Source organism: Somniosus microcephalus, chromosome 5, assembly GCF_052327205.1.
Source record: "Somniosus microcephalus isolate GS21.2 chromosome 5, FLI_Smic_1.0, whole genome shotgun sequence".
NCBI classification, from domain to species: Eukaryota; Metazoa; Chordata; class Chondrichthyes; order Squaliformes; family Somniosidae; genus Somniosus; species Somniosus microcephalus.
The window spans coordinates 227,304,723-227,881,438 of NC_140991.1; positions in this window are offsets into that span (position 1 = coordinate 227,304,723).

The window sequence follows — 576,716 nt, forward strand, 5'->3', positions numbered from 1 at the left end:
AAAATCACATGACCGTCTCTATGATATCCTCAGATCATTTTTTTCCAAGCTATGCTTTACTGGTTTATACGATTTGCATTAGCTATTATTTGATCTTTAATAATTTATTTTCTTTCTTCAATTAATAATTCCAGCTAAAACAGGCATATGCAGGATTTCAGGAATTTAAGCATTCTGTATTGTAGGCCGAAATATTCAATGCCTGCTCCTCAAATAAACACACCCCTGGATTCACAATTTTAAATCTTAACTGGAATGTTAATTCCTACTGATCAAAAATCTGTAGAAGTTTCTAGTTGCCTGCTGAACTACGAAGAGTATAATCCAAGTAAAATGTATTTGTGTAAAGAAACATGTTAAGTAATGTATTTGAATCCATGTAGAAGTCATAGGAAAATAGTTTTAAAAATAAACATAGGCCTAGAAGTTCCAGTACACCGAAAACCTGCCAGTGTCACTGCAGGCCGCAGTAAATGGCCAGCCGAATTCATAGCGCAGGCAACACGGGCATTTTGATGCTGACTGCTAATTTAAATTAGTGCAGCGCTAAATTTACCTCTTTTTCTGGCGCTACTCTCAGCAGGAGGCCCAATGTAGCATGGCAGTGGTGTCCCTGGAATAGAACAGCACTATCTTAAAGCTAGTCGGTCCGTTAAAGGGGTTCTAAACTGAAAAAAATAAAAAATCATTTAAAAATAGACATTTTTTAGCCCTTAGAGGTAATTTGCTTTCTGAGAAAAAAATAAGCATTAAAACTAATTCCCAAATAGCAGTCTTCAGTTCTTAAAGCTGAATTGCCTTCCGCACCTAAAAAAATAGAAAAAGTGCTTCCACACTAACACAAATGACTCAGCAAGCCAGGGAAGGGGTACCCAGGGTCTCGCACGCAGCACTCCAGCCTTGCGCAGGGGGTCAACACTGCAAGAGAGGCCCTCTACCCACAGGGACCAAGAGGCCCTCCAGAAAGAAGGACGTGTGACCAGATTGCCGAGGCCGTCACTGCCAGCAGTGTCGCCCCCATGATCTGGCTCCAGTGCCCAAAGAAGCTTCATGACCTCAGACCACTGGTCAAGGTCAGTGAATGCATCGCCAAAAGCCATCTCCTACCAACTGCAGCACTAGCCTCACACACTGCTCATTGCACGAAACCACCCCCCCGCCAACCAAATCACTCACTTACCAACAATCGCTACCAAACACGAGGCAGACCTCCCATTCCTAGCTTTACATCACTCCCTTGAAGGAGATAGTGCAGGCCATTCTTGGCAGGGGCATGGTTGAACCCTTGGCCAACAATGGGGCTGAAAGGATACAAGATGCTAGCATCCTCATACATTATCCTCCATCTTGCATGCACCTCTTGCTTTACCGCCCACCTGTCAGCACAAATCCACCCTTGTGCCTTCCTCATTTCACACACCCAAGAAGTGCAGTCTACCCAGCCATGGTTGAACATGAAGAGGGAGAGGAGAGTGAAGAAGAAGAAGAAACACTGTCACGCGATTTGACACTCCCAGCCACCAGCTTCTCAAGGTCGACCAGCAAAGCCATTTGCAGTGTCCCCCACTGAAAGGCAGCAGCCTTCCATCAGCCATGTTGCAGCCATTGGGGTAGCACTGTGTGACATCAGTAAGATAGGCAAAACACACATAAGACAGTCACTAAGGGAATGCACAAGGGTGATTAGTTGATTTCTTGATGTCATATTGGAGGGATAGATGTATAAAGTTTGATTTGCGATGGCTTTTGTTTCAGCATTGTGGCCAAGAGGACGCTGTGATGGTCAGTAAGAGAGGGAAGGTAAGGTGTGGGACAAATGTTGAAAGTGGAATTGAAGTTCTGCTCACTGGTACCACAGGCGGATGATTCCATCCTGACTATCCTGGCCAGAAAGAGGCTGTCTGGGTTGCATCCTTTCTTGCGTTTCCTCCTCTTCTGCGTCTCCCTCTTCCCTCTGCTAGTGGATGCTGGAAATCTGAAATAAAAGCAGAAAATGATGGAAATACTCAGCAGGTCAGGCAGTATCTCAACCAGAGACGTGAACTCTGTTTCTCTCTCAATGGATGCTGCCTGACCTGCTGAGGATTTCCAACATTTTCTGTCTTCTCAGAGACCTTAGTTTATCATCCAAGGCCTTGCAAGTGTCCAGCAGCACTCCCAGCACTCCGTGCTTACTTTAAAAACTTTTAACATCTATTGCACCAAGCCACTACTTCAATAAAATATAAAGGGGGAAAAATTTGTTAGCAACCGTTTTGTGTCGCTAAATTTAGCGCCCGGCAAAAAATAGCACCGGCGATCGCTAACTTCAGTTTTAGTGCCCCAAGAGGGAGGTGGAGCGCTAATTCAAGTGCTCCATTTCCTTCTTAGAGCACAGACCCCGAATATCGGGGCGGTGCATTCTGCAGCTCTAAACATTGAGCCACGTAGGGCTGCTGCATGGAAGGGCTCTTCCCCTCATTAAAGGAGAGGGCCCAAGCCCACAACTATGAGGGGCCTACCCAGACCACCAGGGAGTGGGGTGCCGTGCCAACAGCCCGGCACTCAAGAGGAATGCCGGGCTACCAGATCACAGCATGGACCCCGCGTTCAAAGATGCAATGGGCCGTGACAAGTAAGTCAGCCGATTTTTTTTTTCCCGCGCATCACCTCCCCTTTAGTTAGCTCCCCGCTCCTGAATTAGTCACTGTCACCGCCCAGGGAAGATTCAGAAGGCACAGGCCAAATTTGCAGGCGGGGCAAAAACGGGGCGCTGTGCACGGTGATGACGTCGTTAACACTTGTGCAGCGGTGCGCTACCAGTTACCACCACTGCTAAACTCCCACTGAATTTAACGCACCCCAGGGGGGTTAACGGGAGGTGCAATTGCACCGAATTTCTAGCCCAATAAATCCAGTCTAAAAACTTAAATCCAAACGTACCTGAAAGTTGTGTGTATCCCTTTAAGTAGCGCTGATGCTCGCTTTTCTGAGCGTGCTTAGGGCCCAGCTTTAAAGTCAGTGCAAAGGGCGAAGTTTGCAGAGTGTGGCGTCGAGTCGATGTTGCACGCCAACTGATGTTAAGCTCTCCGGCCAGCATTTTTTTTTCAAGCAATGGGCCTTAACGGAGAGTGGTAAATCCACAAATTTCTAGGCCTTAATGTTTAATTTGCCTATTTCTTCAAATTCTCCTTCTGCAAATTAGACCATTAAATGATCATGTTTATTATAGAAGGACACTGTAAGCCACAGGTTGAAGTGATACAATCTACCTCTTTAGAGGTGATATTCCTCAGACATGCACCAACAGGTCTAAACTGCTTTTAACAATTACATTTGAAACCTTTCTTTTGAAGTAAGCTCAGATATTGCAAGAAGGGAGCATTTCAGAGTACCGATTGGTCTGCCTAGCAACTTGCTTCCAGATTTGTCTGAACCCCTGCTTGTTTGAGCCCACAGTGAGTGAACTTTTTCCCGCCATGTTTAATTGATTAAGTTAATATAAACCCTCAGCTCTTTCAGTGTTTGTGTGGCCCCAATAAATAAGGACAGTCTGCACTTCCCACTAATTTGTGCTCTCCATTCATAGATCTGTGACAGCGAGCATTTAAAGTGTGAGCTCAGGAAAACTGACAATGAGTTCATTAATGAGTTGTAAACAGAATCCTGAATGCAGAAGCCACCTGGTTTGATAAAAAAGATACCAGTGCTAGCAAATGTTTGAAAAACATAACTTTATCTGAATCAATTAACTCGACATAAATATTAATGAAACAAGTTTACCTAAAAGACAGTAGTACCTATTCTAACAGTCAGATGGGTAATTTAAGTTATGTGCAAAATAAAATGTGCATGGCTTCAGGCAGCCCTTGTACCATGCATATGGTCTCCAAGGTACTTGTGGTATTATAAACTCTGCAGAGACGGGCAGCACTGTCAAAAGTGGAAAACTTTTGTGTTTTTACATAGCTTTTTAGGAGGATTGTACAAATATTTCTAACACTAAACCTCTAGAAATGATCTACTTAAGCTAAGCTTAACTGCAAAGAAAGTACAGTAGTGTTTATCATTATAGTCTTGTTTTTCATCTTCCTTTTTGTTACCTTGCAAAGCCACTCATTGCTATTTAGCTTGTCTCCACCTTACATAGGATTACATAAAATATACAACACAGAAACAGGCCATTCGGCACCACCAGTCCATGCCGGCATTTATGCTCTACTCGAGCCTCCTCCCATCCTTTCTCATCAACTCTATCAGCATAACCCTCTATTCCCTTCTTCCTCATATGCTATTTAGCTGCCCCTTAAATGCATCTATACTATTTGCCTCAACCACTCCCTGTGCTAACAAGTTCCACATTCTCACTGCTTTCTGGGTAAAGAAGTTCCTTCTGAATTCCCTATTTGATTTCTTGGTGACTATCTTATATTGATGGCCTCTAGTTATGCTCTTCTCCACAAGTGGAAACAGTCTCTCCATTCTATCAAAACCTTTCATAATTTTAAAGAACTCTATTAGATCACCCTGAGCAAGAGAAAAGAGACCCAGCCTGTTCATCCTTTCCTGATAGATATAACCTTGTATTTCTGGTATCGTCCTTGTATATCTTTTTTTCACCTTCTCCAGTGCCTCTATATTATTTTTATAATACAGCAACCAGAACTGTACACAGTACTCATGTGAAAAGAAACCAATTGAAACCGATGCTACACCTGCAGTGTAATTGCATCTTTGGACATGTATATTACCCAGCAGAATACAACTGATAGTAGGTGCCAAAACTTTTAGGGTGGAGTTAAACTAATAAAAAGAAACTGGGAGCCATTTGGCCTCTAGTTTGCTGCAAGGTCGCTGATTTCATGGTTGGCACTTCAAATTCACATTCAATCTACGATTTCGGAGTTGCCGTATGCCTCAGCACATTCCCACATTTTCGACGTCAGGATGATCTTTCAGCGGGAATCCCGAGTTATATTGCACAAAGGAATTTGTACTTCTGATGGGAATCACCCTCCCCTGCTTTTGGATTCCCGAATATAATGTGGAGTCAGATTACTGATCTGGCTCCGTATTTACACTCATCACCTGCCTGCTTCACTACGACATGCAAGCTGTGATCCTGACCAATGGTTCCACCACAGATCCAATTCACGTACGAACCGGGGCCAAGCAAGGCTGTGTCATCGCACCAACGCTCTTCTCGATCTTCCTTGCTGCAATGCTCCATCTCACCCTCAGTAAGCTCCCCACTGGAGTGGAGCTAATTTACAGAACAAACGGGAAACTGTTCAACCTCCGTCGCCTCCAGTCCAGATCCAAGGTCGTCCCATCCTCCGTCGTCGAATTACAGTATGCAGACGAAGCTTGCGTCTGCGCTCACTCGGAGGTCGAACTCCAAACCATCTTCAACACCTTCACCGAAGTGTACGAGAGCATGGGCCTTACACTAAACATCCATTGTTTCAAAGGTCCTCTACCAACCTGCCCCCGCCACACAGTACTGCCCCCCAATTATCAAAATCCACGACAAGGCCTTGGACAACGTGGAACACTTTCCATACCTCAGGAGCCTACTGTCAACAAGGGCAGACATCGACGATGAAGTCCAACACCGCCTTCAGTGTGCCAGTGCAGCCTTCGGTTGGCTGAGGAAGAGAGTGTTTGAAGACCAGGACCTCAAACCCGGCACTAAGCTCATAGTCTACAGAGCAGCAGTGTGCTGCCTCTCCCTCTAACTTAACCTCACTGTATGTAACAATCCATTAAGAGACAATAAGCAGATGTGCAGCAGCATCTACTTCCGCCTTATGGATCAAGGACTAATTAATAGAAAGAACTGTAACCAAATTGTATTAACTTTTATAGACAACTGATGTGATCTTTTTTTTCCCCACACTTAGACACGACAAACACGTACCACTCTTTAACCTATCATAGAAAAAGATAAAACTTAACATGAAATCCTTATATATTTCGACCTGGAATATCCAAGGTCTACGCTCTTCACTGCGAGAAGTGAAGAGTAGGACCCCAGAGTTCATAGAGGAAACTAAAGATCTAGATATTATCATTTTACAGGAAACTTGGTATAAAGGAAAAGGACACACCGGCTGTCCCCAAGGGTACACTGAGCTAGTGGTCCCCTCCAATAAATTACCAAGTGTAACCCAAGGCAGAGACTCCGGAGGCATACTGATCTGGTTTAAAACAGAACTTAAGAATTACATCAAATTTATAAAAAAGGGCGAAAACCATATGTGGCTCAAACTTGAGAGGGAGATTATCTCAAACACCCAAGATGTTTACATTTGCGCACTTTATATCCCTCCAATCGATTCCCCGTACTACAAAGAGGACACCTTCTCCAACATGGAGGGGGAAATTATCCAATACCAGGCCCAGGGGAACGTGTTGATCTGTGGGGACCTCAATTCAAGAACGGGCGAAGAACCAGACTTCACCAATAATCAGGGAAACAATTACGTATTCGGGAATAACCACTTTGACATCCCTTCCCTTCCATACAGGCATAACTGCGACAAGCAGTCAAATACCAACGGTAAACAGCTACTACAGCTCTGTCGAAACCTGGGTCTGTACATTGTCAATGGTAGGTTCATAGGAGACCTCCTAGGAAGATCGACCTACTGCTCACCTCTTGGCTGCAGCACAGTAGACTATATGATTACAGACTTGGACCCATCCTCTTTCAGAGCATTCACAGTCAAACCACAAACAACACTGTCAGATCACAGTCAAATTACTATGTTTCTCAAAAAGACAGAAACAAACAACATAGAAACACAACCCAGTAAACTGTACAACACCAAAAAATCGTACAGATGGGCCAAAAACGACACGGAAAAATACCAGAAAACAATTAGCAATGCATCAACTCAAGCTCTCTTAGACACCTTTCTGGATAACATATACACTCACAATAAAGAAGGCGTAAACCGGGCAGTTAGTAAACTAAACAATATTTTTGATAATTTGGCAACAAATGCAAACTTGAAAGCTCGCAAGAACAAACCCAAAACAAAAAACTATGAAAAATGGTTTGACCATGATTGCCATAACATGAGGAAAAAACTTAGAAAACTATCAAACCAAAAACACAGACATCCAGAAAACGAGGAATTACGCCTTACTTATTGTCAGACGCTAACACAATACAGAAACACACTCAGGACCAAAAAAGAGCAATTTATTAAGAATACACTCAGCTCCATGGAGGAATCCATTGAGTCGAATTGTTTCTGGGACAACTTGAAAACACTACACAAAAAACAACACGACGATTTGTCCATTCAAAATGGGGACACATGGGTAAACCACTTTGAAAAATTATACCAGAAAAACACACTAGGACCAGAGCAACACCAAATACGCAAAAAACTTGAAAAGCTTGAAATGGCCATAAAAGATAACCAAAACCCGCTAGACGCCATAATAACAGAAAAAGAACTTCTTGAAAAACTCAAGGACCTGCGACCAGGAAAAGCTTGCGGGACAGACGGCATACTAAACGAGATGATTAAACACGCAGACGACAAACTGAAACTGGCTATCCTAAAACTCTTCAACTTGGTTCTGAGTGTCGGTTATTTCCCTGACATCAGGAACAAAGGACTCATAACACCCATATACAAAAGTGGGGACAAAATCGACCCAAACAACTATCGAGGCATCTGTGTAAACAGTAACCTGGGGAAGGTATTCTGTAGCATCATAAACAAAAGACTTATAAACTTCCTTGAAGAGCACAATGTCTTGAGTAAAAGCCAAATTGGATTCCTGCCAAACTATAGAACATCCGATCATATCTTCACCCTACAGACCCTAATTGACAAACACGTTCACCATAACAAAAGCAAAATCTACGCATGCTTTGTAGATTTCCAGAAGGCTTTCGACTCCATCTGGCATGACGGTTTATTCCTGAAACTTATCGAAAGCGGGGTAGGAGGGAAAACATATGATGTAATTAAATCAATGTATACAAACAATAAATGTGCAGTTAAAATTGGAGACAAACAAACAAAATACTTCCCACAGGGGCGGGGGGTGACGCAGGGCTCGCCAATCTCACCGACACTCTTTAATATTTACATTAATGGATTGGCAAAACTACTTGAACAATCTACAGCACCCGGCCTCACCCTATATGAATCCAAGGTTAAATTCCTCCTCTATGCCGACGACCTGGTTCTGCTGTCACCAACGAAGGAGGGTCTACAGCAGAACCTGGACCTGCTGGAGTCGTACTGCCAGACTTGGGCCCTGACAATAAATCCCCAAAAAACCAAAGTCCTTGTGTTCCAGCAAAGATCCAAACAACATGGACCCACAATAAATTTCACAGTAGGAACAACCAAAATTGAACAAACCACTCACTACACATACTTGGGCTTAAAAATCAGTTCTACGGGAAACTTCAAACTGGCTGTGAATGAACTGAAAGAGAAAGCAAGAAGGGCTTTCTATGCCATCAAAAAATCAATCCAAATAGAAATCCCAATTAGCATTTGGCTCAAAATTTTCAAATCAGTAATTGAACCAATTGCACTCTATGGCAGTGAGGTCTGGGGACCACTAACACAACAAGATTTTGCAAAATGGGACAAACACCCAATTGAGATCCTACATGCGGAATTCTGTAAAAGTATCCTCCGGACTCAAAGGAAAACAGTAAACAACGCATGCAGGGCGGAACTAGGCCAATACCCATTAATAATCACTATCCAAAAAAGAGCCACCAAATTTTGGAATCACCTACAAACCCCCAATGCTATCACTACGACGCCCTGAAATGCCAAGAGCTGACCATAAAGAAGAATACCCTCAGTCAACTAGTCCTGGGACTCAATAAAGTAACTAATAACAATACTAACAATAACCAGCCCCAGGACAGTGACAGGGTAACACAAAGAATTCGACCCAACACAATCGTCGCTAAGCAAAAGGAAAAATATCTGTCATATTGGGCAGAAACAACAAAAACCCAAAGCAAACTCAATTGCTACTTGGCCCTAAACAGACAATACAACATAGCTGATTACCTGACCATGGTAAAGGATAACAAACTGAGAAGAACCTTGACAAGGTACAGACTTAGCGAACATAGCCTAGCGATCGAAAAAGGCAGACACAGGCAGACCAGGCTGCCAAGAGAAGACAGGATATGCTCTCACTGCAGTCAGGGAGTAGTCGAGACAGAGATGCACTTCCTCACAGCCTGTGGAAAATATCAGGGCATCAGAGAGAATTTCTATCAAAAATTCTCACAAATATGCCCTGAATTCAGAAATCTGACTGACAACCAAAAACTCCCATTCCTACTGGGGGAGGAGAGAAGCTGTGTAACACTGGCGGCACACTATGTTACAGCTTGCCATGAACAGAGGGACAACCAGTAAACTAAGACAAGAGTATATATAAACAAGGCGAAAATATATTTATAAACTCAGGGATATACCTGTTTATACACTGTATGAATGGAACCGCGTTTATGTGTTCAACCATAAATGTATTTTGATGCTTTGGCAACATAAGATGTACCTTATCATGCCAATAAAGCGATTTGTATTGTATTGTATGTATTTAACTTACTTATATATGTATAACCTACCTGTTGGGGCCGTTGCCCCTTTAACTTACCTTTTAGGGCCATTGCCCCTTTAAGACGCGCCTTAGCGTGCTGACGCCACCTCACGTACGACGTAGCGTGCTGACGTCACGGCACGTATGACGTGACGTGCGTGAGGCGGCTGCCGGCCCGACTCGGCCCTCCAGAAGGCCGCCGGCACAGCCCGGCCTAGCGTCTTAGGCCGCATCGATCAGCCGCCAGGAGCGCCGCTATCGCCGCTCCCGCGGCAAGCACCGGCTCAGCCTGGCCTCCAGCTCCCGCTCCCGACTTTGGCCCCAACGGCCAGCGACACAACGGCCAGAAACGCGACCACACGCATCACGTGACGCCCCAAGCGCAGACAACGCGACCGAGCGTGATGAGGTCATCACGCTCCCCACAGGACTGCTACGTAGTCCTCGTGGAGTCCTCGCTGGGACACAGACCTACACCACGGTGCTCCTACAGCAGCACAGGCTCCGAGCAGTTGTATTGTCCCCACGCTTGAGTCTTGGAAATTGTTTGTCTGTAAGTATTCTAGAATGCTATAGATTATTAATGTGCACTGTATGTTGTAGAAAATGTTTAGTTGTAACTTTTCTCTGTCTAGCTGATTAACTAGTAGCTGTATTTTGATACACTATGTACAGGGCTAATTTAAAGAGAATGCCTCCCAGTTTACTAAATGTACTGTGTTGCTCAGGCGTACCTAAATTTGTGTATACATATCAGTTATGCGCTTGTATACTAATGTGTGCTTCCATTTCTGTGTTGTATTTCAGTTTTACAAAATAAGAAATCTTTCAGTAAAGCGTTACAAGAAAAGTCTAGCCTTGTGATTTTATTGGAAGATCTCAAGCTGTTCGCTATCTGTCTAGCTTTGCATAGCCACGCATTGCGAGGGCAGAACAAGCAGTGATACCCACCCTGCTGTATGCCTCAGATACATGGGCCATGTACAGCAGGCACCTCAAAGCACTGGAGAGGTACCACCAACGCTGCCTCCGCAAGATCCTGCAAATCCATTGGCAGCATAGGCGCACCAACGTCAGTGTTCTTGCTCAGGCCAACATCCCCAGCATCGAAGCTTTGACCATGCTCAATCAGCTCCGATGGACGGGTCACATTGTCTGCATGCCTGATACGAGACTCCTAAAACGAGCGCTCTACTTGGAGCTCCGGCACGGCAAGAGAACTCCAGGTGGGCAGAGGAAATGCTTCAAGGACGCCCTCAAAACCTCCTTGAAAAAGTGTAACATCCCCACCGACACCTGGGAATCCCTTGCCCAAGACCGCACAAAGTGGAAGAGAAGCATCCGGGAAGGCGCTAAACACCTCGAGTCTCTTCGCCGGGAGCAAGCGGAAGCCAAGTGCAGGCAGCGCAAGGAGTGCACATCAACCCAAGCACCCTGCCCACCCGCCCCTTCAACCACCGTCTGCCCCATCTGTGACAGAGACTGTGGGTCCCGCATTGGACTCATCAGTCACCTGCGAACTCATTTTTAATGTGGAAGCAAGTCATCCTCGGCTCCGAGGGACTGCCTAAGAAGAAGAAGACTCACCACAGCATCGCAGAGAGGTTTAGGAACAGCCGCCAATGGTGGAGTGAAGGAAATCGGGGATCTGCAAGAGGCCAGAATTGGAGAAGCACAGAGATCTCAGAGGGTTGTAGGAGGTTATAGAAATAGGGAGCAGCGACACCATTGAGTGATTTGAACACAAGGATGAGAATGCAGCCTTAATGTAATATCTCCTATTGAAAGCAGGTTTTTCCCCCAAGTACATTCACCTTAACAGGATCATAATGTAACAAAAAAGATATAAAAGACCCTTTTGTTGGGTCCTGTGTCCTCTATCCAGAGAACTGTGAAGATGACATGGTAGAATTGTTTTTATTATTTGTTCTCTTGCCTCTTTCCCTCTCCTAAACTCTGTGGTAAAGTTCTGAAGTGTGTTCTGGATTCTCACCCAAATAGTCCTTTGTGTTAAAAAAAATAAATAAGATAGTCACTAATAAATCCAATGACGAATTCAGGAGAAACTTCTTTACCCAGAGATTGGTTAGAACATGGAACTTGCTACCTCATGGATTAGTTGAGGCGGATATTACAGATGCATTTAAGGGGAAGCTAGATAAACACATGAGGGAGAAAGGAATGGGAGGATATGTTGATAGGAATAGATGAAGTAGGATGGGAGGAGGCTCATGTGGAGCATAAACGACAGCACAGACAAGTTGGGCCAAATGGCCTGTTTCTTTGCTGTAAATTCTATCTAAGTACGTCAAGAGTGGTCTAACCAAGGTTCGATACAAGTTTAGCATAGCTTCTCTAAGTTTCAATTCTATCCTTCTACAAATAAATCCTAGTGCTTGGTTTGCTTTTTTTATGGCCTATTAACCTGCATCGTTACTTTTAGTGATTTGTGTATTTGTACTCCGCGATCCCTTTGCTCCTCTACCCCATTTAGATTCATATTTTCAAGTAACATGTGACCTCTTTATTTTCCTTACCAAAATGTAATACCTCACACGTATCAGTGTTAAAATTCGTTTGCCAATCATGTACCCATTCTGCAAGTTTATTGATGTCTTCTTGTACAGGAAACTCTTTTTTATCCAGCACCGACGGGACCGGCGTGGTGCCGGTTGATCAAAAAGTCCGGATTACAGTGAGGTATAATGACTAAGGTATGAGAGCCCCGTACACGGCCACAGATCCAGGCGTCCCTGTTGCATGGCAACAGGTGCAGGAACCCCGGTTACACGGCCACAGATCCAGGAACCCCGGTTTCGCGGCCACTAATATGAAGTAAAACTTACCTGAACCTACTCCTGAATTTTGCCCGTTAAGAGAGATTTCCTGTTATTTAGGTGCTGGTAAAAAGAGAGTTTCCTGTAACTTGTTGCAGACCTCCTCAATATTGACTACCCCCCCTAATTTGGTATCGTTTGCAAATTTTGAAATTGTATTTTTTATTCCAAAGACTAAATCGCTAATATAAATTGTGAACAACAGTGGTCCCAGCACTGATCCTGTGGGACCCCACTTTCCACCTTCTGCCACTCTGAATAGCTACCCTTTACCCCTGCTAACTGTTTTCTGTCTTGCAGCCAGCTAGCTATCCATTCTACTGCTTGTCTCCAGACTCCGCATGCTCTGACCTTATTCATTGAGATTCTATTATGTGGCACCTTATCAAAGGCCTTTTGGAAATCTAGATACATTAAATCTATTACATTACCATTGTCTACTCTCTGTTACCTCTTCAAAGAATTCAATGAGGTTGGTCAAGCAAGACTTTCCCTTTCAAAATCCATGTTGACTATTCATTATTAGATTTTTGGTTTCTAGATGTTTTTCTATTTTCTCCTTTAGTAGGGATTTCATTATTTTCCTATCACCGATGTTAAGCTATAGTTCCATACTTCCCTGGACAAGTTCTATCTCCCTTCATAAATATAGGTATAATGTTAGCTATCCATCAGTTCTCTGGCACTCACCTTTTTCTAACGAATTTTTAAATATGTGTAATAGTGCCTCTGCTATCTCTTTTCTATATTCTTTTAAAATGTGCGGATGCAATTCGTCTGGGCCAGGGGTTTTATCATCTTTGAGGTTGATCAGTTTATTTAAAATTTCTCTTTTTTTATTTTAAATGCAGTTATATTTCTAATCTCATCTTCTGAAGTCATGTCTACCTGATCTGTTTCCCTTGGAGTGGACTCCTCTCTAGAACAGCTCTGTAGCTCAGTTGACATGAAGTGTGATATGTGTGTGCGTGTATATATGTATATATTGCAGCATTGAATTTGTTGAGGTTGCACTTCTGGTGCAAAGCCTAAACCAGTGGGAGCATGAATCAAGGAATTGGGTGCAGGGGTCAACTTTGCCTTTGGATCAGAAGGTTCTGGTTTGAGCCCCACATCAGAGTTTCAGTTCATAAATTAGGCTGATGCTCCAGTGCAGCACTGTGAGAGTGCTGCATTGTCAGAGATGCTGTTGTTTGGATGAACTGTTAGATCTGAATCGTGTCTGCACATTCCAGTGTTAACGATCCCATGTCCTTATAACAGGAGAAGTAGGAACTTTCGTTCTGGCAAGGTTCTTGCCTCAATCAATACCATCAAAAAAGCAGATTAACTGGTCCAAAAGTAAAATACTGTGGATGTTCTGACCAAAGGTCATCGATCTGAAACTTTCTCCACAGATGCTGTCTGATCTGCTGAGTATTTCAACAACAACAACAATAACTTGTATTTATATAGCACCTTTAACATAGTATACCTCCCAAGGCGCTTCGCAGGAGTGTTATAAGGCAAAAAATTTGACACCGAGCCACATAGAGCAGGTGACCAAAAGCTTTGTCAAAGAGGTAGGTTTTAAGTAGCGTCTTAAGAGAGGTAGAGAGGTGGAGAGATTTAGGCAGGGAATTCCAGAGCTCAGGGCCTAGGCAACTGAAGGCACGGCCACCAATGGTTGAGCGATTATAATCAGGGATGCTCAAGAGGGTAGAATTAGAGGAACACAGATATCTCGGGGGTGTTGTAGGGCTGGAGGAGATTACAGAGATAGGGAGGGGAGAGGCCAAGGAGGGATTTGAAAACAAGCATGAGACTTTTGAAATCGAAGCATTGCTTAACCGGGAGCCAATGTAGGCCAGCGAGCACAGGGGTGATTTCCAGCATTGTCTGTTTTTATTTCGGATTAATTGGCCATTCCTCTCAAGGATGTTGCTAGTGCAGTACTGCTGCTTTTGTTTACATAACAGTTTCTGCACTTCAAAAGTAATTGATTGCCAAAGTAATGTATAATAAATAGTAATTCTCTTTTCAAGTTGAACAGTGCAAATTATAATTTTGAAATGCTATTTGTAATTCATTATGTGAAACACTTTGAGACATTTCAGTGAGTGTTAACAACAACAGCAACTTATATATTTATATAGCACCTTTAACGTAATTAAATGTCCCAAGGCACTTCACAGGAGTTTTATCAAAAAATAATTTGAGACCAAGGAGATGTTAGGGCAGATGACCAAAAGCTTGGTCGAAGAGGTAGGTTTTAAGGAGAGTCTTAAAGGAGAAAAGAGAAGTAGCGAGGCGGAGAGATTTAGAGAGGGAATTCCAGAGCTCAGGACCTAGGCAACTGAAGTGGAGCGCAGAGGTCTCGGGGGCTTATGGGGCTGGAGGAGATTACAGAGATAAGGAGGGGCGAGGCTATGGAGGGAGCTGAAAACAATGAGAATTTTTAAATCATGGCGTTGCTTAACTGGGAGCCGATGTAGGTCAGCAAGCACAGGGGAGATGGATGAGCAGGACTTGGTGCGAGTTAGCACACAGGCGGCAGAGTTTTGGATGATGTCAAGTTTATGGAGGGTAGAATTAGGGAGGCTGGCCAGGAGTGCATTGGAATAGTCAAGTCTACAGGTGATAAAGGCATGGATGAGGGTTTCAGCAACAGATAAATTGAGGTAAGGGAGGAGACGGGCAATATTGCGAAGGCGGAAATGGGCAGTCTTAGTGATAGAACAACAGCTGAGTAATTTAAATTAAGTTAATTATCATAACATAATCGTCTTTCGGATGAGACATTAAACCGAGGCCCCGTCTGCTCTCTCAGGTGGACATAAAAGATCCCGTGGCACTATTTCGAAGAAGAGCAGGGGAGTTATCCCCAGTGTCCTGGCCAATATTTATCCCTCAACCAACATAACAACAACAGATTATCTGGCCATTATCACATTGCTGTTTGTGGGACCTTGCTGTGTGCAAATTGGCTGCCGTGTTTCCCACATTACAACAGGGATTCTACTTCAAAAGTACTTCATTGACTGTAAAGCGCTTTGAGACTTCCGGTCATCGTGAAAGGCGCTATATAATTGCAACTCTTTCTTTTCTTTTTTTATAACAAACATACAAGTTTATCCTGGATGTTAAACATACGGGGGTAGCGTTTCCTCTTCTTTCTGACAGTTTTGCACCAGATTCCAGCACAATCGGCCGAACCAGCACAAAAGATCAGGGAATTTTAAACACGAGTTACGCTCAAAACCACTTACTTTAGGGTTTTCCGTGCTCTTTTATGCTGGTTGAAGATTCAACTCGCCCAGATCAGGCCCTCCTACAAACTGGCCATGATCCCAGGTCGACATTGCGAGTTTCCGCTGATTATGCTAGTTAAGGAAAGCTTTTCTTAGGTGCACAGGCACTAGTAGGCACGTTTTAAAAGGGTATGGTAGCATAGTGGTTATGTTACTGAACTAATAATCCAGAGACCTGAACTATTGAATTCAACTCCCACCATGGCAGCTGGTGAATTTAAATTCAGTTAATTAAATAAATTTGAAATAAAAAGCTAGTATCAGTAATGGTGACCATGAAACTATCAGATTGGTTCACTAATGTCCTTTAGGGGAGGAAATCTGCTGTCCTTACCTGGTCTGGCCTATTTGTGAGTCCAGACCCACAGCAATGTGGTTGACACTTAACTGTCCCCTGAAATGGCCTAGCAAGCCACTCAGTTGTACAAAACAGCTAAAAAGAAGACGGGCTACAAAGAAGCTGTAGTGCAGTGGTTCAAGAAGGCGGATCACCACCAACTTTTCAAGGGCAATTCAGGATGGGCAATAAATGCTGGCCTTGCCAGTGTGATGCCCACATCCCAGGAATGAATTTAAAAAATTTTTACGCGTCAAAATATATTAGCATAAAAATCCAACTCTGTGGAGCCCGATGTTTCGATGCTTTCAGGTGCCATTTTGTTTCAAAAATGACGTCTGACCCGCACACTTCTGTTGCAGGCCGCGTCGGATGCCATTTTGGTGAGGCTGTTTGCATCGGCGCCGAGAGCATGCGCTGGAAGTATGCAGAGTACGCAGATCATGATGTCAATCAGCGTGCAATGCTGATTTGATGCCAGCGCTGCCATTTTTGACCTCAACGCTGGAGCTAACACCCTCGCTTAACCTCCAACAGCTGAACATGCATTTAGTGGCAGGAAGGACCCCCCACCAGTGCTATTTAAAGGGATCATCACCCACTTTCAGGTTAGTTGCTGATTGATGTCTACTGGCTCTTGGTAAGTTTGTAGAGGTGTTTCTTGGTTTGGTGTCTTATTTGAAGTTGGTGAAGTCTCAAGGGAGTGGTGTGCAGGTTACTTCAAGGCTTCTGCTCAGACCAGTTGGCCTGCAGCATGATGGGGAGGAATGAGCAGAGGCGACATAAAGGAGAGAAAGCTGCTAGAAGAGGCAGGAAGGGACGGGGAAGAAGGACTCTCAGCAGGATGCCATATCCACCCAGAATATTCAGGGACCAATTCTCTTACCTCAACCTCAGCGAGGAGCAGCGCATGCGATGTCTCTGCTTCACTAAGGAGGTGCTCACTGAAATCTGCCATCTGTTGCAGATGGACCTGCAGCCTCAGAGCAGAGCAAGGACGGCATTGCCAACGGCTGTGAAGGTGAATGTTTCCATGAATTTTTATGCACCGGGCTTCTTCTAGGCTGGAGCAGGCTACATTTGCAACATCACACAGTTTGCCATTCAACGTTGCATAAGGGAGGTCACTGAAGCTCTGTATGCATTCACTTGTACCACAGTCGGATCAGTTGATCATGGGCAGGCCGGTCAAAAAGGGGCTTTCTTGGATGCCTCCTCCCTTCCTCTTCCTCTTCATCCCCCTCCTCCTCCTCCTCAGCTCTTCACTATATACCTGGTGGCAAAGGCTGAGGCTCATTCTCTCTTGCCTGAGAGAACCAGGCAGAGCAAGCACGTGCCTTCGCCAGGATAGCAGGCTTCCCCGTGCTGCAGGGTGCCATTGACTGCACACATGTTGCTTTGTGGGCACAGCATGTGAACTCGGAGATGTACCGCAACTGGAAGGGATTCCACTTTCTCAATGGCCAGCTGGTGTGCGACCATACTCAGTGCATCATGCAAGTCAATGCTCAGTAACCTGGCAGCAGCCATGATGTCTTCATTCTGTGGCAGTCCGCTGTGCCATCTGCATTTTATCCACCATGACAAACCAGAGGGTGGCTACTGGATGACAAGGGCTATCCGCTGCTCACCTGGCTCATGATTCCGGTGCGCAACCAATCCACATGTGGGCAGCCTGCTCATGACGAAAGCCATGCTGCCACACGGAATGTGATCGAGCAGACCATTAATAAATAAATAATGCTTCTGCTGCCTGGCCCTACAGTACTCACCAGTGTGTCTCAAGATTGGTCGTGGTCTGCTGCATGCTGAACAACCTCGCTATCATGAGGGCACAGCCTTTGCCACCAGGTATATGGTGAAGAGCTGAGGAGGAGCAGGAGGAGGGGGAAGAAGAGGAGGGGGAAGAAGAGGAGGAGGAGGAGGCGGAAGGGAGGAGGCATCCAAGACAGCCCCTTTTTGGCCGGGCTGCCCATGATCAACTGATCCAACTGCGGTACAAGTGAATGCAACTCCAATTCCCCATTCACCCACAGTCCCACACCTTACCTTTCCTCTGTTACTGATCATCACAGCGTCTTCTTGACCACAATGCTACAATAAAAGCCACCACAAAACAATCATTCCAAATCAACTGAATACATCAATCCATCCAATATTACATAACAAAGTCAACTAATCACCCTTGTGTATTCCCTTAGTGCCTGTCTTGCATGTGTCTTTGCCTGTCCTAGTGCTCCTATGCAGTGCTACCCCAGTAACTGCAGCATGGCAGGTGGAAGGTTGCAGGCCACTTGTGCCCAGTGACCCACCACATGCAGATAACGCCTCTAAGCTACCCTCTAAAGTAGGCGCATTGCCAATATCTGAGTTGGTGGCTTTGAGTGTGAGATTGAGTGACGGCGTTTCTTCTTCATCAGTGTCTTCTTCCTCTTTCACCACTGCCTGCTCAGGTTGGAGTTCTTGGGTGTCTGAAAGGAGAAAGGCACAAGGGTAAGATTGTGGTGAGGGGAGGGTCAGGGGAAAGCAAGAGGTGCATGCTTACACCATCTGCAGCTTAAAAATCGGAAGAGATTGTGGGATGCAGGGGAAGTGGGATGTGAGAAGGAGGATTAGGTATGTGCATACCATCATCTTCAGTAGTTTCAACCCCACCACTGGCCACGTGCTCAGTCACGGCCGCTCCAATATGGCCAAGCACTGTCTCCTCCATCGGACTTAAGATATGCAGGTGCGCCTGTTCTCTTCCGGTTAGCTGCCTGCAGTTGTACGCCACCTTCTCCTGCAAGAGAGGGGGAAGCATATCAGTGAGTGTGGTGCAATGTGTATGGTTGATGTGGCTGCCATGGTTGAATAGCTGGAGGTATGTGCAAGCTGTGAGATAAGGGTGTGAAGCTTGCTGCAGTGGTAAGTGTGTGAGGGTGAGGTGGAGCATGTGTCGTGGTATGTGTCGTGATTGCTAGAGATTGTTGGTAGGTGAGTGATGGGGGTGTGGTGCATTGAGCAGTGTGTGAGGCTAGTGGTGCAGATGGTGGGATATGGCTTTTGAAGATGCATTCACTGACCTTGACCACTCGTGTGAGGTCATTGAACTTCTTTCGGCAATGCATCCAGGTCCTCGGGGCAACACTGCTGGCATTTACCTCCACGGCTATCTGGTCCCACTGCCTTTGCTGTATCTGTCTGGCGCGCCTCCTGGTTCCCTGCGGATACAGGACCTCTCTCCTCCTGTCCACCTCCTGCAGTAAGACCTCCAGTGCTGTGTCGGAGAACCTTGGAGCCCTCTCTCTGGCATGTTGTGCCATTCCTGTTTCTTTGCCAGGTCAAACTCATCTGAAATGACTTCCAGCACCTGCTCTCATCAAACTGCATCTCCCTTTTCAGAAGTGCAGGCTAGCTTTAATTGGTGCTAGCCGCACACAAACTTGGGCTCCCTGCTGAGCATCCAGCCACTCAGCATGTTCAGCGCTGGGTTGCATGCTGCAATCATATAAATTACCAAGCAGGATAATGTATGCGGACTGCTTGCATTGGAATGAATGGGCACGGATTGATTATGCATCGTGGTCTCTGCGCCCATTTTCGGGGACAATCGAATTTTTAGCCCATATAATTTACTAAGAAATTGACTGATGTATTAAACTATTAAATGGTTCAGTATAGTTTTTTTTAAGTCACTTTCAGTGATTTAAAAGCAGGTTACTCACATGTGGAAGACTAGACATTGCTTTATTAACTTGATTAAAACTACTTTTTTGTGATAAACCCATTTTCAGCTGTATTAATAAAACTGCATCAGATTACCACTCTTAAATATATCAATGCATATTTTATATTGCAAAGAAAAAAAATGATGTTCTATTATGTTGCCCGACTGCGCTGGTTCATGGAAGATTCTACGTTTGTGGTTAAGCAAATGCATTTTAGCGGAAACCTGACTGTAACAAAACCAGTGCAATTTTTGGGTGCTTTTTGAATGCAATTTCCCAATTGCGGCCAAAGCAGAAACTCTACCCCACAATATATGATGCCGATGGTCTTGGTGCAACCAGGCGATATAGCATGGTACTGGAACTGTTGGGACCAGATTTCAGTAGAGGCAGGTTAAATGAAATTGTTATTTTGGAACCTTCATCTGGTGAGTGACAATGATTAGTGCAGAAATAAGAAACATGAAATTTAAGGAACAGAAAAGGGCCATTTGGTCCAACAATCCTCCTCCTTTTCATTGAACTTTTTAGCATACTTCTCAATCCACTCGGGCTCTAGAAACATATCTTACTGCCTTTCAGTCACTTATATTAGTTGCTTTAAAAAAACGATCCAAGGTGATTAATTTACTCTATACCAATCAGCCCTCCAGTATTCTGCTGTTTCTATAACATCTCAGTCCAGTACTTTAGTTCCCCAACACCGAAGACAATCCCTCCAGGAATTTTTAAATATGACCAACTGTCAAAAGGTAAACATAGAAAGAAAAGATCTACTTAAAGTTGACTGGCTTTTCTCCAGCCAGTATTTGTCCCCATGGTGGTATAAATTGTAAACCTGTAGACAGTGAGCAATGAGAAAGGTCCTCCAAACACAATGTGAAAGTCAACGAATCAACAACAGGATTTAAGAGACTCATCAGCCTTTGTTTTCATTCCTTTTATAGAAAAGGTTGAGCTTTAAAAACACAGACATTTACACAACTTGGTTTATGGTACCAGCCAGTCAGTGCTGACTGAATAAACAGGAATGAAAACAAAAAGCAAATAAACAAATAAGATTTTTTGTATGGAGCGGAGAGGGAGAGATGAAGGATGTTCAAATTTAAAGGCATTGGGGGAGAAATTTGGTATAGCCCCATTTGGGGCGCTAAAATTTCAAGAGGGAGAAATTCGGTATCGCCCTGTTCGGGCCGCAATTATCGGCCGGGGGCAAAGTTTAGCGCCTGCCGTTAATTATCGCCTCCGACTGCAAACTTGGCTCCTATCGCCCCTGGAGGTGCTTGGAGCACTAAATCAGGCGCTACACACCTCTCTTAAGGCGCTAACGCTGAGGAACGAGGCGCTACCTCAGAGTGCTGGCGAAGCTCATGTGATGTCAGTCAGCAATGGAACACAGACACACAGGCGCCGGCCAGTTCTTAAGGGGGAGGGTCGGTCTTGCTCTCCATCCACACCCTGCTCATTGCAGACTTGAATCTCGGCCTGGAGAGACCTATATATTAAATCTGCTGGAAAGAACAATGGAGAGGCCCAGGGAAAGAGCTCAGAGTGCAGCCCCCACAATCTCTTCTAAATCAGTACAAGGAAGGTCAAATCAAAATGAACCTGCAAAGTGCTGCTCAGTACCCAAAACACCTTCACACAGCATTGAATCGCTCCAGAAGTGTCTCGCTCTCTCTCAGAATGCCTGGTGCAAAAATGTCATCGACAAAAAAAGGCAAGAAGCGGCCACCTTTAAATAGCACTCCCCCAGTCCCTTCCTGACTGCAAAATGTTCCCCTTAAACCTGTCATTGCTAGTGGCAGGCGGAAAGGCAGGGGGCGCCACTCAATATCTGGTCTGGAGAGATCATGGCGATAGTGTTTAGCACCACCACAAAATGTCTGGTCAATTTTGCGAGCAGGGCAAAAATCACCGCGCCCGGGCGCTAGTTGCTTTGTACCCCATTATGGGAGGCGCAAAGCAACCAAATTTTTCCCCCCAAAAGTTGAAGAGTTAGCGCCAGGCGCTAATCATTGTCGACTCCGGCGAGATTCATTGTTAGCACTCCAAGAGGGAAGAGGAGCGCTAAATCAAGCGCTACAGTCCTAACTTAGGACGCTAACCTCTGCGAGTGGGGTGCTATTGGCAGAGCGATAAAGAAGGTCATGCGCAGTCCAAACGGCACTCTTTAATCACACAGTCTGCTTCCATCTCTTAAAGGGAAGGGCCGATCACGCTGTATAACCTCATAGTCATCAGTGGTGTTTTTCAACACGACCTGGGCGACTGTCATTGCAGCCCCCATCACTTTCAAAAAGTGCAGCATTTGGAGATGTTTGACGAAAAGGTGTAAAATATTTTGTGCAGGCAGCAGACTGGTGCAAGTAATAAATGGTGCGATCAATAAAAGCATCTTTTTTTGAGATGTTCAAGCGACACGGAAGGATTCCCTTTAATTACCGCTCCTGCAGCACACTTCCGAGTACACAACGCCTCCTCTTACTGGTGTTGTCGGCGCGAGGCCCTAAAGCAGGGGGCGAAAGGCAATTTTGCATCGAGTCCGTTAACGGGGCGTTGCACATGCATTGACGTCACCGTGTGAGAGGCGCTAGAGGCCCAAGCGCCAACAGTTAGCTCCAGTGCTAATTTGCCACTGAAGGTCACATGCGGCGTTGGATTCGCCACGGCCGGGCGCTAACCTCTTAGCACCCCGTTAGCGCCCCCATCAGGCACTAACGGGAGGCGCTAACCTACCGCATTTTGTGGCCATGAGATTTTGCTACTATCAGTGCCATTAAATGTAAGTACAGAGCTAGCCACATATTATTAAATTCTGACAGTGAAGAGGTCTCTTATTAGTTCTTGAAAAGGTCAGATACTGGATTGCCCAGATTGCATTGATCTCTTGTTTTATATTCAACTTTTCCACATAATGTAATGTGTTGAAAGCATAACCTGTTATGTAAGGTTGATATTCAACCCATGATGTTATAAAGAAAGAAAGATTTGCATTTATATAGCGCCTTTCATGATCTCAGGATGTCCCATAGCACTTTACAGACAACAAAGTGCGTTTGAAATGTTGTCACTGTTGTGGCAGCCAATTTGTGCACAGCAAGGTCCCACACACATTCATGTGATAATGACCAGATAATCTATCTTTAGTGATGTTGTTTGAGGAACAAATATTGGCCAGAACACCGGGGAGAACTCCCCTGCTCTACTTCAAAATAGTGTCATGAGCTCTTTTGCATCTACCTGAGAGGGCCTTAGATTAACGTCTCATGAGAAGGACAGCAACTCCGACAGTGCAGGACTCCCTCAGTACTGCACTGGAGTGGCAGCTTGGATTTTATGCTCAAGTCCCTGGAGTGGGACATGAAGCCACACCCTTTTGAATCAGAGGCGAGAGTGCTACCACTGAGCCACCACTGACACCTCTCAATTACTAATTGATTAATCCACTGAGGGTGGAGAGAAGCAAAATTAATTATTTGATGTAGGCATCCCTGATGGCTCAGAGTTTATCCAATGACTAGCTGAACCATAAGATCAGGAATGTTTCTGGTCTGTACCGAGTTAGTTGATCTGAGCAGCAAAAACAATAGAGGTACTAAAATTGACCTCAGTGCCCCTGGTTGTTTATTTTTGGTGGGAGAAGGAAATCAGCAAGCATAATTACCAATGATCACTATCCAGCAACATCTGCTGGAAAGTGCACATTTATGGATGTTAAATGACAGTAAGGTCAAACTTGGCTGTAGTGTCCCCTACAGTCAAATACCTAATATGTTAAGAGATATAGATATGTCAATGGAATTTATTTTACACACATAACATTGAATTCCGCCTTACAGATTACGATCATTGGTTCAGCTTACACATGAATAGTAAATGTTGATATGTGTGCATATTTTGTCCACCACTTTTCCTGTGTCATACTTGAAGCGTCACAGTTCAGACATTTCTGTATAGAAACATAGAAGATAGGAGCAGGAGTAGGCCATTCGGCCCCTCGAGCCTGCTCCGCCATTCAATGAGATCATGGCTGACCATCCAAATTCAGTACCCTGTCCCTGCCTTCTCCCCATATCCCTTGATCCCTTTAGCCTTAAGAAATATATCCAACTCCTTCTTGAATATATTTAATGAATTGGCCTCCACTGCCTTCTGTGGTAGAGAATGCCACAGGTTCACCACTCTCTGGGTGAAGAAATTCCTCCTCATCTCTGTCCTAAATGGCTTACCCCTTATCCTTAGACTATGACCCCTGGTTCTGGACTCCCCGGCCATCAGGAACATCCTTCCTGCATCCAGTCTGTCTAGTCACAGAATCACAGAATCACAGAAACCTCACAGTGCAGATAGAGGCCATTTCGGCCCAACGAGCCTGCACCGACACATATCCCACCCGATCCCCGTAACCCCTACACCAACACATATCCCACCCTATCCCCGTAACCCCACATATTTTAATCCCCCTAACACTAAGGGTCAATTTATCATAGCCAATCAACCTAACCCGCACATCTTTGGACTGTGGGAGGAAACCGGAGCACCCGGAGAAAACCCACGCAAACATGGGGAGAATGTGCAAACTCCACACAGACAGTCACCCGAGGCCGGATTCGAACCCGGGTCCCTGGCGCTGTGAGGCAACAGTGCTAACCACTATGCCACCGAATGTTATAAGTTTCAATGAGATCCACTCTCATTCTTCTAAACTCCAGCAAGTATAAACCCAATCGACCCACTCTCTCCTCATATGTCATTCCTGCCATCTCAGGTATCAGTCTGGTGAATCTTCGCTGCACTCCCTCCATGGCAAGAACATCCTTCCTCAGATAAGGCAACCAAAACTGCACACAATACTCAAGGTGTGGATCTCACCAAGGCCCTGTACAACTGCAGCAAGACATCCTTGTTCTTGTACTCGAACCCTCTCGCTATGAAGGCTAACATACCATTTGCCTTCTTAACCGCCTGCTGCACCTGATGCTGACTTTCAGCGACTGGTGCACAAGGACACCCAGGTCTTGTTGCACTTCCCCTTCTACCAATCTATTGCCGTTCAGATAATAATCTGGCTTCCTGTTTTTGCCACCAAAGTGGATAACCTCGCATTTATCCACATTATACTGCATCTGCCATGCTTCTGCCCAATCACCCAACCTGTCCACATCATACTGGAGTTTCTCGGCATCCTCCTCACAGCACACATGCCCACCCAACTTTGTGTCGTCTGCAAACTTGGAGATATTAAATCTAGTTCCCTTGTCTAGATCATTTATATATAATGGCCCAGTAATTCGGGTCCCAACGCGTGAGTACGGATGGGGTACTCACGCGTGGGCCCGATGGAATTGCCGGTTTTCAGCATGCGCAGCGCATGCGCGGAAAACCGGCATTTCCTTTCCTTTGAACCAAGGGGTTCAGAGGTAGAACGCGTGCGCGCAGGAGTCTGAGCGTGCGCACTGAAATTCCTTTTTTTTTAAAGGTTTGCCCATGCGTGAAGGCCTCAACTTTTTACGAATGAAAAAAGCAGACGTAAGGACTTAGTTTTCAAAGGTAAGTGGTCTAATAATTAAAGTTAGAATTTTTTTTCCACAGGTTTATTATTTTTAAAGACTTTACAGTAAGGTAAGTGTATTTTTAGACCCGATTTCTTAAAAAAAAATGTTTTTCAGAAATTTGAATAATTGTTTAAAATAGTTTTTTACAGTTATTAATAGTTCGTTTAATTAGTGGGATTTTTAAAAACTTTTATTTGAAGTTTAAGTGCTGTTTTGGGCGCCCGGAGTTTTCATGAGTTTGACAGTTCTTACTATCAAGCTCATGAATGAACTTTTGCAACCTCCGATTGGTTGCCCAGTGCTCACGTGATCCCAGCCGGCTCATTGAACTAACTACGCCGCTGGATCACGCAAGCACAGCACGCCGAGAGCTGAACCGGGCCACTGACAGGAATTCCACGCAGGGCCAGGCTTCAACTGTTGGCGTGCTATGTAAGTGTAGGTCAGGGGCTTGCACCCGCGGGAAGCCCCCGACACCAATTTCTGGGCCATTGTGAATAGCTGGGGTCCTAGGACCGATCCCTGCGGTACCCCACTAGTCACTGCCTGCCACTTGGAAAAAGAGCCATTTATTCCAACACATTGCTTCCTGTCTGCCAACCAGTTCTTTATCCATGTCAGTACCTTGCCCCCAATCCCATGTGCCTTAAATTTACACGCTAATCTCTTATGCGGGATCTTATCGAAAGCCTTCTGCAAGTCCAAATACACCACATCCAATGGTTCACCGTTATCTATTCTACCAGTTACATCCTCAAAAAATTCCAGTAGATTAGTCAAGCACAATTTACCTTTTGTGAATCCATGTTGACTTTGTCTGATCCGGTCACTGTTTTCCAAGTGCTCTGCTATTACATCTTTTATAATGGACTCTAGCATTTTCCCCACTACCGATGTCAGGCTTACTGGTCTATAATTCTCTTTACCACCTTTTTTGAATAGTGGGGTAAAATTAGCTACCCTCCAATCCATGGGAACTGTTCCAGAGTCTATTGAATTTTGGAAGATGACCAGCAATGCATTTACTATTTCTAGGGCCACTTCCTTAAGTACCCTAGGATGTAGATTATCAGGCCCTAGGGATTTATCGGCCTTCAATCCCATCAATTTCCCTAACACCATTTCCCTACAAATACTGATATCTTTCCGTTCCTCCCTCTCATTAGACCCTATGTTCCCCGACATCTCTGGGAGGTTATTTGTGTCCTCCTTTGTGAAGACAGAACCAAAGTATGTATTTAATTGGTCTGCCATTTCTTTGTTCCCCATTATAAATTCCCCTGATTCTGACTGCAAGGGACCTATGCTTGACTTCACCAATCTTTTTCTCTTCACATATCTATAAAAGCTTTTACGGTCAGTTTTTATGTTCACTGCAAGCTTACTCTCATACTCTATTTTCCCCCTCTTAATTAATCCCTTTGTCCTCCTTTGTTGAATCCTAAACTGCTCCCAATCCTCAGGTTTACTGCTTTTTCTGGCCAATTTATATGTCTTCTCCTTGGATCTTATGCTATCCCTAATTTCCAGTTAGCCACAGTTGAGTCACCTTTTTTGTTTTATTTTTATGCCAAACAGGGATAAACAAATTCTGTAGTTGATCCATGTGATCTTTGAATGTTTGCCTATCCACCGTCAACGCTTTGAGTAACATTCCTCAATCAACCCTACCCAACTCGCGCCTCATACCATCGTAGTTTCCTTTATTTAAATTCAGGACCCTAGTCTCTGAGTCAACTACTTCACTCTCCATCTTAATGAAGAATTCTATCATATTATGATCCCTCCGACCCAAGGGGCCTCGCACAACAAGATTGCTAATTAATCCTTTCTCATGACATAATACCCAGTCTAAGATGGCCTGATCTCTAGTTGGTTCCTCGACATATTGGTCCAGGAAACAATCCCCTATACACTCCAGGAATTCCTCCTCCACAGTATTGTTACTAATTTGGTTAGCCCAATCTATATGTAGATTAAAGTCACCCATGATAACTGCTGTGCCCTTATTGCACGCATCTCTAATTTCCTGTTTAATGCCATCCCCAACCTCCGCATTACTGTTTGGAGGTCTGTACACCACTCCCACTAATGTTTTCTGCCCCTTGGAATTTCTCAGTTCTAACCATATATATTCCACATCATCAGAGCTAATATCCTTCCTTTCAATTGTGTTAATCCCCTCTTTAACCAGCAATGCTACCCCACCTCCTTTTCCTTTTTGCCTATCTTTCCTGAATATTGAATACCCCTGGATGTTGAGTTCCCAGCCTTGATCACCTTGGACCCATGTTTCCGTAATCCCAATCATATCATATCCGTTTACCTCTATTTGAGCAGCTAATTCATCCACCTTATTATGAATGCTCCTCGCATTAAGACACAAGGCTTGTTTTTTTTAACACTTTTACACCTTTTCGAATTATTATTTACTCTGGCCATGTTTGATTTAAACCCTTGATTTCTCTAACTGCCACCTTTGTTTTTCTCCTTCCTGTCTTTTGCTTCTATCCTTGTTTCCCTTTCCTCTGTCTCCCTGCTCAGGTTCCCATCCCCCTGCCATTTTAGTTTAAACCCTCCCCCAGAGCACTAGCAAACACTCCCCCTAGGACATCGGTCCCGGTCTGTATTGTATTGCTGCTCTTTGACTCAAATTTCATACTCAAAAAACAGCAACAATCACAACTGACTAGATGAAAAATGTAGGAAAACAATGTATGAGCATTGAGGAATATTTGGCAATAAGAGAAAAGAGAAGATGAACCAATAAAATTACTCAAAAGCGTTATTTGATATTGGTTTGAATTGGCATTCTTACATTTTCTCTCAACTGAAATGTATTAAATATAATTGTTATAACATAAGAAACCCACAAAAAACACATAGTGAATAAATTATTCTTATTCACACAGTTGCCTGTATACAGGGGGCCCATTCCTTTGTTGGGACCCGAAGGCTGAATTTGGAGAACTTTGCTTGAAGTATTGGTTTTGGTTTCACTGACCATTTTATCTGCAAATACTTTGGTTCCTCCTGATTGGAGTACATGTCAGTCATAAGAAGTCCCTTTCCTCTTCATTTTGGCTCCAGAATGCAATTCAGGATCCCTGTCTTTTGAGTCTAAAGGACGCCATTGACATGAAGAATAAACATTTATAGACTGAACCAGAACTTACTGTTTTTAAATCCATTCCACACATAGCCAGTGATGGAAAATCCAGAAGCGTATGAGGTAACTGAATATTTTTGTATAAAAAGTACAAAGCAATGTAAACCATGAACTTTTGGACTTCATCTGAGGTAAATGATGTAAATAGCTATAGACAAGGAGCTGTTCTTTATGCAATATATGTTTATTAAAGCAGCCAAGTGTTTATTTACTGTTCCAAGGACAGACCCCACTCCACCCATAATACTCCTTTACTCTGAACATACAGGCTAGGTTTAGGTATTGGAAATCTTTGGGCTTCCCTGCATTCTTACGAATGTTATTCAACAATTTCACACTTTGGCATTTTGTCCCTATCCCCAGACCACGCGACAAAAGAATTATGCAGCCACATAGTCTGATACATTTGAATAGAAAAATCAATGTTGTAAGGATGGGGGGGGGGGGAGCAATTCAGAAAGAGTCAGTTAAGAGCAGGCAGGACTGCGAAACCATCACAACCATCCCCCACAAGTGTTTCTTGGTTAGCTGCTCGTTCACCCATCGGAGCTCAAAATATAAAATCAAAAAGGAGGATTTTCCACTGGAGCAAGAAATTCTTTGAACCTTTCACCAGCTCTCCCTCCACCACTACTCACACCCCGCCCCACCACCTCATACCAGCTCATGGATTTTACACATGGATAGTGTATATATATCCAAATATGAGCAGGCATACTCAAAGGTCAAGCAAGTTGTGGGATTATATCATCCTACATATTTGCCTTCAATTGTGCCCTAGCAACAGTGTGCACTAGGAACACCTGTATGATTCTTGCATTTGACATTGCTAAAATATGTGAGGAGGGAATTATATTTTAAAGGGCCAGCAGGGTGATCAAATAAACTCCCTAGACCTGCAAAATTTATATTGTTAACAACATTTTGAATGTTCTCTTTAGCTGCCCTGGAGATAGCTAGCACTGATGCACTGCCACAGCCATTTTCCATCCCCCCAGGCGAGCTCACTGATGGAAGCAGGAATTCCACTGGGAGCTTGGCTAAAATATGATAATTGCCCTTACCCTAAAAAATTGTCCAGGCGACATTTTATCTTCATTGACTTTAAGTCGGCCAAGGCTCTTGCTACAAGCAGGCAGGGGCCTAATTTAAAGCTAAAAGTCGTGGCCCGATGGCATCATAGGTGCCGTGATGTGATTTTACTGGAGACTGGGAGGGAGGCCTGTGCAGTGTCAAACCCACCAGAGAAACTGCCGGGATGTAGGAAAGTGGCCAAGAGGCCAAGTATTGTAACATTTTTATTCTTAGGGAGAATTTCTTGGAGGTTTACTTACCTATGTGTGCAGCGCAGAGGGCTGATCTAGACCTACTTTCTGATGAGTTCCCATCATTTTCTGATGGGAGTCCACGCCGCCTTATTTGAATACACTTCTGACACATGAAAAGCTTGCCCAGAGAGCTTGATCCACAGGTAACTTAGCTGAGGGTCATAAAACTTGGCCAGGAAGCAGTTCCTAAATGGCTGCAGTTACCCATTAAAGTGTTATCTGTGGTAGGTATAGGAAAGTGAAGTACATGCTCACAATGGCATAGTGGAGATATGTGGACACTATTCCCTTGCCTGCTGAAGAGCTGGAGGTGTTGCTGCAGGAGGTGCACCAAAGGGCCTACCTGAGGCTGAAGACCACCTCCAGTAAAAACATGGTGCCATCTGCATGGAGGGAGGTCACTGACTAAGTCCATGCAGTTATCCAGATCCCTTACACCTGCTGCAAATGAAGAGAAAGTTTGCTGGTATCAGAGGGAGGTGATTCTAAGTGTGCTCCTCACTGTTGCACACATTTCTTGTGGAGCCCATCAAGGATGACACAAACCTAAGATTGGAATTTCCACATCCTCTGGGATGTATTATTTCATAATTCCACACAATTGATTCCCTGTTACACACACTCTTTTATTGTGCCAAAGCTATACAACATACTTCCCTTATAGATGAAGGTGACAGATGTGGCACATCAAACAGAGGTAGAGGGTTTCTCAGTGGGGCCAGAAGCCATAAATGCAGAAGTTAGCCCATATCTCCTAAAAGGTGTTCCACTGCTCCCACAGTATTTCTTATCCTACCAGAGAGGCAGCTATTGTAATCTGCTGCTTACTGATTGCATCGTGGCTATGTCTTGGATGATAGACAATGATGGGTGTAATGACATTTCTGTGGCCAGCTGCCAAGTAAACATTAATTGAGTGTAAACTCTTTCTCTTTGTGAAGGTCATGGGGCTGATATGAAGAGCCCTGATCCCACATGGGTTCCCTGTGCTTTTGAGGGGACCCCAGCTGTCCGGTGAAAGCTGTTTGTTCTGTCCAGTCCATGCTCCTTTCTACATGAAAAATGGTGTAAGTGTTGCCCTTGCAAACATTGTGGTTGTCACTTTGCTGCTCCATGTGCACACTGCAGACTGCCTGATCTAGCATATGTCTCCTGGAGTGGTTTGGATGGATGTGGTAGCATGAAAGTGAAAGCTGTGGTGACCTTCATCTACATTGAAAGAGCTGTCCCTAATCCAGATACGGTGCGTGTATCATTTTACAGCAGATGGTACAACACTCTGTGGCAGCCTGAATTGTGAAACAGAGGCAGCAAAGATGGGACTGCTCTGACATGTCCAGATACAAATCCTTGGGATAGCTGTGGTTGTGGCCAAAGTACCACAGGGATAATTTTATTCTGCATTTGTTGGTTCCTCGTGAACTCCTCTTTCTCATCTCAATTATGCATCGCTGTTCATTGGCTGCACACACCAATAGATGGCCTGATATCATGAGTGGCTAGCGCTACTTAAAGGAAGCCTGGACCTCTTAAAGGGGAGGTGCATTGTGGCTGCAAGAAGTGGTAGGAGTCATTTGAAAACTAATTCTGTGCTCTTATACTTTGAGCAATGGCTGAACGTACAAGAGAGCGAGCACCAAGGTTTTCAGACACTGCATTGGAAGTTTTTGTGTAAGAAGTGGAAAGAAGGAGAGATGTCCTGTATCCGCAGTGGGCAGGAGACCCTGCAGACGTATACTCAGGAGGCAGTGGGAACAAGTAGTCAATGCCAAGAGTGTTGTGCCAAGAACTTGGATGCAGTGCAGGGAGAAGTTTAATGGTCTCACATGAGTTGTCAAGGTGAGCGAGTTAATTCCCAAATGGCAAATCCTACCAACTGCACCACTATCCTCATCCACTGCTCAATTCACTACATCCCTGTCACCCATCTAACAACAATCTCTATCAATCAGTACTCAACCCTTCAATTCATATGCTTTAACTCACCCTCACACACTTAGCACTATTGCAATCCTCACGCACACTGGCAGCTATTCAATCATGATAGCCACATCACCCAAACATATTGCAGGATACTCACTGACACTCATCCCTCTTTCTTGCAGGAGAAAGTGGCGCATAACAGGAGGCAGCAGGAAAGAACCGGAGGAGAACCTACAAGTTTTAACCCCCATGGAGAAGACAGTGCTGGCCAACATGGGAAGGGGCATCACTGAGGCCATGGCCAATGGCAGCGCTGGAGGGATCGATGATGAGGGTATCTGCATACCTAATCCTCCTTCTCTCTTCCCACTTCTCCATCAATCTCTTCTGATTTAGAAGCTGCAAATGGTGCAAGCACGTACTTCTTACTTTCTCCTTTCCCCTCACAACTCAAGCCTTGCCCCTTTTTCATATTAGATACCCAAGAACTGGAGTCTTCCCAGTCAATGGAGGATGAGGCAGAAGAGTGAAGATGAAGAGACACCATCATTTGAACTTACAGTCACAACCACCAGCTCAGAGACTGACACTGCGCATATTTTAGAGGAGGGATCTTCACGTGATGAGACACCGGGCACAAGTGCGCAGGAGCCAGGGTGGGATGAAAGGATAGCGCAGGTGCCAGCTCGACAGAGTGCGAGGTCGCACATTAGTCCTGCTTCAGTGGAGTCAGTTGAGGACTGTGATAGGCCAGGCTACAGAAGAAGGCTGATGGGTGTACATAACCAAATGCTTGGTGCACTGGAAAGCCTGCAGGAAAGCCAGTGCTCAATGTCAAGGAGCATGGAGGAGTCCATCACCAACTTGGTACAAGGTTTTGAGCAGACCTTGGAGCCCATCCTTTCCGACACGGAATGGTTTGTTATCTCCATCAGCACACCCGTGGAACCCACCCTGCTACAGCGTCTGATAGCCGATGTCAGAGCTTCAAAGGTCTGGGTGCTGCAGTGGAAGCCAGTCTTTTCTCACCTGAGTTTGGCCCTGAGCAACTGACAGATAGATTTATTTATGTAACTGTAGTATGTAAAACACATTTATTTATTATTTACCTATAGTGCATAAAGAAAATGCTAATAATTGATTTGTGCATGGAGGTATGTTTTAGCAGTCAATCAAAAATACACTTCCTCCACTGTCTCTGAACACATCTCTCACAAACTTCATTTCAAATCCTTTCAGCAGAAATATGCACCACTCCTTCACTCCCCGACCCCAGCACCCTTGTAACATTTTAATCTCCAATTCACCGTGAAAATACCATGGGAGCTCTGCCAGTATATATTGATGCCTTTAACTTTAGGTCCTTTAAATATAATCATTTTCATTATTTCTTCCCAAATTAATATGTGATCTTAATCATTTTGGTTGTGAATTCAATTTTAGCCAATCGGGTGAATTTTTTTTTTGGCCAATCGGGTGAATTAACCAATTACTATTAACTCAGTGGGTTGACGAACAGAAATGATTGTTGCTGAAATTTTCTACCTGATGTACACATGCTGGATTAATGAATGCATGACTGCATTAGCCCATCATATCGTGAGTAGAATCCATGAGAAGCATCAATCCTTGGCTAATTCCGTTATACAGCAATATTTGTAATATGAGGCAAAGAGCAGCTTCAAATAAAACATTTTTATTAACCTGCAAATTTGAAAGAACACGTTTCAGAGTCTAACAAAATAGGGAGAGAAAAGGGGGTTGGTCTGAGTTACTTTTATTCTATATAAATTGCTGTTTACTCTCCACCTTGCAGTCGAGCAATGCAAACTATAATTTTCAAATACCATCTGGACAGGTGTAAGCTGCTACGGCTCTGATTTCAGGAATGCCCCAAACACGACTTTCAAAGCAAGCCAGTCTATTTCTCTATTCGCTGTGGGGGAGAAAAGTGCATTCTCATATTGAAACGAAAGAATGAAACATTGGTAATTCTGCAGATGTCAATGTGCTCCTGCCAACAATCCTCTTCAGTCAGCCAATTTATATATATATACATATATAAAACATTGTTACACTGAGTTAAGAGTATTCATTACCTTTTACCCAAAAGAAACGAGAATCTTGTCTTTATCTCCTCTCATTCCAGTGGATCATTGGGAGCTTTTGAGATGCACATATCCCTCTAATGACTTAATCGCCTCATTAAGTAAGCTACAAAGGAAACTGGCAAAAGAGAAGAGGGTTAATTTTCCATCTGATTCCCATGTCACTGCGGCAAAGCAAAGATTCTGGTCGCTGAAGCCTTTATCTAAAGATGATTCTGCAGATAAAGTGTTAAGATTAAAGAAAAAATGCTCCCAGAGCAGGAAATACCAGGTGACCAAGAAGGTAATTTTTTAAATCAGTACCTTATTTTATCAACAAAGTTGGCTCAAGCTGAAGGTATAGATATAAACTACTTAGAAAAATCCCCCGATTTACCTTTGTGTCTGCATGAAACATGACGAGGCAACATTGGTTTAAATTCTGTAAAGTTCCCATGACTGGGGCACAGAAATAGTGTTTATTGTTTTGTTCAACTGGGTTGACTCTTTCATGTTCACCTGTTTTGTTAGTGAGGGAAAATGAAAGTTTTCCAAATAAATCTCAATTACAGCCGAGCAGGTTTGTAATCACGGACGCAAACACTAAAGCAGAGCCGAGGAAAGATTAAGTGTATGTGAACCAGTACAGACTCGATGGTTTCAAAATGAGACTAAGACAAACTTTACTTTATTCAACTACAATGGAAGTTACCATTTATTAGGCCGATGTTGAATTTGCACAGCATAACTTGGTGCAGGCGGATATTTAATTTAACAAGAAAACTGAGAAATTCAGCAATAAACTGTCACCAATTATTTAAAAGTTCGATAATTGTCATATCAAATATTGATGTGTGCATCTTTCCAGTACTCCAATATACTTGCAGCAGCCACTGACTCGTGTGTTTTGAAACAATCGCCCAGAAATTTGGGTCTCCACTGGTGAGTACGCACTGGGTACTCACCCGTAGGCCCAATGGAAGTGCCGGTTTCATGCATGCACTGCGCATGCGCGGGAAACCGGTACGTCCGTTCCCTTGAAAGAAGGGGTTCAGAGGTGGAACGCGTGCGCTGGTTTCCAGGTTTCTCCGGGAGGGTAAGTCTCCAGGAGTTACACATATAAAAAGCAGGCGCAAGGCCTGCTTTTAACAAGGTAAGTGGTGAATTAATTAAAATTAAAACAATTTTTCCACAGGTTTATTATTTTTAAATACTTCAAAGAAAGGTAAGTTTATTTTTAGCCCTGTTAGAAAATGTAATTAATTTTTTCAAAAATGTAAATTATTGTTTAAAATAGTTATTTTATATAATTTATAGTTATTTTAAAAATGTGATTTTTAAAATTTTTTTGAAGTTTTAGTGATGTTTTTGGGGCTTATAGTATTTATGGTTTTGACAGCTCTTCCTGTCAATTTTATGAATGGGCATTCCCTGCTACCATTGGCACTCCATGGCCCACGTGATCCCAGGGGATGCATCAAACTAACTGCGCCCCTGGGATACGCAAGCACTGTGCGCTGGCAGTTGGAGGAGGCCCAGGATCGGAATCCCACGCGGGCCCACAGCTCAACGGCCGGCGCGCTAGGTAAGTGCAGGTCGGAGGCTTACACCCGCGGGAAGCCTCCGACCTGAATTTCTGGGCCAATTAGAATGTTTGACTGATGAATCAAAACCTTTATTGTTCAGAAACCAGATCTGGCAAGACTAGCAGCAAATTTGGGCAAGTTTTATGATGCTTATTTATTAATAGTGTAAAGTTTGTCGCCTATAAGGCTTAAAAATCTACTACAACATTGTTAGTGTAATTTTACGAATTTGTGCTGCTGACACCAAGCTTCACCTGCCTGGAGTACGTATCAGGAACTGACAAGTGGACATCAGTGCACTCCATAGGGTTTTCTGTTCATTTATCATAATGGATAAAAAATCCTGTGGAATTTATAGTATGTTCTCCCAGCAGTTGATGCCCCTTACTAGGAGCAAAATTCATAAAATGTTTCCTTTTTTGTATTAAATCTGAGGTCACTTCAGCATCTGACATAAATTCAAAATAGCAAAGTAAGAATGAGAAAAGTCCATTTGGCCCTTCCAGTTCACTCTGTCACCCAGGTCTCTTTTCAAAATCTAATCCATCCCAACAAATATTTTTCATAATTTTCCTACATTATATCTACGTAAAGCATTATCCGGTCCTGCTCTCGTCTGCCAAAACTGCTCACTATTCCAGGATCATTCTGGAATGCAAAGATAACCCCCAGTTTCTTTTCTCTATTGCTAACCATCATCTTAAACCCCTCTCCCCTCTCTCCTCCACCCTTACCTCCAACAAGTGCAAGGAGCTCATGGACTTCTTTGCCTCTAATATTGAGACCATCTGATCAGCTGCCTCTGCTACAATAGCAAAATACTGCGGATGCTGGAAATCTGAAATAACAACAGAAAACACTGGAAAAACTCAGCAGGCCAGGCAGCATCCGTGGAGAAAGAAACAGAGTTAAAGTTTCAGGTCAAAGATCTTTCGTCAGAACTGGAAAAAAGCAGAAAAAGGAACAGATTTTAAAGCAAGTTTAGGGGCTAGGAAATGGGAGGAGGGGATGAAAGAACAAAAGGGAAGGTCTGTGATAGGATGGAAGGCAGGAGAAGTAAAGAGGCATTAAGAGATATTCAAGGCAAGAGGAGATGGTAATGGGACAGGTTAAGAGACAAAGGATGGCTCTAGATGAAGTGTGACTTGCGCTGGCAGAGTGAAAGACAGCTGCCATGTGGGAGAGAAGAAAAGAAAAAAAAAGAGAACAAAAAAAAGCAGAAGCAAAAAGTGTGGATAAAAAATATAAATGTAATGGGGGCCGAGGTTATGATCTGAAATTGTTGAACTCGATATTGAGTCCAGAAGGCTGTAAAGTGCCTAATCAGAAGATGAGGTGCTGTTCCTCGAGCTTACGCTGAGCTGCCGTGGAACAATGCAAGAGACCAAGGACGGTGAGGTCTGAGTGGGAATGGAGCAGTGAATTAAAGTGACAGGCGACCGGAAGCTCGGGGTCACCCTTACGGACTGAACGGAGGTGTTCCGCAAAGCGGTCACCCAATCTGCGTTTGGTCTCCTCAATGTAGAGGAGACAGCATCGTGAGCAGCGAATACAGTATACTAAATTGCAAGAAGTACAATTAAATCGGTGTTTCACCTGGAAGGGGTGTTTGGGGGAAGGGGGGAGGTATAAGGGCATGTGTTGCATCTCCTGCGCTTGCACGGGAAGGGGCCGGGCGAAGGGGAAGGGGTGCTGGGGGTGATAGAGGAGTGGACTAGGGTGTCGTGTGTAGTGTATGTGCTTTAAGTCAGAACTACTTTTTACAGCTCCTGTATACTGTAGTACCGGCAGTAACCACACCGGTATATAAGCTGTGCGCATGCCTCTGTACCCCAGTCTAGAAATTACCCTCCTCCAGTAAAGACCTGTTATTTGTTTATGTACAGCATCCATGTAATTATTTATCCACTGAACCACGGATCTAACAGTGGCGACGAGTGTTGATGCGAATCTACCTGCAACATAAAAAAAAAAAATAGTCGAGTCCAGGAACACGGGCGTCAACCGCGAGCAACCGCCCAGCAGTCAAGCAGAGATCCAACTTTGCTGGGGAGGCTGTGGAGAGCCGGGCTTGGTTCCCCAGCCACAATGAACAGTAAGAGACCGACGACAGGTCCAGAGCAGACACTTCCCGAGCAGCGGCGGCTGGAGCCGACCGACGGCAGAGAGAGAGGGCTGGGCAGCGTCGACGGGGTAAGAAAGAGGGTGAAGAGAGCAGGGCGCAGCCGGGGGTTGATCACTGAGCGGCGTCGAGGCAAAATACTGCAAACCGGAGAGAGAGAGGGTAAGAAGCAGCCGGGTTCTAGACTGAGCGGCGTCGACAAATATCAAGAGAAGAATGCGCAGAGCACAGCCAGGGATCACGGGCTGATCAGGGTCCGCGGGACGAAGCAAGGGGAGATGCCATTGAGCCGTGGAGAAGCAGGGAGAGCGCGGGAGGCACCATTGAGCCGTGGAGAAGCAGGGAGAGCGCAGGAGGCACCATTGAGCCGCGGAGAAGAAGGAAGAGCGTGGGAGATGCAATTTTGCGAAGCCGCAGTGGAGAAGACGGGCGAGCGCGGGAAGGAAGGAAAGCGCCATTTTGTGCCAGCGGAGAAGAAGGGGAAGCACGGGAGGCGCCATTGGGGATAGTTAACGCACAACCAAGGATGCAGAAGAGTGGCAGTATCTCTACGTTCGACAATGAAGTCGAAGATTGGGCGACATATGTGGAACGTATTGAGGTGTACTGCAGGGCGAATGAAGTGCCAGATGCTAATAAAGCACTGGTTCTGTTAAATTCCATGGGTGCAAAAACTTATGGGTTACTGTGAAATCTAATAACCCCAGAGAAGCCAGTAAACAAGAATTTTGAAAGCATAGTAGAAATCCTACAGGACCACTTAATCCCCACACCGCTGCTGATAGCAGAACGATTTAAGTTCCATAAAAGGAACCAACACAAAGACGAAAGCAATGCTGAGTACCTAACGGAACTGCGCAAGCTATCGAAATACTGCCAGTTTGGAGCGGGACTAGCAGACACGTTAAGGGACAAGTTTGTGTGTGGGCTACAAAGTGAAGGAACCCAGAAACGGCTTCTATCAGAAAAAGACCTTATGCTGGACAAAGCTTTCAATGTGGCAGTATCAGACGAAGCAGCCGCAAGGGGCGCTGCAGAGATACAACGGAGACCGCAAGAATACGGCACCAACGAAATGACCTATGGAATAGGGAAGTGCTATCGCTGCGGCAGAATAACACATGACCAGAAAGATTGTTGGTTCAAGGACCAAGTGTGCAGACAGTGTGGGAAAGCAGGACACATAGCAAGAGTCTGCAGGTCTGGGAAGAAAACCAACAGTAAGAAATCTCCACAGGAGAAGTACAAAAAGGTACACCAGGTGATGGACAGTGGTTCAGACGAACAGAAAAGTGACACAGACTCCGGAAGCAAGGAGCTGGGTTGTCTGAAACTATATAATGTAACCGAAATGGAGGATCACCAGACTATCTGGGTTACACTCAAGATAGACGGAGTCCAAGTGGAAATGGAATTGGACACAGCTCTAACAGTCATAAATCAAAGAGACTACAAGCGGCTATTTTCACACATACCCTTGAAAGCTACAGAGATTGTCTTGAAGCCGTATACGGGGCAAAAAGTCTACCCCAAAGGAAAAATAAGGGTGAAAGTGACATATAAAGGTCAGGAAATACCTAAAATGGATATATATATATATTGCCAAATGGAGGACCACCACTGCTAGGACGTGAATGGATCTGGAAGATACATTTAGATTGGCATTCCATACAGGCACTGATGGTGGAGGCCATAAAGGATGACGACGTCACACCTGGACGACTGTCAAAAATGCTAACTGACGCAAAAGAAGTGTTCCAGGAGGGACTAGGAACACTAAAAGGAATAACAGCAACAATTAAAATAGAGGATAATGCAAGCCCAAAGTTTCTGAAGGCCAGACCAGTGCCTTATGCGATCAGACCAGCGGTTGAAGCAGAGCTGGAAGGGTTGGAACGTTCAGGAGTACTGTCCAAAGTGGACTGGAGCGAGTGGGCTACACCCATCATTCCTGTAATGAAGAGGTCATTGAGTAATACACCTGGGGAACCAAAGAAGGTCCGCATCTGTGGGGATTTTAAGGTGACAGTGAACCCAGTCCTTCACACGGTGCAATATCCGCTTCCACGAATTGAGGATATTTTCGCCTCGCTATCTGGTGGTAAACGCTTCACCAAAATTGATCTAGCCCAGGCGTACTTGCAAATGGAGGTAGAAGAAGCTTCGAAACATTACCATACGATCAACACCCATAAAGGTCTCTATCAATACAACCGGCTGGTGTTTGGAGTAGCCTCGGCTCCGGCTATCTGGCAAAGGGCGATGGATCAGGTCCTGCAAGGGATTCCAGGGACCCAGTGTTATTTGGACGACATCTTGGTCATGGGCGAAAATGACGGTGATCACCTCGCTAACTTGGAGAAGGTGCTCGCCAGATTAAAGGAATATGGGCTACGAGCTAATCGCCACAAGTGCGAGTTTTTCCAGAAACAGATCTCGTATTGCGGCCACGTCATCGATGAAGAGGGGTTACATAAGTCCCCTGCCAAGATTGAGGCAGTAGTCAAGGCTCCAGCACCGGAAAATGTGTCACAACTGAGGTCGTTCCTCGGGCTGGTAAACTATTACCACATGTTCTTACAAAACTTGTCTATGGTATTACACCCACTGAACACCCTACTGCAAACAGGGGTACCATGGAAGTGGGATGACGAACGTAGATGAGCTTTCCAGAAGTGTAAAGAATTGATCACATCAAAAGAGGTGTTGGCCCATTTCAACCCAGCACTACCAATTCGGTTGGCATGTGATGCATCACCCTACGGCATTGGAGCGGTGCTGTCGCACAAATTCCCAGATGGGTTGGAGAGGCCAGTAGCCTTTGCGTCTCGGTCACTAACCTCAGCCGAGCGCAACTACGCCCAGATTGACAGGGAGGCCCTCAGCCTAGTATGGGGAGTAAAAAAATTCAACCATTACCTGCATGGGCAGAAGTTCACCTTGCTGACTGACCACCAACCACTTGTCTCCATCTGTAATCCTAAGAAGGGCGTGCCAGTAATGACTGCACAGCGGTTACAAAGATGGTCCCTGTTTCTCGGGGCGAATCAATATGAAATAGAATATAAAGGCACGAAACAGCATGGGAACGCTGATGGGCTATCGCGCCTGCCACTGCCTACTGTGGAGGAAGCACCAGCAGTAGATCCTGTTGAGATATTTTATTCGTCGATAATTGAACGATTGCCAATAACAAACGCGGATATAGAGAAGGAGACCCGCAATGATCCGACGCTGTCACGGGTATATGAATTGACGGTGAGGGGATGGCCAACACATGGCGACTCACTGTTGCCAGCATTCTCATCCAGAAGAGAGCAGCTGTCAGTATGCCAGGGGACAGTAATGTGTGGATCCAGATTGGTGATTCCACCCAAGTTAAGGGAGAGAGTGCTAAAGGAGCTACATGAAGGTCATCTGGGGGGCGTGAAAATGAAAAGCCTTGCTAGGGCTTATGTGTGGTGGCCGGGAATCGATCAACAAATCGAAGACCTAACTAAGAGCTGCTTAGGATGCCAGAAGGTCCAAAATGCACCACCACATGCCCCTCTACACCCATCGGAGTGGCCCTCCTCTCCATGGCAATGGGTGCACATTGATTTCGCTGGTCCATTCATGGACTCAATGTTCTTAATAGCAGTGGATGCTCATTCAAAGTGGCCTGAGGTAATAAAGATGTCTTCAACCACTACAGAGAAAACGATTGCAGTCCTACGGACCATATTTGCCAGAAATGGTTTGCCAGAGCAGATCTGCTCTGATAATGGACCACAGTTTGTGTCCGACGAGTTCCAAAAATTCATGAAAAGGAATGGGGTAAGGCATTACACATCCGCCCCGTATCATCCAGCCACCAATGGATTGGCTGAGAGGTTCGTACAAACCTTTAAGAAGGCGATAAAGGCCATGTGCGACGAGGAAATTCCACTACAGCATAAGATGGACAATTTCTTATTAGCCTACCGAAACGCGACACATGCAGTTACCAACCAGACCCCGGCCATGATGTTCTTTAACCGAAGGTTGAGATCTCGCCTGGACTTGCTCAGACCAAATGTGCGAAGAAATGTTGAGGACAAACAATTCCAGCACATCAATGAGAAGCCGACAAGGAGCTTCAATGTAGGGCAACCAGTCTTGGCCCGTGACTATCGAACAGAGAAGTGGCAACCCGGAACGATATGTACAAGGCAGGGGCCATTAATGTACACAGTAGATGTCGGGGAGAACATTGTGAGACGCCACGTCGATCAGATCTTAGCGTCACAGGAAGGCGTCAACCCCATGTCTCGAATACCTGGAGATGAACCCGACATACCGGTAGCATCTACTTCAGACCCAGTAGCAGTGGAACCCGATGAACTACCCGATGAAAAGGGGTCAGAATCGCCTCTGCACCAAGAACAAGAACCTCCAGAAAGGCGCTATCCCGAAAGGGTCAGTGTTAAGTCTGTGTGTTATATTGAGAATTACTACACAGACCACAAGAGTAAAATTTAACAGGTCTTTACTAGTCGAAGGTCAGGGCGGAACTGCCCAATAAATCATTACACAGCACTTATATACCGGTGTGGTCACCACCGGTATTACAGTATACAGCAGCCAAGATAAAGTAGTGCAACTCTTAAAATAGTTCTCTTAAAGGTGGAACGGTTACATACACTACAATCCTCCCTTTTTAGCTTAACAGTATATATTTCCCATTAACATAACATCATAACATATATACACAACTTCATGTAAAAACAGTTCACAGATTCAGTCTCTGAGGCGGCGCCTCCTGCGCCTCCTGACTCGGTCCGGATAGCGCCTCGGTGGTGTCGTAGTTTTTGGTGTTGTAGTAGGTTTTCGTTGCTGGGGTGACTTATCTAATAGTCCTTCACTGGACTTAACAGCTTGAATTTTCGTAACTTCAGAACCAGCATTGTTGACTTCTAAAGGCTCGAGTACCTTGGGAAGTTTTTCTGCTTCCAGACTGATTTGGCTCAGTTCGGAGGGACCACGTGCGTGACCTGGTAGGGGTGATAATGGTTCAGATGAGTCATCATCTTCATCATCATGGGACAACTCACATGAATATACTAGATTGCTGTCCTCCTCAGTATCTACGTCCTCCAAATGTTTTATTATTTCTATTTTTGGAGCTTCAACTGTGAGTGTGGCTGTGGTCTGTGCATTACTTGATTTGCAGCTATATTCACCAAAGTCTTTGGGTGTGAGATTTGTTTAAATTTGTATCGGTCAGAAGATTCGATTAAGCTCTGGTCTTTGTACCATCTGACCATCTTGGAAGTAGGTGTAAACTCACAGCTCAAAGTAGCAGAATGCTTCTCTTCCACTGTAATGTTCTGTAGTTCTTTGACTACCTTTGACGGAGGCTCTTTAATAGTCAGCCTCGCCTCAGATTTTGATTTCCCTGCGATAAACTGCAGCAAGCCGGTCATCTTACAAGTTGTTTTTTTCAGAGTGAGACGATGAATAGTGCCACGATGCTCAATGTCCACATCTTCAGAAGCATGAAGAATTTCACCATTTAGTATCCATTTTGGAGGCTTCACGTCAGCAACTGAAAGCTCACACTCAAGAATGGCGTCACTTGGCTCTGTCACTTCCACATCACATATGGGTTTAATGATGGCAATTGATTGCTCTTCTACATATAACTTTGCTGTGCTTTGGTCATCTATGGCATCGCACATGTAGTTGCCTTCATCTTCAAAAGCGACATTATTAATAACGAGCTTCCTGTACACCTCTTCACTCACAATCTCATATTTATTACTGGGATGAATCTCTTTGTCTTTGTAATACCACTTGACAGCAGCATTTGGCCTGGAAACCTTGCATTCGAAAATGACACGATGTTTCTCCATGCCAATCTTCTCTCTTAAGGGTTTCACAATTTTAACTGGCAATTCTTTAATTCGAAGCAAAGCTCTAGAAGTAGCGCTTTCAGCAACAAACTTGATCTCTGCAGCATCTTCAGTTTTTGCCTCTGCCACCAATTCCCTGAGTGGCTTATTACTGCTGACACTGCTCACAAAAGGGTGCTCTTTCTTCTTAGCTTTCAACTGATCGATGAATTTGACATATTCCCTTTCTTGCTCAGCTTTGATTCGTTTGGCCTCATCGCGCAGACGGTTTGTGTGTTCCTGTTCCATTTTCTCAATCAGCTGCTTCTGCTGTCTTTCCAGATTCTCCCACTCTGTGTCAAAGAACTTTTTCTTTGCATTCATCTCTTGCTCAAAACGGCGAATCATTTGTTCTAATTGCTGTTGTAGTTTGAAATTGAGTTGAGATCGAGCCCGGTGTTCCTCAGAAATGTGCATGTCTGTAGACTGGACAGACTCAGAATTCTCTGTCAAACTATGTTGTTGTTGTTCAGTGGAATTCTGTTCTGATACTTTGTTCTCTTCTGAAGCATTTATGCACTCCTTCGTTTTTCCATCATTAGTCTGCAAGTCCATTTTAGACTTGTCTTTTGCACATGGGCTGGTCTTACCATCATCAGATCCAGAGTCTGAGCTGATTATCTTCACCGAGTTCTCACTCTCTGCTTTGTCACTGTCACTGCTGCATATGCCCTCATCCAATATTCTGGACAATCGTGCAGGTTTGACATCTTTGTTTTTTCCGGAAACTACCGTTATTGCTTTTAGGGAGTGCCAGTCCATATTTATTTTCCTGATCCACTCCCGTCCCAGGAGTGGTGGACCTCCCTCAGGTAGTACATATATGTCCATTCCTTGGTGTTCTTTACCCTGGTGTACCACCTTGACTTTTATCTTTCCGATGGGGTATACTCTTTGCCCCGTGTATGTCTGCAATACTATCTTCGTATCCCGTAGGGGAATATGTTTGAATAACCTTTTGTAATCTTGCTTATTCATGACCGTCAACGCTGATCCGGTGTCCAATTCCATCTTCACGTGGACTCCTGCTATCTGCAGTGTGGCCCAGATAGTTTGTCGGTCAGCTTCCTTACTCACATTGTGAATTCTCAGACTACCCAGTTCCTTGCTGTTGGAGTCTGAGTCCGAATTCTGTTCATCCGAACTCTTCTCAGCCACCTTATGTACCTTTCTGCACTTTTCCTGCGGTGACTTTTTGTTGCTGGTCTTCTTTCCTGACCGGCATACTTTAGCTATGTGACCAAGCTTGCCACATTTTCTACATTCCTGGTTTTTAAACCAGCATTGGTTCTGATCGTGTGTTGTCTTTCCACAACGATAACATTTCATTGTACCCAAAGCCATTTGATCTACGCTGAGTACCGCTGCCTTCAGCTGCATTTCCGCAGTGCCTCTCGCTGCGGCTTCGTGCGATGCTGCAATAGTGACAGCCTTATCAAGTGTAAGATCATTCTCTTCAAGCAGCCGCTTTTGTGTTCCTTCTTTTGACAATCCACACACGAATTTGTCTCTCAGTGCCTCTGTCAGGCTTTCCCCAAACTGACAGTATTTCGCTAGCTTACGCAGTTCAATTAAATACTCCGCGTTGCTTTCCTCTTTCAGTTGCGTTCTCGCATAAAATTTAAATCGTTCCGCTAACATCAGCGGTGTGGGGTTCAAATGATTCTTCAGGACAGCAACAATATTAGCGAAAGTCTGATCCGCCGGTTTAGCTGGTGATAGAAGATGCTTCAATAGCCCGTATGTCTTCGCACCCATTGAGTTTAGTAAGGTTAGTGCTTTATCTTCATTTGATATTTTATTTGCCTTACAATATATCTCTATGCGTTCTACATACGTGGCCCAATCTTCAACATCGGGATCGAAATCATTGATGTTACCACGCTTAGGCATCCTCGCAATTTTCTTGAGAAACAAAAAGAATTATTATTTTTTTTTCTTTTACAAAATGGCGGTTTCCCGCGCTTGTCTTCTTCCCCCGCCTACGAAAATGGCAGCTTCCCGCGTTTGCCTTTCTCCCCCGCTGGCTGTAATGGCGATTGCCGTATTGCTGCGTTCGCCCTCCCCAACGGTTTTCAATCGTGCCTCCCAGCCCCTCTTGCAGTCCGGTCCTTTCCCCCGGCTGCGGCTGAGTTCTCCGCGTTTTTTTTTAAATTTTCTCCCGCGCCTTACGCTGTCCCAGTCGCTGCGCCTCGCGGCCTCGGTAGCTGCCCGGCCTTTTTCACCGGTCGCGGTCGAGCTCTCTCTCGACGCTGTTGCATCTCCCAGCCCGCTTGTAGCCCGGTCTCTCACACCGGCTGCGTTTGCATTCACCGCGGCTTCCGTGCCCTACACTGCCCCAGTCTCAGCGCCTCTGGCCCCGACTTCTGTCCGGCTCTTTTCCCCGGCCGTGGTCGAGTTTTCCGCCCTTATATCCTCCGTTTTTTTCCTCCCCTACTTCACAGCCACCGTGGCCGACTTGCTGTTCGTCGCTGATCGGCTTACCCACCACCGTGATAGAAGGGATGATCACTGCCTGTTGCTGATGGAAGGCTTCGTGTCAGAATTCTTCCTTTGCTCTGCAGACCCGAGTCTTCTCTCAGCAGAATGATGAGGGCGGATGCCTCCTCTCGACGCCCGTTAAACTGCCTTGGATGTATCTCTGCCACAGGGTAAGATCGTACTCGTCGCCACTGTTAAGTCTGTGTGTTATATTGAGAATTACTACACAGACCACAAGAGTAAAATTTTAACAGGTCTTTACTAGTCGAAGGTCAATAAATCATTACACAGCACTTATATACCGGTGTGGTCACCACCGGTATTACAGTATACAGCAGCCAAGATAAAGTAGTGCAACTCTTAAAATAATTCTCTTAAAGGTGGAACGGTTACATACACTACAGTCAGGAAGCCGCCCCAAAGACTGAATCTATAAATGGACTTTTGTTATTGAATGTACATGTAAAAATGTAATTGTTATTTGAATATTAAGGGGGTATTATTAATCTAAAAAGGGAGGAATTGTAGTGCATGTGCTTTAAGTCAGAACTACTTTTTATAGCTCCTGTATACTGTAGTACCGGCAGTAACCACACCGGTATATAAGCTGTGCGCATGCCTCTGTACCCCAGTCTAGAAATTACCCTCCTCCAGTAAAGACCTGTTATTTGTTTATGTACAGCATCCGTGTAATTATTTATCCACTGAACCACGGATCTAACATCGTGGAGGGAGCGGTCCCTACAGAATGCTGAAAGGGGTGGTGAGGGGAAGATGCGATTGCTGCCTCTGCTACTTCCCCTAACCAATGGGCCAAATTTCCTCTAAGGATCCCCCCTGCCCTAGCCTCGCATCTTTCTCCAGTTTCTCTCCGATCTCCCCTCATGACCTCTCCATGCTCATCTTGTCCGTGAGACCCACTTCCTGCTCCCTCAACCCTATTCCCACTAAACTGCTGACCACCCACCTTCCTTTTCTGGCTCCCATGTTAGCTGTTATTGTTAACGGTTCTCTCTCCTCGGGTACTGTCCCCCTTCTCCTTCAAATCTACAGTTATCACCCTTCTCCTCAAAAAACAACCCTTGACATCTCCATGCTGGCAAACTAACGCCCCATCTCCAATCTCCCTTTCCTCTCCAACCTCCCTTTCCTCTCCAAAGTCCTTGAACTTGTTGTCGCCTCCCAAATCTATGCCCATCTTTCCCAGACCTCCATGTTTGAAGCCTTCCAATCAGGTTTCCGACTCGCCACAGTATCGAAACGGCTCTCATCAAAGTCACAAATGACACCCATTGTGACTGTGATCAAAGGTAAACTATCCCTCCTTGTCCATCTCGACCTGTCTGCAGCCTTTGACATGGTTGACCATTCCATCCTCCTCCAACACCTCTCCACGATCGTCCAGCTGGGTGGCACTGCACTCGCCTGGTTCCCTTCTTATCTATCTAATCGTAGCCAGAGAATCACCTGCAATAGCTTTTCTTCCCACTCCCGCATCATTAGCTCTGGTGTGCCCCAAGAAGCTGTCCTTGGCTCCCTCCTATTTCTAATCTACATGCTGTCCCTCGATGACATCATCTGAAAACACAGCATCAGATTCCACATGTACACTGACGACACCCAGCTCTACCTCGACCCCTCCACCATCTCTAAATTGTCAGACTGCTTGTCCAACATCCAGTACTGGATGAGCCGAAATTTTCTCCAATTAAATACTGGGATGACCAAAGCTATTTTCCTCGGTCCCCGCGGAAAACTCCATTCCCTAGCCACCGACTCCATCCCTCTCCCTAGCATCTGTCTGAGGCTGAACCACACTGTTCGCAACCTTGGTGTCCTACTTGACCCTGAAATGAACTTCCAACCACATATCCACGCCATAACTAAGACCACCTATTTCCACCTCTGTAACATTACCCATCTCCACCCCTGCCTCAGCTCATCCGCTGCTGAAATCCTAATACAAAAGCAAAATACTGCGATGCTGGAAATCTGAAATAAAAACAGAAAATGCTGAAAATAGTCAGCAGGTCAGACAACACCTGTGGAGAGAGAAACAGAGTTAACGTTTCAGGTCGACGAAAGGTCATCTACCTGAAACGTTAAATTCCCAGCATTTTCTGTTTTTATTGCTGCTGCATCCCTCATCCATGCCTTTGTTACCTCTAAACTTGATTATTCCAATGCACTCCTGGTTGGCCTCCGATGTTCTACCCTACATAAACTTGAGGTCATCCAAAACCCGGCTGCCCATGTCCTAACTCACACCCAGTCCTGTTCACCCATCACCCCTGCGCTTGCTAACCTACATCGGCTCCTGGTTAAGCAGCGCCTCGATTATAAAATTCTCATCCTTGTTTTCAAATCCCCCCATGGCCTCACCCCTCCCTATCTCTGTAATCTCCTCCAGCCCCACAACCCCCAGAGATATCTGCGCTCCTATAATTCTGGCTTCTTGAGCATCCCTGATTTTAATCATTTAACCTTTGGTGGCCGTGCCTTCTGTTGCCTAGGCCCTAAGCTCTGGAATTCCCTTCCTAAACCTCTCAGCCACTTTACCTCTCATTCCTCCTTTAAAATGCTCCTTAAAATCTACCTCTTTGACCAAGCTTTTGGTCATCTGCCCTAATTTCTCCTTATGTGGCTCGGCATCAAATTTTCTTTTATAGGACTCTTGTGAAGCACCTTGGGATGTTTTACTACACTAAAGGTGCTATATAAATACAAGTTGTTGTTGTTATCTCCATTTTCTGCAGAATGGAGATTCAATCCAATTCCTTTTTCAATGCATTAGCAATTGTTTTACTTATGCTGCACATTTGGGATCAGCTCTGTGCTGCATTGAGCCCTGAATCAATAATAAGATGACATCATAATACAATTGAACGGATAGTGAGATCATTTGGAAGAGGTGATATTGCGCCACTATTGCTATATATAAGCTGCTGTATAAGAGCAACTGATGTGACACTGGTGCCAAGAAACCCTGGGGGTGGAATTGGATAAAGCTCAAAGGGGGAGAAATTCCTTACCTTAATGTGACCTGTTAAGTGAGGAAAGTGGCGGGTGCCGCACTTCCACCAGCTGGTGGCGAGTCCCGTGGCGGCCACCATTTTGGAAGTCCCGGTAGCGCTGGCATTCCGAAGTAGTGCCCTGAAGCAAAAAATGTCGGAGTGGTGACATCACGCCGACTTAATGCCACTACTGTGAACTTCAGCCCTAGTGCTGAGTTCAGCACTGGGTCCTAAGCACGCCAGGTAAACCTAGCATGCAAGCAGACTGACAGCGATGCTGTCAGCACCTCTTCAAGGGACACACATCTTTCAGGTAAGTTTCGGTTTAAATTTTGGACTTTTTTTTTGATTTTGTTGAAGTTGTGGCTTGCTGCAATGCATGTTAAAAGTTTTTAAAGTGTGCAGGGAGTGCGGCTGGATGCTTGCAAGGCCTCAGATGGTAAAGGAAGGCCTCTGAGAAGAGAGGAAATGCTGCAAATACTCAGCAGGTCAGGCAACATCCGTGGAGAGAGGGAAACAGAGTTCATGGCCGCGATCTTACCTGAAGAGGCGCGTTGGGGGCGGAACTGCTGCCTTCAGGGTTCCAGTCCCGCCCCCAGCAACGTCTGACGAACTGACGCTATTTTCCCCTGATTGGCCTTGTTAAGCCCACCCTGCAGGCTTGCCGACCAATAAGGGAAAGCCGGTTTCAGATGACGTCAGTTGATGACGCTTCATCTGCCGATTTTCTTAAAGGCATATACACCACACTTGTTTGACAGATGATTTGACAATGTTTGACAGCATTGAGGTGTTGTCAAACACTGACAATCATGGTCCAGAGGTGAGCCCTTTCACCCAGGCTCTCCAATGACTCTCCTTAGGATAAAACAGATGGCAGCTGCAGCTGAGATTGCAGAAGCCATCTGTCACTTCTCCCGATGAGATGAGTCTACACAAACACTTCACAGCTTGTCACCTACAGAAACATTTAAACACATTAAACCTTACTTTCATAACTTTTCCTTACCTCTGATACTCATCAGTGTCCCACTGAATCCTTTAAACCACTTCTGAAGCTGTCATATATCTGGTGGCATAGTGGTTAGCACTGTTGCCTCACAGCGCCAGGGACCCGGGTTCGAATCCGGCCTCGGTTGACTGTCTGTGTGGAGTTTGCACATTCTCCCCGTGTATGCGTGGGTTTCCTCCAGGTGCTCTGGTTTCCTCCCACAGTCCAAAGATGTGCGGGTTAGGTTGATTGGCTATGATAAATTGACCCTTAGTGTTAGGGGGATTAAATACGTGGGGTTACGGGGATAGGGTGGGATATGTGTTGGTGTAGGGGTTACAGGGATCGGGTGGGATATGTGTCGGTGATGGGCCGAAATGGCCTCTATCTGCATTGTGGGGTTTCTGTGATTCTGTGATATATACAAAAATTACAGCAGACCCACATCATGCCTCACTTAACCTGGCGGGGTTCCCCGACATCGGGAAGCCCACAGCAGCAGTGTAAAAATGCGAAAAAGCCTCTTAACTGCCAGTTAACTACCTATTAACAGGCAGTTAATTGGCTGTAATCCTCTTCCAGCCTCTAAGAGTCGGGGCCCTGCGCAAATCGGTGACCCGACTCCCGGGAATATTGGTTGGAGGTGGGTTGGGAGCGGGTTTGGGACCTCCTCCCACTTTTGGGGATTTTCCCAGCAGTCCCACTTCCAGACCGCCTCCTCAGAGCTGGTAAAATCCAGCCCCATATCTCAGTTCGAGATGCTGCGTGATCGGCTGAGTATTTTCAGCATTTTATGCTGTCATTTCAAATTTAAAGCATCCACTTGCAGAGGGAAGAGGAAGACACAGAAGAGGAAGACACAGAAGAGGCAGAAGCCAAGGAGGAGGAAGCAGAAGAGGAGGAATCAGAAGGAAGGATGCAACCCAGACATCCCCTTTCTGGCCAGGATATCCAGGGTGGAATCATCTACCTACTGTCCAAGTGACCACAACCCCAATTCCCCTTTCAACATTAGTTCCACACTTTACCTTCCCTCTGTTACTGACCATCACAGTGTCCTCTTGGCCACAATGCTGAAATAAAAGCTACCACAAGGCAAACTTTCCAATCCAACTTTATACATCTATCCATCCAATATGACATCAAGAAATCAACTCTCGCCCTTATGCATTCCATTAGTGACTTACTTGTGTGTGCCTTTGCCTATCCTACTGATGTCACGCTATGCTACCCCAATGACTGCAGCATGGCTGGTGAAAGGCTGCTGACTTTCAGTGGGGGACAAAGCAAATGGCCTTGCTGGTCGAGCATGAGGAGCTGGTGGCTGGGTGTGTCAAATCAATCTTCCTCTTCTTCTTCTTCTTCTTCTTCTTCATTCTCCTCTCCCTCTTCTTGGTCAACCACTGGCTGGGCAGGCTGCATTTCTTGGGTATGTGACATGAGGAAGGCACAAGGGTGGCATTGTGGTGAGGGGAGGGTGGGATGGAAAGAGGTGCATGCAAGAAGGAGGATAATGTATGAGGATACTAGCATCTTGTATCCTTTCCATTCCACCGCTGACCAAGGGTTCAGCCATGCCGTGCCAAGAATGGCCTGCACCATCTCCTTCCAGAGGGTGAGGTAAAGCTAGGAATGGGAGATGTGCTTCATGATTGGTATAGATTGTGTGGTAAACCACTGTTGTTAGTATTGTTGTTCACTGTTAGTACTGTTGTTCACTCTTGCATATTGTTGTACTTGTCTGTGCATGCCTCAGCTGACTCCACCCTCATGGCTGGGTATAAAGGTCGCTGCTCAGAAGCCTCCGGCCCTTTTGGATACCAGGCAACCACAAGAGGCATGCTCTGTTCTTTGGTAATAAAAGCCTGTTTATTACTTTCTCAATCTCCAGTCTTTTGTAGCAATTGATAGTGCATCAATTTTATTACCAAAGTTAAATGTTGGCTGCGGATGCTGATCAACCGATGGCGCAAAACGCTGAGCAGCAGGCGCTGCTGCGAGCCCTCAGACCAACATGCCTGGACCTAGACCCCCAAGAAGCGGGTTCGTCGACTAAATTCGCACAATGGCTGCGTTGCTTTGAGGCGTATCTGGAAGCCTCGACCGTGACTCTTGATGAAAATAAACTGAAAATCCTGGCCTCGAAGGTGAGCCACCAAGTCTATACTTTAATCCAAGATGCGACGACCTACGCGGCGGCTATCGACCTACTGAAAGGGCAGTATGCACGCCCGGTTAACACGGTCTATGCCAGGCACCTTTTAAGATCTCGCAGACAGCAGCCCGGGGAATCGGTGGAAGCCTTCCTACGGGCACTGCGGGTACTCGGACGTGGCTGCGACTGCAAGGAAGTATCGGCCGCGGCACATGCGGAGGGACTGATACGAGATGCTTTCGTTGCGGGTCTAAGGTCCGACTACTCCCGGCAGAGGCTGCTGGAGAAGGGTGAAATAGACCTGACAAAGGCAGTGTCCCTCGTGCTCTCGCTCGACGCGGCCCACAGAAATATGGACGCTTTCTCCCCTCATCGCCCCGCGCCGTGGACGCCGCAATCTTGGGCCATGGGACCGCCACCTCCGACTGCTGCAGCGATGTCCAAGGCACAAAAATGCTATTTTTGTGGCCAAGCTAAACACCCTAGAGCACGCTGCCCTGCGAAGAATGCTACCTGCTCCGGCTGCGGGAAGAAAGGTCACTACGTTAGCGCCTGCAAAGGGAAGACCGCTAACGCCAGCAGCGCTGCGTGCGAACCGTGGGCGCAGCCATCTTGTCCGCCATCTTGGGCTCCCCCAGCCGCGTGGGGATCGGGACCGTGGGCGCCGCCATTTTGTCCGCCATCTTGGACGCCTCCGACTTCAACCACGGGGGACCCGGACTCAACCACCGCCTCATCTGACGACCACATCGACTCGCTCGACCATACGCTGGCCTCCGTGACGCTGGACCAATCTCTCCCTCATCAACTGTCCAGGTCCATGATGGATATTACGGTAAACGGCCGCGCCACTACCTGCCTTTTTGACAGCGGGAGCACGGAGAGCTTTATCCACCCCGACACGGTGCGCAGTTACTCTCTCCCGGTCCTGCCGACGCGCCATCGGATCTCTTTGGCTTCCAAAGCCCAGTCAGCGGACGTCGGTGGCTACTGTGTAGTGACCCTTTCAGTAAGGGGCACAGAATACAAAAATTTTAAACTTCTGGTCCTGCCCCATCTCTGCGCTGCCGTTCTACTGGGGTTGGATTTTCAGTGCCACCTTAAGAGTGTCACATTAGCGTATGACGGACCCCTCCCCCCACTCACAGTCTGCAGCCAGCAGCTTTTAAATCGCCCGCCGTGCACCATTTGCAGCCTCTCCACCCTTAAAGTTCCCCCCCCTCCTTGTTCGCTAACCTCACCCGCGACTGTAAGCCCATCGCTACCAAAAGCAGGCGTTACAGTGTTGGGGATAGGAGCTTCATTAAATCCGAGGTAGCGAGACTCCTGAAGGAAGGGATTATTGAAAGTAGCACCAGCCCATGGCGAGCACAAGTGGTGGTAGTGAAGACTGGCGATAAACAGCGCCTAGTTATTGACTACAGCCAGATGATCAATCGCTACACCCAACTAGATGCATACCCACTCCCCCGCATATCTGACATGGTCAATCAGATAGCACAATACCGGGTGTTCTCGACGATTGAGCTGAAGTCGGCATACCACCAGCTCCCCATCAGGGCTGAGGACCGCCAGTACACAGCTTTTGAAGCTGACGGTCGGCTCTATCACTTTCTCAGAGTTCCCTTCGGCGTCACCAACGGAGTTTCTGTCTTCCAACGGGAGATGGACCGGATGGTTGACCAGAACGCGCTCCAGGCCACTTTCCCATATCTAGACAACGTCACCATCTGCGGCCACGACCAGCAGGACCACGACGTTAATCTAGAGAAATTCCTCCGGACGGCCCAGCGGCTGAATCTCACATACAACAAAGACAAATGTATGTTTCGTACTACGCGCCTTGCTATTCTTGGCTGCGTAGTGGAGAACGGAGTCATCGGCCCCGACCCCGATAGAATGCGCCCCCTTATGGAGCTCCCCCTCCCCCACTGCCAGAAAGCACTGAAGAGATGCCTGGGGTTTTTCTCTTACTATGCTCAGTGGGTGCCCAACTATGCGGATAAAGCCCGACCCCTCATCAAGTCCGCCTCCTTCCCCCTGACAGCAGAGGCCTGTGCAGCCTTCACTCTCATAAAAGGAGACATTGCGAAGGCCACAATGCACGCTGTGGATGAGTCCCTTCCTTTTCAAGTGGAGAGCGACGCATCCGACTTTGCCCTAGCTGCAACCCTTAACCAGGCGGGGAGACCCGTGGCCTTTTTCTCAAGGACCCTCCAGGGCCCCGAGATTCGACACTCCTCTGTCGAAAAGGAGGCCCAGGCCATTGTGGAAGCCGTGCGACATTGGCGGCATTACCTGGCCGGAAAACGATTTACCCTGCTCACTGACCAGCGTTCAGTGGCTTTTATGTTTCATAATAAGCAGCGGGGCAAAATCAAGAATGACAAGATCTTAAGGTGGAGAATCGAACTCTCCACCTACAATTACGATATCTTGTACCGGCCCGGGAAACTCAATGAGCCCCCAGATGCCCTATCACGTGGTACGTGCGCCAACGCGCAGGTTGATAGGCTACAGACCCTCCACAATGACCTCTGCCACCCGGGGGTCACCAGGTTCTTCCATTTTTATCAAATCCCGTAACCTGCCCTACTCCATCGAGGAGGTCAGGACCATGACCAGGAACTGCCAGATCTGTGCCGAGTGCAAGCCGCATTTTTATAGGCCAGACAGAGCGAGCCTGATCAAAGCCACGCGCCCCTTCGAGCGGCTGAGCATCGATTTTAAAGGGCCCCTCCCCTCCTCTGACCGCAATGTGTACTTCCTCAATATAATTGATGAGTACTCCCGTTTCCCGTTTGCCATCCCTTGCTCGGACATGACCAGTACCACGGTCATTAAATGTCTGAATGACCTCTTCGCCTTGTTCGGTTTCCCTAGCTATATCCATAGCGACAGGGGCTCATCTTTTATGAGCGACGAACTTCGGCAGTACCTGCTCGCGAGAGGCATTGCTACAAGCAGGACCACCAGCTACAACCCCCGGGGTAACGGCCAGGTGGAAAGGGAGAATGCGACAGTCTGGAAGGCAGTCCTTTTAAACTTAAAATCTAAGGGCCTTCCGACCTCCCGCTGGCAGGAGGTCCTCCCTGCGGCGCTCCATTCCATTCGGTCGCTGCTCTGTACACCCACCAATGCCACTCCTCACGAGAGAATGTTCTCCTTCCCCAGGAAGTCCACGTCGGGGATTTCGCTACCAACATGGCTGACTTCTCCAGGTCCCGTCCTACTGCGGAAGCACGTGAGGACCCATAAGGCGGACCCCCTGGTCGAGAGGGTGAGCCTCCTCCACGCCAACCCGCAGTATGCTTACGTGGTGTACCCGGACGGGCGGGAGGACACAGTCTCCATTCGAGACCTCGCACCTGCAGGTGCTCCTGAAACACCCTCTTCGCCACCCACCGCTACTCCTGCCTACCCCCAGGACACAGTCCCCGCACGAGACCTCGCACCTTCGGGTGCCTCTGAGAGACCACCATCGCTACCTCCCATTACCCATGCTCTGACCCCTGTAGACGGCATGCAGCAGCCCCAGGGTCCGCCACCTGCTACACCTCCTCTGAACGAGACACCGGGTTCACCGTTGGATGCTGCACTATCACCGCCGCTGCTGCGACGCTCAGGACGGCTTACAAGGCCTCCTGATAGACTTCAGTACACAAATTTTTAGTGCACTTCACCCCGCCGGACTCAATTCTAAACAAGGGGTGAATGTGGTAAACCACTGTTGTTAGTATTGTTGTTCACTGTTAGTACTGTTGTTCACTCTTGCATATTGTTGTACTTGTCTGTGCATGCCTCAGCTGACTCCACCCTCATGGCTGGGTATAAAGGTCGCTGCTCAGAAGCCTCCGGCCCTTTTGGATACCAGGCAACCACAAGAGGCATGCTCTGTTCTTTGGTAATAAAAGCCTGTTTATTACTTTCTCAATCTCCAGTCTTTTGTAGCAATTGATAGTGCATCAGATTGTTTGTAGGGGAGAGATTGGTGGTGTGGGTCATGCATTGAACAGGGTGTGAGGCTAGTGGTGCAGTTTGTAGGAGATGGCTTTGAAGATGCATTCACTGACCTTGATCACTGGTTTAAGGTCATGAAGCTTTTTTGGGCACTGGAGCCAGGTGGTGAGGGCGACACTGCTGGCAGTGACGGCCTCGGTGATCTGGTCCCACATCGTTCTTTTTGGAGGGCCTCCTTGCCCCTGTGGGTAGAGGACCTCTCTTGCGGTGTTGACGCCCTGCACAAAGCTGGAGTGCTGCGTGGGAGACCCTGGCTGCCCCTTCCCTGGCTTGCTGAGCCATTTGTGTTAGTGCTGAAGCAACTTTCCCATTTTTTTAGGTGCAGAAGGCAATTCACCTTTAAAGAGCTGAAGACTGCTATTTGGGAATTATTTTTAATGTTTATGTTGTTTTTGAAAGGCAGTACGGGCTGAAAAATGCATTTTTTCACTTGATTTTAATTTTTATTAGTTTTGAACGCATTGCCCCTTTAATTCATAGCCCCTTTACTGTCCCACAATTCATTGCGAACTCCACAGCCTTGCTCCCAGAGGCTGCAAGAAGTTGCAATGCCGCTCTTGGACAGGAACTTTGGGTCGGAGGCCTCCACTAACTGCGCCAGGAAATCGTTACACGGTAATTTAGCGCTACGCTACAATCCTCCAACGTGATTTTTTACCGTGTAGCACTGCAGCCATTTGCAGTGCCCATAAACTCGAGGCCGCCATGACGTTGACAGATTTCTGTCGATGTCCAATTTCCAGGCCAAAAGCAAAAAGAGTTCAGGCAGCATGTAAAATTCATGCTGCCTGCTACTTTACATGATTGCAGTGCACATCCCAGTGCTACTGACAGGCTGTGTGCTCAACAGAGGGCCAAAGTTCGCGATGTTCATCTGAGGCTAGCTTTACTTAAAGCTTTACTTAAAGCTAGTCTGCAACTGTTAAAGGCAGAGTCTGCACCTCTTAAAGGTGAGCTGACTTCTGCTGATGAAAAATGTTTAAGTGCTTCAGCACTAACACAAACGGCTTAACAGGCCAGGGAAAGGGCACCCAGGGTCTCGCAGGCAGCACTCGCGGCCTTTGTGCAGGGGGTGAACACTCGAAGAGAGGTCGTCTACCCACAGGGGGCCAGGAGGCCCTTCGGAAAAAAGAATGTGGGACCAGTTTGCTAAGGCAGTCACTACCAGCAGTGTCACCCCCAGGATGTGGCTCCAGTGCCCATAGAAGTTTTATGACCTCAAACAAGTGGTCAAGGTCAGTGAAAGCATCTTCAAATGCCATCTCCTACCAACAGCACCACTAGCCTCACACACTTCTCAATGCATTAAAGGCCGATAAATCCCCTGGGCCTGATAATCTACATCCTAGGGTATTTAAGGAAGTGGCCCTATAAATAGTGGATGCATTGCTGGTCATCTTCCAAACCTGTGGGAGACTCGGCGGCGGCGGCAATAAAAGCGGCAGCGAGGCCAGGAGAGGCCTCAGAGCAGCGGCGGCAGGCAGCGAGAGGCGGGACCTGTGGGAGACTCGGCGGCGGCGGCAATAAAAGCGGCAGCGAGGCCAGGAGAGGCCTCAGAGCAGCGGCGGCAGGCAGCGAGAGGCGGGACCTGTGGGAGACTCGGCGGCGGCGGCAATAAAAGCGGCAGCGAGGCCAGGAGAGGCCTCAGAGCAGCGACGGCAGGCAGCGAGAGGCGGGACCTGTGGGAGACTCGGCGGCGGCGGCAATAAAAGCGGCAGCGAGGCCAGGAGAGGCCTCAGAGCAGCGGCGGCAGGCAGCGAGAGGCGGGACCTGTGGGAGACACGGCGGCGGCAATAAAAGTGGCAGCGAGGTCAGGAGAGGCCTCAGAGCAGCGGCGGCAGGCAGCGAGAGGCGGGACCTGTGGGAGACTCGGCGGCGGCGGCAATAAAAGCGGCAGCGAGGCCAGGAGAGGCCTCAGAGCAGCGGCGGCAGGCAGCGAGAGGCGGGACCTGTGGGAGACTCGGCGGCGGCAGCAATAAAAGCGGCAGCGAGGCCAGGAGAGGCCTCAGAGCAGCGGCGGCAGGCAGCGAGAGGCGGGACCTGTGGGAGACTCGGCGGCGGCGGCAATAAAAGCGGCAGCGAGGCCAGGAGAGGCATACCAAACTCCAGTCTGCGAGCTCGGTAGTTGCAGGGAGGTAAAAAGTAATCGGGGTGTGACGTCACCAGGGAGCAGGTAAGTGATTGGTTGGTGAGTATTTCTCTCTTTTCATTACAAGCTTGAATTCTGTGGTGTTAAATTTCTAGGGGCTCTGTTGTGGTGAGGACAGTTGGTAAATAAAGCGCCCTAGAGTATACCTGTAACTGGGGTATTGAATAAATTTTTAGATTAATTAAAGGAGTAAGTCATGGCAGGAGAGCTCAGACCCGTGTTCTGCTCCTCCTGCTCTATGTGGGAAATCAGGGACGCTGCCAGTGTCCCTGGCGACCATGTGTGCGGGAAATGCATCCAGCTGCAGCTACTTGTAGACCGCATTGTGGCGCTCGAGCTGCGGGTGGATGAATTTTGGAGCATACGCGATGCTGAGAGGCTCGTGGATAGCACGTTTAGCGAGTTGTTCATGCCTCAGGGTAGGGCAGCACAGGGGGTGACCATCAGGCGGAGCAACAAAGGCAGGCAGGTAGTGCAGGGAACCCCTGCGGACATCCCCCTTTCAAACAAGTATACCGCTTTGGATACTGTTGAGGGGGATGACTCACCAGGGGAAGGCAGCAGCAGCCAACTTCCTGGCACTGGCGGTGCTCCTGCTGCCCAGGAAGGGGGGAAAAAGAGTGGGAGAGCAATAGTGGTAGGGGATTCTATAGTAAGGGGAACAGATAGGCGTTTCTGTGGCCGTAGACGTGAATCCAGGATGGTTTGTTGCCTCCCTGGTGCCAGGGTCAAGGATGTCACTGAGCGGCTGCAGGGCATTCTGGAGGGGGAGGGTGAACAGCCAGTGGTCGTGGTCCACATTGGTACCAACGACATAGGTAAAAAGAGGGATGAGGTCCTGCAGCAAGAATTTAGGGAGCTAGGTGAAGGATTAAAGAGCAGGACCTCAAGGGTTGTAATCTCTGGATTACTCCCGGTGCCACGTGCTAGTAAGTATAGAAATAGGAAGATAGAACAGATGAATGCGTGGCTAAAGGGATGGTGCAGGGGGGAGGGCTTTAGTTTCCTGGATCACTGGGTCTGCTTCTGGGAAAGGTGGGACTTGTACAAGTCGGACGGTTTACACCTGAACCAGAGGGGAACCAATATCCTTGCGGGGAGGTTTGCTAGCACTGCTGGGGGGGGTTTAAACTAACTTGGCAGGGGGATGGGGTACAGAGTGGAGCTATAGTAGGGGGTGATTTACAGCCAAATACAGAGGGAAAAACAAGTCAGCTGGGAAGGCAAAGCAAATATGTGAAGGCAAAAGAGAATATGGCAGGGCTGGAAGGCATTTATTTTAATGCAAGGAGTCTTGCAAATAAGGTGGATGAACTGAAGTTGTTGTTGAACACATGGGAGTACGATATTGTTGCTATCACGGAGACATGGTTGAGGGAGGGTCAGGACTGGCAGCTCAATATTCCGGGGTATAGAATCTTCAGGTGAGACAGAGGGGGGTGTAAAAGGGGAGGGGGTGTTGCAATATTAATTAAGGAGTCAATTACTGCTGTAAGGAGGGATGATATATTAGCGGGTTCCTCTAATGAGGCCATATGGGTAGAACTTAAAAACAAAAAGGGGGCAAGCACTTTGCTGGGAGTGTACTATAGGCCCCCAAACAGTCAGGGGGAGATAGAGGAACAGATATGTAGGCAAATCTCAGAAAAGTGCGAAAATAATAGGGTAATAATAGTGGGGGATTTCAACTTCCCCAATATAAATTGGGATAGTCAGAGTGTGAAAGGCTTAGAGGGTGCAGAATTCTTAAAGTGCATCCAGGAGAGCTTTTTGAGCCAACATGTAGAAAGTCCTACAGGAGAGGGGGCGGTACTGGACCTAATTCTGGGGAATGTAGCCGGGCAAGTGGTGGAAGTGTCAGTAGGAGAGCATTTTGGCGACAGTGACCACAATTCGGTGAGATTTAAGGTGGTCATGGAAAAAGACAAAGACGGCCCGGAAATAAGGGTTCTAAATTGGGGGAAGGCCGATTTTAATATGATAAGGCAGGATCTGGCCAAATTGGACTGGGAGCAGCTACTTATAGGAAAATCCGCATCAAAACAGTGGGAGACTTTCAGAAGGGAAATAGAGAGAGTACAACGCCAACATGTTCCTGTAAAGGTCAAGGGTGGGACCAACAAGCAAAGGGAACCTTGGATGACAAGGGATATACAAAAATGCATTAGAAATAAAAGGGGGGCTTTTGGCAGTTACAAAAGACTAAAGACGGAAGAAGCCCTAGAGGAGTATAAAAAATGCAGGGGCATACTTAAAAAAGAAATTAGGAGGGCGAGGAGGGGCCATGAAATAACACTGGCGAGCAAAATAAAGGAAAATCCTAAGATGTTTTATAAGTATATTAAGGGCAAGAGGATAACCAGGGAAAGGGTAGGGCCCATTAGGGACCAAAGTGGCAATCTGTGTGTAGAGCCAGATGATGTAGGCGGGGTTTTAAATGAATTTTTTGCATCTGTGTTCACTATGGAGAAAGACGATGCAGACATAGAAATCGGGCAAGGGGGCTGTGACATACTTGAACATATTAGCATCGAGAGGGAGGAGGTGCTAGCGGTTTTAGCAGGCCAAAAAGTGGATAAATCCCCAGGCCCAGACGAGATGTATCCCAGGCTGCTGTGGGAGGCAAAGGAGGAGATTGCAGGGGCTCTGACACAAATTTTCAGAACCTCTCTGGCCACAGGGGATGTACCAGAGGACTGGAGAACAGCTAACGTAGTACCATTATTCAAGAAGGGTAGCAGGGATAAACCAGGGAATTACAGGCCAGTGAGCCTAACATCTGTGGTAGGGAAATTATTGGAAAAAATTCTGAGGGACAAAATTAGTCTCCACTTGGAGAGGCAAGGATTAATCGGGGATAGTCAGTATGGCTTTGTCAAGGGTAAATCATGTCTGACAAATCTGATTGAATTTTTCGAGGGGTGACTAGGGGGGTGGATGAGGGAAATGCTGTGGATGTGGTTTACATGGACTTCAGTAAAGCTTTTGACAAAGTCCCGCATAGGAGACTGGTCAAGAAGGTAAGAGCCCATGGGATCCAGGGTGCCTTGGCGCGTTGGATCATAAACTGGCTGAGTGGCAGGAGGCAGAGGGTGATGGTCGAAGGTTGCTTTTGTGACTGGAAGCCTGTGTCCAGTGGGGTACCTCAGGGATCGGTGCTGGGTCCCTTGTTGTTTGTGATCTACATAAATGATTTGGATGAGAATGTAAAAGGTATGATCAGTAAGTTCGCAGATGACACGAAAATTGGTGGGGTGGTAAATTGTGAGGAGGAAAGCCTCAGGCTACAGGACGATATAAACGGGTTGGTCAGATGGGCGGAAAAGTGGCAAATGGAATTTAACCCTGAAAAGTGCGAGGTGATGCATTTTGGACGGACAAATAAGGCAAGGGAATACACAATGAGTGGTAGGACCCTAGGAAGTACAGAGGGTCAGAGGGACCTTGGTGTACATGTACATAGATCCCTGAAGGCAGCGGAACAGGTAGATAAGGTGGTTAAAAAGGCATATGGGATACTTGCCTTCATTAGCCGAGGCATAGAATATAAGAGCAGGGAGGTTATGATGGAACTGTACAAAACGCTGGTGAGGCCACAGCTGGAGTACTGTGTGCAGTTCTGGTCGCCTCACTATAGGAAGGATGTGATTGCTTTGGAGAGGGTGCAGAGAAGATTCACCAGGATGTTACCTGGGATGGAGCGCCTCAGCTATGAAGAGAGGCTGGACAGGCTGGGGTTGTTTTCCTTGGAGCAAAGAAGGCTGAGGGGGGACCTGATTGAGGTGTACAAAATGATGAGGGGCATAGATAGGGTAGACAAAGAGGAACTTTTCCCCTTAGTAGGGGGGTCAATAACAAGGGGGCATAAATTCAGGGTAAGGGGCAGGAGATTTAGAGGGGATTTGAGGAGGAACTTTTTCACCCAGAGGGTGGTTGGAATGTGGAACTCAATGCCTGAAAGGGTGGTAGAGGCAGGAACCCTCACAACATTCAAGAAGCATTTGGATGAGCACTTGAAATGCCATTGCATACAAGGCTATGGACCAAATGCTGGAAAATGGGATTAGACTGGACAGGGATGGATGGGCGGCGCAGACACGATGGGCCGAAGGGCCTCTTTCTGTGCTGTAAAACTCTATGACTCTATGACTCTATGAAAATTCGAAAGAATCTGGAACAGTACCCATGGATTGGCGGGTAGCTAATGTTACCCCACTATTCAAAAAAGGTGGTAGAGAGAAAACGGGTAATTACAGACCGGTAAGCCTGACATCGGTAGTGGGGAAAATGCTAGAATCCATTATAAAAGATGTAATAGCAGAGCACTTGGAAAACAGTAACCAGATTGGACAAAGTCAACATGGATTTACAAAAGGTAAATCGTGCTTGACTAATTTACTGGAATTTTTTGAGGATGTAACTGGTAAAATAGATAAGGTAGAACCAGTGGATGTGGTTTATTTGGACTTTCAAAAGGCTTTTGATAAGGTCCCGCATAAGAGATTAGCGTGGGATTGGGGGCAAGGTATTGACTTGAATAGAGAACTGGTTGGCAGACAGAAAGCAAAGAGTTGGAATAAACAACTCTTTTTCCGAGTGGCAGGCAGTGACTAGTGGGTACCGCAGGAATCGGTCCTTGGACCCCAGCTATTCGCAATATATATTAATGATCTGGACGAGGGAACTAGATGTAATATCTCCAAGTTTGCAGATGACACAAAGCTGGGTGGGCGTGTGTGCTGTGAGGAGGATACCGAGAAACTCCAGTATGATTCGGACAGGTTGGGTGATTGGGCAGAAGCATGGCAGATGCAATATAACGTGGATAAATGCGAGGTTATCCACTTTGGTGTCAAAAACAAGAAGGCAGATTATTATCTGAATGGCAATAGATTGGGAGAAGGGGAAGTGCAACGAGACCTGGGTGTCCTTGTGCACCAGTCGCTGAAGGTAAGCATGCAGGGGCAGCAGGTGGTTAAGAAGGCAGATGGTATGTTGGCCTTCGTAGCGAGAGGGTTTGAGTACAGGAACAAGGATGTCTTGCTGTAGTTGTACAGTGCCTTGTTGAGACCACATCTTGAGTATTGTGTGCAGTTTTGGTCGCCTTATCTGAGGAAGGATGTTTTTGCCATGGAAGGAGTGCAGCGAAGATTCACCAGGAATGACATATGAGGAGAGATTGGGTCGATTGGGCTTGTACTTGCTGGAGTTTAGAAGAATGAGAGGGGATCTCATTGAAACTTATAAAATTCTAACAGGACTAGACAGACTAGATGCAGGAAGGATGTTCCCGATGGTTGGTGAGTCCAGAACCAGGGGTCACAGTCTAAGGATAAAGGATAGGCCATTTAGGAAAGAGATGAGGAGGAATTTCTTCACCCAGAGAGTGGTGAACCTGTGGAATTCTCTACCACAGAAGGCAGTAGAGGCCAATTCATTAAATATATTCAAGAAGGAGTTGGATATATTTCTTAAGGCTAAAGGGATCAAGGTATATGGGGAGAAAGCAGGGACAGGGTACTGAATTTGGATGATCAGCCATGATCGCATTGTTTGGTGGAGCAGGCTGGAGGGGCCGAATGGCCTACTCCTGCTCCTATCTTCTATGTTTCTATGTTTCTATGACACAACCCCACCCACCCCACCATCACTTACCTATTAACAATCTATACTAAACACACAGCACTGCTCACATTCCTAGTTTCACCTCTTCCCCTTGGAGGAGACAGTGCTGGCTAATCTTGGCAGCGGCATAGCTGAGCCTGCACTCGGGGACTCAGAGACAGACCAATCAAAAGGGCCCACTGGTGATTGACAGGTTCTCTGCCCATTGGCAGTGATGAATCAATGAAAGGGCGGATCAACGTTTGTTGTCTGCTGAATTGCTTTAACTGAATTGGCTCCGGTTTGGACCAATGAAAGGGCAGATAACGGTTTCTGATGACAGTTTGGCTTTGACCAAATTGGCTTCAGTTTGGACCAATGAAAGGACAGAGCGGGGGGGTGAGTGCTGGCCAATTGGGGGGCTGTGTTTGTGCAAGAGGTGTGATGGCGGTATTGTCTGAGAGAGCCAGAGCCCAGGGAGAGGTGACACATCTCATTGGCTAGTGATGTGAAAACGCAAATCTGATTGGTCGATGCAGGTCACCCCAAGGCCACCCCTCACTGGCTGGGCTTCCCCATTTCCTGTGGGGGGTGGCAGGGGTTAATTACAAAGCGTAACAAAAATAATGGGGAAATTAGCGAAGCTCCCCGCAAACCTGCTACCGCCTCGATGGACTGAAGCACAAACACTGGCCATTGCATAAATGTCTTGGCCTAGATCCTGGGAACGGGTAGACCACCCGACTCTCTGTGGCTGGAACTGAGTGGACGAGTCCACGGACCACAAGCCTGAGGACAGTCACTGCCTCACGAGGCTGTAATTCGTCTCCTTCCTGGATTGGGCCACGCTGCTGAATCTCAGGCGGCTTCTAGTGAAGAGCCTGTCAGAGTGAGTGAGCCTGAAGGGCCGAGAGGCACTGACGTGCCGCGGGGCTCCAGGCCGATTACACGCGCCATTGGGACCAGCTTTAGAGGTCGGGCTGCGGGGCGGATCATGGGGCCAAGGGAGAAACAAATAAATGGCGGGTCGGCCATTCAGCGCTGGGAATATACGGCAGGTCGGCCATTCAGCGCTGGGAATAGACGGTGGGTCGACTAGTCAGCGCTGGGAATAAACGGTGGGTCGGCCATTCAGCGCTGGGAATAGATGGCGTGTCGACTAGTCAGCGCTGGGAATAGATGGTGTGTCGGCCATTCAGCGCTGGGAATAGACGCCGGGTTGGCCATTCAGTTCTGGGAATAGACGGCGGGTCGGCCAGCGCCCAGGAAAGGAAAGCACAATTCCACAATTGTCATGGGACATTTCTTAGAACTTAATAATGTTCCTGGGGAGTTCCCGTGCGGGGAGTGGGGAATCCACTCTTTAAATTGAAATACGTAGAAGTTTCAACATGGAAATAGGTCATTCAGCCCAACCAGCCTCTGCCAGCATTTACCCTTCACTGAGAAAACACTGAGCTACTCCTCGCTCACCCCTGCCCTCCCCCTCCCCCTCCCCCTGTTCCCAAACCTCAAGGTATAATCAATAAAATGGACACTAAGCCAAAGAAGGTGATATTGGAAGGAGTGATGAAAAATTTGTTCAAAGAGGAATTTTGTGGCAGGTCATAAAGGAGAGGGAGGGAAATAAAATACATGGGCAATGATGTGAAGAAAACAATTTTCTGATTAGGCCATATAGACAGTGGGTACGTAAAACTGACGTTCCTGAAGAGCGTTATTGTAATATTTATAACCGGTGTCTGAATGCACTTCAATAATGTGATGTCACACCCATGGTAATTATGTGCACATTTGTCTTGCATTTGGAGTGTGTATGTGCAACTGTTAAAATACAGGCTGCTAAAAAATGTTGCCTTGCTACGCTGCGCAACCTACATTTTCCATCCTGGCTATTTTGCTGTGCTCCTACCCTGTGTGTCCCCGGACTCAGTTTAGAAAATATGGTCACCCTAATCTATGTATTAGTACAGATTTGTGCTGAAGTACATGTAAATACTTCATTCGCCCACTCCCCACAAAGTAGTGTAAACAGAGAGCATTAAAGAAGTACTGTTTGCTTCCACCATTCTGTACACTCTCAAGGGCAAGGGTGGGCATTTATTTGGGCTGGAGGGCCACTTAACAAGTTTTGGTGAGCTGTTGACGGCCGCACACATAAAATGAATTGTATTAACAACAGCGATCATTAAAACTTCATTGATTATTTGCACGGTCTTCTGCCTCCAGAATTACAAACTCAGAGGAAACGTTAGGAACAGCACTTATGAGCAAAACACCCGCACCCCACACACGCGGACCCCACACCTGGTCCCTTCATTCAGAATTCAGATGGTAAAAAAACATAAAATTCCAAAGAATTAACCAACCCAATAATTAGAGTCTAAAATTTTTTATTTTACCAGCCAAGAACAACTATATTTACAATTGCAGAATACTAGTAACAGAGTATCATGGGGCTGAATGGCCTACTCCTGTTCCTATGCTCCTAACCCATTTATATTAAATGCTATAAGCGCTTGCACTAAAGATCAGTCATGAAATGTCCCCTTTTATCGGGTCGACTACCTGAACACAATGCTCCATGGCTGACAAGCACCCAGGCAGAAGGAGGGAGGAAAAATCGGCCCCAAGATGTTCAGTTAACAGGCCTAGAATTCTCAGTACCATAATCCTTTTCAAACAGAAATTGGAACAACATTAGCTATTTTTCAATCATCTGGTATTACTTTTATATTTAAGGAGTGCAAAAAACATTAGTTGCAATTCTCCCTAATTCTACTGTTATTTCCTTAAGTGTTCTTTGATGCATATCATCTGGTCTTGTTGTCTTATAAACATCCAAGTAATCCAGTTTTTTAATAACTATTTCATTGCTAATTTTTTTCTTTTCTCCTCTTAAACTTTCTTTGTCAATTTATTTGCTCTTCCTTCCTCTTCTGAAGGTGTTTTCCTTCTTGCTGGTACCCTTCCCAAGGGTCAGTCATTTAAGTAAGAGCCCAGACAGTGATTGTTGGCAGGCTCCATGGCTATGGGGCCATCAACTGCCTAGCTTGATCCTGTCCTCACCTGATGTTTGCATATGGCACTCCCATATACAGCTTCGATTGGTATATTATTGTTTCTCACTGTAATATTTTTTGGTATATCATGACCAGTGACAGATAGTGGTCATGACTCCTTATTAACGTCATGTAAAACAAGCTGTTTAGAACAGGATCCCTTTAACAGAAATTTCACATCACTGCTATAAACAGTGTCAGTACCTGAGCTGCTGGCTGCGAGTGCAAGATCGAGTGATGGTGTCTCTTCATCTTCACTGTCTTCTTCCTCATCCTCCATTGAATGGAAAGGTTCCAGTTCTTGGGTACCTGAAAGGAAAAAAAGGGTCAAGGGTTGGGTTGTGGTGAGGGGAGAGGAGAAAGTAAGAAATGCATCTTTACACCATCTGCAGCTTGTGAGTCAGAAGAGATTCTGGGATGAGGGAGAAGTGGAAAGAGAAGGAGGATTAGATAAGCAGATACCCTCATCATTGATTCCTCCAGTGGCCTCAGCCTAAGTGATGCCCCTTCCCATGATGGCCAGCATCCTTCATGGGGGTTAAAATATGCAAGTGTGGTGGAGCCACCAAAGGACTCAGATCGTTTGTATATAATTCCTTTAACAACATGTTAGCTACAGTCTGAGTCTGTATCTTTATTTATGCTGTTTAACTGTACAGAGTGTGGTTACTTTAACAGCGCGGCTAAAATGTGATGACGTCACGCCGTTCATCACGTGATCCCCCACTGGCGGGAAAACGTGATGACATCATGACGTCAGCCACGGGACTGCAGGGGCAGTCCTCGTGGAGCATCCAGAGAGAGCAGACCTACATTCGATGTTATCCTGCAGTTCCTTGTTAAAACCTGTTTGTTTCATTAAAGTTTGTTTTGTTTGATCGCCTGAGTAGAACTCAGTCTTTTAGTTAGGAACCCACGTTCCTACATTGGTGACCCCGACTTTCGTGAACGGTTTTCGCGGAAGATCTTCAGCATGGACACGAACGCCGTGACTCTGAAACTGCCACAGTTCTGGGAGCAACAACCAGCTGCGTGGTTTATCCAGGCTGAAGCCCAGTTCGCCACCCGGAACATCGTCACGGATCAGACCTGTTATTACTATGTGGTCTCCGCCCTCGATAGCGCCACTGCCTCGCGGATCGTCCGCCTCCTTGGTCGTCCTCCTACTGACAGCAATATTATACGTTAAAGGCGCGGTTGCTACAGGTCTTCGGGCTCTTGAAGTCAGAACGCGCTCGCCGACTCCTCGCTATGCCCGGCCTCGGGGACTCCAAACCATCTGAGCTCATGAGCCAAATGCTCACGCTCTTAGGTGCCGAACCGGAATGCTTCCTCTTCCGGGAGCTATTCCTCTGCCAACTGCCGGAGCAGGTGCAGGCTGCCCGAGCCAGATCCGAGATTACAGACTGCGCCGAGCTTGCTGCCGAAGCAGATAAGATTTTCACAGTAACCCAGCAGTGCTGCACGGCCACGAGGCGCCCATCCCCCACAGACGCGGCTCCAGCTCCTCTTGCTGCGGGCTGGTGCTCCTACCATGCCCGTTTTGGCGTGAAAGCACGACGCTGCTGCTCTCCCTGCAGTTTTTCGCCCCCAAAAAAAACAAAGCTCCTGCAGCGTTCATGGCGAAGGAGGACCGGGTCTAACAGGCGCTCCGCGGTTGCGATGGCCATCGGATCTACGGGGAACCTTTGTGACACCGGGGCGCAGTGTAGCATCCTACCTGCGTCGAATCTCGATATGCAAGCTGGGAACCACGGCTTTTCCCTCGTGGCAGCTAATGGCACAGCCATTCGAACTTTCCAAAAGCGGCGAGTCCAAGTCTGTTTCGGCGGTCAGTGCTTCCATTGGGAATTCGTCACGGCCACAGTCTTGCAGGCCATCCTAGGGGCGGATTTTCTGTGTGCCAACGGCCTTCTCGTCGATGTCCGGCACCGCCGGTTGATCAACGCGGCCACCTTCCACTCGATTCCGTGCCACCACGGTACCACCGTGGCATGCTCTATCACCTGCGCATTCCGTTCTCCGGATGACTTCAGTCGGCTCCTCGGAGAGTTCCCAGAGCTGACAAGGCCCACTTTCCCCTCCTCGGCCACGAAGCATAGTGTTGAACATCATATCACCACTACTGGCTCCCCGGTTTATGCACGGGCTAGAAGGCTCGAACCCGGCAAGCTCGCGGTTGCGAAAGCGGAGTTCGACACGATGGAGCGGCTGGGGATTATTCGCCGGTTGAATAGTCCCTGGTCTTCGCCTCTCCATATTGTTCTGAAACCGGGCGGTGGCTGGTGGCCATGCGATGACTACCGACGCCTGAACGACGCCACTACTGCTGATCGGTACCCGATCCCGCATATTCAGGATTTCTCGGCCCATTTGTCGGGAAATTCTATCTTTTCTAAAGTCAACCTCATCCGGGGGTATCACCAGGTTCCCGTGCACCCGCAAGATGTCCCGAAAACCACAGTCATCACCCCTTTCGGCCTTTTTGAGTTCCTGCTGATGCCGTTTGGCTTGAAGAACGTGGCACAGGCTTTCCAGCGCTTAATGGACCCCGTGCTCCGAGACTTAAACTTCATCTTCGTCTACCTCGATGACATTCTCATCACCAGCGCTAGCAAGGAAGAGCATATCTGTCATTTGCGTACCCTCTTTATACGCCTCAGCCAGCACGGTTTGATCATCAACCCGGCCAAGTGCCAGTTCGGCCTGCAACGGATCGATTTCTTGGGACACCGCATAACATCAGACGGCGACGTCCCCTTACTGATGAAGGTGGAAGCTGTTACCTCTTTCCCGCACCCGCCAACCATCAAGGCCCTGCAAGAGTTCCTGGGGATTGTCAATTTCTATCACCGATTCGTCCCTAAGGCGGCTCAGCTAATGCAGCCTTTGTACGAGGCCCTCAAGGGCAAGTCCGGTAAGGATCTAATCAGCTGGATGGCCGAGATGGACCAGGCGTTCATCAACACCAAGAGCGCTTTGGCCAACGCAACCATGCTGGCGCACCCACTTCCAGGTGCCACCATCGCCCTTACCACAGACGCATCAGACTACGCCATCGGCGCAGTGCAGGAGCAGTGGGTGAACGGCACGTGGCAACTGCTGGCGTTTTTCAGCCGTCAACTACGGAAAAATGAAAGAAAATACAGCATCTTCGATCGAGAGTTACTGGCCCTTTTTCTAGCCATTCGCCATTTCCGGTTCTTATTAGAAGGATGTCCCTTCATGGCTTTTGTCGACCACAAGCCTCTAACATTCGCCATGGCCAAGACCGCCGAACCGTGGTCCATTCGTCAACAACGTCACCTGATGTTTATTTCTGAATTTACCACGGACATTCAACATGTGTCTGGTAAAGACAACCTGGTGGCGGATTGCCTCTCCCGTGCGACGGTCTATGCGGTTCACCTGGGGATTGACTACGCCCTCATGGCTGCAGATCAGGCCTTGGACCCAGAGGTCCAATCATACAGAACTGTCCCCTCTAGTTTACAAGCGACCGACGTCAGTTTCCAGGCCGCAGGCACCACGCTTCTTTGCGACGTCTCCATGGGCATTCCCCGACCTATCGTGCCAGTCGCATGGCGCCGGAAGGTGTTTGATGTCATACAAGCATTGTCGCACCCTGGTATGAAGGCTTCACAATGGCTAATGTCGGGGAAGTTCGTCTGGAAGGGTATGCACCTTGATGTCCGTGACTGGGCCAACACCTGCGTGGTCTGCCAGAAGGCCAAGGTCCAGCATCATGTAAAAGCTCCAGTGGCTACTTTCGCTGTTCCGGAGCGTCGTTTCGACCACGTGCATGTGGACCTTGTGGGGTCACTTCCGCCTTCTCATGGTTATACGCATCTCCTCACCATGGTGGACCGTACCGCTAGGTGGCCAGAGGCAATTCCTTTGGTTTCCACCACTTCGGCAGACGTCGCTAGAGCTTTCATCTCCTGTTGGGTTGCTCGTTTCGGGGTACCAGGGGACATCTCTTCCGATCATGGGCCACAATGTTCCTCGGAGCTCTGGAATGCCGTAGCTCAGGGGCTCGGCACCAAACTTCATCGCACCACCGCCTATCATCCACAGGTGAACAGCCTTTGCGAGTGATTCCACAGGTCGCTTAAAGCCGCCCTACGGGCCAGTCTTCAAGGTGCGGGATGGGTGGACAGACTCCCATGGGTCCTTTTGGGTCTTCGTATGGCACCCAAAGAAGACCTGCAATCGTCCTCGGCCGAACTCATTTTTGGCCAGCCGCTCCGAGTCCCAGGGGATTTCCTCCCTTCTCCCACAGAGCCATGGTCCACCTCCCAGCAACTCGTCAGCCACCAGGAAGCGGCCAGATGCTTCGCTCCGGTGCCTACATCAAATCACGGCCTACAGAGCTCTCACGTGCCAGCGGAGCTGAAGAATGCCGAGTACGTATTTATCCGCCACGGCGCTCACCGGGATCCGCTCAAGCCCCCTTACACTGGTCCTTTCCGCGTCATCGAATCAGGAGACAAATCCTTTTCGGTCGACGTCAAAGGAAAGCCGGATCACATTTCCGTGGACCGGTTGAAGCCGGCTCATCTGGGCCTGGACCGCCCAGCCGTCATCGCTCAACTGCCGAAACGTGGCCGACCGCCTGCAGCCGCCGTGCCAGATCAACCACAGCCACCCGCCAGCTGGACCACACTCGCCGTGCCAGCTCAACCACAACCGCCCGCCAGCTCAACCACCATCCATCAGCTTCCTCTGCAGGGTTACCGAAGTCGCTCGGACAGACTTGTCAGGCCTCCTCAACGTCTCACTTTTGCTGTTAAAGACAATTCTGGGGGGTGCATGTGGCGGAGCCACCAAAGGACTCAGATCATTTGTATATAATTCCTTTAACAACATGCTAGCTACAGTCTGAGTCTGTATCTTTATTTATGCTGTTTAACTGTACAGAGTGTGGTTACTTTAACAGCGCGGCTAAAACGTGATGACATCACGCCATTCATCACGTGATCCCCACTGGCGGGAAAACGTGATGACATCATGACGTCAGCCACGGGACTGCAGGGGCAGTCCTCATGGAGCCTCCAGAGAGAGCAGACCTACATTCGATGTTATGCTGCAGTTTCTTGTTAAAACCTGTTTGTTTCATTAAAGTTCATTTTGTTTGATCGCCTGAGTAGAATTCAGTCTTTTAGTTAGGAACCCACGTTCCTACACAAGCGTGCTTGTCCTCCTCCAGTTCTTTGCTGTTATGTGCCACCTTCTCCTGCAAGAAAGTGGGAAGTGAGTCCATGAGTGTCCTGAATATGTTTGGGTGATGTGACTGGGATGGTTGAATATCTACTGTGTGTGCAAGCTGAGAGTTGTGGGTGTGAGGCTTGCAACAGTGCTAAGTGTGTGAGGGTGAGGTAAAACATATGAATCGAAGGGTTGAATACTGATTGATAGAGATTGTTGGTAGGTTGGTGTAGTGAATTATGCAGCCGATGAGGCTAGTGGTGCAGTTAATAGGATATGCCATTTGAAGATCTAATTCACTCACCTTGACAACTCATGTTAAATCATTAAACTATTTCCTGCATGGCATCCATGTTGTTGGGGCAATATTCCTGGCATTGACCTCAGCCGTTGCTTCCTCCCACTGCCTCCTGAGCATACATCTGGAGGGCCTCCTGTCCCCCTGCGGATACAGGATGTACCTCCAACTCCATTGCACTGAGGCCTCCAGTGCATTGTTAGAAAAACTTGGTGCACTTTCTCTTGCAGGTTGAGCCACCTTGACAAAAATCTTCAAAATCAATTAACTCCTGACAGCACTTCCAGCATCCAGAATGCACCTCCCCTTTAAGAGGTGCAGGCTGCCTTTATGTAGCACTAGCCACTCATGATATCAAGCCCCCTGCTGATGCGTGGAACCAATGAACAGCGTGTTACATTTCTGTCCAATTTTCCCTGTCAACTGCACATAATGGCCTTAGTTATAAAGACAGACAAATGAGTCATAAAGTAATCAGTTCTAACTATTCATTAAAACTATTACCTGTTTACTAAATACATGTAAAAAAAAAGATTGCAATAGGATCTGGAGATTCAGAAATGTGTAGGTTATTTTAAGATGGAATAAAGAATCCTGACTAGAATCTGACTGAATCTAAATCAAGTTTTTTTCCCCCTTAAGTGAAATGCTGGAATGACAAAGCTGGAATCTGGAACCTATTGAGTTCTATTGAAGACACACAGACCAAGAACACTCTCACTTGTTTGGTGCATTTTATATCTGACGAGAAACAAGAATCACTTCCATTGTGTTGGCTGCCAGTGGCTCCATTAGGGGCAATTGCTTACTTTTCAAAGACACATGGTGCATGGTGTAATTCTATTTTCTGACCACAGGAAAGGGAAATTAAATAATGAAATGTAAGAAAAAACAAAAAAGGAGGCCTGTCTGCTCCGCTACGTTTCTGAGCACACTTGCTCATCCGTGCAAGCAAGAGGCTGCCCTCAGAAAAAAGGAGCACAACCACGAACAAAAGACTGGTACAGCCCCTGAATGCACGAAGTAGCAAATATAGTCAGTTGTCAGGATCCAACAAGCCAGCCATTTCCTTTTCAAGTGGAACTACTTCCCTCACCTTGAAAAGCCCTGACTACGACCATTTTTACAGTTGGAAAGCTATGCTCTACGCTTTGAGAATCCATTGACTCGGGGCAGAATTGAAGTCTGTTATGTGGGTGGTGAGAGTTGTGCAAACGCCAGTCTTATTATCAAAAAGACCACTTTTAATGCAAGTCAAGGATATTATTGTTTCTTGTTCAATAACACTGTCATGGATATGAAAACAGAAAGTTGAAAATCTACTTGAATGCTCTCCAACTTTCACCCACTGAATAAAGCAGTCACCTACTTCTTATTGTCTCAGTTCAGAGGTTTGTTCCACTGCAGTGTATAGACTAAAACAGAGTATAACATTTATTTTCACTTCAAAATACCATTTAAGAATTTTATTTAAGGCCACCAACAGCCCTCCAAATACAGAATTAATCTGTTGGTTTGTTTTGAGTCATTACATTTTACAAACTTCTGCACGTTTAACAATGTGGATTAGAATTCAAGAAATGTACCGAAGCAGACAATAGTTCACAAAAGGCTGCCTGTTACAGCACTCTCTGTTGGAAGACTATTGGGAATGGTTATTGAGGTTGTCATGTTAGTTTTTATGCGAGCGAACAATTGGCATTCACACCACATTATGCCTGGCAAAATACTTGGCTCCCAAGCAGTTGTTTTTGTCAGCTAAACTAAGGAGAAAAACAGTCAGTGACTAAACTTATTGTCATTTTTGCCAAATAAATGTCTTACGAAAACGTAACAAAAGTAAAATTTGTGTTAAAGAAATGAGACTAAAACTAAAATTGCAACGAGTGCAACTTTTAACTTCAGCTGGAGGTGTAAACGGGTGGTCGTGGATTGGCTGGCCGATATACACCTCGCCCAGTTTACTTTTCCAATGAATTCGATGAAAGGGAAAATCAGGCAGGGTGTATAACGGGTGACCAATCAGCTACCACCTGCTTTACGCCCCCAGCTGAAGTTGAAAGCTTTGCCCAATACGTCAGCAGTCTCTAACCTATGGAACAGATGTTGGAAATTAAAAATTAGTAAAGCCTTAGGCCGCGATTTCGCCTACCGAGGCGGGTCTGGTGTGGCCGATGGCGGGCTGCGACCCCACTGCTGGCTCCAGCCCACTCTGTGAAAAGAATTTTATGCTGATTGGGCTTGTTAAGCCCGCCCAGCGCGTTTCCCAGCCAATTGAAGGAAGCTGGTCTGATGATATCACTTGATGACGCATCATCAGCCGGTTTCCTTAAAGGGACCGTGCGCAAATTAATTTTGACAGTTCTGCTGTCAGTGTTCTACAGCATTGAGGTGCTGTAAACACTGACAAGCACTGCACAGAGATGCACACCTGCACCCAGGCTCTTCCATGACTCCATATGCTTATGGAGGGAGTCACAGCAAGCAGGGAGGTCCTCTTCGCTTCCCATGGGGGGAAAGATTTTTTCAAGGGCACCGATGCTGATGTAATAGATAGCAGGTGAGGTTCAGATGACAGAAATGATCTGTCAATGGTGAGAGAGGTTGTTCCAATGAGGTGACACTGGTTAGAGAGTTTGCGCCAAACACTTGCAGCTGCATAATGCTCAATCTGTCTTCTAAATGCAGTAAGCAACAGCCTCTAACCTTGGAAAGTGAACAGTTATGAAATGGGAGCTTTTATAAACCATTTGCAGCTGTCAAGTAAAGAAATCATCCCATGCTGACGCAACACCCGACCTCCTTACCTGACGTGATCCCCGAGCAGCGGGGAAGCCCTTGGCGAACTCTAAAAATCTAAAGGTAAGCTTAAAATACTATTTAATTGCCTTTTAACAATCTATCTAATAATCTAAATTGCCTCCCCCGCCACTTGGTGTCAGGTCTGTTCAGCGATGACAGACCTGACATCTGGGAGAATAGCGTGGAGGCGGGTTGACAGCGGGTTCCCTACCTGCTGTCAAAAAAAAAAATTCCCAGCTAACCCACCATCAAACGCACCCGCTGACCCCCCAAAAATTACCCCCTTAGTTGTTATTCAGACACCAGCTTCTGGTTCTCAACGTTTCTTGTGACTTTGTGAATGGCGAGTGAAATGAAGCAATAATTATGGATGGATTTTGAAAGAATTCCTGAAAAAATCCTGAAAATAAAAAGAATAATTTTTGCTCCACATTTTTCCCAAGACTATGGGATTTTAGACCTATCCAGAAGGCGGAAACGTGGAGGCAAGGCAATTAAAATGACTCGAGTTACTTACCCGCTGGAAAGCCACCTGAATCCGATGACGTCAATTGGACACAAACTGCATTTTAACTAAGTCCTGAGCAGGCTTTCCCGCCAGGCTGAATCAATTCAGAAGAGTATTTGGAGGTGAAGAGGCCCTGAAGGGTAAGTTTTATATTTCCATTTGTGGGGCCAGGAGAAGCAGGAGCGTTCCTTTGGGCGCGAACTTGACCGGTGGCCTGATAATGAGACCGGTGGTTAAAATCAATGCAGTCTCAGACAGTGTAAATTAACTGACTCCTGTGGTTTCCCATTAGGGTCGATGAGACTAAAACTAAAATTAAAATTGTTTCTGGAGCTGAAGTAAGCCTGCTCCCAAGGAAGTTCAATACTACTACTGCACAGCAAGCTTCAAGATGTGAGGAGTAATGTCAGTTACAGTCATTATTCAGATTCTGAACATCCATTGTCAACTTTCCAAAGCAGAATATAGGTTCAGGATTTCTTAACAGTACAACCAGTAATAAACGCAGTCCATGTCGGAATAGACAGGTCATTTTCAGGATAGCAGGGTGTAACTAGTGGGGTGCCGCAAGGATCAGTACTTGGGCCTTAGCTATTCAAAATCTATATTAATGCCTTAGATGAGGGGACCGAATGCAATGTATTCAAGTTTGCTGATAATACAAAGCTAGGTGGGAAAGTAAGCTGTGAGGAGGACACAAAGAGGCTGCAAAGGTATTTAGACAGTTAAGTGATTGGGCAAGAAGATGGCAGGAAAGTGTGAAATTATCCACTTTGGTGGGAAGAATAGTGAAGCAGAATACTTTATAGAAGTTGAGAGACTAGTAAATGTTGGTATTCAGAGGGATTTGGGGGTCCTTGTACACAAATCAAAGAAAAGTAACATGCAGGTACAGCAAGCAATTAAGAAGGCAAATGGTATGTTAGCCTTTATTGCAAGAGGGTTGGACTATAAGAGTAAGGAAGTCTTGCTGCAATTATATAGGGCATTGGTGAGATCACACCTGGAGCAATGTTCTCCGTAATTTTTTTGGGTGCGCAGCCCCTTTAAGGGGCTGCACGGCCCATTGACATTGAACTTTAATGTTGAAAAAGCAGGTCCCGGGACATGTGTGGGCTGTCCTATGAGGAAAACCTGAGTAGAATGGGCCTATATTCTCTGGAGTTTAGAAGAATGAGAGGTGATCTCATTGAAACGTATAACATTCTTAGAGGATTTGACAGGGTAGAGGCTGAGAGGATGTTTCCCCTGGCTGGAGAGTCTAGAACTCGGGGTTATAGTCTCAGGATAAGGGGTAGGCCATTTAGAACTGAGCTGAGGAGAAACTTCTTCACTCAGAGGGTTGTGAATCTTTGGAATTCTCTACCCCAGATGGCTGTGGATGCTCAGTCGATGAGTATATTCAAGATTGAGATCGATAGATTTCTGGGCACTAAGGGAATGAAGGAATATGGAGATCAGGCGGGAAAGTGGAGTTGATGTTGAAATTCAGCCATGATCTTATTGAATGGCGGAGCAGGTTCAAAGGGCCAAATGACCTACTCCTACTCCTATTTCTTATATTCTTACTATCAACCTACAATGGTGGCTAGAATTTCAAATCGTGGCAATTTGACTGTCTAAAACAGGTTATAACAACCTACATTTGTGAAACAAGATTGACCACCATACCTTTGTGTAGGGGTGGTGTGGTTGGTGCGTGCGCCCAGTCAGTTATGCCCCTGACTGTGAGCGGTTCGAATCGCTCCCACGCCCCTGGGTTCTAGACACCGGACTTAGGTACAGGCGGTGATACAGAAAAGACTCGAGTAGACAGGTGGTTTGGATGTAAGAAAACCAAGATTTTATTAAAATAGAAATTAACACAATCTTACGAGAAGTTACTAGTATAAAAATACAGGCAAATACAAAATAACTATACTTATACAGGGAATGGGGAACACACGGCACGTCGAGGGAAAACAAACTATCTTAACAATCCCCTTATCCTTTTCCCACCCCTTTTCCCTAACTAGATTAAGCTATGAGGGGCCAGAATTCATGCTCACCAATCCAAAATAAAGCCAACTGTTAACGAGTGCGAGTTTTGAAGTCTGGTTTCTGGTCCTTCTAGGTGCCCCATCGCCATGTGGTTTTCAGGGGTGCGGTGCTGGGTCTGCTACTGCGACACACCTTCTCCCCTCCGCTGCTGTTGTCGTCTCGTCGCGATGGCTTCTCCTCTTCTTCTCCCTTGGGTGGTCGGCGGCGGCACCGTCGTGCCTGCAGGGCAGTTGGCAGTTTTAACTGCCTAGATTTTCCTACCCAAGCTTAAGAACGCCACTCTATTCATCGTGGCGTGGCCACCTGTGTTTTCGCAGTGTTCAACAAGATGCTTGTCTTCCCAACCGCCAGTTTATGACTAGGCGCTGGTTTTTTTTCACCAATACCTTTTTCACTGCCCTGCTCTGCCCTTATCGAGTTATTATCATCTTCTTCGTCTCTACTCGTCTCGTCTCGCCGGATACTATACATGTCCTGGGTTACCTGCTCGACTTCATCTCGCCCCTTTCTGCGGCCTGGGCGTCCTGGATGGTTATGGACTTGGATCTAGTTCCCCTCCCCTGCTGTTGGTATGGTGTAACTGGTTACTGAAAATCTGCTACGGGGAGAGAACCCGCCACGAGGCCAGGGCACGAGTATGAGCAGCAGCCCAAGAGGCCGGAGCCACGAGAGCAGGAGCAAGAGTGGGAAGAGAGCAGAGAGAGATTGCTACCCGGGGCCTGCAGTTATACTCCTCACGAAAACCCTTATCTGCGCGCCAAATCAGGTTAGTTCATTGTCCCAATCTTGGCGGGCTAGTTTAAATAATTGTAGCAATCTAAACTAACTGTTTTTAGATGGCCGTTGATCGCACCTAATGGCCTGATGTCTGAGCTGCATTGTTAGTAATGCATCTTAATCGGCCTGTCCAGCCTCAATGGCTTCCTTAAGCTGTTTCCGATTATAGATGTAAACAACTTGATGGCCTCAAGTATAGGCCTAACTGGTTTTGGTCTGTCTACGATTTGGCTTAATGCATATTCAGAGTTCTGTCTGCTTTCCAAGATACAAAGTCCTTCTTCACAGAAACTGCATTTCAGGTTTCGATTTCCCCAGAAGCTGCTTGTGCCAGAGTCCAAGCTTTTAAAATATTGCAGGCTTTCGGTCACGAGGTGCGGACGTCATCTTTGGGTGCCCTTTTTAAAATGTCCATGCAGGGCCCCTTTTATTAATAATAACCTTGGGGGAGATGTGGAAATTTTGCAAATCTTACACTCCCCCCTGTGATACTAAAACTTGCTTGAAGTATCATTCTTACAACGTAAGCAAAATGTTCTGACCCTCCATAGTCAACCTTCCCCTGTAGTTACCTATCTAATATACCCATGACACATGCACTTCCCATTTTGCAAAAATGTAGTGTCCATAAGCATACATAGAATAACTACAGACTTTTACACACATCCAAGCATGGAGGGGGTCCAACACCCCTGCACCACTTGGTACAAATACTTCTTTATTAAACGCGTCGCAAAAAACAACAGAAAAACCTTTATTAAAAGCAACAAACACACGAAAAAAAACAACAATCTTTTAATCAAAATACAAGGAAAAGACTTAAACAGGCGTATCTCCCTCCACCTTCACATAATGTTCCTTCCAGATCTTCTGGTTTCGGAATTCTAACAACTGACCTTTTCCCTTACATTGAATGCAAACTAGGTACAACACTATCCCTAACTGGCAAACCATGAGAATGTGGGAAGCCAGTCTGACCCACGAAGGGACCTCTATGTTATTGAAAATGTCCCACCAGGGTGGAATCACAATATCCAATATCTTAGCCCCTATCTCTACTATTTTCTGCTCTAGCATGTAAAAATGTTTCTGTGAAACTATAACGGCTTTGAGTATTTTGGTAAGGTGTTCAGGGAGAGAGGGAATTTCGTAGCCAAAGTGTGCTACATACTTTTGCAAATTCGTAAAATTCTCCTTCACAGTCAGGTGAACAGTGGAGGGTTCAGGAATGGGGCAATTCGCTCGTGGGCCACTTGAACTTCTGCCTCGGGTTTAAAACAGAAACTGCTGTCACTAACTGGACACCAGCTATGCTGTCCATGCTGGTAGTGGGACGCGCCGGTGGTGACACAATATGTCCCACCTCCTATATATGCTACCTGCGGGGGAACATGGCTTTGTGCCATTGCCTCCATGGTACAATTTATAGGTTTCGCACCAGCAGCTCTGAACCCACACTGCGGTTTTGAATAGGCATTCAAGTGCTGGGGACACAGGATTATGTGTGGTCCCCGGCTCCGGCACCCTGAGAAGTCAGTACCTGTCATAGCGTGCTCCCACTTTATGATGTAAGGTGGGACCGCTGTGAAACGAATGTGCGCACCCCCTTCAATGACTCCAATGTTCTCCACCCTGTATACTGGTGTGGGTCAGGCTGTCCTACCCATGACTGGCATCCTAACTACTACTCCCATGATTGTGTGGTTGGAACACCCACAATCCACAGGGACTGGGTAGGCTTCGGAAGCTAGTCGGAGTTGGCACGGGCTTAATGCATTCTCAAACGGGTGGAGGGCTGCGAGGTGCTTGTTGCTGATCCAGGAGGGGACTAAACCCTGTTTTAAGTCCTCCAGATTACTGCGGCCCTCGCCCAGCAACCACGCCCCGAATAGCACGCACACCTCATTCTGCGCAGCCTGGTCAGAAGCATTTCTGTCCTCCCTTATGAGGGCATTTACCGTCTTTGCGTGCTTTTCCAACTCTTTTAAATGGACCGGCATGGCCTGCTCCTCATGCAACTCCGAGCCCACTACCTTGTTCTCATCCAGTAATATCTTTCTTAACTGTGTTTTTAAACCGTTTATCTGGGTCTGCAGCTCTATGTCATCTAAACTGTTGATGACAGAGTAAACGCAGTAAAAACATAATTCCATACTCCCCTTCTTTGCCTCCCTGCATTACCCAAAAACTCTCGGTGTGTGGTGTACAGTTCGGTTTTGTCCACATGGGCGAAATCGAACTCATAGAACTTTCTGAACATGTCCTTCAATAGGGCCTGGTATAGCTGCTCTGATTCTTTGGGACACCATTCCGGTAAATGTACCTCGGTGAGATTTAAAATCACGAGGCCACCGCGTAGTGTACCCCCTGGTACAGCATCTGATTGGTAGGTACTAGTACAAACCCATTCCCTAGTCCCTTGGTGGTGGTGGGGCACCCTTCCCTGTGTATCCTCACCGCCTGCACTGTGGGCGGGGGCTTATGGGGGTGGGTTACAAGCTCAGTGGCATTGACTGGGATCGGGGAGAATGGGACTGCGCACACCTTCCGGCTGGCATCCCAACCCGTCCCCTTCCCGGTGTCATGCCACTGCCAGTGGAGAACGATGGATATGCCTGCGGGGAAGACCTCCTATGACCCCCACATTACAGATATAAATCCCTTGGTCCGGTTCCCACCACTTGTCCCAACACACACTTAATCCACCATGAGTCCCTGTAATCATCCGGTGGGTATTGTTCCCCAACCGTTCCCACTCGACTTCGGGGTTCCTCATATCTTTGCTCAGCTTTCTGAGCCACCACCACCTATCCAGAGTAATGTGTCCTTTACACGTTAAACATATATGCTTTCCAACAGTGACGCTGACCCTCATGGTAATGACCCGTACCCTGGGGCACAGGAGGGAGGTCTCCCCGTACGTGAACCCGGTCTGACTAGAGCACTGAGACGAATTGGACCCCAGCCATCCTGGCCACCTTCCCTCGTGGACGTAGACGGCGGTCTCCTCCGCATCCCGTTCACCGCTTCCGTCGGTTGCTATAGGCGCCCTGTCTCCCGAGCACCCGTCGATGTGGGAATCTTGCACATCGCCTCGCCTTCCGACACTGATCCCAATCAGGGCGAATAGGATTACGATCCCCTTCATCCTGAAAGTCTTTCTGTAAAAGATACAAAAACATGCAGCCAGGTCCCCAAGAGATTCTCTGGCTTGGTGAAGCATGGTCGGGTCCCGCGACCTCGACCAAAATATATATACTCTTAGCAGGTTACTTACTTAAAACTACCCATCACCTTACTTAAATTAAACTAAAACACCCAAACTTAAGCTAAATATTTAAACTGCTAAATACCTAACTTAACAATAACCAAAACTTAAACTAAAACAAGATACATCCCCCGCCTGTCTCCGGGCGGCCAGGCTAATTCCTGGTTGGACTGCGGCTCACTGCTACCTCCGGCGTGGCCGCACCGTCCTGCACTGTTGGTCCCTCGCAGCCCGTGGCTGCTGGCTGAGGACCTCTGTCCTTGGACCTCCCCCTGACTCGAGGGGCGGCCCTTGGTGACTGGAGAGCGGGTGACCATGGCTTTCTCGGCTGGGGCGTCCGCGGGGACCTTCTCGGGGCCTTGGCGGGTGGGACTTTCTTGGCCGATGGGCTTTTAACCCGAACCGCTGCTCCCTCAGGCTTGACCTCTCCCGAACCTGGGCTAGGGGCAGGTAACACTTCGCAGCCTGCTGCTGCGAGCTGAGAGTCTCCGCCCCCAGGTCCCATGGCTGGGTCCAGGGCACGGTTTTTGACCTCAGGTTCCTCCCTCTCTACACCTGGGTTAGGGGCGGGGTTTTCGCCCTCAAGTCCCTCCCCCTCGTCTGGATGGCCCCTCCCTTCAAGCAAGCCACAGCGCCTGCCTGTGCAGTCTGTGAACTCGCTCCTGCTGCAGGCTGAGGATCTTTATCCTCAGACCTTTCCCCAACTGGCTGTTTTCCCCTTTCAGGTCTGAACAGCTTGCACTGGTTGATATAACCAGCAGCCTGTTTTAAAACCTCGTCCGCTGCCCTGAACGGGCCTTCTAGGGACTCCCCGTTCTCTTCCCTTATCGGGACGGCCTCACAGATGGGATCTTGGGCTTGGACCTGCTTTAGGTCCGGGGCCAAAGCTACCCCCTGTGTGCCTCCCTTGCCCCAGATTGCGGCTACCGGGCCTGCTCTACAGGGATCCCAGAACTCTCCTTCCCTGGCCCCCTGCTAGGCTACCTCGTTAGGTCCTTTGGTTACTCTCCCACGTGGTAGGGAGGGATCCCAAATCTATGGCCAAAGGTTTGGCCATTTCCCCAGTCTGCTCGTTCCCTGTAGATCCCATTAAGCTAAATGGGACCTTGTTAGACCTGGGTGGATTGGCCGGGTCTCCCGAATGGACCACTGTGCTGGAAGCTCCAGTGTCCACCGAATATCTCCCCAGCACCGTCTCCACCTGCATCTTAACACAGGGCCTGCTCCCCTTGTCGTTTTCAAGGGGACACAGGTCGACAGGCTGCGCTGGTTCTAGTCAGGGCTGTGGGTTGGGTGGGGCTGACAGGGTCAGCGCACCTGTAGTGGCTGCTACCCTCCCTTTGCCAGTCAATATGGACCTCATGGCATCCAAAAATGACTCTACCGCTGCGGGAGTGATTCCTGCCTCCGTCTTTTGGGCTGGGGCTGTGGAATTCTTTCCCCTGTTATCTTTCCAAGGGTTTGTGCACTCCTTCCGCCAGTGGCATCCTTCCCGCACCCATAACAATTCGTCTTTGTGTTGGGGGGGTTATTCCCTTCCTGGTGCCACTCTATCCTACACGGTCCGGGTTTCACCTCATGCACCTTCCCCTTAGGTGGGTGTGCATCGGCTCCCTGTTTTTGTAGGCCAGAGTGAGCTGCCTAATCACCGTGAGCTCAGTGGTCTGGAGATTTCTGGGGTCGAACCAGACTTCTGCCTTGGCTTGGACCTGTGGCAAGCTGTTCGCCACCAGGCAACGGAGCCAATGGGCCAGGAGATCCCCGTTCAGCAGCCCCCGGTCCAGCGTCCCCGGACAGGCCCTCCGGTACACCGGCCACAGCCGGTCCACAAAAGCCTGCGGGGTTTCCCCTGGGAGCTGGACCGACTTCTCCACATGGGAGAAAGGACTTCCCTCATTCATCCCCATGGCCTCCAGAACCGCATCTCTAAGCTCCGCGTGCCCGCTCTGCCCCCTCTTACACTCGTCAGAGAGGGATTGGAGGAGACTACTCTCCAGGGAGAATAGCAGCATCTTGGCCTGCTCAGCGCCATCACAGTCGTTGACGCTGGCTGCCTGCTCTACTTCCCTGAAGTGGATCGAGGGGTCTCCCTTCTCGGAGAGCTTCGGGATATGGTTGACCATAGCCCTAAGCTGTTGGGTGTTAAAGGGTAACACGAACTGGTTTTGGAGGGGTCCCTCATCGTCGCCATTGGCGGGTGGGCCGAACCTCCGATGCCGTGCTGGGCACATCGGTCCCGGCTCCGACTTCACAGGCGGGGGTTGCTCTACCTCCGCCTCCCCCTCTGGCTCCACCCCTAGCCCCAACCCCCTTGCTGCCAAACCTCGCTGAAACTTGGCGCTACGGGTGGTGGTCGTGAGGTCTCCTCTCTCTCAACCGGGTCGTCCCTAGGCACTACCGGTGATGTTGGAACTGTCCTCCCCTCGTTCCCCATAAAATGTGCCTGACCTGCCTTTGGGCTTATGAGGCATACCATGCCTTTTGCCTTCCGGAGGGCCCGGCTCAGATTTTCTATCCTCCCTTTACAGGGGCCGTGCTCTGCCTCCTCAAACCCCTGCTCGCTAGCTTGTACGCTGCCTTTACCTCCTGTACTTTCTCTTCTTGTTCCTTAATCTGCCTTGCCAACCGGGCGTTCTTCTCCCGCAACCTTAACTCATTTCCCTTGGCCTCGGTGACTTGGCACTGTAGGTATTCCAACTGGGTCTTGTGTTCTCCCATTAAATGCACTCTCTCCTGATTCAGGGCTTGCAAAGCTACTAACAGCTTGTCCCCTGCAAGAGCCTTATCCTGGATCTCCAGGGCTGACTCCCTTAACTTGACTGCCTGTGCTGCAACGAGCCTGTCCAAAAGCTGGACCTGCTTTTTGAAACACATCAGCCAAACTGCCTTCTCTAAAGACTTCTTGTGTTCCTTTCCCTCTGTCCACTTAGCTGCTGCATCTACCGGATGCCCAGCCTTTAACAGAGTGGTGATCTAGTTCTTAGTGATATTCACCTTGCTAAACACATAATCAGAAATCCTTTCCTCCATCATAGTTTGCTCATCCGAACCATTGTCTACTGTATCGCGACCCTGTTGCCAGTGTCCTGCCGCGGTCGCCATTCTGTAGGGGGTGGTGTGGTTGGCGCGTGCACCCAGTCAGTTATGCCCCTGACTGTTTGTGAGCGGTTCTAATCACTCCCACGCCCCTGGGTTCCAGACACCAGACTTAGGTACAGGCGGCGATACAGAAAAGACTCGAGTAGACAGGTGGATTGGATGTAAGAAAACCAAGATTTTATTAAAACAGAAATTAACACAATCTTATGAGAAGTTACTAGTATAAAAATACAGGCAAATACTAAATAACTATACTTATACAGGGAATGGGTAACACACGGCACATTGAGGGAAAACAAACTATCTTAACAATCCCCTTATCCTTTTCCCACCCCTTATACCTAACTAGATTAAGCTATGTGGGGCCAGAATTCATGCTCACCAATCCAAAATAAAGCCAACTGTTAACGAGTGCGAGTTTTGAAGTCTGGTCTCTGGTCCTTCTAGGTACCCCGTCACCACGTGGTCTTCAAGGGTGCGGTGCTGGGTCTGCAACTGCAACACACCTTCTCCCCTCCACTGCCGTCGTCGTCTCGTCGCGATGGGTTCGCCTCTTCTTCTCCCTCGGGCGGTCGTCGGCGGCACTGTCGTGCCTGCAGGGCAGTTGGCAGTTTTAACTGCCTAGATTTTCCTACCCAAGATTAAGAACGCCAGTCTATTCGTCGTGGCGTGGCCACCTGCATTTTCGCAGCGTTCAACAAGATGCTTGTCTTCCTAAGCGCCAGTTTATAAGTAGGTGCTGGTTTTTTTTCATCGATACCTTTTTCACTGCCCTGCTCTGCCCTTATCGAGTTATTATCGTCTTCTTCGTCTCTACTCGTCTCGTCTCGCCGGACTACTGTACAAGTCCTGGGTTACCTGCTCGACTTCGTCTCGCCCCTTTCTGCGGCCTGGGCGTCCTGGATGGCTATGGACTTGGACCTCATTCCCCTCCCATGCTGTTGTTATGGTGTAACTGGTTACTGAAAATCTGCTACGGAGAGAGAACCCGCCACAAGGCCAGGGCACGAGTATGAGCGGCAGCCCAAGAGGCCGAAGCCACGAGAGCAGGAGCAAGAGCGGGAAGAGAGCAGAGAGAGATTGCTACCCGGGGCCTGCAGTTATACTCCTTGCGAAAACCCTTATCTGCACGCAAAATCAGGTTAGTTCATTGTCCCAATCTTGGCGGGCTAGTTTAAATAATTGTAGCAATCTAAACTAACTGTTTTTAGATGGCCGTTGATCGCACCTAATGGCCTGATATCTGAGCTGCATTGTTATTAATGCATCTTAATCAGCCTGTCCAGCCTCGATGGCTTCCTTAAGCTGTTTCCGAATATAGATGCAAACAACTTGATGGCCTCAAGTATAGGCCTCACTGGTTTTGGTCTGTCTATGATTTGGCTTAATGCATATTCAGAGTTCTGTCTGCTTTCCAAAATACAAAGTCCTTCTTCACAGAAACTGCATTTTAGGTTTCGATTTCCCCAGAAGCTGCTTGTGCCACAGAGTCCAAGCTTTTAAAATCTTGCAGGCTTTTGGTCACGAGGTGCAGACGCCATCTTTGGGTACCCTTTTTAAAATGTCCATGCAGGGTCCCTTTTATTAATAATAACCTTGGGGGAGATGTGGAAATTTTACGAATCTTACATTTGTACTTGTGTCAAAATATATATATTATTACTGGTGAGAATGACTGGGGTATATTTTGGTGAAACAAAATCCTTAAGCCCTTAAGTACTTGGCAATGCCTCAAGTTTTAATCAGCTTTCCTTCCTCTATTCCATTACAAAATCCATGGGATGTTTTATATACTTAGAATAGAGTGGTGAGAATGTATATTTGGGTATTGAAATTCTCAAGTTTAGTTGAATCCCGACAAATAATAACTTATTTGCCAAGGAATATTTCACTTGAATCAGGAATAAACTTAAGATCATGATTTTTGTAAACTGTTTACAAAAACTTCTGATTTGATCCTCTTTGTGCCACATTTAACATAAGAAGGTAAGAAATAGTAGCATAAGACCCCTTGAGCCTGCTGCGCCATTCAATACAATCATGGCTGATCTTTTACATCAACTCCACTTTCCCGCCTGATCCCCATATTCCTTGATTCCCTTATGAATTTATCATTCATCTAACCATACAAAACAAAAATATAAAATACTTAACAAAAGTAGAATTACACATAAAATAAATTAAAATTTTAAAATGTCTTGCTCTCTCCGGAACCCTCAATAGCTGAAGAGCGATGATTGATACTCTAAACTGGATAATTGGAAAATGTTTTACTCTACCAAGACATTCTTGCATTTAAGTATTACGTTAATATTTAGATTGAACTTTTCATACAATTGGAGTAAATGGAAAGTGATTTGGTAAATTCTATACTGGGATCAGAATCAGGGATGTGTTCCACAGAGTCTGGTTTTACTTCTCTATTGCATTTTAAAATAATTTTTAAAATAGCCACAGTTAGAAAGTACTTATCAAACATAAGAGAGAAAAATGCATTCAGATCAATTCACAGACAGAAAATGGCTGCCATGGAATATAATGCCCAACTCTATTCATTTAATTATCTTGAAGTTTAAATTAGGTTGCATGGCACTAGAATTCTAAAGTTGACAGTAGGCATCCTGCAAGAGGAAAATCAAGTCCATTGGTGTTCTGTTCTAACTTTATTTGACATTAAAAAGGGCTGAACGTTTCTGATCATTGTCTGCTGGTGTCAGTAACTGAGGAGTGCAGCTGCTGACATCAATTATCAGGCAGTACCTTCTAACGTATGTCAGCACTTCATACAATCATGTTTAGTGATATGCTCAAAAAACATAAATAATCTATATCATGTTTGATGCTATAGTTACATTTCTAGACTATTTGATATAAATAAAAGGATGTTGTTTTATTTATAAGTTGAACAAATTTTTCAGCATTAAAAATAGCAATATTTGAAATGCAAGTACCTTCCTTATATCATTTCTCACTAAATAGAAATGTCAAAAGGGTCTAGTCTGTTCGTTGATACAGAGCTATATAGATCGAACTGGGTCACATCTTAGCCATTAATCTAAGTTAGAGGAAAATTACTCAAAAGCCCTTTCCCATTGATGATCTTTTAGGAATTTCCATTATTTTCAAAGAGAATTCATGGCTGTTTTTAGGGCCATGAGTTAACATCACCCCAAACTTTTAAAAACAATTTGCTGGTATAACTTACAACTCTATAAATTTAAACAGATTGTGTTCTATTCAGTTGAATTGATAATGGGCTGATGACTTTTATTCAGTTAGTTGAAAGCCTTGTTATATTTTATGAACTGAAGTCAATGGAAAGTAAAATTGGGCTGGGCGTAAAATGGGCAGCCCATCCAATCCTGTCAGTTTCCCATCAGGTAGGCTAGGGTAAAAATACCCCCACCACCACATCTGTTATAATTACCAAATAAAATTACATTTCCTTAACACAAAGAAGTTCCACTTTTCTTGCTTTCTTTAATTGCTTTTTATACCTTTTCCTCATATTGTTGGTCCATGTACTGCATCACAAAACACTACCAGCCGTAAGGAGAAAAAATTGCATGTGTTTCATTTATGTCAGTGAAAACTGTAAAGATCAGGCTGTAGTATAAACCTAAACCATCAAAAACACAACTGCTAGCTATTACCATTTAAAATAGTTCATCATTGCCTCCTCTATCCTCAGTATCAACTCAATATAAGCGCTGTAAGGTGAATGGCCTTATATTTAGTAAAAGCATTTTTATTCTAAACCAATCTGTATGCCACTTCTAAATCTATTAGTTTCTTTGTTTCATTTTTTTTGGGGCCACAGCATTGCTAAGCACGTGGCTGCACAAAGCATCTGTTTACATTAGTACTGTAATTGCAGTGATAATAAGGTCATTGATTTAGTATCTGAGGAAATAATCAGTCAGAGCACAGCATTTGTCTTACTTTATTTGACAGTTGGCCTTCTCCTCTCAATAGGAATGTCAGTTCCTTCCCATTGTTCTTTTGGAGTGGGCTAGTAGGCCTTGGCTATAGAATGTTTGCCCTGCCAGGAAAAGTATGACAGATAGCCTGGGGACAAACGCAGGTACAGCAGTGGCCCATGGCTGACACACTTAGAAGAAAATAAACCAAAGCATTGATTTGTTTACCTGGCTATGATAGAACTTGCTCTGTTTTACTGTGTTAAACACTAGGCATTTCTGTACAGCAGATGATTATTTACCAAGCTGTTTATTTCACAATCGGGAGTGAAAAGTGAAGGGCATTGGTATATAATGGGGGCAAGTGGTAGATTAAATTGACACTAAATGGAGATGTGAAACCAGTATTAGCACATGCCTCCTCCTTCACCTCCCACTCACACTGCAGTAGCTACAATCAGGACGGATGAGTTTGAAATATCAGTCGAGGATACAAATAATGGTCAGGGCAGCCGCTCATTTTGCACCACTGTACAGCAGTGATACTATATGGTACGTGGCTCCCTGTAGCACAATTCTCCTTCACAACGAACCTCAGCTCTGGGTCTGAGCCTCTATCTGTGGCTCACCCCTCTGAGACATGTTCACCAGAATTGAGGTATGTCGCTATTCTTTTTTGCTGCACAGTAACAGGATTTCTTCTCCCTTCTGGTGGGAAAATAGATGGTCACCACTCGGCAGCTACCCACAAGGGCAGGATTGAAATGAGGAGCTCACAGTTTGATGAACAATGTGCGCAGCGTAATATCCGATCGCTCAATGGGACAATACATTAGGGCATTCCAGAGAGTAATCTTTCCCCTGATACAAAGTTGGTGACTAACACCAATCTGCAACTGCCATGGCAGAAAGGGAACACAATTATCAAGCATTTCTTTACAAAACAAAGACTTCCCTGCATACTCCAGCATCATGCAAAGACTGTCACCTGGAATTTGTGGTGTATGTAACCGTTCCACCTTTAAGAGAACTATTTTAAGAGTTGCACTACTTTATCTTGGCTGCTGTATACTGTAATACCGGTGGTGACCACACCGGTATATAAGTGCTGTGTAATGATTTATTGGGCAGTTCCGCCCTGACCTTCGACTAGTAAAGACCTGTTAAAATTTTACTCTTGTGGTCTGTGTAGTAATTCTCAATATAACACACAGACTTAACAGAATTTCTCTGTGTTTTTCCCAATCTCCCATTGTAAGATCAGTGGAAACCCAGAAGAAAAAGTACAAATGGCAAACAAGGGTTTTTGCCTATCTTCCACCGAAGTTACAGCAGGAGATCAGGAGAATCCCATGGATGCGGTCTCCTCTACATTGGAGAGAACAAACATTGGACAGATTGGATGAACGCTTTGCGGAACACCTCCGCTCAGTCCGCAAGCATGACCCCGAGGTTCCGGGTTGCCTGTCCCTTTAATTCTCCACTCCCCTCACACTCTAACTTCTCTGTTCTCGGCCTCTTACACTGTTCCAACAAAGCTCAACGTAAGCATGAGGAACAGCACCTCATCTTTCTATTAGGCATTTTAAAGCCTTCTGGACTCAACATTGAGTTCAACAACTTCTGACCATAACCTCTGCCCCTATTTTTTCAGATGGCAGCTGTTGATGATTCTACTATACCCATTTACACCTTTTCTCAACCCATCTTTTGTTTCTTTACTTGTCCCATTACCATCTCCTTGTGCCTTGCACCATCATCCCTTTTGTTATTTAATCACTCCTGTCTTTCATCCTATCACAGACCGTCCCTTTTGTTCTTTCCTCCCCTCCTCCCTTTCCCTGCCTCTGCACTTGTTTAAAATCTGTTACATCTCTAACTTTTTCCAGTTCTGGCGAAAGGTCATCGACCTGAAACGTTAACTCCGTTTCTCTCTCCACAGATGCTGCCTGACCTGCTGAGTATTTCCAGCATTTTCTGTTTTTATTTCAGAATCCCATGGAGGTTCTCCCCTGTTTATTTAAAAATCTGTCTAAGGTTACAATACATGATACTGGTTAAATAATAATGGGCAAAGATTTCCTCTGTGCGCTTTGTATAAGAAAATCACTGGGGGAGACTTTCAACTGCCAGCAGCTCGTTTCTCAGCTGAAAAACAAACGACTGGCAGTGAAAAATCTGTTGGGGACCTTGTGCACCCATTTACTCACTTGAATCAACAGTCAGGCAGGCCTTTAAATGGGCACCCAGCACGCCCACCCGAAACAGGGTGTTCAATAAATATATCCGGATCCTATGCCTGTTGTAGGGGAAATGGGAAAAGCATGCACAGTGCATGCCAGTCACACTTTCTTCAGGTATTGAGAGGCCTCTCCTAGCTGGAGGCCTTGCCCAAAAGTTTTTTGTCGGTTTTTAAAAATTTTTTTTGTGGGGCCAGGAGGAGCACCTCCGCTTTTCCGGGCCCCACGGAAATTTTCTGGACCATTCTTGCTCCCTCCCCCAGAATCCTCTCCCTCCCTCTAATAGGCCTTACTTGCTGGCTGGCTGCATGCGGTGGCCAGCCGATTATCTTCCTCAACAGACTGGGGAGACTAGTGCCTGCAGCTCGCTGAAAGATATTAATGAGGTCCGAACCTCAAAGTGATTTGGCCTCCCGACTGGCGGCATTGGGCAGGTGTTGCGGGCACACTACAATTTTCATGCCCATTCAGTGCCCAATATGAAAGTCTCCCCCATAATCTTGTTATTTATAAATATGTTTACGGGTTTACTTCACCTACTGCATTGAGGAAAACTGATCCCAATATTTTGATTTGTTTTGTAGTAAGATTTTTTTATAACCTATTTGAACTTTCGTCCAATTGTGTAAAAAGTTATATATATATGTTACTCTTTGCTTTCAGCTATATATTTATTTTTTAACTACCCAAGATATACGTTGCTAGGTTAGGTATTTCATGATTATTATTTTAAAATAATTTAACCTCCAAATTTTCATTTTTTACTGATTTTTGTATTTAATACTACAGTAGGGCGGAATGTTTTAAACAGACATTATCATTATTCTGCATGAATATAAAAATTTGTTGCCAACACAAGTTCTGCAAAGGAAAACAAACCTAAAGTAACTTAACTTGGAACAGACTGTCGGATTTCAGGAAAATAAAATCCCAGAAAATTTCTTCGATGTCAGGAAAGCAGCTCTGTAAGACAGTCTGTTAGAGTCCCATCTGCGAGCTCCTGTTCAGTGATCAAACCTTTTCCACCATGTCCTATCATTCTTTTAAGATATAATGACAGCAAATGTTCCACTATTAAGATCAATACCCTGGCCATTATGTTAGCAAAAGAAGCAGCAAATCACATTTACTTGGATTGTCAGACTCATTATTATAAGCAGATGGCAGGCTCTTGCACTACAATGCAGAGAAGAAAAGACTGACATCACTTCAAATTAAAATCTATAATACTAATATACACTTCAGTCTTTTAGTAACAGATGAGCATCCATCTCGCAAATGCTCCTTCTTTATAGACTGTGTGCACAATTTGCAAGAGACAGCACTGCACAGGTGCAGTTGTGCTCGAGCTGCACCTTCCGTGCAGATTTTCTCAATCGCATTTTCAACATCTTTACACTGATTCATGAAGGTGCACAGCTAAGTGCCTCGTTGATATGCAAATAAGAGTATCATAATGCATATTGCTTATGAATTAGTGTTTCGTGACATCCACTATCAACAGGGGTTGGTGGTAATTGTAAAAACCGATGAGCTGGTTTGTGTTTATCTTTTTGGAAACCCAAGAGATGGCCAGTTGATGCCTGGCATGAGAAATTTGTTAAGTTTCTGGGGCATTCGTAGAAATCTTGACAATGAAAATGGTGAATTGAAAGAGCTGACCACCATTTTTAAATCAGTATTAGCCTGTAAAGAAAATAGCAACATACATCGCATTGCAGTTCCCGAAAGGTTTGAAATCACTTGCTTTTTCAAACTTGTGCAAAACATTGCAAAAATATAGCTACAAAGATCAAAGGACTCTTGCATCCCACAAATAGGTTGGAAGCTTTCCTCTGTGCGCTAGGTGTAATGTGAATTCATAAATTCTCATTTTATAAAATGGGTTGACGATTTTAATATGCTTACATAATAGCTGTTGATAAGCCCGATTGTTATTGGTAAACCCATTTATTTAAAGGGGGAAAATTGGGTCGCGCCCCCTTTGGGGTGCTAACTTCACTGGGGCGCTACTTTTCGTGCCCCCACACCCAAACGAATGGTAGTGCCCCAAGCAGTAGGCGGGGTGCTACTGGAAGTGCCCTCCCTCCCTCTTGGGGCGCTGCCATTGAATATCACGGTGCTACGTGCAACAACACCACACTCGTCGGCATGTAGCACTGTGGTACTGCAGGCCTCCCTCCCTTGGACCACCGGGGAGCGGGGTGCCGGCAAAAGAGCCTGGCACTCAAGAGGAGTGTCGAGCTGACCAATCGCAGCCGGCACCCCGTAGGAGGAGATGAGAGTGGACAGATGCTGGCAGGCGGCCTAAGAAAAAAATGGTCCCAAGGCACCTGCCCTTTAACGACGTCATCGCCGGAGGCGCAGCGCCGCCGGGCTCTACCGGCTACCGCCACCGCTAATCTCCTGCTGAATTTCACGGGAGACATTAGCAGCACTGTGCCCGGGCACTAGGTGCTTTGCACCCCATTAGCGCCCCCTAACGCCTTTACCAAGATGGCGTCTGACATGAATCGTCATTCATGTGGAAATGACTTATGAAGTAATACTGGGCAGCCTGCTGGTGGTGCTGTCCAGGGAGAGTATAAATACTCAGGCATGGGCCCAGCTTGCTCAGGGCATTCTTTAACAGGAACTAGTGAAGGACACAACTAGATCTCCATGTTGAAAAACAGTTGATTAAAGCCTTGTTTAATACTCAGACCAAGTGCCTAGTAGTTTTCTTGCCTCAGCGTCCAGCGTGCTTCATGTCAGAAGTATGCGCATGTGCTGCGGATGCCATTTTGGAAGTCTACGGGCATTCATAATGCCCAAAAAACGGGCGCTACAAAGCCCAATTTCGCTCCATCATGTTAAAATGATTTCCTACATTTCTTTGGAATAAAATTAACATTATTAAACTATCCATCATATGCTTGAAAATTATCCCAGCAACCTTCCTCAGTCACACTGTCTATGTTCAGTTTTCATACCACATAGTGTAAAAATTTGTTTTACAAATTAGTGTGTTAGGAAATGTAAGGATAGGGAGTGAATGGTGCAGCAGGTTAACAAGCTATTCCTTCACCTTTCATTGCATGTGGGTGCAGGACCACACAACAAACCTGTCAATAATTTGTCACAAATTAAAACACAGTTGGCTAGCTCACTAAATGAGAGCATAAAAAATGCTGTTGTAAGGAATGAAAACATTTCAATGGTACTTTCCTGCATCTGGGCATAAAACCCATTGTTGAAGTAGCTTAGAAGGAGCTTAGAAGGAACTGTATTCTATATCTGACCCATACCTGGGAGTACTTAATACTGATGCTGAGTGACCAAGATGGAAACGGATTCCATTCCCCAGTATTAATAACCCTCACCTTGAGTGATATTGTTTCCTACAACATCTGCTGCCTTGGGCCTAACCATTCCAGCATGACTACTTTTTTAATTCATTTTTTTATACGATGTGGGTGTCGCTGGCAAGGCCAGCATTTATTGCCCATCCCTAATTGCCCTTGAGAAGATGGTGGTGAGCCTCCTTCATAAACCGCTGCAGTCCGTGTGGTGAAGATACTCCCACAGGGCTGTTAGATAGGGAGTTCCAGGATTTTCACCCAGCGACGATGAAGGATTGGTGATATACTTCTAAGTCAGGATGATGTGTGACTTGGAGGGGAATTTGGAGGTGGTGGTGTTCCCCTGTGTCTGCTGCCCTTGTCCTTCTAGGTGGAAGAGGTCACGGGTTTGGGAAGTGCTGCCGAAGAAGCCTTGGCGAGTTGCTGCAGTGCATCTTGTAGATGGTACACACTGCAGCCATGGTACGCCAGTGGTGGAGGGAGTGAATGTTTAAGGTGCTGGATGGGATGCCAATCAAGTGGGCTGCTTTGTCCTGGATGGTATCAAGCTTCTTGAGTGTTGTTGGAGCTGCACTCATCCAGGCAAGTGGAGAGTATTCCATCACACTCTTTACTTGTGCCTTGTAGATGGTAGAAAGGCTTTGGGGAGTCAGGAGGTGAGACACTCGCTGCAGAATACCTAGCCTCTGACCTGCTCTTGTTGCCACAGTATTTATGTGGCTGGTCTTACTATCTATCCTATACTTACTTACTATCCTATACCTAAAAAGTAAACAAGTTGTAAGCCATGATCTGTGTCACGGAACTCCACCCAACTTTCCTATTAGTTTGACTAAGTTTGCACCTGGCGGACCTGATCAGAGAATCTTGTCTTATTGTCGGTATTACTTATCATTTACAGGGAAAAGTTTTGCATTGTTAGAAAGGAATAAGTATACAAGCTACAACTGGACTTTTTCTCCTCCCTTTGGATTCACTCTTAAACATCACTAACTATTTCCTTCATGAGCTGACAGTTAGGAAAGGAAAAATGTATAAAGCATCTTTGTGTTCTCACACCATCCCAAAGTGCTCCAGGGCCAATAAATTACTTTTGAAGTGTAGTCACTGTTGTAACATCGACAAACACAGCAGCCAATTTGCACACAGTAAGGTCCCAGAAACAGCAGTGCGATTTTGGCGAGGACACTGGTAGAACTCACTTGCTCTTCTTCAAATGGTGCCATGGAATTCTATACATCCACCTGAGAGGGCAGACAGGGCCTTAGTTTAATGTCTCATCTGAAAGGGTGGCATCTCCAACACTACAGTACTCCCTCAGTACTCCAAACAAGTGCCAGCTGAGATTATGTACTCAAGCCTTTGAAGTGGGGCTTGAACCAATGACCTTCTGATTCAGAGGTGAGAGTGCAACAAGTGAGCCAAAGCTGATACCTTAGGAGACCTGCGCCTGAGCCTCTGTCAATAACTCTTCAGCCAGTCAACAGGTAATGAAGCTAGCTATTATGACCTCTATCAGAAAGCTCTTAAATTAAGTTACGAAATTAGTTTCTGGGAAATCATGGGAATGGAAACAATCTTTTCTTTTAGTAAATTTCAACTGCAATTAAAAAGGTAATATATAACAGAAATGATCACTAATTTAATTCCAGATAATGATCTTGATCCTTTCATCCTGGTGCAGATTTGAAAATGGCATCATTGGTAGATGTTAAAGGCAAATTCGGCATGGTTACATCATTTACATCTACCTTTAATTACTTTGAACCACAATCAAAACCATTTATGGTAAAGCGATGGGGGAAAACTTCTGCAGGGATTCTCCATATCTCCCAGTGATGTCCTGGGTTTCTCCATATCTCCGAGCGGTGTCCCGGGGTTCTCCATATCTCCCGGTGATGTCCCAGGGTTCTCCATATCTCCCAGTGAGGTCCCGGGGTTCTCCATATCTCCGAGTGATGTCCCGGAGTTCTCCATATCTCCCAGTGATGTCCCGGGGTTCTCCCTAGCTCCCAGTGATGTCCCGGGGTACACCATATCTCCGAGCGGTGTCCCGGGGTTCTCCATATCTCCCAGTGATGTCCCTGGATTCTCCAAATCTCCCGGTGATGTCCCAGGGTTCTCCATATCTCCCAGTGATGTCCCGGGGTTCTCCATATCTCCGAGTGATGTCCCGGAGTTCTCCATATCTCCCAGTGATGTCCCGGGGTTCTCCATAACTCCCAGTGATGTCCCGGGGTACTCCATATCTCTGAGCGGTGTCCCGGGGTTCTCCATATGTCCCAGTGATGTCCCGGGATTCTCCATATCTCCCAGTGATGTCCCGGGGTTCTCCATATCTCCGAGTGATGTCCCGGGTTTCTCCATATGTCCCAGTGATGTCCCGGGGTGCTCCATATATCCCAGTGATGTCCCGGGGTTCTCCATATCTCCGAGTGATGGCCCGGGATACTCCATATCTCCCAGTGATGTCCCGGGGTTCTCCATATCTCCCAGTGATGTCCCAGGGTTCTCCATATCTCCCAGTGATGGCCCGGGATACTCCATATCTCCCAGTGATGTCCCGGGGTTCTCCTTATCTCCGAGTGATGTCCCGGGGTTCTCCATATCTCCCAGTGATGTCCCGGGATTCTCCATATCTCCCAGTGATGTCCCGGGGATCTCCATATTTCCCACTGATGTCCCGGGGTTCTCCATATCTCCCAGTGATGTCCCGGGGTTCTCCATAATTCCCAGTGCTGTCCCAGGTTCTGCATATCTCCGAGCGATGTCCCGGGGTTCTCCATATCTCCCAGTGATGTCCCTGGATTCTCCATATCGCCCAGTGATGTCCCGGGGTTCTCCGTATCTCCGAGTGATGTCCCGGGTTTCTCCATATCTCCCAGTGATGTCCCGGGGTGCTCCATGTCTCCCAGTGATGTCCCGGGGTTCTCCATATCTCTGAGTGATGTCCCGGGGTTCTCCGTATCTCCCAGTGATGTCCCGGGGTTCTCCATATCTCCCAGTGATGGCCCGGGATTCTCCATATCTCCCAGTGATGTCCCAGGGTTCTCCATATCTCTGAGTGATGTCCCGGGGTTCTCCATATCTCCCAGTGATGTCCCGGGATTCTCCATATCTCCCAGTGATGTCCCGGGGATCTCCATATCTCCCAGTGATGTCCCGGGGTTCTCCATATTTCCCAGTGATGTCCCGGGGTTCTCCATATCTCCCAGTGATGTCCCGGGGTTCTCCATAATTCCCAGTGCTGTCCCAGGTTCTCCATATCTCCGAGCGATGTCCCGGGGTTCTCCATATCTCCCAGTGATGACCCGGGGATCTCCATATCTCGAAGTGATGTCCCGGGGTTCTCCATATCTCCCAGTGATGTCCCGGGGTTCTCCATATCTCCCAGTGATGTCCCGGGGTTCTCCATATCTCCGAGTGATGTCCCGGAGTTCTCCATATCTCCCAGTGATGTCCCGGTGTCCTCCCTAGCTCCCAGTGATGTCCCGGGGTACTCCATATCTCCGAGCGGTGTCCCAGGGTTCTCCATATCTCCCAGTGATGTCCCTGGATTCTCCATATCTCCCAGTGATGTCCCGGGGTTCTCCGTATCTCCGAGTGATGTCCCGGGTTTCTCCATATCTCCCAGTGATGTCCCGGGGTGCTCCATATCTCCCAGTGATGTCCCGGGGTTCTCCCTATCTCTGAGTGATGTCCCGGGGTTCTCCATATCTCCCAGTGATGTCCCGGGGTTCTCCATATCTCCCAGTGATGGCCCGGGATTCTCCATATCTCCCAGTGATGTCCTGGGGTTCTCCATATCTCTGAGTGATGTCTCGGGGTTCTCCATATCTCCCAGTGATGTCCCGGGATTCTCCATATCTCCCAGTGATGTCCCGGGGATCTCCATGTCTCCCAGTGATGTCCTGGGGTTCTCCATATTTCCCAGTGATGTCCCGAGGTTCTCCATATCTCCCAGTGATGTCCCGGGGTTCTCCATATTTCCCAGTGATGTCCCAGGTTCTCCATATCTCCGAGCGATGTCCCGGGGTTCTCCATATCTCCCAGTGATGTCCCGGGGATCTCCATATCTCAAAGTGATGTCCCGGGGTTCTCCATATCTCCCAATGATGTCCCAGGATTCTCCATATCTCCCAGTGATGTCCCAGGGTGCTCCATATCTCCCAGTGATGTCCCGGGGTTCTCCATACCTCCCAGTGATATCCCGGGGTTCTCCATATCACCCAGTGATGTCCCGGGGTTTTCCATATCTCCCAGTGATGCCCAGGGTTCTCCGTATCTCCCAGTGATATCCCGGGATTCTCCATATCTCCCAGTGATGTCCCGGGGTTCTCCATATCTCCCAGTGATGTCCCGGGGTTCTCCATATCTCTAAGTGATGTCCCGGGGTTCTCCATATCTCCGAGTGATGTCCCGGGGTTCTCCATATCTCCCAGTGATGTCCCGGGGTTCTCCATATCTCCCAGTGATGTCCTGAGGTTCTCCATATCTACCAGTGATGTCCCGGGGTTCTCCATATCTCCCAGTGTTGTCCCAGGGTTCTCCATATCTACCCGTGATGTCCCGGTGTTTTCCATATCTCCCAGTGATGTCCCGGGTTTCTCCATATCTCCCAGTGATCTTCTGAGTCTCTCCATATCTCATAGTGATATCCCGTGGTTGTCCACATCTCCCAGTGATGTCCCGGGTTTCTCCATATCTCCGAGCGATATTCCGGGGTTCTCCATATCTCCCAGTGATGTCCCGTGATTCTCCTTATCTCCCAGTGATGTCCCAGTGTTCTCCATATCTCCCAGTGATGTCCCGTATTCTCCATATCTCCGAGTGATATCCTGGGATTCTCCATATCTCCCAGTGATGTCCTGGGTTTCTCCATACATCCCAGTGATGTCCCTTGATTCTCCATATCTCCCAGTGATGTCCCGGTTATCTCCATATCTTCCAGTGAGGTCCCAGGGTTCTCCATATTCCCAGTGATGTCCCGGGGTTCTCCACATCTCCCAGTGATGTCCCGGCCTTCTCCATATCTCTGAGTGATATCCCAGCGTTCTCCATATGTCCCAGTGATGTCCCAGGATTCTCCATATCTCCCAATGATTTCCTGGGGTTCTCCATATCTCCCAGTGATATCCCAGGATTCTCCATATCTCCGAGTGATGTCCCAGGGTTCTCCATATCTCCCAGCAAAATCCCGGGGTTCTCCATATCTCCCAGTAATATCCCGGGGTTCTCCATATCTCCCAGTGATGTCCTGGGATTCTCCATATCTCCCAGTGATGTCCCGGGGTTCTCCATATCTCCGAGTGATGTCCCGGGATTCTCCATATCTCTGAGAGATATCCCGGGATTCTCCATATCTCCCAGTGATGTCCCGGTGTTCACCATATTTCCCAGTGATGTCCCGGTGTTCTCCATATCTCCCAGTGATGTCCCGGGTATCTCCATATCTTCCAGTGATGTCCCAGGGTTCTCCATATCTCCCAGTGATGTCCCGGGGTTCTCCACATCTCCCAGTGATGTCCCGGGCTTCTCCATATCTCCGAGCGATATCCCGAGGTTCTCCATATCTCCCAGTGATATCCCGGGATTCTCCATATCTCCCAGTGATGTCCCGGGGTTCTCCATATCTCCGAGTGATGTCCTGGGATTCTCCATATCTCCCAGTGATGTCCCGGTGTTCGCCATATCTCCGACTGATGTCCCGGGATTCTCCATATCTCCCAGTGATGTCCCGGGGTTCTCCATGTCTTCGAGTGATTTCCTGGGGTTCTCTATATCTCCGAGTGATATCCCGGTGTTCTCCATATCTCCGAGTGATGTCCCGGTGTTCTCCATATCTCCGAGTGATGTCCTGGGATTCTCCATATCTCCCAGTGATATCCCAGGGATCCCCATATCTCCGAGTGATGTTGTGGGATTCTCCATATCTCCCAGTGATGTCCCGGGGTTCTCCATATCTCCGAGTGATGTCCCGGGTTTCTCCATATCTCCCAGTGATGTCCCGGGGTGCTCCATATCTCCCAGTGATGTCCCGGGGTTCTCCATATCTCCGAGTGATGTCCCGGGGTTCTCCATATCTCCCAGTGATGTCCCGGGGTTCTCCATATCTCCCAGTGATGGCCCGGGATTCTCCATATCTCCCAGTGATGTCCCGGAGTTCTCCATATCTCCGAGTGATGTCCCGGGGTTCTCCATATCTCCCAGTGATGTCCCGGGGTTCTCCATATCTCCCAGTGATGGCCCGGGATTCTCCATATCTCCCAGTGATGTCCTGGAGTTCTCCATATCTCCGAGTGATGTCCCGGGGTTCTCCACATCTCCCAGTGATGTCCCGGGCTTCTCCATATCTCCGAGCGATATCCCGAGGTTCTCCATATCTCCCAGTGATATCCTGGGATTCTCCATATCTCCCAGTGATGTCCCGGAGTTCTCCATATCTCCGAGTGATGTCCTGGGATGCTCCATATCTCCCAGTGATGTCCCGGTGTTCTCCATATCTCCGAGTGATGTCCCGGGATTCTCCATATCTCCCAGTGATGCCCCGGGGTACTCCATATCTTCGAGTGATGTCCTGGGGTTCTCTATATCTCCGAGTGATGTCCCGGTGTTCTCCATATCTCCGAGTGATGTACCGGAATTCTCCATATCTCCCAGTGATGTCCCCGGGTTCTCCATATCTCCGAGTAATGTCCTGGGGTTTTCTATATCTTCTAGTGATGTCCCGGGATTCTCCGTATCTCCCAGTGATGCCCCGGGTTTCTCCATATCTCCCAGTGATGTCCCAGGATTCTCCATATCTCCGAGAGATGTCCCAGGGTTCTCCATAACTCCGAGTGATGAAACGGGATTCTCCGCATCTCCCAGAGATGTCCCGGGGTTCTCCATATCTCCCAGTGATGTCCCGGGGTCGTCCAATATCTCCCAGTGATGTCCCGGGGTTCTCCATATCTCCCAGTGATGTCCCGAAGTTCTGCATATCTCCCAGTGATGTCCCGGGATTCTCTAGATCTCCCAGTGATGTCCCGGGATTCTCAATATCTCCCACTGATGGCTCGGGGTTCTTCATACCTCCCAGTGATGTCCCAGGGTTCTGCATATCTCCGAGTGATGTTCCGAGGTTCTCCATATCTCCCAGTGATGTCCCAGGGTTCTCCATATCTCCCAGTGATGTCCCGGGGTTCTCCATATCTCCCAGTGATATCCCGGGGTTCTCCATATCTCCCAGTGATGTTCCGGGGTTCTTCATATCTCCCAGTGATGTCTCAGTTTTCGCCATATCTCACAGTGATGTTCCGAGGTCCTCCATAACTCCCAGTGATGTCCCGGGGTTCTCCATATCTCCCAGTGATGTCCCGGACTTCTCCATATCTCCGAGTGATATCCTGGGATTCTCCATAGCTCCCAGTGATGTCCCGGGGTTCTCCATACTTCCCAGTGATGTCCCGGGATTCTGCATATCTCCCAGTGATGTCCCGGGTATCTCCATATCTTCCAATGATGTCCCGGGGTTCTCCATATTCCCAGTGATGTCCCGGGGTTCTCCACATCTCCCAGTGATGTCCTGGCTTTCTCCATATCTCCGAGCGATATCCCAGAGTTCTCCATAAAGCCCAGTGATGTCCCGGGATGCTCCATATCTCCCAGTGATTTCCCGGTGTTCTCCGTATCTCCCAGTGATATCCCAGGATTCTCCACATCTCCGAGTGATGTTCCGGGGTACTCCATATCTTCCAGTGAAATCCCAGGGTCCTCCATATCTCCCAGTGATATCCCAGGGATCCCCATATCTCCGAGTGATGTCGTGGGATACTCCATATCTCCCAGTGATGTCCCGGGGTTCTCCATATCTCCGAGTGATGTCCCGGGTTTCTCCATATCTCCGAGTGATGTCCCCGGGTTCTCCATATCTCCCAGTGATGTCCCGGGGTTCTCCATATATCCCAGTGATGGCCCAGGATTCTCCATATCTCCCATTGATGTCCCGGAGTTCTCCATATCTCTGAGTGATGTCCTGGGGTTCTCCATATCTCCCAGTGATGTCCCGGGATTCTCCATATCTCCCAGTGATGTCCCGGGGTTCTCCATATCTCCCAGTGATGTCCCGGAATTCTACATATCTCCGAGTGATATCCGAGGATTCTCCATATCTCCCAGTGATGTCCCGGGGTTCTCCATACTTCCCAGTGATGTCCCGGGGTTCTCCATATCTCCCAGTGATGTCCTGGGTATCTCCACATCTCCCAGTGATGCCCCAGCCTTCTCCATATCACCGAGCGATATCCCAGGGTTCTCCATATCTCCCAGTGATGTCCCGGGATTCTTCATATCTCCCAGTGATTTCCTGTGGTTCTCCATATCTCCCAGTGATATCCCAGGATTCTCCATATCTCCGAGTGATATCCCGGGGATCTCCTTATATCCCAGTGAAATCCCGGGGTTCTCCATATCTCCCAGTGTTATCCCAGGTTTCTCCATATCTCCGAGTGATGTCGTGACATTCTCCATATCTCCCCGTCATGTCCCAGGGTTCTCCAGATCTCCCAGTGATGTCCCGGGTATCTCCATATCTCCCAGTGATGTCCCGGGATTCTCCATATCTCCCAGTGATATCCCGGGGTTCTCCACAGCTCCCAGTGATGTCCCGGGCTTCTCCATATCTCCGAGCAATAACCCGGGGTTCTCCATATCTCCCAATGATGTCCTGGGATTCTCCATATATCCCAGTGATGTGCCGGGGTTCTCCATATCTCTGAGTGATGTCCCGGGATTGTCCAAATTTCCGAGAGATATCCCGGGATTCTCCATATCTCCCAGTGAAGTCCTGGGGTTCTCCATATTTCCCAGTGATGTCGCGGGGTTCTCCATATCTCCCAGTGATGTTCCGGGTATCTCCATATCTTCCAGTGATGTCCCGGGGTTCTCCATATCTCCCAGTGACGTCCCGGGGTTCTCCACATCTCCCAGTGATGTCCCGCGCTTCTACTTATCGCCGAGCGATATCCCGAGGTTCTCCATATCTCACAGTGATATCCCGGGATACTCCATATCTCCCAGTGATGTCCCGGGGTTCTCCATATCTCCAAGTGATGTCCCGGGTTTCTCCATATCTGCCAGTGATATCCCGGTGTTCTCCATATCTCCCAGTGATATCCCGGGATTCTCCATATCTCCCAGTGATATCCCGGGGTTCTCCATATCTCCCAGTGATGTCCCGGGGTTCTCGATATCTCCCAGTGATGTCCCGGGGTTCTCCATATCTCCCAGTGATGTCCCGGGGTTCTCCATATCTCCCTGTGATGTCCCGGGATTCTACATATCTCCAAGTGATGTCCCGAAGTTCTCCATATCTCCCAGTGATGTCCCGGGTTTCTCCATAACTCCCAGCGATGTCCCGAGGTTGTCCATATCTCCCAGTGATGTCCCAGAGTTTTCCATATCTCTGATTGATGTCCCGGAGTTCTCCATATCTCCCAGTGATGTCCCGGGGTTCTCCGTATCTCCCAGTGATATCCCGGGATTCTCCATATCTCCCAGTGATGTCCTGGGGTTCTCCATATCTCCCAGTGATGTCCCGGGGTTCTCCATATCTCCCAGTGATGTCCCGGGGTTCTCCATATCTCCGAGTGATGTCCCAGGGTTCTCCATATCTCCCAGTGATGTCCCGGGGTTCTCAATATCTCCCAGTGATGTCCTGGGGTTCTCCATATCTACCAGTGATGTCCTGGGGTTCTCCATATCTCCCAGTGCTGTACCGGGGTTCTCCATATCTCCCAGTGATGTTCCGGGGCTCTCCATATCTCATAGTGATATCCGGGTGTTGTCCACATCTCCCATTGATGTCCCAGGCTTCTCCATATCTCCGACCGATATTCCGGGGTTCTGCATATCTCCCAGTGATGTTCCGGGATTCTCCATATCTCCCAGTGATGTCCCGGGGTTCTCCATATCTTCGAGTGCTGTCCTGGGGTTCTCTATATCTCCGAGTGATATCCCGGTGTTCTCCATATCTCCGAGTGATGTCCTGGGATTCTCCATATCTCCCAGTGATGTCCTGGGCTTCTCCATATCTCAGAGTAATGTCCTGGGGTTCTGTATATCTATGAGTGATGTCCCGGGATTCTCCGTATCTCCCAGTGATGCCCCGGGTTTTTCCATATCTCCCAGTGATGTCGCAGGATTCTCCATATCTTCCAGTGATGTCCCGGGGTTCTCCATATCTCCCAGTGATGTCCCGGCATTCTCCACATCTCCCAGTGATGCCCCGGCCTTCTCCATATCACCGACCGATATCCCAGGGTACTCCATATTTCCCAGTGATGTCCCGGGGTTCTCCATATCACCCAGTGATGTCCCGGGTATCTCCATATCTTCCAGTGATGTCCCAGGGTTCTTCATATCTCCCAGTGATGTCCCGGGGTTCTCCACATCTCCCAGTGATATCCCAGGGATCCCCATATCTCCGAGTGATGTTGTGGGATTCTCCATATCTCCCAGTGATTTCCCGGGGTTCTCCATATCTCTGAGTGATGTCCCGGGGTTCTCCATATCTCCCAGTGATGTCCCGGGGTTCTCCATATCTCCCAGTGATGGCCCGGGATTCTCCATATCTCCCAGTGATGTCCTGGGGATCTCCATATCTCTGAGTGATGTCTCGGGGTTCTCCATATCTCCCACTGATGTCCCGGGATTCTCCATATCTCCCAGTGATGTCCCGGGGATCTCCATGTCTCCCAGTGATGTCCTGGGGTTCTCCATATTTCCCAGTGATGTCCCGAGGTTCTCCATATCTCCCAGTGATGTCCCGGGGTTCTCCATATTTCCCAGTGATGTCCCAGGTTCTCCATATCTCCGAGCGATGTCCCGGGGTTCTCCATATCTCCCAGTGATGTCCCGGGGATCTCCATATCTCCCAGTGATGTCCCAGGGTTCTCCATATCTCCCAGTGATGTCCCGGGGTTCTCCATATCTCCCAGTGATATCCCGGGGTTCTCCATATCTCCCAGTGATGTTCCGGGGTTCTTCATATCTCCCAGTGATGTCTCGGTTTTCGCCATATCTCGCAGTGATGTTCCGAGGTCCTCCATAACTCCCAGTGATGTCCCGGGGTTCTCCATATCTCCCAGTGATGTCCCGGATTTCTCCATATCTCCGAGTGATATCCCGGGATTCTCCATAGCTCCCAGTGATGTCCCGGGGTTCTCCATACTTCCCAGTGATGTCCCGGGATTCTCCATATCTCCCAGTGATGTCCCGGGTATCTCCATATCTTCCAGTGATGTCCCGGGGTTCTCCATATTCCCAGTGATGTCCCGGGGTTCTCCACATCTCCCAGTGATGTCCCGGCCTTCTCCATATCTCTGAGCGATATCCAAGATTTCTCCATAAAGCCCAGTGATGTCCCGGGATTCTCCATATCTCCCAGTGATTTCCCGGTGTTCTCCGTATCTCCCAGTGATATCCCAGGATTCTCCACATCTCCGAGTGATGTTCCGGGGTACTCCATATCTCCCAGTGAAATCCCAGGGTCCTCCATATCTCCCAGTGGTATCCCAGGGATCCCCATATCTCCGAGTGATGTCGTGGAATACTCCATATCTCCCAGTGATGTCCCGGGGTTCTCCATATCTCCGAGTGATGTCCCGGGTTACTCCATATCTCCCAGTGATGTCCCGGAGTGCTCCATATCTCCCAGTGATATCCCGGGGTTCTCCATATCTCCGAGTGATGTCCCGGGGTTCTCCATATCTCCCAGTGATGGCCCAGGATTCTCCATATCTCCCATTGATGTCCCGGAGTTCTCCATATCTCCGAGTGATGTCCCGGGGTTCTCCATATCTCCCCGTGATGTCCCGGGATTCTCCATATCTCCCAGTGATGTCCCGGGGTTCTCCATATCTCCAAGTGATGTCCCGGAATTCTACATATCTCCAAGTGATATCCGAGGATTCTCCATATCTCCCAGTGATGTCCCGGGGTTCTCCATACTTCCCAGTGATGTCCCGGGGTTCTCCATATCTCCCAGTGATGTCCTGGGTATCTCCATATATTCCAGTGATGTCCCGGGGTTCTCCATATCTCCCAGTGATGTCCCGGGGTTCTCCACATCTCCCAGTGATGCCCCGGCCTTCTCCATATCACCGAGCGATATCCCAGGGTTCTCCATATCTCCCAGTGATGTCCTGGGATTCTTCATATCTCCCAGTGATTTCCTGGAGTTCTCCATATCTCCCAGTGATATCCCAGGATTCTCCATATCTCCGAGTGATATCCCGGGGTTCTCCTTATATCCCAGTGAAATCCCGGGGTTCTCCATATCTCCCAGTGTTATCCCAGGTTTCTCCATATCTCCGAGTGATGTCGTGAGATTCTCCATATCTCCCCGTCATGTCCCAGGGTTCTCCATATCTCCCAGTGATGTCCCGGGTATCTCCATATCTCCCAGTGATGTCCCGGGATTCTCCATATCTCCCAGTGATATCCCGGGGTTCTCCACAGCTCCCAGTGATGTCCCGGGCTTCTCCATATCTCCGAGCAATAACCCGGGGTTCTCCATATCTCCCAATGATGTCCTGGGATTCTCCATATAACCCAGTGATGTCCCGGGGTTCTCCATATCTCTGAGTGATGTCCCGGGATTGTCCAAATTTCCGAGAGATATCCCGGGATTCTCCATATCTCCCAGTGAAGTCCTGGGGTTCTCCATATTTCCCAGTGATGTCGCGGGGTTCTCCATATCTCCCAGTGATGTTCCGGGTATCTCCATATCTTCCAGTGATGTCCCGGGGTTCTCCATATCTCCCAGTGATGTCCCGGGGTTCTCCACATCTCCCAGTGATGTCCCGCGCTTCTACTTATCACCGAGCGATATCCCGAGGTTCTCCATATCTCACAGTGATATCCCGGGATATTCCATATCTCCCAGTGATGTCCCGGGGTTCTCCATATCTCCAAGTGATGTCCTGGGATTCTCCATATCTGCCAGTGATATCCCGGTGTTCTCCATATCTCCCAGTGATGTCCCGGGATTCTCCATATCTCCCAGTGATATCCCGGGGTTCTCCATATCTCCCAGTGATGTCCCGGGGTTCTCGATATCTCCCAGTGATGTCCCGGGGTTCTCCATATCTCCCAGTGATGTCCCGGGGTTCTCCATATCTCCCTGTGATGTCCCGGGATTCTACATATCTCCAAGTGATGTTCCGAAGTTCTCCATATCTCCCAGTGATGTCCCGGGTTTCTCCATAACTCCCAGCGATGTCCTGAGGTTGTCCTTATCTCCCAGTGATGTCCCAGAGTTTTACATATCTCCCAGTGATGTCCCGGGGTTCTCCATATCTCCCAGTGATGTCCCGGGGTTCTCCATGTCTCCCAGTGATGTCCCGTGGTTCTCCATATCTCTGATTGATGTCCCGGAGTTCTCCATATCTCCCAGTGATGTCCCGGGGTTCTCCGTATCTCCCAGTGATATCCCGGGATTCTCCATATCTCCCAGTGATGTCCCGGGGTTCTCCATATCTCCCAGTGATGTCCCAGGGTTCTCCATATCTCCCAGTGATATCCCGGGGTTCTCCATATCTCCGAGTGATGTCCCGGGTTTCTCCATATCTCCCAGTGATGTCCCGGGGTTCTCCATATCTCCCAGTGATGTCCTGGGGTTCTCCATATCTACCCGTGATGTCCTGGGGTTCTCCATATTTCCCAGTGCTGTCCCGGGGTTCTCCATATCTACCTGTGATGTCCCGGTGTTCTCCATATCTCCCAGTGATGTCCCGGGTTTCTCCATATCTCCCAGTGATGTTCCGGGGCTCTCCATATCTCATAGTGATATCCCGGTGTTGTCCACATCTCCCATTGATGTCCCAGGCTTCTCCATATCTCCGAGCGATATTCTGGGGTTCTGCATATCTCCCAGTGATGTTCCGGGATTCTCCATATCTCCCAGTGATGTCCCGGGGTTCTCCATATCTCCGAGTGATGTCCCGGGGTTCTCCATATCTCCCAGTGATGTCCCGGGGTTCTCCATATCTCCCAGTGATGTCCCGGGGTTCTCCATATCTCCCAGTGATGGCCCGGGATTCTCCATATCTCCCAGTGATGTCCCGGAGTTCTCCATATCTCCGAGTGATGTCCCGGGGTTCTCCATATCTCCCAGTGATGTCCCGGGGTTCTCCATATCTCCCAGTGATGGCCCGGGATTCTCCATATCCCAGTGATGTCCTGGAGTTCTCCATATCTCCGAGTGATGTCCCGGGGTTCTCCACATCTCCCAGTGATGTCCCGGGCTTCTCCATATCTCAGAGTAATGTCCTGGGGTTCTCTATATCTCTGAGTGATGTCCCGGGATTCTCCGTATCTCCCAGTGATGCCCCGGGTTTCTCCATATCTCCCAGTGATGTCGCAGGATTCTCCATATCTTCCAGTGATGTCCCGGGGTTCTCCATATCTCCCAGTGATGTCCCGGGGTTCTCCACATCTCCCAGTGATGTCCCGGCCTTCTCCATATCACCGAGCGATATCCCAGGGTACTCCATATTTCCCAGTGATGTCCCGGGGTTCTCCATATCACCCAGTGATGTCCCGGGTATCTCCATATCTTCAAGTGATGTCCCAGGGTTCTTCATATCTCCCAGTGATGTCCCGGGGTTCTCCACATCTCCCAGTGATATCCCAGGGATCCCCATATCTCCAAGTGATGTTGTGGGATTCTCCATATCTCCCAGTGATTTCCCAGCGTTCTCCATATCTCTGAGTGATGTCCCGGGGTTCTCCATATCTCCCAGTGATGTCCTGGAGTTCTCCATATCTCCCAGTGATGGCCCGGGATTCTCCATATATCCCAGTGATGTCCTGGGGTTCTCCATATCTCTGAGTGATGTCTCGGGGTTCTCCATATCTCCCAGTGATGTCCCGGGATTCTCCATATCTCCCAGTGATGTCCCGGGGATCTCCATGTCTCCCAGTGATGTCCTGGGGTTCTCCATATTTCCCAGTGATGTCCCGAGGTTCTCCATATCTCCCAGTGATGTCCCGGGGTTCTCCATATTTCCCAGTGATGTCCCAGGTTCTCCATATCTCCGAGCGATGTCCCGGGGTTCTCCATAACTCCCAGTGATGTCCCGGGGATCTCCATATCTCCCAGTGATGTCCCAGGGTTCTCCATATCTCCCAGTGATGTCCCGGGGTTCTCCATATCTCCCAGTGATATCCCGGGGTTCTCCATATCTCCCAGTGATGTTCCGGGGTTCTTCATATCTCCCAGTGATGTCTCGGTTTTTGCCATATCTCGCAGTGATGTTCCGAGGTCCTCCATAACTCCCAGTGATGTCCCGGGGTTCTCCATATCTCCCAGTGATGTCCCGGATTTCTCCATATCTCCGAGTGATATCCCGGGATTCTCCATAGCTCCCAGTGATGTCCCGGGGTTCTCCATACTTCCCAGTGATGTCCCGGGATTCTCCATATCTCCCAGTGATGTCCCGGGTATCTCCATATCTTCCAGTGATGTCCCGGGGTTCTCCATATTCCCAGTGATGTCCCGGGGTTCTCCACATCTCCCACTGATGTCCCGGCCTTCTCCATATCTCTGAGCGATATCACAGAGTTCTCCATAAAGCCCAGTGATGTCCCGGGATTCTCCATATCTCCCAGTGATTTCCCAGTGTTCTCCGTATCTCCCAGTGATATCCCAGGATTCTCCACATCTCCGAGTGATGTTCCGGGGTACTCCATATCTCCCAGTGAAATCCCAGGGTCCTCCATATCTCCCAGTGATATCCCAGGGATCCCCATATCTCCGAGTGATGTCGTGGGATACTCCATATCTCCCAGTGATGTCCCGGGGTTCTCCATATCTCCGAGTGATGTCCCGGGTTTCTCCATATCTCCCAGTGATGTCCCGGAGTGCTCCATATCTCCCAGTGATATCCCGGGGTTCTCCATATCTCCGAGTGATGTCCCGGGGTTCTCCATATCTCCCAGTGATGTCCCGGGGTTCTCCATATCTCCCAGTGATGGCCCAGGATTCTCCATATCTCCCATTGATGTCCCGGAGTTCTCCATATCTCCGAGTGATGTCCCAGGGTTCTCCATATCTCCCAGTGATGTCCCGGGATTCTCCATATCTCCCAGTGATGTCCCGGGGTTCTCCATATCTCCCAGTGATGTCCCGGAATTCTACATATCTCCGAGTGATATCCGAGGATTCTCCATATCTCCCAGTGATGTCCCGGGGTTCTCCATACATCCCAGTGATGTCCCGGGGTTCTCCATATCTCCCAGTGATGTCCTGGGTATCTCCATATATTCCAGTGATGTCCCGGGGTTCTCCATATCTCCCAGTGATGTCCCGGGGTTCTCCACATCTCCCAGTGATGCCCCGGCCTTCTCCATATCACCGAGCGATATCCCAGGGTTCTCCATATCTCCCAGTGATGTCCCGGGATTCTTCATATCTCCCAGTGATTTCCTGGGCTTCTCCATATCTCCCAGTGATATCCCAGGATTCTCCATATCTCCGAATGATATCCCGGGGTTCTCCTTATATCCCAGTGAAATCCCGGGGTTCTCCATATCTCCCAGTGTTATCCCAGGTTTCTCCATATCTCCGAGTGATGTCGTGAGATTCTCCATATCTCCCCGTCATGTCCCAGGGTTCTCCAAATCTCCCAGTGATGTCCCGGGTATCTCCATATCTCCCAGTGATGTCCCGGGATTCTCCATGTCTCCCAGTGATATCCCGGGGTTCTCCACAGCTCCCAGTGATGTCCTGGGCTTCTCCATATCTCCGAGCAATAACCCGGGGTTCTCCATATCATCCAATGATGTCCTGGGATTCTCCATATATCCCAGTGATGACTCGGGGTTCTCCATATCTCTGAGTGATGTCCCGGGATTGTCCAAATTTCCGAGAGATATCCCGGGATTCTCCATATCTCCCAGTGAAGTCCTGGGGTTCTCCATATTTCCCAGTGATGTCGCGGGGTTCTCCATATCTCGCAGTGATGTTCCGGGTATCTCCATATCTTCCAGTGATGTCCCGGGGTTCTCCATATCTCCCAGTGATGACCCGGGGTTCTCCACATCTCCCAGTGATGTCCCGCGCTTCTACTTATCGCCGAGCGATATCCCGAGGTTCTCCATATCTCACAGTGATATCCCGGGATACTCCATATCTCCCAGTGATGTCCCGGGGTTCTCTATATCTCCAAGTGATGTCCCGGGATTCTCCATATCTGCCAGTGATATCCCGGTGTTCTCCATATCTCCCAGTGATGTCCCGGGATTCTCCATATCTCCCAGTGATATCCCGGGGTTCTCCATATCTCCCAGTGATGTCCCGGGGTTCTCGATATCTCCCAGTGATGTCCCGGGGTTCTCCATATCTCCCAGTGATGTCCCGGGGTTCTCCATATCTCCCTGTGATGTCCCGGGATTCTACATATCTCCAAGTGATGTCCCGAAGTTCTCCATATCTCCCAGTGATGTCCCGGGTTTCTCCCTAACTCCCAGCGATGTCCCGAGGTTGTCCATATCTCCCAGTGATGTCCCAGAGTTTTACATATCTCCCAGTGATGTCCCGGGGTTCTCCATATCTCCCAGTGATGTCCCGGGGTTCTCCATGTCTCCCAGTGATGTCCCGGAGTTCTCCATATCTCCGCGTGATGTCCCGGGGTTCTCCATATCTCCCAGTGATGTCCCGGGGTTCTCCATATCTCCCAGTGATGGCCCGGGATTCTCCATATCTCCCAGTGATGTCCTGGAGTTCTCCATATCTCCGAGTGATGTCCCGGGGTTCTCCACATCTCCCAGTGATGTCCCGGGCTTCTCCATATCTCAGAGTAATGTCCTGGGGTTCTCTATATCTCTGAGTGATGTCCCGGGATTCTCCGTATCTCCCAGTGATGCCCCGGGTTTCTCCATATCTCCCAGTGAAGTCGCAGGATTCTCCATATCTTCCAGTGATGTCCCGGGGTTCTCCATATCTCCCAGTGATGTCCCGGGGTTCTCCACATCTCCCAGTGATGTCCCGGCCTTCTCCATATCACCGAGCGATATCCCAGGGTACTCCATATTTCCCAGTGATGTCCCGGGGTTCTCCATATCACCCAGTGATGTCCCGGGTATCTCCATATCTTCAAGTGATGTCCCCCGGTTCTTCATATCTCCCAGTGATGTCCCGGGGTTCTCCACATCTCCCAGTGATATCCCAGGGATCCCCATATCTCCAAGTGATGTTGTGGGATTCTCCATATCTCCCAGTGATTTCCCGGCGTTCTCCATATCTCTGAGTGATGTCCCGGGGTTCTCCATATCTCCCAGTGATGTCCTGGAGTTCTCCATATCTCCCAGTGATGCCCCGGGATTCTCCATATATCCCAGTGATGTCCTGGGGTTCTCCATATCTCTGAGTGATGTCTCGGGGTTCTCCATATCTCCCAGTGATGTCCCGGGATTCTCCATATCTCCCAGTGATGCCCCGGGGATCTCCATGTCTCCCAGTGATGTCCTGGGGTTCTCCATATTTCCCAGTGATGTCCCGAGGTTCTCCATATCTCCCAGTGATGTCCCGGGGTTCTCCATATTTCCCAGTGATGTCCCAGGTTCTCCATATCTCCGAGCGATGTCCCGGGGTTCTCCATATCTCCCAGTGATGTCCCGGGGATCTCCATATCTCCCAGTGATGTCCCAGGGTTCTCCATATCTCCCAGTGATGTCCCAGGGTTCTCCATATCTCCCAGTGATATCCCGGGGTTCTCCATATCTCCCAGTGATGTTCCGGGGTTCTTCATATCTCCCAGTGATGTCTCGGTTTTTGCCATATCTCGCAGTGATGTTCCGAGGTCCTCCATAACTCCCAGTGATGTCCCGGGGTTCTCCATATCTCCCAGTGATGTCCCGGATTTCTCCATATCTCCGAGTGATATCCCGGGATTCTCCATAGCTCCCAGTGATGTCCCGGGGTTCTCCATACTTCCCAGTGATGTCCCGGGATTCTCCATATCTCCCAGTGATGTCCCGGGTATCTCCATATCTTCCAGTGATGTCCCGGGGTTCTCCATATTCCCAGTGATGTCCCGGGGTTCTCCACATCTCCCACTGATGTCCCGGCCTTCTCCATATCTCTGAGCGATATCACAGAGTTCTCCATAAAGCCCAGTGATGTCCCGGGATTCTCCATATCTCCCAGTGATTTCCCAGTGTTCTCCGTATCTCCCAATGATATCCCAGGATTCTCCACATCTCCGAGTGATGTTCCGGGGTACTCCATATCTCCCAGTGAAATCCCAGGGTCCTCCATATCTCCCAGTGATATCCCAGGGATCCCCATATCTCCGAGTGATGTCGTGGGATACTCCATATCTCCCAGTGATGTCCCGGGGTTCTCCATATCTCCGAGTGATGTCCCGGGTTTCTCCATATCTCCCAGTGATGTCCCGGAGTGCTCCATATCTCCCAGTGATATCCCGGGGTTCTCCATATCTCCGAGTGATGTCCCGGGGTTCTCCATATCTCCCAGTGATGTCCCGGGGTTCTCCATATCTCCCAGTGATGGCCCAGGATTCTTCATATCTCCCATTGATGTCCCGGAGTTCTCCATATCTCCGAGTGATGTCCCAGGGTTCTCCATATCTCCCAGTGATGTCCCGGGATTCTCCATATCTCCCAGTGATGTCCCGGGGTTCTCCATATCTCCCAGTGATGTCCCGGAATTCTACATATCTCCGAGTGATATCCGAGGATTCTCCATATCTCCCAGTGATGTCCCGGGGTTCTCCATACATCCCAGTGATGTCCCGGGGTTCTCCATATCTCCCAGTGATGTCCTGGGTATCTCCATATATTCCAGTGATGTCCCGGGGTTCTCCATATCTCCCAGTGATGTCCCGGGGTTCTCCACATCTCCCAGTGATGCCCCGGCCTTCTCCATATCACCGAGCGATATCCCAGGGTTCTCCATAACTCCCAGTGATGTCCCGGGATTCTTCATATCTCCCAGTGATTTCCTGGGCTTCTCCATATCTCCCAGTGATATCCCAGGATTCTCCATATCTCCGAGTGATATCCCGGGGTTCTCCTTATATCCCAGTGAAATCCCGGGGTTCTCCATATCTCCCAGTGTTATCCCAGGTTTCTCCATATCTCCGAGTGATGTCGTGAGATTCTCCATATCTCCCCGTCATGTCCCAGGGTTCTCCAAATCTCCCAGTGATGTCCCGGGTATCTCCATATCTCCCAGTGATGTCCCGGGATTCTCCATGTCTCCCAGTGATATCCCGGGGTTCTCCACAGCTCCCAGTGATGTCCTGGGCTTCTCCATATCTCCGAGCAATAACCCGGGGTTCTCCATATCATCCAATGATGTCCTGGGATTCTCCATATATCCCAGTGATGACTCGGGGTTCTCCATATCTCTGAGTGATGTCCCGGGATTGTCCAAATTTCCGAGAGATATCCCGGGATTCTCCATATCTCCCAGTGAAGTCCTGGGGTTCTCCATATTTCCCAGTGATGTCGCGGGGTTCTCCATATCTCCCAGTGATGTTCCGGGTATCTCCATATCTTCCAGTGATGTCCCAGGGTTCTCCATATCTCCCAGTGATGACCCGGGGTTCTCCACATCTCCCAGTGATGTCCCGCGCTTCTACTTATCGCCGAGCGATATCCCGAGGTTCTCCATATCTCACAGTGATATCCCGGGATACTCCATATCTCCCAGTGATGTCCCGGGGTTCTCTATATCTCCAAGTGATGTCCCGGGATTCTCCATATCTGCCAGTGATATCCCGGTGTTCTCCATTACTCCCAGTGATGTCCCGGGATTCTCCATATCTCCCAGTGATATCCCGGGGTTCTCCATATCTCCCAGTGATGTCCCGGGGTTCTCGATATCTCCCAGTGATGTCCCGGGGTTCTCCATATCTCCCAGTGATGTCCCGGGGTTCTCCATATCTCCCTGTGATGTCCCGGGATTCTACATATCTCCAAGTGATGTCCCGAAGTTCTCCATATCTCCCAGTGATGTCCCGGGTTTCTCCCTAACTCCCAGCGATGTCCCGAGGTTGTCCATATCTCCCAGTGATGTCCCAGAGTTTTACATATCTCCCAGTGATGTCCCGGGGTTCTCCATATCTCCCAGTGATGTCCCGGGGTTCTCCATGTCTCCCAGTGATGTCCCGCGGTTCTCCATATCTCTGATTGATGTCCCGGAGTTCTCCATATCTCCCAGTGATGTCCCGGGGTTCTCCGTATCTCCCAGTGATATCCCGGGATTCTCCATAACTCCCAGTGATGTCCCGGGGTTCTCCATATCTCCCAGTGATGTCCCGGGTTTCTCCATATCTCCCAGTGATGTCCCGGAGTGCTCCATATCTCCCAGTGATATCCCGGGGTTCTCCATATCTCCGAGTGATGTCCCGGGGTTCTCCATATCTCCCAGTGATGTCCCGGGGTTCTCCATATCTCCCAGTGATGGCCCAGGATTCTCCATATCTCCCATTGATGTCCCGGAGTTCTCCATATCTCCGAGTGATGTCCCAGGGTTCTCCATATCTCCCAGTGATGTCCCGGGATTCTCCATATCTCCCAGTGATGTCCCGGGGTTCTCCATATCTCCCAGTGATGTCCCAGAATTCTACATATCTCCGAGTGATATCCGAGGATTCTCCATATCTCCCAGTGATGTCCCGGGGTTCTCCATACATCCCAGTGATGTCCCGGGGTTCTCCATATCTCCCAGTGATGTCCTGGGTATCTCCATATATTCCAGTGATGTCCCAGGGTTCTCCATATCTCCCAGTGATGTCCCGGGGTTCTCCACATCTCCTAGTGATGCCCCGGCCTTCTCCATATCACCGAGCGATATCCCAGGGTTCTCCATATCTCCCAGTGATGTCCCGGGATTCTTCATATCTCCCAGTGATTTCCTGGGCTTCTCCATATCTCCCAGTGATATCCCAGGATTCTCCATATCTCCGAGTGATATCCCGGGGTTCTCCTTATATCCCAGTGAAATCCCGGGGTTCTCCATATCTCCCAGTGTTATCCCAGGTTTCTCCATATCTCCGAGTGATGTCGTGAGATTCTCCATATCTCCCCGTCATGTCCCAGGGTTCTCCAAATCTCCCAGTGATGTCCCGGGTATCTCCATATCTCCCAGTGATGTCCCGGGATTCTCCATGTCTCCCAGTGATATCCCGGGGTTCTCCACAGCTCCCAGTGATGTCCTGGGCTTCTCCATATCTCCGAGCAATAACCCGGGGTTCTCCATATCTCCCAACGATGTCCTGGGATTCTCCATATATCCCAGTGATGACCCGGGGTTCTCCATATCTCTGAGTGATGTCCCGGGATTGTCCAAATTTCCGAGAGATATCCCGGGATTCTCCATATCTCCCAGTGAAGTCCTGGGGTTCTCCATATTTCCCAGTGATGTCGCGGGGTTCTCCATATCTCCCAGTGATGTTCCGGGTATCTCCATATCTTCCAGTGATGTCCCGGGGTTCTCCATATCTCCCAGTGATGACCCGGGGTTCTCCACATCTCCCAGTGATGTCCCGCGCTTCTACTTATCGCCGAGCGATATCCCGAGGTTCTCCATATCTCACAGTGATATCCCGGGATACTCCATATCTCCCAGTGATGTCCCGGGGTTCTCCATATCTCCAAGTGATGTCCCGGGATTCTCCATATCTGCCAGTGATATCCCGGTGTTCTCCATATCTCCCAGTGATGTCCCGGGATTCTCCATATCTCCCAGTGATATCCCGGGGTTCTCCATATCTCCCAGTGATGTCCCGGGGTTCTCGATATCTCCCAGTGATGTCCCGGGGTTCTCCATATCTCCCAGTGATGTCCCGGGGTTCTCCATATCTCCCTGTGATGTCCCGGGATTCTACATATCTCCAAGTGATGTCCCGAAGTTCTCCATATCTCCCAGTGATGTCCCGGGTTTCTCCCTAACTCCCAGCGATGTCCCGAGGTTGTCCATATCTCCCAGTGATGTCCCAGAGTTTTACATATCTCCCAGTGATGTCCCGGGGTTCTCCATATCTCCCAGTGATGTCCCGGGGTTCTCCATGTCTCCCAGTGATGTCCCGCGGTTCTCCATATCTCTGATTGATGTCCCGGAGTTCTCCATATCTCCCAGTGATGTCCCGGGGTTCTCCGTATCTCCCAGTGATATCCCGGGATTCTCCATAACTCCCAGTGATGTCCCGGGGTTCTCCATATCTCCCAGTGATGTCCCGGGGTTCTCCATATCTCCCAGTGATGTCCCGGGGTTCTCCATATCTCCGAGTGATGTCCCGGGGTTCTCCATATCTCCCAGTGATGTCCCGGGGTTCTCCATATCTCCCAGTGATGTCCTGGGGTTCTCCATATCTACCAGTGATGTCCTGGGGTTCTCCATATCTCCCAGTGCTGTCCCGGGGTTCTCCATATCTACCTGTGATGTCCCGGTGTTCTCCATATCTCCCAGTGATGTCCCGGGTTTCTCCATATCTCCCAGTGATGTTCCGGGGCTCTCCATATCTCATAGTGATATCCCGGTGTTGTCCACATCTCCCATTGATGTCCCAGGCTTCTCCATATCTCCGAGCGATATTCCGGGGTTCTGCATATCTCCCAGTGATGTTCCGGGATTCTCCATATCTCCCAGTGATGTCCCGGGGTTCTCCATATCTTCGAGTGCTGTCCTGGGGTTCTCTATATCTCCGAGTGATATCCCGGTGTTCTCCATATCTCCGAGTGATATCCCGGTGCTCTCCATATCTCCGAGTGATGTCCTGGGATTCTCCATTTCTCCCAGTGATGTCCCGGGCTTCTCCATATCTCAGAGTAATGTCCTGGGGTTCTCTATATCTCTGAGTGATGTCCCGGGATTCTCCGTATCTCCCAGTGATGCCCCGGGTTTCTCCATATCTCCCAGTGATGTCGCAGGATTCTCCATATCTTCCAGTGATGTCCCGGGGTTCTCCATATCTCCCAGTGATGTCCCGGGGTCCTCCACATCTCCCAGTGATACCCCGGCCTTCTCCATATCACCGAGTGATATCCCAGGGTTCTCCATATTTCCCAGTGATGTCCCGGGGTTCTCCATATCACCCAGTGATGTCCCGGGTATCTCCATATCTTCCAGTGATGTCCCAGGGTTCTTCATATCTCCCAGTGATGTCCCGGGGTTCTCCACATCTCCCAGTGATATCCCAGGGATCCCCATATCTCCGAGTGATGTTGTGGGATTCTCCATATCTCCCAGTGATTTCCCGGGGTTCTCCATATCTCTGAGTGATGTCCCGGGGTTCTCCATATCTCCCAGTGATGTCCCGGGGTTCTCCATATCTCCCAGTGATGGCCCGGGATTCTCCATATCTCCCAGTGATGTCCTGGGGTTCTCCATATCTCTGAGTGATGTTTCGGGGTTCTCCATATCTCCCAGTGATGTCCCGGGATTCTCCAAATCTCCCAGTGATGTCCCGGGGATCTCCATGTCTCCCAGTGATGTCCTGGGGTTCTCCATATTTCCCAGTGATGTCCCGAGGATCTCCATATCTCCCAGTGATGTCCCGGGGTTCTCCATATTTCCCAGTGATGTCCCAGGTTCTCCATATCTCCGAGCGATGTCCCGGGGTTCTCCATATCTCCCAGTGATGTCCCAGGGATCTCCATATCTCAAAGTGATGTCCCGGGATTCTCCATATCTCCCAGTGATGTCCCAGGGTGCTCCATATCTCCCAGTGATGTCCCGGGGTTCTCCATACCTCCCAGTGATATCCCGGGGTTCTCCATATCACCCAGTGATGTCCCGGGGTTTTCCATATCTCCCAGTGATGTCCCAGGTTTCTCCGTATCTCCCAGTGATATCCCGGGTTTCTCCATATCTCCCAGTGAAGTCCCGGGGTTCTCCATATCTCCCAGTGATGTCCCGGGGTTCTCCATATCTCCAAGTGATGTACCGGGGTTCTCGATATCTCTGAGTGATGTCCCGGGGTTCTCCATATCTCCCAGTGATGTCCCGGGGTTCTCCATATCTCCCAGTGATGTCCTGAGGTTCTCCATATCTACCAGTGATGTCCCGGGGTTCTCCATATCTCCCAGTGCTGTCCCAGTGTTCTCCATATCTACCCGTGATATCCCGGTGTTCTCCATATCTCCCAGTGATGTCCCGGGTTTCTCCATATCTCCCAGTGATGTTCCGAGTCTCTCCATATCTCATAGTGATATCCCGGGGTTGTCCACATCTCCCAGTGATGTTCCGGGTTTCTCCATATCTCCGAGCGATATTCCGGGGTTCTCCATATCTCCCAGTGATGTCCCGTGATTCTCCATATCTCCCAGTGATGTCCCAGTGTTCTCCATATCTCCCAGTGATGTCCCGTATTCTCCATATCTCCGAGTGATATCCCGGGATTCTCCATATCTCCCAGTGATGTCCTGGGTTTCTCCATACTTCCCAGTGATGTCCCGGGATTCTCCATATCTCCCAGTGATGTCCCGGTTATCTCCATATCTTCCAGTGAGGTCCCAGGGTTCTCCATATTCCCAGTGCTGTCCCGGGGTTCTCCACATCCCCCAGTGATGTCCCGGCCTTCTCCATATCTCCGAGCGATATCCCAGGGTTCTCCATATGTCCCAGTGATGTCCCGGGATTCTCCATATCTCCCAATGATTTCCTGGGGTTCTCCATATCTCCCAGCAAAATCCCGGGGTTCTCCATATCTCCCAGTAATATCCCGGGGTTCTCCACATCTCCCAGTGATGTCCCGGGATTCTCCATATCTCCGAGCGATATCCCGGGGTTCTCCTTATCTCCCAGTGATGTCCTGGGATTCTCCATATCTCCCAGTGATGTCCCGGGGTTCTCCATATCTCCGAGTGATGTCCCGGGATTCTCCATATCTTTGAGAGATATCCCGGGATTCTCCATATCTCCCAGTGATGTCCCGGGGTTCACCATATTTCCCAGTGATGTCCTGGTGTTCTCCATATCTCCCAGTGATGTCCCGGGTATCTCCATATCTTCCAGTGATGTCCCAGTGTTCTCCATATCTCCCAGTGATGTCCCGGGGTTCTCCACATCTCCCAGTGATGTCCCGGGCTTCTCCATATCTCCGAGCGATATCCCGAGGTTCTCCATATCTCCCAGTGAGATCCCGGGATTCTCCATATCTCCCAGTGATGTCCCGGGGTTCTCCATATCTCCGAGTGATGTCCCGGGATTCTCCATATCTCCCAGTGATGTCCCAGTGTTCTCCATATCTCCGACTGATGTCCCGGGATTCTCCATATCTCCCAGTGATGTCCAGGGGTTCTCCATATCTTCGAGTGATGTCCTGGGGTTCTCTATATCTCCGAGTGATATCCCGGTGTTCTCCATATCTCCGAGTGATGTCCCAGTGTTCTCCATATCTCCGAGTGATGTCCCGGGATTCTCCATATCTCCCAGTGATGTCCCGGGGTTCTCCATATCTCCGAGTAACATCCTGGGATTCTCTATATCTCTGAGTGATGTCCCGGGATTCTCCGTATCTCCCAGTGATGCCCCGGGTTTCTCCATATCTCCCAGTGATGTCCCAGGATTCTCCATATCTTCCAGTGATGTCCCGGGGTTCTCCATATCTCCCAGTGATGTCCCGGGGTTCTCCAAATCTCCCAGTGATGTCCCGGGATTCTCCATATCTCCCAGTGATATCCCGGGGTTCTCCACAGCTCCCAGTGATGTCCTGGGCTTCTCCATATCTCCGAGCAATAACCCGGGGTTCTCCATATCTCCCAATGATGTCCTGGGATTCTCCATATATCCCAGTGATGTCCCGGGGTTCTCCATATCTCTGAGTGATGTCCCGGGATTGTCCAAATTTCCGAGAGATATCCCGGGATTCTCCATATCTCCCAGTGAAGTCCTGGGGTTCTCCATATTTCCCAGTGATGTCCCGGGGTTCTCCATATCTCCCAGTGATGTTCCGGGTATCTCCATATCTTCCAGTGATGTCCCGGGGTTCTCCATATCTCCCAGTGATGTCCCGGGGTTCTCCACATCTCCCAGTGATGTCCCACGCTTCTACTTATCGCCGAGCGATATCCCGAGGTTCTCCATATCTCACAGTGATATCCCGGGATACTCCATATCTCCCAGTGATGTCCCGGGGTTCTCCATATCTCCAAGTGATGTCCCGGGATTCTCCATATCTGCCAGTGATATCCCGGTGCTCTCCATATCTCCCAGTGATGTCCCGGGATTCTCCATATCTCCCAGTGATATCCCGGGGTTCTCCATATCTCCCAGTGATGTCCCGGGGTTCTCGATATCTCCCAGTGATGTCCCGGGGTTCTCCATATCTCCCTGTGATGTCCCGGGATTCTACATATCTCCAAGTGATGTCCCGAAGTTCTCCATATCTCCCAGTGATGTCCCGGGTTTCTCCCTAACTCCCAGCGATGTCCCGAGGTTGTCCATATCTCCCAGTGATGTCCCAGAGTTTTACATATCTCCCAGTGATGTCCCGGGGTTCTCCATATCTCCCAGTGATGTCCCGGGGTTCTCCATGTCTCCCAGTGATGTCCCGCGGTTCTCCATATCTCTGATTGATGTCCCGGAGTCCTCCATATCTCCCAGTGATGTCCCGGGGTTCTCCGTATCTCCCAGTGATATCCCGGGATTCTCCATAACTCCCAGTGATGTCCCGGGGTTCTCCATATCTCCCAGTGATGTCCCGGGGTTCTCCATATCTCCCAGTGATGTCCCGGGGTTCTCCATATCTCCGAGTGATGTCCCGGGGTTCTCCATATCTCCCAGTGATGTCCCGGGGTTCTCCATATCTCCCAGTGATGTCCTGGGGTTCTCCATATCTACCAGTGATGCCCTGGGGTTCTCCATATCTCCCAGTGCTGTCCCGGGGTTCTCCATATCTACCTGTGATGTCCCGGTGTTCTCCATATCTCCCAGTGATGTCCCGGGTTTCTCCATATCTCCCAGTGATGTTCCGGGGCTCTACATATCTCATAGTGATATCCCGGTGTTGTCCACATCTCCCATTGATGTCCCAGGCTTCTCCATATCTCCGAGCGATATTCCGGGGTTCTGCATATCTCCCAGTGATGTTCCGGGATTCTCCATATCTCCCAGTGATGTCCCGGGGTTCTCCATATCTTCGAGTGCTGTCCTGGGGTTCTCTATATCTCCGAGTGATATCCCGGTGTTCTCCATATCTCCGAGTGATATCCCGGTGTTCTCCATATCTCCGAGTGATGTCCTGGGATTCTCCATTTCTCCCAGTGATGTCCCGGGCTTCTCCATATCTCAGAGTAATGTCCTGGGGTTCTCTATATCTCTGAGTGATGTCCCGGGATTCTCCGTATCTCCCAGTGATGCCCCGGGTTTCTCCATATCTCCCAGTGATGTCGCAGGATTCTCCATATCTTCCAGTGATGTCCCGGGCTTCTCCATATCTCCCAGTGATGTCCCGGGGTTCTCCACATCTCCCAGTGATACCCTGGCCTTCTCCATATCACCGAGTGATATCCCAGGGTTCTCCATATTTCCCAGTGATGTCCCGGGGTTCTCCATATCACCCAGTGATGTCCCGGGTATCTCCATATCTTCCAGTGATGTCCCAGGGTTCTTCATATCTCCCAGTGATGTCCCGGGGTTCTCCACATCTCCCAGTGATATCCCAGGGATCCCCATATCTCCGAGTGATGTTGTGGGATTCTCCATATCTCCCAGTGATTTCCCGGGGTTCTCCATATCTCTGAGTGATGTCCCGGGGTTCTCCATATCTCCCAGAGATGTCCCGGGGTTCTCCATATCTCCCAGTGATGGCCCGGGATTCTCCATATCTCCCAGTGATGTCCTGGGGTTCTCCATATCTCTGAGTGATGTTTCGGGGTTCTCCATATCTCCCAGTGATGTCCCGGGATTCTCCATATCTCCCAGTGATGTCCCGGGGATCTCCATGTCTCCCAGTGATGTCCTGGGGTTCTCCATATTTCCCAGTGATGTCCCGAGGATCTCCATATCTCCCAGTGATGTCCCGGGGTTCTCCATATTTCCCAGTGATGTCCCAGGTTCTCCATATCTCCGAGCGATGTCCCGGGGTTCTCCATATCTCCCAGTGATGTCCCGGGGATCTCCATATCTCAAAGTGATGTCCCGGGGTTCTCCATATCTCCCAATGATGTCCCGGGATTCTCCATATCTCCCAGTGATGTCCCAGGGTGCTCCATATCTCCCAGTGATGTCCCGGGGTTCTCCATACCTCCCAGTGATATCCCGGTGTTCTCCATATCACCCAGTGATGTCCCGGGGTTTTCCATATCTCCCAGTGATGTCCCAGGTTTCTCCGTATCTCCCAGTGATATCCCGGGATTCTCCATATCTCCCAGTGAAGTCCCGGGGTTCTCCATATCTCCCAGTGATGTCCCGGGGTTCTCCATATCTCCAAGTGATGTACCGGGGTTCTCGATATCTCTGAGTGATGTCCCGGGGTTCTCCATATCTCCCAGTGATGTCCCGGGGTTCTCCATATCTCCCAGTGATGTCCTGAGGTTCTCCATATCTACCAGTGATGTCCCGGGGTTCTCCATATCTCCCAGTGCTGTCCCAGGGTTCTCCATATCTACCCGTGATATCCCGGTGTTCTCCATATCTCCCAGTGATGTCCCGGGTTTCTCCATATCTCCCAGTGATGTTCCGAGTCTCTCCATATCTCATAGTGATATCCCGGGGTTGTCCACATCTTCAGTGATGTCCCGGGTTTCTCCATATCTCCGAGCGATATTCCGGGGTTCTCCATATCTCCCAGTGATGTCCCGTGATTCTCCATATCTCCCAGTGATGTCCCAGTGTTCTCCATATCTCCCAGTGATGTCCCGTATTCTCCATATCTCCGAGTGATATCCCGGGATTCTCCATATCTCCCAGTGATGTCCTGGGTTTCTCCATACTTCCCAGTGATGTCCCGGGATTCTCCATATCTCCCAGTGATGTCCCGGTTATCTCCATATCTTCCAGTGAGGTCCCAGGGTTCTCCATATTCCCAGTGCTGTCCCGGGGTTCTCCACATCCCCCAGTGATGTCCCGGCCTTCTCCATATCTCCGAGCGATATCCCAGGGTTCTCCATATGTCCCAGTGATGTCCCGGGATTCTCCATATCTCCCAATGATTTCCTGGGGATCTCCATATCTCCCAGCAAAATCCCGGGGTTCTCCATATCTCCCAGTAATATCCCGGGGTTCTCCACATCTCCCAGTGATGTCCCGGGATTCTCCATATCTCCGAGCGATATCCCGGGGTTCTCCATATCTCCCAGTGATGTCCTGGGATTCTCCATATCTCCCAGTGATGTACCGGGGTTCTCCATATCTCCGAGTGATGTCCCGGGATTCTCCATATCTTTGAGAGATATCCCGGGATTCTCCATATCTCCCAGTGATGTCCCGGGGTTCACCATATTTCCCAGTGATGTCCCGGTGTTCTCCATATCTCCCAGTGATGTCCCGGGTATCTCCATATCTTCCAGTGATGTCCCAGTGTTCTCCATATCTCCCAGTGATGTCCCGGGGTTCTCCACATCTCCCAGTGATGTCCCGGGCTTCTCCATATCTCCGAGCGATATCCCGAGGTTCTCCATATCTCCCAGTGATATCCCGGGATTCTCCATATCTCCCAGTGATGTCCCGGGGTTCTCCATATCTCCGAGTGATGTCCCGGGATTCTCCATATCTCCCAGTGATGTCCCAGTGTTCTCCATATCTCCGACTGATGTCCCGGGATTCTCCATATCTCCCAGTGATGTCCAGGGGTTCTCCATATCTTCGAGTGATGTCCTGGGGTTCTCTATATCTCCGAGTGATATCCCGGTGTTCTCCATATCTCCGAGTGATGTCCCAGTGTTCTCCATATCTCCGAGTGATGTCCCGGGATTCTCCATATCTCCCAGTGATGTCCCGGGGTTCTCCATATCTCCGAGTAACATCCTGGGATTCTCTATATCTCTGAGTGATGTCCCGGGATTCTCCGTATCTCCCAGTGATGCCCCGGGTTTCTCCATATCTCCCAGTGATGTCCCAGGATTCTCCATATCTTCCAGTGATGTCCCGGGGTTCTCCATATCTCCCAGTGATGTCCCGGGGTTCTCCAAATCTCCCAGTGATGTCCCGGGTATCTCCATATCTCCCAGTGATGTCCCGGGATTCTCCATATCTCCCAGTGATATCCCGGGGTTCTCCACAGCTCCCAGTGATGTCCTGGGCTTCTCCATATCTCCGAGCAATAACCCGGGGTTCTCCATATCTCCCAATGATGTCCTGGGATTCTCCATATATCCCAGTGATGTCCCGGGGTTCTCCATATCTCTGAGTGATGTCCCGGGATTGTCCAAATTTCTGAGAGATATCCCGGGATTCTCCATATCTCCCAGTGAAGTCCTGGGGTTCTCCATATTTCCCAGTGATGTCCCGGGGTTCTCCATATCTCCCAGTGATTTTCCGGGTATCTCCATATCTTCCAGTGATGTCCCGGGGTTCTCCATATCTCCCAGTGATGTCCCGGGGTTCTCCACATCTCCCAGTGATGTCCCGCGCTTCTACTTATCGCCGAGCGATATCCCGAGGTTCTCCATATCTCACAGTGATATCCCGGGATACTCCATATCTCCCAGTGATGTCCCGGGGTTCTCCATATCTCCAAGTGATGTCCCGGGATTCTCCATATCTGCCAGTGATATCCCGGTGCTCTCCATATCTCCCAGTGATGTCCCGGGATTCTCCATATCTCCCAGTGATATCCCGGGGTTCTCCATATCTCCCAGTGATGTCCCAGGGTTCTCGATATCTCCCAGTGATGTCCCGGGGTTCTCCATATCTCCCAGTGATGTCCCGGGGTTCTCCATATCTCCCTGTGATGTCCCGGGATTCTACATATCTCCAAGTGATGTCCCGAAGTTCTCCATATCTCCCAGTGATGTCCCGGGTTTCTCCCTAACTCCCAGCGATGTCCCGAGGTTGTCCATATCTCCCAGTGATGTCCCAGAGTTTTACATATCTCCCAGTGATGTCCCGGGGTTCTACATATCTCCCAGTGATGTCCCGGGGTTCTCCATGTCTCCCAGTGATGTCCCGCGGTTCTCCATATCTCTGATTGATGTCCCGGAGTTCTCCATATCTCCCAGTGATGTCCCAGGGTTCTCCGTATCTCCCAGTGATATCCCGGGATTCTCCACAACTCCCAGTGATGTCCCGGGGTTCTCCATATCTCCCAGTGATATCCCGGGGTTCTCCATATCTCCCAGTGATGTCCCGGGGTTCTCCATATCTCCGAGTGATGTCCCGGGGTTCTCCATATCTCCAGTGATGTCCCGGGGTTCTCCATATCTCCCAGTGATGTCCTGGGGTTCTCCATATCTACCAGTGATGTCCTGGGGTTCTCCATATCTCCCAGTGCTGTCCCGGGGTTCTCCATATCTACCTGTGATGTCCCGGTGTTCTCCATATCTCCCAGTGATGTCCCGGGTTTCTCCATATCTCCCAGTGATGTTCCGGGGCTCTCCATATCTCATAGTGATATCCCGGTGTTGTCCACATCTCCCATTGATGTCCCAGGCTTCTCCATATCTCCGAGCGATATTCCGGGGTTCTGCATATCTCCCAGTGATGTTCCGGGATTCTCCATATCTCCCAGTGATGTCCCGGGGTTCTCCATATCTTCGAGTGCTGTCCTGGGGTTCTCTATATCTCCGAGTGATATGCCGGTGTTCTCCATATCTCCGAGTGATATCCCGGTGTTCTCCATATCTCCGAGTGATGTCCTGGGATTCTCCATATCTCCCAGTGATGTCCCGGGCTTCTCCATATCTCAGAGTAATGTCCTGGGGTTCTCTATATCTCTGAGTGATGTCCCGGGATTCTCCGTATCTCCCAGTGATGCCCCGGGTTTCTCCATATCTCCCAGTGATGTCGCAGGATTCTCCATATCTTCCAGTGATGTCCCGGGGTTCTCCATATCTCCCAGTGATGTCCCGGGGTTCTCCACATCTCCCAGTGATACCCCGGCCTTCTCCATATCACCGAGTGATATCCCAGGGTTCTCCATATTTCCCAGTGATGTCCCGGGGTTCTCCATATCACCCAGTGATGTCCCGGGTATCTCCATATCTTCCAGTGATGTCCCAGGGTTCTTCATATCTCCCAGTGATGTCCCGGGGTTCTCCACATCTCCCAGTGATATCCCAGGGATCCCCATATCTCCGAGTGATGTTGTGGGATTCTCCATATCTCCCAGTGATTTCCTGGGGTTCTCCATATCTCTGAGTGATGTCCCGGGGTTCTCCATATCTCCCAGTGATGTCCCGGGGTTCTCCATATCTCCCAGTGATGGCCCGGGATTCTCCATATATCCCAGTGATGTCCTGGGGTTCTCCATATCTCTGAGTGATGTCTCGGGGTTCTCCATGTCTCCCAGTGATGTCCCGGGATTCTCCATATCTCCCAGTGATGTCCCGGGGATCTCCATGTCTCCCAGTGATGTCCTGGGGTTCTCCATATTTCCCAGTGATGTCCCGAGGATCTCCATATCTCCCAGTGATGTCCCGGGGTTCTCCATATTTCCCAGTGATGTCCCAGGTTCTCCATATCTCCGAGCGATGTCCCGGGGTTCTCCATATCTCCCAGTGATGTCCCGGGGATCTCCATATCTCAAAGTGATGTCCCGGGGTTCTCCATATCTCCCAATGATGTCCCGGGATTCTCCATATCTCCCAGTGATGTCCCAGGGTGCTCCATATCTCCCAGTGATGTCCCGGGGTTCTCCATACATCCCAGTGATATCCCGGGGTTCTCCATATCACCCAGTGATGTCCCGGGGTTTTCCATATCTCCCAGTGATGTCCCAGGTTTCTCCGTATCTCCCAGTGATATCCCGGGATTCTCCATATCTCCCTGTGAAGTCCCGGGGTTCTCCATATCTCCCAGTGATGTCCCGGGGTTCTCCATATCTCCAAGTGATGTACCGGGGTTCTCGATATCTCCGAGTGATGTCCCGGGGTTCTCCATATCTCCCAGTGATGTCCCGGGGTTCTCCATATCTCCCAGTGATGTCCTGAGCTTCTCCATATCTACCAGTGATGTCCCGGGGTTCTCCATATCTCCCAGTGCTGTCCCAGGGTTCTCCATATCTACCCGTGATGTCCCGGTGTTCTCCATATCTCCCAGTGATGTCCCGGGTTTCTCCATATCTCCCAGTGCTGTCCCAGGGTTCTCCATATCTACCCGTGATGGCCCGGGATTCTCCATATTTCCCAGTGATGTCCTGGAGTTCTCCATATCTCCGAGTGATGTCCCGGGGTTCTCCACATCTCCCCGTGATTTCCCGGGCTTCTCCATATCTCCGAGCGATATCCCGAGGTTCTCCATATCTCCCAGTGATATCCTGGGATTCTCCATATCTCCCAGTGATGTCCCGGAGTTCTCCATATCTCCGAGTGATGTCCTGGGATGCTCCATATCTCCCAGTGATGTCCCGGTGTTCTCCATATCTCCGAGTGATGTCCCGGGATTCTCCATATCTCCCAGTGATGCCCCGGGGTTCTCCATATCTTCGAGTGATGTCCTGGGGTTCTCTATATCTCCGAGTGATGTCCCGGTGTTCTCCATATCTCCGAGTGATGTCCCGGAATTCTCCATATCTCCCAGTGATGTCCCCGGGTTCTCCATATCTCCGAGTAATGTCCTGGGGTTTTCTATATCTTCTAGTGATGTCCCGGGATTCTCCGTATCTCCCAGTGATGCCCCGGGTTTCTCCATATCTCCCAGTGATGTCCCAGGATTCTCCATATCTCCGAGTGATGTCCCGGGGTTCTCCATAACTCCGAGTGATGATACGGGATTCTCCGCATCTCCCAGAGATGTCCCGGGGTTCTCCATATCTCCCAGTGATGTCCCGGGGTCCTCCAATATCTCCCAGTGATGTCCCGGGGTTCTCCATATCTCCCAGTGATGTCCCGGGGTTCTGCATATCTCCCAGTGATGTCCCGGGATTCTCTAGATCTCCCAGTGATGTCCCGGGTTTCTCAATATCTCCCACTGATGGCTCGGGGTTCTTCATACCTCCCAGTGATGTCCCAGGGTTCTCCATATCTCCCAGTGATATCCCGGGGTTCTCCATATCACCCAGTGATGTTCCGGGGTTCTTCATATCTCCTAGTGAAATCCCAGGGTCCTCCATATCTCCCAGTGATATCCCAGGGATCCCCATATCTCCGAGTGATGTCGTGGGATACTCCATATCTCCCAGTGATGTCCCGGGGTTCTCCATATCTCCGAGTGATGTCCCGGGTTTCTCCATATCTCCCAGTGATGTCCCGGAGTGCTCCATATCTCCCAGTGTTGTCCCGGGGTTCTCCATATCTCCGAGTGATGTCCCGGGGTTCTCCATATCTCCCAGTGATGTCCCGGGGTTCTCCATATCTCCCAGTGATGGCCCAGGATTCTCCATATCTCCCATTGATGTCCCGGAGTTCTCCATATCTCCGAGTGATGTCCCGGGGTTCTCCATATCTCCCAGTGATGTCCCGGGTATCTCCATATCTTCCAGTGATATCCCAGGGTTCTCCATATTTCCCAGTGATGTCCCGGGGTTCTCCATATCACCCAGTGATGTCCCGGGTATCTCCATATCTTCCAGTGATGTCCCAGGGTTCTTCATATCTCCCAGTGATGTCCCGGGGTTCTCCACATCTCCCAGTGATATCCCAGGGATCCCCATATCTCCGAGTGATGTTGTGGGATTCTCCATATCTCCCAGTGATTTCCCGGGGTTCTCCATATCTCTGAGTGATGTACCGGGGTTCTCCATATCACCCAGTGATGTCCCGGGGTTCTCCATATCTCCCAGTGATGGCCCGGGATTCTCCATATCTCCCAGTGATGTCCTGGGGTTCTCCATATCTCTGAGTGATGTCTCGGGGTTCTCCATATCTCCCAGTGATGTCCCGGGATTCTCCATATCTCCCAGTGATGTCCCGGGGATCTCCATGTCTCCCAGTGATGTCCTGGGGTTCTCCATATTTCCCAGTGATGTCCCGAGGTTCTCCATATCTCCCAGTGATGTCCCGGGGTTCTCCATATTTCCCAGTGATGTCCCAGGTTCTCCATATCTCCGAGCGATGTCCCGGGGTTCTCCATATCTCCCAGTGATGTCCCAGGGTGCTCCATATCTCCCAGTGATGTCCCGGGGTTCTCCATACCTCCCAGTGATATCCCGGGGTTCTCCATATCACCCAGTGATGTCCCGGGGTTTTCCATATCTCCCAGTGATGTCCCAGGGTTCTCCGTATCTCCCAGTGATATCCCGGGATTCTCCATATCTCCCAGTGAAGTCCCGGGGTTCTCCATATCTCCCAGTGATGTCCCGGGGTTCTCGATATCTCCCAGTGATGTCCTGGGGTTCTCCATATCTCCCAGTGATGTCCCGGGGTTCTCCATATCTCCCTGTGATTCCCGGGATTCTACATATCTCCAAGTGATGTCCCGAAGTTCTCCATATCTCCCAGTGATGTCCCGGGTTTGTCCCTAACTCCCAGCGATGTCCCGAGGTTGTCCATATCTCCCAGTGATGTCCCAGAGTTTTACATATCTCCCAGTGATGTCCCGGGGTTTTACATATCTCCCAGTGATGTCCCGCGGTTCTCCATGTCTCCCAGTGATATCCCGGGATTCTCCATAACTCCCAGTGATGTCCCGGGGTTCTCCATATCTCCCAGTGATGTCCCGGGGTTCTCCATATCTCCCAGTGATGTCCCGGGGTTCTCCATATCTCCGAGTGATGTCCCGGGGTTCTCCATATCTCCCAGTGATGTCCCGGGGTTCTCCATATCTCCCAGTGATGTCCTGGGGTTCTCCATATCTACCAGTGATGTCCTGGGGTTCTCCATATCTCCCAGTGCTGTCCCGGGGTTCTCCATATCTACCTGTGATGTCCCGGTGTTCTCCATATCTCCCAGTGATGTCCCGGGTTTCTCCATATCTCCCAGTGATGTTCCGGGGCTCTCCATATCTCATAGTGATATCCCGGTGTTGTCCACATCTCCCATTGATGTCCCAGGCTTCTCCATATCTCCGAGCGATATTCCGGGGTTCTGCATATCTCCCAGTGATGTTCCGGGATTCTCCATATCTCCCAGTGATGTCCCGGGGTTCTCCATATCTTCGAGTGCTGTCCTGGGGTTCTCTATATCTCCGAGTGATATCCCGGTGTTCTCCATATCTCCGAGTGATATCCCGGTGTTCTCCATATCTCCGAGTGATGTCCTGGGATTCTCCATATCTCCCAGTGATGTCCCGGGCTTCTCCATATCTCAGAGTAATGTCCTGGGGTTCTCTATATCTCTGAGTGATGTCCCGGGATTCTCCGTATCTCCCAGTGATGCCCCGGGTTTCTCCATATCTCCCAGTGATGTCGCAGGATTCTCCATATCTTCCAGTGATGTCCCGGGGTTCTCCATATCTCCCAGTGATGTCCCGGGGTTCTCCACATCTCCCAGTGATACCCCGGCCTTCTCCATATCACCGAGTGATATCCCAGGGTTCTCCATATTTCCCAGTGATGTCCCGGGGTTCTCCATATCACCCAGTGATGTCCCGGGTATCTCCATATCTTCCAGTGATGTCCCAGGGTTCTTCATATCTCCCAGTGATGTCCCGGGGTTCTCCACATCTCCCAGTGATATCCCAGGGATCCCCATATCTCCGAGTGATGTTGTGGGATTCTCCATATCTCCCAGTGATTTCCTGGGGTTCTCCATATCTCTGAGTGATGTCCCGGGGTTCTCCATATCTCCCAGTGATGTCCCGGGGTTCTCCATATCTCCCAGTGATGGCCCGGGATTCTCCATATCTCCCAGTGATGTCCTGGGGTTCTCCATATCTCTGAGTGATGTCTCGGGGTTCTCCATATCTCCCAGTGATGTCCCGGGATTCTCCATATCTCCCAGTGATGTCCCGGGGATCTCCATGTCTCCCAGTGATGTCCTGGGGTTCTCCATATTTCCCAGTGATGTCCCGAGGATCTCCATATCTCCCAGTGATGTCCCGGGGTTCTCCATATTTCCCAGTGATGTCCCAGGTTCTCCATATCTCCGAGCGATGTCCCGGGGTTCTCCATATCTCCCAGTGATGTCCCGGGGATCTCCATATCTCAAAGTGATGTCCCGGGGTTCTCCATATCTCCCAATGATGTCCCGGGATTCTCCATATCTCCCAGTGATGTCCCAGGGTGCTCCATATCTCCCAGTGATGTCCCGGGGTTCTCCATACATCCCAGTGATATCCCGGGGTTCTCCATATCACCCAGTGATGTCCCGGGGTTTTCCATATCTCCCAGTGATGTCCCAGGTTTCTCCGTATCTCCCAGTGATATCCCGGGATTCTCCATATCTCCCTGTGAAGTCCCGGGGTTCTCCATATCTCCCAGTGATGTCCCGGGGTTCTCCATATCTCCAAGTGATGTACCGGGGTTCTCGATATCTCCGAGTGATGTCCCGGGGTTCTCCATATCTCCCAGTGATGTCCCGGGGTTCTCCATATCTCCCAGTGATGTCCTGAGGTTCTCCATATCTACCAGTGATGTCCCGGGGTTCTCCATACCTCCCAGTGCTGTCCCAGGGTTCTCCATATCTACCCGTGATGTCCCGGTGTTCTCCATATCTCCCAGTGATGTCCCGGGTTTCTCCATATCTCCCAGTGCTGTCCCAGGGTTCTCCATATCTACCCATGATGGCCCGGGATTCTCCATATTTCCCAGTGATGTCCTGGAGTTCTCCATATCTCCGAGTGATGTCCCGGGGTTCTCCACATCTCCCCGTGATTTCCCGGGCTTCTCCATATCTCCGAGCGATATCCCGAGGTTCTCCATATCTCCCAGTGATATCCTGGGATTCTCCATATCTCCCAGTGATGTCCCGGAGTTCTCCATATCTCCGAGTGATGTCCTGGGATGCTCCATATCTCCCAGTGATGTCCCGGTGTTCTCCATATCTCCGAGTGATGTCCCGGGATTCTCCATATCTCCCAGTGATGCCCCGGGGTTCTCCATATCTTCGAGTGATGTCCTGGGGTTCTCTATATCTCCGAGTGATGTCCCGGTGTTCTCCATATCTCCGAGTGATGTCCCGGAATTCTCCATATCTCCCAGTGATGTCCCCGGGTTCTCCATATCTCCGAGTAATGTCCTGGGGTTTTCTATATCTTCTAGTGATGTCCCGGGATTCTCCGTATCTCCCAGTGATGCCCCGGGTTTCTCCATATCTCCCAGTGATGTCCCAGGATTCTCCATATCTCCGAGTGATGTCCCGGGGTTCTCCATAACTCCGAGTGATGATACGGGATTCTCCGCATCTCCCAGAGATGTCCCGGGGTTCTCCATATCTCCCAGTGATGTCCCGGGGTCCTCCAATATCTCCCAGTGATGTCCCGGGGTTCTCCATATCTCCCAGTGATGTCCCGGGGTTCTGCATATCTCCCAGTGATGTCCCGGGATTCTCTAGATCTCCCAGTGATGTCCCGGGTTTCTCAATATCTCCCACTGATGGCTCGGGGTTCTTCATACCTCCCAGTGATGTCCCAGGGTTCTCCATATCTCCCAGTGATATCCCGGGGTTCTCCATATCACCCAGTGATGTTCCGGGGTTCTTCATATCTCCCAGTGAAATCCCAGGGTCCTCCATATCTCCCAGTGATATCCCAGGGATCCCCATATCTCCGAGTGATGTCGTGGGATACTCCATATCTCCCAGTGATGTCCCGGGGTTCTCCATATCTCCGAGTGATGTCCCGGGTTTCTCCATATCTCCCAGTGATGTCCCGGAGTGCTCCATATCTCCCAGTGTTGTCCCGGGGTTCTCCATATCTCCGAGTGATGTCCCAGGGTTCTCCATATCTCCCAGTGATGTCCCGGGGTTCTCCATATCTCCCAGTGATGGCCCAGGATTCTCCATATCTCCCATTGATGTCCCAGAGTTCTCCATATCTCCGAGTGATGTCCCGGGGTTCTCCATATCTCCCAGTGATGTCCCGGGTATCTCCATATCTTCCAGTGATATCCCAGGGTTCTCCATATTTCCCAATGATGTCCCGGGGTTCTCCATATCACCCAGTGATGTCCCGGGTATCTCCATATCTTCCAGTGATGTCCCAGGGTTCTTCATATCTCCCAGTGATGTCCCGGGGTTCTCCACATCTCCCAGTGATATCCCAGGGATCCCCATATCTCTGAGTGATGTTGTGGGATTCTCCATATCTCCCAGTGATTTCCCGGGGTTCTCCATATCTCTGAGTGATGTCCCGGGGTTCTCCATATCTCCCAGTGATGTCCCGGGGTTCTCCATATCTCCCAGTGATGGCCCGGGATTCTCCATATCTCCCAGTGATGTCCTGGGGTTCTCCATATCTCTGAGTGATGTCTCGGGGTTCTCCATATCTCCCAGTGATGTCCCGGGATTCTCCATATCTCCCAGTGATGTCCCGGGGATCTCCATGTCTCCCAGTGATGTCCTGGGGTTCTCCATATTTCCCAGTGATGTCCCGAGGTTCTCCATATCTCCCAGTGATGTCCCGGGGTTCTCCATATTTCCCAGTGATGTCCCAGGTTCTCCATATCTCCGAGCGATGTCCCGGGGTTCTCCATATCTCCCAGTGATGTCCCAGGGTGCTCCATATCTCCCAGTGATGTCCCGGGGTTCTCCATACCTCCCAGTGATATCCCGGGGTTCTCCATATCACCCAGTGATGTCCCGGGGTTTTCCATATCTCCCAGTGATGTCCCAGGTTTCTCCGTATCTCCCAGTGATATCCCGGGATTCTCCATATCTCCCAGTGAAGTCCCGGGGTTCTCCATATCTCCCAGTGATGTCCCGGGGTTCTCCATATCTCCAAGTGATGTCCCGGGGTTCTCGATATCTCCGAGTGATGTCCCGGGGTTCTCCATATCTCCCAGTGATGTCCCGGGGTTCTCCATATCTCCCAGTGATGTCCTGAGGTTCTCCATATCTACCAGTGATGTTCCGAGTCTCTCCATATCTCATAGTGATATCCCGGGGTTGTCCACATCTCCCAGTGATGTCCCGGGTTTCTCCATATCTCCGAGCGATATTCCGGGGTTCTCCATATCTCCCAGTGATGTCCCGTGATTCTCCATATCTCCCAGTGATGTCCCAGTGTTCTCCATATCTCCCAGTGATGTCCCGTATTCTCCAAATCTCCGAGTGATATCCCGGGATTCTCCATAACTCCCAGTGATGTCCTGGGTTTCTCCATACTTCCCATTGATGTCCCGGGATTCTCCATATCTCCCAGTGATGTCCCGGTTATCTCCATATCTTCCAGTGAGGTCCCAGGGTTCTCCATATCTCCCAGTGAGGTCCCAGGGTTCTCCATATCTCCCAGTGATATCCCGTGTTCTCCATATCTCCGAGTGATATCCCGGGATTCTCCATATCTCCCAGTGATGTCCCGGTTATCTCCATATCTTCCAGTGAGGTCCCAGGGTTCTCCATATTCCCAGTGCTGTCCCGGGGTTCTCCACATCCCCCAGTGATGTCCCGGCCTTCTCCATATCTCCGAGCGATATCCCAGTGTTCTCCATATGTCCCAGTGATGTCCCGGGATTCTCCATATCTCCCAATGATTTCCTGGGGTTCTCCATATCTCCCAGTGATATCCCAGGATTCTCCATATCTCCGAGTGATGTCCTGGGGTTCTCCATATCTCCCAGCAAAATCCCGGGGTTCTCCATATCTCCCAGTAATATCCCGGGGTTCTCCACATCTCCCAGTGATGTCCCGGGATTCTCCATATCTCCGAGCGATATCCCGGGGTTCTCCATATCTCCCAGTGATGTCCTGGGATTCTCCATATCTCCCAGTGATGTCCCGGGGTTCTCCATATCTCTGAGAGATATCCCGGGATTCTCCATATCTCCCAGTGATGTCCCGGGGTTCACCATATTTCCCAGTGATGTCCCGGTGTTCTCCATATCTCCCAGTGATGTCCCGGGTATCTCCATATCTTCCAGTGATGTCCCAGTGTTCTCCATATCTCCCAGTGATGTCCCGGGGTTCTCCACATCTCCCAGTGATGTCCCGGGATTCTCCATATCTCCCAGTGATGTCCCGGGGTTCTCCATATCTCCGAGTGATGTCCCGGGATTCTCCATATCTCCCAGTGATGTCCCGGTGTTCTCCATATCTCCGACTGATGTCCCGGGATTCTCCATATCTCCCAGTGATGTCCCGGGGTTCTCCATATCTTCGAGTGATGTCCTGGGGTTCTCTATATCTCCGAGTGATATCCCGGTGTTCTCCATATCTCCGAGTGATGTCCCGGTGTTCTGCATATCTCCGAGTGATGTCCCGGGATTCTCCATATCTCCCAGTGATGTCCCGGGGTTCTCCATATCTCCGAGTAACGTCCTGGGATTCTCTATATCTCTGAGTGATGTCCCGGGATTCTCCGTATCTCCCAGTGATGCCCCGGGTTTCTCCATATCTCCCAGTGATGTCCCAGGATTCTCCATATCTTCCACTGATATCCCGGGGTTCTCCATATCTCCCAGTGATGTCCCGGGGTTCTCCACATCTCCCAGTGATGCCCCGGCATTCTCCGTATCACCGAGCGATATCCCAGGGTTCTCCATATTTCCCAGTGATGTCCCGGGGTTCTCCATATCACCCAGTGATGTCCCGGGTATCTCCATATCTTCCAGTGATGTCCCAGTTTTCTCCATATCTCCCAGTGATGTCCCGGGGTTCTCCACATCTCCCAGTGATATCCCAGGGATCCCCATATCTCCGAGTGATGTTGTGGGATTCTCCATATCTCCCAGTGATGTCCCGGGGTTCTCCATATCTCCGAGTGATGTCCCGGGTTTCTCCATATCTCCCAGTGATGTCCCGGGGTGCTCCATATCTCCCAGTGATGTCCCGGGGTTCTCCATATCTCCGAGTGATGTCCTGGGGTTCTCCATATCTCCCAGTGATGTCCCGGGGATCTCCATATCTCCCAGTGATGGCCCGGGATTCTCCATATCTCCCAGTGATGTCCCGGAGTTCTCCATATCTCCGAGTGATGTCCCGGGGTTCTCCATATCTCCCAGTGATGTCCCGGGGTTCTCCATATCTCCCAGTGATGGCCCGGGATTCTCCATATTTCCCAGTGATGTCCTGGAGTTCTCCATATCTCCGAGTGATGTCCCGGGGTTCTCCACATCTCCCCGTGATTTCCCAGGCTTCTCCATATCTCCGAGCGATATCCCGAGGTTCTCCATATCTCCCAGTGATATCCTGGGATTCTCCATATCTCCCAGTGATGTCCCGGAGTTCTCCATATCTCCGAGTGATGTCCTGGGATGCTCCATATCTCCCAGTGATGTCCCGGTGTTCTCCATATCTCCGAGTGATGTCCCGGGATTCTCCATATCTCCCAGTGATGCCCCGGGGTTCTCCATATCTTCGAGTGATGTCCTGGGGTTCTCTATATCTCCAAGTGATGTCCCGGTGTTCTCCATATCTCCGAGTGATGTCCCGGAATTCTCCATATCTCCCAGTGATGTCCCCGGGTTCTCCATATCTCCGAGTAATGTCCTGTGGTTTTCTATATCTTCTAGTGATGTCCCGGGATTCTCCGTATCTCCCAGTGATGCCCCGGGTTTCTCCATATCTCCCAGTGATGTCCCAGGATTCTCCATATCTCCGAGTGATGTCCCGGGGTTCTCCATAACTCCGAGTGATGAAACGGGATTCTCCGCATCTCCCAGAGATGTCCCGGGGTTCTCCAAATCTCCCAGTGATGTCCCGGGGTCCTCCAATATCTCCCAGTGATGTCCCGGGGTTCTCCATATCTCCCAGTGAAGTCCCGGGGTTCTGCATATCTCCCAGTGATGTCCCGGGATTCTCTAGATCTCCCAGTGATGTCCCGGGATTCTCAATATCTCCCACTGATGGCTCGGGGTTCTTCATACCTCCCAGTGATGTCCCAGGGTTCTCCATATCTCCCAGTGATATCCCGGGGTTCTCCATATCTCCCAGTGATGTTCCGGGATTCTTCATATCTCCCAGTGAAATCCCAGGGTCCTCCATATCTCCCAGTGATATCCCAGGGATCCCCATATCTCCGAGTGATGTCGTGGGATACTCCATATCTCCCAGTGATGTCCCGGGGTTCTCCATATCTCCGAGTGATGTCCCGGGTTTCTCCATATCTCCCAGTGATGTCCCGGAGTGCTCCATATCTCCCAGTGATGTCCCGGGGTTCTCCATATCTCCGAGTGATGTCCCGGGGTTCTCCATATCTCCCAGTGATGTCCCGGGGTTCTCCATATCTCCCAGTGATGGCCCAGGATTCTCCATATCTCCCATTGATGTCCCGGAGTTCTCCATATCTCCGAGTGATGTCCCGGGGTTCTCCATATCTCCCAGTGATGTCCCGGGATTCTCCATATCTCCCAGTGATGTCCTGGGGTTCTCCATATCTCCCAGTGATGTCCCGGAATTCTACATATCTCCGAGTGATATCCGAGGATTCTCCATATCTCCCATTGATGTCCCGGGGTTCTCCATACTTCCCAGTGATGTCCCGGGGTTCTCCATATCTCCCAGTGATGTCCTTGGTATCTCCATATATTCCAGTGATGTCCCGGGGTTCTCCATATCTCCCAGTGATGTCCCGGGGTTCTCCACATCTCCCAGTGATGCCCCGGCCTTCTCCATATCACCGAGCGATATCCCAGGGTTCTCCATATCTCCCAGTGATGTCCCGGGATTCTTCATATCTCCCAGTGATTTCCTGGGGTTCTCCATATCTCCCAGTGATATCCCAGGATTCTCCATATCTCCGAGTGATATCCCGGGGTTCTCCTTATATCCCAGTGAAATCCCGGGGTTCTCCATATCTCCCAGTGTTATCCCAGGTTTCTCCATATCTCCGAGTGATGTCGTGAGATTCTCCATATCTCCCCGTCATGTCCCAGGGTTCTCCATATCTCCCAGTGATGTCGCGGGTATCTCCATATCTCCCAGTGATGTCCCGGGATTCTCCATATCTCCCAGTGATATCCCGGGGTTCTCCACAGCTCCCAGTGATGTCCCGGGCTTCTCCATATCTCCGAGCAATAACCCGGGGTTCTCCATATCTCCCAATGATGTCCTGGGATTCTCCATATATCCCAGTGATGTCCCAGGGTTCTCCATATCTCTGAGTGATGTCCCGGGATTGTCCAAATTTCCGAGAGATATCCCGGGATTCTCCATATCTCCCAGTGAAGTCCTGGGGTTCTCCATATTTCCCAGTGATGTCCCGGGGTTCTCCATATCTCCCAGTGATGTTCCGGGTATCTCCATATCTTCCAGTGATGTCCCGGGGTTCTCCATATCTCCCAGTGATGTCGCGGGGTTCTCCACATCTCCCAGTGATGTCCCGCGCTTCTACTTATCGCCGAGCGATATCCCGAGGTTCTCCATATCTCCCAGTGATATCCCGGGATACTCCATATCTCCCAGTGATGTCCCGGGGTTCTCCATATCTCCAAGTGATGTCCCGGGATTCTCCATATCTGCCAGTGATATCCCGGTGTTCTCCATATCTCCCAGTGATGTCCCGAGATTCTCCATATCTCCCAGTGATATCCCAGGGTTCTCCATATCTCCCAGTGATGTCCCGGGGTTCTCGATATCTCCCAGTGATGTCCCGGGGTTCTCCATATCTCCCAGTGATATCCCAGGGTTCTCCATATCTCCCTGTGATGTCCCGGGATTCTACATATCTCCAAGTGATGTCCCAAAGTTCTCCATATCTCCCAGTGATGTCCCGGGTTTCTCCATAACTCCCAGCGATGTCCCGAGGTTGTCCATATCTCCCAGTGATGTCCCAGAGTTTTACATATCTCCCAGTGATGTCCCGGGGTTCTCCATATCTCCCAGTGATGTCCCGGGGTTCTCCATGTCTCCCAGTGATATCCCGCGGTTCTCCATATCTCTGATTGATGTCCCGGAGTTCTCCATATCTCCCAGTGATGTCCCGGGGTTCTCCGTATCTCCCAGTGATATCCCGGGATTCTCCATATCTCCCAGTGATGTCCCAGGGTTCTCCATATCTCCCAGTGATGTCCCGGGGTTCTCCATATCTCCCAGTGATGTCCCGGGGTTCTCCATATCTCCGAGTGATGTCCCGGGGTTCTCCATATCTCCCAGTGATGTCCCGGGGTTCTCCATATCTCCCAGTGATGTCCTGGGGTTCTCCATATCTACCAGTGATGTCCTGGGGTTCTCCATATCTCCCAGTGCTGTCCCGGGGTTCTCCATATCTACCTGTGATGTCCCGGTGTTCTCCATATCTCCCAGTGATGTCCCGGGTTTCTCCATATCTCCCAGTGATGTTCCGGAGCTCTCCATATCTCATAGTGATATCCCGGTGTTGTCCACATCTCCCATTGATGTCCCAGGCTTCTCCATATCTCCGAGCGATATTCCGGGGTTCTGCATATCTCCCAGTGATGTTCCGGGATTCTCCATATCTCCCAGTGATGTCCCGGGGTTCTCCATATCTTCGAGTGCTGTCCTGGGGTTCTCTATATCTCCGAGTGATATCCCTGTGTTCTCCATATCTCCGAGTGATGTCCCGGTGTTCTCCATATCTCCGAGTGATGTCCTGGGATTTTCCATATCTCCCAGTGATGTCCCGGGCTTCTCCAAATCTCAGAGTAATGTCCTGGGGATCTCTATATCTCTGAGTGATGTCCCGGGATTCTCCGTATCTCCCAGTGATGCCCCGGGTTTCTCCATATCTCCCAGTGATGTCGCAGGATTCTCCATATCTTCCAGTGATGTCCCGGGGTTCTCCATATCTCCCAGTGATGTCCCGGGGTTCTCCACATCTCCCAGTGATGCCCCGGCCTTCTCCATATCACCGAGCGATATCCCAGGGTTCTCCATATTTCCCAGTGATGTCCCAGGGTTCTCCATATCACCCAGTGATGTCCCGGGTATCTCCATATCTTCCAGTGATGTCCCAGGGTTCTTCATATCTCCCAGTGATGTCCCGGGGTACTCCAAATCTCCCAGTGATATCCCAGGGATCCCCATATCTCCGAGTGATGTTGTGGGATTCTCCATATCTCCCAGTGATTTCCCGGGGTTCTCCATATCTCTGAGTGATGTCCCAGGGTTCTCCATATCTCCCAGTGATGTCCCGGAGTTCTCCATATCTCCCAGTGATGGCCCGGGATTCTCCATATCTCCCAGTGATGTCCTGGGGTTCTCCATATCTCTGAGTGATGTCTCGGGGTTCTCCATATCTCCCAGTGATGTCCCGGGATTCTCCATATCTCCCAGTGATGTCCCGGGGATCTCCATGTCTCCCAGTGATGTCCTGGGGTTCTCCATATTTCCCAGTGATGTCCCGAGGTTCTCCATATCTCCCAGTGATGTCCCGGGGTTCTCCATATTTCCCAGTGATGTCCCAGGTTCTCCATATCTCCGAGCGATGTCCCGGGGTTCTCCATATCTCCCAGTGATGTCCCGGGGATCTCCATATCTCAAAGTGATGTCCCGGGGTTCTCCATATCTCCCAATGATGTCCCGGGATTCTCCATATCTCCCAGTGATGTTCCAAGGTGCTCCATATCTCCCAGTGATGTCCCGGGGTTCTCCATACCACCCAGTGATATCCCGGGGTTCTCCATATCACCCAGTGATGTCCCGGGGTTTTCCATATCTCCCAGTGATGTCCCAGGGTTCTCCGTATCTCCCAGTGATATCCCGGGATTCTCCATATCTCCCAGTGAAGTCCCGGGGTTCTCCATATCTCCCAGTGATGTCCCGGGGTTCTCCATATCTCCAAGTGATGTCCCGGGGTTCTCCATATCTCCGAGTGATGTCCCGGGGTTCTCCATATCTCCCAGTGATGTCCCGGGGCTCTCCATATCTCCCAGTGATGTCCTGAGGTTCTCCATATCTACCAGTGATGTCCCGGGGTTCTCCATATCTCCCAGTGCTGTCCCAGGGTTCTCCATATCTACCCGTGATGTCCCGGTGTTCTCCATATCTCCCAGTGATGTCCCGGGTTTCTCCATATCTCCCAGTGATGTTCCGAGTCTCTCCATGTCTCATAGTGATATCCCGGGGTTGTCCACATCTCCCAGTGATGTCCCGGGTTTCTCCATATCTCCGAGCGATATTCCGGGGTTCTCCATATCTCCCAGTGATGTCCCGTGATTCTCCATATCTCCCAGTGATGTCCCAGTGTTCTCCATATCTCCCAGTGATGTCCCGTATTCTCCATATCTCCGAGTGATATCCCGGGATTCTCCATATATCCCAGTGATGTCCCGGTTATCTCCATATCTTCCAGTGAGGTCCCAGGGTTCTCCATATTCCCAGTGATGTCCCGGGGTTCTCCACATCTCCAAGTGATGTCCCGGCCTTCTCCATATCTCTGAGCGATATCCCAGGATTCTCCATATGTCCCAGTGATGTCCCGGGATTCTCCATATCTCCCAATGATTTCCTGGGGTTCTCCATATCTCCCAGTGATATCCCAGGATTCTCCATATCTCCGAGTGATGTCCCGGGGTTCTCCGTATCTCCCAGCAAAATCCCGGGGTTCTCCATATCTCCCAGTAATATCCCGGGGTTCTCCACATCTCCCAGTGATGTCCCGGGATTCTCCATATCTCCGAGCGATATCCCGGGGTTCTCCATATCTCCCAGTGATGTCCTGGGATTCTCCATATCTCCGAGTGATGTCCCGGGGTTCTCCATATCTCCGAGTGATGTCCCGGAATTCTCCATATCTCTGAGAGATATCCCGGGATTCTCCATATCTGCCAGTGATGTCCCGGGGTTCACCATATTTCCCAGTGATGTCCCGGTGTTCTCCATATCTCCCAGTGATGTCCCGGGTATCTCCATATCTTCCAGTGATGTCCCAGGGTTCTCCATATCTCCCAGTGATGTCCCGGGGTTCTCCACATCTCCCAGTGATGTCCCGGGCTTCTCCATATCTCCGAGCGATATCCCGAGGTTCTCCATATCTCCCAGTGATATCCCGGGATTCTCCATATCTCCCAGTGATGTCCCGGGGTTCTCCATATCTCCGAGTGATGTCCCGGGATTCTCCATATCTCCCAGTGATGTCCCGGTGTTCTCCATATCTCTGACTGATGTCCCGGGATTCTCCATATCTCCCAGTGATGTCCCGGGGTTCTCCATATCTTCGTGTGATGTCCTGGGGTTCTCTATATCTCCGAGTGATATCCCAGTGTTCTCCATATCTCCGAGTGATGTCCCGGTGTTCTCCATATCTCCGAGTGATGTCCCGGGATTCTCCATATCTCCCAGTGATGTCCCGGGGTTCTCCATATCTCCGAGTAACGTCCTGGGATTCTCTATATCTCTGAGTGATGTCCCGGGATTCTCCGTATCTCCCAGTGATGCCCCGGGTTTCTCCATATCTCCCAGTGATGTCCCAGGATTCTCCATATCTTCCAGTGATGTCCCGGGGTTCACCATATCTCCCAGTGATGTCCCGGGGTTCTCCACATCTCCCAGTGATGCCCCGGCCTTCTCCGTATCACCGAGCGATATCCCAGGGTTCTCCATATTTCCCAGTGATGTCCCGGGGTTCTCCATATCACCCAGTGATGTCCCGGGTATCTCCATATCTTCCAGTGATGTCCCAGGTTTCTCCATATCTCCCAGTGATGTCCCGGGGTTCTCCACATCTCCCAGTGATATCCCAGGGATCCCCATATCTCCGAGTGATGTTGTGGGATTCTCCATATCTCCCAGTGATGTCCCGGGGTTCTCCATATCTCCGAGTGATGTCCCGGGTTTCTCCATATCTCCCAGTGATGTCCCGGGGTGCTCCATATCTCCCAGTGATGTCCCGGGGTTCTCCATATCTCCGAGTGATGTCCCGGGGTTCTCCATATCTCCCAGTGATGTCCCGGGGTTCTCCATATCTCCCAGTGATGGCCTGGGATTCTCCATATCTCCCAGTGATGTCCCGGAGTTCTCCATATCTCCGAGTGATGTCCCGGGGTTCTCCATATCTCCCAGTGATGTCCCGGGGTTCTCCATATCTCGCAGTGATGGGCCGGGATTCTCCATATCTCCCAGTGATGTCCTGGAGTTCTCCATATCTCCGAGCGATGTCCCGGGGTTCTCCATATCTCCCAGTGATGTCCCGGGCTTCTCCATATCTCCGAGCGATATCCTAAGGTTCTCCATATCTCCCAGTGATATCCTGGGATTCTCCATATCTCCCAGTGATGTCCCGGAGTTCTCCATATCGCCAAGTGATGTCCTGGGATGCTCCATATCTCCCAGTGATGTCCCGGTGTTCTCCATATCTCCGAGTGATGTCCCGGGATTCTCCATATCTCCCAGTGATGCCCCGGGGTTCTCCATATCTTCGAGTGATGTCCTGGGGTTCTCTATATCTCCGAGTGATGTCCCGGTGTTCTCCATATCTCCGAGTGATGTCCCGGAATTCTCCATATCTCCCAGTGATGTCCCCGGGTTCTCCATATCTCTGAGTAATGTCCTGGGGTTTTCTATATCTTCTAGTGATGTCCCGGGATTCTCCGTATCTCCCAGTGATGCCCCGGGTTTCTCCATATCTCCCAGTGATGTCCCAGGATTCTCCATATCTCCGAGTGATGTCCCGGGGTTCTCCATAACTCCGAGTGATGAAACGGGATTCTCCGCATCTCCCAGAGATGTCCCGGGGTTCTCCATATCTCCCAGTGATGTCCCGGGGTCCTCCAATATCTCCCAGTGATGTCCCGGGGTTCTCCATATCTCCCAGTGATGTCCCGGGGTTCTGCATATCTCCCAGTGATGTCCCGGGATTCTCTAGATCTCCCAGTGATGTCCCAGGATTCTCAATATCTCCCACAGATGGCTCGAGGTTCTTCATACCTCCCAGTGATGTCCCAGGGTGCTCCATATCTCCGAGTGATGTTCCGAGGTTCTCCATATCTCCCAGTGATGTCCCAGGTTTCTCCATATCTCCCAGTGATGTCCCGGGGTTCTCCATATCTCCCAGTGATATCCCGGGGTTCTCCATATCTCCCAGTGATGTTCCGGGGTTCTTCATATCTCCCAGTGATGTCTCGGTTTTCGCCATATCTCGCAGTGATGTTCCGAGGTCCTCCATAACTCCCAGTGATGTCCCGGGGTTCTCCATATCTCCCAGTGATGTCCCGGATTTCTCCATATCTCCGAGTGATATCCCGGGATTCTCCATAGCTCCCAGTGATGTCCCGGGGTTCTCCATACTTCCCAGTGATGTCCCGGGATTCTCCATATCTCCCAGTGATGTCCCGGGTATCTCCATATCATCCAGTGATGTCCCAGGGTTCTCCATATTCCCAGTGATGTCCCGGGGTTCTCCACATCTCCCAGTGATGTCTCGGCCTTCTCCATATCTCCGAGCGATATCCCAGAGTTCTCCATAAAGCCCAGTGATGTCCCGGGATTCTCCATATCTCCCAGTGATTTCCCGGTGTTCTCCGTATCTCCCAGTGATATCCCAGGATTCTCCACATCTCCGAGTGATGTTCCGGGGTACTCCATATCTCCCAGTGAAATCCCAGGGTCCTCCATATCTCCCAGTGATATCCCAGGGATCCCCATATCTCCGAGTGATGTCGTGGGATACTCCATATCTCCCAGTGATGTCCCGGGTTTCTCCATATCTCCCAGTGATGTCCCAGGATTCTCTATATCTCTGAGTGATGTCCCGGGATTCTCCGTATCTCCCAGTGATGCCCCGGGTTTCTCCATATCTCCCAGTGATGTCCCAGGATTCTCCATATCTCCGAGTGATGTCCCGGGGTTCTCCATAACTCCGAGTGATGAAACGGGATTATCCGCATCTCCCAGAGACGTCCCGGGGTTCTCCATATCTCCCAGTGATGTCCCGGGGTCCTCCAATATCTCCCAGTGATGTCCCGGGGTTCTCCATATCTCCCAGTGATGTCCCGGGGTTCTGCATATCTCCCAGTGATGTCCCGGGATTCTCTAGATCTCCCAGTGATGTCCCGGGATTCTCAATATCTCCCACTGATGGCTCGGGGTTCTTCATACCTCCCAGTGATGTCCCAGGGTTCTCCATATCTCCCAGTGATATCCCGGGGTTCTCCATATCTCCCAGTGATGTTCCGGGATTCTTCATATCTCCCAGTGAAATCCCAGGGTCCTCCATATCTCCCAGTGATATCCCAGGGATCCCCATATCTCCGAGTGATGTCGTGGGATACTCCATATCTCCCAGTGATGTCCCGGGGTTCTCCATATCTCCGAGTGATGTCCCGGGTTTCTCCATATCTCCCAGTGATGTCCCGGAGTGCTCCATATCTCCCAGTGATGTCCCGGGGTTCTCCATATCTCCGAGTGATGTCCTGGGGTTCTCCATATCTCCCAGTGATGTCCCGGGGTTCTCCATATCTCCCAGTGATGGCCCAGGATTCTCCATATCTCCCATTGATGTCCCGGAGTTCTCCATATCTCCGAGTGATGTCCCGGGGTTCTCCATATCTCCCAGTGATGTCTCGGGATTCTCCATATCTCCCAGTGATGTCCCGGGGTTCTCCATATCTCCCAGTGATGTCCCGGAATTCTACATATCTCCGAGTGATATCTGAGGATTCTCCATATCTCCCAGTGATGTCCCGGGGTTCTCCATACTTCCCAGTGATGTCCCGGGGTTCTCCATATCTCCCAGTGATGTCCTGGGTATCTCCATATATTCCAGTGATGTCCCGGGGTTCTCCATATCTCCCAGTGATGTCCCGGGTTTCTCCACATCTCCCAGTGATGCCCCGGCCTTCTCCATATCACCGAGCGATATCCCAGGGTTCTCCATATCTCCCAGTGATATCCCGGGGTTCTCCTTATATCCCAGTGAAATCCCGGGGTTCTCCATATCTCCCAGTGTTATCCCAGGTTTCTCCATATCTCCGAGTGATGTCGTGAGATTCTCCATATCTCCCCGTCATGTCCCAGGGTTCTCCATATCTCCCAGTGATGTCGCGGGTATCTCCATATCTCCCAGTGATGTCCCGGGATTCTCCATATCTCCCAGTGATATCCCGGGGTTCTCCACAGCTCCCAGTGATGTCCCGGGCTTCTCCATATCTCCGAGCAATAACCCGGGGTTCTCCATATCTCCCAATGATGTCCTGGGATTCTCCATATATCCCAGTGATGTCCCAGGGTTCTCCATATCTCTGAGTGATGTCCCGGGATTGTCCAAATTTCCGAGAGATATCCTGGGATTCTCCATATCTCCCAGTGAAGTCCTGGGGTTCTCCATATTTCCCAGTGATGTCCCGGGGTTCTCCATATCTCCCAGTGATGTTCCGGGTATCTCCATATCTTCCAGTGATGTCCCGGGGTTCTCCATATCTCCCAGTGATGTCCCGGGGTTCTCCACATCTCCCAGTGATGTCCCGCGCTTCTACTTATCGCCGAGCGATATCCCGAGGTTCTCCATATCTCCCAGTGATATCCCGGGATACTCCATATCTCCCAGTGATGTCCCGGGGTTCTCCATATCTCCAAGTGATGTCCCGGGATTCTCCATATCTGCCAGTGATATCCCGGTGTTCTCCATATCTCCCAGTGATGTCCCGAGATTCTCCATATCTCCCAGTGATATCCCGGGGTTCTCCATATCTCCCAGTGATGTCCCGGGGTTCTCGATATCTCCCAGTGATGTCCCGGGGTTCTCCATATCTCCCAGTGATATCCCGGGGTTCTCCATATCTCCCAGTGATGTCCCGGGGTTCTCCATATCTCCCAGTGATGTCCCGGGGTTCTCCATATCTCCGAGTGATGTCCCGGGGTTCTCCATATCTCCCAGTGATGTCCCGGGGTTCTCCATATCTCCCAGTGATGTCCTGGGGTTCTCCATATCTACCAGTGATGTCCTGGGGTTCTCCATATCTCCCAGTGCTGTCCCGGGGTTCTCCATATCTACCTGCGATGTCCCGGTGTTCTCCATATCTCCCAGTGATATCCCGGGGTTCTCCATATCTCCCAGTGATGTTCCGGGATTCTTCATATCTCCCAGTGAAATCCCAGGGTCCTCCATATCTCCCAGTGATATCCCAGGGATCCCCATATCTCCGAGTGATGTCGTGGGATACTCCATATCTGCCAGTGATGTCCCGGGGTTCTCCATATCTCCGAGTGATGTCCCGGGTTTCTCCATATCTCCCAGTGATGTCCCGGAGTGCTCCATATCTCCCAGTGATGTCCCGGGGTTCTCCATATCTCCGAGTGATGTCCTGGGGTTCTCCATATCTCCCAGTGATGTCCCGGGGTTCTCCATATCTCCCAGTGATGGCCCAGGATTCTCCATATCTCCCATTGATGTCCCGGAGTTCTCCATATCTCCGAGTGATGTCCCGGGGTTCTCCATATCTCCCAGTGATGTCCCGGGATTCTCCATATCTCCCAGTGATGTCCCGGGGTTCTCCATATCTCCCAGTGATGTCCCGGAATTCTACATATCTCCGAGTGATATCCGAGGATTCTCCATATCTCCCAGTGATGACCCGGGGTTCTCCATACTTCCCAGTGATGTCCCGGGGTTCTCCATATCTCCCAGTGATGTCCTGGGTATCTCCATATATTCCAGTGATGTCCCGGGGTTCTCCATATCTCCCAGTGATGTCCCGGGGTTCTCCACATCTCCCAGTGATGCCCCGGACTTCTCCATATCACCGAGCGATATCCCAGGGTTCTCCATATCTCCCAGTGATATCCCGGGGTTCTCCTTATATCCCAGTGAAATCCCGGGGTTCTCCATATCTCCCAGTGTTATCCCAGGTTTCTCCATATCTCCGAGTGATGTCGTGAGATTCTCCAGATCTCCCCGTCATGTCCCAGGGTTCTCCATATCTCCCAGTGATGTCGCGGGTATCTCCATATCTCCCAGTGATGTCCCGGGATTCTCCATATCTCCCAGTGATATCCCGGGGTTCTCCACAGCTCCCAGTGATGTCCCGGGCTTCTCCATACCTCCGAGCAATAACCCGGGGTTCTCCATATCTCCCAATGATGTCCTGGGATTCTCCATATATCCCAGTGATGTCCCAGGGTTCTCCATATCTCTGAGTGATGTCCCGGGATTGTCCAAATTTCAGAGAGATATCCCGGGATTCTCCATATCTCCCAGTGAAGTCCTGGGGTTCTCCATATTACCCAGTGATGTCCCGGGGTTCTCCATATCTCCCAGTGATGTTCCGGGTATCTCCATATCTTCCAGTGATGTCCCGGGGTTCTCCATATCTCCCAGTGATGTCCCGGGGTTCTCCACATCTCCCAGTGATGTCCCGCGCTTCTACTTATCGCCGAGCGATATCCCGAGGTTCTCCATATCTCCCAGTGATATCCCGGGATACTCCATATCTCCCAGTGATGTCCCGGGGTTCTCCATATCTCCAAGTGATGTCCCGGGATTCTCCATATCTGCCAGTGATATCCCGGTGTTCTCCATATCTCCCAGTGATGTCCCGAGATTCTCCATATCTCCCAGTGATATCCCGGGGTTCTCCATATCTCCCAGTGATGTCCCGGGGTTCTCGATATCTCCCAGTGATGTCCCGGGGTTCTCCATATCTCCCAGTGATATCCCGGGGTTCTCCATATCTCCCAGTGATGTCCCGGGGTTCTCCATATCTCCCAGTGATGTCCCGGGGTTCTCCATATCTCCGAGTGATGTCCCGGGGTTCTCCATATCTCCCAGTGATGTCCCGGGGTTCTCCATATCTCCCAGTGATGTCCTGGGGTTCTCCATATCTACCAGTGATGTCCTGGGGTTCTCCATATCTCCCAGTGCTGTCCCGGGGTTCTCCATATCTACCTGTGATGTCCCGGTGTTCTCCATATCTCCCAGTGATGTCCCGGGTTTCTCCATATCTCCCAGTGATGTTCCGGAGCTCTCCATATCTCATAGTGATATCCCGGTGTTGTCCACATCTCCCATTGATGTCCCAGGCTTCTCCATATCTCCGAGCGATATTCCGGGGTTCTGCATATCTCCCAGTGATGTTCCGGGATTCTCCATATCTCCCAGTGATGTCCCGGGGTTCTCCATATCTTCGAGTGCTGTCCTGGGGTTCTCTATATCTCCGAGTGATATCCCTGTGTTCTCCATATCTCCGAGTGATGTCCCGGTGTTCTCCATATCTCCGAGTGATGTCCTGGGATTCTCCATATCTCCCAGTGATGTCCCGGGCTTCTCCAAATCTCAGAGTAATGTCCTGGGGATCTCTATATCTCTGAATGATGTCCCGGGATTCTCCGTATCTCCAAGTGATGCCCCGGGTTTCTCCATATCTCCCAGTGATGTCGCAGGATTCTCCATATCTTCCAGTGATGTCCCGGGGTTCTCCATATCTCCCAATGATGTCCCGGGGTTCTCCACATCTCCCAGTGATGCCCCGGCCTTCTCCATATCACCGAGCGATATCGCAGGGTTCTCCATATTTCCCAGTGATGTCCCGGGGTTCTCCATATCACCCAGTGATGTCCCGGGTATCTCCATATCTTCCATTGATGTCCCAGGGTTCTTCATATCTCCCAGTGATGTCCCGGGGTTCTCCAAATCTCCCAGTGATATCCCAGGGATCCCCATATCTCCGAGTGATGTTGTGGGATTCTCCATATCTCCCAGTGATTTCCCAGGGTTCTCCATATCTCTGAGTGATGTCCCAGGGTTCTCCATATCTCCCAGTGATGTCCCGGGGTTCTCCATATCTCCCAGTGATGGCCCGGGATTCTCCATATCTCCCAGTGATGTCCTGGGGTTCTCCATATCTCTGAGTGATGTCTCGGGGTTCTCCATATCTCCCAGTGATGTCCCGGGATTCTCCATATCTCCCAGTGATGTCCCGGGGATCTCCATGTCTCCCAGTGATGTCCTGGGGTTCTCCATATTTCCCAGTGATGTCCCGAGGTTCTCCATATCTCCCAGTGATGTCCCGGGGTTCTCCATATTTCCCAGTGATGTCCCAGGTTCTCCATATCTCCGAGCGATGTCCCGGGGTTCTCCATATCTCCCAGTGATGTCCCGGAGATCTCCATATCTCAAAGTGATGTCCCGGGGTTCTCCATATCTCCCAATGATGTCCCGGGATTCTCCATATCTCCCAGTGATGTTCCAAGGTGCTCCATATCTCCCAGTGATGTCCCGGGGTTCTCCATACCTCCCAGTGATATCCCGGGGTTCTCCATATCACCCAGTGATGTCCCGGGGTTTTCCATATCTCCCAGTGATGTCCAAGGGTTCTCCGTATCTCCCAGTGATATCCCGGGATTCTCCATATCTCCCAGTGAAGTCCCGGGGTTCTCCATATCTCCCAGTGATGTCCCGGGGTTCTCCATATCTCCAAGTGATGTCCCGGGGTTCTCCATATCTCCGAGTGATGTCCCGGGGTTCTCCATATCTCCCAGTGATGTCCCGGGGCTCTCCATATCTCCCAGTGATGTCCTGAGGTTCTCCATATCTACCAGTGATGTCCCGGGGTTCTCCATATCTCCCAGTGCTGTCCCAGGGTTCTCCATATCTACCCGTGATGTCCCGGTGTTCTCCATATCTCCCAGTGATGTCCCGGGTTTCTCCATATCTCCCAGTGATGTTCCGAGTCTCTCCATGTCTCATAGTGATATCCCGGGGTTGTCCACATCTCCCAGTGATGTCCCGGGTTTCTCCATATCTCCGAGCGATATTCCGGGGTTCTCCATATCTCCCAGTGATGTCCCGTGATTCTCCATATCTCCCAGTGATGTCCCAGTGTTCTCCATATCTCCCAGTGATGTCCCGTATTCTCCATATCTCCGAGTGATATCCCGGGATTCTCCATATATCCCAGTGATGTCCCGGTTATCTCCATATCTTCCAGTGAGGTCCCAGGGTTCTCCATATTCCCAGTGATGTCCCGGGGTTCTCCACATCTCCAAGTGATGTCCCGGCCTTCTCCATATCTCTGAGCGATATCCCAGGATTCTCCATATGTCCCAGTGATGTCCCGGGATTCTCCATATCTCCCAATGATTTCCTGGGGTTCTCCATATCTCCCAGTGATATCCCAGGATTCTCCATATCTCCGAGTGATGTCCCGGGGTTCTCCGTATCTCCCAGCAAAATCCCGGGGTTCTCCATATCTCCCAGTAATATCCCGGGGTTCTCCACATCTCCCAGTGATGTCCCGGGATTCTCCATATCTCCGAGCGATATCCCGGGGTTCTCCATATCTCCCAGTGATGTCCTGGGATTCTCCATATCTCCGAGTGATGTCCCGGGGTTCTCCATATCTCCGAGTGATGTCCCGGAATTCTCCATATCTCTGAGAGATATCCCGGGATTCTCCATATCTGCCAGTGATGTCCCGGGGTTCACCATATTTCCCAGTGATGTCCCGGTGTTCTCCATATCTCCCAGTGATGTCCCGGGTATCTCCATATCTTCCAGTGATGTCCCAGGGTTCTCCATATCTCCCAGTGATGTCCCGGGGTTCTCCACATCTCCCAGTGATGTCCCGGGCTTCTCCATATCTCCGAGCGATATCCCGAGGTTCTCCATATCTCCCAGTGATATCCCGGGATTCTCCATATCTCCCAGTGATGTCCCGGGGTTCTCCATATCTCCGAGTGATGTCCCGGGATTCTCCATATCTCCCAGTGATGTCCCGGTGTTCTCCATATCTCTGACTGATGTCCCGGGATTCTCCATATCTCCCAGTGATGTCCCGGGGTTCTCCATATCTTCGTGTGATGTCCTGGGGTTCTCTATATCTCCGAGTGATATCCCAGTGTTCTCCATATCTCCGAGTGATGTCCCGGTGTTCTCCATATCTCCGAGTGATGTCCCGGGATTCTCCATATCTCCCAGTGATGTCCCGGGGTTCTCCATATCTCCGAGTAACGTCCTGGGATTCTCTATATCTCTGAGTGATGTCCCGGGATTCTCCGTATCTCCCAGTGATGCCCCGGGTTTCTCCATATCTCCCAGTGATGTCCCAGGATTCTCCATATCTTCCAGTGATGTCCCGGGGTTCACCATATCTCCCAGTGATGTCCCGGGGTTCTCCACATCTCCCAGTGATGCCCCGGCCTTCTCCGTATCACCGAGCGATATCCCAGGGTTCTCCATATTTCCCAGTGATGTCCCGGGGTTCTCCATATCACCCAGTGATGTCCCGGGTATCTCCATATCTTCCAGTGATGTCCCAGGTTTCTCCATATCTCCCAGTGATGTCCCGGGGTTCTCCACATCTCCCAGTGATATCCCAGGGATCCCCATATCTCCGAGTGATGTTGTGGGATTCTCCATATCTCCCAGTGATGTCCCGGGGTTCTCCATATCTCCGAGTGATGTCCCGGGTTTCTCCATATCTCCCAGTGATGTCCCGGGGTGCTCCATATCTCCCAGTGATGTCCCGGGGTTCTCCATATCTCCGAGTGATGTCCCGGGGTTCTCCATATCTCCCAGTGATGTCCCGGGGTTCTCCATATCTCCCAGTGATGGCCTGGGATTCTCCATATCTCCCAGTGATGTCCCGGAGTTCTCCATATCTCCGAGTGATGTCCCGGGGTTCTCCATATCTCCCAGTGATGTCCCGGGGTTCTCCATATCTCGCAGTGATGGGCCGGGATTCTCCATATCTCCCAGTGATGTCCTGGAGTTCTCCATATCTCCGAGCGATGTCCCGGGGTTCTCCACATCTCCCAGTGATGTCCCGGGCTTCTCCATATCTCCGAGCGATATCCTAAGGTTCTCCATATCTCCCAGTGATATCCTGGGATTCTCCATATCTCCCAGTGATGTCCCGGAGTTCTCCATATCGCCGAGTGATGTCCTGGGATGCTCCATATCTCCCAGTGATGTCCCGGTGTTCTCCATATCTCCGAGTGATGTCCCGGGATTCTCCATATCTCCCAGTGATGCCCCGGGGTTCTCCATATCTTCGAGTGATGTCCTGGGGTTCTCTATATCTCCGAGTGATGTCCCGGTGTTCTCCATATCTCCGAGTGATGTCCCGGAATTCTCCATATCTCCCAGTGATGTCCCCGGGTTCTCCATATCTCTGAGTAATGTCCTGGGGTTTTCTATATCTTCTAGTGATGTCCCGGGATTCTCCGTATCTCCCAGTGATGCCCCGGGTTTCTCCATATCTCCCAGTGATGTCCCAGGATTCTCCATATCTCCGAGTGATGTCCCGGGGTTCTCCATAACTCCGAGTGATGAAACGGGATTCTCCGCATCTCCCAGAGATGTCCCGGGGTTCTCCATATCTCCCAGTGATGTCCCGGGGTCCTCCAATATCTCCCAGTGATGTCCCGGGGTTCTCCATATCTCCCAGTGATGTCCCGGGGTTCTGCATATCTCCCAGTGATGTCCCGGGATTCTCTAGATCTCCCAGTGATGTCCCAGGATTCTCAATATCTCCCACAGATGGCTCGAGGTTCTTCATACCTCCCAGTGATGTCCCAGGGTGCTCCATATCTCCGAGTGATGTTCCGAGGTTCTCCATATCTCCCAGTGATGTCCCAGGTTTCTCCATATCTCCCAGTGATGTCCCGGGGTTCTCCATATCTCCCAGTGATATCCCGGGGTTCTCCATATCTCCCAGTGATGTTCCGGGGTTCTTCATATCTCCCAGTGATGTCTCGGTTTTCGCCATATCTCGCAGTGATGTTCCGAGGTCCTCCATAACTCCCAGTGATGTCCCGGGGTTCTCCATATCTCCCAGTGATGTCCCGGATTTCTCCATATCTCCGAGTGATATCCCGGGATTCTCCATAGCTCCCAGTGATGTCCCGGGGTTCTCCATACTTCCCAGTGATGTCCCGGGATTCTCCATATCTCCCAGTGATGTCCCGGGTATCTCCATATCATCCAGTGATGTCCCAGGGTTCTCCATATTCCCAGTGATGTCCCGGGGTTCTCCACATCTCCCAGTGATGTCTCGGCCTTCTCCATATCTCCGAGCGATATCCCAGAGTTCTCCATAAAGCCCAGTGATGTCCCGGGATTCTCCATATCTCCCAGTGATTTCCCGGTGTTCTCCGTATCTCCCAGTGATATCCCAGGATTCTCCACATCTCCGAGTGATGTTCCGGGGTACTCCATATCTCCCAGTGAAATCCCAGGGTCCTCCATATCTCCCAGTGATATCCCAGGGATCCCCATATCTCCGAGTGATGTCGTGGGATACTCCATATCTCCCAGTGATGTCCCGGGTTTCTCCATATCTCCCAGTGATGTCCCAGGATTCTCTATATCTCTGAGTGATGTCCCGGGATTCTCCGTATCTCCCAGTGATGCCCCGGGTTTCTCCATATCTCCCAGTGATGTCCCAGGATTCTCCATATCTCCGAGTGATGTCCCGGGGTTCTCCATAACTCCGAGTGATGAAACGGGATTATCCGCATCTCCCAGAGACGTCCCGGGGTTCTCCATATCTCCCAGTGATGTCCCGGGGTCCTCCAATATCTCCCAGTGATGTCCCGGGGTTCTCCATATCTCCCAGTGATGTCCCGGGGTTCTGCATATCTCCCAGTGATGTCCCGGGATTCTCTAGATCTCCCAGTGATGTCCCGGGATTCTCAATATCTCCCACTGATGGCTCGGGGTTCTTCATACCTCCCAGTGATGTCCCAGGGTTCTCCATATCCCCCAGTGATATCCCGGGGTTCTCCATATCTCCCAGTGATGTTCCGGGATTCTTCATATCTCCCAGTGAAATCCCAGGGTCCTCCATATCTCCCAGTGATATCCCAGGGATCCCCATATCTCCGAGTGATGTCGTGGGATACTCCATATCTCCCAGTGATGTCCCGGGGTTCTCCATATCTCCGAGTGATGTCCCGGGTTTCTCCATATCTCCCAGTGATGTCCCGGAGTGCTCCATATCTCCCAGTGATGTCCCGGGGTTCTCCATATCTCCGAGTGATGTCCTGGGGTTCTCCATATCTCCCAGTGATGTCCCGGGGTTCTCCATATCTCCCAGTGATGGCCCAGGATTCTCCATATCTCCCATTGATGTCCCGGAGTTCTCCATATCTCCGAGTGATGTCCCGGGGTTCTCCATATCTCCCAGTGATGTCTCGGGATTCTCCATATCTCCCAGTGATGTCCCGGGGTTCTCCATATCTCCCAGTGATGTCCCGGAATTCTACATATCTCCGAGTGATATCTGAGGATTCTCCATATCTCCCAGTGATGTCCCGGGGTTCTCCATACTTCCCAGTGATGTCCCGGGGTTCTCCATATCTCCCAGTGATGTCCTGGGTATCTCCATATATTCCAGTGATGTCCCGGGGTTCTCCATATCTCCCAGTGATGTCCCGGGTTTCTCCACATCTCCCAGTGATGCCCCGGCCTTCTCCATATCACCGAGCGATATCCCAGGGTTCTCCATATCTCCCAGTGATATCCCGGGGTTCTCCTTATATCCCAGTGAAATCCCGGGGTTCTCCATATCTCCCAGTGTTATCCCAGGTTTCTCCATATCTCCGAGTGATGTCGTGAGATTCTCCATATCTCCCCGTCATGTCCCAGGGTTCTCCATATCTCCCAGTGATGTCGCGGGTATCTCCATATCTCCCAGTGATGTCCCGGGATTCTCCATATCTCCCAGTGATATCCCGGGGTTCTCCACAGCTCCCAGTGATGTCCCGGGCTTCTCCATATCTCCGAGCAATAACCCGGGGTTCTCCATATCTCCCAATGATGTCCTGGGATTCTCCATATATCCCAGTGATGTCCCAGGGTTCTCCATATCTCTGAGTGATGTCCCGGGATTGTCCAAATTTCCGAGAGATATCCCGGGATTCTCCATATCTCCCAGTGAAGTCCTGGGGTTCTCCATATTTCCCAGTGATGTCCCGGGGTTCTCCATATCTCCCAGTGATGTTCCGGGTATCTCCATATCTTCCAGTGATGTCCCGGGGTTCTCCATATCTCCCAGTGATGTCCCGGGGTTCTCCACATCTCCCAGTGATGTCCCGCGCTTCTACTTATCGCCGAGCGATATCCCGAGGTTCTCCATATCTCCCAGTGATATCCCGGGATACTCCATATCTCCCAGTGATGTCCCGGGGTTCTCCATATCTCCAAGTGATGTCCCGGGATTCTCCATATCTGCCAGTGATATCCCGGTGTTCTCCATATCTCCCAGTGATGTCCCGAGATTCTCCATATCTCCCAGTGATATCCCGGGGTTCTCCATATCTCCCAGTGATGTCCCGGGGTTCTCGATATCTCCCAGTGATGTCCCGGGGTTCTCCATATCTCCCAGTGATATCCCGGGGTTCTCCATATCTCCCAGTGATGTCCCGGGGTTCTCCATATCTCCCAGTGATGTCCCGGGGTTCTCCATATCTCCGAGTGATGTCCCGGGGTTCTCCATATCTCCCAGTGATGTCCCGGGGTTCTCCATATCTCCCAGTGATGTCCTGGGGTTCTCCATATCTACCAGTGATGTCCTGGGGTTCTCCATATCTCCCAGTGCTGTCCCGGGGTTCTCCATATCTACCTGCGATGTCCCGGTGTTCTCCATATCTCCCAGTGATATCCCGGGGTTCTCCATATCTCCCAGTGATGTTCCGGGATTCTTCATATCTCCCAGTGAAATCCCAGGGTCCTCCATATCTCCCAGTGATATCCCAGGGATCCCCATATCTCCGAGTGATGTCGTGGGATACTCCATATCTGCCAGTGATGTCCCGGGGTTCTCCATATCTCCGAGTGATGTCCCGGGTTTCTCCATATCTCCCAGTGATGTCCCGGAGTGCTCCATATCTCCCAGTGATGTCCCGGGGTTCTCCATATCTCCGAGTGATGTCCTGGGGTTCTCCATATCTCCCAGTGATGTCCCGGGGTTCTCCATATCTCCCAGTGATGGCCCAGGATTCTCCATATCTCCCATTGATGTCCCGGAGTTCTCCATATCTCCGAGTGATGTCCCGGGGTTCTCCATATCTCCCAGTGATGTCCCGGGATTCTCCATATCTCCCAGTGATGTCCCGGGGTTCTCCATATCTCCCAGTGATGTCCCGGAATTCTACATATCTCCGAGTGATATCCGAGGATTCTCCATATCTCCCAGTGATGACCCGGGGTTCTCCATACTTCCCAGTGATGTCCCGGGGTTCTCCATATCTCCCAGTGATGTCCTGGGTATCTCCATATATTCCAGTGATGTCCCGGGGTTCTCCATATCTCCCAGTGATGTCCCGGGGTTCTCCACATCTCCCAGTGATGCCCCGGCCTTCTCCATATCACCGAGCGATATCCCAGGGTTCTCCATATCTCCCAGTGATATCCCGGGGTTCTCCTTATATCCCAGTGAAATCCCGGGGTTCTCCATATCTCCCAGTGATGGCCCAGGGTTCTCCATATCTCCCAGTGATGTCGCGGGTATCTCCATATCTCCCAGTGATGTCCCGGGATTCTCCATATCTCCCAGTGATATCCCGGGGTTCTCCACAGCTCCCAGTGATGTCCCGGGCTTCTCCATACCTCCGAGCAATAACCCGGGGTTCTCCATATCTCCCAATGATGTCCTGGGATTCTCCATATATCCCAGTGATGTCCCAGGGTTCTCCATATCTCTGAGTGATGTCCCGGGATTGTCCAAATTTCAGAGAGATATCCCGGGATTCTCCATATCTCCCAGTGAAGTCCTGGGGTTCTCCATATTACCCAGTGATGTCCCGGGGTTCTCCATATCTCCCAGTGATGTTCCGGGTATCTCCATATCTTCCAGTGATGTCCCGGGGTTCTCCATATCTCCCAGTGATGTCCCGGGGTTCTCCACATCTCCCAGTGATGTCCCGCGCTTCTACTTATCGCCGAGCGATATCCCGAGGTTCTCCATATCTCCCAGTGATATCCCGGGATACTCCATATCTCCCAGTGATGTCCCGGGGTTCTCCATATCTCCAAGTGATGTCCCGGGATTCTCCATATCTGCCAGTGATATCCCGGTGTTCTCCATATCTCCCAGTGATGTCCCGAGATTCTCCATATCTCCCAGTGATATCCCGGGGTTCTCCATATCTCCCAGTGATGTCCCGGGGTTCTCGATATCTCCCAGTGATGTCCCGGGGTTCTCCATATCTCCCAGTGATATCCCGGGGTTCTCCATATCTCCCAGTGATGTCCCGGGGTTCTCCATATCTCCCAGTGATGTCCCGGGGTTCTCCATATCTCCGAGTGATGTCCCGGGGTTCTCCATATCTCCCAGTGATGTCCCGGGGTTCTCCATATCTCCCAGTGATGTCCTGGGGTTCTCCATATCTACCAGTGATGTCCTGGGGTTCTCCATATCTCCCAGTGCTGTCCCGGGGTTCTCCATATCTACCTGTGATGTCCCGGTGTTCTCCATATCTCCCAGTGATGTCCCGGGTTTCTCCATATCTCCCAGTGATGTTCCGGAGCTCTCCATATCTCATAGTGATATCCCGGTGTTGTCCACATCTCCCATTGATGTCCCAGGCTTCTCCATATCTCCGAGCGATATTCCGGGGTTCTGCATATCTCCCAGTGATGTTCCGGGATTCTCCATATCTCCCAGTGATGTCCCGGGGTTCTCCATATCTTCGAGTGCTGTCCTGGGGTTCTCTATATCTCCGAGTGATATCCCTGTGTTCTCCATATCTCCGAGTGATGTCCCGGTGTTCTCCATATCTCCGAGTGATGTCCTGGGATTCTCCATATCTCCCAGTGATGTCCCGGGCTTCTCCAAATCTCAGAGTAATGTCCTGGGGATCTCTATATCTCTGAGTGATGTCCCGGGATTCTCCGTATCTCCAAGTGATGCCCCGGGTTTCTCCATATCTCCCAGTGATGTCGCAGGATTCTCCATATCTTCCAGTGATGTCCCGGGGTTCTCCATATCTCCCAATGATGTCCCGGGGTTCTCCACATCTCCCAGTGATGCCCCGGCCTTCTCCATATCACCGAGCGATATCGCAGGGTTCTCCATATTTCCCAGTGATGTCCCGGGGTTCTCCATATCACCCAGTGATGTCCCGGGTATCTCCATATCTTCCATTGATGTCCCAGGGTTCTTCATATCTCCCAGTGATGTCCCGGGGTTCTCCAAATCTCCCAGTGATATCCCAGGGATCCCCATATCTCCGAGTGATGTTGTGGGATTCTCCATATCTCCCAGTGATTTCCCAGGGTTCTCCATATCTCTGAGTGATGTCCCAGGGTTCTCCATATCTCCCAGTGATGTCCCGGGGTTCTCCATATCTCCCAGTGATGGCCCGGGATTCTCCATATCTCCCAGTGATGTCCTGGGGTTCTCCATATCTCTGAGTGATGTCTCGGGGTTCTCCATATCTCCCAGTGATGTCCCGGGATTCTCCATATCTCCCAGTGATGTCCCGGGGATCTCCATGTCTCCCAGTGATGTCCTGGGGTTCTCCATATTTCCCAGTGATGTCCCGAGGTTCTCCATATCTCCCAGTGATGTCCCGGGGTTCTCCATATTTCCCAGTGATGTCCCAGGTTCTCCATATCTCCGAGCGATGTCCCGGGGTTCTCCATATCTCCCAGTGATGTCCCGGAGATCTCCATATCTCAAAGTGATGTCCCGGGGTTCTCCATATCTCCCAATGATGTCCCGGGATTCTCCATATCTCCCAGTGATGTTCCAAGGTGCTCCATATCTCCCAGTGATGTCCCGGGGTTCTCCATACCTCCCAGTGATATCCCGGGGTTCTCCATATCACCCAGTGATGTCCCGGGGTTTTCCATATCTCCCAGTGATGTCCAAGGGTTCTCCGTATCTCCCAGTGATATCCCGGGATTCTCCATATCTCCCAGTGAAGTCCCGGGGTTCTCCATATCTCCCAGTGATGTCCCGGGTTTCTCCATATCTCCAAGTGATGTCCCGGGGTTCTCCATATCTCCGAGTGATGTCCCGGGGCTCTCCATATCTCCCAGTGATGTCCTGAGGTTCTCCATATCTACCAGTGATGTCCCGGGGTTCTCCATACCTCCCAGTGCTGTCCCAGGGTTCTCCATATCTACCCGTGATGTCCCGGTGTTCTCCATATCTCCCAGTGATGTCCCGGGTTTCTCCATATCTCCCAGTGATGTTCCGAGTCTCTCCATGTCTCATAGTGATATCCCGGGGTTGTCCACATCTCCCAGTGATGTCCCGGGTTTCTCCATATCTCCGAGCGATATTCCGGGGTTCTCCATATCTCCCAGTGATGTCCCGTGATTCTCCATATCTCCCAGTGATGTCCCAGTGTTCTCCATATCTCCCAGTGATGTCCCGTATTCTCCATATCTCCGAGTGATATCCCAGGATTCTCCATATCTCCCAGTGATGTCCCGGTTATCTCCATATCTTCCAGTGAGGTCCCAGGGTTCTCCATATTCCCAGTGATGTCCCGGGGTTCTCCACATCTCCAAGTGACGTCCCGGCCTTCTCCATATCTCTGAGCGATATCCCAGGATTCTCCATATGTCCCAGTGATGTCCCGGGATTCTCCATATCTCCCAATGATTTCCTGGGGTTCTCCATATCTCCCAGTGATATCCCAGGATTCTCCATATCTCCGAGTGATGTCCCGGGGTTCTCCATATCTCCCAGCAAAATCCCGGGGTTCTCCATATCTCCCAGTAATATCCCGGGGTTCTCCACATCTCCCAGTGATGTCCCGGGATTCTCCATATCTCCGAGCGATATCCCGGGGTTCTCCATATCTGCCAGTGATGTCCTGGGATTCTCCATATCTCCGAGTGATGTCCCGGGGTTCTCCATATCTCCGAGTGATGTCCCGGAATTCTCCATATCTCTGAGAGATATCCCGGGATTCTCCATATCTCCCAGTGATGTCCCGGGGTTCACCATATTTCCCAGTGATGTCCCGGTGTTCTCCATATCTCCCAGTGATGTCCCGGGTATCTCCATATCTTCCAGTGATGTCCCAGGGTTCTCCATATCTCCCAGTGATGTCCCGGGGTTCTCCACATCTCCCAGTGATGTCCCGGGCTTCTCCATATCTCCGAGCGATATCCCGAGGTTCTCCATATCTCCCAGTGATATCCCAGGATTCTCCATATCTCCCAGTGATGTCCCGGGGTTCTCCATATCTCCGAGTGATGTCCCGGGATTCTCCATATCTCCCAGTGATGTCCCGGTGTTCTCCATATCTCTGACTGATGTCCCGGGATTCTCCATATCTCCCAGTGATGTCCCGGGGTTCTCCATATCTTCGAGTGATGTCCTGGGGTTCTCTATATCTCCGAGTGATATCCCAGTGTTCTCCATATCTCCGAGTGATGTCCCGGTGTTCTCCATATCTCCGAGTGATGTCCCGGGATTCTCCATATCTCCCAGTGATGTCCCGGGGTTCTCCATATCTCCGAGTAACGTCCTGGGATTCTCTATATCTCTGAGTGATGTCCCGGGATTCTCCGTATCTCCCAGTGATGCCCCGGGTTTCTCCATATCTCCCAGTGATGTCCCAGGATTCTCCATATCTTCCAGTGATGTCCCGGGGTTCTCCATATCTCCCAGTGATGTCCCGGGGTTCTCCACATCTCCCAGTGATGCCCCGGCCTTCTCCGTATCACCGAGCGATGTCCCAGGGTTCTCCATATTTCCCAGTGATGTCCCGGGGTTCTCCATATCACCCAGTGATGTCCCGGGTATCTCCATGTCTTCCAGTGATGTCCCAGGTTTCTCCATAGCTCCCAGTGATGTCCCGGGGTTCTCCACATCTCCCAGTGATATCCCAGGGATCCCCATATCTCCGAGTGATGTTGTGGGATTCTCCATATCTCCCAGTGATGTCCCGGGGTTCTCCATATCTCTGAGTGATGTCCCGGGTTTCTCCATATCTCCCAGTGATGTCCCGGGGTGCTCCATATCTCCCAGTGATGTCCCGGGGTTCTCCATATCTCCGAGTGATGTCCCGGGGTTCTCCATATCTCCCAGTGATGTCCCGGGGTTCTCCATATCTCCCAGTGATGGTCCAGGATTCTCCATATCTCCCAGTGATGTCCTGGAGTTCTCCATATCTCCGAGCGATGTCCCGGGGTTCTCCACATCTCCCAGTGATGTCCCGGGCTTCTCCATATCTCCGAGCGATATCCTAAGGTTCTCCATATCTCCCAGTGATATCCTGGGATTCTCCATATCTCCCAGTGATGTCCCGGAGTTCTCCATATCGCCGAGTGATGTCCTGGGATGCTCCATATCTCCCAGTGATGTCCCGGTGTTCTCCATATCTCCGAGTGATGTCCCGGGATTCTCCATATCTCCCAGTGATGCCCCGGGGTTCTCCATATCTTCGAGTGATGTCCTGGGGTTCTCTATATCTCCGAGTGATGTCCCGGTGTTCTCCATATCTCCGAGTGATGTCCCGGAATACTCCATATCTCCCAGTGATGTCCCCGGGTTCTCCATATCTCCGAGTAATGTCCTGGGGTTTTCTATATCTTCTAGTGATGTCCCGGGATTCTCCGTATCTCCCAGTGATGCCCCGGGTTTCTCCATATCTCCCAGTGATGTCCCAGGATTCTCCATATCTCCGAGTGATGTCCCGGGGTTCTCCATAACTCCGAGTGATGAAACGGGATTCTCCGCATCTCCCAGAGATGTCCCGGGGTTCTCCATATCTCCCAGTGATGTCCCGGGGTCCTCCAATATCTCCCAGTGATGTCCCGGGGTTCTCCATATCTCCCAGTGATGTCCCGGGGTTCTGCATATCTCCCAGTGATGTCCCGGGATTCTCTAGATCTCCCAGTGATGTCCCAGGATTCTCAATATCTCCCACTGATGGCTCGAGGTTCTTCATACCTCCCAGTGATGTCCCAGGGTTCTCCATATCTCCGAGTGATGTTCCGAGGTACTCCATATCTCCCAGTGATGTCCCAGGTTTCTCCATATCTCCCAGTGATGTCCCGGGGTTCTCCATATCTCCCAGTGATATCCCGGGGTTCTCCATATCTCCCAGTGATGTTCCGAGGTTCTTCATATCTCCCAGTGATGTCTCGGTTTTCGCCATATCTCGCAGTGATGTTCCGAGGTCCTCCATAACTCCCAGTGATGTCCCGGGGTTCTCCATATCTCCCAGTGATGTCCCGGATTTCTCCATATCTCCGAGTGATATCCCGGGATTCTCCATAGCTCCCAGTGATGTCCCGGGGTTCTCCATACTTCCCAGTGATGTCCCGGGATTCTCCATATCTCCCAGTGATGTCCCGGGTATCTCCATATCTTCCAGTGATGTCCCGGGGTTCTCCATATTCCCAGTGATGTCCCGGGGTTCTCCACATCTCCCAGTGATGTCTCGGCCTTCTCCATATCTCCGAGCGATATCCCAGAGTTCTCCATAAAGCCCAATGATGTCCCGGGATTCTCCATATCTCCCAGTGATTTCCCGGTGCTCTCCGTATCTCCCAGTGATATCCCAGGATTCTCCACATCTCCGAGTGATGTTCCGGGGTACTCCATATCTCCCAGTGAAATCCCAGGGTCCTCCATATCTCCCAGTGATATCCCAGGGATCCCCATATCTCCGAGTGATGTCGTGGGACACTCCATATCTCCCAGTGATGTCCCGGGGTTCTCCATATCTCCGAGTGATGTCCCGGGTTTCTCCATATCTCCCAGTGATGTCCCGGAGTGCTCCATATCTCCCAGTGATGTCCCGGGGTTCTCCATATCTCCGAGTGATGTGCCGGGGTTCTCCATATCTCCCAGTGATGTCCCGGGGTTCTCCATATCTCCCAGTGATGGCCCAGGATTCTCCATATCTCCCATTGATGTCCCGGAGTTCTCCATATCTCCGAGTGATGTCCCGGGGTTCTCCATATCTCCCAGTGATGTCCCGGGATTCTCCATATCTCCCAGTGATGTCCCGGGGTTCTCCATATCTCCCAGTGATGTCCCGGAATTCTACATATCTCCGAGTGATATCCGAGGATTCTCCATATCTCCCAGTGATGTCCCGGGGTTCTCCATACTTCCCAGTGATGTCCCGGGGTTCTCCATATCTCCCAGTGATGTCCTGGGTATCTCCATATCTCCCAGTGATGTCCCGGGATTCTTCATATCTCCCAGTGATTTCTTGGGGTTCTCCATATCTCCCAGTGATATCCCAGGATTCTCCATATCTCCTAGTGATATCCCGCGGTTCTCCTTATATCCCAGTGAAATCCCGGGGTTCTCCATTTCTCCCAGTGTTATCCCAGGTTTCTCCATATCTCCGAGTGATGTCGTGAGATTCTCCATATCTCCCCGTGATGTCCCAGGGTTCTCCATATCTCCCAGAGATGTCCCGGGTATCTCCATATCTCCCAGTGATGTCCCGGGATTCTCCATATCTCCCAGTGATATCCCGGGGTTCTCCACAGCTCGCAGTGATGTCCCGGGCTTCTCCATATCTCCGAGCAATAACCCGGGGTTCTCCATATCTCCCAATGATGTCCTGGGATTCTCCATATATCCCAGTGATGTCCCGGGGTTCTCCATATCTCTGAGTGATGTCCCGGGATTGTCCAAATTTCCGAGAGATATCCCGGGATTCTCCATATCTCCCAGTGAAGTCCTGGGGTTCTCCATATTTCCCAGTGATGTCCCGGGGTTCTCCATATCTCCCAGTGATGTTCCGGGTATCTCCATATCTTCCAGTGATGTGCCGGGGTTCTCCATATCTCCCAGTGATGTCCCGGGGTTCTCCACATCTCCCAGTGATGTCCCGCGCTTCTACTTATCGCCGAGCGATATCCTGAGGTTCTCCATATCTCCCAGTGATATCCCGGGATACTCCATATCTCCCAGTGATGTCCCAGGGTTCTCCATATCTCCAAGTGATGTCCCGGGATTCTCCATATCTGCCAGTGATATCCCGGTGTTCTCCATATCTCCCAGTGATGTCCCGGGATTCTCCATATCTCCCAATGATATCCCGGGGTTCTCCATATCTCCCAGTGATGTCCCGGGGTTCTCGATATCTCCCAGTGATGTCCCGGGGTTCTCCATATCTCCCAGTGATGTCCCGGGGTTCTCCATATCTCCCTGTGATGTCCCGGGATTCTACATATCTCCAAGTGATGTCCCGAAGTTCTCCATATCTCCCAGTGATGTCCCGGGTTTCTCCATAACTCCCAGCGATGTCCCGAGGTTGTCCATATCTCCCAGTGATGTCCCAGAGTTTTCCATACCTCCCAGTGATTTCCCAGGGTTCTCCATATCTCCCAGTGATGTCCCAGGGTTCTCCATGTCTCCCAGTGATGTCCCGCGGTTCTCCATATCTCTGATTGATGTCCCGGAGTTCTTCATATCTCCCAGTGATGTCCCGGGGTTCGCCGTATCTCCCAGTGATATCCCGGGATTCTCCATATCTCCCAGTGATGTCCCGGGGTTCTCCATATCTCCCAGTGATGTCCCGGGGTTCTCCATATCTCCCAGTGATGTCCCGGGGTTCTCCATATCTCCCAGTGATGTCCCGGGGTTCTCCATATCTCCCAGTGATGTCCTGGGGTTCTCCTTATCTACCAGTGATGTCCTGGGGTTCTCCATATCTCCCAGTGCTGTCCCGGGGTTCTCCATATCTACCTGTGATGTCCCGGTGTTCTCCATATCTCCCAGTGATGTCCCGGGTTTCTCCATATCTCCCAGTGATCTTCCGGGGCTCTCCATATCTCATAGTGATATCCCGGTGTTGTCCACATCTCCCAGTGATGTCCCGGGCTTCTCCATATCTCCGAGCGATATCCCGAGGTTCTCCATATCTCCCAGTGATGTCCCGGGGTTCTCCATATCTCCGAGTGATGTCCCGGGATTCTCCATATCTCCCAGTGATGTCCCGGTGTTCTCCATATCTCCGACTGATGTCCCGGGATTCTCCATATCTCCCAGTGATGTCCCGGGGTTCTCCATATCTTCGAGTGATGTCCTGGGGTTCTCTATATCTCCGAGTGATATCCCGGTGTTCTCCATATCTCCGAGTGATGTCCCGGTGTTCTCCATATCTCCGAGTGATGTCCCGGGATTCTCCATATCTCCCAGTGATGTCCCGGGGTACTCCATATCTCCAAGTAACGTCCTGGGATTCTCTATATCTCTGAGTGATGTCCCGGGATTCTCCGTATCTCCCAGTGATGCCCCGGGTTTCTCCATATCTCCCAGTGATGTCCCAGGATTCTGCATATCTTCCAGTGATGTCCCGGGGTTCTCCATATCTCCCAGTGATGTCCCGGGATTCTCCACATCTCCCAGTGATGCCCCGGCCTTCTCCGTATCACCGAGCGATATCCCAGGGTTCTCCATATTTCCCAGTGATGTCCCGGGGTTCTCCATAGCACCCAGTGATGTCCCGGGTATCTCCATATCTTCCAGTGATGTCCCAGGTTTCTCCATATCTCCCAGTGATGTCCCGGGGTTCTCCACATCTCCCAGTGATATCCCAGGGATCCCCATATCTCCGAGTGATGTTGTGGGATTCTCCATATCTCCCAGTGATGTCCCGGGGTGCTCCATATCTCCCAGTGATGTCCCGGGGTTCTCCATATCTCCGAGTGATGTCCCGGGGTTCTCCATATCTCCCAGTGATGTCCCGGGGTTCTCCATATCTCCCAGTGATGGCCCTGGATTCTCCATATCTCCCAGTGATGTCCCGGAGTTCTCCACATCTCCGAGTGATGTCCCGGGGTTCTCCATATCTCCCAGTGATGTCCCGGGGTTCTCCATATCTCCCAGTGATGTCCCGGGATTCTCCATATCTCCCAGTGATGTCCTGGAGTTCTCCATATCTCCGAGTGATGTCCCGGGGTTCTCCACATCTCCCAGTGATGTCCCAGGCTTCTCCATATCTCCGAGCGATATCCCGAGGTTCTCCATATCTCCCAGTGATATCCTGGGATTCTCCATATCTCCCAGTGATGTCCCGGAGTTCTCCATATCTCCGAGTGATGTCCTGGGATGCTCCATATCTCCCAGTGATGTCCCGGTGTTCTCCATATCTCCTAGTGATGTCCCGGGATTCTCCATATCTCCCAGTGATGCCCCGGGGTTCTCCATATCTTCGAGTGATGTCCTGGGGTTCTCTATATCTCCGAGTGATGTCCCGGTGTTCTCTATATCTTCTAGTGATGTCCCGGGATTCTCCGTATCTCCCAGTGATGCCCCGGGTTTCTCCATATCTCCCAGTGATGTCCCAGGATTCTCCATATCTCCGAGTGATGTCCCGGGGTTCTCCATAACTCCAAGTGATGAAACGGGATTCTCCGCATCTCCCAGAGATGTCCCGGGGTTCTCCATATCTCCCAGTGATGTCCCGGGGTCCTCCAATATCTCCCAGTGATGTCCCGGGGTTCTCCATATCTCCCAGTGATGTCCCGGTGTTCTGCATATCTCCCAGTGATGTCCCGGGATTCTCTAGATCTCCCAGTGATGTCCCGGGATTCTCAATATCTCCCACTGATGGCTCGGGGTTCTTCATACCTCCCAGTGATGTCCCAGGGTTCTCCATATCTCCGAGTGATGTTCCGAGGTTCTCCATATCTCCCAGTGATGTCCCAGTTTTCTCCATATCTCCCAGTGATGTCCCGGGGTTCTCCATATCTCCCAGTGATATCCCGGGGTTCTCCATATCTCCCAGTGATGTTCCGGGGTTCTTCATATCTCCCAGTGATGTCTCGGTTTTCGCCATATCTCGCAGTGATGTTCCGAGGTCCTCCATAACTCCCAGTGATGTCCCGGGGTTCTCCATATCTCCCAGTGATGTCCTGGATTTCTCCATATCTCTGAGTGATATCCCGGGATTCTCCATAGCTCCCAGTGATGTCCCGGGGTTCTCCATACTTCCCAGTGATGTCCCGGGATTCTCCATATCTCCCAGTGATGTCCCGGGTATCTCCATATCTTCCAGTGATGTCCCGGGGTTCTCCATATTCCCAGTGATGTCCCGGGGTTCTCCACATCTCCCAGTGATGTCTCGGCCTTCTCCATATCTCCGAGCGATATCCCAGAGTTCTCCATAAAGCCCAGTGATGTCCCGGGATTCTCCATATCTCCCAGTGATTTCCCGGTGTTCTCCGTATCTCCCAGTGATATCCCAGGATTCTCCACATCTCCGAGTGATGTTCCGGGGTACTCCATATCTCCCAGTGAAATCCCAGGGTCCTCCATATCTCCCCGTGATATCCCAGGGATCCACATATCTCCGAGTGATGTCGTGGGATACTCCATATCTCGCATTGATGTCCCGGGGTTCTCCATATCTCCGAGTGATGTCCCGGGTTTCTCCATATCTCCCAGTGATGTCCCGGAGTGCTCCATATCTCCCAGTGATGTCCCGCGGTTCTCCATATCTCCGAGTGATGTCCCGGGGTTCTCCATATCTCCCAGTGATGTCCCGGGGTTCTCCATATCTCCCAGTGATGGCCCAGGATACTCCATATCTCCCATTGATGTCCCGGAGTTCTCCATATCTCCGAGTGATGTCCCGGGGTTCTCCATATCTCCCAGTGATGTCCCGGGATTCTCCATATCTCCCAGTGATGTCCCGGGGTTCTCCATATCTCCCAGTGATGTCCCGGAATTCTACATATCTCCGAGTGATATCCGAGGATTCTCCATATCTCCCAGTGATGTCCCGGGGTTCTCCATACTTCCCAGTGATGTCCCGGGGTTCTCCATATCTCCCAGTGAAGTCCTGGGTATCTCCATATATTCCAGTGATGTCCCGGGGTTCTCCATATCTCCCAGTGATGTCCCGGGGTTCTCCACATCTCCCAGTGATGCCCCGGCCTTCTCCATATCACCGAGCGATATCCCAGGGTTCTCCATATCTCCCAGTGATGTCCCGGGATTCTTCATATCTCCCAGTGATTTCCTGGGGTTCTCCATATCTCCCAGTGATATCCCAGGATTCTCCATATCTCCGAGTGATATCCTGCGGTTCTCCTTATATCCCAGTGAAATCCTGGGGTTCTCCATTTCTCCCAGTGTTATCCCAGGTTTCTCCATATCTCCGAGTGATGTCGTGAGATTCTCCATATCTCCCCGTGATGTCCCAGGGTTCTCCATATCTCCCAGAGATGTCCCGGGTATCTCTATATCTCCCAGTGATGTCCTGGGATTCTCCATATCTCCCAGTGATATCCCGGGGTTCTCCACAGCTCCCAGTGATGTCCCGGGCTTCTCCATATCTCCGAGCAATAACCCGGGGTTCTCCATATCTCCCAATGATGTCCTGGGATTCTCCATATATCCCAGTGATGTCCCGGGGTTCTCCATATCTCTGAGTGATGTCCCGGGATTGTCCAAATTTCCGAGAGATATCCCGGGATTCTCCATATCTCCCAGTGAAGTCCTGGGGTTCTCCATATTTCCCAGTGATGTCCCGGGGTTCTCCATATCTCCCAGTGATGTTCCGGGTATCTCCATATCTTACAGTGATGTCCCGGGGTTCTCCATATCTCCCAGTGATGTCCCGGGGTTCTCCACATCTCCCAGTGATGTCCCGCGCTTCTACTTATCGCCGAGCGATATCCCGAGGTTCTCCATATCTCCCAGTGATATCCCGGGATACTCCATATCTCCCAGTGATGTCCCGGGGTTCTCCATATCTCCAAGTGATGTCCCGGGATTCTCCATATCTGCCAGTGATATCCCGGTGTTCTCCATATCTCCCAGTGATGTCCCGGGATTCTCCATATCTCCCAGTGATATCCCGGGGTTCTCCATATCTCCCAGTGATGTCCCGGGGTTCTCGATATCTCCCAGTGATGTCCCGGGATTCTCCATACCTCCCAGTGATGTCCCGGGGTTCTCCATATCTCCCTGTGATGTCCCGGGATTCTACATATCTCCAAGTGATGTCCCGAAGTTCTGCATATCTCCCAGTGATGTCCCGGGTTTCTCCATATCTCCCAGCGATGTCCCGAGGTTGTCCATATCTCCCAGTGATGTCCCAGAGTTTTCCATATCTCCCAGTGATGTCCCGGGGTTCTCCATATCTCCCAGTGATGTCCCGGGGTTCTCCATGTCTCCCAGTGATGTCCCGCGGTTCTCCATATCGCTGATTGATGTCCCGGAGTTCTCCATATCTCCCAGTGATGTTCCGGGGTTCGCCGTATCTCCCAGTGATATCCTGGGATTCTCCATATCTCCCAGTGATGTCCCGGGGTTCTCCATATCTCCCAGTGATGTCCCGGGGTTCTCCATATCTCCCAGTGATGTCCCGGGGTTCTCCATATCTCCGAGTGATGTCCCGGGGTTCTCCATATCTCCCAGTGATGTCCCGGGGTTCCCCATATCTCCCAGTGATGTCCTGGGGTTCTCCTTATCTACCAGTGATGTCCTGGGGTTCTCCATATCTCCCAGTGCTGTCCCGGGGTTCTCCATATCTACCTGTGATGTCCCGGTGTTCTCCATATCTCCCAGTGATGTCCCGGGTTTCTCCATATCTCCCAGTGATGTTCCGGGGCTCTCCATATCTCATAGTGATATCCCGGTGTTGTCCTCATCTCCCATTGATGTCCCAGGCTTCTCCATATCTCCGAGCGATATTCCGGGGTTCTGCATATCTCCCAGTGATGTTCCGGGATTCTCCATATCTCCCAGTGATGTCCCAGGGTTCTCCATATCTTCGAGTGCTGTCCTGGGGTTCTCTATATCTCTGAGTGATATCCCGGTGTTCTCCATATCTCCGAGTGATGTCCCGGTGTTCTCCATATCTCCGAGTGATGTCCTGGGATTCTCCATATCTCCCAGCGATGTCCCGGGGTTCTCTATATCTCTGAGTGATGTCCCGGGATTCTCCGTATCTCCCAGTGATGCCCCGGGTTTCTCCATATCTCCCAGTGATGTCGCAGGGTTCTCCATATCTTCCAGTGATGTCCCGGGGTTCTCCATATCTCCCAGTGATGTCCCGGGGTTCTCCACATCTCCCAGTGATGCCCCGGCCTTCTCCATATCACCGAGCGATATCCCAGGGTTCTCCATATTTCCCAGTGATGTCCCGGGGTTCTCCATATCACCCAGTGATGTCCCGGGTATCTCCATATCTTCCAGTGATGTCCCAGGGTTCTTCATATCTCCCAGTGATGTCCCGGGGTTCTCCACATCTCCCAGTGATATCCCAGGGATCCCCATATCTCCGAGTGATGTTGTGGGATTCTCGATATCTCCCAGTGATTTCCCGGGGTTCTCCATATCTCCGAGTGATGTCCCGGGTTTCTCCATATCTCCCAGTGATTTCCCGGGGTGCTCCATATCTCCCAGTGATGTCCCGGGGTTCTCCATATCTCCGAGTGATGTCCCGGGGTTCTCCATATCTCCCAGTGATGTCCCGGGGTTCTCCATATCTCCCAGTGATGGCCCGGGATTCTCCATATCTCCCAGTGATGTCCCAGAGTTCTCCATATCTCCGAGTGATGTCCCGGTGTTCTCCATATCTCCCAGTGATATCCCGGGGCTCTCCATATCTCCCAGTGATGTCCCGGGGTTCTCCATATCTCCCAGTGATGTCCCGGGGTTCTCCACATCTCCCAGTGATGTCCCGGGGTTCTCCATATCTCCCTGTGATGTCCCGGGATTCTCCATATCTCCGACCGATGTCCCGAGATTCTCCATATCTCCCAGTGATGTCCCGGGTTTCTCCATAACTCCCAGCGATGTCCCAGGGTTGTCCATATCTCCCAGTGATGTCCCAGAGTTTTCCATATCTCCCAGTGATGTCCCGGGGTTCTCCATATCTCCCAGTGATGTCCCGGGGTTCTCCATGTCTCCCAGTGATGTCCCGCGGTTCTCCATATGTCTGATTGATGTCCCGGAGTTCTCCATATCTCCCAGTGATGTCCTGCGGTTCTCCATATCTCTGATTGATGTCCCGGAGTTCTCCATATCTCCCAGTGATGTCCCGGGGTTCTCCGTATCTCCCAGTGATATCCCGGGATTCTCCATATCTCCCAGTGATGTCCCGGGTTTCTCCATTTCTCCCAGTGATGTCCCGGAGTTCTCCATATCTCCCAGTGATGTCCCGGGGTTCTACGTATCTACCAGTGATATCCCGGGATTCTCCATATCTCCCAGTGATGTCCCGGGGTTCTCCATATCTCCCAGTGATGTCCCGGTTTTCTCCATATCTCCCAGTGATGTCCCGGGGTTCTCCATATCTCCGAATGATGTCCCGGGGTTCTCCATATCTCCCAGTGATGTCCCGGGGTTCTCCATATCTCCCAGTGATGTCCTGGGGTTCTCCATATCTACCAGTGATGTCCTGGGGTTCTCCATATCTCCCAGTGCTGTCCCGGGGTTTTCCATATCTACCCGTGATGTCCCGGTGTTCTCCATATCTCCCAGTGATGTCCTGGGTTTCTCCATATCTCCCTGTGATGTTCCGGGGTTCTCCATATCTCATAGTGATATCCCGGGGTTGTCCACATCTCCCAGTGATGTCCCGGGCTTCTCCATATCTCCGAGCCATATTCCAGGGTTCTGCATATCTCCCAGTGATGTCCCGTCTTTCTCCATATCTCCGAGTGATGTCCCAGTGTTCTCCATAACTCCCAGTGATGTCCCGTATTTTCCATATCTCCGAGTGATACCCTGGGGTTCTCCATATCTCCCAGTGATGTCCTGGGTTTCTCCATACTTCCCAGTGATGTCCCGGGGTTCTCCATATCTCCCAGTGTTCCCCCGGTTATCTCCATATCTTCCAGTGATGTCCCAGGGTTCTCCATATCCCCCAGTGATATCCCGGCATTCTCCGCATCTCCCAGTGATGTCCCGGCCTTCTCCATATCTCCGAGCGATATACCAGGGTTCTCCATATCTCCCAGTGATGTCCCGGGATTCTCCATATCTCCCAGTGATTTCCTGGGGTTCTCCATATCTCCCAGTGATATCCCAGAATTCTCCATATCTCCGAGTGATGTCCCGGGGTTCTCCATATCTCCCAGTGAAATCCCGGGGTCCTCCATATCTCCCAGTAATATCCCGGGGTTCTCAACATCTCCCAGTGATGTCCCGGGATTCACCATATCTGCGAGCGATATCCCGGTGTTCTCCATATCTCCCAGTGATGTCCTGGGATTCTCCATATATCCCAGTGATGTCCCGGGGTTCTCCATATCTCCGAGTGATGTCCCGGGATTCTCCATATCCCCGAGAAATCTCCCGGGATTCTCCATATCTCCCAGTGATGTCCCGGGGTTCTCCATATTTCCCAGTGATGTCCCGGGGTTCTCCATATCTTCCAGTGATGTCCCAGGGTTCTCCATATCTCCCAGTGATGTCCCGGGGTTCTCCACATCTCCCAGTGATGTCCCGGACTTCTCCATATCTCCGAGCGTTATCCCGAGGTTCTCCATATCTCCCACTGATATCCCGGGATTCTCCATATCTCCCAGTGATGTCCCGGGGTTCTCCATATCTCCGAGTGATGTCCCGGGATTCTCCATATCTCCCAGTGATGTCCCGGTGTTCTCCATATCGCCGAGTGATGTCCCGGGATTCTGCATATCTCCCAGTGATGTCCCGGGGTTCTCCATATATTCGAGTGATGTACTGGGGTTCTCTATATCTCCGAGTGATGTCCCAAGATTCTCCATATCTCCGAGCGATATCCCTGTGTTCTCCATATCTCCCAGTGATGTCCTGGGATTCTCCATATCTCCCAGTGATGTCCCGGGGTTCTCCATATCTCCGAGTGATGTTCCGGGATTCTCCATATCTCCGAGAGATCTCCCGGGATTCTCCAAATCTCCCAGTGATGCCCCGGGGTTCTCCATATTTCCCAATGATGTCCTGGGGTACTCCATATCTCCCAGTGATGTCCCAGGTATCTCCATATCTTCCAGTGATGTCCCAGGGTTCTCCATATCTCCCAGTGATGTCCCGGGGTTCTCCACATCTCCCAGTGATGTCCCGGGCTTCTCCATATCTCCGAGCGATATCCCGAGGTTCTCCATATCTCCCAGTGATATCCCGGGATTCTCCATATCTCCCAGTGATGTCCCGGGGTTCTCCATATATCTGAGTGATGTCCCGGGATTCTCCATATCTCCCAGTGATGTCCCGGTGTTCTCCATATCTCTGAGCGATGTCCCGGGATTCTCCATATCTCCCAGTGATGTCCCGGGGTTCTCCATATCTTCGAGTGATGTCCTGCGGTTCTCTATATCTCCGAGTGAGGTCCCGGTGTTCTCCATATCTCCGAGTGATGTCCCGGTGTTCTCCATATCTCCGAGTGATGACCCGGGATTCTCCATATCTCCCAGTGATGTCCCGGGGTTCTCCATATCTCCGAGTAATGTCCTGGGGTTCTTTATATCTCTGAGTGAAGTCCCGGGATTCTCCGTATCTCCCAGTGATGCCCCGGGTTTCTCCATATCTCCCAGTGATGTCCCAGGATTCTCCATATCTTCCAGTGATGTCCCGGGGTTCTCCATATCTCCCAGTGATGTCCCGGGGTTCTCCACATCTCCCAGTGATGCCCCGGCATTCTCCATATCACCGAGCGATATCCCAGGGTCCTCCATATTTCCCAGTGATGTCCCGGGGTTCTCCATATCACCCAGTGATGTCCCGGGTATCTCCATATCTTCCAGTGGTGTCTCAGGGCTCTCCATATCTCCCAGTGATGTCCCGGGTTACTCCATATCTCCCAGTGATATCCCAGTGATTCCCATATCTCCGAGTGATGTTGTGGGATTCTCCATATCTCCCAGTGATGTCCCGGGGTTCTCCATATCTCCGAGAGATGTCCCGAGTTTCTCCATATCTCCCAGTGATGTCCCGGGTTCTCCATATCTCCGAATGATGTCCCAGGGTTCTCCATATCTCCCAGTGATGTCCCGGGGTTCTCCATATCTCCCAGTGATGTCCCGGGCTTCTCCATATCTCTGAGCGATATCCCGAGGTTCTCCATATCTCCCAGTGATATCCCGGGATTCTCCATATCTCCCAGTGATGTCCCGGGGTTCCCATATCTCCGAGTGATGTCCCGGGATTCTCCATATCTCCCAGTGATGTCCCGGTGTTCTCCATATCTCCGAGTGATGTCCCAGGATTCTCCATATCTCCCAGTGATGTCCCGGGGTTCTCCATATCTTCGAGTGATGTCCTGGTGTTCTCTATATCTCTGAGTGATGTCCCGGTGTTCTCCATATCTCCGAGTGATGTCCCGGGATTCTCCATATCTCCCAGTGATGTCCCGGGGTTCTCCATATCTCCGAGTAATGTCCTGGGGTTCTCTATATCTCCGAGTGATGTCCCCGGATTCTCCATATCTCCCTGTGATGCCCCGGGTTTCTCCATATCTCCCAGTGATGTCCCAGAATTCTCCATATCTCCGAGTGATGTCACGGGGTTCTCCATACTCTGAGTGATGTCCCGGGATTCTCCATATCTCCCAGTGATGTCCCGGGGTTCTCCATATCTCCCAGTGATGTCCCGGTGTTCTCCATATCTCCGAGTGATGTCCCAGGATTCTCCATATCTCCCAGTGATGTCCCGGGGTTCTCCATATCTTCGAGTGATGTCCTGGTGTTCTCTATATCTCTGAGTGATGTCCCGGTGTTCTCCATATCTCCGAGTGATGTCCCGGGATTCTCCATATCTCCCAGTGATGTTCCGGGGTTCTCCATATCTCCGAGTAATGTCCTGGGGTTCTCTATATCTCCGAGTGATGTCCCCGGATTCTCCATATCTCCCTGTGATGCCCCGGGTTTCTCCATATCTCCCAGTGATGTCCCAGAATTCTCCATATCTCCGAGTGATGTCACGGGGTTCTCCATACTCTGAGTGATGTCCCGGGATTCTCCATATCTCCCAGTGATGTCCCGGGGTTCTCCATATCTCCCAGTGATGTCCTGGGGTTCTCCAATATCTCCCAGTGATGTCCCGGGGTTCTCCATATCTCCCAGTGATGTCCCGGGGTTCTGCATATCTCCCAGTGATGTCCCGGGATTCTGTATATCTCCCAGTGATGTCCCGGTGTTCTCCATATCTCCCACTGATGGCTCGGGGTTCTCCATACCTCCCAGTGATGTCCCAGGCTTCTCCATATCTCCGAGTGATGTTCCGGGGTTCTCCATATCTCCCAGTGATGTCCCAGGGTTCTCCATATTTCCCAGTGATGTCCCGGGGTTCTCCATATCTCCCAGTGATATCCCAGGGTTCTCCATATCTCCCAGTGATGTTCCGGGGTTCTACATATCTCCCAGTGATGCCTCGGTGTTCGCCATATCTCGCAGTGATGTTCCCGGGTTCTCCATAACTCCCAGTGATGTCCCGGGGTTCTCCATATCTCCCAGTGATGTCCCGGATTTCACCATATCTCCGAGTGATATCCCGGGACTCTCCATATCTCCCAGTGATGTCCCGGGGTTCTCCATATCTCCCAGTGATGTCCCGGGGTTCTCCACATCTCCCAATGATGTCCCAGGCTTCTCCATATCTCCGAGCGATATCCCGAGGTTCTCCATATCTTCCAGTGATATCCCGGGATTCTCCATATCTCCCAGTGATGTCCCGGGGTTCTCCATATCTCCGAGTGATGTCCCGGGATTCTCCATATCTCCCAGTGATGTCCCGGTGTTCTCCATATCTCCGAGTGATGTCCCGGGATTCTCCATATTTCCAGTGATGTCCCGGGGTTCTCCATATCTTCGAGTGATGTCCAGGGGTTCTCTATATCTCCGAGTGATGTCCCGGTGTTCTCCATATCTCCGAGTGATGTCCCGGTGTTCTCCATATCTCCGAGTGATGTCCCGGGATTCTCCATATCTCCCAGTGATGTCCCGGAGTTCTCCATATCTCCGAGTAATGTCCTGGGGTTCTCTATATCTCCGAGTGATGTCCCGGGTTTCTCCATATCTCCCAGTGATGTCCCAGGATTCTCCATATTTTCCAGTGATGTCCCGGGGTTCTCCATATCTCCCAGTGATGTCCCGGGGTTCTCCACATCTCCCAGTGGTGCCCCGGCCTTCTCCATATCACCGAGCGATATCCCAGCGTTCTCCATATTTCCCAGTGATGTCCCGGGGTTCTCCATATGACCCAGTGATGTCCCAGGTATCTCCATATCTTCCAGTGATGTCCCAGGGTTCTCCATATCTCCCAGTGATGTCCCGGGGTTCTCCATATCACCCAGTGATATCCCAAGGATTCCCATATCTCCGAGTGATGTCGTGGGATTCTCCATATCTCCCAGTGATGTCCCGGGGTTCTCCATATCTCCGAGTGATGTCCCGGGTTTCTCCATATCTCCCAGTGATATGCCGGAGTGCTCCATATCTCCCAGTGATGTCCCGGGGTTCTCCATATCTCCGAGTGATGTCCCAGGGTTCTCCATATCTCCCAGTGATGTCCCGGGGTTCTCCATATCTCCCAGTGATGTCCTGATGTTCTCCATATCTACCAGTGATGTCCCGTGGTTCTCCATATCTCCCAGTGCAGTACCGGGGTTCTCCATATCTACCCTTGATGTCACGGTGTTCTCCATATCTCCCAGTGATGTCCCGGGTTTCTCCATATCTCCCAGTGATGTTCCAGGGCTCTCCATATCTCATAGTGATATCCCGGGGTTGTCCACATCTCCCAGTGATGTCCCGGGCTTCTCCATATCTCCGAGCGATATTCCGGGGATCTCCATATCTCCCAGTGATGTCCCGTGATTCTCCATATCTCCCAGTGATGTCCCAGTGTTCTCCATATCTCCCAGTGATGTCCCGTATTCTCCATATCTCCGAGTGATATCCCGGGATTCTCCATATCTCCCAGTGATGTCCTGGGTTTCTCCATACTTCCCAGTGATGTCCCGGGATTCTCCATATCTCCCAGTGATGTCCCGGTTATCTCCATATCTTCCAGTGAGGTCCCAGGGTTCTCCATATTCCCAGTGATGTCCCGGGGTTCTCCACATCTCCCAGTGATGTCCCGGCCTTCTCCATATCTCCGAGCGATATCCCAGGGTTCTCCATATCTCCCAGTGATGTCCCGGGATTCTCCATATCTCCCAGTGATTTCCTGGGGTTCTCCATATCTCCCAGTGATATCCCAGGATTCTCCATATCTCCGAGTGATGTCCCGGGGTTCTCCATATCTCCCAGCAAAATCCCGGGGTGCTCCATATCTCCCAGTAATACCCCAGGGTTCTCCACATCTCCCAGTGATGTCCCGGGCTTCTCCATATCTCCGAGCGATATCCCGGGGTTCTCCATATCTCCCAGTGATGTCCTGGGATTTTCCATATCTCCCAGTGATGTCCCGGGGTTCTCCATATCTCCGAGTGATGTCCCGGGATTCTCCATATCTCCGAGAGATATCCCGGGATTCTCCATATCTCCCAGTGATGTCCCGGGGTTCTCCATATTTCCCAGTGATGTCCCGGTGTTCTCCATATCTCCCAGTGATGTCCCGGGCATCTCCATATCTTCCAGTGATGTCCCAGGGTTCTCCATATCTCCCAGTGATGTCCCGGGGTTCTCCACATCTCCCAGTGATGTCCCGGGTTTCTCCATATCTCCGAGCGATATCCCGAGGTTCTCCATATCTCCCAGTGATATTCCGGGATTCTCCATATCTCCCAGTGATGTCCCGGGGTTCTCCATATCTCCGAGTGATGTCCTGGGATTCTCCATATCTCCCAGTGATGTCCCGGTTTTCTCCATATCTCCAACTGTTGTCCCGGGATTCTCCATATCTCCCAGTGATGTCCCGGGGTTCCCCATATCTTCGAGTGATGCCCTGGGGTTCTCTATATCTCCGAGTGATATCCCGGTGTTCTCCATATCTCCGAATGATGTCCCGGTGTTCTCCATATCTCCGAGTGATGTCCCGGGATTCTCCATATCTCCCAGTGATGTCCCGGTGTTCTCCATATCTCCGAGTGATGTCCCGGGATTCTCCATATTTCCCAGTGATGTCCCGGGGTTCTCCATATTTCGAGTGATGTCCAGGGGTTCTCTATATCTCCGAGTGATGTCCCGGTGTTCTCCATATCTCCAAGTGATGTCCCGGTGTTCTCCATATCTCCGAGTGATGTCCCGGGATTCTCCATATCTCCCAGTGATGTCCCGGAGTTCTCCATATCTCCGAGTAATGTCCTGGGGTTCTGTATATCACCGAGTGATGTCCCGGGTTTCTCCATATCTCCCAGTGATGTCCCAGGATTCTCCATATTTTCCAGTGATGTCCCGGGGTTCTCCATATCTCCCAGTGATGTCCCGGGGTTCTCCACATCTCCCAGTGGTGCCCCGGCCTTCTCCATATCACCGAGCGATATCCCAGGGTTCTCCATATTTCCCAGTGATGTCCCGGGGTTCTCCATATGACCCAGTGATGTCCCAGGTATCTCCATATCTTCCAGTGATGTCCCAGGGTTCTCCATATCTCCCAGTGATGTCCCGGGGTTCTCCATATCTCCCAGTGATATCCCAAGGATTCCCATATCTCCGAGTGATGTCGTGGGATTCTCCATATCTCCCAGTGATGTCCCGGGGTTCTCCATATCTCCGAGTGATGTCCCGGGTTTCTCCATATCTCCCAGTGATATGCCGGAGTGCTCCATATCTCCCAGTGATGTCCCGGGGTTCTCTATATCTCCGAGTGAGGTCCCGGTGTTCTCCGTATCTCCGAGTGATGTCCCGGTGTTCTCCATATCTCCGAGTGATGTCCCGGGATTCTCCATATCTCCCAGTGATGTCCCGGGGTTCTCCATATCTCCGAGTAATGTCCTGGGGTTCTCTATATCTCTGAGTGAAGTCCCGGGATTCTCCGTATCTCCCAGTGATGCCCCGGGTTTCTCCATATCTCCCAGTGATGTCCCAGGATTCTCCATATCTTCCAGTGATGTCCCGGGGTTCTCCATATCTCCCAGTGATGTCCCGGGGTTCTCCACATCTCCCAGTGATGCCACGGCATTCTCCATATCACCGAGCGATATCCCAGGGTCCTCCATATTTCCCAGTGATGTCCCGGGGTTCTCCATATCACCCAGTGATGTCCCGGGTATCTCCATATCTTCCAGTGGTGTCTCAGGTTTCTCCATATCTCCCAGTGATGTCCCGGGGTACTCCATATCTCCCAGTGATATCCCAGTGATTCCCATATCTCCGAGTGATGTTGTGGGATTCTCCATATCTCCCAGTGATATCCCGGGGTTCTCCATATCTCCGAGAGATGTCCCGGGTTTCTCCATATCTCCCAGTGATGTGCCGGGGTGCTCCATATCTCCCAGTGATGTCCCGGGTTCTCCATATCTCCGAATGATGTCCCAGGGTTCTCCATATCTCCCAGTGATGTCCCGGGGTTCTCCATATCTCCCAGTGATGTCCCGGGCTTCTCCATATCTCTGAGCGATATCCCGAGGTTCTCCATATCTCCCAGTGATATCCCGGGATTCTCCATATCTCCCAGTGATGTCCCGGGGTTCCCATATCTCCGAGTGATGTCCCGGGATTCTCCATATCTCCCAGTGATGTCCCGGTGTTCTCCATATCTCCGAGTGATGTCCCAGGATTCTCCATATCTCCCAGTGATGTCCCGGGGTTCTCCATATCTTCGAGTGATGTCCTGGTGTTCTCTATATCTCTGAGTGATGTCCCGGTGTTCTCCATATCTCCGAGTGATGTCCCGGGATTCTCCATATCTCCCAGTGATGTCCCAGGGTTCTCCATATCTCCGAGTAATGTCCCGGGGTTCTCCATATCTTCGAGTGATGTCCTGCGGTTCTCTATATCTCCGAGTGAGGTCCCGGTGTTCTCCATATCTCCGAGTGATGTCCCGGTGTTCTCCATATCTCCGAGTGATGTCCCGGGATTCTCCATATCTCCCAGTGATGTCCCGGGGTTCTCCATATCTCCGAGTAATGTCCTGGGGTTCTCTATATCTCTGAGTGAAGTCCCGGGATTCTCCGTATCTCCCAGTGATGCCCCGGGTTTCTCCATATCTCCCAGTGATGTCCCAGGATTCTCCATATCTTCCAGTGATGTCCCGGGGTTCTCCATATCTCCCAGTGATGTCCCGGGGTTCTCCACATCTCCCAGTGATGCCCCGGCATTCTCCATATCACCGAGCGATATCCCAGGGTCCTCCATATTTCCCAGTGATGTCCCGGGGTTCTCCATATCACCCAGTGATGTCCCGGGTATCTCCATATCTTCCAGTGGTGTCTCAGGGTTCTCCATATCTCCCAGTGATGTCCCGGGGTACTCCATATCTCCCAGTGATATTCCAGTGATTCCCATATCTCCGAGTGATGTTGTGGGATTCTCCATATCTCCCAGTGATATCCCGGGGTTCTCCATATCTCCGAGAGATGTCCCGGGTTTCTCCATATCTCCCAGTGATGTGCCGGGGTGCTCCATATCTCCCAGTGATGTCCCGGGGTTCTCCATATCTCCCAGTGATGTCCCGGGCTTCTCCATATCTCTGAGCGATATCCCGAGGTTCTCCATATCTCCCAGTGATATCCCGGGATTCTCCATATCTCCCAGTGATGTCCCGGGGTTCCCATATCTCCGAGTGATGTCCCGGGATTCTCCATATCTCCCAGTGATGTCCCGGTGTTCTCCATATCTCCGAGTGATGTCCCAGGATTCTCCATATCTCCCAGTGATGTCCCGGGGTTCTCCATATCTTCGAGTGATGTCCTGGTGTTCTCTATATCTCTGAGTGATGTCCCGGTGTTCTCCATATCTCCGAGTGATGTCCCGGGATTCTCCATATCTCCCAGTGATGTCCCGGGGTTCTCCATATCTCCGAGTAATGTCCTGGGGTTCTCTATATCTCCGAGTGATGTCCCCGGATTCTCCATATCTCCCTGTGATGCCCCGGGTTTCTCCATATCTCCCAGTGATGTCCCAGAATTCTCCATATCTCCGAGTGATGTCACGGGGTTCTCCATACTCCGAGTGATGTCCCGGGATTCTCCATATCTCCCAGTGATGTCCCGGGGTTCTCCATATCTCCCAGTGATGTCCCAGGGTTCTCCAATATCTCCCAGTGATGTCCCGGGGTTCTCCATATCTCCCAGTGATGTCCCGGGGTTCTGCATATCTCCCAGTGATGTCCCGGGATTCTGTATATCTCCCAGCGACGTCCCGGTGTTCTCCATATCTCCCACTGATGGCTCGGGGTTCTCCATACCTCCCAGAGATGTCCCAGGCTTCTCCATATCTCCGAGTGATGTTCCGGGGTTCTCCATATCTCCCAGTGATGTCCCAGGGTTCTCCATATTTCCCAGTGATGTCCCGGGGTTCTCCATATCTCCCAGTGATATCCCAGGGTTCTCCATATCTCCCAGTGATGTTCCGGGGTTCTACATATCTCCCAGTGATGCCTCGGTGTTCGCCATATCTCGCAGTGATGTTCCCGGGTTCTCCATAACTCCCAGTGATGTCCCGGGGTTCTCCATATCTCCCAGTGATGTCCCGGATTTCACCATATCTCCGAGTGATATCCCGGGTCTCTCCATATCTCCCAGTGATGTTCCGGGGTTCTTCATATCTCCCAGTGATGCCTCGGTGTTCGCCATATCTCGCAGTGATGTTCCCGGGTTCTCCATAACTCCCAGTGATGTCCCGGGGTTCTCCATATCTCCCAGTGATGTCCCGGATTTCACCATATCTCCGAGTGATGTCCCGGGGTTCTCCATATCTCCCAGTGATGTCCCGGGATTCTCCATATTTCCCAGTGATATCCTGGGGTTCTCCATATTTCCCAGTGATGTCCCGGGGTTCTCCATATCTCCCAGTGATGTCCCGGGTATCTCCATATTTTCCAGTGATGTCCCAGGATTCTCCATATCTCCCAGTGATGTCCCGGGGTTCTCCACATCTCCCAGTGATGTCCCGGGCTTCTCCATATCTCTGAGCGATATCCCGAGGTTCTCCATATCTCCCAGTGATGTCCCAGGATTCTCCATATCTTCCAGTGATGTCCCAGGGTTCTCCATATCTCCCAGTGATGTCCCGGGGTTCTCCACATCTCCCAGTGATGCCCCGGCCTTCTCCATAACTCCCAGTGATGTCCCGGTGTTCTCCATGTCTTCGACTGATGTCCTGGTGCTCTCTATATCTCTGAGTGATGTCCCGGTGTTCTCCATACCTCCCAGTGATGTCCCGGGGTTCTCCATATCTCCGAGTAATGTCCTGGGGTTCTCTATATCTCCGAGTGATGTCCCGGGATTCTCCGTATCTCCCTGTGATGCCCCGGGTTTCTCCATATCTCCCAGTGATGTCCCACAATTCTCCATGTCTCCGAGTGATGTCACGGGGTTCTCCATAACTCCGAGTGATGTCCCGGGATTCTCCGTATCTCCCAGTGATGTCCCGGGGTTCTCCATATCTCCCATTGATGTCCCGGGGTTCTCCATATCTCCCAGTGATGTCCCGGGGTTCTCCATATTTCCCAGTGATGTCCCGGGGTTCTCCATATCTGCCAGTGATGTCCCGGGTATCTCCATATCTTCCAGTGATGTCCCAGGATTCTCCATATCTCCCAGTGATGTCCCGGGGTTCTCCACATCTCCCAGTGATGTCCCAGGCTTCTCCATATCCCTGAGCAATATCCCGAGGTGCTCCATATCTCCCAGTGATATCCCGGGATTCTCCATATCTCCCAGTGATGCCCCGGGCTTCTCCATATCTCCCAGTGATGTCCCAGGATTCTCCATATCTTCCAGTGATGTCCCAGGGTTCTCCATATCTCCCAGTGATGTCCTGGGGTTCTCCACATCTCCCAGTGATGCCCCGGCCTTCTCCATATCACCGAGCGATATCCCAGGAACCTCCATATTTCCCAGTGATGTCCCGGGGTTCTCCATATCACCCAGTGATGTCCCGGGTATCTCCATATCTTCCAGTGATGTCCCAGGGTTCTCCATATCTCCCAGTGATGTCCCGGGGTGCTCCATATCTCCCAGTGATATCCCAGGGATTCCCATATCTCCGAGTGATGTCGTGGGATTCTCCATATCTCCCAGTGATGTCCCGGGGTTCTCCATATCTCCGAGAGATGTCCCGGGTTTCTCCATATCTCCCAGTGATGTGCCGGGGTGCTCCATATCTCCCAGTGATGTCCCAGGTTCTCCATATCTCCGAGTGATGTCCCGGGGTTCTCCGTATCTCCCAGTGATGTCCCGGGGTTCTCCATATCTCCCAGTGATGGCCCAGGATTCTCCATATCTCCCAGTGATGTCACGGATTTCTCCATATCTCCGAGTGATGTCCCGGGGTTCTCCATATCTCCCAGTGATGTCCCGGGGTTCTCCATATCTCCCAGTGATGTCCTGGGATTCTCCATATCTCCCAGTGATGTCCCGGAGTTCTCCATATCTCCGAGTGATGTCCCGGGGTTCTCCACATCTCCCAGTGATGTCCCGGGCTTCTCCATATCTCCGAGCGATATCCCGAGGTTCTCCATATCTCCCAGTGATATCCCGGGATTCTCCATATCTCCCAGTGATGTCCCGGGGTTCTCCATATCTCCGAGTGATGTCCCGGGCTTCTCCATATCTCCGAGCGATATCCCGAGGTTCTCCATATCTCCCAGTGATGTCCCAGGATTCTCCATATCTTCCACTGATGTCCCGGTGTTCTCCATATCTTCGACTGATGTCCTGGTGCTCTCTATATCTCTGAGTGATGTCCCGGTGTTCTCCATATCTCCCAGTGATGTCCCGGGGTTCTCCATATCTCCGAGTAATGTCCTGGGGTTCTCTATATCTCCGAGTGATGTCCCGGGATTCTCCGTATCTCCCTGTGGTGCCCCGGGTTTCTCCATATCTCCCAGTGATGTCCCACAATTCTCCATATCTCCGAGTGATGTCCCGGGGTTCTCCATAACTCCGAGTGATGTCCCGGGATTCTCCGTATCTCCCAGTGATGTCCCGGGGTTCTCCATATCTCCCAGTGATGTCCCGGGGTCCTCCAACATCTCCCAATGATGTCCCGGGGTTCTCCATATCTCCCAGTGATGTCCCAGGGTTCTGCATATCTCCCAGTGATGTCCCGGGATTCTGTATATCTCCCAGTGATGTCCCGTGGTTCTCCATATCTCCCACTGATGGCTCGGGGTTCTCCATCCCTCCCAGTGATGTCCCAGGGTTCTCCATATCTCCGAGTGATGTTCCGGGGTTCTCCATATCTCCCAGTGATGTCCCAGGGTTCTCCATATCTCCCAGTGATATCCTGGGGTTCTCCATATCTCCCAGTGAAATCCCAGGGTTCTCCATATCTCCCAGTGATGTCCCGGGGTTCTCCACATCTCCCAGTGATGCCCCGGCATTCTCCATATCACCGAGCGATATCCCAGGGTCCTCCATATTTCCCAGTGATGTCCCGGGGTTCTCCATATCACCCAGTGATGTCCCGGGTATCTCCATATCTTCCAGTGGTGTCTCAGGGTTCTCCATATCTCCCACTGATGTCCCGGGGTACTCCATATCTCCCAGTGATATCCCAGTGATTCCCATATCTCCGAGTGATGTTGTGGGATTCTCCATATCTCCCAGTGATATCCCGGGGTTCTCCATATCTCCGAGAGATGTCCCGGGTTTCTCCATATCTCCCAGTGATGTGCCGGGGTGCTCCATATCTCCCAGTGATGTCCCGGGGTTCTCCATATCTCCCAGTGATGTCCCGGGCTTCTCCATATCTCTGAGCGATATCCCGAGGTTCTCCATATCTCCCAGTGATATCCCGGGATTCTCCATATCTCCCAGTGATGTCCCGGGGTTCCCATATCTCCGAGTGATGTCCCGGGATTCTCCATATCTCCCAGTGATGTCCCGGTGTTCTCCATATCTCCGAGTGATGTCCCAGGATTCTCCATATCTCCCAGTGATGTCCCGGGGTTCTCCATATCTTCGAGTGATGTCCTGGTGTTCTCTATATCTCTGAGTGATGTCCCGGTGTTCTCCATATCTCCGAGTGATGTCCCGGGATTCTCCATATCTCCCAGTGATGTCCCGGGGTTCTCCATATCTCCGAGTAATGTCCTGGGGTTCTCTATATCTCCGAGTGATGTCCCCGGATTCTCCATATCTCCCTGTGATGCCCCGGGTTTCTCCATATCTCCCAGTGATGTCCCAGAATTCTCCATATCTCCGAGTGATGTCACGGGGTTCTCCATACTCCGAGTGATGTCCCGGGATTCTCCATATCTCCCAGTGATATCCCGGGGTTCTCCATATCTCCCAGTGATGTCCCGGGGTTCTCCAATATCTCCCAGTGATGTCCCGGGGTTCTCCATATCTCCCAGTGATGTCCCGGGGTTCTGCATATCTCCCAGTGATGTCCCGGGATTCTGTATATCTCCCAGCGACGTCCCGGTGTTCTCCATATCTCCCACTGATGGCTCGGGGTTCTCCATACCTCCCAGAGATGTCCCAGGCTTCTCCATATCTCCGAGTGATGTTCCGGGGTTCTCCATATCTCCCAGTGATGTCCCAGGGTTCTCCATATTTTCCAGTGATGTCCCAGGGTTCTCCATATCTCCCAGTGATATCCCAGGGTTCTCCATATCTCCCAGTGATGTTCCGGGGTTCTACATATCTCCCAGTGATGCCTCGGTGTTCGCCATATCTCGCAGTGATGTTCCCGGGTTCTCCATAACTCCCAGTGATGTCCCGGGGTTCTCCATATCTCCCAGTGATGTCCCGGATTTCACCATATCTCCGAGTGATATCCCGGGACTCTCCATATCTCCCAGTGATGTTCCGGGGTTCTACATATCTCCCAGTGATGCCTCGGTGTTCGCCATATCTCGCAGTGATGTTCCCGGGTTCTCCATAACTCCCAGTGATGTCCCGGGGTTCTCCATATCTCCCAGTGATGTCCCGGATTTCACCATATCTCCGAGTGATGTCCCGGGGTTCTCCATATCTCCCAGTGATGTCCCGGGATTCTCCATATCTCCGAGAGATCTCCCGGGATTCTCCATATCTCCCAGTGATATCCCGGGGTTCTCCATATTTCCCAGTGATGTCCCGGGGTTCTCCATATCTCCCAGTGATGTCCCGGGTATCTCCATATTTTCCAGTGATGTCCCAGGATTCTCCATATCTCCCAGTGATGTCCCGGGGTTCTCCACATCTCCCAGTGATGTCCCGGGCTTCTCCATATCTCTGAGCGATATCCCGAGGTTCTCCATATCTCCCAGTGATGTCCCAGGATTCTCCATATCTTCCAGTGATGTCCCAGGGTTCTCCATATCTCCCAGTGATGTCCCGGGGTTCTCCACATCTCCCAGTGATGCCCCGGCCTTCTCCATAACTCCCAGTGATGTCCCGGTGTTCTCCATGTCTTCGACTGATGTCCTGGTGCTCTCTATATCTCTGAGTGATGTCCCGGTGTTCTCCATATCTCCCAGTGATGTCCCGGGCTTCTCCATATCTCCGAGTAATGTCCTGGGGTTCTCTATATCTCCGAGTGATGTCCCGGGATTCTCCGTATCTCCCTGTGATGCCCCGGGTTTCTCCATATCTCCCAGTGATGTCCCACAATTCTCCATGTCTCCGAGTGATGTCACGGGGTTCTCCATAACTCCGAGTGATGTCCCGGGATTCTCCGTATCTCCCAGTGATGTCCCGGGGTTCTCCATATCTCCCATTGATGTCCCAGGGTTCTCCATATCTCCCAGTGATGTCCCGGGGTTCTCCATATTTCCCAGTGATGTCCCGGGGTTCTCCATATCTGCCAGTGATGTCCCGGGTATCTCCATATCTTCCAGTGATGTCCCAGGATTCTCCATATCTCCCAGTGATGTCCCGGGGTTCTCCACATCGCCCAGTGATGTCCCAGGCTTCTCCATATCCCTGAGCGATATCCCGAGGTGCTCCATATCTCCCAGTGATATCCCGGGATTCTCCATATCTCCCAGTGATGCCCCGGGCTTCTCCATATCTCCCAGTGCTGTCCCAGGATTCTCCATATCTTCCAGTGATGTCCCAGGGTTCTCCATATCTCCCAGTGATGTCCTGGGGTTCTCCACATCTCCCAGTGATGCCCCGGCCTTCTCCATATCACCGAGCGATATCCCAGGATCCTCCATATTTCCCAGTGATGTCCCGGGGTTCTCCATATCACCCAGTGATGTCCCGGGTATCTCCATATCTTCCAGTGATGTCCCAGGGTTCTCCATATCTCCCAGTGATGTCCCGGGGTGCTCCATATCTCCGAGTGATGTCCCGGGGTTCTCCGTATCTCCCAGTGATGTCCCGGGGTTCTCCATATCTCCGAGAGATGTCCCGGGTTTCTCCATATCTCCCAGTGATGTGCCGGGGTGCTCCATATCTCCCAGTGATGTCCCAGGTTCTCCATATCTCCGAGTGATGTCCCGGGGTTCTCCGTATCTCCCAGTGATGTCCCGGGGTTCTCCATATCTCCCAGTGATGGCCCAGGATTCTCCATATCTCCCAGTGATGTCACGGATTTCTCCATATCTCCGAGTGATGTCCCGGGGTTCTCCATATCTCCCAGTGATGTCCCGGGGTTCTCCATATCTCCCAGTGATGTCCCGGGATTCTCCATATCTCCCAGTGATGTCCCGGAGTTCTCCATATCTCCGAGTGATGTCCCGGGGTTCTCCACATCTCCCAGTGATGTCCCGGGCTTCTCCATATCTCCGAGCGATATCCCGAGGTTCTCCATATCTCCCAGTGATATCCCGGGATTCTCCATATCTCCCAGTGATGTCCCGGGGTTCTCCATATCTCCGAGTGATGTCCCGGGCTTCTCCATATCTCCGAGCGATATCCCGAGGTTCTCCATATCTCCCAGTGATGTCCCAGGATTCTCCATATCTTCCACTGATGTCCCGGTGTTCTCCATATCTTCGACTGATGTCCTGGTGCTCTCTATATCTCTGAGTGATGTCCCGGTGTTCTCCATATCTCCCAGTGATGTCCCGGGGTTCTCCATATCTCCGAGTAATGTCCTGGGGTTCTCTATATCTCCGAGTGATGTCCCGGGATTCTCCGTATCTCCCTGTGGTGCCCCGGGTTTCTCCATATCTCCCAGTGATGTCCCACAATTCTCCATATCTCCGAGTGATGTCCCGGGGTTCTCCATAACTCCGAGTGATGTCCCGGGATTCTCCGTATCTCCCAGTGATGGCCCGGGGTTCTCCATATCTCCCAGTGATGTCCCGGGGTCCTCCAACATCTCCCAATGATGTCCCGGGGTTCTCCATATCTCCCAGTGATGTCCCAGGGTTCTGCATATCTCCCAGTGATGTCCCGGGATTCTGTATATCTCCCAGTGATGTCCCGGGGTTCTCCATATCTCCCACTGATGGCTCGGTGTTCTCCATCCCTCCCAGTGATGTCCCAGGGTTCTCCATATCTCCGAGTGATGTTCCGGGGTTCTCCATATCTCCCAGTGATGTCCCAGGGTTCTCCATATCTCCCAGTGATATCCTGGGGTTCTCCATATCTCCCAGTGAAATCCCAGGGTTCTCCATATCTCCCAGTGATGTTCCGGGATTCTACATATCTCCCAGTGATGCCTCGGTTTTTGCCATATCTCGCAGTGATGTTCCCGGGTTCTCCATATCTCCCAGTGATGTCCCGGATTTCACCATATCTCCGAGTGATATCCCGGGATTCTCCATATCTCTCAGTGATGTCCTGGGGTTCTCCATACTTCCCAGTGATGTCCCGGGGTTCTCCACATCTCCCAGTGATGTCCCGGGATTCTCCATGTCTCCGAGAGATCTCCCGGGATTCTCCATATCTCCCAGTGATGTCCCAGGGTTCTCCATATTTCCCAGTGATGTCCCGGGGTTCTCCATATCTCCCAGTGATGTCCCGTGTATCTCCATATCTTCCAATGATGTCCCAGGATTCTCCATATCTCCCAGTGATGTCCCGGGGTTCTCCAAATCTCCCAGTGATGTCCCGGGCTTCTCCATATCTCTGAGCGATATCCCGAGGTTCTCCATATCTCCCAGTGCTATCCCGGGATACTCCATATCTCCCAGTGATGTCCCGGGGTTCTCCATATCTCTGAGTGATGTCCTGGGATTCCCCATATCTCCCAGTGATGTCCCGGTGTTCTCCATATCTCCGAGTGATGTCCCGGGATTCTCCATATCTCCCAGTGATATCCCGGGGTTCTCCATATCTTCGAGTGATGTCCTGGGATTCTCTATATCTCCGAGTGATGTCCCGAGATTCTCCATATCTCCGAGCGATATACCGGTGTTCTCCATATCTCTCAGTGATGTCCTGGGATTCTCCATATCTCCCAGTGATGTCCCGGGATTCTCCATATTTCCGAGTGATGTCCCGGGATTCTCCATATCTCCGAGAGATCTCCCGGGATTCTCCAAATCTCCCAGTGATGTCCCAGGGTTCTCCATATCTCCCAGTGATGTCCCGGGGTTCCCCACATCTCCCAGTGATGTCCCAGGCTTCTCCATATCTCCGAGCGATATCCCGAGGTTCTCCATATCTCCCAGTGATATCCCGGGATTCTCCATATCTCCCAGTGATGTCCCGGAGTTCTCCATATCTCCGAGTGATGTCCCGGGATTCTCCATATCTCCCAGTGATGTCCCGGTGTTCTCCATAACTCTGAGTGATGTCCTGGGATTCTCCATATCTCCCAGTGATGTCCCGGGGTTCTCCATATCTTCAAGTGATGTCCTTGGGATCTCTATATCTCCGAGTGATGTCCCGGTGTTCTCCATATGTCCGAGTGATGTCCCGGTGTTCTCCATATCTCCGAGTGATGTCCCGGGATTCTCCATATCTGCCAGTGATGTCCCGGAGTTCTCCATATCTCCGAGTAATGTCCTGGGGTTCTATATATCTCTGAGTGATGTTCCGGGTTTCTCCGTATCTCCCAGTGATGCCCCGGGTTTCTCCATATCTCCCAGTGATGTCCCAGGATTCTCCATATTTTCCAGTGATGTCCCGGGGTTCTCCATATCTCCCAGTGATGTCCCGGGGTTCTCCACACCTCCCAGTGATGCCCCGGCCTTCTCCATATCACCGAGCGATATCCCAGGGGTCTCCATATTTCCCAGTATTGTCTCAGGGTTCTCCATATCTCCCAGTGATGTCCCGGGGTTCTCCATATCTCCCAGTGATATCCCAGGGATTCCCATATCTCCGAGTGATGTCGTGGGATTCTCCATATCTCCCAGTGAAATCCCAGGGTTCTCCATATCTCCCAGTGATGTTCCGGGATTCTACATATCTCCCAGTGATGCCTCGGTTTTCGCCATATCTCGCAGTGATGTTCCCGGGTTCTCCATAACTCCCAGTGATGTCCCGGGGTTCTCCATATCTCCCAGTGATGCCCCGGGCTTCTCCATATCTCCCAGTGCTGTCCCAGGATTCTCCATATCTTCCAGTGATGTCCCAGGGTTCTCCATATCTCCCAGTGATGTCCTGGGGTTCTCCACATCTCCCAGTGATGCCCCGGCCTTCTCCATATCACCGAGCGATATCCCAGGATCCTCCATATTTCCCAGTGATGTCCCGGGGTTCTCCATATCACCCAGTGATGTCCCGGGTATCTCCATATCTTCCAGTGATGTCCCAGGGTTCTCCATATCTCCCAGTGATGTCCCGGGGTGCTCCATATCTCCGAGTGATGTCCCGGGGTTCTCCGTATCTCCCAGTGATGTCCCGGGGTTCTCCATATCTCCGAGAGATGTCCCGGGTTTCTCCATATCTCCCAGTGATGTGCCGGGGTGCTCCATATCTCCCAGTGATGTCCCAGGTTCTCCATATCTCCGAGTGATGTCCCGGGGTTCTCCGTATCTCCCAGTGATGTCCCGGGGTTCTCCATATCTCCCAGTGATGGCCCAGGATTCTCCATATCTCCCAGTGATGTCACGGATTTCTCCATATCTCCGAGTGATGTCCCGGGGTTCTCCATATCTCCCAGTGATGTCCCGGGGTTCTCCATATCTCCCAGTGATGTCCCGGGATTCTCCATATCTCCCAGTGATGTCCCGGAGTTCTCCATATCTCCGAGTGATGTCCCGGGGTTCTCCACATCTCCCAGTGATGTCCCGGGCTTCTCCATATCTCCGAGCGATATCCCGAGGTTCTCCATATCTCCCAGTGATATCCCGGGATTCTCCATATCTCCCAGTGATGTCCCGGGGTTCTCCATATCTCCGAGTGATGTCCCGGGCTTCTCCATATCTCCGAGCGATATCCCGAGGTTCTCCATATCCCCCAGTGATGTCCCAGGATTCTCCATATCTTCCACTGATGTCCCGGTGTTCTCCATATCTTCGACTGATGTCCTGGTGCTCTCTATATCTCTGAGTGATGTCCCGGTGTTCTCCATATCTCCCAGTGATGTCCCGGGGTTCTCCATATCTCCGAGTAATGTCCTGGGGTTCTCTATATCTCCGAGTGATGTCCCGGGATTCTCCGTATCTCCCTGTGGTGCCCCGGGTTTCTCCATATCTCCCAGTGATGTCCCACAATTCTCCATATCTCCGAGTGATGTCCCGGGGTTCTCCATAACTCCGAGTGATGTCCCGGGATTCTCCGTATCTCCCAGTGATGGCCCGGGGTTCTCCATATCTCCCAGTGATGTCCCGGGGTCCTCCAACATCTCCCAATGATGTCCCGGGGTTCTCCATATCTCCCAGTGATGTCCCAGGGTTCTGCATATCTCCCAGTGATGTCCCGGGATTCTGTATATCTCCCAGTGATGTCCCGGGGTTCTCCATATCTCCCACTGATGGCTCGGTGTTCTCCATCCCTCCCAGTGATGTCCCAGGGTTCTCCATATCTCCGAGTGATGTTCCGGGGTTCTCCATATCTCCCAGTGATGTCCCAGGGTTCTCCATATCTCCCAGTGATATCCTGGGGTTCTCCATATCTCCCAGTGAAATCCCAGGGTTCTCCATATCTCCCAGTGATGTTCCGGGATTCTACATATCTCCCAGTGATGCCTCGGTTTTTGCCATATCTCGCAGTGATGTTCCCGGGTTCTCCATATCTCCCAGTGATGTCCCGGATTTCACCATATCTCCGAGTGATATCCCGGGATTCTCCATATCTCTCAGTGATGTCCTGGGGTTCTCCATACTTCCCAGTGATGTCCCGGGGTTCTCCACATCTCCCAGTGATGTCCCGGGATTCTCCATGTCTCCGAGAGATCTCCCGGGATTCTCCATATCTCCCAGTGATGTCCCAGGGTTCTCCATATTTCCCAGTGATGTCCCGGGGTTCTCCATATCTCCCAGTGATGTCCCGTGTATCTCCATATCTTCCAATGATGTCCCAGGATTCTCCATATCTCCCAGTGATGTCCCGGGGTTCTCCAAATCTCCCAGTGATGTCCCGGGCTTCTCCATATCTCTGAGCGATATCCCGAGGTTCTCCATATCTCCCAGTGCTATCCCGGGATACTCCATATCTCCCAGTGATGTCCCGGGGTTCTCCATATCTCTGAGTGATGTCCTGGGATTCCCCATATCTCCCAGTGATGTCCCGGTGTTCTCCATATCTCCGAGTGATGTCCCGGGATTCTCCATATCTCCCAGTGATATCCCGGGGTTCTCCATATCTTCGAGTGATGTCCTGGGATTCTCTATATCTCCGAGTGATGTCCCGAGATTCTCCATATCTCCGAGCGATATACCGGTGTTCTCCATATCTCTCAGTGATGTCCTGGGATTCTCCATATCTCCCAGTGATGTCCCGGGATTCTCCATATTTCCGAGTGATGTCCCGGGATTCTCCATATCTCCGAGAGATCTCCCGGGATTCTCCAAATCTCCCAGTGATGTCCCAGGGTTCTCCATATCTCCCAGTGATGTCCCGGGGTTCCCCACATCTCCCAGTGATGTCCCAGGCTTCTCCATATCTCCGAGCGATATCCCGAGGTTCTCCATATCTCCCAGTGATATCCCGGGATTCTCCATATCTCCCAGTGATGTCCCGGAGTTCTCCATATCTCCGAGTGATGTCCCGGGATTCTCCATATCTCCCAGTGATGTCCCGGTGTTCTCCATAACTCTGAGTGATGTCCTGGGATTCTCCATATCTCCCAGTGATGTCCCGGGGTTCTCCATATCTTCAAGTGATGTCCTTGGGATCTCTATATCTCCGAGTGATGTCCCGGTGTTCTCCATATGTCCGAGTGATGTCCCGGTGTTCTCCATATCTCCGAGTGATGTCCCGGGATTCTCCATATCTGCCAGTGATGTCCCGGAGTTCTCCATATCTCCGAGTAATGTCCTGGGGTTCTATATATCTCTGAGTGATGTTCCGGGTTTCTCCGTATCTCCCAGTGATGCCCCGGGTTTCTCCATATCTCCCAGTGATGTCCCAGGATTCTCCATATTTTCCAGTGATGTCCCGGGGTTCTCCATATCTCCCAGTGATGTCCCGGGGTTCTCCACACCTCCCAGTGATGCCCCGGCCTTCTCCATATCACCGAGCGATATCCCAGGGGTCTCCATATTTCCCAGTATTGTCTCAGGGTTCTCCATATCTCCCAGTGATGTCCCGGGGTTCTCCATATCTCCCAGTGATATCCCAGGGATTCCCATATCTCCGAGTGATGTCGTGGGATTCTCCATATCTCCCAGTGAAATCCCAGGGTTCTCCATATCTCCCAGTGATGTTCCGGGATTCTACATATCTCCCAGTGATGCCTCGGTTTTCGCCATATCTCGCAGTGATGTTCCCGGGTTCTCCATAACTCCCAGTGATGTCCCGGGGTTCTCCATATCTCCCAGTGATGTCCCGGATTTCACCATATCTCCGAGTGATATCCCGGGATTCTACATATCTCTCAGTGATGTCCCGGGGTTCTCCATACTTCCCAGTGATGTCCCGGGGTTCTCCACATCTCCCAGTGATGTCCCGGGATTCTCCATATCTCCGAGAGATCTCCCGGGATTCTCCATATCTCCCAGTGATGTCCCGGGGTTCTCCATATTTCCCAGTGATGTCCCGGGGTTCTCCATATCTCCCAGTGATATCCCGGGTATCTCCATATCTTCCAGTGATGTCCCAGGATTCTCCATATCTCCCAGTGATGTCCCGGGGTTCTCCACATCTCCCAGTGATGTCCCGGGCTTCTCCATATCTCTGAACGATATCCCGAGGTTCTCCATATCTCCCAGTGCTATCCCGGGATTCTCCATATCTCCCAGTGATGTCCCGGGGTTCTCCATATCTCCGAGTGATGTCCTGGGATTCTCCATATCTCCCAGTGATGTCCCGGTGTTCTCCATATCTCCGAGTGATGTCCCGGGATTCTCCATATCTCCCAGTGATGTCCCGGGGTTCTCCATATCTTCAAGTGATGTGCTGGGGTTCTCTATATCTCCGAGTGATGTCCCGAGATTCTCCATATCTCCGAGCGATATCCTGGTGTTCTCCATATCTCCCAGTGATGTCCTGGGATTCTCCATATCTCCCAGTGATGTCCCGGGGTTCACCATATCTCCGAATGATGTCCCGGGATTCTCCATATCTCCGAGAGATCTCCCGGGATTCTCCAAATCTCCCAGTGATGTCCCGGGGTTCTCCATATTTCCCAGTGATGTCCCGGGGTTCTCCATATCTCCCAGTGATGTCCCGGGGTTCTCCACATCTCCCAGTGATGTCCCAGGCTTCTCCATATCTCCGAGCGATATCCCGAGGTTCTCCATATCTTCCAGTGATATCCCGGGATTCTCCATATCTCCCAGTGATGTCCCGGGGTTCTCCATATCTCCGAGTGATGTCCCGGGATTCTCCATATTTCCCAGTGATGTCCTGGGGTTCTCCATATCTTCGAGTAATGTCCTGGGGTTCTCTATATCTCCGAGTGATGTCCCGGGATTCTCCGTATCTCCCTGTGGTGCCCCGGGTTTCTCCATATCTCCCAGTGATGTCCCACAATTCTCCATATCTCCGAGTGATGTCCCGGGGTTCTCCATAACTCCGAGTGATGTCCCGGGATTCTCCGTATCTCCCAGTGATGTCCCGGGGTTCTCCATATCTCCCAGTGATGTCCCGGGGTCCTCCAACATCTCCCAATGATGTCCCGGGGTTCTCCATATCTCCCAGTGATGTCCCAGGGTTCTGCATATCTCCCAGTGATGTCCCGGGATTCTGTATATCTCCCAGTGATGTCCTGGGGTTCTCCATATCTCCCACTGATGGCTCGGTGTTCTCCATCCCTCCCAGTGATGTCCCAGGGTTCTCCATATCTCCGAGTGATGTTCCGGGGTTCTCCATATCTCCCAGTGATGTCCCAGGGTTCTCCATATCTCCCAGTGATATCCTGGGGTTCTCCATATCTCCCAGTGAAATCCCAGGGTTCTCCATATCTCCCAGTGATGTTCCGGGATTCTACATATCTCCCAGTGATGCCTCGGTTTTTGCCATATCTCGCAGTGATGTTCCCGGGTTCTCCATATCTCCCAGTGATGTCCCGGATTTCACCATATCTCCGAGTGATATCCCGGGATTCTCCATATCTCTCAGTGATGTCCTGGGGTTCTCCATACTTCCCAGTGATGTCCCGGGGTTCTCCACATCTCCCAGTGATGTCCCGGGATTCTCCATGTCTCCGAGAGATCTCCCGGGATTCTCCATATCTCCCAGTGATGTCCCAGGGTTCTCCATATTTCCCAGTGATGTCCCGGGGTTCTCCATATCTCCCAGTGATGTCCCGTGTATCTCCATATCTTCCAATGATGTCCCAGGATTCTCCATATCTCCCAGTGATGTCCCGGGGTTCTCCAAATCTCCCAGTGATGTCCCGGGCTTCTCCATATCTCTGAGCGATATCCCGAGGTTCTCCATATCTCCCAGTGCTATCCCGGGATACTCCATATCTCCCAGTGATGTCCCGGGGTTCTCCATATCTCTGAGTGATGTCCTGGGATTCCCCATATCTCCCAGTGATGTCCCGGTGTTCTCCATATCTCCGAGTGATGTCCCGGGATTCTCCATATCTCCCAGTGATATCCCGGGGTTCTCCATATCTTCGAGTGATGTCCTGGGATTCTCTATATCTCCGAGTGATGTCCCGAGATTCTCCATATCTCCGAGCGATATACCGGTGTTCTCCATATCTCTCAGTGATGTCCTGGGATTCTCCATATCTCCCAGTGATGTCCCGGGATTCTCCATATTTCCGAGTGATGTCCCGGGATTCTCCATATCTCCGAGAGATCTCCCGGGATTCTCCAAATCTCCCAGTGATGTCCCAGGGTTCTCCATATCTCCCAGTGATGTCCCGGGGTTCCCCACATCTCCCAGTGATGTCCCAGGCTTCTCCATATCTCCGAGCGATATCCCGAGGTTCTCCATATCTCCCAGTGATATCCCGGGATTCTCCATATCTCCCAGTGATGTCCCGGAGTTCTCCATATCTCCGAGTGATGTCCCGGGATTCTCCATATCTCCCAGTGATGTCCCGGTGTTCTCCATAACTCTGAGTGATGTCCTGGGATTCTCCATATCTCCCAGTGATGTCCCGGGGTTCTCCATATCTTCAAGTGATGTCCTTGGGATCTCTATATCTCCGAGTGATGTCCCGGTGTTCTCCATATCTCCGAGTGATGTCCCGGTGTTCTCCATATCTCCGAGTGATGTCCCGGGATTCTCCATATCTGCCAGTGATGTCCCGGAGTTCTCCATATCTCCGAGTAATGTCCTGGGGTTCTATATATCTCTGAGTGATGTTCCGGGTTTCTCCGTATCTCCCAGTGATGCCCCGGGTTTCTCCATATCTCCCAGTGATGTCCCAGGATTCTCCATATTTTCCAGTGATGTCCCGGGGTTCTCCATATCTCCCAGTGATGTCCCGGGGTTCTCCACACCTCCCAGTGATGCCCCGGCCTTCTCCATATCACCGAGCGATATCCCAGGGGTCTCCATATTTCCCAGTATTGTCTCAGGGTTCTCCATATCTCCCAGTGATGTCCCGGGGTTCTCCATATCTCCCAGTGATATCCCAGGGATTCCCATATCTCCGAGTGATGTCGTGGGATTCTCCATATCTCCCAGTGAAATCCCAGGGTTCTCCATATCTCCCAGTGATGTTCCGGGATTCTACATATCTCCCAGTGATGCCTCGGTTTTCGCCATATCTCGCAGTGATGTTCCCGGGTTCTCCATAACTCCCAGTGATGTCCCGGGGTTCTCCATATCTCCCAGTGATGTCCCGGATTTCACCATATCTCCGAGTGATATCCCGGGATTCTACATATCTCTCAGTGATGTCCCGGGGTTCTCCATACTTCCCAGTGATGTCCCGGGGTTCTCCACATCTCCCAGTGATGTCCCGGGATTCTCCATATCTCCGAGAGATCTCCCGGGATTCTCCATATCTCCCAGTGATGTCCCGGGGTTCTCCATATTTCCCAGTGATGTCCCGGGGTTCTCCATATCTCCCAGTGATGTCCCGGGTATCTCCATATCTTCCAGTGATGTCCCAGGATTCTCCATATCTCCCAGTGATGTCCCGGGGTTCTCCACATCTCCCAGTGATGTCCCGGGCTTCTCCATATCTCTGAACGATATCCCGAGGTTCTCCATATCTCCCAGTGCTATCCCGGGATTCTCCATATCTCCCAGTGATGTCCCGGGGTTCTCCATATCTCCGAGTGATGTCCTGGGATTCTCCATATCTCCCAGTGATGTCCCGGTGTTCTCCATATCTCCGAGTGATGTCCCGGGATTCTCCATATCTCCCAGTGATGTCCCGGGGTTCTCCATATCTTCAAGTGATGTGCTGGGGTTCTCTATATCTCCGAGTGATGTCCCGAGATTCTCCATATCTCCGAGCGATATCCTGGTGTTCTCCATATCTCCCAGTGATGTCCTGGGATTCTCCATATCTCACAGTGATGTCCCGGGGTTCACCATATCTCCGAATGATGTCCCGGGATTCTCCATATCTCCGAGAGATCTCCCGGGATTCTCCAAATCTCCCAGTGATGTCCCGGGGTTCTCCATATTTCCCAGTGATGTCCCGGGGTTCTCCATATCTCCCAGTGATGTCCCGGGGTTCTCCACATCTCCCAGTGATGTCCCAGGCTTCTCCATATCTCCGAGCGATATCCCGAGGTTCTCCATATCTTCCAGTGATATCCCGGGATTCTCCATATCTCCCAGTGATGTCCCGGGGTTCTCCATATCTCCGAGTGATGTCCCGGGATTCTCCATATTTCCCAGTGATGTCCTGGGGTTCTCCATATCTTCGAGTGATGTCCAGGGGTTCTCTATATCTCCGAGTGATGTCCCGGTGTTCTCCATATCTCCGAGTGATGTCCCGGTGTTCTCCATATCTCCGAGTGATGTCCCGGGATTCTCCATATCTCCCAGTGATGTCCCGGAGTTCTCCATATCTCCGAGTAATGTCCTGGGGTTCTCTATATCTCCAAGTGATGTCCCGGGTTTCTCCATATCTCCCAGTGATGTCCCAGGATTCTCCATATTTTCCAGTGATGTCCCGGGGTTCTCCATATCTCCCAGTGATGTCCCGGGGTTCTCCACATCTCCCAGTGGTGCCCCGGCCTTCTCCATATCACCGAGCGATATCCCAGGGTTCTCCATATTTCCCAGTGATGTCCCGGGGTTCTCCATATGACCCAGTGATGTCCCAGGTATCTCCATATCTTCCAGTGATGTCCCAGGGTTCTCCATATCTCCCAGTGATGTCCCGGGGTTCTCCATATCACCCAGTGATATCCCAAGGATTCCCATATCTCCGAGTGATGTCGTGGGATTCTCCATATCTCCCAGTGATGTCCCGGGGTTCTCCATATCTCCGAGTGATGTCCCGGGTTTCTCCATATCTCCCAGTGATATGCCGGAGTGCTCCATATCTCCCAGTGATGTCCCGGGGTTCTCCATATCTCCGAGTGATGTCCCAGGGTACTCCATATCTCCCAGTGATGTCCCGGGGTTCTCCATATCTCCCAGTGATGTCCTGAGGTTCTCCATATCTACCAGTGATGTCCCGGGGTTCTCCATATCTCCCAGTGCGGTACCGGGGTTCTCCATATCTACCCTTGATGTCACGGTGTTCTCCATATCTCCCAGTGATGTCCCGGGATTCTCCATATCTCCCAGTGATGTTCCAGGGCTCTCCATATCTCAGAGTGATATCCCGGGGTTGTCCACATCTCCCAGTGATGTCCCGGGCTTCTCCATATCTCCGAGCGATATTCCGGGGATCTCCATATCTCCCAGTGATGTCCCGTGATTCTCCATATCTCCCAGTGATGTCCCAGTGTTCTCCATATCTCCCAGTGATGTCCCGTATTCTCCATATCTCCGAGTGATATCCCGGGATTCTCCATATCTCCCAGTGATGTCCTGGGTTTCTCCATACTTCCCAGTGATGTCCCGGGATTCTCCATATCTCCCAGTGATGTCCCGGTTATCTCCATATCTTCCAGTGAGGTCCCAGGGTTCTCCATATTCCCAGTGATGTCCCGGGGTTCTCCACATCTCCCAGTGATGTCCCGGCCTTCTCCATATCTCTGAGCGATATCCCAGGGTTCTCCATATCTCCCAGTGATGTCCCGGGATTCTCCATATCTCCCAGTGATTTCCTGGGGTTCTCCATATCTCCCAGTGATATCCCAGGATTCTCCATATCTCCGAGTGATGTCCCGGGGTTCTCCATATCTCCCAGCAAAATCCCGGGGTGCTCCATATCTCCCAGTAATATCCCAGGGTTCTCCACATCTCCCAGTGATGTCCCGGGCTTCTCCATATCTCCGAGCGATATCCCGGGGTTCTCCATATCTCCCAGTGATGTCCTGGGATTTTCCATATCTCCCAGTGATGTCCCGGGGTTCTCCATATCTCCGAGTGATGTCCCGGGATTCTCCATATCTCTGAGAGATATCCCGGGATTCTCCATATCTCCCAGTGATGTCCCGGGGTTCTCCATATTTCCCAGTGATGTCCCGGTGTTCTCCATATCTCCCAGTGATGTCCCGGGCATCTCCATATCTTCCAGTGATGTCCCAGGGTTCTCCATATCTCCCAGTGATGTCCCGGGGTTCTCCACATCTCCCAGTGATGTCCCGGGCTTCTCCATATCTCCGAGCGATATCCCGAGGTTCTCCATATCTCCCAGTGATATCCCGGGATTCTCCATATCTCCCAGTGATGTCCCGGGGATCTCCATATCTCCGAGTGATGTCCTGGGATTCTCCATATCTCCCAGTGATGTCCCGGTTTTCTCCATATCTCCAACTGATGTCCCGGAATTCTCCATATCTCCCAGTGATGTCCCGGGGTTCCCCATATCTTCGAGTGATGCCCTGGGGTTCTCTATATCTCCGAGTGATATCCCGGTGTTCTCCATATCTCCGAGTGATGTCCCGGTGTTCTCCATATCTCCGAGTGATGTCCCGGGATTCTCCATATCTCCCAGTGATGTCCCAGTGTTCTCCATATCTCCGAGTGATGTCCCGGGATTCTCCATATTTCCCAGTGATGTCCCGGGGTTCTCCATATTTCGAGTGATGTCCAGGGGTTCTCTATATCTCCGAGTGATGTCCCGGTTTTCTCCATATCTCCAAGTGATGTCCCGGTGTTCTCCATATCTCCGAGTGATGTCCCGGGATTCTCCATATCTCCCAGTGATGTCCCGGAGTTCTCCATATCTCCGAGTAATGTCCTGGGGTTCTCTATATCTCCGAGTGATGTCCCGGGTTTCTCCATATCTCCCAGTGATGTCCCAGGATTCTCCATATTTTCCAGTGATGTCCCGGGGTTCTCCATATCTCCCAGTGATGTCCCAGGGATTCCCATATCTCCGAGTGATGTCGTGGGATTCTCCATATCTCCCAGTGAAATCCCAGGGTTCTCCATATCTCCCAGTGATGTTCCGGGATTCTACATATCTCCCAGTGATGCCTCGGTTTTCGCCATATCTCGCAGTGATGTTCCCGGGTTCTCCATAACTCCCAGTGATGTCCCGGGGTTCTCCATATCTCCCAGTGATGTCCCGGATTTCACCATATCTCCGAGTGATATCCCGGGATTCTACATATCTCTCAGTGATGTCCCGGGGTTCTCCATACTTCCCAGTGATGTCCCGGGGTTCTCCACATCTCCCAGTGATGTCCCGGGATTCTCCATATCTCCGAGAGATCTCCCGGGATTCTCCATATCTCCCAGTGATGTCCCGGGGTTCTCCATATTTCCCAGTGATGTCCCGGGGTTCTCCATATCTCCCAGTGATGTCCCGGGTATCTCCATATCTTCCAGTGATGTCCCAGGATTCTCCATATCTCCCAGTGATGTCCCGGGGTTCTCCACATCTCCCAGTGATGTCCCGGGCTTCTCCATATCTCTGAGCGATATCCCGAGGTTCTCCATATCTCCCAGTGCTATCCCGGGATTCTCCATATCTCCCAGTGATGTCCCGGGGTTCTCCATATCTCCGAGTGATGTCCTGGGATTCTCCATATCTCCCAGTGATGTCCCGGTGTTCTCCATATCTCCGAGTGATGTCCCGGGATTCTCCATATCTCCCAGTGATGTCCCGGGGTTCTCCATATCTTCGAGTGATGTGCTGGGGTTCTCTATATCTCCGAGTGATGTCCCGAGATTCTCCATATCTCCGAGCGATATCCTGGTGTTCTCCATATCTCCCAGTGATGTCCTGGGATTCTCCATATCTCCCAGTGATGTCCCGGGGTTCTCCATATCTCCGAATGATGTCCCGGGATTCTCCATATCTCCGAGAGATCTCCCGGGATTCTCCAAATCTCCCAGTGATGTCCCGGGGTTCTCCATATTTCCCAGTGATGTCCCGGGGTTCTCCATATCTCCCAGTGATGTCCCGGGGTTCTCCACATCTCCCAGTGATGTCCCAGGCTTCTCCATATCTCCGAGCGATATCCCGAGGTTCTCCATATCTTCCAGTGATATCCCGGGATTCTCCATATCTCCCAGTGATGTGCCGGGGTTCTCCATATCTCCGAGTGATGTCCCGGGATTCTCCATATCTCCCAGTGATGTCCCGGTGTTCTCCATATCTCCGAGTGATGTCCCGGGATTCTCCATATTTCCCAGTGATGTCCCGGGGTTCTCCATATCTTCGAGTGATGTCCAGGGGTTCTCTATATCTCCGAGTGATGTCCCGGTGTTCTCCATATCTCCGAGTGATGTCCCGGTGTTCTCCATATCTCCGAGTGATGTCCCGGGATTCTCCATATCTCCCAGTGATGTCCCGGAGTTCTCCATATCTCCGAGTAATGTCCTGGGGTTCTCTATATCTCCGAGTGATGTCCCGGGTTTCTCCATATCTCCCAGTGATGTCCCAGGATTCTCCATATTTTCCAGTGATGTCCCGGGGTTCTCCATATCTCCCAGTGATGTCCCGGGGTTCTCCACATCTCCCAGTGGTGCCCCGGCCTTCTCCATATCACTGAGCGATATCCCAGGGTTCTCCATATTTCCCAGTGATGTCCCGGGGTTCTCCATATGACCCAGTGAAGTCCCAGGTATCTCCATATCTTCCAGTGATGTCCCAGGGTCCTCCATATCACCCAGTGATATCCCAAGGATTCCCATATCTCCGAGTGATGTCGTGGGATTCTCCATATCTCCCAGTGATGTCCCGGGGTTCTCCATATCTCCGAGTGATGTCCCGGGTTTCTCCATATCTCCCAGTGATATGCCGGAGTGCTCCATATCTCCCAGTGATGTCCCGGGGTTCTCCATATCTCCGAGTGATGTCCCAGGGTTCTCCATATCTCCCAGTGATGTCCCGGGGTTCTCCATATCTCCCAGTGATGTCCTGAGGTTCTCCATATCTACCAGTGATGTCCCGGGGTTCTCCATATCTCCCAGTGCGGTACCGGGGTTCTCCATATCTACCCTTGATGTCACGGTGTTCTCCATATCTCCCAGTGATGTCCCGGGATTCTCCATATCTCCCAGTGATGTTCCAGGGCTCTCCATATCTCATAGTGATATCCCGGGGTTGTCCACATCTCCCAGTGATGTCCCGGGCTTCTCCATATCTCCGAGCGATATTCCGGGGATCTCCATATCTCCCAGTGATGTCCCGTGATTCTCCATATCTCCCAGTGATGTCCCAGTGTTCTCCATATCTCCCAGTGATGTCCCGTATTCTCCATATCTCCGAGTGTTATCCCGGGATTCTCCATATCTCCCAGTGATGTCCTGGGTTTCTCCATACTTCCCAGTGATGTCCCGGGATTCTCCATATCTCCCAGTGATGTCCCGGTTATCTCCATATCTTCCAGTGAGGTCCCAGGGTTCTCCATATTCCCAGTGATGTCCCGGGGTTCTCCACATCTCCCAGTGATGTCCCGGCCTTCTCCATATCTCCGAGCGATATCCCAGGGTTCTCCATATCTCCCAGTGATGTCCCGGGATTCTCCATATCTCCCAGTGATTTCCTGGGGTTCTCCATATCTCCCAGTGATATCCCAGGATTCTCCATATCTCCGAGTGATGTCCCGGGGTTCTCCATATCTCCCAGCAAAATCCCGGGGTGCTCCATATCTCCCAGTAATATCCCAGGGTTCTCCATATCTCCGAGTGATGTCCCGGGATTCTCCATATCTCCGAGAGATATCCCGGGATTCTCCATATCTCCCAGTGATGTCCCGGGGTTCTCCATATTTCCCAGTGATGTCCCGGTGTTCTCCATATCTCCCAGTGATGTCCCGGGCATCTCCATATCTTCCAGTGATGTCCCAGGGTTCTCCATATCTCCCAGTGATGTCCCGGGGTTCTCCACATCTCCCAGTGATGTCCCGGGCTTCTCCATATCTCCGAGCGATATCCCGAGGTTCTCCATATCTCCCAGTGATATCCCGGGATTCTCCATATCTCCCAGTGATGTCCCGGGGTTCTCCATATCTCCGAGTGATGTCCTGGGATTCTCCATATCTCCCAGTGATGTCCCGGTTTTCTCCATATCTCCAACTGATGTCCCGGGATTCTCCATATCTCCCAGTGATGTCCCGGGGTTCCCCATATCTTCGAGTGATGCCCTGGGGTTCTCTATATCTCCGAGTGATATCCCGGTGTTCTCCATATCTCCGAGTGATGTCCCGGTGTTCTCCATATCTCCGAGTGATGTCCCGGGATTCTCCATATCTCCCAGTGATGTCCCGGTGTTCTCCATATCTCCGAGTGATGTCCCGGTGTTCTCCATATCTCCGAGTGATGTCCCGGGATTCTCCATATCTCCCAGTGATGTCCCGGGGTTCTCCATATCTTCGAGTGATGTGCTGGGGTTCTCTATATCTCCGAGTGATGTCCCGAGATTCTCCATATCTCCGAGCGATATCCTGGTGTTCTCCATATCTCCCAGTGATGTCCTGGGATTCTCCATATCTCCCAGTGATGTCCCGGGGTTCTCCATATCTCCGAATGATGTCCCGGGATTCTCCATATCTCCGAGAGATCTCCCGGAATTCTCCAAATCTCCCAGTGATGTCCCGGGGTTCTCCATATTTCCCAGTGATGTCCCGGGGTTCTCCATATCTCCCAGTGATGTCCCGGGGTTCTCCACATCTCCCAGTGATGTCCCAGGCTTCTCCATATCTCCGAGCGATATCCCGAGGTTCTCCATATCTTCCAGTGATATCCCGGGATTCTCCATATCTCCCAGTGATGTCCCGGGGTTCTCCATATCTCCGAGTGATGTCCCGGGATTCTCCATATCTCCCAGTGATGTCCCGGTGTTCTCCATATCTCCGAGTGATGTCGCGGGATTCTCCATATTTCCCAGTGATGTCCCGGGGTTCTCCATATCTTCGAGTGATGTCCAGGGGTTCTCTATATCTCCGAGTGATGTCCCGGTGTTCTCCATATCTCCGAGTGATGTCCCGGTGTTCTCCATATCTCCGAGTGATGTCCCGGGATTCTCCATATCTCCCAGTGATGTCCCGGAGTTCTCCATATCTCCGAGTAATGTCCTGGGGTTCTCTATATCTCCGAGTGATGTCCCGGGTTTCTCCATATCTCCCAGTGATGTCCCAGGATTCTCCATATTTTCCAGTGATGTCCCGGGGTTCTCCATATCTCCCAGTGATGTCCCGGGGTTCTCCACATCTCCCAGTGGTGCCCCGGCCTTCTCCATATCACTGAGCGATATCCCAGGGTTCTCCATATTTCCCAGTGATGTCCCGGGGTTCTCCATATGACCCAGTGATGTCCCAGGTATCTCCATATCTTCCAGTGATGTCCCAGGGTTCTCCATATCTCCCAGTGATGTCCCGGGGTTCTCCATATCACCCAGTGATATCCCAAGGATTCCCATATCTCCGAGTGATGTCGTGGGATTCTCCATATCTCCCAGTGATGTCCCGGGGTTCTCCATATCTCCGAGTGATGTCCCGGGTTTCTCCATATCTCCCAGTGATATGCCGGAGTGCTCCATATCTCCCAGTGATGTCCCGGGGTTCTCCATATCTCCGAGTGATGTCCCAGGGTTCTCCATATCTCCCAGTGATGTCCCGGGGTTCTCCATATCTCCCAGTGATGTCCTGAGGTTCTCCATATCTACCAGTGATGTCCCGGGGTTCTCCATATCTCCCAGTGCGGTACCGGGGTTCTCCATATCTACCCTTGATGTCACGGTGTTCTCCATATCTCCCAGTGATGTCCCGGGATTCTCCATATCTCCCAGTGATGTTCCAGGGCTCTCCATATCTCATAGTGATATCCCGGGGTTGTCCACATCTCCCAGTGATGTCCCGGGCTTCTCCATATCTCCGAGCGATATTCCGGGGATCTCCATATCTCCCAGTGATGTCCCGTGATTCTCCATATCTCCCAGTGATGTCCCAGTGTTCTCCATATCTCCCAGTGATGTCCCGTATTCTCCATATCTCCGAGTGATATCCCGGGATACTCCATATCTCCCAGTGATGTCCTGGGTTTCTCCATACTTCCCAGTGATGTCCCGGGATTCTCCATATCTCCCAGTGATGTCCCGGTTATCTCCATATCTTCCAGTGAGGTCCCAGGGTTCTCCATATTCCCAGTGATGTCCCGGGGTTCTCCACATCTCCCAGTGATGTCCCGGCCTTCTCCATATCTCCGAGCGATATCCCAGGGTTCTCCATATCTCCCAGTGATGTCCCGGGATTCTCCATATCTCCCAGTGATTTCCTGGGGTTCTCCATATCTCCCAGTGGTATCCCAGGATTCTCCATATCTCCGAGTGATGTCCCGGGGTTCTCCATATCTCCCAGCAAAATCCCGGGGTGCTCCATATCTCCCAGTAATATCCCAGGGTTCTCCACATCTCCCAGTGATGTCCCGGGCTTCTCCATATCTCCGAGCGATATCCCGGGGTTCTCCATATCTCCCAGTGATGTCCTGGGATTTTCCATATCTCCCAGTGATGTCCCGGGGTTCTCCATATCTCCGAGCGATGTCCCGGGATTCTCCATATCTCCGAGAGATATCCCGGGATTCTCCATATCTCCCAGTGATGTCCCGGGGTTCTCCATATTTCCCAGTGATGTCCCGGTGTTCTCCATATCTCCCAGTGATGTCCCGGGCATCTCCATATCTTCCAGTGATGTCCCAGGGTTCTCCATATCTCCCAGTGATGTCCCGGGGTTCTCCACATCTCCCAGTGATGTCCCGGGCTTCTCCATATCTCCGAGCGATATCCCGAGGTTCTCCATATCTCCCAGTGATATCCCGGGATTCTCCATATCTCCCAGTGATGTCCCGGGGTTCTCCATATCTCCGAGTGATGTCCTGGGATTCTCCATATCTCCCAGTGATGTCCCGGTTTTCTCCATATCTCCAACTGATGTCCCGGGATTCTCCATATCTCCCAGTGATGTCCCGGGGTTCCCCATATCTTCGAGTGATGCCCTGGGGTTCTCTATATCTCCGAGTGATATCCCGGTGTTCTCCATATCTCCGAGTGATGTCCTGGTGTTCTCCATATCTCCGAGTGATGTCCCGGGATACTCCATATCTCCCAGTGATGTCCCGGTGTTCTCCATATCTCCGAGTGATGTCCCGGGATTCTCCATATTTCCCAGTGATGTCCCGGGGTTCTCCATATTTCGAGTGATGTCCAGGGGTTCTCTATATCTCCGAGTGATGTCCCGGTGTTCTCCATATCTCTAAGTGATGTCCCGGTGTTCTCCATATCTCCGAGTGATGTCCCGGGATTCTCCATATCTCCCAGTGATGTCCCGGAGTTCTCCATATCTCCGAGTAATGTCCTGGGGTTCTCTATATCTCCGAGTGATGTCCCGGGTTTCTCCATATCTCCCAGTGATGTCCCAGGATTCTCCATATTTTCCAGTGATGTCCCGGGGTTCTCCATATCTCCCAGTGATGTCCCGGGGTTCTCCACATCTCCCAGTGGTGCCCTGGCCTTCTCCATATCACCGAGCGATATCCCAGGGTTCTCCATATTTCCCAGTGATGTCCCGGGGTTCTCCATATGACCCAGTGATGTCCCAGGTATCTCCATATCTTCCAGTGATGTCCCAGGGTTCTCCATATCTCCCAGTGATGTCCCGGGGTTCTCCATATCTCCCAGTGATATCCCAAGGATTCCCATATCTCCGAGTGATGTCGTGGGATTCTCCATATCTCCCAGTGATGTCCCGGGGTTCTCCATATCTCCGAGTGATGTCCCGGGTTTCTCCATATCTCCCAGTGATATGCCGGAGTGCTCCATATCTCCCAGTGATGTCCCGGGGTTCTCCATATCTCCGAGTGATGTCCCAGGGTTCTCCATATCTCCCAGTGATGTCCCGGGGTTCTCCATATCTCCCAGTGATGTCCTGAGGTTCTCCATATCTACCAGTGATGTCCCGGAGTTCTCCATATCTCCCAATGCGGTACCGGGGTTCTCCATATCTACCCTTGATGTCACGGTGTTCTCCATATCTCCCAGTGATGTCCCGGTTATCTCCATATCTTCCAGTGAGGTCCCAGGGTTCTCCATATTCCCAGTGATGTCCCGGGGTTCTCCACATCTCCCAGTGATGTCCCGGCCTTCTCCATATCTCCGAGCGATATCCCAGGGTTCTCCATATCTCCCAGTGATGTCCCGGGATTCTCCATATCTCCCAGTGATTTCCTGGGGTTCTCCATATCTCCCAGTGATATCCCAGGATTCTCCATATCTCCGAGTGATGTCCTGGGGTTCTCCATATCTCCCAGCAAAATCCCGGGGTTCTCCATATCTCCCAGTAATATCACAGGGTTCTCCACATCTCCCAGTGATGTCCCGGGCTTCTCCATATCTCCCAGTAATATCACAGGGTTCTCCACATCTCCCAGTGATGTCCCGGGATTCTCAATATCTCCGAGAGATATCCCGGGATTCTCCATATCTCCCAGTGATGTCCCGGGGTTCTCCATATTTCCCAGTGATGTCCCGGTGTTCTCCATATCTCCCAGTGATGTCCCGGGCATCTCCATATCTTCCAGTGATGTCCCAGGGTTCTCCATATCTCCCAGTGATGTCCCGGGGTTCTCCACATCTCCCAGTGATGTCCCGGGCTTCTCCATATCTCCGAGCGATATCCCGAGGTTCTCCATATCTCCCAGTGATATCCCGGGATTCTCCATATCTCCCAGTGATGTCCCGGGGTTCTCCATATCTCCGAGTGATGTCCCGGGATTCTCCATATCTCCCAGTGATGTCCCGGTGTTCTCCATATCTCCAACTGATGTCCCGGGATTCTCCATATCTCCCATTGATGTCCCGGGGTTCCCCATATCTTCGAGTGATGCCCTGGGGTTCTCTATATCTCCGAGTGATATCCCGGTGTTCTCCATATCTCCGAGTGATGTCCCGGTGTTCTCCATATCTCCGAGTGATTTCCCGGGATTCTCCATATCTCCCAGTGATGTCCCGGGTTTCTCCATATCTCCGAGTAACGTCCAGGGGTTCTCTATATCTCTGAATGATGTCCCGGGATTCTCCGTATCTCCCAGTGATGCCCCGGGTTTCTCCATATCTCTCAGTGATGTCCCAGGATTCTCCATATCTTCCAGTGATGCCCCGGGTTTCTCCATATCACCCAGTGATGTCCTGGGTATCTCCATATCTTCCAGTGATGTCCGAGGTTTCTCCATATCTCCCAGTGATGTCCCGGGGTTCTCCAAATCTCCCAGTGATATCCCAGGGATCCCCATATCTCCGAGTGATGTTGTGGGATTCTTCATATCTCCCAGTGATGTCCCGGGGTTCTCCATATCTCCGAGTGATGTCCCGGGTTTCTACATATCTCCCAGTGATGTCCCAGGGTGCTCCATATCTCCCAGTGATGTCCCGGGGTTCTCCATATCTCCGAGTGATGTCCCAGGGTTCTCCATATCTCCCAATGATGTCCCGGGGTTCTCCATATCTCCCAGTGATGGCCCGGGATTCTCCATATCTCCCAGTGATGTCCCGGAGTTCTCCATATCTCCGAGTGATGTCCCGGGGTCTCCATATCTCCCAGTGATGTCCCGGGCTTCTCCATACCTCCGAGCGATATCCCGAGGTTCTCCATATCTCCCAGTGATATCCTGGGATTCTCCATATCCCCCAGTTATGTCCCGGGGTTCTCCATATCTCCGAGTGATGTCCTGGGATGCTCCATATCTCCCAGTGATGTCCTGGGGTTCTCCATATCTCCCAGCAAAATCCCGGGGTTCTCCATATCTCCCAGTAATATCACAGGGTTCTCCACATCTCCCAGTGATGTCCCGGGCTTCTCCATATCTCCCAGTAATATCACAGGGTTCTCCACATCTCCCAGTGATGTCCCGGGATTCTCAATATCTCCGAGAGATATCCCGGGATTCTCCATATCTCCCAGTGATGTCCCGGGGTTCTCCATATTTCCCAGTGATGTCCCGGTGTTCTCCATATCTCCCAGTGATGTCCCGGGCATCTCCATATCTTCCAGTGATGTCCCAGGGTTCTCCATATCTCCCAGTGATGTCCCGGGGTTCTCCACATCTCCCAGTGATGTCCCGGGCTTCTCCATATCTCCGAGCGATATCCCGAGGTTCTCCATATCTCCCAGTGATATCCCGGGATTCTCCATATCTCCCAGTGATGTCCCGGGGTTCTCCATATCTCCGAGTGATGTCCCGGGATTCTCCATATCTCCCAGTGATGTCCCGGTGTTCTCCATATCTCCAACTGATGTCCCGGGATTCTCCATATCTCCCATTGATGTCCCGGGGTTCCCCATATCTTCGAGTGATGCCCTGGGGTTCTCTATATCTCCGAGTGATATCCCGGTGTTCTCCATATCTCCGAGTGATGTCCCGGTGTTCTCCATATCTCCGAGTGATTTCCCGGGATTCTCCATATCTCCCAGTGATGTCCCGGGTTTCTCCATATCTCCGAGTAACGTCCAGGGGTTCTCTATATCTCTGAATGATGTCCCGGGATTCTCCGTATCTCCCAGTGATGCCCCGGGTTTCTCCATATCTCTCAGTGATGTCCCAGGATTCTCCATATCTTCCAGTGATGCCCCGGGTTTCTCCATATCACCCAGTGATGTCCTGGGTATCTCCATATCTTCCAGTGATGTCCGAGGTTTCTCCATATCTCCCAGTGATGTCCCGGGGTTCTCCAAATCTCCCAGTGATATCCCAGGGATCCCCATATCTCCGAGTGATGTTGTGGGATTCTTCATATCTCCCAGTGATGTCCCGGGGTTCTCCATATCTCCGAGTGATGTCCCGGGTTTCTACATATCTCCCAGTGATGTCCCAGGGTGCTCCATATCTCCCAGTGATGTCCCGGGGTTCTCCATATCTCCGAGTGATGTCCCAGGGTTCTCCATATCTCCCAATGATGTCCCGGGGTTCTCCATATCTCCCAGTGATGGCCCGGGATTCTCCATATCTCCCAGTGATGTCCCGGAGTTCTCCATATCTCCGAGTGATGTCCCGGGGTCTCCATATCTCCCAGTGATGTCCCGGGGTTCTCCATATCTCCCTGTGATGGCCCGGGATTCTCCATATCTCCCAGTGATGTCCTGGAGTTCTCCATATCTCCGAGTGATGTCCCGGGGTTCTCCACATCTCCCAGTGATGTCCCAGGCTTCTCCATACCTCCGAGCGATATCCCGAGGTTCTCCATATCTCCCAGTGATATCCTGGGATTCTCCATATCCCCCAGTTATGTCCCGGGGTTCTCCATATCTCCGAGTGATGTCCTGGGATGCTCCATATCTCCCAGTGATGTCCCGGTGTTCTCCATATCTCCGAGTGATGTCCCGGGATTCTCCATATCTCCCAGTGATGTCCCGGGATTCTCCATATCTTCGAGTGATGTCCTGGGGTTCTCGATGTCTCCGAGTGATGTCCTGGTGTTCTCCATATCTCCGAGTGATGTCCCGGGGTTCTCCATATCTCCGAGTAATGTCCTGGGGTTCTCTATATCTCCGAGTGATGTCCCGGGATTCTCCGTATCTCCCAGTGATGCCCCGGGTTTCTCCATATCTCCCAGTGATGTCCCAGGATTCTCCATATCTCCGAGTGATGTCCCAGGGTTCTCCATAACTCCGAGTGATGAAACGGGATTCTCCGCATCTCCCAGAGATGTCCCGGGGTTCTCCATATCTCCCAGTGATGTCCCGGTGTCCTCCAATATCTCCCAGTGATGTCCCGGTGTTCTCCATATCTCCCAGTGATGTCCCGGGGTTCTCCATATCTCCCACTGATGGCTCGGGGTTCTCCATATCTCCCAGTGATGTCCCAGGGTTCTCCATATCTCCGAGTGATGTTCCGGAGTTCTCCATATCTCCCAGTGATGTCCCAGGGTTCTCCATATCTCCCAGTGATGTCCCGGGGTTCTCCATATCTCCCAGTGATATCCCGGGGTTCTCCATATCTCCCAGTGATGTTCCGGGGTTCTACATATCTCCCAGTGATGTCTCGGTTTTCGCCATATCTCACAGTGATGTTCCGGGGTTCTCCATAACTCCCAGTGATGTCCCGGGGTTCTCCATATCTCCCAGTGATGTCCCGGATTTCTCCATATCTCTGAGTGATATCCCAGGATTCTCCATAGCTCCGAGTGATGCCCCGGTGTTCTCCATACTTCCCAGTGATGTCCCGGGGTTCTCCATATCTCCCAGTGATGTCCCGGGTATCTCCATATCTTCCAGTGATGTCCCGGGGTTCTCCATATTCCCAGTGATGTCCCGGGGTTCTCCACATCTCCCAGTGATGTCCCGGCCTTCTCCATATCTCCGAGCGATATCCCAGGGTTCTCCATATCGCCCAGTGATATCCCGGGATTCTCCATATCTCCCAGTGATTTCCCGGTGTTCTCCATATCTCCCACTGATATCCCAGGATTCTCCATATCTCCAAGTGATGTTCCGGGGTACTCCATATCTCCCAGTGAAATCCCAGGGTCCTCCATATCTCCCAGTGATATCCCAGGGATCCCCATATCTCCGAGTGATGTCGTGGGATACTCCATATCTTCCAGTGATGTCCCGGGGTTCTCCATATCGCCGAGTGATGTCCCGGGTTTCTCCATATTTCCCAGTGATGTCCCGGAGTGCTCCATATCTCCCAGTGATGTCTCGGGGTTCTCCATATCATCAAGTGATGTCCCGGGGTTCTCCATATCTCCCAGTGATGTCCCGGGGTTCTCCATATCTCCCAGTGATGGCCCAGGATTCTCCATATCTCCCATTGATGTCCCGGAGTTCTCCATATCTCCGAGTGATGTCCCGGGGTTCTCCATATCTCCCAGTGAAGTCCCGGGATTCTCCATATCTCCCAGTGATGTCCCGGGGTTCTCCATATCTCCCAGTGATGTCCCGCAATTCTACATATCTCCGAGTGATATCCGAGGATTCTCCATATCTCCCAGTGATGTCGTGGGGTTCTCCATACTTCCCAATGATGTCCCGGGGTTCTCCATATCTCCCAGTGATGTCCTGGGTATCTCCATATATTCCAGTGATGTCCCGGGGTTCTCCATATCTCCCAGTGATGTCCCGGGGTTCTCCACATCTCCCAGTGATGCCCCGGCCTTCTCCATATCACCGAGCGATATCCCAGGGTTCTCCCTATCTCCCAGTGATGTCCCGGGATTCTTCATATCTTCCAGTGATTTCCTGGGGTTCTCCATATCTCCGAGTGATGTCCCAGGGTTCTCCATATCTCCCAATGATGTCCCGGGGTTCTCCATATCTCCCAGTGATGGCCCGGGATTCTCCATATCTCCCAGTGATGTCCCGGAGTTCTCCATATCTCCGAGTGATGTCCCGGGGTCTCCATATCTCCCAGTGATGTCCCGGGGTTCTCCATATCTCCCTGTGATGGCCCGGGATTCTCCATATCACCCAGTGATGTCCTGGAGTTCTCCATATCTCCGAGTGATGTCCCGGGGTTCTCCACATCTCCCAGTGATGTCCCAGGCTTCTCCATACCTCCGAGCGATATCCCGAGGTTCTCCATATCTCCCAGTGATATCCTGGGATTCTCCATATCCCCCAGTTATGTCCCGGGGTTCTCCATATCTCCGAGTGATGTCCTGGGATGCTCCATATCTCCCAGTGATGTCCCGGTGTTCTCCATATCTCCGAGTGATGTCCCGGGATTCTCCATATCTCCCAGTGATGTCCCGGGATTCTCCATATCTTCGAGTGATGTCCTGGGGTTCTCGATGTCTCCGAGTGATGTCCTGGTGTTCTCCATATCTCCGAGTGATGTCCCGGGGTTCTCCATATCTCCGAGTAATGTCCTGGGGTTCTCTATATCTCCGAGTGATGTCCCGGGATTCTCCGTATCTCCCAGTGATGCCCCGGGTTTCTCCATATCTCCCAGTGATGTCCCAGGATTCTCCATATCTCCGAGTGATGTCCCAGGGTTCTCCATAACTCCGAGTGATGAAACGGGATTCTCCGCATCTCCCAGAGATGTCCCGGGGTTCTCCATATCTCCCAATGATGTCCCGGTGTCCTCCAATATCTCCCAGTGATGTCCCGGTGTTCTCCATATCTCCCAGTGATGTCCCGGGGTTCTCCATATCTCCCACTGATGGCTCGGGGTTCTCCATATCTCCCAGTGATGTCCCAGGGTTCTCCATATCTCCGAGTGATGTTCCGGAGTTCTCCATATCTCCCAGTGATGTCCCAGGGTTCTCCATATCTCCCAGTGATGTCCCGGGGTTCTCCATATCTCCCAGTGATATCCCGGGGTTCTCCATATCTCCCAGTGATGTTCCGGGGTTCTACATATCTCCCAGTGATGTCTCGGTTTTCGCCATATCTCACAGTGATGTTCCGGGGTTCTCCATAACTCCCAGTGATGTCCCGGGGTTCTCCATATCTCCCAGTGATGTCCCGGATTTCTCCATATCTCTGAGTGATATCCCAGGATTCTCCATAGCTCCGAGTGATGCCCCGGTGTTCTCCATACTTCCCAGTGATGTCCCGGGGTTCTCCATATCTCCCAGTGATGTCCCGGGTATCTCCATATCTTCCAGTGATGTCCCGGGGTTCTCCATATTCCCAGTGATGTCCCGGGGTTCTCCACATCTCCCAGTGATGTCCCGGCCTTCTCCATATCTCCGAGCGATATCCCAGGGTTCTCCATATCGCCCAGTGATATCCCGGGATTCTCCATATCTCCCAGTGATTTCCCGGTGTTCTCCATATCTCCCACTGATATCCCAGGATTCTCCATATCTCCAAGTGATGTTCCGGGGTACTCCATATCTCCCAGTGAAATCCCAGGGTCCTCCATATCTCCCAGTGATATCCCAGGGATCCCCATATCTCCGAGTGATGTCGTGGGATACTCCATATCTTCCAGTGATGTCCCGGGGTTCTCCATATCGCCGAGTGATGTCCCGGGTTTCTCCATATTTCCCAGTGATGTCCCGGAGTGCTCCATATCTCCCAGTGATGTCTCGGGGTTCTCCATATCATCAAGTGATGTCCCGGGGTTCTCCATATCTCCCAGTGATGTCCCGGGGTTCTCCATATCTCCCAGTGATGGCCCAGGATTCTCCATATCTCCCATTGATGTCCCGGAGTTCTCCATATCTCCGAGTGATGTCCCGGGGTTCTCCATATCTCCCAGTGAAGTCCCGGGATTCTCCATATCTCCCAGTGATGTCCCGGGGTTCTCCATATCTCCCAGTGATGTCCCGCAATTCTACATATCTCCGAGTGATATCCGAGGATTCTCCATATCTCCCAGTGATGTCGTGGGGTTCTCCATACTTCCCAATGATGTCCCGGGGTTCTCCATATCTCCCAGTGATGTCCTGGGTATCTCCATATATTCCAGTGATGTCCCGGGGTTCTCCATATCTCCCAGTGATGTCCCGGGGTTCTCCACATCTCCCAGTGATGCCCCGGCCTTCTCCATATCACCGAGCGATATCCCAGGGTTCTCCCTATCTCCCAGTGATGTCCCGGGATTCTTCATATCTTCCAGTGATTTCCTGGGGTTCTCCATATCTCCCAGTAATATCCCAGGATTCTCCATATCTTCGAGTGATATCCCGGGGTTCTCCTTATCTCCCAGTGAAATCCCGGGGTTCTCCATATCTCCCAGTGATATCCCAGGTTTCTCCTTATCTCCGAGTGATGTCGTCAGATTCTCCATATCTCCCAGTGATGTCCCAGGGTTCTCCATATCTCCCAGTGATGTCCTGGGTATCTCCATATCTCCCAGTGATGTCCCGGGATTCTCCATATCTCCCAGTGATATCCCGGGGTTCTCCACAGCTCCCAGTGATGTCCCGGGCTTCTCCATATCTCTGAGCAATTACCCGGGGTTCTCCATATCTCCCAGTGATGTCCCGGGATTCTCCATATATCCCAGTGATGTCCCGGGGTTCTCCATATCTCTGAGTGATGTCCCGGGACTGTCCAAATTTCCGAGAGATATCCCGGGATTCTCCATATCTCCCAGTGAAGTCCTGGTGTTCTACATATTTCCCAGTGATGTCCCGGGGTTCTCCATATCTCCCAGTGATTTCCCGGGTATCTCCATATCTTCCAATGATGTCCCGGGGTTCTCCATATCTCCCAGTGATGTCCCGGGGTTCTCCATATCTCCCAGTGATGTCCCGGGGTTCTCCACATCTCCCAGTGATGCCCCAGGCTTCTCCAGATCGCCGAGCGATATCCCGAGTTTCTCCATATCTCCCAGTGATATCCCGGGATACTCCATATCTCCCAGTGATGTCCCGGGGTTCTCCATATCTCCAAGTGATGTCCCGGGATTCTCCATATCTGCCAGTGATATCCCGGTGTTCTCCATATCTCCCAGTGATGTCCCGGGATTCTCCATATCTCCCAGTGATATCCCAGGGTTCTCCATATCTCCCAGTGATGTCCCGGGGTTCTCCATATCTCCCAGTGATGTCCCGGGGTTCTCCATATCTCCCAGTGATGTCCCGGGGTTCTCCATATCTCCCTGTGATGTCCCGGGATTCTACATATCTCCAAGCAATGTCCCGAGGTACTCCATATCTCCCAGTGATGTCCCGGGTTTCTCCATAACTCCCAGCGATGTCCCGAGGTTGTCCATATCTCCCAGTGATGTCCCGGGGTTCTCCATGTCTCCCAGTGATGTCCCGCGGTTCTCCATATCTCTGATTGATGTCCCGGAGTTCTCCATATCTCCCAGTGATGTCCCGGCGTTCTCCGTATCTCCCAGTGATATCCCGGGATTCTCCATATCTCCCAGTGATGTCCCGGGGTTCTCCATATCTCCCAGTGATGTCCCGGGGTCCTCGATATCTCCCAGTGATGTCCCGGGGTTCTCCATATCTCCGAGTGATGTCCCGGGGTTCTGCATATCTCCCAGTGATGTCCCGGGGTTCTCCATATCTCCCAGTGATGTCCTGGGGTTCTCCATATCTACCAGTGATGTCCTGGGGTTCTCCATATCTCCCAGTGCTGTCCCGGGGTTCTCCATATCTACCTGTGATGTCCCGGTGTTCTCCATATCTCCCAGTGATGTCCCGGGTTTCTCCATATCTCCCAGTGATGTTCCGGGGCTCTCCATATCTCATAGTGATATCCTGGGGTTGTCCACATCTCCCATTGATGTCCCGGGATTCTCCATATCTCCGAGCGACATTCCGGGGTTCTGCATATCTCCCAGTGATGTCCCGGGATTCTCCATATCTCCCAGAGATGTCCCGGGGTTCTCCATATCTTCGAGTGCTGTCCTGGGGTTCTCTATATCTCCGAGTGATATCCCGGTGTTCTCCATATCTCCGAGTGATGTCCCAGTGTTCTCCATATCTCCAAGTGATGTCCCGGGATTCTCCATATTTCCCAGTGATGTCCCGGGCTTCTCCATATCTCCGAGTAATGTCCTGGGGTTTCCTATATCTCTGAGTGATGTCCCGGGATTCTCCGTATCTCCCAGTGATGCCCCGGGTTTCTCCATATCTCCCAGTGATGTCGCAGGATTCTCCATATCTTCCAGTGATGTCCCGGTGTTCTCCATATCTCCCAGTGATGTCCCGGGGTTCTCCATATCTCCCTGTGATGTCCCGGGATTCTACATATCTCAGACCGATGTCCCGAGGTTCTCCATATCTCCCAGTGATGTCCCGGGTTTCTCCATAACTCCCAGCGATGTCCCAGGGTTGTCCATATCTCCCAGTGATGTCCCGGAGTTTTCCATATCTCCCAGTGATGTCCCGGGGTTCTCCATATCTCCCAGTGATGTCCCGGGGTTCTCCATGTCTCCCAGTGATGTCCCGCAGTTCTCCTTATCTCCGATTGATGTCCCGGAGTTCTCCATATCTCCCAGTGATGTCCCGGGGTTCTCCGTAACTCCCAGTGATATCCCAGGATTCTCCATATCTCCCAGTGATGTACCGGGGTTCTCCATATCTCCCAGTGATGTCCCGGTTTTCTCCATATCTCCCAGTGATGTCCCGGGGTTCTCCATATCTCCGAGTGATATCCCGGGGTTCTCCATATCTCCCAGTGATGTCCCGGGGTTCTCCACATCTCCCAGTGATGCCCCAGGCTTCTCCAGATCGCCGAGCGATATCCCGAGTTTCTCCATATCTCCCAGTGATATCCCGGGATACTCCATATCTCCCAGTGATGTCCCGGGGTTCTCCATATCTCCAAGTGATGTCCCGGGATTCTCCATATCTGCCAGTGATATCCCGGTGTTCTCCATATCTCCCAGTGATATCCCAGGGTTCTCCATATCTCCCAGTGATGTCCCGGGGTTCTCCATATCTCCCAGTGATGTCCCGGGGTTCTCCATATCTCCCAGTGATGTCCCGGGGTTCTCCATATCTCCCTGTGATGTCCCGGGTTTCTACATATCTCCAAGCAATGTCCCGAGGTACTCCATATCTCCCAGTGATGTCCCGGGTTTCTCCATAACTCCCAGCGATGTCCCGAGGTTGTCCATATCTCCCAGTGATGTCCCGGGGTTCTCCATGTCTCCCAGTGATGTCCCGCGGTTCTCCATATCTCTGATTGATGTCCCGGAGTTCTCCATATCTCCCAGTGATGTCCCGGCATTCTCCGTATCTCCCAGTGATATCCCGGGATTCTCCATATCTCCCAGTGATGTCCCGGGGTTCTCCATATCTCCCAGTGATGTCCCGGGGTCCTCGATATCTCCCAGTGATGTCCCGGGGTTCTCCATATCTCCGAGTGATGTCCCGGGGTTCTGCATATCTCCCAGTGATGTCCCGGGGTTCTCCATATCTCCCAGTGATGTCCTGGGGTTCTCCATATCTACCAGTGATGTCCTGGGGTTCTCCATATCTCCCAGTGCTGTCCCGGGGTTCTCCATATCTACCTGTGATGTCCCGGTGTTCTCCATATCTCCCAGTGATGTCCCGGGTTTCTCCATATCTCCCAGTGATGTTCCGGGGCTCTCCATATCTCATAGTGATATCCTGGGGTTGTCCACATCTCCCATTGATGTCCCGGGATTCTCCATATCTCCGAGCGATGTTCCGGGGCTCTCCATATCTCCCAGTGATGTCCTGGAGTTCTCCATATCTCCGAGTGATGTCCCGGGGTTCTCCACATCTCCCAGTGATGTCCCGGGCTTCTCCATATCTCCGAGTAATGTCCTGGGGTTCTCTATATCTCTGAGTGATGTCCCGGGATTCTCCGTATCTCCCAGTGATGCCCCGGGTTTCTCCATATCTCCCAGTGATGTCGCAGGATTCTCCATATCTTCCAGTGATGTCCCGGTGTTCTCCATATCTCCCAGTGATGTCCCGGGGTTCTCCACATCTCCCAGTGATGCCCCGGCCTTCTCCATATCACCGAGCGATATCCCAGGGTTCTCCATATTTCCCAGTGATGTCCCGGGGTTCTCCATATCACCCAGTGATGTCCCGGGTATCTCCATATCTTCCAGTGATGTCCCAGGGTTCTCCATATCTCCCAGTGATGTCCCGGGGTTCTCCACATCTCCCAGTGATATCCCAGGGATCCCCATATCTCCGAGTGATGTTGTGGGATTCTCCACATCTCCCAGTGATGTCCCGGGGTTCTCCATATCTCCGAGTGATGTCCCGGGTTTCTCCATATCTCCCAGTGATGTCCCGGGGTGCTCCATATCTCCCAGTGATGTCCCGGGGATCTCCATATCTCCGAGTGATGTCCCGGGGTTCTCCATATCTCCCAGTGATGTCCCGGGGTCCTCCATATCTCCCAGTGATGGCCCGGGATTCTCCATATCTCCCAGTGATGTCCCGGAGTTCTCCATATCTCCGAGTGATGTCCCGGTGTTCTCCATATCTCCCAGTGATGTCCCGGGATTCTCCATATCTCCCAGTGACATCCCGGGGTTCTCCATATCTCCCAGTGATGTCCCAGGGTTCTCCATATCTCCCAGTGATGTCCCGGGGTTCTCCACATCTCCCAGTGATGTCCCGGGGTTCTCCATATCTCCCTGTGATGTCCCGGGATTCTACATATCTCAGACCGATGTCCCGAGGTTCTCCATATCTCCCAGTGATGTCCCGGGTTTCTCCATAACTCCCAGCGATGTCCCGGGGTTGTCCATATCTCCCAGTGATGTCCCGGAGTTTTCCATATCTCCCAGTGATGTCCCGGGGTTCTCCATATCTCCCAGTGATGTCCCGGGGTTCTCCATGTCTCCCAGTGATGTCCCGCAGTTCTCCTTATCTCCGATTGATGTCCCGGAGTTCTCCATATCTCCCAGTGATGTCCCGGGGTTCTCCGTAACTCCCAGTGATATCCCAGGATTCTCCATATCTCCCAGTGATGTACCGGGGTTCTCCATATCTCCCAGTGATGTCCCGGTTTTCTCCATATCTCCCAGTGATGTCCCGGGGTTCTCCATATCTCCGAGTGATATCCCGGGGTTCTCCATATCTCCCAGTGATGTCCCGGGGTTCTCCATATCTCCCAGTGATGTCCTGGGGTTCTCCATATCTACCAGTGATGTCCTGGGGTTCTCCATATCTCCCAGTGCTGTCCCGGGGTTCTCCATATCTACCCGTGATGTCCCGGTGTTCTCCATATCTCCCAGTGATGTCCTGGGTTTCTCCATACCTCCCAATGATGTTCCGGGGCTCTCCATATCTCATAGTGATATCCTGGGGTTGTCCACATCTCCCAGTGATGTCCCGGGCTTCTCCATATCTCCGAGCCATATTCCGGGGTTCTGCATATCTCCCAGTGATGTCCCGTGTTTCTCCATATCTCCCAGTGATGTCCCAGTGTTCTCCATAACTCCCAGTGATGTCCCGTATTCTCCATATCTCCGAGTGATATCCCAGGATTCTCCATATCTCCCAGTGATGTCCTGGGTTTCTCCATACTTCCCAGTGATGTCCCGGGGTTCTCCATATCTCCCAGTGATGTCCCGGGTATCTCCATACCTTCCAGTGATGTCCCGGGGTTCTCCATATTCCCAGTGATGTCCCGGGGTTCTCCACATCTCCCAGTGATGTCCCGGCATTCTCCGCATCTCCCAGTGATGTCCCGGCTTTCTCCATATCTCCGAGCGATATCCCAGGGTTCTCCATATCTCCCAGTGATGTCCCAGGATTCTCCATATCTCCCAGTGATTTCCTGGGGTGCTCCAAATCTCCCAGTGATATCCCAGGATTCTCCATATCTCCGAGTGATGTCCCGGGGTTCTCCATATCTCCCAGTGAATCCCGGGGTTCTGCATATCTCCCAGTAATATCCCAGTTTTCTCCGCATCTCCCAGTGATGTCCCGGGATTCTCCATATCTCCCAGTGATGTCCCGGGGTTCTCCATATCTCCGAGTGATGTCCCGGGATTCTCCATATCTCCGAGATATCTCCCGGAATTCTCCATATCTCCCAGTGATGTCCCGGGTTTCTCCTTATTTCCCAGTGATGTCCCGGGGCTCTCCATATCTCCCAGTGATGTCCTGGGTATCTCCTTATCTTCCAGTGATGTCCCAGGGTTCTCCACATCTCCCAGTGATGTCCCGGGGTTCTCCACATCTCCCAGTGATGTCCCGGGCTTCTCCATATCTCCGAGCGATATCCCGAGGTTCTCCATATCTCCCAGTGATATCCCGGGATTCTCCATACCTCCCAGTGATGTCTCGGGGTTCTCCATATCTCCGAGTGATGTCCTGGGATTCTCCATATCTCCCAGTGATGTCCCGGTGTTCTCCATATCTCCGAGTGATGGCCCGGGATTCTCCATATCTCCCAGTGATGTCCCGGGGTTCTCCATATCATCGAGTGATGTCCTGGGGTTCTCTATATCTCCGAGTGATGTCCCGAGATTCTCCATATCTCCGAGCGATATCCCGGTGTTCTCCATATCTCCCAGTGATGTCCTGGGATACTCCATATCTCCCAGTGATGTCCCGGGGTTCTCCATATCTCCGAGTGATGTCCCGGGATTCTCCATATCTCCGAGAGATCTCCCGGGATTCTCCAAATCTCCCAGTGACGTCCCGGGGTTCTCCATATTTCCCAGTGATGTCCCGGGGTTCTCCATATCTCCCAGTGATGTCCCGGGTATCTCCATATCTTCCAGTGATGTCCCAGGGTTCTCCATATCTCCCAGTGATATCCCGGGGTTCTCCACATCTCCGAGTGATGTCCCGGGTTTCTCCATATCTCCGAGCGATATCCCGAGGTTCTCCATATCTCCCAGTGATATCCCGGGATTCTCCATACCTCCCAGTGATGTCCCGCGGTTCTCCATATCTCCGAGTGATGTCCCGGGATTCTCCATATCTCCCAGTGATGTCCCGGTGTTCTCCATATCTCCGAGTGATGTCCCGGGATTCTCCATATCTCCCAGTGATGTCCCGGGGTTCTCCATATCTTCGAGAGATGTCCTGGGGTTCTCTATATCTCCGAGTGATGTCCCAGTGTTCTCCATATCTCCGAGTGATGTCCCGGTGTTCTACATACCTCCGAGTGATATCCCGGGATTCTCCATATCTCCCAGTTATGTCCCGGGGTTCTCCATATCTCTGAGTAATGTCCTGGGGTTCTCTGTATCTCTGAGTGATGTCCCGGGATTCTCCGTATCTCCCAGTGATGCCCCTGGTTTCTCCATATCTCCCAGTGATGTCCCAGGATTCTCCATATCTTCCATTGATGTCCCGGGGTTCTCCATATCTCCCAGTGATGTCCTGGGGTTCTCCACATCTCCCAGTGATGCCCCGGCCTTCTCCATATCACCGAGCGATATCCCAGGGTCCTCCATATTTCCCAGTGATGTCCCGGGGTTCTCCATATCACCCAGTGAAGTCCCGGGCATCTCCATATCTTCCAGTGATGTCCCAGGGTTCTCCATATCTCGCAGTGATGTCCCGGGGTTCTCCATATCTCCGAGTGATGTCCTGGGATTCTCCATATCTCCCAGTGATGTCCCGGTGTTCTCCATATCTCCGAGTGATGTCCCGGGGTTCTCCATATCTCCCAGTGATGTCCCGGGGTTCTCCATATCTTCGAGTGATGTCCTGGTGTTCTCTATATCTCTGAGTGATGTCCCGGTGTTCTTCATATCTCTGAGTGATGTCCCGGCATTCTCCATATCTCCCAGTGATGTCCCGGGGTTCTCCATATCTCCCACTGATGGCTCGGGTTTCTCCATACCTCCCAGAGATGTCCCAGGGTTCTCCATATCTCCCAGTGATGTTCCGGGGTTCTCCATATCTCCCAGTGATGTCCCAGGGTCCTCCATATCTCCCAGTGATGTCCCGGGGTTCTCCATATCTCCCAGTGATATCCCAGGGTTCTCCATATCTCCCAGTGATGTTCCGGGGTTCTACATATCTCCCAGTGATGCCTCGGTGTTCGCCATATCTTGCAGTGATGTTCCCGGGTTCTCCATACTTCCCAGTGATGTCCCGAGGTTCTCCATATCTCCCAGTGATGTCCCGGGATTCTCCATATCTCCGAGAGATCTCCCGGGATTCTCCATATCTCCCAGTGATGTCCCGGGGTTCTCCATATTTCCCAGTGATGTCCAGGTGTTCTCCATATCTCCGAGTGATGTCCCGGGATTCTCCATATCTCCCAGTGATGTCCCGGCGTTCTCCATATCTTCGAGTGATGTCCTGGGGTTCTCTATATCTCCGAGTGATGTCCCGAGATTCTCCATATCTCCGAGCGATATCCCGGTGTTCTCCATGTCTCCCAGTGATGTCCCGGGGTTCTCCATATCTCCCTGTGATGTCCCGGGATTCTACATATCTCAGACCGATGTCCCGAGGTTCTCCATATCTCCCAGTGATGTCCCGGGTTTCTCCATAACTCCCAGCGATGTCCCAGGGTTGTCCATATCTCCCAGTGATGTCCCGGAGTTTTCCATATCTCCCAGTGATGTCCAGGGGTTCTCCATATCTCCCAGTGATGTCCCGGGGTTCTCCATGTCTCCCAGTGATGTCCCGCAGTTCTCCTTATCTCCGATTGATGTCCCGGAGTTCTCCATATCTCCCAGTGATGTCCCGGGGTTCTCCGTAACTCCCAGTGATATCCCAGGATTCTCCATATCTCCCAGTGATGTACCGGGGTTCTCCATATCTCCCAGTGATGTCCCGGTTTTCTCCATATCTCCCAGTGATGTCCCGGGGTTCTCCATATCTCCGAGTGATATCCCGGGGTTCTCCATATCTCCCAGTGATGTCCCGGGGTTCTCCACATCTCCCAGTGATGCCCCAGGCTTCTCCAGATCGCCGAGCGATATCCCGAGTTTCTCCATATCTCCCAGTGATATCCCGGGATACTCCATATCTCCCAGTGATGTCCCGGGGTTCTCCATATCTCCAAGTGATGTCCCGGGATTCTCCATATCTGCCAGTGATATCCCGGTGTTCTCCATATCTCCCAGTGATATCCCAGGGTTCTCCATATCTCCCAGTGATGTCCCGGGGTTCTCCATATCTCCCAGTGATGTCCCGGGGTTCTCCATATCTCCCAGTGATGTCCCGGGGTTCTCCATATCTCCCTGTGATGTCCCGGGTTTCTACATATCTCCAAGCAATGTCCCGAGGTACTCCATATCTCCCAGTGATGTTCCGGGTTTCTCCATAACTCCCAGCGATGTCCCGAGGTTGTCCATATCTCCCAGTGATGTCCCGGGGTTCTCCATGTCTCCCAGTGATGTCCCGCGGTTCTCCATATCTCTGATTGATGTCCCGGAGTTCTCCATATCTCCCAGTGATGTCCCGGCATTCTCCGTATCTCCCAGTGATATCCCGGGATTCTCCATATCTCCCAGTGATGTCCCGGGGTTCTCCATATCTCCCAGTGATGTCCCGGGGTCCTCGATATCTCCCAGTGATGTCCCGGGGTTCTCCATATCTCCGAGTGATGTCCCGGGGTTCTGCATATCTCCCAGTGATGTCCCGGGGTTCTCCATATCTCCCAGTGATGTCCTGGGGTTCTCCATATCTACCAGTGATGTCCTGGGGTTCTCCATATCTCCCAGTGCTGTCCCGGGGTTCTCCATATCTACCTGTGATGTCCCGGTGTTCTCCATATCTCCCAGTGATGTCCCGGGTTTCTCCATATCTCCCAGTGATGTTCCGGGGCTCTCCATATCTCATAGTGATATCCTGGGGTTGTCCACATCTCCCATTGATGTCCCGGGATTCTCCATATCTCCGAGCGATATTCCGGGGTTCTGCATATCTCCCAGTGATGTCCCGGGATTCTCCATATCTCCCAGTGATGTCCCGGGGTTCTCCATATCTTCGAGTGCTGTCCTGGGGTTCTCTATATCTCCGAGTGATATCCCGGTGTTCTCCATATCTCCGAGTGATGTCCCAGTGTTCTCCATATCTCCAAGTGATGTCCCGGGATTCTCCATATTTCCCAGTGATGTCCCGGGCTTCTCCATATCTCCGAGTAATGTCCTGGGGTTCTCTATATCTCTGAGTGATGTCCCGGGATTCTCCGTATCTCCCAGTGATGCCCCGGGTTTCTCCATATCTCCCAGTGATGTCGCAGGATTCTCCATATCTTCCAGTGATGTCCCGGTGTTCTCCATATCTCCCAGTGATGTCCCGGGGTTCTCCACATCTCCCAGTGATGCCCCGGCCTTCTCCATATCACCGAGCGATATCCCAGGGTTCTCCATATTTCCCAGTGATGTCCCGGGGTTCTCCATATCACCCAGTGATGTCCCGGGTATCTCCATATCTTCCAGTGATGTCCCAGGGTTCTCCATATCTCCCAGTGATGTCCCGGGGTTCTCCACATCTCCCAGTGATATCCCAGGGATCCCCATATCTCCGAGTGATGTTGTGGGATTCTCCACATCTCCCAGTGATGTCCCGGGGTTCTCCATATCTCCGAGTGATGTCCCGGGTTTCTCCATATCTCCCAGTGATGTCCCGGGGTGCTCCATATCTCCCAGTGATGTCCCGGGGATCTCCATATCTCCGAGTGATGTCCCGGGGTTCTCCATATCTCCCAGTGATGTCCCGGGGTCCTCCATATCTCCCAGTGATGGCCCGGGATTCTCCATATCTCCCAGTGATGTCCCGGAGTTCTCCATATCTCCGAGTGATGTCCCGGTGTTCTCCATATCTCCCAGTGATGTCCCGGGATTCTCCATATCTCCCAGTGACATCCCGGGGTTCTCCATATCTCCCAGTGATGTCCCAGGGTTCTCCATATCTCCCAGTGATGTCCCGGGGTTCTCCACATCTCCCAGTGATGTCCCGGGGTTCTCCATATCTCCCTGTGATGTCCCGGGATTCTACATATCTCAGACCGATGTCCCGAGGTTCTCCATATCTCCCAGTGATGTCCCGGGTTTCTCCATAACTCCCAGCGATGTCCCGGGGTTGTCCATATCTCCCAGTGATGTCCCGGAGTTTTCCATATCTCCCAGTGATGTCCCGGGGTTCTCCATATCTCCCGGTGATGTCCCGGGGTTCTCCATGTCTCCCAGTGATGTCCCGCAGTTCTCCTTATCTCCGATTGATGTCCCGGAGTTCTCCATATCTCCCAGTGATGTCCCGGGGTTCTCCGTAACTCCCAGTGATATCCCAGGATTCTCCATATCTCCCAGTGATGTACCGGGGTTCTCCATATCTCCCAGTGATGTCCCGGTTTTCTCCATATCTCCCAGTGATGTCCCGGGGTTCTCCATATCTCCGAGTGATATCCCGGGGTTCTCCATATCTCCCAGTGATGTCCCGGGGTTCTCCATATCTCCCAGTGATGTCCTGGGGTTCTCCATATCTACCAGTGATGTCCTGGGGTTCTCCATATCTCCCAGTGCTGTCCCGGGGTTCTCCATATCTACCCGTGATGTCCCGGTGTTCTCCATATCTCCCAGTGATGTCCTGGGTTTCTCCATACCTCCCAATGATGTTCCGGGGCTCTCCATATCTCATAGTGATATCCTGGGGTTGTCCACATCTCCCAGTGATGTCCCGGGCTTCTCCATATCTCCGAGCCATATTCCGGGGTTCTGCATATCTCCCAGTGATGTCCCGTGTTTCTCCATATCTCCCAGTGATGTCCCAGTGTTCTCCATAACTCCCAGTGATGTCCCGTATTCTCCATATCTCCGAGTGATATCCCGGGATTCTCCATATCTCCCAGTGATGTCCTGGGTTTCTCCATACTTCCCAGTGATGTCCCGGGGTTCTCCATATCTCCCAGTGATGTCCCGGGTATCTCCATACCTTCCAGTGATGTCCCGGGGTTCTCCATATTCCCAGTGATGTCCCGGGGTTCTCCACATCTCCCAGTGATGTCCCGGCATTCTCCGCATCTCCCAGTGATGTCCCGGCTTTCTCCATATCTCCGAGCGATATCCCAGGGTTCTCCATATCTCCCAGTGATGTCCCAGGATTCTCCATATCTCCCAGTGATTTCCTGGGGTGCTCCAAATCTCCCAGTGATATCCCAGGATTCTCCATATCTCCGAGTGATGTCCCGGGGTTCTCCATATCTCCCAGTGAATCCCGGGGTTCTGCATATCTCCCAGTAATATCCCAGGGTTCTCCACATCTCCCAGTGATGTCCCGGGATTCTCCATATCTCCCAGTGATGTCCCGGGGTTCTCCATATCTCCGAGTGATGTCCCGGGATTCTCCATATCTCCGAGATATCTCCCGGAATTCTCCATATCTCCCAGTGATGTCCCGGGTTTCTCCTTATTTCCCAGTGATGTCCCGGGGCTCTCCATATCTCCCAGTGATGTCCTGGGTATCTCCTTATCTTCCAGTGATGTCCCAGGGTTCTCCACATCTCCCAGTGATGTCCCGGGGTTCTCCACATCTCCCAGTGATGTCCCGGGCTTCTCCATATCTCCGAGCGATATCCCGAGGTTCTCCATATCTCCCAGTGATATCCCGGGATTCTCCATACCTCCCAGTGATGTCTCGGGGTTCTCCATATCTCCGAGTGATGTCCTGGGATTCTCCATATCTCCCAGTGATGTCCCGGTGTTCTCCATATCTCCGAGTGATGGCCCGGGATTCTCCATATCTCCCAGTGATGTCCCGGGGTTCTCCATATCATCGAGTGATGTCCTGGGGTTCTCTATATCTCCGAGTGATGTCCCGAGATTCTCCATATCTCCGAGCGATATCCCGGTGTTCTCCATATCTCCCAGTGATGTCCTGGGATACTCCATATCTCCCAGTGATGTCCCGGGGTTCTCCATATCTCCGAGTGATGTCCCGGGATTCTCCATATCTCCGAGAGATCTCCCGGGATTCTCCAAATCTCCCAGTGACGTCCCGGGGTTCTCCATATTTCCCAGTGATGTCCCGGGGTTCTCCATATCTCCCAGTGATGTCCCGGGTATCTCCATATCTTCCAGTGATGTCCCAGGGTTCTCCATATCTCCCAGTGATATCCCGGGGTTCTCCACATCTCCGAGTGATGTCCCGGGTTTCTCCATATCTCCGAGCGATATCCCGAGGTTCTCCATATCTCCCAGTGATATCCCGGGATTCTCCATACCTCCCAGTGATGTCCCGCGGTTCTCCATATCTCCGAGTGATGTCCCGGGATTCTCCATATCTCCCAGTGATGTCCCGGTGTTCTCCATATCTCCGAGTGATGTCCCGGGATTCTCCATATCTCCCAGTGATGTCCCGGGGTTCTCCATATCTTCGAGAGATGTCCTGGGGTTCTCTATATCTCCGAGTGATGTCCCAGTGTTCTCCATATCTCCGAGTGATGTCCCGGTGTTCTACATACCTCCGAGTGATATCCCGGGATTCTCCATATCTCCCAGTTATGTCCCGGGGTTCTCCATATCTCTGAGTAATGTCCTGGGGTTCTCTGTATCTCTGAGTGATGTCCCGGGATTCTCCGTATCTCCCAGTGATGCCCCTGGTTTCTCCATATCTCCCAGTGATGTCCCAGGATTCTCCATATCTTCCATTGATGTCCCGGGGTTCTCCATATCTCCCAGTGATGTCCTGGGGTTCTCCACATCTCCCAGTGATGCCCCGGCCTTCTCCATATCACCGAGCGATATCCCAGGGTCCTCCATATTTCCCAGTGATGTCCCGGGGTTCTCCATATCACCCAGTGAAGTCCCGGGCATCTCCATATCTTCCAGTGATGTCCCAGGGTTCTCCATATCTCGCAGTGATGTCCCGGGGTTCTCCATATCTCCGAGTGATGTCCCGGGATTCTCCATATCTCCCAGTGATGTCCCGGTGTTCTCCATATCTCCGAGTGATGTCCCGGGGTTCTCCATATCTCCCAGTGATGTCCCGGGGTTCTCCATATCTTCGAGTGATGTCCTGGTGTTCTCTATATCTCTGAGTGATGTCCCGGTGTTCTTCATATCTCTGAGTGATGTCCCGGGATTCTCCATATCTCCCAGTGATGTCCCGGGGTTCTCCATATCTCCCACTGATGGCTCGGGTTTCTCCATACCTCCCAGAGATGTCCCAGGGTTCTCCATATCTCCCAGTGATGTTCCGGGGTTCTCCATATCTCCCAGTGATGTCCCAGGGTCCTCCATATCTCCCAGTGATGTCCCGGGGTTCTCCATATCTCCCAGAGATATCCCAGGGTTCTCCATATCTCCCAGTGATGTTCCGGGGTTCTACATATCTCCCAGTGATGCCTCGGTGTTCGCCATATCTTGCAGTGATGTTCCCGGGTTCTCCATACTTCCCAGTGATGTCCCGAGGTTCTCCATATCTCCCAGTGATGTCCCGGGATTCTCCATATCTCCGAGAGATCTCCCGGGATTCTCCATATCTCCCAGTGATGTCCCGGGGTTCTCCATATTTCCCAGTGATGTCCAGGTGTTCTCCATATCTCCGAGTGATGTCCCGGGATTCTCCATATCTCCCAGTGATGTCCCGGCGTTCTCCATATCTTCGAGTGATGTCCTGGGGTTCTCTATATCTCCGAGTGATGTCCCGAGATTCTCCATATCTCCGAGCGATATCCCGGTGTTCTCCATGTCTCCCAGTGATGTCCTGGGATACTCCATATCTCCCAGTGATGTCCCGGGGTTCTCCATATCTCCGAGTGATGTCCCGGGATTCTCCATATCTCTGAGAGATCTCCCGGGATTCTCCAAATCTCCCAGTGACGTCCCGGGGTTCTCCATATTTCCCAGTGATGTCCCGGGGTTCTCCATATCTCCCAGTGATGTCCCGGGTATCTCCATATCTTCCAGTGATGTCCCAGGGTTCTCCATATCTCCCAGTGATATCCCGGGGTTCTCCACATCTCCGAGTGATGTCCCGGGCTTCTCCATATCTCCGAGCGATATCCTGAGGTTCTCCATATCTCCCAGTGATATCCCGGGATTCTCCATATCTCCCAGTGATGTCCCGGGGTTCTCCATATCTCCGAGTGATGTCCCGGGATTCTCCATATCTCCCAGTGATGTCCCGGTGTTCTCCATATCTCCGAGTGATGTCCCGGGATTCTCCATATCTCCCAGTGATGTCCCGGAGTTCTCCATATCTTCGAGAGATGTCCTGGGGTTCTCTATATCTCCGAGTGATGTCCCGGTGTTCTCCATATCTCCGAGTGATGTCCCGGTGTTCTACATATCTCCGAGTGATGTCCCGGGATTCTCCATATCTCCCAGTTATGTCCCGGGGTTCTCCATATCTCCGAGTAATGTCCTGGGGTTCTCTATATCTCTGAGTGATGTCCCGGGATTCTCCGTATCTCCCAGTGATGCCCCTGGTTTCTCCATATCTCCCAGTGATGTCCCAGGATTCTCCATATCTTCCAGTGATGTCCCGGGTTCTCCATATCTCCCAGTGATGTCCCGGGGTTCTCCACATCTCCCAGTGATGCCCCGGCCTTCTCCACATCACCGAGCGATATCCCAGGGTCCTCCATATTTCCCAGTGATGTCCCGGGGTTCTCCATATCACCCAGTGATGTCCCGGGCATCTCCATATCTTCCAGTGATGTCCCAGGGTTCTCCATATCTCGCAGTGATGTCCCGGGATTCTCCATATCTCCCAGTGATGTCCCGGGGTTCTCCATATCTCCGAGGGATGTCCCGGGATTCTCCATATCTCCCAGTGATGTCCCGGTGTTCTCCATATCTCCGAGTGATGTCCCGGGATTCTCCATATCTCCCAGTGATGTCCCGGGGTTCTCCATATCTTCGAGTGATGTCCTGGTGTTCTCTATATCTCTGAGTGATGTCCCGGTGTTCTTCATATCTCCGAGTGATGTCCTGGGATTCTCCATATCTCCCAGTGATGTCCCGGGGTTCTCCATATCTCCCACTGATGGCTCGGGGTTCTCCATACCTCCCAGTGATGTCCCAGGGTTCTCCATATCTCCCACTGATGTTCCGGGGTTCTCCATATCTCCCAGTGATGTCCCAGGGTTCTCCATATCTCCCAGTGATGTCCCGGCGTTCTCCATATCTCCCAGTGATATCCCAGGGTTCTCCATATCTCCCAGTGATGTTCCGGGGTTCTACATATCTCCCAGTGATGCCTCGGTGTTCGCAATATCTTGCAGTGATGTTCCCGGGTTCTCCATAACTCCCAGTGATGTCCCGGGGTTCTCCATATCTCCCAGTGATGTCCCGGATTTCACCATATCTCCGAGTGATATCCCGGGATTCTCCATATCTCTCAGTGATGTCCCGGGGTTCTCCATATTTCCCAGTGATGTCCCGGGGTTCTCCATATCTCCCAGTGATGTCCCGGGTATCTCCATATCTTCCAGTGATGTCCCAGGATTCTCCATATCTCCCAGTGATGTCCCGGGGTTCTCCACATCTCCCCGTGATGTCCCGGGCTTCTCCATATCTCTGAGCGATATCCCGAGGTTCTCCATATCTCCCAGTGATATCCCGGGATTCTCCATATCTCCCAGTGATGCCCCGGGTTTCTCCATATCTCCCAGTGATGTCCCAGGATTCTCCACATCTTCCAGTGATGTCTTGGGATTGTCCATATCACTCAGTGATGTCCCGGGTATCTCCATATCTTCCAGTGATGTCCCAGGTTTCTCCATATCTCCCAGTGATGACCCGGGGTACTCCATATCTCCCAGTGATATCCCAGGGATTCCCATATCTCCGAGTGATGTTGTGGGATTCTCCATATCTCCCAGTGATGTCCCGGGTTTCTCCATATCTCTGAGAGATATCCCGGGTTTCTCCATATCTCCCAGTGATGTGCCCGGGTGCTCCATATCTCCCAGTGATGTCCCGGGTTCTCCATATCTCCGAGTGATGTCCCGGGGTTCTCCATATCTCCCAGTGATGTCCCGGGGTTCTCCATATCTCCCAGTGATGGCCCAGGATTCTCCATATCTCCCAGTGATGTCCCGGAGTTCTCCATATCTCTGAGTCATGTCCCGGGGTTCTCCATATCTCCCAGTGATGTCCCGGGGTTCTCCATATCTCCCAGTGATGGCCCGGGATTCTCCATATCTCCCAGTGATGTCCCGGAGTTCTCCATATCTCCGAGTGATGTCCCGGGGTTCTCCACATCTCCCAGTGATGTCCCGGGCTTCTCCATATCTCCGAGCGATATCCCGAGGTTCTCCATATCTCCCAGTGATATCCTGGGATTCTCCATATCTCCCAGTGATGTCCCAGGGTTCTCCATATCTCCGAGTGATGTCCCGGGATTCTCCATATCTCCCAGTGATGCCCTGGTGTTCTCCATATCTCTGAGTGATGTCCCCGGATTCTCCATATCTCCCAGTGATGTCCCGGGGTTCTCCTTATCTTCGAGTGATGTCCTGGTGTTCTCTATATCTCTGAGTGATGTCCCGGTGTTCTCCATATCTCCGAGTGATGTCCCGTGATTCTCCATATCTCCCAGTGATGTCCCGGGGTTCTCCATATCTCTGAGTAATGTCCTGGGGTTCGCTATATCTCTGAGTGATGTCCCGGGATTCTCCGTGTCTCCCTGTGATGCCCCGGGTTTCTCCATATCTCCCAGTGATATCCCACAATTCTCCATATCTCCGAGTGATGTCCCGGGGTTCTCCATAACTCTGAGTGATGTCCCGGGATTCTCCGTATCTCCCAATGATGTCCCGGGGTTCTCCATATCTCCCAGTGATGTCCCGGGGTCCTCCAATATCTCCCAGTGATGTCCCGGGGTTCTCCATATTTCGCTGCGATGTCCCGGGGTTCTGCATATCTCCCAGTGATGTCCTGGGATTCTGTATATCTCCCAGTGATGTCCCGGGGTTCTCCATATCTCCCACTGATAGCTCGGGGTTCTCCATCCCTCCCAGTGATGCCCCAGGGTTCTCCATATCTCCGAGTGATGTTCCGTGGTTCTCCATATCTCCCAGTGATGTCCCAGAATTCTCCATATCTCTCAGTGATGTCCCGGGGTTCTCCATATCTCCCAGTGATATCCCAGGGTTCTCCATATCTCCCAGTGATGTTCCGGGGTTCTACATATCTCCCAGTGATGCCTCGGTGTTCACCATATCTCGCAGTGATGTTCCCGGGTTCTCCATAACTCCCAGTGATGTCCCGGGGTTCTCCATATCTCCCAGTGATGTCCTGGGTATCTCCTTATCTTCCAGTGATGTCCCAGGGTTCTCCACATCTCCCAGTGATGTCCCGGGGTTCTCCACATCTCCCAGTGATGTCCCGGGCTTCTCCATATCTCCGAGCGATATCCCGAGGTTCTCCATATCTCCCAGTGATATCCCAGGATTCTCCATAACTCCCAGTGATGTCTCGGGGTTCTCCATATCTCCGAGTGATGTCCCGGGATTCTCCATATCTCCCAGTGATGTCCCGGTGTTCTCCATATCTCCGAGTGATGGCCCGGGATTCTCCATATCTCCCAGTGATGTCCCGGGGTTCTCCATATCATCGAGTGATGTCCTGGGGTTCTCTATATCTCCGAGTGATGTCCCGAGATTCTCCATATCTCCGAGCGATATCCCGGTGTTCTCCATATCACCCAGTGATGTCCTGGGATACTCCATATCTCCCAGTGATGTCCCGGGGTTCTCCATATCTCCGAGTGATGTCCCGGGATTCTCCATATCTCCGAGAGATCTCCCGGGATTCTCCAAATCTCCCAGTGACGTCCCGGGGTTCTGCATATTTCCCAGTGATGTCCCGGGGTTCTCCATATCTCCCAGTGATGTCCCGGGTATCTCCATATCTTCCAGTGATGTCTCAGGGTTCTCCATATCTCCCAGTGATATCCCGGGGTTCTCCACATCTCCGAGTGATGTCCCGGGCTTCTCCATATCTCCGAGCGATATCCCGAGGTTCTCCATATCTCCCAGTGATATCCCAGGATTCTCCATATCTCCCAGTGATGTCCCGGGGTTCTCCATATCTCCGAGTGATGTCCCAGGATTCTCCATATCTCCCAGTGATATCCCAGGATTCTCCATATCTTCGAGAGATGTCCTGGGGTTCTCTATATCTCCGAGTGATGTCCCGGTGTTCTCCATATCTCCGAGTGATGTCCCGGTGTTCTACATACCTCCGAGTGATATCCCGGGATTCTCCATATCTCCCAGTTATGTCCCGGGGTTCTCCATATCTCCGAGTAATGTCCTGGGGTTCTCTGTATCTCTGAGTGATGTCCCGGGATTCTCCGTATCTCCCAGTGATGCCCCTGGTTTCTCCATATCTCCCAGTGATGTCCCAGGATTCTCCATATCTTCCATTGATGTCCCGGGGTTCTCCATATCTCCCAGTGATGTCCCGGGGTTCTCCACATCTCCCAGTGATGCCCCGGCCTTCTCCATATCACCGAGCGATATCCCAGGGTCCTCCATATTTCCCAGTGATGTCCCGGGGTTCTCCATATCACCCAGTGAAGTCCCGGGCATCTCCATATCTTCCAGTGATGTCCCAGGGTTCTCCATATCTCGCAGTGATGTCCCGGGGTTCTCCATATCTCCGAGTGATGTCCCGGGATTCTCCATATCTCCCAGTGATGTCCCGGTGTTCTCCATATCTCCGAGTGATGTCCCGGGGTTCTCCATATCTCCCAGTGATGTCCCGGGGTTCTCCATATCTTCGAGTGATGTCCTGGTGTTCTCTATATCTCTGAGTGATGTCCCGGTGTTCTTCATATCTCCGAGTGATGTCCCGGGATTCTCCATATCTCCCAGTGATGTCCCGGGGTTCTCCATATCTCCCACTGATGGCTCGGGGTTCTCCATACCTCCCAGAGATGTCCCAGGGTTCTCCATATCTCCCAGTGATGTTCCGGGGTTCTCCATATCTCCCAGTGATGTCCCAGGGTTCTCCATATCTCCCAGTGATGTCCCGGGGTTCTCCATATCTCCCCGTGATATCCCAGGGTTCTCCATATCTCCCAGTGATGTTCCGGGGTTCTACATATCTCCCAGTGATGCCTCGGTGTTCGCCATATCTTGCAGTGATGTTCCCGGGTTCTCCATAACTCCCAGTGATGTCCCAGGGTTCTCCATATCTCCCAGTGATGTCCCGGATTTCACCATATCTCCGAGTGATATCCCAGGATTCTCCATATCTCTCAATGATGTCCCGGGGTTCTCCATACCTCCCAGAGATGTCCCAGGGTTCTCCATATCTCCCAGTGATGTTCCGGGGTTCTCCATATCTCCCAGTGATGTCCCAGGGTTCTCCATATCTCCCAGTGATGTCCCGGGGTTCTCCATATCTCCCCGTGATATCCCAGGGTTCTCCATATGTCCCAGTGATGTTCCGGGGTTCTACATATCTCCCAGTGATGCCTCGGTGTTCGCCATATCTTGCAGTGATGTTCCCGGGTTCTCCATAACTCCCAGTGATGTCCCAGGGTTCTCCATATCTCCCAGTGATGTCCCGGATTTCACCATATCTCCGAGTGATATCCCAGGATTCTCCATATCTCTCAATGATGTCCCGGGGTTCTCCATACTTCCCAGTGATGTCCCGGGGTTCTCCATATCTCCCAGTGATGTCCCGGGATTCTCCATATCTCCGAGAGATCTCCCGGGATTCTCCATATCTCCCAGTGATGTCCCGGGGTTCTCCATATTTCCCAGTGATGTCCAGGTGTTCTCCATATCTCCGAGTGATGTCCCGGGATTCTCCATATCTCCCAGTGATGTCCCGGGGTTCTCCATATCTTCGAGTGATGTCCTGGGGTTCTCTATATCTCCGAGTGATGTCCCGAGATTCTCCATATCTCCGAGCGATATCCCGGTGTTCTCCATGTCTCCCAGTGATGTCCTGGGATACTCCATATCTCCCAGTGATGTCCCGGGGTTCTCCATATCTCCGAGTGATGTCCCGGGATTCTCCATATCTCTGAGAGATCTCCCGGGATTCTCCAAATCTCCCAGTGACGTCCCGGGGTTCTCCATATTTCCCAGTGATGTCCCGGGGTTCTCCATATCTCCCAGTGATGTCCCGGGTATCTCCATATCTTCCAGTGATGTCCCAGGGTTCTCCATATCTCCCAGTGATATCCCGGGGTTCTCCACATCTCCGAGTGATGTCCCGGGCTTCTCCATATCTCCGAGCGATATCCTGAGGTTCTCCATATCTCCCAGTGATATCCCGGGATTCTCCATATCTCCCAGTGATGTCCCGGGGTTCTCCATATCTCCGAGTGATGTCCCGGGATTCTCCATATCTCCCAGTGATGTCCCGGTGTTCTCCATATCTCCGAGTGATGTCCCGGGATTCTCCATATCTCCCAGTGATGTCCCGGAGTTCTCCATATCTTCGAGAGATGTCCTGGGGTTCTCTATATCTCCGAGTGATGTCCCGGTGTTCTCCATATCTCCGAGTGATGGCCCGGTGTTCTACATATCTCCGAGTGATGTCCCGGGATTCTCCATATCTCCCAGTTATGTCCCGGGGTTCTCCATATCTCCGAGTAATGTCCTGGGGTTCTCTATATCTCTGAGTGATGTCCCGGGATTCTCCGTATCTCCCAGTGATGCCCCTGGTTTCTCCATATCTCCCAGTGATGTCCCAGGATTCTCCATATCTTCCAGTGATGTCCCGGGGTTCTCCATATTTCCCAGTGATGTCCCGGGGTTCTCCACATCTCCCAGTGATGCCCCGGCCTTCTCCATATCTCCGAGCGATATCCCAGGGTCCTCCATATTTCCCAGTGATGTCCCGGGGTTCTCCATATCACCCAGTGATGTCCCGGGCATCTCCATATCTTCCAGTGATGTCCCAGGGTTCTCCATATCTCGCAGTGATGTCCCGGGATTCTCCAAATCTCCCAGTGATGTCCCGGGGTTCTCCATATCTCCGAGGGATGTCCCGGGATTCTCCATATCTCCCAGTGATGTCCCGGTGTTCTCCATATCTCCGAGTGATGTCCCGGGATTCTCCATATCTCCCAGTGATGTCCCGGGGTTCTCCATATCTTCGAGTGATGTCCTGGTGTTCTCTATATCTCTGAGTGATGTCCCAGTGTTCTTCATATCTCCGAGTGATGTCCTGGGATTCTCCATATCTCCCAGTGATGTCCCGGGGTTCTCCATATCTCCCACTGATGGCTCGGGGTTCTCCATACCTCCCAGTGATGTCCCAGTGTTCTCCATATCTCCCAGTGATGCTCCGGGGTTCTCCATATCTCCCAGTGATGTCCCAGGGTTCTCCATATCTCCCAGTGATGTCCCGGCGTTCTCCATATCTCCCAGTGATATCCCAGGGTTCTCCATATCTCCCAGTGATGTTCCGGGGTTCTACATATCTCCCAGTGATGCCTCGGTGTTCGCCATATCTTGCAGTGATGTTCCCGGGTTCTCCATAACTCCCAGTGATGTCCCGGGGTTCTCCATATCTCCCAGTGATGTCCCGGATTTCACCATATCTCCGAGTGATATCCCGGGATTCTCCATATCCCTCAGTGATGTCCCGGGGTTCTCCATACTTCCCAGTGATGTCCCGGGGTTCTCCATATCTCCCAGTGATGTCCCGGGATTCTCCATATCTCCGAGAGATCTCCCGGGATTCTCCATATCTCCCAGTGATGTCCCGGGGTTCTCCATATTTCCCAGTGATGTCCCGGGGTTCTCCATATCTCCCAGTGATGTCCCGGGTATCTCCATATCTTCCAGTGATGTCCCAGGATTCTCCATATCTCCCAGTGATGTCCCGGGGTTCTCCACATCTCCCCGTGATGTCCCGGGCTTCTCCATATCTCTGAGCGATATCGCGAGGTTCTCCATATCTCCCAGTGATATCCCGGGATTCTCCATATCTCCCAGTGATGCCCCGGGTTTCTCCATATCTCCCAGTGATGTCCCAGGATTCTCCACATCTTCCAGTGATGTCCCGGGGTTGTCCATATCACCCAGTGATGTCCCGGGTATCTCCATATCTTCCAGTGATGTCCCGGGGTTCTCCATATCTCCCAGTGATGGCCCAGGATTCTCCATATCTCCCAGTGATGTCCCGGAGTTCTCCATATCTCTGAGTCATGTCCCGGGGTTCTCCATATCTCCCAGTGATGTCCCGGGGTACTCCATATCTCCCAGTGATGGCCCGGGATTCTCCATATCTCCCAGTGATGTCCCGGAGTTCTCCATATCTCCGAGTGATGTCCCGGGGTTCTCCACATCTCCCAGTGATGTCCCGGGCTTCTCCATATCTCCGAGCGATATCCCGAGGTTCTCCATATCTCCCAGTGATATCCTGGGATTCTCCATATCTCCCAGTGATGTCCCGGGGTTCTCCATATCTCCGAGTGATGTCCCGGGATTCTCCATATCTCCCAGTGATGCCCCGGTGTTCTCCATATCTCTGAGTGATGTCCCCGGATTCTCCATATCTCCCAGTGATGTCCCGGGGTTCTCCTTATCTTCGAGTGATGTCCTGGTGTTCTCTATATCTCTGAGTGATGTCCCGGTGTTCTCCATATCTCCGAGTGATGTCCCGGGATTCTCCATATCTCCCAGTGATGTCCCGGGGTTCTCCATATCTCCGAGTAATGTCCTGGGGTTCTCTATATCTCTGAGTGATGTCCCGGGATTCTCCGTGTCTCCCTGTGATGCCCCGGGTTTCTCCATATCTCCCAGTGATATCCCACAATTCTCCATATCTCCGAGTGATGTCCCGGGGTTCTCCATAACTCTGAGTGATGTCCCGGGATTCTCCGTATCTCCCAGTGATGTCCCGGGGTTCTCCATATCTCCCAGTGATGTCCCGGGGTCCTCCAATATCTCCCAGTGATGTCCCGGGGTTCTCCATATTTCGCAGCGATGTCCCGGGGTTCTGCATATCTCCCAGTGATGTCCCGGGATTCTGTATATCTCCCAGTGATGTCCCGGGGTTCTCCATATCTCCCACTGATAGCTCGGGGTTCTCCATCCCTCCCAGTGATGTCCCAGGGTTCTCCATATCTCCGAGTGATGTTCCGTGGTTCTCCATATCTCCCAGTGATGTCCCAGGATTCTCCATATCACCCAGTGATGTCCCGGGGTTCTCCATATCTCCCAGTGATATCCCAGGGTTCTCCATATCTCCCAGTGATGTTCCGGGGTTCTACATATCTCCCAGTGATGCCTCGGTGTTCGCCATATCTCGCAGTGATGTTCCCGGGTTCTCCATAACTCCCAGTGATGTCCTGGGGTTCTCCATATCTCCCAGTGATGTCCCGGATTTCACCATACCTCCGAGTGATATCCCGGGGTTCTCCATATCTCTCAGTGATGTCCCGGGGTTCTCCATACTTCCCAGTGATGTCCCGGGGTTCTCCATACCTCCCAGTGATGTCCCGGGATTCTCCATATCTCTGAGAGATCTCCCGGGATTCTCCATATCTCCCATTGATGTCCCGGGGTTCTCCATATTTCCCAGTGATGTCCCGGGTTTCGCCATATCTCCCAGTGATGTCCCGGGTATCTCCATATCTCTGAGCGATACCCCGGTGTTCTCCATATCTCCCAGTGATGTCCTGGGATACTCCATATGTCCCAGTGATGTCCCGGGGTTCTCCATATCTCCGAGTGATGTCCCGGGATTCTCCATATCTCCGAGAGATCTCCCAGGATTCTCCAAATCTCCCAGTGATATCCCGGGGTTCTCCATATTTCCCAGTGATGTCCCGTGGTTCTCCATATCTCCCATTGATGTCCCGGGTATCTCCATATTTTCCAGTGATGTCCCAGGGTTCTCCATATCTCCCAGTGATGTCCCGGGGTTCTCCACATCTCCCAGTGATGTCCCAGGCTTCTCCATATCTCCGAGCGATGTCCCGAGGTTCTCCATATCTCCCAGTGATATCCCGGGATTCTCCATATCTCCCAGTGATGTCCCGGGGTTCTCCATATCTCCGAGTGATGTCCCGGGATTCTTCATATCTCCCAGTGATGTCCCGGTGTTCTCCATATCTCCGAGTGATGTCCTGGGGTTCTCCATATCTCCCAGTGATGTCCCGGGGTTCTCCATATCTTCGAGTGATGTCCTGGGGTTCTCTATATCTCTGAGTGATGTCCCGGTATTCTCCATATCTCCGAGTGATGTCCCGGGTTTCTCCATATCTCCCAGTGTTGTCCCGGGGTTCTCCATATCTCCGAGTAATGTCCTGGGGTTCTCCATATCTCTGAGTGATGTCCCGGGATACTCCGTATCTCCCAGTGATGCCCCGGGTTTCTCCATATCTCCCAGTGATGTCCCAGGATTCTCCATATCTTCCAGTGATGTCCCGGGGATCTCCATATCTCCCAGTGATGTCCCGGTGTTCTCCACATCTCCCAGTGATGCCCCGGTCTTCTCCATATCACCGAGCGATATCCCAGGGTTCTCCATATTTCCCAGTGATGTCCCGGGGTTCTCCATATCACCCAGTGATGTCCCGGGTATCTCCATATCTTCCAGTGATGTCCCAGGGTTCTCCATATCTCCCAGTGATGTCCCGGGGTTCTCCATATCTCCCAGTGATATCCCAGGGATTCCCATATCTCCGAGTGATGTCGTGGGATTCTCCATATCTCCCAGTGATGTCCTGGGGTTCTCCATATCTCCGAGTGATGTCCCGGGTTTCTCCACATCTCCCAGTGATATGCCGGGGTGCTCCATACCTCCCAGTGATGTCCCGGGGTTCTCCATATCTCCGAGTGATGTCCCGGGGTTCTCCATATCTCCCAGTGATGTCCCGGGTTTCTCCATATCTCCCAGTGATGGCCCGGGATTCTCCATATCCCCCAGTGATGTCCCGGGGTTCTCCATATCTGCCAGTGATGTCCCGGGGTTCTCCATATCTCCCAGTGATGGCCCGGGATTCCCCATATCTCCCAGTGATGTCCCGGAGTTCTCCATATTTCCGAGTGATGTCCCGGGGTACTCCACATCTCCCAGTGATGTCCCGGGCTTCTCCATATCTCCGAGCGATATCCCGAGGTTCTCCATATCTCCCAGTGATATCCCAGGATTCTCCATATCTCCCAGTGATGTCCCGGGGTTCTCCATATCTCTGAGTAATGTCCCGGGATTCTCCACATCTCCCAGTGATGTCCCGGGGTTCTCCATATCTTCGAGTGATGTCCTGGTGTTCTCTATATCTCTGAGTGATGTCCCGGTGTTCTCCATATCTCCGAGTGATGTCCCGGGATTCTCCATATCTCCCAGTGATGTCCCGGGGTTCTCCATATCTCCGATTAATGTCCTGGGGTTCTCTATATCTCTGAGTGATGTCCCGGGATTCTCCGTATCGCCCTGTGATGCCCCGGGTTTCTCCATATCTCCCAGTGATGTCCCAGAATTCTCCATATCTCCGAGTGATGTCCCGGGGTTCTCCATAACTCCGAGTGATGTCCCGGGATTCTCCGTATCTCCCAGTGATGTCCCGGTGTCCTCCAATATCTCCCAGTGATGTCCCGGGGATCTCTGTATCTCCCAGTGATGTCCCGGGGTTCTGCGTATCTCCCAGTGATGTCCCGGGATTCTGTATATCTCCCAGTGATGTCCCGGGGTCCTCCATATCTCCCACTGAAGGCTCGTGGTTCTCCATACCTCCCAGTGATGTCCCAGGGTTCTCCATATCTCTGAGTGATGTTCCGGGGTTCTCCATATCTCCCAGTGATGTCCCAGGGTTCTCCATATCTCCCAGTGATGTCCCGGGGTTCTCCATATCTCCCAGTGATATCCCAGGGTTCTTCATATCTCCCAGTGATGTTCCGGGGTTCGACATATCTCCCAGTGATGCCTCGGTGTTCGCCATATCTCGCAGTGATGTTCCCAGGTTCTCCATAACTCCCAGTGATGTCCCGGGGTTCTCCATATCTCCCAGTGATGTCCCGGATTTCACCATATCTCCGAGTGATATCCCGGGATTCTCCATATCTCTCAGTGATGTCCCGGGGTTCTCCATACTTCCCAGTGATGTCCCGGGGTTCTCCATAACTCCCAGTGATGTCCCGGGTATCTCCATATCTTCCAGTGATGTCCCGGGGTTCTCCATATCTCCCAGTGATGTCCCGGGGTTCTCCACATCTCCCAGTGATGTCCCGGCCTTCTCCATATCTCCGAGCGATATCCCAGGGTTCTCCATATCGCCCAGTGATGTCCCGGGATTCTCCATATGTCCCAGTGATTTCCCGGTGTTCTCCATATCTCCCAGTGATATCCCAGGATTCTCCATATCTCCGAGTGATGTTCCGGGGTTCTCCATATCTCCGAGAGATCTCCCGGGATTCTCCATATCTCCCATTGATGTCCCGGGGTTCTCCATATTTCCCAGTGATGTCCCGGGTTTCGCCATATCTCCCAGTGATGTCCCGGGTATCTCCATATCTCTGAGCGATACCCCGGTGTTCTCCATATCTCCCAGTGATGTCCTGGGATACTCCATATCTCCCAGTGATGTCCCGGGGTTCTCCATATCTCCGAGTGATGTCCCGGGATTCTCCATATCTCCGAGAGATCTCCCAGGATTCTCCAAATCTCCCAGTGATATCCCGGGGTTCTCCATATTTCCCAGTGATATCCCGTGGTTCTCCATATCTCCCATTGATGTCCCGGGTATCTCCATATCTTCCAGTGATGTCCCAGGGTTCTCCATATCTCCCAGTGATGTCCCGGGGTTCTCCACATCTCCCAGTGATGTCCCAGGCTTCTCCATATCTCCGAGCGATGTCCCGAGGTTCTCCATATCTCCCAGTGATATCCCGGGATTCTCCATATCTCCCAGTGATGTCCCGGGGTTCTCCATATCTCCGAGTGATGTCCCGGGATTCTTCATATCTCCCAGTGATGTCCCGGTGTTCTCCATATCTCCGAGTGATGTCCTGGGGTTCTCCATATCTCCCAGTGATGTCCCGGGGTTCTCCATATCTTCGAGTGATGTCCTGGGGTTCTCTATATCTCCGAGTGATGTCCCGGTATTCTCCATATCTCCGAGTGATGTCCCGGGATTCTCCATATCTCCCAGTGTTGTCCCGGGGTTCTCCATATCTCCGAGTAATGTCCTGGGGTTCTCCATATCTCTGAGTGATGTCCCGGGATACTCCGTATCTCCCAGTGATGCCCCGGGTTTCTCCATATCTCCCAGTGATGTCCCAGGATTCTCCATATCTTCCAGTGATGTCCCGGGGATCTCCATATCTCCCAGTGATGTCCCGGTGTTCTCCACATCTCCCAGTGATGCCCCGGTCTTCTCCATATCACCGAGCGATATCCCAGGGTTCTCCATATTTCCCAGTGATGTCCCAGGGTTCTCCATATCACCCAGTGATGTCCCGGGTATCTCCATATCTTCCAGTGATGTCCCAGGGTTCTCCATATCTCCCAGTGATGTCCCGGGGTTCTCCATATCTCCCAGTGATATCCCAGGGATTCCCATATCTCCGAGTGATGTCGTGGGATTCTCCATATCTCCCAGTGATGTCCTGGGGTTCTCCATATCTCCGAGTGATGTCCCGGGTTTCTCCACATCTCCCAGTGATATGCCGGGGTGCTCCATACCTCCCAGTGATGTCCCGGGGTTCTCCATATCTCCGAGTGATGTCCCGGGGTTCTCCATATCTCCCAGTGATGTCCCGGGTTTCTCCATATCTCCCAGTGATGGCCCGGGATTCTCCATATCCCCCAGTGATGTCCCGGGGTTCTCCATATCTGCCAGTGATGTCCCGGGGTTCTCCATATCTCCCAGTGATGGCCCGGGATTCCCCATATCTCCCAGTGATGTCCCGGAGTTCTCCATATTTCCGAGTGATGTCCCGGGGTACTCCACATCACCCAGTGATGTCCCGGGCTTCTCCATATCTCCGAGCGATATCCCGAGGTTCTCCATATCTCCCAGTGATATCCCAGGATTCTCCATATCTCCCAGTGATGTCCCGGGGTTCTCCATATCTCTGAGTAATGTCCCGGGATTCTCCACATCTCCCAGTGATGTCCCGGGGTTCTCCATATCTTCGAGTGATGTCCTGGTGTACTCTATATCTCTGAGTGATGTCCCGGTGTTCTCCATATCTCTGAGTGATGTCCCGGGATTCTCCATATCTCCCAGTGATGTCCCGGGGTTCTCCATATCTCCGATTAATGTCCTGGGGTTCTCTATATCTCTGAGTGATGTCCCGGGATTCTCCGTATCGCCCTGTGATGCCCCGGGTTTCTCCATATCTCCCAGTGATGTCCCAGAATTCTCCATATCTCCGAGTGATGTCCCGGGGTTCTCCATAACTCCGAGTGATGTCCCGGGATTCTCCGTATCTCCCAGTGATGTCCCGGGGTCCTCCAATATCTCCCAGTGATGTCCCGGGGATCTCTGTATCTCCCAGTGATGTCCCGGGGTTCTGCGTATCTCCCAGTGATGTCCCGGGATTCTGTATATCTCCCAGTGATGTCCCGGGGTCCTCCATATCTCCCACTGAAGGCTCGTGGTTCTCCATACCTCCCAGTGATGTCCCAGGGTTCTCCATATCTCTGAGTGATGTTCCGGGGTTCTCCATATCTCCCAGTGATGTCCCAGGGTTCTCCATATCTCCCAGTGATGTCCCGGGGTTCTCCATATCTCCCAGTGATATCCCAGGGTTCTTCATATCTCCCAGTGATGTTCCGGGGTTCGACATATCTCCCAGTGATGCCTCGGTGTTCGCCATATCTCGCAGTGATGTTCCCAGGTTCTCCATAACTCCCAGTGATGTCCCGGGGTTCTCCATATCTCCCAGAGATGTCCCGGATTTCACCATATCTCCAAGTGATATCCCGGGATTCTCCATAACTCCCAGTGATGTCCCGGGGTTCTCCATACTTCCCAGTGATGTCCCGGGGTTCTCCATAACTCCCAGTGATGTCCCGGGTATCTCCATATCTTCCAGTGATGTCCCGGGGTTCTCCATATCTCCCAGTGATGTCCCGGGGTTCTCCACATCTCCCAGTGATGTCCCGGCCTTCTCCATATCTCCGAGCGATATCCCAGGGTTCTCCATATCGCCCAGTGATGTCCCGGGATTCTCCATATGTCCCAGTGATTTCCCGGTGTTCTCCATATCTCCCAGTGATATCCCAGGATTCTCCATATCTCCGAGTGATGTTCCGGGGTTCTCCATATCTCCCAGTGAAATCCCGGGGTCCTCCATATCTCCCAGTGATATCCCATGGATCCCCATATCTCCGAGTGATGTCGTGGGATTCTCCATATCTCCCAGTAATGTCCCAGGGATCTCCATATCTCCGAGTGATGTCCCGGGTTTCTCCATATCTCCCAGTGATGTCCCGGGGTGCCCCATATCTCCCAGTGATGTCCCGGGGTTCTCCATATCTCCGAGTGATGTCCCGGGGTTCTCCATATCTCCCAGTGATGTCCTGGGGTTCTCCATATCTCCCAGAGATGGCCCGGGATTCTCCATATCTCCCAGTGATGTCCTGGGATTCTCCATATCTCCCAGTGATGTCCCGGGGTTCTCCACATCTCCCAGTGATGCCCCGGCCTTGTCCATATCACCGAGCGATATCCCAGGATTCTCCATATCTCCCAGTGATGTCCCGGGATTCTTCATATCTCCCAGTGATTTCCTGGGGTTCTCCATATCTCCCAGTGATATCACAGGATTCTCCATATCTCCGAGTGATATCCCGGGGTTCTCCTTATCTCCCAGTGAAATCCCGGGGTTCTCCATATCTCCCAGTGATATCCCAGGGTTCTCCATATCTCTGAGTGATGTCATGGGATTCTCCATATCTCCCAGTGATGTCCCAGGGTTCTCCATATCTCCCAGTGATGTCCCGGGTATCTCCATATCTTCCAGTGCTGTCCCGGGATTCTCCATATCTCCCAGTGATATCCCGGGGTTCTCCACAGCTCCCAGTGATGTCCCGGGCTTCTCCATATCCACGAGCGATATCCCGGGGTTCTCCATATCTCTCAGTGATGTCCCGGGATTCTCCATATCTCCCAGTGATGTCCCGGGGTTCTCCATATCTCTGAGTGATGTCCCGGGATAGTCCAAATCTCCGAGAGATATCGCGGGATTCTCCATATCTCCCAGTGAAGTCCCGGGGTTCTCCATATTTCCCAGTGATGTCCCGGGGTTCTCCATATCTCCCAGTGATGTCCCGGGTATCTCCATATCTTCCAGTGATGTCCCGGGGTTCTCCATATCTCCCAGTGATGTCCCGGGGTTCTCCACATCTCCCAGTGATGTCCCAGGCTTCTCCATATCGCCGAGCGATATCCCGAGGTTCTCCATATCTCCCAGTGATATCCCGGGATACTCCATATCTCCCAATGATGTCCCGGGATTCTCCATATCTCCAAGTGAAGTCCCGGGATTCTCCATATCTGCCAGTGATATCCCGGTGTTCTCCACATCTCCCAGTGATGTCCCGGGATTCTCCATATCTCCCAATGATATCCCGGGGTTTTCCATATCTCCCAGTGATGTCCCAGGGTTCTCCATATCTCCCAGTGATGTCCCGGGGTTCTCCATATCTCGCAGTGATGTCCCGGGGCTCTCCATATCTCCCTGTGATGTCCTGGGGTTCTCCATAACTCCCAGTGATGTCCCGGGATTCTCCATATCTCTGAGAGATCTCCCGGGATTCTCCATATCTCCCAGTGATGTCCCGGGGATTTCCATATCTCCGAGTGATGTCCCGGGGTTCTCCATATCTCCCAGTGATGTCTCGGGTATCTCCATATCTTCCAGTGATGTCCCAGCATTCTCCATATCTCCCAGTGATGTCCCGGGGTTCTCCACATCTCCCAGTGATGTCCCGGGCTTCTCCATATCTCTGAGCGAAATCCCGAGGTTCTCCATATCTCCCAGTGATATCCCGGGATTCTCCATATCTCCCAGTGATGTCCCGGGGTTCTCCATATCTCCGAGTAATGTCCTGGGGTTCTCTATATCTCCGAGTGATGTCCCGGGATTCTCCGTATCTCCCTGTGATGCCCCGGTTTTCTCCATAACTCCGAGTTATGTCCCGGGATTCTCCGTATCTCCCAGTGATGTCCCGGGGTTCTCCATATCTCCCAGTGATGTCCCGGGTTCCTCCAATATCTCCCAGTGATGTCCCGGGGTTCTCCATATCTGCCAGTGATGTCCCGGGGTTCTGCATATCTCCCAGTGATGTCCCGGGATTCTGTATATCTCCCAGTGATTTCCCGGGGTTCTGCATATCTCCCACTGATGGCTCGGGGTTCTCCATACCTCCCAGTGATGTCCCAGGGTTCTCCATATCTCCGAGTGATGTTCCGGAGTTCTCCATATCTCCCAGTGATATCCCAGGGTTCTCCATATCTCCCAGTGATGTCCCGGGGTTCTCCATATCTCCCAGTGATATCCCAGGGTTCTCCATATCTCCCAGTGATGTTCCAGGGTTCTACATATCTCCCAGTGATGCCTCGGTGTTCGCCATATCTCGCAGTGATGTTCCCGGGTTCTCCATATCTCCCAGTGATATCCCGGATTTCACCATATCTCCGAGTGATATCCCAGGATTCTCCATATATCTCAGTGATGTCCCGGGGTTCTCCATACTTCCCAGTGATGTCCCGGGGTTCTCCATAACTCCCAGTGATGTCCCGGGATTCTCCATATCTCTGAGAGATCTCCCGGGATTCTCCATATCTCCCAGTGATGTCCCGGGGTTCTCCATATTTCCCAGTGATGTCCCGGGGTTCTCCATATCTCCCAGTGATTTCCCGGGTATCTCCATATCTTCCAGTGATGTCCCGGGGTTCTCCATATCTCCCAGTGATGTCCCGGGGTTCTCCATATCTCTGAGCGATATCCCGAGGTTCTCCATATCTCCCAGTGATATCCCGGGATTCTCCATATCTCCCAGTGATGTCCCGGGGTTCTGTATATCTCTCAGTGATGTCCCGGGGTTCTCCATACTTCCCAGTGATGTCCCGGGGTTCTCCATATCTCCCAGTGATGTCCCGGGTATCTCCATATCTTCCAGTGATGTCCCGGGGGTCTCCATATCTCCCAGTGATGTTCCGGGGTACTCCACATCTCCCAGTGATGTCCCGGCCTTCTCCATATCTCCGAGCGATATCCCAGGGTTCTCCATATCGCCCAGTGATGTCCCGGGATTCTCCATATCTCCCAGTGATTTCCCGGTGTTCTCCATATCTCCCAGTGATATCCCAGGATTCTCCATATCTCCGAGTGATGATCCGGGGTTCTCCATATCTCCCAGTGAAATCCCGGGGTCCTCCATATCTCCCAGTGATATCCCAGGGATCCCCATATCTCCGAGTGATGTCGTAGGATTCTCCATATCTCCCAGTAATGTCCCGGGGTTCTCCATATCTCCAAGTGATGTCCCGGGCTTCTCCATATCTCCCAGTGATGTCCCGGGGTGCCCCATATCTCCCAGTGATGTCCCGGGGTTCTCCATATCTCCCAGTGATATCACAGGATTCTCCATATCTCCGAGTGATATCCCGGGGTTCTCCTTATCTCCCAGTGAAATCCCGGGGCTCTCCATATCTCCCAGTGATATCCCAGGGTTCTCCATATCTCCGAGTGATGTCGTGGGATTCTCCATATCTCCCAGTGATGTCCCAGAGTTCTCCATATCTCCCAGTGATGTCCCGGGTATCTCCATATCTCCCAGTGATGTCCCGGGATTCTCCATATCTCCCAGTGATATCCCGGGGTTCTTCACAGCTCCCAGTGATGTCCCGGGCTTCTCCATATCTCCGAGCGATATCCCGGGGTTCTCCATATCTCCCAGTGATATCCCGGGATTCTCCATATCTCCCAGTGATGTCCCAGGGTTCTCCATATCTCTGAGTGATGTCCCGGGATTGTCCAAATCTCCGAGAGATATCCCGGGATTCTCCATATCACCCAGTGAAGTCCCGGGGTTCTCCATATTTCCCAGTGACGTCCCGGGGTTCTCCATATCTCCCAGTGATGTCCCGGGGTTCTCCACATCTCCCAGTGATGTCCCAGGCTTCTCCATATCGCCGAGCGATATCCCGAGGTTCTCCATATCTCCCAGTGATATTCCGGGATACTCCATATCTCCCAGTGATGTCCCGGGGTTCTCCATATCTCCAAGTGATGTCCCGGGATTCTCCATATCTGCTAGTGATATTGCGGTGTTCTCCATATCGCCCAGTGAAATCCCGGGATTCTCCATATCTCCCAGTGATATCCTGGGGTTCTCCATATCTCCCAGTGATGTCCCGGGGTTCTCCATATCTCCCAGTGATGTCCCGGGGTTCTCCATATCTTCCAGTGATGTCCCGGGGTTCTCCATATCTCCCTGTGATGTCCCGGGATTCTACATATCTCTGAACGATGTCCCGAGGTTCTACATATCTCCCAGTGATGTCCCGGGTTTCTCCATAACTCCCAGCGATGTCCCGGGGTTGTCCATATCTCCCAGTGATGTCCCGGAGTTTTCCATATCTCCCAGTGATGTCCCGGGGTTCTCCATATCTGCCAGTGATGTCCCGGGGTTCTGCATATCTCCCAGTGATGTCCCGGGATTCTGTATATCTCCCAGTGATTTCCCGGGGTTCTGCATATCTCCCACTGATGGCTCGGGGTTCTCCATACCTCCCAGTGATGTCCCAGGGTTCTCCATATCTCCGAGTGATGTTCCGGAGTTCTCCATATCTCCCAGTGATATCCCAGGGTTCTCCATATCTCCCAGTGATGTCCCGGGGTTCTCCATATCTCCCAGTGATATCCCAGGGTTCTCCATATCTCGCAGTGATGTTCCAGGGTTCTACATATCTCGCAGTGATGCCTCAGTGTTCGCCATATCTCGCAGTGATGTTCCCGGGTTCTCCATATCTCCCAGTGATATCCCGGATTTCACCATATCTCCGAGTGATATCCCAGGATTCTCCATATATCTCAGTGATGTCCCGGGGTTCTCCATACTTCCCAGTGATGTCCCGGGGTTCTCCATAACTCCCAGTGATGTCCCGGGATTCTCCATATCTCTGAGAGATCTCCCGGGATTCTCCATATCTCCCAGTGATGTCCCGGGGTTCTCCATATTTCCCAGTGATGTCCCGGGGTTCTCCATATCTCCCAGTGATGTCCCGGGTATCTCCATATCTTCCAGTGATGTCCCGGGGTTCTCCATATCTCCCAGTGATGTCCCGGGGTTCTCCACATCTCCCAGTGATGTCCCGGGCTTCTCCATATCTCTGAGCGATATCCCGAGGTTCTCCATATCTCCCAGTGATATCCCGGGATTCTCCATATCTCCCACTGATGTCCCGGGGTTCTCCATATCTCCGAGTGATGTCCCGGGATTCTCCATATCTCCCAGTGATGTCCCGGTGTTCTCCATATCTCCGAGTGATGTCCCGGGATTCTCCATATTTCCCAGTGATGTCCTGAGGTTCTCCATATCATCGAGTGATGTCCTGGGGTTCTCCATATCTCCGAGTGATGTCCCGAGATTATCCATATCTCCGAGCGATATCCCGGTGCTCTCCATATCTCCCAGTGATGTCCTGGGATTCTCCATATCTCCCAGTGATGTCCCGGGGTTCTCCATATTTCCCAGTGATGTCCCGGGTTTCTCCATATCTCCCAGTGATGTCCCGGGTATCTCCATATCTTCCAGTGATGTCCCATGGTTCTCCATATCTCCCAGTGATGTTCCGGGGTTCTCCACATCTCCCAGTGATGTCCCGGGCTTCTCCATATCTCTGAGCGATATCCTGAGGTTCTCCATATCTCCCAGTGATATCCCGGGATTCTCCGTATCTCCCAGTGATGTCCCGGGGTTCTCCATATCTCCGAGTGATGTCCCGGGATTCTCCATATCTCCCAGTGATGTCCCGGGGTTCTCCATATCTTCGAGTGATGTCCTGAGGTTCTCTATATCTCTGAGTGATGTCCTGGTGTTCTCCATATCTCCGAGTGATGACCCGGTGTTCTCCATATCTCCCAGTGATTTCCCGGTGTTCTCCATATCTCCCAGTGATATCCCAGGATTCTCCATATCTCCGAGTGATGTTCCGGGGTTCTCCATATCTCCCAGTGAAATCCCGGGGTCCTCCATATCTCCCAGTGATATCCCAGGGATCCCCATATCTCCGAGTGATGTCGTAGGATTCTCCATATCTCCCAGTAATGTCCCGGGGTTCTGCATATCTCCAAGTGATGTCCCGGGCTTCTCCATATCTCCCAGTGATGTCCCGGGGTGCCCCATATCTCCCAGTGATGTCCCGGGGTTCTCCATATCTCCCAGTGATATCACAGGATTCTCCATATCTCCGAGTGATATCCCGGGGTTCTCCTTATCTCCCAGTGAAATCCCGGGGTTCTCCATATCTCCCAGTGATATCCCAGGGTTCTCCATATCTCCGAGTGATGTCGTGGGATTCTCCATATCTCCCAGTGATGTCCCAGAGTTCTCCATATCTCCCAGTGATGTCCCGGGTATCTCCATATCTCCCAGTGATGTCCCGGGATTCTCCATATCTCCCAGTGATATCCCGGGGTTCTTCACAGCTCCCAGTGATGTCCCGGGCTTCTCCATATCTCCGAGCAATATCCCGGGGTTCTCCATATCTCCCAGTGATGTCCCGGGATTCTCCATATCTCCCAGTGATGTCCCAGGGTTCTCCATATCTCTGAGTGATGTCCCGGGATTGTCCAAATCTCCGAGAGATATCCCGGGATTCTCCATATCACCCAGTGAAGTCCCGGGGTTCTCCATATTTCCCAGTGACGTCCCGGGGTTCTCCATATCTCCCAGTGATGTCCCGGGGTTCTCCACATCTCCCAGTGATGTCCCAGGCTTCTCCATATCGCCGAGCGATATCCCGAGGTTCTCCATATCTCCCAGTGATATTCCGGGATACTCCATATCTCCCAGTGATGTCCCGGGGTTCTCCATATCTCCAAGTGATGTCCCGGGATTCTCCATATCTGCTAGTGATATCCCGGTGTTCTCCATATCGCCCAGTGAAATCCCGGGATTCTCCATATCTCCCAGTGATATCCTGGGGTTCTCCATATCTCCCAGTGATGTCCCGGGGTTCTCCATATCTCCCAGTGATGTCCCGGGGTTCTCCATATCTTCCAGTGATGTCCCGGGGTTCTCCATATCTCCCTGTGATGTCCCGGGATTCTACATATCTCTGAACGATGTCCCGAGGTTCTACATATCTCCCAGTGATGTCCCGGGTTTCTCCATAACTCCCAGCGATGTCCCGGGGTTGTCCATATCTCCCAGTGATGTCCCGGAGTTTTCCATATCTCCCAGTGATGTCCCGGGGTTCTCCATATCTCCCAGTGATGTCCCGGGGTTCTCCATATCTCCCAGTGATATCCTGGGGTTCTCCATATCTCCCAGTGATGTTCTGGGGTTCTACATATCTCCCAGTGATGTCTCGTTGTTCGCCATATCTCGCAGTGATGTTCCGGGGTTCTCCATAACTCCCAGTGATGTCCCGGGGTTCCCCATATCTCCCAGTGAGATCCCGGGTTTCTCCACATCTCCCAGTGATGTCCCGGGCTTCTCCATACCTCCGAGAGATAACCCGGGGTTCTCAATATCTCCCAGTGATGTCCCGGGATTCTCCATATCTCCCAGTGATGTCCCGGGGTTCTCCGTATCTCCCAGTGATATCCCGGGATTCTCCATATCTCCCAGTGATGTCCCGGGGTTCTCCAAAGCTCCCAGTGATGTCCCGGGGTTCTCCATATCTCCCAGTGATGTCCCGGGGTTCTCCATATCTCCGAGTGATGTTCCGGGGATCTCCATATCTCCCAGTGATGTCCCAGGGTTCTCCATATCTCCCAGTGATGTCCCGGGGTTCTCCATATCTCCCAGTGATATCCTGGGGTTCTCCATATCTCCCAGTGATGTTCTGGGGTTCTACATACCTCCCAGTGATGTCTCGTTGTTTGCCATATCTCGCAGTGATGTTCCGGGGTTCTCCATAACTCCCAGTGATGTCCCGGGGTTCCCCATATCTCCCAGTGAGATCCCGGGTTTCTCCACATCTCCCAGTGATGTCCCGGGCTTCTCCATACCTCCGAGAGATAACCCGGGGTTCTCAATATCTCCCAGTGATGTCCCGGGATTCTCCATATCACCCAGTGATGTCCTGGGCTTCTCCATATCTCCCAGTGATGTCACGGATTTCTCCATATCTCCGAGTGGTATCCTGGGTTCTCCTTATCTCCCAGTGATGTCCCGGGATTCTCCATACTTCCCAGTGATGTCCCGGGGTTCTCCACATCTCCCAGTGATGTCCCGGGTATCTTCATATCTTCCAGTGATGTCCCGGGGTTCTCCATATCTCCCAGTGATGTCCCGGGGTTCTCCACATCTCCCAGTGATGTCCCGGCCTTCTCCATATCTCCAAGCGATATCCCAGGGTTCTCCATATCGCCCAGTGATGTCCCGGGATTCTCCATATCTCCAAGTGATATCCCGAGGTTCTCCTTATCTCCCAGTGAAATCCCGGGGTTCTCCATATCTCCCAGTGATATCCCAGGGTTCTCCATATCTCTGAGTGATGTCGTGGGATTCTCCATATCTCCCAGTGATGTCCCAGGGTTCTCCATTTCTACCAGTGATGTCCCGGTTCTCTCCATATCTCCCAGTGGTGTCCCGGGATTCTCCATATCTCCCAGTGATATCCCACGGTTCTCCACAGCTCCCAGTGATGTCCCGGGCTTCTCCATATCTCCGAGAAATATCCCAGGGTTCTCCATATCTCCCAGTGATGTCCCGGGATTCTCCATATCTCCCAGTGATGTCCCGTGGTTCTCCATATCTCTGAGTGATGTCCCAGGATTGTCCAAATCTCCGAGAGATATCCCGGGATACTCCATATCTCCCAGTGAAGTCCCGGGTTTCTCCTTATTTCCCAGTGATGTCCTGGGTTTCTCGATATCTCCCAGTGATGTCCCGGGCTTCTCCATATCACCGAGCGATATCCCGAGGTTCTCCATATCTCCCAGTGATATCCCGGGATACTCCATATCTCCCAGTGATGTCCCGGGGTTCTCCATATCTCCAAGTGATGTCCCGGGATTCTCCATATCTGCCAGTGATATCCCGGTGTTCTCCATATCTCCCAGTGATGTCCCGGGATTCTCCATATCTCCCAGTGAAATCCCGGGGTTCTCCATATCTCCCAGTGATGTCCCGCTTTTCTCCATATCTCTGATTGATGTCCCGGAGTTCTCCATATCTCCCAGTGATGTCCTGGGGGCCTCTGTATCTCCCAGTGATATCCCGGGATTCTCCATATCTCCCAGTGATGTCCCGGGGTTCTCCATATCTCCCAGTGATGTCCTGGGGTTCTCCATATCTCCCAGTGATGGCCCAGGATTCTCCATATCTCCCATTGATGTCCCGGAGTTCTCCATATCTCCGAGTGATGTCCTGGGGTTCTCCATATCTCCCAGTGATGTCCCGGGATTCTCCATATCTCCCAGTGATGTCCCGGGGCTCTCCATATCTCCCAGTGATGTCCCGGAATTCTACATATCTCCGAGTGATATCCGAGGATTCTCCATATCTCCCATTGATGTCCCGGGGTTCTCCATACTTCCCAGTGATGTCCCGGGGTTCTCCATATCTCCCAGTGATGTCCCGGGTATCTGCATATCTTCCAGTGATGTCCCGGGGTTCTCCATATCTCCCAGTGTTGTCCCGGGGTTCTCCACATCTCCCAGTGATGCCCCGGCCTTCTCCATATCACCGAGCGATATCCCAGGGTTCTCCATATCTCCCAGTGATGTCCCGGGATTCTTCATATCTCCCAGTGATTTCCTGGGGTTCTCCATATCTCCCAGTGATATCACAGGATTCTCCATATCTCCGAGTGATATCCCGGGGTTCTCCTTATCTCCCAGTGAAATATCGGGGTTCTCCATATCTCCCAGTGATATCCCAGGGTTCTCCATATCTCCGAGTGATGTCGTGGGATTCTCCATATCTCCCAGTGATGTCCCAGGGTTCTCCATATCTCCCAGTGATGTCCCGGGTATCTCCATATCTCCCAGTGATGTCCCGGGATTCTCCATATCTCCCAGTGATATCCCGGGGTTCTTCACAGCTCCCAGTGATGTCCCGGGCTTCTCCATATCTCCGAGCGATATCCCGGGGTTCTCCATATCTCCCAGTGATGTCCCGGGATTCTCCATATCTCCCAGTGATGTCCCAGGGTTCTCCATATCTCTGAGTGATGTCCCGGGATTGTCCAAATCTCCGAGAGATATCCCGGGATTCTCCATATCTCCCAGTGAAGTCCCGGGGTTCTCCATATTTCCCAGTGACGTCCTGGGGTTCTCCATATCTCCCAGTGATGTCCCAGGGTTCTCCATATCTCCCTGTGATGTCCCGGGATTCTACATATCTCTGAGCGATGTCCCGAGGTTCTACATATCTCCCAGTGATGTCCCGGGTTTCTCCATAACTCCCAGCGATGTCCCGGGGTTGTCCATATCTCCCAGTGATGTCCCGGAGTTCTCCATATCTCCCAGTGATGTCCCGGGGTTCTCCGTATCTCCCAGTGATATCCCGGGATTCTCCATATCTCCCAGTGATGTCCCGGGGTTCTCCAAAGCTCCCAGTGATGTCCCGGGGTTCTCCATATCTCCCAGTGATGTCCCGGGGTTCTCCATATCTCCGAGTGATGTTCCGGGGATCTCCATATCTCCCAGTGATGTCCCAGGGTTCTCCATATCTCCCAGTGATGTCCCGGGGTTCTCCATATCTCCCAGTGATATCCTGGGGTTCTCCATATCTCCCAGTGATGTTCCGGGGTTCTACATATCTCCCACTGATGTCTCGTTGTTCGCCATATCTCGCAGTGATGTTCCGGGGTTCTCCATAACTCCCAGTGATGTCCCGGGGTTCCCCATATCTCCCAGTGATATCCCGGGTTTCTCCACATCTCCCAGTGATGTCCCGGGCTTCTCCATACCTCCGAGAGATAACCCGGGGTTCTCCATATCTCCCAGTGATGTCCCGGGATTCTCCATATCACCCAGTGATGTCCTGGGCTTCTCCATATCTCCCAGTGATGTCACGGATTTCTCCATATCTCCGAGTGATATCCTGGATTCTCCATATCTCCCAGTGATGTCCCGGGATTCTCCATACTTCCCAGTGATGTCCCGGGGTTCTCCACATCTCCCAGTGATGTCCCGGGTATCTTCATATCTTCCAGTGATGTCCCGGGGTTCTCCATATCTCCCAGTGATGTCCCGGGGTTCTCCACATCTCCCAGTGATGTCCCGGCCTTCTCCATATCTCCAAGCGATATCCCAGGGTTCTCCATATCGCCCAGTGATGTCCCGGGATTCTCCATATCTCCAAGTGATATCCCGAGGTTCTCCTTATCTCCCAGTGAAATCCCGGGGTTCTCCATATCTCCCAGTGATATCCCAGGGTTCTCCATATCTCTGAGTGATGTCGTGGGATTCTCCATATCTCCCAGTGATGTCCCAGGGTTCTCCATTTCTCCCAGTGATGTCCCGGGTCTCTCCATATCTCCCAGTGGTGTCCCGGGATTCTCCATATCTCCCAGTGATATCCCGCGGTTCTCCACAGCTCCCAGTGATGTCCCGGGCTTCTCCATATCTCCGAGAAATATCCCGGGGTTCTCCGTATCTCCCAGTGATGTCCCAGTATTCTCCATATCTCCCAGTGATGTCCCGTGGTTCTCCATATCTCTGAGTGATGTCCCAGGATTGTCCAAATCTCCGAGAGATATCCCGGGATACTCCATATCTCCCAGTGAAGTCCCGGGGTTCTCCTTATTTCCCAGTGATGTCCCGGGTTTCTCCATATCTCCCAGTGATGTCCCGGGTATCTCCATATCTTCCAGTGATGTCCCAGGGTTCTCCATATCTCCCAGGGATGTCCCGGGGTTCTCCACATCTCCCAGTGATGTCCCGGGCTTCTCCATATCACCGAGCGATATCCCGAGGTTCTCCATATCTCCCAGTGATATCCCGGGATACTCCATATCTCCCAGTGATGTCCCGGGGTTCTCCATATCTCTGTTGTTGCTAATTTGGGGCTACGTGGACCAGGTGATATTCTAGGTCGACACGATCCCAACAGAAGCCTTTGGAGTCAAATAAAACTCTGACCACGAGTGAATGGCAAAGTAAAAGAATGCTTTATTGCAGAGCTCTGGGAGAAGCAGCTGTACACCCGGTGTGCAATCGCCACACTTCTCATTTTACACACACAAAGCCCCTGCCTATATACAGGGGTCAAAACAAATTACCTCATATTACTAATCACCGCGATACCCCGTGACATCTATAATGGTTACCTATTTTAAGCAAGCGATGGACCCTAGGTCTAAAACCTTTTTCGGGACCTTTAACCGCAGACAGGAGAAGCAGAAGTCCAACCTATTTTCCGTCGCAAGGTGACCACAATCGTTCAATAACAAAACTGCAGCTGGCATTATCTCATCCCAGCCTACGTGCGAGTTCAGGGGGCCCCTTTGTCAACCAGTTTAATGTCAAGTATCCCGACAGTCTTTGCAAAAGTCCTTAATACTGAAATTCTCCTCAACAATCCCTCCTTTTGGTGCTGGACCACGATTTTCTTGGCCCAGCTGACCACCAATCCTCTTTCTTCACAGTGTTGTTCCTACAACCACTGCCTCTTCCCGGGGACGTCAGGCGGCTCGGATTCGTCCGTCTTGTCTTGTTCCTTAAGCGATAGTTCGTCTGCCTGAATCGCACTGACTGGCATTGTCGCTGTCATCGCCATTTTGCAGCAAACTCGCACTATAGTTAGCAAACAGCATATTGCAACACATATCGCAACAATGATCACTAATGCATGCGTTATCCAGGAACCCCATCCTGTTAGTCCTAGCCACTCCAACCATCCTTCTCCCGGATTGGTATGGAATCTTTTCACTTCAGCCTTCATGTGGTCTACTAAGTTTGTGATATTTTCCGAACTATCAGGGATATAAGTACAGCACTCACTTCCTATCAAGACACAGGTTCCTCCTTGTGCTGCAAGGAGGTATAATCTAAGGCCGTTCGATTTTGGAGGGCTACTGTTCTAATGGCTACCATTTCAGTACTCATTTCTGTTAAAGCTTCCCCAGTAACATTGGCAACTACCTCTATTAACCTTGCCAACTTCCTTGTTTCATCCATTAAGTTCATTATTCCATAGGGAGGGTTTATTACACCAAAAAATCTTTGATAAGCTCCTAGCTCTCTTTTAATCCGGTATTTCTTAAATTCGTGGTGTTCCCCAATCTCATTCAAGAGGTGAATGTAGGGTACTACATAACCTAAGTAACACGAACCCGTCCAATTCCGGGGTAACCATGGATAGGCTCGGTGACCACATATAAAATATGTACCATTATAGGCTTTTAGACTATCTAGCCCAGGACTTGGATTACTTGGATCCTGCTCTTGATTGAATGTGCTGGGTCCCGTTAGGATAACGGACTCCGTGTACCCCGTGTTACCGTAATAATGCATATTATCGCAACTAAACATATTACGGTCTTCATTTTCAATTTTAAGTAAGGACTGCCTGTCTGAAACTGGCTTATGGTTTCTCTGGCCCTCCCGATAACACTCTTGTAACAACACGTTAAGATAAAAGCACACAAGCACAACCGATGCAATAAGCCACGAAATAAATGCCCACACAGGCAAACAGATCAAAGTATCAGGCATTAATCATCTGATGTTGACCTGGAAAATAATACAAGGGTGTATTATTAGTAACTTCTATGCACACCCCTTCTGAGGTAGATTAAGGCTTAAAACTTAAAATGGGTGTTGGATGTCAGCAGGTCAGAACGATCCAAACACCATAACAGATCTCGCATAATCGCAGTCACCTTTCCAAGGCCGAGTACGAGTTCTGTAACCCCGAAGCGTAATCCTTATGCCTTAACCAAACAGTATCAATTCTCAATCTGCGTTGTACGCCCCTACAGATTGAATCCTTAACACAATACCTTAACAACTTTAATCTTAATTTTATGCTGGTTACATTCATTTAGTCAGTCTTTTCTTTCGTGGTTACACTCTCCCCGGTAGTCTCCGTCTCAGGAGGCTCCAGGGATGACTTTGGCTCATATATCTTTAGCTGTGTCCAATGTTTCCACACTCCCTTTCCCCGTATGTCTAGACAGGCGCAAGTATCTCCGCTAATAATAACTTCGTGAGGCCCATTCCATTTGGGAGCAAAGCCTGATTTGGTTGGTAATACCTTTAGCATTACCCTAGTTCCCGCTGTAGGGACTTCTGGTAACGGGAAGGGGAATTCCTTCTCGTCCTGCTCCCTCTGGCGGTACCTTACCTGCGTCCGCATTTCTTTTAGTTGTTTACTCATTTCTTGGACATATCGCCGTAGCTTGTCCTTTAAGGGGCCTACATCCACCCCTCCCGTAATTATGCCTTCTGGCAATTGCATTGCTCATCCTGTCATAAGTTCATACGGGGCAAGGCCTGTGGTGCGATTACAGGTGGCTCGTAATTTCATCAGAATGATAGGTAACACTTCCACCCATGTTTTTCCCGATTCCTGCATGGCCTTAGCCAGCGCATTTTTTAGTGTTCGGTTCATTCTTTCTACCATCCCCGAGCTCTGGGGATGGTAGGGTATATGAAACCTTTGCTTAATTCCCATTAACTGGCACATATGTTTGACCACATCTCCTGTGAAGTGGGTCCCTTGATCCGAATCTATCTGGAGCGGCATTGGAAAGGCCTCTACCCATCTTGTGAATTGATCAATGATTACCAAGCAATACGTCTTACCCTTTGACATGGGTAGGGGCCCCGTAAAATCAATTTGCAAGTGCTCCCATGGCCCTCGGGGCCTGGGTTGGTGTCCTAATCTAATTTTAACTGGTCTTCCTGGGTTATGCTGAGCGCACACGATGCATCGTTGACAATACTTAGCAATGTCCCGCCCCATACCCTTCCACCACCACTCCTTACCTAAAGTCTGTTGCATCGCCTCCTTTCCAGAGTGGCTTAATCCATGGTGTATTTCGAGTAGGGTATTCTGTATACACTCGGGGGCCATTACCTTGTTATTTATTCGCCATACTCCGTCTGTTGCTGGTCTGGCTCCTTGTTCTTTCCACCTTTGCCTTTCACTAGGTAATATATCCTCGTGTAGCTCAGCGATACTAATTTCATTTCCTGGGCTATCTACACTGGCTACAGGTTCCTCGGGTTCCCATCCTAAGGCTAACTCCGCGGATTGTTTCGCTATCTGCTTTCCTTCCTTCCATTCTAGGTTTGCTTCTTTCCGTTCCAAGATCAGGGCTGCCTGAGCTGCCCATATAACCCGTCCATTCTGGACTGTCTCTGGCTGGTTCTTTTTGGTGTGCTTTAATCTTTATTACTGCGACCTGTTTAGGCTTATTACTAGCTTCCAGGAGGGCTTCGATTCTTTCCTGATGTCTTATGGGGGTTCCTCCGGTAGTTACAAATCCCCGTCTGCCCCATGCAGTCATGTAGTCATGGACTACACCGAACGCATATCGGCTATCTGTATATATATTTACAATTTTATTCTCGGACTCTTCTAGTGCTACTGTCAGAGCCACTAGTTCTGCTACTTGGGCTGACAAGCCTCCTTCAAGTCTCCCCGATCGTACAGTTCTCATCTGACTATTTACTACAGCCCAGCCCGTACGAGGCTGTCCGTCTATATATTTTCGGGACCCGTCCACGTACAGGGTCTCTTCAGCCCCTGGTAACGGAGTGTCTTTTATCTTGTCTCCCTCTAAGTCAGCATCTACATCTCCACAATCATGGGAAATACCCGACCCCAATACTCCTTCAACGGTTTTGGTTGCTTACAGTCTCTAATAAAGTGTCCTACCTTACCACAATTGTGGCAAGCGCCTTTCGGTTTTGTCCCTGACCCGACATTGTCGGATTGGACTGCATTTACTCTCTCCTTCTTCACTTGCACCTCTTCCTTCTCCCTAGTCTGTAATCCGTCAACGCCACATGCCCATTCAACTATCTCATCATATACTCTGGTAGTCAGTACTCCTAGTTTTAGGATTGCCTGATGGGGGGGGACAGCCCATCTTTAAATGCCTGGATAAAGGCTGGGTCTGTTCTCACCGCGTTTGGCTGTCCAGAGGATTCTCCGTAGACGGCGAACAATCGTTCCCCGTATTCTGAAGAGCCCTCTCCTTTCTTTTGTTTACACGACGTTATTTTATTCCAATTTGTGGGGGCCTCTCCTAACAACCCTTGTACTGCTATTTTGTATAACTGGAAGGCGGGAGTCATTTCTTCCTTATTCATTTTTAGTGGGCAGTGATTCACCCATCTTCCGTTGCGGTAGTCTGTGTTGGCATTGCCAGCGCCTTGGTTTTCAGGCACCAACCGCCATCTGTCCACGGGGCATGCTGCCTGCACTAATTGGTGTACGTCCCTAAGGTGGAGGGAATGACCCTGCCAAACTGAATCCAGCTCCGCCCAAAATTTAGTGTTAGAACTCCGGGTCTGTAGTTTTCCCAGACGGCTCATAACGGCTTCCTTTTCACCTGGGGTAAATGCTTTCCAATCTGCTCTTCCCCTATTAGCAACCACTAGGTCATTCAGTGGGTCTTGCCTTGTCACCGGTGCTACATTATAAACTGGGGGTGCGCTGGGGTTGGTATATGGGGGCAGAGCTTCTTCTCTCCCTGTCTCTCCCCAGGTTTGTCGGTTATATTCTCTCAGCCATTGTTGTTGTCCTTCATTAACTCCTTTGAGGACTTCTATTTGCTTTTTACATCCCTCACACTCTGTTCGGAGGTTATCTATCTGAAGTTGTTTTCCCTTAAGACTCACCGCTGCCTTTTCTGCCTGTTCTATCAATCCTGCCAATTGATGAACCAACAGTACTCCTGCTTTTTTAGTTCTTCCCTTTTTCTGTGTGTCCCACCATGACCGCTGTCGGTCCAAACCTTTGGATACGTCCCACCCGTCTTCCTGCATTCTTTCAATAAGGGTACATCTATCCGTCATAAAAGTATCGATGAGGGAGCCCGGGGGCCCCCGCTTCAGATCCTTACTCGACATTATGTCCCTTGGTCACTATCTTCGGCCCCCCGATTCTGAGAACACAAATACCATTCTCTCGGGGTCCGTCACGTGTAGGTAAAGGTTGGTCCGGCTCCTTTACCTCTCCTCTTCTCCAGTTCTCCTCCTGGGCTATACCTGGTTTCCCTGGAATCTCCAGTTCTCCTCCCAGGCTATACCTAGTTTCCCTGGAATTACAAGAAATAATGCAGTCTTACAGTTGTTAGTATCCTAGCACAATTTTACATATGCCATCTCACCTCTCTTTTGTTCTTTTAGATCACTCGAGCGTGTGTCCGCTTGATCAGGGCGGCCAGTCACTCGGTGACCCTGCTCGCAGCGCCAATTGTTGTAGCTAATTTGGGGCTACGTGGACCAGGTGATATTCTAGGTCGACACGATCCCAACAGAAGCCTTTGGAGTCAAATAAAACTCTGACCACGAGTGAATGGCAAAGTAAAAGAATGCTTTATTGCAGAGCTCTGGGAGAAGCAGCTGTACACCCGGTGTGCAATCGCCACACTTCTCATTTTACACACACAAAGCCCCTGCCTATATACAGGGGTCAAAACAAATTACCTCATATTACTAATCACCGCGATACCCCGTGACATCTATAATGGTTACCTATTTTAAGCAAGCGATGGACCCTAGGTCTAAAACCTTTTTCGGGACCTTTAACCGCAGACAGGAGAAGCAGAAGTCCAACCTATTTTCCGTCGCAAGGTGACCACAATCGTTCAATAACAAAACTGCAGCTGGCATTATCTCATCCCAGCCTACGTGCGAGTTCAGGGGGCCCCTTTGTCAACCAGTTTAATGTCAAGTATCCCGACAGTCATTGCAAAAGTCCTTAATACTGAAATTCTCCTCAACATCTCCAAGTGATGTCCCGGGATTCTCCATATCTGCCAGTGATATCCCGGTGTTCTCCATATCTCCCAGTGATGTCCCGGGATTCTCCATATCTCCCAGTGAAATCCCGGGGTTCTCCATATCTCCCACTGATGTCCCGCTTTTCTCCATATCTCTGATTGATGTCCCGGAGTTCTCCATATCTCCCAGTGATGTCCTGGGGGCCTCTGTATCTCCCAGTGATATCCCGGGATTCTCCATATCTCCCAGTGATGTCCCGGGGTTCTCCATATCTCCCAGTGATGTCCCGGGGTTCTCCATATCTCCCAGTGATGGCCCGGGATTCTCCATATCTCCCATTGATGTCCCGGAGTTCTCCATATCTCCGAGTGATGTCCCGGGGTTCTCCATATCTCCCAGTGATGTCCCGGGATTCTCCATATCTCCCAGTGATGTCCCGGGGCTCTCCATATCTCCCAGTGATGTCCCGGAATTCTACATATCTCCGAGTGATATCCGAGGATTCTCCATATCTCCCATTGATGTCCCGGGGTTCCCCATACTTCCCAGTGATGTCCCTGGGTTCCCCATATCTCCCAGTGATGTCCCGGGTATCTGCATATCTTCCAGTGATGTCCCGGGGTTCTCCATATCTCCCAGTGTTGTCCCGGGGTTCTCCACATCTCCCAGTGATGCCCCGGCCTTCTCCATATCACCGAGCGATATCCCAAGGTTCTCCATATCTCCCAGTGATGTCCCGGGATTCTTCATATCTCCCAGTGATTTCCTGGGGTTCTCCATATCTCCCAGTGATATCACAGGATTCTCCATATCTCCGAGTGATATCCCGGGGTTCTCCTTATCTCCCAGTGAAATCCCGGGGTTCTCCATATCTCCCAGTGATATCCCAGGGTTCTCCATATCTCCGAGTGATGTCGTGGGATTCTCCATATCTCCCAGTGATGTCCCAGGGTTCTCCATATCTCCCAGTGATGTCCCGGGTATCTCCATATCTCCCAGTGATGTCCCGGGATTCTCCATATCTCCCAGTGATATCCCGGGGTTCTTCACAGCTCCCAGTGATGTCCCGGGCTTCTCCATATCTCCGAGCGATATCCCGGGGTTCTCCATATCTCCCAGTGATGTCCCGGGATTCTCCATATCTCCCAGTGATGTCCCAGGGTTCTCCATATCTCTGAGTGATGTCCCGGGATTGTCCAAATCTCTGAGAGATATCCCGGGATTCTCCATATCTCCCAGTGAATTCCCGGGGTTCTCCATATTTCCCAGTGACGTCCTGGGGTTCTCCATATCTCCCAGTGATGTCCCGGGGTACTCCACATCTCCCAGTGATGTCCCAGGCTTCTCCATATCGCCGAGCGATATCCCGAGGTTCTCCATATCTCCCAGTGATATTCCGGGATACTCCATATCTCCCAGTGATGTCCCGGGGTTCTCCATATCTCCAAGTGATGTCCCGGGATTCTCCATATCTGCTAGTGATATCCCGGTGTTCTCCATATCGCCCAGTGAAATCCCGGGATTCTCCATATCTCCCAGTGATATCCTGGGGTTCTCCATATCTCCCAGTGATGTCCCGGGGTTCTCCATATCTCCCAGTGATGTCCCGGGGTTCTCCATATCTCCCAGTGATGTCCCGGGGTTCTCCATATCTCCCTGTGATGTCCCGGGATTCTACATATCTCTGAGCGATGTCCCGAGGTTCTACATATCTCCCAGTGATGTCCCGGGTTTCTCCATAACTCCCAGCAATATCCCGGGGTTGTCCATATCTCCCAGTGATGTCCCGGAGTTTTCCATATCTCCCAGTGATGTCCCGGGGTTCTCCATATCTCCCAGTGATGTCCCGGGGTTCTCCATATCTCCCAGTGATGTCCCGCGGTTCTCCATATCTCTGATTGATGTCCCGGAGTTCTCCATATCTCCCAGTGATGTCCCGGGGTTCTCCGTATCTCCCAGTGATATCCCGGGATTCTCCATATCTCCCAGTGATGTCCCGGGGTTCTCCAAAGCTCCCAGTGATGTCCTGGGGTTCTCCATATCTCCCAGTGATGTCCCGGGGTTCTCCATATCTCCGAGTGATGTTCCGGGGATCTCCATATCTCCCAGTGATGTCCCAGGGTTCTCCATATGTCCCAGTGATGTCCCGGGGTTCTCCATATCTCCCAGTGATATCCTGGGGTTCTCCATATCTCCCAGTGATGTTCCGGGGTTCTACATATCTCCCAGTGATGTCTCGTTGTTCGCCATATCTCGCAGTGATGTTCCGGGGTTCTCCATAACTCCCAGTGATGTCCCGGGGTTCCCCATATCTCCCAGTGATATCCCAGGTTTCTCCACATCTCCCAGTGATGTCCCGGGCTTCTCCATACCTCCGAGAGATAACCCGGGGTTCTCCATATCTCCCAGTGATGTCCCGGGATTCTCCATATCACCCAGTGATGTCCTGGGCTTCTCCATATCTCCCAGTGATGTCACGGACTTCTCCATATCTCCGAGTGATATCCTGGGTTCTCCATATCTCCCAGTGATGTCCCGGGATTCTCCATACTTCCCAGTGATGTCCCGGGGTTCTCCACATCTCCCAGTGATGTCCCGGGTATCTTCATATCTTCCAGTGATGTCCCGGGGTTCTCCATATCTCCCAGTGATGTCCCGGGGTTCTCCACATCTCCCAGTGATGTCCCGGCCTTCTCCATATCTCCAAGCGATATCCCAGGGTTCTCCATATCGCCCAGTGATGTCCCGGGATTCTCCATATCTCCAAGTGATATCCCAAGGTTCTCCTTATCTCCCAGTGAATTCCCGGGGTTCTCCATATCTCCCAGTGATATCCCAGGGTTCTCCATATCTCTGAGTGATGTCGTGGGATTCTCCATATCTCCCAGTGATGTCCCAGGGTTCTCTTTTCTCCCAGTGATGTCCCGGGTCTCTCCATATCTCCCAGTGGTGTCCCGGGATTCTCCATATCTCCCAGTGATATCCCGCGGTTCTCCACAGCTCCCAGTGATGTCCCGGGCTTCTCCATATCTCCGAGAAATATCCCGGGGTTCTCCATATCTCCCAGTGATGTCCCGGGATTCTCCATATCTCCCAGTGATGTCCCGTGGTTCTCCATATCTCTGAGTGATGTCCCGGGATTGTCCAAATCTCCGAGAGATATCCCGGGATACTCCATATCTCCCAGTGAAGTCCCGGGGTTCTCCTTATTTCCCAGTGATGTCCCGGGGTTCTCCATATCTCCCAGTGATGTCCCGGGTATCTCCATATCTTCCAGTGATGTCCCGGGGTTCTCCATATCTCCCAGGGATGTCCCGGGGTTCTCCACATCTCCCAGTGATGTCCCGGGCTTCTCCATATCACCGAGCGATATCCCGAGGTTCTCCATATCTCCCAGTGATATCCCGGGATACTCCATATCTCCCAGTGATGTCCCGGGGTTCTCCATATCTCCAAGTGATGTCCCGGGATTCACCATATCTGCCAGTGATATCCCGGTGTTCTCCATATCTCCCAGTGATGTCCCGGGATTCTCCATATCTCCCAGTGAAATCCCGGGGTTCTCCATATCTCCCAGTGATGTCCCGCTTTTCTCCATATCTCTGATTGATGTCCCGGAATTCTCCATATCTCCCAGTGATGTCCTGGGGGTCTCTGTATCTCCCAGTGATATCCCGGGATTCTCCATATCTCCCAGTGATGGCCTGGGGTTCTCCAAAGCTCCCAGTGATGTCCCGGGGTTCTCCATATCTCCCAGTGATGTCCCGGAGTTCTCCATATCTCTGAGTGATGTCCCGGGGTTCTCCATATCTCCCAGTGATGTCCCGGGCTTCTCCATATCTACCAGTGATGTCCCAGTGTTCTCCATATCTCCCAGTGCTCTCCCAGGGTTCTCCATATCTCCCAGTGATGTCCCAGGGTTCTCCATATCTCCCAGTGATGTCCCAGGATTCTCCATATCTCCCAGAGATGTTCCGGGGCTCTCCATATCTCATAGTGATATTCCGGGGTTCTCCATATCTCCCACTGATGTCCCGTGATTCTCCATATCTCCCAGTGATGTCCCGGTGTTCTCCATATCTCCCAGTGATGTCCCGGAATTCTCCATCTCTCCGAGTGATATCCCGGGATTATCCATATCTCGAAGTGATGTCCTGGGTTTCCCCATACTTCCCAGTGATGTCCCGGGGTACTCCATATCTCCCAGTGATGTCCTGGGATTCTCCATATCTTCCAGTGATGTCCCAGGGTTCTCCATATCTCCCAGTGATGTCCCGGGGTTCTCCACATCTCCCAGTGATGTCCCGGCCTTCTCCATATCTCCGAGCGATATCCCAGGGTTCTCCATATCTCCCAGTGATGTCCCGGGATTCTCCATATCTCCCAATGATTTCCTGGGGTACTCCATATCTCCCAGTGATATCCCAGGATTCTCCATATCTCCGAGTGATGTCCCAGGGTTCTCCATATCTCCCAGTGAAATCCCGGGATTCTCCATAGCTCCCAGTAATATCCCGGGGTTCTCCACATCTCCCAGTGATGTCCCGGGCTTCTCCATATCTCTGAGCGATATCCCGGGGTTCTCCATATCTCCCAGTGATGTCCTGGGATTCTCCATATCTCCCAGTGATGTCCCGGGGTTCTCCATATCGCCGAGTGATGTCCCGGGATTCTCCATATCTCCGAGAGATATTCCGGGTTTCTCCATATCTACCAGTGATGTCCCGGGGATCTACATATTTCCCAGTGATGTCCCGGGGTTCTCCATATCTCCCAGTGATGTCCCGGGTATCTCCAATTCTTCCAGTGATGTCCCAGGGTTCTCCATATCTCCCAGTGATGTCCCGGGATTCTCCATATCTCCGAGCGATATCCCGAGGTTCTCCATATCTCCCAGTGATATCCCGGGATTCTCCCTATCTCCCAGTGATGTCCAGGTGTTCTCCATATCTCCGAGTGATGTCCCGGGATTCTCCATATCTCCCAGTGATGTCCCGGGGTTCTCCATATCTTCGAGTGATGTCCTGGGGTTCTCTATATCTCTGAGTGATGTCCCGGTGTTCTCCATATCTCTGAGTGATGTCCCGGGATTCTCCATATCTCTCAGTGATGTCCCGGGGTTCTCCATATCTCCGAGTAATGTCCTGGGGTTCTCTACATCTCCGAGGGATGTCCCGGGATTCTCCGTATCTCCCAGTGATGCCCCGGGGTTCTCCATATCTCCCAGTGATGTCCCAGGATTCTCCATATCTCCGAGTGATGTCCCGGGGTTCTCCATAACTCTGAGTGATGTCCCGGGATTCTCCGTATCTCCCAGTGATGTCCCGGGGTTCTCCATATCTCCCAGTGATGTCCCGGGCTCGTTCAATATCTCCCAGTGATGTCCCGGGGTTCTCCATATCTCCCAGTGATGTCCCGGGGTTCTGCATATCTCCCAGTGATGTCCCGGGATTCTCTATATCTCCCAGTGATGTCCCGGGGTTCTCCATATCTCCCACTGATGGCTCAGGGTTCTCCATACCTCTCAGTGATGTCCCATGGTTCTCCATATCTCCCAGTGATGTCCCGGGTATCTCCATATCTTCCAGTGATGGACCGGGGTTGTCCATATCTCCCAGTGATGTCCCGGGGTTCTCCACATCTCCCAGTGATGTCCCGGCCTTCTCAATATCTCCGAGCGATATCCCAGGGTACTCGATATCGCCCAGTGATGTCCCGGGATTCTCCATATCTCCCATTGATTTCCCAGTGTTCTCCATATCTCCCAGTGATACCCCGGGGTTCTCCATATCTCCCAGTGATGTTCCGGGGTTGTACATATCTCCCAGTGATGTCTCGGTGTTCGCCATATCTCGCAGTGATGTTCCGGGATTCTCCATAACTACCAGTGATATCCCAGGGTTCTCCATGTCTCCCAGTGATATCCCGGTGTTCTCCACATCTCCCAATGAAGTCCTGGGCTTCTCCATATCTCCGAGCATTATCCCGGGGTTCTCCATATCTCCCAGTGATGTCCCGGCATTCTCCATATCTCCCAGTGATATCCCAAGATTCTCCATAGCTCCCAGTGATATCCCGGGGTTCTCCATACTTCCCAGTGATGTCCCGGGGTTCTCCATATCTCCCAGTGATGTCCCGGGTATCTCCATATCTTCCAGTGATGGCCCGGGATTCTCCATATCTCCCAGTGATGTCCCGGGGTTCTCCACATCTCCCAGTGATGTCCCGGCCTTCTCCATATCTCCGAGCGATATCCCAGGGTTCTCCATATCGCCCAGTGATTTCCTGGGATTCTCCATATCTCCCAGTGATTTCCCAGTGTTCTCCATATCTCCCAGTAATGTCCCGGGGTTCTCCATATCTCGGAGTGATGTCCCAGGGTTCTCCATATTTCCCAGTGTTGTCCCGGTGTTCTCCATAACTCCCAATGATGTCCCGGGGTTCTCCATATCTCCCAGTGATGTCCCGGGGTTCTCCATATCTCCCAGTGATGTACCGGGTATCTCCATATCTCCCAGTGGTGTCCCGGGATTCTCCATATCTCCCAGTGATATCCCGGGGTTCTCCACAGCTCCCAGTGATGTCCCGGGCTTTTCCATATCTCCGAGAAATATCCCGGGGTTCTCCATATCTCCCAGTGATGTCCCGGGATTCTCGATATCTCCCAGTGATGTCCCGGGGTTCTCCATATCTCTGAGTGATGTCCCGGGATTGTCCAAATCTCCGAGAGATATCCCGGGATACTCCATATCTCCCAGTGAAGTCCCGGGGTTCTCCTTATTTCCCAGTGATATACCGGGGTTCTCCATATCTCCCAGTGATGTCCCGGGTATCTCCATATCTTCCAGTGATGTCCCGGGGTTCTCCATATCTCCCAGGGATGTCCCGGGGTTCTCCACATCTCCCAGTGATGTCCCGGGCTTCTCCATATCGCCGAGCGATATCCCGAGGTTCTCTATTTGTCCCAGTGATATCCCGGGATACTCCATATCTCCCAGTGATGTCCCGGGATTCTCCATATCTCCAAGTGATGTCCCGGGATTCTCCATATCTGCCAGTGATATCCCGGTGTTCTCCACATCTCCCAGTGATGTCCCGGGATTCTCCTTATCTCCCAGTGAAATCCCGGGGTTCTCCATATCTCCCAGTGATGTCCCGCTTTTCTCCATATCTCTGATTGATGTCCCGGAGTTCTCCATATCTCCCAGTGATGTCCTGGGGGTGTCTGTATCTCCCAGTGATACCCCGGGATTCTCCATATCTCCCAGTGACGTCCCGGGGTTCTCCAAAGCTCCCAGTGATGTCCCGGGGTTCTCCATATCTCCCAGTGATGTCCCGGGGTTCTCCATATCTCTGAGTGATGTCCTGGGGTTCTCCATATCTCCCAGTGATGTCCCGGGCTTCTCCATATCTCCCAGTGATGTCCCGGTGTCCTCCATATCTCCCAGTGCTGTCCCGGGGTTCTCCATATTTCCCCGTGATGTCCCGGGGTTCTCCATATCTCCCAGTGATGTCCCAGGATTCTCCATATCTCCCAGTGATGTTCCGGGGCTCTCCATATCTCATAGTGATATTCTGGGGTTCTCCATATCTCCCAGTGATGTCCCGTGATTCTCCATATCTCCCAGTGATGTCCCGGTGTTCTCCATATCTCCCAGTGATGTCCCGGAATTCTCCATATCTCCGAGTGATATCCCGGGATTCTCCATATCTCGCAGTGATGTCCTGGGTTTCTCCATACTTCCCAGTGATGTCCCGGGGTACTCCATATCTCCCAGTGATGTCCCGGTTATCTCCATGTCTTCCAGTGATGTCCCAGGGTTCTCCATATCTCCCAGTGATGTCCCGGGGTTCTCCACATCTCCCAGTGATGTCCCGGCCTTCTCCATATCTCTGAGCGATATCCCAGGGTTCTCCATATCTCCCAGTGCTGTCCCGGGATTCTCCATATCTCCCAATGACATCCTGGGGTTCTCGATATCTCCCAGTGAAGTCCCGGAATTCTCCATATCTCCGAGTGATATCCCGGGATTGTCCATATCTCGCAGTGATGTCCTGGGTTTCTCCATACTTCCCAGTGATGTCCCAGGGTACTCCATATCTCCCAGTGATGTCCCGGTTATCTACATATCTTCCAGTGATGTCCCAGGGTTCTCCATATCTCCCAGTGATGTCCCGGGGTTCTCCACATCTCCCAGTGATGTCCCAGCCTTCTCCATATCTCTGAGCTATATCCCAGGGTTCTCCATATCTCCCAGTGCTGTCCCGGGATTCTCCATATCTCCCAATGATTTCCTGGGGTTCCCCATATCTCCCAGTGATATCCCAGGATTCTCCATATCTCCCAGTAATATCCCCGGGGTTCTCCACATCTCCCAGTGATGTCCCGGGCTTCTCCATATCTCCGAGCGATATCCCGGGGTTCTCCATATCTCCCAGTGATGTCCCAGGATTCTCCATATCTCCCAGTGATGTCCCGGGGTTCTCCATATCTCTGAGTGATGTCCCGGGATTGTCCAAATCTCTGAGAGATATCCTGGGATACTCCATATCTCCCAGTGAAGTCCCGGGGTTCTCCTGATTTCCCAGTGGTGTCCCGGGGTTCTCCATATCTCCCAGTGATGTCCCGGGTATCTCCATATCTTCCAGTGATGTCCCGGGGTTCTCCATATCTCCCAGGGATGTCCCGGGGTTCTCCACATCTCCCAGTGATGTCCCGGGCTTCTCCATATCGCCGAGCGATATCCCGAGGTACTCCATATCTCCCAGTGATATCCCGGGATACTCCATATCTCCCAGTGATGTCCCGGGGTTCTCCATATCTCCAAGTGATGTCCCGGGAATCTCCATATCTGCCAGTGATATCCCGGTGTTCTCCATATCTCCCATTGATGTCCCGGGATTCTCCTTATCTCCCAGTGAAATCCCGGGGTTCTCCATATCTCCCAGTGATGTCCCGCTTTTCTCCATATCTCTGATTGATGTCCCGGAGTTCTCCATATCTCCCAGTGATGTCCTGGGGGTCTCTGTATCTCCCAGTGATATCCCGGGATTCTCCATATCTCCCAGTGATGTCCCGGGGTTCTCCAAAGCTCCCAGTGATGTCCCGGGGTTCTCCATATCTCCCAGTGATGTCCCGGGGTTCTCCATATCTCTGAGTGATGTCCCGGGGTTCTCCATATCTCCCAGTGATGTCCCGGGCTTCTCCATTTCTCCCAGTGATGTCCCGGTGTTCTCCATATCTCCCAGTGCTGTCCCGGGGTTCTCCATATCTCCCCGTGATGTCCCGGTGTTCTCCATATCTCCCAGTGATGTCCCAGGATTCTCCATATCTCCCAGTGATGTTCCGTGGCTCTCCATATCGCATAGTGATATTCCGGGGTTCTCCATATCTCCCAGTGATGTCCCGTGATTCTCCATATCTCCCAGTGATGTCCCGGTGTTCTCCATATCTCCCAGTGATATCCCGGAATTCTCCATATCTCCGAGTGATATCCCGGGATTCTCCATATCGCACAGTGATGTCCTGGGTTTCTCCATACTTCCCAGTGATGTCCCGGGGTACTCCATATCTCCCAGTGATGTCCCGGTTATCTCCATATCTCCCAGTGATGTCCCAGGGTTCTCCATATCTCCCAGTGATGTCCCGGGTTTCTCCACATCTCCCAGTGATGTCCCGGCCTTCTCCATATCTCTGAGCGATATCCCAGGGTTCTCCATATCTCCCAGTGCTGTCCCGGGATTCTCCATATCTCCCAATGATTTCCTGGGGTTCTCCATATCTCCCAGTGATGTCCCGGAATTCTCCATATCTCCGAGTGATATCCCGGGATTCTCCATTTCTCGCAGTGATGTCCTGGGTTTCTCCATACTTCCCAGTGATGTCCCGGGGTACTCCATATCTCCCAGTGATGTCCCGGTTATCTCCATATCTTCCAGTGATGTCCCGGTGTTCTCCACATCTCCCAGTGATGTCCCGGCCTTCTCCATATCTCTGAGCGATATCCCAGGGTTCTCCATATCTCCCAGTGCTGTCCCGGGATTCTCCATATCTCCCAATGATTTCCTGGGGTTCTCCATATCTCCCAGTGATATCCCAGGATTCTCCATATCTCCCAGTAATATCCCGGGGTTCTCCACATCTCCCAGTGATGTCCCGGGCTTCTCCATATCTCCGAGCGATATCCCGGGGTTCTCCCTATCTCCCAGTGATGTCCTGGGATTCTCCATATCTCCCAGTGATGTCCCGGGGTTCTCCATATCGCCGAGGGATGTCCCGGGATTCTCCATATCTCCGAGAGATATTCCGGGATTCTCCATATCTACCAGTGATGTCCCGGGGATCTACATATTTCCCAGTGATGTCCCGGGGTTCTCCATATCTCCCAGAGATGTCCCGGGTATCTCCATATCTTCCAGTGATGTCCCGGGTTTCTCCATATCTCCCACTGATGTCCCGGGCTTCTCCATATCTCCGAGCGATATCCCGAGGTTCTCCATATCTCCCAGTGATATCCCGGGATTCTCCATATCTCCCAGTGATGTCCAGGTGTTCTCCATATCTCCGAGTGATGTCCCGGGATTCTCCATACCTCCCAGTGATGTCCCGGGGTTCTCCATATTTTCGAGTGATGTCCTGGGGTTCTCTATATCTCCGAGTGATGTCCTGGTGTTCTCCATATCTCTGAGTGATGTCCCAGGATTCTCCATATCTCCCAGTGATGTCCCGGGGTTTTCCATATCTCCGAGTAATGTCCTGGGGTTCTCTACATCTCCGAGTGATGTCCCGGGATTCTCCGTATCTCCCAGTGATGCCCCGGGGTTCTCCATATCTCCCAGTGATGTCCCAGGATTCTCCATATCTCCGAGTGATGTCCCGGAGTTCTCCATAACTCCGAGTGATGTCCCGGGATTCTCCGTATCTCCCAATGATGTCCCGGGGTTCTCCATATCTCCCAGTGATGTCCCGGGGTCATCCAATATGTCCCAGTGATGTCCCCGGGTTCTCCATATCTCCCAGTGATGTCCCGGGGTTCTGCATATCTCCCAGTGATGTCCCGGGATTCTCTATATCTCCCAGTGATGTCCCGGGGTTCTCCATATCTCCCACTGATGGCTCAGGGTTCTCCATACCTCTCAGTGATGTCCCAGGGTTCTCCATATCTCCCAGTGATGTCCCGGGTATCTCCATATCTTCCAGTGATGTACCGGGGTTGTCCATATCTCCCAGTGATGTCCCGGGGTCCACCACATCTCCCAGTGATGTCCCGGCCTTCTCAATATCTCCGAGCGATATCCCAGGGTACTCGATATCGCCCAGTGATGTCCCGGGATTCTCCATATCTCCCAGTGATTTCCCGGTGTTCTCCATATCTCCCAGTGATACCCCGGGGTTCTCCATATCTCCCAGTGATGTTCCGGGGCTGTACATATCTCCCAGTGATGTCTCGGTGTTCGCCATATCTCGCAGTGATGTTCCGGGATTCTCCATAAATCCCAGTGATGTCCCGGGGTTCTCCATGTCTCCCAGCGATATCCCGGTGTTCTCCACATCTCCCAATGAAGTCCTGGGCTTCTCCATATCTCCGAGCGATATCCCGGGGTTCTCCATATCTCCCAGTGATGTCCCGGCATTCTCCATATCTCCCAGTGATGTCCCAAGATTCTCCATATCTCCCAGTGATGTCCCGGGGTTCTCCATACTTCCCAGTGATGTCCCGGGATTCTCCATATCTCCCAGTGATGTCCCGGGGTTCTCCATATCTCCCAGTAATGTCCCGGGGTTCTCCATATCTCCGAGTGATGTCCCGGGGTTCTCCATATCTCCCAGTGTTGTCCCGGTGTTCTCCATAACTCCCAATGATGTCCCGGGGTTCTCCATATCTCCCAGTGATGTCCCGGGGTTCTCCATATCTCCCAGTGATGTCCCGGGTATCTCCATATCTTCCAGTGGTGTCCCGGGATTCTCCATAAATCCCAGTGATGTCCCGGGGTTCTCCATGTCTCCCAGCGATATCCCGGTGTTCTCCACATCTCCCAATGAAGTCCTGGGCTTCTCCATATCTCCGAGCGATATCCCGGGGTTCTCCATATCTCCCAGTGATGTCCCGGCATTCTCCATATCTCCCAGTGATGTCCCAAGATTCTCCATATCTCCCAGTGATGTCCCGGGGTTCTCCATACTTCCCAGTGATGTCCCGGGATTCTCCATATCTCCCAGTGATGTCCCGGGGTTCTCCATATCTCCCAGTAATGTCCCGGGGTTCTCCATATCTCCGAGTGATGTCCCGGGGTTCTCCATATCTCCCAGTGTTGTCCCGGTGTTCTCCATAACTCCCAATGATGTCCCGGGGTTCTCCATATCTCCCAGTGATGTCCCGGGGTTCTCCATATCTCCCAGTGATGTCCCGGGTATCTCCATATCTTCCAGTGGTGTCCCGGGATTCTCCATATCTCCCAGTGATGTCCCGGGGTTCTCCACATCTCCCAGTGATGTCCCGGGCTTCTCCATATCTCCGAGCGATATCCCGAGGTTCTCCATATCTCCCAGTGATATCCTGGGATACTCCATATCTCCCAGTGATATCCCGGGGTTCTCCATATCTCCAAGTGATGTCCCGGGATACTCCATATCTCCCAGTGATGTCCCGGGGTTCTCCATATCTCCAAGTGATGTCCCGGGATTCTCCTTATCTCCCAGTGAAATCCCGGGGTTCTCCATATCTCCCAGTGATGTCCTGCTTTTCTACATATCTCTGATTGACGTCCCGGAGTTCTCCATATCTCCCAGTGATGTCCTGGGGGTCTCTGTATCTCCCAGTGATATCCCGGGATTCTCCATATCTCCCAGTGATGTCCCGGGGTTCTCCAAAGCTCCCTGTGATGTCCCGGGGTTCTCCATATCTCCCAGTGATGTCCCGGGTATCTCCATATCTTCCAGTGATGTCCCGGGTTTCTCCATATCTCCCACTGATGTCCCGGGCTTCTCCATATCTCCGAGCGATATCCCGAGGTTCTCCATATCTCCCAGTGATATCCCGGGATTCTCCATATCTCCCAGTGATGTCCAGGTGTTCTCCATATCTCCGAGTGATGTCCCGGGATTCTCCATACCTCCCAGTGATGTCCCGGGGTTCTCCATATTTTCGAGTGATGTCCTGGGGTTCTCTATATCTCCGAGTGATGTCCTGGTGTTCTCCATATCTCTGAGTGATGTCCCGGGATTCTCCATATCTCCCAGTGATGTCCCGGGGTTTTCCATATCTCCGAGTAATGTCCTGGGGTTCTCTACATCTCCGAGTGATGTCCCGGGATTCTCCGTATCTCCCAGTGATGCCCCGGGGTTCTCCATATCTCCCAGTGATGTCCCAGGATTCTCCATATCTCCGAGTGATGTCCCGGAGTTCTCCATAACTCCGAGTGATGTCCCGGGATTCTCCGTATCTCCCAATGATGTCCCGGGGTTCTCCATATCTCCCAGTGATGTCCCGGGGTCATCCAATATGTCCCAGTGATGTCCCCGGGTTCTCCATATCTCCCAGTGATGTCCCGGGGTTCTGCATATCTCCCAGTGATGTCCCGGGATTCTCTATATCTCCCAGTGATGTCCCGGGGTTCTCCATATCTCCCACTGATGGCTCAGGGTTCTCCATACCTCTCAGTGATGTCCCAGGGTTCTCCATATCTCCCAGTGATGTCCCGGGTATCTCCATATCTTCCAGTGATGTACCGGGGTTGTCCATATCTCCCAGTGATGTCCCGGGGTCCACCACATCTCCCAGTGATGTCCCGGCCTTCTCAATATCTCCGAGCGATATCCCAGGGTACTCGATATCGCCCAGTGATGTCCCGGGATTCTCCATATTTCCCAGTGATTTCCCGGTGTTCTCCATATCTCCCAGTGATACCCCGGGGTTCTCCATATCTCCCAGTGATGTTCCGGGGCTGTACATATCTCCCAGTGATGTCTCGGTGTTCGCCATATCTCGCAGTGATGTTCCGGGATTCTCCATAAATCCCAGTGATGTCCCGGGGTTCTCCATGTCTCCCAGCGATATCCCGGTGTTCTCCACATCTCCCAATGAAGTCCTGGGCTTCTCCATATCTCCGAGCGATATCCCGGGGTTCTCCATATCTCCCAGTGATGTCCCGGCATTCTCCATATCTCCCAGTGATGTCCCAAGATTCTCCATATCTCCCAGTGATGTCCCGGGGTTCTCCATACTTCCCAGTGATGTCCCGGGATTCTCCATATCTCCCAGTGATGTCCCGGGGTTCTCCATATCTCCCAGTAATGTCCCGGGGTTCTCCATATCTCCGAGTGATGTCCCGGGGTTCTCCATATCTCCCAGTGTTGTCCCGGTGTTCTCCATAACTCCCAATGATGTCCCGGGGTTCTCCATATCTCCCAGTGATGTCCCGGGGTTCTCCATATCTCCCAGTGATGTCCCGGGTATCTCCATATCTTCCAGTGGTGTCCCGGGATTCTCCATAAATCCCAGTGATGTCCCGGGGTTCTCCATGTCTCCCAGCGATATCCCGGTGTTCTCCACATCTCCCAATGAAGTCCTGGGCTTCTCCATATCTCCGAGCGATATCCCGGGGTTCTCCATATCTCCCAGTGATGTCCCGGCATTCTCCATATCTCCCAGTGATGTCCCAAGATTCTCCATATCTCCCAGTGATGTCCCGGGGTTCTCCATACTTCCCAGTGATGTCCCGGGATTCTCCATATCTCCCAGTGATGTCCCGGGGTTCTCCATATCTCCCAGTAATGTCCCGGGGTTCTCCATATCTCCGAGTGATGTCCCGGGGTTCTCCATATCTCCCAGTGTTGTCCCGGTGTTCTCCATAACTCCCAATGATGTCCCGGGGTTCTCCATATCTCCCAGTGATGTCCCGGGGTTCTCCATATCTCCCAGTGATGTCCCGGGTATCTCCATATCTTCCAGTGGTGTCCCGGGATTCTCCATATCTCCCAGTGATGTCCCGGGGTTCTCCACATCTCCCAGTGATGTCCCGGGCTTCTCCATATCTCCGAGCGATATCCCGAGGTTCTCCATATCTCCCAGTGATATCCTGGGATACTCCATATCTCCCAGTGATATCCCGGGGTTCTCCATATCTCCAAGTGATGTCCCGGGATACTCCATATCTCCCAGTGATGTCCCGGGGTTCTCCATATCTCCAAGTGATGTCCCGGGATTCTCCTTATCTCCCAGTGAAATCCCGGGGTTCTCCATATCTCCCAGTGATGTCCTGCTTTTCTACATATCTCTGATTGACGTCCCGGAGTTCTCCATATCTCCCAGTGATGTCCTGGGGGTCTCTGTATCTCCCAGTGATATCCCGGGATTCTCCATATCTCCCAGTGATGTCCCGGGGTTCTCCAAAGCTCCCTGTGATGTCCCGGGGTTCTCCATATCTCCCAGTGATGTCCCGGGTATCTCCATATCTTCCAGTGATGTCCCGGGTTTCTCCATATCTCCCACTGATGTCCCGGGCTTCTCCATATCTCCGAGCGATATCCCGAGGTTCTCCATATCTCCCAGTGATATCCCGGGATTCTCCATATCTCCCAGTGATGTCCAGGTGTTCTCCATATCTCCGAGTGATGTCCCGGGATTCTCCATACCTCCCAGTGATGTCCCGGGGTTCTCCATATTTTCGAGTGATGTCCTGGGGTTCTCTATATCTCCGAGTGATGTCCTGGTGTTCTCCATATCTCTGAGTGATGTCCCGGGATTCTCCATATCTCCCAGTGATGTCCCGGGGTTTTCCATATCTCCGAGTAATGTCCTGGGGTTCTCTACATCTCCGAGTGATGTCCCGGGATTCTCCGTATCTCCCAGTGATGCCCCGGGGTTCTCCATATCTCCCAGTGATGTCCCAGGATTCTCCATATCTCCGAGTGATGTCCCGGAGTTCTCCATAACTCCGAGTGATGTCCCGGGATTCTCCGTATCTCCCAATGATGTCCCGGGGTTCTCCATATCTCCCAGTGATGTCCCGGGGTCATCCAATATGTCCCAGTGATGTCCCCGGGTTCTCCATATCTCCCAGTGATGTCCCGGGGTTCTGCATATCTCCCAGTGATGTCCCGGGATTCTCTATATCTCCCAGTGATGTCCCGGGGTTCTCCATATCTCCCACTGATGGCTCAGGGTTCTCCATACCTCTCAGTGATGTCCCAGGGTTCTCCATATCTCCCAGTGATGTCCCGGGTATCTCCATATCTTCCAGTGATGTACCGGGGTTGTCCATATCTCCCAGTGATGTCCCGGGGTCCACCACATCTCCCAGTGATGTCCCGGCCTTCTCAATATCTCCGAGCGATATCCCAGGGTACTCGATATCGCCCAGTGATGTCCCGGGATTCTCCATATCTCCCAGTGATTTCCCGGTGTTCTCCATATCTCCCAGTGATACCCCGGGGTTCTCCATATCTCCCAGTGATGTTCCGGGGCTGTACATATCTCCCAGTGATGTCTCGGTGTTCGCCATATCTCGCAGTGATGTTCCGGGATTCTCCATAAATCCCAGTGATGTCCCGGGGTTCTCCATGTCTCCCAGCGATATCCCGGTGTTCTCCACATCTCCCAATGAAGTCCTGGGCTTCTCCATATCTCCGAGCGATGTCCCGGGGTTCTCCATATCTCCCAGTGATGTTCCGGGGCTGTACATATCTCCCAGTGATGTCCCGGCATTCTCCATATCTCCCAGTGATGTCCCAAGATTCTCCATATCTCCCAGTGATGTCCCGGGGTTCTCCATACTTCCCAGTGATGTCCCGGGATTCTCCATATCTCCCAGTGATGTCCCGGGGTTCTCCATATCTCCCAGTAATGTCCCGGGGTTCTCCATATCTCCGAGTGATGTCCCGGGGTTCTCCATATCTCCCAGTGTTGTCCCGGTGTTCTCCATAACTCCCAATGATGTCCCGGGGTTCTCCATATCTCCCAGTGATGTCCCGGGGTTCTCCATATCTCCCAGTGATGTCCCGGGTATCTCCATATCTTCCAGTGGTGTCCCGGGATTCTCCATATCTCCCAGTGATGTCCCGGGGTTCTCCACATCTCCCAGTGATGTCCCGGGCTTCTCCATATCTCCGAGCGATATCCCGAGGTTCTCCATATCTCCCAGTGATATCCTGGGATACTCCATATCTCCCAGTGATATCCCGGGGTTCTCCATATCTCCAAGTGATGTCCCGGGATACTCCATATCTCCCAGTGATGTCCCGGGGTTCTCCATATCTCCAAGTGATGTCCCGGGATTCTCCTTATCTCCCAGTGAAATCCCGGGGTTCTCCATATCTCCCAGTGATGTCCTGCTTTTCTACATATCTCTGATTGACGTCCCGGAGTTCTCCATATCTCCCAGTGATGTCCTGGGGGTCTCTGTATCTCCCAGTGATATCCCGGGATTCTCCATATCTCCCAGTGATGTCCCGGGGTTCTCCAAAGCTCCCTGTGATGTCCCGGGGTTCTCCATATCTCCCAGTGATGTCCCGGGTATCTCCATATCTTCCAGTGATGTCCCGGGTTTCTCCATATCTCCCACTGATGTCCCGGGCTTCTCCATATCTCCGAGCGATATCCCGAGGTTCTCCATATCTCCCAGTGATATCCCGGGATTCTCCATATCTCCCAGTGATGTCCAGGTGTTCTCCATATCTCCGAGTGATGTCCCGGGATTCTCCATATCTCCCAGTGATGTTCTGGGGCTCTCCATATCTCATAGTGATATTCCGGGGTTCTCCATATCTCCCAGTGATGTCCTGTGATTCTCCATATCTCCCAGTGATGTCCCAGTGTTCTCCATATCTCCCAGTGATGTCCCGGAATTCTCCATATCTCCGAGTGATATCCCGGGATTATCCATATCTCCCAGTGATGTCCCGGGATTCTCCATATCACCCAATGATTTCCTGGGGTTCTCCATATCTCCCAGTGTTATCCCAGGATTCTCCATATCTCCGAGTGATGTCCCGGGGTTCTCCATATCTCCCAGTGAAATCCCGGGGTTCTCCATATCTCCCAGTGATGCCCTGGGATTCTCCATATCTCCCAGTGATGTCCCGGGGTTCTCCATATCGCCGAGTGATGTCCCGGGATTCTCCATATCTCCGAGAGATATTCCATGATTCTCCATATCTACCAGTGATGTCCCGGGGATCTACATATTTCCCAGTGATGTCCCGGGGTTCTCCATATCTCCCAGTGATGTCCCGGGTATCTCCATATCTTCCAGTGATGTCCCAGGGTTCTCCATATCTCCCAGTGATGTCCCGGGCTTCTCCATATCTCCGAGCGATATCCCGGGGTTCTCCCTATCTCCCAGTGATGTCCTGGAATTCTCCATATATCCCAGTGATGTCCCAGGGTTCTCCATATCGCCGAGTGATGTCCCGGGATTCTCCATATCTCCGAGAGATATTCCGGGATTCTCCATATCTACCAGTGATGTCCCGGGGATCTACATATTTCCCAGTGATGTCCCGGGGTTCTCCATATCTCCCAGTGATGTCCCGGGTATCTCCATATCTTCCAGTGATGTCCCAGGGTTCTCCATATCTCCCAGTGATGTCCCGGGCTTCTCCATATCTCCGAGCGTTATCCCGAGGTTCTCCATATCTCCCAGTGATATCCCGGGATTCTCCATATCTCCCAGTGATGTCCAGGTGTTCTCCATATCTCCGAGTGATGTCCCGGGATTCTCCATATCTCCCAGTGATGTCCCGGGGTTCTCCATATCTTCGAGTGATGTCCTGGGGTTCTCTATATCTCTGAGTGATGTCCCGGTGTTCTCCATATCTCTGAGTGATGTCCCAGGATTCTCCATATCTCCCAGTGATGTCCCGGGGTTCTCCATATCTCCGAGTAATGTCCTGGCGTTCTCTACATCTCCGAGTTATGTCCCGGGATTCTTCGTATCTCCCAGTGATGCCCCGGGGTTCTCCATATCTCCCAGTGATGTCCCAGGATTCTCCATATCTCCGAGTGATGTCCCGGGGTTCTCCATAACTCCGAGTGATGTCCCGGGATTCTCCGTATCTCCCAGTGATGTCCCGGGGTTCTCCATATCTCCCAGTGATGTCCAGGGGTCGTCCAATATCTCCCAGTGATGTCCCGGGATCCTCCATATCTCCCAGTGATGTCCCGGGGTTCTGCATATCTCCCAGTGATGTCCCGGGATTCACTATATCTCCCAGTGATGTCCCGGGGTTCTCCATATCTCCCACTGATGGCTCAGGGTTCTCCATACCTCTCAGTGATGTCCCAGGGTTCTCCATAACTCCCAGTGATGTCCCGGGTATCTCCATATCTTCCAGTGATGTACCAGGGTTGTCCATATCTCCCAGTGATGTCCCGGGGTTCTCCACATCTCCCAGTGATGTCCCGGCCTTCTCAATATCTCCGAGCGATATCCCAGGGTACTCGATATCGCCCAGCGATGTCCCGGGATTCTCCATATCTCCCAGTGATACCCCGTGGTTCTCCATATCTCCCAGTGATGTTCCGGGGTTGTACATATCTCCCAGTGATGTCTCGGTGTTCGCCATATCTCGCAGTGATGTTCCGGTATTCTCCATAACTCCCAGTGATGTCCCGGGGTTCTCCATGTCTCGCAGTGATATCCCGGTGTTCTCCATATCTCCGAATGAAGTCCTGGGCTTCTCCATATCTCCGAGCGATATCCCGGGGTTCTCCATATCTCCCAGTGATGTCCCGGCATTCTCCATATCTCCCAGTGATATCCCAAGTTTCTCCATATCTCCCAGTGCTGTCCTGGGGTTCTCCATGCTTCCCAGTGATGTCCCGGGGTTCTCCATATCTCCAAGTGATGTCCCGGGTATCTCCATATCTTCCAGTGATGGCCCGGGATTCTCCAAATCTCCCAGTGATATCCCGGTGTTCTCCATATCTCCCAGGGATGTCCCGGAATTCTCCATATCTCCGAGTGATATCCCGGGATTCTCCATATCTCGCAGTGATGTCCTGGGTTTCTCCATACTTCCCAGTGATGTCCCGGGGTACTCCATATCTCCCAGTGATGTCCCCGTTATCTCCATATCTTCCAGTGATGTCCCAGGGTTCTCCATATCTCCCAGTGATGTCCCGGGGTTCTCCACATCTCCCAGTGATGTCCCGGCCTTCTCCATATCTCTGAGCGATATCCCAGGGTTCTCCATATCTCCCAGTGCTGTCCCGGGATTCTCCATATCTCCCAATGATTTCCTGGGGTTCTCGATATCTCCCAGTGATGTCCCGGAATTCTCCATATCTCCGAGTGATATCCCGGGATTCTCCATATCTCGCAGTGATGTCCTGGATTTCTCCATACTTCCTTGTGATGTCCCGGGGTACTCCATATCTCCCAGTGATGTCCCGGTTATCTCCATATCTTCCAGTGATGTCCCAGGGTTCTCCATATCTCCCAGTGAAGTCCCGGGGTTCTCCACATCTCCCAGTGATGTCCCGGCCTTCTCCATATCTCTGAGCGATATCCCAGGGTTCTCCATATCTCCCAGTGCTGTCCCGGGATTCTCCATATCTCCAAATGATTTCCTGGGGTTCTCCATATCTCCCAGTGATATCCCAGGATTCTCCATATCTCTCAGTGATATCCCGGGGTTCTCCTCATCTCCCAGTGATGTCCCGGGCTTCTCCATATCTCCGAGCGATATCCCGGGGTGCTCCATATCTCCCAGTGATGTCCTGGGATTCTCCATATCTCCCAGTGATGTCCCGGGATTCTCCATATCTCCGAGAGATATTCCGCGTTTTGCCATATCTACCAGTGATGTCCTGGGGATCTACATATTTCCCAGTGATGTCCCGGGGTTCTCCATATCTCCCAGTGATGTCCCGGGTATCTCCATATCTTCCAGTGATGTCCCAGGTTTCTCCATATCTCCCAGTGATGTCCCGGGCTTCTCCATATCTCCGAGAGATATCCCGAGGTTCTCCATATCTCCCAGTGATATCCCGGGATTCTCCATATCTCCCAGTGATGTCCAGGTGTTCTCCATATCTCCGAGTGATGTCCCGGGATTCTCCATATCTCCCAGTGAAGTCCCGGGGTTCTCCATATCTTCGCGTGATGTCCTGGGGTTCTCTATATCGCCGAGTGATGTCCCGGTGTTCTCCATATCTCTGAGTGATGTCCCGGGATTCTCCATATCTCCCAGTGATGTCCCGGGGATCTCCGTATCTCCGAGTAATGTCCTGGGGTTCTCTACATCTCCGAGTGATGTTCCGGGATTCTCCGTATCTCCGAGTGATGTCCCGGAGTTCTCCATAACTCCGAGTGATGTCCCGGGATTCTCCGTATCTCCCAGTGATGTCCCGGGGTTCTCCATATCTCCCAGTGATGTCCCGGGGTCGTCCAATATCTCCCAGTGATGTCTCGGGGTTCTCCATATCTCCCAGTGATGTCCCGGGGTTCTGCATATCTCCCAGTGATGTCCCGGGATTCTCTATATCTCCCAGTGATGTCCCGGGGTTCTCCATATCTCCCACTGATGGCTCAGGGTTCTCCATACCTCTCAGTGATGTCCCAGGGTTCTCCATATCTCCCAGTGATGTCCCGGGTATCTCCATATCTTCCAGTGATGTACCGGGGTTGTCCATATCTCCCAGTGATGTCCTGGGGTTCTCCACATCTCCCAGTGATGTCCCGGCCTTCTCAATATCTCCGAGCGATATCCCAGGGTACTCGATATCGCCCAGTGATGTCCCGGGATTCTCCATATCTCCCAGTGATTTCCCGGTGTTCTCCATATCTCCCAGTGATGTTCCGGGGCTGTACATATCTCCCAGTGATGTCTCAGTGTTCGCCATATCTCGCAGTGATGTTCCGGGATTCTCCATAACTCCCAGTGATGTCCCGGGGTTCTCCGTGTCTCCCAGTGATATCCCGGTGTTCTCCACATCTCCCAATGATGTCCTGGGCTTCTCCATTTCTCCGAGCGATATCCCGGGGTTCTCCATATCTCCCAGTGATGTCCCGGCATTCTCCATATCTCCCAGTGATGTCCCAAGAATCTCCATATCTCCCAGTGATGTCCCGGGGTTCTCCATACTTCCCAGTGATGTCCCGGGGTTCTCCATATCTCCCACTGATGTCCCGGGTATCTCCATATCTTCCAGTGATGGCCCGGGATTCTCCATATCTCCCAGTAATGTCCCGGGGTTCTCCACATCTCCCAGTGATGTCCCGGCCTTCTCCATATCTCCGAGCGACATCCCAGGGTTCTCCATATCGCCCAGTGATTTCCCGGGATTCTCCATATCTCCCAGTGATTTCCCAGTGTTCTCCATATCTCCCAGTAATGTCCCGGGGTTCTCCATATCTCCGAGTGATGTCCCGGGGTTCCCCATATCTCCCAGTGTTGTCCCGGTGTTCTCCATAACTCCCAATGATGTCCCGGGGTTCTCCATATCTCCCAGTGATGTCCCGGTGTTCTCCATATCTCCCAGTGATGTCCCGGGTATCTCCATATCTCCCAGTGGTGTCCCGGGATTCTCCATATCTCCCAGTGATATCCCGGGGTTCTCCACAGCTCCCAGTGATGTCCCGGGCTTCTCCATATCTCCGAGAAATATCCCGGGGTTCTCCATATCTCCCAGTGATGTCCCGGGATTCTCCATATCTCCCAGTGATGTCCCGGGGTTCTCCATATCTCTGAGTGATGTCCCGGGATTGTCCAAATCTCCGAGAGATATGCCGGGATACTCCATATCTCCCAGTGAAGTCCCGGGGTTCTCCTTATTTCCCAGTGATGTCCCGGGGTTCTCCATATCTCCCAGTGATGTCCTGGGTATCTCCATATCTTCCAGTGATGTCCCGGGGTTCTCCATATCTCCCAAGGATGTCCCGGGGTTCTCCATATCTCCCAGTGATGTCCCGGGCTTCTCCATATCGCCGAGCGATATCCCGAGGTTCTCCTTATCTCCCAGTGATATCCTGGGATACTCCATATCTCCCAGTGATGTCCCAGGGTTCTCCATATCTCCAAGTGATGTCCCGGGATTCTCCATATCTGCCAGTGATATCCCGGTGTTCTCCATATCTCCCAGTGATGTCCCGGGATTCTCCTTATTTCCCAGTGAAATCCCGGGGTACTCCATATCTCCCAGTCATGTCCCGCTTTTCTCCATATCTCTGATTGATGTCCCGGAGTTCTCCATATCTCCCAGTGATGTCCTGGGGGTCTCTGTATCTCCCAGTGATATCCCAGGATTCTCCATATCTCCCAGTGATGTCCCGGGGTTCTCCAAAGCTCCGTGTGATGTCCCGGGGTTCTCCATATCTCCCAGTGATGTCCCGGGGTTCTCAATATCTCTGAGTGATGTCCCGGGGTTCTCCATATCTCCCAGTGATGTCCCGGGCTTCTCCATATCTCCCAGTGATGTCCCGGTGTTCTCCATATCTCCCAGTGCTGTCCCGGGGTTCTCCATATCTCCCCGTGATGTCCCGGGGTTCTCCATATCTCCCAGTGATGTCCCAGGATTCTCCATATCTCCCAGTGATGTTCCGGGGCTCTCCATATCTCATAGTGATATTCCGGGGTTCTCCATATCTCCCAGTGATGTCCCGTGATTCTCCATATCTCCCAGTGATGTCCCGGTGTTCTCCATATCTCCCAGTGATGTCCCGGAATTCTCCATATCTCCGAGTGATATCCCGGGATTATCCATATCTCGCAGTGATATCCTTGGTTTCTCCATACTTCCCAGTGATGTCCCGGGGTACTCCATATCTCCCAGTGATGTCCCGGTTATCTCCATATCTTCCAGTGATGTCCCAGGGTTCTCCATATCTCCCAGTGATGTCCCGGGGTTCTCCACATCTCCCAGTGATGTCCCGGCCTTCTCCATATCTCCGAGCGATATCCCAGGATTCTCCATATCTCCGAGTGATGTCCCGGGGTTCTCCATATCTCACAGTGAAATCCCGGGGTTCTCCATATCTCCCAGTAATATCCCGGGGTTCTCCACATCTCCCAGTGATGTCCCGGGCTTCTCCATATCTCCGAGCGATATCCCGGGGTTCTCCATATCTCCCAGTGATGTCATGGGATTCTCCATATCTCCCAGTGATGTCCCGGGGTTCTCCATATCGATGAGTGATGTCCCGGGATTCTCCATATCTCCGAGAGATATTCCGGGATTCTCCATATCTACCAGTGATGTCCCGGGGATCTACATATTTCCCAGTGATGTCCCGGGGTTCTCCATATCTCCCAGTGATGTCCCGGGTATCTCCATATCTTCCAGTGATGTCCCAGGGTTCTCCATATCTCCCAGTGATGTCCCGGGCTTCTCCATATCTCCGAGCGATATCCCGGGGTTCTCCATATCTCCCAGTGATGTCCTGGAATTCTCCATATCTCCCAGTGATGTCCCGGGGTTCTCCATATCACCGAGTGATGTCCCGGGATTCTCCATATCTCCGAGAGATATTCCGGGATTCTCCATATCTACCAGTGATGTCCCGGGGATCTACATATTTCCCAGTGATGTCCCAGGGTTCTCCATATCTCCCAGTGATGTCCCGGGCTTCTCCATATCTCCGAGCGATATCCCAAGGTTCTCCATATCTCCCAGTGATATCTGGGGATTCTCCATATCTCCCAGTGATGTCCAGGTGTTCTCCATATCTCCGAGTGATGTCCCGGGATTCTCCATATCTCCCAGTGATGTCCCGGGGTTCTCCATATCTCTGAGTAATGTCCTGGCGTTCTCTACATCTCCGAATGATGTCCCGGGATTCTTCGTATCTCCCAGTGATGCCCCGGGGTTCTCCATATCTCCCAGTGATGTCCCAGGATTCTCCATATCTCCGAGTGATGTCCCGGGGTTCTCCATAACTCTGAGTGATGTCCCGGGATTCTCCGTATCTCCCAGTGATGTCCCGGGTTCTCCATATCTCCCAGTGATGTCCCGGGGTCGTCCAATATCTCCCAGTGATGTCCCGGGGTTCTCCATATCTCCCAGTGATGTCCCGGGGTTCTGCATATCTCCCAGTGATGTCCCGGGATTCTCTATATCTCCCAGTGATGTCCCGGGGTTCTCCATATCTCCCACTGATGGCTCAGGGTTCTCCATACCTCTCAGTGATGTCCCAGGGTTCTCCATAACTCCCAGTGATGTCCCGGGTATCTCCATATCTTCCAGTGATAAACCGGGGTTGTCCATATCTCCCAGTGATGTCCCGGGGTTCTCCACATCTCCCAGTGATGTCCCGGCTTTCTCAATATCTCCGAGCGATATCCCAGGGTACTCGATATCACCCAGTGATGTCCCGGGATTCTCCATATCTCCCAGTGATTTCCCGGTGTTCTCCATATCTCCCAGTGATACCCCGGGGTTCTCCATATCTCCCAGTGATGTTCCGGGGTTGTACATATCTCCCAGTGATGTCTCGGTGTTCGCCATATCTCGCAGTGATGTTCCGGTATTCTCCATAACTCCCAGTGATGTCCCGGGGTTCTCCATGTCTCCCAGTGATATCCCGGTGTTCTCCATATCTCCCAATGAAGTCCTGGGCTTCTCCATATCTCCGAGCGATATCCCGGGGTTCTCCATATCTCCCAGTGATGCCCCGGCATTCTCCATATCTCCCAGTGATGTCCCAATTTTCTCCATATCTCCCAGTGATGTCCCGGGGTTCTCCATACTTCCCAGTGATGTCCCGGGGTTCTCCATATCTCCCAGTGATGTCCCGGGTATCTCCATATCTTCCAGTGATGGCCCGGGACTCTCCATATCTCCCAGTGATTTCCCGGCGTTCTCCACATCTCCCAGTGATGTCCCGGCCTTCTCCATATCTCCGAGCGATATCCCAGGGTTCTCCATATCGCCCAGTGATGTCCTGGGATTCTCCATATCTCCGAGAGATATTCCGGGATTCTCCATATCTACCAGTGATGTCCCGGGGATCTACATATTTCCCAGTGATGTCCCGGGGTTCTCCATATCTCCCAGTGATGTCCCGGGTATCTCCATATCTTCCAGTGATGTCCCAGGGTTCTCCATATCTCCCAGTGATGTCCCGGGCTTCTCCATATCTCCGAGCAATATCCCGGGGTTCTCCATATCTCCCAGTGATGTCCTGGAATTCTCCATATCTCCCAGTGATGTCCCGGGGTTCTCCATATCACCGAGTGATGTCCCGGTATTCTCCATATCTCCGAGAGATATTCCGGGATTCTCCATATCTACCAGTGATGTCCCGGGGATCTACATATTTCCCAGTGATGTCACAGGGTTCTCCATATCTCCCAGTGATGTCCCGGGTATCTCCATATCTTCCAGTGATGTCCCAGGGTTCTCCATATCTCCCAGTGATATCTGGGGATTCTCCATATCTCCCAGTGATGTCCCGGGCTTCTCCATATCTCCGAGCGATATCCCGAGGTTCTCCATATCTCCCAGTGATATCTGGGGATTCTCCATATCTCCCAGTGATGTCCAGGTGTTCTCCATATCTCCGAGTGATGTCCCGGGATTCTCCATATCTCCCAGTGATGTCCCGGGGTTCTCCATATCTTCGAGTGATGTCCTGGGGTTCTCTATATGTCCGAGTGATGTCCCGGTGTTCTCCATATCTCTGAGTGATGTCCCAGGATTCTCCATATCTCCCAGTGATGTCCCGGGGTTCTCCATATCTCCGAGTAATGTCCTGGCGTTCTCTACATCTCCGAATGATGTCCCGGGATTCTTCGTATCTCCCAGTGATGCCCCGGGGTTCTCCATATCTCCCAGTGATGTCCCAGGATTCTCCATATCTCCGAGTGATGTCCCGGGGTTCTCCATAACTCTGAGTGATGTCCCGGGATTCTCCGTATCTCCCAGTGATGGCTCAGGGTTCTCCATACCTCTCAGTGATGTCCCAGGATTCTCCATAACTCCCAGTGATGTCCCGGGTATCTCCATATCTTCCAGTGATAAACCGGGGTTGCCCATATCTCCCAGTGATGTCCCGGGGTTCTCCACATCTCCCAGTGATGTCCCGGCCTTCTCAATATCTCCGAGCGATATCCCAGGGTACTCGATATCGCCCAGTGATGTCCCGGGATTCTCCATATCTCCCAGTGATTTCCCGGTGTTCTCCATATCTCCCAGTGATACCCCGGGGTTCTCCATATCTCCCAGTGATGTTCCGGGGTTGTACATATCTCCCAGTGATGTCTCGGTGTTCGCCATATCTCGCAGTGATGTTCCGGTATTCTCCATCACTCCCAGTGATGTCCCGGGGTTCTCCATGTCTCCCAGTGATATCCCGTTGTTCTCCATATCTCCCAATGAAGTCCTGGGCTTCTCCATATCTCCGAGCGATATCCCGGGGTTCTCCATATCTCCCAGTGATGCCCCGGCATTCTCCAGATCTCCCAGTGATGTCCCAAGTTTCTGCATATCTCCCAGTGATGTCCCGGGGTTCTCCATACTTCCCAGTGATGTCCCGGGGTTCTCCATATCTCCCAGTGATGTCCCGGGTATCTCCATATCTTCCAGTGATGGCCCGGGACTCTCCATATCTCCCAGTGATTTCCCAGCGTTCTCCACATCTCCCAGTGATGTCCCGGCCTTCTCCATATCTCCGAGCGATATCCCAGGGTTCTCCATATCGCCCAGTGATTTCCCGGGATTCTCCTTATCTCCCAGTGATTTCCAGGTGTTCCCCATATCTCCCAGTAATATCCCGGGGTTCTCCATATCTCCCAGTGTTGTCCCGGTGTTCTCCATAACTCCCAATGATGTCCCGGGGTTCTCCATATCTCCCAGTGATGTCCCGGGGTTCTCCATATCTCCGAGTGATGTCCCGGGGTTCTCCATATCTCTCACTGATGTCCCGGGGTTCTCCATATCTCCCAGTGTTGTCCCGGTGTTCTCCGTATCTCCCAGTGATGTCCCGGGGTTCTCCACATCTCCCAGTGATGTCACGGGCTTCTCCATATCTCCGAGCGATATCCCGGACTTCTCCCTATCTCCCAGTGATATCCCGGGATTCTGCATAACTCCCAATGATGTCCCGGGGTTCACAATATCCCCCAGTGATATCCCAGGATTCTCCATATCTCCGCGGGATGTCCCGGGGTTCTCCATATCTCCCAGTAATGTCCCGGGGATCTCCATATCTCCCAGTGATGCCCCAGGGTTCTCCATATCTCCCAGTGATGTCCCGGGCTTCTCCATATCTCCGAGCGATATCCCGAGGTTCTCCATATCTCCCAGTGATATCTGGGGATTCTCCATATCTCCCAGTGATGTCCAGGTGTTCTCCATATCTCCGAGTGATGTCCCAGGATTCTCCATATCTCCCAGTGATGTCCCGGGCTTCTCCATATCTTCGAGTGATGTCCTGGGGTTCTCTATATCTCCGAGTGATGTCCCGGTGTTCTCCATATCTCTGAGTGATGTCCCAGGATTCTCCATATCTCCCAGTGATGTCCCGGGGTTCTCCATATCTCCGAGTAATGTCCTGGCGTTCTCTACATCTCCGAGTGATGTCCCGGGATACTTCGTATCTCCCAGTGATGCCCCGGGGTTCTCCATATCTCCCAGTGATGTCCCAGGATTCTCCATATCTCCGAGTGATGTCCCGGGGTTCTCCATAACTCTGAGTGATGTCCCGGGATTCTCCGTATCTCCCAGTGATGTCCCGGGGTTCTCCATATCTCCCAGTGATGTCCCGGGGTCATCCAATATCTCCCAGTGATGTCCCGGGGTTCTCCATATCTCCCAGTGAAGTCCCGGGGTTCTGCATATCTCCCAGTGATGTCCCGGGATTCTCTATATCTCCCAGTGATGTCCCGGGGTTCTCCATATCTCCCACTGATGGCTCAGGGTTCTCCATACCTCTCAGTGATGTCCCAGGGTTCTCCATAACTCCCAGTGATGTCCCGGGTATCTCCATATCTTCCAGTGATAACCCGGGGTTGTCCATATCTCCCAGTGATGTCCCGGGGTTCTCCACATCTCCCAGTGATGTCCCGGGGTTCTCCATATCTCCCAGTGTTGTCCCGGTGTTCTCCGTATCTCCCAGTGATGTCCCGGGGTTCTCCACATCTCCCAGTGATGTCCCGGGCTTCTCCATATCTCCGAGCGATATCCCGGAGTACTCCCTATCTCCCAGTGATATCCCGGGATTCTGCATAACTCCCAGTGATGTCCCGGGGTCGTCCAATATCTCCCAGTGATGTCCCGGGGTTCTCCATATCTCCCAGTGATGTCCCGGGGTTCTGCATATCTCCCAGTGATGTCCCGGGATTCTCTATATCTCCCAGTGATGTCCCGGGGTTCTCCATATCTCCCACTGATGGCTCAGGGTTCTCCATACCTCCCAGTGATGTCCCGGGGTTCTCCATATCTCCCAGTGTTGTCCCGGTGTTCTCCGTATCTCCCAGTGATGTCCCGGGGTTCTCCACATCTCCCAGTGATGTCCCGGGCTTCTCCATATCTCCGAGCGATATCCCGGAGTACTCCCTATCTCCCAGTGATATCCCGGGATTCTGCATAACTCCCAGTGATGTCCCGGGGTTCACAATATCCCCCAGTGATATCCCAGGATTCTCCATATCTCTGCGGGATGTCCCGGGGTTCTCCAGATCTCCCAGTAATGTCCCGGGGATCTGTATATCTCCCAGTGCTGCCCCGGGGTTCTCCACATCTCCCAGTGATGTCCCGGGCTTCTCCATATCTCCGAGCGATATCCCGGGGTTCTCCATATCTCCCAGTGATGTCCCGGGGTTCTCCATATCTGCCAGTGATGTCCCGGGGATCTCCACATCTCCGAGAGATGTCCCGGGATTCTCCATGTCTCCCAGTGATGTCCCGGGGTTCTCCATATCTCCGAGTGATGTCCTGGGGTGCTCCATATCTCCCAGTGATGTCCTGGGGTTCTCGTTATCTGCCAGTAATGTCCCGGGGATCTCCATACCTCCCAGTGATGTCCCAGTGTTCTCCATATCTCCCAGTGATATCCCGGGATTCTCCATATCTCTCAGTGACATCCTAGATTTCTCCATATCTCCCAGTGATGTCCTGGGGTTCTCCTTATCTGCCAGTAATGTCCCGGGGATCTCCATCCCTCCCAGTGATGTCCCAGTGTTCTCCATATCTCCCAGTGATATCCCAGGATTCTCCATATCTCCGTGGGATGTCCCGGGGTTCTCCATATCTCCCAGTAATGTCCCGGGGTTCTCCATATCTCCCAGTGATGCCCCAGGGTTCTCCATATCTCCCAGTGATGTCCCGGGCTTCTCCATATCTCCGAGCGATATCCCGAGGTTCTCCATATCTCCCAGTGATATCTGGGGATTCTCCATATCTCCCAGTGATGTCCAGGTGTTCTCCATATCTCCGAGTGATGTCCCGGGATTCTCCATATCTCCCAGTGATGTCCCGGGGTTCTCCATATCTTCGAGTGATGTCCTGGGGTTCTCTATATCTCCGAGTGATGTCCCGGTGTTCTCCATATCTCTGAGTGATGTCCCAGGATTCTCCATATCTCCGAGTGATGTCCCGGGGTTCTCCATATCTCCGAGTAATGTCCTGGCGTTCTCTACATCTCCGAGTGATGTCCCGGGATTCTTCGTATCTCCCAGTGATGCCCCGGGGTTCTCCATATCTCCCAGTGATGTCCCAGGATTCTCCATATCTCCGAGTGATGTCCCGGGGTTCTCCATAACTCTGAGTGATGTCCCGGGATTCTCCGTATCTCCCAGTGATGTCCCGGGGTTCTCCATATCTCCCAGTGATGTCCCGGGGTCGTCCAATATCTCCCAGTGATGTCCCGGGGTTCTCCATATCTCCCAGTGATGTCCCGGGGTTCTGCATATCTCCCAGTGATGTCCCGGGATTCTCTATATCTCCCAGTGATGTCCCGGGGTTCTCCATATCTCCCACTGATGGCTCAGGGTTCTCCATACCTCTCAGTGATGTCCCAGGGTTCTCCATAACTCCCAGTGATGTCCCGGGTATCTCCATATCTTCCAGTGATAAACCGGGGTTGTCCATATTTCCCAGTGATGTCCCGGGGTTCTCCACATCTCCCAGTGATGTCCCAGCCTTCTCAATATCTCCGAGCGATATCCCAGGGTACTCGATATCGCCCAGTGATGTCCCGGGATTCTCCATATCTCCCAGTGATTTCCCGGTGTTCTCCATATCTCCCAGTGATACCCCGGGGTTCTCCATATCTCCCAGTGATGTTCCGGGGTTGTACATATCTCCCAGTGATGTCTCGGTGTTCGCCATATCTCGCAGTGATGTTCCGGTATTCTCCATAACTCCCAGTGATGACCCGGGGTTCTCCATGTCTCCCAGTGATATCCCGGTGTTCTCCATATCTCCCAATGAAGTCCTGGGCTTCTCCATATCTCCGAGCAATATCCCGGGGTTCTCCATATCTCCCAGTGATGCCCCGGCATTCTCCATATCTCCCAGTGATGTCCCAAGTTTCTCCATATCTCCCAGTGATGTCCCGGGGTTCTCCATACTTCCCAGTGATGTCCCGGGGTTCTCCATATCTCCCAGTGATGTCCCGGGTATCTCCATATCTTCCAGTGATGGCCCGGGACTCTCCATATCTCCCAGTGATTTCCCAGCGTTCTCCACATCTCCCAGTGATGTCCCGGCCTTCTCCATATCTCCGAGCGATATCCCAGGGTTCTCCATATCGCCCAGTGATTTCCCGGGATTCTCCTTATCTCCCAGTGATTTCCCGGTGTTCCCCATATCTCCCAGTAATATCCCGGGGTTCTCCATATCTCCGAGTGATGTCCCGGGGTTCTCCATATCTCCCAGTGTTGTCCCGGTGTTCTCCATAACTCCCAATGATGTCCCGGGGTTCTCCATATCTCCCAGTGATGTCCCGGGGTTCTCCATATCTCCGAGTGATGTCCCGGGGTTCTCCATATCTCTCACTGATGTCCCGGGGTTCTCCATATCTCCCAGTGTTGTCCCGGTGTTCTCCGTATCTCCCAGTGATGTCCCGGGGTTCTCCACATCTCCCAGTGATGTCCCGGGCTTCTCCATATCTCTGAGCGATATCCCGGAGTTCTCCCTATCTCCCAGTGATATCCCGGGATTCTGCATAACTCCCAATGATGTCCCGGGGTTCACAATATCCCCCAGTGATATCCCAGGATTCTCCATATCTCCGCGGGATGTCCCGGGGCTCTCCATATCTCCCAGTAATGTCCCGGGGATCTCCATATCTCCCAGTGATGCCCCGGGGTTCTCCACATCTCCCAATGATGTCCTGGGCTTCTCCATATCTCCGAGCGATATACCGGGGTCCTCCATATCTCCCAGTGATGTCCCGGGGTTCTCCATATCTGCCAGTGATGTCCCGGGGATCTCCACATCTCCGAGTGATGTCCCGGGATTCTCCATGTCTCCCTGTGATGTCCCGGGGTTCTCCATATCTCCGAGTGATGTCCTGGGGTGCTCCATATCTCCCAGTGATTTCCTGGGGTTCTCCATATCTGCCAGTAATGTCCCGGGGATCTCCATACCTCCCAGTGATGTCCCAGCGTTCTCCATATCTCCCAGTGATATCCCGGGGTTCTCCATATCTCTCAGTGATATCCTAGAGTTCTCCATATCTCTGAGTGATTTCCCAGGGTTCTCCATATTTTGGAGTGATGTCCCGGGATTCTCCATATCTCCCAGTGATGTCCCGGGGTTCTCCATATTTCCCAGTGAATTCCCGGTGTTCTCCATATCTCCCAGTGATGTCCTGGGTATCTCCATATCTCCCAGTGATGTCCCGGGGTTCTCCATATCTTCCAGTGATGTCCCAGGGTTCTCCATATCGCCCAGTGATTTCCCGGGATTCTCCATATCTCCCAGTGATTTCCCGGTGTTCTCCATATCTCCCAGTAATGTCCCGGGGTTCTCCATATCTCCGAGTGATGTCCCGAGGTTCCCCATACCTCCCAGTGTTGTCCCGGTGTTCTCCATAACTCCCAATGATGTCCCGGGGTTCTCCATATCTCGCAGTGATGTCCCGGTGTTCTCCATATCTCCCAGTGATGTCCCGGTGTTCTCCATATCTCTGAGTGATGTCCCAGGATCCTCCATATCTCCCAGTGATGTCCCGGGGTTCTCCATATCTCCGAGTGATGTCCCGGGATTCTCCATGTCGCCCAGTGATGTCCCGGGGTTCTCCATATCTCCGAGTGATGTCCTGGGGTGCTCCATATCTCCCAGTGATGTCCTGGGGTTCTCCATATCTGCCAGTGATGTCCCGGGGATCTCCATACCTCCCAGTGATGTCCCAGTGTTCTCCATATCTCCCAGTGATGTCCCAGGGTTCTAAATATCTCTCAGTGATATCCTAGGGTTCTCCATATCTCTGAGTGATTTCCCAGGGTTCTCCATATTTTGGAGTGATGTCCTGGGATTCTCCATATCTCCCAGTGATGTTCCGGGATTCTCCATATCGCCCAGTGATGTGCCGGGGTTCTCCATATTTCCCAGTGATATCCTGGGGTTCTCCATATCTCCCAGTGATGTCCTGGGTATCTCCATATCTTCCAGTGATGTCCCAGGGTTCTCCACATCTCCCAGTGATGTCCCGGGCTTCTCCATATCGCCGAGCGATATCCCGGGGTCCTCCATATCTCCCAGTGATGTCCAGGGATTCTCCATATCTCCCAGTGATGTCCCGGGGTTCTCCATATCTCCCAGTGATATCCCGGGATTCTCCATATCTCCCAGTGATGTCCCGGGGATCTCCATATCTCCCAGTGATGTCCCGGGGTTCTCCATATTTCCCAGTGATGTCCCGAGGTTCTCCATATCACCCATTGATGTCCCGGTTAGCTCCATATCGGCCAGTGATGTCCCGGTGTACTCCATATCTCCCAGTGATGTTCCGGGGTTCTACATATCTCCCAGTGATTTCCCGGGATTCTCCATATCTCCGAGTGATGTCCCGGGGTTCTCCATATCTCCCAGTGATGTCCCGGGGTTCTCCATATTTCCCAGTAATATCCCAGGGTTCTCCATATCTCCGAGTGATGTCCCGGGATTCTCCATATCTCCCAGAGATGTCCCGGGGTTCTCCATATCTCCGAGTGATGTCCTGGGATTCTCCATATCTCGCAGTGATGTCCCGGGGTTCTCCATATCTGCGAGTGATGTCCTGGGGTGCTCCATATCTCCCAGTGATGTCCCGAGGTTCTCCATAACTCCCAGTAATATCCCGGGATTCTCCATATCCCCCAGTGATATCCCGGTGTTCTCCATATATCCCAGTGATGTCCCGGGGTTCTCCATATCTCCCAGTGATGTCCCGGGGTTCTCCATATCACCCAGTGATGTCCCGGGGTACTCCATATCTCCCAGTGATATCCCGGGATTCTCCATATCTCCCAGTGATGTCCCGGGCTTCTCCATATTTCCGAGCGATATCCCGGGGTTCTCCATATCTCCCAGTGATATTCTGAGACTCTCCTTATCTCCCAGTGATGTCCCGGGGTTCTCCATATCTCCCAGTGATATCGCGGGATTCTCCATATCTCCGAGTGATATCCCAGGATTCTCCATATCGCCCAGTGATGTCCCAGGGTTCTCCATATTTCCCAGTGATGTCCTGGGGTTCTCCATATCTCCCAGTGATGTCCTGGTATCTCCATATCTTCCAGTGATGTCCCGGTTTTCTCCACATCTCCCAGTGATATCCCGGAATTCTCCATATCTCCCAGTGATGTCCTGGGGTTCTCCATATCTCCCAGTGATATCCCGGGATTCTCCATATCTCCGAGTGATGTCCCGGGGATCTCCATATCTCCCAGTGATATCCCGGGGTTCTCCATATCTCCCAGTGATATCCCAGCATTCTCCATATCTCCGAGTGATGTCCCGGGATTCTCCATATCTCCCAGAGATGTCCCGCGGTTCTCCATATCTCCGAGTGATGTCCCGGGATTCTCCATATCTCACAGTGATGTCCCGGGGTTCTCCATATCTGCGAGTGATGTCCAGGGGTGCTCCATATCTCCCAGTGATGTCCTGGGGTTCTCCATATCTCCCAGTGATGTCCCGGGGTTCTCCATATCTCCGAGAGATTTCGCGGGATTCTCCATATCTCCCAATGATGTCCCGGGGTTCCCCATATTTCCGAGTGATGTCCTGTGGTGCTCCATATCTCCCAGTGATGTCCAGGGGTTCTCCATATCTCCCAGTCATGTCCTGGGGTGCTCCATATCTCCCAGTAATGTCCCGGGGTTCTCCACATCTCCGAGTAATGTCCTGGGGTTCTCTATATCTCCGAGTGATGTCCCGGGTTTTTCCGTATCTCCCAGTGATGTCCCGTGGTCCTCCATATCTCCCAATGATGTCCCAGGATTCTCCATGTCTCTGAGTGATGTCCTGGGGTTCTACATATCTCCGAGTGATGTCCTGGGATTCTCCGTATCTCCCAGTGCTGTCCCGGGGTTCTCCATATCTCACAGTGATGTCCCGGTGTCCTCCAATATCTCCCAGTGATGTCCCGGGGTTCTCCATATCTCCCAGTGATGTCCCGGGATTCTCCATACCTCCCAGTGATGTCCCGAAGTTCTCCATATCTCCCAGTGATGTCCCGGGGTTCTCCATATCTCCAAGTGATGTCCCAGTGTTCTTCATATCTCCCAGTGATGCCCCGGGGTTCTCCATATCTCTCAGTGATGTCCCAGGTTCTCCATTTTTCCCAGTGATGTCCTGGGGTTCTCCATATCTCCCAGTGATGTCCCGGGGTTCTCCATATCTCCCAGTGATATCCCGGGATTCTCCATTTCTCCGAGTGATGTCCCGGGGATCTCCATATCTCCCAGTGATGTCCCGGGGTTCTCCATATCTCCCAGAGTTATCCCAGGGTTCTCCATATCTCCGAGTGATGTCCCGGGATTCTCCATATCTCCCAGAAATGTCCCGGGATTCTCCATATCTCCCAGTGATATCCCGGGTTCTCCAAATCTCCCAGTGATGTCACAGGTTTCTCCACATCTCCCAGTGATGTCCCAGGAATCTCCATATCTCCGAGTGATATCCCGGGATTCTCCATATCGCCCAGTGATGTCCCGGGGTTCTCCATATCTTCGAGTGATGTCCTGGGGATCTCTATATCTCCGAGTGATGTCCCGGGGTTCTCCTTATCTCCCAGTGATGGCCCAGGGTTCTCCATATCTCCCAGTGATGTCCTGGGATTCTCCATATCTCCCAGAAATGTCCCGGGATTCTCCATATCTCCCAGTGATATCCCGGGTTCTCCAAATCTCCCAGTGATGTCACAGGTTTCTCCACATCTCCCAGTGATGTCCCAGGAATCTCCATATCTCCGAGTGATATCCCGGGATTCTCCATATCTCCCAGTGATGTCCGGGGTTCTCCATATCTTCGAGTGATGTCCTGGGGTTCTCTATATCTCCGAGTGATGTCCCGGTGTTCTCCATATCTCTGAGTGATGTCTCAGGATTCTCCATATCTCCCAGTGATGTCCCGGGGTTCTCCATATCTCCGAGTAATGTCCTGGCGTTCTCTACATCTCTGAGTGATGTCCCGGGATTCTTCGTATCTCCCAGTGATGCCCCGGGGTTCTCCATATCTCCCAGTGATGCCCCAGGATTCTCCATATCTCCGAGTGATGTCCCAGGGTTCTCCATAACTCTGAGTGATGTCCCGGGATTCTCCATATCTCCCAGTGATGTCCCGGGGTTCTCCATATCTCCCAGTGATGTCCCGGGGTCGTCCAATATCTCCCAGTGATGTCCCGGGGTTCTCCATATCTCCCAGTGATGTCCCGGGGTTCTGCATATCTCCCAGTGATGTCCCGGGATTCTCTATATCTCCCAGTGATGTCCCGGGGTTCTCCATATCTCCCACTGATGGCTCAGGGTTCTCCATACCTCTCAGTGATGTCCCAGGGTTCTCCATAACTCCCAGTGATGTCCCGGGTATCTCCATATCTTCCAGTGATGTACCGGGGTTGTCCTTATCTCCCAGTGATATCCCGGGGTTCTCCACATCTCCCAGTGATGTCCCGGCCTTCTCAATATCTCTGAGCGATATCCCAGGGTACTCAATATCGCCCAGTGATGTCCCGGGATTCTCCATATCTCCCAGTGATTTCCCGGTGTTCTCCATATCTCCCAGTGATACCCCAGGGTTCTCCATATCTGCGAGTGATGTCCAGGGGTGCTCCATATCTCCCAGTGATGTCCTGGGGTTCTCCATATCTCCCAGTGATGTCCCGGGGTTCTCCATATCTCCGAGAGATTTCGCGGGATTCTCCATATCTCCCAATGATGTCCCGGGGTTCTCCATATCTCCGAGTGATGTCCTGTGGTGCTCCAAATCTCCCAGTGATGTCCAGGGGTTCTCCATATCTCCCAGTCATGTCCTGGGGTGCTCCATATCTCCCAGTAATGTCCCGGGGTTCTCCACATCTCCGAGTAATGTCCTGGGGTTCTCTATATCTCCGAGTGATGTCCCGGGTTTTTCCGTATCTCCCAGTGATGTCCCGTGGTCCTCCATATCTCCCAATGATGTCCCAGGATTTTCCATGTCTCTGAGTGATGTCCTGGGGTTCTACATATCTCCGAGTGATGTCCTGGGATTCTCCGTATCTCCCAGTGCTGTCCCGGGGTTCTCCATATCTCACAGTGATGTCCCGGTGTCCTCCAATATCTCCCAGTGATGTCCCGGGGTTCTCCATATCTCCCAGTGATGTCCTGGGATTCTCCATACCTCCCAGTGATGTCCCGAAGTTCTCCATATCTCCCAGTGATGTCCCGGGGTTCTCCATATCTCCAAGTGATGTCCCAGTGTTCTTCATATCTCCCAGTGATGCCCCGGGGTTCTCCATATCTCTCAGTGATGTCCCAGGTTCTCCATTTTTCCCAGTGATGTCCTGGGGTTCTCCATATCTCCCAGTGATGTCCCGGGGTTCTCCATATCTCCCAGTGATATCCCGGGATTCTCCATTTCTCCGAGTGATGTCCCGGGGATCTCCATATCTCCCAGTGATGTCCCGGGGTTCTCCATATCTCCCAGAGTTATCCCAGGGTTCTCCATATCTCTGAGTGATGTCCCGGGATTCTCCATATCTCCCAGAAATGTCCCGGGATTCTCCATATCTCCCAGTGATATCCCGGGTTCTCCAAATCTCCCAGTGATGTCACAGGTTTCTCCACATCTCCCAGTGATGTCCCAGGAATCTCCATATCTCCGAGTGATATCCCGGGATTCTCCATATCGCCCAGTGATGTCCCGGTGTTCTCCATATCTTCGAGTGATGTCCTGGGGATCTCTATATCTCCGAGTGATGTCCCGGGGTTCTCCTTATCTCCCAGTGATGGCCCGGGGTTCTCCATATCTCCCAGTGATGTCCTGGGGTTCTCTATATCGCCGAGTGATGTCCCGGGATTCTCCATATCTCCCAGTGATATCCCGGGTTCTCCATATCTCCCAGTGATGTCACAGGTTACTCCACATCTCCCAGTGATGTCCCAGGAATCTCCATATCTCCGAGTGATATCCCGGGATTCTCCATATCTCCCAGTGATGTCCCGGGGTTCTCCATATCTTCGAGTGATGTCCTGGGGTTCTCTATATCTCCGAGTGATGTCCCGGTGTTCTCCATATCTCCCAGTGATGTCCCGGTGTTCTCCATATCTCCGAGTAATGTCCTGGCGTTCTCTACATCTCCGAGTGATGTTCCGGGATTCTTCGTATCTCCCAGTGATGCCCCGGGGTTCTCCATATCTCCCAGTGATGTCCCAGGATTCTCCATATCTCCGAGTGATGTCCCGGGGTTCTCCATAACTCTGAGTGATGTCCCGGGATTCTCCGTATCTCCCAGTGATGTCCCGGGGTTCTCCATATCCCCCAGTGATGTCCCGGGGTCGTCCATTATCTCCCAGTGATGTCCCGGGGTTCTCCATATCTCCCAGTGATGCCCCGGGGTTCTGCATATCTCCCAGTGATGTCCCGGGATTCTCGAAATCTCCCAGTGATGTCCCGGGGTTCTCCATATCTCCCACTGATGGCTCAGGGTTCTCCATACCTCTCAGTGATGTCCCAGGGTTCTCCATAACTCCCAGTGATGTCCCGGGTATCTCCATATCTTCCAGTGATGTACCGGGGTTGTCCATATCTCCCAGTGATGTCCCGGGGTTCTCCACATCTCCCAGTGATGTCCCGGCCTTCTCAATATCTCTGAGCGATATCCCAGGGTACTCAATATCGCCCAGTGATGTCCCGGGATTCTCCATATCTCCCAGTGATTTCCCGGTGTTCTCCATATCTCCCAGTGATACCCCGGGGTTCTCCATATCTCCCAGTGATGTTCCGGGGTTGTACATATCTCCCAGTGATGTCTCGGTGTTCGCCATATCTCGCAGTGATGTTCCGGTATTCTCCATAACTCCCAGTGATGTCCCGGGGTTCTCCATGGCTCCCAGTGATATCCCGGTGTTCTCCATATCTCCCAATGAAGTCCTGGGCTTCTCCATATATCCGAGCAATATCCCGGGGTTCTCCATATCTCCCAGTGATGCCCCGGCATTCTCCATATCTCCCAATGATGTCCCAAGTTTCTCCATATCTCCCAGTGATGTCCCGGGGTTCTCCATACTTCCCAGTGATGTCCCGGGGTTCTCCATATCTCCCAGTGATGTCCCGGGTATCTCCATATATTCCAGTGATTTCCCGGGATTCTCCTTATCTCCCAGTGATTTCCCGGTGTTCTCCATATCTCCCAGTAATATCCCGGGGTTCTCCATATCTCCGAGTGATGTCCCGGGGTTCTCCATATCTCCCAGTGTTGTCCCGGTGTTCTCCATAACTCCCAATAATGTCCCGGGGTTCTCCATATCTCCCAGTGATGTCCCGGGGTTCTCCATATCTCCGAGTGATGTCCCGGGGTTCTCCATATCTCTCACTGATGTCCCGGGGTTCTCCATATCTCCCAGTGTTGTCCCGGTGTTCTCCGTATCTCCCAGTGATGTCCCGGGGTTCTCCACATCTCCCAGTGATGTCCCGGGCTTCTCCATATCTCCGAGCGATATCCCGGAGTTCTCCCTATCTCCCAGTGATATCCCGGGATTCTGCATAACTCCCAGTGATGTCCCGGGGTTCACAATATCCCCCAGTGATATCCCAGGATACTCCATATCTCCGCGGGATGTCCCGGGGTTCTCCATATCTCCCAGTAATGTACCGGGGATCTCCATATCTCCCAGTGATGCCCCGGGGTTCTCCACATCTCCCAGTGATATCCCAGGCTTCTCCATATCTCCGAGCGATATCCCGGGGTTCTCCATATCTCCCAGTGATGTCCCGGGGTTCTCCATATCTGCCAGTGATGTCCCGGGGATCTCCACATCTCCGAGTGATGTCCCAGGATTCTTCATGTCTCCCAGTGATGTCCCGGGGTTCTCCATATCTCCGAGTGATGTCCTGGGGTGCTCCATATCTCCCAGTGATGTCCTGGGGTTCTCCATATCTGCCAGTAATGTCCCAGGGATCTCCATACCTCCCAGTGATGTCCCAGTGTTCTCCATATCTCCCAGTGATATCCCGGGGTTCTCCATATCTCTCAGTGATATCCTAGAGATCTCCATATCTCTGAGTGATTTCCCAGGGTTCTCCATATTTTGGAGTGATGTCCCGGGATTCTCCATATCTCCCAGTGATGTCCCGGGCTTCTCCATATCTCCGAGCGATATCCCGGTGTTCTCCATATCTCCCAGTGATATTCTGGGATTCTCCTTATCTCCCAGTGATGTCCCGGGGTTCTCCATATCTCCCAGTGATGTCCCGGGATTCTCCATATCTCCGAGTGATATCCCGGGATTCTCCATATCGCCCAGTGATATCCCGGGGTTCTCCATATTTCCCAGTGATGTCCTGGGGTTCTCCATATCTCCCAGTGATGTCCTGGGTATCTCCATATCTTCCAGTGATGTCCCAGGTTTCTCCACATCTCCCAGTGATGTCCCGGGCTTTTCCATATCTCCGAGCGATATCCCGGGGTCCTCCATATCTCCCAGTGATGTCCAGGGATTCTCCATATCTCCCAGTGATGTCCCGGGGTTCTCCATATCTCCCAGTGATATCCCGGGATTCTCCATATCTCTGAGTGATGTCCCGGGGATCTCCATATCTCCCAGTGATGTCCCGGGGTTCTCCATATTTCCCAGTGATGTCCCGAGGTTCTCCATATCACCCATTGATGTCCTGGTTAGCTCCATATCGGCCAGTGATGTCCCGGTGTACTCCATATCTCCCAGTGATGTCCCGGGCTTCTACATATCGCCCAGTGATGTCTCGGGGTTCTCCATATCTCCCAGTGATGTCCCGGGCTTCTCCATATCACCGAGCGATACCCCGGGGTCCTCCATATCTCCTAGTGATGTCCAGGGATTCTCCATATCTCCCAGTGATGTCCCGGGTTTCTCCATATCTCCGAGCGATATCCTGGGGTCCTCCATATCTCCCAGTGATGTCCAGGGATTCTCCATATCTCCCAGTGATGTCCCGGGGTTCTCCATAACTCCCAGTGATATCCCGGGATTCTCCATTTCTCTGAGTGATGTCCCGGGGATCTCCATATCTCCCAGTGATGTCCCGGGGTTCTCCACATCTCTCAGTGATGTCCCAGAGTTCTCCATATCTCCCAGTGATGTCCCGGGTTTCTCCATATCTCCAATTGATGTCCCAGTGTTCTTCATATCTCCCAGTGATGCCCCGGGGTTCTCCATAACTCTCAGTGATGTCCCAGGGTTCTCCATATTTCCCAGTGATGTCCTGGGGTTCTCCATATCACCGATTGATGTCCCGGTTAGCTCCATATCGGCCAGTGATGTCCCGGTGTACTCCATATCTCCCAGTGATGTTCCGGGGTTCTACATATCTCCCAGTGATTTCCCGGGATTCTCCATATCTCCGAGTGATGTCCCGGGATTCTCCATATCTCCCAGTGATATCCTGGGTTCTCCATATCTCCCAGTGATGTCTCAAGGTTCTCCACATCTCCCAGTGATATCCCGGGATTCTCCATTTCTCTGAGTGATGTCCCGGGGATCTCCATATCTCCCAGTGATGTCCCGGGGTTCTCCACATCTCTCAGTGATGTCCCGGAGTTCTCCATATCTCCCAGTGATGTCCCGGGTTTCTCCATATCTCCAATTGATGTCCCAGTGTTCTTCATATCTCCCAGTGATGCCCCGGGGTTCTCCATATCTCTCAGTGATGTCCCAGTGTTCTCCATATTTCCCAGTGATGTCCTGGGGTTCTCCATATCTCCCAGTGATGTCCCGGGGTTCTCCATATCTCCCAGTGATATCCCGGGATTCTCCATTTCTCCGAGTGATGTCCCGGGGATCTCCATATCTCCCAGTGATGTCCCGGGGTTCTCCATATCTTCCAGTGATATCCCAGGGTTCTCCATATCTCCGAGTGATGTCCCGGGATTCTCCATATCTCCCAAAGATGTCCCGGGGTTCTTCATATCTCCGAGTGATGTCCCGGGATTCTCCATATCTCGCCGTGATATCCCGGTGTTCTCCATATCTGCGAGTGTTGTCCTGGGGTGCTCCATATCTCCCAGTGATGTCCTGGGGTTCTCCATATCTCTGAGTAATGTCCTGGTGTTCTCTATATCTCCGGGTGATGTCCCGGGATCCTCTGTATCTCCCAGTGCTGTCCCGGGGTTTTCCATATCTCCCAGTGATGTCCCGGTGTCCTCCAATATCTCCCAGTGATGTCCCGGGGTTCTCCATATCTCCCAGTGATGTCCCGGTGTTCTCCATATCTCCCAGTGATGTCCCGGGATATTCTATATCTCCCAGTGATGTCCCGGGGTTCTCCTTATCTCCCAGTGATGGCCCGGGGTTCTCCATATCTCCCAGTGATGTCCTGGGGTTCTATATATCTCCGAGTGATGTCCCGGGATGCTCCATATCTCCCAGTGATATCCCTGGTTCTCCATATCTCCCAGTGATTTCACAGGGTTCTCAAAATCTCCCAGTGATGTCCCAGGAATCTCCATATCTCCGAGTGATATCCCGGGATTCTCCATATCGCCCACTGATGTCCCGGGGTTCTCCATATTTCCCAGTGATGTCCTGGGGATCTCCATATCTCCCAGTGATGTCCCGGGTATCCCCATATCTTCCAGTGATGTCCCGCGGTTCTCCATATTTCCCAGTGATGTCCCGGGGTTCTCCACATCTCCCAGTGATGTCCCAGGCTTCTCCATATCTCTGAGCTATATCCCGGAGTTCTCCCTATCTCCCAGTGATATACCAGGATTCTGCATAACTCCCAGTGATGTCCCGGGGTTCACAATATCCCCCAGTGATATCCCAGGATTCTCCATATCTCCGCGGGATGTCCCGGGGTTCTCCATATCTCCCAGTGATGTCCCGGGGTTCTCCATATCTCCCAGTGATGCCACGGGGTTCTCCACATCTCCCAGTGATGACCCGGGCTTCTCCATATCTCCGACCGATATCCCGGGGTTCTCCATATCTCCCAGTGATGTCCCAGGGTTCTCCACATCTGCCAGTGATGTCCCGGGGATCTCCATATCTCCGAGTGATGTCCCAGGATTCTCCATGTCTCCCAGTGATGTCCCGGGGTTCTCCATATCTCCGAGTGATGTCCTGGGGTGCTCCATATCTCCCAGTGATGTCCTGGGGTTCTCCATATCTGCCAGTGATGTCCCGGGGATCTCCATACCTCCCAGTGATGTCCCAGTGTTCTCCATATCTCCCAGTGATGTCCCGGGGTTCTAAATATCTCTCAGTGATATCCTAGGGTTCTCCATATCTCTGAGTGATTTCCCAGGGTTCTCCATATTTTGGAGTGATGTCCCTGGATTCTCCATATCTCCCAGTGATGTCCCGGGATTCTCCATATCTCCGAGTGATATCCCAGGATTCTCCATATCGCTCAGTGATGTCCCGGGGTTCTCCATATTTCCCCGTGATGTCCTGGGGTTCTCCATATCTCCCAGTGATGTCCTGGGTATCTCCATATCTTCCAGTGATGTCCCAGGGTTCTCCACATCTCCCAGTGATGTCCCGGGCTTCTCCATATCGCCGAGCGATATCCCGGGGTCCTCCATATCTCCCAGTGATGTCCAGGGATTCTCCATATCTCCCAGTGATGTCCCGGGGTTCTCCATATCTCCCAGTGATATCCCGGGATTCTCCATATCTCTGAGTGATGTCCCGGGGATCTCCATATCTCTCAGTGATGTCCCGGGGTTCTCCATATTTCCCAGTGATGTCCCGAGGTTCTCCATATCACCCATTGATGTCCCGGTTAGCTCCATATCGGCCAGTGATGTCCCGGTGTACTCCATATCTCCCAGTGATGTTCCGGGGTTCTACATATCTCCCAGTGATTTCCCGGGATTCTCCATATCTCCGAGTGATGTCCCGGGGATCTCCATATCTCCCAGTGATGTCCCGGGGTTCTCCTTATCTCCCAGTAATATCCCAGGGTTCTCCATATCTCCGAGTGATGTCCCGGGATTCTCCATATCTCCCAGAGATGTCCCGGGGTTCTCCATATCTCCGAGTGATATCCCGGGATTCTCCATATCTCGCAGTGATGTCCCGGGGTTCTCCATATCTGCGAGTGATGTCCTGGGGTGCTCCATATCTCCCAGTGATGTCCCGGGGTTCTCCATAACTCCCAGTGATATCCCGGGATTCTCAATATCTCCCAGTGATATCCCGGTGTTCTCCATATATCCCAGTGATGTCCCGGGGTTCTCCATATCTCCCAGTGATGTACCGGGGTTCTCCATATCTCCCAGTGATGTCCCGGGGTACTCCATATCTCCCAGTGATATCCCGGGATTCTCCATATCTCCCAGTGATGTCCCGGGCTTCTCCATATTTCCGAGCGATATCCCGCGGTCCTCCATATCTCCCAGTGATATTCTGAGATTCTCCTTATTTCCCAGTGATGTCCCGGGGTTCTCCATATCTCCCAGTGATATCCCGGGATTCTCCATATCTCCGAGTGATATCCCGGGATTCTCCATATCGCCCAGTGATGTCCCGGGGTTCTCCATATTTCCCAGTGATGTCCTGGGGTTCTCCATATCTCCCAGTGATGTCCTGGGTATCTCCATATCTTCCAGTGATGTCCCGGGTTTCTCCACATCTCCCAGTGATATCCCGGGATTCTCCATATCTCCCAGTGATGTCCTGGGGTTCTCCATATCTCCCAGTGATATCCCGGGATTCTCCATATCTCCGAGTGATGTCCTGGGGATCTCCATATCTCCCAGTGATGTCCCGGGGTTCTCCATATCTCCCAGTGATATCCCAGCATTCTCCATATCTCCGAGTGATGTCCCGGGATTCTCCATATCTCCCAGAGATGTCCCGGGGTTCTCCATATCTCCGAGTGAATTCCCGGGATTCTCCATATCTCACAGTGATGTCCCGGGGTTCTCCATATCTGCGAGTGATGTCCTGGGGTGCTCCATATCTCCCAGTGATGTCCTGGGGTTCTCCATGTCTCCCAGTGATGTCCTGGGGTTCTCCACATCTCCGAGAGTTTTTGCGGGATTCTCCATATCTCCCAGTGATGTCCCGGGGTTCCCCATATCTCCGAGTGATGTCCTGGGGTGCTCCATATCTCCCAGTGATGTACCGGGGTTCTCCATATCTCCCAGTGATGTCCCGGGGTACTCCATATCTCCCAGTGATATCCCGGGATTCTCCATATCTCCCAGTGATGTCCCGGGCTTCTCCATATTTCCGAGCGATATCCCGCGGTCCTCCATATCTCCCAGTGATATTCTGAGATTCTCCTTATTTCCCAGTGATGTCCCGGGGTTCTCCATATCTCCCAGTGATATCCCGGGATTCTCCATATCTCCGAGTGATATCCCGGGATTCTCCATATCGCCCAGTGATGTCCCGGGGTTCTCCATATTTCCCAGTGATGTCCTGGGGTTCTCCATATCTCCCAGTGATGTCCTGGGTATCTCCATATCTTCCAGTGATGTCCCGGGTTTCTCCACATCTCCCAGTGATATCCCGGGATTCTCCATATCTCCCAGTGATGTCCTGGGGTTCTCCATATCTCCCAGTGATATCCCGGGATTCTCCATATCTCCGAGTGATGTCCTGGGGATCTCCATATCTCCCAGTGATGTCCCGGGGTTCTCCATATCTCCCAGTGATATCCCAGCATTCTCCATATCTCCGAGTGATGTCCCGGGATTCTCCATATCTCCCAGAGATGTCCCGGGGTTCTCCATATCTCCGAGTGAATTCCCGGGATTCTCCATATCTCACAGTGATGTCCCGGGGTTCTCCATATCTGCGAGTGATGTCCTGGGGTGCTCCATATCTCCCAGTGATGTCCTGGGGTTCTCCATGTCTCCCAGTGATGTCCTGGGGTTCTCCATATCTCCGAGAGTTTTTGCGGGATTCTCCATATCTCCCAGTGATGTCCCGGGGTTCCCCATATCTCCAAGTGATGTCCTGGGGTGCTCCATATCTCCCAGTGATGGCCAGGGTTTCTCCATATCTCCCAGTCTTGTCCTGGGGTGCTCCATATCTCCCAGTAATGTCCCGGGGTTCTCCACATCTCCAAGTAATGTCCTGGGGTTCTCTATATCTCCGAGTGATGTCCCGGGTTTTTCCGTATCTCCCATTGATGTCCCGTGGTCCTCCATATCTCCCAATGATGTCCCAGGATTCTCCATGTCTCTGAGTGATGTCCTGGGGTTCTACATATCTCCGAGTGATGTCCTGGGATTCTCCGTATCTCCCAGTGCTGTCCCGGGGTTCTCCATATCTCACAGTGATGTCCCGGGATACTCCATATCTCCCAGTGATGTCCCGAAGTTCTCCATATCTCCCAGTGATGTCCCAGGGTTCTCCATATCTCCAAGTGATGTCCCAGTGTTCCTCATATCTCCCAGTGATGCCCCGGGGTTCTCCATATCTCTCAGTGATATCCCAGGGTTCTCCATTTTTCCCAGTGATGTCCTGGGGTTCTCCATATCTCCCAGTGATGTCCCGGGGTTCTCCATATCTCCCAGAGATATCCCAGGGTTCTCCATATCTCCGAGTGATGTCCCGGGATTCTCCATATCTCCCAGAGATGTCCCGGGGTTCTTCATATCTCCGAGTGATGTCCCGGGATTCTCCATATCTCGCAGTGATATCCCGGTGTTCTCCATATCTGCGAGTGATATCCTGGGGTGCTCCATATCTCCCAGTGATGTCCTGGGGTTCTCCATATCTCTGAGTAATGTCCTGGGGTTCTCTATATCTCCGAGTGATGTCTCAGGATTCTCTGTATCTCCCAGTGCTGTCCCAGGGTTCTCCATATCTCCCAGTTATGTCCCGGGGTCCTCCAATATCTAACAGTGATGTCCCGGGGTTCTCCATATCTCCCAGTGATATCCCGGTGTTCTCCATATCTCCCAGTGATGTCCCGGGATATTCTATATCTCCCAGTGATGTCCCGGGGTTCTCCTTATCTCCCAGTGATGGCCCGGGGTTCTCCATATCTCCCAGTGATGTCCTGGGGTTCTCTATATCTCCGAGTGATGTCCCGGGATTCTCCATATCTCCCAGTGATATCCCGGGTTCTCCATATCTCCCAGTGATGTCACAGGTTTCTCCACATCTCCCAGGAATCTCCATATCTCCGAGTGATATCCCAGGATTCTCCATATCTCCCAGAGATGTCCCGGGGTTCTTCATATCTCCGAGTGATGTCCCGGGATTCTCCATATCTCGCAGTGATATCCCGGTGTTCTCCATATCTGCGAGTGATATCCTGGGGTGCTCCATATCTCCCAGTGATGTCCTGGGGTTCTCCATATCTCTGAGTAATGTCCTGGGGTTCTCTATATCTCCGAGTGATGTCTCAGGATTCTCTGTATCTCCCAGTGCTGTCCCAGGGTTCTCCATATCTCCCAGTTATGTCCCGGGGTCCTCCAATATCTAACAGTGATGTCCCGGGGTTCTCCATATCTCCCAGTGATATCCCGGTGTTCTCCATATCTCCCAGTGATGTCCCGGGATATTCTATATCTCCCAGTGATGTCCCGGGGTTCTCCTTATCTCCCAGTGATGGCCCGGGGTTCTCCATATCTCCCAGTGATGTCCTGGGGTTCTCTATATCTCCGAGTGATATCCCGGGATTCTCCATATCGCCCAGTGATGTCCCGGGGTTCTCCATATTTCCCAGTGATGTCCTGGGGTTCTCCATATCTCCCAGTGATGTCCTGGGTATCTCCATATCTTCCAGTGATGTCCCGGGTTTCTCCACATCTCCCAGTGATATCCCGGGATTCTCCATATCTCCCAGTGATGTCCTGGGGTTCTCCATATCTCCCAGTGATATCCCGGGATTCTCCATATCTCCGAGTGATGTCCTGGGGATCTCCATATCTCCCAGAGATGTCCCGGGGTTCTCCATATCTCCGAGTGAATTCCCGGGATTCTCCATATCTCACAGTGATGTCCCGGGGTTCTCCATATCTGCGAGTGATGTCCTGGGGTGCTCCATATCTCCCAGTGATGTCCTGGGGTTCTCCATGTCTCCCAGTGATGTCCTGGGGTTCTCCATATCTCCGAGAGTTTTTGCGGGATTCTCCATATCTCCCAGTGATGTCCCGGTGTTCCCCATATCTCCGAGTGATGTCCTGGGGTGCTCCATATCTCCCAGTGATGGCCAGGGTTTCTCCATATCTCCCAGTCATGTCCTGGGGTGCTCCATATCTCCCAGTAATGTCCCGGGGTTCTCCACATCTCCAAGTAATGTCCTGGGGTTCTCTATATCTCCGAGTGATGTCCCGGGTTTTTCCGTATCTCCCATTGATGTCCCGTGGTCCTCCATATCTCCCAATGATGTCCCAGGATTCTCCATGTCTCTGAGTGATGTCCTGGGGTTCTACATATCTCCGAGTGATGTCCTGGGAATCTCCGTATCTCCCAGTGCTGTCCCGGGGTTCTCCATATCTCACAGTGATGTCCCGGGATACTCCATATCTCCCAGTGATGTCCCGAAGTTCTCCATATCTCCCAGTGATGTCCCAGGGTTCTCCATATCTCCAAGTGATGTCCCAGTGTTCCTCATATCTCCCAGTGATGCCCCGGGGTTCTCCATATCTCCCAGTGATGTCCCGGGGTTCTCCATATCTCCCAGAGATATCCCAGGGTTCTCCATATCTCCGAGTGATGTCCCGGGATTCTCCATATCTCCCAGAGATGTCCCGGGGTTCTTCATATCTCCGAGTGATGTCCCGGGATTCTCCATATCTCGCAGTGATATCCCGGTTTTCTCCATATCTGCGAGTGATATCCTGGGGTGCTCCATATCTCCCAGTGATGTCCTGGGGTTCTCCATATCTCTGAGTAATGTCCTGGGGTTCTCTATATCTCCGAGTGATGTCTCAGGATTCTCTGTATCTCCCAGTGCTGTCCCAGGGTTCTCCATATCTCCCAGTTATGTCCCGGGGTCCTCCAATATCTAACAGTGATGTCCCGGGGTTCTCCATATCTCCCAGTGATATCCCGGTGTTCTCCATATCTCCCAGTGATGTCCCGGGATATTCTATATCTCCCAGTGATGTCCCGGGGTTCTCCTTATCTCCCAGTGATGGCCCGGGGTTCTCCATATCTCCCAGTGATGTCCTGGGGTTCTCTATATCTCCGAGTGATGTCCCGGGATTCTCCATATCTCCCAGTGATATCCCGGGTTCTCCATATCTCCCAGTGATGTCACAGGTTTCTCCACATCTCCCAGGAATCTCCATATCTCCGAGTGATATCCCAGGATTCTCCATATTTCCCAGTGATGTCCTGGGGATCTCCATATCTCCCAGTGATGTCCCGGGTATATCCATATCTTCCAGTGATGTCCCGCAGTTCTCCATATTTCCCAGTGATGTCCCGGGGTTCTCCACATCTCCCAGTGATGTCCCGGGCTTCTCCATATCTCCGAGCGATATCCCGGAGTTCTCCCTATCTCCCAGTGATATCCCGGGATTCTGCATAACTCCCAGTGATGTCCCGGGGTTCACAATATCCCCCAGTGATATCCCAGGATTCTCCATATCTCCGCGGGATGTCCCGGGGTTCTCCATATCTCCCAGTAATGTCCCGGGGTTCTCCATATCTCCCAGTGATGCCCCGGGGTTCTCCACATCTCCCAGTGATGTCCCGGGCTTCTCCATATCTCCGAGCGATATCCCGGGGTTCTCCATATCTCCCAGTGATGTCCCGGGGGTCTCCATATCTGCCAGTGATGTCCCGGGGATCTCCACATCTCCGAGTGATGTCCCGGGATTCTCCATGTCTCCCAGTGATGTCCCGGGGTTCTCCATATCTCCGAGTGATGTCCTGGGGTGCTCCATATCTCCCAGTGATGTCCTGGGGTTCTCCATATCTGCCAGTAATGTCCCGGGGATCTCCATACCTCCCAGTGTTCTCCATATCTCCCAGTGATATCCCGGGTTTCTGCATATCTCTCAGTGATATCCTAGAGATCTCCATTTCTCTGAGTGATTTCCCAGGGTTCTCCATATTTTGGAGTGAGGTCCCGGGATTCTCCATATCTCCCAGTGATGCCACGGGGTTCTCCACATCTCCCAGTGATGACCCGGGTTTCTCCATATCTCCGACCGATATCCCGGGGTTCTCCATATCTCCCAGTGGTGTCCCAGGGTTCTCCACATCTGCCAGTGATGTCCCGGGGATCTCCATATCTCCGAGTGATGTCCCAGGATTCTCCATGTCTCCCAGTGATGTCCCGGGGTTCTCCATATCTCCGAGTGATGTCCTGGGGTGCTCCATATCTCCCAGTGATGTCCTGGGGTTCTCCATATCTGCCAGTGATGTCCCGGGGATCTCCATACCTCCCAGTGATGTCCCAGTGTTCTCCATATCTCCCAGTGATGTCCCGGGGTTCTAAATATCTCTCAGTGATATCCTAGGGTTCTCCATATCTCTGAGTGATTTCCCAGGTTCTCCATATTTTGGAGTGATGTCCCTGGATTCTCCATATCTCCCAGTGATGTCCCGGGATTCTCCAAATCTCCGAGTGATATCCCAGGATTCTCCATATCGCTCAGTGATGTCCCGGGGTTCTCCATATTTCCCCGTGATGTCCTGGGGTTCTCCATATCTCCCAGTGATGTCCTGGGTATCTCCATATCTTCCAGTGATGTCCCAGGGTTCTCCACATCTCCCAGTGATGTCCCGGGCTTCTCCATATCGCCGAGCGATATCCCGGGGTCCTCCATATCTCCCAGTGATGTCCAGGGATTCTCCATATCTCCCAGTGATGTCCCGGGGTTCTCCATATCTCCCAGTGATATCCCGGGATTCTCCATATCTCTGAGTGATGTCCCGGGGATCTCCATATCTCCCAGTGATGTCCCGGGGTTCTCCATATTTCCCAGTGATGTCCCGAGGTTCTTCATATCACCCATTGATGTCCCGGTTAGCTCCATATCGGCCAGTGATGTCCCGGTGTACTCCATATCTCCCAGTGATGTTCGGGGGTTCTACATATCTCCCAGTGATTTCCCGGGATTCTCCATATCTCCGAGTGATGTCCCGGGGATCTCCATATCTCCCAGTGATGTCCCGGGGTTCTCCTTATCTCCCAGTAATATCCCAGGGTTCTCCATATCTCCGAGTGATGTCCCGGGATTCTCCATATCTCCCAGAGATGTCCCGGGGTTCTCCATATCTCCGAGTGATATCCCGGGATTCTCCATATCTCGCAGTGATGTCCCGGGGTTCTCCATATCTGCGAGTGATGTCCTGGGGTGCTCCATATCTCCCAGTGATGTCCCGGGGTTCTCCATAACTCCCAGTGATATCCCGGGATTCTCAATATCTCCCAGTGATATCCCAGTGTTCTCCATATATCCCAGTGATGTCCCGGGGTTCTCCATATCTCCCAGTGATGTACCGGGGTTCTCCATATCTCCCAGTGATGTCCCGGGGTACTCCATATCTCCCAGTGATATCCCGGGATTCTCCATATCTCCCAGTGATGTCCCGGGCTTCTCCATATTTCCGAGCGATATCCCGCGGACCTCCATATCTCCCAGTGATATTCTGAGATTCTCCTTATTTCCCAGTGATGTCCCGGGGTTCTCCATATCTCCCAGTGATATCCCGGGATTCTCCATATCTCCGAGTGATATCCCAGGATTCTCCATATCGCCCAGTGATGTCCCGGGGTTCTCCATATTTCCCAGTGATGTCCTGGGGTTCTCCATATCTCCCAGTGATGTCCTGGGTATCTCCATATCTTCCAGTGATGTCCCGGGTTTCTCCACATCTCCCAGTGATATCCCGGGATTCTCCATATCTCCCAGTGATGTCCTGGGGTTCTCCATATCTCCCAGTGATATCCCGGGATTCTCCATATCTCCGAGTGATGTCCTGGGGATCTCCATATCTCCCAGTGATGTCCCGGGGTTCTCCATATCTCCCAGTGATATCCCAGCATTCTCCATATCTCCGAGTGATGTCCCGGGATTCTCCATATCTCCCAGAGATGTCCCGGGGTTCTCCATATCTCCGAGTGAATTCCCGGGATTCTCCATATCTCACAGTGATGTCCCGGGGTTCTCCATATCTGCGAGTGATGTCCTGGGGTGCTCCATATCTCCCAGTGATGTCCTGGGGTTCTCCATGTCTCCCAGTGATGTCCTGGGGTTCTCCATATCTCCGAGAGTTTTTGCGGGATTCTCCATATCTCCCAGTGATGTCCCGGGGTTCCCCATATCTCCGAGTGATGTCCTGGGGTGCTCCATATCTCCCAGTGATGGCCAGGGTTTCTCCATATCTCCCAGTCATGTCCTGGGGTGCTCCATATCTCCCAGTAATGTCCCGGGGTTCTCCACATCTCCAAGTAATGTCCTGGGGTTCTCTATATCTCCGAGTGATGTCCCGGGTTTTTCCGTATCTCCCATTGATGTCCCGTGGTCCTCCATATCTCCCAATGATGTCCCAGGATTCTCCATGTCTCTGAGTGATGTCCTGGGGTTCTACATATCTCCGAGTGATGTCCTGGGATTCTCCGTATCTCCCAGTGCTGTCCCGGGGTTCTCCATATCTCACAGTGATGTCCCGGGATACTCCATATCTCCCAGTGATGTCCCGAAGTTCTCCATATCTCCCAGTGATGTCCCAGGGTTCTCCATATCTCCAAGTGATGTCCCAGTGTTCCTCATATCTCCCAGTGATGCCCCGGGGTTCTCCATATCTCTCAGTGATATCCCAGGGTTCTCCATTTTTCCCAGTGATGTCCTGGGGTTCTCCATATCTCCCAGTGATGTCCCGGGGTTCTCCATATCTCCCAGAGATATCCCAGGGTTCTCCATATCTCCGAGTGATGTCCCGGGATTCTCCATATCTCCCAGAGATGTCCCGGGGTTCTTCATATCTCCGAGTGATGTCCCGGGATTCTCCATATCTCGCAGTGATATCCCGGTGTTCTCCATATCTGCGAGTGATATCCTGGGGTGCTCCATATCTCCCAGTGATGTCCTGGGGTTCTCCATATCTCTGAGTAATGTCCTGGGGTTCTCTATATCTCCGAGTGATGTCTCAGGATTCTCTGTATCTCCCAGTGCTGTCCCAGGGTTCTCCATATCTCCCAGTTATGTCCCGGGGTCCTCCAATATCTAACAGTGATGTCCCGGGGTTCTCCATATCTCCCAGTGATATCCCGGTGTTCTCCATATCTCCCAGTGATGTCCCGGGATATTCTATATCTCCCAGTGATGTCCCGGGGTTCTCCTTATCTCCCAGTGATGGACCGGGGTTCTCCATATCTCCCAGTGATGTCCTGGGGTTCTCTATATCTCCGAGTGATGTCCCGGGATTCTCCATATCTCCCAGTGATATCCCGGGTTCTCCATATCTCCCAGTGATGTCACAGGTTTCTCCACATCTCCCAGGAATCTCCATATCTCCGAGTGATATCCCAGGATTCTCCATATTTCCCAGTGATGTCCTGGGGATCTCCATATCTCCCAGTGATGTCCCGGGTATATCCATATCTTCCAGTGATGTCCCGCAGTTCTCCATATTTCCCAGTGATGTCCCGGGGTTCTCCACATCTCCCAGTGATGTCCCGGGCTTCTCCATATCTCCGAGCGATATCCCGGAGTTCTCCCTATCTCCCAGTGATATCCCGGGATTCTGCATAACTCCCAGTGATGTCCCGGGGTTCACAATATCCCCCAGTGATATCCCAGGATTCTCCATATCTCCGCGGGATGTCCCAGGGTTCTCCATATCTCCCAGTAATGTCCCGGGGTTCTCCATATCTCCCAGTGATGCCCCGGGGTTCTCCACATCTCCCAGTGATGTCCCGGGCTTCTCCATATCTCCGAGCGATATCCCGGGGTTCTCCATATCTCCCAGTGATGTCCCGGGGGTCTCCATATCTGCCAGTGATGTCCCGGGGATCTCCACATCTCCGAGTGATGTCCCGGGATTCTCCATGTCTCCCAGTGATGTCCCGGGGTTCTCCATATCTCCGAGTGATGTCCTGGGGTGCTCCATATCTTCCAGTGATGTCCCAGGGTTCTCCACATCTCCCAGTGATGTCCCGGGCTTCTCCATATCTCCAAGCGATATCCCGGGGTCCTCCATATCTCCCAGTGATGTCCAGGGGTTCTCCATATCTCCGAGTGATGTCCTGGGGTGCTCCATATCTCCCAGTGATGTCCTGGGGTTCTCCATATCTGCCAGTAATGTCCCGGGGATCTCCATACCTCCCAGTGTTCTCCATATCTCCCAGTGATATCCCGGGTTTCTGCATATCTCTCAGTGATATCCTAGAGATCTCCATTTCTCTGAGTGATTTCCCAGGGTTCTCCATATTTTGGAGTGAGGTCCCGGGATTCTCCATATCTCCCAGTGATGTCCCGGGGTTCTCCATATTTCCCAGTGAATTCCCGGGGTTCTCCATATCTCCCAGTGATGTCCCGGGTATCTCCATATCTCCCAGTGATGTCCCGGGGTTCTCCATGTCTCCCAGTGATATCCCGGGATTCTCCATATCTCCCAGTGATATCCCGGGGTTCTCCATATCTCCCAGTGATGTCCCGGGGTTCTCCATATCTCCCAGTGATGTCCCGGGGTTCTCCATATCTCCCAGTGATGTCCCGGGGTTCTCCATATCTCCCAGTGATATCCTGGGATTCTCCATATCTCCCAGTGATGTCCCGGGCTTCTCCATATCTCCGAGCGATATCCCGGGGTTCTCCATATCTCCCAGTGATATTCGGGGATTCTCCTTATCTCCCAGTGTTGTCCCGGGATTCTCCATATCTCCGAGTGATATCCCGGGATTCTCCATACCGCCCAGTGATGTCCCGGGGTTCTCCATATTTCCCAGTGATGTCCTGGGGTTCTCCATATCTCCCAGTGATGTCCTGGGTATCTCCATATCTTCCAGTGATGTCCCAGGGTTCTCCACATCTCCCAGTGATGTCCCGGGATTCTCCATATCTCCAAGCGATATCCCGGGGTCCTCCATATCTCCCAGTGATGTCCAGGGATTCTCCATATCTCCCAGTGATGTCCCGGGGTTCTCCATATCTCCCAGTGATATCCCGGGATTCTCCATATCTCCGAGTGATGTCCCGGGGATCACCATATCTCCCAGTGATGTCCCGGGGTTCTCCATATTTCCCAGTGATGTCCCGAGGATCTCCATATCACCCATTGATGTCCCGGTTAGCTCCATATCAGCCAGTGATGTCCCGGTGTACTCCATATCTCCCAGTGATGTTCCGGGGTTCTACATATCGCCCAGTGATGTCTCGGGGTTCTCCATATCTCCCAGTGATGTCCCGGGCTTCTCCATATCACCGAGCGATATCCCGAGGTCCTCCATATCTCCTAGTGAAGTCCAGGGATTCTCCATATCTCCCAGTGATGTCCCGGGCTTCTCCATATCTCCGAGCGATATCCCGGGGTCCTCCATATCTCCCAGTGATGTCCAGGGATTCTCCATATCTCCCAGTGATGTCCCGGGGTACTCCATATCTCCCAGTGATATCCCGGGATTCTCCATATCTCCGAGTGATGACCCGGGGATCTCCATATCTCCCAGTGATGTCCCGGGGTTCTCCATATCTCCAAGTCATATCCCAGGGTTCTCCATATCTCCGAGTGATGTCCCGGGATTCTCCATATCTCCCAGAGATGTCCCGGGGTTCTCCATACCTCCGAGTGATGTCCCGGGATTCTCCATATCTCGCAGTGTTGTCCCGGGGTTCTCCATATCTGCGAGTGATGTCCTGGGGTGCTCCATATCTCCCAGTGATGTCCCGGGGTTCTCCATAACTCCCAGTGATATCCCGGGATTCTCCATATCCCCCAGTGATATCCCAGTGTTCTCCATATATCCCAGTGATGTCCCGGGGTTCTCCATATCTCCCAGTGATGTCCCGGGGTTCTCCATATCTCCCAGTGATGTCCCGGGGTTCTCCATATCTCCCAGTGATATCCCAGGATTTTCCATATCTCCCAGTGATGTCCCGGGCTTCTCCAAATTTCCGAGCGATATCCCGGGGCTCTCCATATCTCCCAGTGATATCCCGGGATTCTCCATTTCTCTGAGTGATGTCCGGGGATCTCCATATCTCCCAGTGATGTCCCGGGGTTCTCCATATCTCCCAGTGATGTCCCGGAGTTCTCCATATCTCCCAGTGATGTCCTGGGGTTCTCCATATCTCCAAGTGATGTCCCAGTGTTCTTCATATCTCCCAGTGATGCCCCGGGGTTCTCCATATCTCTCAGTGATGTCCTGGGGTTCTCCATATCTCCCAGTGATGTCCCGGGGTTCTGCATATCTCCCAGTGATATCCCGGGATTCTCCATTTCTCCGAGTGATATCCTGGGGATCTCCATATCTCCCAGTGATGTCCCGGGGTTCTCCATATCTCCCAGTGATATCCCCGGGTTCTCCATATCTCCGAGTGATGTCCCGGGATTCTCCATATCTCCCAGAGATGTCCCGGGGTTCTTCATATCTCCGAATGATGTCCCGGGATTCTCCATATCTTGCAATGATGTCCCGGTGTTCTCCATATCTGCGAGTGATGTCCTGGGGTGCTCCATATCTCCCAGTGATGTCCTGGGGTTCTCCATATCTCTGAGTAATGTCCTGGGGTTCTCTATATCTCCGAGTGATGTCCCGGGATTCTCCGTATCTCCCAGTGCTGTCCCGGGGTTCTCCATATCTCCCAGTGATGTCCCGGGGTCCTCCAATATCTCCCAGTGATGTCCCGGGGTTCTCCATATCTCCCAGTGATGTCCCGGTGTTCTCCATATCTCCCAGTGATGTCCCGGGATATTCTATATCTCCCAGTGATGTCCCGGGGTACTCCTTATCTCCCAGTGATGGCCCGGGGTTCTCCATATCTCCCAGTGATGTCCTGGGGTTCTCTATATCTCCGAGAGATGTCCCGGGATTCTCCATATCTCCCAGTGATATCCCGGGTTCTCCATATCTCCCAGTGATGCCACAAGGTTCTCCACATCTCCCAGTGATGTCCCAGGAATCTCCATATCTCCGAGTGATATCCCGGGATTCTCCATATCGCCCAGTGATGTCCCGGGGTTCTCCATATTTCCCAGTGATGTCCTGGGGATCTCCATATCTCACAGTGATGTCCCGGGTATCTCCATATCGCCCAGTGATGTCCCGGGGTTCTCCACATCTCCCAGTGATGTCCCGGGCTTCTCCATATCTCCGAGCGATATCCCAGAGTTCTCCCTATCTCCCAGTGATATCCCGGGATTCTGCATAACTCCCAGCGATGTCCCGGGGTTCACAATATCCCCCAGTGATATCCCAGGATTCTCCATACCTCCGCGGGATGTCCCGAGGTTCTCCATATCTCCCAGTGATGTCCCGGGGTTCTCCATATCTCCCAGTGATATATCAGGGTTCTCCATATCTCCAAGTGATGTCCCGGGGATCTCTATATCTCCCAGTGATGTTCCGGGGTTCTCCATATCTCCCAGTGATATCCCGGGGTTCTCCATTTCTCTCAGTGATGTCCCAGGGTTCTCCATAACTCCGAGTGATGTCCCGGAGTTCTCCATATCTCCGAGTGATGTCCCGGGATTCTGCATATCTCCCAGTAATGTCCCGGGGTTCTCCACATCTCCCAGTGATGTCCCGGGCTTCTCCATATCTCCGAGCGATATCCCGGGGTTCTCCATATTTCCCAGTGATGTCCCGGGGTTCTCCATATCTGCCAGTGATGTCCCGGGATCTCCATATCTCCGAGTGATGTCCCGGGATTCTCCATGTCTCCCAGTGATGTCCCAGGGTTCTCCATATCTCCGAGTGATGTCCTGGGGTGCTCCATATCTCCCAGTGATGTCCTGGGGTTCTCCATATATGCCAGTGATGTCCCGGGGATCTCCATACCTACCAGTGATGTCCCAGTGTTCTCCATATCTCTCAGTGATATCCTAGGGTCCTCCATATCTCTGAGTGATTTCCCAGGGTTCTCCATATTTTGGAGTGAGGTCCCGGGATTCTCCATATCTCCCAGAGATGTCCCGGGGTTCTTCATATCTCCGAGTGATGTCCCGGGATTCTCCATATCTCCCATAGATGTCCCGGGGTTCTTCATATCTCCGAGTGATGTCCCGGGATTCTCCATATCTCGCAGTGATATCCCGGTGTTCTCCATATCTGCGAGTGATATCCTGGGGTGCTCCATATCTCCCAGTGATGTGCTGGGGTTCTCCATATCTCTGAGTAATGTCCTGGGGTCCTCTATATCTCCGAGTGATGTCTCGGGATTCTCTGTATCTCCCAGTGCTGTCCCAGGGTTCTCCATATCTCCCAGTGATGTCCCGGGTATATCCATATCTTCCAGTGATGTCCCGCAGTTCTCCATATTTCCCAGTGATGTCCCGGGGTTCTCCACATCTCCCAGTGATGTCCCGGGCTTCTCCATATCTCCGAGCGATATCCCGGAGTTCTCCCTATCTCCCAGTGATATCCCGGGATTCTGCATAACTCCCAGTGATGTCCCGGGGTTCACAATATCCCCCAGTGATATCCCAGGATTCTCCATATCTCCGCGGGATGTCCCGGGGTTCTCCATATCTCCCAGTAATGTCCCGGGGTTCTCCATATCTCCCAGTGATGCCCCGGGGTTCTCCACATCTCCCAGTGATGTCCCGGGCTTCTCCATATCTCCGAGCGATATCCCGGGGTTCTCCATATCTCCCAGTGATGTCCCGGGGGTCTCCATATCTGCCAGTGATGTCCCGGGGATCTCCACATCTCCGAGTGATGTCCCGGGATTCTCCATGTCTCCCAGTGATGTCCCGGGGTTCTCCATATCTCCGAGTGATGTCCTGGGGTGCTCCATATCTCCCAGTGATGTCCTGGGGTTCTCCATATCTGCCAGTAATGTCCCGGGGATCTCCATACCTCCCAGTGTTCTCCATATCTCCCAGTGATATCCCGGGTTTCTGCATATCTCTCAGTGATATCCTAGAGATCTCCATTTCTCTGAGTGATTTCCCAGGGTTCTCCATATTTTGGAGTGAGGTCCCGGGATTCTCCATATCTCCCAGTGATGTCCCGGGGTTCTCCATATTTCCCAGTGAATTCCCGGTGTTCTCCATATCTCCCAGTGATGTCCCGGGTATCTCCATATCTCCCAGTGATGTCCCGGGGTTCTCCATGTCTCCCAGTGATATCCCGGGATTCTCCATATCTCCCAGTGATATCCCGGGGTTCTCCATATCTCCCAGTGATGTCCCGGGGTTCTCCATATCTCCCAGTGATGTCCCGGGGTTCTCCATATCTCCCAGTGATGTCCCGGGGTTCTCCATATCTCCCAGTGATATCCTGGGATTCTCCATATCTCCCAGTGATGTCCCGGGCTTCTCCATATCTCCGAGCGATATCCCGGGTGTTCTCCATATCTCCCAGTGATATTCTGGGATTCTCCTTATCTCCCAGTGTTGTCCCGGGATTCTCCATATCTCCGAGTGATATCCCGGGATTCTCCATACCGCCCAGTGATGTCCCGGGGTTCTCCATATTTCCCAGTAATGTCCTGGGGTTCTCCATATCTCCCAGTGATGTCCTGGGTATCTCCATATCTTCCAGTGATGTCCCAGGGTTCTCCACATCTCCCAGTGATGTCCCGGGCTTCTCCATATCTCCAAGCGATATCCCGGGGTCCTCCATATCTCCCAGTGATGTCCAGGGATTCTCCATATCTCCCAGTGATGTCCCGGGGTTCTTCATATCTCCCAGTGATATCCCGGGTTTCTCCATATCTCCGAGTGATGTCCCGGGGATCTCCATATCTCCCAGTGATGTCCCGGGGTTCTCCATATTTCCCAGTGATGTCCCGAGGATCTCCATATCACCCATTGATGTCCCGGTTAGCTCCATATCAGCCAGTGATGTCCCGGTGTACTCCATATCTCCCAGTGATGTTCCGGGGTTCTACATATCGCCCAGTGATGTCTCGGGGTTCTCCATATCTCCCAGTGATGTCCCGGGCTTCTCCATATCACCGAGCGATATCCCGAGGTCCTCCATATCTCCTAGTGAAGTCCAGGGATTCTCCATATCTCCCAGTGATGTCCCGGGCTTCTCCATATCTCCGAGCAATATCCCGGGGTCCTCCATATCTCCCAGTGATGTCCAGGGATTCTCCATATCTCCCAGTGATGTCCCGGGGTTCTCCATATCTCCCAGTGATATCCCGGGATTCTCCATATCTCCGAGTGATGACCCGGGGATCTACATATCTCCCAGTGATGTCCCGGGGTTCTCCCTATCTCCAAGTCATATCCCAGGGTTCTCCATATCTCCGAGTGATGTCCCGGGATTCTCCATATCTCCCAGAGATGTCCCGGGGTTCTCCATACCTCCGAGTGATGTCCCGGGATTCTCCATATCTCGTAGTGTTGTCCCGGGGTTCTCCATATCTGCGAGTGATGTCCTGGGGTGCTCCATATCTCCCAGTGATGTCCCGGGGTTCTCCATAACTCCCAGTGATATCCCGGGATTCTCCATATCCCCCAGTGATATCCCAGTGTTCTCCATATATCCCAGTGATGTCCCGGGGTTCTCCATATCTCCCAGTGATGTCCCGGGGTTCTCCATATCTCCCAGTGATGTCCCGGGGTTCTCCATATCTCCCAGTGATATCCCAGGATTTTCCATATCTCCCAGTGATGTCCCGGGCTTCTCCAAATTTCCGAGCGATATCCCGGGGCTCTCCATATCTCCCAGTGATATCCCGGGATTCTCCATTTCTCTGAGTGATGTCCAGGGATCTCCATATCTCCCAGTGATGTCCCGGGGTTCTCCATATCTCCCAGTGATGTCCCGGAGTTCTCCATATCTCCCAGTGATGTCCCGGGGTTCTCCAAATCTCCAAGTGATGTCCCAGTGTTCTTCATATCTCCCAGTGATGCCCCGGGGTTCTCCATATCTCTCAGTGATGTCCTGGGGTTCTCCATATCTCCCAGTGATGTCCCGGGGTTCTCCATATCTCCCAGTGATATCCCGGGATTCTCCATTTCTCCGAGTGATGTCCTGGGGATCTCCATATCTCCCAGTGATGTCCCGGTGTTCTCCATATCTCCCAGTGATATCCCCGGTTTCTCCATATCTCCGAGTGATGTCCCGGGATTCTCCATATCTCCCAGAGATGTCCCGGGGTTCTTCATATCTCCAAGTGATGTCCCGGGATTCTCCATATCTCGCAATGATGTCCCGGTGTTCTCCATATCTGCGAGTGATGTCCTGGGGTGCTCCATATCTCCCAGTGATGTCCTGGGGTTCTCCATATCTCTGAGTAATGTCCTGGGGTTCTCTATATCTCCGAGTGATGTCCCGGGATTCTCCGTATCTCCCAGTGCTGTCCCGGGGTTCTCCATATCTCCCAGTGATGTCCCGGGGTCCTCCAATATCTCCCAGTGATGTCCCGGGGTTCTACATATCTCCCAGTGATGTCCCGGTGTTCTCCATATCTCCCAGTGATGTCCCGGGATATTCTATATCTCCCAGTGATGTCCCGGGGTTCTCCTTATCTCCCAGTGATGGCCCGGGGTTCTCCATATCTCCCAGTGATGTCCTGGGGTTCTCTATATCTCCGAGTGATGTCCCGGGATTCTCCATATCTCCCAGTGATATCCCGGGTTCTCCATATCTCCCAGTGATGCCACAAGGTTCTCCACATCTCCCAGTGATGTCCCAGGAATCTCCATATCTCCGAGTGATATCCCGGGATTCTCCATATCGCCCAGTGAGGTCCCGGGGTTCTCCATATTTCCCAGTGATGTCCTGGGGATCTCCATATCTCACAGTGATGTCCCGGGTATCTCCATATCGCCCAGTGATGTCCCGGGGTTCTCCACATCTCCCAGTGATGTCCCGGGCTTCTCCATATCTCCGAGCGATATCCCGGAGTTCTCCCTATCTCCCAGTGATATCCCGGGATTCTGCATAACTCCCAGCGATGTCCCGGGGTTCACAATATCCCCCAGTGATATCCCAGGATTCTCCATATCTCCGCGGGATGTCCCGAGGTTCTCCATATCTCCCAGTGATGTCCCGGGGTTCTCCATATCTCCCAGTGATATATCAGGGTTCTCCATATCTCCAAGTGATGTCCCGGGGATCTCTATATCTCCCAGTGATGTTTCGGGGTTCTCCATATCTCCCAGTGATGTCCCGGGGTTCTCCATGTCTCTCAGTGATGTCCCAGGGTTCTCCATAACTCCGAGTGATGTCCCGGAGTTCTCCATATCTCCGAGTGATGTCCCGGGATTCTGCATATCTCCCAGTAATGTCCCGGGGTTCTCCACATCTCCCAGTGATGTCCCGGGCTTCTCCATATCTCCGAGCGATATCCCGGGGTTCTCCATATTTCCCAGTGATGTCCCGGGGTTCTCCATATCTGCCAGTGATGTCCCGGGATCTCCATATCTCCGAGTGATGTCCCGGGATTCTCCATGTCTCCCAGTGATGTCCCGGGGTTCTCCATATCTCCGAGTGATGTCCTGGGGTGCTCCATATCTCCCAGTGATGTCCTGGGGTTCTCCATATCTGCCAGTGATGTCCCGGGGATCTCCATACCTACCAGTGATGTCCCAGTGTTCTCCATATCTCCCAGTGATGTCCCGGGGTTCTCCATATCTCTCAGTGATATCCTAGGGTCCTCCATATCTCTGAGTGATTTCCCAGGGTTCTCCATATTTTGGAGTGATGTCCCGGGATTCTCCATATCTCCCAGAGATGTCCCGGGGTTCTTCATATCTCCGAGTGATGTCCCGGGATTCTCCATATCTCCCAGAGATGTCCCGGGGTTCTTCATATCTCCGAGTGATGTCCCGGGATTCTCCATATCTCGCAGTGATATCCCGGTGTTCTCCATATCTGCGAGTGATATCCTGGGGTGCTCCATATCTCCCAGTGATGTCCTGGGGTTCTCCATATCTCTGAGTAATGTCCTGGGGTTCTCTATATCTCCGAGTGATGTCTCGGGATTCTCTGTATCTCCCAGTGCTGTCCCAGGGTTCTCCATATCTCCCAGTTATGTCCCGGGGTCCTCCAATATCTAACAGTGATGTCCCGGGGTTCTCCATATCTCCCAGTGATATCCCGGTGTTCTCCATATCTCCCAGTGATGTCCCGGGATATTCTATATCTCCCAGTGATGTCCCGGGGTTCTCCTTATCTCCCAGTGATGGCCCGGGTTTCTCCATATCTCCCAGTGATGTCCTGGGGTTCTCTATATCTCCGAGTGATGTCCCGGGATTCTCCATATCTCCCAGTGATATCCCGGGTTCTCCATATCTCCCAGTGATGTCACAGGTTTCTCCACATCTCCCAGGAATCTCCATATCTCCGAGTGATATCCCGGGATTCTCCATATTTCCCAGTGATGTCCTGGGGATCTCCATATCTCCCAGTGATGTCCCGGGTATATCCATATCTTCCAGTGATGTCCCGCAGTTCTCCATATTTCCCAGTGATGTCCCGGGGTTCTCCACATCTCCCAGTGATGTCCCGGGCTTCTCCATATCTCCGAGCGATATCCCGGAGTTCTCCCTATCTCCCAGTGATATCCCGGGATTCTGCATAACTCCCAGTGATGTCCCGGGGTTCACAATATCCCCCAGTGATATCCCAGGATTCTCCATATCTCTGCGGGATGTCCCGGGGTCCTCCATATCTCCCAGTAATGTCCCGGGGTTCTCCATATCTCCCAGTGATGCCCCGGGGTTCTCCACATCTCCCAGTGATGTCCCGGGCTTCTCCATATCTCCGAGCGATATCCCGAGGTTCTCCATATCTCCCAGTGATGTCCCGGGGGTCTCCATATCTGCCAGTGATGTCCCGGGGATCTCCACATCTCCGAGTGATGTCCCGGGATTCTCCATGTCTCCCAGTGATGTCCCGGGGTTCTCCATATCTCCGAGTGATGTCCTGGGGTGCTCCATATCTCCCAGTGATGTCCTGGGGTTCTCCATATCTGCCAGTAATGTCCCGGGGATCTCCATACCTCCCAGTGTTCTCCATATCTCCCAGTGATATCCCGGGTTTCTGCATATCTCTCAGTGATATCCTAGAGATCTCCATTTCTCTGAGTGATTTCCCAGGGTTCTCCATATTTTGGAGTGAGGTCCCGGGATTCTCCATATCTCCCAGTGATGTCCCGGGGTTCTCCATATTTCCCAGTGAATTCCCGGGGTTCTCCATATCTCCCAGTGATGTCCCGGGTATCTCCATGTCTCCCAGTGATATCCCGGGATTCTCCATATCTCCCAGTGATATCCCGGGGTTCTCCATATCTCCCAGTGATGTCCCGGGGTTCTCCATATCTCCCAGTGATGTCCCGGGGTTCTCCATATCTCCCAGTGATGTCCCGGGGTTCTCCATATCTCCCAGTGATATCCTGGGATTCTCCATATCTCCCAGTGATGTCCCGGGCTTCTCCATATCTCCGAGCGATATCCCGGGGTTCTCCATATCTCCCAGTGATATTCTGGGATTCTCCTTATCTCCCAGTGTTGTCCCGGGATTCTCCATATCTCCGAGTGATATCCCGGGATTCTCCATACCGCCCAGTGATGTCCCGGGGTTCTCCATATTTCCCAGTGATGTCCTGGGGTTCTCCATATCTCCCAGTGATGTCCTGGGTATCTCCATATCTTCCAGTGATGTCCCAGGGTTCTCCACATCTCCCAGTGATGTCCCGGGCTTCTCCATATCTCCAAGCGATATCCCGGGGTCCTCCATATCTCCCAGTGATGTCCAGGGATTCTCCATATCTCCCAGTGATGTCCCGGGGTTCTCCATATCTCCCAGTGATATCCCGGGATTCTCCATATCTCCGAGTGATGTCCCGGGGATCTCCATATCTCCCAGTGATGTCCCGGGGTTCTCCATATTTCCCAGTGATGTCCCGAGGATCTCCATATCACCCATTGATGTCCCGGTTAGCTCCATATCAGCCAGTGATGTCCCGGTGTACTCCATATCTCCCAGTGATGTTCCGGGGTTCTACATATCGCCCAGTGATGTCTCGGGGTTCTCCATATCTCCCAGTGATGTCCCGGGCTTCTCCATATCACCGAGCGATATCCCGAGGTCCTCCATATCTCCTAGTGAAGTCCAGGGATTCTCCATATCTCCCAGTGATGTCCCGGGCTTCTCCATATCTCCGAGCGATATCCCGGGGTCCTCCATATCTCCCAGTGATGTCCAGGGATTCTCCATATCTCCCAGTGATGTCCCGGGGTTCTCCATATCTCCCAGTGATATCCCAGGATTCTCCATATCTCCGAGTGATGACCCGGGGATCTCCATATCTCCCAGTGATGTCCCGGGGTTCTCCATATCTCCAAGTCATATCCCAGGGTTCTCCATATCTCCGAGTGATGTCCCGGGATTCTCCATATCTCCCAGAGATATCCCGGGGTTCTCCATACATCCGAGTGATGTCCCGGGATTCTCCATATCTCGCAGTGTTGTCCCGGGGTTCTCCATATCTGCGAGTGATGTCCTGGGGTGCTCCATATCTCCCAGTGATGTCCCGGGGTTCTCCATAACTCCCAGTGATATCCCGGGATTCTCCATATCCCCCAGTGATATCCCAGTGTTCTCCATATATCCCAGTGATGTCCCGGGGTTCTCCATATCTCCCAGTGATGTCCCGGGGTTCTCCATATCTCCCAGTGATGTCCCGGGGTTCTCCATATCTCCCAGTGATATCCCAGGATTTTCCATATCTCCCAGTGATGTCCCGGGCTTCTCCAAATTTCCGAGCGATATCCCGGGGCTCTCCATATCTCCCAGTGATATCCCGGGATTCTCCATTTCTCTGAGTGATGTCCGGGGATCTCCATAACTCCCAGTGATGTCCCGGGGTTCTCCATATCTCCCAGTGATGTCCCGGAGTTCTCCATATCTCCCAGTGATGTCCCGGGGTTCTCCATATCTCCAAGTGATGTCCCAGTGTTCTTCATATCTCCCAGTGATGCCCCGGGGTTCTCCATATCTCTCAGTGATGTCCTGGGGTTCTCCATATCTCCCAGTGATGTCCCGGGGTTCTCCATATCTCCCAGTGATATCCCGGGATTCTCCATTTCTCCGAGTGATGTCCTGGGGATCTCCATATCTCCCAGTGATGTCCCGGGGTTCTCCATATCTCCCAGTGATATCCCCGGGTTCTCCATATCTCCGAGTGATGTCCCGGGATTCTCCATATCTCCCAGAGATGTCCCGGGGTTCTTCATATCTCCGAGTGATGTCCCGGGATTCTCCATATCTCGCAATGATGTCCTGGTGTTCTCCATATCTGCGAGTGATGTCCTGGGGTGCTCCATATCTCCCAGTGATGTCCTGGGGTTCTCCATATCTCTGAGTAATGTCCTGAGGTTCTCTATATCTCCAAGTGATGTCCCGGGATTCTCCGTATCTCCCAGTGCTGTCCCGGGGTTCTCCATATCTCCCAGTGATGTCCCGGGGTCCTCCAATATCTCCCAGTGATGTCCCGGGGTTCTCCATATCTCCCAGTGATGTACCGGTGTTCTCCATATCTCCCAGTGATGTCCCGGGATATTCTATATCTCCCAGTGATGTCCCGGGGTTCTCCTTATCTCCCAGTAATGGCCCGGGGTTCTCCATATCTCCCAGTGATGTCCTGGGGTTCTCTATATCTCCGAGTGATGTCCCGGGATTCTCCATATCTCCCAGTGATATCCCGGGTTCTCCATATCTCCCAGTGATGCCACAAGGTTCTCCACATCTCCCAGTGATGTCCCAGGAATCTCCATATCTCCGAGTGATATCCCGGGATTCTCCATATCGCCCAGTGATGTCCCGGGGTTCTCCATATTTCCCAGTGATGTCCTGGGGATCTCCATATCTCACAGTGATGTACCGGGTATCTCCATATCGCCCAGTGATGTCCCGGGGTTCTCCACATCTCCCAGTGATGTCCCGGGCTTCTCCATATCTCCGAGCGATATCCCGGAGTTCTCCCTATCTCCCAGTGATATCCCGGGATTCTGCATAACTCCCAGCGATGTCCCGGGGTTCACAATATCCCCCAGTGATATCCCAGGATTCTCCATATCTCCGTGGGATGTCCCGAGGTTCTCCATATCTCCCAGTGATGTCCCGGGGTTCTCCATATCTCCCAGTGATATATCAGGGTTCTCCATATCTCCAAGTGATGTCCCGGGGATCTCTATATCTCCCAGTGATGTTCCGGGGTTCTCCATATCTCCCAGTGATGTCCCGGGGTTCTCCATGTCTCTCAGTGATGTCCCAGGGTTCTCCATAACTCCGAGTGATGTCCCGGAGTTCTCCATATCTCCGAGTGATGTCCCGGGATTCTGCATATCTCCCAGTAATGTCCCGGGGTTCTCCACATCTCCCAGTGATGTCCCGGGCTTCTCCATATCTCCGAGCGATATCCCGGGGTTCTCCATATTTCCCAGTGATGTCCCGGGGTTCTCCATATCTGCCAGTGATGTCCCGGGATCTCCATATCTCCGAGTGATGTCCCGGGATTCTCCATGTCTCCCAGTGATGTCCCGGGGTTCTCCATATCTCCGAGTGATGTCCTGGGGTGCTCCATATCTCCCAGTGATGTCCTGGGGTTCTCCATATCTGCCAGTGATGTCCCGGGGATCTCCATACCTACCAGTGATGTCCCAGTGTTCTGCATATCTCCCAGTGATGTCCCGGGGTTCTCCATATCTCTCAGTGATATCCTAGGGTCCTCCATATCTCTGAGTGATTTCCCAGGGTTCTCCATATTTTGGAGTGATGTCCCGGGATTCTCCATATCTCCCAGTGATGTCCCAGGGTTCTCCATATTTCCCAGTGAATTCCCGGGGTTCTCCATATCTCCCAGTGATGTCCCGGGTATCTCCATATCTCCCAGTGAAGTCCCGGTGTTCTCCATGTCTCCCAGTGATATCCCGGGATTCTCCATATCTCCCAGTGATATCCCGGTGCTCTCCATATCTCCCAGTGATGTCCCAGGGTTTTCCATATCTCCCAGTAATGTCCCGGGGTTCTCCATATCTCCCAGTGATGTCCCGGGGTTCTCCATATCTCCCAGTGTTATCCCGGGATTCTCCATATCTCCCAGTGATGTCCCGGGTGTCTCCATATCTCCGAGCGATATCCCGGGGTTCTCCATATCTCCCAGTGATATTCTGGGATTCTCCTTATCTCCCAGTGATGTCCCGGGGTTATCCATATCTCCCAGTGATGTCCCGGGGTTCTCCATATCTCCCAGTGATGTCCCGGAGTTCTCCATATCTCCCAGTGATGTCCCGGGGTTCTCCATATCTCCAAGTGATGTCCCAGTGTTCTTCATATCTCCCAGTGATGCCCCGGGGTTCTCCATATCTCTCAGTGATGTCCCAGGGTTCTCCATATTTCCCAGTGATGTCCTGGGGTTCTCCATATCTCCCAGTGATGTCCCGGGGTTCTCCATATCTCCCAGTGATATCCCGGGATTCTCCATTTCTCCGAGTGATGTCCTGGGGATCTCCATATCTCCCAGTGATGTCCCGGGGTTCTCCATATCTCCCAGTGATATCCCCGGGTTCTCCATATCTCCGAGTGATGTCCCGGGATTCTCCATATCTCCCAGAGATGTCCCGGGGTTCTTCATATCTCCGAGTGATGTCCCGGGATTCTCCATATCTTGCAATGATGTCCCGGTGTTCTCCATATCTGCGAGTGATGTCCTGGGGTGCTCCATATCTCCCAGTGATATCCTGTGGTTCTCCATATCTCTGAGTAATGTCCTGGGGTTCTCTATATCTCTGAGTGATGTCCCGGGATTCTCCGTATCTCCCAGTGCTGTCCCGGGTTTCTCCATATCTCCCAGTGATGTCCCGGGGTCCTCCAATATCTCCCAGTGATGTCCCGGGGTTCTCCATATCTCCCAGTGATGTCCCGGTGTTCTCCACATCTCCCAGTGATGTCCTGGGATATTCTATATCGCCCAGTGATGTCACGGGGTTCTCCTTATCTCCCAGTGATGGCCCGGGGTTCTCCATATCTCCCAGTGATGTCCTGGGTTTCTCTATATATCCCAGTGACGTCCCGGGGTTTTCCATATGTCCCAGTGATGTCCCGGGGTTCTCCACATCTCCCAGTGATGTCCCGGGCTTCTCCATATCTCCGAGCGATATCCCGGAGTTCTCCCTATCTCCCAGTGATATCCCGGGATTCTGCATAACTCCCAGCGATGTCCCGGGGTTCACAATATCCCCCAGTGATATCCCAGGATTCTCCATATCTCCGCGGGATGTCCCGAGGTTCTCCATATCTCCCAGTGATGTCCCGGGGTTCTCCATATCTCCCAGTGATATATCAGGGTTCTCCATATCTCCAAGTGATGTCCCGGGGATCTCTATATCTCCCAGTGATGTTCCGGGGCTCTCCATATCTCCCAGTGATGTCCCGGGGTTCTCCATATCTCTCAGTGATGTCCCAGGGTTCTCCATAACTCCGAGTGATGTCCCGGAGTTCTCCATATCTCCGAGTGATGTCCCGGGATTCTGCATATCTCCCAGTAATGTCCTGGGGTTCTCCATATCTCCTAGTGATGCCCCAGGGTTCTCCACATCTCCCAGTGATGTCCCGGGCTTCTCCATATCTCCGAGCGATATCCCGGGGTTCTCCATATCTCCCAGTGATGTCCCGGGGTTCTCCATATCTGCCAGTGATGTCCCGGGGATCTCCATATTTCCGAGTGATGCCCCGGGATTCTCCATGTCTCCCAGTGATGTCCCGGGGTTCTCCATATCTCCGAGTGATGTCCTGGTGTGCTCCATATCTCCCAGTGATGTCCTGGGGTTCTCCAGATCTGCCAGTGATGTCCCGGGGATCTCCATACCTACCAGTGATGTCCCAGTGTTCTCCATATCTCCCAGTGATGTCCCGGGGTTCTCCATATCTCTCAGTGATATCCTAGGGTCCTCCATATCTCTGAGTGATTTCGCAGGGTTCTCCATATTTTGGAGTGATGTCCCGGGATTCTCCATATCTCCCAGTGATGTCCCGGGGTTCTCCATATTTCCCAGTGAATTCCCGGGTTTCTCCATATCTCCCAGTGATGTCCCGGGTATCTCCATATCTCCCAGTGATGTCCCGGGGTTCTCCATGTCTCCCAGTGATATCCCGGGATTCTCCATATCTCCCAGTGATATCCCGGTGCTCTCCATATCTCCCAGTGATGTCCCGGGGTTCTCCATATCTCCCAGTAATGTCCCGGGGTTCTCCATATCTCCCAGTGATGTCCCGCGGTTCTCCATATCTCCCAGTGATATCCCGGGATTCTCCATATCTCCCAGTGATGTCCCGGGCGTCTCCATATCTCCGAGCGATATCCCGGGGTTCTCCATATCTCCCAGTGATATTCTGGGATTCTCCTTATCTCCCAGTGATGTCCCGGGATTCTCCATATCTCCGAGTGATATCCCGGGATTCTCCAAATCGCCCAGTGATGTCCCGAGGTTCCCCATATTTCCCAGTGATGTCCTGGGGTTCTCCATATCTCCCAGTGATGTCCTGAGTATCTCCATATCTCCCAGTGATGTCCCAGGGTTCTCCACATCTCCCAGTGATGTCCCGGGCTTCTACATATCTCTGAGTGATATCCCGGGGTCCTCCATATCTCCCAGTGATTTAGAGGAATTCTCCATATCTCCCAGTGATTTCCCGGCGTTCTCCATATCTCCCAGTGATATCCCGGGATTCTCCATTTCTCCGAGTGATGTCCCGGGGATCTCCATATCTCCCAGTGATGTCCCGGTGTTCTCCATATTTCCCAGTAATGTCCCGAGGTTCTCCATATCACCCATTGATGTCCCGGTTAGCTCCATATCGGCCAGTGATGTCCCGGTGTACTCCATATCTCCCAGTGATGTTCCGGGGTTCTACATATCGCCCAGTGATGTCTCGGGGTTCTCCATATCTCCCAGTGATGTCCCGGGCTTCTCCATATCACCGAGCGATATCCCGGGGTCCTCCATATCTCCAAGTGATGTCCAGGGATTCTCCATATCTCCCAGTGATATCCCGGGCTTCTCCATATTTCCGAGCGATATCCCAGGGTCCTACATATCTCCCAGTGATGTCCAGGGATTCTCCATATCTCCCAGTGATGTCCCGGGTATCTCCATATCTCCCAGTGATGTCCCGGGGTTCTCCATGTCTCCCAGTGATATCCCGGGATTCTCCATATCTCCCAGTGATATCCCGGTGCTCTCCATATCTCCCAGTGATGTCCCGGGGTTCTCCATATCTCCCAGTAATGTCCCGGGATTCTCCATATCTCCGAGTGATGTCCCGGGGATCTCCATATCTCCCAGTGATGTCCCGGGATTCTCCATATCTCCAAGTCATATCCCAGGGTTCTCCATATCTCCGAGTGATGTCCCGGGATTCTCCATATCTCCCAGAGATGTCCCGGGGTTCTCCATATCTCGAAGTGATGTCCCGGGATTCTCCATATCTCGCAGTGATGTCCCGGGGTTCTCCATATCTGCGAGTGATGTCCTGGGGTGCTCCATATCTCCCAGTGATGTCCCGGGGTTCTCCATAACTCCCAGTGACATCCCGGGATACTCCATATCCCCCAGTGATATCCCGGTGTTCTCCATATATCCCAGTGATGTCCCGGGGATCTCCATATCTCCCAGTGATGTCCCGGGGTTCTCCATATCTCCCAGTGATGTCCCGGGGTTCTCCATATCTCCCAGTGATATCCCGGGATTCTCCATATCTCCCAGTGATGTCCCGGGCTTCTTCATATTTCCGAGCGATATCCCGGGGTTCTCCATATCTCCCAGTGATATTCTGGGATTCTCCTTATCTCCCAGTGATGTCCCGGAGTTCTCCATATCTCCCAGTGATGTCCCGGGGTTCTCCATATTTCCCAGTGATGTCCTGGGGTTCTCCCTATCTCCCAGTGATGTCCTGGGTATCTCCATATCTTCCAGTGATGTCCCGGGTTTCTCCACATCTCCCAGTGATATCCCGAGATTCTCCATATCTCCCAGAGATGTCCTGGGGATCTCCATGTCTCCCAGTGATATCCCGGGATTCTCCATATCTCCGAGTGATGTCCCGGGGATCTCCATATCTCCCAGTGATGTCCCGGGGTTCTCCATATCTCCCAGGGATATCCCAGCGTTCTGCATATCTCCGAGTGATGTCCCGGGATCCTCCATATCTCCCAGAGATGTCCCGGGGTTCTCCATATCTCCGAGTGATGTCCCGGGATTCTCCATATGTCATAGTGATGTCCCGGGGTTCTCCATATCTGCGAGTGATGTCCTGGGGTGCTCCATATCTCCCAGTGATGTCCTGGGGTTCTCCATATCTCCCAGTGATGTCCCGGGGTTCTCCATATCTCCGAGAGATTTTGCGGGATTCTCCATATCTCCCAGTGATGTCCCGGGGTTCTCCATATCTCCGAGTGATGTCCTGGGGTGTTCCATATCTCCCAGTGATGTCCCGGGGTTCTCCATATCTCCCAGTCATGTCCTGGGCTACTCCATATCTCCCAGTAATGTCCCGGGGTTCTCCATATCTCCGAGTAATGTCCTGGGGTTCTCTATATCTCCGAGTGATGTCCCGGGATTTTCTGTATCTCCCAGTGATCTCCCGTGGTCCTCCATATCTCCCAATGATGTCCCAGGATTCTCCATGTCTCCGAGTGATGTCCCGGGGTTCTACATATCTCCGAGTGATGTCCTGGGATTCTCCGTATCTCCCAGTGCTGTCCCGGGGTTCTCCATATCTCACAGTGATGTCCCGGTGTCCTCCAATATCTCCCAGTGATGTCCTGGGGTTCTCCATATCTCCCAGTGATGTCCCGGGGTTCTCCTTTTCTCCCAGTGATGTCCCGGGATATTCTATATGTCCCAGTGATGTCCCAGGGTTCTCCATATCTCCCAGTGATGGCCCGGGGTTCTCCATATCTCCCAGTGATGTCCTGGGGTTCTCCATATCTCCCAGTGATTTCCCCTGATTCTCCATACCTCCCAGTGATGTCCTGGGATTCTCCATATCTCCCAGTGATGTCCTGGGATTCTCCATATCTCCGAGTGATGTCCCGGGGTTCTCCATATATCCCAGTGATGTCCCGGGGTTCTCCGTATCTCTGACCGATGTCCCGGGATTCTCCATATCTCCAAGTTATGTCCCGCTGTTCTCCGTATCTCCCAGTGATGTCCCAGAGTTCTGCATATATCCGAGTGATGTTACGGGGTTCTCCATATCTCCCAGTTATGTTCCGGGGTGCTCCATATCTCCCAGTGATGTCCTGGGGTTCTCCATATCTCCCAGTGATGTCCCAGGATTCTCCATCTCTCCCAGTGATGTCCTGGGGTGCTCCATCACTCCCATTGATGTCCCGTGGTTCTCCATATCTCCCAGTGATGTCCTGGGGTTCTCCATATCTCCCAGTGATATTCCGCGTTTCTCCATATCTCCCATTGATGTACCGGGGTCCTCCATATTTCCAAGTGATGTCCCGGGATTCTCCATATCTCCCAGTGATGTCCCGGAGTTCTCCATATCTCCCAGTGATATCCCGGGGTTCTCCATATCTCCAAATGATGTCCCAGTGTTCTTCATATCTCCCAGTGATGCCCTGGGGTTCTCCATATCTCTCAGTGATGTCCCAGGGATCTCCATATTTCCTAGTGATGTCCTGGGGTTCTCCATATCTCCCAGTGATGTCCCGGGCTTCTTCATATTTCCGAGCGATATCCCGGGGTTCTCCATATCTCCCAGTGATATTCTGGGATTCTCCTTATCTCCCAGTGATGTCCCGGAGTTCTCCATATCTCCCAGTGATGTCCCGGGATTCTCCATATCTCCGAGTGATATCCCGGGATTCTCCATATTGCCCAGTGATGTCCCGGGGTTCTCCATATTTCCCAGTGATGTCCTGGGGTTCTCCCTATCTCCCAGTGATGTCCTGGGTATCTCCATATCTTCCAGTGATGTCCCGGGTTTCTCCACATCTCCCAGTGATATCCCGAGATTCTCCATATCTCCCAGAGATGTCCTGGGGTTCTCCATATCTCCCAGTGATATCCCGGGATTCTCCATATCTCCGAGTGATGTCCCGGGGATCTCCATATCTCCCAGTGATGTCCCGGGGTTCTCCATATCTCCCAGGGATATCCCAGCGTTCTCCATATCTCCGAGTGATGTCCCGGGATCCTCCATATCTCCCAGAGATGTCCCGGGGTTCTCCATATCTCCGAGTGATGTCCCGGGATTCTCCATATCTCATAGTGATGTCCCGGGGTTCTCCATATCTGCGAGTGATGTCCTGGGGTGCTCCATATCTCCCAGTGATGTCCTGGGGTTCTCCATATCTCCCAGTGATGTCCCGGGGTTCTCCATATCTCCGAGAGATTTCGCGGGATTCTCCATATCTCCCAGTGATGTCCCGGGGTTCTCCATATCTCCGAGTGATGTCCTGGGGTGTTCCATATCTCCCAGTGATGTCCCGGGGTTCTCCATATCTCCCAGTCATGTCCTGGGCTGCTCCATATCTCCCAGTAATGTCCCGGGGTTCTCCATATCTCCGAGTAATGTCCTGGGGTTCTCTATATCTCCGAGTGATGTCCCGGGATTTTCTGTATCTCCCAATGATGTCCCGTGGTCCTCCATATCTCCCAATGATGTCCCAGGATTCTCCATGTCTCCGAGTGATGTCCCGGGGTTCTACATATCTCCGAGTGATGTCCTGGGATTCTCCGTATCTCCCAGTGCTGTCCTGGGGTTCTACATATCTCACAGTGATGTCCCGGTGTCCTCCAATATCTCCCAGTGATGTCCTGGAGTTCTCCATATCTCCCAGTGATGTCCCGGGGTTCTCCATATCTCCCAGTGATGTCCCGGGATATTCTATATGTCCCAGTGATGTCCCAGGGTTCTCCATATCTCCCAGTGATGGCCCAGGGTGCTCCATATCTCCCAGTGATGTCCTGGGGTTCTCCATATCTCCCAGTGATTTCCTCTGATTCTCCATATCTCCCAGTGATGTCCTGGGATTCTCCATATCTCCCAGTGATGTCCTGGGATTCTCCATATCTCCGAGTGATGTCCCGGGGTTCTCCATATATCCCAGTGATGTCCCGGGGTTTTCCGTATCTCTGACCGATGTCCCGGGATTCTCCATATCTCCAAGTTATGTCCCGCTGTTCTCCGTATCTCCCAGTGATGTCCCAGAGTTCTGCATATATCCGAGTGATGTTACGGGGTTCTCCATATCTCCCAGTTATGTTCCGTGGTGCTCCATATCTCCCAGTGATGTCCTGGGGTTCTCCATATCTCCCAGTGATGTCCCAGGATTCTCCATCTCTCCCAGTGATGTCCCGGGGTGCTCCATCTCTCCCATTGATGTCCCGTGGTTCTCCATATCTCCCAGTGATGTCCTGGGGTTCTCCATATCTCCCAGTGATATTCCGCGTTTCTCCATATCTCCCATTGATGTACCGGGGTCCTCCATATTTCCAAGTGATGTCCCGGGATTCTCCATATCTCCCAGTGATGTCCCAGAGTTCTCCATATCTCCCAGTGATATCCCGGGGTTCTCCATATCTCCAAATGATGTCCCAGTGTTCTTCATATCTCCCAGTGATGCCCCGGGGTTCTCCATATCTCTCAGTGATGTCCCAGGGATCTCCATATTTCCTAGTGATGTCCTGGGGTTCTCCATATCTCCCAGTGATGTCCCGGGGTTCTCCATATCTCCCAGTGATATCCCGGGATTCTCCATTTCTCCGAGTGATGTACCGGGGATCTCCATATCTCCCAGTGATTTCCCGGGGTTCTGAATATCTCCCAGTGATATCCCAGGGTTCTCCATATCTCCGAGTGATGTCCCGGGATTCTCCATATCTCCCAGAGATGTCCCAGGGTTCTCCATATCTCCGAGTGATGTCCCAGGATTCTCCATATCTCGCAGTGATGTCCCGGGGTTCTCCATATCTGCGAGTGATGTCCTGGGGTGCTCCATATCTCCCAGTTATGTCCTGGGGCTCTCTATATCTCTGAGTAATGTCCTGGGGTTCTCTATATCTCCGAGTGATGTCCCGGGATTCTCCGTATCTCCCAGTGCTGACCCGGGGTTCTCCATATCTCCCAGTGATGTCCGGGGTTCCTCCAATATCTCCCAGTGATGTCCCGGGGTTCTCCATATCTCCCAGTGATGTCCCGGTGTTCTCCATATTTCCCAGTGATGTCCCAGGATAATCTATATCTCCCAGAGATGTCCCGGGGTTCTCCTTATCTCCCAGTGATGGCCCGGGGTTCTCCATATCTCCCAGTGATGTCCTGGGGTTCTCTATATCTCCGAGTGATGTCCCGGGATTCTCCATATCTCCCAGTGATGTCCCGGGATTCTCCATATCTCTGAGTGAAGCCCAGGGATTCTCCATATCTCCAAGAGATTTCTCGGGATACTCCATATCACCCAGTGAAGTCCCGGGTTTCTCCATATCTCCGAGTGATGTCCTGGGGTGCTCCATATCTCCCAGTGATGTCCCGGGGTTCTCCATATCTCCCAGTCATGTCCTGGGATGCTCCATATCTCCCAGTAATGTCCCGGGGTTCTCCATATCTCCGAGAAATGACCTGGGGTACTTTATATCTCCGAGTGATGTCCCGGGATTCTCCGTATCTCCCAGTGATGTCCCGGGGTACTCCATATCTCCCAATGATGTCCCAGGATTCTCCATGTCTCCGAGTGATGTCCCGGGGTGCTCCATATCTCCGAGTGATGTCCTGGGATTCTCCGTATCTCCCAGTGCTGTCCCGGGGTTCTCCATATCTCACAGTGATGTCCCGGTGTCCTCCAATATCTCCCAATGATGTCCCGGGGTTCTCCATATATCCCAGTGATGTCCCGGTGTTCTCCATATCTCCCAGTGATGTCCTGGGCTTTTCCATATCTCCCAGTGATGTCCCGGGGTTCTCCATATCTCCCAGTGATATCCCGGGATTCTCCATTTCTCCGAGTGATGTCCTGGGGATCTCCATATCTCCCAGTGATGTCCCGGGGTTCTCCATATCTCCCAGTGATATCCCAGGGTTCTCCATATCTCCGAGTGATGTCCTGGGATTCTCCATATCTCCCAGAGATGTCCCGGGGTTCTCCATATCTCCGAGTGATGTCCCGGGATTCTCCATATCACGCAGTGATGTCCCGGGGTTCTCCATATCTGTGAGTGATGTCCTGGGGTGCTCCATATCTCCCAGTGATGTCCTGGGGTTCTCCATATCTCTGAGTAATGTCCTGGGGTTCTCTATATCTCTGAGTGATGTCCCGGGATTCTCCGTATCTCCCAGTGCTGTCCCGGGGTTCTCCATATCTCCCAGTGATGTCCCGGGGTCCTCCAATATCTCCCAGTGATGTCCCGGGGTTCTCCATATTTCCCAGTGATGTCCCGGTGTTCTCCATATCTCCCAGTGATGTCCCGGGATATTCTATATCTCCCAGTGATGTCCCGGGGTTCTCCTTATCTCCCAGTGATGGCCCGGGGTTCTCCAAATCTCCCAGTGATGTCCTGGGGTTCTCTATATCTCCGAGTGATGTCCCGGGATTCCCCATATCTCCCAGTGATGTCCCGGGGTTCTCCATATCTCTGAGTGATGCCCTGGGATTCTTCATATCTCCCAGTGATGTCCCGGGGTTCTCCATATCTCCCAATGATGTCCCAGGATTCTCCATGATTCCGAGTGATGTCCCGGGGTTCTCCATATCTCCGAGTGATGTCCCGGGGTTCTCCATATCTCCCAGTGATGTCCCGGGGTTCTCCATATCTCCCAGCGATGTCCCGGGATACTTTGTATCTCCCAGTGATGTCCCGGGGTTCTCCATATCTCCCAGTGATGGCCCGGGGTACTCCATATCTCCCAGTGATGTCCTGGGGTTCTCCATATCTCCCATTGATTTCCCCTGATTCTCCATATCTCCCAGTGATGTCCTGGGATTCTCCTTATCTCCGAGTGATGTCCCGGGGTTTTCCATATATCCCAGTGATGTCCCGGGGTTCTCCGTATCTCCGACCGATGTCTTGGGATTCTCCATATCTCCAAGTTATGTCCCGGGGTTCTCCGTATCTCCCAGTGATGTTCCGGAGTTCTCCATATGTCCGAGTGATGTTCCGGGGTTCTCCATATCTCCCAGTGATGTTCCGGGGTGCTCCATATCTCCTAGTGATGTCCTGGGCTTCTCCATATCTCCCAGTGATGTCCCGGGATTCTCCATCTCTCCCAGTGATGCCCCGGCGTTCTCCATCTCTCCCAGTGATATCCCGGTGTTCTCCATATCTCCCATTGATGTCCCGGTTACCTCCATATCGGCCAGTGATGTCCCGGTGTACTCCATATCTCCCAGTGATGTTCCGGGGTTCTCCATGTCGCCCAGTGATGTCTCGGGGTTCTCCATATCTCCCAGTGATGTTTTGGGTTTCTCCATATCTCCCAGTGAGGTCCCGGGGTTCTCCATATCTCCGAGTAATGTCCTGGGGTTCTCCATATCTCCGAGTGATGTCCCGGGATTCTCCATATCTCCCAGAGATGTCCCGGGGTTATCCATACCTCCGAGTGATGTCCCGGGATTCTCCATATCTCGCAGTGATGTCCCGGGGTTCTCCATATCTGCGAGTGATGTCCTGGGGTGCTCCATATCTCCCAGTGATGTCCCGGGGTTCTCCATAACTCCCAGTGATATCCCGGGGTTCTCCATATCCCCCAGTGATATCCCGGTGTTCTCCATATATCCCAGTGATGTCCCGGGGTTCTCCATATCTCCCAGTGATGTCCCGGGGTTCTCCATATCTCCCAGTGATGTCCCGGGGTTCTCCATATCTCCCAGTGATATCCCGGGGTTCTCCATATCTCCAAGTGATGTCCCAGTGTTCTTCATATCTCCCAGTGATGCCCCGGGGTTCCCCATATCTCTCAGTGATTTCCCAGGGTTCTCCATATTTCCCAGTGATGTCCTGGGTATCTCCATATCTCCCAGTGATGTCCCGGCTTCTCCATATTTCCGAGCGATATCCCGGGGTTCTCCATATCTCCCAGTGATATCCCGGGATTCTCCATTTTTCTGAATGATGTCCCGGGGATCTCCATATCTCCCAGTGATGTCCTGGGGTTCTCCATATCTCCCAGTGATGTCCCGGAGTTCTCCATATCTCCCAGTGATGTCCCGGGGTTCTCCATATCTCCAAGTGATGTCCCAGTGTTCTTCATATCTCCCAGTGATGCCCCGGGGTTCCCCATATCTCTCAGTGATTTCCCAGGGTTCTCCATATTTCCCAGTGATGTCCTGGGTATCTCCATATCTCCGAGTGATGTCCCGGGATTCTCCATATCTCCCAGAGATGTCCCGGGGTTCTTCATATCTCCGAGTGATGTCCCGGGATTCTCCATATCTCGCAGTGATGTCCCGGTGTTCTCCATATCTGCGAGTGATGTCCTGGGGTGCTCCATATCTCCCAGTGATGTCCTGGGGTTCTCCATATCTCTGAGTAATGTCCTGGGGTTCTCTATATCTCCGAGTGATGTCCCGGGATTCTCCGTATCTCCCGTGCTGACCCGGGATTCTCCATATCTCCCAGTGATGTCCGGGGGTCCTCCAATATCTCCCAGTGATGTCCCGGGGTTCTCCATATCTCCCAGTGATGTCCCGGTGTTCTCCATATTTCCCAGTGATGTCCCGGGATAATCTATATCTCCCAGAGATGTCCCGGGGTTCTCCTTATCTCCCAGTGATGGCCCGGGGTTCTCCATATCTCCCAGTGATGTCCTGGGGTTCTCTATATCTCCGAGTGATGTCCCGGGATTCTCCATATCTCCCAGTGATGTCCCGGGATTCTCCATATCTCTGAGTGAAGCCCAGGGATTCTCCATATCTCCAAGAGATTTCTCGGGATACTCCATATCACCCAGTGAAGTCCCGGGTTTCTCCATATCTCCGAGTGATGTCCTGGGGTGCTCCATATCTCCCAGTGATGTCCCGGGGTTCTCCATATCTCCCAGTCATGTCCTGGGATGCTCCATATCTCCCAGTAATGTCCCGGGGTTCTCCATATCTCCGAGAAATGTCCTGGGGTACTCTATATCTCCGAGTGATGTCCCGGGATACTCCGTATCTCCCAGTGATGTCCCGGGGTACTCCATATCTCCCAATGATGTCCCAGGATTCTCCATGTCTCCGAGTGATGTCCCGGGGTGCTCCATATCTCCGAGTGATGTCCTGGGATTCTCCGTATCTCCCAGTGCTGTCCCGGGGTTCTCCATATCTCACAGTGATGTCCCGGTGTCCTCCAATATCTCCCAATGATGTCCCGGGGTTCTCCATATATCCCAGTGATGTCCCGGTGTTCTCCATATCTCCCAGTGATGTCCTGGGCTTTTCCATATCTCCCAGTGATGTCCCGGGGTTCTCCATATCTCCCAGTGATATCCCGGGATTCTCCATTTCTCCGAGTGATGTCCCGGGGATCTCCATATCTCCCAGTGATGTCCTGGGGTTCTCCATATCTCCCAGTGATATCCCAGGGTTCTCCATATCTCCGAGTGATGTCCTGGGATTCTCCATATCTCCCAGAGATGTCCCGGGGTTCTCCATATCTCCGAGTGATGTCCCGGGATTCTCCATATCACGCAGTGATGTCCCGGGGTTCTCCATATCTGTGAGTGATGTCCTGGGGTGCTCCATATCTCCCAGTGATGTCCTGGGGTTCTCCATATCTCTGAGTAATGTCCTGGGGTTCTCTATATCTCTGAGTGATGTCCCGGGATTCTCCGTATCTCCCAGTGCTGTCCCGGGGTTCTCCATATTTCCCAGTGATGTCCCGGGGTCCTCCAATATCTCCCAGTGATGTCCCGGGGTTCTCCATATTTCCCAGTGATGTCCCGGTGTTCTCCATATCTCCCAGTGATGTCCCGGGATATTCTATATCTCCCAGTGATGTCCCGGGGTTCTCCTTATCTCCCAGTGATGGCCCGGGGTTCTCCAAATCTCCCAGTGATGTCCTGGGGTTCTCTATATCTCCGAGTGATGTCCCGGGATTCCCCATATCTCCCAGTGATGTCCCGGGGTTCTCCATATCTCTGAGTGATGCCCTGGGATTCTTCATATCTCCCAGTGATGTCCCGGGGTTCTCCATATCTCCCAATGATGTCCCAGGATTCTCCATGATTCCGAGTGATGTCCCGGGGTTCTCCATATCTCCGAGTGATGTCCCGGGGTTCTCCATATCTCCCAGTGATGTCCCGGGGATCTCCATATCTCCCAGCGATGTCCCGGGATACTTTGTATCTCCCAGTGATGTCCTGGGGTTCTCCATATCTCCCAGTGATGGCCCGGGGTACTCCATATCTCCCAGTGATGTCCTGGGGTTCTCCATATCTCCCATTGATTTCCCCTGATTCTCCATATCTCCCAGTGATGTCCTGGGATTCTCCTTATCTCCGAGTGATGTCCCGGGGTTTTCCATATATCCCAGTGATGTCCCGGGGTTCCCCGTATCTCCGACCGAAGTCTCGGGATTCTCCATATCTCCAAGTTATGTCCCGGGGTTCTCCGTATCTCCCAGTGATGTTCCGGAGTTCTCCATATGTCCGAGTGATGTTCCGGGGTTCTCCATATCTCCCAGTGATGTTCCGGGGTGCTCCATATCTCCTAGTGATGTCCTGGGCTTCTCCATATCTCCCAGTGATGTCCCGGGATTCTCCATCTCTCCCAGTGATGCCCCGGCGTTCTCCATCTCTCCCAGTGATATCCCGGTGTTCTCCATATCTCCCATTGATGTCCCGGTTACCTCCATATCGGCCAGTGATGTCCCGGTGTACTCCATATCTCCCAGTGATGTTCCGGGGCTCTCCATGTCGCCCAGTGATGTCTCGGGGTTCTCCATATCTCCCAGTGATGTTTTGGGTTTCTCCATATCTCCCAGTGAGGTCCCGGGGTTCTCCATATCTCCGAGTAATGTCCTGGGGTTCTCCATATCTCCGAGTGATGTCCCGGGATTCTCCATATCTCCCAGAGATGTCCCGGGGTTATCCATACCTCCGAGTGATGTCCCGGGATTCTCCATATCTCGCAGTGATGTCCCGGGGTTCTCCATATCTGCGAGTGATGTCCTGGGGTGCTCCATATCTCCCAGTGATGTCCCGGGGTTCTCCATAACTCCCAGTGATATCCCGGGATTCTCCATATCCCCCAGTGATATCCCGGTGTTCTCCATATATCCCAGTGATGTCCCGGGGTTCTCCATATCTCCCAGTGATGTCCCGGGGTTCTCCATATCTCCCAGTGATGTCCCGGGGTTCTCCATATCTCCCAGTGATATCCCGGGATTCTCCATATCTCCCAGTGATGTCCCGGGCTTCTCCATATTTCCGAGCGATATCCCGGGGTTCTCCATATCTCCCAGTGATATCCCTGGATTCTCCATTTTTCTGAATGATGTCCCGGGGATCTCCATATCTCCCAGTGATGTCCTGGGGTTCTCCATATCTCCCAGTGATGTCCCGGAGTTCTCCATATCTCCCAGTGATGTCCCGGGGTTCTCCATATCTCCAAGTGATGTCCCAGTGTTCTTCATATCTCCCAGTGATGCCCCGGGGTTCCCCATATCTCTCAGTGATGTCCCAGGGTTCTCCATATTTCCCAGTGATGTCCTGGGTATCTCCATATCTCCGAGTGATGTCCCGGGATTCTCCATATCTCCCAGAGATGTCCCGGGGTTCTTCATATCTCCGAGTGATGTCCCGGGATTCTCCATATCTCGCAGTGATGTCCCAGTGTTCTCCATATCTGCGAGTGATGTCCTGGGGTGCTCCATATCTCCCAGTGATGTCCTGGGGTTCTCCATATCTCTGAGTAATGTCCTGGGGTTCTCTATATCTCCGAGTGATGTCCTGGGATTCTCCGTATCTCCCAGTGCTGTCCCGGGGTTCTCCATATCTCCCAGCGATGTCCCGGGGTCCTCCAATATCTCCCAGTGATGTCCCGAGGTTCTCCATATCTCCCAGTGATGTCCCGATGTTCTCCATATCTCCCAGTGATGTCCCGGGATATTCTATATCTCCCAGTGATGTCCCGGGGTTCTCCTTATCTCCCAGTGATGGCCCGGGGTTCTCCATATCTCCCAGTGATGTCCTGGGGTTCTCTATATCTCCGAGTGATGTCCCGGGATTCTCCATATCTCCCAGTGATATCCCGGGTTCTCCATATCTCCCAGTGATGTCACAGGGTTCTCCACATCTCCCAGTGATGTACCAGGAATCTCCATATCTCCGAGTGATATCCCAGGATTCTCCATATCGACCAGTGATGTCCCGGGGTTCTCCATATTTCCCAGTGATGTCCTGGGGATCTCCATATCTCACAGTGATGTCCCGGGTATCTCCATATCTTCCAGTGATGTCCCGGGGTTCTCCATATTTCCCAGTGATGTCCCGGGGTTCTCCACATCTCCCAGTGATGTCCCGGGCTTCTCCATATCTCCGAGCGATATCCCGGAGTTCTCCCTATCTCCCAGTGATATCCTGGGCTTCTGCATAACTCCCAGTGATGTCCCGGGGTTCACAATATCCCCCAGTGATATCCCAGGATTCTCCATATCTCCGCGGGATGTCCCGAGGTTCTCCATATCTCCCAGTGATGTCCCGGGGTTCTCCATATCTCCCAGTGATAAATCAGGGTTCTCCATATCTCCAAGTGATGTCCCGGGGATCTCTATATCTCCCAGTGATGTTCCGGGGTTCTCCATATCTCCCAGTGATGTCCCGGGGTTCTCCATATCTCTCAGTGATGTCCCAGGGTTCTCCATAACTCCGAGTGATGTCCCGGAGTTCTCCATATCTCCGAGTGATGTCCCGGGATTCTGCATATCTCCCAGTAATGTCCCGGGGTTCTCCATATCTCCCAGTGATGCCCCGGGGTTCTCCACATCTCCCAGTGATGTCCTGGGCTTCTCCATATCTCCGAGCGATATCCCGGGGTTCTCCATATCTCCCAGTGATGTCCCAGGGTTCTCCATATCTGCCAGTGATGTCCCGGGGATCTCCATATCTCTGAGTGATGTCCCTGGATTCTCCATGTCTCCCAGTGATGTCCCGGGGTTCTCCATATCTCCGAGTGATGTCCTGGGGTGCTCCATATCTCCCAGTGATGTCCTGAGGTTCTCCATATCTGCCAGTGATGTCCCGGGGATCTCCATACCTCCCAGTGATGTCCCAGTGTTCTCCATATCTCCCAGTGATGTCCCGGGGTTCTCCATATCTCTCAGTGATATTCTAGGGTTCTCCATATCTCTGAGTGATTTCCCAGGGTTCTCCATATTTTGGAGTGATGTCCCGGGATTCTCCATATCTCCCAGTGATGTCCCGGGGTTCTCCATATTTCCCAGTGAATTCCCGGGTTTCTCCATATCTCCCAGTGATGTCCCGGGTACCTCCATATCTCCCAGTGAAGTCCCGCGGTTCTCCATGTCTCCCAGTGATATCCCGGGATTCTCCATATCTCCCTGTGATATCCCGGTGTTCTCCATATCTCCCAGTGATGTCCCGGGGTTCTCCATATCTCCCAGTAATGTCTCGGGGTTCTCCCTATCTCCCAGTGATGGCCCGGGGTTCTCCATATTTCCCAGTGATATCCCGGGATTCTCCATATCTCCCAGTGATGTCCCGGGCGTCTCCATATCTCCGAGCGATATCCCGGGGTTCTCCATATCTCCCAGTGATATTCTGGGATTCTCCTTATCTCCCAGTGATGTCCCGGGGTTCTCCATATCTCCCAGTGATGTCCCGGGATTCTCCATATCTCCGAGTGATATCCCGGGATTCTCCATATCGCCCAGTGATGTCCCGGGGTTCTCCATATTTCCCAGTGATGTCCTGGGGTTCTCCATATCTCCCAGTGATGTCCTGGGTATCTCCATATCTTCCAGTGATGTCCCAGGGTTCTCCACATCTCCCAGTGATGTCCCGGGCTTCTCCATATCTCCGAGTGATATCCCAGTGTTCTCCATATCTCCCAGTGATGTCCAGGGATTCTCCATATCTCCCAGTGATGTCCCGGGTTCTCCATATCTCCCAGTGATATCCCGGGATTCTCCATATCTCCGAGTGATGTCCCAGGGTTCTCCATATCTCCCAGTGATGTCCCGGTGTTCTCCATATTTCCCAGTGATGTCCCGAGGTTCTCCATATCACCCATTGATGTCCCGGTTAGCTCCATATCGGCCAGTGATGTCCCGGTGTACTCCATATCTCCCAGTGATGTTCCGGGGTTCTACATATCGCCCAGTGATGTCTCGGGGTTCTCCATATCTCCCAGTGATGTCCCGGGCTTCTCCATATCACCGAGCGATATCCCATGGTCCTCCATATCTCCTAGTGATGTCCAGGGATTCTCCATATCTCCCAGTGATGTCTCGGGCTTCTCCATATCTCCGAGCGATATCCCGGGGTCCTCCATATCTCCCAGTAATGTCCAGGGATTCTCCATATCTCCCAGTGATGTCCCGGGGTTCTCCATATCTCCCAGTGACATCCCGGGATTCTCCACATCTCCAAGTGATGTCCCGGGGATCTCCATATCTCCCAGTGATGTCCCGGGGTTCTCCATATCTCCAAGTCATATCCCAGGGTTCTCCATATCTCCGAGTGATGTCCCGTGATTCTCCATATCTCCCAGAGATGTCCCGGGGTTCTCCATATCTCCGAGTGATGTCCCGGGATTCTCCATATCTCGCAGTGATGTCCCGGGGTTCTCCATATCTGCGAGTGATGTCCTGGGGTGCTCCATATCTCCCAGTGATGTCCCGGGGTTCTCCATAACTCCCAGTGATATCCCGGGATTCTCCATATCCCCCAGTGATATCCCGGTGTTCTCCATATATCCCAGTGATGTCCCGGGGTTCTCCATATCTCCCAGTGATGTCCCGGGGTTCTCCATATCTCCCAGTGATGTCCCGGGGTTCTCCATATCTCCCAGTGATATCCCAGGATTCTCCATATTTCCCAGTGATGTCCCGGGCTTCTCCATATTTCCGAGCGATATCCCGGGGTTCTCCATATCTCCCAGTGATATTCTGGGATTCTCCTTATCTCCCAGTGATGTCCCGGGGTTCTTCATATCTCCCAGTGATGTCCCGGGATTCTCCATATCTCCGAGTGATATCCCAGGATTCTCCATATCGCCCAGTGATGTCCCGGGGTTCTCCATATTTCCCAGTGATGTCCTGGGGTTCTCCATATCTCCCAGTGATGTCCTGGGTATCTCCATATCTTCCAGTGATGTCCCGGGTTTGTCCACATCTCCCAGTGATATCCCGGGATTCTCCATATCTCCCAGTGATGTCCTGGGGTTCTCCATATCACAGCATCACAGCATCACAGAATCTACAGTGCAGATAGAGGCCATTTCGGCCCATCGAGCCTGCACCGACAAAAATCCCACCCTATCACCGTAACCCCATGTATTTAATCCCCTAACACTAAGGGTCAATTTATCATAGCCAAATCAACCTAACCTGCACATCTTTGGACTGTGGGAGGAAACCGGAGCACCCGAAGGAAACCCACGCAGACACAGGGAGAATGTGCAAACTCCACACAGACAGTCGCCTGAGGCCAGATTTGAACCCGGGTCCCTGGCGCTGTGCGGCAACAGTGCTAACCACTATGCCACTATCTCCCAGTGATATCCCGGGATTCTCCATATCTCCGAGTGATGTCCCGGGGATCTCCATATCTCCCAGTGATGTCCCGGGGCTCTCCATATCTCCCAGTGATATCCCAGCGTTCTCCATATCTCCGAGTGATGTCCCGGGATTCTCCATATATCCCAGAGATGTCCCGGGGTTCTCCATATCTCTGAGTGATGTCCCGGGATTCTCCATATCTCATAGTGATGTCCCGGGGTACTCCATATCTGCGAGTGATGTCCTGCGGTGCTCCATATCTCCCAGTGATGTCCTGGGGTTCTCCATATCTCCCAGTGATGTCCGGGGGTTCTCCATATCTCCGAGAGATTTCGCGGGATTCTCCATATCTCCCAATGATGTCCCGGGGTTCTACATATCTCCGAGTGATGTCCTGGGGTGCTCCATATCTCCCAGTGATGTCCCGGGGTTCTCCATATCTCCCAGTCATGTCCTGGGCTGCTCCATATCTCCCAGTAATGTCCCGGGGTTCTCCATATCTCCGAGTAATGTCCTGGGGCTCTCTATATCTCCGACTAATGTCCCGGGATTTTCTGTATCTCCCAGTGATGTCCCGTGGTCCTCCATATCTCAAAATGATGTCCCAGGATTCTCCATGTCTCCGAGTGATGTCCCGGGGTTCTACATATCTCCGAGTGATGTCCTGGGATTCTCCGCATCTCCCAGTGCTGTCCCGGGGTTCTCCATATCTCACAGTGATGTCCCGGTGTCCTCCAATATCTCCCAATGATGTCCCGGGGTTCTCCATATCTCCCAGTGATGTCCCGGGGATCTCCATATCTCCCAATGATGTCCCGGGATACTCTATATGTCCCAGTGATGTCCCAGGGTTCTCCATATCTCCCAGTGATGGCCCGGGGTTCTCCATATCTCCCAGTGATGTCCTGGGGTTCTCCATATCTCCCAGTGATTTCCCCTGATTCTCCATATCTCCCAGTGATGTCCCGGGGTTCTCCGTATCTCTGACCGATGTCCCGGGATTCTCCATATCTCCAAGTTATGTCCCGCTGTTCTCCGTATCTCCCAGTGATGTCCCGAAGTTCTGCATATATCCGAGTGATGTTACGGGGTTCTCCATATCTCCCAGTTATGTTCCGGGGTGCTCCATATCTCCCAGTGATGTCCTGGGGTTCTCCATATCTCTCAGTGATATTCCGCGTTTCTCCATATCTCCCATTGATGTACCGGGGTCCTCCATATTTCCAAGTGATGTCCCGGGATTCTCCATATCTCCCAGTGATGTCCCGGAGTTCTCCATATCTCCCAGTGATATCCCGGGGTTCTCCATATCTCCAAATGATGTCCCAGTGTTCTTCATATCTCCCAGTGATGACCCGGGGTTCTCCGTATCTCTCAGTGATGTCCCAGGGATCTACATATTTCCCAGTGATGTCCTGGGGTTCTCCATATCTCCCAGTGATGTCCCGGGGTTCTCCATATCTCCCAGTGATATCCCGGGATTCTCCATTTCTCCCAGTGATGTCCCGGGGTTCTCCATCTCTCCCATTGATGTCCCGTGGTTCTCCATATCTCCCAGTGATGTCCCGGGGTTCTCCATATCTCCCAGTGATGTCCCGGTGTTCTCCATATCTCCCAGTGATGTCCTGGGATAATCTATATCTCCCAGTGATGTCCCGGGGTTCTCCATATCTCCCAGTGATGTCCCGGTGTTCTCCATATCTCCCAGTGATGTCCTGGGATAATCTATATCTCCCAGAGATGTCCCGGGGTTCTCCTTATCTCCCAGTGATGGCCCGGGGTTCTCCATATCTCCCAGTGATGTCCTGGGGTTCTCTATATCTCCGAGTGATGTCCCGGGATTCTCCATATCTCCCAGTGATGTTCCGGGGTTCTCCATAGCTCCCAGTGATGTTCCGGGGTGCTCCATATCTCCCAGTGATGTCCTGGGGTTCTCCATATCTCCCAGTGATGTCCCGGGATTCTCCATCTCTCCCAGTGATGTCCCAGCGTTCTCCATCTCTCCCAGTGATATCCCGGGGTTCTCCATATCTCCCATTGATGTCCCGGTTATCTCCATATCGGCCAGTGATGTCCCGGTGTACTCCATATCTCCCAGTGATGTTCCAGGGTTCTCCATGTCGCCCAGTGATGTCTCGGGGTTCTCCATATCTCCCAGTGATGTTTCGGGTTTCTCCATATCTCCCAGTGAGGTCCTGGGGTTCTCTTTACCTCCCAGTGATGTCCTGGGGTTCTCCATATCCCCCAGTGATGTCCCGGAGTTCTCCATATCGCCCAATGATGTCCCGGGGTTCTCCATATCTCCGAGTGATGTCCCGGTGTTCTTCATATCTCCCAGTGATGTCCCGGGGTTCTCCATATCTCTCAGTGATGTCCCAGGGTTCTCCATATCTCCGAGTGATGTCCCGGGGTTCTCCGTATCTCCGAGTGATGTCCCGGGATTCTCCAAATCTCCCAGTGATTTCCCGGGGTTCTCCATATTTCCCAGTGATGTCCCGAGGTTCTCCATATCTCCCAGTGATGTCCCAGGTATCTCCATATATCCCAGTGATGTCCCGGGGTTCTCCATATATTCCAGTGATATCCGAGGGTTCGCCACATCTCCCAGTGATGTCCCGGGAATCTCCGTATCTCCGAGTGATATCCTGGGATTCTCCATATCGCCCAGTGATGTCCCGGGGTTCTCCATATTTCCCAGTGATATCCTGGGGACTTCCATATCTCCCAGTGATGTCCCGGGTATCTCCATATCTTCCAGTGATGTCCCAGGTTTCTCCATATTTCCCAGTGATGTTCCGGGGTTCTCCACATCTCCCAGTGATGTCCCGGGCTTCTCCATATCTCCGAGCGATATCCCGGGGTTCTCCATATCTCCCAGTGATGTCCCGGGATTCTCCATATCTCCCAGTGATGTCCCGGGGTTCACAATATCTCCCAGTGATATCCCAGGATTCTCCATATCTCCGAGAGTTGTCCTGGGGTTCTCCATATCTCCCAGTGATGTCCCGGGGTTCTCCATATCTCCCAGTGATATATCAGGGTTCTCCATATCTCCGAGTGACGTGTCGGGGATCTCTATATCTCCCAGTGATGTTCCGGGGTTCTCCATATCTCCCAGTGATGTCCCAGGGATCTCCATATCTCTCAGTAATGTCCCAGGGTTCTCCATATCTCCGAGTGATGTCCCGGGGTTCTCCATATCTCCGACAGATGTCCCGGGATTCTGCAAATCTCCCAGTGAATTCCCAGTGTTCTCCATATTTCGGAGTAATGTTCTGGGCTTCTCCATATCTCCCAGTGATGTCCCGGGGCTTTCCATAGTTCCCAGTGAATTCCCGGGGTTCTCCATATCTCCCAGTGATGTCCCGGGTATCTCCATATCTCCCAGTGATGTCCCGGGGTTCTCAATAACTCCCAGTGATATCCCGGGATTCTCCATATCTCCCAGTGATATCCCAGGGTTCTCCATATCTCCCAGTGATGTCCCGGGGTTCTCCATATCTCCCAGTGATATCACAGGGTTCTCCATATCTCCGAGTGATGTCCCGGGATTCTCCATATCTCCCAGAGATGTCCCGGGGTTCTCCATATCACCGAGTGATGTCCCGGGATTCTCCATATCTCGCAGTGATGTCCCGGGGTTCTCCATATCTGCGAGTGATGTCCTGGTGTGCTCCATATCTCCCAGTGATGTCCCGGGGTTCTCCATATCTCCGAGTGATGTCCCAGGGTTCTCCATATCTCCCACTGATGTCCCGGGGATCTCCATATCTCCCAGTGATGTCCCGGGGTTCTCCATATCTCCGAGTGATGTCCTGGGGTGCTCCATATCTCCCAGTGATGTCCCGGGGTTCTCCATATCTCCCAGTCATGTCCTGGGGTGCTCCATATCTCCCAGTAATGTCCCGGGGTTCTCCATATCCCCGAGTAATGTCCTGGGGTTCTCTATATCTCCGAGTGATGTCCCGGGATTTTCCGTATCTCCCAGTGATGTCCCGGGGTTCTCCATATCTCCCAATGATGTCCCAGGATTCTCCATGTCTCCGAGTGATGTCCCGGGGTTCTCCATATCTCCGAGTGATGTCCTGGGATTCTCTGTATCTCCCAGTGCTGTCCCGGGGTTCTCCATATCTCCCAGTGATGGCCCGGGGTTCTCCATATCTCCCAGTGATGTCCTGGGGTTCTCCATATCTCCCAGTGATTTCCCCTGATTCTCCATATCTCCCAGTGATGTCCTGGGATTCTCCATATCTTCGAGTGATGTCCTGGGGTTCTCCATATATCCCAGTGATGTCCCGGGGTTCTCCATATCTCTGACCGATGTCCCGGGATTCTCCATATCTCCAAGTTATGTCCCGGGGTTCTCCGTATCTCCCAGTGATATCCCGGAGTTCTGCATATATCCGAGTGATGTTACGGGGTTCTCCATATCTCCCAGTGATGTTCCGGGCTGCTCCATATCTCCCAGTGATGTCCTGGGGTTCTCCATATCTCCCAGTGATGTCCCGGGTTTCTCCATCTCTCCCAGTGATGTCCCGGGGTTCTCCATGTCTCGCAGTGATATCCCGTGGTTCTCCATATCTCCCAGTGATGTCCTGGGGTTCTCCATATCTCCCAGTGATATTCCGGGTTTCTCCATATCTCCCATTGATGTCCCGGGGTCCTCCATATTTCCAAGTGATGTCCCGGGATTCTCCATATCTCCCAGTGATGTCCTGGAGATCTTCATATCTCCCAGTGATGTCCCGGAGTTCTCCATATCTCCAAGTGATGTCCCAGTGTTCTTCATATCTCCCAGTGATGCCCCGGGGTTCTCCATATCTCTCAGTGATGTCCCAGGGTTCTCCATATGTCCCAGTGATGTCCTGGGGTTCTCCATATCTTTCAGTGATATCCCGGGGTTCTCCATATCTCCCAGTGATATCCCGGGATTCTCCATTTCTCCGAGTGATGTCCCGGGGATCTCCATATCTCCCAGTGATGTCCCGAGGTTCTCCATATCTCCCAGTGATATCCCAGGGTTCTCCATATCTCCGAGTGATGTCCCGGGATTCTCCAATTCTCCCAGAGATGTCCCAGGGTTCTCCATATCTCCGAGTGATGTCCCGGGATTCTCCATATCTCGCAGTGATGTCCCGGGGTTCTCCATATCTGGGAGTGATATCCTGGGGTGCTCCATATCTCCCAGTGATGTCCTGGGGTTCTCCATATCTCTGAGTAATGTCCTGGGCTTCTCTATATCTCCGAGTGATGTCCTGGGATTCTCCGTATCTCCCAGTGCTGTCCTGGGGTTCTCCATATCTCCCAGTGATGTCCCGGGGTCCTCCAATATTTCCCAGTGATATCCCGGGGTACTCCATATCTCCCAGTGATGTCCCAGTGTTCTCCATATCTCCCAGTGATGTCCCGGGATATTCTATATCTCCCCATGATGTCCCGGGGTTCTCCTTATCTCCCAGTGATGGCCCGGGGTTCTCCATTTCTCCCAGTGATGTCCTGGGGTTCTCTATATCTCCGAGTGATGTCCCAGGATTCTCCATATCTCCCAGTGATGTCCCGGGGTCCTCCATATCTCTGAGTGATGCCCTGGGATTCTTCATATCTCCCAGTGATGTCCCGGGTTTCTACATATCTCCGAGAGATTTTGCGGGATACTCCATATCACCCAGTGATATCACTGGGTTCTCCATATCTCCGAGTGATGTCCTGGGGTGCTCCATATCTTCAAGTGATGTCCCGGGGTTCTCCATATCTCCCAGTCATGTCCTGGGGTGCTCCATATCTCCCAGTAATGTCCCGGGGTTCTCCATATCTCCGAGTAATGTCCTGGGGTTCTCTATATATCCGAGTGATGTCCTGGGATTCTCCGTATCTCCCAGTGATGTCCCGGGGTTCTCCATATCTCCCAATGATGTCCCAGGATTCTCCATGTCTCCGAGTGATGTCCCGGGGTTCTCCATATTTGTGAGTGATGTCCTGGGATTCTCCGTATCTCCCAGTGATGTCCCGGGGTTCTCCATATCTCACAGTGATGTCCCGGTGTCCTCCAATATCTCCCAGTGATGTCCCGGGGTTCTCCGTATCTCCCAGTGATGTCCCGGCGTACTCCATATCTCCCAGTGATGTCCCGGGATACTCTGTATCTCCCAGTGATGTCCCGGGGTTCTCCATATCTCCCAGTGATGGCCCGGGGTTCTCCATATCTCCCAGTGATGTCCTGGGGATCTCCATATCTCCCAGTAATTTCCCCTGATTCTCCATATCTCCCAGTGATGTCCTGGGATTCTCCATATCTCCGAGTGATGTCCCGGGGTTCTCCATATATCCCAGTGATGTCCCGGGGTTCTCCGTATCTCTGAGCGATATCCCGGGGTTCTCCATATCTCCCAGTGATGTCCCGGGATACTCTATATGTCCCAGTGATGTCCCAGGGTTCTCCATATCTCCTAGTGATGGCCCGGGGTTCTCCATATCTCCCAGTGATGTCCTGGGGTTCTCCATATCTCCCAGTGATTTCCCCTGATTCTCCATATCTCCCAGTGATGTCCTGAGGTTCTCCATATCTCCCAGTGATGTCCCAGGATTCTCCATCTCTCCCAGTGATGTCCCGGCATCCTCCATCTCTCCCAGTGATGTCCCGGGGTTCTCCATATCTCCCATTGATGTCCCGGTTATCTCCATATCGGCCAGTGATGTCCCGGTGTACTCCAAATCTCCCAGTGATGTTCCGGCGTTCTCCATGTCGCCCAGTGATGTCTCGGGGTTCTCCATATCTCCCAGTGATGTTTCGGGTTTCTCCATATCTCCCAGTTAGGTCCCGGGGTTCTCTTTATCTCCCAGTGATGTCCAGGGGTTCCCCATATCCCCCAGTGATGTCCCAGAGTTCTCCATATCGCCCAGAGATATCCCAGGGTTCTCCATATCTCCGAGTGATGTCCCGGTGTACTTCATATCTCCCAGTGATGTCCCGGGGTTCTCCATATCTCTCAGTGATGTCCCAGGTTTCTCCATATCTCCGAGTGATGTCCCGGGGTTCTCCATATCTCCCAGTGATGTCCCGGGTATCTCCATATCTCCCAATGATGTCCCGGGGTTCTCCATATCTCCCAGTGGTGTCCCAGGGTTCTCCACATCTCCCAGTGATGTCCCGGTAATCTCCATATCTCCGAGTGATATCCTGGGATTCTCCATATCGCCCAATGATGTCCCGGGGTTCTCCATATTTCCCAGTGATGTCCTGGGGATCTCCATATCTCCCAGTGATGTCCCGGGTATCTCCACATCTTCCAGTGATGTCCCGGGGTTCTCCATATTTCCCAGGGATGTCCCGGGGTTCTCCACATCTCCCAGTGATGTCCCGGGCTTCTCCATATCCCCGAGCAATATCCTGGGGTTCTCCATATCTCCCAGTGATATCCCGGGATTCTCCATAACTCCCAGTGATGTCCCGGGGTTCACAATATCTCCCAGTGATATCCCAGGATTCTCCATATCTCCGAGAGTTGTCCTGGGGTTCTCCATATCTCCCAGTGATGTCCCGGGGTTCTCCATATCTCCCAGTAATATATCAGGCTTCACCATATGTCCGAGTGATGTACCGGGGATCTCTATGTCTCCCAGTGATGTTCTGGGGTTCTCCATATCTCCCAGTGATGTCCCGGGGTTCTCCATATCTCTCAGTGATGTCCCAGGGTTCTCCATATCTCAGAGTGATGTCCCGGGGTTCTCCAAATCTCCGACTGATGTCCCGGGATTCTGCAAATCTCCCAGTGATTTCCCAGTGTTCTCCATATTTCGGAGTGATATCCTGTGATTCTCCATATCTCCCAGTGATGTCCCGGGGTTTTCCATATTTCCCAGTGAATTCCCGGCGTTTTCCATATCTCCCAGTGATATCCTGGGATTCTCCATATCTCCCAGTGATATCCCAGGGATCTCCATATCTCCCAGTGATATCCCGGGGTTCTCCATATCTCCCAGTGATGTCCCGGTGTTCTCCATATCTCCCAGTGATGTCCCGGGGTTCTCCATATCTCCCAGTGATATCCCAGGATTCTCCATATCTCCCAGTGATGTCCCGGGCTTTTCCATATCTCCGAACGATATCCCGGGGTTCTCCATATCTCCCAGTGATATCCTGGGATTCTCCTTATTGCCCAGTGATGTCCCGGGTTTCTCCATAACTCCCAGTGATGTCCCGGGATTCTCCATATCTCCGAGTGATATCCTGGGATTCTCCATATCGCCCAGTGATTCCCGGGTTTCTCCATATTTCCCAGTGATGTCCTGGGGTTCTCCATATCTCCCAGTGATGTCCTGGGTATCTCCATATCTTCCAGTGATGTCCCGGGCTTCTCCATATCTCCGAGCGATATCCCGGGTTTCTCCATATCTCCCAGTGATTTCCCCTGATTCTCCATATTTCCCAGTGATGGCCTGGGGTTCTCCATATCTCCCAGTGATATCCTGGGTTTCTCCATACCTCCCAGTGATTTCAACTGATTCTCCATATTTCCCAGTGATGTCCTGGGATTCTCCATATCTCCGAGTGATGTCCTGGGGATCTCCATATATCCCAGTGATGTCCCGCGGTTCTCCGTATCTCCGACCGATGTCCCGGGATTCTCCATATCTCCAAGTAATGTCCCGGGGTTCTCCGTAACTCCCAGTGATGTCCCAGAGTTCTCCATATCTCCGAGTGATGTTACGGGGTTATCCATATCTCCCAGTGATGTTCCGGTGTTCTCTATGTCTCCCAGTGATGTCCTGGGGTTCTCCATATCTCCCAGTGATGTCCCGGGATTCTGCATCTCTCTAAGTGATGTCCCGGGATTCTCCATCTCTCCCAGTGATGTCCCGGGATTCTCCATCTCTCCCAGTGATGTCCCAGCGTTCTCCATCTCTCCCAGTGATATCCCGGGGTTCTCCATATCTCCCATTGATGTCCCGGTTATCTCCATATCGGCCAGTGATGTCCCGGTGTACTCCATATCTCCCAGTGATGTTCCAGGGTTCTCCATGTCGCCCAGTGATGTCTCGGGGTTCTCCATATCTCCCAGTGATGTTTCGGGTTTCTCCATATCTCCCAGTGAGGTCCTGGGGTTCTCTTTACCTCCCAGTGATGTCCTGGGGTTCTCCATATCCCCCAGTGATGTCCCGGAGTTCTCCATATCGCCCAATGATGTCCCGGGGTTCTCCATATCTCCGAGTGATGTCCCGGTGTTCTTCATATCTCCCAGTGATGTCCCGGGGTTCTCCATATCTCTCAGTGATGTCCCAGGGTTCTCCATATCTCCGAGTGATGTCCCGGGGTTCTCCGTATCTCCGAGTGATGTCCCGGGATTCTCCAAATCTCCCAGTGATTTCCCGGGGTTCTCCATATTTCCCAGTGATGTCCCGAGGTTCTCCATATCTCCCAGTGATGTCCCAGGTATCTCCATATATCCCAGTGATGTCCCGGGGTTCTCCATATATTCCAGTGATATCCGAGGGTTCGCCACATCTCCCAGTGATGTCCCGGGAATCTCCGTATCTCCGAGTGATATCCTGGGATTCTCCATATCGCCCAGTGATGTCCCGGGGTTCTCCATATTTCCCAGTGATATCCTGGGGACTTCCATATCTCCCAGTGATGTCCCGGGTATCTCCATATCTTCCAGTGATGTCCCAGGTTTCTCCATATTTCCCAGTGATGTTCCGGGGTTCTCCACATCTCCCAGTGATGTCCCGGGCTTCTCCATATCTCCGAGCGATATCCCGGGGTTCTCCATATCTCCCAGTGATGTCCCGGGATTCTCCATATCTCCCAGTGATGTCCCGGGGTTCACAATATCTCCCAGTGATATCCCAGGATTCTCCATATCTCCGAGAGTTGTCCTGGGGTTCTCCATATCTCCCAGTGATGTCCCGGGGTTCTCCATATCTCCCAGTGATATATCAGGGTTCTCCATATCTCCGAGTGACGTGTCGGGGATCTCTATATCTCCCAGTGATGTTCCGGGGTTCTCCATATCTCCCAGTGATGTCCCAGGGATCTCCATATCTCTCAGTAATGTCCCAGGGTTCTCCATACCTCCGAGTGATGTCCCGGGGTTCTCCATATCTCCGACAGATGTCCCGGGATTCTGCAAATCTCCCAGTGAATTCCCAGTGTTCTCCATATTTCGGAGTAATGTTCTGGGCTTCTCCATATCTCCCAGTGATGTCCCGGGGCTTTCCATAGTTCCCAGTGAATTCCCGGGGTTCTCCATATCTCCCAGTGATGTCCCGGGTATCTCCATATCTCCCAGTGATGTCCCGGGGTTCTCAATAACTCCCAGTGATATCCCGGGATTCTCCATATCTCCCAGTGATATCCCAGGGTTCTCCATATCTCCCAGTGATGTCCCGGGGTTCTCCATATCTCCCAGTGATATCACAGGGTTCTCCATATCTCCGAGTGATGTCCCGGGATTCTCCATATCTCCCAGAGATGTCCCGGGGTTCTCCATATCACCGAGTGATGTCCCGGGATTCTCCATATCTCGCAGTGATGTCCCGGGGTTCTCCATATCTGCGAGTGATGTCCTGGTGTGCTCCATATCTCCCAGTGATGTCCCGGGGTTCTCCATATCTCCGAGTGATGTCCCAGGGTTCTCCATATCTCCCACTGATGTCCCGGGGATCTCCATATCTCCCAGTGATGTCCCGGGGTTCTCCATATCTCCGAGTGATGTCCTGGGGTGCTCCATATCTCCCAGTGATGTCCCGGGGTTCTCCATATCTCCCAGTCATGTCCTGGGGTGCTCCATATCTCCCAGTAATGTCCCGGGGTTCTCCATATCCCCGAGTAATGTCCTGGGGTTCTCTATATCTCCGAGTGATGTCCCGGGATTTTCCGTATCTCCCAGTGATGTCCCGGGGTTCTCCATATCTCCCAATGATGTCCCAGGATTCTCCATGTCTCCGAGTGATGTCCCGGGGTTCTCCATATCTCCGAGTGATGTCCTGGGATTCTCTGTATCTCCCAGTGCTGTCCCGGGGTTCTCCATATCTCCCAGTGATGGCCCGGGGTTCTCCATATCTCCCAGTGATGTCCTGGGGTTCTCCATATCTCCCAGTGATTTCCCCTGATTCTCCATATCTCCCAGTGATGTCCTGGGATTCTCCATATCTTCGAGTGATGTCCTGGGGTTCTCCATATATCCCAGTGATGTCCCGGGGTTCTCCATATCTCTGACCGATGTCCCGGGATTCTCCATATCTCCAAGTTATGTCCCGGGGTTCTCCGTATCTCCCAGTGATATCCCGGAGTTCTGCATATATCCGAGTGATGTTACGGGGTTCTCCATATCTCCCAGTGATGTTCCGGGCTGCTCCATATCTCCCAGTGATGTCCTGGGGTTCTCCATATCTCCCAGTGATGTCCCGGGTTTCTCCATCTCTCCCAGTGATGTCCCGGGGTTCTCCATCTCTCGCAGTGATATCCCGTGGTTCTCCATATCTCCCAGTGATGTCCTGGGGTTCTCCATATCTCCCAGTGATATTCCGGGTTTCTCCATATCTCCCATTGATGTCCCGGGGTCCTCCATATTTCCAAGTGATGTCCCGGGATTCTCCATATCTCCCAGTGATGTCCTGGAGATCTTCATATCTCCCAGTGATGTCCCGGAGTTCTCCATATCTCCAAGTGATGTCCCAGTGTTCTTCATATCTCCCAGTGATGCCCCGGGGTTCTCCATATCTCTCAGTGATGTCCCAGGGTTCTCCATATGTCCCAGTGATGTCCTGGGGTTCTCCATATCTTTCAGTGATATCCCGGGGTTCTCCATATCTCCCAGTGATATCCCGGGATTCTCCATTTCTCCGAGTGATGTCCCGGGGATCTCCATATCTCCCAGTGATGTCCCGAGGTTCTCCATATCTCCCAGTGATATCCCAGGGTTCTCCATATCTCCGAGTGATGTCCCGGGATTCTCCAATTCTCCCAGAGATGTCCCAGGGTTCTCCATATCTCCGAGTGATGTCCCGGGATTCTCCATATCTCGCAGTGATGTCCCGGGGTTCTCCATATCTGGGAGTGATATCCTGGGGTGCTCCATATCTCCCAGTGATGTCCTGGGGTTCTCCATATCTCTGAGTAATGTCCTGGGCTTCTCTATATCTCCGAGTGATGTCCTGGGATTCTCCGTATCTCCCAGTGCTGTCCTGGGGTTCTCCATATCTCCCAGTGATGTCCCGGGGTCCTCCAATATTTCCCAGTGATATCCCGGGGTACTCCATATCTCCCAGTGATGTCCCAGTGTTCTCCATATCTCCCAGTGATGTCCCGGGATATTCTATATCTCCCCATGATGTCCCGGGGTTCTCCTTATCTCCCAGTGATGGCCCGGGGTTCTCCATTTCTCCCAGTGATGTCCTGGGGTTCTCTATATCTCCGAGTGATGTCCCAGGATTCTCCATATCTCCCAGTGATGTCCCGGGGTCCTCCATATCTCTGAGTGATGCCCTGGGATTCTTCATATCTCCCAGTGATGTCCCGGGGTTCTACATATCTCCGAGAGATTTTGCGGGATACTCCATATCACCCAGTGATATCACTGGGTTCTCCATATCTCCGAGTGATGTCCTGGGGTGCTCCATATCTTCAAGTGATGTCCCGGGGTTCTCCATATCTCCCAGTCATGTCCTGGGGTGCTCCATATCTCCCAGTAATGTCCCGGGGTTCTCCATATCTCCGAGTAATGTCCTGGGGTTCTCTATATATCCGAGTGATGTCCTGGGATTCTCCGTATCTCCCAGTGATGTCCCGGGGTTCTCCATATCTCCCAATGATGTCCCAGGATTCTCCATGTCTCCGAGTGATGTCCCGGGGTTCTCCATATTTGTGAGTGATGTCCTGGGATTCTCCGTATCTCCCAGTGATGTCCCGGGGTTCTCCATATCTCACAGTGATGTCCCGGTGTCCTCCAATATCTCCCAGTGATGTCCCGGGGTTCTCCGTATCTCCCAGTGATGTCCCGGCGTACTCCATATCTCCCAGTGATGTCCCGGGATACTCTGTATCTCCCAGTGATGTCCCGGGATTCTCCATATCTCCCAGTGATGGCCCGGGGTTCTCCATATCTCCCAGTGATGTCCTGGGGATCTCCATATCTCCCAGTAATTTCCCCTGATTCTCCATATCTCCCAGTGATGTCCTGGGATTCTCCATATCTCCGAGTGATGTCCCGGGGTTCTCCATATATCCCAGTGATGTCCCGGGGTTCTCCGTATCTCCGAGCGATATCCCGGGGTTCTCCATATCTCCCAGTGATGTCCCGGGATACTCTATATGTCCCAGTGATGTCCCAGGGTTCTCCATATCTCCTAGTGATGGCCCGGGGTTCTCCATATCTCCCAGTGATGTCCTGGGGTTCTCCATATCTCCCAGTGATTTCCCCTGATTCTCCATATCTCCCAGTGATGTCCTGAGGTTCTCCATATCTCCCAGTGATGTCCCAGGATTCTCCATCTCTCCCAGTGATGTCCCGGCATCCTCCATCTCTCCCAGTGATGTCCCGGGGTTCTCCATATCTCCCATTGATGTCCCGGTTATCTCCATATCGGCCAGTGATGTCCCGGTGTACTCCAAATCTCCCAGTGATGTTCCGGCGTTCTCCATGTCGCCCAGTGATGTCTCGGGGTTCTCCATATCTCCCAGTGATGTTTCGGGTTTCTCCATATCTCCCAGTTAGGTCCCGGGGTTCTCTTTATCTCCCAGTGATGTCCAGGGGTTCCCCATATCCCCCAGTGATGTCCCAGAGTTCTCCATATCGCCCAGAGATATCCCGGGGTTCTCCATATCTCCGAGTGATGTCCCGGTGTACTTCATATCTCCCAGTGATGTCCCGGGGTTCTCCATATCTCTCAGTGATGTCCCAGGTTTCTCCATATCTCCGAGTGATGTCCCGGGGTTCTCCATATCTCCCAGTGATGTCCCGGGTATCTCCATATCTCCCAATGATGTCCCGGGGTTCTCCATATCTCCCAGTGGTGTCCCAGGGTTCTCCACATCTCCCAGTGATGTCCCGGTAATCTCCATATCTCCGAATGATATCCTGGGATTCTCCATATCGCCCAATGATGTCCCGGGGTTCTCCATATTTCCCAGTGATGTCCTGGGGATCTCCATATCTCCCAGTGATGTCCCGGGTATCTCCACATCTTCCAGTGATGTCCCGGGGTTCTCCATATTTCCCAGGGATGTCCCGGGGTTCTCCACATCTCCCAGTGATGTCCCGGGCTTCTCCATATCCCCGAGCAATATCCTGGGGTTCTCCATATCTCCCAGTGATATCCCGGGATTCTCCATAACTCCCAGTGATGTCCCGGGGTTCACAATATCTCCCAGTGATATCCCAGGATTCTCCATATCTCCGAGAGTTGTCCTGGGGTTCTCCATATCTCCCAGTGATGTCCCGGGGTTCTCCATATCTCCCAGTAATATATCAGGCTTCACCATATGTCCGAGTGATGTACCGGGGATCTCTATGTCTCCCAGTGATGTTCTGGGGTTCTCCATATCTCCCAGTGATGTCCCGGGGTTCTCCATATCTCTCAGTGATGTCCCAGGGTTCTCCATATCTCAGAGTGATGTGCCGGGGTTCTCCAAATCTCCGACTGATGTCCCGGGATTCTGCAAATCTCCCAGTGATTTCCCAGTGTTCTCCATATTTCGGAGTGATATCCTGTGATTCTCCATATCTCCCAGTGATGTCCCGGGGTTTTCCATATTTCCCAGTGAATTCCCGGCGTTTTCCATATCTCCCAGTGATATCCTGGGATTCTCCATATCTCCCAGTGATATCCCAGGGATCTCCATATCTCCCAGTGATATCCCGGGGTTCTCCATATCTCCCAGTGATGTCCCGGTGTTCTCCATATCTCCCAGTGATGTCCCGGGGTTCTCCATATCTCCCAGTGATATCCCAGGATTCTCCATATCTCCCAGTGATGTCCCGGGCTTTTCCATATCTCCGAACGATATCCCGGGGTTCTCCATATCTCCCAGTGATATCCTGGGATTCTCCTTATTGCCCAGTGATGTCCCGGGTTTCTCCATAACTCCCAGTGATGTCCCGGGATTCTCCATATCTCCGAGTGATATCCTGGGATTCTCCATATCGCCCAGTGATTCCCGGGTTTCTCCATATTTCCCAGTGATGTCCTGGGGTTCTCCATATCTCCCAGTGATGTCCTGGGTATCTCCATATCTTCCAGTGATGTCCCGGGCTTCTCCATATCTCCGAGCGATATCCCGGGTTTCTCCATATCTCCCAGTGATTTCCCCTGATTCTCCATATCTCCCAGTGATGTCCTGGAGATCTTCATATCTCCCAGTGATGTCCCGGAGTTCTCCATATCTCCAAGTGATGTCCCAGTGTTCTTCATATCTCCCAGTGATGCCCCGGGGTTCTCCATATCTCTCAGTGATGTCCCAGGGTTCTCCATATGTCCCAGTGATGTCCTGGGGTTCTCCATATCTTTCAGTGATATCCCGGGGTTCTCCATATCTCCCAGTGATATCCCGGGATTCTCCATTTCTCCGAGTGATGTCCCGGGGATCTCCATATCTCCCAGTGATGTCCCGAGGTTCTCCATATCTCCCAGTGATATCCCAGGGTTCTCCATATCTCCGAGTGATGTCCCGGGATTCTCCAATTCTCCCAGAGATGTCCCAGGGTTCTCCATATCTCCGAGTGATGTCCCGGGATTCTCCATATCTCGCAGTGATGTCCCGGGGTTCTCCATATCTGGGAGTGATATCCTGGGGTGCTCCATATCTCCCAGTGATGTCCTGGGGTTCTCCATATCTCTGAGTAATGTCCTGGGCTTCTCTATATCTCCGAGTGATGTCCTGGGATTCTCCGTATCTCCCAGTGCTGTCCTGGGGTTCTCCATATCTCCCAGTGATGTCCCGGGGTCCTCCAATATTTCCCAGTGATATCCCGGGGTACTCCATATCTCCCAGTGATGTCCCAGTGTTCTCCATATCTCCCAGTGATGTCCCGGGATATTCTATATCTCCCCATGATGTCCCGGGGTTCTCCTTATCTCCCAGTGATGGCCCGGGGTTCTCCATTTCTCCCAGTGATGTCCTGGGGTTCTCTATATCTCCGAGTGATGTCCCAGGATTCTCCATATCTCCCAGTGATGTCCCGGGGTCCTCCATATCTCTGAGTGATGCCCTGGGATTCTTCATATCTCCCAGTGATGTCCCGGGGTTCTACATATCTCCGAGAGATTTTGCGGGATACTCCATATCACCCAGTGATATCACTGGGTTCTCCATATCTCCGAGTGATGTCCTGGGGTGCTCCATATCTTCAAGTGATGTCCCGGGGTTCTCCATATCTCCCAGTCATGTCCTGGGGTGCTCCATATCTCCCAGTAATGTCCCGGGGTTCTCCATATCTCCGAGTAATGTCCTGGGGTTCTCTATATATCCGAGTGATGTCCTGGGATTCTCCGTATCTCCCAGTGATGTCCCGGGGTTCTCCATATCTCCCAATGATGTCCCAGGATTCTCCATGTCTCCGAGTGATGTCCCGGGGTTCTCCATATTTGTGAGTGATGTCCTGGGATTCTCCGTATCTCCCAGTGATGTCCCGGGGTTCTCCATATCTCACAGTGATGTCCCGGTGTCCTCCAATATCTCCCAGTGATGTCCCGGGGTTCTCCGTATCTCCCAGTGATGTCCCGGCGTACTCCATATCTCCCAGTGATGTCCCGGGATACTCTGTATCTCCCAGTGATGTCCCGGGGTTCTCCATATCTCCCAGTGATGGCCCGGGGTTCTCCATATCTCCCAGTGATGTCCTGGGGATCTCCATATCTCCCAGTAATTTCCCCTGATTCTCCATATCTCCCAGTGATGTCCTGGGATTCTCCATATCTCCGAGTGATGTCCCGGGGTTCTCCATATATCCCAGTGATGTCCCGGGGTTCTCCGTATCTCCGAGCGATATCCCGGGGTTCTCCATATCTCCCAGTGATGTCCCGGGATACTCTATATGTCCCAGTGATGTCCCAGGGTTCTCCATATCTCCTAGTGATGGCCCGGGGTTCTCCATATCTCCCAGTGATGTCCTGGGGTTCTCCATATCTCCCAGTGATTTCCCCTGATTCTCCATATCTCCCAGTGATGTCCTGAGGTTCTCCATATCTCCCAGTGATGTCCCAGGATTCTCCATCTCTCCCAGTGATGTCCCGGCATCCTCCATCTCTCCCAGTGATGTCCCGGGGTTCTCCATATCTCCCATTGATGTCCCGGTTATCTCCATATCGGCCAGTGATGTCCCGGTGTACTCCAAATCTCCCAGTGATGTTCCGGCGTTCTCCATGTCGCCCAGTGATGTCTCGGGGTTCTCCATATCTCCCAGTGATGTTTCGGGTTTCTCCATATCTCCCAGTTAGGTCCCGGGGTTCTCTTTATCTCCCAGTGATGTCCAGGGGTTCCCCATATCCCCCAGTGATGTCCCAGAGTTCTCCATATCGCCCAGAGATATCCCGGGGTTCTCCATATCTCCGAGTGATGTCCCGGTGTACTTCATATCTCCCAGTGATGTCCCGGGGTTCTCCATATCTCTCAGTGATGTCCCAGGTTTCTCCATATCTCCGAGTGATGTCCCGGGGTTCTCCATATCTCCCAGTGATGTCCCGGGTATCTCCATATCTCCCAATGATGTCCCGGGGTTCTCCATATCTCCCAGTGGTGTCCCAGGGTTCTCCACATCTCCCAGTGATGTCCCGGTAATCTCCATATCTCCGAATGATATCCTGGGATTCTCCATATCGCCCAATGATGTCCCGGGGTTCTCCATATTTCCCAGTGATGTCCTGGGGATCTCCATATCTCCCAGTGATGTCCCGGGTATCTCCACATCTTCCAGTGATGTCCCGGGGTTCTCCATATTTCCCAGGGATGTCCCGGGGTTCTCCACATCTCCCAGTGATGTCCCGGGCTTCTCCATATCCCCGAGCAATATCCTGGGGTTCTCCATATCTCCCAGTGATATCCCGGGATTCTCCATAACTCCCAGTGATGTCCCGGGGTTCACAATATCTCCCAGTGATATCCCAGGATTCTCCATATCTCCGAGAGTTGTCCTGGGGTTCTCCATATCTCCCAGTGATGTCCCGGGGTTCTCCATATCTCCCAGTAATATATCAGGCTTCACCATATGTCCGAGTGATGTACCGGGGATCTCTATGTCTCCCAGTGATGTTCTGGGGTTCTCCATATCTCCCAGTGATGTCCCGGGGTTCTCCATATCTCTCAGTGATGTCCCAGGGTTCTCCATATCTCAGAGTGATGTGCCGGGGTTCTCCAAATCTCCGACTGATGTCCCGGGATTCTGCAAATCTCCCAGTGATTTCCCAGTGTTCTCCATATTTCGGAGTGATATCCTATGATTCTCCATATCTCCCAGTGATGTCCCGGGGTTTTCCATATTTCCCAGTGAATTCCCGGCGTTTTCCATATCTCCCAGTGATATCCTGGGATTCTCCATATCTCCCAGTGATATCCCAGGGATCTCCATATCTCCCAGTGATATCCCGGGGTTCTCCATATCTCCCAGTGATGTCCCGGTGTTCTCCATATCTCCCAGTGATGTCCCGGGGTTCTCCATATCTCCCAGTGATATCCCAGGATTCTCCATATCTCCCAGTGATGTCCCGGGCTTTTCCATATCTCCGAACGATATCCCGGGGTTCTCCATATCTCCCAGTGATATCCTGGGATTCTCCTTATTGCCCAGTGATGTCCCGGGTTTCTCCATAACTCCCAGTGATGTCCCGGGATTCTCCATATCTCCGAGTGATATCCTGGGATTCTCCATATCGCCCAGTGATTCCCGGGTTTCTCCATATTTCCCAGTGATGTCCTGGGGTTCTCCATATCTCCCAGTGATGTCCTGGGTATCTCCATATCTTCCAGTGATGTCCCGGGCTTCTCCATATCTCCGAGCGATATCCTGGGTTTCTCCATATCTCCCAGTGATTTCCCCTGATTCTCCATATTTCCCAGTGATGGCCTGGGGTTCTCCATATCTCCCAGTGATATCCTGGGTTTCTCCATACCTCCCAGTGATTTCAACTGATTCTCCATATTTCCCAGTGATGTCCTGGGATTCTCCATATCTCCGAGTGATGTCCTGGGGATCTCCATATATCCCAGTGATGTCCCGCGGTTCTCCGTATCTCCGACCGATGTCCCGGGATTCTCCATATCTCCAAGTAATGTCCCGGGGTTCTCCGTAACTCCCAGTGATGTCCCAGAGTTCTCCATATCTCCGAGTGATGTTACGGGGTTATCCATATCTCCCAGTGATGTTCCGGTGTTCTCTATGTCTCCCAGTGATGTCCTGGGGTTCTCCATATCTCCCAGTGATGTCCCGGGATTCTGCATCTCTCTAAGTGATGTCCCGGGATTCTCCATCTCTCCCAGTGATGTCCCGTGATTCTCCATATCTCCCATTGATGTCCTGGGGTTCTCCATATCTCCCAGTGATGTTGCGGGGTTCTCCATATCTCGCAGTGATGTCTCGGGGTTCTTCTTATCTCCCAGTGATGTTCTGGTGTTCTCCATATCTCCCAGTGATGTTCCGGGGTTCTCCATAGCTCCCAGTGATGTGCCGGGATTCCCCATATCTCCCAGTGATGTCCCGGAGTTCTCCTTATCTCCCAGTGACGTCCCAGGGTTCTCCATATCTCCAAGTGATGTCCCGGTGTTCTTCATATCTCCCAGTGATGTCCCGGGGTTCTCCATATCACTCAGTGATGTCCCAGGGTTCTCCATATCTCCCAGTGATGTCCCAGGGTTCTCCATATCTCCCAGTGACATCGCGGGCTTATCCATATCTCTCAGTGCTATCCCAGGGTTCTCCATATCTCCGAGTGATGTCCCGGGTTTCTCCATATCTCCGAGTGAAGTCCTGGGATTCTGCATATCTCCCAGTGATGTCCCGGGGATCTCCATATTTCCCAGTGATGTCCCGGGGCTCTCCATATCTCCCAGTGATGTCCCGGGTATCTCCATATCCCCCAGTGATGTTTCGGGTTTCTCCATATCTCCCAGTTAGGTCCCGGGGTTCTCTTTATCTCCCAGTGATGTCCAGGGGTTCTCCATATCCCCCAGTGATGTCCCAGAGTTCTCCATATCGCCCAGAGATATCCCGGGGTTCTCCATATCTCCGAGTGATGTCCCGGTGTACTTCATATCTCCCAGTGATGTCCCGGGGTTCTCCATATCTCTCAGTGATGTCCCAGGTTTCTCCATATCTCCGAGTGATGTCCCGGGGTTCTCCATATCTCCCAGTGATGTCCCGGGTATCTCCATATCTCCCAAAGATGTCCCGGGGTTCTCCATATCTCCCAGTGGTGTCCCAGGGTTCTCCACATCTCCCAGTGATGTCCCGGGAATCTCCATATCCCCGAGTGATATCCTGGGATTCTCCATATCGCCCAATGATGTCCCGGGGTTCTCCATATTTCCCAGTGATGTCCTGGGGATCTCCATATCTCCCATTGATGTCCCGGGTTTCTCCACATCTTCCAGTGATGTCCCGGGGTTCTCCATATTTCCCAGTGATGTCCCGGGGTTCTCCACATCTCCCAGTGATGTCCCGGGCTTCTCCATATCCCCGAGCAATATCCTGGGGTTCTCCATATCTCCCAGTGATATCCCGGGATTCTCCATAACTCCCAGTGATGTCCCGGGGTTCACAATATCTCCCAGTGATATCCCAGGATTCTCCATATCTCCGAGAGTTGTCCTGGGGTTCTCCATATCTCCCAGTGATGTCCCGGGGTTCTCCATATCTCCCAGTAATATATCAGGCTTCACCATATGTCCGAGTGATGTACCGGGGATCTCTATGTCTCCCAGTGATGTTCTGGGGTTCTCCATATCTCCCAGTGATGTCCCGGGGTTCTCCATATCTCTCAGTGATGTCCCAGGGTTCTCCATATCTCAGAGTGATGTCCCGGGGTTCTCCATATCTCCGACTGATGTCCCGGGATTCTGCAAATCTCCCAGTGCTTTCCCAGTGTTCTCCATATTTAGGAGTGATATCCTGTGATTCTCCATATCTCCCAGTGATGTCCCGGGGTTTTCCATATTTCCCAGTGAATTCCCAGCGTTTTCCATATCTCCCAGTGATATCCTGGAATTCTCCATATCTCCCAGTGATATCCCAGGGTTCTCCATATCTCCCAGTGATATCCCGGGGTTCTCCATATCTCCCAGTGATGTCCCGTTGTTCTCCATATCTCCCAGTGATGTCCCGGGATTCTCCATATCTCCGAGTGATATCCTGGGATTCTCCATATCGCCCAGTGATTCCCGGGTTTCTCCATATTTCCCAGTGATGTCCTGGGGTTCTCCATATCTCCCAGTGATGTCCTGGGTATCTCCATATCTTCCAGTGATGTCCCAGGGTTCTCCACATCTCCCAGTGATGTCCCGGGCTTCTCCATATCTCCGAGCGATATCCCGGGTTTCTCCATATCTCCCAGTGATTTCCCCTGATTCTCCATATTTCCCAGTGATGGCCTGGGGTTCTCCATATCTCCCAGTGATATCCTGGGTTTCTCCATATCTCCCAGTGATTTCCCCTGATTCTCCATATTTCCCAGTGATGTCCTGGGATTCTCCATATCTCCGAGTGATGTCCTGGGGTTCTCCATATATCCCAGTGATGTCCCACGGTTCTCCGTATCTCCGACCGATGTCCCGGGATTCTCCATATCTCCAAGTTATGTCCCGGGGTTCTCCGTAACTCCCAGTGATGTCCCAGAGTTCTCCATATCTCCGAGTGATGTTACGGGGTTATCCATATCTCCCAGTGATGTTCCGGTGTTCTCTATGTCTCCCAGTGATGTCCTGGGGTTCTCCATATCTCCCAGTGATGTCCCGGGATTCTGCATCTCTCTAAGTGATGTCCCGGGATTCTCCATCTCTCCCAGTGATGTCCCGTGATTCTCCATATCTCCCATTGATGTCCTGGGGTTCTCCATATCTCCCAGTGATGTTGCGGGGTTCTCCATATCTCGCAGTGATGTCTCGGGGTTCTTCTTATCTCCCAGTGATATTCTGGTGTTCTCCATATCTCCCAGTGATGTTCCGGGGTTCTCCATAGCTCCCAGTGATGTGCCGGGATTCCCCATATCTCCCAGTGATGTCCCGGAGTTCTCCTTATCTCCCAGTGACGTCCCAGGGTTCTCCATATCTCCAAGTGATGTCCCGGTGTTCTTCATATCTCCCAGTGATGTCCCGGGGATCTCCATATTTCCCAGTGATGTCCCGGGGCTCTCCATATCTCCCAGTGATGTCCCGGGTATCTCCATATCCCCCAGTGATGTTTCGGGTTTCTCCATATCTCCCAGTTAGGTCCCGGGGTTCTCTTTATCTCCCAGTGATGTCCAGGGGTTCTCCATATCCACCAGTGATGTCCCAGAGTTCTCCATATCGCCCAGAGATATCCCAGGGTTCTCCATATCTCCGAGTGATGTCCCGGTGTACTTCATATCTCCCAGTGATGTCCCGGGGTTCTCCATATCTCTCAGTGATGTCCCAGGTTTCTCCATATCTCCGAGTGATGTCCCGGGGTTCTCCATATCTCCCAGTGATGTCCCGGGTATCTCCATATCTCCCAAAGATGTCCCGGGGTTCTCCATATATCCCAGCGGTGTCCCAGGGTTCTCCACATCTCCCAGTGATGTCCCGGGAATCTCCATATCCCTGAGTGATATCCTGGGATTCTCCATATCGCCCAATGATGTCCCGGGGTTCTCCATATTTCCCAGTGATGTCCTGGGGATCTCCATATCTCCCAGTGATGTCCCGGGTATCTCCACATCTTCCAGTGATGTCCCGGGGTTCTCCATATTTCCCAGTGATGTCCCGGGGTTCTCCACATCTCCCAGTGATGTCCCGGGCTTCTCCATATCCCCGAGCAATATCCTGGGGTTCTCCATATCTCCCAGTGATATCCCGGGATTCTCCATAACTCCCAGTGATGTCCCGGGGTTCACAATATCTCCCAGTGATATCCCAGGATTCTCCATATCTCCGAGAGTTGTCCTGGGGTTCTCCATATCTCCCAGTGATGTCCCGGGGTTCTCCATATCTCCCAGTAATATATCAGGCTTCACCATATGTCCGAGTGATGTACCGGGGATCTCTATGTCTCCCAGTGATGTTCTGGGGTTCTCCATATCTCCCAGTGATGTCCCGGGGTTCTCCATATCTCTCAGTGATGTCCCAGGGTTCTCCATATCTCAGAGTGATGTCCCGGGGTTCTCCATATCTCCGACTGATGTCCCGGGATTCTGCAAATCTCCCAGTGCTTTCCCAGTGTTCTCCATATTTAGGAGTGATATCCTGTGATTCTCCATATCTCCCAGTGATGTCCCGGGGTTTTCCATATTTCCCAGTGAATTCCCGGCGTTTTCCATATCTCCCAGTGATATCCTGGAATTCTCCATATCTCCCAGTGATATCCCAGGGTTCTCCATATCTCCCAGTGATATCCCGGGGTTCTCCATATCTCCCAGTGATGTCCCGTTGTTCTCCATATCTCCCAGTGATGTCCCGGGATTCTCCATATCTCCGAGTGATATCCTGGGATTCTCCATATCGCCCAGTGATTCCCGGGTTTCTCCATATTTCCCAGTGATGTCCTGGGGTTCTCCATATCTCCCAGTGATGTCCTGGGTATCTCCAAATCTTCCAGTGATGTCCCAGGGTTCTCCACATCTCCCAGTGATGTCCCGGGCTTCTCCATATCTCCGAGCGATATCCCGGGTTTCTCCATATCTCCCAGTGATTTCCCCTGATTCTCCATATTTCCCAGTGATGGCCTGGGGTTCTCCATATCTCCCAGTGATATCCTGGGTTTCTCCATATCTCCCAGTGATTTCCCCTGATTCTCCATATTTCCCAGTGATGTCCTGGGATTCTCCATATCTCCGAGTGATGTCCTGGGGTTCTCCATATATCCCAGTGATGTCCCACGGTTCTCCGTATCTCCGACCGATGTCCCGGGATTCTCCATATCTCCAAGTTATGTCCCGGGGTTCTCCGTAACTCCCAGTGATGTCCCAGAGTTCTCCATATCTCCGAGTGATGTTACGGGGTTATCCATATCTCCCAGTGATGTTCCGGTGTTCTCTATGTCTCCCAGTGATGTCCTGGGGTTCTCCATATCTCCCAGTGATGTCCCGGGATTCTGCATCTCTCTAAGTGATGTCCCGGGATTCTCCATCTCTCCCAGTGATGTCCCGTGATTCTCCATATCTCCCATTGATGTCCTGGGGTTCTCCATATCTCCCAGTGATGTTGCGGGGTTCTCCATATCTCGCAGTGATGTCTCGGGGTTCTTCTTATCTCCCAGTGATGTTCTGGTGTTCTCCATATCTCCCAGTGATGTTCCGGGGTTCTCCATAGCTCCCAGTGATGTGCCGGGATTCCCCATATCTCCCAGTGATGTCCCGGAGTTCTCCTTATCTCCCAGTGACGTCCCAGGGTTCTCCATATCTCCAAGTGATGTCCCGGTGTTCTTCATATCTCCCAGTGATGTCCCGGGGATCTCCATATTTCCCAGTGATGTCCCGGGGCTCTCCATATCTCCCAGTGATGTCCCGGGTATCTCCATATCCCCCAGTGATGTTTCGGGTTTCTCCATATCTCCCAGTTAGGTCCCGGGGTTCTCTTTATCTCCCAGTGATGTCCAGGGGTTCTCCATATCCCCCAGTGATGTCCCAGAGTTCTCCATATCGCCCAGAGATATCCCGGGGTTCTCCATATCTCCGAGTGATGTCCCGGTGTACTTCATATCTCCCAGTGATGTCCCGGGGTTCTCCATATCTCTCAGTGATGTCCCAGGTTTCTCCATATCTCCGAGTGATGTCCCGGGGTTCTCCATATCTCCCAGTGATGTCCCGGGTATCTCCATATCTCCCAAAGATGTCCCGGGGTTCTCCATATCTCCCAGTGGTGTCCCAGGGTTCTCCACATCTCCCAGTGATGTCCCGGGAATCTCCATATCCCCGAGTGATATCCTGGGATTCTCCATATCGCCCAATGATGTCCCGGGGTTCTCCATATTTCCCAGTGATGTCCTGGGGATCTCCATATCTCCCAGTGATGTCCCGGGTATCTCCACATCTTCCAGTGATGTCCCGGGGTTCTCCATATTTCCCAGTGATGTCCCGGGGTTCTCCACATCTCCCAGTGATGTCCCGGGCTTCTCCATATCCCCGAGCAATATCCTGGGGTTCTCCATATCTCCCAGTGATATCCCGGGATTCTCCATAACTCCCAGTGATGTCCCGGGGTTCACAATATCTCCCAGTGATATCCCAGGATTCTCCATATCTCCGAGAGTTGTCCTGGGGTTCTCCATATCTCCCAGTGATGTCCCGGGGTTCTCCATATCTCCCAGTAATATATCAGGCTTCACCATATGTCCGAGTGATGTACCGGGGATCTCTATGTCTCCCAGTGATGTTCTGGGGTTCTCCATATCTCCCAGTGATGTCCCGGGGTTCTCCATATCTCTCAGTGATGTCCCAGGGTTCTCCATATCTCAGAGTGATGTCCCAGGGTTCTCCATATCTCCGACTGATGTCCCGGGATTCTGCAAATCTCCCAGTGCTTTCCCAGTGTTCTCCATATTTAGGAGTGATATCCTGTGATTCTCCATATCTCCCAGTGATGTCCCGGGGTTTTCCATATTTCCCAGTGAATTCCCGGCGTTTTCCATATCTCCCAGTGATATCCTGGAATTCTCCATATCTCCCAGTGATATCCCAGGGTTCTCCATATCTCCCAGTGATATCCCGGGGTTCTCCATATCTCCCAGTGATGTCCCGTTGTTCTCCATATCTCCCAGTGATGTCCCGGGATTCTCCATATCTCCGAGTGATATCCTGGGATTCTCCATATCGCCCAGTGATTCCCTGGTTTCTCCATATTTCCCAGTGATGTCCTGGGGTTCTCCAAATCTCCCAGTGATGTCCTGGGTATCTCCATATCTTCCAGTGATGTCCCAGGGTTCTCCACATCTCCCAGTGATGTCCCGGGCTTCTCCATATCTCCGAGCGATATCCCGGGTTTCTCCATATCTCCCAGTGATTTCCCCTGATTCTCCATATTTCCCAGTGATGGCCTGGGGTTCTCCATATCTCCCAGTGATATCCTGGGTTTCTCCATATCTCCCAGTGATTTCCCCTGATTCTCCATATTTCCCAGTGATGTCCTGGGATTCTCCATATCTCCGAGTGATGTCCTGGGGTTCTCCATATATCCCAGTGATGTCCCACGGTTCTCCGTATCTCCGACCGATGTCCCGGGATTCTCCATATCTCCAAGTTATGTCCCGGGGTTCTCCGTAACTCCCAGTGATGTCCCAGAGTTCTCCATATCTCCGAGTGATGTTACGGGGTTATCCATATCTCCCAGTGATGTTCCGGTGTTCTCTATGTCTCCCAGTGATGTCCTGGGGTTCTCCATATCTCCCAGTGATGTCCCGGGATTCTGCATCTCTCTAAGTGATGTCCCGGGATTCTCCATCTCTCCCAGTGATGTCCCGTGATTCTCCATATCTCCCATTGATGTCCTGGGGTTCTCCATATCTCCCAGTGATGTTGCGGGGTTCTCCATATCTCGCAGTGATGTCTCGGGGTTCTTCTTATCTCCCAGTGATGTTCTGGTGTTCTCCATATCTCCCAGTGATGTTCCGGGGTTCTCCATAGCTCCCAGTGATGTGCCGGGTTTCCCCATATCTCCCAGTGATGTCCCGGAGTTCTCCTTATCTCCCAGTGACGTCCCAGGGTTCTCCATATCTCCAAGTGATGTCCCGGTGTTCTTCATATCTCCCAGTGATGTCCCGGGGTTCTCCATATCACTCAGTGATGTCCCAGGGTTCTCCATATCTCCCAGTGATGTCCCAGGGTTCTCCATATCTCCCAGTGACATTGCGGGCTTATCCATATCTCTCAGTGCTATCCCAGGGTTCTCCATATCTCCGAGTGATGTCCCGGGTTTCTCCATATCTCCGAGTGATGTCCTGGGATTCTGCATATCTCCCAGTGATGTCCCGGGGATCTCCATATTTCCCAGTGATGTCCCGGGGCTCTCCATATCTCCCAGTGATGTCCCGGGTATCTCCATATCTCCCAGAGATGTCCCGGGGTTCTCCTTATCTCCCAGTGATATCCCAGGGTTCTCCACATCTCCCAGTGATGTCCCGGGCTTCTCCATATCTCCGAGCGATATCCCGGGGTTCTCCATATCTCCCAGCGATGTCCCTGGATTCTCCCTATCTCCCAGTGATGTCCCGGGGTTCCCCATATCTCCCAGTGATGTCCCGGGTATCTCCATATCTCCCAGTGATGTCCCGGGGTTCTCAATAACTCTCAGTGATATCCCGGGATTCTCCATATCTCCCAGTGATATCCCAGGGTTCTCCATATCTCCCAGTGATGTCCCGGGGTTCTCCATATCTCCCAGTGATATCCCAGGGTTCTCCATATCTCCCAGAGATGTCCGGGATGCTCCATATCTCCCAGAGATGTCCCGGGGTTCTCCATATCACCGAGTGATGTCCCGGGATTCTCCATATCTCGCAGTGATGTCCCGGGGTTCTCCATATCTGCGAGTGATGTCCTGGTGTGCTCCATATCTCCCAGTGATGTCCCGGGGTTCTCCATATCTCCGAGTGATGTCCTGGGGTTCTCCATATCTCCCAGTGATGTCCCGGGGATCTCCATATCTCCCAGTGATGTCCCGGGGTTCTCCATATCTCCGAGTGATGTCCTGGGGTGCTCCATATCTCCCAGTGATGTCCCGGGGTTCTCCATATCTCCCAGTCATGTCCTGGGGTGCTCCATATCTCCCAGTAATGTCCCGGGGTACTCCATATCCCCGAGTAATGTCCTGGGGTTCTCTATATCTCCGAGTGATGTCCCGGGATTTTCCGTATCTCCCAGTGATGTCCCGGGGTTCTCCATATCTCCCAATGATGTCCCAGGATTCTCCATGTCTCCGAGTGATGTCCCGGGGTTCTCCATATCTCCGTGTGATGTCCTGGGATTCTCTGTATCTCCCAGTGCTGTCCCGGGGTTCTCCATATCTCACAGTGATGTGCCGGGGTCCTCCAATATCTCCCAGTGATGTCCCGGGGTTCTCCATATCTCCCAGTGATGTCCCGGGGTTCTCCATATCTCCCAGTGTTGTCCCCGGATACTCTATATCTCCCAGTGATGTCCCGGGGTTCTCCATATCTCCCAGTGATGGCCCAGGGTTCTCCATATCTCCCAGTGATGTCCTGGGGTTCTCCATATCTCCCAGTGATTTCCCCTGATTCTCCATATCTCCCAGTGATGTCCTGGGATTCTCCATATCTCCGAGTGATGTCCCGGGGTTCTCCATATATCCCAGTGATGTCCCGGGGTTCTCCATATCTCTGACCGATGTCCCGGGATTCTCCATATCTCCAAGTTATGTCCCGGGGTTCTCCATATCTCACAGTGATGTCCCGGGGTCCTCCAATATCTCCCAGTGATGTCCCGGGGTTCTCCATATCTCCCAGTGATGTCCCGGGGTTCTCCATATCACCCAGTGATGTCCCGGGATACTCTATATCTCCCAGTGATGTCCCGGGGTTCTCCATATCTCCCAGTGATGTCCTGGGGTTCTCCATATCTCCCAGTGATGTCCCGGGATTCTCCATCTCTCCCAGTGATGTCCCGGGGTTCTCCATCTCTCGCAGTGATATCCCGTGGTGCTCCATATCTCCCAGTGATGTCCTGGGGTTCTCCATATCTCCCAGTGATATTCCGGGTTTCTCCATATCTCCCATTGATGTCCCGGGGTCCTCCATATTTCCAAGTGATGTCCCGGGATTCTCCATATCTCCCAGTGATGTCCTGGAGATCTTCATATCTCCCAGTGATGTCCCGGAGTTCTCCATATCTCCAAGTGATGTCCCAGTGTTCTTCATATCTCCCAGTGATGCCCCGGGGTTCTCCATATCTCTCAGTGATGTCCCAGGGTTCTCCATATGTCCCAGTGATCTCCTGGGGTTCTCCATATCTCCCAGTGATATCCCGGGGTTCTCCATATCTCCCAGTGATATCCCGGGATTCTCCATTTCTCCGAGTGATGTCCCGGGGATCTCCATATCTCCCAGTGATGTCCCGAGGTTCTCCATATCTCCCATTGATATCCCAGGGTTCTCCATATCTCCGAGTGATGTCCCGGGATTCTCCAATTCTCCCAGAGATGTCCCGGGGTTCTCCATATCTCCGAGTGATGTCCCGGGATTCTCCATATCTCGCAGTGATGTCCCGGGGTTCTGCATATCTGGGAGTGATATCCTGGGGTGCTCCATATCTCCCAGTGATGTCCTGGGGTTCTCCATATCTCTGAGTAATGTCCTGGGCTTCTCTTTTTCTCCGAGTGATGTCCCGGGATTCTCCGTATCTCCCAGTGCTGTCCTGGGGTTCTCCATATCTCCCAGTGATGTCCCGGGGTCCTCCAATATCTCCCAGTGATATCCCGGGGTACTCCATATCTCCCAGTGATGTCCCAGTGTTCTCCATATCTCCCAGTGATATCCCGGGATATTCTATATCTCCCAGTGATGTCCCGGGGTTCTCCTTATCTCCCAGTGATGGCCCGGGGTTCTCCATTTCTCCCAGTGATGTCCTGGGGTTCTCTATATCTCCAAGTGATGTCCTGGGATTCTCCATATCTCCCAGTGATGTCCCGGGGTCCTCCATATCTCTGAGTGATGCCCTGGGATTCTTCATATCTCCCAGTGATGTCCCGGGGTTCTACATATCTCCGAGAGATTTCGCGGGATACTCCATATCACCCAGTGATGTCACGGGGTTCTCCATATCTCCAAGTGATGTCCTGGGGTGCTCCATATCTTCAAGTGATGTCCCGGGGTTCTCCATATCTCCCAGTCATGTCCTGGGGTGCTCCATATCTCCCAGTAATGTCCCGGGGTTCTCCATATCTCCGAGTAATGTCCTGGGGTTCTCTATATATCCGAGTGATGTCCCGGGGTTCTCCGTATCTCCCAGTGATGTCCCGGGGTTCTCCATATCTCCCAATGATGTCCCAGGATTCTCCATGTCTCCGAGTGATGTCCCGGGGTTCTCCATATTTGTGAGTGATGTCCTGGGATTCTCCGTATCTCCCAGTGATGTCCCGGGGTTCTCCATATCTCACAGTGATGTCCCGGTGTCCTCCAATATCTCCCAGTGATGTCCCGGGGTTCTCCGTATCTCCCAGTGATGTCCCGGCGTACTCCATATCTCCCAGTGATGTCCCGGGATACTCTGTATCTCCCAGTGATGTCCCGGGGTTCTCCATATCTCCCAGTGATGGCCCGGGGTTCTCCATATCTCCCAGTGATGTCCTGGGGATCTCCATATCTCCCAGTAATTTCCCCTGATTCTCCATATCTCCCAGTGATGTCCTGGGATTCTCCATATCTCCGAGTGATGTCCCGGGGTTCTCCATATATCCCAGTGATGTCCCGGGTTTCTCCGTATCTCCGACCGCTGTCTCGGGATCCTCCATATCTCCAAGTTATGTCCCGGCGTTCTCCGTATCTCCCAGTGATGTTCTGGAGTTCTCCATATATCCGAGTGATGTTACGGGGTTCTCCATATCTCCCAGTGATGTTCATGGGGTGCTCCATATCTCCCAGTGATGTCCTGAGGTTCTCCATATCTCCCAATGATGTCCCAGGATTCTCCATCTCTCCCAGTGATGTCCCGGCGTCCTCCATCTCTCCCAGTGATGTCCCGGGGTTCTCCATATCTATCATTGATGTCCCGGTTATCTCCATATCGGCCAGTGATGTCCCGGTGTACTCCATATCTCCCAGTGATGTTCCGGCGTTCTCCATGTCGCCCAGTGATGTCTCGAGGTTCTCCATATCTCCCAGTGATGTTTCGGGTTTCTCCATATCTCCCAGTTAGGTCCCGGGGTTCTCTTTATCTCCCAGTGATGTCCAGGGGTTCTCCATATCCCCCAGTGATGTCCCAGAGTTCTCCATATCGCCCAGAGATTTCCCGGGGTTCTCCATATCTCCGAGTGATGTCCCGGTGTACTTCATATCTCCCAGTGATGTCCCGGGGTTCTCCATATCTCTCAGTGATGTCCCAGGTTTCTCCATATCTCCGAGTGATGTCCCGGGGTTCTCCATATCTCCCAGTGATGTCCCGGGTATCTCCATATCTCCCAATGATGTCCCGGGGTTCTCCATATCTCCCAGTGGTGTCCCAGGGTTCTCCACATCTCCCAGTGATGTCCCGGTAATCTCCATATCTCCGAGTGATATCCTGGGATTCTCCATATCGCCCAATGATGTCCCGGGGTTCTCCATATTTCCCAGTGAAATCCTGGGGATCTCCATATCTCCCAGTGATGTCCCGGGTATCTCCACATCTTCCAGTGATGTCCCAGGGTTCTCCATATTTCCCAGGGATGTCCCGGGGTTCTCCACATCTCCCAGTGATGTCCCGGGCTTCTCCATATCCCCGAGCAATATCCTGGGGTTCTCCATATCTCCCAGTGATATCCCGGGATTCTCCATAACTCCCAGTGATGTCCCAGGGTTCACAATATCTCCCAGTGATATCCCAGGATTCTCCATATCTCCGAGAGTTGTCCTGGGGTTCTCCATATCTCCCAGTGATGTCCCGGGGTTCTCCATATCTCCCAGTAATATATCAGGCTTCACCATATGTCCGAGTGATGTACCGGGGATCTCTATATCTCCCAGTGATGTTCTGGGGTTCTCCATATCTCCCAGTGATGTCCCGGGGTTCTCCATATCTCTCAGTGATGTCCCAGGGTTCTCCATATCTCAGAGTGATGTCCCGGGGTTCTCCATATCTCCGACTGATGTCCCGGGATTCTGCAAATCTCCCAGTGATTTCCCAGTGTTCTCCATATTTCGGAGTGATATCCTGTGATTCTCCATATCTCCCAGTGATGTCCCGGGGTTTTCCATATTTCCCAGTGAATTCCCGGCGTTTTCCATATCTCCCAGTGATATCCTGGGATTCTCCATATCTCCCAGTGATATCCCAGGGATCTCCATATCTCCCAGTGATATCCCGGGGTTCTCCATATCTCCCAGTGATGTCCCGGTGTTCTCCATATCTCCCAGTGATGTCCCGGGGTTCTCCATATCTCCCAGTGATATCCCAGGATTCTCCATATCTCCCAGTGATGTCCCGGGCATTTCCAGATCTCCGAGCGATATCCCGGGGTTCTCCATATCTCCCAGTGATATCCTGGGATTCTCCTTATTGCCCAGTGATGTCCCGGGTTTCTCCATAACTCCCAGTGATGTCCCGGGATTCTCCATATCTCCGAGTGATATCCTGGGATTCTCCATATCGCCCAGTGATTCCTGGGTTTCTCCATATTTCCCAGTGATGTCCTGGGGTTCTCCATATCTCCCAGTGATGTCCTGGGTATCTCCATATCTTCCAGTGATGTCCCGGGCTTCTCCATATCTCCGAGCGATATCCCGGGTTTCTCCATATCTCCCAGTGATTTCCCCTGATTCTCCATATTTCCCAGTGATGGCCTGGGGTTCTCCATATCTCCCAGTGATATCCTGGGTTTCTCCATATCTCCCAGTGAATTCCCCTGATTCTCCATATTTCCCAGTGATGTCCTGGGATTCTCCATATCTCCGAGTGATGTCCTGGGGTTCTCCATATATCCCAGTGATGTCCCACGGTTTTCCGTATCTCTGACCGATGTCCCGGGATTCTCCATATCTCCAAGTTATGTCCCGGGGTTCTCCGTAACTCCCAGTGATGTCCCAGAGTTCTCCATATCTCCGAGTGATGTTACGGGGTTATCCATATCTCCCAGTGATGTTCCGGTGTTCTCTATGTCTCCCAGTGATGTCCTGGGGTTCTCCATATCTCCCAGTGATGTCCCGGGATTCTGCATCTCTCTCAGTGATGTCCCGGGATTCTCCAGCTCTCCCAGTGATGTCCCGTGATTCTCCATATCTCCCATTGATGTCCTGGGGTTCTCCATATCTCCCAGTGATGTTGTGGGGTTCTCCATATCTCGCAGTGATGTCTCGGGGTTCTTCTTATCTCCCAGTGATGTTCTGGTGTTCTCCATATCTCCCAGTGATGTTCCGGGGTTCTCCATAGCTCCCAGTGATGTGCCGGGATTCCCCATATCTCCCAGTGATGTCCCGGAGTTCTCCTTATCTCCCAGTGACGTCCCAGGGTTCTCCATATCTCCAAGTGATGTCCCGGTGTTCTTCATATCTCCCAGTGATGTCCCGGGGTTCTCCATATCACTCAGTGATGTCCCAGGGTTCTCCATATCTCCCAGTGATGTCCCAGGTTTCTCCATATCTCCCAGTGACATCGCGGGCTTATCCATATCTCTCAGTGCTATCCCAGGGTTCTCCATATCTCCGAGTGATGTCCCGGGTTTCTCCATATCTCCGAGTGAAGTCCTGGGATTCTGCATATCTCCCAGTGATGTCCCGGGGTTCTCCATATTTCCCAGTGATGTCCCGGGGCTCTCCATATCTCCCAGTGATGTCCCGGGGATCTCCATATCCCCCAGTGATGTTTTGGGTTTCTCCATATCTCCCAGTTAGGTCCCGGGGTTCTCTTTATCTCCCAGTGATGTCCAGGGGTTCTCCATATCCCCCAGTGATGTCCCAGAGTTCTCCATATCGCCCAGAGATATCCCGGGGTTCTCCATATCTCCGAGTGATGTCCCGGTGTACTTCATATCTCCCAGTGATGTCCCGGGGTTCTCCATATCTCTCAGTGATGTCCCATATTTCTCCATATCTCCGAGTGATGTCCCGGGGTTCTCCATATCTCCCAGTGATGTCCCGGGTAACTCCATATCTCCCAAAGATGTCCCGGGGTTCTCCATATCTCCCAGTGGTGTCCCAGGGTTCTCCACATCTCCCAGAGATGTCCCGGGAATCTCCATATCCCCGAGTGATATCCTGGGATTCTCCATATCGCCCAATGATGTCCCGGGGTTCTCCATATTTCCCAGTGATGTCCTGGGGATCTCCATATCTCCCAGTGATGTCCCGGGTATCTCCACATCTTCCAGTGATGTCCCGGGGTTCTCCATATTTCCCAGTGATGTCCCGGGGTTCCCCACATCTCCCAGTGATGTCCCGGGCTTCTCCATATCCCCGAGCAATATCCTGGGGATCTCCATATCACCCAGTGATATCCCGGGATTCTCCATAACTCCCAGTGATGTCCCGGGGTTCACAATATCTCCCAGTGATATCCCAGGATTCTCCATATCTCCGAGAGTTGTCCTGGGGTTCTCCATATCTCCCAGTGATGTCCCGGGGTTCTCCATATCTCCCAGTAATATATCAGGCTTCACCATATGTCCGAGTGATGTACCGGGGATCTCTATGTCTCCCAGTGATGTTCTGGGGTTCTCCATATCTCCCAGTGATGTCCCTGGGTTCTCCATATCTCTCAGTGATGTCCCAGGGTTCTCCATATCTCAGAGTGATGTCCCGGGGTTCTCCATATCTCCGACTGATGTCCCGGGATTCTGCAAATCTCCCAGTGATTTCCCAGTGTTCTCCATATTTAGGAGTGATATCCTGTGATTCTCCATATCTCCCAGTGATGTCCCGGGGTTTTCCATATTTCCCAGTGAATTCCAGGCGTTTTCCATATCTCCCAGTGATATCCTGGAATTCTCCATATCTCCCAGTGATATCCCAGGGTTCTCCATATCTCCCAGTGATATCCCAGGGTTCTCCATATCTCCCAGTGATGTCCCGGTGTTCTCCATATCTCCCAGTGATGTCCCGGGGTTCTCCATATCTCCCAGTGATATCCCAGGATTCTCCATATCTCCCAGTGATGTCCCGGTCTTCTCCATATCTCCGAGCGATATCCCGGGGTTCTCCATATCTCCCAGTGATATCCTGGGATTCTCCTTATTGCCCAGTGATGTCCCGGGTTTCTCCATAACTCCCAGTGATGTCCCGGGATTCTCCATATCTCCGAGTGATATCCTGGGATTCTCCATATCGCCCAGTGATTCCCGGGTTTCTCCATATTTCCCAGTGATGTCCTGGGGTTCTCCATATCTCCCAGTGATGTCCTGGGTATCTCCATATCTTCCAGTGATGTCCCAGGGTTCTCCACATCTCCCAGTGATGTCCCGGGCTTCTCCATATCTCCGAGCGATATCCCGGGTTTCTCCATATCTCCCAGTGATTTCCCCTGATTCTCCATATTTCCCAGTGATGGCCTGGGGTTCTCCATATCTTCCAGTGATATCCTGGGTTTCTCCATATCTCCCAGTGATTTCCCCTGATTCTCCATATCTCCGAGTGATGTCCTGGGGTTCTCCATATATCCCAGTGATGTCCCGCGGTTCTCCGTATCTCCGACCGATGTCCCGGGATTCTCCATATCTCCAAGTTATGTCCCGGGGTTCTCCATAACTCCCAGTGATGTCCCAGAGTTCTCCATATCTCCGAGTGATGTTACGGGGTTATCCATATCTCCCAGTGATGTTCCGGTGTTCTCTATGTCTCCCAGTGATGTCCTGGGGTTCTCCATATCTCCCAGTGATGTCCCGGGATTCTGCATCTCTCTAAGTGATGTCCCGGGATTCTCCATCTCTCCCAGTGATGTCCCGTGATTCTCCATATCTCCCATTGATGTCCTGGGGTTCTCCATATCTCCCAGTGATGTTGCGGGGTTCTCCATATCTCGCAGTGATGTCTCGGGGTTCTTCTTATCTCCCAGTGATGTTCTGGTGTTCTCCATATCTCCCAGTGATGTTCCGGGGTTCTCCATAGCTCCCAGTGATGTGCCGGGATTCCACATATCTCCTAGTGATGTCCCAGAGTTCTCCTTATCTCCCAGTGACGTCCCAGGGTTCTCCATATCTCCAAGTGATGTCCCGGTGTTCTTCATATCTCCCAGTGATGTCCCGGGGTTCTCCATATCACTCAGTGATGTCCCAGGGTTCTCCATATCTCCGAGTGATGTCCCAGGGTTCTCCATATCTCCCAGTGATGTCCTGGGATTCTGCATATCTCCCAGTGATGTCCCGGGGATCTCCATATTTCCCAGTGATGTCCCGGGGCTCTCCATATCTCCCAGTGATGTCCCGGGTATCTCCATATCTCCCAGAGATGTCCCGGGGTTCTCCTTATCTCCCAGTGATATCCCAGGGTTCTCCACATCTCCCAGTGATGTCCCGGGCTTCTCCATATCTCCGAGCGATATCCCGGGGTTCTCCATATCTCCCAGTGATGTCCCTGGATTCTCCGTATCTCCCAGTGATGTCCCGGGGTTCCCCATATCTCCCAGTGATGTCCCGGAATTCTCCATATCTCCGAGTGATATGCCGCGATTCTCCATATCTCCCAGTGATGTCCCGGGGTTCTCCATATTTCCCAGTGATATCCCGGGGTTCTGCATATCTCCCAGTGATGTCCCAGGGTTCTCCACATCTCCCAGTGATGTCCCGGGCTTCTCCATATCTCCCAGTGATTTTCCCTGATTCTCCATATTTCCCAGTGATGTCCTGGGATTCTCCATATCTCAGAGTGATGTCCTGGGGTTCTCCATATATCCCAGTGATGTCCCGGGGTTCTCCGTATCTCCGACCGATGTCCCGGGATTCTCCATATCTCCAATTTATGTCCCGGGGTTCTCCGTAACTCCCAGTGATGTCCTGGGCTTCTCCAAATCTCCAAGCGATATCCCGGGGTTCTCCATATCTCCCAGTGATATCCCGGTGTTCTCCATATCTCCCAGTGATATCCTGGGATTCTCCATATCTCCGAGTGATGGTACGGGGTTATCCATATCTCCCAGTGATGTTCCGGTGTTCTCTATGTCTCCCAGTGATGTCCTGGGGTTCTCCATATCTCCCAGTGATGTCCCGGGATTCTGCATCTCTCTAAGTGATGTCCCGGGATTCTCCATCTCTCCCAGTGATGTCCCATGATTCTCCATATCTCCCATTGATGTCCTGGGGTTCTCCATATCTCCCAGTGATGTTGCGGGGTTCTCCATATCTCGCAGTGATGTCTCGGGGTTCTTCTTATCTCCCAGTGATGTTCTGGTGTTCTCCATATCTCCCAGTGATGTTGCGGGGTTCTCCATAGCTTCCAGTGATGTGCCGGGATTCCCCATATCACCCAGTGATGTCCCGGAGTTCTCCTTATCTCCCAGTGATGTCCCAGGGTTCTCCATATCTCCAAGTGATGTCCCGGTGTTCTTCATATCTCCCAGTGATGTCCCGGGGTTCTCCATATCACTCAGTGATGTCCCAGGGTTCTCCATATCTCCCAGTGATGTCCCAGGGTTCTCCATATCTCCCAGTGACATTGCGGGCTTATCCATATCTCTCAGTGCTATCCCAGGGTTCTCCATATCTCCGAGTGATGTCCCGGGTTTCTCCATATCTCCGAGTGATGTCCTGGGATTCTGCATATCTCCCAGTGATGTCCCGGGGATCTCCATATTTCCCACTGATGTCCCGGGGCTCTCCATATCTCCCAGTGATGTCACGGGTATCTCCATATCTCCCAGAGATGTCCCGGGGTTCTCCTTATCTCCCAGTGATATCCCAGGGTTCTCCACATCTCCCAGTGATGTCCCGGGCTTCTCCATATCTCCGAGCGATATCCCAGGGTTCTCCATATCTCCCAGTGATGTCCCTGGATTCTCCGTATCTCCCAGTGATGTCCCGGGGTTCCCCATATCTCCCAGTGAGGTCCCGGAATTCTCCATATCTCCGAGTGATATGCCGTGATTCTCCATATCTCCCAGTGATGTCCCGGGGTTCTCCATATCGCCCAGAGATATCCCGGTGTTCTCCATATCTCCGAGTGATGTCCCGGTGTACTTCATATCTCCCAGTGATGTCCCGGGGTTCTCCATATCTCTCAGTGATGTCCCAGGTTTCTCCATATCTCCGAGTGATGTACCGGGGTTCTCCATATCTCCCAGTGATGTCCCGGGCTTCTCCATATCTCCGAGCGATATCCCAGGGTTCTCCATATCTCCCAGTGATGTCCCTGGATTCTCCGTATCTCCCAGTGATGTCCCGGGGTTCCCCATATCTCCCAGTGATGTCCCGGAATTCTCCATATCTCCGAGTGATATGCCGTGATTCTCCATATCTCCCAGTGATGTCCCGGGGTTCTCCATATTTCCCAGTGATATCCCGGGGTTCTGCATATCTCCCAGTGATGTCCCAGGGTTCTCCACATCTCCCAGTGATGTCCCGGGCTTCTCCATATCTCTCAGTGATTTCCCCTGATTCTCCATATTTCCCAGTGATGTCCTGGGATTCTCCATATCTCCGAGTGATGTCCTGGGGTTCTCCATATATCCCAGTGATGTCCCGGGGTTCTCCGTATCTCCGACCGATGTCCCGGGATTCTCCATATCTCCAATTTATGTCCCGGGGTTCTCCGTAACTCCCAGTGATGTCCCGGGCTTCTCCAAATCTCCAAGCGATATCCCGGGGTTCTCCATATCTCCCAGTGATATCCCGGTGTTCTCCATATCTCCCAGTGATATCCTGGGATTCTCCATATCTCCGAGTGATGTCCCGGGTTTCTCCATATCTCCCAGTGATGTCCCGGGGTTCTCCATATCTCCGAGTGATGTCCCGGGTTTCTCCATATCTCCCAGTGATGTCCCGGGGATCTCCATATCTCCCAGTGATGTTCCGGTGTTCTCTATGTCTCCCAGTGATGTCCTGGGGTTCTCCATATCTCCCAGTGATGTCCCGGGATTCTGCATCTCTCTAAGTGATGTCCCGGGATTCTCCATCTCTCCCAGTGATGTCCCGTGATTCTCCATATCTCCCATTGATGTCCTGGGGTTCTCCATATCTCCCAGTGATGTTACGGGGTTCTCCATATCTCGCAGTGATGTCTCGGGGTTCTTCTTATCTCCCAGTGATGTTCTGGTGTTCTCCATATCTCCCAGTGATGTTGCGGGGTTCTCCATAGCTCCCAGTGATGTGCCGGGATTCCCCATATCACCCAGTGATGTCCCGGAGTTCTCCTTATCTCCCAGTGACGTCCCAGGGTTCTCCATATCTCCAAGTGATGTCCCGGTGTTCTTCATATCTCCCAGTGATGTCCCGGGGTTCTCCATATCACTCAGTGATGTCCCAGGGTTCTCCATATCTCCCAGTGATGTCCCAGGGTTCTCCATATCTCCCAGTGACATTGCGGGCTTATCCATATCTCTCAGTGCTATCCCAGGGTTCTCCATATCTCCGAGTGATGTCCCGGGTTTCTCCATATCTCCGAGTGATGTCCTGGGATTCTGCATATCTCCCAGTGATGTCCCGGGGATCTCCATATTTCCCACTGATGTCCCGGGGCTCTCCATATCTCCCAGTGATGTCCCGGGTATCTCCATATCTCCCAGAGATGTCCCGGGGTTATCCTTATCTCCCAGTGATATCCCAGGGTTCTCCACATCTCCCAGTGATGTCCCGGGCTTCTCCATATCTCCAAGCGATATCCCAGGGTTCTCCATATCTCCCAGTGATGTCCCTGGATTCTCCGTATCTCCCAGTGATGTCCCGGGGTTCCCCATATCTCCCAGTGAGGTCCCGGAATTCTCCATATCTCCGAGTGATATGCCGTGATTCTCCATATCTCCCAGTGATGTCCCGGGGTTCTCCATATCGCCCAGAGATATCCCGGTGTTCTCCATATCTCCGAGTGATGTCCCGGTGTACTTCATATCTCCCAGTGATGTCCCGGGGTTCTCCATATCTCTCAGTGATGTCCCAGGTTTCTCCATATCTCCGAGTGATGTACCGGGGTTCTCCATATCTCCCAGTGATGTCCCGGGCTTCTCCATATCTCCGAGCGATATCCCAGGGTTCTCCATATCTCCCAGTGATGTCCCTGGATTCTCCGTATCTCCCAGTGATGTCCCGGGGTTCCCCATATCTCCCAGTGATGTCCCGGAATTCTCCATATCTCCGAGTGATATGCCGTGATTCTCCATATCTCCCAATGATGTCCCGGGGTTCTCCATATTTCCCAGTGATATCCCGGGGTTCTGCATATCTCCCAGTGATGTCCCAGGGTTCTCCACATCTCCCAGTGATGTCCCGGGCTTCTCCATATCTCTCAGTGATTTCCCCTGATTCTCCATATTTCCAGTGATGTCCTGGGATTCTCCATATCTCCGAGTGATGTCCTGGGGTTCTCCATATATCCCAGTGATGTCCCGGGGTTCTCCGTATCTCCGACCGATGTCCCGGGATTCTCCATATCTCCAATTTATGTCCCGGGGTTCTCCAAATCTCCAAGCGATATCCCGGGGTTCTCCATATCTCCCAGTGATATCCCGGTGTTCTCCATATCTCCCAGTGATATCCTGGGATTCTCCAAATCTCCGAGTGATGTCCCGGGTTTCTCCATATCTCCCAGTGATGTCCCGCGGTTCTCCATATCTCCGAGTGATGTCCCGGGTTTCTCCATATCTCCCGGTGATGTCCCGGGGATCTCCATATCTCCCAGTGATGTTCCGGTGTTCTCTATGTCTCCCAGTGATGTCCTGGGGTTCTCCATATCTCCCAGTGATGTCCTGGGATTCTGCATCTCTCTAAGTGATGTCCCGGGATTCTCCATCTCTCCCAGTGATGTCCCGTGATTCTCCATATCTCCCATTGATGTCCTGGGGTTCTCCATATCTCCCAGTGATGTTGCGGGGTTCTCCATATCTCGCAGTGATGTCTCGGGGTTCTTCTTATCTCCCAGTGATGTTCTGGTGTTCTCCATATCTCCCAGTGATGTTGCGGGGTTCTCCATAGCTCCCAGTGATGTGCCGGGATTCCCCATATCACCCAGTGATGTCCCGGAGTTCTTCTTATCTCCCAGTGACGTCCCAGGGTTCTCCATATCTCCAAGTGATGTCCCGGTGTTCTTCATATCTCCCAGTGATGTCCCGGGGTTCTCCATATCACTCAGTGATGTCCCAGGGTTCTCCATATCTCCCAGTGATGTCCCAGGGTTCTCCATATCTCCCAGTGACATTGCGGGCTTATCCATATCTCTCAGTGCTATCCCAGGGTTCTCCATATCTCCGAGTGATGTCCCGGGTTTCTCCATATCTCCGAGTGATGTCCTGGGATTCTGCATATCTCCCAGTGATGTCCCGGGGATCTCCATATTTCCCACTGATGTCCCGGGGCTCTCCATATCTCCCAGTGATGTCCCGGGTATCTCCATATCTCCCAGAGATGTCCCGGGGTTCTCCTTATCTCCCAGTGATATCCCAGGGTTCTCCACATCTCCCAGTGATGTCCCGGGCTTCTCCATATCTCCGAGCGATATCCCAGGGTTCTCCATATCTCCCAGTGATGTCCCTGGATTCTCCGTATCTCCCAGTGATGTCCCGGGGTTCCCCATATCTCCCAGTGATGTCCCGGAATTCTCCATATCTCCGAGTGATATGCCGTCATTCTCCATACCTCCCAGTGATGTCCCGGGGTTCTCCATATCGCCCAGAGATATCCCGGTGTTCTCCATATCTCCGAGTGATGTCCCGGTGTACTTCATATCTCCCAGTGATGTCCCGGGGTTCTCCATATCTCTCAGTGATGTCCCAGGTTTCTCCATATCTCCGAGTGATGTACCGGGGTTCTCCATATCTCCCAGTGATGTCCCGGGCTTCTCCATATCTCCGAGCGATATCCCAGGGTTCTCCATATCTCCCAGTGATGTCCCTGGATTCTCCGTATCTCCCAGTGATGTCCCGGGGTTCCCCATATCTCCCAGTGATGTCCCGGAATTCTCCATATCTCCGAGTGATATGCCGTGATTCTCCATATCTCCCAGTGATGTCCCGGGGTTCTCCATATTTCCCAGTGATATCCCGGGGTTCTGCATATCTCCCAGTGATGTCCCAGGGTTCTCCACATCTCCCAGTGATGTCCCGGGCTTCTCCATATCTCTCAGTGATTTCCCCTGATTCTCCATATTTCCCAGTGATGTCCTGGGATTCTCCATATCTCCGAGTGATGTCCTGGGGTTCTCCATATATCCCAGTGATGTCCCGGGGTTCTCCGTATCTCCGACCGATGTCCCGGGATTCTCCATATCTCCAATTTATGTCCCGGGGTTCTCCGTAACTCCCAGTGATGTCCCGGGCTTCTCCAAATCTCCAAGCGATATCTGGGGGTTCTCCATATCTCCCAGTGATATCCCGGTGTTCTCCATATCTCCCAGTGATATCCTGGGATTCTCCATATCTCCGAGTGATGTCCCGGGTTTCTCCATATCTCCCAGTGATGTCCCGGGGTTCTCCATATCTCCGAGTGATGTCCCGGGTTTCTCCATATCTCCCAGTGATGTCCCGGGGATCTCCATATCTCCGAGTGATGTCCCGGGGTTCTCCATATCTCCCAGGGATGTCCTGGTGTTCTCCATATCTCCCAGTGATATCCTGGGGTTCTCCATATCTCCGAGTGATGTCCTGGGGATCTCCATATCTCCCAGTGATGCCCTGGGATTATTCATATCTCCCAGTGATGTCCCGGGGTTCTCCACATCTCCGAGTGATGTCCCAGGATTCTCCATATCTCCCTGTGATGTCCCGGGGTTCTCCATATCTCCGAGTGATGTCCTGCGGTGCTCCATATCTCCCAGTGATGTCCCGGGATTCTCCATATCTCCGAGTGATGTCCTGGGGTTCTCTATATCTCCGAGTGCTGTTCCGGGATTCTCCGTACCTCCCAGTGATGTCCCAGGGTTCTCCATATCTCCCAGTGATATCCCAGGATTCTCCATATCTCTGAGTGAAGTCCCGGGGTTCTCCATATCTCCCAGTGATGTCCCGGTGTTTTCCATATCTCCCAGTGATGTCCCGGGATTCTCCATATCTCCGAGTGATGTCCCGGGTTTCTCCATATCTCCCAGTGATGTCCCGGGGTTCTCCATATCTCCGAGTGATGTCCCGGGTTTCTCCATATCTCCCAGTGATGTCCCGGGGATCTCCATATCTCCGAGTGATGTCCCGGGGTTCTCCATATTTCCCAGGGATGTCCTGGTGTTCTCCATATCTCCCAGTGATATCCTGGGGTTCTCCATATCTCCGAGTGATGTCCTGGGGATCTCCATATCTCCCAGTGATGCCCTGGGATTATTCATATCTCCCAGTGATGTCCCGGGGTTCTCCACATCTCCGAGTGATGTCCCAGGATTCTCCATATCTCCCTGTGATGTCCCGGGGTTCTCCATATCTCCGAGTGATGTCCTGCGGTGCTCCATATCTCCCAGTGATGTCCCGGGATTCTCCATATCTCCGAGTGATGTCCTGGGGTTCTCTATATCTCCGAGTGCTGTTCTGGGATTCTCCGTACCTCCCAGTGATGTCCCAGGGTTCTCCATATCTCCCAGTGATATCCCAGGATTCTCCATATCTCTGAGTGAAGTCCCGGGGTTCTCCATATCTCCCAGTGATGTCCCGGTGTTTTCCATATCTCCCAGTGATGTCCCGGGGTTCTCCATATCTCCCAGTGATATCCCAGGATTCTCCATATCTCCCAGTGATGTCCCGGGCTTCTCCATATCTCCGAGCGATATCCCGGGGTTCTCCATATCTCCCAGTGATATCCTGGGATTCTCCTTATTGCCCAGTGATGTCCCGGGTTTCTCCATAACTCCCAGTGATGTCCCGGGATTCTCCATATCTCCGAGTGATATCCTGGGATTCTCCATATCGCCCAGTGATTCCCGGGTTTCTCCATATTTCCCAGTGATGTCCTGGGTTCTCCATATCTCCCAGTGATGTCCTGGGTATCTCCATATCTTCCAGTGATGTCCCAGGGTTCTCCACATCTCCCAGTGATGTCCCGGGCTTCTCCATATCTCCGAGCGATATCCCGGGTTTCTCCATATCTCCCAGTGATTTCCCCTGATTCTCCATATTTCCCAGTGATGGCCTGGGGTTCTCCATATCTCCCAGTGATATCCTGGGTTTCTCCATATCTCCCAGTGATTTCCCCTGATTCTCCATATTTCCCAGTGATGTCCTTGGATTCTCCATATCTCCGAGTGATGTCCTGGGGTTCTCCATATATCCCAGTGATGTCCCGGGGTTCTCCGTATCTCCGACCGATGTCCCGGGATTCTCCATATCTCCAAGTTATGTCCCGGGGTTCTCCGTAACTCCCAGTGATGTCCCAGAGTTCTCCATATCTCCGAGTGATGTTACGGGGTTATCCATATCTCCCAGTGATGTTCCGGTGTTCTCTATGTCTCCCAGTGATGTCCTGGGGTTCTCCATATCTCCCAGTGATGTCCCGGGATTCTGCATCTCTCTAAGTGATGTCCCGGGATTCTCCATCTCTCCCAGTGATGTCCCGTGATTCTCCATATCTCCCATTGATGTCCTGGGGTTCTCCATATCTCCCAGTGATGTTGCGGGGTTCTCCATATCTCGCAGTGATGTCTCGGGGTTCTTCTTATCTCCCAGTGATGTTCTGGTGTTCTCCATATCTCCCAGTGATGTTCCGGGGTTCTCCATAGCTCCCAGTGATGTGCCGGGATTCCCCATATCTCCCAGTGATGTCCCGGAGTTCTCCTTATCTCCCAGTGACGTCCCAGGGTTCTCCATATCTCCAAGTGATGTCCCGGTGTTCCTCATATCTCCCAGTGATGTCCCGGGGTTCTCCATATCACTCAGTGATGTCCCAGGGTTCTCCATATCTCCCAGTGATGTCCCAGGGTTCTCCATATCTCCCAGTGACATCGCGGGCTTATCCATATCTCTCAGTGCTATCCCAGGGTTCTCCATATCTCCGAGTGATGTCCCGGGTTTCTCCATATCTCCGAGTGATGTCCTGGGATTCTGCATATCTCCCAGTGATGTCCCGGGGATCTCCATATTTCCCAGTGATGTCCCGGGGCTCTCCATATCTCCCAGTGATGTCTCGGGTATCTCCATATCTCCCAGAGATGTCCCGGGGTTCTCCTTATCTCCCAGTGATATCCCAGGGTTCTCCACATCTCCCAGTGATGTCCCGGGCTTCTCCATATCTCCGAGCGATATCCCGGGGTTCTCCATATCTCCCAGTGATGTCCCTGGATTCTCCGTATCTCCCAGTGATGTCCCGGGGTTCCCCATATCTCCCAGTGATGTCCCGGAATTCTCCATATCTCCGAGTGATATACCGCGATTCTCCATATCTCCCAGTGATGTCCCGGGGTTCTCCATATTTCCCAGTGATATCCCGGGGTTCTGCATATCTCCCAGTGATGTCCCAGGGTTCTCCACATCTCCCAGTGATGTCCCGGGCTTCTCCATATCTCCCAGTGATTTCCCCTGATTCTCCATATTTCCCAGTGATGTCCTGGGATTCTCCATATCTCCGAGTGATGTCCTGGGGTTCTCCATATATCCCAGTGATGTCCCGGGGTTCTCCGTATCTCCGACCGATGTCCCGGGATTCTCCATATCTCCAATTTATGTCCCGGGGTTCTCCGTAACTCCCAGTGATGTCCCGGGCTTCTCCAAATCTCCAAGCGATATCCCAGGGTTCTCCATATCTCCCAGTGATATCCCGGTGTTCTCCATATCTCCCAGTGATATCCTGGGATTCTCCATATCTCCGAGTGATGTTACGGGGTTATCCATATCTCCCAGTGATGTTCCGGTGTTCTCTATGTCTCCCAGTGATGTCCTGGGGTTCTCCATATCTCCCAGTGATGTCCCGGGATTCTGCATCTCTCTAAGTGATGTCCCGGGATTCTCCATCTCTCCCAGTGATGTCCCGTGATTCTCCATATCTCCCATTGATGTCCTGGGGTTCTCCATATCTCCCAGTGATGTTGCGGGGTTCTCCATATCTCGCAGTGATGTCTCGGGGTTCTTCTTATCTCCCAGTGATGTTCTGGTGTTCTCCATATCTCCCAGTGATGTTCCGGGGTTCTCCATAGCTCCCAGTGATGTGCCGGGATTCCCCATATCTCCCAGTGATGTACCGGAGTTCTCCTTATCTCCCAGTGACGTCCCAGGCTTCTCCATATCTCCAAGTGATGTCCCGGTGTTCTTCATATCTCCCAGTGATGTCCCGGGGTTCTCCATATCACTCAGTGATGTCCCAGGGTTCTCCATATCTCCCAGTGATGTCCCAGGGTTCTCCATATCTCCCAGTGACATTGCGGGCTTATCCATATCTCTCAGTGCTATCCCAGGGTTCTCCATATCTCCGAGTGATGTCCCGGGTTTCTCCATATCTCCGAGTGATGTCCTGGGATTCTGCATATCTCCCAGTGATGTCCCGGGGATCTCCATATTTCCCAGTGATGTCCCGGGGCTCTCCATATCTCCCAGTGATGTCCCGGGTATCTCCATATCTCCCAGAGATGTCCCGGGGTTCTCCTTATCTCCCAGTGATATCCCAGGGTTCTCCACATCTCCCAGTGATGTCCCGGGCTTCTCCATATCTCTGAGCGATATCCCAGGGTTCTCCATATCTCTCGGTGATGTCCCTGGATTCTCCGTATCTCCCAGTGATGTCCCGGGGTTCCCCATATCTCCCAGTGATGTCCCGGAATTCTCCATATCTCCGAGTGATATGCCGTGATTCTCCATATCTCCCAGTGATGTCCCGGGGTTCTCCATATTTCCCAGTGATATCCCGGGGTTCTGCATATCTCCCAGTGATGTCCCAGGGTTCTCCACATCTCCCAGTGATGTCCCGGGCTTCTCCATATCTCCCAGTGATTTCCCCTGATTCTCCATATTTCCCAGTGATGTCCTGGGATTCTCCATATCTCCGAGTGATGTCCTGGGGTTCTCCATATATCCCAGTGATGTCCCGGGGTTCTCCGTATCTCCGACCGATGTCCCGGGATTCTCCATATCTCCAATTTATGTCCCGGGGTTCTCCGTAACTCCCAGTGATGTCCCGGGCTTTTCCAAATCTCCAAGCGATATCCCGGGGTTCTCCATATCTCCCAGTGATATCCCGGTGTTCTCCATATCTCCCAGTGATATCCTGGGATTCTCCATATCTCCGAGTGAAGTCCCGGGTTTCTCCATATCTCCCAGTGATGTCCCGGGGTTCTCCATATCTCCGAGTGATGTCCCGGGTTTCTCCATATCTCCCAGTGATGTCCCGGGGATCTCCATATCTCCGAGTGATGTCCCGGGGTTCTCCATATCTCCCAGGGATGTTCTGGTGTTCTCCATATCTCCCAGTGATATCCTGGGGTTCTCCATATCTCCGAGTGATATCCTGGGGATCTCCATATCTCCCAGTGATGCCCTGGGATTATTCATATCTCCCAGTGATGTCCCGGGGTTCTCCACATCTCCGAGTGATGTCCCGGGATTCTCCATATCTCCCTGTGATGTCCCGGGGTTCTCCATATCTCCGAGTGATGTCCTGCGGTGCTCCATATCTCCCAGTGATGTCCCGGGATTCTCCATATCTCTGAGTGATGTCCTGGGGTTCTCTATATCTCCGAGTGCTGTTCCGGGATTCTCCGTATCTTCCAGTGATGGCCCAGGGTTCTCCATATCTCCCAGTGATATCCCAGGATTCTCCATATCTCTGAGTGAAGTCCCGGGGTTCTCCATATCTCCCAGTGATGTCCCAGGATACTCTATATCTCCCAATGATGTCCCGGGGTTCTCCATATCTCCCAGTGATGGCCCGGTGTTCTCCATATCTCCCAGTGATGTCCTGGGATTCTCCATATCTCCCAGTGATTTCCTCTGATTCTCCATATCTCCCAGTGATGTCCTGGGATTCTCCATATCTCTGAGTGATGTCCCGGGGTTCTCCAAATATCCCAGTGATGTCCCGGGGTTTTCCGTATCTCCAACCGATGTCCCGGGATTCTCCATATCTCCAAGTTATGTCCCGGGGTTCTCCGTACCTCCCAGTGATGTCCCGGAGTTCTCCATATCTCCGAGTGATGTTACGGGGTTCTCCATATCTCCCAGTGATGTTCCGGGGTTCTCCATAGCTCCCAGTGATGTGCCGGGATTCCCCATATCTCCCAGTGATGTCCCGGAGTTCTCCTTATCTCCCAGTGACGTCCCAGGGTTCTCCATATCTCCAAGTGATGTCCCGGTGTTCTTCATATCTCCCAGTGAAGTCCCGGGGTTCTCCATATCACTCAGTGATGTCCCAGGGTTCTCCATATCTCCCAGTGATGTCCCAGGGTTCTCCATATCTCCCAGTGACATCGCGGGCTTATCCATATCTCTCAGTGCTATCCCAGGGTTCTCCATATCTCCGAGTGATGTCCCGGGTTTCTCCATATCTCCGAGTGATGTCCTGGGATTCTGCATATCTCCCAGTGATGTCCCGGGGATCTCCATATTTCCCAGTGATGTCCCGGGGCTCTCCATATCTCCCAGTGATGTCCCGGGTATCTCCATATCTCCCAGAGATGTCCCGGGGTTCTCCTTATCTCCCAGTGATATCCCAGGGTTCTCCACATCTCCCAGTGATGTCCCGGGCTTCTCCATATCTCCGAGCGATATCCCGGGGTTCTCCATATCTCCCAGTGATGTCCCTGGATTCTCCGTATCTCCCAGTGATGTCCCGGGGTTCCCCATATCTCCCAGTGATGTCCCGGAATTCTCCATATCTCCGAGTGATATGCCGCGATTCTCCATATCTCCCAGTGATGTCCCGGGGTTCTCCATATTTCCCAGTGATATCCCGGGGTTCTGCATATCTCCCAGTGATGTCCCAGGGTTCTCCACATCTCCCAGTGATGTCCCGGGCTTCTCCATATCTCCCAGTGATTTCCCCTGATTCTCCATATTTCCCAGTGATGTCCTGGGATTCTCCATATCTCCGAGTGATGTCCTGGGGTTCTCCATATATCCCAGTGATGTCCCGGGGTTCTCCGTATCTCCGACCGATGTCCCGGGATTCTCCATATCTCCAATTTATGTCCCGGGGTTCTCCGTAACTCCCAGTGATGTCCCGGGCTTCTCCAAATCTCCAAGCGATATCCCGGGGTTCTCCATATCTCCCAGTGATATCCCGGTGTTCTCCATATCTCCCAGTGATATCCTGGGATTCTCCATATCTCCGAGTGATGTTACGGGGTTATCCATATCTCCCAGTGATGTTCCGGTGTTCTCTATGTCTCCCAGTGATGTCCTGGGGTTCTCCATATCTCCCAGTGATGTCCCGGGATTCTGCATCTCTCTAAGTGATGTCCCGGGATTCTCCATCTCTCCCAGTGATGTCCCGTGATTCTCCATATCTCCCATTGATGTCCTGGGGTTCTCCATATCTCCCAGTGATGTTGCGGGGTTCTCCATATCTCGCAGTGATGTCTCGGGGTTCTTCTTATCTCCCAGTGATGTTCTGGTGTTCTCCATATCTCCCAGTGATGTTGCGGGGTTCTCCATAGCTCCCAGTGATGTGCCGGGATTCCCCATATCACCCAGTGATGTCCCGGAGTTCTCCTTATCTCCCAGTGACGTCCCAGGGTTCTCCATATCTCCAAGTGATGTCCCGGTGTTCTTCATATCTCCCAGTGATGTCCCGGGGTTCTCCATATCACTCAGTGATGTCCCAGGGTTCTCCATATCTCCCAGTGATGTCCCAGGGTTCTCCATATCTCCCAGTGACATTGCGGGCTTATCCATATCTCTCAGTGCTATCCCAGGGTTCTCCATATCTCCGAGTGATGTCCCGGGTTTCTCCATATCTCCGAGTGATGTCCTGGGATTCTGCATATCTCCCAGTGATGTCCCGGGGATCTCCATATTTCCCACTGATGTCCCGGGGCTCTCCATATCTCCCAGTGATGTCCCGGGTATCTCCATATCTCCCAGAGATGTCCCGGGGTTCTCCTTATCTCCCAGTGATATCCCAGGGTTCTCCACATCTCCCAGTGATGTCCCGGGCTTCTCCATATCTCCGAGCGATATCCCAGGGTTCTCCATATCTCCCAGTGATGTCCCTGGATTCTCCGTATCTCCCAGTGATGTCCCGGGGTTCCCCATATCTCCCAGTGATGTCCCGGAATTCTCCATATCTCCGAGTGATATGCCGTGATTCTCCATATCTCCCAGTGATGTCCCGGGGTTCTCCATATCGCCCAGAGATATCCCGGTGTTCTCCATATCTCCGAGTGATGTCCCGGTGTACTTCATATCTCCCAGTGATGTCCCGGGGTTCTCCATATCTCTCAGTGATGTCCCAGGTTTCTCCATATCTCCGAGTGATGTACCGGGGTTCTCCATATCTCCCAGTGATGTCCCGGGCTTCTCCATATCTCCGAGCGATATCCCAGGGTTCTCCATATCTCCCAGTGATGTCCCTGGATTCTCTGTATCTCCCAGTGATGTCCCGGGGTTCCCCATATCTCCCAGTGATGTCCCGGAATTCTCCATATCTCCGAGTGATATGCCGTGATTCTCCATATCTCCCAGTGATGTCCCGGGGTTCTCCATATTTCCCAGTGATATCCCGGGGTTCTGCATATCTCCCAGTGATGTCCCAGGGTTCTCCACATCTCCCAGTGATGTCCCGGGCTTCTCCATATCTCTCAGTGATTTCCCCTGATTCTCCATATTTCCCAGTGATGTCCTGGGATTCTCCATATCTCCGAGTGATGTCCTGGGGTTCTCCATATATCCCAGTGATGTCCCGGGGTTCTCCGTATCTCCGACCGATGTCCCGGGATTCTCCATATCTCCAATTTATGTCCCGGGGTTCTCCGTAACTCCCAGTGATGTCCCGGGCTTCTCCAAATCTCCAAGCGATATCCCGGGGTTCTCCATATCTCCCAGTGATATCCCGGTGTTCTCCATATCTCCCAGTGATATCCTGGGATTCTCCATATCTCCGAGTGATGTCCCGGGTTTCTCCATATCTCCCAGTGATGTCCCGGGGTTCTCCATATCTCCGAGTGATGTCCCGGGTTTCTCCATATCTCCCAGTGATGTCCCGGGGATCTCCATATCTCCGAGTGATGTCCCGGGGTTCTCCATATCTCCCAGGGATGTCCTGGTGTTCTCCATATCTCCCAGTGATATCCTGGGGTTCTCCATATCTCCGAGTGATGTCCTGGGGATCTCCATATCTCCCAGTGATGCCCTGGGATTATTCATATCTCCCAGTGATGTCCCGGGGTTCTCCACATCTCCGAGTGATGTCCCGGGATTCTCCATATCTCCCTGTGATGTCCCGGGGTTCTCCATATCTCCGAGTGATGTCCTGCGGTGCTCCATATCTCCCAGTGATGTCCCGGGATTCTCCATATCTCCGAGTGATGTCCTGGGGTTCTCTATATCTCCGAGTGCTGTTCCGGGATTCTCCGTACCTCCCAGTGATGTCCCAGGGTTCTCCATATCTCCCAGTGATATCCCAGGATTCTCCATATCTCTGAGTGAAGTCCCGGGGTTCTACATATCTCCCAGTGATGTCCCGGTGTTTTCCATATCTCCCAGTGATGTCCCGGGGTTCGCCATATCTCCCAGTGATATCCCAGGATTCTCCATATCTCCCAGTGATGTCCCGGGCTTCTCCATATCTCCGAGCGATATCCCGGGGTTCTCCATATCTCCCAGTGATATCCTGGGATTCTCCTTATTGCCCAGTGATGTCCCGGGTTTCTCCATAACTCCCAGTGATGTCCCGGGATTCTCCATATCTCCGAGTGATATCCTGGGATTCTCCATATCACCCAGTGATTCCCGGGTTTCTCCATATTTCCCAGTGATGTCCTGGGTTCTCCATATCTCCCAGTGATGTCCTGGGTATCTCCATATCTTCCAGTGATGTCCCAGGGTTCTCCACATCTCCCAGTGATGTCCCGGGCTTCTCCATATCTCCGAGCGATATCCCGGGTTTCTCCATATCTCCCAGTGATTTCCCCTGATTCTCCATATTTCCCAGTGATGGCCTGGGGTTCTCCATATCTCCCAGTGATATCCTGGGTTTCTCCATATCTCCCAGTGATTTCCCCTGATTCTCCATATTTCCCAGTGATGTCCTTGGATTCTCCATATCTCCGAGTGATGTCCTGGGGTTCTCCATATATCCCAGTGATGTCCCGGGGTTCTCCGTATCTCCGACCGATGTCCCGGGATTCTCCATATCTCCAAGTTATGTCCCGGGGTTCTCCGTAACTCCCAGTGATGTCCCAGAGTTCTCCATATCTCCGAGTGATGTTACGGGGTTATCCATATCTCCCAGTGATGTTCCGGTGTTCTCTATGTCTCCCAGTGATGTCCTGGGGTTCTCCATATCTCCCAGTGATGTCCCGGGATTCTGCATCTCTCTAAGTGATGTCCCGGGATTCTCCATCTCTCCCAGTGATGTCCCGTGATTCTGCATATCTCCCATTGATGTCCTGGGGTTCTCCATATCTCCCAGTGATGTTGCGGGGTTCTCCATATCTCGCAGTGATGTCTCGGGGTTCTTCTTATCTCCCAGTGATGTTCTGGTGTTCTCCATATCTCCCAGTGATGTTCCGGGGTTCTCCATAGCTCCCAGTGATGTGCCGGGATTCCCCATATCTCCCAGTGATGTCCCGGATTTCTCCTTATCTCCCAGTGACGTCCCAGGGTTCTCCATATCTCCAAGTGATGTCCCGGTGTTCTTCATATCTCCCAGTGATGTCCCGGGGTTCTCCATATCACTCAGTGATGTCCCAGGGTTCTCCATATCTCCCAGTGATGTCCCAGGGTTCTCCATATCTCCCAGTGACATCGCGGGCTTTTCCATATCTCTCAGTGCTATCCCAGGGTTCTCCATATCTCCGAGTGATGTCCCGGGTTTCTCCATATCTCCGAGTGATGTCCTGGGATTCTGCATATCTCCCAGTGATGTCCCGGGTATCTCCATATTTCCCAGTGATGTCCCGGGGCTCTCCATATCTCCCAGTGATGTCCCGGGTATCTCCATATCTCCCAGAGATGTCCCGGGGTTCTCCTTATCTCCCAGTGATATCCCAGGGTTCTCCACATCTCCCAGTGATGTCCCGGGCTTCTCCATATCTCCGAGCGATATCCCGGGGTTCTCCATATCTCCCAGTGATGTCCCTGGATTCTCCGTATCTCCCAGTGATGTCCCGGGGTTCCCCATATCTCCCAGTGATGTCCCGGAATTCTCCATATCTCCGAGTGATATGCCGCGATTCTCCATATCTCCCAGTGATGTCCCGGGGTTCTCCATATTTCCCAGTGATATCCCGGGGTTCTGCATATCTCCCAGTGATGTCCCAGGGCTCTCCACATCTCCCAGTGATGTCCCGGGCTTCTCCATATCTCCCAGTGATTTCCCCTGATTCTCCATATTTCCCAGTGATGTCCTGGGATTCTCCATATCTCCGAGTGATGTCCTGGGGTTCTCCATATATCCCAGTGATGTCCCGGGGTTCTCCGTATCTCCGACCGATGTCCCGGGATTCTCCATATCTCCAATTTATGTCCCGGGGTTCTCCGTAACTCCCAGTGTTGTCCCGGGCTTCTCCAAATCTCCAAGCGATATCCCGGGGTTCTCCATATCTCCCAGTGATATCCCGGTGTTCTCCATATCTCCCAGTGATATCCTGGGATTCTCCATATCTCCGAGTGATGTTACGGGGTTATCCATATCTCCCAGTGATGTTCCGGTGTTCTCTATGTCTCCCAGTGATGTCCTGGGGTTCTCCATATCTCCCAGTGATGTCCCGGGATTCTGCATCTCTCTAAGTGATGTCCCGGGATTCTCCATCTCTCCCAGTGATGTCCCGTGATTCTCCATATCTCCCATTGATGCCCTGGGGTTCTCCATATCTCCCAGTGATGTTGCGGGGTTCTCCATATCTCGCAGTGATGTCTCGGGGTTCTTCTTATCTCCCAGTGATGTTCTGGTGTTCTCCATATCTCCCAGTGATGTTCCGGGGTTCTCCATAGCTCCCAGTGATGTGCCGGGATTCCCCATATCTCCCAGTGATGTACCGGAGTTCTCCTTATCTCCCAGTGACGTCCCAGGCTTCTCCATATCTCCAAGTGATGTCCCGGTGTTCTTCATATCTCCCAGTGATGTCCCGGGGTTCTCCATATCACTCAGTGATGTCCCAGGGTTCTCCATATCTCCCAGTGATGTCCCAGGGTTCTCCATATCTCCCAGTGACATTGCGGGCTTATCCATATCTCTCAGTGCTATCCCAGGGTTCTCCATATCTCCGAGTGATGTCCCGGGTTTCTCCATATCTCCGAGTGATGTCCTGGGATTCTGCATATCTCCCAGTGATGTCCCGGGGATCTCCATATTTCCCAGTGATGTCCCGGGGCTCTCCATATCTCCCAGTGATGTCCCGGGTATCTCCATATCTCCCAGAGATGTCCCGGGGTTCTCCTTATCTCCCAGTGATATCCCAGGGTTCTCCACATCTCCCAGTGATGTCCCGGGCTTCTCCATATCTCTGAGCGATATCCCAGGGTTCTTTATATCTCCCAGTGATGTCCCTGGATTCTCCGTATCTCCCAGTGATGTCCCGGGGTTCCCCATATCTCCCAGTGATGTCCCGGAATTCTCCATATCTCCGAGTGATATGCCGTGATTCTCCATATCTCCCAGTGATGTCCCGGGGTTCTCCATATTTCCCAGTGATATCCCGGGGTTCTGCATATCTCCCAGTGATGTCCCAGGGTTCTTCCCATCTCCCAGTGATGTCCCGGGCTTCTCCATATCTCCCAGTGATTTCCCCTGATTCTCCATATTTCCCAGTGATGTCCTGGGATTCTCCATATCTCCGAGTGATGTCCTGGGGTTCTCCATATATCCCAGTGATGTCCCGGGGTTCTCCGTATCTCCGACCGATGTCCCGGGATTCTCCATATCTCCAATTTATGTCCCGGGGTTCTCCGTAACTCCCAGTGATGTCCCGGGCTTCTCCAAATCTCCAAGCGATATCCCGGGGTTCTCCATATCTCCCAGTGATATCCCGGTGTTCTCCATATCTCCCAGTGATATCCTGGGATTCTCCATATCTCCGAGTGAAGTCCCGGGTTTCTCCATATCTCCCAGTCATGTCCCGGGGTTCTCCATATCTCCGAGTGATGTCCCGGGTTTCTCCATATCTCCCAGTGATGTCCCGGGGATCTCCATATCTCCGAGTGATGTCCCGGGGTTCTCCATATCTCCCAGGGATGTCCTGGTGTTCTCCATATCTCCCAGTGATATCCTGGGGTTCTCCATATCTCCGAGTGATGTCCTGGGGATCTCCATATCTCCCAGTGATGCCCTGGGATTATTCATATCTCCCAGTGATGTCCCGGGGTTCTCCACATCTCCGAGTGATGTCCCGGGATTCTCCATATATCCCTGTGATGTCCCGGGGTTCTCCATATCTCCGAGTGATGTCCTGCGGTGCTCCATATCTCCCAGTGATGTCCCGGGATTCTCCATATCTCCGAGTGATGTCCTGGGGTTCTCTATATCTCCGAGTGCTGTTCCGGGATTCTCCGTATCTCCCAGTGATGGCCCAGGGTTCTCCATATCTCCCAGTGATATCCCAGGATTCTCCATATCTCTGAGTGAAGTCCCGGGGTTCTCCATATCTCCCAGTGATGTCCCAGGATACTCTATATCTCCCAATGATGTCCCGGGGTTCTCCATATCTCCCAGTGATGGCCCGGTGTTCTCCATATCTCCCAGTGATGTCCTGGGATTCTCCATATCTCCCAGTGATTTCCTCTGATTCTCCATATCTCCCAGTGATGTCCTGGGATTCTCCATATCTCTGAGTGATGTCCCGGGGTTCTCCAAATATCCCAGTGATGTCCCGGGGTTCTCCGTATCTCCAACCGATGTCCCGGGATTCTCCATATCTCCAAGTTATGTCCCGGGGTTCTCCGTACCTCCCAGTGATGTCCCGGAGTTCTCCATATCTCCGAGTGATGTTACGGGGTTCTCCATATCTCCCAGTGATGTTCCGGGGTTCTCCATATCTCCCAGTGATGTCCTGGGGTTCTCCATCTCTCCCAGTGATGTCCCGGGGTTCTCCATCTCTCCCAGTGATGTCCCGTGGTTCTCCATATCTCCCAGTGATGTCCTGGGGTTCTCCACATCTCCCAGTGATGTTCTGGGGTTCTCCATATCTCACAGTGATGTCTCGGGGTTCTCCATATCTCCCAGTGATGTTCCGGGGTTCTCCATATCTCACAGTGATGTCCCGGGGTCCTCCAGTTCTCCCAGTGATGTCCCAGGATTCTCCATATCTCCCAGTGATGTCCCGGAGTTCTCCATATCTCCCATTGATGTCACGGGGTTCTCCATATCTCCCAGTGATGTCCCGGGGTTCTCCATATATCATTAATGATGTCCCGGGGATCTCCATATTTCCAAGTGATGTCCCGGGATTCTCCATATCTCCCAGTGATTTCCTGGTGTTCTCCATATTTCCCAGTGATGTCCCGGGGTTCTCCATATCTGCGAGTGATTTCCTGGGGTGCTCCATCTCTCCCAGTGGTGTCCCGGGGTTCTCCATATCTCCGAGTAATGTCCTGTGGTTCTCTATATATCAAAGTGATGTCCCGGGGATCTCCATATCTCCCAGTGATGTCCCGGGGTTCTCCATATCTCCCAGTGATATCCCAGGGTTCTCCATTATTCCGAGTGTTGTCCCGGGATTCTCCATATCTCCCAGTGATGTCCCGGGATTTTCCATATCTCCGAGTGATGTCCCGGGATTCTCCATATCTCCCAGTGATGTCCCGGGGTTCTCCATATTTGCGAGTGATGTCCTGGGGTGCTCCATATCTCCCAGTGATGTCCCGGGGATCTCCATATCTCCGAGTGATGTCCCGGGATTCTCCATATCTCCCAGTGATGTCCCGGGGTTCTCCATATTTGCGAGTGATGTCCTGGGGTGCTCCATATCTCCCAGTGATGTCCCGGGGTTCTCCACATCTCCCAGTGATGTCCCGGGCTTCTCCATATCTCCGAGCGATATCCCGGGGTTCTCCATATCTCCCAGTGATGTCCCTGGATTCTCCGTATCTCCCAGTGATGTCCCGGGGTTCCCCATATCTCCCAGTGATGTCCCGGAATTCTCCATATCTCCGAGTGATATGCCGCGATTCTCCATATCTCCCAGTGATGTCCCGGGGTTCTCCATATTTCCCAGTGATATCCCGGGGTTCTGCATATCTCCCAGTGATGTCCCAGGGTTCTCCACATCTCCCAGTGATGTCCCGGGCTTCTCCATATCTCCCAGTGATTTCCCCTGATTCTCCATATTTCCCAGTGATGTCCTGGGATTCTCCATATCTCCGAGTGATGTCCTGGGGTTCTCCATATATCCCAGTGATGTCCCGGGGTTCTCCGTATCTCCGACCGATGTCCCGGGATTCTCCATATCTCCAATTTATGTCCCGGGGTTCTCCGTAACTCCCAGTGTTGTCCCGGGCTTCTCCAAATCTCCAAGCGATATCCCGGGGTTCTCCATATCTCCCAGTGATATCCCGGTGTTCTCCATATCTCCCAGTGATATCCTGGGATTCTCCATATCTCCGAGTGATGTTACGGGGTTATCCATATCTCCCAGTGATGTTCCGGTGTTCTCTATGTCTCCCAGTGATGTCCTGGGGTTCTCCATATCTCCCAGTGATGTCCCGGGATTCTGCATCTCTCTAAGTGATGTCCCGGGATTCTCCATCTCTCCCAGTGATGTCCCGTGATTCTCCATATCTCCCATTGATGTCCTGGGGTTCTCCATATCTCCCAGTGATGTCCCGGGATTCTGCATCTCTCTAAGTGATGTCCCGGGATTCTCCATCTCTCCCAGTGATGTCCCGTGATTCTCCATATCTCCCATTGATGTCCTGGGGTTCTCCATATCTCCCAGTGATGTTGCGGGGTTCTCCATATCTCGCAGTGATGTCTCGGGTTTCTTCTTATCTCCCAGTGATGTTCTGGTGTTCTCCATATCTCCCAGTGATGTTCCGGGGTTCTCCATAGCTCCCAGTGATGTGCCGGGATTCCCCATATCTCCCAGTGATGTACCGGAGTTCTCCTTATCTCCCAGTGACGTCCCAGGCTTCTCCATATCTCCAAGTGATGTCCCGGTGTTCTTCATATCTCCCAGTGATGTCCCGGGGTTCTCCATATCACTCAGTGATGTCCCAGGGTTCTCCATATCTCCCAGTGATGTCCCAGGGTTCTCCATATCTCCCAGTGACATTGCGGGCTTATCCATATCTCTCAGTGCTATCCCAGGGTTCTCCATATCTCCGAGTGATGTCCCGGGTTTCTCCATATCTCCGAGTGATGTCCTGGGATTCTGCATATCTCCCAGTGATGTCCCGGGGATCTCCATATTTCCCAGTGATGTCCCGGGGCTCTCCATATCTCCCAGTGATGTCCCGGGTATCTCCATATCTCCCAGAGATGTCCCGGGGTTCTCCTTATCTCCCAGTGATATCCCAGGGTTCTCCACATCTCCCAGTGATGTCCCGGGCTTCTCCATATCTCTGAGCGATATCCCAGGGTTCTCCATATCTCCCAGTGATGTCCCTGGATTCTCCGTATCTCCCAGTGATGTCCCGGGGTTCCCCATATCTCCCAGTGATGTCCCGGAATTCTCCATATCTCCGAGTGATATGCCGTGATTCTCCATATCTCCCAGTGATGTCCCGGGGTTCTCCATATTTCCCAGTGATATCCCGGGGTTCTGCATATCTCCCAGTGATGTCCCAGGGTTCTTCACATCTCCCAGTGATGTCCCGGGCTTCTCCATATCTCCCAGTGATTTCCCCTGATTCTCCATATTTCCCAGTGATGTCCTGGGATTCTCCATATCTCCGAGTGATGTCCTGGGGTTCTCCATATATCCCAGTGATGTCCCGGGGTTCTCCGTATCTCCGACCGATGTCCCGGGATTCTCCATATCTCCAATTTATGTCCCGGGGTTCTCCGTAACTCCCAGTGATGTCCCGGGCTTCTCCAAATCTCCAAGCGATATCCCGGGGTTCTCCATATCTCCCAGTGATATCCCGGTGTTCTCCATATCTCCCAGTGATATCCTGGGATTCTCCATATCTCCGAGTGAAGTCCCGGGTTTCTCCATATCTCCCAGTCATGTCCCGGGGTTCTCCATATCTCCGAGTGATGTCCCGGGTTTCTCCATATCTCCCAGTGATGTCCCGGGGATCTCCATATCTCCGAGTGATGTCCCGGGGTTCTCCATATCTCCCAGGGATGTCCTGGTGTTCTCCATATCTCCCAGTGATATCCTGGGGTTCTCCATATCTCCGAGTGATGTCCTGGGGATCTCCATATCTCCCAGTGATGCCCTGGGATTATTCATATCTCCCAGTGATGTCCCGGGGTTCTCCACATCTCCGAGTGATGTCCCGGGATTCTCCATATCTCCCTGTGATGTCCCGGGGTTCTCCATATCTCCGAGTGATGTCCTGCGGTGCTCCATATCTCCCAGTGATGTCCCGGGATTCTCCATATCTCCGAGTGATGTCCTGGGGTTCTCTATATCTCCGAGTGCTGTTCCGGGATTCTACGTATCTCCCAGTGATGGCCCAGGGTTCTCCATATCTCCCAGTGATATCCCAGGATTCTCCATATCTCTGAGTGAAGTCCCGGGGTTCTCCATATCTCCCAGTGATGTCCCAGGATACTCTATATCTCCCAATGATGTCCCGGGGTTCTCCATATCTCCCAGTGATGGCCCGGTGTTCTCCATATCTCCCAGTGATGTCCTGGGATTCTCCATATCTCCCAGTGATTTCCTCTGATTCTCCATATCTCCCAGTGATGTCCTGGGATTCTCCATATCTCTGAGTGATGTCCCGGGGTTCTCCAAATATCCCAGTGATGTCCCGGGGTTCTCCGTATCTCCAACCGATGTCCCGGGATTCTCCATATCTCCAAGTTATGTCCCGGGGTTCTCCGTACCTCCCAGTGATGTCCCGGAGTTCTCCATATCTCCGAGTGATGTTACGGGGTTCTCCATATCTCCCAGTGATGTTCCGGGGTTCTCCATATCTCCCAGTGATGTCCTGGGGTTCTCCATCTCTCCCAGTGATGTCCCGGGGTTCTCCATCTCTCCCAGTGATGTCCCGTGGTTCTCCATATCTCCCAGTGATGTCCTGGGGTTCTCCACATCTCCCAGTGATGTTCCGGGGTTCTCCATATCTCACAGTGATGTCTCGGGGTTCTCCATATCTCCCAGTGATGTTCCGGGGTTCTCCATATCTCACAGTGATGTCCCGGGGTCCTCCAGTTCTCCCAGTGATGTCCCAGGATTCTCCATATCTCCCAGTGATGTCCCGGAGTTCTCCATATCTCCCATTGATGTCACGGGGTTCTCCATATCTCCCAGTGATGTCCCGGGGTTCTCCATATATCATTAATGATGTCCCGGGGATCTCCATATTTCCGAGTGATGTCCCGGGATTCTCCATATCTCCCAGTGATTTCCTGGTGTTCTCCATATTTCCCAGTGATGTCCCGGGGTTCTCCATATCTCCGAGTAATGTCCTGTGGTTCTCTATATATCAAAGTGATGTCCCGGGGATCTCCATATCTCCCAGTGATGTCCCGGGGTTCTCCATATCTCCCAGTGATATCCCAGGGTTCTCCATTATTCCGAGTGTTGTCCCGGGATTCTCCATATCTCCCAGTGATGTCCCGGGATTTTCCATATCTCCGAGTGATGTCCCGGGATTCTCCATATCTCCCAGTGATGTCCCGGGGTTCTCCATATTTGCGAGTGATGTCCTGGGGTGCTCCATATCTCCCAGTGATGTCCCGGGGATCTCCATATCTCCCAGTGATGTCCCAGGATTCTCCATATCTCCGAGTGATGTCCCGGGGTTCTCCATATCTCCGAGTGCTGTCCCGGTATACTCCGTATCTGCCAGTGCTGACCCGGGGTTCTCCATATCTCCCAGTGATGTCCCGGGGTCCTCCAATATCTCCCAGTGATGTCCCGGGGTTCTCCATATCTCCCAGTGATGTCCTGGGGTTCTCCATATCTCACAGTGATGTCCCGGGATACTCTATATCTCCCCGTGATATCCCGGGGTTCTCCATATCTCCCAGTGATGGCCTGGGGTTCTCCATATCTCCCAGTGATATCCTGGGGTTCTCTATGTCTCCGAGTGATGTCCCGGGATTCTCCATATCTCCCAATGATGTCCCGGGGTTCTCCATATCTCTGAGTGATGCCCTGGGATTCTTCATATCTCCCAGTGATGTCCTGGGGTTCTCCATATCTGTGAGTGATGTCCTGGGGTGCTCCATATCTCCCAGTGATGTCCCGGGGTTCTCCATATCTCCCAGTCATGTCGTGGGGTGCTCCATATCTCCCAGTAATGTCCCGGGGTTCTCTATATCTCCGAGTGATGTCCCGGGATACTCCGTATCTCCCAGTGATGTCCTGGGGTTCTCCATATCTCCCAGTGATGTCCCAGGATTCTCCATGTCTCCGAGTGATGTCCCGGGGTTCTCCATACCTCCGAGTGATGTCCTGAGATTCTCCATATCTCCCAGTGCTGTCCGGGGGTTCTCCATATCTCCCAGTGATGTCCCGGGGTCCTCCAATATCTCCAAGTGATGTCCCGGGGTTCTCCATATCTCCCAGTGATATCCCGGGGTTCTCCATATCTTCCAGTGATGTCCCGGGATACTCTATATCTCCCAGTGATGTCCCAGGGTTCTCCATATCTCCCAGTGATGGCCCGGGGTTCTCCATATCTCCCAGTGATGTCCTGGGGTTCTCCATATCTCCCAGTGATTTCCCCTGATTCTCCATATTTCCCAGTGATGTCCTGGGATTCTCCATATCTCCGAGTGATGTCCCGGGGTGCACCATATATCCCAGTGATGTCCCGGTGTTCTCTGTATCTCCGACCGATGTCCCGGGATTCTCCATATCTCCAAGTAATGTCCCGGGGTTCTCCGTATCTCCCAGTGATGTTATGGAGTTCTCCATATCTCCGAGTGATGTTATGGGGTTCTCCATATTTCCCAGTGATGTTCCGGTGTTCTCCATATCTCCCAGTGATGTCCCGGGATTCTCCATCTCTCCCAGTGATGTCCCGGGGTTCTCCTTCTCTCCCAGTGATGTCCCGTGGTTCTCCATATCTCCCAGTGATGTCCTGGGGTTCTCCATATCTCCCAGTGATGTTCCGGGGTTCGCCATATCTCCCAGTGATGTCTCCGGGTTCTCCATATCTCTCAGTGATTGCTCCGGAGTTCTCCATACCTCCCAGTGATGTCCCGGGGTTCTCCATATCTCACAGTGATGTCCCGCGGTTCTCCATATCTCCCAGTGATGTCCCGGAGTTCTCCTTATCTCCCAGTGATGTCCCGGGGTTCTCCATATCTCCAGGTGATGTCCCGGTGTTCTTCATATCTCCCAGTGATGTCCCGGGGTTCTCCATATCTCTCATTGATGTCCCAGGGTTCTCCATATCTCCCAGTGATGTCCTGGGTTCTCCATGTCTCAAAGTGATGTCCCGGGGTTCTCCATATCTCTGAGTGAAGACCCGGTGTTCTCCATATCACCCAGTGACGTCGCGGGCTAATCCATATCTCTCAGTGATATCCCAGGGTTCTCCATATCTCCGAGTGATGTCCCGGGGTTCTACATATCTCCGAGTGATGCCCTGGGAATCTGCATATCTCCCAGTGATGTCCCGGGGATCTCCATATTTCCCAGTGATGTCCCGGGGTTCTCCATATCTCCCAGTGATGTCCCGGGTATCTCCATATCTCCCAGAGATGTCCCGGGGTTCTCCTTATCTCCCAGCGATATCCCAGGGTTCACCACATCTCCCAGTGATGTCCCAGGCTTCTCCATATCTCCGAGCGATATCCCGGGGTTCTCCATATCTCCCAGTGATGTCCCTGGATTCTGCATATCTCCCAGTGATGTCCCGGGGTTCTCCATATCTCCCAGTGATGTCCCGGAATTCTCCATATCTCCCAGTGACATCACGGGGTTCTCCATATCTCCCAGTGATATCCCGGGATACTCCATATCTCCCAGTGATGTCCCGGTGTTCTCCATATCTCCCTGTGATATCCCGGGATTCTCCATACCTCCGAGAGATGTCCCGGGTTTCTCCATATCTCCCAGTGATGTCCCGGTGTTCTCCATATCTCCGAGTGATGTCCCGGGGTTCTCCATATCTCCCATTGATGTCCCGGTGTTCTCCATATCTCCCAGTGATATCCCGGGGTTCTCCATATCTCCGAGTGATGTCCCAGGGATCTCCATATCTCCCAGTGATGCCCAAGGATTCTTCATATCTCCCAGTGATGTACCGGGGTTCTCCACATCTCCGAGTGATGTCCCGGGATTCTCCATATCTCCCTGTGATGTCCCGTGGTTCTCCATATCTCCGAGTGATGTCCTGCGGTGCTCCATATCTCCCAGTGATGTCCCGGGATTCTCCATATCTCTGAGTGATGTCCTGGGTTTCTCCATATCTCCCAGTGATATCCCAGGATTCTCCATATCCCCGAGTGATGTCCCGGGATTCTCCGTATCTCCCAGTGCTGTCCCGGGGTTCTCCATATCTCCCAGTGATGTGCCGGGTTCCTCCAGTATCTCCCAGTGATGTCCCGGGGTTCTCCATATCTCCCAGTAATGTCCCGGGATACTCCATATCTCCCAGTGATGTCCCGGGGTTCTCCATGTCTCCCAGTGATGGCCCGGGATTTTCCTTATCTCCCGATGATGTCCTGGGGTTCTCTATATCTCCGAGTGATGTCCCGGGATTCTCCATATCTCCCAGTGATGTCCTGGGGTTCTCCATATCTCCGAGTGATGCCCTGGGATTCTTCATATCTCCCAGTGATGTCCCGGGGTTCTCCATATCTCTGAGAGATTTTGCGGGATTCTCCATATCTCCCAGTGATGTCCTGACATTCTCCATATCTCCAAGTGATGTCCCGGGGTTCTCCATATATACCAGTGATGTCCCGGGGTTCTCCGTATCTCCGACCGATGTCCCGGGATTCTCCATATCTCCAAGTTATGTCCCGGGTTTCTCCGTATCTCCCAGTGATGTCCCGGAGTTCTCCATATCTCCGAGTGATGTTACGGGGTTCTCCATATCTCCCAGTGATGTTCCGGGGTTTGCCATATCTCCCAGTGATGTCTCGGGGTTCTCCATATCTCTCACTGATGTTCCGGGGTTCTCCATACCTCCCAGTGATGTCCCGGGGTTCTCCATATCTCCCAGTGATGTCCCGGGGTTCTCCATATCTCCAAGTGATGTCCCGGTGTTCTTCATATCTCCCAGTGATGGCCCAGGATTCTCCATATCTCTCAGTGATGTCCCAGGCTTCTCCATATCTCCGAATGATGTCCTGGGGTGCTCCATATCTCCCAGTGATGTCCCGGGGTTCTCCATATCTCCCAGTCATGTCCTGGGGTGCTCCATATCTCCCAATAATGTCCCGGGGATCTCCATATCTCTGAGTAATGTCCTGGGTTCTCTATATCTCCGAGTGATGTCCCGGGATTTTCCGTATCTCCCAGTGATGTCCCGGGGTTCTCCATATCTCCCAGTGATGTCCCGGGGTCCTCCAATATCTCCCAGTGATGTCCAGGGGTTCTCTATATCTCCCAGTGATGTCCTGGGGTTCTCCATATCTCCCAGTGATGGCCCGGGGTTCTCCATATCTCCCAGTGATGTCCTGGGGTTCTCCATATCTCCCAGTGATTTCCCCTGATTCTCCATATTTCCCAGTGATGTCCTGACATTCTCCATATCTCCGAGTGATGTCCTGGGGTTCTCCATATATCCCAGTGATGTCCCGGGGTTCTCCGTATCTCTGACCGATGTCCCGTGATTCTCCATATCTCCAAGTTATGTCCCGGGTTTCTCCGTATCTCCCAGTGATGTCCCGGAGTTCTCCATATCTCTGAGTGATGTTACGGGGTTCTACATATCTCCCAGTGATGTTCCGGGGTTCGCCATATCTCCCAGTGATGTCTCGGGGTTCTCCATATCTCTCAGTGATGTTCCGGGGTTCTCCATACCTCCAAGTGATGTCCCGGTGTTCTTCATATCTCCCAGTGATGTCCCGGGGTTCTCCATATCTCTCAGTGATGTCCCAGGGTTCTCCATATCTCCCAGTGATGTCCCGGGTTCTCCATATCTCAAAGTGATGTCCCGGGGTTCTCCACATCTCTGAATGAAGACCCGGTGTTCTCCATATCACCCAGTGACTTCGCGGGCTTATCCATATCTCTCAGTGATATCCCAGGGTTCTCCATATCTCCGAGTGATGTCCCGGGGTTTTCCATATCTCCGAGTGATGTCCTGGGAATCTGCATATCTCCCAGCGATGTCCCGGGGTTCTCCATGTTTCCCAGTGATGTTCCGGGGTTCTCCATATCTCCCAGTGATGTCCCGGGTATCTCCATATCTCCCAGAGATGTCCCGGGGTTCTCCTTATCTCCCAGCGATATCCCAGGTTTCTCCACATCTCCCAATGATGTCCCAGGCTTCTCCATATCTCCAAGCGATATCCCGGGGTTTTCCATATCTCCCAGTGATTCCCTGGATTCTCCATATCTCCCAGTGATGTCCCGGGGTTCTCCATATCTCCCAGTGATGTCCCGGAATTCTCCATATCTCCGAGTGATATCCCGCAATTCTCCATATCTCCCAGTGATGTCCCAGGATTCTCCATATTTCCCAGTGATGTCCCGGGGTTCTCCATATCTCCCAGTCATGTCCCGGGTATCTCCATATTTTCCAGTGATGTCCCGGGGTTCTGCATATCTCCCAGTGATGTCCCGGGGTTCTCCACATCTCCCAGTAATGTCCCCGGCTTCTCCATATCTCCGAGCAATATCACGGGGTTCTCCATATCTCCCAGTGATATCCCAGGATTCTCCATGTCTCCCAGTGATGTCCCGGTGTTCTCCATATCTCCCTGTGATATCCCGGGATTCTCCATGCCTCCGAGTGATGTCCCGGGTTTCTCCATGTCTCCCAGTGATGTCCCGGGGATCTCCATATCTTCGAGTGATATCCCGGGGTTCTCCATATCTCCCATTGATGTCCCGGTGTTCTCCATATCTCCCAGTGATATCCCGGGGTTCTCCATATCTCCGAGTGATGTCCCAGGGATCTCCATATCTCCCAGTGATGCCCTAGGATTCTTCATTTCTCCCAGTGATGTACCGGGGCTCTCCTTATCTCCCAGTGATGTCCCGGGGTTCTCCATATCTCCAGGTGAAGTCCCGGTGTTCTTCATATCTCCCAGTGATGTCCCGGGGTTCTCCATATCTCTCAGTGATGTCCCAGGGTTCTCCATATCTCCCAGTGATGTCCCGGAGTTCTCCTTATCTCCCAGTGATGTCCCGGGGTTCTCCATATCTCCAGGTGATGTCCCGGTGTTCTTCATATCTCCCAGTGATGTCCCAGGGTTCTCCATATCTCTCAGTGATGTCCCAGGTTTCTCCATATCTCCCAGTGATGTCCCGGGTTCTCCATATCTCAAAGTGTTGTCCCGGGGTTCTCCATATCTCTGAGTGAAGACCCGGTGTTCTCCATATCACCCAGTGACGTTGCGGGCTAATCCATATCTCTCAGTGATATCCCAGGGTTCTCCATATCTCTGAGTGATGTCCCGGGGTTCTACATATCTCCGAGTGATGCCCTGGGAATCTGCATATCTCCCAGTGATGTCCCGGGGATCTCCATATTTCCCAGTGATGTCCCGGGGTTCTCCATATCTCCCAGTGATGTCCCGGGTATCTCCATATCTCCCAGAGATGTCCCGGGGTTCTCCTTATCTCCCAGCGATATCCCAGGGTTCTCCACATCTCCCAGTGATGTCCCAGGCTTCTCCATATCTCCCAGCGATATCCCGGGGTTCTCCATATCTCCCAGTGATGTCCCTGGATTCTGCATATCTCCCAGTGATGTCCCGGGGTTCTCCATATCTCCCAGTGATATCCCGGGATACTCCATATCTCCCAGTGATGTCCCGGTGTTCTCCATATCTCCCTGTGATATCCCGGGATTCTCCATACCTCCGAGTGATGTCCCGGGTTTCTCCATATCTCCCAGTGATGTCCCGGTGTTCTCCATATCTCCGAGTGATGTCCCGGGGTTCTCCATATCTCCCATTGATGTCCCGGTGTTCTCCATATCTCCCAGTGATATCCCGGGGTTCTCCATATCTCCGAGTGATGTCCCAGGGATCTCCATATCTCCCAGTGATGCCCAAGGATTCTTCATATCTCCCAGTGATGTACCGGGGTTCTCCACATCTCCGAGTGATGTCCCGGGATTCTCCATATCTCCCTGTGATGTCCCGTGGTTCTCCATATCTCCGAGTGATGTCCTGCGGTGCTCCATATCTCCCAGTGATGTCCCGGGATTCTCCATATCTCTGAGTGATGTCCTGGGTTTCTCCATATCTCCCAGTGATATCCCAGGATTCTCCATATCCCTGAGTGATGTCCCGGGATTCTCCGTATCTCCCAGTGCTGTCCCGGGGTTCTCCATATCTCCCAGTGATGTGCCGGGTTCCTCCAGTATCTCCCAGTGATGTCCCGGGGTTCTCCATATCTCCCCGTAATGTCCCGGGATGCTCCATATCCCCCAGTGATGTCCCGGGGTTCTCCATGTCTCCCAGTGATGGCCCGGGATTTTCCATATCTCCCGATGATGTCCTGGGGTTCTCTATATCTCCGAGTGATGTCCCGGGATTCTCCATATCTCCCAGTGATGTCCTGGGGTTCTCCATATCTCCGAGTGATGCCCTGGGATTCTTCATATCTCCCAGTGATGTCCCGGGGTTCTCCATATCTCTGAGAGATTTTGCGGGATTCTCCATATCTCCCAGTGATGTCCTGACATTCTCCATATCTCCAAGTGATGTCCCGGGGTTCTCCATATATACCAGTGATGTCCCGGGGTTCTCCATATCTCTGACCGATGTCCCGGGATTCTCCATATCTCCAAGTTATGTCCCGGGTGTCTCCGTATCTCCCAGTGATGTCCCGGAGTTCTCCATATCTCCGAGTGATGTTACGGGGTTCTCCATATCTCCCAGTGATGTTCCGGGGTTTGCCATATCTCCCAGTGATGTCTCGGGGTTCTCCATATCTCTCACTGATGTTCCGGGGTTCTCCATACCTCCCAGTGATGTCCCGGGGTTCTCCATATCTCCCAGTGATGTCCCGGGGTTCTCCATATCTCCAAGTGATGTCCCGGTGTTCTTCATATCTCCCAGTGATGGCCCAGGATTCTCCATATCTCTCAGTGATGTCCCAGGGTTCTCCATATCTCCGAATGATGTCCTGGGGTGCTCCATATCTCCCAGTGATGTCCCGGGGTTCTCCATATCTCCCAGTCATGTCCTGGGGTGCTCCATATCTCCCAATAATGTCCCGGGGATCTCCATATCTCTGAGTAATGTCCTGGGTTCTCTATATCTCCGAGTGATGTCCCGGGATTTTCCGTATCTCCCAGTGATATCCCGGGGTTCTCCATATCTCCCAGTGATGTCCCGGGGTCCTCCAATATCTCCCAGTGATGTCCAGGTGTTCTCTATAGCTCCCAGTGATGTCCTGGGGTTCTCCATATCTCCCAGTGATGGCCCGGGGTTCTCCATATCTCCCAGTGATGTCCTGGGGTTCTCCATATCTCCCAGTGATTTCCCCTGATTCTCCATATTTCCCAGTGATGTCCTGACATTCTCCATATCTCCGAGTGATGTCCTGGGGTTCTCCATATATCCCAGTGATGTCCCGGGGTTCTCCGTATCTCCGACCGATGTCCCGTGATTCTCCATATCTCCAAGTTATGTCCCGGGTTTCTCCGTATCTCCCAGTGATGTCCCGGAGTTCTCCATATCTCCGAGTGATGTTACGGGGTTCTCCATATCTCCCAGTGATGTTCCGGGGTTCGCCATATCTCTCAGTGATGTTCCGGGGTTCTCCATATCTCCAAGTGATGTCCCGGTGTTCTTCATATCTCCCAGTGATGTCCCGGGGTTCTCCATATCTCTCAGTGATGTCCCAGGGTTCTCCATATCTCCCAGTGATGTCCCGGGTTCTCCATATCTCAAAGTGATGTCCCGGGGTTCTCCACATCTCTGAATGAAGACCCGGTGTTCTCCATATCACCCAGTGACTTCGCGGGCTTATCCATATCTCTCAGTGATATCCCAGGGTTCTCCATATCTCCGAGTGATGTCCCGGGGTTCTCCATATCTCCGAGTGATATCCTGGGAATCTGCATATCTCCCAGCGATGTCCCGGGGATCTCCATATTTCCCAGTGATGTCCCGGGGTTCTCCATATCTCCCAGTGATATCCCGGGTATCTCCATATCTCCCAGAGATGTCCCGGGGTTCTCCTTATCTCCCAGCGATATCCCAGGTTTCTCCACATCTCCCAATGATGTCCCAGGCTTCTCCATATCTCCGAGCGATATCCCGGGGTTCTCCATATCTCCCAGTGATTCCCTGGATTCTCCATATCTCCCAGTGATGTCCCGGGGTTCTCCATATCTCCCAGTGATGTCCCGGAATTCTCCATATCTCCGAGTGATATCCCGCAATTCTCCATATCTCCCAGTGATGTCCCAGGATTCTCCATATTTCCCAGTGATGTCCCGGGGTTCTCCATATCTCCCAGTCATGTCCCGGGTATCTCCATATTTTCCAGTGATATCCTGGGGTTCTGCATATCTCCCAGTGATGTCCTGGGGTACTCCACATCTCCCAGTAATGTCCCCGGCTTCTCCATATCTCCGAGCAATATCACGGGGTTCTCCATATCTCCCAGTGATATCCCGGGATTCTCCATATCTCCCAGTGATGTCCCGGTGTTCTCCATATCTCCCTGTGATATCCCGGGATTCTCCATGCCTCCGAGTGATGTCCCGGGTTTCTCCATGTCTCCCAGTGATGTCCCGGGGATCTCCATATCTTCGAGTGATGTCCCGGGGTTCTCCATATCTCCCATTGATGTCCCGGTGTTCTCCATATCTCCCAGTGATATCCCGGGGTTCTCCATATCTCCGAGTGATGTCCCAGGGATCTCCATATCTCCCAGTGATGCCCTAGGATTCTTCATTTCTCCCAGTGATGTACCGGGGCTCTCCACATCTCCGAGTGATGTCCCGGGATTCTCCATATCTCCCTGTGATGTCCCGGGGTTCACCATATCTCCGAGTGATGTCCTGCGGTGCTCCATATCTCCCAGTGATGTCCCGGGATTCTCCATATCTCTGAGTGATGTCCTGGGTTTCTCCATATCTCCCAGTGATATCCCAGGATTCTCCATATCTCTGAGTGATGTCCCGGGATTCTCCGTATCTCCCATTGCTGTCCCGGGGTTCTCCATATCTCCCAGTGATGTGCCGGGTTCCTCGAATATCTCCCAGTGATGTCCCGGGGTTCTCCATATCTCCCAGTGATGTCCCGGGGTTCTCCATATCTCCCAGTGATGTCCCGGGATACTCCATATCTCCCAGTGATGTCCCGGAGTTCTCCATATCTCCCAGTGATGGCCCGGGGTTTTCCATATCTCCCAATGATGTCCTGGGGTTCTCTATATCTCCGAGTGATGTCCTGGGATTCTCCATATCTCCCAGTGATTTCCTGGTGTTCTCCATATCTTCGAGTGATTCCCTGGGATTCTTCATATCTCCCAGTGATGTCCCGGGGTTCTCCATATCTCTGAGAGATTTTGCGGGATTCTCCATATCTCCCAGTGATGTCCCAGGTTTCTCCATATCTCCGAATGATGTCCTGGGGTGCTCCATATCTCCCAGTGATGTCCCGGGGTTCTGCATATCTCCCAGTGATGTCCCGGGGTTCTCCACATCTCCCAGTAATGTCCCCGGCTTCTCCATATCTCCGAGCAATATCACGGGGTTCTCCATATCTCCCAGTGATATCCCAGGATTCTCCATGTCTCCCAGTGATGTCCCGGTGTTCTCCATATCTCCCTGTGATATCCCGGGATTCTCCATGCCTCCGAGTGATGTCCCGGGTTTCTCCATGTCTCCCAGTGATGTCCCGGGGATCTCCATATCTTTGAGTGATGTCCCGGGGTTCTCCATATCTCCCATTGATGTCCCGGTGTTCTCCATATCTCCCAGTGATATCCCGGGGTGCTCCATATCTCCGAGTGATGTCCCAGGGATCTCCATATCTCCCAGTGATGCCCTAGGATTCTTCATTTCTCCCAGTGATGTACCGGGGCTCTCCTTATCTCCCAGTGATGTCCCGGGGTTCTCCATATCTCCAGGTGAAGTCCCGGTGTTCTTCATATCTCCCAGTGATGTCCCGGGGTTCTCCATATCTCTCAGTGATGTCCCAGGGTTCTCCATATCTCCCAGAGATGTCCCGGAGTTCTCCTTATCTCCCAGTGATGTCCCGGGGTTCTCCATATCTCCAGGTGATGTCCCGGTGTTCTTCATATCTCCCAGTGATGTCCCAGGGTTCTCCATATCTCTCAGTGATGTCCCAGGTTTCTCCATATCTCCCAGTGATGTCCCGGGTTCTCCATATCTCAAAGTGTTGTCCCGGGGTTCTCCATATCTCTGAGTGAAGACCCGGTGTTCTCCATATCACCCAGTGACGTTGCGGGCTAATCCATATCTCTCAGTGATATCCCAGGGTTCTCCATATCTCTGAGTGATGTCCCGGGGTTCTACATATCTCCGAGTGATGCCCTGGGAATCTGCATATCTCCCAGTGATGTCCCGGGGATCTCCATATTTCCCAGTGATGTCCCGGGGTTCTCCATATCTCCCAGTGATGTCCCGGGTATCTCCATATCTCCCAGAGATGTCCCGGGGTTGTCCTTATCTCCCAGCGATATCCCAGGGTTCTCCACATCTCCCAGTGATGTCCCAGGCTTCTCCATATCTCCGAGCGATATCCCGGGGTTCTCCATATCTCCCAGTGATGTCCCTGGATTCTGCATATCTCCCAGTGATGTCCCGGGGTTCTCCATATCTCCCAGTGATATCCCGGGATACTCCATATCTCCCAGTGATGTCCCGGTGTTCTCCATATCTCCCTGTGATATCCCGGGATTCTCCATACCTCCGAGTGATGTCCCGGGTTTCTCCATATCTCCCAGTGATGTCCCGGTGTTCTCCATATCTCCGAGTGATGTCCCGGGGTTCTCCATATCTCCCATTGATGTCCCGGTGTTCTCCATATCTCCCAGTGATATCCCGGGGTTCTCCATATCTCCGAGTGATGTCCCAGGGATCTCCATATCTCCCAGTGATGCCCAAGGATTCTTCATATCTCCCAGTGATGTACCGGGGTTCTCCACATCTCCGAGTGATGTCCCGGGATTCTCCATATCTCCCTGTGATGTCCCGTGGTTCTCCATATCTCCGAGTGATGTCCTGCGGTGCTCCATATCTCCCAGTGATGTCCCGGGATTCTCCATATCTCTGAGTGATGTCCTGGGTTTCTCCATATCTCCCAGTGATATCCCAGGATTCTCCATATCCCTGCGTGATGTCCCGGGATTCTCCGTATCTCCCAGTGCTGTCCCGGGGTTCTCCATATCTCCCAGTGATGTGCCGGGTTCCTCCAGTATCTCCCAGTGATGTCCCGGGGTTCTCCATATCTCCCCGTAATGTCCCGGGATGCTCCATATCTCCCAGTGATGTCCCGGGGTTCTCCATGTCTCCCAGTGATGGCCCGGGATTTTCCATATCTCCCGATGATGTCCTGGGGTTCTCTATATCTCCGAGTGATGTCCCGGGATTCTCCATATCTCCCAGTGATGTCCTGGGTTTCTCCATATCTCCGAGTGATGCCCTGGGATTCTTCATATCTCCCAGTGATGTCCCGGGGTTCTCCATATCTCTGAGAGATTTTGCGGGATTCTCCATATCTCCCAGTGATGTCCTGACATTCTCCATATATCCAAGTGATGTCCCGGGGTTCTCCATATATACCAGTGATGTCCCGGGGTTCTCCATATCTCCGACCGATGTCCCGGGATTCTCCATATCTCCAAGTTATGTCCCGGGTTTCTCCGTATCTCCCAGTGATGTCCCGGAGTTCTCCATATCTCCGAGTGATGTTACGGGGTTCTCCATATCTCCCAGTGATGTTCCGGGGTTTGCCATATCTCCCAGTGATGTCTCGGGGTTCTCCATATCTCTCACTGATGTTCCGGGGTTCTCCATACCTCCCAGTGATGTCCCGGGGTTCTCCATATCTCCCAGTGATGTCCCGGGGTTCTCCATATCTCCAAGTGATGTCCCGGTGTTCTTCATATCTCCCAGTGATGGCCCAGGATTCTCCATATCTCTCAGTGATGTCCCAGGGTTCTCCATATCTCCGAATGATGTCCTGGGGTGCTCCATATCTCCCAATAATGTCCCGGGGATCTCCATATCTCTGAGTAATGTCCTGGGTTCTCTATATCTCCGAGTGATGTCCCGGGATTTTCCGTATCTCCCAGTGATGTCCCGGGGTTCTCCATATCTCCCAGTGATGTCCCGGGGTCCTCCAATATCTCCCAGTGATGTCCAGGGGTTCTCTATATCTCCCAGTGATGTCCTGGGGTTCTCCATATCTCCCAGTGATGGCCCGGGGTTCTCCATATCTCCCAGTGATGTCCTGGGGTTCTCCATATCTCCCAGTGATTTCCCCTGATTCTCCATATTTCCCAGTGATGTCCTGACATTCTCCATATCTCCGAGTGATGCCCTGGGGTTCTCCATATATCCCAGTGATGTCCCGGGGTTCTCCGTATCTCCGACCGATGTCCCGTGATTCTCCATATCTCCAAGTTATGTCCCGGGTTTCTCCGTATCTCCCAGTGATGTCCCGGAGTTCTCCATATCTCCGAGTGATGTTACGGGGTTCTCCATATCTCCCAGTGATGTTCCGGGGTTCGCCATATCTCCCAGTGATGTCTCGGGGTTCTCCATATCTCTCAGTGATGTTCCGGGGTTCTCCATACCTCCAAGTGATGTCCTGGTGTTCTTCATATCTCCCAGTGATGTCCCGGGGTTCTCCATATCTCTCAGTGATGTCCCAGGGTTCTCCATATCTCCCAGTGATGTCCCGGGTTCTCCATATCTCAAAGTGATGTCCCGGGGTTCTCCACATCTCTGAATGAAGACCCGGTGTTCTCCATATCACCCAGTGACTTCGCGGGCTTATCCATATCTCTCAGTGATATCCCAGGGTTCTCCATATCTCCGAGTGATGTCCCGGGGTTCTCCATATCTCCGAGTGATGTCCTGGGAATCTGCATATCTCCCAGCGATGTCCCGGGGATCTCCATATTTCCCAGTGATGTCCCGGGGTTCTCCATATCTCCCAGTGATGTCCCGGGTCTCTCCATATCTCCCAGAGATGTCCCGGGGTTCTCCTTATCTCCCAGCGATATCCCAGGTTTCTCCACATCTCCCAATGATGTCCCAGGCTTCTCCATATCTCCGAGTGATATCCCGGGGTTCTCCATATCTCCCAGTGATTCCCTGGATTCTCCATATCTCCCAGTGATGTCCCGGGGTACTCCATATCTCCCAGTGATGTCCCGGAATTCTCCATATCTCTGAGTGATATCCCGCAATTCTCCATATCTCCCAGTGATGTCCCAGGATTCTCCATATTTCCCAGTGATGTCCCGGGGTTCTCCATATCTCCCAGTCATGTCCCGGGTATCTCCATATTTTCCAGTGATGTCCCGGGGTTCTGCACATCTCCCAGTGATGTCCCGGGGTTCTCCACATCTCCCAGTAATGTCCCCGGCTTCTCCATATCTCCGAGCAATATCATGGGGTTCTCCATATCTCCCAGTGATATCCCGGGATTCTCCATATCTCCCAGTGATGTCCCGGTGTTCTCCATATCTCCCTGTGATATCCCGGGATTCTCCATGCCTCCGAGTGATGTCCCGGGTTTCTCCATGTCTCCCAGTGATGTCCCGGGGATCTCCATATCTTCGAGTGATGTCCCGGGGTTCTCCATATCTCCCATTGATGTCCCGGTGTTCTCCATATCTCCCAGTGATATCCCGGGGTTCTCCATATCTCCGAGTGATGTCCCAGGGATCTCCATATCTCCCAGTGATGCCCTAGGATTCTTCATTTCTCCCAGTGATGTACCGGGGCTCTCCACATTTCCGAGTGATGTCCCGGGATTCTCCATATCTCCCTGTGATGTCCCGGGTTTCTCCATATCTCCGAGTGATGTCCTGCGGTGCTCCATATCTCCCAGTGATGTCCCGGGATTCTCCATATCTCTGAGTGATGTCCTGGGGTTCTCTATATCTCCCAGTGATATCCCAGGATTCTCCATATCTCCGAGTGATGTCCCGGGATTCTCCGTATCTCCCATTGCTGTCCCGGGGTTCTCCATATCTCCCAGTGATGTGCCGGGTTCCTCCAATATCTCGCAGTGATGTCCCGGGGTTCTCCATATCTCCCAGTGATGTCCTGGGGTTCTCCATATCTCCCAGTGATGTCCCGGGATACTCCATATCTCCCAGTGATGTCCCGGGGTTCTCCATATCTCCCAGTGATGGCCCGGGGTTTTCCATATCTCCCAATGATGTCCTGGGGTTCTCTATTTCTCCGAGTGATGTCCTGGGATTCTCCATATCTCCCAGTGATTTCCTGGTGTTCTCCATATCTCCGAGTGATTCCCTGGGATTCTTCATATCTCCCAGTGATGTCCCGGGGTTCTCCATATCTCTGAGAGATTTTGCGGGATTCTCCATATCTCCCAGTGATGTCCCAGGTTTCTCCATATCTCCGAATGATGTCCTGGGGTGCTCCATATCTCCCAGTGATGTCCCGGGGTTCTCCATATCTCCCAGTCATGTCCTGGGGTGCTCCATATCTCACAGTAATGTCCCGGGGTTCACCATATCTCTGAGTAATGTCCTGGGTTCTCCATATCTCCCAGTGATGTCCCGGGGTCCTCCAATATCTCCCAGTGATGTCCCGGGGTTCTCTATATCTCCAAGTGATGTCCTGGGGTTCTCCATATCTCCCAGTGATGGCCCGGGGTTCTCCATATCTCCCAGTGATGTCCTGGGGTTCTCCATATCTCCCAGTGATTTCCCCTGATTCTCCATATTTCCCAGTGATGTCCTGACATTCTCCATATCTCCGAGTGATGTCCCGGGGTTCTCCATATATCCCAGTGATGTCCCGGGCTTCCCCGTATCTCCGACCGATGTCCCGGGATACTCCATATCTCCAAGTTATGTCCCGGGTTTCTCCGTATCTCCCAGTGATGTACCGGAGTTCTCCATATCTCCGAGTGATGTTACGGGGTTCTCCATATCTCCCAGTGATGTTCCGGTGTTCTCCATATCTCCCAGTGATGTCCTGGGGTTCTCCATATCTCCCAGAGATGTCCCGGGATTCTCCATCACTCCAAATGATTTCCCGGGGTTCTCCATCTCTCCCAGTGATGTCCCATGGTTCTCCATATCTCCCAGTGATGTCCTGGGGTTCTCCATATCTCCCAGTGATGTTCCGGGGTTCTCCATATCTCCCAGTGATGTCCCGGGGTTCTCCATATCTCCAAGTGACTTCCCTGTGTTCTTCATATCTCCCATTGAAGTCCTGGTGTTCTCCATATCTCTCAGTGATGTCCCAGGTTTCTCCATATCTCCCAGTGATGTCCCGGGGCTCTCCATATCTCCCAGTGATGTCCCGGGGTTCTCCATATCTCTGAGTGATGTCCCGGGGTTCTCCATATCTCCGAGTGATGTCCTGGGATTCTCCGGATCTCCCAGTGCTGTCCCGGGGTTCTCCATATCTCCCAGTGATGTCCCGGGGTCCTCCAATATCTCCCAGTGATGTCCCGGGGTTCTCCATATCTCCCAGTGATGTCCCGGGGTCCTCCAATATCTCTCAGTGATATCCCAGGGTTCTCCATATCTCCGAGTGATGTCCTGGGGTTCTCCATATCTCCGAGTGATGTCCTGGGATTCTGCATATCTCCCAGTGATGTCCCGGGGATCTCCATATTTCCCAGTGATGTCCCGGGGTTCTCCATATCTCCCAGAGGTGTCCCGGGGTTCTCCTTATCTCCCAGTGATATCCCAGGGTTCTCCACATCTCCCAGTGATGTCCCGGGCTTCTCCATATCTCCGAGCAATATCCCGGGGTTCTCCATATCTCCCAGTGATGTCCCTGGATTCTCCGTATCTCCCAGTGATGTCCCAGGGTTCTCCACATCTCCCAGTGATGTCCCGGAATTCTCCATATCTCCGAGTGATATCCTACGATTCTCCATATCTCCCATTGAGGTCCCGGGGTTCTCCATATTTCCCATTGATGTCCCGGGGCTCTGCATATCTCCCATTGATGTCCCGGTGTTCTCCATATCTCCCAGTGATATCCCGGGGTTCTCCATATCTCCGAGTGATGTCCCAGGGATCTCCATATCTCCCAGTGATGCCCAAGGATTCTTCATATCTCCCAGTGATGTACCGGGGTTCTCCACATCTCCGAGTGATGTCCCGGGATTCTCCATATCTCCCTGTGATGTCCCGTGGTTCTCCATATCTCCGAGTGATGTCCTGCGGTGCTCCATATCTCCCAGTGATGTCCCGGGATTCTCCATATCTCTGAGTGATGTCCTGGGTTTCTCCATATCTCCCAGTGATATCCCAGGATTCTCCATATCCCTGCGTGATGTCCCGGGATTCTCCGTATCTCCCAGTGCTGTCCCGGGGTTCTCCATATCTCCCAGTGATGTGCCGGGTTCCTCCAGTATCTCCCAGTGATGTCCCGGGGTTCTCCATATCTCCCCGTAATGTCCCGGGATGCTCCATATCTCCCAGTGATGTCCCGGGGTTCTCCATGTCTCCCAGTGATGGCCCGGGATTTTCCATATCTCCCGATGATGTCCTGGGGTTCTCTATATCTCCGAGTGATGTCCCGGGATTCTCCATATCTCCCAGTGATGTCCTGGGTTTCTCCATATCTCCGAGTGATGCCCTGGGATTCTTCATATCTCCCAGTGATGTCCCGGGGTTCTCCATATCTCTGAGAGATTTTGCGGGATTCTCCATATCTCCCAGTGATGTCCTGACATTCTCCATATATCCAAGTGATGTCCCGGGGTTCTCCATATATACCAGTGATGTCCCGGGGTTCTCCATATCTCCGACCGATGTCCCGGGATTCTCCATATCTCCAAGTTATGTCCCGGGTTTCTCCGTATCTCCCAGTGATGTCCCGGAGTTCTCCATATCTCCGAGTGATGTTACGGGGTTCTCCATATCTCCCAGTGATGTTCCGGGGTTTGCCATATCTCCCAGTGATGTCTCGGGGTTCTCCATATCTCTCACTGATGTTCCGGGGTTCTCCATACCTCCCAGTGATGTCCCGGGGTTCTCCATATCTCCCAGTGATGTCCCGGGGTTCTCCATATCTCCAAGTGATGTCCCGGTGTTCTTCATATCTCCCAGTGATGGCCCAGGATTCTCCATATCTCTCAGTGATGTCCCAGGGTTCTCCATATCTCCGAATGATGTCCTGGGGTGCTCCATATCTCCCAATAATGTCCCGGGGATCTCCATATCTCTGAGTAATGTCCTGGGTTCTCTATATCTCCGAGTGATGTCCCGGGATTTTCCGTATCTCCCAGTGATGTCCCGGGGTTCTCCATATCTCCCAGTGATGTCCCGGGGTCCTCCAATATCTCCCAGTGATGTCCAGGGGTTCTCTATATCTCCCAGTGATGTCCTGGGGTTCTCCATATCTCCCAGTGATGGCCCGGGGTTCTCCATATCTCCCAGTGATGTCCTGGGGTTCTCCATATCTCCCAGTGATTTCCCCTGATTCTCCATATTTCCCAGTGATGTCCTGACATTCTCCATATCTCCGAGTGATGCCCTGGGGTTCTCCATATATCCCAGTGATGTCCCGGGGTTCTCCGTATCTCCGACCGATGTCCCGTGATTCTCCATATCTCCAAGTTATGTCCCGGGTTTCTCCGTATCTCCCAGTGATGTCCCGGAGTTCTCCATATCTCCGAGTGATGTTACGGGGTTCTCCATATCTCCCAGTGATGTTCCGGGGTTCGCCATATCTCCCAGTGATGTCTCGGGGTTCTCCATATCTCTCAGTGATGTTCCGGGGTTCTCCATACCTCCAAGTGATGTCCTGGTGTTCTTCATATCTCCCAGTGATGTCCCGGGGTTCTCCATATCTCTCAGTGATGTCCCAGGGTTCTCCATATCTCCCAGTGATGTCCCGGGTTCTCCATATCTCAAAGTGATGTCCCGGGGTTCTCCACATCTCTGAATGAAGACCCGGTGTTCTCCATATCACCCAGTGACTTCGCGGGCTTATCCATATCTCTCAGTGATATCCCAGGGTTCTCCATATCTCCGAGTGATGTCCCGGGGTTCTCCATATCTCCGAGTGATGTCCTGGGAATCTGCATATCTCCCAGCGATGTCCCGGGGATCTCCATATTTCCCAGTGATGTCCCGGGGTTCTCCATATCTCCCAGTGATGTCCCGGGTCTCTCCATATCTCCCAGAGATGTCCCGGGGTTCTCCTTATCTCCCAGCGATATCCCAGGTTTCTCCACATCTCCCAATGATGTCCCAGGCTTCTCCATATCTCCGAGTGATATCCCGGGGTTCTCCATATCTCCCAGTGATTCCCTGGATTCTCCATATCTCCCAGTGATGTCCCGGGGTACTCCATATCTCCCAGTGATGTCCCGGAATTCTCCATATCTCTGAGTGATATCCCGCAATTCTCCATATCTCCCAGTGATGTCCCAGGATTCTCCATATTTCCCAGTGATGTCCCGGGGTTCTCCATATCTCCCAGTCATGTCCCGGGTATCTCCATATTTTCCAGTGATGTCCCGGGGTTCTGCACATCTCCCAGTGATGTCCCGGGGTTCTCCACATCTCCCAGTAATGTCCCCGGCTTCTCCATATCTCCGAGCAATATCATGGGGTTCTCCATATCTCCCAGTGATATCCCGGGATTCTCCATATCTCCCAGTGATGTCCCGGTGTTCTCCATATCTCCCTGTGATATCCCGGGATTCTCCATGCCTCCGAGTGATGTCCCGGGTTTCTCCATGTCTCCCAGTGATGTCCCGGGGATCTCCATATCTTCGAGTGATGTCCCGGGGTTCTCCATATCTCCCATTGATGTCCCGGTGTTCTCCATATCTCCCAGTGATATCCCGGGGTTCTCCATATCTCCGAGTGATGTCCCAGGGATCTCCATATCTCCCAGTGATGCCCTAGGATTCTTCATTTCTCCCAGTGATGTACCGGGGCTCTCCACATTTCCGAGTGATGTCCCGGGATTCTCCATATCTCCCTGTGATGTCCCGGGTTTCTCCATATCTCCGAGTGATGTCCTGCGGTGCTCCATATCTCCCAGTGATGTCCCGGGATTCTCCATATCTCTGAGTGATGTCCTGGGGTTCTCTATATCTCCCAGTGATATCCCAGGATTCTCCATATCTCCGAGTGATGTCCCGGGATTCTCCGTATCTCCCATTGCTGTCCCGGGGTTCTCCATATCTCCCAGTGATGTGCCGGGTTCCTCCAATATCTCCCAGTGATGTCCCGGGGTTCTCCATATCTCCCAGTGATGTCCTGGGGTTCTCCATATCTCCCAGTGATGTCCCGGGATACTCCATATCTCCCAGTGATGTCCCGGGGTTCTCCATATCTCCCAGTGATGGCCCGGGGTTTTCCATATCTCCCAATGATGTCCTGGGGTTCTCTATTTCTCCGAGTGATGTCCTGGGATTCTCCATATCTCCCAGTGATTTCCTGGTGTTCTCCATATCTCCGAGTGATTCCCTGGGATTCTTCATATCTCCCAGTGATGTCCCGGGGTTCTCCATATCTCTGAGAGATTTTGCGGGATTCTCCATATCTCCCAGTGATGTCCCAGGTTTCTCCATATCTCCGAATGATGTCCTGGGGTGCTCCATATCTCCCAGTGATGTCCCGGGGTTCTCCATATCTCCCAGTCATGTCCTGGGGTGCTCCATATCTCACAGTAATGTCCCGGGGTTCACCATATCTCTGAGTAATGTCCTGGGTTCTCCATATCTCCCAGTGATGTCCCGGGGTCCTCCAATATCTCCCAGTGATGTCCCGGGGTTCTCTATATCTCCAAGTGATGTCCTGGGGTTCTCCATATCTCCCAGTGATGGCCCGGGGTTCTCCATATCTCCCAGTGATGTCCTGGGGTTCTCCATATCTCCCAGTGATTTCCCCTGATTCTCCATATTTCCCAGTGATGTCCTGACATTCTCCATATCTCCGAGTGATGTCCCGGGGTTCTCCATATATCCCAGTGATGTCCCGGGCTTCCCCGTATCTCCGACCGATGTCCCGGGATACTCCATATCTCCAAGTTATGTCCCGGGTTTCTCCGTATCTCCCAGTGATGTACCGGAGTTCTCCATATCTCCGAGTGATGTTACGGGGTTCTCCATATCTCCCAGTGATGTTCCGGTGTTCTCCATATCTCCCAGTGATGTCCTGGGGTTCTCCATATCTCCCAGAGATGTCCCGGGATTCTCCATCACTCCAAATGATTTCCCGGGGTTCTCCATCTCTCCCAGTGATGTCCCATGGTTCTCCATATCTCCCAGTGATGTCCTGGGGTTCTCCATATCTCCCAGTGATGTTCCGGGGTTCTCCATATCTCCCAGTGATGTCCCGGGGTTCTCCATATCTCCAAGTGACTTCCCTGTGTTCTTCATATCTCCCATTGAAGTCCTGGTGTTCTCCATATCTCTCAGTGATGTCCCAGGTTTCTCCATATCTCCCAGTGATGTCCCGGGGCTCTCCATATCTCCCAGTGATGTCCCGGGGTTCTCCATATCTCTGAGTGATGTCCCGGGGTTCTCCATATCTCCGAGTGATGTCCTGGGATTCTCCGGATCTCCCAGTGCTGTCCCGGGGTTCTCCATATCTCCCAGTGATGTCCCGGGGTCCTCCAATATCTCCCAGTGATGTCCCGGGGTTCTCCATATCTCCCAGTGATGTCCCGGGGTCCTCCAATATCTCTCAGTGATATCCCAGGGTTCTCCATATCTCCGAGTGATGTCCTGGGGTTCTCCATATCTCCGAGTGATGTCCTGGGATTCTGCATATCTCCCAGTGATGTCCCGGGGATCTCCATATTTCCCAGTGATGTCCCGGGGTTCTCCATATCTCCCAGAGGTGTCCCGGGGTTCTCCTTATCTCCCAGTGATATCCCAGGGTTCTCCACATCTCCCAGTGATGTCCCGGGCTTCTCCATATCTCCGAGCAATATCCCGGGGTTCTCCATATCTCCCAGTGATGTCCCTGGATTCTCCGTATCTCCCAGTGATGTCCCAGGGTTCTCCACATCTCCCAGTGATGTCCCGGAATTCTCCATATCTCCGAGTGATATCCTACGATTCTCCATATCTCCCATTGAGGTCCCGGGGTTCTCCATATTTCCCATTGATGTCCCGGGGCTCTGCATATCTCCCAGTGATGTCCCGGGGTTCTCCACATCTCCCAGTGATGTCCCGGGATTCTCCATATCTCCGAGCGATATCCTGGGGTTTTCCATATCTCCCAGTGATATCCCGGGATTCTCCATATCTCCCAGTGATGTCCCGGTGTTCTCCATATCTCCCAGTGATATCCCGGGATTCTCCATATCTCTGAGTGATGTCCTGAGTTTCTCCATATCTTCCAGTGATGTCCCGGGGTTCTCCATATCTCCGAGTGATGTCCCGGGGTTCTCCATATCTCCCAGTGATGTCCCGGTGTTCTCCATAACTCCCAGTGATATCCCGGGGTTCTCCATATCTCCGAGTGATGTCCTGGGGTTCTCCCTATCTCCCAGTGATGCCCCGGGATTCTTCATATCTCCCTCTGATGTACCGGGGTTCTCCATATCTTCGAGTGATGTCCTGCGGTGCTCCATATCTCCCGGTGATGTCCCGGGATTCTCCATATCTCCGAGTGATGTCCCGGGATTCTCCATATCTCCCAGTGATGTCCTGGGGTTCTCCATATCTCCGAGTAATGTCCTGGGGTTCTCTATATCTCCGAGTGATATCCTGGGATTCTCCGTATCTCCCAGTGATGTCCCAGGGTTCTCCATATCTCCCAGTGATGTCCCAGGATTCTCCATATCTCCGAGTGATGTCCCGGGGTGCTCCATATCTCCGAGTGATGTCCCGGGATTCTCCGTATCTCCCAGTGCTGTGCCGGGGTTCTCCATATCTCCCAGTGATGTCCCGGGGTCCTCCAATATCTCCCAGTGATGTCCAGGGGTACTCCATATCTCCCAGTGATGTCCCGGGGTTCTCCATATCGCCCAGTGATGTCCCGGGATACTCTATATCTCCCAGTGATGTCCCGGGGTTCTCCATATCTCCCAGTGATGGCCCGGGGTTCTCCATATCTCCCAGTGATGTCCTGGGGTTTTCTATATCTCCGAGTGATGTCCCGCGATTCTCCATATCTCCCAGTGATGTCCCGGGGTTCTCCATATCTCCGAGTGATGCCCTGGGATTCTTCATATCTCCCAGTGATGTCCCGGGGTTCTCCATATCTCCGAGAGATTTTGTGGGATTCTCCATATCTCCCATTGATGTCCTGGGGTTCTCCATATCTGCGAGTGATGTCCTGGGATGCTCCATATCTCCCAGTGATGTCCTGGGGTTCTCCATATCTCCCAGTCATGTCCTGGGGTGCTCCATATCTCCCAGTAATATCCCGGGGTTCTCCATATCTCCAAGTAATGTCCTGGGGTTCTCTATATCTCCGAGTGATGTCCCTGGATTCTCCGTATCTCCCAGTGATGTCCCGGGGTTCTCCATATCTCCCAGTGATGTCCCAGGATTCTCCATATCTCCGAGTGATGTCCCGGGGTTCTCCATATCTCCGAGTGATGTCCTGGGATTCTCCGTATCTCCCAGTGCTGTCCTGGGGTTCTCCATATCTCTGAGTGATGTCCCGGGTTTCTCCATGCCACCCAGTGACATCGCGGGCTTATCCATATCTCTCAGTGATATCCCAGGGTTCTCCATATCTCCGAGTGATGGCCTGGGTTCTCCATATCTCCCAGTGATGTCCTGGGGATCTTCATATCTCCCACTGATTTCCCCTGATTCTCCATATTTCCCAGTGATGTCCTGGCATTATCCATATCTCCGAGTGATGTCCCGGGGTTCTCCATATATCCCAGTGATGTCCCGGTGTTCTCCGTATCTCCGACCGATGTCCCGAGATTCTCCATATCTCCAAGTTATGTCCCGGGGTGGTCCGTATATCCCAGTGATGTCCCAGATTTCTCCATATCTCCGAGTGATGTTACGGGGTTCTCCATATCTCCCAGTGATGTTCCTGTGTTCTCCATATCTCCCAGTGATGTCCTGGGGTTCTCCATAACTCCCAGTGATGTCCCGGGATTCTCCATCTCTCCCAGTGATGTCCCGGGGTTCTCCATCTCTCCCAGTGATGTCCCGTGGTTCTCCATATCTCCCAGTTATGTCCTGGGGTTCTCCATATCTCCCAGTGATGTTCCGGGGTTCTCCATATCTCCCAGTGATGTCCCGGGTTTCTCCATAGCTCCCAGTGATGTCCCGGGATTCCCCATATCTCCCAGTGATATCCCGGAGTTCTCCTGATCTCCCAGTGATGTCTCAGGGTTCTCCATATCTCCAAGTGATGTCCAGGTGTTCTTCATATCGCCCAGTGATGTCCCGGGGTTCTCCATATCTCTCAGTGATGTCCCAGGGTTCTCCATATCTCCCAGTGATGTCCCAGGGTTCTCCATATCTCCCAGTGATGTCCCGGGGTTCTCCATATCTCTGAGTGATGTCCCGGGGTTCTCCATATCACCCAGTGACATCGCGGGCTTATCCATATCTCTCAGTGATATCCCAGGCTTCTCCATATCTCCGAGTGATGTCCTGGGGTTCTCCATATCTCTGAGTGATGTCCTGGGATTCTGCATATCTCCCAGTGATGTCCCGGGGATCTCCATATTTCCCAGTGATGTCCCGGGGTTCTCCATATCTCCCAGTGATGTCCCGGGTATCTCCATATCTCCCAGAGATGTCCCAGGTTTCTCCTTATCTCCCAGTGATATCCCAGGGTTCTCCACATCTCCCAGTGATGTCCCGGGCTTCTCCATATCTCCGAGTAATATCCCGGGGTTCTCCATATCTCCCAGTGATGTCCCTGGATTCTCCGTATCTCCCAGTGATGTCCCAGGGTTCTCCATATCTCCCAGTGATGTCCCGGAATTCTCCATATCTCCGAGTGATATCCTACGATTCTCCATATCTCCCATTGATGTCCCGGGGCTCTCCATATTTCCCATTGATGTCCCGGGGCTCTGCATATCTCCCAGTGATGTCCCGGGGTTCTCCACATCTCCCAGTGATGTCCCGGGATTCTCCATATCTCCGAGCGATTTCCTGGGGTTTTCCATATCTCCCAGTGATATCCCGGGATTCTCCATATCTCCCAGTGATGTCCCGGTGCTCTCCATATCTCCCAGTGATATCCCGGGATTCTCCATATCTCCGAGTGATGTCCTGGGTTTCTCCATATCTCCCAGTGATGTCCCGGGGTTCTCCATATCTCCGAGTGATGTCCCGGGGTTCTCCATATCTCCCAGTGATGTCCCGGTGTTCTCCATAACTCCCAGTGATATCCCGGGGTTCTCCATATCTCCCAGTGATGTCCCAGGATTCTCCATATCTCCGAGTGATGTCCCGGGGTTCTCCATATTTCCGAGTGATGTCCTGGGATTCTCCGTATCTCCCAGTGCTGTCCTGGGTTTCTCCATATCTCTGAGTGATGTCCCGGGTTTCTCCATACCACCCAGTGACATCGCGGGCTTATCCATATCTCTCAGTGATATACCAGGGTTCTCCATATCTCCGAGTGATGGCCTGGGGTTCTCCATATCTCCCAGTGATGTCCTGGGGATCTTCAAATCTCCCACTGATTTCCCCTGATTCTCCATATTTCCCAGTGATGTCCTGGGATTATCCATATCTCCGAGTGATGTCCCGGGGTTCTCCATATATCCCAGTGATGTCCCGGTGTTCTCCGTATCTCCGACCGATGTCCCGAGATTCTCCATATCTCCAAGTTATGTCCCGGGGTTCTCCATATCTCCCAGTGATGTTCCTGTGTTCTCCATATCTCCCAGTGATGTCCTGGGGTTCTCCATAACTCCCAGTGATGTCCCGGGATTCTCCATCTCTCCCAGTGATGTCGCGGGGTTCTCCATCTCTCCCAGTGATGTCCCGTGGTTCTCCATATCTCCCAGTTATGTCCTGGGGTTCTCCATATCTCCCAGTGATGTTCCGGGGTTCTCCATATCTCCCAGTGATGTCCCGGGTTTCTCCATAGCTCCCAGTGATGTCCCGGGATTCCCCATATCTCCCAGTGATGTCCCGGAGTTCTCCTGATCTCCCAGTGATGTCTCAGGGCTCTCCATATCTCCAAGTGATGTCCAGGTGTTCTTCATATCTCCCAGTGATGTCCCGGGGTTCTCCATATCTCTCAGTGATGTCCCAGGGTTCTCCATATCTCCCAGTGATGTCCCGGGGTTCTCCATATCTCCCAGTGATGTCCCGGGGTTCTCCATATCTCTGAGTGATGTCCCGGGGTTCTCCATATCACCCAGTGACATCGCGGGCTTATCCATTTCTCTCAGTGATACCCCAGGGTTCTCCATATCTCCGAGTGATGTCCTGGGGTTCTCCATATCTCCGAGTGATGTCCTGGGATTCTGCATATCTCCCAGTGATGTCCCGGGGATCTCCATATTTCCCAGTGATGTCCCGGGGTTCTCCAAATCTCCCAGTGATGTCCCGGGTATCTCCATATCTCCCAGAGATGTCCCAGGGTTCTCCTTATCTCCCAGTGATATCCCAGGGTTCTCCACATCTCCCAGTGATGTCCCGGGCTTCTCCATATCTCCGAGTAATATCCCGGGGTTCTCCATATCTCCCAGTGATGTCCCTGGATTCTCCGTATCTCCCAGTGATGTCCCAGGGTTCTCCATATCTCCCAGTGATGTCCCGGAATTCTCCATATCTCCGAGTGATATCCTACGATTCTCCATATCTCCCATTGATGTCCCGGGGCTCTCCATATTTCCCATTGATGTCCCGGGGCTCTGCATATCTCCCAGTGATGTCCCGGGCTTCTCCACATCTCCCAGTGATGTCCCGGGATTCTCCATATCTCCGAGCGATTTCCTGGGGTTTTCCATATCTCCCAGTGATATCCCGGGATTCTCCATATCTCCCAGTGATGTCCCGGTGTTCTCCATATCTCCCAGTGATATCCCGGGATTCTCCATATCTCCGAGTGATGTCCTGGGTTTCTCCATATCTCCCAGTGATGTCCCGGGGTTCTCCATATCTCCGAGTGATGTCCCGGGGTTCTCCATATCTCCCAGTGATGTCCCGGTGTTCTCCATAACTCCCAGTGATATCCCGGGGTTCTCCATATCTCCGAGTGATGTCCTGGGGTTCTCCACATCTCCCAGTGATGCCCCGGGATTCTTCATATCTCCCAGTGATGTCCCGGGGTTCTCCACATCTCCGAGTGATGTCCCGGGATTCTCCATCTCTCCCTGTGATGTACCGGGGTTCTCCATATCTTCGAGTGATGTCCTGCGGTGCTCCATATCTCCCAGTGATGTCCCGGGATTCTCCATATCTCCGAGTGATGTCCCAGGATTCTCCATATCTCCCAGTGATGTCCCGGGGTTCTCCATATTTGCGAGTAATGTCCTGGGGTTCTCTATATCTCCGAGTGATGTCCCGGGGTTCTCCATATCTCCGAGTGATGTCCCGGGATTCTCCGTATCTCCCAGTGCTGTGCCGGGGTTCTCCATATCTCCCAGTGATGTCCCGGGGTCCTCCAATATCTCCCAGTGATGTCCAGGTGTACTCCATATCTCCCAGTGATGTCCCGGGGTTCTCCATATCGCCCAGTGATGTCCCGGGATACTCCATATCTCCCAGTGATGTCCCGGGGTTCTCCATATCTCCCAGTGATGGCCCGGGGTTCTCCATATCTCCCAGTGATGTCCTGGGGTTTTTTTTTCTCCGAGTGATATCCCGCGATTCTCCATATCTCCCAGTGATGTCCCGGGGTTCTCCGTATCTCCCAGTGCTGTGCCGGGGTTCTCCATATCTCCCAGTGATGTCCCGGGGTCCTCCAATATCTCCCAGTGATGTCCAGGGGTACTCCATATCTCCCCGTGATGTCCCGGGGTTCTCCATATCGCCCAGTGATGTCCCGGGATACTCCATATCTCCCAGTGATGTCCTGGGGTTTTCTATATCTCCGAGTGATATCCCGCAATTCTCCATATCTCCCAGTGATGTCCCGGGGTTCTCCATATCTCCGATTGATGCCCTGGGATTCTTCATATCTCCCAGTGATGTCCCGGGGTTCTCCATATCTCCGAGAGATTTCGTGGGATTCTCCATATCTCCCAGTGATGTCCTGGGGTTCTCCATATCTGCGAGTGATGTCCTGGGATGCTCCATATCTCCCAAAGATGTCCCGGGGTTCTCCATATCTCCCAGTCATGTCCTGGGGTGCTCCATATCTCCCAGTAATATCCCGGGGTTCTCCATATCTCCAAGTAATGTCCTGGGGTTCTCTATATCTCCGAGTGATGTCCCGGGATACTCCGTTTCTCCCAGTGATGTCCCGGGGTTCTCCATATCTCCCAGTGATGTCCCAGGATTCTCCATATCTCCGAGTGATGTCCCGGGGTTCTCCATATCTCCGAGTGATGTCCTGGGATTCTCCGTATCTCCCAGTGCTGTCCTGGGGTTCTCCATATCTCTGAGTGATGTCCCGGGTTTCTCCATATCACCCAGTGACATCGCGGGCTTATCCATATCTCTCAGTGATATCCCAGGGTTCTCCATATCTCTGAGTGATGTCCCGGGGTTCTCCATATCCCCGAGTGATGTCCTGGGATTCTGCATATCTCCCAGTGATGTCCCGGGGATCTCCATATTTCCCAGTGATGTCCCGGGGTTCTCCATATCTCCCAGTGATGTCCCGGGTATCTCCATAGCTCCCAGAGATGTCCCGGGGTTCTCCTTATCTCCCAGTGATATCCCAGGGTTCTCCACATCTTCCAGAGATGTCCCGGGCTTCTCCATATCTCCGAGCGATATCCCAGGGTTCTCCATATCTCCCAGTGATGTCCCTGGATTCTTCGTATCTCCCAGTGATGTCCCGGGGTTCTCCATATCTCCCAGTGATGTCCCGGAATTCTCCATATCTCCGAGTGATATCCCGCAATTCTCCATATCTCCCAGTGATGTACCGGGGTTCTCCATATTTCCCAGTGATGTCCCGGGGTTCTGCATATCTCCCAGTGATGTCCCGGGATTCTCCATATCTCCCAGTGATGTCCCGGTGTTCTCCATATCTCCCAGTGATATCCCGGGATTCTCCATATCTCCGAGTGATGTCCCGGGTTTCTCCATATCTCCCAGTGATATCCCGTGGTTCTCCATATCTCCAAGTGAAGTCCCGGGGTTCTCCATATCTCCCAGTGATGTCCCAGTGTTCTCCATATCTCCCAGTGATATCCCAGTGTTCTCCATATCTCCGAGTGATGTCCTGGGGTTCTCCATATCTCCCAGTGGTGTCCTGAGGTTCTCCACATCTCCGAGTGATGTCCCGGGATTCTCCATATCTCCCTGTGGTGTCCCGGGATTCTCCATATCTCCGAGTGATGTCCTGGGGTTCTCTATATATCCGAGTGATGTTCCGGGATTCTCCGTATCTCCCAGTGATCTCCCAGGGTTCTCCATATCTCCCAGTGATATCCCAGGATTCTCCATATTTCTGAGTGATGTCCCGGGGTTCTCCATATCTCCCAGTGATGTCCCGGGATACTCTATATCTCCCAGTGATGTCCCGGGGTTCTCCATATCTCCCAGTGATGGCCCGGTGTTCTCCATATCTCCCAGTGATGTCCTGGGGTTCTCCTTATCTCCCAGTGATATCCTCTGATTCTCCATATCTCCCAGTGATGTCCTGGGATTCTCCATATCTCTGAGTGATGTCCCGGGGCTCTCCATATATCCCAGTGATGTCCCGGGGTTCTCCGTATCTCCAACCGATGTCCCGGGATTCTCCATATCTCCAAGTTATGTCCCTGGATTCTCCGTACCTCCCAGTGATATCCCGGAGTTCTCCATATCTCCGAGTGATGTTACGGGGTTCTCCATATCTCCCAGTGATGTTCCGGGGTTCTCCATATCTCCCAGTGATGTCCTGGGGTTCTCCATATCTCCCAGTGATGTCCCGGGATTCTCCAACTCTCCCAGTGATGTCCTGGGGTTCTCCATCTCTCCCAGTGATGTCCCGTGGTTCTCCATATCTCCCAGTGATGTCCTGGTTTTCTCCACATCTCCCAGTGATGTTCCGGTTTCTCCATATCTCCCAGTGATGTCTCGGGGTTCTCCATATCTCCCAGTGATGTTCTGGGGTTCTCCATATCTCGCAGTGATGTCCCGAGGTCCTCCATTTCTCCCAGTGATGTTCCAGTGTTCTTCATATCTCCCAGTGATGTCCCGGGATTCTCCATATCTCTCAGTGTTGTCCCAGGGTTCTCCATATCTCCCAGTGATGTCCTGGGGTTCTCCATATCTCTGAGTGATGTTCCGGGGATCTCCATATCTCCGAGTGATGTCCCGGGATTCTCCATATCTCCCAGTGATGTCCCGGGGTACTCCATATCTCCAACTGATGTCCCAGTGTTCTCCATATTTCCCAGTGATGTCCCGGGGTTCTCCACATCTGCGAGTGATGTCCTGGGGTGCTCCATATCTCCCAGTGATGTCCCGGGGTTCTCCATATCTCCCAGTGATGTCCCAGGGTTCTCCATATCTCCCAGTGATATCCCAGGGTTCTCCATTATTCCGAGTGATGTCCCAGGATTCTCCATATATCCCAGTGATGTCACGGGGTGCTCCATATCTCCGAGTGATGTCCCGGGTTTCTCCATATCTCCCAGTGATGTCCCGGGGTTCTCCATATTTGCGAGAGATGTCCTGGGGTGCTCCATATCTCCCAGTGATGTCCCGGGGTTCTCCATATCTCCGAGTAATGTCCTGGGGTTCTCTATATCTCCGAGTGATGTCCTGGGATTCTCCATATCTCCCAGTGATGTCCTGGGGTTCTCCATATCTCCCAGTGATGTTCCGGGGTTCGCCATATCTCCCAGTGATGTCTCGGGGTTCTCCATATCTTTCAGTGATGTTCCGGGGTTCTCCATACCTCCCAGTGATGTCCCGGGGTTCTCCATATCTCCCAGTGATCTCCCAGGGTTCTCCATATCTCCCAGTGATATCCCAGGATTCTCCATATCTCTGAGTGATGTCCCGGGGTTCTCCATATCTCCCAGTGATGTCCCGGGATACTCTATATCTCCCAGTGATGTCCCGGGTTTCTCCATATCTCCCAGTGATGGCCCGGTCTTCTCCATATCTCCCAGTGATGTCCTGGGGTTCTCCTTATCCCCCAGTGATATCCTCTGATTCTCCATATCTCCCAGTGATGTCCTGGGATTCTCCATATCTCCGACTGATGTCCCGGGGCTCTCCATATATCCCAGTGATGTCCCGCGGTTCTCCGTATCTCCGACCGATGTCCCAGGATTCTCCATATCTCCAAGTTATGTCCTGGGATTCTCCGTACCTCCCAGTGATATCCCGGAGTTCTCCATATCTCCGAGTGATGTTACGGGGTTCTCCATATCTCCCAGTGATGTTCCGGGGTTCTCCATATCTCCCAGTGATGTCCTGGGGTTCTCCATATCTCCCAGTGATGTCCCGGGATTCTCCATCTCTCCCAGTGATGTCCTGGGGTTCTCCATCTCTCCCAGTGATGTCCCGTGGTTCTCCATATCTCCCAGTGATGTCCTGGTTTTCTCCACATCTCCCAGTGATGTTCCGGGGTTCTCCATATCTCCCTGTGATGTCTCGGGGTTCTCCATATCTCCCAGTGATGTTCTGGGGTTCTCCATATCTCGCAGTGATGTCCCGGGGTCCTCCATTTCTCCCAGTGATGTCCCAGTGTTCTTCATATCTCCCAGTGATTTCCCAGCGTTCTCCATATCTCTCGGTGTTGTCCCAGGGTTCTCCATATCTCCCAGTGATGTCCAGGGGTTCTCCATATCTCTGAGTGATGTTCCGGGGATCTCCATATCTCCGAGTGATGTCCCGGGATTCTCCATATCTCCCAGTGATGTCCCGGGGTACTCCATATCTCCAAGTGATGTCCCAGTGTTCTCCATATTTCCCAGTGATGTCCCGGGGTTCTCCATATCTGCGAGTGATGTCCTGGGGTGTTCCATATCTCCCAGTGATGTCCCGGTGTTCTCCATATCTCCCAGTGAGGTCCCAGGGTTCTCCATATCTCCCAGTGATATACCAGGGTTCTCCATTATTCCGAGTGATGTCCCAGGATTCTCCATATCTCCCAGTGATGTCACGGGGTTCTCCATATCTCCGAGTGATGTCCCGGGATTCTCCATATCTCCCAGTGATGACCCGGGGTTCTCCATATTTGCGAGTGATGTCCTGGGGTTCTCCATATCTCCCAGTGATGTCCCGGAGTTCTCCATATCTCCGAGTAATGTCCTGGGGTTCTCTATATCTCCGAGTGATGTCCTGGGATTCTCCGTATATCCCAGTGATGTCCCAGGGTTCTCCATATCTCCCAGTGATGTCCCAGGATTCTCCATATCTCCAAGTGATGTCCCGGGGTTCTCCATATCTCCGAGTGATGTCCCGGGATTCTCTGTATCTCCCAGTGCTTTGCCAGGGTTCTCCATATCTCCCAGTGATGTCCCGGGGTCCTCCAATATCTCCCAGTGATGTCCAGGGGTTCTCCATATCTCCCAGTGATGTCCCGGGGTTCTCCATATCGCCCAGTGATGTCCTGGGATACTCTATATCTCCCAGTGATGTCCCGGGGTTCTCCATATCTCCCAGTGATGGCCCGGGGTTCTCCATATCTCCCAGTGATTTCCTGGGGTTCCCTATATCTCCGAGTGATGTCCTGCGATTCTCCATATCTCCCAGTGATGTCCCGGGGTTCTCCATATCTCCGAGTGATGCCCTGGGATACTTCATATCTCCCAGTGATGTCCCGGGGTTCTCCATATCTCCGAGAGATTTTGCGGGATTCTCCATATCTCCCAGTGATGTCCTGGGGTTCTCCATATCTGCGAGTGATGTCCTGGGGTGCTCCATATCTCCCAGTGATGTCCCGGGGTACTACATATCTCCCAGTCATGTCCTGGGGTGCTCCATATCTCCCAGTAATGTCCCGGGGTTCTCCATATCTCCAAGTAATGTCCTGGGGTTCTCTATATCTCCGAGTGATGTCCCGGGATTCTCCGTATCTCCCAGTGATGTCCCGGGGTTCTCCATATCTCCCAGTGATGTCCCAGGATTCTCCATATCTCCGAGTGATGTCCCGGGGTTCTCCATATCTGCAAGTGATGCCCTGGGATTCTCCGTATCTCCCAGTGCTGTCCTGGGGTTCTCCATATCTCCTATTGATGTCCCGGGGTCCTCCAATACCTCCCAGTGTTGTCCCGGGGTTCTCCATATCTCCCAGTGATGTCCCGGGGTTCTCCATATCTCCCAGTGATGTCCCGGGATACTCTATATCTCCCAGTGATGTCCCGGGGTACTCCATATCTCCCAGTGATGGCCCGGGGTTCTCCATATCTCTCAGTGATGTCCTGGGGTTCTCCATATCTCCCAGTGATTTCCCCTGATTCTCCATATTTCCCAGTGACGTCCTGGGATTCTCCATATCTCCGAGTGATATCCCGGGGTTCTCCATATATCCCAGTGATGTCCTGGGGTTCTCCGTATCTCCGACCGATGTCCCGGGATTCTCCATATGTCCAAGATATGTCCTGGGGTTCTCCGTATCTCCCAGTGATGTCCCGGAGTTCTCCATATCTCCGAGTGATGTTATGGGGTTCTCCATATCTCCCAGTGATGTTCCGGTGTTCTCCATATCTCCCAGTGATGTCCTGGGGTTCTCCATATCTCCCAGTGATGTCCCGGGATTCTCCATCTCTCCCAGTGATGTCCCGGGGTTCTCCATCTCTCCCAGTGATGTCCCGTGGTTCTCCATATCTCCCAGTGATGTCCTGGGGTTCTCCATATCTCCCAGTGATGTTCCGGGGTTCGCCATATCTCCCAGTGATGTCTCGGGGTTCTCCATATCTTTCAGTGATGTTCCGGGGTTCTCCATACCTCCCAGTGATGTCCCGGGGTTCTCCATATCTCCCAGTGATGTCCCGCGATTCTCCATATCTCACAGTGATGTCCCGGAGTTCTCCTTATCTCCCAGTGATGTCCCGGGGTTCTCCATATCACCAAATGATGTCCCGGTGTTCTTCATATCTCCCAGTGATGTCCCGGGGTTCTCCATATCTCTCAGTGATGTCCCAGGGTTCTCCATATCTCCCAGTGATGTCCCGGGTTCTCCATATCTCCCAGTGATGTCCTGGGGTTCTCCTTATCTCCCAGTGATATCCTCTGATTCTCCATATCTCCCAGTGATGTCCTGGGATTCTCCATATCTCCGAGTGATGTCCCGGGGCTCTCCATATATCCCAGTGATGTCCCGGGGTTCTCCGAATCTCCGACCGATGTCCCGGGATTCTCCATATCTCCAAGTTATGTCCCGGGATTCTCCGTACCTCCCAGTGATATCCCAGAGTACTCCATGTCTCCGAGTGTTGTAACGGGGTTCTCCATATCTCCCAGTGATGTCCCGGGGTTGTCCATATCTCCCAGTGATGTCCCGGGATTCTCCATATCTCCGAGCGATATCCTGGGGTTTTCCATATCTCCCAGTGATATCCCGGGATTCTCCATATCTCCCAGTGATGTCCCGGTGTTCTCCAAATCTCCCAGTGATATCCCGGGATTCTCCATATCTCCGAGTGATGTCCTGGGTTTCTCCATATCTCCCAGTGATGTCCCGGGGTTCTCCATATCTCCGAGTGATGTCCCGGGGTGCTCCATATGTCCCAGTGATGTCCCGGTGTTCTCCATAACTCCCAGTGATATCCCGGGGTTCTCCATATCTCCGAGTGATGTCCTGGGGTTCTCCATATCTCCCAGTGATGCCCCGGGATTCTTCATATCTCCCAGTGATGTCCCGCGGTTCTCCACATCTCCGAGTGATCTCCCGGGATTCTCCATATCTCCCTGTGATGTCCCGGGGTTCTCCATATCTTCGAGTGATGTCCTGCGGTGCTCCATATCTCCCAGTGATGTCCCGGGATTCTCCATATCTCCGAGTGATGTCCCGGGATTCTCCATATCTCCCAGTGAAGTCCCGGGGTTCTCCATATTTGCGAGTGATGTCCTGGGGTGCTCCATATCTCCCAGTGATGTCCCGGGGTTCTCCATATCTCCGAGTAATGTCCTGGGGTTCTCCATATCTCCGAGTGATGTCCCTGGATTCTCCGTATCTCCCAGTGATGTCCCGGGGTTCTCCATATCTCCCAGTGATGTCCCAGGATTCTCCATATCTCCGAGTGATGTCCCGGGGTTCTCCATATCTCCGAGTGATGTCCTGGGATTCTCCGTATCTCCCAGTGCTGTCCTGGGGTTCTCCATATCTCTGAGTGATGTCCCGGGTTTCTCCATATCACCCAGTGACATCGCGGGCTTATCCATATCTCTCAGTGATATCCCAGGGTTCTCCATATCTCCGAGTGATGGCCTGGGGTTCTCCATATCTCCCAGTGATATCCTGGGGATCTTCATATCTCCCACTGATTTCCCCTGATTCTCCATATTTCCCAGTGATGTCCTGGGATTATCCATATCTCCGAGTGATGTCCCGGGGTTCTCCATATATCCCAGTGATGTCCCGGTGTTCTCCGTATCTCCGACCGATGTCCCGAGATTCTCCATATCTCCAAGTTATGTCCCGGGGTTCTCCGTATATCCCAGTGATGTCCCAGATTTCTCCATATCTCCGAGTGATGTTACGGGGTTCTCCATATCTCCCAGTGATGTTCCTGTGTTCTCCATATCTCCCAGTGATGTCCTGGGGTTCTCCATATCTCCCAGTGATGTCCCGGGATTCTTCATCTCTCCCAGTGATGTCCCGGGGTTCTCCATCTCTCCCAGTGATGTCCCGTGGTTCTCCATATCTCCCAGTTATGTCCTGGGGTTCTCCATATCTCCCAGTGATGTTCCGGGGTTCTCCATATCTCCCAGTGAAGTCCCGGGTTTCTCCATAGCTCCCAGTGATGTCCCGGGTTTCCCCATATCTCCCAGTGATGTCCTGGAGTTCTCCTGATCTCCCAGTGATGTCTCAGGGTTCTCCATATCTCCAAGTGATGTCCAGGTGTTCTTCATATCTCCCAGTGATGTCCCGGGGTTCTCCATATCTCTCAGTGATGTCCCAGGGTTCTCCATATCTCCCAGTGATGTCCCGGGGTTCTCCATATCTCCCAGTGATGTCCCGGGGTTCTCCATATCTCTGAGTGATGTCCCGGGATTCTCCATATCACCCTGTGACATCGCGGGCTTTTCCATATCTCTCAGTGATATCCCAGGGTTCTCCATATCTCCGAGTGATGTCCTGGGGTTCTCCATATCTCCGAGTGATGTCCTGGGATTCTGCATATCTCCCAGTGATGTCCCGGGGATCTCCATATTTCCCAGTGATGTCCCGGGGTTCTCCATATCTCCCAGTGATGTCCCGGGTATCTCCATATCTCCCAGAGATGTCCCGGGGTTCTCCTTATCTCCCAGTGATATCCCAGGGTTCTCCACATCTCCCAGTGATGTCCCGGGCTTCTCCATATCTCCGAGCAATATCCCGGGGTTCTCCATATCTCCCAGTGATGTCCCTGGATTCTCCGTATCTCCCAGTGATGTCCCAGGGTTCTCCATATCTCCCAGTGATGTCGCGGAATTCTCCATATCTCCGAGTGATATCCTACGATTCTCCATATCTCCCATTGATGTCCCGGGGCTCTCCATATTTCCCATTGATGTCCCGGGGTTCTGCATATCTCCCAGTGATGTCCCGGGATTCTCCATATCTCCGAGCGATATTCTGGGGTTTTCCATATCTCCCAGTGATATCCCGGGATTCTCCATATCTCCCAGTGATGTCCCGGTGTTCTCCATATCTCCCAGTGATATCCCGGGATTCTCCATATCTCCGAGTGATGTCCTGGGTTTCTCCATATCTCCCAGTGATGTCCCGGGGTTCTCCATATCTCCGAGTGATGTCCCGGGGTTCTCCATATCTCCCAGTGATGTCCCGGTGTTCTCCATAACTCCCAGTGATATCCTGGGGTTCTCCATATCTCCGAGTGATGTCCTGGGGTTCTCCATAACTCCCAGTGATGCCCCGGGATTCTTCATATCTCCCAGTGATGTCACAGGATTCTCCATATATCCGAGTGATGTCCCGGGGTTCTCCACATCTCCGAGTGATGTCCCGGGATTCTCCATATCTCCCTGTGATGTACCGGGGTTCTCCATATCTTCGAGTGATGTCCTGCGGTGCTCCATATCTCCCAGTGATGTCCCGGGATTCTCCATATCTCCGAGTGATGTCCCGGGATTCTCCATATCTCCCAGTGATGTTCCGGGGTTCTCCATATTTGCGAGTGATGTCCTGGGGTGCTCCATATCTCCCAGTGATGTCCCGGGGTTCTCCATATCTTCAATAATGTCCTGGGGTTCTCTATATCTCCGAGTGATATCCTGGGATTCTCCGTATCTCCCAGTGATGTCCCAGGGTTCTCCATATCTCCCAGTGATGTCCCAGGATTCTCCATATCTCCAAGTGATGTCCCGGGGTTCTCCATATCTCCGAGTGATGTCCCGGGATTCTCCGTATCTCCCAGTGCTGTGTCGGGGTTCTCCATATCTCCCAGTGATATCCCGGGGTCCTCCAATATCTCCCAGTGATGTGCAGGGGTACTCCATATCTCCCAGTGATGTCCCGGGGTTCTCCATATCGCCCAGTGACGTCCCGGGATATTCTATATCTCCCAGTGATGTCCCGGGGCTCTCCATATCTCCCAGTGATGTCCCGGGGTTCTCCATATCTCCGAGAGATTTCGTGGGATTCTCCATATCTCCCAGTGATGTCCTGGGGTTCTCCATATCTGCGAGTGATGTCCTGGGATGCTCCATATCTGCCAATGATGTCCCGGGGTTCTCCATATCTCCCAGTCATGTCCTGGGGTGCTCCATATCTCCCAGTAATATCCCGGGGTTCTCCATATCTCCAAGTAATGTCCTGGGGTTCTCTATATCTCCGAGTGATGTCCCGGGATTCTCCGTATCTCCCAGTGATGTCCCGGGGTTCTCTATATCTCCCAGTGATGTCCCAGGATTCTCCATATCTCCGAGTGATGTCCCGGGGTTCTCCATATCTCCGAGTGATGTCCTGGGATTATCCGTATCTCCCAGTGCTGTCCTGGGGTTCTCCATATCTCTGAGTGATGTCCCGGGTTTCTCCATATCACCCAGTGACATCGCGGGCTTATCCATATCTCTCAGTGATATCCCAGGGTTCTCCATATCTCCAAGTGATGTCCCGGGGTTCTCCATATCTCTGAGTGATGTCCTGGGATTCTGCATATCTCCCAGTGATGTCCCGGGGATCTCCATATTTCCGAGTGATGTCCCGGGGTACTCCATACCTCCCAGTGATGTCCCGGGTATCTCCATAGCTCCCAGAGATGTCCCGGGGTTCTCCTTATCTCCCAGTGATATCCCAGGGTTCTCCACATCTCCCAGAGATGTCCCGGGCTTCTCCATATCTCCGAGCGATATCCCGGTGTTCTCCATATCTCCCAGTGATGTCCCTGGATTCTCCGTATCTCCCAGTGATGTCCCGGGGTTCTCCATATCTCCCAGTGATGTCCCGGAATTCTCCATATCTCCGAGTGATATCCCGCAATTCTCCATATCTCCCAGTGATGTACCGGGGTTCTCCATATTTCCCAGTGATGTCCCGGGGTTCTGCATATCTCCCAGTGATGTCCCGGGCTTCTCCATATCTCCGAGCGATATCCTGGGGTTTTCCATATCTCTCAGTGATATCCCGGGATTCTCCATATCTCCCAGTGATGTCCCGGTGTTCTCCATATCTCCCAGTGATATCCCAGGATTCTCCATATCTCCGAGTGATGTCCCGGGTTTCTCCATATCTCCCAGTGATGTCCCGGGGTTCTCCATATCTCCGAGTGATGTCCCGGGGTTCTCCATATCTCCCAGTGATGTCCCAGTGTTCTCCATATCTCCCAGTGATATCCCAGGGTTCTCCATATCTCCGAGTGATGTCCTGGGGTTCTCCATATCTCCCAGTGATGCCCCGGGATTCTTCTTATCTCCCAGTGGTGTCCTGAGGTTCTCCACATCTCCGAGTGATGTCCCGGGATTCTCCATATCTCCCTGTGGTGTCCCGGGGTTCTCCATATCTTCGAGTGATGTCCTGCGGTGCTCCATATCTCCCAGTGATGTCCCGGGATTCTCCATATCTCCGAGTGATGTCCTGGGGTTCTCTATATATCCGAGTGATGTTCCGGGATTCTCCGTATCTACCAGTGATATCCCAGGATTCTCCATATTTCTGAGTGATGTCCCGGGGTTCTCCATATCTCCCAGTGATGTCCCGGGATACTCTATATCTCCCAGTGATGTCCCGGGGTTCTCCATATCTCCCAGTGATGGCCCGGTGTTCTCCATATCTCCCAGTGATGTCCTGGGGTTCTCCTTATCTCCCAGTGATGTCCTGGGATTCTCCATATCTCCGAGTGATGTCCCGGGGCTCTCCATATATCCCAGTGATGTCCCGGGGTTCTCCGTATTTCCAACCGATGTCCCGGGATTCTCCATATCTCCAAGTTATGTCCCTGGATTCTCCGTACCTCCCAGTGATATCCCGGAGTTCTCCATATCTCCGAGTGATGTTACGGGGTTCTCCATATCTCCCAGTGATGTTCCGGGGTTCTCCATATCTCCCAGTGATGTCCTGGGGTTCTCCATATCTCCCAGTGATGTCCCGGGATTCTCCATCTCTCCCAGTGATGTCCTGGGGTTCTCCATCTCTCCCAGTGATGTCCCGTGGTTCTTCATATCTCCCAGTGATGTCCTGGTTTTCTCCACATCTCCCAGTGATGTTCCCGGGTTCTCCATATCTCCCAGTGATGTCTCGGGGTTCTCCATATCTCCCAGTGATGTTCTGGGGTTCTCCATATCTCGCAGTGATGTCCCGGGGTCCTCCATTTCTCCCAGTGATGTCCCAGTGTTCTTCATATCTCCCAGTGATGTCCCGGGGTTCTCCATATCTCTCAGTGTTGTCCCAGGGTTCTCCATATCTCCCAGTGATGTCCTGGGGTTCTCCATATCTCTGAGTGATGTTCCGGGGATCTCCATATCTCCGAGTGATGTCCCGGGATTCTCCATATCTCCCAGTGATGTCCCGGGGTACTCCATATCTCCAAGTGATGTCCCAGTGTTCTCCATATTTCCCAGTGATGTCCCAGGGTTCTCCATATCTGCGAGTGATGTCCTGGGGTGCTCCATATCTCCCAGTGATGTCCCGGGGTTCTCCATATCTCCCAGTGATGTCCCAGGGTTCTCCATATCTCCCAGTGATATCCCAGGGTTCTCCATTATTCCGAGTGATGTCCCAGGATTCTCCATATCTCCCAGTGATGTCACGGGGTTCTCCATATCTCCGAGTGATGTCCCGGGATTCTCCATATCTCCCAGTGATGTCCCGGGGTTCTCCATATTTGCGAGTGATGTCCTGGGGTGCTCCATATCTCCCAGTGATGTCCTGGGGTTCTCCATATCTCCGAGTAATGTCCTGGGGTTCTCTATATCTCCGAGTGATGTCCTGGGATTCTCCGTATCTCCCAGTGATGTCCCAGGGTTCTCCATATCTCCCAGTGATGTCCCAGGATTCTCCATATCTCCGAGTGATGTCCCGGCGTTCTCCATATCTCCGAGTGATATCCTGGGATTCTCCGTATCTCCCAGTGCTGTGCCGGGGTTCTCCATATCTCCCAGTGATGTCCCGGGGTCCTCCGATATCTCCCAATGATGTCCCGGGGTTCTCCATATCTCCCACTGATGTCCCGGTGTTCTCCATATCTCCCAGTGATATCCCGGGGTTCTCCATATCTCTGAGTGATGTCCTGGGGTTCTCCATATCTCCCAGTGATGCCCCGGGATTCTTCTTATCTCCCAGTGATGTCCTGGGGTTCTCCACATCTCCGAGTGATGTCCCGGGATTCTCCATATCTCCCTGTGATGTCCCGGGATTCTCCATATTTTCGAGTGATGTCCTGCGGTGCTCCATATCTCCCAGTGCTGTCCCGGGATTCTCCATATCTCCGAGTGATGTCCTGGGGTTCTCTATATATCCGAGTGATGTTCCAGGATTCTCCGTATCTCCCAGTGATCTCCCAGGGTTCTCCATATCTCCCAGTGATATCCCAGGATTCTCCATATCTCTGAGTGATGTCCCGGGGTTCTCCATATTTCCCAGTGATGTCCCGGGGTTCTCCGTATTTCCAACCGATGTCCCGGGATTCTCCATATCTCCCAGTGATGTCCTGGGATTCTCCATATCTCCGAGTGATGTCCCGGGCTCTCCATATATCCCAGTGATGTCCCGGGGTTCTCCGTATTTCCAACCGATGTCCCGGGATTCTCCATATCTCCAAGTTATGTCCCTGGATTCTCCGTACCTCCCAGTGATATCCCGGAGTTCTCCATATCTCCGAGTGATGTTACGGGGTTCTCCATATCTCCCAGTGATGTTCCGGGGTTCTCCATATCTCCCAGTGATGTCCTGGGGTTCTCCATATCTCCCAGTGATGTCCCGGGATTCTCCATCTCTCCCAGTGATGTCCTGGGGTTCTCCATCTCTCCCAGTGATGTCCCGTGGTTCTCCATATCTCCCAGTGATGTCCTGGTTCTCTCCACATCTCCCAGTGATGTTCCCGGGTTCTCCATATCTCCCAGTGATGTCTCGGGGTTCTCCATATCTCCCAGTGATGTTCTGGGGTTCTCCATATCTCGCAGTGATGTCCCGGGGTCCAACATTTCTCCCAGTGATGTCCCAGTGTTCTTCATATCTCCCAGTGATGTCCCGGGGTTCTCCATATCTCTCAGTGTTGTCCCAGGGTTCTCCATATCTCCCAGTGATGTCCTGGGGTTCTCCATATCTCTGAGTGATGTTCCGGGGATCTCCATATCTCCGAGTGATGTCCCGGGATTCTCCATATCTCCCAGTGATGTCCCGGGGTACTCCATATCTCCAAGTGATGTCCCAGTGTTCTCCATATTTCCCAGTGATGTCCCGGGGTTCTCCATATCTGCGAGTGATGTCCTGGGGTGCTCCATATCTCCCAGTGATGTCCCGGGGTTCTCCATATCTCCCAGTGATGTCCCAGGGTTCTCCATATCTCCCAGTGATATCCCAGGGTTCTCCATTATTCCGAGTGATGTCCTGGGATTCTCCGTATCTCCCAGTGCTGTGCCGGGGTTCTCCATATCTCCCAGTGATGTCCCGGGGTCCTCCGATATCTCCCAATGATGTCCCGGGGTTCTCCATATCTCCCAGTGATGTCCCGGTGTTCTCCATATCTCCCAGTGATATCCCGGGGTTCTCCATATCTCTGAGTGATGTCCTGGGGTTCTCCATATCTCCCAGTGATGCCCCGGGATTCTTCTTATCTCCCAGTGATGTCCTGGGGTTCTCCACATCTCCGAGTGATGTCCCGGGATTCTCCATATCTCCCTGTGATGTCCCGGGGTTCTCCATATTTTCGAGTGATGTCCTGCGGTGCTCCATATCTCCCAGTGATGTCCCGGGATTCTCCATATCTCCGAGTGATGTCCTGGGGTTCTCTATATATCCGAGTGATGTTCCGGGATTCTCCGTATCTCCCAGTGATCTCCCAGGGTTCTCCATATCTCCCAGTGATATCCCAGGATTCTCCATATCTCTGAGTGATGTCCCGGGGTTCTCCATATCTCCTAGTGATGTCCCGGGATACTCTATATCTCCCAGTGATGTCCCGGGGTTCTCCATATCTCCCAGTGATGGCCCGGTTTTCTCCATATCTCCCAGTGATGTCCTGGGGTTCTCCTTATCTCCCAGTGATATCCTCTGATTCTCCATATCTCCCAGTGATGTCCTGGGATTCTCCATATCTCCGAGTGATATCCCGGGGCTCTCCATATATCCCAGTGATGTGCCGCGGTTCTCCGTATCTCCGACCGATGTCCCGGGATTCTCCATATCTCCAAGTTATGTCCCGGGATTCTCCGTACCTCCCAGTGATATCCCGGAGTTCTCCATATCTCCGAGTGATGTTACGGGGTTCTCCATATCTCCCAGTGATATTCCGGGGTTCTCCATATCTCCCAGTGATGTCCTGGGGTTCTCCATGTCTCCCAGTGATGTCCCAGGATTCTCCATCTCTCCCAGTGATGTCCTGGGGTTCTCCATCTCTCCCAGTGATGTCCCGTGGTTCTCCATATCTCCCAGTGATGTCCTGGTTTTCTCCACATCTCCCAGTGATGTTCCGGGGTTCTCCATATCTCCCTGTGATGTCTCGGGGTTCTCCATATCTCCCAGTGATGTTCTGGGGTTCTCCATATCTCGCAGTGATGTCCCGGGGTCCTCCATTTCTCCCATTGATGTCCCAGTGTTCTTCATATCTCCCAGTGATGTCCCGGCGTTCTCCATATCTCTCGGTGTTGTCCCAGGGTTCTCCATATCTCCCAGTGATGTCCCGGGGTTCTCCATATCTCTGAGTGATGTTCCGGGGATCTCCATATCTCCGAGTGATGTCCCGGGATTCTCCATATCTCCCAGTGATATCCCGGGGTACTCCATATCTCCAAGTGATGTCCCAGTGTTCTCCATATTTCCCAGTGATGTCCCGGGGTTCTCCATATCTGCGAGTGATGTCCTGGGGTGCTCCATATCTCCCAGTGATGTCCCGGTGTTCTCCATATCTCCCAGTGATGTCCCAGGGTTCTCCATATCTCCCAGTGATATCCCAGGGTTCTCCATTATTCCGAGTGATGTCCCAGGATTCTCCATATCTCCCAGTGATGTCACGGGGTTCTCCATATCTCCGAGTGATGTCCCGGGATTCTCCATATCTCCCAGTGATGTCCCGGGGTTCTCCATATTTGCGAATGATGTCCTGGGGTGCTCCATATCTCCCAGTGATGTCCCAGGGTTCTCCATATCTCCCAGTGATGTCCCAGGATTCTCCATATCTCCGAGTGATGTCCCGGGGTTCTCCATATCTCCGAGTGATGTCGCGGGATTCTCCGTATCTCCCAGTGCTGTGCCGGGGTTCTCCATATCTCCCAGTGATGTCCCGGGGTCCTCCAATATCTCCCAGTGATGTCCAGGGGTTCTCCATATCTCCCAGTGATGTCCCGGGATTCTCCATATCGCCCAGTGATGTCCCGGGATACTCTATATCTCCCAGTGATGTCCAGGGGTTCTCCATATCTCCCAGTGATGGCCCGGGGTTCTCCATATCTCCCAGTGATTTCCTGGGGTTCCCTATATCTCCGAATGATGTCCTGCGATTCTCCATATCTCCCAGTGATGTCCCGGGGTTCTCCATATCTCCGAGTGATGCCCTGGGATTCTTCATATCTCCCAGTGATATCCCGGGGTTCTCCATATCTCCGAGAGATTTTGCGGGATTCTCCATATCTCCCAGTGATGTCCTGGGGTTCTCCATATCTGCGAGTGATGTCCTGGGGTGCTCCATATCTCCCAGTGATATCCCGGGGTACTACATACCTCCCAGTCATATCCTGGGGTGCTCCATATCTCCCAGTAATGTCCCGGGGTTCTCCATATCTCCATGTAATGTCCTGGGGTTCTCTATATCTCCGAATGATGTCCCGGGATTCTCCGTATCTCCCAGTGATGTCCCGGGGTTCTCCATATCTCCCAGTGATGTCCCAGGATTCTCCATATCTCCGAGTGATGTCCCGGGGTTCTCCATATCTCCGAGTGATGCCCTGGGATTCTCCGTATCTCCCAGTGCTGTCCTGGGGTTCTCCATATCTCCAATTGATGTCCCGGGGTCCTCCAATATCTCCCAGTGTTGTCCCGGGGTTCTCCATATCTCCCAGTGATGTCCCGGGATACTCTATATCTCCCAGTGATGTCCCGGGGTTCTCCATATCTCCCAGTGATGGCCCGGGGTTCTCCATATCTCCCAGTGATGTCCTGGGGTTCTCCATATCTCCCAGTGATTTCCCCTGATTCTCCATATTTCCCAGTGACGTCCTGGGATTCTTCATATCTCCGAGTGATATCCCGGGGTTCTCCATATATCCCAGTGATGTCCCGGGGTTCTCCGTATCTCCGACCGATGTCCCGGGATTCTCGATATGTCCAAGATATGTCCCGGGGTTCTCCGTATCTCCCAGTGATGTCCCGGAGTTCTCCATATCTCCGAGTGATGTTATGGGGTTCTCCATTAATCCCAGTGATGTTCCGGTGTTCTCCATATCTCCCAGTGATGTCCTGGGGATTTCCATATCTCCCAATGATGTCCCGTGATTCTCCATCTCTCCCAGTGATGTCCCGGGGTTCTCCATCTCTCCCAGTGATGTCCCGGGATTCTCCATATCTCCCAGTGATGTCACGGGATTCTCCATATCTCGCAGTGATGTCCCGGGGATCTCCATATCTCCCAGTGATGTCCCGGGGTTCTCCGTATCTCCGAGTGATGTCCCGGGTTTCTCCATATCTCCCACTGATATCCCGGGGTTCTCAATATCTCCCAGTGATGTCCCGGGGTTCTCCATATCTCCCAGTGATGTCCCGAGGTTCTCCATATCTCCAATGATGTCCCAGGATTCTACATATCTCCCAGTGATGTCCCGGGGTCCTCCAATATCTCCCAGTGATGTCCCGGGGTTCCACATATCTCCGAGTGATGTCCTGGGATACTCCGTATCTCCCAGTGCTGTCCCGGGGTTCTCCATATCTCCCAGTGATGTCCCGGGGTCCTCCAATATCTCCCAGTGATGTCCCGGGGTTCTCCATATCTCTGAGTGATGTCCCGGGATTCTCCGTATCTCCCAGTGATGTCCCGGGGTTCTCCATATCTCCGAGTGATGTCCCGGGATTCTCCATATCTCCCTGTGATGTCCCGGAGTTCTCCATATCTCCGAGTGATGTTATGGGGTTCCCCATATCTCCCAGTGATTTCCCCTGATTCTCCATATTTCCCAGTGATGTCCTGGGATTCTCCATATCTCCGAGTGATGTATCGGGGTTCTCCATATATCCCAGTGATGTCCCGGGGTTCTCTGTATCTCCAACCGATGTCCCGGGATTCTCCATATCTCCAAGTTATGTCCCAGGGTTCTCCATATCTCCCAGTGATGTCCCGGAGTTCTCCTTATCTCTGAGTGATGTTACGGGGTTCTCCATATCTCCCAGTGATGTTCATATGTTCTCCATATCTCCCAGTGATGTCCTGGGGTTCTCCATATCTCCCAGTGAAGTCCCGGGATTCTTCATCTCTCCCACTGATGTCCCAGGGTTCTCCATCTCTCCCAGTGATATCCCGTGGTTCTCCATATCTCCCAGTGATGTCCTGGGGTTCTCCATATCTCCCAGTGATGTTCCGGGGTTCTCCATATCTCCCAGTGATGTCTCGGGGTTCTACATATCTCCCAGTGATGTTCCGGGGTTCTCCATATCTCCCAGTGATGTCCCGGTGTTCTCCATTTCTCCCAGTGATGGCCCGGGATTCTCCATATCTCCCAGTGATATCCCGGCGCACTCCATATCTCCGAGTGATGTCCCGGGGTTCCCCATATCTCCCAGTGATGCCCTGGGATACTTCATATCTCCCAGTGATGTCCCGGGGTTCTCCATATCTCCGAGAGATTTTGCGGGATTCTCCATATCTCCCAGTGATGTCCCGGGGTTCTCCATATCTCCGAGTGATGTCCTGGGGTGCTCCATATCTCGAAGTGATGTCCCGGGGTTCTCCATATCTCCCAGTCATGTCCTGGGGTGCTCCATATCTCCCAGTAATGTCCCGGGGTTCTCCATATCTCCGAGTAATGTCCTGGGTTTATCTATATCTCCGAGTGATGTCCCGGGATTCTCCGTATCTCCCAGTGATGTCCCGGGGTTCTCCATATCTCCCAGTGATGTCCCAGGATTCTCCATATCTCCGAGTAACATCCTGGGGTTCCCCATATCTCTGAGTGATGTCCCGGGATTCTCCGTATCTCCCAGTGCTGTCCCGGGGTTCTCCATATCTCCCAGTGATGTCCCGGGGTTCTCCATATCTCCCAGTGATGTCCCGGGATACTCCATATCTCCCAGTGATGTCCCAGGGTTCTCCATATCTCCCAGTGATGGCCCGGGGTTCTCCCTATCTCCCAGTGATGTCCTGGGGTTCTCCATATCTCCCAGTGATTTCCCCTGATTCTCCATATTTCCCAGTGATGTCCTGGGATTCTCCATATCTCCGAGTGATGTCCCGGGGTTCTCCATATATCCCAGTGATGTCCCGGACTTCTCTGTATCTCCGACCGATGTCCCGGGAATCTCCATATCTCCACGTTATGTCCAGGGGTTCTCCGTATCTCCCAGTGATGTCCCGGAGTTCTCCTTATCTCCGAGTGATGTTCCGGTGTTCTCCATATCTCCCAGTGATGTCCTGGGGTTCTCCATATCTCCCAGTGATGTCCCGGGATTCTTCATCTCTCCCAGTGATGTTCCAGGGTTCTCCATCTCTCCCAGTGATGTTCCGGTGTTCTCCATATCTCCCAGTGATGTCCTGGGGTTCTCCATATCTCCCAGTGATGTCCCGGGATTCTTCATCTCTCCCACTGATGTCCCAGGGTTCCCCATCTCTCCCAGTGATGTCCCGTGGTTCTCCATATCTCCCAGTGATGTCCTGGGGTTCTCCATATCTCCCAGTGATGTTCCGGGGTTCTCCATATCTCCCAGTGATGTCTCGGGGTTCTCCATATCTCCCAGTGATGTTCCGGGGTTCTCCATATCTCCCAGTGATGTCCCGGGGTTCTCCATTTCTCCCAGTGAGGTCCCGGGATTCTCCATATCTCCAAGTGATATCCCAGCGTTCTCCATGTCTCCCAGTGATATCCCGGTGCCCTCCATATCTCCGAGTGATGTCCCGGGGTTCCCCATATCTCCCAGTGATGCCCTGGGATACTTCATATCTCCCAGTGATGTCCCGGGGTTCTCCATATCTCCGAGAGATTTTGCGGGATTCTCCATATCTCCCAGTGATGTCCCAGGGTTCTCCATATCTCCGAGTGATGTCCTGGGGTGCTCCATATCTCGAAGTGATGTCCCGGGGTTCTCCATATCTCCCAGTCATGCCCTGGGTTGCTCCATATCTCCCAGTAATGTCCCGGGGTTCTCCATATCTCCGAGTAATGTCCTGGGTTTATCTATATCTCCGAGTGATGTCCCGGGATTCTCCGTATCTCCCAGTGATGTCCCGGGGTTCTCCATATCTCCCAGTGATGTCCCAGGATTCTCCATATCTCTGAGTAATATCCCGGGGTTCCCCATATCTCTGAGTGATGTCCCGGGATTCTCCGTATCTCCCAGTGCTGTCCCGGGGTTCTCCATATCTCCCAGTGATGTCCCGGGATACTCCATATCTCCCAGTGATGTCCCAGGGTTCTCCATATCTCCCAGTGATGGCCCGGGGTTCTCCCTATCTCCCAGTGATGTCCTGGGGTTCTCCATATCTCCCAGTGATTTCCACTGATTCTCCATATTTCCCAGTGATGTCCTGGGATTCTCCATATCTCCGAGTGATGTCCCGGGGTTCTCCATATATCCCAGTGATGTCCCGGGGTTCTCTGTATCTCCGACCGATGTCCCGGGATTCTCCATATCTCCAAGTTATGTCCCGATGTTCTCCGTATCTCCCAGTGATATCCCGGAGTTCTCCTTATCTCCGAGGGATGTTCCAGTGTTCTCCATATCTCCCAGTGATGTCCTGGGGTTCTCCATATCTCCCAGTGATGTCCCGGGATTCTTAATCTCTCCCAGTGATGTTCCAGGTTTCTCCACATCTCCCAGTGATGTCACGGGATTCTCCATATCGCTGAGCGATTTCCCGGTGTTCTCCATATCTCCCAGTGATGTCCCGGGTTTCTCCATTTCTCCCAGTGATGTCCCGGGATTCTCCTTTTCTCCCAGTGATGTCCCGGGTTTCTCCATATTTCCCAGTGATGTCCCAGGGTTCTCCATATCTCCCACTGATGTCCCGGGTATCTCCATATCTGCCAGTAATGTCACGGGTTTCTCAATATCTCCCAGTGATGTCCCGGGGTTCTCCACATCTCCCAGTGATGTCCCGGGATTCTCCATATCTCCGAGTGATATCCTGGTGATCTCCATATCTCCCAGTGATGTCCCGGGATTCTCCATATCTCCCAGTGATGTCCCAGGGTTCTCCATATCTCCCAGTGATGTCCCGGGATTCTCCATATCTCCAAGTGATATCCCGGTGTTCTCCATATCTCCCAGTGATATCCCGGTGCTCTCCATATCTCTGAGAGATTTCGCTGTATTCTCCATATCTCCCAGTGATGTCCCGGAGTTCGCCATATCTCCGAGTGATGTCTTGGGGTGCTCCATATCTCGAAGTGATGTCCCGGGGTTCTCCATATCTCCCAGTCATGTCCTGGGGTGCTCCATATCTCCCAGTAATGTCCCGGGGTTCTCCATATCTCTGAGTAATTTCCTGGGGTTATCTATATCTCCGAGTGATGTCCCGGGATACTCCGTATCTCCCAGTGATGTCCCAGGATTCTCCATATCTCCGAGTGATGTCCCGGGGTTCCACATATCTCCGAGTGATGTCCCGGGATACTTCGTATCTCCCAGTGCTGTCCCGGGGTTCTCCATATCTCCCAGTGATGTCCCGGGGTCCTCCAATATCTCCCAGTGATGTCCCGGGGTTCTCCATATCTCCCAGTGATGTCCCGGGGTTCTCGATATCTCCCAGTGATGTCCCGGGGTTCTCCATATCTCCCAGTGATGTCCCGGGGTTCTCGATATCTCCCAGTGATGTCCCGGGATACTCCATATCTCCCAGTGAAGTCCCGGGGTTCTCCATATCTCCCAGTGATGGCCCGGGGTTCTCCATATCTCCCAGTGATGTCCTGGGGTCCTCCATATCTCCCAGTGATTTCCCCTGATTCTCCATATTTCCCAGTGATGTCCTGGGATTCTCCATATCTCCGAGTGATGTATCGGGGTTCTCCATATATCCCAGTGATGTCCCGGGGTTCTCTGTATCTCCGACCGATGTCCCGGGATTCTCCATATCTCCAAGTTATGTCCCGGGGTTCTCCATATCTCCCAGTGATATCCCGGAGTTCTCCTTATCTCTGAGTGATGTTACGGGGTTCTCCATATCTCCCAGTGATGTTCATATGTTCTCCATATCTCCCAGTGATGTCCTGGGGTTCTCCATATCTCCCAGTGATGTCCCGGGATTCTTCATCTCTCCCACTGATGTCCCAGGGTTCTCCATCTCTCCCAGTGATGTCCCGTGGTTCTCCATATCTCCCAGTGATGTCCTGGGGTTCTCCATATCTCCCAGTGATGTTCCGGGGTTCTCCATATCTCCCAGTGATGTCTCGGGGTTCTCCCTATCTCCCAGTGATGTTCCGGGGTTCTCCATATCTCCCACTGATGTCCCGGTGTTCTCCATTTCTCCCAGTGATGTCCCGGGATTCTCCTTATCTCCAAGTGATATCCTGGTGTTCTCCAAGTCTCCCAGTGATATCCCGGTGCCCTCCATATCTCCGAGTGATGTCCCGGGGTTCCCCATATCTCCCAGTGATGCCCTGGGATACTTCATATCTCCCAGTGATGTCCCGGGGTTCTCCATATCTCCGAGAGATTTTGCGGGATTCTCCATATCTCCCAGTGATGTCCCGGGGTTCTCCATATCTCCGAGTGATGACCTGGGGTGCTCCATATCTCGAAGTGATGTCCCGGGGTTCTCCATATCTCCCAGTCATGTCCTGGGGTGCTCCATATCTCCCAGTAATATCCCGGGGTTCTCCATATCTCCGAGGAATGTCCTGGGTTTATCTATATCTCCGAGTGATGTCCCGGGATTCTCCGTATCTCCCAGTGATGTCCCGGGGTTCTCCATATCTCCCAGTGATGTCCCAGGATTCTCCATATCTCCGAGTAATATCCCGGGGTTCCCCATATCTCTGAGTGATGTCCCGGGATTCTCCGTATCTCCCAGTGCTGTCCCGGGGTTCTCCATATCTCCCAGTGATGTCCCGGGGTTCTCCATATCTCCCAGTGATGTCCCGGGATACTCCATATCTCCCAGTGATGTCCCGGGGTTCTCCATACCTCCCAGTGATGGCCCGGGGTTCTCCCTATCTCCCAGTGATGTCCTGGGGTTCTCCATATCTCCCAGTGATTTCCCCTTATTCTCCATATTTCCCAGTGATGTCCTGGGATTCTCCATATCTCCGAGTGATGTCCCGGGGTTCTCCATATATCCCAGTGATGTCCCGGGGTTCTCTGTATCTCCGACCGATGTCCCGGGATTCTCCATATCTCCACGTTATGTCCCGGGGTTCTCCGTATCTCCCAGTGATGTCCCGGAGTTCTCCTTATCTCCGAGTGATGTTCCGGTGTTCTCCATATCTCCCAGTGATGTCCTGGGGTTCTCCATATCTCCCAGTGATGTCCCGGGATTCTCCATCTCTCCCAGTGATGTTCCAGGGTTCTCCATCTCTCCCAGTGATGTTCTGGTGTTCTCCATATCTCCCAGTGATGTCCTGGGGTTCTCCATATCTCCCAGTGATGTCCCGGGATTCTTCATCTCTCCCACTGATGTCCCAGGGTTCTCCATCTCTCCCAGTGATGTCCCCTGGTTCTCCATACCTCCCAGTGATGTCCTGGGGTTCTCCATATCTCCCAGTGATGTTCCGGGGTTCTCCATATCTCCCAGTGATGTCTTGGGGTTCTCCATATCTCCCAGTGATGTTCCGGGGTTCTCCATATCTCCCAGTGATGTCCCGGGGTTCTCCATTTCTCCCAGTGAGGTCCCGGACTTCTCTGTATCTCCGACCGATGTCCCGGGAATCTCCATATCTCCACGTTATGTCCAGGGGTTCTCCGTATCTCCCAGTGATGTCCCGGAGTTCTCCTTATCTCCGAGTGATGTTCCGGTGTTCTCCATATCTCCCAGTGATGTCCTGGGGTTCTCCATATCTCCCAGTGATGTCCCGGGATTCTTCATCTCTCCCAGTGATGTTCCAGGGTTCTCCATCTCTCCCAGTGATGTTCCGGTGTTCTCCATATCTCCCAGTGATGTCCTGGGGTTCTCCATATCTCCCAGTGATGTCCCGGGATTCTTCATCTCTCCCACTGATGTCCCAGGGTTCCCCATCTCTCCCAGTGATGTCCCGTGGTTCTCCATATCTCCCAGTGATGTCCTGGGGTTCTCCATATCTCCCAGTGATGTTCCGGGGTTCTCCATATCTCCCAGTGATGTCTCGGGGTTCTCCATATCTCCCAGTGATGTTCCGGGGTTCTCCATATCTCCCAGTGATGTCCCGGGGTTCTCCATTTCTCCCAGTGAGGTCCCGGGATTCTCCATATCTCCAAGTGATATCCCAGCGTTCTCCATGTCTCCCAGTGATATCCCGGTGCCCTCCATATCTCCGAGTGATGTCCCGGGGTTCCCCATATCTCCCAGTGATGCCCTGGGATACTTCATATCTCCCAGTGATGTCCCGGGGTTCTCCATATCTCCGAGAGATTTTGCGGGATTCTCCATATCTCCCAGTGATGTCCCAGGGTTCTCCATATCTCCGAGTGATGTCCTGGGGTGCTCCATATCTCGAAGTGATGTCCCGGGGTTCTCCATATCTCCCAGTCATGCCCTGGGTTGCTCCATATCTCCCAGTAATGTCCCGGGTATCTCCATATCTCCCAGAGATGTCCCGGGGTTCTCCTTATCTCCCAGTGATATCCCAGGGTTCTCCACATCTCCCAGTGATGTCCCGGGCTTCTCCATATCTCCGAGCAATATCCCGGGGTTCTCCATATCTCCCAGTGATGTCCCTGGATTCTCCGTATCTCCCAGTGATGTCCCAGGGTTCTCCATATCTCCCAGTGATGTCGCGGAATTCTCCATATCTCCGAGTGATATCCTACGATTCTCCATATCTCCCATTGATGTCCCGGGGCTCTCCATATTTCCCATTGATGTCCCGGGGTTCTGCATATCTCCCAGTGATGTCCCGGGATTCTCCATATCTCCGAGCGATATTCTGGGGTTTTCCATATCTCCCAGTGATATCCCGGGATTCTCCATATCTCCCAGTGATGTCCCGGTGTTCTCCATATCTCCCAGTGATATCCCGGGATTCTCCATATCTCCGAGTGATGTCCTGGGTTTCTCCATATCTCCCAGTGATGTCCCGGGGTTCTCCATATCTCCGAGTGATGTCCCGGGGTTCTCCATATCTCCCAGTGATGTCCCGGTGTTCTCCATAACTCCCAGTGATATCCTGGGGTTCTCCATATCTCCGAGTGATGTCCTGGGGTTCTCCATAACTCCCAGTGATGCCCCGGGATTCTTCATATCTCCCAGTGATGTCACAGGATTCTCCATATATCCGAGTGATGTCCCGGGGTTCTCCACATCTCCGAGTGATGTCCCGGGATTCTCCATATCTCCCTGTGATGTACCGGGGTTCTCCATATCTTCGAGTGATGTCCTGCGGTGCTCCATATCTCCCAGTGATGTCCCGGGATTCTCCATATCTCCGAGTGATGTCCCGGGATTCTCCATATCTCCCAGTGATGTTCCGGGGTTCTCCATATTTGCGAGTGATGTCCTGGGGTGCTCCATATCTCCCAGTGATGTCCCGGGGTTCTCCATATCTTCAATAATGTCCTGGGGTTCTCTATATCTCCGAGTGATATCCTGGGATTCTCCGTATCTCCCAGTGATGTCCCAGGGTTCTCCATATCTCCCAGTGATGTCCCAGGATTCTCCATATCTCCAAGTGATGTCCCGGGGTTCTCCATATCTCCGAGTGATGTCCCGGGATTCTCCGTATCTCCCAGTGCTGTGTCGGGGTTCTCCATATCTCCCAGTGATATCCCGGGGTCCTCCAATATCTCCCAGTGATGTGCAGGGGTACTCCATATCTCCCAGTGATGTCCCGGGGTTCTCCATATCGCCCAGTGACGTCCCGGGATATTCTATATCTCCCAGTGATGTCCCGGGGCTCTCCATATCTCCCAGTGATGTCCCGGGGTTCTCCATATCTCCGAGAGATTTCGTGGGATTCTCCATATCTCCCAGTGATGTCCTGGGGTTCTCCATATCTGCGAGTGATGTCCTGGGATGCTCCATATCTGCCAATGATGTCCCGGGGTTCTCCATATCTCCCAGTCATGTCCTGGGGTGCTCCATATCTCCCAGTAATATCCCGGGGTTCTCCATATCTCCAAGTAATGTCCTGGGGTTCTCTATATCTCCGAGTGATGTCCCGGGATTCTCCGTATCTCCCAGTGATGTCCCGGGGTTCTCTATATCTCCCAGTGATGTCCCAGGATTCTCCATATCTCCGAGTGATGTCCCGGGGTTCTCCATATCTCCGAGTGATGTCCTGGGATTATCCGTATCTCCCAGTGCTGTCCTGGGGTTCTCCATATCTCTGAGTGATGTCCCGGGTTTCTCCATATCACCCAGTGACATCGCGGGCTTATCCATATCTCTCAGTGATATCCCAGGGTTCTCCATATCTCCAAGTGATGTCCCGGGGTTCTCCATATCTCTGAGTGATGTCCTGGGATTCTGCATATCTCCCAGTGATGTCCCGGGGATCTCCATATTTCCGAGTGATGTCCCGGGGTACTCCATACCTCCCAGTGATGTCCCGGGTATCTCCATAGCTCCCAGAGATGTCCCGGGGTTCTCCTTATCTCCCAGTGATATCCCAGGGTTCTCCACATCTCCCAGAGATGTCCCGGGCTTCTCCATATCTCCGAGCGATATCCCGGTGTTCTCCATATCTCCCAGTGATGTCCCTGGATTCTCCGTATCTCCCAGTGATGTCCCGGGGTTCTCCATATCTCCCAGTGATGTCCCGGAATTCTCCATATCTCCGAGTGATATCCCGCAATTCTCCATATCTCCCAGTGATGTACCGGGGTTCTCCATATTTCCCAGTGATGTCCCGGGGTTCTGCATATCTCCCAGTGATGTCCCGGGCTTCTCCATATCTCCGAGCGATATCCTGGGGTTTTCCATATCTCTCAGTGATATCCCGGGATTCTCCATATCTCCCAGTGATGTCCCGGTGTTCTCCATATCTCCCAGTGATATCCCAGGATTCTCCATATCTCCGAGTGATGTCCCGGGTTTCTCCATATCTCCCAGTGATGTCCCGGGGTTCTCCATATCTCCGAGTGATGTCCCGGGGTTCTCCATATCTCCCAGTGATGTCCCAGTGTTCTCCATATCTCCCAGTGATATCCCAGGGTTCTCCATATCTCCGAGTGATGTCCTGGGGTTCTCCATATCTCCCAGTGATGCCCCGGGATTCTTCTTATCTCCCAGTGGTGTCCTGAGGTTCTCCACATCTCCGAGTGATGTCCCGGGATTCTCCATATCTCCCTGTGGTGTCCCGGGGTTCTCCATATCTTCGAGTGATGTCCTGCGGTGCTCCATATCTCCCAGTGATGTCCCGGGATTCTCCATATCTCCGAGTGATGTCCTGGGGTTCTCTATATATCCGAGTGATGTTCCGGGATTCTCCGTATCTACCAGTGATATCCCAGGATTCTCCATATTTCTGAGTGATGTCCCGGGGTTCTCCATATCTCCCAGTGATGTCCCGGGATACTCTATATCTCCCAGTGATGTCCCGGGGTTCTCCATATCTCCCAGTGATGGCCCGGTGTTCTCCATATCTCCCAGTGATGTCCTGGGGTTCTCCTTATCTCCCAGTGATGTCCTGGGATTCTCCATATCTCCGAGTGATGTCCCGGGGCTCTCCATATATCCCAGTGATGTCCCGGGGTTCTCCGTATTTCCAACCGATGTCCCGGGATTCTCCATATCTCCAAGTTATGTCCCTGGATTCTCCGTACCTCCCAGTGATATCCCGGAGTTCTCCATATCTCCGAGTGATGTTACGGGGTTCTCCATATCTCCCAGTGATGTTCCGGGGTTCTCCATATCTCCCAGTGATGTCCTGGGGTTCTCCATATCTCCCAGTGATGTCCCGGGATTCTCCATCTCTCCCAGTGATGTCCTGGGGTTCTCCATCTCTCCCAGTGATGTCCCGTGGTTCTTCATATCTCCCAGTGATGTCCTGGTTTTCTCCACATCTCCCAGTGATGTTCCCGGGTTCTCCATATCTCCCAGTGATGTCTCGGGGTTCTCCATATCTCCCAGTGATGTTCTGGGGTTCTCCATATCTCGCAGTGATGTCCCGGGGTCCTCCATTTCTCCCAGTGATGTCCCAGTGTTCTTCATATCTCCCAGTGATGTCCCGGGGTTCTCCATATCTCTCAGTGTTGTCCCAGGGTTCTCCATATCTCCCAGTGATGTCCTGGGGTTCTCCATATCTCTGAGTGATGTTCCGGGGATCTCCATATCTCCGAGTGATGTCCCGGGATTCTCCATATCTCCCAGTGATGTCCCGGGGTACTCCATATCTCCAAGTGATGTCCCAGTGTTCTCCATATTTCCCAGTGATGTCCCAGGGTTCTCCATATCTGCGAGTGATGTCCTGGGGTGCTCCATATCTCCCAGTGATGTCCCGGGGTTCTCCATATCTCCCAGTGATGTCCCAGGGTTCTCCATATCTCCCAGTGATATCCCAGGGTTCTCCATTATTCCGAGTGATGTCCCAGGATTCTCCATATCTCCCAGTGATGTCACGGGGTTCTCCATATCTCCGAGTGATGTCCCGGGATTCTCCATATCTCCCAGTGATGTCCCGGGGTTCTCCATATTTGCGAGTGATGTCCTGGGGTGCTCCATATCTCCCAGTGATGTCCTGGGGTTCTCCATATCTCCGAGTAATGTCCTGGGGTTCTCTATATCTCCGAGTGATGTCCTGGGATTCTCCGTATCTCCCAGTGATGTCCCAGGGTTCTCCATATCTCCCAGTGATGTCCCAGGATTCTCCATATCTCCGAGTGATGTCCCGGCGTTCTCCATATCTCCGAGTGATATCCTGGGATTCTCCGTATCTCCCAGTGCTGTGCCGGGGTTCTCCATATCTCCCAGTGATGTCCCGGGGTCCTCCGATATCTCCCAATGATGTCCCGGGGTTCTCCATATCTCCCACTGATGTCCCGGTGTTCTCCATATCTCCCAGTGATATCCCGGGGTTCTCCATATCTCTGAGTGATGTCCTGGGGTTCTCCATATCTCCCAGTGATGCCCCGGGATTCTTCTTATCTCCCAGTGATGTCCTGGGGTTCTCCACATCTCCGAGTGATGTCCCGGGATTCTCCATATCTCCCTGTGATGTCCCGGGATTCTCCATATTTTCGAGTGATGTCCTGCGGTGCTCCATATCTCCCAGTGCTGTCCCGGGATTCTCCATATCTCCGAGTGATGTCCTGGGGTTCTCTATATATCCGAGTGATGTTCCAGGATTCTCCGTATCTCCCAGTGATCTCCCAGGGTTCTCCATATCTCCCAGTGATATCCCAGGATTCTCCATATCTCTGAGTGATGTCCCGGGGTTCTCCATATTTCCCAGTGATGTCCCGGGGTTCTCCGTATTTCCAACCGATGTCCCGGGATTCTCCATATCTCCCAGTGATGTCCTGGGATTCTCCATATCTCCGAGTGATGTCCCGGGCTCTCCATATATCCCAGTGATGTCCCGGGGTTCTCCGTATTTCCAACCGATGTCCCGGGATTCTCCATATCTCCAAGTTATGTCCCTGGATTCTCCGTACCTCCCAGTGATATCCCGGAGTTCTCCATATCTCCGAGTGATGTTACGGGGTTCTCCATATCTCCCAGTGATGTTCCGGGGTTCTCCATATCTCCCAGTGATGTCCTGGGGTTCTCCATATCTCCCAGTGATGTCCCGGGATTCTCCATCTCTCCCAGTGATGTCCTGGGGTTCTCCATCTCTCCCAGTGATGTCCCGTGGTTCTCCATATCTCCCAGTGATGTCCTGGTTCTCTCCACATCTCCCAGTGATGTTCCCGGGTTCTCCATATCTCCCAGTGATGTCTCGGGGTTCTCCATATCTCCCAGTGATGTTCTGGGGTTCTCCATATCTCGCAGTGATGTCCCGGGGTCCAACATTTCTCCCAGTGATGTCCCAGTGTTCTTCATATCTCCCAGTGATGTCCCGGGGTTCTCCATATCTCTCAGTGTTGTCCCAGGGTTCTCCATATCTCCCAGTGATGTCCTGGGGTTCTCCATATCTCTGAGTGATGTTCCGGGGATCTCCATATCTCCGAGTGATGTCCCGGGATTCTCCATATCTCCCAGTGATGTCCCGGGGTACTCCATATCTCCAAGTGATGTCCCAGTGTTCTCCATATTTCCCAGTGATGTCCCGGGGTTCTCCATATCTGCGAGTGATGTCCTGGGGTGCTCCATATCTCCCAGTGATGTCCCGGGGTTCTCCATATCTCCCAGTGATGTCCCAGGGTTCTCCATATCTCCCAGTGATATCCCAGGGTTCTCCATTATTCCGAGTGATGTCCTGGGATTCTCCGTATCTCCCAGTGCTGTGCCGGGGTTCTCCATATCTCCCAGTGATGTCCCGGGGTCCTCCGATATCTCCCAATGATGTCCCGGGGTTCTCCATATCTCCCAGTGATGTCCCGGTGTTCTCCATATCTCCCAGTGATATCCCGGGGTTCTCCATATCTCTGAGTGATGTCCTGGGGTTCTCCATATCTCCCAGTGATGCCCCGGGATTCTTCTTATCTCCCAGTGATGTCCTGGGGTTCTCCACATCTCCGAGTGATGTCCCGGGATTCTCCATATCTCCCTGTGATGTCCCGGGGTTCTCCATATTTTCGAGTGATGTCCTGCGGTGCTCCATATCTCCCAGTGATGTCCCGGGATTCTCCATATCTCCGAGTGATGTCCTGGGGTTCTCTATATATCCGAGTGATGTTCCGGGATTCTCCGTATCTCCCAGTGATCTCCCAGGGTTCTCCATATCTCCCAGTGATATCCCAGGATTCTCCATATCTCTGAGTGATGTCCCGGGGTTCTCCATATCTCCTAGTGATGTCCCGGGATACTCTATATCTCCCAGTGATGTCCCGGGGTTCTCCATATCTCCCAGTGATGGCCCGGTTTTCTCCATATCTCCCAGTGATGTCCTGGGGTTCTCCTTATCTCCCAGTGATATCCTCTGATTCTCCATATCTCCCAGTGATGTCCTGGGATTCTCCATATCTCCGAGTGATATCCCGGGGCTCTCCATATATCCCAGTGATGTGCCGCGGTTCTCCGTATCTCCGACCGATGTCCCGGGATTCTCCATATCTCCAAGTTATGTCCCGGGATTCTCCGTACCTCCCAGTGATATCCCGGAGTTCTCCATATCTCCGAGTGATGTTACGGGGTTCTCCATATCTCCCAGTGATATTCCGGGGTTCTCCATATCTCCCAGTGATGTCCTGGGGTTCTCCATGTCTCCCAGTGATGTCCCAGGATTCTCCATCTCTCCCAGTGATGTCCTGGGGTTCTCCATCTCTCCCAGTGATGTCCCGTGGTTCTCCATATCTCCCAGTGATGTCCTGGTTTTCTCCACATCTCCCAGTGATGTTCCGGGGTTCTCCATATCTCCCTGTGATGTCTCGGGGTTCTCCATATCTCCCAGTGATGTTCTGGGGTTCTCCATATCTCGCAGTGATGTCCCGGGGTCCTCCATTTCTCCCATTGATGTCCCAGTGTTCTTCATATCTCCCAGTGATGTCCCGGCGTTCTCCATATCTCTCGGTGTTGTCCCAGGGTTCTCCATATCTCCCAGTGATGTCCCGGGGTTCTCCATATCTCTGAGTGATGTTCCGGGGATCTCCATATCTCCGAGTGATGTCCCGGGATTCTCCATATCTCCCAGTGATATCCCGGGGTACTCCATATCTCCAAGTGATGTCCCAGTGTTCTCCATATTTCCCAGTGATGTCCCGGGGTTCTCCATATCTGCGAGTGATGTCCTGGGGTGCTCCATATCTCCCAGTGATGTCCCGGTGTTCTCCATATCTCCCAGTGATGTCCCAGGGTTCTCCATATCTCCCAGTGATATCCCAGGGTTCTCCATTATTCCGAGTGATGTCCCAGGATTCTCCATATCTCCCAGTGATGTCACGGGGTTCTCCATATCTCCGAGTGATGTCCCGGGATTCTCCATATCTCCCAGTGATGTCCCGGGGTTCTCCATATTTGCGAATGATGTCCTGGGGTGCTCCATATCTCCCAGTGATGTCCCAGGGTTCTCCATATCTCCCAGTGATGTCCCAGGATTCTCCATATCTCCGAGTGATGTCCCGGGGTTCTCCATATCTCCGAGTGATGTCGCGGGATTCTCCGTATCTCCCAGTGCTGTGCCGGGGTTCTCCATATCTCCCAGTGATGTCCCGGGGTCCTCCAATATCTCCCAGTGATGTCCAGGGGTTCTCCATATCTCCCAGTGATGTCCCGGGGTTCTCCATATCGCCCAGTGATGTCCCGGGATACTCTATATCTCCCAGTGATGTCCAGGGGTTCTCCATATCTCCCAGTGATGTCCCGGGGTTCTCCATATCTCCGAGTGATGCCCTGGGATTCTTCATATCTCCCAGTGATATCCCGGGGTTCTCCATATCTCCGAGAGATTTTGCGGGATTCTCCATATCTCCCAGTGATGTCCTGGGGTTCTCCATATCTGCGAGTGATGTCCTGGGGTGCTCCATATCTCCCAGTGATATCCCGGGGTACTACATACCTCCCAGTCATATCCTGGGGTGCTCCATATCTCCCAGTAATGTCCCGGGGTTCTCCATATCTCCATGTAATGTCCTGGGGTTCTCTATATCTCCGAATGATGTCCCGGGATTCTCCGTATCTCCCAGTGATGTCCCGGGGTTCTCCATATCTCCCAGTGATGTCCCAGGATTCTCCATATCTCCGAGTGATGTCCCGGGGTTCTCCATATCTCCGAGTGATGCCCTGGGATTCTCCGTATCTCCCAGTGCTGTCCTGGGGTTCTCCATATCTCCAATTGATGTCCCGGGGTCCTCCAATATCTCCCAGTGTTGTCCCGGGGTTCTCCATATCTCCCAGTGATGTCCCGGGATACTCTATATCTCCCAGTGATGTCCCGGGGTTCTCCATATCTCCCAGTGATGGCCCGGGGTTCTCCATATCTCCCAGTGATGTCCTGGGGTTCTCCATATCTCCCAGTGATTTCCCCTGATTCTCCATATTTCCCAGTGACGTCCTGGGATTCTTCATATCTCCGAGTGATATCCCGGGGTTCTCCATATATCCCAGTGATGTCCCGGGGTTCTCCGTATCTCCGACCGATGTCCCGGGATTCTCGATATGTCCAAGATATGTCCCGGGGTTCTCCGTATCTCCCAGTGATGTCCCGGAGTTCTCCATATCTCCGAGTGATGTTATGGGGTTCTCCATTAATCCCAGTGATGTTCCGGTGTTCTCCATATCTCCCAGTGATGTCCTGGGGATTTCCATATCTCCCAATGATGTCCCGTGATTCTCCATCTCTCCCAGTGATGTCCCGGGGTTCTCCATCTCTCCCAGTGATGTCCCGGGATTCTCCATATCTCCCAGTGATGTCACGGGATTCTCCATATCTCGCAGTGATGTCCCGGGGATCTCCATATCTCCCAGTGATGTCCCGGGGTTCTCCGTATCTCCGAGTGATGTCCCGGGTTTCTCCATATCTCCCACTGATATCCCGGGGTTCTCAATATCTCCCAGTGATGTCCCGGGGTTCTCCATATCTCCCAGTGATGTCCCGAGGTTCTCCATATCTCCAATGATGTCCCAGGATTCTACATATCTCCCAGTGATGTCCCGGGGTCCTCCAATATCTCCCAGTGATGTCCCGGGGTTCCACATATCTCCGAGTGATGTCCTGGGATACTCCGTATCTCCCAGTGCTGTCCCGGGGTTCTCCATATCTCCCAGTGATGTCCCGGGGTCCTCCAATATCTCCCAGTGATGTCCCGGGGTTCTCCATATCTCTGAGTGATGTCCCGGGATTCTCCGTATCTCCCAGTGATGTCCCGGGGTTCTCCATATCTCCGAGTGATGTCCCGGGATTCTCCATATCTCCCTGTGATGTCCCGGAGTTCTCCATATCTCCGAGTGATGTTATGGGGTTCCCCATATCTCCCAGTGATTTCCCCTGATTCTCCATATTTCCCAGTGATGTCCTGGGATTCTCCATATCTCCGAGTGATGTATCGGGGTTCTCCATATATCCCAGTGATGTCCCGGGGTTCTCTGTATCTCCAACCGATGTCCCGGGATTCTCCATATCTCCAAGTTATGTCCCAGGGTTCTCCATATCTCCCAGTGATGTCCCGGAGTTCTCCTTATCTCTGAGTGATGTTACGGGGTTCTCCATATCTCCCAGTGATGTTCATATGTTCTCCATATCTCCCAGTGATGTCCTGGGGTTCTCCATATCTCCCAGTGAAGTCCTGGGATTCTTCATCTCTCCCACTGATGTCCCAGGGTTCTCCATCTCTCCCAGTGATGTCCCGTGGTTCTCCATATCTCCCAGTGATGTCCTGGGGTTCTCCATATCTCCCAGTGATGTTCCGGGGTTCTCCATATCTCCCAGTGATGTCTCGGGGTTCTACATATCTCCCAGTGATGTTCCGGGGTTCTCCATATCTCCCAGTGATGTCCCGGTGTTCTCCATTTATCCCAGTGATGTCCCGGGATTCTCCATATCTCCCAGTGATATCCCGGCGCACTCCATATCTCCGAGTGATGTCCCGGGGTTCCCCATATCTCCCAGTGATGCCCTGGGATACTTCATATCTCCCAGTGATGTCCCGGGGTTCTCCATATCTCCGAGAGATTTTGCGGGATTCTCCATATCTCCCAGTGATGTCCCGGGGTTCTCCATATCTCCGAGTGATGTCCTGGGGTGCTCCATATCTCGAAGTGATGTCCCGGGGTTCTCCATATCTCCCAGTCATGTCCTGGGGTGCTCCATATCTCCCAGTAATGTCCCGGGGTTCTCCATATCTCCGAGTAATGTCCTGGGTTTATCTATATCTCCGAGTGATGTCCCGGGATTCTCCGTATCTCCCAGTGATGTCCCGGGGTTCTCCATATCTCCCAGTGATGTCCCAGGATTCTCCATATCTCCGAGTAACATCCTGGGGTTCCCCATATCTCTGAGTGATGTCCCGGGATTCTCCGTATCTCCCAGTGCTGTCCCGGGGTTCTCCATATCTCCCAGTGATGTCCCGGGGTTCTCCATATCTCCCAGTGATGTCCCGGGATACTCCATATCTCCCAGTGATGTCCCAGGGTTCTCCATATCTCCCAGTGATGGCCCGGGGTTCTCCCTATCTCCCAGTGATGTCCTGGGGTTCTCCATATCTCCCAGTGATTTCCCCTGATTCTCCATATTTCCCAGTGATGTCCTGGGATTCTCCATATCTCCGAGTGATGTCCCGGGGTTCTCCATATATCCCAGTGATGTCCCGGACTTCTCTGTATCTCCGACCGATGTCCCGGGAATCTCCATATCTCCACGTTATGTCCAGGGGTTCTCCGCGTCTCCCAGTGATGTCCCGGAGTTCTCCTTATCTCCGAGTGATGTTCCGGTGTTCTCCATATCTCCCAGTGATGTCCTGGGGTTCTCCATATCTCCCAGTGATGTCCCGGGATTCTTCATCTCTCCCAGTGATGTTCCAGGGTTCTCCATCTCTCCCAGTGATGTTCCGGTGTTCTCCATATCTCCCAGTGATGTCCTGGGGTTCTCCATATCTCCCAGTGATGTCCCGGGATTCTTCATCTCTCCCACTGATGTCCCAGGGTTCCCCATCTCTCCCAGTGATGTCCCGTGGTTCTCCATATCTCCCAGTGATGTCCTGGGGTTCTCCATATCTCCCAGTGATGTTCCGGGGTTCTCCATATCTCCCAGTGATGTCTCGGGGTTCTCCATATCTCCCAGTGATGTTCCGGGGTTCTCCATATCTCCCAGTGATGTCCCGGGGTTCTCCATTTCTCCCAGTGAGGTCCCGGGATTCTCCATATCTCCAAGTGATATCCCAGCGTTCTCCATGTCTCCCAGTGATATCCCGGTGCCCTCCATATCTCCGAGTGATGTCCCGGGGTTCCCCATATCTCCCAGTGATGCCCTGGGATACTTCATATCTCCCAGTGATGTCCCGGGGTTCTCCATATCTCCGAGAGATTTTGCGGGATTCTCCATATCTCCCAGTGATGTCCCAGGGTTCTCCATATCTCCGAGTGATGTCCTGGGGTGCTCCATATCTCGAAGTGATGTCCCGGGGTTCTCCATATCTCCCAGTCATGCCCTGGGTTGCTCCATATCTCCCAGTAATGTCCCGGGGTTCTCCATATCTCCGAGTAATGTCCTGGGTTTATCTATATCTCCGAGTGATGTCCCGGGATTCTCCGTATCTCCCAGTGATGTCCCGGGGTTCTCCATATCTCCCAGTGATGTCCCAGGATTCTCCATATCTCTGAGTAATATCCCGGGGTTCCCCATATCTCTGAGTGATGTCCCGGGATTCTCCGTATCTCCCAGTGCTGTCCCGGGGTTCTCCATATCTCCCAGTGATGTCCCGGGATACTCCATATCTCCCAGTGATGTCCCAGGGTTCTCCATATCTCCCAGTGATGGCCCGGGGTTCTCCCTATCTCCCAGTGATGTCCTGGGGTTCTCCATATCTCCCAGTGATTTCCACTGATTCTCCATATTTCCCAGTGATGTCCTGGGATTCTCCATATCTCCGAGTGATGTCCCGGGGTTCTCCATATATCCCAGTGATGTCCCGGGGTTCTCTGTATCTCCGACCGATGTCCCGGGATTCTCCATATCTCCAAGTTATGTCCCGATGTTCTCCGTATCTCCCAGTGATATCCCGGAGTTCTCCTTATCTCCGAGGGATGTTCCAGTGTTCTCCATATCTCCCAGTGATGTCCTGGGGTTCTCCATATCTCCCAGTGATGTCCCGGGATTCTTAATCTCTCCCAGTGATGTTCCAGGTTTCTCCACATCTCCCAGTGATGTCACGGGATTCTCCATATCGCTGAGCGATTTCCCGGTGTTCTCCATATCTCCCAGTGATGTCCCGGGTTTCTCCATTTCTCCCAGTGATGTCCCGGGATTCTCCTTTTCTCCCAGTGATGTCCCGGGTTTCTCCATATTTCCCAGTGATGTCCCAGGGTTCTCCATATCTCCCACTGATGTCCCGGGTATCTCCATATCTGCCAGTAATGTCACGGGTTTCTCAATATCTCCCAGTGATGTCCCGGGGTTCTCCACATCTCCCAGTGATGTCCCGGGATTCTCCATATCTCCGAGTGATATCCTGGTGATCTCCATATCTCCCAGTGATGTCCCGGGATTCTCCATATCTCCCAGTGATGTCCCAGGGTTCTCCATATCTCCCAGTGATGTCCCGGGATTCTCCATATCTCCAAGTGATATCCCGGTGTTCTCCATATCTCCCAGTGATATCCCGGTGCTCTCCATATCTCTGAGAGATTTCGCTGTATTCTCCATATCTCCCAGTGATGTCCCGGAGTTCGCCATATCTCCGAGTGATGTCTTGGGGTGCTCCATATCTCGAAGTGATGTCCCGGGGTTCTCCATATCTCCCAGTCATGTCCTGGGGTGCTCCATATCTCCCAGTAATGTCCCGGGGTTCTCCATATCTCTGAGTAATTTCCTGGGGTTATCTATATCTCCGAGTGATGTCCCGGGATTCTCCGTATCTCCCAGTGATGTCCCAGGATTCTCCATATCTCCGAGTGATGTCCCGGGGTTCCACATATCTCCGAGTGATGTCCCGGGATACTTCGTATCTCCCAGTGCTGTCCCGGGGTTCTCCATATCTCCCAGTGATGTCCCGGGGTCCTCCAATATCTCCCAGTGATGTCCCGGGGTTCTCCATATCTCCCAGTGATGTCCCGGGGTTCTCGATATCTCCCAGTGATGTCCCGGGGTTCTCCATATCTCCCAGTGATGTCCCGGGGTTCTCGATATCTCCCAGTGATGTCCCGGGATACTCCATATCTCCCAGTGAAGTCCCGGGGTTCTCCATATCTCCCAGTGATGGCCCGGGGTTCTCCATATCTCCCAGTGATGTCCTGGGGTCCTCCATATCTCCCAGTGATTTCCCCTGATTCTCCATATTTCCCAGTGATGTCCTGGGATTCTCCATATCTCCGAGTGATGTATCGGGGTTCTCCATATATCCCAGTGATGTCCCGGGGTTCTCTGTATCTCCGACCGATGTCCCGGGATTCTCCATATCTCCAAGTTATGTCCCGGGGTTCTCCATATCTCCCAGTGATATCCCGGAGTTCTCCTTATCTCTGAGTGATGTTACGGGGTTCTCCATATCTCCCAGTGATGTTCATATGTTCTCCATATCTCCCAGTGATGTCCTGGGGTTCTCCATATCTCCCAGTGATGTCCCGGGATTCTTCATCTCTCCCACTGATGTCCCAGGGTTCTCCATCTCTCCCAGTGATGTCCCGTGGTTCTCCATATCTCCCAGTGATGTCCTGGGGTTCTCCATATCTCCCAGTGATGTTCCGGGGTTCTCCATATCTCCCAGTGATGTCTCGGGGTTCTCCCTATCTCCCAGTGATGTTCCGGGGTTCTCCATATCTCCCACTGATGTCCCGGTGTTCTCCATTTCTCCCAGTGATGTCCCGGGATTCTCCTTATCTCCAAGTGATATCCTGGTGTTCTCCAAGTCTCCCAGTGATATCCCGGTGCCCTCCATATCTCCGAGTGATGTCCCGGGGTTCCCCATATCTCCCAGTGATGCCCTGGGATACTTCATATCTCCCAGTGATGTCCCGGGGTTCTCCATATCTCCGAGAGATTTTGCGGGATTCTCCATATCTCCCAGTGATGTCCCGGGGTTCTCCATATCTCCGAGTGATGACCTGGGGTGCTCCATATCTCGAAGTGATGTCCCGGGGTTCTCCATATCTCCCAGTCATGTCCTGGGGTGCTCCATATCTCCCAGTAATATCCCGGGGTTCTCCATATCTCCGAGTAATGTCCTGGGTTTATCTATATCTCCGAGTGATGTCCCGGGATTCTCCGTATCTCCCAGTGATGTCCCGGGGTTCTCCATATCTCCCAGTGATGTCCCAGGATTCTCCATATCTCCGAGTAATATCCCGGGGTTCCCCATATCTCTGAGTGATGTCCCGGGATTCTCCGTATCTCCCAGTGCTGTCCCGGGGTTCTCCATATCTCCCAGTGATGTCCCGGGGTTCTCCATATCTCCCAGTGATGTCCCGGGATACTCCATATCTCCCAGTGATGTCCCGGGGTTCTCCATACCTCCCAGTGATGGCCCGGGGTTCTCCCTATCTCCCAGTGATGTCCTGGGGTTCTCCATATCTCCCAGTGATTTCCCCTGATTCTCCATATTTCCCAGTGATGTCCTGGGATTCTCCATATCTCCGAGTGATGTCCCGGGGTTCTCCATATATCCCAGTGATGTCCCGGGGTTCTCTGTATCTCCGACCGATGTCCCGGGATTCTCCATATCTCCACGTTATGTCCCGGGGTTCTCCGTATCTCCCAGTGATGTCCCGGAGTTCTCCTTATCTCCGAGTGATGTTCCGGTGTTCTCCATATCTCCCAGTGATGTCCTGGGGTTCTCCATATCTCCCAGTGATGTCCCGGGATTCTCCATCTCTCCCAGTGATGTTCCAGGGTTCTCCATCTCTCCCAGTGATGTTCTGGTGTTCTCCATATCTCCCAGTGATGTCCTGGGGTTCTCCATATCTCCCAGTGATGTCCCGGGATTCTTCATCTCTCCCACTGATGTCCCAGGGTTCTCCATCTCTCCCAGTGATGTCCCCTGGTTCTCCATACCTCCCAGTGATGTCCTGGGGTTCTCCATATCTCCCAGTGATGTTCCGGGGTTCTCCATATCTCCCAGTGATGTCTTGGGGTTCTCCATATCTCCCAGTGATGTTCCGGGGTTCTCCATATCTCCCAGTGATGTCCCGGGGTTCTCCATTTCTCCCAGTGAGGTCCCGGACTTCTCTGTATCTCCGACCGATGTCCCGGGAATCTCCATATCTCCACGTTATGTCCAGGGGTTCTCCGTATCTCCCAGTGATGTCCCGGAGTTCTCCTTATCTCCGAGTGATGTTCCGGTGTTCTCCATATCTCCCAGTGATGTCCTGGGGTTCTCCATATCTCCCAGTGATGTCCCGGGATTCTTCATCTCTCCCAGTGATGTTCCAGGGTTCTCCATCTCTCCCAGTGATGTTCCGGTGTTCTCCATTTCTCCCAGTGATGTCCTGGGGTTCTCCATATCTCCCAGTGATGTCCTGGGATTCTTCATCTCTCCCACTGATGTCCCAGGGTTCCCCATCTCTCCCAGTGATGTCCCGTGGTTCTCCATATCTCCCAGTGATGTCCTGGGGTTCTCCATATCTCCCAGTGATGTTCCGGGGTTCTCCATATCTCCCAGTGATGTCTCGGGGTTCTCCATATCTCCCAGTGATGTTCTGGGGTTCTCCATATCTCCCAGTGATGTCCCGGGGTTCTCCATTTCTCCCAGTGAGGTCCCGGGATTCTCCATATCTCCAAGTGATATCCCAGCGTTCTCCATGTCTCCCAGTGATATCCCGGTGCCCTCCATATCTCCGAGTGATGTCCCGGGGTTCCCCATATCTCCCAGTGATGCCCTGGGATACTTCATATCTCCCAGTGATGTCCCGGGGTTCTCCATATCTCCGAGAGATTTTGCGGGATTCTCCATATCTCCCAGTGATGTCCCAGGGTTCTCCATATCTCCGAGTGATGTCCTGGGGTGCTCCATATCTCGAAGTGATGTCCCGGGGTTCTCCATATCTCCCAGTCATGCCCTGGGTTGCTCCATATCTCCCAGTAATGTCCCGGGGTTCTCCATATCTCCGAGTAATGTCCTGGGTTTATCTATATCTCCGAGTGATGTCCCGGGATTCTCCGTATCTCCCAGTGATGTCCCGGGGTTCTCCATATCTCCCAGTGATATCCCAGGATTCTCCATATCTCTGAGTAATATCCCGGGGTTCCCCATATCTCTGAGTGATGTCCCGGGATTCTCTGTATCTCCCAGTGCTGTCCCGGGGTTCTCCATATCTCCCAGTGATGTCCCGGGATACTCCATATCTCCCAGTGATGTCCCGGGGTTCTCCATATCTCCCAGTGATGGCCCGGGGTTCTCCCTATCTCCCAGTGATGTCCTGGGGTTCTCCATATCTCCCAGTGATTTCCACTGATTCTCCATATTTCCCAGTGATGTCCTGGGATTCTCCATATCTCCGAGTGATGTCCCGGGGTTCTCCATATATCCCAGTGATGTCCCGGGGTTCTCTGTATCTCCGACCGATGTCCCGGGATTCTCCATATCTCCAAGTTATGTCCCGATGTTCTCCGTATCTCCCAGTGATATCCCGGAGTTCTCCTTATCTCCGAGGGATGTTCCAGTGTTCTCCATATCTCCCAGTGATGTCCTGGGGTTCTCCATATCTCCCAGTGATGTACCGGGATTCTTAATCTCTCCCAGTGATGTTCCAGGTTTCTCCACATCTCCCAGTGATGTCACGGGATTCTCCATATCGCTGAGCGATTTCCCGGTGTTCTCCATATCTCCCAGTGATGTCCCGGGTTTCTCCATTTCTCCCAGTGATGTCCCGGGATTCTCCTTTTCTCCCAGTGATGTCCCGGGTTTCTCCATATTTCCCAGTGATGTCCCAGGGTTCTCCATATCTCCCACTGATGTCCCGGGTATCTCCATATCTGCCAGTAATGTCACGGGTTTCTCAATATCTCCCAGTGATGTCCCGGGGTTCTCCACATCTCCCAGTGATGTCCCGGGATTCTCCATATCTCCGAGTGATATCCTGGTGATCTCCATATCTCCCAGTGATGTCCCGGGATTCTCCATATCTCCCAGTGATGTCCCAGGGTTCTCCATATCTCCCAGTGATGTCCCGGGATTCTCCATATCTCCAAGTGATATCCCGGTGTTCTCCATATCTCCCAGTGATATCCCGGTGCTCTCCATATCTCTGAGAGATTTCGCTGTATTCTCCATATCTCCCAGTGATGTCCCAGAGTTCGCCATATCTCCGAGTGATGTCTTGGGGTGCTCCATATCTCGAAGTGATGTCCCGGGGTTCTCCATATCTCCCAGTCATGTCCTGGGGTGCTCCATATCTCCCAGTAATGTCCCGGGGTTCTCCATATCTCTGAGTAATTTCCTGGGGTTATCTATATCTCCGAGTGATGTCCCGGGATTCTCCGTATCTCCCAGTGATGTCCCAGGATTCTCCATATCTCCGAGTGATGTCCCGGGGTTCCACATATCTCCGAGTGATGTCCCGGGATACTTCGTATCTCCCAGTGCTGTCCCGGGTTCTCCATATCTCCCAGTGATGTCCCGGGGTCCTCCAATATCTCCCAGTGATGTCCCGGGGTTCTCCATATCTCCCAGTGATGTCCCGGGGTTCTCCATATCTCCAAGTGATGTCCCAGGGTTCTCCATATCTCCCAGTAATGTCCCGGGATTCTCCATATCTCCGAGTGATGTCCTGGGGTTCTCCATATCTCCCATTGATGTCCCGGGATTCTGCATAGCTCCCAGTGATATCCCGGGGTTCTCCATATCTACCAGTGATGTCCCGCGGTTCTCCATATCTCCCAGTGATGTCCCGGGTTCCTCCATATCTCCCAGTGATGCCGCGAGGTTCTCCGTATCTCCCAGTGATATCCCGGGGTTCTCCATATCTCCCAGTGATGTCCCGGGGTTCTCCATATTTCCCAGTGATGTCCCGGGGTTCTCCATATCTCCCAGTGATGTCCCGGGATTCTCCATATCTCCCAGTGATTTCGCGGGGTTCTCCATATCTCCGAGTGATGTCCCGGGATTCTCCATATCTCCCAGTGATGTCCCGGGGTTCTCCATATCTCCCAGTGATGTCCCGGTGTTCTCCACATCTCCCAGAGATGTCCCGGGGTTCTCCATATCTACCAGTGATGTCCCAGGATTCTCCATATCTCCCAGTGATGTCCTGGGATTCTCCATATCTCCCAATGATGTCCCGGGATTCTCCATATCTCCCAGTGATGTCCCGGGGTTCTCCATATCTCCCAGTGATATCCTGGGGTTCTCCATATTCCAGTGATGTCGCGGGGTTCTCCGTATCTCCCAGTGATATCCCGGGGTTCTCCATATTTCCCAGTGATGTCCCAGGTTTCTCTATATCTCCCAGTGATCTCCCGGGGTTCTCCATATCTCCGAGTGATGTCCCGGGGTTTTCCATATCTCCCAGTCATGTTCCGGGGTTCTCCATATCTCCCAGTGATGTCCCGGGATTCTCCATGTCTCCCAGTGATGTTCCAGGGTTCTCCATATCTCTGAGTGATGTCCCGGGGTTCTCCATATCTCCCCGTGATGTTCCCGGGTTCTCCATATCTCCCAGTGATGCCCCGGGACTCTCCATATCTCCCAGTGATGTCACGGGATTCTCCATATCTCGCAGTGATTTCCCGGGGATCTCCATATCTCCCAGTGATGTCCCGGGGTTCTCCGTATCACCGAGTGATATCCCGGGTTTCTCCATATCTCCTACTGATGTCCCGGGGTTCTCCATATCTCCCAGTGATGGCCTGGGGTTCTCCATATCTCCGAGTGATGTCCCGGGTTCTCCATATCGCCCAGTGATGTCCCGGGGATCTCCAAATCTCCCTGTGATGTCCCGGTGTTCTACATATCTCCCAGTGATGACCCGGGATTTTCCATATCTCCCAGTGATGTCCCAGGGTTCTCCATATCTCCCAGTGATGTCCCGGGATTCTCCATATCTCCAAGTGATATCCCGGTGTTCTCCATATCTCCCAGTGATATCCCGGTGCTCTCCATATCTCTGAGAGATTTCGCTGTATTCTCCATATCTCCCAGTGATGTCCCGGAGTTCGCCATATCTCCGAGTGATGTCTTGGGGTGCTCCATATCTCGAAGTGATGTCCCGGGGTTCTCCATATCTCCCAGTCATGTCCTGGGGTGCTCCATATCTCCCAGTAATGTCCCGGGGTTCTCCATATCTCTGAGTAATTTCCTGGGGTTATCTATATCTCCGAGTGATGTCCCGGGATTCTCCGTATCTCCCAGTGATGTCCCAGGATTCTCCATATCTCCGAGTGATGTCCCGGGGTTCCACATATCTCCGAGTGATGTCCCGGGGTCCTCCAATATCTCCCAGTGATGTCCCGGGGTTCTCCATATCTCCCAGTGATGTCCCGGGGTTCTTCATATCTCCAAGTGATGTCCCAGGGTTCTCCATATCTCCCAGTAATGTCCCGGGATTCTCCATATCTCCGAGTGATGTCCCGGGGTTCTCCATATCTCCCATTGATGTCCCGGGATTCTGCATATCTCCCAGTGATATCCCGGGGTTCTCCATATCTACCAGTGATGTCCCGCGGTTCTCCATATCTCCCAGTGATGTCCCGGGTTCCTCCATATCTCCCAGTGATGCCGCGAGGTTCTCCGTATCTCCCAGTGATATCCCGGGGTTCTCCATATCTCCCAGTGATGTCCCGGGGTTCTCCATATTTCCCAGTGATGTCCCGGGGTTCTCCATATCTCCCAGTGATGTCCCGGGATTCTCCATATCTCCCAGTGATTTCGCGGGGTTCTCCATATCTCCGAGTGATGTCCCGGGATTCTCCATATCTCCCAGTGATGTCCCGGGGTTCTCCATATCTCCCAGTGATGTCCCGGTGTTCTCCACATCTCCCAGAGATGTCCCGGGGTTCTCCATATCTACCAGTGATGTCCCAGGATTCTCCATATCTCCCAGTGATGTCCTGGGATTCTCCATATCTCCCAATGATGTCCCGGGATTCTCCATATCTCCCAGTGATGTCCCGGGGTTCTCCATATCTCCCAGTGATATCCTGGGGTTCTCCATATTCCAGTGATGTCGCGGGGTTCTCCGTATCTCCCAGTGATATCCCGGGGTTCTCCATATTTCCCAGTGATGTCCCAGGTTTCTCTATATCTCCCAGTGATCTCCCGGGGTTCTCCATATCTCCGAGTGATGTCCCGGGGTTTTCCATATCTCCCAGTCATGTTCCGGGGTTCTCCATATCTCCCAGTGATGTCCCGGGATTCTCCATGTCTCCCAGTGATGTTCCAGGGTTCTCCATATCTCTGAGTGATGTCCCGGGGTTCTCCATATCTCCCCGTGATGTTCCCGGGTTCTCCATATCTCCCAGTGATGCCCCGGGACTCTCCATATCTCCCAGTGATGTCACGGGATTCTCCATATCTCGCAGTGATTTCCCGGGGATCTCCATATCTCCCAGTGATGTCCCGGGGTTCTCCGTATCACCGAGTGATATCCCGGGTTTCTCCATATCTCCTACTGATGTCCCGGGGTTCTCCATATCTCCCAGTGATGGCCTGGGGTTCTCCATATCTCCGAGTGATGTCCCGGGTTCTCCATATCGCCCAGTGATGTCCCGGGGATCTCCAAATCTCCCTGTGATGTCCCGGTGTTCTACATATCTCCCAGTGATGACCCGGGATTTTCCATATCTCCCAGTGATGTCCCAGGGTTCTCCATATCTCCCAGTGATGTCCCGGGATTCTCCATATCTCCAAGTGATATCCCGGTGTTCTCCATATCTCCCAGTGATATCCCGGTGCTCTCCATATCTCTGAGAGATTTCGCTGTATTCTCCATATCTCCCAGTGATGTCCCGGAGTTCGCCATATCTCCGAGTGATGTCTTGGGGTGCTCCATATCTCGAAGTGATGTCCCGGGGTTCTCCATATCTCCCAGTCATGTCCTGGGGTGCTCCATATCTCCCAGTAATGTCCCGGGGTTCTCCATATCTCTGAGTAATTTCCTGGGGTTATCTATATCTCCGAGTGATGTCCCGGGATTCTCCGTATCTCCCAGTGATGTCCCAGGATTCTCCATATCTCCGAGTGATGTCCCGGGGTTCCACATATCTCCGAGTGATGTCCCGGGGTCCTCCAATATCTCCCAGTGATGTCCCGGGGTTCTCCATATCTCCCAGTGATGTCCCGGGGTTCTTCATATCTCCAAGTGATGTCCCAGGGTTCTCCATATCTCCCAGTAATGTCCCGGGATTCTCCATATCTCCGAGTGATGTCCCGGGGTTCTCCATATCTCCCATTGATGTCCCGGGATTCTGCATATCTCCCAGTGATATCCCGGGGTTCTCCATATCTACCAGTGATGTCCCGCGGTTCTCCATATCTCCCAGTGATGTCCCGGGTTCCTCCATATCTCCCAGTGATGCCGCGAGGTTCTCCGTATCTCCCAGTGATATCCCGGGGTTCTCCATATCTCCCAGTGATGTCCCGGGGTTCTCCATATTTCCCAGTGATGTCCCGGGGTTCTCCATATCTCCCAGTGATGTCCCGGGATTCTCCATATCTCCCAGTGATTTCGCGGGGTTCTCCATATCTCCGAGTGATGTCCCGGGATTCTCCATATCTCCCAGTGATGTCCCGGGGTTCTCCATATCTCCCAGTGATGTCCCGGTGTTCTCCACATCTCCCAGAGATGTCCCGGGGTTCTCCATATCTACCAGTGATGTCCCAGGATTCTCCATATCTCCCAGTGATGTCCTGGGATTCTCCATATCTCCCAATGATGTCCCGGGATTCTACATATCTCCCAGTGATGTCCCGGGGTTCTCCATATCTCCCAGTGATATCCTGGGGTTCTCCATATTCCAGTGATGTCGCGGGGTTCTCCGTATCTCCCAGTGATATCCCGGGGTTCTCCATATTTCCCAGTGATGTCCCAGGTTTCTCTATATCTCCCAGTGATCTCCCGGGGTTCTCCATATCTCCGAGTGATGTCCCGGGGTTTTCCATATCTCCCAGTCATGTTCCGGGGTTCTCCATATCTCCCAGTGATGTCCCGGGATTCTCCATGTCTCCCAGTGATGTTCCAGGGTTCTCCATATCTCTGAGTGATGTCCCGGGGTTCTCCATATCTCCCCGTGATGTTCCCGGGTTCTCCATATCTCCCAGTGATGCCCCGGGACTCTCCATATCTCCCAGTGATGTCACGGGATTCTCCATATCTCGCAGTGATTTCCCGGGGATCTCCATATCTCCCAGTGATGTCCCGGGGTTCTCCGTATCACCGAGTGATATCCCGGGTTTCTCCATATCTCCTACTGATGTCCCGGGGTTCTCCATATCTCCCAGTGATGGCCTGGGGTTCTCCATATCTCCGAGTGATGTCCCGGGTTCTCCATATCGCCCAGTGATGTCCCGGGGATCTCCAAATCTCCCTGTGATGTCCCGGTGTTCTACATATCTCCCAGTGATGACCCGGGATTTTCCATATCTCCCAGTGATGTCCCGGGGTTCTCCATATCTCCCAGTGATGTCCAGGGGTTCTCCATATCTCCCAGTGATGTCCCGGGGTTCTCCATATCTCTCAGTGATGACCCGGGGTTCTCCATATCTCCCAGTGATGTCCCGGGGTACTCTATATCTCCCAGTGATGTCCCGGTAATCTCCGTATCTCCCAGTGATATCCCGGGGTTCTCCATATCTCCCAGTGATGTCCTGGTGTTCTCCATATCTCCCAGTGATGTCCCGGGGTTCTCCATATCTCCCAGAATTATCCCGGCATTCTCCATATCTCCCAATGATGTCCCGGTTCTCCATATCTCCCAGTGATGTCCCGGTGTTCTCCATATCTCCCAGAGATGTCCCAGTGTTCTCCATATCTCCCAGTGATGTCCCGGGCGTCTCCATACCTCCCAGTGATCCCGGGGATATCCATATCTCCCATTGATGTCCCGGGTTTCTCCATATCTCCCAGTGATGTCCCGGGCTTCTCCGTATCTCCGAGCGATATCCCGGGGTTCTCCATATCTCCAAGCGATGTCCCGGGGTTCTCCATATCTCCCAGTGATATCCCAGTGCAATCCATATCTCCGAGCGATGTCCCGGGATTATCCATATCTCCCAGTGATGTCCCGGGATCCTCCGTATTTCCGAGCGATGTCCTGGGGTTCTCCATATCTCCAAGTGATGTCCCGGGGTTCTCCATATCTCCCAGTGATGTCCCGGGTTTCTCCATATCTCCCAATGATGTCCCAGGATTCTCCATATCTCCCAGTGATGTCCCGGGGTGCTCCATATCTCCGAGTGATGTCCCGGGGATCTCCATATCTCCCAGAGATGTCCCGGGGTTCTCCATATTTCCGAGCGATGTCCCGGGGATCTCCATATCACCCACTGATTTCCTGGGGGTCTCCAGGTCTCCCAGTAATGTCCCAGGATTCTCCATATCTCCCAGTGATGTCCCGGAGTTCTCCATATCTCCCGGTGATGTCCCGGTGTTCTGCATATCTCCCAGTGATGTCCCGGGGTTCTGCATATCTCCCAGTGATGTCCTGGGGTTCTCCATATCGCCCAGTGATATCCCGGGGTTCTCCACATCTCCCAATGATGTCCCTGGGTTCTCCATATCTCCCAGTGATGTCCCGGAGTACTCCATATCTCCCAGTGATGTCCCGGGGTTCTCCATATCTACCAGTGATGTCCCGGGATTCTCCATATCTCCCAGTGATGTCCCGGGGTTCTCCATATCTCCCAGTGATGTCCCGAGGTTCTCCCTATCTCCCAGTGACGTCCCGGGGATCACCAGATCTCCCAGTGATGTCCCGGGGTTCGCCATATCTCCAAGTGATGTCCCGGAGATCTCCATATCTCCCAGTGATGTCCCGGAGATCTCCATTAATCCCAGTGATGTTCCGGGGTTCTCCATATCGCCCAGTGAAGTCCCGGCGTTCTCCGTATCTCCCAGTGATGTCCCGGGGTTCTCCGTATCTCCCAGTGATATCCCGGGGATCTCCTTATCTCCCAGTGATGTCCCGGGGTTCTCCATATCTCCCAGTGATGTCCTGGGGTTCTCCATATCTCCCAGTGATGTCCCGGGGTTCTCCATATCTCCCAGTGATGTCCCGGGGTTATCCATATTTCCCAGTGATGTCCCGGAGTTCTCCATATCTACCAGTGATGTCCCGGGTTTCTCCATATCTCCCAGTGATGTCCCGGGGTTCTCCATATCTCCCAGTGATGTCCCGGGGTTCTCCATATCTCTGAGCGATGTCCCGTGGTTATCCATATCTCCCAGTGATGTCCCGGGGTTCTCCGTATGTCCGAGTGATGTCCCGGGGTTCTCCATATCTCCAAGTGATGTCCCAGGGTTCTCCATATATCCCAGTGATGTCCCGGGGATCTGCATATCTCCAAGTGATGTCCCGGGGTTCTCCATACCTCCCAGTGATATCCTGGGATTCTCCATATCTCCCAGTGATATCCCAGGGTTCTGCATATCTCCCAGTGATGTCCCGGGGTTCTCCATATCTCCCAGTGATATCCTGGGGTTCTCCATATCTCCCAGTGATGTCCCGGGTTTCTCCATATCTCCCAGTGACGTCCCGGGGTTCTCCATATCTCCCAGTGAAGTCCCGGGGTTCTCCATATCTCCCAGTGATGTCCCGGGGTTCTCCATATCTCCCAATGATGTTCCGGGATTCTCCATATCTCCCAGTGATGTCCCGGGTTTCTCCATATCTCCCAATGATGTCCCGGGGTTCTCCATATCTCCCAGTGATGTCCCGGGGTTTTCCATATCTCCCACTGATGTTCCGGGGGTCTCCATATCTCCCAGTGATGTCCCGGGTTTCTCCATATCTCCCAGTGATGTTCCGGGGTTCTCCATATCTCCGAATGATGTCCCGGGGTTCTCCATCACTCCGAGTGATGTCCCGGGGATCTCCATATCTCCCAGTAATGTTCCGGGGTTCTCCATATGTCCCAGTGATGTCCCGGGATTCTCCATATCTCCCAGTGATGTCACGGGATTCTCCATATCTCGCAGTGATGTCCCGGGGATCTCCATATCTCCCAGTGATGTCCCGGGGTTCTCCGTATCTCCGAGTGATGTCCCGGGTTTCTCCATATCTCCCACTGATATCCCGGGGTTCTCAATATCTCCCAGTGATGTCCCGGGGTTCTCCATATCTCCCAGTGATGTCCCGAGGTTCTCCATATCTCCAATGATGTCCCAGGATTCTACATATCTCCCAGTGATGTCCCGGGTTTCTCCATATCTCCCAGTGATATCCCGGGGTTCTGCATATCTCCCAGTGATGTGCTGGGGTTCTCCGTATCTACCAGTGATGTCCTGGGGTTCTCCGTACCTCCCAGTGATGTCCCGGTGTTCTCCATATCTCCCAGTGATGTCCCAGGTTTCTCCATATCACCGAGTGAGGTCCCAGTGTTCTCCATATCTCCCAGAGATGTCCCGGGTTTCTCCATATCTCCCAGTGATATCCCGGGATTCTCCATATCTCCCAGTGATGCCCCGGGACTCTCCATATCTCCCAGTGATGTCACGGGATTCTCCATATCTCGCAGTGATTTCCCGGGGATCTCCATATCTCCCAGTGATGTCCCGGGGTTCTCCGTATCACCGAGTGATATCCCGGGTTTCTCCATATCTCCTACTGATGTCCCGGGGTTCTCCATATCTCCCAGTGATGGCCTGGGGTTCTCCATATCTCCGAGTGATGTCCCGGGTTCTCCATATCGCCCAGTGATGTCCCGGGGATCTCCAAATCTCCCTGTGATGTCCCGGTGTTCTACATATCTCCCAGTGATGACCCGGGATTTTCCATATCTCCCAGTGATGTCCCAGGGTTCTCCATATCTCCCAGTGATGTCCCGGGATTCTCCATATCTCCAAGTGATATCCCGGTGTTCTCCATATCTCCCAGTGATATCCCGGTGCTCTCCATATCTCTGAGAGATTTCGCTGTATTCTCCATATCTCCCAGTGATGTCCCGGAGTTCGCCATATCTCCGAGTGATGTCTTGGGGTGCTCCATATCTCGAAGTGATGTCCCGGGGTTCTCCATATCTCCCAGTCATGTCCTGGGGTGCTCCATATCTCCCAGTAATGTCCCGGGGTTCTCCATATCTCTGAGTAATTTCCTGGGGTTATCTATATCTCCGAGTGATGTCCCGGGATTCTCCGTATCTCCCAGTGATGTCCCAGGATTCTCCATATCTCCGAGTGATGTCCCGGGGTTCCACATATCTCCGAGTGATGTCCCGGGGTCCTCCAATATCTCCCAGTGATGTCCCGGGGTTCTCCATATCTCCCAGTGATGTCCCGGGGTTCTCCATATCTCCAAGTGATGTCCCAGGGTTCTCCATATCTCCCAGTAATGTCCCGGGATTCTCCATATCTCCGAGTGATGTCCCGGGGTTCTCCATATCTCCCATTGATGTCCCGGGATTCTGCATATCTCCCAGTGATATCCCGGGGTTCTCCATATCTACCAGTGATGTCCCGCGGTTCTCCATATCTCCCAGTGATGTCCCGGGTTCCTCCATATCTCCCAGTGATGCCGCGAGGTTCTCCGTATCTCCCAGTGATATCCCGGGGTTCTCCATATCTCCCAGTGATGTCCCGGGGTTCTCCATATTTCCCAGTGATGTCCCGGGGTTCTCCATATCTCCCAGTGATGTCCCGGGATTCTCCATATCTCCCAGTGATTTCGCGGGGTTCTCCATATCTCCGAGTGATGTCCCGGGATTCTCCATATCTCCCAGTGATGTCCCGGGGTTCTCCATATCTCCCAGTGATGTCCCGGTGTTCTCCACATCTCCCAGAGATGTCCCGGGGTTCTCCATATCTACCAGTGATGTCCCAGGATTCTCCATATCTCCCAGTGATGTCCTGGGATTCTCCATATCTCCCAATGATGTCCCGGGATTCTACATATCTCCCAGTGATGTCCCGGGGTTCTCCATATCTCCCAGTGATATCCTGGGGTTCTCCATATTCCAGTGATGTCGCGGGGTTCTCCGTATCTCCCAGTGATATCCCGGGGTTCTCCATATTTCCCAGTGATGTCCCAGGTTTCTCTATATCTCCCAGTGATCTCCCGGGGTTCTCCATATCTCCGAGTGATGTCCCGGGGTTTTCCATATCTCCCAGTCATGTTCCGGGGTTCTCCATATCTCCCAGTGATGTCCCGGGATTCTCCATGTCTCCCAGTGATGTTCCAGGGTTCTCCATATCTCTGAGTGATGTCCCGGGGTTCTCCATATCTCCCCGTGATGTTCCCGGGTTCTCCATATCTCCCAGTGATGCCCCGGGACTCTCCATATCTCCCAGTGATGTCACGGGATTCTCCATATCTCGCAGTGATTTCCCGGGGATCTCCATATCTCCCAGTGATGTCCCGGGGTTCTCCGTATCACCGAGTGATATCCCGGGTTTCTCCATATCTCCTACTGATGTCCCGGGGTTCTCCATATCTCCCAGTGATGGCCTGGGGTTCTCCATATCTCCGAGTGATGTCCCGGGTTCTCCATATCGCCCAGTGATGTCCCGGGGATCTCCAAATCTCCCTGTGATGTCCCGGTGTTCTACATATCTCCCAGTGATGACCCGGGATTTTCCATATCTCCCAGTGATGTCCCGGGGTTCTCCATATCTCCCAGTGATGTCCAGGGGTTCTCCATATCTCCCAGTGATGTCCCGGGGTTCTCCATATCTCTCAGTGATGACCCGGGGTTCTCCATATCTCCCAGTGATGTCCCGGGGTACTCTATATCTCCCAGTGATGTCCCGGTAATCTCCGTATCTCCCAGTGATATCCCGGGGTTCTCCATATCTCCCAGTGATGTCCTGGTGTTCTCCATATCTCCCAGTGATGTCCCGGGGTTCTCCATATCTCCCAGAATTATCCCGGCATTCTCCATATCTCCCAATGATGTCCCGGTTCTCCATATCTCCCAGTGATGTCCCGGTGTTCTCCATATCTCCCAGAGATGTCCCAGTGTTCTCCATATCTCCCAGTGATGTCCCGGGCGTCTCCATACCTCCCAGTGATCCCGGGGATATCCATATCTCCCATTGATGTCCCGGGTTTCTCCATATCTCCCAGTGATGTCCCGGGCTTCTCCGTATCTCCGAGCGATATCCCGGGGTTCTCCATATCTCCAAGCGATGTCCCGGGGTTCTCCATATCTCCCAGTGATATCCCAGTGCAATCCATATCTCCGAGCGATGTCCCGGGATTATCCATATCTCCCAGTGATGTCCCGGGATCCTCCGTATTTCCGAGCGATGTCCTGGGGTTCTCCATATCTCCAAGTGATGTCCCGGGGTTCTCCATATCTCCCAGTGATGTCCCGGGTTTCTCCATATCTCCCAATGATGTCCCAGGATTCTCCATATCTCCCAGTGATGTCCCGGGGTGCTCCATATCTCCGAGTGATGTCCCGGGGATCTCCATATCTCCCAGAGATGTCCCGGGGTTCTCCATATTTCCGAGCGATGTCCCGGGGATCTCCATATCACCCACTGATTTCCTGGGGGTCTCCAGGTCTCCCAGTAATGTCCCAGGATTCTCCATATCTCCCAGTGATGTCCCGGAGTTCTCCATATCTCCCGGTGATGTCCCGGTGTTCTGCATATCTCCCAGTGATGTCCCGGGGTTCTGCATATCTCCCAGTGATGTCCTGGGGTTCTCCATATCGCCCAGTGATATCCCGGGGTTCTCCACATCTCCCAATGATGTCCCTGGGTTCTCCATATCTCCCAGTGATGTCCCGGAGTACTCCATATCTCCCAGTGATGTCCCGGGGTTCTCCATATCTACCAGTGATGTCCCGGGATTCTCCATATCTCCCAGTGATGTCCCGGGGTTCTCCATATCTCCCAGTGATGGCCTGGGGTTCTCCATATCTCCGAGTGATGTCCCGGGTTCTCCATATCGCCCAGTGATGTCCCGGGGATCTCCAAATCTCCCTGTGATGTCCCGGTGTTCTACATATCTCCCAGTGATGACCCGGGATTTTCCATATCTCCCAGTGATGTCCCAGGGTTCTCCATATCTCCCAGTGATGTCCCGGGATTCTCCATATCTCCAAGTGATATCCCGGTGTTCTCCATATCTCCCAGTGATATCCCGGTGCTCTCCATATCTCTGAGAGATTTCGCTGTATTCTCCATATCTCCCAGTGATGTCCCGGAGTTCGCCATATCTCCGAGTGATGTCTTGGGGTGCTCCATATCTCGAAGTGATGTCCCGGGGTTCTCCATATCTCCCAGTCATGTCCTGGGGTGCTCCATATCTCCCAGTAATGTCCCGGGGTTCTCCATATCTCTGAGTAATTTCCTGGGGTTATCTATATCTCCGAGTGATGTCCCGGGATTCTCCGTATCTCCCAGTGATGTCCCAGGATTCTCCATATCTCCGAGTGATGTCCCGGGGTTCCACATATCTCCGAGTGATGTCCCGGGGTCCTCCAATATCTCCCAGTGATGTCCCGGGGTTCTCCATATCTCCCAGTGATGTCCCGGGGTTCTCCATATCTCCAAGTGATGTCCCAGGGTTCTCCATATCTCCCAGTAATGTCCCGGGATTCTCCATATCTCCGAGTGATGTCCCGGGGTTCTCCATATCTCCCATTGATGTCCCGGGATTCTGCATATCTCCCAGTGATATCCCGGGGTTCTCCATATCTACCAGTGATGTCCCGCGGTTCTCCATATCTCCCAGTGATGTCCCGGGTTCCTCCATATCTCCCAGTGATGCCGCGAGGTTCTCCGTATCTCCCAGTGATATCCCGGGGTTCTCCATATCTCCCAGTGATGTCCCGGGGTTCTCCATATTTCCCAGTGATGTCCCGGGGTTCTCCATATCTCCCAGTGATGTCCCGGGATTCTCCATATCTCCCAGTGATTTCGCGGGGTTCTCCATATCTCCGAGTGATGTCCCGGGATTCTCCATATCTCCCAGTGATGTCCCGGGGTTCTCCATATCTCCCAGTGATGTCCCGGTGTTCTCCACATCTCCCAGAGATGTCCCGGGGTTCTCCATATCTACCAGTGATGTCCCAGGATTCTCCATATCTCCCAGTGATGTCCTGGGATTCTCCATATCTCCCAATGATGTCCCGGGATTCTACATATCTCCCAGTGATGTCCCGGGGTTCTCCATATCTCCCAGTGATATCCTGGGGTTCTCCATATTCCAGTGATGTCGCGGGGTTCTCCGTATCTCCCAGTGATATCCCGGGGTTCTCCATATTTCCCAGTGATGTCCCAGGTTTCTCTATATCTCCCAGTGATCTCCCGGGGTTCTCCATATCTCCGAGTGATGTCCCGGGGTTTTCCATATCTCCCAGTCATGTTCCGGGGTTCTCCATATCTCCCAGTGATGTCCCGGGATTCTCCATGTCTCCCAGTGATGTTCCAGGGTTCTCCATATCTCTGAGTGATGTCCCGGGGTTCTCCATATCTCCCCGTGATGTTCCCGGGTTCTCCATATCTCCCAGTGATGCCCCGGGACTCTCCATATCTCCCAGTGATGTCACGGGATTCTCCATATCTCGCAGTGATTTCCCGGGGATCTCCATATCTCCCAGTGATGTCCCGGGGTTCTCCGTATCACCGAGTGATATCCCGGGTTTCTCCATATCTCCTACTGATGTCCCGGGGTTCTCCATATCTCCCAGTGATGGCCTGGGGTTCTCCATATCTCCGAGTGATGTCCCGGGTTCTCCATATCGCCCAGTGATGTCCCGGGGATCTCCAAATCTCCCTGTGATGTCCCGGTGTTCTACATATCTCCCAGTGATGACCCGGGATTTTCCATATCTCCCAGTGATGTCCCGGGGTTCTCCATATCTCCCAGTGATGTCCAGGGGTTCTCCATATCTCCCAGTGATGTCCCGGGGTTCTCCATATCTCTCAGTGATGACCCGGGGTTCTCCATATCTCCCAGTGATGTCCCGGGGTACTCTATATCTCCCAGTGATGTCCCGGTAATCTCCGTATCTCCCAGTGATATCCCGGGGTTCTCCATATCTCCCAGTGATGTCCTGGTGTTCTCCATATCTCCCAGTGATGTCCCGGGGTTCTCCATATCTCCCAGAATTATCCCGGCATTCTCCATATCTCCCAATGATGTCCCGGTTCTCCATATCTCCCAGTGATGTCCCGGTGTTCTCCATATCTCCCAGAGATGTCCCAGTGTTCTCCATATCTCCCAGTGATGTCCCGGGCGTCTCCATACCTCCCAGTGATCCCGGGGATATCCATATCTCCCATTGATGTCCCGGGTTTCTCCATATCTCCCAGTGATGTCCCGGGCTTCTCCGTATCTCCGAGCGATATCCCGGGGTTCTCCATATCTCCAAGCGATGTCCCGGGGTTCTCCATATCTCCCAGTGATATCCCAGTGCAATCCATATCTCCGAGCGATGTCCCGGGATTATCCATATCTCCCAGTGATGTCCCGGGATCCTCCGTATTTCCGAGCGATGTCCTGGGGTTCTCCATATCTCCAAGTGATGTCCCGGGGTTCTCCATATCTCCCAGTGATGTCCCGGGTTTCTCCATATCTCCCAATGATGTCCCAGGATTCTCCATATCTCCCAGTGATGTCCCGGGGTGCTCCATATCTCCGAGTGATGTCCCGGGGATCTCCATATCTCCCAGAGATGTCCCGGGGTTCTCCATATTTCCGAGCGATGTCCCGGGGATCTCCATATCACCCACTGATTTCCTGGGGGTCTCCAGGTCTCCCAGTAATGTCCCAGGATTCTCCATATCTCCCAGTGATGTCCCGGAGTTCTCCATATCTCCCGGTGATGTCCCGGTGTTCTGCATATCTCCCAGTGATGTCCCGGGGTTCTGCATATCTCCCAGTGATGTCCTGGGGTTCTCCATATCGCCCAGTGATATCCCGGGGTTCTCCACATCTCCCAATGATGTCCCTGGGTTCTCCATATCTCCCAGTGATGTCCCGGAGTACTCCATATCTCCCAGTGATGTCCCGGGGTTCTCCATATCTACCAGTGATGTCCCGGGATTCTCCATATCTCCCAGTGATGTCCCGGGGTTCTCCATATCTCCCAGTGATGTCCCGAGGTTCTCCCTATCTCCCAGTGACGTCCCGGGGATCACCAGATCTCCCAGTGATGTCCCGGGGTTCGCCATATCTCCAAGTGATGTCCCGGAGATCTCCATATCTCCCAGTGATGTCCCGGAGATCTCCATTAATCCCAGTGATGTTCCGGGGTTCTCCATATCGCCCAGTGATGTCCCGGCGTTCTCCGTATCTCCCAGTGATGTCCCGGGGTTCTCTGTATCTCCCAGTGATATCCCGGGGATCTCCTTATCTCCCAGTGATGTCCCGGGGTTCTCCATATCTCCCAGTGATGTCCTGGGGTTCTCCATATCTCCCAGTGATGTCCCGGGGTTCTCCATATCTCCCAGTGATGTCCCGGGGTTATCCATATTTCCCAGTGATGTCCCGGAGTTCTCCATATCTACCAGTGATGTCCCGGGTTTCTCCATATCTCCCAGTGATGTCCCGGGGTTCTCCATATCTCCCAGTGATGTCCCGGGGTTCTCCATATCTCCGAGCGATGTCCCGTGGTTATCCATATCTCCCAGTGATGTCCCGGGGTTCTCCGTATGTCCGAGTGATGTCCCGGGGTTCTCCATATCTCCAAGTGATGTCCCAGGGTTCTCCATATATCCCAGTGATGTCCCGGGGATCTGCATATCTCCAAGTGATGTCCCGGGGTTCTCCATACCTCCCAGTGATATCCTGGGATTCTCCATATCTCCCAGTGATATCCCAGGGTTCTGCATATCTCCCAGTGATGTCCCGGGGTTCTCCATATCTCCCAGTGATATCCTGGGGTTCTCCATATCTCCCAGTGATGTCCCGGGTTTCTCCATATCTCCCAGTGACGTCCCGGGGTTCTCCATATCTCCCAGTGAAGTCCCGGGGTTCTCCATATCTCCCAGTGATGTCCCGGGGTTCTCCATATCTCCCAATGATGTTCCGGGATTCTCCATATCTCCCAGTGATGTCCCGGGTTTCTCCATATCTCCCAATGATGTCCCGGGGTTCTCCATATCTCCCAGTGATGTCCCGGGGTTTTCCATATCTCCCACTGATGTTCCGGGGGTCTCCATATCTCCCAGTGATGTCCCGGGTTTCTCCATATCTCCCAGTGATGTTCCGGGGTTCTCCATATCTCCGAATGATGTCCCGGGGTTCTCCATCACTCCGAGTGATGTCCCGGGGATCTCCATATCTCCCAGTAATGTTCCGGGGTTCTCCATATGTCCCAGTGATGTCCCGGGATTCTCCATATCTCCCAGTGATGTCACGGGATTCTCCATATCTCGCAGTGATGTCCCGGGGATCTCCATATCTCCCAGTGATGTCCCGGGGTTCTCCGTATCTCCGAGTGATGTCCCGGGTTTCTCCATATCTCCCACTGATATCCCGGGGTTCTCAATATCTCCCAGTGATGTCCCGGGGTTCTCCATATCTCCCAGTGATGTCCCGAGGTTCTCCACATCTCCAATGATGTCCCAGGATTCTACATATCTCCCAGTGATGTCCCGGGTTTCTCCATATCTCCCAGTGATATCCCGGGGTTCTGCATATCTCCCAGTGATGTGCTGGGGTTCTCCGTATCTACCAGTGATGTCCTGGGGTTCTCCGTACCTCCCAGTGATGTCCCGGTGTTCTCCATATCTCCCAGTGATGTCCCAGGTTTCTCCATATCACCGAGTGAGGTCCCAGTGTTCTCCATATCTCCCAGAGATGTCCCGGGTTTCTCCATATCTCCCAGTGATATCCCGGGATTCTCCATATCTCCCAGTGATGCCCCGGGACTCTCCATATCTCCCAGTGATGTCACGGGATTCTCCATATCTCGCAGTGATTTCCCGGGGATCTCCATATCTCCCAGTGATGTCCCGGGGTTCTCCGTATCACCGAGTGATATCCCGGGTTTCTCCATATCTCCTACTGATGTCCCGGGGTTCTCCATATCTCCCAGTGATGGCCTGGGGTTCTCCATATCTCCGAGTGATGTCCCGGGTTCTCCATATCGCCCAGTGATGTCCCGGGGATCTCCAAATCTCCCTGTGATGTCCCGGTGTTCTACATATCTCCCAGTGATGACCCGGGATTTTCCATATCTCCCAGTGATGTCCCAGGGTTCTCCATATCTCCCAGTGATGTCCCGGGATTCTCCATATCTCCAAGTGATATCCCGGTGTTCTCCATATCTCCCAGTGATATCCCGGTGCTCTCCATATCTCTGAGAGATTTCGCTGTATTCTCCATATCTCCCAGTGATGTCCCGGAGTTCGCCATATCTCCGAGTGATGTCTTGGGGTGCTCCATATCTCGAAGTGATGTCCCGGGGTTCTCCATATCTCCCAGTCATGTCCTGGGGTGCTCCATATCTCCCAGTAATGTCCCGGGGTTCTCCATATCTCTGAGTAATTTCCTGGGGTTATCTATATCTCCGAGTGATGTCCCGGGATTCTCCGTATCTCCCAGTGATGTCCCAGGATTCTCCATATCTCCGAGTGATGTCCCGGGGTTCCACATATCTCCGAGTGATGTCCCGGGGTCCTCCAATATCTCCCAGTGATGTCCCGGGGTTCTCCATATCTCCCAGTGATGTCCCGGGGTTCTCCATATCTCCAAGTGATGTCCCAGGGTTCTCCATATCTCCCAGTAATGTCCCGGGATTCTCCATATCTCCGAGTGATGTCCCGGGGTTCTCCATATCTCCCATTGATGTCCCGGGATTCTGCATATCTCCCAGTGATATCCCGGGGTTCTCCATATCTACCAGTGATGTCCCGCGGTTCTCCATATCTCCCAGTGATGTCCCGGGTTCCTCCATATCTCCCAGTGATGCCGCGAGGTTCTCCGTATCTCCCAGTGATATCCCGGGGTTCTCCATATCTCCCAGTGATGTCCCGGGGTTCTCCATATTTCCCAGTGATGTCCCGGGGTTCTCCATATCTCCCAGTGATGTCCCGGGATTCTCCATATCTCCCAGTGATTTCGCGGGGTTCTCCATATCTCCGAGTGATGTCCCGGGATTCTCCATATCTCCCAGTGATGTCCCGGGGTTCTCCATATCTCCCAGTGATGTCCCGGTGTTCTCCACATCTCCCAGAGATGTCCCGGGGTTCTCCATATCTACCAGTGATGTCCCAGGATTCTCCATATCTCCCAGTGATGTCCTGGGATTCTCCATATCTCCCAATGATGTCCCGGGATTCTACATATCTCCCAGTGATGTCCCGGGGTTCTTCATATCTCCCAGTGATATCCTGGGGTTCTCCATATTCCAGTGATGTCGCGGGGTTCTCCGTATCTCCCAGTGATATCCCGGGGTTCTCCATATTTCCCAGTGATGTCCCAGGTTTCTCTATATCTCCCAGTGATCTCCCGGGGTTCTCCATATCTCCGAGTGATGTCCCGGGGTTTTCCATATCTCCCAGTCATGTTCCGGGGTTCTCCATATCTCCCAGTGATGTCCCGGGATTCTCCATGTCTCCCAGTGATGTTCCAGGGTTCTCCATATCTCTGAGTGATGTCCCGGGGTTCTCCATATCTCCCCGTGATGTTCCCGGGTTCTCCATATCTCCCAGTGATGCCCCGGGACTCTCCATATCTCCCAGTGATGTCACGGGATTCTCCATATCTCGCAGTGATTTCCCGGGGATCTCCATATCTCCCAGTGATGTCCCGGGGTTCTCCGTATCACCGAGTGATATCCCGGGTTTCTCCATATCTCCTACTGATGTCCCGGGGTTCTCCATATCTCCCAGTGATGGCCTGGGGTTCTCCATATCTCCGAGTGATGTCCCGGGTTCTCCATATTGCCCAGTGATGTCCCGGGGATCTCCAAATCTCCCTGTGATGTCCCAGTGTTCTACATATCTCCCAGTGATGACCCGGGATTTTCCATATCTCCCAGTGATGTCCCGGGGTTCTCCATATCTCCCAGTGATGTCCAGGGGTTCTCCATATCTCCCAGTGATGTCCCGGGGTTCTCCATATCTCTCAGTGATGACCCGGGGTTCTCCATATCTCCCAGTGATGTCCCGGGGTACTCTATATCTCCCAGTGATGTCCCGGTAATCTCCGTATCTCCCAGTGATATCCCGGGGTTCTCCATATCTCCCAGTGATGTCCTGGTGTTCTCCATATCTCCCAGTGATGTCCCGGGGTTCTCCATATCTCCCAGAATTATCCCGGCATTCTCCATATCTCCCAATGATGTCCCGGTTCTCCATATCTCCCAGTGATGTCCCGGTGTTCTCCATATCTCCCAGAGATGTCCCAGTGTTCTCCATATCTCCCAGTGATGTCCCGGGCGTCTCCATACCTCCCAGTGATCCCGGGGATATCCATATCTCCCATTGATGTCCCGGGTTTCTCCATATCTCCCAGTGATGTCCCGGGCTTCTCCGTATCTCCGAGCGATATCCCGGGGTTCTCCATATCTCCAAGCGATGTCCCGGGGTTCTCCATATCTCCCAGTGATATCCCAGTGCAATCCATATCTCCGAGCGATGTCCCGGGATTATCCATATCTCCCAGTGATGTCCCGGGATCCTCCGTATTTCCGAGCGATGTCCTGGGGTTCTCCATATCTCCAAGTGATGTCCCGGGGTTCTCCATATCTCCCAGTGATGTCCCGGGTTTCTCCATATCTCCCAATGATGTCCCAGGATTCTCCATATCTCCCAGTGATGTCCCGGGGTGCTCCATATCTCCGAGTGATGTCCCGGGGATCTCCATATCTCCCAGAGATGTCCCGGGGTTCTCCATATTTCCGAGCGATGTCCCGGGGATCTCCATATCACCCACTGATTTCCTGGGGGTCTCCAGGTCTCCCAGTAATGTCCCAGGATTCTCCATATCTCCCAGTGATGTCCCGGAGTTCTCCATATCTCCCGGTGATGTCCCGGTGTTCTGCATATCTCCCAGTGATGTCCCGGGGTTCTGCATATCTCCCAGTGATGTCCTGGGGTTCTCCATATCGCCCAGTGATATCCCGGGGTTCTCCACATCTCCCAATGATGTCCCTGGGTTCTCCATATCTCCCAGTGATGTCCCGGAGTACTCCATATCTCCCAGTGATGTCCCGGGGTTCTCCATATCTACCAGTGATGTCCCGGGATTCTCCATATCTCCCAGTGATGTCCCGGGGTTCTCCATATCTCCCAGTGATGTCCCGAGGTTCTCCCTATCTCCCAGTGACGTCCCGGGGATCACCAGATCTCCCAGTGATGTCCCGGGGTTCGCCATATCTCCAAGTGATGTCCCGGAGATCTCCATATCTCCCAGTGATGTCCCGGAGATCTCCATTAATCCCAGTGATGTTCCGGGGTTCTCCATATCGCCCAGTGATGTCCCGGCGTTCTCCGTATCTCCCAGTGATGTCCCGGGGTTCTCTGTATCTCCCAGTGATATCCCGGGGATCTCCTTATCTCCCAGTGATGTCCCGGGGTTCTCCATATCTCCCAGTGATGTCCTGGGGTTCTCCATATCTCCCAGTGATGTCCCGGGGTTCTCCATATCTCCCAGTGATGTCCCGGGGTTATCCATATTTCCCAGTGATGTCCCGGAGTTCTCCATATCTACCAGTGATGTCCCGGGTTTCTCCATATCTCCCAGTGATGTCCCGGGGTTCTCCATATCTCCCAGTGATGTCCCGGGGTTCTCCATATCTCCGAGCGATGTCCCGTGGTTATCCATATCTCCCAGTGATGTCCCGGGGTTCTCCGTATGTCCGAGTGATGTCCCGGGGTTCTCCATATCTCCAAGTGATGTCCCAGGGTTCTCCATATATCCCAGTGATGTCCCGGGGATCTGCATATCTCCAAGTGATGTCCCGGGGTTCTCCATACCTCCCAGTGATATCCTGGGATTCTCCATATCTCCCAGTGATATCCCAGGGTTCTGCATATCTCCCAGTGATGTCCCGGGGTTCTCCATATCTCCCAGTGATATCCTGGGGTTCTCCATATCTCCCAGTGATGTCCCGGGTTTCTCCATATCTCCCAGTGACGTCCCGGGGTTCTCCATATCTCCCAGTGAAGTCCCGGGGTTCTCCATATCTCCCAGTGATGTCCCGGGGTTCTCCATATCTCCCAATGATGTTCCGGTATTCTCCATATCTCCCAGTGATGTCCCGGGTTTCTCCATATCTCCCAATGATGTCCCGGGGTTCTCCATATCTCCCAGTGATGTCCCGGGGTTTTCCATATCTCCCACTGATGTTCCGGGGGTCTCCATATCTCCCAGTGATGTCCCGGGTTTCTCCATATCTCCCAGTGATGTTCCGGGGTTCTCCATATCTCCGAATGATGTCCCGGGGTTCTCCATCACTCCGAGTGATGTCCCGGGGATCTCCATATCTCCCAGTAATGTTCCGGGGTTCTCCATATGTCCCAGTGATGTCCCGGGATTCTCCATATCTCCCAGTGATGTCACGGGATTCTCCATATCTCGCAGTGATGTCCCGGGGATCTCCATATCTCCCAGTGATGTCCCGGGGTTCTCCGTATCTCCGAGTGATGTCCCGGGTTTCTCCATATCTCCCACTGATATCCCGGGGTTCTCAATATCTCCCAGTGATGTCCCGGGGTTCTCCATATCTCCCAGTGATGTCCCGAGGTTCTCCATATCTCCAATGATGTCCCAGGATTCTACATATCTCCCAGTGATGTCCCGGGTTTCTCCATATCTCCCAGTGATATCCCGGGGTTCTGCATATCTCCCAGTGATGTGCTGGGGTTCTCCGTATCTACCAGTGATGTCCTGGGGTTCTCCGTACCTCCCAGTGATGTCCCGGTGTTCTCCATATCTCCCAGTGATGTCCCAGGTTTCTCCATATCACCGAGTGAGGTCCCAGTGTTCTCCATATCTCCCAGAGATGTCCCGCGTTTCTCCATATCTCCCAATGATGTCCCGGGATTCTCCATATCTCCCAGTGATGTCCCGGGGTGCTCCATATCTCCGAGTGATGTCCCGGGGTTCTCCATATCTCCCAGAGATATCCCGGGGTTCTCCATATTTCTGAGCGATGTCCCGGGGTTCTCCATATCTCCCAGTGATTTGCTGGGGTTCTCCAGATCTCCCAGTAATATCCCAGGATTCACCATATCTCCCAGTGATGTCCCGGGGTTCTCCACATCTCCCCGTGATGTCCCGGTGCTCTGCATATCTCCCAGTGATGTCCCGGGGTTCTGCATATCTCCCAATGATGTCCTGGGGTTCTCCATATCGCCCAGTGATATCCCGGGGTTCTCCATATCTCCGAGTGATGTCCATGGGTTCTCCATATCTCCCAGTGATGTCCCGGAGTTCGCCATATCTCCCAGTGATGTCCCGGAGTTCTCAATAATCCCAGTGATATCCCGGGGTTCTCCATATCTCCCAGTGATCTCCCGGGGTTCTCCATATCTCCCAGGGATGTCCCGGGGTTCTCCATATCTCCCAGTGATGTCCCGGGGTTCTCCATATCTCCCAGTGATGTCCTGGGGTTATCCATATCTCCCAGTGATGTCCCGGAGTTCTCCATATCTCCCAGTGATGTCCCGGGGTTCTCCATATCTCCCAGTGATGTCCCGGGGGTCACCATATCTCCCAGTGATGTCCCGGGGTTCTCCATATGTCCCAGTGATGCCCCGGTGTTCTCCATATCTCCCAGTGATGTCCTGGGGTTCTCCATATCTCCCAATGATGTCCCGGGGTTCTCCATATCAGCCAGCGATGTCCCGGACTGCTCCGTATCTCCGAGCAATGTTCCGGGGTTCTCCTTATCTCCAAGTGATGTCCCGGGGATCTCCATATCTCCCAGTGATGTCCCGGGGTTCTCCATATCTCCGAGCGATGTCCCGGGGTTAACCATGTCTCCCAGTGATGTCCCGGGGTTCTCCGTATATCCGAGTGATGTCCCGGGGTTCTCCATATCTCCAAGTGATGTCCCAGGGTTCTCCATATCTCCCAGTAATGTCCCGGGATTCTCCATATCTCCCAGTGATGTTCCGGGGTTCTCCATATCTCCCAGTGATGTCCCAGTGTTCTCCATATCTCCCAGTGATGTCCCGGGGTTCTCCATATCTCCCAGTGATGTCCCAGGGTTCTCCATATCTACCAGTGATGTCCCAGGGTGCTCCATATCTCCCAGTGATATCCCGGGATTCTCCATATCTCCCAGTGATGTCCCGGGATTCTCCATATCTCCCAGTGCTGTCCCGGGGTTCTCCATATCTCCCAGTGATGTCTCGGGGTTCTCCATATCTCCCAGTGATGTCCCAGGGTTCTCCGTATCTCCCAGTGATATCCCGGGGTTCTCCATATCTCCCAGAATGTCCCGGGGTTCTCCATATCTCTGAGTGATATCCCGGGGTTTTCCATATCTCCCAGTGATGTTCCGGGGCTTTCCATATCTCCCAGTGATGTCCCGGAGTTCTCCATAACTCCGAGTGATGTCCCGGGGTTCTCCATATCTCCCAGTGATGTTCCGGGGTTCTCCATATCTCCCAGTGATGTCCCGGGATTCTCCATATCTCCCAGTGATGTCCCAGGATTCTCCATATCTCCGAGTGATGTCCCGGGGATCTCCATATCTCCCAGTGATGTCCCGGGGATCTCCATATCTCCCAGTGTTGTCCCGCGGTTCTCCGTATCTCCGAGTGATATCCCGGGTTTCTCCATATCGCCCACTGATGTCCCGGGGTTCTCCATATCACCCACTGATGTCCCGGGGTTCTCCATATCTCTGTGTGATGTCCCCGGGTTCTCCATATCTCCGTGTGATGCCCCTGGGTTCTCCATATCTCCACGCGATATCCTGGCATTCTCCATATCTCCGAGCGATGTCCCAGGTTTCTCCATATCTCCGGATGATGTCCCCGGGTTCTCCATATCGCCGAGTGATGCCCCTGGGTTCTCCATATCTCCGAGCGATGTCCCAGGTTTCTCCATATCTCCGAGTGATGCCCCGGGGATCTCCATATCTCCCAGCGATGCTCTGACGTTAACCTAACCCACCTGGCAAGAATGGAGCTGGTTCCGGCTGGACCTTCAATTTATACCCCGCCCAATTGTACGCGCCATGAACTGTAAATCGGGTGTTTGCCTGAACCTGCCGCATTCACACCAGGCAGATTAGGTTCACATTTGAGCTTAAATTAAGCCAGGAAAAAGTACACTGAAGGTCAGTATTTCTTTGTTAGTCTATTACATTATTGATCTATTTACCATGGTTAGTGTCGCTGTGACTTAAACCTATATTTAAAATGGTGAAAAGGAGACTCATAATTTTTGCATATATACGTTTGATAAAGTGGGCAGTCGCATTCATATAGCTTAGTGGTTGTACGAGAAAGTTTCAGATAAAATTATTTTTCTGAAGAAATTGTCAAACTAAAGTGAAAAATCTGGTTGAGTGAACTAGTGGGAGGTAAAGCAATTTGAGCAGCAACTCCAGAGTAGAACGATGGCGTAGTGTTCAAAGGATCCAGATTTTGGTTGTTGTACTAACTGTGATTCAGAATTGATTCTCCTCATTGGATGTGTTCTGCCAACTCCTGGCCAGGTCTCTGCATGGATAATACTTGGAAGTGCCGCTTATTGATTCACAGGGGAAACATAACCAACCCCGTCGGATAGACATGTGACATCTATCAGTCAATCAGGAGTCAATGCTGATGGCAGAGATGGTAAAATTTGTGGTCCTCCTATCTAAAGGAGGAAGTGTGGCAGCAGGTGGCAACAGTGGGGAGCTAACGGGAGCATGTCGGGAATATAAACAAAGGAAGTAAATGTTAAGATTGATCCCCATTAGTCTCGAAGTGGGGTGGGGTAAGCAAGCTGAAATCTTGGCGGATTTGCACAGAATTTCATCATAAATATTACTAGGAACCCACGAACTGAGAAACTTTAAAATCTCTGACCAGGTGTTGAGGAAGTAAATTAGAAATTCTTGATAAGTAAAATGCATTGTAAGCTCCTGAGCAGCTGGAGCAATCCATAGAGACATTAACACTTCTTTTTTTAGCGATTACACAGATTTAAGAGGCGCACAAAGACAAAAGAGAAAAAAAGAAGCTGTGACAAATTCAGGAATCAATTTAACGCTGATAATTGAAGGATGCGAGGCTGGCCTGCAGTGCTTGCTGTGTGGTGAAAGGTACGCGCTTCAGCTCCCCTGGAGTGTGATCTGGTTTGTTTTGCTGACTAAACGGTTAAAGAGATGTCTACTTACAGCTGTCAAAAGGTGTAGGAAATGGCAGGCAGGCCATTCCGCCTGACCTGCTTCTGACCTCTCCCACTCAAAGGTCAGAGTGTGGCCGCTACAAGAAGTGGAACCTGCCAGACATGGTGGTGAAAAAAGATTCTAATTTAGCCACATACTGGAGCACTGAGGTCAACGACTTGGTATACCATTAAAACGGGTTAAAAAATAAAATGACCAAATTCCAAAAGACTTTTTGGGCAATTCATTGTCCAATGCTTTTCCGAAAACAACAAGACTCTGTTTCCAGTCATTTTTTCTTCAACTTTCCTAGCTGGCATTTTTCACGAGAAAATTGTGTAAATCCATTTTTCTTAGAAATATGTAAAATATAATTGAGCTGAGAAATTGTCATTTAGCTGTGGCATCATTTAATTTTTTGTATTAAATGTTTAGTGAAAGGTATTGGTTTGAGGTTTGTGTAGTGATTCCTATGTATGAGATGTAGCAACGATTGTGATTTGTAATCTATTTTAGGCCTGGGTCTGAGGAGCAGATCATTTCTTAAACTATTCAATGCCTTATTTATTATTTCTGTTTAACACTAATGAGAACCCAAAATTAACATTGTCTATCAATGTTTAATAAATTCAGAAATAAATCCTCCTTTTCCACTGAAAAGAATCTGCTCATCAGATAAAATGGCAGCCTCAAGTTAGCGAATAAAGGGTTCTCGAGACTTGTGGCAGCAGCCCAGGAAAACTCATACCTTGATGTTTCCCTCAGGCCTGTGGAAAAACATCTGCCTTGGTCAGTAACTAGTGTGTAAAGAATTACAGGCAAAAACCAGCATCCTACCATTCTACTGAGTATATTTTCTTCTGGTCACCAAGGTAAGTTAAAGAGTCAGCATGACTATAAAACAGGGAAAACAAAACCATTTATCGTGTTATATACCATTTACTGCATAGTGGTGATGTAACATACTGCTCCATTATCCTACCATTATTATGATCATCATTAAGAGTAAATGCAAATCAAAATAAAACAGATTTATCCATCAAGAAATTTTGCAATTTGCATAAAAATATGTGTTTCCTCTTTGATTCTATAAAGGCACTTTCTGGACTGCTCTCAGTTCTAAGGTCCCCTAGTCACAGAAGGTGGCATCCTTTCAGGGTCAATATTACTATGGGCCATGATTAGCAGTGTTGTTGTTGTACAACATGTCCTCTATTGCTTTACATTAAAACGAGGGAAGTTTTCATTAGTTAGTTAAGTGAAGACAAGATTGATAGATGGTCTTTGAAGGCGACCATCTGCCCTGAACTTTGGAGGTGCTAAACTGTAGAAACAGACACAGTCCCAATAATCCCAGATGAACTTTGTATAGGGACCTCAAGACAAAGGTTTCCTGCAAGGGGAAAGGAAAATAGTCCAGAGGTAAAACTTTAATGTATGATGGATGAGACAGTGAAGAAGGTCACATAGTGATGAATAGGAGGAGATTGATCAAGGAAGGCAATACGCGAGGAGTTGTCTGCCAGAAATTTGGGTCTTCACGGGTGAGTACGCACGGGGTACTCACCCGTAGGCCCAATGGAAGTGCCGGTTTCCTGCATGCACTGCACATGCGCGGGAAACCAGCACTTCCGTTCCCCTGAAAGTAGGGGTTCAGAGGTCGAACGCGTGCACGGGAGAGGCTGCGCGTGTGCATTGAACTTCGTTTTTTTTTACAGGTTTCTCCGGGAGGGTAAGTCTCCAGAAGTTAGAAATGTAAAAAGCAGGCGTAAGGCCTGCTTTTTACAAGGTAAGTGGTGAATTAATTAAATTAAAACATTTTTCCACAGGTTTATTATTTTTAAATACTTTAAAGCAAGGTAAGTTTATTTTCAGCCCCGTTAGAAAATAAAATTATTTTTTTCAAAAGTTTAAATTATTGTTTAAAATAGTTATTTCATTTAATTTATAGTTTATGTAAAAAATGTGATTTAAAAAAAAAGTATTTGAAGATTTAGCAATGTTTTGTAAGAAGAAGGGGCCCGTAGTATTTCTAAGTTTGACAGCACTTCCAGTCAGACTTATGAATGGAGCATTCCCTGCTCCGATTGGCTGCCCATGGCCCACGTGATCCCAGGGGACGCATCGAACTAACTGCGCCCCTGGGTTACGCAAGCACTGCGCGCCGGCAGCTGGAGCAGGCCCCGGATCGGAATTCCACGGGGGCCCACGGCTCAACGGCCGGCGCGCAAGGTAAGTGCAGGTTGGGGGCTTGCACCCGCGGGAAGCCCCCGACCCGAATTTCTGGGCCATTGTATCAATAAAGCTTGTTTCACTTCAAACCTCACTGATATGTTATAACCAAAACACTATAAAAAAAGTGAATTAATTTCAGATTAACACTTTTTTTTCTTGCTGATAGAAACTAATTATTTCCAATGAAGGTTTTATAAAAATTCAGGTGTAATCTTTTTTCTGTGGCTTTTCTTAAATGCAATGACTTTGCAGATGCAAAAATATAAGTCTATATGTGCCATTCTTAAAAAAGTGTCAAATTTCAGCAAGTTTTAGAATGTAGCTACAGCCATTTCTTTATAAAATGAGGTTGGAGAATCTGCATTTGTAAAGAGATAAAACAGGCTTGCACTGCTCTTTTAGTGAACATTTTGAACACTTTTATTTCATTGCAGAATGGCACAATCAGGTTAAAATAACCAAGGCTGCCATTGCCCTTTCTAAATTATGTTTGGTCACATCATCCATACTTCACCATCAGCTTTCAAATTTCCTACTGAGAAGTCTTTTTTGTCTCAACTGGCAAGAGTCCAGAATAGGGTAATGGAAGACAGACCTTTGTGAAGGCAGAAGAGATGACAATAAGATCACAGAATTGACCTTTGACCTAGACACGATTCTTTCAGGTTACTGTTGTGGGCTTCTCTTTCTTCTCCACCAGCTTGAACTGTAGCCCAGGCCTATTATCTGTGTTTCTTTTGTTCAGGAAGTGGTCACAGCAATCTGGAAAAAAATGCTGATGTTACACAAAACAAGTTGGTTGGGAATAGCTAAAACTAGGGCAGGGTTTATCAAGCAGCGCGGAAGAAATAATAGTCTTTTCATCCCACTGACAACTGACTGTGTTTGTGTGTTCGTAAAATCGATGTGTGGCTATTGTCTGTTGTGCCCTAATAGAAAAACTCTTCCTGAAATATCTGATACACTCACATTAAGCAGTATTTCTTTGTGATAACAATGCACAGCCCAAAGGTTAATGGTTGTCTGCTCATTCTGTGCTCTTGAAAGAAATACCTGCATACTTGTCACAAACTGTGCTGGCAGAAAGCCTTCAATTTAAATGCATTTATTGCCGCTGTTGTTATTATTATTAATTATCCTGAAAAAGAGGTGTGCAGGCATAAGTCTTCATTCATTTAGAAAATATTACCTACGTCTGAATCACTTTAAACTGTTAAGGTTTGTGGAACTTTCGTAAAACCTGAGAAAATAAATGTGCAATGTGCCTTCATGAAAAAAATTGCAAAACACTATGCTAAAGTTACAATCTCCATAAATAAGAACCACTTTTTGATTCTATTTAATCCTCTCAGTCAACGTACATATTTTATTTTGTCCTAATTCAAGCACTGTTTATTCTAGTATAATATAGGTTCACCAGAATGTTGCCAGGGCTCCAAGGGTTAGATTATGAGGAGAGATTACATAAACTAGGCTTGTATTCCCTGGAATATAGAAGGCTAAGGGGTGATTTGATAGAGGATTTTAGGATTTTGAATTGAATTGATAGGGTAGATAAAGAGAAACTTTTTCCACTGGTGGCGGAATCTAGGACAAGGGGACATAACCTTAAGATTAGAGCCAGGCCATTCAGGAGAGAAGTTAGGAAACTCTCTCCCACAAAAAGCAGTAGATGCTAGCTCAATTGATAATTTTAAAGTTGAGACTGACAGATTTCTGCTAGACAAGGTATAAAAGGATATGGAGCCAACGCAGGCGGATGAAGTTAAGAAACTGATCAGCCATGATCTCGTTGAATGGTACAGGCTCGAGGAACTGAATGGCCTACTGCTGTTCCTATTTTCCTAATTAATGACTAAAATTCAGTGCACTATTTTTTGTAGTAGGGTTTGATAATCTAAGTTTTTTTTCCTAATTTTTTTGGGCATTTATCTTCAGAGATCAAAATCATTTACCTCACATCTTTGTACATTCAACTGAATTAGCCACTATTTGGGGAGTAATTTAAAATAATGCCCACAAACAGTGTGGTTGGAGTTCCGATTAGCAATATTCTCAGTATCAGCTATCTGCACCTATATCTAATGGCATTTTCCTGTTAATCTTTTTCTCTTGACATGGAGGGAAGGCAGTTGTCAATTGCAGTTGGGCTGCACTTAATAGACCAAAGAGCAGACTATGTGTACGCCTATCTTATAGCATTCGAAGATTAAAAATCATCTACACTCAAAGGCATAATCGGCTAATTTAGTTTCATGGGGACAATCGACTCATTTTTATTTCAATTTGACCTTAAAGAAAATTTCATTTTTTTCTGTACGATTGTGACAATGGTGATACAATCTTAATTTAATGAATATTATCATTCACTGTCTTACTAATTTACTCAAGCTGTTATAATATTTAACTCATCTGTGTTAAGGGAGAAAAATTGTCCAGAGTTCCTGTTCCTGGTCACTCTCCAGTGGTCCTTTCCAGTGAGGATTTTTGCAGACATTGGTTGAGGGCTGGAATGAGTTCAGGTCCAGCTGTGAGTCCTCCTGCTGCCAAATAGCTTTCATTACTTACACATGATCATTAACCATGTGGGCAAAGTACTGGGGGATGACTGCTGGCCATGAAGCCCTGCCTGGCAAGGAACCAACACCAACAAGAGAGGAAGGGAAGGGAGAAATTTGGTGAGCAAAAAATATAGTTGCTTTGGCCTAATATAATTTTGTTCTGAAGTGGTAGAAATCAGTCTGAGCCTGTTTTCTGGCCCAGACATGGAACTGCATGACCAGTGCATGCTCAAACCAAGAGGCCCAAGGATCAACAGAAATCAATCCTTGAGCCTCATCAATATATTTGAGGTGAGGTGCTGATGCTGGTCATGCCTCCACAGGCAGCTCACCCAATGGGAAAGGTCAATTTAGAGCTGCCTGCCTCACCAACTGTGGCCATCAGATACGTCCAGGTGGGGTGGGAGCGATCTCTTGGGAGATTTGATCACGATGCCTGTGGAGTTGAGGAGCACCCCTGCTCCTATTGGCTCCACAAGAAGGGTTTCTTTTATAAATTCTATATGTACATTTAGTTGGCAGCCATAGGGGCCGCTGAAGAATCCTGAGCAGGGCAGTCCCCACTTACCGGGAGCAAATTTCATAAGGGGTCATATTGAAAGGGCCTAACGCCTGTTTTAGCGACCAACACCTGCACAGATTGGGTGCAGGCCATCCGACTGCTAAATTGGTATGCATTGCACTTGTTTTACATACCAATTTCTACCCCTCAATCTCTTAAAATTTATTTTGTTAACAAGCAGTTATTGCAATTATTACTCATTGCAATGAGTTCATTGCAAAACAAAAGTTACAAAAATATTCAGTGTAGTTGAATATATCAAATTTTAAATTAAAGTAGTTGTTTTACTTAGGGTTTGGCAAAGTCCTCTATAGCCCTTTTATGGACAAGAGAGCTGTTAGCAAAATGTTTATATGCTGAGTCTGAAATCTCTTTCCTGCACAAACACTTCACCCGCTCAATCACCATTCGTAACCATGTAAGTGATATAGTTAGGCTTTCCTTGCATATTGTTACGAAAGAAACTGAATAAAATGCAATAATCTTTATTTTATCTTAAAATCTTGGGCGATATTTCGAACAACTTTAATATTGTCTTTTCTCCCCAGTTTCTTTGAATAATGCTCAAATAGAATGTGAAATTTGTGGGACATGTATTTTATTAATTTTTCATAGAACTGGAGACTTAGGAGAAGGGAAGAGGTGCCCATGATTTGCTATGCAACAATGGCAATAAGTTACATTGATGTGCTGCCTTTAACATAGAAAACTCTCCAAAGAGGAAAATGGACCGCCAGTAAAAGGAGGAGTAATTAAGAGGTGTGACCAAAAGCTTGATTAAATAGGTTGGTTTTAATGTGGGCTCTAAAAAAGGAAAGGGAGCTGCAGCGGCAGAGGGCTGTAAGACAGGACTATCAGAGGCTGGGACTGAGGTGGATGAAGGCAATGCCACCAATGGTGGGGCAAAGGGAGTGCTGAATGCAAAAGAGGTTGGAGTCACAGGAGTGGAAAGTCGGGGGAGGGTATTGTAGGGCTGGAAGGGATTGCAGAGATAGAGCGGGACAAAGCCATGGAAGGATTTGAACACAAAAATAAGAATTTTAAATTTGAAGCACTGGGGGTCGGGGAGCCAATGTAAATCAATGAGGACGAGTGTGATAGACGAGCGTGACTTTGTGTGGGACAGGATATGGGCAGCAGACTTTAGGATGAGTTGAAGTTTATGGAGGATTGGAGGCCAGCCAGAAGAGTATTAGAATAATCTTTCCAAAGCTATGAATGAGGGTTTTAGCGGAAGATGGGTTGACATATGGGTGGAGGCAGTGGCTGAAGACAATGGGGGAGAAATTGGCTGACCTCAAAAAATGGGCATGGAAATCTCAGTACGTGATTAAACCGTGCCCGTTCATTGTGTTGCAAGCAGCACGTTAAATTAGTGCTGCCTGCTGCTTTACATGATTGCTGCGTGCAGCCAACACTATCCGCGCTGTTCATTAGCTGCACGAACCAGCAGAGGGCCCGATATCGTGAGTGGCTAGCATTATTTAATGGCAGCCTGCAGCTCTTAATGGGGAGGTGCATTATGGCTGCAAGAAGTGGTGGGAGTCATTTGAAAACTGAATCTGTGCTCTGATTGACTTAATTTAAATTCAATTAATTAATGGGTAAGTCATGGCAGGACAGCCGGGCCACGTGATATGCTCCTCCTGCGATATGTGGGAAATCAGGGACACTTCCTGTGTCCCTGACAACTACATGTGCAAGAAGTGCATCCAGCTGCAGCTACTGACAGACCGCATTGCGGCACTGGAGATGCAATTAGATGCATACTGGAGCGTTCACGATGCTCAGGACATCGTGAATAGCACGTTAACGGAGTTGGACACACCGCAGGTAGAGGTTGGACAGGAAGAAAGGGAACGGGTGACCAACAGGCAGAGTACTAGGCGCAGGCAGGTAGTGCAGGGGTCCCCTGTGGCCATCCCCCTCTCCAACAGATACACCACTTTGGGTACTGTTGGGGGGGATGGCTTATCAGAGGAAGGCAGCAGCAGCCAACTTCCTGACACCAGGGGTGGCTCTGCTGCACAGAATGGGAGGAAAAAGAGGGGTAGAGCTATAGTAATAGGGGATTCTATTGTAAGGGAAATAGATAGGCGTTTCTGCGGCCGCAAACGAGACTCCAGGATGGTGTGTTGCCTCCCTGGTGCAAGGGTCAAGGATGTCTCCGAGCGGCTGCAGAACATCTTGGAAGGGGAGGGTGAACAGTCAGTTGTCATGATGCATATAGGCACCAACGATATAGGTAAAAAGCGGGATGAGGTCCTAAAAGCGGAATATAGGGAGTTAGGAGATAAATTAAAAAACAGGACCTCAAAGGTAGTATTCTCAGGATTGCTACCAGTGCCACGTGCTAGTCAGAGTAGAAATAGAAGAATACTTCAGATGAATACGTGGCTAGAGGAATGGTGCCAGGGGGAGGGATTCAAGTTCCTGGGACATTGGAACCGGTTCTGGGGGAGGTGGGTCCAGTTCAAACCGGACGGTTTGCACCTGGGCAGGGCTGGAACCGATGTCCTAGGGGGAGTGTTTGCTAGTGCTGTGGGGGAGGGTTTAAACTAAAATGGCAGGGGGTTGGGAACCTGAGCAGGGAGACAGAGGAAAGGGAAACAAGGATAAAAGCAATAGATAGGAAGATGTAAAACAAAAGTGGCAGTCAGAGAAATCAACGGTTTAAATCAAACGTGGCCACAGTAAATAATAATTCTAATAGGTCTAAGAGCGTTAAAAAAACAAGCCTGAAGGCTTTGTGTCTTAATGCGAGGAGCATTTGTAATAAGGTGGATGAATTGGCTCTGCAAATAGAGGTAAACAAATACGATTTGGTTGGGATTACGGAAACGTGGCTCAAGGATGGCCAAGACTGGGAACTCAACATCCAGGGGTATTCGATATTCAGGAAAGATAGGCAAAAAGGAAAGGGAGGTGGGGTAGCATTACTGGTTAAAGAAGGGATTAACGTAATTGCAATGAAGGATATTAGCTCTGATGATGTGGAATCAGTATGGGTAGAATTGAGAAATACTAAGGGGAAACAAACGTTAGTGGGAGTGGTATATAGACCTCCAAACAGTAAGGCGAAGGTTGGTGATGGCATTAAACGGGAAATTAAAGAAGCGTGCAATAAGGGCACAGCAGTCATCATGGGTGACTTTAATTTACATATAGATTGGGCCAACCAAATTAGTAACAATACTGTGGAGGAGGAATTCCTGGAGTGTTTACGGGATGGTTTCCTGGACCAATATGTCGAGGTACCAACCAGAGATCAGGCCATCTTAGACTGGGTATTATGTAACGAGAAAGGATTAATTAGCAATCTTGTTGTACGAGGCCCCTTGGGTCGGAGCGATCATAATATGATCGAATTCTTCATTAAGATGGAGAATGAAATAGTTGACTCCGAGACTAGGGTCCTCAATTTAAATAAAGGAAACTACGATGGTCTGAGGAGCTAGTTGGGTAGGTTTGATTGGGGAATGGCACTCAAAGGGTTGACGGTGGATAGGCAATGGCAAGCATTCAAAGACCGAATGGATGAGCTACAGAATTTGTTCATCCCAGTTTGGCATAAAAATAAAACAAAAAAGGTGACTCAACCGTGGCTAACAAGGGAAATTAGGGATAGCATAAGATCCAAGGAGAGGACATATAAATTGGTCAGAAAAAGCAATAATCCTGAGGATTGGGAGCAGTTTAGGATTCAACAAATGAGGACAAAGGGATTAATTAAGAAAGAGAAAATAGAATATGAGAGTAAGCTTTCAGGGAACATAAAAACTGACTGTAAAAGCTTTTATAGATATGTGAAGAGACAAAGATTGGTGAAGTCAAGCGTAGGTCCCTTGCAGTCAGAATCAGGGGAATTTATAATGGGGAACAAAGAAATGGCAGACCAACTAAATACATATTTTGGTTCTGTCTTCACAAAGGAGGACACAAATAACCTCCCAGAGATGCCGGGGAATATAGGCCTAGAAATTCAGTTGGTTGCGCCAGCCGTTAGCGCCTTAGGAGGAGTAGATTCCGGGTGCGAGGCGGCTTGCACCCGGGCGAAGCGCGAACTGCGCCTCGCCCCAACTTCACTAGAGATTTAGCGGCGGCGCAAAGTCTTTGCGCGCGCTCAGCTGCGCGCGCAGATCATGACGTCATTTCCTCGTGCAACGCCCTTTGTGCGCCCCCAACCGGAACTTCAGTCACGCCGCCCCATTGTGCGCCTGGCGCCCCTAGCGACTGTGAAGTAGAACGGTGCTCAGCCGATGCGGGGCGCGGGGGGCGCAAATTAAAGGGCACTCATCCTGCAATATAAAACACTGCCATTTTGCAGTACACCTTCTTGCAAAACGGATCTTTGGAGAGAGACCAAGGTAGATAGCTTTCTGCTTTGGCCTAACACTCGGACAGGTACTTCTGGCTTCAGGCCACAGCTTTCAAAAAGTTTTTGCCTTCATTGACATCTCATTGTTTGCCAGCATATTATGGGGGCTGCAATGGGTGTAAACGCTGGCTTTCTCAATTACATCCAAAGGACTCAGAGACGCCATGAGAGACTGGCAGCCCTGGCTAGACGGAGAGGGGGCAACAGGCGTCGGCAAAGGAGGCCTTACCCACCCAGGGTATACCGCCAGCAGTTCTCCTATCTCCAGATGTCTGAGGAGCAGTGTGTTCGGAGGCTGCGATTCAGAAGGGAGGTGGTCACAGAGATCTGCCAGCTGCTTGCCGGTGATCTGCAGCCACAGCTGAGGTGCAGGACGTCTCTGTCGGTGGCAGTGAAGGTGACGGTGGCTCTCAACCTTTATGCCACCGGCTCCTTCCAAGCAGCTACTGGCGACATTGCCAACATCTCCCAGTTCGCCGTGCATTGCTGCATCCGCCAGGTGACCAATGCCCTTTTCAAAAGGAGACATCAGTTCATCTCCTTCTCCATGGCCCTTGCCAAGCAGCAACAGCGTGCAATGGGCTTTGCAGCATTCGCGGGCTTCCCCATGGTGCAGGGCGCCATTGACTGTACGCATGTGGCTTTGCGGGCACCTCTGGAGAATGCCGAGGATTACTGCAACCGGAAGGGCTACCATTCGCTGAACGTACAGCTGGTGTGTGACCACAGGCAGCTCATCCTAGCTGTCAATGCCCGCTTTCCAGGCAGCAGCCACGATGCCTTCATCCTCCGGCAGACTTCTGTGGCAGACATGTTCCAGGCCCAGCCTCACCCACGAGGATGGCTTATCGGGGACAAAGGCCCTGGCTGATGACCCCGCTCCGTGCGCCCAGCACCCCTGCTGAAGAGGGATACAACGAGAGCCATCAATCGACCAGGAACATCATCGAACAAACAATCGGCATCCTGAAGCAACGGTTCCGCTGTCTCGATCGTTCCGGGGGAGCACTGCAGTATTCGCCGGAGCGAGTCTCCCATTTCGTCGTCGTTTGCTGCATGCTGCACAACCTGGCTATCCGCAGGACTCAGCCACTGCCACCACACATTGGAGGACCACCTGAGGAGGAGGAGCAGGAGGAGGAGGAGGAGGACCAGCACAGGAGGGAGGCACAAAGTGCAAGGGCCGCCCGTCGCCAGCTTATTGAACGTCGGTTCTAGGCCCCCTCTCAGGGACTGGCTTGTGCCAATGTCAGCAGATGAATATAGCCGCTCCACAAGCCCTCAGCCGAGCAGGGCATCCAGGACTTAACCAAAAAACCATGCACACTGCAATTTAACAACAAAAATTTATTGAAAACCTCTGCCCTTCCCACATTACATGCTCATGTGGAGAAGCCCCCTCCAAAAACACAAAAATACCAGTCTCAGCCTTACAAAAAGAAAGAAAGACACCAGTCTCGGCCTTACACAAATAAAGATATACACCAGTCTCGGCCTTACACAAATAAAGATAGACATCAGTCTCGGCCTTACACAAATAAAGATAGACACCAGTCTCGGCCTTACACAAAAACAGATAGACACCAGTCTCGGCCTTACACCCAAACAACTGCACAAGTGTCGGCCTTCCAACAAGCACCAGGCATTTGTGCATACCTCTACTTTTTGCCCTGCAAGGGCGATGCATTGCGCATCCTTGCCTGGCCCCTGCCCGCCCTGCTGCTCCTCCTCAATGGGAGCCCAGTGGCTGCAGCAAGGCTGGGGGAAGGCTGCTGAGGGGCAGATGGCGAGACGGCAGATGCCCTTGGGGGCCGGCCTGCACCAGCTCTGGCCTTGGAGGGGCCGGCTGCTGACTGCTCCAACTGTGGCTGGGCGGCAGCAGTCTGTCCAGCAGCTCGTGGCAGCTGCAATGGCGGAGTGGCAGTGTCGGCTGCAGGAATGGTGGCAACCTGGCAGATCGCAGGTGCTCGCTGGTCGCCTGACACATTGGCACACGCACGGGCCAGCAGTGAAGCATGCGCAGCAACCAGCTGAAGGACAGATTGCTGGTCTGCTGCTGCGCGGCGAGTGCCCTGGCGAGGCCTGGCTGATCCAGCGAGGGTGGCAGCAGTTAGTGCCCGTGTGGCCCTGGTCTGTGTCCGCAATACACCAGCCAGTGAATGGACGGCACGACTGAGCACTTGGCTAGAAGCCGACTGTGCTGCCGTGAAGTCCTGCAGACTCGTGGCCTGTGCTGCCGCGATGTCCTGCAGACTCCTGGCCTGTGCTGCATTGATGTCCTGGACACTCCTGGCCTGTGCTGCATTGAATTGTTCCAGACTCCTGGCCTGTGCTGCACTGAATTGTTGCAGACTCCTGGCCTGTGCTGACCCGAATTCCTGCACACTCCTTGCCAGTGACTCTATGGAGTCAGGCATCCGTGCCACTGCAGCCATGAGCTCAGTGTGCCTGCGCTCAGCCTGGACGGCCATTTCCTCTAGGAGGCGCACCTCCTCTGCGCTGACCGTCGCAGGGCTGGAGGCCGCACTCACCCTCTGGGGAGAAGTCCGCCGAGCTTCCCCACCCCTCCCGCATTGCTGCAGGCCGCTGGGCCCCGGAGCTTCACTCTCCTCCGACCCTTCCCCCCAGCTCCCCTCCAGGGAAGACGTGACCCCTACATCGGCATAGGCTGGCGCGGCTGAGGGTGGCACTGATGGGCCGGCTTCCTCTTCCTCCTCCTCGTCTTCCGAAGGGCTGACAGTGGCAGCTTGAGGGCCCGCCTCCTCACCTGGCGATTCACCATCTGAAAGCAGGAAGGCACAAGAGTAGCTTTAGAGTGAGGACAGGGCGGCAGCGAGGGAGGCATGAGTGGTGCCATTCATCACATTGGTCGGACAGTGGCAAAGGATGCTGATCTGATGTGCAAGTGGAACGAGAGAGGTCCAAAAGGTCATGCCCTTACCATTGGTGCCCAGAACAGGGTCAGCATCTCCAGTGGCGACAGGACCAATCAGCCGGCCTCCCATAATGCGCTCCACACACTGGTCGAGGTCGGAGAGCTCTTTGATGTCAGGACGGCCTCCCCCGGTCTCAGTTTGGTTGCGCCGGTTGTGCGCAACCTTGGCCTGCAAGAGAAAGGATGGCCTCTAAGTACAGTGTGTAGCCCTGATCTTGTCTGCACTGCCTCCCATGGTCGAATAGCTTGGACAGTGTGTAGCCCTGATCTTGTCTGCACTGCCTCCCATGGTCGAATAGCTTGGACAGTGTGTAGCCCTGATCTTGTCTGCACTGCCTCCCATGGTAGAATAGCTTGGACAGTGTGTAGCCCTGACCTTGTCTGCACTGCCTCCCATGGTCGAATAGCTTGGACAGTGTGTAGCCCTGATCTTGCCTGCACTGCCTCCCATGGTCGAAAATCTTGGACAGTGTGTAAAGTGCTGAATGTGCAAGTGATTTTCATGCCAGTCCCATAGCTGCTGGATGAGGGCTGGCCATTAGGGCTTTCAGGTCCCTTTGCCCATAATGTGAGGTGCACATGCAAGGATGAGGAGGACACTGGAAAGGGTACTCACCCTGACAACCCGAGTGAGGTCGTTGAACTTCTTCTGGCATTGCACAGCAGTCCTGGCAACCACACTGTTGGAAGAGACCCTGTTGGACACCTCACTCCAGGCTTTCCGGTAGGCACTGGGCAGCGGCCTCTTGCCACCTTCTGGGTACAAAACATGGCGCCTGCGCTCCACTCCGCCAACCAGCACCCTCAGGTCACCGTCGCTGAAGCGCTGCGCTCTCTCCCTGGCCTTCTCCATAGTCCTGGGCGTTGTACAGGTGAAGCTGAAGTGGTCAGGCCTAGGTTGAGGGCTGCAGTGTGCAGGGCGTGGCAGGCAAACAAATCGACCCTCCCCCTTTAAGAGCTGACCGGCACCAGAGTGTCTGCCGTCAATCAAAAACTCGCTGCACCTGCGCTGCGCCCGGCCTCGGTGGTATCGCTCAGCACCGCCGGCTTAGCGCCTAAAGATAGTCGTGCATCTCCTGTTTTAGCGCAGCAGCAACCTCTTGGGGCGTTGCAACTGAATATCGGCGAAGGGGGCGCGGTTTTGCGCCGGGCGCAAACTTTAGCGGCCGCCCGACTTTACGGCCCCAAAAGTCGCTATACTGAATTTCTAGGCCATAGGGTCTGATAAAAGGGTGGAACTGAATGAAATCAGTATTTGTAGGGAAATGGTTTTAGGAAAAATTGATGGGACTGAAGGCCGATAAATCCCCAGGGCCTGATAATCTACATCTCAGGGTACTTAAGGAAGTGGCCCTAGAAATAGTAGATGCATTGCTGGTCATCTTCCAGAACTCGATAGACTCTGGAACAGTACCCATGGATTGGAGGGTAGCTAATGTTACCCCACTATTCAAAAAAGGTGGTAGGGAAAAAGCAGGGAATTATAGACCGGTAAGCCTGACATCGGTAGTGGGGAAAATGCTAGGGTCCATTATAAAAGATGTAATAGCAGAGCACTTGGAAAGCAGTGACAGGATCAGACAAGGTCAACATAGATTTACAAAAGGTAAATCATGCTTGACTAATCTACTGGAATTTTTTGAGGATGTAACTGTTCAAATAGATAAGGGAGAACCAGTGGATGTGGTGTATTTGGACTTTCAGAAGGCTTTTGATAAGGTCCCACATAAGAGATTAGCGTGCAAAATTAAGGCACATGGGATTGGGGGCAAGGTATTGACTTGGATAGAGAACTGGTTGGCGGACAGAAAGCAAAGAGTTGGAATAAACGGGTCGTTTTCCAAGTGGCAGGCAGTGACGAGTGGGGTACCGCAAGGATCGGTCCTCGGACCCCAGCTGTTCACAATATATATTAATGAACTGGATGAGGGAATTGGATGCAATATCTCCAAATTTGCAGACGACACAAAGCTGGGTGGGAGGGTATGCTGTGAGGAGGATGTCGTGAAACTCCAGTATGATTTGGACAGGTTGGGTGATTGGGCAGAAACATGGCAAATGCACTATAATGTGGATAAATGTGAGGTTATCCACTTTGGTAGCAAAAACAGGAAGGCAGATTATTATTTGAATGGCAATAGATTGGGGGAAGGGGAAGTGCAAAGAGACCTGGGTGTTCTTGTGCACCAGTCGCTGAAGGTAAGCATGCAGGTGCAGCAGGCGGTTAAGAAGGCAAATGGTATGTTGGCCTGCGTAGCAAGAGGGTTCGAGTACAGGAACAAGGATGTCTTGCTACAGTTGTACAGGGCCTTGGTGAGACTGCACCTTGAGTATTGTGTGCAGTTTTGGTCACCTTACCTGAGGAAGGACGTACTTGCCATGGAAGGAGTGCAGCGAAGATTCACCAGGCTAATACTTGGGATGGCAGGGATGACATATGAGGAGAGATTGTGTCGATTGGGCTTATACTCACTGGAGATTAGAAGATTGAGAGGGGATCTCATAGAAACCTATAAAATTCTGTCAGGCCTGGACAGACTAGATGCAGGAAGGATGTTTCTGATGGCCGGGGAGTCCAGAACCAGGGGTCATAGTCTAAGGATAAGGGGTAAGCCATTTAGGACTGAAATGAGGAGGAATTTCTTCACCCAGAGAGTGGTGAACCTGTGGGATTCTCTGCCACAGAGGGCGGTGGAGGCCAATTCATTAAATATATTCAAGAAAGAGTTGGATATATTTCTTAAGGCTAAAGGGATTAAGGGATATGGGGAGAAGGCAGGGACAGGGTACTGAATTCGGATGATCAGCCATGATCTCATTGAATGGCGGAGCAGGCTCGAAGGGCCGAATGGCCTACTCCTGCTCCTATCTTCTATGTTTCTATGATACTTTGAGGAATGGCTGAACATGCGAGAAACCATGCACCAAGGTTTTCAGACGCTGCACTAAATTTTTTAGTGGAAGATGTAGCAAGAAGGAGAGACTTCAGGGGGGCAGGAGGCCCTCCAGGCATATGCTCAGGAAGCAATGGAAACAAATAGTTGTGGCGGTCAATGCCAGAGAGTTCCTTGAAGAAAATGGATGCAGTGGTGGAAGAAGTTTCATGATTTCACATCTCCAAGTGGCATATTTTAGCAACTGCATCACTAGCCTCTTTCCACTGCTCAATTCACTACACCCTCATCATTCACCTACCAACAATCTCTATCAATCATTACTCAACCCTAAAAGTCATATATTTTACCTTACCCTCACACACTTAGCATTGTTGCAAGCCTCGCACTCACAACTCATGGCCCACACAAACTGGCAGCTATTCAACTATGACAGCCAGATCACCCAAACATATTGTAGGACACTCGCTGACACACTTCTCTCTTTCTTACAGGAGAAGATGGCGCATTTCAGCAGGCAGCAGCAAAGAACTGGAGGAGGACAAGCGCACCTGCATGTCTTAAACCCCATGGAAGAGACCGTGCTGGCCATCATGGGAAGGGGCAACACTGAGGCCGGGCTGGTGGGATCGATGATGAGAGTATCTTCATATCTAATCCTCCTTCTTTCATCCCACTTCACCCTCATCCTTCAATCTGTTCTGACTTAGAATCTGCAGATGGTGTAAGCACACACCTCTTACTTTCTCCTCTCCCCTCACCACAATCCATCCCTTGTCCCTTTTTCATTTCAGGTACCCAAGTACTGGAGCCTTCCCAGTCAGTGGATGAAGAGGAAGAAGACAGTGAAGAAGAAGAGATATGGTCACTCAATCTTACACTCACAGCAACCAACTCAGAAATTGATACTGTGCATATTTTAGAGGCTAATATAGAGAAGGGATGTGCACATGGTGAGACACCCGACACAAGTGCGCAGGAGCCAGCATGGAAGAAAATAATAGAGCAGGTGCCAGCTCGCCGAACGGCAAGGTTGCACGTTAGTTCTGCTACAGAGGAGTCAGATGAGGACTTTGATGGGACAGGCTACAGAAGAAGCCTGCCAGAAAACTTGCGCTCAATGTCAAGTTGCATGGAGGAGTTCAGCACGAACTTAGCACAGGGCTTTGCACAAACATAGGAGCCCATCATTTCCAACATGGGTAGGGTGGTCACCTCCATCTACACACCTGTGGAACGCACCATGATGCAACGTCTGATGGCCGATGTCACAGCTTCGATTGCAGCACAAAAACTTCCATCAAAGGTCTGAGTGCTGCAGTGGAAGCTCAGACTGCTTCCTCGCAAGCGCAGACTGCTGTCATCATGGCTCAGGATACCACAGTTCAAAGGGTCTGTCAGGGCATCACAGCAGTCCATCAATCTGTTCTCCAAGGATTGCTAAGGTGCCACCCCAGGAGAGTGGCAGTGGCTCCATGGAGCACGAGCCTGCTGTCTTCTCTCAGAATGTAAGAAATCACACAACACCAGGTTATAGTCCAACAGCTTTATTTGAAATCACAAGCTTTCGGAGCGCTGCTCCTTCATCAGGTGAAGTGGAGAGATGCATAAAAACACAGCTTATATAGTCAGAGAATAATGTCAGGTGTTTACAGGTAATCTTTCAAACTGCCATTTATCACACCTCAGCAGAGAGATAATCACAGCAATCAAAGGTGTAAATGGTGTCCAAACAGGTCAGTCAGGAAAACATTACATCAAAGAACAATGAGGTGGGGTCACAAGGGGTCAAATGTTGCAGATGCTGGGGTCTGTATGAAAAACAAAAAAACAGACAAAAAACATTTTTTTTGCTGGAAATCACAGCAGGTCCGGCCGCATCTGTGTGGAGAGAACAAGCCAACGACGACTTGAGTCTGGATGATCCTATGTCAGGTGGGGTTACATGTAGCATGACATGAACCCAAGATCTCGGTTGAGGCCATCCTCATGGGTGCAGAACTTGGCTATCAGTTTCTGCTCGACGATTTTACGTTGTCGTGTGTCTCGAAGGCCGCCTTGGAGAATGCTTACCCGAAGGTCGGAGGCTGAATGTCCTTGACTGCTGAAGTGTTCCCCGACTGGGAGGGAACACTCCTGCCTGGCGATTGTTGCGTGGTGTCCGTTCATCCGTTGTCGCAGTGTCTGCATGGTCTCGCCGATGTACCATGCTCCGGGGCATCCTTTCCTGCAACGTATGAGATAGGCAATGTTGGCCGAGTCACATGAGTATGTACCATGTACCTGGTGGATGGTGTCCTCATGTGTGATGATGATATTTGTGTTGATGATCTGGCATGTCTTGCAGAGGTTGCTGTGGCAGGGTTGTGTGGTGTCGTGGTCACTGTTCTCCTGAAAGCTGGGTAATTTGCTGCGAATAATGGTCTGTTTGAGGTTAGGCGGCTGTTTGAAGGCGAGTAGTGGAGGCGTGGGGATGGCATTAGCGAGGTGTTCATCATCGTCGATGACATGTTGAAGGCTGTGAAGAACATGGCGTAGTTTCTCCGCTCCGGGGAAGTGCTGGACGACGAAGGGTACTCTGTTGGTTGTGTCCCGTGTTTGTCTTCTGAGGAGGTCTATGCGATTTTTCGCTGTGGCCCGTCGGAACTGTCGATCGACGAGTCGAGTGTCATATCCCATTCAAATGAGGGCGTCTTTCAGCATCTGTAGGTGTCCATCGCGTTCCTCCTCATCTGAGCAGATCCTGTGTTTTCGCAGGGCTTGTCCATAGGGGATGGCTTCTTTAACGTGGTTAGGGTGGAAGCTGGAGAAGTGGACCATCCTGAGGTTGTCCGTGGGCTTGCGGTAGAGTGAAGTGCTGAGGTGTCCGTCTTTGATGGAGATTCGTGTGTCCAAGAATGAAACCGATTCTGAGGAGTAGTCCATGGTGAGTTTGATGGTGGGATGGGACTTGTTGATGTTATCATGTAGTCTTTTCAGTGTTTCATCGCTGTGGGTCCATAGGAAGAAAATGTCATCGATGTATCTGGTGTACAGCATTGGTTGGAGGTCCTGTGCAGCGAAGAAGTCTTGCTCAAACTTGTGCATGAAGATGTTGGCGTATTCGGCTGCAAATTTGGTCCCCATGGCTGTTCCATGTGTTTGGGTATAGAACTGGTTGGCAAAGGTGAAGACATTGTGGTCAAGGATGAAGTGGATGAGTTGTAGGATCGCATCTGGAGATTGGCTGTTGTTGGTGTTGAGTACTGAGGCTGTCGCAGCGATGCCGTCATCGTGGGGGATACTGGTGTAGAGTGCCGAGACGTCCATCGTGGTGAGGAGTGTTCCTGGTTCAACTGGTCCGTGGGTGCTGAGTTTCTGTAAGAAGTCTGTAGTGTCACGACAGAAGCTGGGGGTTCCCTGTACGATGGGTTTCAGGATGCCCTCGACGTATCCAGAGAGGTTCTCACACAGGGTTCCATTGCCTGATACGATAGGACGTCCGGGTGTGTTGGCTTTGTGTATCTTTGGGAGGCAGTAGAAGTCTCCCATGCGGGGAGTACATGGGATGAGAGCGCGTAGGATGCTTTGAAGGTCTGGATCGAAGGTCTTGATCAGTCTGTTAAGTTGGCGGGTGTTTTCTTTGGTTGGATCTGCGGGTAACTGCCTGTAGTGTTCCTGGTTGTCCAGTTGTCAGTATGCTTCTTTGCAATAGTCCGTTCTGTTCTGTATGACGATGGCTCCTCCTTTGTCTGCTGGTTTGATGACGATGTTGCGGTTGGTCTTGAGAGCGTGGATGGTGTTGCGTTGTGCTCGGGTGACATTCTGGACTGTCATGTGAGTGCGGCTGATGAATCTGGCGTTGATGCATCTCCTGACAGCTTGAGCATACATGTCAAGCTTGTGGCAGCGACCCTCCGGTGGGGTCCAATTTGACTCTTTCTTCTTCGGTTGCTGCACTGCAGATCCCTCTCTCTGCTGGTCCAGATCATTGATTGTCTCATTGGGTTCGCTGCTGACATCTTGGGATTTGTGGAAGAATTCCCGGAGCCTCATTCTCCTGATGAATTCCTCTGTGTCTGCCGCGAGACCGATGGGGTCCATTTTGGTGGTGGGGCAGAAATTGAGCCCTCGGCTGAGAACTTCAATTTCGTCTGGTTGAAGGGTGTGGTCGGACAGGTTGACGATGGATTTCCCTGTGGTTTCAACCGTGGTACCGGGGGAGGCTTGGTTGCTGTTGCTGGTGATGCCAAGTTTCTCAAGCTTCCTGTTCTTGGTGTGCATGTAGGCAGCGTAGTTCCGTTGCCTCGTCTGTTTGGCGGTGTCTCGTAGCTGGTCTGCTCTGCCCTGACCACAGGCTGAGAACATGGACTCCATCTCAGTTTCAAGGTTGCGGCATCTGCTGTAGAGCTGGTGTACGAAATGGTTGAGGAGTGTGCGAGAGGTACGACGGCAGAGTCTCTCAGCGTAGTCTGTGTTGTAGGTCGACTTGAGTGGGTTAGTGATCTGTAGTCCTTTCGGGATCTTGTCTGCTTTCTTGCATCTCTGTAGAAACTTGATGTCTGTGTCAATATGCGCGATCTTCTTGGAGATCCTCTCCACTTTGAACCGGCAGTTTGTGGTGTCGATAGTAGCCATGGTGTGGAGATGCCGGTGTTGGACTGGGGTGGACAAATGTAAGAAATCACACAACACCAGGTTCTTCCGCGACAACGGATGAACAGACACCGCGCAACAATCGCCAGGCAGGAGTGTTCCCTCCCAGTCAGGGAACACTTCAGCAGTCAAGGACATTCAGCCTCCGACCTTCGGTTAAGTATTCTCCAAGGCGGCCTTCGAGACACACGCCAACGCAAAATCGTCGAGCAGAAACTGATAGCCAAGTTCCACACCCATGAGGACGGCCTCAACCGAGATCTTGGGTTCATGTCACGCTACATGTAACCCCACCTGACGTAGGGTCATCCAGACTCGAGTCGTCGTTGGCTTGTTCTCTCCACACAGATGCGACCGGACCTGCTGTGATTGCCAGCAAAAAAAATGTATTTTGTCTGTTTTTTTGTTTTTCATACAGACCCCAGCATCTGCAACATTTGACCCCTTGTGACCCCACCTCATTGTTCTTTGATGTAATGTTTTCCTGACTGACCTGTTTGGACACCATTTACACCTTTGATTGCTGTGATTATCTCTCTGCCGAGGTGTGATAAGTGGCAGTTAGAAAGATTACCTGTAAACAACTGACATTATTCTCTGACTATATAAGCTGTGTTTTTATGCATCTCTCCACTTCACCTGATGAAGGAGCAGCACTCCGAAAGCTTGTGATTTCAAATAAAGCTGTTGGACTATAACCTGGTGTTGTGTGATTTCTTACATTTGTCCACCCCAGTCCAACACCGGCATCTCCACACCATGGCTTCTCTCAGAATGGCAGCATTCCTGCTCCCACCCCTGCCAATCTGCTGGTTCCCATGCTGTTGCCTATCAGCCAGTCAGCCCAGACTGAAATGGTGCAGTCTGAAGCTGGGCCTTCTATACCCAGAGCTGCTCAACATCACCCTCCAAGGCCATCTGCTGTCTCCTCAATTGGAGGTCAACAGCCTTCCACTACCCATGCTGCAGCCACTGGGGAAGTGCCTCATAGGAGCACTAGGAGAGTTAAAGGCACATGAAAAACAGGTACTAAGGGCATGCACAAAGGTGATTAGTTTATTTTTGGATGCATTATACCATGATTGAATTTATAAAATTGTTTGAAATGTGCATTTTCTGGTGGGTTTTATTTTGTTGTTGTCATATAGAGGATAATGTGATGGTCAGTAATAGAGGAAAGATAAGGAGTGTGGGACTGTTGGTGAATGGGGAGTTGTGGTTGAGTTTACTGGTATCGCTTATTAATTATTCCATCACATAGAGCCCAGGCAGAAAGGAGCTGTCTACATTGTAGACTCCCTTCCTCTTCCTGTTCCTCCTCCTCCACTTCCTGTTGTACTGGTCACCACAGTACAGGAAAGATGTGATTGCATTAGATAGAGTACAGTGGAGATTTACAAGGATGTTGCCGGGACTGGAGAATTTTAGCAATGCGGAAAGATTGGAGAGGCTGGGGTTGTTTTCTTTGGAACAGAGGAGGCTGAGGGGAGACCTAATTTAAGGTGTATAAAATTATGAGGGGCCTAGATACAGTGGATAGGAAGGAACTATTTCCCTTATCAGAAGGGTCAATAACCAGGGGGCATAGATTTAAAGTAATTGGTCAGAAGTTTAGAGGGGATTTGAGGAGAATTTTTTGCACCCAGAGGGTGGTGGGGGTCTGGAACTCACTACCTGAAAGGGTGGTATAGGTAGAGACCCTCATCACATTTAAAAAGGACTTGGATATGTACTACAAGGCTACGAATCAAGTACTGGAAAGTGGGATTAGGGTGGATAGCTCTTTATCGGCCGGCACGGGCAAGATGGGCTGAATGGCCTCTTTCTGTGCTGTAAACTTCTATGATTCTATGTACTTTCTGCTTCTCCACTCCCTCATCCTCGTCCTCATGTTCCTGCTCTTCAGCTTCTCGGCTGATAGGTGGTGGCAAGGGCTGTTCCCTCGTAATGGCCAGGTTGTGCAGCATGCAGCATACTGCCACAAACCTTGATACCCGCTCAGCTGAGTACTGCAGGGCTCCTCCAGAGTGGTGCAGGCAGCAGAAGCATTGCTTGAGGATGTCGATGGTGTGCTCTATAATGTTCCTTGTAGCAGCATGGCTCTCATTGTCGGCCTGCTGTGCACATGTGTGTGGGTTCCGGACTGGAGTCATGAGCAATGTCATGAGTGGATTACCCTAGTCGCCCAATAGCCAGCCTTTGACTTGCCATGGAGGGCCAAATACAGGTGACACAGAGGACTGCATGATGCGCTGCCTGTGATCACACATCAGATGCACATTGAGGGAGTTGAATCTCTTTCCATTCAGGAATGTTGCCGAGTTCAGATAAGGTGCTCGCAAGGCAATGTGCGTGCAGTCAATTGCATTCTGCACCATTGGGAAGCCTGCAATCAGTGCAAACCCTTGTGCTCGCTCCATGTGCTTGTCTCTGGCAAGAGGGAATGAGATGAAGCTGTCACTATATGTTTAGAGAGCCTCGATGACCTCCCTTATGTAGCAGTGTACTGCAAACTGTGAGATGTTGCTTATATCTCCTGCAGCAGCCTGGGAAGAGCCAGGTGCATAAAAGTTAAGAGCCACGGTCACCTTGACAGCCACAGGCAATGCTGTCCTTCCCCAGCTTTGTGGCTGCAGCAGTTGGCAGATTTCAGTCATGACCTCTTTAGTGAAGCAAAGATGTCTCAAGCATTGGTCTGAAGTTAAGGTAAGAGAATTGCTCCCTAAAGACCCTCGGCTGATATGGCTTCCTGCTGAGAGCTGTTCTCCCCCTCCTCCCTCTTCGTGCAACTTGTCCTGCTCTATGTGGCCTCTCTTCATTCCAAGAGGAATGTTTAATTCCAAGAGGAACCCTACCCGGCCACCCATGTCTGGAAGCAACTTGTTTCAGCACAAGCTTTTAAATGACTATTAAAACTTTAGCCATGAATAGGAAAGCTCCAAAAATGTGTACAATTGCACCAGCAGCCAGAAGAAATAATCTCGTAACTAACCTTTAAGTAATTCATGATCCTTTAATTACCGCTGATGGGGGGGGTCTTTCATGGCTTTTAACGTCATATTCAGCTGTGCAATTTTAAGACAGGCATAGGCTGGAGCATGGTATTCGAAAATGGCAGCACTGGCATCAAATCAGCATTGCACACTGATTGATGCCATAATCTGTTTGCTCTGCATGCTGCTGGTGGTCGTTAGGTGTGCACGCAAACCCCTTTACCAAGATGCCGTCTGGCGTACTTCCCATCGGAAGTACATGCACACGTCTCAGACGCCATCTTCTGCCATTAGGAGGCCGCGTAACACCTAACAAACTGGCGTTACAGAGTCCAATTTCTCCACAAGTGTTTCTGTCTTCCCAATGTTTAGCTGGAGTAAACTGCAACTCATCCAAGGTTGGATGTTGGACAAGCAGTCTAACAGCACAGAGGCAGTGGAGGGGGTCTAGAGAGGTGGCGGAGAGGTATAGCTGAGTGCCATTGGCATACATCTGATGCTAACCCTTTGTATGTGGATGATGTCACCAAGGGGCAAATTGATATGAGAAAGAGGAGGGGGCTAAGGATGGATCCTTGGGTGATTCCAGAGGTTACAGTGTATGAGCGAGAAAAACAAAAATACATTGCCAGAAATGCTCTGCCTACGAAAGGCTAGGTAAGAGTGGAAGCAAGCGAGGGCAATGCTAGCAAATTGTACAATGAAGGAGAGGCATTGGAGGAGGATCATGTGACTGCCCAAGTCAGAGGCTGCAGAGAGGTCAAGGAGGACAAGCAGGGATAATGTTCCACAGTCACAGTTACAGACAATGTCATTCTTGACCTTGGTTAGGGCCATTTTGATGTTGTAAGGAAGTTTGGAAACCTGATTGGAAGAGTCTAACATAAATTTGCACATGGATTTGAATGAAAGACAAGAATCATTTCACTGTAGCAAAAATATCTGAGGTTTATATTTCTGTTAATATTGTACATTTACAAATAAAATAAAACTTGTTAGTGCGAGCATAACTAAGATGTTTGTGACAGTTTGCAGAGAATTAAGTTATTTCATTTTTTAAATGTTGCAAAATACTATTATGATGATCTTTTATATTTGGTTGAATCCAAGCTCTAATAAAGTGCTTTTCTTTTTATTTCCCACCCTCAACAAAGTGATGTTAAACTTACATGGTGTGATATTAAAGGCAAATGTATTAACACATTGATATGAAATTCGTCTCTAGCTATTTTTTTCAAAGTGCCTTAACACAAAGTGGATTAGCAGAGTGCAATTTCAACCCCATTTTCTGAACAATTATATTGAGTGGAGGTGAACTTACCATTAATGTTGCTTCAGGAATTAGTGTACTGGAGGGCACTGATTATCTAATTAATGACATTTCACTAAGGAATACAATCCCCTCTGCCCACTATTCTGATTTTGTCCCACAAATTGACAGAAGCACTGCCCAATTTGTGCTAGTGTGAATAATAAAATATCTGCAGTATCATTGAAGAGTATGCCAGCAAAACCAACCAGTTAATTCATCAGCACTACTCCCGATACTTGCTCCTCTGACTGACTACAAAAGTTCTAGTACTTGTATTGACAGTAAGGAGTGTGGTGTAAATAAAAGCAGTATGAGCTGTAAAGGCCCATGGATAATTGCAGTGTTACTGCACCTTGCTCTTGATTAGTATTTGAAAAGAGTCAGAATTGTGTCTTCTGAGCAATTATAGCTGCTAAAACTATAGACTGGTGAAAGTGTACAGTGTGTGTATGAGCTGGCATTTCAAATAACACGTTAAACATCCAGGCCTGTAATTTGCAGTCAGCGGTGAAGCAAAGCATTCACCATTGGCCCCGAAGTAAGCTGCCCACAAAGATCTCGTGATCCCTTTGGCGAGAAGTTTGACTTTTCCCACATGTAATTGAAATCAACATGAGTTAATGGGGAATCCCTAACGCGAGCTGCTGTGACATCAACAAGCTGTCTAAGCAGCCAATCAAAATGCAGAATTCTCACAGACAGCGAACCAGGGATTAATCTCCTTTGATTCTAAATTTTTAAAAATATTAGAGAGAGCAAAACAAAGATTGGGGCTCTCACATGGGGAAAAGGTAAACCTGAAATAAGATGACCAAACTTTTTTAACATATTTAATTTTTTAAAACTTTCTTATAAATGTTAATTTTTATTAAAATGGATGAATTTGAAACTTCACAAAATGAAAATTAGTTTTCAAGGCTATAATCTTTGTTTAGCAGTCAATACGCTGCTAAAAGCACAGTTACCGCTGAACTGCTGAAGTTTTCATCAGTTTCCATGATTTGACAGATTACACTGATTGCTGGCTCTGGGGGGGTGGTGGGGGGCGGGGTCACAGCGTAGCCTGCAGAGGAGCATTGAATGACAGACCACAACTTCAAGATTTCCACGTTAGGCTACGTATGCGCTAAATCCTGAAGTTGCGGTCAGTTTCAAAGGCGAAATGACGGCAAATGCTGCCAGTTTGCTGTCATCAGGACCGCAAATTCTGGACCACAGTAGTTAGTATATTGTATTAAGCTCCAAAAGCACAGAGAGTTTCATGTGTTACAGTCAAATAAATATTTTTACTCAGTAGAGTCAGACCAGGCCAAGAGCTCGTCATGCTGATGAAATGAGGTCCGAGCACAGGAAATTCAGTGGGGTCATCCATTTCATATTTTTGGAAGTGCAAAGTTCACGACGCATTGGTCCTTCAGGCAAACTGAAAAACTTACCTTTATATATATCACAGCTGGACATATTGGCCCAGATGGTCTTCTACGTCCCCCAACCCCCCAGTCCCCATCAGAGATGCACCCCAATCAAGGGGGCCGCAAGGTCACGGCTGTTCTTACTTTTGATGATGGTGATGATTTGTCCATCATTGTCAATGATGCCAGCCTGTGATTCATCTCCGACACTTCCATACAACAACTACAGCTATTGTTACTAGATCCCATAACTGTCTTTTACTGTATAGTACACCTGTCTATTGCTGTAAATGTTCTAACTATATGACATATTGTATAGCTAGGTCTGCCTTTACTATTCAGTGAGCCATACCTAATGTTAATATATCTAAATTTAGCATTGTTCCATAGTATTAAAAGATTATTGACCAAGGTGTAGTTTGAGGATTGAGTGTGAGTTGAAGGGTTAAGCATCAAGAGAGATCCTTACAAAATCCTCTTGACATATTAATTAAATCTTGGTCATCGTAGTGTTTTAATAATGCACCCTGCTGGATGTTTTGTTTAAGTCACACCATTCAATGTTAATTGATGAGGGTATGGATGTGGCATAGCATTACTACTTTAGTGATTTCCAGGCCTGATTAATTATTAATCTCCCTGGAATATCAGGTATATTATCCTCTTCCTCTACTGTGAAGACTGACAAAAAGTAATTATTCAACAAGTCTGCCATTGCCTTAGTTTCATTTCTAATATAACCCCCATCTGTTTTTAAAAGGCCCACATTACCCTTGACCATCCTTTTTTCTTCTAATATAACAAAAAAACATTTTGTGTTAATCTTGATAACGCTCACAAGTGTCTTTTTGTATTCATTTTTGCAGCTCTTACTCTCTTTTTTGTCTTCCTTTGCTGTTCATTATATCTCCCCCAGTCCCCTGGATTTACAATATTCTTTGCACTTTTATATGCTCTTTCCTTTAGTTTTATGTTATCTCTCACCTCTTTTGTTGGCCTTGGCTGTTTTATTTGGTAAGTAGAGCTCTTGCCTCTAAGGGGTATATACTGGCCTGTATTAAGCTAAATTCTTTATTGAACACCTCCCACTGTTCATCTGTAGTTTTACCCGATAACAGTTTTGACCAGTTTGCTGTCGTCAGTCTCTGTCTCATCCCATTAAAGTTACCTGTGATAAATCCATGCAGTGAGACAAGGACTCAAAGAGGTGATATCGTAGAATTAGCACGAGTACTTTATTAACAAACAGAGTAAAAAACTTTATGCCTGCATCCTGGCATTTCAACTTTGCTGACCTTGACAGGAAGCAAGCCTCTGACCTTAACAGGAAGCAAACCTCTGACCTTAGCAGCAGCATTGGCTACAGCACCACCTGGTGGATAACCTTAATCATAACATCCCAGATTACTATATCCCTCCCCCCTTAAGATTTCAGTAAGAATTTCTTAACAAACAACCATTCCTGAGGGTCACATAAGGAGTCTCCAATCATCATGTTCCATACTTGACAAATCTAACAGTTCAGTATCAATCTCTCTGGTGGCTTGCGAGTCCTTTGTGAATGTCTAACAGTAAAGTCCCTGCTTGTTTGTGGTGAAGCCACCAACTGATCCTGACTCTGCAACGATGGTTTCCTCTTGATGAATAGGTTCCTGTGGAATTGTCTCTGTCCCTGGTGGTGGCACCACAGATGCGCTTGGATAACTGGGGGCAACCCTGTCTTCAGTCATTGCATCTGGAACCTTCATTTCAATTTCCCCTTGTCTGGGAAGTATCTGATCTACATGCCTGCGTACTACCCTACCATCTCCCAACATGACCTTGTATGATACTGGAACTGTCATTGAGTCTATGAAGCCAGGAATCCACTTTGGTCCATAACTGAAATTCCTGGTAAGGAACGCATCTCCTTCTCCAAAACTTAGGCTCATTGTTCTTTTGTCATGGTTCTCTTTTTGTTTGTTTTGTCTGTTTTCCATTTTCCTTTTTAGGTCTGGGTGGACAAGGTCAAGATTGGAGCGTAGTCTATGACCTAATAACATCTCAGCAGGAGAGAGTCCTGTGGTGGATTGAGGTGTATTCTATAGCTGAACAGAACCCATGACACTTTGGCTGCTAAACTCCCTTCTGCACTTTTTTTCATCATCTCTTTAAATGCTTGTACGGCTCTCTCCGCAAGTCCATTTGAGGACGGATGATATGGAGCTGAGGTCACCTCCACTATGCCATTTTTTCTCAAGAACTCTTTTGTCTCTGTACTCACAAAACAAGTGGCATTGTCGCTCACCACAATCTCCGGTAGCCCTTGATTATTGAAGCTCCGACACAGGCACTCTATAGTAGTAGTGGCAGAAGCAGAATTTACAGGATAAACATCCATCCATTTGGAATGTGCATCAATGATTATGAGGAACATCTTCCCCATGAATGGACCCGCAAAATCTAAGTGCAATCTTCTCCATGGTTTATCCGACCACTCCCAGGGGTGGAGAGGAGCCGCTGCTGTTGCCTTCCACTGTTCCTGACAAGTGCTGCATGTCTTGACTAGATTTTCTATCTCCTCATCTAGCTTTGGCCACCACAAATAACTCCTAGCCAAGGCTTTCATACGCGAGACCCCAGGATGACACTGATGTAGTTGCTCTAGGATAGACTGTCATGCTGGCTATGGAATAATCACTCATGCTCCCCACAACACGCAACCATCCTGCACACTCAGCTCTGTTTTCCTGACACTGTAGGGTTGAAGTCAGCCCCGTCCAGATGCTGTGGCCATCCCCTCCCCACATATTCTTGAACTCTAGACAGCACTGGATCTTTACCTGTCCATGTTCTTACTTGCTCTGCAGTCACAAGTGCCATGTCAGTGTCATCCAACATCAAAACTCTGTCCTCTGGAGCTGCACGGGTAGGTGTGCCTGGCAGTGGAAGACGGCTCAAGGCATTTGCGTTCCCATGGTACTTGCCCGCCTTGTAGACGATGACATACTCATATGCCCTCAACGTCACTGACCACCTCTGGATCCGGGGTGACACCATCTGTGGAACTGCTTTCATTTCATTGAAAAGAGATATAAGAGGTTTATGATCGGTGCATATGGTGAACTTCCTGCCATATATGTACTTGTGGAACCTCTGTAACCCAAACATTACTGATATCCCCTCTTTGTCTAACTGGGAATAGTTTTTTTCTGCTGGTGTTAGAGTTTGGCACATAAACCCTATTGTTCTTTCAGTTTCATCTTCCATGCAGTGTGAAAGAACGGCCCCCACCCCGTAAGGTGAAGCGTCACAAGAGAGAATGATGTCTTTCTCTGCATTTTAGTGAACCAGCACATCCGACGACAGCATCAGTTTCTTGGACTGTTCAAATGAAACCCCCTGCTCCTCTCTCCACTGCCACTGTGTCTCCTTGCGCAGTAGTTTGTGAAGAGGTGCTAACACAGTTGACAAGTTTGGCAAAAACCTGTTATAATAGTTCAGCAGTCCCAGGTAAGCTTTTAACTCAGCCACATTTGTAGGAGCAGGGGCATCCTGCAGTGCTTGTACCTTCTCCTTGAGTGGATGGAGCCCGGTGGCGTCCACTCTGTGTCCCAGGAACACTGCCTCATTCCCCAGGAAAGTGCACTTACTCCTCTTGAGCCGGAACCCTGCCCTCTCCAATCTCTGTAGTACCCCTCTCAGAGTGCTCAGATGCTCCTGGTCGGTTCTTCCCGTCACCAGAATGTCATCCAGATAGATGGAAACATGTGGAATCCCTTGCAGTACACCTTCGATTGTCCTCTGGAAGATAGCTGGACGAGATGAGACACCAAACGGTAAGCGGTTATATGTAAACAAGCCCTTGTGTGTATTTATGGTGACATACTTCTTTGATTCATCATCCAGTGTAATCTGCAAGTAGGCATGACTCATATCCAACTTTGTGAATTTCTTTCCTCCAGCCAGGTTTGCAAAGAGATCCTTTGTTTTGGGAATCGGATACTGCTCTAGTTTGGACACCCGATTGACTGTCAATTTATAGTCTCCACAGAGTCTTATCAAATTGTCCAGTTTTAAAACAGGTACTATGGGAGCTGTCCATTCCGAACATTTCACTGTCTCCAGTATGTTCTCTCTCAATAGACATTCAAGCTCAGCCTCTACCTTTGGCTTCATGGCATAAGGCACAGGTCGTTGTTTAAAAAACCTTGTCGGTGCCTCCTTGTCGACATAAACCTTAGCTGGGGGGCCATTAAATGTGCCAAGTTCCTCCTTGAACATATTCTCATGTTCACTCAACACTTCTTGCAAAGTCAACTGGTTGCCCGCATCTATTTGATGTACTGCTCCCCAGTCTAATTTAATTCTTTTATCCAGCCCCGACCTAACAGGTTTGGTCCTGTACCCGATACTATAACTACAGGTAGCTGTTCCACTATGTCCCTGTGTTGCACAGTTACCTTAGCTGTACCTAATGTCGCTACTCGTTCACGTGTATATGTTTTAAAATGCAGGGAGCAAGGCTTTAACTCTGGAACTTTTGCACTGTTCCACAATTTTGAGTACTCTACCCTGTTCATTATGGTCACGCCGCACCCTGTATCCACTTCAAAGTTCATCTTAGAGTCATTTACTGTCAGTTGCAATATGATAGGAGCCACTTTTGGAATGTTCTCTAACATGCTATACATTATGAACATGTCCTCTTCTTCCTCAGCTTCCCCGCTGTTGTGGTGTGCTCCATGTTTTTTCACTTCTCTCCCTTGGTTTTGCTGTCCTCCCCTTTAGGTTTGGATTCCTCCACAGGTGATTTCACCCTGCAAGCTCATTTTATGTGTCCTTGTTTCCCACACTTGTAGCACTTTTCCTCCAGAAACCGGCATTCACTCGCCAGGTGATCGCCTTTGCATCTATAACATGCCTTCACATGCTCATGTTGTGGTTTCTGATGCATGTTCAACTTGTGCACAACAACCTGACGTGCAACTTGCGTAGCATTAGCCCTGTCTGAATCCCGTATTTCTTTTACATCTCGGTTCGCTGTCCCTATGGCTTGAGCAAGTTCCAATGCTTTTTCATAAGTAAGCCCAGTCTCGGATAATAATCTACGCTGCATTCGGTCGTCCATAATTCCACAAACTAGCCTATCTCGCAGCATTTCCTTGAGGTTGTTCCCATAATTGCAATCTTGTGCTAATTTACGCAACACCGCTACATAGTCCATTATGCTCTCTTCCTCTTTCCTGTTCCTTGAATTAAACTTGAACCGCTGTACAATCTCACTAGGCTTAGGTTTGAAATGTTCTTTTAGCAAAGCCACTAATTCAAGAAATGATTTGTCTCCAGGCTTTTCAGGGCTGAGCAGATTCTTTATCAAACTCTAGGTTTGGCTTCCCACTGAACTAAGCAGAATGGCTTTCCTTTTTCCGGCATCATTTATTTCATTTGCTTTAAAAAAATAACCCAACACTTCACAGTATTCCTCCCAGGTTTGTGCTTGACTATCAAAAGCGGAAACCGTTCCTACCGTGGCAGCCATGCTCTCTTCCAACTGGTAGCTAACTGCAGCTTATGATTTTGTCATTTAAATCCTGGCAGACTTCTCTTCTTTATCCAGGGTCCTGTTTTACCTCATCGCCAAATGTGATAAATCCTTGTAGCGAGACAAGGACTCGAAGAGGTGATATCGTAGAATTAGCATGAGTACTTTATTAACAAACAGAGTAACAAACATCATGCCTGCATCCTGGCATTTCACCTTTGCTGATCTTGACAGGAAGCAAACCTCTGAACTTAGCAGCAGCATTGGCTACAGCACCACCTGGTGGATAACCTTAATCATAACTTCCCAGAATACTATATTGCCCTTACCAAAATCTAAAATCTTAATAATTGTGTTTTTCCTTTTCAAACGTAACATGAATTTGATCATATTATGATCACTGTTAGATAAATGTTCCCTTACTGTTAGATTATTAACTAAGTGTGGCTCATTACTCATTACTAAATCTAATATGGCTTGCCCTCTTGTTGGTTCTAGAACTTATTGCTCCAGCAAACTAGTTTGAATGCACTCAAGAAATTCACTACCTTTCTGACTTGAGCTACTCTGCTCTTCCCAACAACTTTGCTTTTGCTACAAGCCCCTCTAATCTCTGAATTAATACATTCTGCTACTTCATTGCTGCTATCAGGAGGTCTGTAGACAACTCCCATTACAGTTTTAGGTCCTCTCTAATTCCTCAATTCTAACCGGAGACTCTCCGTTGATTGCTTTCCCTTACCTATATGCTCTCTTACTAATGTTGTAATAGTATCTTTAATCAATGAGGCTACCCCTCCTCTTCTTCCAGTTTCCCTATCCTTTCTAAAGATCTTATAACCTGGAATATTTAACTCCCAATCATGGCCAGCTCACAGCCATGTCTTTGTACAGGAAACTCTTTGGTATCCGGCACCGACGGGACCGCCGTGTTGCTGGTTGATCAAATATTCTGGATAATGGAGAGGGTTATCTACCGAGGCTATTTTTAACAAAGAAAAATAAAAAAATCAAGAAATGTGCAGTATACAGTAATTGGGTACTCACCTACAAAATGTTGTGTTAAGTGGATGGTGGAAGATGCTTGATTAAGTACAGTACTGCCAGTTGAGGGTAATGCAATGCAATGACTACCAGCAGCATGGGAGATACACAGTACCCCTGCAAAATGGTGGATCAGAAGAGACTACCGGCAGCGCGGGAGAGTCAGACTCCTGTTACAGTGCCAAGAAGCCGAGTAGTGGCAGTTTGGAGAACTACCCCCACAGACTAACTCGGCCACCGTGGGAGACTCGGACTTGGCAAAATTGCCGGTTATTGAGCTGTTGTTTTCGGAGTGAGAATTTTGCCAGTTAATAGAGCATTCTGGATATTTAGGTGCCGTTTAAACGAGAGTTTCCTGTAATTGCTACCATGTCATACTCTCTAAGCTGTATTTGAGCCTCTAATTCACTCAATTTATTTCTTACACGGTGTTAGTATCTAAAACTCTTATTTGGGCAAGAGACCCTAACCTGTCCTTCTGCCCTGATGCTGCCTTTGTTTGCCATTGAAAGGAATGGGAGTGCGCCAATGAGAGTTTGAGTGCATATGCAAATAAATGCTATCTTTCCTCTTGTGATTAATCCTATAATTAGTCAGTAGGAGCATATGCTGGAAAGTTGAATCTATAATTGCGATCTGATGTTACCTGATCTAACATTGCTTTATATTGACCATCAAGTGAATACTGTGTATTTACTTATTATCCTAATAAAAAAAGAAAAAGAAAGACTTGCATTTATATAATGCCTTTAACAACCTCGGGACTTTCCAAAATGCATTACTGCCAATGAGGTACTTTTAAAGATTAGTCACTCTTGCAATGTAGGAAATGTGGCAGCCAATTTGCACGCAGCAAGCTCCCATAAACAGCATTGAGATAATGGCCAGATACTCTTCTTTTAGTGACGGCGGTTGAGGGATAAATATTGGTTAGAATACCGGGGAGACCTCTCCTGCTTTTCTTCGAAATAGTGCCATGGGATCTTTTACGTCCACCGGAGAGGGCAGATGGGACCTCGGTTTAACATCTCTTCCAAAAGACAGCACCTTCAACAGTGCAGCACTTCCTCAGTATTGCACTAGAGTGTCAGCCTAGATCTTTTGCTCAAGTGCTGGAATGGGACAAACTTCTGACTCAGAGGCGAGAGTGTTACCACTGAGCCACGGTTGACACCAATGGTGAACATCCCTTGTTTCCAGACTATATGGGTTTAGTTATGTGGGATCACCATCACTATATAGTATAACTGGGTATAAGATACTGCAGCTACAACTGAGCAATTATTAAAATGACTTTTGATGATTCCTACTCATATTTAATTCAGGAAACCAAGAAACTGCTCAAGTGCTACATGTCCCTACTGCGTGACAAACAGACATACTGACAGTGGCAAAGTCGTTAATAAAAAAAAATACACTTTTGTTTGTTTAGCATTGTGGTGAAACTCGAACATCTGTCACCCCTAGCCTGCAACTGTTCATCATCAGCATATCCTAACCACCTGCAATGACAGGATAAAAGGCAATAGGTATGAACCTGGCAATGGAAGATAATTAATGTGCTGGGTTAATCATGTGTCTGTGCCATCCTTCCTAGAGCCTACCTGTCTTTGCCTGGGGGAAGTCACTTTCTACTGTTAAATTGTCTGTTTGGAGACAAAATAAAGCTTACATTTGCTAGTTACTGTGTGTCCTATGCCGCCTCGTAAAACTGGCAAGAACTGTGAATAAATGAAAAGTTGTGAATGTTAAAAATCTGGAATAAAAATAGAACATACTGGAAATGCGCAAAAGGTCAGTCGGCATTGGAAAAAATAGGATACCTAAATCCTTCCTTTGGGACCCTTCATTGGAACTGTGATGATTGTTTTTCCTCCCATAGTTATATACTGTTTAACATGCTATTACTAATCTTGTTGCTTTAACTGCAATGCCTGTGTGAATTTTAAAAATGTACATAGAGAGCATTAGTTTATTAATGCAACAAGATTAATTTGGTACATTTTCATTTTGTAATCCTGTGCGATATTAGTTACAAACAAGAATGGCTTATGTAGTGTTTCTGACATAGGAAAAGATTCCAAGATGTTTTATAAAAGAGAAGTCAGACATTAAGCAGGAGTTGGAGAAATAGTTGGGAAGAGTTGGAAAGAGTTGCCTAGGCCCTAAGCTCTGGAATTCCCTGCCTAAACCTCTCCATCTCACTACCTCTCTTTCCTCCTTTAAGACACTCCTTAAAGCCTACCTTATTGACCAAGCCTTTGGTCACCTGCCCTAATTTATCCTTATGCGGCTCGGTGTCAAATTTTTTTCTTAAAATATTCCTGTGAAGCACCTTGGGACGTCTTACTACGTTAAAGGCACTATATAAATACAAGTTGTTGTTGTTGATAATGGAAGGCTTGATTAAAGAGATAGGTTTTGAGCAAGCTTTTTATAAAGGTGATCACTTCAGCAAAGGAATCCTATACTGTAGGCTCGTATGGCTGAAGGTCCTGCCATTGATGGTAGAGGGAAGGTTTGGAGGAAGGGAACATGCTGTTGACCTGAATCAGAAGATCAGAGGGTGCAAACTGGCACATTGGGCCCCATATATGCCTGCTCTCACCCTCTGCTCCTCTGATTCATATCTACTGCATGTTCCCTTCCCCCCAATCTTCTCCCTGTCGTCAAAAGTACAAAGCCACAGGGGGATTTGTATATGAAGACTAGAATGTTGAAATCAGTGTGTTGGGAGACAGGAAGTCAGTGGAAATCAGCAAGAACGTAGTTGATAAGTGAGCAGGATTTAATATGGGATATGATGTGAGTGGCAGTGTTCTGGATGAGTTGGGGTTTGTATAGAGTACACCTTGCGAGATTGGCCATGAATATGTTGGAAAATCAAGCCTGGAGATAGTTAAGGCATGGCTGAGAGTTTCAGCAGCAGTGGAGGTGAGGTAGTGACAGAGGTGGACAATAGAAATGAGCAGTCTTGGTGCTGATGTGAAGTTTGAAGCTCTACAGGACACTGAGGTTATACACCAGCTGGTTCAGCCTGAGTGAGCAGGCAGGTAAGGGATGGAATTAGGAGGTAAGATTCAGAGTTTCTAATGGGAGCTGAACAGAATGGCTCTGATCTTGCTATTATTGAACTGCAGGAAGTTCTGGCTCATCCATAACTTAATTAATGTTGGACAGGCAATCAAGCAACACAATAATAGTTATGGAGTTGAATTTGGTAAAAAGATAAAAGCTGAGTGCCATCAACATAAGTATGTAAGCTAACCCATGTTTAAAGGTAATGTCACCAAGAGGGAGCACATAGTTAAAGAATAGGAGATGGTTCGAGTGGAACCTTGGTACATACCAGAGGTAAGCATGTGAAATGTAGTATAGCCATTTCAGGAGCTATGCTGGCTATACTGGAGTAGGTAGGAACAGAATTATGATAGAGTAGTACTATTGTGGAGGAGAGGCAGTGGAGAAGGATGGAGTGTATGACTATGTTGAAGTTCAAGGAGAGGTCAAGGAGGGATAAAATGCTGTGCTTGTAGCCTCAGAGGATATTGTTGGTTGGTGACTTTGATCAGGGCAATTTTGGTACTACGGGCAGGACAGAACTTAGACTGAAGAGATTCTAGCAAGAAGTGGTGAGGAAGGTGGTCATAGAGTGGGTGGCAATGACATGTTTGAAGTCTTTGGCAAGGAAGATGATGTTAGAGATCAGGTGGTAATTGAAGAGGACAGAATAGTTGAGGATTGGCTTTTCAAGGAAGGAGGGAGTGATGGAAATAGTTTTGAGAGGAGCGGAAAAGAAATTCCTTTCTCTGCTATTTTAATAATTGTTAACCAATGGGTCAAAATAGCAGACAGAGGAATTTTATAGGAACACATGAATGCATTTGTCCCTAATATTGCACAGTGCAATTCTAACCCCATAACACTAAATATAATACACAATAAAAGGTTCAAGCCTAGAAAATATCTAAAGCTTAAGACTGACTTAATACCCTTGCATGAGGTAGAATTTGTCCAGCGCAATTTCCTCGGAATTGAACAAACCAAAAAGATTGTGGAATTTCAATCGCAAGTTACTGTTGTGTATGTACCTTTAAGAGAGAACTGATTTTATACTGTAGTACCGGCAGTGACCACACCTGTATATAAAGCCATAGCAGGCTTCTGTACTTTCAGTTTAAGCTTACCCTCTGTTCAGTAAATACCTGTTATAATTGTTCTCCTGCAGTCCGTGTATTATTGATACGCGGACACTACACTGGCGACGAGCAGGTTCGAACTCACCTGAAGTACTGCATCACCTCACGGGTATCTTTCCCTGAAAGAAGCTTCTTGGAGGTCGAAGTCAGAGCAACGGGCGTCGACCGCGGGCAACCGCCCAGGGATCCATCGGAGTTCGGAGAATTGCAGGGGAGGCTGTGGAGAGCTGGGCTTGGCTCCCCAGTCCAGGTGTTCCAGCAAATCATGCTGGTAGCAGGTAGTGCGCTGACCCTTCCGGACTGCGGCGGGCTCGAGCTCGATCGAGCGGCTCTGCAAAGGGCCGTGCAGCATCGTCGGGAGGAAAAGAGAGAGAGAGAGGGTGGAGCGCACAGGGCACGGTCGGTGCTCAAGAACTGGGCAGCGTAGAGAAAATAAAACGAGGGGAAGGAAAAGTGAGATGCGCCGAAGCCGCGGGTCACCGCCATTACCCTGTAGAACGCTAGGAGCAGCGTGGCAGCAAGGGGGAGAAGGAGGTGGCATTTTACTCCATTGGGGAAGAAGGAAAAGCACGGGAGGCGCCATTTTAATCCATTGGAGAAGAAGAAAAAGCACGGGAGGTGCCATTTTAAACCATCCAAGATGCCGAAGAGTGGAAGTATCACTGCTTTTGGCAACGAGGTAGAAGACTGAACCACGTATGTGGAAAGAATTGAATTGTACTGCAAGGCAAATGAGGTGGCCGATGGAAAGAAGGAGTCGGTATTATTAAATTTGATGGGCGCGAGAACGTACGGCCTATTGCGGAATTTATTTAACCCAGCTAAACCAATGGAGAAAAGTTTTGAAGAGATTGTTAATATCTTACAGGAACACCTAAACCCTACACCGCTGCTGATAGCAGAAAGATTCAGGTTCCATAAAAGAAACCAGCACAAAGATGAGAGCAATGCTGACTATCTTACGGAACTACGCAAGTTATCGAAGCACTGCCAGTTCGAAGCAGGACTGGCAGACACTTTACGGGATAAGTTTGTCTGCGGGCTCCAGAGTGAAGGAACCCAGAAACGACTACTTTCGGAAAAGGACCTGATGCTAGAACAGGCTTTCAGCGTGGCAGTATCCTATGAAGCAGCAGCACAGGGAGCTGCGGAAATACAACAGAAACCACAAGAATACAGCGCTATCGAAATGGCATATGGAGCAGAAAAGTGCTATCGCTGCAGCAGAACAACCCATGATCAGAAGGACTGCTGGTTTAAGGACAAAGTATGCAAGCAATGTGGGAAAATGGGACACATAGCAAGAGCCTGCAGGTTGGGAAAAAAAAACAACACTAAAAGAACTACTAAGGAAAAGTACAAGAAAGTAAAAAAAATGACAGACAGTAGTTCAGAAGATCAGGAGAATGATAATGACTCCGGGAGCAGGAGACTAAGTTGTCTAAAGTTACACAACGTGATCGCAAAGGAGGATCACCGAACCATTTGGGTCACCCTCATGATAGCAGGGTCCCAAGGAAAGATGGAATTGGACACAGGATCAGCCCTAACTGTCATGAATCAATGAGACTATGAGCGGCTATTCTCACACATACCCTTGAAGGACACGCCCATTGTATTGAAGACATACACGGGGCAAAAAGTCTACCCCAGAGGAAAAATAAGGGTGCCAGTTAAATACAATGGCAAGGAAACACAGAAACTGTATCTATATATACTACAAGATGGAGGACCACCATTATTGGGATGTGAATGGATCCGAAAAATACAATTGGATTGGCATTCCATTCAGGCGCTAACTGTGACTGACAAAAAGGATGATGATGTCACACCTGGACGACTGTCAAAAATTCTAACTGACGTGAAAGAGGTGTTCCAACAAGGACTTGGGACTCTAAAAGGAGTAACGGCAACGATAAAAATCAAAGATAACGCAAACCCAAAATTTTTTAAGGCCAGACCAGTACCGTACGCGATCCGCCCAGCCGTTGAAGCAGAGCTGGAGAGTCTGGAACGTTCAGGTGTGCTGTCCAAGGTGGACTGGAGTGAGTGGGCCACACCCATCATTCCTGTAATGAAGAAATCATTGAGCAGCACGCCTGGGGAGCCGAAGAAGGTTCTCATCCGTGGGGACTTCAAGGTAACTGTGAACCCAGTCCTGCACACAGTACAATATCCACTTCCACGGATGGAAGATATTTTCACCTCACTATCTGGAGGGAAACGCTTTACGAAGATTGATCTGGCCCAAGCGTATCTACAAATGGAGGTGGAAGAAGCATCTAGGAAATACCTCACGATAGACACTCACAAAGGTCTTTACCAGTACAACCGACTGGTATTCGGGGTAGCATCAGCCCCGGCTATTTGGTAGAGGGCGATGGAACAAGTCCTGCAAGGGATCCCGGGGACCCAGTGTTATTTTGACGACATCCTGGTTACAGGCGAAAATGACAGTGAACACCTTGCCAACCTGGAGCAGGTGATCACTAGATTACAAGAATATGGGCTACGAGCCAACCGCCTCAAATGCGAGTTCTTCAGGAGACAAATCTCGTATTGTGGCCACATGATTGATGAGGAAGGGTTGCATAAGTCCCCAGACAAGATTGAGGCAGTAGTCAAGGCTCCAGCACCGGAAAATGTGTCGCAACTGAGGTCGTTCCTCGGGTTGGTGAACTACTACCATAAGTTCTTGCCGAATTTATCTACAATTCTGCACCCACTGAACGCCCTGCTGCAAACTGGAGTAACATGGAAATGGAGTGATGAGTGTAAGCGTGCCTTTCAGAAATGTAAATGCCTAATCACTTCAAAAGAAGTATTGGCCCACTACAATCCAACACTACCGATTCGGTTGGCATGTGATGCGTCTCCCTACGGCATTGGAGCAGTGCTGTCACACAAATTCCTTGACGGTTCAGAGAGGCCAATAGCCTTTGCGTCGCACTCGTTAACCTCAGCCGAGCGTAACTATGCCCAGATTGACAGGGAGGCCCTCAGCCTGGTGTGGGGGGTGAAGAAGTTTAATCACTATCTGCACGGGCAGAAATTCACCCTACTGACTGAACATCAGCCTCTGGTCTCCATTTTTAACCCAAAGAAGGGCGTTCCGGTGATGACGGCGCAACGGCTGCAAAGATGGTCACTTTTTCTAGGGGCACATCAGTACGACATAGAGTACAAGGGTACAAAACAGCATGTACACGCTGATGGGCTGTCGCGCCTACCGTTGCTACAGTGGAGGAAGCACCTGCAGTGGACCCTGTTGAGATATTCCATTCGACCATAGTCGAATGTCTACCTGTTACAAACTCAAGTATAGAGAAGGAAACCCGAAATGACCCGATACTATCTCGGGTCTATGATTTGACAGTGAAGGGATGGCCAGCACATGGCGACTCACTGTTGCCAGCATTCTCGCCAAGGAGAGAACAGCTGTCAGTGTGCCGGGGGACCTTGATGTGTGGATCCCGAGTGGTAATTCCACCCAAGTTGAGAGATAGAGTGCTCAATGAGCTTCATGAGGGTCATCTGGGAGGGGTAAAAATGAAAAGCCTAGCCAGGGCGTTTGTGTGGTGGCCGGGAATCGATAAAGAAATCGAGGATATGACCAAGAGATGCACAGGATGCCAGAAGGTCCAAAACGCTCCACCACAGGCCCCGCTACACCCATGGGAGTGGCCCTCATCTCCATGGCAACGGGTACACATTGATTTTGCTGGTCCATTCATGGACTCAATGTTTTTAATCGCCGTGGATGCCCATTCGCAATGGCCAGAGGTCATCAAAATGTCCTCCACCACCACGGAGAAAACTATTGCAGTCCTACGGACCATCTTCGCCAGGAATGGCTTGCCAGAACAGATTTGCTCCGACAATGGACCACAGTTTGTGTCCGAGGATTTCCGGAGGTTTCTGAGGAATAATGGGGTGAAACATTACACATCTGCCCCATATCATCCAGCCACAAATGGATTGACTGAAAGGTTTGTTCAGACCTTAAAAAAAGCAATAAAGGCGATGTATAACGACGACATACCACTACAACACAAGGTGGATAATTTCTTGTTTGCTTACCGGAATGCGACACATGCAGTCACCAACCAAGCTCCAGCCATAATGTTCTTCAACCAAAGGCTAAGATGTCGCCTGGATTTGCTCAAACCAAACATAAGACGAGATGTTGAGGATAAGCAATTCCAGCACATCAATGAGAAGCCAACCAGGAGCTTCAAGATAGGGCAACCAGTCTTGGCCCACGACTACCGAACAGAAAAATGGTAGCCAGGAACGATATGCACACAGCAGGGACCACTAATGTACATAGTGGACGTTGGAGAGAGCATCGTGAGACGCCATGCTGACCAGATTCTAGAGTCACAGGAACAAGCCAAACCCATACCACGAGCATGTGCACCTGGTAATGAACCCGAAGTACAGATTGCGTCTACCTCAGAATCAGTGGTATTGGAAGCTAACGAACCAACCAATGACAATGAGCCAGAATCGACTCCGCCACAAGAACAGGATACTCGAGAAAGGTGCTATCCAGTCAGGATCAGGAAGCCTCCTCAAAGACTAAACTTATAAATGATTATTTCAGTTGATGTATACAGTACAGAGAAAATTGTAATTGTAATGAGTTATTATTTAAATGTTAAATGAATGTTCTGTACTGTTTATCTAAAAGGGGAGGAATTGTTGCGTATGTACCTTTAAGAGAGAACTGATTTTATACTGTAGTACCGGCAGTGACCTCATCTGTATATAAAGCCATAGCAGGCTTCTGTACTTTCAGTTTAAGCTTACCCTCTGTTCAGTAAATACCTGTTATTATTGTTCTCCTGCAGTCCGTGTATTATTGATACGCAGACACTACAGTTACGTCCAGCACAAATTAAGTTTCCGCGATCTTTTGCATTGGTTTAAAAAACATTGGGCTAATTTTGCTGGTGCTCAGGGGGTGGGTTTGGAGGTGGGTCAAAGGGTAAAATAATTTTGACCTGCCTCCAAACAATTTTCCCAAGTGTATGGACCCAACACCTAGCGGCGGGGGGAGGATTAAAGCCAATTACCTGCCTGTTAACAGGTGCTTGATAGTGGTTGACAGGCTATTTTTGAATGTTGCCGCTTCTGCCTCAGGTTTCCCAATGTCCGGACACCACACTAGGTAATTGTGGCATGTTGTGAGTCTGCTGTAATGTTTCTAGATTGATGACAGCTGCAGAAGTGATGTGAAGGATCCAATGGTGCACTGGTGAGTCTCAGAGGTAAGACGATGTTGGGAAATTAATTTTTAATGCATTTATACATTTCTTTAGGTAGTATGTTTTGAAATCCATGTCCAGTGCCACCTCATTGGGAGAACCTCTCTCACCAGTGACAGATCGCTTCTATCACCTCACCTGCAGTTGCCATCTGTTCTAGCCTATGGCGGGAGTCACTGGAGAGCCTGGGTTTAAGAGCACGCCTTTGTACAGTGATTGTCAGTGTTTGCAGCCCCTCAATGATGTCAAACACAGAAATCAGCTGTCAAAAAAAATTGTGCATGGTCCCTTTAAGAAAACCGGCAGATGACGCATCATCAAATGATGTCATCTGATCGGCTTCCTCTTACTTGGCCAGCAAGCCCACAGGGCAGGCTTAACAAGGTCAATCAACGTAAAATCACGTCTGTGGGCCGGATGCAGTTGGGGGCGGAACTGGAAGCCGGAAACCACCTGACCCGCACCCAACCCGCCTCCAATGAAAAATTCGCAGCCATTGCACTGGAAGCCAGCCCCGCCCAGAAAACTGGCCATGCCCCCACATCGAATTAATCACCATGGCAAATTTCCGCTAATTATGCCTGTTTGCGGTCCTTCGAGGAGGCTCTTAAAGTTATGTTGTTTTTGTTAGGTGCAAGGGCACTATTAAGAACCTTTTTAAAGCTTTTAAATATTAAAAAATATTTAGCTTACTAAGAAACTAACTACTGTACACCAATGAAACTAGTAAATGGTTCTGTATAGCTTTTTAAAGTCATTTTCAGTTATTACTCACAGGTGGTGGACTAGACACTCTTAATTAAAATATTTCTTTTTGATAAACCCATTTTCAGTTTTATTAATAAAACTGGTTACCACTCTTAAATATATCAAGCAATATCTTTTAACGCAAGGAAAAAAAAAAACCATTACATTCTAAAGCACTGCCCGATTGCGCTGGTTCATGGTAGATTTTACGTTTGTGATTATGTTTGAGCGGAAACGTGAACCATAACTTCACTTTGGAAAACTAGCGCAATTTTGAGCGCAATTTGCACCCAGATGGCCGATTGCACCCAAAGCGGAAACTCTACCCCACGAGTTTCACTCACAGTTTCTATCAATGAGTTATTCTAGATGTAATACAACTCAATAACAAGGTTAATAAAGTGTTTTTAAAGAATGTACATTTTTGTCAATGAATTGTACAAATTGATTTGCTAATGACTAATAATAGCTTTAATTAAATCAGTGTTAGTTACATTATTCTTTATTTCCAGATTTATAAATGATATTATTAATGGATATTGTACATTCTATTTTTGATTCAATATTAACAACATAATGTAAGTGTTTACATTTCACTTTATTCTGTGATTATACATATATTTCGACAACTAACAGCTGCATTTGAGAGCTGACAGATGGTTGTGTCTCAGTGCACTGCTGAACAAATCAACGTGCTTCCTTAATATAACTCCACCTCTGCCAGTAAGTATGTCTAACAGAAAGGACACTACAGTGTTATGCAGAGTCTTTATATCTGTAATTTCTGAGTTTTTAAATTTTAATATAAAAATTAATTCAACATTCTTAGCAATTCTAAAATATTTTTGCAGTAATAAAATGTATAGTTAGAGCTACCTTTGATATAGAACATTATCTTATCTACCTCTTCAATATAATGCGACTATCGTGATCTTAATTGTAGAAGATAGCTTTCTCTGTATTTATTGATACTGTACACATCTGTGTTATGAGTAAAGAAAGTCCAAATTGTCCGTAAATCTTGACTAAATGCCATTAATGGTGAATCACAGTTTTATTTATTTATCAGGTATATTTATTTAATGATAATTCACGGTAAAATACAAGATCAATCTGCAGAGTCTTTGTATATTTACAGTTGTAACAGAAAAAGATTTATGCTATTGTACTTTAATAGAAAGTCAACATATATTTAATGCAGTTAGTCATGTGGGACAAGATGCTTATCGCAGTGTCAGTTTATAAAGTGCAATGGTCAAATGAGTTGCTCAAATAAAATACATATAGGTAATGCACTGTTTGCAATATGCTGCAAGGCAGTAACCCATCAATAGAGTGAGATGATGGCAGAGTAGCTTATCAACCCCAAGCTAAGTTGCTGCCTTGGAACATGTTCCCAAGTGTGTTATTTTGTATAGCTGTGTTATTCACTAACTTTACATGGAGAATCACAATCCTAAGCAGCATGTTGCTCAAGGGCCCCTCTCAGGAATGCTCCATTTACTCACATTCTGAGCTCTTGACTTCAAACACGCCGCCTGGGCGGTGCCTGAGTGAAGGCCTAACAGTGTCCCAAAAAATGAAAACAAATTAGAGTACTGATAGTTCTTTTAGAACTACAGGTTATATGGGGTCATTTAATTTCCTTCATGGATGTTGGAATAGCTTAAACTCCCAACAATACTCCTTTGATTTCTTTTACCACATAGCAAGAGCTATCAACTGCGGCAACATCGTACTAGCAGATGGGTAGTGAGTGGCGAGCCAGAGACACATGTGGGAGGGGGAGCCTTAGTCATGCAATGAGTACTACTGGTGTTCAATCTATACCAACTTAACATTCCTCACCACTGCTACTCGTGTTCAACTTTTGTTTAATTTTTGCCATTGGTGGTTGTCATTGTTGAAAGCAATAAATGGAAACCTCCCAGGATCCAATCATACAACTTGAATAGAAGAGCCATTTTAACACATGATTTAATCAGAATTGATATTGCAGCATGTAATATGAACACAGATTTTCTTTTTGAAATTTATTTTCTTATATGCTACGGGGGAATCTGTGCCCTAAATATAATATAGAAGATTCATTGTTAGAGAGTATGACCGGAATCTTTACATTGGAGTCGGGTTGTGTGCTTGCGGGGTGCGTAGCGGGTCGAGAACATGATGTAGTGAGCATAATGTACCCAATTAAACCAGTCATGCACGTTTCTCAACCCAATTAAAGGAAGCGGGTCTGATGATATCATCGATGACCCATCTCCAGCGCCGATATTTAAAGCAGCCTTGCACACATCTCATTTGAAGGTTGGTGAAGGAGTGTGCAAGGTCATTTCCAGAGATCAGACTACTGTTATAAAGCTGATAAAAGTGTCGCTCATGGATACACAAAGGAAGAGGGCCACACCAAGGTTTAGCGATGCATCCCTCGATGTTCTGGTGCAGGCAGTGAGAGCAGGGAGATCTTAGTACAGCATGTTGCAGCCATATGGATGCAGTGGAGCAAGTTAAGTAAAGCTGACCATGATGAGGCCATCCCTGGCCTCCCAGGCAGCAATGTGTGCCGCAGCTGGTGGCATCGCCACCTCAGGTTCCTCCTCCTTGTCTTCCACCTGTTCCTCCTCTTCCTACTCCTCTTCTGAAGAGGCTGTGAGCTCTGCACCTTGGTCCTCCTGCTGCTCCAATCCTCGCTGCTGTGCTATGTTGTGCAGCGCGCAGCAAATGACGATGATTCTGGATACCCTGGCTGGTGCTTACTGAAGGAGTCCTCCAGACCTGTGAGCAGTCGATGATGCCCTGCATCTGTGGGAAGCCAGCCAGAGAGCAGGGAGGCCCTCTTCCTTGCCGATAGGCTCAAAAGACCACCCAAGGACACCAAATGGGGCTGGTTGGAGATTGCAGAGGATGTCAGCAGCAGGGATGTTGTCAGGAGGATGTGGATACAGTGCAGGAAAAGAGAGCAATGCCTCATTCACCTTCATCCTGATGTGCCTGTCATCACATCCCTATCATTCTGCCTTCCCAAGCCTACTCCTGCACATCATTCTTCACATCAACATACCTTCCAGGTCCACCCATCCCTCTCTGTCTATGTACATACTCACATCCCCATCTGACTAACCACCACTGACACTCACCCTCATCCTAATGCAATCATAGCAAGTAACAACACAGAAGGAGGCCATTTGGCAATGTCACGTCACTCCCTCATAGTCACACTCTACAGATGTAGCCCATCCATTCCTTACACTCATTCCATCACTCGCACTCAAAGTTCTCTTCTTCACCTCCTCGCAGGAGAAGAGAGCCCACAACAACAGGGAGAGGCAGAGAACTGGAGGTGGCCCTCCAATATTCACTCAATTTACTCCAGCAGAGGAGGAGGCCCTGGAGATATCTCGAGTTGCAGAGCTGTTGGCAGTGGGGGACAGAGAGAGGGGAACATCTCAGCAACCCAATGACAGAATTACATCTCATACAGCCATATGGCATACAGCAGTCACTCATATAGTGACTGATGTCAGCCGTTCGTGAAATTCATCCTGTGCATAATAGTAACATTACCCATTCTTAACATAAACCTTCTAAATCATCTCTTTACTTTCCCACAGGTCCATCAAGTAGCCCCCCCCCCCCACTGTCCAGCTGGAGGAGGAAGCCGATTCCTCAGGGTTCAGCCTCTGAGGGTGCACCAACAGCAGATCCAAGTGCACCCAGCAGCAGCGCAGATACGCACACCTCGGTGGGTCCTGTGTGAGATAGAATCTCATACATCACAAGTGAGCAAGAGCAGATAGTTGTTATGTTCATTAATAACTAGTCCTTTTTTTATTAAGAACTGCTAGCTTTTGCTAGACACTTTATTGAGCACATGTGGACTAGGTACAGTATCTGTAGAGGCATCCATCTTGACTGCTGCCTTGTGGGTAGCCTGGTGCATCATGGGTAGCCCACTCTTATATACATACAGCACCACCTAGTGTACCATTCCAGAATGACAGGTTACTGATCATTACATCTCCCTTTCTTTGAGGTTAAACAAAATCAGTATCAATCAATATCAATCAATCATAACAACATAAACATCTTCAACAGTCAATACATTTTCAATGTAGTTTTCTTTGTACTCAAAGATTAAGTCTATCAGGCTTTTTTACTTCACGTGTGGATCTTCTCAGCACAGGTAAGTCTGATGTGTTTTCATGAGAGCCTGTATGTGTATCTGTGTTAGATTGTTCTGGTGGTGAGTGACAAGATTCAGTTGTGGCATTGTCATTGATTTGCTCTTCGATAGTCTCTTGTGTTTTTAGGAGGGAACGGTGGTTCCTCCTGAGAATCTGTCCTTCCTCAGTTCTAACAGTGTATGACCTTGGTCCTACTTCCTCAAGAACTGTAGCTTTCCTGTTCCATGCATCTGCATCTTCAATCCTGACAACATCATCCCTTGTCAATGGTTTCAGAGTTTTGGATGAATTGTCATAGTATGATTTCTGTTTCAGCTTTAACAGTTGAAGTCTCTGTCTCAGTTCCTTACTCTGCTTTTCTTTTGCACAGCAGGGTAGCGTGGTATGCAACTTGCGACCCATTAGGAGTTCAGCAGGTGAAGAACCAGAGTCTAAAGGTGAGGCTCGGTAGCTCAGCAGGGCGAGATAAGGATCAGACTTGCTTTCTGTCGCTTTCTTCAGTAGCTGCTTGAGAACTTGAACACCTTTCTCTGCGTTACCATTTGATTGAGCATACAAAGGACTGGATGTGATGTGTTGAAAGTTATAATGTGCTGCAAACTGTTGCCACTCCTTACAGTTGAAGCACAGACCATTGTCGCTAACGGCAATCCTGGGAATTCCATGTCTGGCGAAGATGGATTTCACATGCATTATGACACTGCTTGCTGTGGTGCTTGAGAGCAGCGCCATCTCAGGATAGTTAGAATAGTAGTCAATCACTGTTAGATAGTCTTTACCATTTAAGTGAAAAAGGTCCATACCAACCTTTTGCCATGGTGCTGTTGGTATGTCAGCTACTATCATTGGTTCCTTTGCTTGTTTGTTTTGGTGTTTCTGACATGTCTCACATTTGCCTATCATGTTCTCAATGTCCTTATTTATGCCAGGCCAATAAACAGTGTCTCTTGCTCTCCTTTTGCATTTTTCAATTCCGAGGTGTCCCTCATGAATCCTTTTGAGCATGTCTTGACGTAAAGCCTGTGGAATTACTATTCTGTTCTGTTTTAGTAATAGTCCACTTGCGACACTCAATTCTGACCTGATGTGAAAATATTTTGGACAGGAACCTTTTGGCCAACCATGATGAATGTTCTCTATTACTATTTGTAATACTGTATCTTTTACTGTTTCTTCTGCTATTTGCTTTGGTTTTGTGTCTGACACGGGCAGTGCAGCAGTGACCATACTCACATGAACATCCACGTCTTCTTCAGTAGAGCTCACATGACTCATTGTGGGTGCTCGGGATAGTGCATCTGCTAACACTATGTATTTGCCTGGTGTGTAGATCAGTTCAAAGTCATATCTTTGCAGCTTCATCATGAGTCGTTGAATCCTTGGAGACATCTCATTCAGGTTCTTTTTTATGATGGCAACCAGTGGGCTGTGGTCTGTCTCAACTGTGAAGGTGGGAAGTCCATATATGTAGCCATGAAACTTTTCTAGTCCAACTACCAAGCCTAGACATTCCTTTTCAATCTGGGCGTATCGACACTCAGTATCAGTCATAGACCTGGAGGCATAGGCAACAGGCTTCCAATCTTCACCCTCTGCTTGTAGCAAGACCGCACCTAGGCCATCTTTTGATGCATCCGTTGACACTTTGATTCTTTTTGTTGGGTCAAAGAAGGTGAGTACAGGTGTGGTTGTCAGCACAGTTTTGAGGTTCATCCACTCTTGTTCATGTCTTTCTGTCCATGCGAACTCATTTGTTTTATATAGCAGGTCTCGCAGACAGGTTGTCTTGGCTGACAAGTTAGGAATGAACTTTCCAAAAAAGTTTATTATCCCCATGATGCGTAGTACTCCTTTTTTGTCAGTGGGTCGGGGCATTTTGAGTATGGCGTTTACTTTTTCCATATCTGGCTCTATTCCTTTACCAGATAGATTATCTCCTAGGAAAGTGACTTCCTGGATGCCAAACTGACACTTGGCTTTGTTGAGCTTCAGTCCATTCCGGCGTATGCTCTGTAGCACTTTAGTCAGTTGCTCATTGTGTTCTTTCAGTGTGGAGCCCCAGATGATGATGTCATCAACATAGACCCGGACTCCTTCCAGACCTTCAATTATGTGTTCCATCGCTCTATGAAAGATTTCAGATGCAGATATTATCCCAAAAGGCATTCTGAGGAAACAATACCTGCCAAATGGTGTGTTGAAGGTACAGTATTTGGTGCTCTCTTCATCCAGTTTTAGTTGCCAAAATCCTTGTGAGGCATCGAGCTTTGTGAAGTGTCTGGCACCTGACATTTCACTGGTGATTTCTTCTCGCTTGGGAATCTGGTAGTGTTCACGTTTTATGTTTGCATTTAAGTCCTTTGGATCCATGCATATTCTTAGATCATTGTTCTTTTTCTTTACACATACCATGGAGTTAACCCAGTCTGTTGGCTCTTTGACTTTCCTGATGACTCCTAGTGTGGTCATTTTGTCCAGTTCATTCTTGAGCCGGTCACGCAGGGGTGCTGGAACTCTTCGTGGAGCATGTACCACTGGCTGAGCATCCTCCTTTAGCTGGATCTTGTAAGTGAATGGTAGAACTCCAAATCCTTTGAACACATCCTGGAAATTATTCACTACAGAATCCACCGAGTCATCTGGTCTGCTTATGGCACAGTTTATACGGTAGACTCTCTTGACCAGTTCTAAGTCCTCACAAGCTTCGTCACCCAGTAGTGAATCAAGTCCTTCAGCCACAACAGAAAACATGAGATGATGCACTTTGTCTTTGACTGTCACTTTAAGTCTGCATACACCTAAGCTATCTATTTTCTGTCCATTATAGTCCTTCAGTAGTACTGACTTTTTCTGTATTTTGGGCTTTTCTTTCATATTGTTAATGTCACTCATACTGATTAAGTTTGCTTTTGCCCCAGTGTCTAGTTTCAATGTAACTAATGCTCCATTTACCTGCAGTGGGATCATCCATTTATCCTCTTTTACTGCATTAACTTTATGTTCAGCATTGTTAATTCCTGAGGGCTGCACATTTTCTGTATCTTTTTTGATATTGTTACATGACACCATTCCTACAAAACATGTCTCACTTAACTCAGTGTCCTCAATCATATTGACTTGTTGCCCTTTCTTTGTTGTTACTTTTGAAAAGCATTGTTTGGCAAAGTGATTCTTTCCATGATATTTTGTGCACATTTTTCCAAACGCTGGGCATTGTTTTAACTGGTGTTTGTAACCACAGCATTTACAATTAAAAATTCCTTCCTCCGATTGCTTTTCATTTCTGTTCTGCCCATGTTTCTTCCCTTTGTAGGACACAGCACCGACGGCAGCTCTTACTGCAATCGCATCATCATTGATTTCACTGAAAGTCTTGGCATGCTTTTGAGTTAGCTCGCTAGCTTGGCATATTTTCACAGCAATTTCCAATGTTAGTTTGGTTTCTCTCAACAGATATTCCCTGACTTTTTTATCATGAATACCAAACACAATCTGGTCATGAATCATGGATGCTTTCAGCTCAGAGAAATTACATGTCTGTGCTTTCAGTTTCAGATCAGTCAAAATGCTATCAAAAGTCTCATTTTGCTGCTGTGTCCGAGAACAGAAGATGTACCTCTCATAGGTTTCATTCTTTTTGGGACAACAATGTGTATCAAACTTCTTTAGCACATTGTCTAATTTTTCTCTGTTCTCCTCTGGATTAAATACAAATGTATTAAATACCTCTATTGCCTGTGGGCCTGCAATCGTGAGCAGCAACGCTATTTTCCTTGCATCTGGCTTCGTACCGTACCCGATGGCAGCAATGTAGAGTTTGAATTGTTGTTTAAAAGTCTGCCAATTGTAGTCGACATTTCCTGTGAGTTTCAAACGCTCTGGTGGCTTCAAATTCTCCATGTCGCATTGCACAATATTCAGCAGATCTTACCAATCCTGGTACCATGTTATGTTCATTAATAACTAGTCGTTTTTTATTAAGAACAGCTAGCTTTTGCTAGACACTTTATTCAGCACATGTGGACTAGGTACAGTATCTGTAGAGGCATCCATCTTGACCAGGCCTTGTGGGTAGCCTGGTGCATCATGGGTAGCCCACTCTTATATACATACAGCACCACCTAGCGTACCATTCCAGAATGACAGGTTACTGATCATTACAATAGTGTTGACAGGGACAGCAGTGGAGACTCCTCGCTGGAGGTTGCAGGATGCTCCAAGCTCTGCTGAGTTGCATACAGACATTGAGCCTCGGGGGCCATCGAGGAAGAGGGTGATCTTGGAGGGACAGCAACAATTGCATGAGGCTCTGGCAGCTTTTGCAGCCGCGATGTCTGAAAATTTGCAGAGAATGGAGGAGTCCATCTCCAACATGGGCACTACCATCTCGCAGGCAATGGTGATGATGTGCTGTTCCATGGAAAGGATGGCCACCTGCATGGAGCAGGAAATGCGCCACTCACATGTGCAAATAGTTGCTGTGGACAACAGATGGCAAATGCTCACAGACCCCTTCTCAAGGAGGGATATAAACAAAAACTTGGGCATTCATCGCCCCACTGATGTACATCAAGGTACTCTCCAGCTGCTTGCTAGCAGGGAAGTGTGGGTGGCCCATGAGAGGGATGATGGGTGAGAGGGGGACATGGAAGTGGGGCTCTGCTCAAAGCATGCCCACTTCTCCCCCATCGCCCCGCCCCCTCAATAAGAGCCCCACATGCTGCCTTAGATCCCGATGGCTGAGTCTGCGCCTGCACAGTTGCAGGAGGAGCAGCCTTTGGCAGGGCCCTCAAGGGCTCCAAAATCCAGAGGATGTCTGCCAAAAGTGTCTAAGCAGTCGCAGCAAGAAAGTGAACAGCCTGCCTCTATCTCTGCTGAAGCTACAGAGGTTGCACCTCGTAGAAGCACTCGGAAAAGAAAAAGACACAAAAGTAGGTACACACAGGCATGCACATGGGTGTATAAACAAATGTTAGTGTTAAGTTTCAGTTATTTTTATGACCCAGATAAATGTATTTCTTTGCGCCACTTTCCAGTCATTTTTGCCTGCTACCTTGGAAGTGGCTTTGTCACTTGGAGTGAATGGTGAGACATTACTTAACCTCAAGCATTGGTAATTTGGATGACAGGAATGGCTTGGTCATGGTAGGGATGCTTTATGATGTTTTTGGGGAGGTGGGGGGGTGGGTACTTAGTATAGCATGTGGCAGCCATATGGGTGTATTGGAGCAAGTTAAGTAAAGCTGACCATGATGACGCCATCTCTGGCCTCCCGGTCAACAATGTGTGCCGCTGCTGGTGCCATCACCACCTCAGGTTCCTCCTCCTCCTCCCCCTTGTCTTCCACCTGTTCCTCCTCTTCCTTCTCCTCCTCTGAAGAGGCTGTGAGCTCTGTGCCTTGGTCCTCCTACTGCTCCAATCCTCGCTGCTGTGCTATGTTGTGCAGCGCGCAGCAAATAATGATGATTCTGGCTGGTGCACAGTGATGGACTCCTATAGATTTGTGTGCAGTCGATGACACCCTGCACCTGTGAGAAGCCAGCCAGAGCTGCAAAGCTGAGTGCCCGCTCAGTAGTTCAGAAGCCCACTGGCTTCATCAGTGGCAAAGTTGACATAATTGGTTTGTCAAATTTGGCATCGGTCAGCTGGATGATGCGTCTGTGGGCGGCCGACTGCAAGATGCTGCAAATATCTGCTGCAGATCCCTGGAAGGAGCCTGAGGTAAAGAGGTTGAGGGTGACTTTGACAGCCACTGGTCAGTAGTATCCACCAGGTCCTCTGGGCAGCAGGTCTTGTGCCAGCAAACTACAAATGTCTGCGACAACCTCGCACGATAGCCTGAGCCCCCCGAAGCACTGCTGCTCAGTCATGTCCAGGAAGCTCATCCTCTGCCTGTATATCCTGTGTTGGAGGTATCGCCTCTGGCGCAGTGCAGCCCTGTGCTGACCCCCCTCTCTCCTGTGGAGTATCAGGTTGTTGAGGAGTAGGCTGCTGTTGTGGTTACTGCTGGTGGTGTGGCTGGCACTATTGGTGCTGGGGCTCATCTTGGTCCGATTCTGAGGTCTGAGGTGAGACAGCATAAGCGGCACCCATGCTGATCTAATAAATGGCAGGTAAAGTGGAGATCAGAGGTTCAATTCCTCAATGGTGTGATAGTGACTAGCAATGTGGTGAGAGTGGCTTCCGATGTTACAGAAATGACCTGCAAACTCCTGACAGCTAAATCTCTGCACAAAATGGAGTCAGCAGGAGCCTTTGCATTAGTCAAGTAATCAGGTCTAATGTTGGAGTATTTATGCCACTGAGCTTCTACCTGCCCTCCACTGGCGAGGTTCCCGAGCTGCGTGAATCCTGTGCTCCTGAAGTTAAAGCCAAAATCAGATGTTAAAAACCCTCTTAAGCATTTAAGTACTTGAATGAGGTCACCTGCCTCTCTTGATCATGTCCGTGGCGCGCCTCCAAACGCGCCTGAGTTAAATGCGTAAGTCAGCGGGATGACAGCGGGGTCCCGACATGGTCAATTTCCACGAATTTAACTGCCAATCCGCCCCCAAACCTGCACACTTGGCACCGGGAAAATTCCAGCCTATATGGCACAGCTAGATATAAATTAAGTTTTTACTCACTGATATGCTCTTGCCCATTAGTGGATTTAACAATTTCTTCAATGGAAAACTAAAAATGTGTACTACATTTGTAAAAATAAAGAACTGCTAAAATACTGCAAGCAACTTTAAAAAGATATTTCTTCAAAAAAAAGCGAGAAACAAAACTGTGCTGAACCTACCTGCCACCCCCAAACCTTCCTCTGAGGAATGGCATTTAATTTCCATACCGCTTCTGACGTCACCCGGGTCCCATAATTGCTGTCGCCATTTCTGGTATCAGGTTGTTACGCTGGTTTGTACATTGTGACGTATGCTAATGATATTTCTTGGAAACTTTGGCACAAGTTGCCGTCAGCAGTATTTGCGCTGCGACGGGCATATTTATAGGCGTGAATAGCTGATTATGACTTTCCAAGAATTCTATGCCACAGTGTTAGAATGTTAAACAACAGCAAATAATGTTGTAGCAAGAGAGAAGATATGTTTTGTCCCTTATGACTTTATTGCACACATTTACCTTTAGCCCCTGACAGTTACAAAGTAAATGCCAGAAAGTACTGTCAAGTATTGCTAAAGGGCAGATAGAGCTCTCAAAGGACCCATCTTTAGGCAGAGTCAAAAACTGTAAGGAAAACCCCAAGTGAAAAAGGGTTGTTTGTGACTTTGTAATGAATGCATGCAGTGGGCACAGAATTTCCAGTACTGTGCAGTGTACATAACAAATATTAACTAAAGCACTGCAAAATAAAATAAATGACAAATATCATAACTCTTATGGTTCATTAAGCTGCCATGTTTTAAGTATAGCCTAAATCTTCCAAGCATTTGCCAGCAGTGAGGAACCTCGCTTGTTGGCCAAGCATATCGGAAAATTGCAGGTGCGATGCCCACAGTTCTTTCAGTGTGACCTGGCGGTGGCTGACGTTCCTTGCCGTTAGCCCATGCTCAGAAAATATCCCCCTCTGCGTAGTTCCTGTACGAGCTGGTTTCTCTCCCCACATCTACTAAGGAGGCTTGCACAGCTACATTGATCATTAAGGAGAGCGTTAGGCAGCATTTTGAAATGAAAGTATGGTGGTTATCATATGATTTGCCATCCACTCCTGTTAATTCAGTCATTTTTGTATGAAAAAACAATTCAGTTATCCAGCAGTTTGAATTAAGTAATTTCAACACAACAGCGCAGGAGCTGACTTTGTAAGATTTCAATTTAAATGAACAGATAATTTGTATTAATCATAATCATCATTGAATTAAGAAGATTAAACTGCATACTACACTTTAATAACATCTAAAGGCCACATTTTCCTTTGTTCAAAAAAATGGGAAAATATCTATTTTTCTTCGGAATTTACAATCCGCGAACAAAATCATGGCAAAACATGGTTTTGAAGGGACCAACTCCTGAGAACGTAATTTTGTTTCCAGCCACAAAAAATTTGAGTATCAAGCCAAGGTTCACCGGCGGCAGCAGCAAGGGTGGCCCTGGGTGGAGACTGAGCGCGGAGACCGAGGATTTAAGGAGCGGGGAGAGAGAGAGCGGCCCAGACTCACCGGCGGTAGCAGCGAGAGCGGCCCTGGGTGGAGACTGAGCGTGGAGACCGAGGAGTTAAGGAGCGGGGAGAGAGAGAGCGGCCCAGAATCACCAGCGGCAGAAGCGAGAGCAGCCCTGGGTGGAGACTGAGTGCGGAGACCGAGGATTTAAGGAGCGGGGAGAGAGAGAGCGGCCCAGACTCACCGGCGGTAGCAGCGAGAGCGGTCCTGGGTGGAGGCTGAGCGTGGAGACTGAGGAGTTAAGGAGCGGGGAGAGAGAGAGCGGCCCAGACTCACCGGCGGTAGCAGAGAGAAGTAAAAAGTAATTGAAATGTGATGTCACCAGAAAGCAGGTAAGTGATTGGTTGGTGAGTATTTCTCTCTTTCTCGTTTTTTTCCAAACTTAGTTTTTGTGGTTTATAGTTTCTAGGATCTCTGTTGTGTAGCGGGGAGTGCTAGTAAACAAGGGTCCTTGAGTATATCATTTAATTGTAGTGTAATTAGTGGCATTGATTTGATTTAATTTAATTTGAATTAATTAAAGGGTAAGTCATGGCAGCACAGCTCAGCCCCATGGCATGCTCCTCCTGCACTATGTGGGAAATCAGGGACATTTCCTGTGTCCCTGGCGACCATGTGTGCGAGAAGTGTATCCAGCTGCAGCGACTGACAGACCTCATTGCGGCACTGGAGCTGCGAATGGATACATACTGGAGTATTCGCAATGCTGGGGATATCATGGATAGGACAATTAGGGAGTTGGTCACACCGCAGGCAAAGGCTGCACAGGCAGGAAGGGAATGGGTGACCACCAGGCAGAGGAGTAGGCACAGGCAGGTGGTGCAGGGATCCCCTGTGGCCATCCCCCTTTCAAACAGATATACCACTTTGGATATTGTTGAGGGAGATGGCTTATCCGGGGAAGGCAGCAGCAGCAAAATTCCTGTCACCATGGGTGGTCCTGCTGCACAGGAAGGGAGGAAAAAGAGCAGGAGAGCTATAGTAATAGGGGATTCTATTGTAAGGGGAATAGATAGGCATTTCTGTGGCAGCAAACAAGACTCCAGGATGGTATGTTGCCTCCCTGGTGCAAGGGTTAAGGATGTCTCAGGGCAGGGCAATCTGGAGGGGGAGGGTGAACAGCCAGTTGTCGTGGTGCATATAGGTACCAACAATATAGGTAAAAAATGGGATGAGGTCCTAAAAGCTGAATATAGGGAGTTAGGAGGTAAATTTTTAAAAATAGGACCTCAAAGGTAGTAATCTCACGTGCTAGTCAGAGTAGAAATAGAAGGATATTTCAGATGAATACGTGGCGAGAGGAATGGTGCCAGGGGGAGGGATTCAAGTTCCTGGGACATTGGAACTGGTTCTGGGGGAGGTGGGACCAGTTCAAACCGGATGGTTTGCACCTGGGCAGGGCTGGAACCGATGTCCTAGGGGGAGTGTTTGCTAGTGCTGTGGGGGAGGGTTTAAACTAAAATGGCAGGGGGTTGGGAACCTGAGCAGGGAGACAGAGGCAAGGGGAGCAAGGATAGAAACAAAAGACAGGAAGGAGAAATGAAAAGTGGAAGGCAGAGAAATCAAGGGCATAAATCAAACTGGGCCACAGTAAATAATAATTCTAAAAGGACTGACAGCGCCAAGGACCCGGGTTCGAATCCGGCCTCGGGTGACTGTCTGTGTGGAGTTTGCACATTCTCCCCGTGTTTGCGTGGGTTTCTTCCGGGTGCTCCGGTTTCCTCCCACAGTCCAAAGATGTGCAGGTTAGGATGATTGGCTATGATAAATTGACCCTTAGTGATAGGGGGATTAAATACGTGGGGTTACGGGGATAGGGTGGGATATGTGTTGGTGTAGGGGTTACGGGGATCGGGTGGGATATGTGTCGGTGCAGGCTCGATGGGCCAAAAGGGCCTCTCTCTCCACTGTGAGGTTTCTGTGATTCTGTGATTTCTGTGACTAAGAGTGTTAAAAAATCAAGCCTGAAGGCTTTGTGTCTTAATGCGAGGAGCATTCGTAATAAGGTGGATGAATTAGCTGCGCAAATAGATGTAAACGGATATATATGATTGGGATTACGGAAACATGGCTCCAGGGTGACCAAGACTGGGAAGTCAACATCCAGGGGTATACAATATTCAGGAAGGACAGGAAAAAAGGAAAAGGAGGTGGGGTAGCATTGCTGGTTAAAGAGGAGATTAACACAATAGTAAGGAAGGCTATTAGCTCTGATGATGTGGAATCTGTATGGGCAGAGCTGAGAAATACCAAGGGGCAGAAAACGTTAGTGGGAGTTGTATACAGACCCCCAAACAGTAATGCTGAGGCTGGGAATGGCATTAAATGAGAAATTAGAGACACATGCAATAAGGGCACAGCAGTTATCATGGGTGACTTTAATCTACATATAGATTGGGCTAACCAAATTAGTAACAATACTGTGGAGGAGGAATTCCTAGAGTGTATATGGGATGGTTTCCTGGACCAATATGTTGAGGAACCAACTAGAGATCAGATCATCTTAGACTGGGTATTATGTAATGAGAAAGGATTAATTAGCCATCTTGTTGTGCGAGGCCCCTTGGAGAGGATCGATCATAATATTATAGAATTCTTCCTCAAAATGGAGAGTGAAGTAGTTGACTCAGAGACTAGGGCCCTGAATTTAAATAAAGGAAAGTACGATGGTATGAGGCATGAGTTGGCTAGGGTGGATTGGGGAACATTGGGGAACATTACTTAGAGAGTTGACGGTGGATAGGCAATGGCAAACATTAAAAGATCGCATGGATGAACTACAGAATTTGTTCATCACTATTTGGCATAAAAATAAAACAAAAAAGTTGACTCAACCATGGCTAACAAGGGAAATTAGGGATAGCATAAGATCCAAGGAGAGGACATATAATTTGGCCAGAAAAGCAGTAAACCTGAGAATTGGGAGCAGTTTAGGATTCAGCAAGGGAGGACAAAGGGATTAATTAAGAGGGGGAGAATACATTATGAGAGTAAGCCTGCAGAGAACATAAAAACTGACTGTAAAAGCTTCTATAGATATGTGAAGAGAAAAAGATTGGTGAAGTCAAGCGTAGGTCCCTTGCAGTCAGAATCAGGGGAATTTATAATGGGGAACAAAGAAATGGCAGACCAATTAAATATATGCTTTGGTTCTGTCTTCACAAGTGAGGACACAAATAACCTCTCAGAGATGTCGGGGAACATAGGGTCTAACGAGGGGGAGGAATTGAATGAAATCAGTATTTGTAGGGAAATGGTGTTAGGGAAATTGACGAGATTGAAGGCCAATAAATCCCCAGGGCCTGATAAACTATATCCTAGGGTACTTAAAGGAGTGGCCCTAGAAATAGTAGATGCATTGCTGGTCATCTTCCAAAATTCTATAGACTCTGGAACAGCTCCCATGGATTGGAGGATAGCTAATGTAACCCCACTGTTTAAAAAAAGGTGGTAGAGAGAAAACGGGGAATTATAGACTGGTAAGCCTGACATCGGTAGTGGGGAAAATGCTAGAGTCCATTATAAAAGATGTAATAACAGGGCACTTGGAAATCAGTGACAGGATCGGACAAAGTCAATATGGATTTACAAAAGGTAAATCATGCTTGACTAATCTACTGGAATTTTTTTGAGGATGTAACTGGTAGAATAGATCAGGAAGAACCAGTGGATATGGTGTATTTGGACTTTCAGAAGGCTTTCGATAAGGTCTCGCATAAGAGATTAGCATGTAAAGTTAAAGCAAGTGGGATTGGAGGTAAGGTACTGTCTTGGATAGAGAACTGGTTGGCAGACAGGAAGCAAAGAGTTGGAATAAACGGGTCTTTTTCCGAGTGGCAGGCAGTGACTACTGGGGTACCGCAGGGATCGGTGCTAGGACCCCAGCTATTCATAATATATATAAATGATCGAGACGAGGGAACTAGATGTAATATCTCCAAGTTTGCAGACGACACAAAGCTCAGTGGGCGTGTGTACTGTGAGGAGGATGCAGAGAAACTCCAGTATGATTTGGACAGGTTGGGTGATTGTGCAGATGCATGGCAAATGCAGTATAATGTGGATAAATGCGAGGTTATCCACTTTGGTGGCAAAAACAGGAAGGCAGATTATTATCTGAATGGCAATAGATTGGGAAAAGGGGAAGTGCAACGAGTGCAATGGTGTCCTTGTGCACCAGTCGCTGAAGGTAAACATGCAGGTACAGCAGGCGGTTAAGAAGGCAAATGATATGTTGGCCTTCGTAGTGAGAGGATTCGAGTACAGGAGCAAGGATGTCTTGCTGCAGTTGTACAAGGCCTTGGTGAGACCACACCTTGAGCATTGTGTGCAGTTTTGGTCACCTTATCTGAGGAAGGATGTTCTTGCCATGGAGAGTGTAGTGTTCTCAAAATTCCCACCATCCCCAAAATTTATGGATAAAGGGATCCTGTATGGACAAGTTATTAAAAAGGGTACCCAAAATGGCTTCTGAAACCTCGTGACCAAGGCCTGCAGGATTTTGAAAGCAAGGCCCTGCAGAAGGCAGGCCCATTCAAATCCTGAAACAAAACCTAACATGCATGGATCCATGAAAGACTTTGTCCTTTTTTAAAGCCAGATAGCTAGCTAAACACAGAATATGCATTCTTCACCTTGGAACAGATCAAGTCAGGATTGAGCTAATCTTGAGGCCATTAACTTTTTGCATAAATAATCGGTAACAGCTCACAGGTAGCTACCAAGCCAGGAAAGACGATTACATTTCATAAATAACAAACAGCCAGGATATCGAAGCCATTAACCAAGGAGACAGCCACCCCAAAAGCCGTTAAAGTGAATGACTGTAATCACTTTAGATGAGCCCGCCAAAATTAGACAAAGAACTGACCTGATTTGGCACGCAGATAAGGGGTGAAGAACCGGGTATAATTGTAGGCCCACTGGTAGCTCTCACTCTCTTGCCTCTTGCTCCTGCCTCTCCCGACACCGAGGATGCCTGTTACAACACTGGGGCCAAACACGGGAGGAGAATGGAACCTGATTCGAACATGCACAGGACACACGGGGCCGCAAACGGGCAGGCGAGACGAGACGAATGGCAAAACCGATAGGCAGGGAAGGGCAGCGAAAAAGATGCATTGGGGACGAGCGGGCACACACCCTGGCCTAGTTATAAGCTGGCGTTTGAAGCATGGTTAGGACAACCAAACTGACAATATAAACCACCAACCGAGCCCCAACCACAACCAAACCATCGGCGACCAAACCACCACCAGAAGAACAACCATTCCCACAAGGTGAATTACCCAACAGAAGACTTTACTCCCTATTTTTCTAACGAAGGAAAAGGAGGGTACTTCACACAGACGACTCTACCGCTGTGCCCTGTGACCATGTGATGACGGCAGGCCCCAAAGGACAACAAGAGCGAGCCCCAAAACCACAACCGGCTTAATCGACAGGTTTCGAACCATCAAAAAGGAACCCCATTGGTGAGCATGAATCCCTGGCCCCTCGTAGCTTAATCTAGTTAGGTATTGGGGTGGGATAAGGGTAAGGGGATTTTTAATATGTTTGTTTCCTCGATGTGCCGTGTGTTCCCCATTCCCAAATAAGTGTACTTTTATATGTCTGTAATTATCCTAGTAATTTCCAGTGTTGTTATATTGTTGTGCCTTTAATAAAATTGTGGTTTTCTTGTACCAAACCAGTTGTCTACTCTACTTCTGTATCGCCGCCTGTACCTAAGCCCGGTGTCTAGAACCCAGGGGTGTGGGAGCGATTCGAACCGCTCAGAGACAGCCAGAGGCAGAGCTGACTGGGCACACGCCACCCCCTACAGAAATGGCGACCACGGCAGGACTCCGGCAACAGGGGTGCGATACAGTAGACAATGGTTCGGAAGAGCAAACCATGATGGAAGAGAGGATTTCTGATTATGTGTTTAGTATGGTGAATATCACAAAGAAGTGGATCACCAATCTGTTAAAGGCTGGGCATCCGGTAGATGCCACAGCTAAGTGGACAGAAGGGAAGGAGTGTTAGATCCGTGTATTTTGATGTTGTGTGTCCTTCAATAACTAGACACGAGACTGCAGGGAACAATCAACAGGTGTTTACTGGATGAGAGTTACTCTAAAGCAAAACGTACAGATCCCTACTCAGGGTGGTCACGGCCGGTACTACAGTATACAGGAGCTGTAAAAAGTAGTTCTCCCCTTAAAGGTACATACACTACAATTCCTCCCCTTTTAGATTAACAGTACCATAACATTCATTTAACAATTAACACTTTTAACATGCACATTAACTGAAAAAGGTCCATTTATAAATTCAGTCTTTGGGGCGGCTTCCTGATCCTTTCTGGATAGTGCCTTTCCTGAGTGTCTTGCTCTTGGTGCGGAGGCCCCGTGTCATCAGTTGGTTCATCAGTTTCCAATGCTACTGTTTCTGGGGTAGATGCTACCAGTATGTCGGGTTCATCACCAGGTGCGCGAGCCATGGGGTTGACTCGTTCCTGTGACTCTAGGATCTGGTCGACATGGCATCTCACAATGTTCTCCCCAACATCCACTGTGTACATTAGTGGCCCCTGCCGTGTGCATATCGTTCCTGGTTGCCATTTCTCTGTTCGGTAGTCGCGGGCCAAGACTGGTTGGCTTACATTGAAGCTCCTTGTCGGCTTCTCATTGATGTGCTGGAATTGCTCATTCTCAACATCTCTTCGTACATTTGGTCGGAGCAAATCCAGACGAGATCTCAACCTTTGGTTAAAGAACATCATGGCCGGGGGCTGGTTGGTGACTGCATGTGTCGCAGTTCTGTAGGCTAACAGGAAATTGTCCACTTTATGCTGCAGTGGAAGGTCGTCATTGCACATGGCCCTTACTGCTTTCTTAAAGGTTTGTACGAACCTCTCAGCCAATCCATTTGTGGCTGGATGATACGGGGCGGATGTGTAATGCCTTACCCCATTCCTTTTCATGAATCTTCGAAACTCTTCAGACACAAACTGTGGTCCGTTATCAGAGCAAATCTGCTCTGGCAAGCCGTTCCTGGCAAATATGGTCCGTAGGACTGCGATAGTTTTCTCCGTGGTGGTGGACGACATTTTGATCACCTCAGGCCATTTCGAGTGCACATCCATGGCTATTAAAAACATTGAGTCCATGAATGGACCAGCAAAATCAATATGCACCCATTGCCATGGAGATGAGGGCCACTCCCATGGGTGTGGAGGGGCATGTGGTGGTGCATTTTGGACCTTCTGACATCCTGAACAGCTCTTTGTCAGGTCTTCAATTTGCTGATCAATTCCCGGCCACCACACATAAGCCCTAGCAAGGCTTTTCATTTTCACCCCTCCCTGATGGCCTTTGTGAAGCTCATTTAGCACCCTCTCCCTTAACTTGGGTGGAATTACCACTCGGGATCCACACATCAAGGTCCCCTGGCATACTGACAGCTGTTCTCTTCTGGATGAGAATGCTGGCAACAGTGAGTCGCCATGTGTTGGCCATCCCTTCACCGTCAAGTCATATACCCGAGACAGCGTCGGGTCATTTCGGGTCTCCTTCTCTATATCAGCGTTAGTTACTGGCAAGCGTTCAATTATAGTCGAATAAAATATTTTGACAGGGTCCACTGCTGGTGCTTCCTCCGCAGTAGGCAGTGGCAGGAGTGATAGCCCATCAGCGTTTCCATGCTGTTTCGTGCCCTTATATTCGATTTCATATTGGTTCGCCCCTAGAAAAAGGGACCATCTTTGTAGCCGTTGCGCAATCAACACCGGAACGCCCTTCTTTGGATTGTGGTTGGTGGTCAGTCAGCAAGGTGAACTTCTGCCCGTGCAGCTAGTGGTTGAACTATTTCACTCCCCACACTAGGCTGAGGGCCTCCCTGTCAATCTGGGCGTAGTTACGCTCGGCTGAGGTTAGTGACCGAGACGCAAAGGCTACCGGCCTCTCCGAGCCGTCCGGGAACTTGTGCGACAGCACTGCTCCAATGCCATAGGGTGAGGCATCACATGCCAACCGAATTGGTAGTGCTGGGTTGAAATGAGCCAACACCTCTTTTGATGTGATCAATTCTTTGCACTTCTGGAAAGCTCGCTTACACTCGTCATTCCACTTCCATGGTGCCCCTGTTTGCAGTATTGTTCATTGGGTGTAGTACTGTAGACAAATTCGGCAAGAACTTATGGTAGTAGTTCACCAGCCCGAGGAATGACCTCAGTTGTGACACATTTTCCGGTGCTGGAGCCTTGACTACTGCTTCAATCTTTTCAGGGGACTTATGTAACCCCTCTTCATCAATAACGTGGCCACAATGCGAGATCTGCTTCTGGAAAAACTCGCATTTGTGGCGATTTGCTCGGAGCCCATATTCCTTCAATCTAGTGAGCACCTGCTCCAGGTTGGCAAGGTGATCACTGTCATTTTCGCCCGTGACCAGGATGTCGTCCAAATAACACTGGGTCCCTGGAATCCCTTGCAGGACTTGATCCATTGCCCTTTGCCAAATAGCCGGAGCTGATGCTACCCCGAACACCAGCCGGTTGTATTGGTAGAGACCTTTATGAGTGTTGATCGTGAGGTACTGTTTTGAGGCTTCTTCTACCTCCATTTGCAGGTACGCCTGGGCCAGATCAATCTTAGTGAAGTGTTTCCCTCCAGATAGCGAGGCGAAAATATCTTCAATCCGCGGAAGCGGATCTTGTACTGTGTGAAGGATTGGGTTCACTGTCACCTTAAAGTCCCCACAGATGCGAACCTTCTTTGGTTCCCCAGGCGTATTAATCAACGACCTCTTCATTACAGGAACGATGGGTGTAGCCCACTCGCTCCAGTCCACTTTGGACAGTACTCCTGAACGTTCCAAACCTTCCAGCTCTGCTTCGACGGCTGGGCGGATTGCATAAGGCACCGGTCTGGCCTTAAAAAATTTTGGGCTTGCATTTTCCTCTATTTTGATCATCGCTGTTATGCCTTTTAGTGTTCCAAGTCCCTCATGGAACACTTCTTGTGCGTAAGTTAGCATTTTTGACAGTCGACCAGGTGTGGCGTCGTCATCCTTTTTGGCATCTACAGTCAGTGCTTGTATGGAATGCCAATCTAGCTGTATCTTCCGGATCCATTCACGTCCTAGTAGTGGTGGTCCTCCATCTGGCAATACATATAAGTCCATTTTTGGTGTTTCCTTGCCATTATATATAACGTTCACCCTTATTTCTCCTTTGGGGTATACTTTTTGCCCCATGTACGTCTTCAAGACAATCTCTGTATCTCTCAAGGGTATATGTGAGAATAGCCGCTTGTAGTCCCTTTGGTTTATGACTGTTAGGGCTGATCCTGTGTTCAATTCCATTTTCACTTGGACTCCAGCTACCTTGAGCATGACCCAGATAGTTTGGTGATCCTCCGTTTTGATCACCTTATGTAGTTTCAGAAAACCCAGCTCCTTGCTTCCGGAGTCTGTATCACTTTTCTGTTCGTCTGAACTACTCTCTGTCACCTTATGTACCTTCTTGTACTTCTCCTGTGGAGATTTCTTGCTGCTGGTTTTCTTTCCCGACCTGCAGACTCTTGCTATGTGTCCTACTTTTCCACCCCGTCTGCACACTTTGTCCTTGAACCAGCAATCATTATGGTCGTGTGTTGTTGTGCCGCAGCGATAGCACTTCACTGTTCCGTATGACATTTCATTTGTGCCATATTCTTGCGGTCTCCGTTGTATCTCTGCAGCGCCCCGTGCGGCTGCTTCGTGTGATACTGCCATGCTGAAAGCCTTGTCCAGCGTAAGATCCTTTTCTGATAGAAGCCGTTTCTGGGTTCCTTCACTTTGAATCCCACACACAAACTTGTCCCTTAAAGTATCTGCTAGTCCCGTTCCAAACTGGCAGTGTTTCGATAGCTTGCGCAGTTCCATTAAATACTCAGCATTACTTTCGTCTTTATGCTGGTTCCTTTTGTGAAACTTAAATCTTTCTGCTATCAGCAGTGGTGTGGGGTTTAAATGGTCCTGTAGGATTGACACTATGTTTCCAAAATCCTTTTCCACTGGCTTCTCTGGGGTTACTAGTTTTCGCAGTAAGCCATACATTTTTGCACCCATTGAATTGAACAATACCAGCGCTTTCCTCTCATCTGTCACTTCATTCGCCTTGCAGTACACTTCTATGCGATCGACATATGTTGTCCAATCTTCGACTTAATTGTCGAACGCTGTGATACTGCCACTCTTCGGCATCCCTGGGTGTGGTTACACTGGCTCAAAATGGCATTTTCCCGCGCTCTCCCTTCTTCTCCGCTGTGGCTCAAAATGGCGTTTCCCGTGCTCTCCCTTCTTCTCCGCTGCGGCTGCTTGGCCCTTGAACACCGGCTGCGCTCTGCGTGTTTCCCTTCTTCCCTGCTGACATTGCTCGTCCCTTGAACACCGGCTGCACTCTGCGCGTTTTCCTTTGCGCCTCTCTCTCTTCTCCCGTCGACGCCGCTCGGTCCTGAACACCGGCTGCGCCCTGTGCGCACTGCCCTCTCTCTTCTCCTGTCGACGCTGCTCGGTCTTTTCTGTGCCGTCGGTCGGCTCTAGCCGCCGCTGTCCAGGAAGGGTCTGCGCCGTACCTGTTGCCAGCCCATTTCGCTGGACCACCGTGACTGGAGAACCAAGCCCAGCTCTCAACAGCCTCCCCTGCGATGCTCAAATCTCCGCTGGATGACTGGGCGGTTGCTCGTGGTCGACGCCCGTGCTTCTGAACTCGACCTTCTTGCACTGTTCTCCAGGAGCGAATCCCTGGGAGGTGATGCAGAGTTGCAGGTAGGTTCGAATCTGCCTCATCGCCAATGTCAGATCCGTGTATTTTGATGTTGTGTGTCCTTCAATAACTAGACACGAGACTGCAGGGAACAATCAACAGGTGTTTACTGGATGAGAGTTACTCTAAAACTAAACGTACAGATCCCTACTCAGGGTTATATACAAGTGTGGTCACGGCCGGTACTACAGTATACAGGAACTGTAAAAAGTAGTTCTCCCCTTAAAGGTACATACACTACAAGGAGCACAAGAAATCCCTAGAGAAGGCAGTCTGGCTGATGTGCTTCAAGAAGCAGGTCCAGCTTTTGGACAGGCTCGTTGCAGCACAGGCAGCCGAGATAAGGGAGTCAGCCCTGGAGGTCCAGGATAAGGCGCTAGCAGGGGAGAAGTTACTGGTAGCATTGCAGGCCCTGAATCAGGAAAGGTTACAATTAATGGGAGAACATAAGGCCAGGTTGGAATACCTACAGTGCTAGGTCACCGAATCCAAGGGTAATGAGCTGAGGTTGTGGAAAAGAACGCCCGCCTAGCGAGACAAGTAAGAGAGCAGGAGGAGAAAGTAAAAGAAGTAAAGGCTGCCTATAAGTTGGCAAGCGAACAGGGGTTTGAAGATGCAGATCATGGCCCCTGCAAGGAACAGATAGAGAAGCTGAGCCTGGCCCTAAGGAAGGCAAAGGGCATCATAAGCCCAAAGGCAGGCCAGGCGGATTTTACAGGGAACGAGGGGAGAACGGTTCAGACACCACAGGTAGTGCCAAGGGATGACCCGGTTGAGGAACAGGAGGTCACACGACCACCACCCGTAGTGCCAGGTTTTAGCGAGGTCTGGCGGCAAGGGGGTGGTGAGGATAGGGGTAGAAGCGGAGGTGGAACAACCCCCGCAAGAGAGGCTAGAGCCAGGGCCGATGTGCCCAACCCGGCATCGGAGGTTTGGCCCACCCGTTAATGGCGAGGACGAGGCACCCCTCCAAAACCAGTTCGTATTACCCTACGGCACCCAACAGCTTAGGGCTATGGTGAGTCATATCCCATAGCTCACCGAAAAAGGGGACTGCTCGGTCCACTTCAGGGAAGTAGAACAGGCAGCCAGCGTCAACGAGTGCGATGACGCTGAGCAGGCCAAAATGCTGCTGTTCTCTTTGGAGAGTAAGCTCCTCCAGTCCCTTCTGACGAGTGTAAGAGGGGGCAGAGTGGGTATGAGGAGCTCAGGGATGAAGTTCTGGAGGCCATGGGGATGAATGAGGGAAGTCCTTTCTCCCGTGTGGAGAAGACAGTGCAGCTCGCAGGAGAAACCCCGCAGGCTTTCGCGGATAGGTTATGCTCGGTATATAGGAGCGCCTGTCCTGGGGGACCCAACCGGACATTCCTGAACCGGGATCAGCTGGCCCACTGGCTCCATTGCCTGGTGGCAAACAGCTTGCCGCAGGTCAGGGCCAAGGCGGAAGTTTGGTTCAACCCTAAGAATTCCCTGACCACCGAACTTACGGTGATCAGACAGTTGACCCTAGCCTATAAGAACGGTAGGGGAACCGATGCACATCCACCTAAGGGGAAGGTGCATGAGATAAAACCCGGACAAGGTAGGAAGGAGTGGCATCAGGAAGGGAATAACCCTTCTAGCACTAATCTCAATTGTTACGGGTGTGGGAAGGATGGACACTGGAGGAAGGAGTGCAAAAACCCTTGGAAGGATAACAAGGGAAAGAATTCCACAGCCCCAGCCCAAAAGACAGAGACAGGAATCCTTCCCGCCGTGGTCGAGTCATTTTTGGACACCATGAGGTCCTTATTGACTGGCCACGGCAGAGTAGCAGCCGTTACCGGTGCTCTGACCCTGTCAGCCCCATCCAACCCACAGCCATGACTAGAGCCAGCGCAGCCTGTTTACTTGTGTTCCCTTCGGTACAATGTATGGAAGAGACCCCTCATGGAGATGAAGGTAGAAAAGGTGAAGGGGACCTATCTGCTGGACACGGGGGCAACATGCACCACCTCACCTCTATCTAGCGGGGTCCCATACAGTCTGGCGGGATTCACAGGCAGAGAACAGGCCGGCTCATTTTCCATCCACTCTCCATTCATTTAGGTATGCTCCGCTCTAACTGACCTGTATCCTAATGAAGTGGAAACAGGAGGGTGGCAAAGGGATCCTGGGAGCCGACTTCATTGTAGGCCACGGGATTCTGGTGGATTTAAGAAACCATTGCCTATAGGGGGCAAGTACAGG